This window comes from Eubalaena glacialis, chromosome 3 (genome assembly GCF_028564815.1).
Source record: "Eubalaena glacialis isolate mEubGla1 chromosome 3, mEubGla1.1.hap2.+ XY, whole genome shotgun sequence".
NCBI lineage: Eukaryota > Metazoa > Chordata > Mammalia > Artiodactyla > Balaenidae > Eubalaena > Eubalaena glacialis.
This window is the reverse complement of record NC_083718.1, coordinates 1,243,108-1,802,315: the sequence shown is the minus strand read 5'-3', so window position 1 is coordinate 1,802,315 and position 559,208 is coordinate 1,243,108. Positions and strand designations below refer to the sequence as shown.

Below are 559,208 nucleotides of genomic sequence, written 5' to 3'. Positions count from 1 at the left end.
CTCACCAAATACTCTCAGTGTCTGTGTCTTGAAAATCTGTTAATACCACACCTGCCTGTAGAGCACGGGTGTCAAACACTGCGTAGGAGAAAAGGAATGTCAAAATATCGCAATAATTTTTATACTGGTTACATGTTGAAATGATAATATTTTGGATATATTGTGTTAAATAAAATATGTTATTAAATTTAATTTCACCTGTTTCTTTTTACTTCTTTTTTTAAAATTAATTAATTTATTTTTGGCTGCGTTGGGTCTTTGTTGCTGCATGCGGGCTTTCTCTAGTTGCGGCGGGCGGGGGCTACTCTTCCTTGAGGTGCACGAGCTTCTCACTGCGGTGGCTTCTCTTGTTGCGGAGCACGGACTGTAGGTGCGCGGGCTTCAGTAGTTGTGGCTCGCGGGCTCTAGAGCGCAGGCTCAGTAGTTGTGGCGCACGGGCTTAGTTGCTCCGCGGCATGTGGAATCTTCCCGGACCAGGGCTCGAACCCGTGTCCCTGCATTGGCAGGTGGATTCTTAACGACTGCGCCACCAGGGAAGTCCCTCTTTTTACTTCTTTAAATGCAATTGCTGGAAGATTTAAATTGCGCGTGTGGATCTCATTACGCTCGTTGGGCAGCCGTGATCGCAAGGCGTCTCTCGGTGACCGGCACACTGTGGAGGCCCAGGCCCCGTCCAGCCCACAGCCTGCCCTGCCCTCTTCCGGGGCCTGTGGTGGGGTTGACCGTTGTACTAGGCTGTCGGCACTGCTGAAGAGATGGCCCAGGGAAGGCACCTGCCTGCCCAAGGCACCAGCTGAGCCCCAATCAGGAAGCCAGCGGACGTGACCCGGAGGTCAGGTCCAGCAGGAAGGGCCTCGGCTGTGTGCAGGTGCTCTGTTTGCACCATTTAATCCTCGTGACAGACATACAGGTGGATAATATTATCTCCGTCTTATGTCCGAGGAGCCCAGGGCTCCGAGAGGTTAGTGAGCTCAGCCTGGGTCTCAAGGCTGCTGAGTGGCAGAGCCATGATTCAAATAAAATTTATGGGACTTCAAAGCCTGTACTCTTAACCCCCAGCTTGTCCCATGGGGTGGTTTCTGAGTTCCGGAGGGTGGAGTGCGGCTTGGGAATTCCGTCCACAAGGAGGGGACGGAGGAGCTTCTGAGGCCCATGTGAGGGTGTAGGAAGGGCTGATGTTCTCGGAAGGTGTCCTGGGTCCCTCTGCGGGTCTGGGCCTTGACGGCGGGAAGGCTGACTGGCCTCACCAAGGCCGCCCAGCGGCACGTCTCAGGGCTGGACTCGGGGCCAGACTCTTGTGCTGTGGCCGTTCTGCTATCCAGGCGGTGACCACTTTGCACTGGGCCGGTGAAGCCCAGATACAGCCAGGCGCCTGGTCCAAAACAGAGCCCTGGGGCTGCGGGTTCCAAGGCCCCAGGCTCTGAGGAGGATGAGGAAGCCGGAGACCATGTTACTGGCACTCACTGTGTAATTAATGACTTTGTGGAGGCAAAGGAGCCGTTTATGGCCTCTGCCAGCGTGGCCCGGCTGAGAGCTGCGTGTCCCCGCCCTGCAGGGGCAGGTGGCCGTGGTCACCACTGGGACCATGCTGCTCTGTGGCTTCAGCCTTCCTGGTCCCTCCTCTCGGGGCCTGGGGGTCCCCACAGGGCCTAACCCATCACTGCCCTCTGCTGTGGGAGCCGGGGTCTGCGTGGCGTGGGGCGGCCCCGACCATCACCCCCTCCCCGTGCACCCTCGCTCGCTCGCTCCAGGCCCAGGGCATCCCTGCTGTGTTCACAGGTCCGTCCTCAGAGCCTTTGTGAGGGAACTTCCAGCCTCAGCCTGGAACACAAGCCCTCAGAGTCCTGCTCAACTCCTGCGCGGGACGCCCGGTCCGAGCACTGCGGGTGGCTTCCTGGATGCACCAGCTCCCGTGGTCTGTGCTGTGCCATGCTCTGCCCTTGCTCGCTCTCTGGCCTCAGTTTCCTCACCCATAAAATGGGGTGACACCACCCACCCCACAGACCTAGGAAGGTTAAATCTGTCTTAACCTAGGAGGGTTAAATCCATTTTGCCAGGTTGAACGCCTGGCAAAACAGATGCTCTCCAAGCCTGCCTGTCTTCAAGGTCCAGCTCAACCTGTCTCCCACAAGAAGACTCTCCTGTGTCCGCTCATCCTGTCATCAGAGGCAGGCTGAGCCCAGGAAGGGGGCCACGCCCACCACGGAGCCCCCTCTGCTCCAGGACTGATTTTGGCAACACTCACTTTATTTTTTTTTATTATTTTTAAAATTTTTTATTTATTTATTTTTTATACAGCAGGTTCTTATTAGTTATCTATTTTATACACATCAGTGTAGACACATCAATCCCAATCTCCCGGTTCATCCCACCACCACCACCCCACCCCCCGCTTTCCCCCCTTGGTGTCCATATGTTTGTTCTCCACATCTGTGTCTCTATTTCTCCCTTGCAAACCGGTTCATCTGTACCATTTTTCTAGATGTCACATATATGCATTAATATACGATATTTGTTTTTCTCTTTCTGACTTACTTCACTCTGTATGACAGTCTCTAGGTCCATCCACGTCTCTACAAATGACCCAATTTCGTTCCTTTTTATGGCTGAGTAATATTCCATTGTATATATGTACCACAACTTCTTTATCCATTCCTCTGTCGATGGGCATTTAGGTTGCTTCCATGACCTGGCTATTGTAAATAGTGCTGCAATGAACATTGGGGTGCATGTGTCTTTTTGAATTACAGTTTTCTCTGGGTATATGCCCAGTAGTGGGATTGCTGGGTCATATGGTAATTCTATTTTTAGTTTTTTAAGGAACCTCCATAATGTTCTCCATAGTGGCTGTATCAGTTTACATTCCCACCAACAGTGCAAGAGGGTTCCCTTTTCTCCACACCCTCTCCAGCATTTGTTGTTTGTAGATTTTCTGATGAGGCCCATTCTAACTGGTGTGAGGTGATACCCCATGGCAGTTTTGATTTGCATTTCTCTAATAATTAGTGATGTTGAGCAGCTTTTCATGCGCCTCTTGGCCATCTGTATGTCTTCTTTGGAGAAGTGTCTATTTAGGTCTTCTGCCCATTTTTGGATTGTGTTGTTTGTTTTTTTAATATTGAGCTGCATGAGCTGTTTATATATTTGGGAGATTAATCCTCTGTCAGTTGATTCGTTTGCAAATATTTTCTCCCATGCTGAGGGTTGTCTTTTCATCTTGTTTATGGTTTCCTTTGCTGTGCAAAAGCTTTGAAGTTTCATTAGGTCCCATTTGTTTATTTTTGTTTTTATTTCCATTACTCTGGGAGGTGGGTCAAAAAGGATCTTGCTGTGATTTATGTCAAAGAGTGTTCTTCCTATGTTTTCCTCTAAGAGTTTTATAGTGTCTGGTCTTACATTTAGGTCTTTAACCCATTTTGAGTTTATTTTTGTGTATGGTGTTAGGGAGTGTTCTAATTTCCCAGCACAACTATTGAACAGACTGTCTTTTCTCCATTGTATATCCTTTCCTTCTTTGTCATAGATTAGTTGACCATGGGTGCGTGGGTTTACCTCTGGGCTTTCTATCCTGTTCCATTGATCTATTTCTGTTTTTGTGCCAGTACCATATTGTCTTGATTACTGTAGCTTTGCGGTATAGTTTGAAGTCAGGGAGTCTGATTCCTCCAGCTCCGTTTTTTTCCCTCAAGCTTGCTTTGGCTATTCGGGGTCGTTTGTGTCTCCATACAAATCTTAAGAGTTTTTGTTCCAGTTCTGTAAAAAATGCCATTGGTAATTTGATAGGGATTGCATTGAATCTGTAGATTGCTTTGGGTAGTATAGTCATTTTCACAATATTGATTATTCCAATCCGAGAACATGATATATCTCTCCATCTGTTTGTGTCATCTTTGATTTCTTTCATCAGTGTCTTATAGTTTTCTGAGTACAGGTCTTTTATCTCCTTATTTAGGTTTATTCCTAGGTATTTTATTCTTTTTGTTGCAATGGGGAATGGGTTTGTTTCCTTAATTTCTCTCTCTGATCTTTCGTTGTTAGTGTATAGGAATGCAAGAGATTTCTGTGCATTAATTTTGTATCCTGCAACTTTACCAAATTCATTGATGAGTTCTAGTAGTTTTCTGGTGACATCTTTAGGATTCTCTGCGTATGGTATCATGTCATTTGCAAACAGTGACAGTTTTACTTCCTCTTTTCCAATTTGGATTCCTTTTATTTCTTTTTCTTCTCTGATTACCGTGGCTAGGACTTCCAAAACTATGTTGAATAATAGTGGCGAGAGTGGACATCCTTGTCTTGTTCCTGATCTTAAAGGAAATGCTTTCAGTTTTTCACCATTGAGAATGATGTTTGCTGTGGGTTTGTCGTATATGGCCTTTATTATGTTGAGGTAGGTTCCCTCTATGCCCACTTTCTGGAGAGTTTTTATCATAAATGGGTGTTGAATTTTGTCAAAAGCTTTTTCTGCATCTATTGAGATGATCATATGGTTTTTATTCTTCAATTTGTTAATATGGTGTACCACATTGATTGATTTGCGTATATTGAAGAATCCTTGCATCCCTGGGATAAATCCCACTTGATCATGGTGTGTGATCCTTTTAATGTGTTGTTGGATTCTGATTGCTAGTATTTTGTTGAGGATTTTTGCATCTATGTTCATCAGTGATATTGGTCTGTAATTTTCTTTTTTCGTAGTATCTTTGTCTGGTTTTGGTATCAGGGTGATGGTGGCCTCATAGAATGAGTTTGGGAGTGTTCCTTCCTCTGCAATTTTTTGGAAGAGTTTAAGAAGGAAGTGTGTTAGCTCTTCTCTAAATCTTTGATAGAATTCAGCTGTGAAGCCATCTGGTCCTGGACTTTTGTTTGTTGGAAGATTTTTAATCACAGTTTCAATTTCATTACTTGTGATTGGTCTGTTCATATTTTATTTCTTCCTGGTTCAGTCTTGGAAGGTTATACCTTCCTAAGAATTTGTCCATTTCTTCCAGGTTGTCCATTTTATTGGCATAGAGTTGCTTGTAGTAGTCTCTTATGATGCTTTGTATTTCTGCAGTGTCTGTTGTAACTTCTCCTGTCTCATTACTAATTTTATTGATTTGAGTCCTCTCCCTCTTTTTCTTGATGAGTCTGGCTAATGGTTTATCAATTTTGTTTATCTTCTCAAAGAACCAGCTTTTAGTTTTATTGATCTTAGCTATTGTTTTCTTTGTTTCTATTTCATTTATTTCTGTTCTGATCTTTATGATTTCTTTCCTTCTACTAACTTTGGGTTTTGTTTGTTCTTCTTTCTCTAGTTCCTTTAGGTGTAAGGTTAGATTGTTTATTTGAGATTTTTCTTGTTTCTTGAGGTAGGATTGTATTGCTATAAACTTCCCTCTTAGAACTGCTTTTGCTGCATCCCATAGGTTTTGGATCATTGTGTTTTTGTTGTCATTTGTCTCTAGGTATATTTTGATTTCCTCTTTCAGGGATCTCTTGGTTATTTAGTAACGTATTGTTTAGCCTCCATGTGTTTGTGTTTTTTATGTTTTTTTTCCCTTGTAATTTATTTCTAATCTCATAGCGTTGTGGTTGGAAAAGATGCTTGATATGATTTCAATTTTCTTAAATTTACTGAGGCTTGATTTGTGACCCAAGATGTGATCTATACTGGAGAATGTTCCGTGCGCACTTGAGAAGAAAGTGTAATCTGCCGTTTTTGGATGGAATGTCCTATAAATATCAATTAAGTCTATCCGGTCTATTGTGTCATTTAAAGCTTGTGTTTCCTTATTAATTTTCTGTCTGGATGATCTGTCCATTGGTGTAAGTGAGGTGTTAAAGTCTCCCACTATTTTTGTGTTACTGTCGATTTCCTCTTTTATAGCTGTTAGCATTTGCCCTATGTATTGAGGTGCTCCTATGTTGGGTGCATATATATTTATAATTGTCTCCATCTTGGATTGATCCCTTGATCATTACGTAGTGACCTTCCTTATCTCTTGTAACATTCCTTATTTTAAAGTCTATTTTATCTGATAAGAGTATTGCTACTCCAGCTTTCTTTTGATTTCCATTTGCATGGAATATCTTTCTCCATCCCCTCACTTTCAGCCTCTATGTGTCCCTCGGTCTGAAGTGGGTCTCTTGTAGACAACATATATATGGGTGTTGTTTTTGTATCCATTCAGTGAGCCTGTGTCTTTTGGTTGGAGCATTTAATTCATTCACATTTAAGGTAATTATTGATATGTATTTTCCTATTACCATTTTCTTAATTGTTTTGGGTTTGCTTTTGTAGGTCCTTTTCTTCTCTTGTGCTTCCCACTGAGAGAAGTTCCTTTAGCATTTGTCGTAGAGCTGGTTTGGTGGTGCTGAATTCTCTTAGCTTTTCCTTGTCTGTAAAGCTTTTTATTTCTCCATCGAATCTGAATGAGATCCTTGCTGGGTAGAGTAATCTTGGTTGTAGGTTCTTCCCTTTCATCACTTTAAGTATATTGTGCCACTCCCTTCTGGCTTGTAGAGTTTCTGCTGAGAAATCGGTTGTTAACCTTTGGGAGTTCCCTTGTATGTTATTTGTCATTTTTCCCTTGTTGCTTTTAATAATTTTTCTTTGTCTTTGATTTTTGTCAGTTTGATTACTATGTGTCTCGGCGTGTTTCTCCTAGGGTTTATCCTGTATGGGACTCTCTGCGCTTCCTGGACTTGGGTGGCCATTTCCTTTCCCATGTTAGGGAAGTTTTCGACTATAATCTCTTCAGATATTTTCTCGGGTCCCTTCTCTCTCTCTTCTCCTTCTGGGACCCCTATAATGCGAATGTTGTTACATTTAATGTTGTCCCAGAGGTTTCTTAGGCTGTCTTCATTTCTTTTCATTCTTTTTTCTTTATTCTGTTCCATGGCAGTGAATTCCACTGTTCTGTCTTCCAGGCCACTTATCCGTTCTTCTGCCTCAGTTATTCTGCTATTGATTCCTTCTAGTGTATTTTTCATTTCAGTTATTGTATTGTTCATCTCTGTTTGTTTGTTCTTTAATTCTTCTAGGTCTTTGTTAAACATTTCTTGCATCTTCTGGATCTTTGCCTCCATTCTTTTTCCAAGGTCCTGGATCATCTTCACTGTCATTATTCTGAATTCTTTCTCTGGAAGGTTGCCTATCTCCACTTCGTTTACTTGTTTTTCTGGGGTTTTATCTTGTTCCTTCATCTGGTACATGGTCCTCTGCCTTTTCATTTTGTCTGTCTGTCTGTGAATGTGGTTTTTGTTCCACAGGCTGCAGGATTGTAGTTCTTCTTGCTTCTGCTGTCTGGCCTCTGACTTTAACTTTTCCTTTAATGTTTCTAAGTAGTGATTTTGATGGTTTTTGTCAACATGGTACATGCTTATCATAAAAATCCAAATAGCACAGAAATCCATAAAGGAAAAAGTAATAAAACACCCCAGATCCCACCACCCAGAAATAACCAACATAAATATTTGCTGAACTTCAGTCTTGACACATGTCTAAGCATAAAGACAGATAGAATGGTAGACAGATGATAGACAAACAGAAATAATGGTATAAGAATGGGATCACATTACATGCTTTGAAAGTATGAAAAGGTTAAGTTTATCTGTGCTTACATATGATAGAAAAAGAAAAGGAAAGCTGAAGGCATTATTTGACCTTGGATAAATGATCATAACCACAAGAGACATCTGTACCTATAAGATCCCTCTATAGACAAGGAAATAAATTACTTTTTGAAATCGTTTTAAAAGCCTGTAGTCGTTGGTGTTTTTGAGTTATGCTTTTATTGTAGACAATGCGCTGACCCCTGCACTCCATCCCTCCACTTCTTCCACATCCTGATTTTTGTTCTTATAGAATTTTCATCTTGTTGGCAGTTTTAAGTGCTCCTATTCTGCTCTGCGTGTAAATGGATGCACCGCTCACCACCAGCCCTTCTTCTCTGGGTTCCTCAGCTTGAGTCACTCTGGTTTTCTGCCTTTTATCATTGGATGGTGTTTCCAAGACAGGCTGTCATGTCTGAGGGTCCCTTTGCTGACTTTAGACTTCGGCCATGCTTTCCTTCCCTCCGTGTGTTGTGGACATTTCTTCATGGTCTCCTGGTGTTGGATGTGGGGAAATTTGAGGCTATCCTGAGTTTCCTTCTTGTAATGACTTGTTTTTTCTCTGCCTGCACGCCTGAAAAATTCTTCATGCTTTGAAGTTCGGTAACTTAAACAGGTTACATCTCTGTGTTGACCAATTCTCTATTTTTTTTCTGGGATTATTCCTGGTGTCCTTTCCATTGGTAAATTCAGTCCGTCCTTTATTTAAGGGCAGCCTTTTCTGTACAATATCCCCAAGTATCTTTTCTATTTCATTTGTATGGTTCTCTACTTTAAGGATATTAATTATTCTTACATTAGCTGATCTTTATTGATTTATTTTTGTCTAATTGCTTTTCTCTGCATTGATTGTGACAGTTTCAAGTCTCTCCTTTGTGCCATTCTATTTTTAGCCTTGTTTGTTGTTGTTTCTAAATCATTTATTGGGTTAGTAATGGTCGCTAGTTCTCAGTTTGTCTTCCTGACCCTGCAATCTCTTTTTATCCCATTCAGTTTTATTATCCAGTCTTTGAATATTGTAGTAACACCTTCTCTAAAACAGGATACACTAGGGAGGAATCTGCTTCTGTTTTCTGCTCAGGTTTTCTTCCAGACTGGACTCTTCCCCCATCTCTTTCACACTTTGCTCCTCCCCCTGCACACTCCCCCACACACCATCTCCCTGCACCCACAGCATATTTGCAGAGTTGCTGTGCTATTTCTTTTCCATACTGCTTATGCTGACACAACGGCCCCATCCACACCCTCCATTAGCTGTGATATAAAGCGGATGAGTCACATCTGTCTTGTATTGTTCCCCGGATTGCCTCATGCATGTAAGTCTTGCCCTCATGCCTTCGGCGTCCCGAGGACAAGAGCCATTCTTCACCCTCCTCTGCTCCCCGTTGGGCATGCCACATGCAGGGGCTGTCTGAGTTCTAACTCCAGTGACCACAGGTCGGGGCTGAACCAAGTTCTCAAGCCCTGAGAGACATTTTTGTAATTACAGAGGACTCTCCACAGCTGTTCTGGGAGCTTATGAAGGGCAAAGCAGAGAAAATGTGTTTAAATTACACAAGAGAAATTGAGGTTACTCAGAAAACATAACTTGCTAAATTCCAAGAATTCACCTAACACTAAATTTACAGGAGCAAAAAAGCTTGAGCTTATTTCAATTGGGGAGGGGGTTTTGTTTTTCCCATCTCCTCTGGGTGCAGAGTTTGTTTGAGAAGCTTCCACACCTCGCATCCAACCTGTTAGGGAAAGTTTTCTGGAACACCAACACCACCAGCGTTTAATAAATACCTACTCTGTGCTGGGCACTTGGTGTTTATCTTCCCTCTTAATCCTCTCAAAGCTATCCTACATGTTGGTTTTCATCAGTTTCTTTTCACAGATGAGAATATTGAAGTACAGAGAGGTTAGGTAACGAGTCCAAGGACATAGACAGGTGAACTTCCCAGACAGGAGCACAGACCACCTGTCCCCCCAAAGCCTTGCTTCTTCCGCTGCTGCCTCCCAAGTTGGCCTTCAAGAAGTGTGGGCAGTTTTAGAAGAGGCAAGGGAGATAGGATGGGGCTTGGAAGACAGAGATCAAGAAGCTCTGGGTAATGGAAGCAAAAAGGATGAAATGGCAGAGGTAGAAGTGAGAGAGGGTCTGGGTCTGTCCCCAAAAGAACTGAAAGCAGGGACTTGAGCAGACACTTGCACACCCATGTTCACAGCAGCGTTATTTGCATTAACCAACGGGCGGAAGCCACCCAAGTGTCCATTGACAGACGAATGGATAAGCACAGTGGGATCTACACTTACAGCAGAATATTATTCAGCCTTCAAAAAGGAGGAAATTCTGACACCTGCTACACATGGATGAACCTGGAAGACATTATGCTCACTGAAATAAGTTAGTCACAAAAGGACAAATATTGTGTGATTCCACTTACATGACCTAGAATAGTCAAACTCATAGAGACAGAAAGTAGAAGAGTGGGTGCCAGGGGTTGGGGGGGGGTGGGTAGGGACTTATTTTTTTTTTAATAGGTACAGAGTTTCTGTTTCAGAAGATGAAACGGTTCTGGGGATGGATGGTGGTGATGGTCGTAGAACATGTGATGCACTTAATGCCATTGAACTGTGCACTTAAAAGTTACTAAAATGGTAAATTTTATGTTATGTATATTTTATCACGATTTTTAAAATGCAACCCCACAAATTAGCTGGACCTGTCATGTTCTTTAAAAATTCAGGTTCCCTAGTGGCAAGATGGGAATAAAGACACAGACCTACTAGAGAATGGACTTGAGGACACGGGGAGGGGGAAGGGTAAGCTGGGACAAAGTGAGAGAGTGGCATGGACATATATACACTACCAAACGTAAAATAGATAGCTAGTGGGAAGCAACCATATAGCACAGGGAGATCAGCTCTGTGCTTTGTGACCACCTAGAGGTGTGGGATAGGGAGGGTGGGAGGGAGGGAGATGCAAGAGGGAAGAGATATGGGAACATATGTATATGTATAACTGATTCACTTTGTTATAAAGCAGAAACTAACACACCATTGTAAAGCAATTATACTCCAATAAAGATGTTAAAAAAAAAAAAAAATTCAGGTTCCTCAGCCTCGCCCTGGACTTGGGTGGGTTCCTAAAGTGTGCCTTTTAAGAGAAGCACTCAAATGGTTCTCATAGTCTCTAGTTTAAGGACCACTGGCCAGGATGGAGACCTGATTGGTGACAGACAACCGGGCTGGAGGAGCGCGTGGAGGTGACCAGTCTTCCCGAGTCCGGGGGGCTGTGCCCGTCTTCCCCTCCTGGGCAGCCAGCCATCTCTGGGAGAAGCCTGGGGGCAGCAGCTCCAGGGAGCCCCAGGGGCGGGGGTCTAACCCACGTCTGCCTCGCTGACACCATCGGCAGGGCCGTTCCCTTGGAAAGAGAGGCTCTGGGGACGGGGAGGGTCCAGCAGGTCACCTGGCTCCTCTTCCCATCACTGCCAGATTCCCTCGTACCGTGACCCTCTCCTGTCTGGGTCCCAGCGTGATTCACTGTTCACAGAGTTTCATCCACAGGGAAGTGGCCGCGGGAAGCCTCTGGGAGCGGGTAGACACTGGCTGGCAGCCTGAGGGCCGCGCTCACGTGAGCCAGAGCAAGTGGAATCACCTGGCTGCAGGGGAGCGCTGTCACCGCTGATTTTATTCCCCGTGGACCAGGCCCACCCCCTGCCCAGAACAGCCCCTTCTCAGTTATCAGGGATCCCAAACAGGAGGGCACTGCAAGGCCTCCCTCCGGAACCAGGGGCTGGGGTTCCCTCCCCTCCTCCCCTCTCCTCCCCGGGGCCCTGCCTCACTCTCTTTCTGTCTCTGCACCCGGGTTCTCTGCCTGCTGGGCAGCATGGTTGACAAGTGGGTCCCCAGCACCCAGAGCACCCCAGCCCCACTTTCAGGTTTACTCTGCCTGGATCGGTCCACCATGGCCAAACCTGTGAACGGGCTCTGGGACCCCCGCTGCTGCCACATCCCAGGAACTGATGTGAGGAGGGCGGTCATTCCCAAACAAGCAGAGCTCCAAGGGTCCTGATCTGCATGCGATCCTGTGCTGACACCTAGGAGCTCCCCAGGCTCTCCCCCACCCACCCCGTCTTCCCAAACGGCTCCCACATCCCTGTCTTTGCAGAAGCTCTTCTGTCCAGAAAAGCAGAGCTGGACAGGAGCAGGGCCAGGACACAAACCAGTCCTTCTGGCTCCAAGTCCTAGCCCAATTCTGTCCCCCAGGCTGCTGTGAGTTTTCTGTGTAAAGCGGTGCCTGGCTTTCAAATCTCCCCTAATGTGGTCCAGGCTTTTTTTCTTCTTTTCCCTGTAGTTCCTCTGTGATTAGACTAATCTGGGAGACATCTTGCCCATGTAGAAAGGGAATGATGTAGAGAGCCTTCCACCCAACAGAAGGAGAAGGAAGACACTCCTGAGACCCAGGGTGGGCACAGGAGGGCAGGGGAGGCATGAGGGTCCTGCCCTCCCCCCACCAACCAGGTTCCATTCAGGGGAAGGAAGAAGTGTAAGTTAGGGGTAGAAACACCCAGAGAGTTTGGTGGGGGTCCCCATGCAGGAGTCACCCTCCTAGCTTCTTAGTATATGGACCCACGAATGGCAGGCCCCTTAGAAAAGCCCAGTGGTCCCCATGGGGCCACATCCAAAAAGGGACAGAGCAGCAGATTAGGTGTCTGGAGAGGTGGTCCTGTGCTCTTGTCCCCCAGCTCCCTACGGCCTTGCTGACGCATGTGGGGCTTCTCCAAGGTCCTGCCCCTCCCCCATGAAGCTGCAGGAGGGGCTGAGAGTGCTGACTGGCAGATTTGCCAAGGAGCTGCAGCGGGCAAAGCAGCCACAAGGCTGCAGGGTGGCACACACCCAGGCTGGGAAGGAGGTTTTGTCACGACCAGGACTCAGGCATCTTTGGGGCCAGGAGAGCTGAGGTGGGGGGGAGCCTGGCCAGCCGGGGAGATGGCGCCGCCCCCCTAGGAGCAGCCCCAGGGCCTCACCTGGGACGGGGCGGGGGACCTGCAAACGGAGGGCAGAGGGCAGACCCCCACTCTCCTACACCAGGAGGGTGCCCTCGGGCACCCTTGAGATAAGCAGTAACAGCCCCGATGTGCAGTTTCAATGTTGAATTCATCACTCACCCAAGTGACTGTGAAAGAAGACAAGACAGATTGTTATAAACCAGCACCCCAGTTACCTTACATGGGCAAGTTGGTTTGTTTCCTACTATTGGTTCTGTACCATGATCAGAATCAGAAAGCGGGCCAGTGAGTTCCCTGGAATTTGGTATAGACAATAAGGTAGTTTACTTTTTTTGTGTGTATATTTAAGTACATTCTGTAAACATTACACATCTACAAACCTAAAGTTTTGTACCTAGAAACTGAGAGATACCCCAGTCTTGGTCAGAGACCCCTGGCCTGGAGCATGAAGCAGCTGTTCAGACAGGACTGGGCTGGGCACCAGGTCCCCTGAGCCCCCTCCCCAGGGGCTCAGCTCTGGTCTGCAGGAGGCTCTCCGCGGCCAGTGGGCTGAGTAAGGCGTCTCTCATTGTCAGACCAATGCTGACGGGAGAATCAGCACCAACAGCAATTAGGGTAATTGTTCTGTTTAGACGTAACCAGACTTCACTGCAAGGGTTGAGAGAGTCTTCATCTGACAGCGTCCCTAGAGGGCTGCCCGCTGCCGTCCCGGCTGTCACAGTGGCCACCCTGCCAGGGCTCGTGGAGGGAGAGCGGGGCGGAGGCGAGGTCGGGGTGGGGAAAGGAAAAGCTCCTGCCGGCCAGTGGGGGTCTCTGAACCTGCCCCCAGCATCCACTGGTGCCGCCTTGCCTGCCTGCTTTCACCCACAAACGGCATCGCCATGGAGACTGATAGCCACGCCCGCCCAAACACCTCGGGGCGGCCGTTTCCCAAAGGAAATGAACCTCGGATCCCCCTGACCTGCGCCTCCCTCCTGCCCCGACCCCCTCGGCAGCTGAGGCCCAGCTCACAGGCTCCCCAGCTGCTCCCAGTGGAGTCAACACACTCAGGGGACCTGGAGAGGAGCTGGGGCCCCGCCTCCAGGACAGCGGGGAAAGGGGAGGAGCTGGGTGGGACTCTGGGGACCCTGGGGACCAGGTGGACGTTATGCCATCACCTGGCAGGTTGGACTCTAGGATGAGAGGGGAAAGCACGGGCGAGGGTGGCCGCAGCAGCTCCCTGGCCATCCCCATCCATAAAGGGGACAGTAGTCAAGAGGGGCGCTGGTGGCCTGGCGTCTTCTGTGGGGTGCTGCCCTCAACCATCTTGCTTTATGTAATCCTCGTAACAAGCCTGCCAGGTGGGTGCTGTCGCCCCCGTTTCACAGGCTCCGAGAAATGACATGTTTGCCCAAGAGGTCGTTAGCCGATGAGAGGTGTCTTTGTCGCCAAACATTGAGTCTTAATCACACTGTTGTGGGTCTTAAACACATACATTTGTTCAGGACTTTGCAGCCTACAAAGTGCTCTCACACCAGTAGCCTGTCTGTTCTTCAAACAGTGCCCTGGGGAAGGTGGTGGCTGAGAGACCATGGCATGTTGGAGGGATTACAGTCAGGCGACCTGGCCTGAGACCCGTCACTCTAAGCGTGGTCTGAGCACAGGCATCGCCAAGCTGCTTGTCAGAAGTGCAGAGCCCCGGACCTGCTGAAACAGAACCTGTATCGTAAGGAGATTCCCAGGTGATTCAACACATGTTCAGATTTGAGAAGCACCGACTTAGAGCATCTGCCCCAAACCCCTCATTTCACAAGCGAGGAAACTGAAACCCAAAGAGGCAACGACTTGTCCAAAGTCACACAGCAAGTTAGAGGCCAAGCCAGGCCCAGACCTCTGCTTCGTACCAGGTAGTGTGGGGGACAAAGACCCCAGGGCAGTGCTCTTTCCCCCTCGAAACCCATCCTCCCCTCTCCTATCCACCCCCCACTGCTCATTAAGCCAAGCCAGCTGAGCCCCAGTGTGACGGTCTGTAAGAAGGTCCAGTGGGGCTTCCCTGGTGGCGCAGTGGTTAAGAACCCGCCAGCCAATGCAGGGGATACGGGTTCGAGCCCTGGTCCGGGAAGATCCCACATGCCGCGGAGCAACTAAGCCCGTGCGCCACAACTACTGAGCCTGTGCGCTAGAGCCCGCGAGCCACAACTACTGAGCCCACGTGCTGCAACTACTGAAGCCCGCGCGCCTAGAGCCCGTGCTCCACAACGAGAGAGGCCACCGCAATGAGAAGCCTGTGCACCTCAAGGAAGAGTAGCCCCCGCTCGCCGCAACTAGAGAAAGCCTGCGTGCAGCAACGAAGACCCAACACAGCCAAAAATAAATAAATTAAATTAAAAAAAAAAAGAAAGTCCAGCAAATCCTGAGGAAATTTCTGAAAAAAACAAAACAAAACTTAAACTAAGCTTCCTGTTGAAGCCTGGTGGACCATCCTACCATGAGGATGGACCTTGGGAACCAAGCTCTTGGCCAGTATCACAGATCAGTAACTGGACTGAGAGCCCTGCTCTGGCTTTCCTCCCAGAGAAGCACCCCAGTTTACCCACCTGAAAAGAGGCATCAGAGCCTCCCAGGACGCATAAAACTGCCCAAGCTCTCAGAGTGAAAGGCCCATCAACAGACAGGGCCCCACTCTGTTTGCTTGTCGGGTTTAATTGTGGCTGCACCGCATTAGCTGCCTAAAGACGTCCCATTAAGCGGGATGTATGAAGCCATGGCATCCCGTGGGGTGGGGGGCCACGAGGCTGACTTCCTGGCCGAGGTGTGTAACTGGCTTTGTAAATTCCTCCCAGGGAGGTGACGTCACCGTGGCTACTTTTCCCCGAGCCCTTGGAGCACATTCTTTTCTGGGTACGAGTGAAACCAAACAAAATGTCGGTGGCAAAGGGCAAGGGGCGAGAGGTTGGCCGTCCAGTGCTGGGCGGGAGCTGCTGGCCCCTGCGTGCTGTCATTGCCGAGGGGCTGTGTCATCCCGGAGCCCCTCCCCGGCCCCAGGGGCCGGCCCCGGGTCTCACACCCCCCCAGCCAGGTGCCCCATGGGCTGGCCCTGGGTCTCACACCCCCCCAGCTAGGTGCCCCATGGGCTTGCTGGAAGGCCGACAGCTCAGGCCAGGTGACCGAGAGCGTTTCAGAGTTAGTGTCTCTGTTTCCTAGGGCGGACGCACACATCACCACAAACTTGGTGTCTTAACACCAGCAATGCCTTCTCTCACAGTCTGGAGGTCAAAACTCCACAATCAAGGTCTGGGCAGGGTTGGTTCCTCCTGGAGGCTCTGCGGAGGAATCTGATCCGTGCTCCAGCCTCTGGGGGTCTTGACGTCCTGGGCTATGGCTGCACCACCCCACCCCGTGCCTTCTTCTCTGGTTCCATCTCCCTCTGCCTTTTCCTGGAAGGACACTCGTCATGGGCTCCAGGGCCCACCCAAAACGCAGCGTGACCTCATCTCAAGATCCTTACCTTAACTACATCTGCAAGGACCCTTTGCCCATATAAGGTCCCCTTCATGGGTTCTGTGGTCAGGTCATGGACACATCTCTTTTGGGGGATGCCACAGTGTCCTCCAACGACTGTGTGCTTTGGCAGCTCTGTCCACCCCAGACTGTCCCGTGCTGCGTGGCGGGTGGGCGTGGAGGGAAAGCTCTCGGCTCGGTGTTGCAGGAAGGACCTCTGAGACTCAGCTCGGCCACTGAGTCCTGCAGCCCCTCTGGGCCCCATCCTCACAATGGGGGCGTTAACGGGGGCGGACACTTCTCTTGGGAAACTGATGGGCAGATCCCAAGAGATCAGGACAGGAAACCATTTTGTAGACTAAAGAACTAGATAAATATGAAACAGGGTCATGAATCCATGTGCAAAAGGACAAGAGCAGAGGCAAAAACCGTCCAAGCCAGCCAGTGATCCAAAAAGTACTCACTCCTGAGGGCCACCTATGATTTCCCTTTGCAGGCCTAGGAGCAAAACTCTTCATCCTGGACCACACGTTTGCCTTCCACTGTTCTGCGGTCCCAACTGTTCCCTGTGTCCTAAAAGGCCTCAAGTTTTGTCTCTATGTCACTTTGCCCACCCTCCCCAGCCCAAGTTCTGAGCTGAGGGCAGTTGCAATGGGTTTATCTGGCTTAAGCAGAGTTCAGAAGTCACCAGTTTCCAAGACAATGGGGTGGGGGACAGAATCCTCCGTGACAGAGGCCAGGCCGCCCAGGGTCTCCTTGGGGCAGGAGGGGGCCAACACTGGCAGATGCGAAGTGTGTGGAGAGGTGCCTTTGGGAAGGAGCGAGAGGAGCCCGGCCGCCTGGCCCTGGGGTTCCTCCCCAGCTCCTTGTCACAACGGGCCCAGGTCCAGCTCCAACCCCAGCAGGGCCTCTGGGATGACAGTACCTCCTGGAAGGAGGGTGGGGGGACAACACAGTGCCCAAAGAGGCCTCTGGCCGCGGGACGTCGTAAGAGAACACATGGTATGTCGCTGGACGGGCGAACACTCGCCGAGCCATTGTGATGGCTCGTGGGGACCTTACGGTGAGCTGGGGGACGCAAGATGTGCTGAGTGGCACGAGGTGCGGGGGCAGCGGTACGTCCAGCTCAGGACACCTGTGGGGAGGGGGCAGCGTGTGAGCTGGGCTGGGGGGGCATGGCTGTGATGGGGTTGAGTGCGGAGGGGGAGCAGCAGCCCTGCCAGGCAGATGGGCCACAAGTGACCCCCCATGGCTCCCAGCTCAGGCCGGGCCAGGGGGAGATGACAGACGCTTTGGGAGCAGCCTGCAGCCCGGGGCCCCGCTGAGCACAGATGCCAAGGCGCCGGCCTGCTTGTTACTGGGGCTCCTGATGAGAAGGCACCCAGACGGGGAGTCCGGGCCGAGGCGAGGGGCGACACAGACCCGGCTCTGCCTCCCGGCAGGATCTCAGCCCGGCCCCAGGCCCGAGCATCTTGGCTCCCACCGGTGCCCAGCAGCTCAGAACAGAAACATTGCCAGGGTGCCAGCTGCCCTGGGTGTGGCTGCCTATCTGCGGGCGCCAGCGGATGACGCATCCAATTATCAGGAGGCTGTGAGGGCTGCGGCTGGGGTAGGTGACTGTGAGACCCAGGGGAGTGCAGGGCCCGCCGGGGGCGGGGGGGTGGGGGGGTGGGGGTGGTGCTCACATTCCAGGCGTGCCAGCTCTGCACCTCCCACAGCAGTTCTGGGCTCCACCTCCCAAATGCCACGATTCTCCCAGCACAGGAACCCGCTCTCAGACTCCCCTCAGGCTTGTCACCCAGCCCCACTGTCCCCCAAAGGGAGCAGCAACCCGGCCCCCGGGGTGCGGGAGGCCTTTGTGAGGCGGGATCACCAGGCCCCTCTGCTCTCTTCCAACGAAGCAAGGGGTTGACCAGATGGCCTCTGAGACCCCCTCGACCTCTGATGTTCTGAGGTTCCCAAGGTCGGTGATGATGGAGTCACGACTGCTAGAGGAGAGGAGAGGCAGGGGGGCCGGGGGAGGGGGGGGCGGCGGGGCAGTTCGAGGCGGGAGCAGAACCAGGGGAGGGAGGGTCTGGAGGGGAGCGCAGGTAGACAGGAGGTGCTGCCGGAAGAGGGAAGGACGCTCTGATTATCATTAAGCTCCTGCAGTATACCAGGCACCAGGCTAGACGTTTGATAAATATTTTATACATATTTATGGTCACAAGAAGCCTGTGAGGTGGGTGTGACTAACCTCATGTTACAAAGGAGGAAACTGAGGCACAGAGAGGTCAAGTGGCTTGTTCAAGGTCACACAGCTAGCAGTGGCCCCCAAAGCCCCTGTTCTTGTTTCCCAGGCTGCCTCCTGGGAAGGCCCTGGAGACTGCGCTCCAGCGGCTTCCGGTCCTGCATACCCATGTGCTTCCCTGCCCCCGCCCCCCAATCTTGAGGCTGGGGTTCTGCCCGAGCCCAAGTCCTATCGCAGGTTTGCAAAACATCACTGCTGGCCAGGGGGCAGGGCAGCTGGAAAGGCGGGTGCTGGGTTTGCCGGCGTGGGGAGCACAGAACTGGAATTTTGGGTTGGCAGAGGCGCGGGGCCCAAGCAGATCTAGTGCTGACAGCAGCCAGTTGGGCCGGGCTGGACCACGGCTGGGTTATTCATCACCTTCCCAGCCTCCCCGGCCGCTGCCCCACCCACCGCACCCAGGGAGACCAGAACTGCAGCTCTGAAAGGTTCTGAGGTGTTGGGGGACGGAGCGCACACCCTGGCCTTGTCCCTTAGCCCCCCCGGCCCAGCCGCCTAGGACTCACCCAGGCTCCCCTGCTCTCCGGGCCTCGGCACCCAGTCTTCTGCTCGTTCTCCCTCCAATGCCGGCCCTGCCCCCTCATCTGGGCTGAGCACAGCAGGGGCGGATGGATGGGAACAGGCGCCCCTCTTGTCCCAGCCTCTGGCATCGGGGGCCCGGTCACGTGCTCTCATCGTCCAATCAGGGTCCTTGCGAAGGGCTTGGGGCGTGGCCTCTGCCGTCCCCAGCCCCTCCGTTTTCCATACCCCCAGTGGGGGCCGGGAGCCTCTCTGCGGCCCCTCTGGACCCTCCGGGGAAAATGACCCTGGACGACAGGGCTGCGGGCACCCACACCTAGGGTGGCGTGAGGTAACACCAGGAGTCAGGTCCAGGGTCTGTCCATTCCTATCCTGTTCCCCTGAGGGCAGCGAGGGTCCAGGATTCTGCGAGGGGTCAGCACAAAGTCCATTCATTCAGATCCTTGGGAAGATGACTTCCTAGATTGGTTTCTCCCAAGATGACCAGGCCAGGGCAGGAGGGGAGGAATTCTGACTTCCTGATGTGGGTTTCCCTCAGGAAGTGCGAGGGCAGGGGGGCAGGCTTCTTGTGCTCCCTGGAGGCGTGGGGGGATGGGCTGGGGCCGCGGGGGGGAACCCCGGGGTATCCCTGACAGCAGGTGGTGAGACAAAGGTCGTGAGAGAAATCAGTGTTTAGAAAGGCAAAGGCTCGACCAGGCTGCACTCAGCGTCCATTATCCCAGAGACCTGGCTCTGGAGCAAGAGGGTGGACTCGGTTGAACGCAATAAGCATTTAGTGAGCACCCAGTGTTTACCAGCGGTGTGGACGGTGCGGAAAGAGAAACGAATAGCACACAGCCCCGGCCTCAGGCTAAGAAGGTGACAGGGGGACCGTAACACAGGTAGGCACCTGCTACAAAGTGTCCCAGGAGAGGGCACTGAATTCATTCATTGTTGGGGAATTCCTCGGCAGGGATACACAGGACTGATGAGCTGACAGGTGGCAGGAGGCAGGGGTGGAGGGTCTTGTCCCCCTCGTTTCAGGCCTCTCAGTGGCCTCTCAATCCTCTTAGAATAAGATTCAAACCCCGGATAGAGGGTCCGGCACGATCCTGTGCTGGTGGCCGCTGTATTCACACATTGAAGCATTTGAACTGTGGCTGGTGTGTCTGAGGAGCTGAATTTTTTACTTTTTTAAATTTATTTTTAAAAATTTTTAAATTGAAGTATAGTTAATTTATAATGTGTTTCAGGTGTTCAGCAAAGTGATTCAGTTATACATGTATATATTCTTTTTCAGATTGTTTTTCCTTATAGGTTATCACGAGATACTGAGTAGAGTTCCCGGTGCTAGACAGTAGGTCCTCATTGTTTATCTGTTTTATGTATAGTGGTTTGTATCTGCTAATCCCACACTCCTAGTTTATCCTGCCCACCCCCCTTACTTCATTTAGCTGTAACGGGTTCGATCAGCACAGACACAGAACATTTCCACGCAGAGCTGCGCAGGACAGCGCTCCCTGCCCGCCTGTGTCCACCTGTGCGCACACCGAGGCCACACTGGTCTGTGGGCCCCGAGGACGTGCCAGGCTCATGGCCTTTACCCCATGGTTCCCTCTACCTGTGGCACCTTCCCCCACTGCTGAGATGGGTGGCCTGCGCGCCCCTCTCTGACCCCTCCCTGACCACCGCTCAGAGGGTGAGTGAGAGCGGACCCGGCCATCCATCACAGTTTTGTCCGTGGGGACTGGCCTGCCGTGTAGCCGTTTAGCACTCGGGACAGACTTACGTGACAGCCTGAGTGAGCCGCACGCAGAGGGACGTATGTGCAAAGGCACAGGGGAGGCATCGGCGCCGGGCGAGTCAGGAGGGCTGGCAGGAAACAAAATGAGAAGGGAGGCTACTGAGAGGTGGGGGAGGGGCAGCGGGGTCCCCCAGGGAAGGCGCTACAGCTCCTGAGTTGGGCTGCCACCGGGGATCCCACTAGCTGACCGGGGACTCAGCTGGAAGAGACCAGGCAGCCGGAAAGCCCAAAGCTGCCCGGGACAGGGAGGGGGCAGGTGAGGAAGGACTGGGCTGCACAAGGGGTCCACCCAGGAAGCTACTGCTTCCAGCTCCGTTTGGGGTTCAGGTGGAGGTGGCCCCCTCACCTGAGGGGCTGGAAACAGCAAGGAGTAGCTTCAACCCTTAGAAGCAGCAGGAGCCCCAGAGGCATCCTCTCAGCCTCCACCTGAGCCAGTGCTCCTACCTGGCCCAGCCGCCCCTGCCTCCCCCACCTCTAGGAGGTGAGCTAGATAGAGGCAGGAACTTTGTCTCTTTCGGCCTCGTGTCCTAGGACGGGCCCTGCCTCGTGGGAGATCCTCACGAAATACTCATTGAACGAATGAATCCATATTCCGCTTCTCGGAGAGCCCTGAGTGTTGAGAGTGGAATCTGGGTCCCAGGCAGTCTGCAGGGTAGGCAGCAGAGGATAAGACCCCCATCCACACTCATCAGCCCAATGTCTTTGAAGATGAAATTGACTCATCTTGTTTCCGAATCAAGTCAAAATTAACTTCTTCCGAGACGCTTTCCCTAGACCACCCCACACCCTGTAAACTCAAGTCCACCCACACCCACTAGGGTGTTTCACCATCTAAAGACATGCCGATCAGAGTGTGCTCACCTCCGGGGCCTCTGCGACCTCTGTTCCTCACTTGGGGATTGTGACCCTCTCCTCTGGCCTGTGTCAGGGGCAGGGCCCCTAAGGGGCGGGGCTTGGGCAAGCAGGAGAGAGAGGTGACAGGAAAAGCTGTGGCCCAGACCAATCTTCCCAGCCGGAACAAACCTCCCTGTGGCCCCAGACCTGTGGCTTGAGTCACCTTCCTTTCTTTCTCCCAGGTCGGGGATCAGACTTGGTTCAGATCCCGGCTGCACCGCTGATTTCATGTTTCTGAGTGTGTTTTCTCATCTGCAAAACGATACCTCCTGGGGGGTTACTGGGAGATAAAATAGTGTCTGCAGAGTGGACGAACTGTTGGTGCCGGCCCTCCCTCCATCCATGTCCACATCCAGACTTTGCTTCACCTTGTTATTGGGGTAGGAGAGGCAAAGTCCTGAAGACCTGATTCAAGATTCTCCTGCTCTAAAAACCCTCATAACTGACAGCTGAATTATAGAGTGTTTGGGCTACGGTGGACTTGGGGAGCTATCAAATCTACCTCCTTGCTTTACAGATTTGGTGGGGAGGATGGAGGAGGGCACCTGTCCAGCATCATGAATCGAGTTAGGGATACAGCTGGAACTGGATCCCAGGTGGCCTGGCTTTCGTGCCTTGTGATGGAAACAGATGCTGTTAAAAGGTTGGTCCCTGGAAGGCTTTTAGCCACTGCTCGTCACAGGGAAATCTCAAGGAGGTAGCCCGGCACCGTCACCGAGTGCCCAGGTGCTGGATCCAGGCTGCCTGTGCTCGGCCCTGCCTCTGCCACTTACCAGCCTTGTGACCTTGTTGAGCCGGTTTCCTCATCTGAAAAAGAAAGATGATGATGCTGGTACCCACCTCATAGGATGATCGTAAGGATTCAAATGAGATGGTCTATGTAAAGGGCCCAGACTGTGCCTGATTTGTAGGAGCACAGCAAATACTTGCTGTGGCTATCAATATATCAAAATGTTAATATCAAAATAATAGAGAAGCATCTAGAAAAACTTCATATCTGGAAACCATTTTAAAGATAATCAGTTTCAACCTCCAGGGGCTAAGTATGGCCTATTATAGCAATATGGGCTACTCCTGTCACCTCCTTCAGGGCCCTTCTACATCCTAAAGGTGGCAAAATTATCATTATTTAAAGATGTAATTAACATTTATTATGGCTAGCATATTAGGTTGTAGATGGGCCAAATGCATGATACAATGGACTTGTATTTTTATGTGCTGTCATGTATACTTTATAGGATGTTGGGGCCCTTCTGTCACCGGTGTGCACTGTACTTTAAGGCCCATTTTATAGGACTTTTATAAGGGAGGCCAGATAGTGCAGAGGGGAGAGCACTGGCCCTGGAGTCACCAGACCCCCATTGGAATGTAGGCTTTGCCACGTATTAACTGGTGACCACGGGCAAGCTACCTCCTCTTCGAGTCAGAAAACTGCAGAGGCTGGGCTGGATGATGTCCAAGGCTCCGTCCAGCCCTGACAGACTATGGCTCAAAGCAGAATCTTACAATCTGAAGTGATAATCAAGGTCTACAGGAGTTGAACTTTGGTATCCATGACATATTGTTGGTCACATCTCTGGTTTATTTGACTCTAAGTTCTTAGGGACATAACCCTCAATTATAAAACTACTTCTGTTGAATCCATGATGTGATTTACGATTTCCTGCTCTGCACGTGGCTCCCAGGAGTGCGTTACGGAGAACAGCTGGGCTCCTGCATATAACATCCACGTCTCAGGAAGCGAGCGAGTGACCATCATGTGGTCCCTGAGACCATCCCTGGGCTTCTCAAGTCTACCTCACAGAATTCCCGCCGAGCATAGATTCTGAGGGTCCCTTCCTCTGCAGAGTAGAAGGGCAAGCTGAAAGTGAAGGGTGTGAGCTGTGAGTGCCAGCTACAAAGGACAGCAGAGGCGATGGCTGGAGGAGCCCAGAACACAAAGAAGCTGACCGGACTGCACTGCCAGTTCAGCACTGGATGTCTAGCATGGGAACCCTGAGTCGTCAAGAAGTGCATACATGTGCTCAGGGTCTTTTGCTAAAGGGGGAAAGGCAGGGGTGTGCTGCCCTTAGAAAGATTTCCATCAACATAGCTTTAAAATATTCAGTTCCTGTTACACACCAGATTCCCTGGCGCCGGCTACCTCGGGGCCTGAGGACAATGCTACAAGAATGAAGCATCACTACACACGCCCCAGGGAGTATGGGAGAGTGCACACAACGTCCTAGGATAATAAGTCCACAACCGGGTAATTTTAAGGGGTAGGCTACCTTATGGTTTTTCAGTAAGGATCTGGGTAGGATTCAAATTAGACTTAATTTACCTTAAATTAGCTAGTCTTCATTTATTCATCCATTAAAACATATTTTTTATTGAGCCCCTAAGATGTGCCAGGCACCCATTTTAGGGGCTAAGTCTGGAGTTTCAGAGACATCCACTGTTTACCTGATGTTTCCCCTGGCATGCCCATGCCCTGGGGGGTTGGTTACTACTTTGTGGTTTTGCATCTCAAGTCTCATCCTGGTGTGGGCTTCAGGCCCTCACCCCCTCCCCGCAGGTTGGAAGCTGTCTTAGAGCAGAGCCTTTGGACCGGGCTGTGCTCCTTGCCGTCAACCTGGGAGCCCCCATCCACAGGGCTGGCCTCCGCAGTGACCTCTGCACGGAGGCAGATGGGCATCTGGCTGTGCAGGGGGCCCAGTCGAGAAAGACTCCTTTTTCCTAGAGAGAAGTCTCTCTCAGTCCCGAGCTGAGCACGCACTCTGTCCCTGAGCGCGCAGGACCGGGACAGAGGTCGGCTCCCCGGGCGGAGGCCTCACCTCGGCAGGTCGCGGGGAGAGGGAAGGGGCACAAAGGAAGAGAGAGCACGGGCCAGGCTCGGGACTTGAAGCCCTGCCCCCAGAGCGCCCGGCCTGCAGCTCAGCGCCCGGGGCTCCGCTGGAGCGGCCGCGGCGGGGAGGGGGCGGCGCCGGGCGGGGCGGTATATCCAGTCCGGCGGAGGGCGGGCCCGCCAGTGCCTGGACCAGGACGCGCCGGGCGCAGCAGCCGGGCGCAGCAGCCGGGCGCAGCAGCCGGGCGCAGCAGCCGGGCGCAGCAGCCGGGCGCAGCAGCCGGGCGCAGCAGCCGGGCGCAGCAGCCGGGCGCAGCAGCCGGGCGCAGCAGCCGGGCGCCGCCACGCGCGTGCACCGTCGCACTATGGCTGAGCACGGGAAGAGCCCGCTGCCGCCCAGCACGCCGCGCACCCCGCACCTCGCATTTGGCCGCTCGCTCTCCGGGCCCGCGCCCCGCGCCGCCATGAACCACTCGCCGCTCAAGACCGCCCTGGCCTACGAATGCTTCCAGTTCCAGGACCACTCGACGCTGGCTCTGCCGTCGGACCAGAAGATAAAGACCGGCACGTCGGGCTGGCAGCGCGTGCAGGAGCAGGTGATGATGTCCGTCAAGCGGCAGAAGCCCAAGTCTTCCCAGTCGTCCACCCTGACCCACCCCAACCGAGGTAAAGGCCGGATGCGCGCGTGGCCGTGCGCCCCTCCCCGGCGCCCCTCCCGGGCGGCGGGGCGCGCGCAGACCCCAGCAGCGCTCCCTCCCGCCGCCGGCTCTACTGTGCAGCCGCGGCCCGAGCCGCTCGGCGGCGTGCTCACGGTGTTGGGGGATGGCGGAGTGGTGGGAGACGCAGTCAGGGCCGTTCTCGGGGCCCAGGGCTTTCTCTTCCGCGGCCTGCTCCGGGGAACTGTCTCCGTCCGCGTCCTGTCTTACCCGGTCGCCCGGGGTCGTGCGCCTCCCTCACCCCGCCCCATCCTGCCCGGACTTAGCTGCGGGATCCCAGTGGCTGGGAGGGGGGGTCTGGGGGGAGGGCGGTGCGTGGTTGCCGGGCGGGCAGGGAGTCACGGAGACCCGAGTGGAGGCCCAGGAGGGGCGGGCGGCCGGGGAGGTGGCGCAGGGAGTGGACAAGCCCTTGTGACTGCGCGGCGTGGTAGCGGGAGCCTCACACCTGGAAGAGGCATATGTGGTTCCAAGGTCGCCCCGGGCCAGTGCGGACCCTGGGGACTGAGGCCGGGAAGGGGTCCAGGATGCCCTCTTTCCCGTGGCTGAGAGAAACTCACTTTCCCACGGGATTCGCCCTGCCCCACGCAGCTTGCCTAGAAACAAGTGCCCCAAAGTAGGGAATTCGGTGGGCAAGGTTGGGAATCCCCCGCCCCCGACCCCCGCCTTGCTGGGCCCTCGTGGTGGGCACTTGTCCATCTAGGTGCCGGCCTGGCCAGCCCTCTCCTCTCCACGGTAAGGTCCCCCACCTGGGGGCGGCCAGGAGAAAGGGGTAGGACCCCTAAAACGCAAGGAGGAAGGTATGATACGTGACAGGGCCCTGTGTGGAGGATTTTTGACCAAACACTTTCATACAGAGCATTCCCAGTGAGAATTACACACAAATCAGGGCACCTTCTATTTATTTATTTAGCTAAATTTAGTTATATGCTAATAAAGACGCTGCAGACTGCAAACCAGTACAGGTCAACCAAGATTTATTTATTGAAAAAAAGAGATATATTGATCAAGTCAGGTGTTCATGAGAGAGCGGGGAGAATGGGGGTAGTAAAGAGGGGGGGACAAAGGAGATGAATCCTCACCCATTCTCCCACACGCGCGTGCGCACACGCACACACACACACACACACACACACACACACACACACACCAGCTCACGATTTCAACCTCTGTGCCCCCGCCCAAGTGGCCGCTGTAGAGCTGAGGGGGAGAAAATGGCTGGCGGAGGACTCCCCTGCACCCCAAACCCAAAGGCCTGTGCAGCTGTGCCCCTTGCCCTGGCCTGGGACCCCTACTCCTCTCCTGCCAGACCCCCGCTCAAGGTCACAGCCTCCAGAGCGCTTGCCTCCTTCCCTTTTGTTTGGTGCCTTGGTAGCTGCTTCCAGCCTTTTTTGGAAGTAGGTTTGGGAAACAAAGTGCCCCTCCTTCTGACCACAGCCCAGTCACAGCTCAAGCCAACCTCCTCTCTCCCTTGCTGAAGCCTCACCTGTCCCCATCCCACACCCGCTCCGTCCCTGGCCTGAGCTTGGGGCTCACAGCTCCAGAAAAGTCTCAGACCAGCCCCGGTGCCCCAAACACCCCCTCTAATTCCCCCCGATGGGGCGCTGGCTGAGCACTGTGCCCCTGGCCTCTCTCTTTGTGGGTGACATCCATCCCTCTTCTCTCCACTTCTCCATCCCAAGGTCCTCCGGGGGCGTCAGCAGGCAGGGGTGGACTCTGATGGCTAGTGCGTCCCTCTCCGAGGGCTGGCCCTGTAGGCGTGTCCCCTCTACCCTTTGCTCTGACCGGTTTCCCCAGCGGCACTGTAGCTGGGAGAGGCCGTCAGGCCACCTGCAGCTGGTGTTTCTGGTTGATCTGGCTTTGTCTCCTCGCAGGCGCTGCCCAAGCGTCCCCCGGTTTGCTTTGTGACTGCCTCTCCCCGCCTTGGTCCCTCTTTGTCCTGTCGGTTTCACTCCATGTGTCTGTCTGCGGGACCCCATGGGAGAAGCCTGGCATGAACGCCCGTCTCTGCCTTGCCCTCCCCAGAACATGGGCCCAGACACATGGCCCACCCTGTCAGGCAGTCCCGGTTAGGGAGGGGTTCTCGGGGGCCGGAGACCCTGCAGGAGGAGGCTGCTTGGGACCTGCCCACCCATCTTTTCCTGAATGGGGCCCCTGAGCATTGCTGCCCACTCTTCCTGAGGGTCCCCGTGGGCAGCGGGGTAAGACCATGTGGGAAGCGGGAGGAACGTGGGGACGTGGCTGCCCAGCCGGAGATCGGGGCTGGGAAACACGACCTCCTTGTGGCCGGCGGGTAGTCCCTGCGGGGTGGACCGTGGGGTGAGGGACTGGTGCACTGTCGTCTGGCCCGAGAGGAGACGCTGCCATATTCATGTCCTTTCTACTCCGCTTGGAATCTCTTCCTAAAGCTGAACCCAAATCTCCTCTGATCCAAGTCCGAAGCCGCCGCTGCCACACGCACACACACACACACATACACACACACACATACACACACACACACACACACACACACATACATACACACACACACACATACACACACACACACACACGGCTCGGTGGAACCGGCTGCCTTCTGCACATCACTCCAGGGAGTCCTAACCCACGCGCTCTGCCCACTGCCCCGTGAGCCAGCATCAGCCTTGGGCCCGGGGGTTCTGTCTCCACTCTTCTCAGAAGCACCGTTTCCCACCTGTGATGATCAGAGGTGGGGGTGGGGTGCGCTGGGCAGGTGTCCTGCTCCCCGGGGCCCTCCTGGGGGCAGGCTTGTGCCCAGGGGAGCCAAGACCCTGTCTTAGGGCTCCGCTGGCTGGCTCCCTGGATTCGTGGGGGGCTGTGTCTCGGCGTGAGCCTCCCCCTGGGGAGGTTCTGCTCTCTCTACTCTCCTGGAAGGGTCCTGCCCTGACCGCAGGCTGGGTACAGGTGTCTCTTCTGGGGTTATTTCCTCGGGACCAAAGCTGAGACGGGAGGAGGTACGTGATGTCTGTGCTTAGGCCTGCCCCAGCAGGGAAACATCTTAGTTAACTTCAAGCGGACCAGTTCTCATTTCTTCACAGTGCCTCTCGTCTCGGAGCTGAGGGCTTAGCCAGAATTTCCACCGGCCTGTTACAACACATGCAAAAATGCCGAGTATTCCGGGGTGTTCCCCCTGGATCCTGCTCCTTTGCTAAGCTCATTGACAGAGATTAGAAAACAAATAAACAAAACAAAAGAAATTCCTCTCCCCACACACGGAATTGTAAATATCAATAAGCCACTTGTTCTAGGTTTAAAACTCTGGGAGCTACTTCTGCGATAGGGTATGACCCGTAGAAGTTATGTGATGTTTGAACAAAACAAAATGGAGGACTGTTTTCCATGGAAGGTAGCCTCATGTGAGGTTCTTTGTAGGCACACACCACACAGGCACGCACGTATGCACACATATACCCACCGCTGTGCACACACACACGCGTGTCCTCACGCACACACACATTCACACACAGCCCGACTCGCAGCTTGTGCAGCGGCAGGAGTCCAGCTGGTGTCAGGAGGCTTGAGTTCTCTCTGATCTGTTGCCAACTGGTGTGTGATCTTGGGCAAGTGGCTGCCCCTCTCTGGGTCTGTGCAACTGTAAGAGGTGGGGTGAGATCATCTCCAGATATTTCACTGGAAATAGATGTATAACTCCCTCTGCAGACAGTTTCCCCAAACCGTCTGCAGCTGCAAAAAAGCTCCTCCCCTCAAGACACAGCCCTCACGGTTTCTTTCCAGGAAGCATCAAATCACCAAAAAATATCCCCCAAAGCACTGTTCTTAAGCATGGTTACACATCGGAATAGTCTGGGAATTTTAAAGAATGCAAGCACCTGGGTCCGGCCCCCAGAGGTTCTGGTTTAGTTAGTATGGGGACAGCGTGGACTTTTAAAGGACTCTCAGGCGATTCTGATATGCAGCAAAGTTCAAGAATCCTTGTTCTTGTCCTCACCCTCCCTCACACAGAGACCCACTGTGGGGACCACCCCCATCACAGGCACACATCTCTACACACACACACACACACACACACACACACACACACAGGGATGGACATCTAGTGTGGCAGTTGCTGGTGATGATGTTTTACCCTGGACCCCCCTCGGGGGGCTGAGCCCAGGCCCCAGCATGCTCCTGCCCTCAGTCCAACACTTAGGCTTAGTGGTGGCCACACACAGATCGTCAGAAGGAGAAGCAGGATTCCAGCAGAGCTGGGTTTGAACACACCCCAGTGTGCTTTGGTGTTTCTGTTCTGTACACGTGCCCAGGAAAGGGCAGAGACTGCACCAGAGTGTCAGGTGGGGTTGAGCTGAACTCCTCCCGTCCAGGAAAGGGCGGCGTGTCCACGAGCGCCCCGCTGGCCTGGGTGGAGGGCAGAATATCCCCTGCGATGTTCGAGGGGCGGGAGCTGGGCTGCGGGACAGTCCGGGGACCCAGACACCTCCATGCCCTCTTCCGACAGTTCTTCTTGTTGTCTAACTTAAATTCCACTTGCTGTGGGCCTCGCCCTGCTGGGCACCCTGGATGGGAGGGATTTAGGGGGTGAAGTCAAGGCGTTTCTGAGACCGAGAGACAGTGGGCTTCCTTTCTGAAGCGTTTTGTGCTAAAGGAATAGATAGATGTAAGTGCAGAAGTAGCTAGAAGAGGCAGGAGCCTTGTGAGAGGCAGGTTCACAGACACCCCTCTGTGTGCGGGCCTGTGGCTAGCAGGGACGGGGGTGTGGGGAGACTGGGGTGGAGGAGAGGCATTTCGGACAACCTCTGCCCCTGGGGCAGCCCTTCAGCCAGGCTGGCCAGTGCCCCGAGGGCCTTGTCCAGGTGGAGTCTGGTCCTGGGTCGGGGTGGGTGGAGAGCGCCCCCAGCAGACACACACAGAGAATGTACAGCACAGAGTGTGTCGAGCAGGTAGACCGAGCGCTGACACGGCTCCGAGGGAGAGCTGGGGCGCCGGGGTAGGGGTGGGTCTTCTCCAGGAGGAGCTGGGTTGGTGCAGGGTTTGGGCTCCAGGGAGAGGCTTGGCTGAGAAGGAGAGCAGGAATGTTTCAGGCGTGGTGGGTGTGACCCATGGAAAGCTGGGAGGTGGAAGGATGAGTCATCCCTGCAAATGTTCACCTGTCCCGGTGGGGAAGGAGTCCCGGGGGTCCTGACAAAGGGCTGCCCAGTGACACAGGGAGAGTCAGGCCGCCGTGCAAGGCCAAAGGGAAGGGGCACCGGGGTGCTGCCGTGTGCAGGGTGGGTTTTCTGAGATGGTTTGTCACCTGGAGCGATGACCCGGAGCGAGGCTCGCAGCGTAGGGAGCGGCCAGCGATGCTGGTGCACAGGGAAGGCAGACCTTTGCTCTCTGACGCCGGGCTTCTGTGGGAGGGCAGATGCCTCGAGGCAGACACACAGTTGGGCCACACGGAAAGGCCCATGGGCCCTTCCAGCGACAACAGCGGGCGCAGTGCTCCCCGGGAGGTGGGGTGACTGTGGGGCAAGCTGGTGCTGGGACCCCCCTCCCTTCCCACCCCTGGACCAAGAATCCTCCCTGAGAATATAGCCTTGGGCGTTCTGGCTCCAGTCTCTCCCCGGTTCACCGACCCGCCAGGGACCTCTTTGGGTGGGAGGGGGGCCTGGTTGAGTGGAGTCAAGGACCCCAGTCCCCTGCTGCGGTTATGGGGACACTGAGCCTCAAGGCACCAGAGCTGGGCAGGGGGACCGTACCTCACCGTACCCTGCACTGAGAGGACAGGCAGCCTGGGGCATGGGGACCAGGTGGGGGTCATCAGGAAAGGCTTCCTAGAAGTGACGTCCAGAGAGGTCAAGGGGCCAGTGGAGAAGTGCAGGCCATCAGAGCTGTCCCATCATTCTCAGTGAGAAGCTCCATGTTCTTCCTGCTGAACCTGACTTTCAGAGGGTGGTACTTCCCAACCAGACCCCCCAGGGTCAGGAGAGCGAGCGCTCGCTTCTGCTGTGGGAGCAACAGTCTCACAAACGGCTCGCCTCCCGCCTGCACCCCTCTGGGTATCTGGCACACTGCAAGGTGTGACTGCAAGTGTGTAAGGTCTCTGGACTCCCCACCCTCGAAACCTCGGCCCAAGGGCAGCTGCCTCCTGCCAGAGAAGCAGTGCTGGCTGGTGTGATGGCAGCCTCATTCTCACAAGGAGGCCAAACCAAGCAGCTCACGGTGGGTGTCAGGCAGTCTGACCCCCAGTTGCAGGTGATCTTGGGGAGATGCCTTCAGGAGCTGCCTGGAAGGGCCTGGAGGCCTTGGCCCAACCAGAAGTGAGAGTTACAACCCACACCTGTCATCACCACAATCCCCCCTGGGTCACAGGGACTGGCCTTGGAATGATAGGGTACTCCAGAGGTCATCTGCCTCCACGGCAGAGAACTCCCCACCTGTCACACAAAGGAGAATGAGAGGGAGGCGGGCAGGTGCAGGGTGTGGGGGAGGATATGCTTCACCTGATGACCAAGAGGGCGAGTGACATCACTGCTGACAGACTCCCTCCCGAGCAGGGCGGAGGCCCCGTGGGAGCCTGCCCTCCACGGAGCCTCCTGGGGACGCCTCTCCCAGAACTCTGTGTCTGTCACCACCCCAGATTTTCCATCCAAAGCAGCTGGCTGACCCACGCTTGCCCTTGGGTGAGAAATCCCTGCCCAAGTGAACCCTGCCCTGCCCTGCCCTGGAAGGGGTGTCAGAAGTGGGCTGGACGGAGGGGAGATGGACGGGACACTGGCTGTCGGGCACCGGGGTTCCTGGCTGCAGCCCCTTTTCTCGGTGAGAGCGAGTTCTGGGGGTCCACGACCATGAGGTTGCCTCCAGACTCCTCCTGACGAAGGCAGCTTTTCCAGAGCTTCTGGAGAAAGGAAGAGGCACGAGCTGCCTGCATTCAGCAGGGAGCTTGGAGTAATTCAGAGCCTCAGGGGCGTCCCTTCTGGAGCCAGGCCTGGGCCTGGGGCTTTCTGGGGTGGGGACACCTCTGGGGGGCAGCAAAGGAGGTGGTGATGTAGCCTTTGATGCCCAAACTTCTTCCTTGCTGAACCCTGTCTCTAGAGAAGAGAGGTCAGGCTTCCCTGAATGCCATCAGGCACAAGTCACTATAATCACACAACCACGGGACCTTGGGGTACAGAGAGGCCACACCCCTCTTTCTATAGAAGAGGAAGCCGAGGCCCAGAGAAGGCAAGTGCCTTGCCCAAATGACAGAGCTAGGACCAATTCCAACACCACTAGGTGCCCAGGGCAGGGGGTCTCTGCCACAGCTGGCAGCCCCAGTGGCCAGTTGATCCTCCATGATGGGGGGCATGGAGAATCAGGGGCACTGCCCCTCCTGTGAGCTGTTGGGGGTCACCTGGCTCTGGACAGAGGAGGTGGCACCAGGCAGGGACATCTGCCACAACCCAAAGCTGCCTCTCTGCTCTGTCTTCTCCCCCCAGCTCAGATGCTCCAGCGCCCACCCCCAAAGGCTTGGGAATCTGAGGGGGCACAGCCGATGGGGAGGGGTGAATTGAGCCAGGTGGGATCCCGGCCAGACCCTTGCCCTGATGCTGGGGTCAACCCCCTCTCCCTGGATCAACTTTCCCCAGGGGCCATCACTTAGTAAGAGTGTAGGACCACCCTTGCTCCGGATGCCCAGGCCATAGAGCCATGGTTCCTAGTCTAGGAAATGGGGCACCAGGCAGGATGTGACCTGGGGTACGGACAGCAGGACAGCCTCTTGGGCGGGGCCCGGTTACAGGTTTTGAACTTGGGTTTACAGACGGTTGCGATTCAGTGGCTGCGGCCGAGGAAGGAAGGCAGACTCGGCACGGGACATGGCGTGAGCAAAGCCCCGAGCAGGTCACTGTCAGCCACGCTTCAAGGGCAGCAGGACAGCGGGCAGAATTGGGCTGTCCTTTCAGGTTCCCCAGCCATCCGGATGAAGGAGCCTAGCGTCCAGGCTGCCTTCTGAAATCCAAAGCCACTTTACCCTTAATAATAGTAATGACACTCTGTCCTCCCCGGAGCCTGTCGTCTGTGGGCCCCCAAGCACTCGGAAAACAGTTAATTAATCCTCACCGGGCCTCTGAGGTGGGTGGCCGCTCCCCCTGCAGCAGCTGGGGCACCTAGGAGATGCAGGAGGGGGCGGAAGGCTGGGCTCGGGAGCCAGAGTCCCGCGTGGCGTTGGCCTGGGACCCTCCGGAGCTGCCCTGCGGCCCTGAGGCTCTGGAGCTGGCATGTGGAGCTCCTGGCTGTCGTCCCTGAGTGGGAAGGTCATCCTTGTGGAACTCGGAGTTGTGATTCCCTGGACCGGGACGGCGGGGGCCTGAGGCCCTCCAGGCCAACTCCTGACCTGTAGGTGTCAGCCCACCCCCGGCCACAGGGGTAGACCCCCAGGAAGGGGTCGACCCCCAGGAAGGGGTCGGCCGAGGCCCTCGGAGCTGACCCTGCAGCCATCTGGCTGTGGAGGGGCGGGTGGAGAGAGGGAGAAGGTGAGCGGAAGGCTGGCTCCCCGTCCTCCTCCTCCAAGGCCTCAGCCCTGGTCTCCTCCGAGGTCCGCAGGGCACCAGATGCAGAGGGGACACCATGGGGAGGAGGGCTGGGGGGAGCGAATGGCCTAACCCCTGCCCCTGTCCTCAAGGTTCCATGTATGATGACAATTACAACGGCTGCGGGACCACCAGCCGGAGCAGCTACTACTCGAAGTTCCAGGCGGGGAACGGCTCGTGGGGTTATCCGGTAAGGAGCTGCTTCCCGCAGGGTGTCGGTTCAGGCTTTGTGGAGGAGAAGGCGTGTCCTGGTTGCCGAGACAGTGATGCGGGGTGGGAACGGTCCCCGAGGGGAGGCCCCCCAGCTCTGACCGGGTCCCTTTGCTTGGCCATCATTTCACACGTGGCTCTTACTGCAGCCTCCTGTCTGACTGGATATTTCTGAATGTCTCAGATGAGAACATTTTAGAAAAAGCATAAAGAAAACATCATATTAAAAAAATCCATTTCCCAATATATCTGATTTGATCATAGATTTGAAAGAAGTTTGAATTCTTATGGTCCAGTCATGTATAGATTAGATGTTTCTAGAAAAATCCCGAAGGGACCCTCTCCTCAGTATGTGCTGATGACCAAGGATGTGTGCCCAGGGGGGAATGTGGCTTGAGTTTGTAAAGTTGGACAAACCCGCGTTCAGATTCAGTTAGCTGTGTTACTGCTGAGCGTGTGACCTTGGGCGAGATTCTTCTACCTCTGGGTCTCAGTTCCCCCACATGTAAAATGGGTATAACAAAGTCTACCCCTGGGGATTGTTGTCAGGACTAAAGGAAATAATGTGCATTAAAAAAAACCTGATTATAATCATTCTTAAGAATTTTTTAAAAATATTAGCATGAGTAGAGATTATCCTAGATCCTTTAATCCTGGCCCTGTCACTGTCTTTCTGTGTGATCTCATCCCGCTATGCCCATCCACCCGTTACTGAACAAATATTTCTTTAGCCCTAACTCTCCACCAAGCACCAGGGCAGATGCCCTGGTTCAACCATACAAGCCCACGCAGGAGTTTTCTTCTACCCCACAATTGGGGTGTTGGGTTAGGTGACGCCCAGGTTTTCTCCCAGTCTGCAAATTCTGTGACTTTTCTTTATTTTTGCTAATTCCAACATTAGCCTATATTGTTCTGGAAAGTCTTCTGTGAGGCCCTTCAGGCCTGTGCAGCTGGGGGTAAAGGCTGCTCCTCCATGGGACTCTGGGCTCCGTCTGCGTGAGCCTCAGGTTTTAGCACCTTTTGCTTTGAGTCCACATTGCTCACAGATGTTGGGGTCCCGGGCAAGAGAGAGGTGGGTGGTTTATGAGTTAGGTGTTCTTTGTCATCCGCTTGATTCCCTCCTACCTAAGTTCTCACTGGGGCTGATTTGGGAGGATTTGTCTTTCTTGCATGGTACAGGTTTAACTAGGTTTGCTGTGAATTTATTTCCCTCCCTGTTTCCTGATTCTTGATGTCAGTTGATACCCTCAGTGCCGATAACTGATCAATACAGTTGACTGAGCCCAGTAGGCTGGCAGACCAGGCATAGGTGTGAGTAAAGGGCTTTGACAGAAAGACTGATGACCAGGCAGAATCTGAGAAGATGACTTCGTAATGCCGTGAAAAGGATTAGGAGAGACCCAAGGAGGGCAGGTCCCTGGACGGGACCAGCAGTCAGATGAGTCATCATGCTGACCGCGCAGATGTTATGTGTCTTTACAATGTTGCATTGCCCAGTCAGAACTTAGCGCTTGGGTTCCCGCCCTGGGCCTGCTGCTCTCTGGCTCTGTGACTGTAGATCAAGCTCTGATTTCTCTGGGTATCAGTGTCCGCATCTGCGCGTGCTTCACCTCCACTCAGGGGTTGACGTGTTAAATTAACCGGGACGCGTCATCAGATGGGCAGTGAGGGGTTAGTACATGTGGAGATTTGTAACCAGAACCTGCAGGGAACTCATTCTGAGGGCCTTCTTGGGAGAACCCGTGTGCGGCTGAGTCGAGCATTGCTTCTGGTCCATCAGCTCGATCCTCACCAGCTCCCAGCTGCCCCTACACCCTCCCTGTGACTGTTTTCTGACGCCCGGTGAGAATTCCTTCCTTTCCCGAACCCCAAGGCCCAGCCCTCCTCGCTCCTTCTCTCTGCCGGCGGGATTTCGGAGTGACTCAGGTCAGGAGCTGCCTGGGCACGTCCCGGCTCGCTTAGCTCAGGGGGGGGCTCTGGGACGGGGATTTGGTGGAGGGAGGGGGATGGGTGGAAGGATTGATGCTGGAGCCGAGCACGTCAGCCACGATGCCAGAACCGCTAGTCAGGACTTAGGGGAAGGGGAGCAGGGGGCAAGGCAATAGAGGTGCCATGGGATTTTCCCAGGGATGGCACAGCTGAGCCAGGGGAGTTCAGTGCCCCCCCTCCCAAGAAACCAGCTCAGAGGGCAGGGGGAGAGAACAGGGCACGCGGACCCTCCTCAGAGGAGCCTCCATCTGCCCTGGGAGGACCGCAGACAAATCGAATGCAGGTGTCAGTTGCTAAGCTGGAGGAGTCCAGCTGTGCTGCCATTGCCAGAAGTGTTTCTGGAACCTCTAAAAAAAAATTTTTTTTTTAAATATAATTGTTGTTAGTGCCATTTTAGAGGCCATCTAAGAAAACCAGCCCCATTTCTGTGTTGTCAGGACCTGTGTTTGAGCAGAAATGATATTAAGCCCTCTGAGAGCCTCATTCCTCAGATTTGTCTTTAGTTTCAAATATCAAATCAACTTCAAATAACAAAGATGGGTCACCACTGACTATATATTTTATTTAAATATGCAAACGATCTGTGGGCACTTCCGAAAAGAAAGTTCTAAAAATGTTTAAAAAGCAGTGGTGTTACCTTATGATTTTACCTTATATTCTATTTCAGCAATAGTCTTCTAATTTAAAAAAACAGATTTTATATATATATATATATATCTCATCATACTATTTATAATCTATGATCACTCATATCACAAGATAAGAAAATTGAATATAGAGGGTCTTGTAATAGAATGAAACAAAGTTAGTCTGACGCACAAAAAGCATCAAGGGGCTTAAGGAAAAGAAGACCTGGTCCCGAGAAAGTCGTTGGCCAGTCGTTCTCTGTTCTCTTCTGGCCGCTCCAGCCTCCTGGTCCTCGGAGACCGTATCTGCTGGTCAGCATCACCAGCCTCCTGGTCCTCGGAGACCGTATCTGCTGGTCAGCATCACCAGCCTCCTGGTCCTCGGAGACCGTATCTGCTGGTCAGCATCACCAGCCTCCTGGTCCTCGGAGACCGTATTTGCTGGTCAGCATCACCAGCCTCCTGGTCCTCGGAGACCGTATCTGCTGGTCAGCATCACCAGCCTCCTGGTCCTCGGAGACCGTTATCTGCTGGTCAGCATCACCAGCCTCCTGGTCCTCGGAGACCGTATCTGCTGGTCAGCATCACCAGCCTCCTTGTCCTCGGAGACCGTATCTGCTGGTCAGCATCACCAGCCTCCTGGTCCTCGGAGACCGTATCTGCTGGTCAGCATCACCAGCCTCCTGGTCCTTGGAGACCGTATCTGCTGGTCAGCATTACTGGGGCCCAGAGGCCCAGGAGCAGGTGAGCTGGGGCAAAGGGTGGGGCACATCCAGCCCTGTTTCTCAGATGAGCAGACTCTGCCAGTTCTCAGAACCAGACTCGGGGACTATTAGAGACCAACAAGGTTGGCATTTCATAGTTGAGGACACTCAGGCCCAGCAAGGACAAGGGTCACACGGCTGGTTAATGGGAGAGCAGACGAGACCCCTGGCCTCCTAACTCCTAACCTGATGGAGTTTCCTTTCGTCGCTCCAGACATTTGCACTCTTTTGTTGGTCATTTTACGGGGTGTTTTTTGGTGGTTTGTTTTTTTTTTTTTGCAATCTCAGTATTTTAACACTATAGCATGTTCTGGGGACTTGGAACAGATGCATGAGTTCAGATCCCTTCATTTCCTCCCTTCCGTCCCCCAGCCAAGCCTACTCTTTCCTTGAGGAGTCAGCCTCACACAAAAGATGCAGGGCAGTGGCCCCTTTTGCCTTCCGAGACTCAAGCTGGAGCCACTCAGCTGTGGGGGTCAGGGTGGGCTACCAAGTAAAACATAAAGAAATGCAATATTTGTGACACACTTATCCGACAATGTTATTTGTTGTTTACCTGATATTCAAATTTAACTGGGTGTCCTGCATTTTTATTTGCTGGATCTGGCGTCCCCAGGTCACGGTGTATTTACACTCATTCCCTGTAATAAAAACAAGACTCCCTAAGCGCCCCTCTCCTAGGCTGGGGACCCAGGCAGAATTACTTTAGGGGAGCAAAGGGAGGCTGACAGCCCCCCTGAGGTCCTTGTACGGCACTTTGAACACGTCCCCTGGGTCGGCTGACAGCAGGTTGAGGGAGGAGGGAGCAGGAAGCACTGAAGGCACAGCCCTTCTGTTCCAAAGCTGAACATGGGCTTCTGTCACGTGGGTTTGTCCTGGATGAAGTTGCGGCAAGTGGACAGTTTAGCTTCCAGGGAAGGTTCTAGATTAAGAGGAGGGTCTCCTTTTCTACCGCCTCCAGCCCCGAATGGTTTTCCTATTTACAAATCAAGAAGCACATCTAGAGCGCTTACGTCCCTCTGGGCGTCACATGGAGTGACATGTGCTTTGGTTATGGACGGGCCTAGAGCATCCTGTCGGGAGTCGATCCCATGCGTGCAGCAGCTGCCAGGCGGTCTGGGCCAGGGTATCCCATGGGGGCATCGTGCTGAATCCCTCCGCCGTGCTCAGTTACACTAGCCCAGCACTCGGGGCGGGGCAGGCCAAGACTCCCCAGGAGAATGGCCAGAGGAAATTCTGCCTTCATCCTGGTCACTGACCCCATTTCTCTACTTTAATCCAGGGTTCAGGGAATTCCCTTGTGGTCCAGTGGTTAGGACTCCGAGCTGCCACTGCAGGGGGCACGGGTTCAATCCCTAGTCGGGGAACTAAGATCCCGCATGCCGCACGGGGAGGCCAAAAAAAAAAATTATTAAAAAAAAAATCCAGGATTCACTAGCAAATCTTCCTCCCGGCCTCTTCTCAGGTGTAGTTGCTTAACTGATGTGTCAGTATTTGATGATCCCATCACGACAGGGTCTCCTGGACCACGTGCTGGGGACCCTCTCCCTGAGGGGGACTGGTCCTGCCCACCCCAGACCCAGAGACACCTGGGTGGCCCTCTTCTGCAGATGAGAGGGCTGAGGCTGTGCACAGCCCCGTGGGGCATGGGAGCCCAGGCTCTGGTGAGCCACGTGTGTGCAGGGTCTGCAGGCAGCAGGGCCCAAGGCCAAGGGGCTGCCGGAGAGAAAATGGCAGGACTCTCGCCCTTGAAGCAGAGAAAGGTCCCAATAAACACAGACCCCTCCCATGGCAGGTGGTGTGGAGGGACCAGCCCTGGGCCCTCAGCTAGCTGGATGACCCTCGGCAAATTCTTAACCTCAGCTGCTTGCCCATCTCTGAAATAGGTGAGAATTCCTATCTCAAAGGGTAGTCGGTGCTGCAGATAGGACACACCCGATCGATCGGGTAGGAGGCCTGGATTCTGGTCTCAGCTTGGCTGCTGCAAGTGGAGGGAAGGACCTGGGGAGTCTTCACCTCCTGAGACCTTTTCTCATCCACGGAGCAAGGCTGTTGGACTAGACCTAGCCAAGGACTCCCTCAGCCCCGACTTTTCAGGGTTCTGTGAGGCTCGAGAGCTTCCTCTGGACAGCTGTGAGACCCACAGCCTGGGCCTCATGGTGGTCTCTGGGGCAGGCCGCCCCCGCCGGCCTGCAGGTGGGTGAGGGCTTCTGTATGACCTCCCCGCTTTCATCTGGGCACCTCCAGGCACCTGGGAAACAGCAGGTAATTAACCCTTGCAGCAGGATGGAGAGCTGGTAGGCCCTCATTTCCTTTAGCTTTACAGAGGGGAGGCGGGCCGGTAACTCCCACTGCTTAAAAACCCCGCCCCGCCTCCTGCCCTGCTCCCCTCTCTCATCTGGGTTCTCTGGCGGTGCCTGCCGGGCCTGGTCTGTTTGGAAAGTCTGGGGAGAGAAGGATGGAGGGGATGCAAGCTCCTGCCCCATGTGGACACGGTTGCTGCCCCAAGAGGGAGTGATCGTCGTGCTTGCCAGCCCGGCGTCCCCCTGCCAGCAGTGACTCACCCCCACCCAGCCCCGCGGGCCCCAGGCTCTCGCCCAACGAGGATGCTGCTGCCGAGGGACAGAATTTGTCCGATGGAGGAGGAGGCGAGGGAGTGGGTCCACGGGCCGGCCCACCGCCCCGCGCCCGGGCTCCCCTCCCTGTAGGAGCAGCGCCTGGCTGGGCATCGCTGAGGCTGGAGACATCCCCTCTGTTCAAACTCAGACGCCCATGTCGGGGTGTCCCTTGGGGTGTCCCTTGGAGTGGCTGTGTGCATGGGGTGGCCCTGCTTTCTGTGCCGGACGATCCTGCTGCCCCCGGGCCGGAGCCTCCTTCTGGGCTGATTTTCACCGAGGGCTGACTCCAGCCTCTCGGAGAGGCTGCTGTTCCTGGCTCAGGTTTGCGGGGGCAGGGACTCTTTAGAGGCCAGGGGTGAGGTGGAGGAAAGGCCACTGGCCTGGGCGCGGGGCTCCCCAGCACTGCCCAGCGACCGCTGCTGGCCCTCCATCCCTGCCGGGCCCCAGGTGCACCATCAGATTGTCTCCTCGGCTCTGACGTCCTGTGTTGTGTGTCCTCCCTGGGTGGAGAGAAGTTGGCACCGTGGGCTTGTGAAGGGAGAGGACCCGGCCCGCAGATCAATGCAAGCGGAGTCCCAGGACGGGCTCCAGGCGGGGAGCTGGGCTTGGGGGCTGCCCTTAGCCGACAGGAGGGGGCAGAGGGGTGCTGCCAGGCTTGGAGCTGGGACCGTAGCCCCTGGGCTGTCCTTTGTGAGTGCTCACAAGGCACAGGCATCGCTCCGAGAAGGGCAGCTCCAGAGGCCAGGCCCAGGAGAAGGCAGGATGTCACCTGTCACTGTCCCAGTTGGTGGACCCTTGTGGGGGAGGGAGGCAGGCAATTGGTCGCAATGTCCAGAGAGACACGTCCGTGCAGGGGACTCAGTGTGGCCACTGTGTGGTTGGTGGGAGCATTGGGCTTTGCCAGCCCTGGACAGTCTGCAGGGGCCCCTCCCAGATGAGGCTCAGGAAGGAGTTCCCCCTCCTCTGAGAGAGGACCAAGCCTGGTTTTACATCTTCCTTTGGCTTTAATCCACCTGTCACTTCTGGTCAGCGTCTTTCCCCAAGAAGGAGGCTCCCCCGTGATCTGCCTTTGTTCTCACCTTCCTTCTCACACACGAGTCACAGTAGAGCCGCTGAAACTTTAGAGGGAAGATTTGAAGAATCAAGGACAATTGCAAACTTCTTTATTTCGCTCCAGAAGAAAATTAGCGAGTTTTAGTTTTGCCTTTTTTTTTTTTTAAGTCCTGAAAAGAACTAATCGACTGAACCAACAAGACTTTAAAGCCCTAACACTCTAGTTAAAAACAACTAACAGGGGACTTCCCTGGTGGTGCAGTGGTTAAGAATCCGCCTGCCAATGCAGGGGACACGGGTTCAAGCCCTGGTCCGAGAAGATCCCCATGCCGTGGAGCCACTAAGCCCGTGCGCCACAACTACTGAGCTTGCGCTCTAGAGCCCGTGAGCCCCACAACTACTGAGCCCATGAGCCACAAGTACTGAAGCCTGCACGCCTAGAGCCCGTGCTCCGCAACAAGAGAAGCCACCGCAGTGAGAAGCACGCACACTGCAACAAACAGTAGCCCCCTCTCCCGCAACTAGAGAAAGCCCGCGCGCAGCAACGAAGACCCAACGCAGCCAAAAATAAATAAGTAATTAAATTTATTTAAAAGAAAACAACAACAACTAACAGACGAAACACCAGTGTGAGAGAGGGTGTGATGAAATGCTGGGGTTTGCAGCACGAGCTCCTTAACCCTCTCCGGGCCTCAGTCTCCTGGTCTGTCATCGGCAGGTGGGACCAGGTGACCACCCAGCCTTCTTCCCTAGCACCAGCCCTGGTCCCCAGGGTCCTGGAGGTTTGGGGACGGAGCCCTGGGGTTCTGGGTTAGCAGGCAAGTGCCGGCTTTGCCAGGACCACCACCTTCATGTTTGGTGGGCCGTCAGTGGGAGGAAGTCCAATCCTCAGAACCCCTTGAAGTATGGAGCGGTTTGAACGTATACAAGGTAATCCTGTTTCCACTTCCCAACCTGATCCTTCCACCTTTGTGAGATCTGGACGGGTGAACTGGTTCCTGTTATTCCGATTTTATTAGCAGGGAAGTCAGGCTACGGAGAAGTGCAGGGGCTGGCCCGGGAGGTACCTCACAGGTAGACTGGGCAGAACTGGGTCCAGAGCCCGGTCAGCTCTGCGTGGGGTGTCGGGGGCACGAGGAGGAGGAGGAAGGGTCAGGACCTTGTCTCCTGCCCGGCAGGCGAGTGGCAAGGGCTCCAGAGCCGGGAGGGAGGAGGGGGCCCTGAAGGAGGCCGCCAAAACAAAGCCCTGGGCAGGTCGTCCAGTGCCTGTTTTCTGGTTGCAACTGCCTTTTGTCACCAGGCTCCGGTGACAAATGCAGCAGCCTTTCCCGGGTAGGTGGATGAGGACATCACCCCTCCCTAGGGTGGGGCTCAGCCTCCTCCCCCAGGGCCCCACCCTGGCATGCCTCTACCAAGGACTTCCAGCTGCAGGAGAGCAAAACTTAGCTGAAAACGAAAATCCAATCGGGGCAGGGGCGGGCGGGGGTGGGGGGAGGAGGTGGAGACACAGCTGGGGAGGGATGCAGCTTTGGGGGCTCTAGCAGGACGCACCCCACACACACACTTGCACAAGGGAGTGGCCCGGAGTGGGGGGAAGACAGCCTCCTGGGTTTGTTCCGAAGCTCTAGGCTAGGCTGGGGAGAAGGGCGAGTGTGACTCCAGCGGGGCTGAATCGACACTGAAAGTCAGAAGCCTTACAGGGCTGGCTCTAGTTGGGGAAACAGAGAGGCTCAGAGAGGTGAGGTGACTGCCCAAGGCTGCACAGCCACTCAGGGAAGAACCAGGACTAGAGCCCGACCTCTGGTACCCCTGCCCAGTGCTCCTGGTCACACTGTCACAGGAGGGGACCCTGGCCACTGGAGGCAGCAGAGTTTCATCTGATCTCTGCTGTCAGAGTTTTTACAAAATCATCACACCAACTATTATTTACTTATTTTTAATAAACTTCCTTTTAAATTTCAGTGCATTCATTTTGAAAAGAAACTTTGTATCAGTAACTTGAGAGGAAAAAAAAAAGTATCCTTTGCCATAAAAGAAGGCTTAACCATAATTTAGAATCAATAATAATAAGTAGAATGAAAACAAATAATTGTTTAACTCCAAATGGGTAAGGCTTTTTTTCTTTCTGCTCAGAAAGGGAGGTTGGCAAATGTTAAAGACACATCCTGGCACCAACCTGGACCTTCTCCTCACGGTAATCAAAGTGAAAAAGAAAGAGTTTTCTATGAGCCTCAGTGCTAGTTATTGGCTGTGCCCTTAAATGCCCTAAAGTCACCTCACGACTGCCGGTGGAGCCTGGCCCACACTTGGGGGGGTTCCGGGTCATAAGCTCATCATGCAGGATAATTTTCCCAAAGCTGGTCCAGCGGGTCAGATAGAGCCGAGGGTCAAGGAGAAAGGTGACCAGGTGGCGCCCCCTCCCCTCACCAGTGACTGCCCTGTGCCCAGCTAAAGGCCTTTTTGAATGGAGCATTTAGATATTTTCTTTTCTTTTTTTTTTTTTAATATTTATTTATTTAGGCCGCGCCAGGTCTTAGTGGTGGCATGCAGGATCTTCGTTGCGGCATGTTTTTTGGTTTTTTTTTTAGTTGTGGCATGCAAACTCTTAGTTGCAGCATGCGTGTGGGATCTAGTTCCCCAACCAGGGATGGAACCCGGGCCCCCTGCATTGGGAGCGCAGAGTCTTACCCACTGGACCACCAGGGAAATCCCTTGAATGGAGCATTTAAAGATGAGGTTTCTGGCCAAGGTCTGTGGCCCTCTGTACTAACCCAGGGCCCGCCGGGCACCAAGCCCTGCAGGATCAATTGCTCCTGGAGAGGGTCGGCAGGAGACCCCAGGCTCTCCCTATCTCCCCGCAGCCCTAAGCAGCTCTGGGAGGCCCACAGAGCTGGGGGAAGGGCGAGGTGCCATGAGAGGAGGCCTGGAGGGAGCTGGGGGGCTCGGGGCAGGCCCTTCTCCTCCCTCTGACTGCCCCCGAGGCTGGGAGGGAAGTGGCTCAGCTTCTAGAGACCCAAGAAGCTCAGTAAGACTCAGCTAATTGCAGGAGACTCCGGGCTCGGCCTCAGTCAGCAGTCTTGAAGTGATGTCCTGATTTCTCAGGGCAGCTTGTGTGCACCAGGAACAAGCATGGGTGCAGGGCATGGGGGCCCGCACTCACTCCTCCGTGCCCTCCCTCTCGAGACCCCTCCCGGCCAGCCCTGCTGCGATCACAGGCCGCCTCGCCCGTAGGCATCTCTTGGGACAGAGGGCCTTCCAGCCGGGCTCTGTGGGCAATAGAGCCTTACCACGTGTCGCACAGCCGGTCAGCTGCACTCTTCTTAAGCGTTTCCCACCATCAGCCAAAGCAGAGGAGCAGGCATCTCTTGTGTCTGGGGCCCTGGGGAGGGGTTTCTAGGTGATGGCCAGCGAGTAGCCCGAGGTGGTGGTGAAGCCTGTCCTGCAGAGCACCCCTAGCTGCAGAAGCACTGGGCCATTTAGACTTCACTCAGGTCACCAGACTCTGGTGGCCAAGTGGCTGGAGGACGAACACCAGGAAGGTCGGAGGCCTGAGTCCTGGTTCAGGGTCTACCCCGTCTTAGCCTCATGGCCTTGGCCCAGCCTCAAGTTCTCCGAGCTTAAGAGGTGCTCTCAGAGAGAATACAGATGCTGCTGCTTGTCCTGGCACCTCCTCGGCCAGGCGGGAGATGGAGGCTGTGAGGTTCCAGTGAGAGGATGAATGGGAGGGCTCTTCACCAACTGTGAAGTACCAGGCCTGCTATGCGGTTCTTAGGATAAGCTCAAGGCACTTGCAGAGACCTACCCGCCTGAGTCGACCCCCAGCCAAGTGATGTGTGTCCCACACAGGCAGGTGTGCACGTGGAGTGTGTGTGCAGGCAGGTGTGCACGTGGAGTGTGTGTGTGTGTGCACATGCACACAGGCTCGTCTTCCAGTCGGGGCTCTGTCATCAAGGCCTGGAGGGTCCAGCCAATCGTCCCTTCCTTCCTGTGAAATTCCTGGCTGTCTCCTCAGTGGGAGTGGTTTTTTCACCAAGGAGTCTCCAAGGAGCTCTTTTTTGGCCAAGGAAGAATCTGCCCCTCAGGATGTTGCCGTCTTGCAGCGTCTGGCCCTCCTCTTACGGCTGGCAAGTGCCTCCTGGCTCAGGGCTCGGGTGGCAGTTCAGGGGCACCCCCAGTCTCCCTGCACAAGGTGGGGTGCCTGGGCGAGTGGGATCTCCCTGACGCTCAGGTGTGCTGTCTCAGGAAGCTGGCACTTCCTCGAAGTTCAGGAGTTCTTTCACGTGGGAACCTTGGAGGGGGCCTCACTTTTCCCTCCCCAGGATGAACCATCATGGGGAAGAAGGGGTCGGCCTCTGGGTTCAAAAGTGACCACAGAACACGGGGCTCCTGGGGGGCAGAAGGACCGTGCCTTGGACAGTTCTGAGCCCGTGAGAGAGGTGGCCGAGGGGCAGGGATCCTTTGCCTCTTGGGACTGTTGAGAGCTGCCTCTGAAAGGCAGACACCTGCCAGGGAGTACTTCCCAAAGTGAAGCCTGAGGTTTCCACGTACAAAACCTGAGATCCTTGTTCCCCAAACCCATCCTGGCGGGTCAGGAGCTGAGAAAAGCCCATGTCTCAGGTGTGCAGGGGGAGAGGTCCAAGAACAGAGTTTCAGAAAATAGTTTCTCCCACAGTTCAGTGATGAAACAGGGAGCAGGATGTGAAGGCAGAGCTGGATGCTAGAGCTGTGTGCTGGGTGCTGGAGCTGGGAGTGGGGTCCTAGAGCTGGGTGCTGGAGCTGGGAGCTGGGTGCTGGATGCTGGAGCTGGGTGCTGGAGCTGGGAGCTGGGTATGCTGGAGCTGGGAGCTGGGAGCTGGGTGCTGGAGCTGGGAGCTGGGTGCTGGATGCTGGATGCTGGAGCTGGGAGCTGGGTGCTGGAGCTGGGAGCTGGGTATGCTGGAGCTGAGAGCTGGAGCTGGGAGCCTGGGTATGCTGGAGCTGGGAGCTGGGTATGCTGGAGCTGGGAGCTGGAGCTGGGAGCTGGGTCCTGGAGCTGGGTGCTTGGTGCTGGAGGTGGGTGCTGGATACTGGAGCAGCTGGGTGCTGGGTGCTGGAACTGGCACCGTTGTTTTTTCAGACATCACATGTCATGGAGGCCAGCTCTCGGCAAGGTGCTGGGGCACACAAATGAACTTTGTCACCCCCCTCCTGCCCCGTCGCCAGGAACAACAGGAGCCACAGTGGGCCTGACCCTTGCCCCCGGCCTGAGAGGCAGACTTGGAGCCTGGAGCCCAGGAGGGCAGGTGGCTTCTTTCCCCAGAGTTGTGACCTCTGTCCCTGGAGAGAGCAGCACCTCCGTGAAAGACCCACAGGCTACAGTCTGGAGCGTCATAGGCTCTTTTCTACTTGGGCTTCATGGTCCAGATACTTCAGAAAAATTTTCTGAATTACCCACGACAGTTCTTACTCCTGCCCTGGTCACTGGGAGTTCAGTCCTGACCTTACAAAGTTATAAGGGACACGCCAGTGTTAACCAGCTCTCTGGTGAAATCTCTACTCTCAGAATGAACATCAAAACTTTCTTCTTTTTCACATTGAAAACATTCAGATGATAAAAGATGCCCAGCCCCCGGCATTGAATTTCAGTTTCAGATTTCTGTGGTGCCTCCCGTGAGCCTGGGAGCCGGGCCTCCATCAGTGTTGTCCAGTTCGCAAGCTGGGGTCCCCCCGAGTGGGCACTGCTGGTCACTGGGTGCGGGTGACAGACTCTCGGGGGCAGCTCCTCCCGCCCTGAGGGACTGCCTGGCCGGGGTACCCACATAGCCTCCTCCGGGCCCACATGGCAGGGCCTCCGAGCCGAGGGGCTGCTCCATCTGTCCTCCACGCTCCGCACGAAGCCGCGTGCCAGGGAAGGAGGGGAGGGCCGGCCCAGGGCGGGACCCCTGCTCCTAGCCAGAGAGGGAGCAATGCCGGGGGCTGGGCATTGTGCAGGGACCGGCACTCCCCCCGGCCGAGGTCCCACCTTTGGTGACTCAGGCCGGTGGTTCCCACGCTGATGCAAACTGCCGAGTAAGCAGGCACCCCATCCCCGGGGGACCTCCTCACACCCTGGGCCCTAAGTTTCCCCCCGGGAGCCCTTGCTGGGAGGGGACCTGTGCCCTCCAGACCCCCCGGGCCACCACGCAGCGTGGGAAGGCCCCCTGCTGCCTGTGACCAGCTGCGGTGCCATCCCAACCGCACTCCCAGGAGGAGGGAGGCTTGCTGTCTGCCGGCTGCCCCGGGGGCCCGGCTGGGTGCTGAGTGGGGTGGCAGGTGCAGGGAAATGGCCGATGGGGTCTGTCCCTGAGGCGTCTCTAATCCGGGTCCTTTCTCAGGAGCCCCCTCCCTGGGCCACGAGGGCGAGGACCCCGTGAAGTGGCCCACGCGCTGGCTCTCACGGGAGGACATTGGAGGTAACTCTTCTCTGAGCGCGCCTGGGCAGGAGGGTCTGGGCGTGTCCGCCCAGAGCTGGTTTGTCCAGCCCCGCCTGCCTGGCCAAGCTTGGTTTCAGAAAGGGCTCATCAGCGGACACAGACCCTCTTTTCATCCGGGCCCACCTGGCGCGCCCCTGGCTGCTGCAGACCGAGGGGGGCTCGCGGGGGGCTGCCCGCACTCGGTGCTTTGAGGCCCTGGGTCCCGGGCTTCTGTTGCTTTACTTTGGCCCAGTCGCCCTGTAGGACCTGCTTCCTTGCCTGCAAATGAGAGGGTTGTCCTCTGCGAGCTTGCTGACTTCAGGAGGAATGGAAAGAGAGATTACGTTGAGGGCCCAGGGCGGGGGTGAGAGCACTCAGTGGGGGACAAAATTCCCCTTTTCCACGAAGGAAAGGGAGAGGGAGAGAAAATGGGTTATAAGACCAAGGTCACTAGCAGAGCAGAGCGGGGCTCCGGGAGGCTCCCTGGATGGTTCCAGGTGCTGAAACATGTCTCTCTGGACACACTGCCCGGGCATCCCTGAGGCTGCCCGGCCCAGCCTGCTCTCTGGCCGAGGGGTCAGCTGTGCTCCCGGGAAATCAAGTTTCTAGCCTCTGGCATGTTTTGATCCATGGGCCATCCCACCCGAGGCCAGAGTTTCCCAAGGAAGCATGAGATGACCAGACCACGGGGTGTGTGTGTGTGTGTGTGACTGTCCTTTGTAGCCACAGCAGAGGATGCTGCCGGCAGACCACTCTCTGGGCGCGGGGGTGAGCCCAGAGCCCCGGCCTGGCCAGCACCACCCCGCGCTGCCTTGCTCCCTGGTCTAGTCCGACGGCTGCTTGGGATCCACAAGGCAGCATTTGGAAGCGTGTGGGGTGTTCTCACTGGTCAGAGCGGCTGTGAGGTGTTACTGGTACTTAGGGCCTGGGGGCCAGGGCACCAAACATCCCACAATGCTTGGGGCATCCTATACAGCGAAGAATTGTCTGTCCTGAAGGCCGACATAGCCCACGCGAAGAAACACCAGCCGTTTCATCATAAAGCCACCTATCTGGGCGGACCAGTCTCCTCTGTTTTTCTGAAACCCATGGAGGCTGTTGTGCGGCCGTGGGGTGAGAGCAGCCTGGGCCCTGGAAGCCAGCGTGCACCCCTTTCCCAGGCCGTCCTGGCTGCCTGGGCTCCTCCCCCTTCCTGTGCCCACGTGGCCACTCCTTTGGCAAGACCCAGAGGCAGCCAGCCTGGCCCCAGTCTGAGCGTCAGAGGGACACTTACGTCATGCTCTGTGCTGAGCGCCTCTCAAACATCCATGCACCGAATTCTGCCAACGGCCCTGCACACTGGGCACAATGATGCCACTTTACCAAAGAAGAAACCAAGACGCACAAGCCCAAGGCCACCCATCAGGCAGCTGACGTGGGCAGAGCTCAACCCAGGCCATCTGGCTCCTGAGTCTGTGTTCTTGGCCCCCGAGTCTCCCTCTGCTGCAGAAGTCTCAGCCCACCAAGGCCACAATGCCCCTGTCATTTCAGGCAGATAGAAGAAAAGGGCAAAGGGCATAGGCATCAGCTAGGCCACGGGCCGCCTGCTCTGGGAGGGCTTGTCTGCGCCTTGGAGGGGAGCCCAGGCCCCCTGTGCACTAGGAGGGGATGGTGCCCGGGCGAGAGGAACCCTTGCTCACGCTTGTCAAAGCGACAGCAAAGGTCCTGAGGGCGGGAGAGTCATCCACAGCTGGCTTGGCCACCGCCAGCCCGCCAGCAGGCCGTGCCACAGGAACCAGGTGGGGTGCACGATGCGGCTGTGGCTGAGAAATGCTGCCCCACGGGGCCGCTGCCTCCCCCGTACCTGCCTTCCCGCAGCACAGCCAGCACCCCGGCCCCTGTGGGCAGCGCCCCCAGACCCCTGGCCAGGGCAGGAGAGCAAGCCCTGAGCTTCGCCAGCAGGACGGCGTGTGCACTGGGTTTGGGCCGAGGGAGCGTGTGGACTCTCCGGCGTCACTGTCTGGGGTGACGACCAGGAGTGTCATCACTGAGGACCAGGGGGGCCCAGCCTTCCCTCCACGGCGCCATGCCATCTTCCTCCCCCAGAGGAGGGTGGGGTGTGGCCGCCAGCCTGAGGCCTGGAGGCCTAGTTGCGTGTTTCTCGTGTGCCGTGCAGGTTGCCCGCTGAGGATGGTCAGACGGCGGCCCACTCCTCTGACCTCTGCCTCTTCTTGTGCCTACCCTGCCCCACACACCAGTTCCCTTTGGAGTTGGCTGGCTTGACCCAGTTTGGGGGTGAATGCCTTGCCCGCCTGAGTGCGTAGCTGCACGCGTGGGCGGAGCTGACCAGAGCGCCTTGGCCAAGGTTGACAGTGGGTGGCTTCTGAGCGCTGGGTGTCACTGCTGACGGAAGGTGACCCACAGGTGGTCTCCTGCTCCAAAGGCTCTCCCTGCAGAGAGGAACGGGGCCCGGCCAAGGGCCGGTGGCTAGATCTGGAGTGGAGGGGAGTTCCCAGCCGCCCGACGACTCCCCTGTGTGTGGGCACTCACACACACACGCACACACACACTCACTCACGGGGTGGGGCAGGCAGGCTCTGGGCTGCTGGACTGGCCCCAGCTCATCCCGGCAAAGCTGAGTCCCAGGTCGGCACCCGTGCGGAGACATTTTCTCAGGCTGCATGTTGATTCTCTAGTCTCGGGACAAGTCAGAGCAGGCAGCCCCACCGCCCGTGAGCTCCTGGGAAAGCTCCTCGGACGGCCCTGTGAGGGCTTCGCTCCCACCAAGTCTCCGGCTTTGCAGGCTCTTCCCAGGGCACCTGACTCCCCAGCTGGGCTCACACAGAGCCCTGGGGGCGCCTCATTATTATAAATTTCCTGCTGGATTGAGCCCTGCCCACCTCTCCCCTGCTGCCAGCCTGATGGCACAGCCTAGGAGGCCGCCCTGCACCCCTGCTGCAGCCCCGGGCCAGCCTCCATGGGTGCAGGAGGCCCAGGGAGCAGGATATTTTCCCCCTCTGGCCTTCGAGGGGGTCCCCCTAGAATGCCTCTTGCCATTTGCTTCTTGACTGGGCAGACAGGAGGCAAAGATGGGGAGTTTAGCAGAGAAATAACAGTGGAAAGAAGTCCTGGCCAGAGTAGGAGGAATTTCCCTGTGCTGAGTACAGGCGGCCAAGGCGATCAGGGGCTGCTGGCGTCTGGGAAGTGCACGGGGTGGCAGGGCAAGGGCCTGGGGGCTTGCGTTCAAGCCCACTGTTGCCCTTCCCTCTATAGGAAGGCCCCTCTCCTCCCTGGGCCTTTGACTCCCCTCCTGGACCAGGCCCACTGGGACCGGATCAGTGGCTGTCAAACTTTTTTGGCTACAACCCACAGTATGAAGTACATTTTACATTATAGCCCAGTCCTTTCTACCTGCACTGCACTCTGATATTTTTTATTCCAGTATATATTATTCAATCCCATTTAAAAAAAAATGATGGTCACAGTCTGCTAAATTGATTTCATGATCGATAACGGGTCACAGCCTGCAGTTTGAAAAGTAGTCTGAGATGCTGACCAAGGTTCCCTCCACACCAGACATCCCGGTATTCTCTGAGCATCGTCACGGGGGGCTATATCCCGTGGCCGGCTGGACCCAGGATCCCGGGTCGGGACCCTTGGCTGAGGCTCTCTCCCCTTCTCTGGCCAGATCTACAATGAGACCCTTAAGCGGGGGGCAGACAGCAAACGCTTCAGCTCCTACAGCCAGATGGAGAGCTGGGGCCAGCAGTACCCTCGCAGCAGCAATCCCCCCCCCGGCGCCGGCAGCGACATCTGCTTCATGCAGAAGATCAAGGCCAGCCGCAGCGAGCCCAACCTCTACTGCGACCCCCGCGGCACCCTGCGCAAGGGCACGCTGGGCAGCAAGGGCTACAAGACCGCCCAGAACCGCTACAGCATCTACAGCACCTGCAGCGGCCAGAAGGGGGTCAAGAAGTACCCGGTGCGCCAGGCCTCCTGTATCTCCAAGCAGGACCCCGTGTACGTCCAGCCCATCTCCTGCACCAAGGACCAGTCCTTTAGCCACTCAAGGGCCAGCTCCAAGTGAGTGTCACTCGGCGGGGCGGGGCGGGGGGGGGGGGTGTGGGGCATGGGAGACAGACCGTTAGCCTGGGAAGTTCTCAGCATGGAGACACTGAACAAACCTGTCGAGTGTGTGAGTTTTCAAGGGTCACAGGTAATGAACAAGGGGAGGAGAATCGGAAGCTAGCTGGGCCAGCAGTTCTCAAAGTGTGCTCCTCTGGCCAGTAGCCTCAGCGTCACCGGGGAACTTGTGAGAAACACTCCTGTCAGGCCCTCCCAGACCTCCAGGTCAGAAACCCTGGGAGGGGCCCGCGGTGTGTGCGTTGCCAGCCTGCAGGAGATGGAGACCCTGCCAGGGTTTGAGAATCCCTGGGCTTGGGCGTGTAAACCTCTCCCCACGTTCTAAAAGAGCAAAGGGGTGTGACCTGAGGTCGACAACGGGAAAGAGCCGGGTCCATCTTACAGGGCAAAAGACATAAAAACTGGTAAGGTCTAGTGCCAGGGGTGGGAATGCAGGAGATGGAGTGGGAGTCCTATAGAGAGCCCTGGGCATGGGGTGGCTTGGGGATGGCCACGGTGTCTCGAGGGTCTTGAGGCCTGCCCTCCAGGGCTCAGAGCCCAATGAACCTCGGAGCTGTCCTCTGTCACCACTGAGTGGTCCTTTATTCATGTATTTGACATTCACTGAGCATGTGTGGTCTGTGGTCAGAGCGGGGAGACAGCCATGAAAAAGAGAACGACAGCCCAGGGCCATCCTGCAGCTGCAGGATTAACCCCCTTCCATGGAGCCCAAGAGCCTTGCATTCTTCATCTGTAACCCTCAGAGCCCTTCCAGGCTAGAACCTGAGGAGAAACAGGCACAGAGACATTAGGTAGCTTGCCCAAGACCACACAGCCGAGGCCACACCCTGTGCCCTCCCCTACTCACCATGCTGTCCCGATCATAAGCAGAAGCGTTATAAAGCTGGCCCTCTCCTGGCTACTCAAAGGCCGTAAGGGGTATTTAGGATGCTCCAGAGAAGGACTAAGAAGCCTCTCTCCCATGGAGACTGACCAGGGCAGCGCCTGGCCCTGGCTCATTGCCCCAAACTGGAGGCCCCAAGAGGAGAGGGTCACGTGAGCCATGGAGGGCGTGAGTGACAGGCCATTTGGAGGTGACGTTCGACTGGCAGATTCTGGGCGACAGTCTCTCAATGAGGATGGGGGGGACTGGGGAGCTCTGCCCCGTGGGTGATCTTTCCAGAAAGGAGTCGGGCACCTGCTATGGAAAGGCATGAGGCTGGTACACATGAGGAGTGTTTCCCCCTCTAGAAACGCTGGGAAGATTTCTAGGGGGCAGGGCTGGGTGCCAAGAAGGAGCTGTCCCCGCTGTCTTGTGGGACCCAGGACACAGGCAGCTGGGGAGGCAGCCTGTAGTCAGCACCCTGGGAGCTGGTGTGGGTCCTGGAAGAGAGGTTTCCTTTCCCTGGGAAGGCAGTGGGTCTTCAGTGGGTCACGGGGATGGTGAGGGGAAGGGACAGAGGCACCCCTGAACCCTGATCAGGGCACAGTGCAGAGAGCGGTCTTGCTGGAGCAGACCTGCATTAGGGCTAGAGAGTATGCAGGACACAGCAGAGCCAGACTATCGGGTTAGAACATGGTTGTTCTAGTTTTGTGGCTCAGAAAAGCTGATTATCGGCCATTTCGTGTGGTTCGACCTAACACATGCCCTTGGATATCAGTCTAAGCAGTTTGAACTTGAACTTGCAGTACGAGAAGCTGCTGATGGGGACGACACTGAACAGAGCGTTCAGGCTGCTCATCTGGGAAAGGGGTGTAACATTTTGGATGGGAGTCTTGGAGAGGACACCAGTTGCGGGGGTCTCACTGTAGTCCCAGTGAGAGTGACCATGGTCAGAAGGAAGGCAGTGGCCATGAGGATGGAAGAGGGAGTAGGTGTGAGAATTTTTGTGTTAGAAGAATCAGCTAGACTTAGAAATGAAGGGAGGAGAGAGAGATGGATGCATGGATGGGTGGGTGGGTGGGTGGATGGATGGATGAATGGATGGAGAGAAGATGGGTGGATGATGGATGGATGATGGAGGGATGGAGGGAAGGAAGATGGATGGATGGAGGGATGGGTAGATGCATAGATAAATGGGTAATGGATGGATGGAGAGAAGATGGATAAATGGATAAGTGGATGGATAAATGGATGTGTGGATGGAGGGAAGATGGATGGATGATGGATGGATGGAGGGAGGGAGGGAAGATGGATGGATAGATGGATGGATGGATGGAGGGAGGGAGGGAGGGATAATGGCAGGACATGGATAGATGGACAGGCCCCCAGCCATTCTCTTCCATTTTCCCAGTACCAGGCACAGACATGAGAGATGGCAGAGTGGGTGGAGAGCTTCCCCTCAGGAATAGGGTGGAGGTAGCTTGCTGCTTGGACATGAACCCATGACAGGGCCTCGTCCCAGCAAGTGTTCGCGGTGGGGTGAGCCTTCCCCCTCCTCTGGAGGAGCTGCCCACAGCGGGGCCTGGGGCTGCCTCATTGTGGCTCTCGGGCGTGCAAGGGGGATTCCAAGCCCCCGTAACCCTCCCACACCCGACACCGCCCGTCCCCACAGGATCTGCAGCGAGGACATTGAGTGCAGCGGGCTGACCATCCCCAAGGCCGTGCAGTACCTGAGCTCCCAGGACGAGAAGTGCCAGACCATCGGGGCCTATTACATCCAGCACACCTGCTTCCAGGATGAGTCTGCCAAGCAGCAGGTGAGTGGCCTGGACGGGGCCTGGGCGGGGCAGCCTGACCCTGCACTTGAGCTGGTGGGGGCATTTGCCATTGGCTCCTTCTGCCCCAGCCCAGCTGCCTGCGGCCAGGAGTGGGCCTGGCACTGCCCGAGGTCAGAACGGGCATCTTAACCCTCTGTGGGAGCAGAGCCCCTGGTGGAGGGGACGCCACTCGGCCGTGTTTCCTCTGTTGGTCGTGGAAGAGACACTTGGTGACGGCCACGGGTTCAAAAGAGACCCCTCCTCAGATTCCACTAAGGAGGGACGTCTTCCTCCACTTCAACTTCCTCCCCCTACCCCCTCTCTCTGTTTCTGTCTCTCTCTGTTTCTGTCTCTCGTCTGTCTCTGTCTCTGTGTCTCTCTCTGCCTGTGTCTCTCTCTGTCTTTGTTTCTGTCTCTTTGTCTCTCTCTCTGTCCCTTTCTCTGTCTCTCTCTGTCTCTGTTTCTCTCTCTTTCTCTGTCTCTCTGTCTCTGTCTCTCTCTGTTTCTGTCTCTCTCTATTTCTGTCTCTCTGTCTCTGTCTCTGTCTCTCCATGGTGCCACCCTCTCTCACCAGGCATCTGTGGTGGAGAACAGGGCTGTCTGTGCCTCTAAGCGTGGCTGGCAGGGAGGACTCCTCAAGTCCTCTGCTGTCAGCCCAAGGGTGCAGTCCCGTGAATGCATTTCCTAGAGTGGGCGGGGTCCGTCTGCATCCAGTTCCTGCTGTATGAGGAGGCGTTTCCACGGGGGTCTCCCCGCCGTAGGGTTCTGAAGTGTGTTCCCGTCTGGTCCTCACCCCAGGCTCCCGAGGAGGAAAGCGGGGCTGGGGAGGAGGGGGCTCAGGGAGTCCCGGCTAGGATGCGGGAGAGCTGGCGGCTAAGTCCTGCCTTTGCTCCGGGTCTGGCCGGTCACTGTCACTCTGCGCTGCTTGTTTATTTCGGCCGCCCTGGGTGTTTCGGTCGGAGTGAAGCTGTTCCAAGTGGAGGGTCGTCAGCCCGCCTCACCGCCCTGCCCGGCGCTTGGCGCCCTGTCCCGCAGGTGTACCAGCTGGGCGGCATCTGCAAGCTGGTGAGCCTCCTCCGCAGCCCCAACCAGAACGTGCAGCAGGCCGTGGCCGGGGCCCTGCGCAACCTGGTGTTCCGTAGCACCACGAACAAGCTGGAGACTCAGAGGCAGAGCGGTGTCCGCGAGGCCGTCAGCCTCCTGAGGAGGACCAGCTGCACGGATATCCAGAAGCAGCTGACCGGTGGGGAGCCCGGCCACAGAGAGTGGGGCGGCTGGGAGGCGCTGGGGCGGCCACAGCCCAGGACAGGGTGGGGCGTGGGCGGCCTCAGACTGACACCCCAGGAGTCCCATGGGACCAGTGCTGGCCAGGTTAGTCGTGTCCAGCTGGTGACCCTGGGTATCGTGTCCCTCCATCCATCTGTCCATGTCCAGCCGTCCGTCCATCCACCATCTATGTGTGAGGGATAGAGGGCGGGGGTGGAGGCTTGGTGTCCAGGCAGGACCCGTACTCAGCAGACCCTGGGATTTGCAGGTGAAGGGGAGAGAGCAGGTCAACAGGCCTTCAGCGCCTGTATCCAAGGCTTGTGCCAGCAAGCACTCAGGGTGGGGACACAGGGCACAGAAGTCACCGAGGAGACCTTGAGTGGGACGGGGAAGATGGGACCACATACAGAGCAACAGTAAGAGTTTCTGGGCTGACTTTTGGGTGGAAATCAGAGACCGTGAGAAGATTCTGAGAGCTAGCATTTGTATCAGAAAACACTGCTGAGTCTGATGTGTTTTGATCAGCTTCCCTATGTGTAACTTTGACCTGCACAGAGAATTGTAGGCGCTCTGCCCTCAAGAGCCTGCCGTCTAGTTGAGACGTGGGCAAGTGGGCTCACGGGATGATCAGATGACAGAGGCCCGTCCGGGAGGTGGGGTCCAGCCGGGGGTGGCACTGGGTCCCTGGTCTTCCTGACCCTGGCGGTCCCCACCCCCAGGGCTGCTCTGGAACCTGTCCTCCACCGACGAGCTGAAGGAGGAGCTCATTTCGGACGCCCTGCCCGTCCTGGCTGACCGGGTCATCATCCCGTTCTCCGGCTGGTGCGATGGCAACAGCAGCCTGCCCCGGGAAGCCGTGGACGCTGAGGTCTTCTTCAACGCCTCCGGCTGCCTGAGGTGAGGGCGGGGGGCGCAGCCTGGCTCAGCCCAGGCTCAGCGGGGCAGGGCGCTGACGCCAGCCTGGCCTCCTGGGCCGACTCCCAGACGTGGCTGCGCCCCAGCTTCCCTGGGCCTGGTGGAGGCTCAGGACCCCACCACCTCTGCTGAGGGGCTCTTCCTTAGGAATCTGAGTGGAAATGCTTGGATCTGAATAGCTAAACTGGCTCAGCTGTTTCCCCTTCTTCCACCCCACAAAATATGCCTTTCTTGTGCTGTCTCGAAGAGCATTTTTAGATACAGGTCTGCTGATGGGCTCCCGGCTGGGGTGCGAACAGCATCTGCCGTATTCCTCGGCGTGAAGATGGCACTGCTCTGCCCAGAGTTCCCTGAGTTCTGCCCCAGGGTGTGGCAAAGGCCCTGGAGGCTGTTGGCGGAGGGACCTAGGCGTGCTGCTTCCAGGGGGGTGGGCGGTATGGAGGTGGAGCTGTGGAGCAGATCCCCCCTAAGGGTCACACCTCACTCTGACGGGGTTTGTCTTCCCCAACTCCTAGGAGCCCCAGAACAGGGGTACAGTTGGCTTGGGCTCCTCCCTGCCCGCCTCTGGCGGCAGCCTCTGGGGAGCAGAGAGGCTAGGGAGAGGCAGAGCCAGGGTAATCGAGGACTTTGTGGGGTGGCAGCAGTCACACCCCACCTGCACCAGGCAGAGGGGCCCAGACTGCCTGGGTGGGAGTGAGCCCCCTGCTGGGGGCAGAACACAGCTTCCGCGGGGAGGGATGTCCAGTCCCCTGCCCAACAAGTGTCACGAGGGCAGGGTGTGTGCCTGGGCTGCCAGCGGCACCGGAGCCCTGGACACATAAAAGTTACGGGCCTGGGGACCAGGTGGGCAAGAAGGGTGAAAAGAGCCGAGTTCCAGTGAGACCCCTTCCCGGCCTCAGCCAGGACTGAGCAGGATTGGCTGAACGATTTCTCTTTCCTTCCTTGGTCCTCATTTCTGTTTCCCGCTTGTTCCTTTCCTCTTCTACCCCCCTCCCCTCCCCCCTGCATCTCCTCCTCTCCCACCTGTCCCCCCCGACCCCTCCCCACCCGCCCCATGTCCTCCACCAGGAACCTGAGCTCCGTGGACATGGGGCGCCAGACCATGCGCAACTACACAGGTCTCATTGACTCCCTCATGGCCTATATCCAGAACTGCGTGGCGGCCAGCTGCTGTGACGACAAGGTGAGCATCGCCCCCAGGTGGCGCCCCTGAACCTAGACTTCCCTCTATCTCCAGTCAGTGAGGGCGGCCTGGGACTCCAGGTCCTGGTACTTTTCTCTCCCAGATTCCACAGGGCAGGTCTGCACTCCTGGGAGCCTTTAAGGCGTGGCCTGGTGGCCGGAAGGGACCCGGAGCCTGGCCAGCAGAGGGGACGTCTGGATGCTGAGCACCCCGACCCTTCCTTGGCGGGTGGCGCCCGAGCAGGGGTTACAGGGGCAGGTCCTCTCCCGCACTTAGAGGCTTTGTGACTGTGACACTTCCCTCATCTCTCTGTTCCTCAGTTCACATCGTATCTACCTCGGGGGTTGTTTTAGGGACTCAGTTAATAAGCAAAACACGAAGAGAACTCCTGGCTCAGGGTGAGCTCTCCGTGAGCGTCCGCTGCCGCCCCCAAAGGCCCTGGGAGAGCCACCCTCCCACCCCCCAGGACTCTGGACACCTGCCCAGACAGACAGAAAGGAGAAATCAGGGCAGGAAGATAAACTGGAGGCTGAGGTCCTTCCGCACAGCAGGACGGAGACTGGCGAGCAGTCCCCAGGGGACTGGCCAGGCGTCACGGCCCCTGGGTCCTGCACACGGTTTCTCTGGGGAGGGATTTTGTCTCCTGCTCCCTCCCCTGGAGGTGACAACCGGCTTCAGGAGACAGCCTGTCCCTTGACTGCTCAGACTGGCCCCAGCAGCACCGTGATCTTCTGCTCTGGGTGGAACAGCCCCTCCACATGGGTGACTCCGGGCCCTGGAAGTCAGGGGCTCCCAAACCCCAGCAGGGCCGGACATTAGGAGGGCAGATCTGCTGCCTCACCCCCGAGCCGGGAGGGTTTACGGAAGGAAAGCAGCAAAGATCTGGGAGCAGCTGCCACTGGGAACTTCTTGGACCGTGGCGGGGTCTGTGCTGGCCCAGGGCAGCCCGAGGGGCCCGCCCTCTCGTTGGAGGGATTGTGGCAGCAGGGACTGAGCCGGGCATTCGGGGGCTGAGCAGAGGCTCAGCGCTGTCTCTGCTCGGCCCCCAGTCTGTGGAGAACTGCATGTGCGTCCTGCACAACCTCTCCTACCACCTGGACACCGAGGTGCCCACCCCCTACCGCCAGCTGGAGTACAACGCCCGCAATGCCTACACCGAGAAGTCCTCCACCGGCTGCTTCAGCAACAAGAACGACAGGATGATGGTGAGCGTGTGTGTCTGTCCGTGCGTCTGTCCGTCAGCTCCCGCTGAGTCCCCCGGATCCCACTGCCTCGTCCACCCCACCTCTCTGCCCTGCTGGAGCCTGAGACCAGTCCCCGGGGATGGACCCCTGCCCGACCTTGGGATCTTATTACACTGGGGGTGTGTGTGCTTGGGATGTAGGAGCTGCTCAGATCCCCAGAGGCCAAAAGCTCCAGCCCCCTGTTTGCAGGCCTCGTCTCTCTTGCTGTGTGACTAGTAAAGTCTCCCCCTCTTCATCTCACCCCTGAAGATTGGGGGCAGCCTGGTTCTCACCGCCTCCTGAGCCCCGCAGGTCTCCCCAGAAGCAGGGGGATGCTGCGGAGGGAGGGTGGCTGCCTTCACTGTGCCGGCGGTGGAAGCCAGGCCCTGGACCACCCTTGTTGGCCCAGGGAGGGTCAAGTTCAGGCTGTGACTCTGGGAGGGGTGGAGGCGTCAGGGTGTGAGACCCACAGCAGCCTCATAGTTGGGAGGTGGGGGTAGAGCTGGCCTGGGGCACTGAGGATGCTCTGTGCCCCATGGAGACGGCAGAGGGCACAGTTGCCCCTCACCCACCGGGGAGCAGCTGCAGTGCACAGAGGAGGGGGCAGCGGGCACTTGCTCATCTGGGAACCATGACCTTGAGGCTGGGGGAGCAGAATGCGTGGGTTCGGCCCCTCTCGACTCGCTTCTTGTCCCCAGAACAACAACTACGACTGCCCCCTTCCTGAGGAAGAGCCCAACCCCAAGGGCAGCAGCTGGCTGTACCACTCGAACGCCATCCGCACCTACCTGAACCTCATGGGCAAGAGCAAGAAGGACGCCACCCTGGAGGCCTGCGCCGGTGCCCTGCAAAACCTGACCGCCAGCAAGGGGCTGGTGAGCGCCCCCCGCCCCCCACCTCTCTCTCCACCCGCAGTCCGGGCTCAGCTCTCCGCGTCCCCATGAACCGGGGCCTGCCTGAGTCAAGGGTCTGGCATGCGTAGGCTCTGGGCCAGGCACTGGGGACGTGTGGAGGGAGCATCCTCAGCCCCTGGGAACGCCCAGGTGGAGGACAGGGGCTGTGGAACCCAGCCCTCCTGGATTTTGTCTGTGCCGCGGAATCTGCCTCCTGGTGTCCGGTCCTGGGCTGGCCTCGGGCTGTGCCTGGGATGGGGGACAGGATGAAGGGTGTGTTTGTGGTAGGAGAGGGGTCTCCTCTTTGCTGAACTGACAGGGGTGGAAATAGAGGGTCTGGGGTGTGGGCAGGTCCAGAGGAAGATGTGGCAGGATCGGGAGAGATTTTGAGGCCACAGGCAGGACTGGGTGGGGCCCTGGGAGGCACGTCTGCAGCCACCCCGCCCTCCTCTTTGCTCAGGACAGAAGGGGGCCGGGTGGAAGGAGGACAAGGGTGAGTTGAGGGTAAAGGAGGACCCCCCCACTGTGAGGGGATAGGCCGGGGGTCTTCGAGAACCCCACACCAGCCTGGACCAGGTTACGGCCAGGATGGCTTTGCTGCCAGCGGCCCGGATGGGCTGACCTGGATTGCCTCTCCACGAGGCACAGGCCCGCTCTTACCCATCCTTGACTCAAGTATGTACTGACTGCACAGAAGGCAGGGAGGTTGGCAGAGGATGGTGGGCACTTCCTCAGGTGACAGGTGCCCTCGATCAGAGGCTTCACGTGAGCAGTTAGTGCCGGGAAGGGTGAGGCAGGCAGAGCGGCAGCCGCTGGCTCCGGCTCAATCTGGAAGCTGACTCTGGGGCCCCTCCCACCGCGAATGAGGGGCCGGAGACTTCCCTCCTTCCCTGGGCTCCAGGCCGCCCCGGGTGAGGTGCAGGTGCACGTCTGCCCGGGGCTTTGTCCTGCAGTCACCCACGTGGGAGCAAATGTGTGTCTGTCTCTGCTTCCAACATGGAAGAGAGAAAGTTCTGAGGTCTCTCGGTTCGGGGTAACTGGCCCTCTCCGGCCTGCCGGGCGGCCTGGGGAGCCCAGCCAAGGCCTCACTCGTCCGTCCCTTCTCTCAGATGTCCAGCGGCATGAGCCAGCTGATCGGGCTGAAGGAGAAGGGCCTGCCTCACATCGCCAAACTCCTGCAGTCGGGCAACTCGGACGTGGTGCGGTCCGGAGCGTCCCTCCTGAGCAACATGTCCCGCCACTCCGCGCTGCACAGGGCGATGGGTGAGCTCCGCGTGGCTCAGGCCAGCCCCACCCCCTCGAGAGGCGCCCCCGCCTTCCAGAGCCTACCGAAAGATCACCCTCGGACCGCTCCCTGCGGTGGGGGGGAGCTGGCCCGAGAGAGGCTCGGGCACGGGAAGGGGCAGGTCACCTGAGGATGGGACGCAGGCGTGCGAGGTCCCATGCGGTCCCAAGCCCTGAGTTGGAGCCGCCAGGCCTGGGGCCCCATGGGAGCCCTCGGTCACCTGACCCCGTGCCCTCCCCTTCTTTCTCTCCCAGGGAACCAAGTGTTCCCAGAGGTGACCAGACTCCTCACCAGCCATACCGGCCACACCAGCAACTCGGAGGACATCCTGTCCTCGTCCTGCTACACCGTGAGGAACCTGATGGCGTCGCTGCCGGGGATGGCCAAGCAGCACTTCTCCAGCGGCATGATCAGCAACGTCGTCAACCTGTGTCGCAGCAGGTGGGCAGGATGGGGCCCCTCCGTCCCCTCCCCGGCCCCGCGGAGCAGCGGTACCGCAGCCCGAGCAGGCCGAGTGGTGCCGGGGAGCCGTGCGGTGCAGGGTGGGGGTGGCGGGGAGGCTGACCAGGAGGGAAGTTCAGAAGCTGAGCTCTGACATCCAGGCCTCGGGCAGCACACTTCCCGGCCAGGGGACCGAGGGACACTGAGTCCTCGTGGGCCAGCAGGAGGCATGGAGCGGCAGACCCAGCCTCTCTCACCCACGGGCCTCTCTCCTCCGAGGACAAGGCCAGGGGATGGGACCGGGGCCCCAAAGAGAGTCCCGGGTACCTCTAGGCGGGCAGGGGCCTGGGGTTGTGCCCGCTGTGTAGAGTGACCCCCAGTGGGGCTGCGCTCTCAGGCACCCAGGGGCCGCCCCACGAGGGGGTGAGGGGGGGACGGAAGGGGGTGTTCGTTCATCCTCAAGTTGCTGGAGTCTCACCCCTGATGAACTTCTACCCGTGCAGTGCCTCCCCCAAGGCTACAGAGGCCGCCCGACTCCTCCTGGCCGACATGTGGTCCAGCAGGGAGCTGCAGGGGGTCCTCAGACAGGTAAGGGCCCACACCTTTCACCCCTGCTGGCGAGGCTTTCCCGCTCCTTCCCGGCACTGACTCAGGTCCACGCGGCTCAGGAAGGGAGAGGCCGGCCCCTCGGTGACTGGGATCCAGGCGCTGACACATCTCAGCCCAGGGCCTGAGAAGGTGCTGAGGGAGTGGAGGACAGAGGAAATCCAGGAAGCGCCGCAGAGGCCTGGGAGTGGGGGGTCTTCTGGGAACGAACTGAGAAGCAGGCGGGCCAAATGCACATCACGCCCTTGGGGGCACGTGTGCACTCTGGCTGGGAAGGCGGGTTTGGGCTGCATGACGAGACCCCATCAAGTTTAGACTAAAGGGTTTGCTTTTGGCGCTGGGGAGCCATTGAGGGTTTGGAGAGGGTTACATGCTGAAACCAGCCCTAGGAAGGCTCCTTTCATGCACTCTGCAGGGCGGAGTGGACACGAGTCGGGTCCAGTTCTGTAGGAGCCCTTCATGCTGACTGACCTCCTTTCCCATCTCGGGGGCAGCCGCTCTTTAGACCGAGGTGTCAGCAGCGGTGAGGGTGGACGAGAAGGGCAGGGGCAGAAGAAACCGGCGGGTCGGGCTACCGAAGCTCGGGCTTCCGGCTGGACACCCTGTGGTTACGTTTAGAAATGGATCAGTCAGGGAAGGGGGGGAGGGTCAGGGGCTTTTGAGGGAGGAGGGAGGGGAGCCCTGATGGAGAGGTGGAGTCTGGGGTCTGCGTGTGGGGCCTGGGGAGAGAGGCCAGGCTGCGTGCAGACAGCTGTGTGTCCACGTGGGAGAAGCCACGGGCACGGGCAGCATGTCTGCAGAAAAGTCTTGGGGGACAAAGGCGGACGCAGGGAGAAGACCCTCCCTGGGGGCCGAGGGGAGAGGGGGCAGGAAGGGAGGAGGAATTGCTGGGGGGAGCAGGCAGCGGTTCCCGGGGCTCCTGATGGACAAGGAGATGGGAACAGGAAGGGCCTGGATCTGGGGATCCAGAAGTCTCTGGTGACTCTAGGGCACAGCTGTCAAAGGGGGGAGGGGGAACCCCATGGGACCCCCTGCAGGGGGGAGGGCGGGGGGCTGGGAGGGGACCTGATCGCCTCAGTTTGGCCAGAGGGAAGGGAGACAAAAGAATGGGTAAAAAGCTGCCTGTTTAATGACATTTCTGCAGGGAAAGTGAAGGAGGAGGAGGAAGGCGGGGGGCGGGGGGTGGTGACAGGGTCTTGGAGGGTCAGGAACTGCCTGACCAGGCAGGGGAGGGATGGGAGGACGGCCCCCTGGGCAGGAGGAGGACGGTTCTTCCTCCAGCGCAGTGGGGAGACGGACGGGGCCGTGGAGCCACCGTGGTCAAAGGTGGCTGGGGCCGTGTGAAGCCACTGCCGGTGTTGGCCCTTGTCCTGCTCTTTTGGGCAGGTGGGCTTGGCCATGTGACAGCTGCCAGGAAGGCCTAGTGGAGGGGAGGTGGGTGAGAGGACCAGGGAGCGCTTCCTCCAGCTGCTCTGAGGTGGCCCGAGGGCTGGGCTCACCCAGATAGGGAGGCGGCACCCAGCCGGGACACACGGAGAGTCCCCTCGTTAGGCTCTCCTGGGCCATGCAGTTGGAGCCAGCTTTGACCACAGCCCCGAAGGGACTGGGCTGGTGCTTCGGTGCTCATCCACCTTCACGGGGTTGTTGCATCCCCAGTGAGGCTGCCATGGGCTTGGTCCCTCCTGCAGACCAGGGAGACGGGGCCCCGGAGTTAGCCTTGACTTGGCCAGTTGGAGGACAGCGGGGCTTGGACCCAGGACTCGTCTCTCCTGGGACCTTCCGCCACATCCCGCCAAGCTTGGCAGGAGAGAGCCTGCAAACCTGCAGGGGACGGGGCGGGGGTGGGGATGATCATGTGGTCCATGCCCAGACCAGGTGGGACTGGGGCTTTGAACCGCCTGCCTTGGGCCCCTGTGTCCCCACTGGTCAGTGAGCGCTGACGAGGCTCTCAGAGGCCAGGGCTGGAGCCAGGCGCCCCTTCTCAAGGGCCGTCCTCAATCACTCCAGAGTATTTATTGAGCACCTGCTGTCTGCTATGAGACACACAGGAGTGAGATTCAGTCTCTGCTCAGCAAGCACTCGGGGCTGGTGAGGCCGGAGGTGGCAGAACACGCAGGTAGACAGAGCCCATGACCCTTCCGCCCTGCCGGGCATGACCTCCCTGCCAAGAACTCTCGTCGGGATTTATTTTTTTAAAAAGCGGGGCCGGTCAGAGGAAGAAACAGACAATTTTTCTAATCTGATTTCGGTGGCTGCTCTGTTTCTAGAGTGACAAGCACTAGCTAAACCCTCACGCCTTGATTCAGATTTCTGTGATGGCAAGTAGGATGTTCCATTGTGCGGAAGGCCAGACCCATCTCACTAACTCGTGAGTGTCAGTGACCTCATGCTTGGTCACACGTGTAATCAGGCCAGTTTTAGCCCCGACACACGTGCAGAGTGTGTCCAGAGAGCTTGGCGCGAGCTCAGGGATGCTTGGGGGCAGTCTCTGACCGCGTGGACGCCCACACTGGTCCGTCCTGTGATGTTTCCTATACCTGGTGTTTCTCCTCCACAGCAAGGTTTCGAGAGGAACATGCTGGGAACCTTAGCTGGGAGCAGCAGCCTCAGAAGCTTCACCTCCCGATTCTAAGAAGAGGCTGCCCAAGCAAGTTCGGCTTGCAGGTAAGAGTCGGCCCATCCAGGGCAGGGGGCGCCCCCAGGACCCCTACCGCGGCCTCAGCCAGTCCCAGAGAAGGGAGCCAGGCGGTGCTCCCCAGGGATGCAGAAGCATCCTTCAGTCCAGCTGACACACGGTGAGGCTGTCTGTGAGGACAGCCGTGTAGACTGCCTGGCCAGTGACCATCCCACACAGGATGTTAGGGGTGTGCAACGTCCTGGTAGCATCGACAGGCCAGAGGTCTGGGCAGAGCTGCTGGGTACAGCCGTACGCGTTGCACACTGCACGACCCAGGTGGTGCCATTCACGTGGACTGCAGTGTGAATGGCGCCCCTGCAGTGACACCGTGTGTCGTTTTGGGTTTGGGCTTCTACAGCTCACCACCTTCTCCTTTTTATAATCCACCTTCCAGTCTCTGCAACATGCCTAGTGTGGACAAGCTTGTTTCCAGCTGATGATTCTAGGGACCAAAACCTCAGATCCAATGTCTGTGACAAAGGCTCATAAGCCTTAGTTAGCCTTCATTAGACTCACCTGGGATGCTTGCTAAAGTGCACACTCCTGGTCCCAGCCCCAGCAGTTCTGACTCAGTGGCTCCGGAGCAGGGTCCGGGAAAATACATTGTTAAACAAGCATCCAAAGTGATTCTGATGCAGATGAGCCCAGGACCACGCTTAGATGCTCAAACCAGACCTCGTCAACCCTCGAGGGTCAGCAGAGGCAGCCCTGGGGTGGAGCCATCTGCAAAGAGCCAGGGCTGAGGACAGGGTCTTCTGAGCTGAAGGGGACTTCCTAGTGCCCCAGCTATCGCCAGGACCCCAATCCCAGCACCCGGGGAGGGTCCTGGTGGGGGAGGGGCTATAACTTCAGTCCAGATGAAGGTTCCCTTAGACCTCAGACACCCACTCCTGGCAAATGGGCTCCAACAACATGAGGACAGGAAAGGAGAGGAGACCAAAACCAGCAGGTGCCTGACGCGCGCAGTCACGGCGTTCGGTGCTGCGCTGGCCGCCGGGGCGGGGGGCGAGAGGGGGACAGCCCTGGCGAGACCGGCGGCGTGGCTCTCCCCCTGTGGGCACTCACTAGAGGCCTTGTCCTTTTCCAGACGTGATACGATCCAGCTGAGAAGACTCGGGCCTTGCTGGAGGGGTATTCTGTCCAGCTGCACAGTATTGGGAAATGTTTAACCACAGCTGAGAGCAAACCGGGACGCCGTGGATGACAAAAATACTTTTAGATCCTTTTTTTTTTTTCCTTGGGGAACTGACAGGCAATGGGGGTTGGGGAGGGTTGGGGGGCCTTTCTTGAGTTAAGGGAGCTTACGTCTGATGTCAATACTTCTTTTGCTGAGAGACGGTACATATACGTGTGTATAGTGTGTGTGTGTGTGTGTGTGCTGAAAGCAGGACCTCAAACTGCAAAGAGCTGTGTGAGCTGCCGGACTGCAGCTCGCGGTGGTGGAGGGACCCGCCCTCACGGGCGCGGACGATGTGTGCTTTGGGTTTAGCTTCCCCGTCGTCCTGAGCTGTGTGTGCCGGGGCAGGGGCCACGCCAGCGCCAGGCCCACGGGGACCGCTGCAGGGGGAGGGGCGCGGTGGGGAGTACCTGGGGCCGGGGGCTCAACCCCCGGTAAGAGGCAGCTCTGCAGGAAGGGAGGTTGGCGGGGTTTGGTGTATCTCCTGGGAAGATGTAGTTGTGCGCTTGTGCGGCCCAGCCCGCGGTGCCACGGGGCCGTCTGCAAGATGGGCCGGGACGGGCACACCGGCTTTGCTGTGTGAAGGCTGTCCCGAGGGTAGGTGCCAGAGAGGGGGCTGGCCACTGTCGCGGGCTGCGTACCCGTCAGAGCAGTCTCAGCCTGGGAAGCCCCTGCCTTCCGGGGGCTTGGAATCCACTTGTTGCAGGAGAAAGAAGGCAGAATGGTGCTCAAAGCCCAGGAGCTGTGCAGGGAATGGCAGCTTGGTCCTCGTATTCCCAGCGGAGGGGCAGGCTGGGCTGGGCAGGGAGTCAGCCAGGAGGGTCCTGCCCAGTGCGCCTGCCAAGATCCAAGCGGGGGAGTGTTTTGGGTCCCAGGAGACTTGCAGGAAGGGAATTTGGATAGACCAGGAAGGGGAGCTGCCCCCGTCCCAGCCAGAGGCCGCTCGCATCTTCCCCGACCCCAGCCCTCTGTCTGTACTTTGTGTAAACCGCAGGGCATGTGATAAGAGGCCCCCCAGGGACACTGGCCACCCCAGACCCCAGGCTCCTGTGCATTTCAGATGAGAAGCAGAGGAGGGGCCTCCGGAGAAGGGCTGTGTAAATGGCCCTTGGCCTGCACTGTAGGACAGGGCAGGACACAGCGTCCCCGCCGAGCGGCACTGGTGGTGGTCAAGGGGAGCTGGCTGCCTGGTCCTCCCTCCTCCCTCCTCCCCGCCTGGAGTTCCCCCCACGCCCCGTCCAGCCCCGCCGCTCACCCCAGCAGTCAGAGCCTCTGCACTGAGGACCCTCCTGATGAGAGATGTGGCAGCAGGATGGGACTGGGGAGGGGGTGGGGAACAGACCCGAGATGACGGGCCACGCAGCCAGGCGTACTCCGATGCTGGGTCTGTGCTGCGTCCTCCCCGCCCCTCGTGGTGGCGGCTTGCCTCTCTCTCAGGGCCCGTGGGGAGCTGGTCCCAGTAGACTGTCCCCTCTGCCAGCCCTCAGGGCCCAGAGGAACTGGTTTCTCAAAGAAACACGTACGGAGCCAGGCAGTGTTGTAAGCACTCTGGATACATCAGTGAACGGAGAGGCCACACCCCTGTCTCACGTCCTCCTGGAGGCAAGAGGGGGCCTGGGGTCCCTGGCTTTAGGGGTCCCCAGTGTGAGAGGACCGTCCAGTCAGGGCGAGAGGGAACTAGCCGATGACCCTTTGGAGGTGCCCCTTCCCTCGGCTTTCCTTCCCCCGCAGGGTGAGGAGCCGGGGCCCAGCTTCTGCCTTGGGGATGGGCAGCTTTTCAGACCCCCGTGGGCCAGGTGGACAGTCAGGCCAGGCCTGGTTTTGGTCACCTCTCTCATGACTTCTGAGGCCAGCCAGCTGGGCCTGTCACTTTGGAAGAGGCAGACCTTGGAGGGGCCTGTGGATAAATTTCCTACAGAAGGAGCACGGGGTCTGCTGAGGCCCAGCTCAGGATGTGAAGTACACGTCGGCCGCGTGCTGCCGGGCTCGACACCCGGAACAGGACAGTCCAACGCCGAGTGGGGGAGGACCCTGTCCTCTCTGTCGCTGCCCCGACCCAGGGCCTCGTGCGCTTAAGACAGACCTGGTCACTGGCCACCAGCAGCCAGTGCAGCGGGGCCGGCCTAGCAGCGCAGACCCAGCTGGTCCCGGGACGCAGAGGCAGAGCTGCTCCCATCCACCCTGGAGCCTGACTGAGGCGGGGGCAGCTGGGACAGTGAGGAAGGGGCTCTGGATGGGCAGGGAGGGAGGGTGGGGCGCTCTGCAGCCCGTCCCCCCCACTCCATGTTTGCGGAGGAACCTAGTGCTGGCCAGGCCCGTTTCCCTGGGGGGTACACTATGCATTTGCTTTTTTTGGAAATATAGAAAATCAATAAATTGCTGGCATTTCTTTGAACATTTTCGAGCAGTGGATTATTGGGGGAGCTGCTGAGGACCGAGGGGCTTCTCACTTCCTCAAGGGATCCCCTCTCACTGACCCTGCGCCAGGCAAGGACTGGGGTCACCATGGGGGGGGGCACCACCCGCTCCGAGTCCCACATTCCGTCCTCGTCTCCAGGACACTGGTGTGGCTGCCCTAATCTTACAAATAAGTCACGTGGGGCTTAGGGAGGGGATAGACAAGCCCAATGTCCCACAGCTTGTAAAGGGAAAGCCACCCCCAGGGGAACATGTCCAGGCAGGCACCTGGGGGACGTGAGCTTCAGGGCTATAAAAGGAGCTCGCGTTTACTGAAAGCATGTTCTCCCTGGGTCCTGCAGGACGGGCTGGGGCCCCCTGCCTCAAGAGGCTCGTAAGGGACACGACAGGCACATGGAACTTTCTAAGTCACAGGGCATAAGCTCCAAGTGGTGGTCAGACGTATGGCTGTGGGCTTCCAGATGGAGGAGGCTGGAAAGGCTTAGGGAAGGCTGGAGAGGACTCTTCTCAGCCTGGGAGGGCAGTGACCTCTCTGTAGAGCCCATGGCCCTGACCTCTGGGTCATCCCTCAGTTGGTGACGGTCAGGAAGGCCAGGGAGGAGGGCTCTACCTCAGCCTAGCGGGAGAAAGACGGCCTGTCTGTGGCCCAGATTGTTGATACACCAGGTCTGGGGCCTCCAAAATGTGAGATCAAACTACAGATTCAAAACCAATAAGCATTTGGACTTCACTGGTGGCGCAGTGGTTAAGAATCCGCCAGCCAATGCAGGGGACATGGGTTCAAGCCCTGGTCCAGGAAGATCCCACATGCCAAGGAGCAGCTAAGCCCGTGCGCCACAACTACTGAGCCTGCGCTCTTGAGCCTGCGAGCTACAACTACTGAAGCCCGCGTGCCTAGAGCCCGTGCTCCGCACCAAGAGAAGCCACCGCAATGAGAAGCCCGCGTACTGCAAGGAAGAGTAGCCCCGGCTCTCCGCAACTAGAGAAAGCCCGTGCGCAGCAACGAAGGCCCAATGCAGCCAAAAATAAATAAATTAATTTTTTTTTTAAATGGCTGCTTAATTAGAAAAAAAAAATCAATAAGCGTTCAGTTGGTGAGCTGTCACTTAACCAAAGCGTACACACAGGAAAGCGCACGGCTTCAGCGCGGGCGGCTCTGTGAATCTCGGCCAACTGAGCGCAGAGCGCCAGCCCCCATATCAGGAACAGAAAGTGACCGGCTCCCATCCCCGAGCCGTGATGCCGTTTCTTTTTTCTTTTTTTTTAAATTAATTAATTAATTTATTTATTTATTTATTTTTGGCTGTGTTGGGTCTTCGTTTCTGTGCGAGGGCTTTCGCCAGTTGCGGCGAGCGGGGGCCACTCTTCATCGCGGTGCGCGGGCCTCTCACTATCGCGGCCTCTCTTGTTGCGGGGCACAGGCTCCAGACGCGCAGGCTCAGTAGTTGTGGCTCACGGGCCCAGTCGCTCCGCGGCATGTGGGATCTTCCCCGACCAGGGTTCGAACCCGTGTCCCCTGCATTGGCAGGCAGATTCCCAACCACTGCGCCACCAGGGAAGCCCCCGTTTCTTCCTAGCGTCCAGGCTGCCCTGGAGACCCTGCAGGCCTCACTCGTCACCCCTTAGCATGCAGGGCATTCTGCCGCCCGGCACCCCCAGAGAAAGCGTGAACGGAACTTATTCACACTAGCAACAGGCTTTTTACTTGAGGGACCACAAAATAACCCTGTTACCTTGCAAAGCCTTAGGGTGTTCATTTTCTTCCCCTGGTGAGGCAGGCAGAGTACTAACGTCCCCTTCATAGAGGAGGAAACAGGCCCAGGGAGGCTGGCCCAGAACCACACGGCACGGCTGCGACACAAGCGGGGCGGGACCCGGCCTCCTGGGGCCCAGCCCGCGGGGACATCCCAGTGTCAGAGCTGAGGACCCCGTGAACGGCCGGACACGGGGCTCCGCTGTGTGTCACTCAAGCTTCAGTGATTCGGGCGCTCATGCTGCCTGAGGCCTCCTAGGATCTCACGTCTGGTGCCAGGGCTGCTGGGCCGACGTGCTGATGAAGAGAAAGTTCTGATCCTTGGAAGATCAGATCCCAGAAATACTGTGAGGATGACCCCGTCTGGTGCCGGCCGGTTAGCTTGGTTAGAATATGGGGCTAATGAGAGCGAGGCCACAGGGCAAAATATGCCTCAGTGACCCCAGCAAGCGTCCCCCAGCCTAACTGGTCATCCTTCGGAAACTGCCACTGGCTCAGCAGAGGACTAATGTCACCGACCAGCATGTCAGCCCCCTCGGGGACGCACGTCAATGCCGATGAGCCCCCTGACGGTGGATCAACAGGGACCCCATGTAAGAAAGGACTTCATGCCCTTTAGCCAACCATTCGGAAGTTTCATGACTGGTGAATTAATAAAAAAGCACTTTGGCATTTATCAAGTGGTTCTGAATCTCTGGGCCATAAATGCCACCCCTTCCACACAAAGCCATTAAAATCCCACCCTCTGCACCTCTCTCAGAAAGAAAACTTCACCTGGGTCTCCATGACCAAGGGGACCCCCGCTGAGCCTAGTGTGTCGTTCTGGACCTCCCCAGCCTCGCATCCCTGCATTCTGGGGCCTGAAGTTGTCCTGGAGGACAGCTGGGCCGTGGGGACAGGTAGACGTACAGAGCAATGACCACACATTAATCACCTAAATCTTTATATCGATGCCACAAGGTAGGCATGACCACTCCCAGTTCACAGATAAAGAAACTACGGTTCAGAGAGGCTGAGTAACTTGTTCAAGGTCACACAGCTAGTAGGTGACAGACTTGGAATTTGAACATGGTCTGAGGCCCAGGTTCCCACTCCTCCCCCCTTTAGCTGCATCTAGACAGCAGTTGCCCACAGTCAGGCCAACTCCCACACTGCCCTCCGGGGACTGCGTGAGCCTGAACCTCGGCCCCCGCCCGCCCCAGCTCCCAGCCAGGCAGGAGGGGGGATACCCAGGGTTGGTGCCCGGACCCCGCAGCCTCCCGCCTCAGCGTCTGCCCGAGGCGGGAGGCCCGGCCGATGCAGCTGGCAAGTCAGATGGTGAGGACTGGCCCTGCCAGCTCCACCTCTGTCCAACCACAGTGTCAGCAGAAGCCCAGGCTGCCACCCACCCTACAGGTGGGTGAGACAGGGCGCTTCCCTCCGCCCTTTTACAACCAGCAGGGGTGCCAGCTCCAGGCCAGGCTGGTGGATTTGAGAGAACCATCGCATTTGGGACTCAAAACAAAAGCTGGTGAGGACAACCTGCCCCACAGACCCTGGGCAAGGCGACGTCACCTCCACCCCACGGCCGCTGTCCAGAGGGCGGTGGGGAGAAGCTCCCCCGGAGTCAGCTTCCCACCTCCCGAGGGTGCAAGGGTTCCTGAGCGCCAGAGCCTCACATGAAAGCCTTCGTAACTGGTGTGTGTGCATACGTGTGTGTGTGTGTGTGTGTGTGTGTGTGTGCATGTGTGCGTTGTTGCATGTGTGCGTGTGTGTGCATATGCATGTGTGCGTGTGTGTAGAAAGGAATCAGATTAGCATTCCCCTAAGTCATTCCCGCAGGACGTTCTTAGGTGCTAAGTGACAAAGGAGGTCTAAGTTTTGGAGACTCTGGGCTAAATGAGGTTAAGCAGTTAGCGTTCTTCACTCAGGACTCCCAGAAGCTTTAAGTGCTTACACACGTGGGAGCAGAGAGAGCGAGAAAGAGGGTGGAGGTGACGTGAGCCCCCCGCCCCCACCTTGTCTCCCTGCAGGGAGCCAGTCTGGGCCACAGTCTGCCTGAGCCCAGGTGAAGGGGGATTCTGGGGCCCCAGGCAGACATCCCCCTGGAGCACGTTAGTGGCAGACCAGCCGGGCATGGCCTGAGGAGGCCTCTGCCTCAGCTGAGGGGGTCCGACGGGGGCAGCCTCCCAGGCGAGTTGGTGTGTCCAGGTTTCAGCCAGCAGGAGAGGCTGGTGGGCAGGCTGCTGTCAAAGGCGGATTCAGGATGCGGCCCGAGCAGACCTGCGTCGTTATTTACAGAATTTGAGACGCCCCCTCCTCTGTCCCCAGTCAACCTGACCAGCTGACCCAGATACCCAGAATCTCCATCTTGTCGGGGGTTGGAACAGCAAGAGTGACCTCGCTCAGTAATTCTCAAGCTGTAACGTGCATGTGGCCCCTTGGAATCTGGTTAAAATGCAGGCTCTGAGCTTCTGCGTTTCTGCCAGCCCCTGAGGGGTGCTCCTGCCGCCCGTCTGTGGACCACACTTAGCAGCGAGGTCCTAGCCAGTCCAGGAAGGCTCCCTGGAAGAGCAGACCTACGAGAGAGGGGAGACCAGAGGGAAAAGATACCAGGAAGCAGAGCTGGGGCTGCAGAATAATAGGAAAGTGGGGAGAGCCTGGCAGCGAGCCCTTTGGGGGCCCGGACTTGAAGCAGGCACGGGGTGGGAGGCCCAGAGGAGGCCCAGAAGGTGGATGCCAAGGCCGAGCAGCCGGCCAAGTCTGCCCCGGGCCCCACAGGGAGGGTGACAGTAATTCACTTGCAAGGCCTGGGGACCCCACCCAGGTAAGCCCTAATTCCTCGGAAGAGGGGTGTGCCGTCAGCTCCCCCCGTGGCTGGGGGCTGCAGGGCAGGGCAGGGTGGGCCCGTCTTCCCATGACCAGCGGTCCCAGGCTTGACTCAGGAAGGAGAGGGCAGGAAGGAAGGGCGGCCAAGGCCCGCCCTGTGCCCTGGGCTGGGTGAGGGGAACCTAAGCTGGGGGAATCTGAGGGGATGCAGAGGGGGGCTGGGCACCCCCGGGAAGTAGAAGGACAGGGGACACACACAGTATCCGAGATGCCAGCAAACACTCCCAGGCCTCCCCCGTGTGCCAGGTGCTGCTCCGAGCTCTCGGCTCTAAATAAGCTCGTTTCATCCTCACAATGACCCAGTGGTCACGTCACCCCGTTTTACAGACGAAGAAACGGAGGACAGGAAGGTCACTTAGCAAGTCTGTGATAGAACTGGGACTAATCCAGGGCGGGTGGCTTCAGAGGCTGTGCCCTTAACAACGGGCTCCGGGGCACCCATGGTCTCCCCACTCCCCACCTGCGCACCCCCCCGGCCCAGCCCCGGCCCAGCAGGTGCAGGATGGGGTCTGATGGCCAGAACAACGGTCCCACTGTCGGCCAGCAAGGCAGCCCAATCTCCTTCCTGGGAAAAACTCCTTTCCTACTGGTCCCCCCCAACCATTCACTCAGGGCCCTGCAGCCCTGGCCTCTCCATTGCCACCAGCTGAAAACTCTGTGAATTCCCTTCCAGTGATAAATTCTTCTGAGTGTCAAATATCCAACTGCCCTGGCCCCAGGGCCACGAATCTCTCTGTTACTTTCCCAGCAGCAAGATTCTCTCTGACCTTTTTAGAGCACTGGGGATGGGCGGCCCATCCAGTGCCAAGCCTCAACTCCCTGGGGATAAACGGTCATTCATTCATTCATTCATTCATTCAACAAATAGTTACTGCACACTTTGTGTGCCAGCCACACCTTTGATGCTGGGGATTCAGATGGGAATTCGGCAAAAAAAGACAAATCCTGGGTCTCTTAGAGCTTACAGTGAATGGAGAGAGACAGAAGAAAAACAAGATAAACAGTGAAAACACACAGTATGCAGACAATGAATAATAAAACAGGAAAGGGGCCGGAAGTGCCACGGGGAGGGGAGGGCACAGCAGGGTTAGCCTTTGTGCCAGGGATGCCCACCTCCAGGAGATGAGGTTTCCTTATGAAAGTCTCATTTTTATCTCAATAACGGCCACAGCCGTGCCCCAGGGAAGCCCCTTCCCTGCAGGGTGGTGGATCAAGGCCCCGAACTTAGCCGTTTTGGTTCTTTCAACTGTCACATCTTAGTTATGAAGACTCCATCCTAATCCACCTCAAACGCCAGCTTCGTATTCAACTCACAGCTCCCCGCCTTCCCCTCCGCCAGCACGCATAGACTTGGGGGGACAGGCCTGCACTCTGCCATCCCCCATGCCTCTTTCCACGCGGACCTCAGTCGTGGAGGTGGACCAGGGAAAGGAGACGGCAGCTCTTACCTGGTCCCGTGGGTATCAGACCATTCCCCTCCCCTCCACGTAGAGGCTCCATCGGGTCCTCTGCTTCATCGTCCGCAGGCTCAGAGGGGCCAGAGGGCGCCCGAGAGGCGGGTCGTGGAGGGGACAGTCCAAGTGGCAGACTCACCAGACTGCAGCTCAGGGCCATGCTGTGAGGCGCCCACTTCTCTTCAGGGACACTAAACTGCGCCCCGGGTCCCCACGCTCCCAGCCCCCCAGCTTTCCACAGTCAAGCCCCCCAAACCGCCTTCTCTTGCCCTGGGGGAGGGGTAGCTACTTTGAGCCTTTCTAGAGCTTACGGTGAGCCCTCCCCATCCTGTCCCCTGCAGCTGGTCCCACAGCGCCCTACGTGCACCTTGGCCTCCGTGGACGGGAGAAGCCTTGGAAAGGCCAGGCCTCCCTAGCCGTGGTAGCCAAGGCCCTGGCCAGCGGCCCAACCTGTTTCTTCTACCCCGTCTCCTCTGACTCAGGGAGGACCTTGAGCCCCATCACAGCCCCCCGTCCAAGCTCCCCCAAGCCCCACCGGCCACACGCAGTCACCCCTGGGCCCTCTCCTGGGTCTGGGGGTGTCCGGGGCACACACAGGTGGTGTGGTCTGCCCCACGGAGGACGCGCCCAGGGTAGAGGCCTCGCAGGCCCTGATAGTGGCAGGAAGCCGGGATGCCAGGCACCCTGACTGTGGCTAGAGCAGCAGTGGTGGGGGTGCGGGCACTGTTTCCAGTCCTGGGCCACAGGAGCCCTCATGGCAGGATGCAGGATGGCTGCATCCCGAAGCCCACGGCTGAGCCCAACTGCATGTGTGTTTCTCCTGTAGCAAGACTTTCCTGGTAAAGGAACCTGCACGGGCTCAACTCCTGGGGCAAATGCCCATCTCGCTGTGGTGTGTCTCTGAGCAGCTCTGGTTCAGAGCAGCTGGGTCTGGGGGCACGTCCCTCGGGCTGCAGACTGCTCTTCCCACCAGGCCCTCCCGGGTCTGGGGTGATGCTGGAGGGACCAAGTGAGGCGGGGCTGGGGAGCAGATCAGAACCTGTGCACTGGAAACAAAGCAACCTACAGGGCACTCTCGCCACAAGATTCTACACCAACAGATCTCAGACCCCATCTCTTCATCTCCTCCACCCCCAGCCAGGACCTCAGCTGCCCCACCTGCTGCCCCACTGTCGCCATGGTAACAGCCTCCCACCTGTCTCCCACGTGCCTTCTGGCAGCTTCACCGCCAAAGTGATCTTTTTTGAAACGTAAACCGGTGTGTCCTCCTGCCTGAAACCCTCCGTGACTTCCCATCACACTCAGAGGAAAATCGACCCCCTTCCCCCAGCCCCCAGGACAATGCCGGCCTCCCCGACTCCTCTCCCACCTCTTCTTGCCTAGCTCTTTCAGGCCCCGGATCACACCAACCTCCCTGCCCTGCATCCCCTCTGCTCCCGACAGCTCCGCGCTCCTCCTCTGTGGACCCCTGTTCACTCTGGGCGCCAACCCAGCCATGGCTCCCACATTCCACATGTGTGTGTCTAAGTGTGTACACGTGCATACCTCTATCTGTATATTAGTATCTATCTATTCATTGGCTTAATGTGTTTACTTTCTCTCTCCCTGGTCTCTGAAGACCTGGAGCACCTGCCCTGTTGCTAGTTATGACCCTGACAACAGTCACTACCTGCCCTAGGCTCTGTGTTCGCTGCGTGTGTGTTGGATTCACCGAAGGATGGATGAGCCTCACGGTAGAAAGACTGGTCATCAGTCAGACCCGGTGCTCACACTGATGTCACATGAGTGAGGCGAACATCTCCACCTTTCAAGATCAAAGTTGTTCTTTTTCCAGTTTCCTTTGTTTGGGGTTGATTCAGTGCTTTGACTATACAAGCTAGTACAGCTATAATGTGACGGTTTTGCCTTATTTTCCCTCCCCGTCAATATTTGATGTTCAGATGATCAAATCCTGTACCAGACAGGCTGGATGAGAATGATCTCTTCCTCCATCCATTTACCATATGTAGGTGGACACTGGGCTCCACAGATGAACAAGCCAGGGCCCCAGGAAGCTCCCAGTGTAGAAGGAGAGAGATGAGAAAACCAACCACCACAGCTGAGTGGGGTGAGGCCGATGTTAACCTGAGCAAGGACAGCAGCCAGACCTCACGCTCACCAGCCAGACCGCCAGCAGAGTGCCCGGGGAGCCATCAAAAGCTGGCAATAGACAGATGCGAATGCTATTTCACACTCTTTTCCCCACCATCAGGATTGCTGCACGCAGACTTTGCATCATATAATCAGAAATTATTCAAACATTTGTTGGCTAAAATACAGAAGCAATTGCTTGAAAATATGCTTTTCTTGGTTTCTATCAGATACCCAATTTGGTACAAAGCGTACCATGCAAATAATTTAAAAATCATAATCAAAACAACAAAGGTCCTGCCCTGCATGGCCTTGGATGAGTCCCCCAACTTCTTTGAGCCCCAGTTCCTCATGTAGAGGGTGTTATTTATGTGGGCCCTGACTCGGTGTGGGACTGAGATATCGCACGTGAATTACACATGGTGCCCCAGCACACAGCAAGGGCCTGATGTTGATCTAACATCATTTGTCTGTGTCATCGTGGAGCTGGCTTATAAGTTATGCCCACTACTCACCGCCTGCCCTGGACCCCAGAAGGTAGGATATGTGGAGCCAGAGGGATGACCACGTCAAGTCCAGAGGAAAAAAAAAACTGCTTGTCCATTACCACCGAGCAGAAGTGAAGTGACCCCTCCCTTCATTCTCAGCAACCTGCGCCCGTGGGCTGCTCCTCTGGGGAACTGGCAGGGGAGGGGTGGGTGGGGAGAGGGGAGGGGTGCAGCAGCTTGTGGTGAACAAGGTCTCCCAACCCTCCCTCTGCAAGCCCAGCACGATGATCTCAGCCCCATCTCAGCACTTCTCAGCCCGGAGCCTCCAGGGGGTCACACCCCGCTCCAGCCCGCCCTCCGCTTTCCTGAAGAGCAGCCCTGCCCACCTCCTGGGGGTGCCAGTGCCCGGGCCCCACTTTATGTGGAAACTGCTTTGGGACTGGGGCTCCCTGAAGCTGTGCAGTGCAGCCGGTCTGCGGAGTGCTGGGCCACGGGGCGGGGCTGCCCCTGGGGCCTGGGCGCTTAGCGCCACGTGGAAACGGTTTTCTCCTGAGTCTTCCAATGAGAGCCATTTAAATTCCTGTAGCCATTGGGGTGGAGGCTGAGAAGCAGGCATGAGCGGGTGGGTGGAGCCGAGGCTGCAGGGAGGGTGCCGGGGAGGGCGTGGGGCGCCCAGACCTGGCCTCTGAATCACAGGCCCAGAGCGCAGGGCCTTCAGCGTGGGGCTCTCAGGGAGGCATCGCCCGGGAGGCCACAGGAGCTAGTCTTCCCCGCACGACTGCTGTCGAAACAGTGACTTGAGCGAGGCCCCAAGGGATGGACGGGAGAGCGGGAAGGAGGGCCGTCCAGGGACAGGGAGGAGATGGCGGCAGTGGGAGAGTGTGGGACGTCTGCGCAAACAGAAGAGCTCGCTCCATATGGCTGGACTGCCGGGGCTGCAAAGGCTCCCTGGGGCCAGGGAACAGGCCCAGCCCCTCCACCCCAGGGTCCCTCTCTGTGCAGGCAGGTGACCCAGCAGCAAAGCAGTGGCAGGTGCTTCCTGATTCCCCCCAACCCCGTGGCTGCAAGAATGGGCTGTCATTGCCCCAGAAGGGCGAGGCCCGAGTCCCCGCCCCTCCGGGCAAAGCCCCCTGGAACTCCCCATCTGCTGCTCATTCCAGAGCCACCTTCAGGCTGGCCTCCCCGTGCTGAACGGGGCACATCCCCTGTCTGGTGTCCCGGCTCCCAAGGGGGCAGAAAGGCCAGCCTTGCAGGCTGACGGGCAAGGCAGAGAGGCTGCCAGGAGGGGCTGCTGTTTCTGGGCTGGGGGGGAGGGAGCAGAGCCCAGCCCTGCCCTCCTGCCCCGCATCGACCCAGGCCTCCCCAGCCGGCTCCCAGGGTTCCCGGGGGGCGGGGGGGCTCTGCAGTTGGGGAGGTTTGGGGTGTTCCCAACAGCAAGGCCCACGAGCTAGGCAGTCCTGGCTCTGGAGCCGTAGATCCGGTGCAAACCCCAGCTTTGCACTTACTAAGTGAACGGCCCTCAGACAGCGCCTAAACCTCTGAACCTGTTTCCGCATCAACAGGGGATGTGGCCTGGGGACCGTGGGTGGTTGGCCAGAGAGGACACGTGTAAAGCGGCCAGCACAGGCGTGCACGGGGGCAGAGGGAGGAACACATGAGGGCGTGTTGTGTGTGGGGAAAGGGGTGAGCCTGCCCTCTCCCAGGCATTTCTCTAGTTCACACTGTCTCCCCCCAGGTCGGCCTGGCGGGCAGGCTGGACTTCCCGGGGAAGCGAGTCCAGAGAGGCCAGTGCCACGGCGACCCCGCAGGGACACAGACACCTGGGCCAGCGGGAGAGTCTGGCCAGGAGGAGTGCCACCAGCACCCCCCCGGCCCCGGGGCAGGTCCTGCCCCACCCTTTCCAGAAACCAGGCTGCAGTATCAGGGGTGGAGCCCAGCTGGGAGCCAGTTCTGCCGCTTCCCGTGGGCAGTGGCGCCGACCCAGGCCAGCGCCAGGGAGGGACGGCCAGCAGCAGCCAGATCATGCGGCCCCCAGCCCCTGGGGTCTCTAAAGGAGAAGGCTTGACCTGGAACCCAGAGAGAAAAGAGGCTTCTGGGGGCTCCGTAGACCCCGCACAAGGAGGGCCAGCCAGGGCCCAGCGCTGCTGACCTGGCTTCCACACACCTTGAGCCCTGGAGGGGGCCGGTGACAGGTTACAGCTAAAATAGCAGAGACAGCGGCCAACATTCATCACACACTTGATGGGCAGTGAGCACTGTGCTGGTTACCGCACAGGTGCGGCTCTATTTTTCAGATAAGGGAACTCAAGCACAGAGAAGGCAAGCAACTTGCCCAAAGCCACACAGCTGGGAAGTGCAAGGCTGGACTTCGACGTGGTCTCCAGCTGGAAGCGCTGGGTTTCAAGGCAAGCAGGCCCCAGGAGAACCCGTTGTTCTCTCTTAGCTTTTCCACCTTGAAAGTGGGCATAATATGAACCAGCTCTGCCCGGGACGCGCACCAGTGTGGAGAGAGAACCTGAGGGACGGGAAGGGTCTCCGTCTCTGACCCAGAGCCTCGGAGCCCGGAGGTCATTTTCCCTGAGCATGTGGGTACACAGGGGGCCGACAGATCCCCGAGGCAAGGGGTGTGGCCAAAGCAGGGCAAGGTGGGGCCCGGAAGGATTGGGGCGCCTGGGGTACAGGGGACGCTGGGCACAGCAGGGGTCAGGGTGTCTGGTGGGCAGCTGGTCAGGACACCCAGGCCGGCTCCTGGCCATCCTCCACCTTTAGTGTCTGGTTCTGCCCCCGCTGCGTGGACAGCACAAGAGTGATGGAATAAAGGAAGAGCTGAGGGGGAGGCAGGTGCGCCCCCCCCAGGCACCTCCACATCCGGAGTCCATTGAAGGGTTTCGGTGCACACGTCGTGGTCCCCCCGCTTCCCAGGAGAGAATGGGGAGAGCGCACACCCTTGCCTTGGACTTGGAAGGGCCCCCTGCCCTAGGCTCTGGGCCCTGGCCCTCGCTCACTCTCTCCTTGGTGAGCCCGCCTGCCCAGACCCTTCGCTTACGGACGGTGCTTATGGAAGGGCACACAGGGACCTGCTGGCCTCCAGCCAGAGGCGGCACTCGGGTCAAGGGTAGGGCTCGTTTCACGATGCCGGGGTGGGGACTGGACCACCTGCCGCAGTCAGAGCACGGCCAGCTCTGCATGGGGATGGCGCTGGGGCACCCGAGGGCCTCTCCTGGACACCAGGGGACCCCAGGACAAGAGAGAAGTGGGATCTGGCCTCAGGGAGGTTCAGAGTAAGGCAGCGAGGCTGCCCTCCGCGTCCGCCTCTGCACAGGGTTTTCAAAGGCAAGACCGTGTCCATTGGAGCAGAGAGACGCTCATGAGGACCCTGTCGGGAGGGGCGGTGCAGCACTCGGGACCGAGACCTCACCATCATTCCGTCCTGCTGCTCCAAGGAGAGGCTGGGACACAGGAAGCAGAGCCCGTGGGGACTTGGTGGCGGTTGGAAAATTCTGGTGTCCACTTCTGGGCTCGATGCCCCTCTCTCTGGTGGCCGGAGAGGGGACCATTACGGAGGAGGGGCTGGGACACTGATGCAGCTGTCGCCTGGGGAGCGTGAGGGGGGGCCGTGCCCAGGAGCTCTGGTGGGTCTCCCGGGGGCAGTGGTGAGAGCCCCCCGTGTGCCCGAGGGCCTGCCACCTGCCTCCCTGCCCTTTCGGGCCTGTGCAGGGGGTCCTCCTGGTCCCACCACAAGCCCTTGGGCTCTGTGAACGCGTCAGGCTGGCCCCTGCTACCAGGGCCCATGTCTGTGCTGCCCCTTCCCTCCCTGCCCGCCCCCCCGCCCCGAGTTTCTCCTCCTCACCCTCTGGGGCCTGGTGAGGACACCATTTCCTCCAGAAAGCCCTCCTACCTGCCAGGGCGAGGCCGGGGGCCCTGGTCTGCACTGCCTCAGCCCCCGTGCACCCCTGCTGTCACGCGGAGCTGGAGCCGTCTCTTGCTGTGTCTCTCCCCGACCCGGCTGCGAGCTCCTGAGGGTCGGGCAGCCCTGTCTAATCACAGCACCCCCGCCCGGCACGGCAGCTAGCATACATTTGGGGCTCAGGAGACGTTTACTGAATGAATCAGTGAATGAACAAGGAATGAGGCCAAGACCCCAGGCCCCACCCCTCCCAGGTGCCCTGGGACCATAGCCTCTTCATCTCAGCATCTACCACGGGGCTCGGCACACAGCACAGGACAAAGAGGCCCACACGTCTCTTGAGCATGGAAGGGCGATGCCCAGAGAACAGGAAACTTGCCCTCCGTGCGTAAGAGGTGGCGTGACCGTGACAGTTACAGGGCCAGGGTGTGCAGAGCAGGGAGAAACGAGCCCACTCTGCCTGGAAGAGGGTGGAGGTCCCACCCCACCCCGAAGTGTTCACAGTGTCCCTTCCGGTGGAGGCGTGAGAACTGAGCGGAGGACCCCGGACGGAGGGACAGCTGCTTTCAGGGGACTCCAGAGAGCAGGGCGGCCCGCCCCCTCCCACGCGGCTTCCGCGTCCTCTGCCGACTGGACCAGGGCCTGGCCTCTTCAGCTCAGGGACCCTGCGACCCCGGCTCGCAGTTCAAGCCCAAGAGGACCTCCAGATGGTGGGGGGGACCGAGGCACGCAGACGGGCCCAGGCCATCTTCTGAGGCGTGAGGAGCCGCCTGATGGAACTGGCCTCCTTCCTCTGCCCGCTTCTCGCACCCTGGCCCAGAGAGGAAGACGGCAGGTGTGCACCGAGGCCTCATTGTTCCCGGGAGTGACTCACTCGTGAAGCCTGGGGGCCGTGAGGTGCCGCCAGGGGCTCCCATCACAGCCTCTCTGCCCTGCGGCCCAGGCTGGGGAAAGCGTGGGCATCCCCGGGCCGTGCCCCCTCCCCACCGGGAGCGGGCGAAAGCCCAGGTCCAGGGGCCTGTGTCCCTAAGGGCTGCTGTCCGCCCCGAGTCCCTGGGAGGCCAGGGTGCGCCTCAGTTTCTCTCCCTCTAAAGAGAAGTGACAGGACGCCGTGGGTGCGTGGTGGCCTTTATTACTGGCTAGGGTGGGCGTGGGGGCGTGGTCGGGCTCGAGTGCGGCTTCCAGCTGGGCCAGCTCCTGGTCTGCAGCGGGAGTCGGCCTCTGGTGCTGGAGGACCCCGGGAGCTGGGGGTGTGCAGGGCGGGGACACAGCGAGGAGCAGATACTGGGAGAAGGAGGCTTGGCCTCCGAGGAGGCTGAGGCTCTACTTCCAGCGCCCGGTGACTTTGGCCTTCCCACGGGTCTTGGAGCTGCAGGAGAAGCAGGGCCCAGTCAGACAGGACGCGGGGCAGCCCTCCATGAGGGGGTAGGTGGGGGGCGTGGGGGGCTGCTGAGGGCTGAGAGGGGCAGGGGGCCACCTGGAGCTGCCTCCAGAGGCTCAACAGGGCAGCAGTCTCAGGCGGGGGGAGCTCTTTGACCCTACAGGAGAGGAGGAAGGGGTGGGAGGCCTGGGAGACAGGAAGGAGGGGGGAGGGGGCAAGGGGGGGATGGAGCTCGGATGCTCACACTTTCTGGTTGTCATTGATCCTGTTGCGGAGAACGTTGATCTGTAAGAAAAGGAGGAAAGAGAGAGTGACCCCGCCGGCACCCACTCGGCTCAGGGCCCAGCTGGCCTGGGGGCGGGGTGGGCAGGACCAGCGGGCTGAGCCGCTCTCTTGCCTGGCGTCCAGGACCCCACACTAGGGCCCCGGGCCATCACGGTGAGAAGTGAAGCGGCTGCGTCCCTGGTGAGGTCCCCCCCACCCCCTCCACCGGGAGGCCTGGCCTGTGCATCCTGGTCCCCCCGTCGTGCTCAGTGCGCTGAGCTGCTGCCTCGAGGCCAGAAGTGGGGAGACCCCAGGGCTGGAACCCCAGGAAGTGTCTGCTCAACACCAGCGAACCCTCAGACTCCAGAAGCACCAGCCAGCCCAGCGGTGGGCGCTGAGCACCGTCAGACGAGGCAGCGGGCCGGCAGGCAGGTGAGCAGGACGGGGAGGGGCTGCGGGCAGCAGTGGTGTGGGGCTGCGGACGGGGCCGGCCGGCTCACCTCGTATTTCTGCTGCTTGAACTTCTCCTGCAGGTCGAACTTCTCCGCTTCCAGGTCGTAGATGCTCTGCCACAGCTCCTTGGCCTTCTCCCTGCACAGGCCGTGGGCGGGCGGCAGTAAGGAAGGGCCCTCACCTGCCTCCCTCCTGCTCCTGACCACTCCCCTTCCCAGCCCTCCTCCCCTCTCCAGGCCTGCCAAGGCCCCCCACCCCGGCTGACTGCAGTGCCCGGGACTGAGGACGGGGCACCAGCGCCTCCAGGACAAAGCCCCGAAGCGCGGAGGAGGGGGGGTCGCCCCGACACCGTGCGCAGGTGGGGAAGGGGAGGAGGGCTCTGCCACCCCGTCCAGCCCGTCGCGGTCCCTCCAAAGCCGCCGACGGAATAAGTGGGGTGGCAGCAACCCCTGGTGGCTCAGGTGAGCCGGTGCCCCTGCCCTCGGCCCAACGCCCCTCCCTCGCGGGTGCAGCCCCAGCGTGCGGGCCGCCACCTCAGCTGGTCTTCGTTCAGGTGATCGATGGCCAGCACCTTCCTCCTCTCGGCCAGAATCTTCTTCTTCTTCTCCCGCTCCGTCTGCCTCTTCCCACTTTTACGCTCCGTCTGGAGGGGGTGAGAAGCAGGGGAATGGGTTAGAGAACACCCCCTCCTATCCCCACACCCCCAAACCCAGCAGGGACAGAGGCTTGGCCTTGCAACCCCCAGGCCAGCAACTGCCTGGGCTCCCCAGGAAACAGACAGGTGGGGGCTCCCTGGACCCCTACCTCCCCACATCTCCCCCCACAGCCCGACGCCTTCCCCTCCTGGGGCTCCCCAAACTACGAGGAGGAGGAGGGTTTGAGGACTGGCACCCACCTGGGCCTGCAGAGCCAGGACAGCAAGAGGAAGACCCAGAGAGAAAGATGCAAACAGTGACAGAGACAGGGAGAGGGGAGGGCACAGGGACACAGGCAGAGACACGGGAAGGAGAGGGACGTCTCCTCTGCTCAGAGAGGGACGTCTGCGTGCCTCGGTTCCCCCCACCCGCGGGCCACCTTAGTTACTGGACGTGCGTCCGGGGTGGAGTGGGGATGTTGGACAGCAGGGCCCTGCTCGTAGGGTCGCCGTGGGGCGCAGGGGCCAGGAGGCTGGCCCAGTTCTGAGCTGGGGACTTGGAAATCTAAGAAAATGTTCTGATGTGTCCGCTGCACAGAGAAGTTCAATTTCCCATTTCTCCGCCCCTGGGAACAGAGTATCTGGTGGGGATGGGCACCAGCACTAGGACATGGGGGTGAGCTCCCAGGAGCAAACCAGCCTGCGTCTAGGCAGCACTTAGCCGCGTTCCAGGGTAGCCCGTCTGACCCTCTCAAAGCAGGCAGGGTGGACGTTAACCCCATTTTACAGATGAGCAGACTGAGGCGCCAGGATTGCATGAGGCCACACACGGTGGATGTGAGACGGGGCACAGGGCCTGCCGGCTCCACCAGCCAGCGTGGGGCTAGGGCTGGGAGGGGCAGTGGTGTTCTGGGCTCTGCCCACAGCCCTCATCCCAGCAGCCCCTCCCAGGGAAAGCCAGCTGGGCGAGAGCCAGCTTCGGGTCTGGCGTGAGAACTCAGTCTCGCAACAGCGGCTGGACATTTCTTCCCGGGATCCCGCGCACAGTCACTCCTCACGACACGGGACGCCTGGAGGCCCCCCACCTTCTGGATGTAGCCTCCAAAATGCATCATGTTAGACAGAGCCTTCTTCTTCCGGGCCTCATCCTCTGCCTTTTTCCGGTTCTCCTCCTCCTCTCGGCGGGCCCGCTCCTCCTGGTTTCCGGCAGGGAGGGAGTGGATTAGGGGTGGGGGCCAGACACCCTGCTTCTGGACTGGCGCTGGCGGTCTTTGTGGCCAAGCAGACTGTCCTGAGGATTGAGGGCACTCCGGGCATGGGGCCTGGTGCTGGAGTTTGTTGGCCGGGGACACGGGACTGAGCGAACAGGGTCCCAACTCCTGACAGTGAGGCCCACCACCCCCAGGCCAGGAGCATGAGGCCCCAGGGGTGGGCGGCATTACCGAGGCGGGGCCCCTGGCAGCAGCGCAGGACGGGGGCTATGGGACCTCAGCTCCCGGGGGGCGCGCTGTGCAGGGGTGAGGGTGGGGGGGTCTTTAAACGCCCAGTGCATTTCTGTCTAGTTCGCCCAAACAACGCCCAGCGCCCAGGGGGTGCTCGCCATCCCTGACTGAGCCCCCGTCTGCGAACAGAGGGCCCGGCGGGGCTCACGCACGGCCAGGCGGGTCTGCCGCTCCCTCTCCCGCTCCGTCCGGATCCGCTGCTGCTCGGCCCGTTCCGCCCGCCGTTTCTCCTGCGGAGGGAGCGCCCGCTGTGGGACTGACCTCAACACCTGAAAAATGTCAGGTGGGCTTCTCCGTGTCCCCTGAGTGCCCCCCCACTGGCCGCTGCCCTGTGCTGGAGACAGAGGCCAAGTCCTGCTGTCGGCCAAGCAGCACAGGAGGTAGAGAGGAGAAAGGAATCCAGATAACCTCTTGTCCCCAGGAGAATGGTTTGGGATTCTGGAGGTCACGCATCTTCCCTCCGTTAGTGGCTGGGTTGTGGGGGGGGTGCCCGGTGGGAGAGAGGTAGGGGGGCAGAGATGATGACTCAGCCCCAGCCCTCTGGGGGGGAGGGAAGAGACCATGGTGCTGGGGCCTCAGGGGCTCTTGCTGGACCCCACTCCCAGCCACCGGGGCAGGCGGCCCGACACCCACGATCCTGTCTTTGAGGGACACCAGCTCCTCCTCCTCCTTCTTGCGGTTCTCGAAATGCGCCTCAATCAGTGTCTGCAGCTCGTTCAGGTCCTTCTCCATGCGCTTCCGGTGGATGTCCTGGGGGGAGGGGGGCAGGGCTCAGAGGCTGCCCACCTCCCCCATGCCAGGGGGGAGGGGCCTGGGTCCAGGAGAGCAGTTGGGGCGGGACCCAGGACACTGTCGGGCACTGTGTGCCCCCTGCCCGTGACCTCCCCTCCGCCAGGAGGTCCTGAGGTCTCTCCCAGGGGGCCTGCCCTCCCCAAGCCCCCACTCACGTCGAAGTCCACTCTCTCTCCGTCGGGGATCTTGGGTGGCACCAGGTTGGGCATGAACGGCCTGGTGGGCAGAAGGAGGCGTGAGCACCAAGCCCTCCCTGGACCAGAGGGCTGCGGTGCTTGGGCGGGCAAGGTCCTCTCCTCCCTGCAGAAACGCGGCCGCCGCCGCCCAGCCACCGGCACGGTGATGCCAGCGTGGCGTGCACACAGCAGCCCCCAGGCCGCTCAGCACCAGGGTCCCACGACACCCGCACGTGCCCTCACGTTTACCCACAGAGTAGGAACCAGTCGTCTCACTCAAGGAAGCCAAGACTCTGAGACGTAGCGCCTGGCTCACAACCACCCAGCCAGGAAGTAGAGAGGCTGCACAGGTGACAGCTTGGCTGACCCATGGGACCTCCCCAGGAGCCCAGGAGGCCGCGGCGGTCCCCACCCCCTCCCACACTCGCCGTGGGACTCCAGACCCCGGGCGCTGGGCCTTGGTTTCCTGTCTGCCTCATCTGTGTGGGGCTGAACCGAGACACTGCAGCGCTCACACCAGCGGGGGAACGGGGAAGGGGCGGGACTGCCGGGCTGGGCCGGTTTCAGACCATCCACTCTAGTCGGAAGGCACCGCGGGGAGACGCCTGCGTGTGCTGAGGCGCCGTCAGCTGGCGGCGTTGGCATTCCCGAAACCCCCATCCCACCCAGCACCCAGAGCTCCCAGGCAGGGTCACGTGTGTGGCAACAAGTTGCCCTGTGTGGCCCTTTGTGACGCTCTGAAGCCACACGCCGAGGCTGACACACTTTCACTGCTTGGCTCCCCTGAATTTTCTTCCTTCTTCCCCCCCGGTCCACCTCAGCCACTGAGGATGGAGTCCTAGCTCTCCTGTGGGGTCGGACAAGGTGTCCACCCAGGGCCACAGCTAGTTCATCATTTTCCTCTAGATGGACATAGTGCTGATGGGGGCAGGGCCCGGAATTGGTGATGGAGTGTGGGTGGATTTCAGCCCCCATCCCCCCCCACCCGACCCCACACACCCTGGCAGCAGACGGCAGAGACTCTTGTGCAGTGCACAACCTGTAAAACCATACGTGGTGGTCCATGCCCGCTGTGCCACCGTGCACTGCGGTCCTGTCCCAGTCGTCCTCCCTCATGGGCCCTCTGCTCCCAGGGCCTCACCACTCACCTGGGCTTGGGCTTGTACTCCTCCACTGGGCCATCTGGAGAGAAGGGAAGCACACGGCCACGGGGTCAGGAGGCCTGGATCTGGTCCCACTCTGCCCCTGATGAGCCGGGCACCTGTGGGCCTCCGTTTCCCCATCCACCTGTGAGTCCCTCCCAGCCCCGGGTTGCAGGAGCACCCAAAGAACTAAGCCACAGGGTTGCAAACCCCACACTCCCTCTCGGGGCTGCTCCCCGGGGGAGTCTCGGGGGACGCACGCACGCACAGCCCTCTCGTTCAGCAGTGCTGGCCTCACAGTGAGGAGGGTCCAGGGCACCGTCCCTGGGGATCCTGGCCCCAGAGTCCCCTCCCGAGCCTCTGCCTCCTCGCTTGCCCCCAGACCTCCTGGCGGCCCGGGACCAGGAAGCTGATGGGGCGCGACCCCAAGACCCACTGGCTGCGCCCCTCCAGAGGCGTGACTGGGGCCACCTGGGCCCCTGGTGAAGGCTGCCGGCCAACAATGACCGCAGCAGTGACCCACCCCATGGATCATCCATGCCTGGGATCTCCTCCCCCAGACTCCCCACCCTCGAGTGGTTCAGCCGGGCTCCAGGCGCCTCGTGTGTGGAGACGTGGCTGTGACCACTGCCCTGCCCTGCCTGGGCCCTTGGACATCGCCCCTCTCCCCCGGGAGCCACCGAGGCAGCTTCTCTGCAAGGAGGAGCCCAACCTCCAAACACGCATGGTCACCGAGTTCTGTCCTGCCTTCCCCAGCCCCTTCCCCGCCCCCCTGGGGTCTCCCCCAAGCTGCTGGAGGGGCTCCCCGGCCCCCCGGCGCCTCCTCCCAACGCCCAGCGGGCCTCACCTTCAGCCTCTTTATCTTCCTCTTCTCCACCTTCTAAACAGAACATGAGAAATCAGTAAAGGTCCTGGTTCCGAGCTCAAACCCCTGCCAAGAGCCTCCCCGCAACAGGTCCTCGGCCAAGTGTGCCCTGTGGGGGTCTGGGGTCCAGAGCTGTCTGTCTGCACCTGCCCTGGGCCCAAGACCACCGGGCACCAGAGGGGCACGTGGCCAGCGTTTACTGACAGGGCGACCGAGGGCTGAGCCCCGACAGGACGAGTGGCCGCCCAGGCTGCAAAGCTCAGTCCAGGCGGATTTCTTGCTGCCGTAGGAGTGGCTCTGGGGCTCTCGCCACCCCGAGCTCCAGGACAGAGCCCCTCGCACCCTCACCCCGGGCGGAGCCTCACCTTCGGTGTTGGTGTCCTCAGCGTCAGTCCCGCCTCCAGCCTCTTCTTCCACTTCCTCCTCCTGTTCTGGAGAAGTGAACCAGACACAGTGAACACGCTCATGCTGGCAGGCAGAGCCCGGGGCGGAGGGGTGGGGAGGGGGCCAGCGACATCCAGGTTCCAGATGAATTTGGGGGTGACTGATGTGACAAGACGGGGGCTACTCTGTTCTTGGTTTAAACCAGAAGTCCGCAAACTATGGCCCAATCTGGCCCCCAGACTGTCTCTAAATGAAGTTTTATTGGAGCACGGCCCAAGCTGCTTTCACGCAACAACAGAGTTGAGCGGCTTCCACAGGGACCAGGTGGCCACAAAGCCTAAAACATTTACTATCAGCTCCTTCTCAGGGGCCTGGAGACCGGCTCTGCACCTGGAGGCCTCTGGGAAGGCCAGGCGGTGCTGGGAGGCACCAGGGAAGGGGTTGGGGCTGTCTGCCGGGCTCTTTCTGTCGACTCAGCCCCCCTTCCCCACCCCGTCCCCCGATGCGGCACCACAGGGGTCAGGGGAGCGCCTGCCCCGGGCTCAGACCCTGGAGACCCTTCATCTGTATTTGAAAGAGACCAAAGCAGGACTGCGTGTGGGTGGAGGAGCTGCCCAGCATGTGGACGTATGTACGGTCCAAAGAGTCAGGGGGGTTTCTGTTTTCATCCACTTGCTTGGCAGGGTGTAGACCCCGCCCCAGTCAGGCACTCCGAGTAGATAGACACATTCGACAGCATGGCGCCAGGCACAGGGATCCGCCTGCAGGGGGTGCTGATGATGACCTTGACTGAGGCACTACATGTGGTGGCCTCCTGGCAGGGGGGCTGGAAAGCCTGGAGGTGGGGGGGTGAGGCCAGCACGGAAATGTCCACACTCCCTGCCTCCGCTCCCTGCCTCCACCCCCTGCCTCCACACCCGCCTCCACCCCCTGCCTCCACCCCCAGCCTCCACCCCCTGCCTCCACCCCCGGCCTCCACCCCCTGCCTCCACCCCCGGCCTCCACCCCCTGCCTCCACACCCCCTGCTTCCACTCTTGTTCTAGGTCTGAGTCCTCTCTGAGGCCTGGAGAGTCCTCTTCTTTGATCCCTGCAGGACCCTTACCTCAAAGAAGATCCTTCCAGAAGGGGTGAGAGGGGAGGGCTGGCTAGCAAGGACATGGCCAGGTGTGGGGTCCACCTTCAGCCCATCTTGTTAACACCTCTCCCACCCTGTCTGATGTTTCAGTTCCCACCTCGCCCAGTGGGCACCCAACACCGCCAAGGGGAACGCCCCAGCTGCCACCGCATCCTCAGACGTCACTACCAGAAAGTTCCCGCTAAAATTCAGTCCGAGTCTGTGCCCCCCACCCTGCCCCGTCCACCTGCAGCCGTGCACACTTGCAGGCTGACATCCCGTCCTTGCTACTCGGGCTATTTCCAGTCCCCCAGCTGCTGTCCCGATGACTCTGTCCCCAGGCCCCTCCCACCCCGGCCGCCCTGCCCGGGGGCTGTCCCCTAAGAGGGAGGGGCCAGCACAGAACACTGTGTGTGCAGCAGGGCGGACATCGGTCCCCTCTGGATCCTGGACTTGGAGCGGGTGGGGGACTGGCCAGCCTGGGTCCCTCTAGGGAAGCACGGAAAGGGGCAGTGGCCCCGGCCGCTCCACAACGGTCCCCACCCCAGTGCAGGCCCCTCCTCATGGGGGCAACATGGGACGACAGGGTGGGAGCACAGGGACAGGCAAAGCTGCACCGCTGTCCCGTCCTCTCTCCGGGCTTCCTCTTCTGAGGTCGGGGAGCGGCAGCCGCGAGGGGAGAGGCGAGACAGGTTAGCCTGGGGGCAGGAGGACAGGGCAGGGGTGGACGGCGCATGGTGGCGCGGGTGTGGGCCGTGGAGCCCAGACCCTGACCCACCAACCCCTAGACCCGCTCCGGTGGCTTCCCTGATCCTCAGGGGTCAGCAAAGGGGAAATAACTGCACTCCCTTCTCAGTGATGCTCGGCTGGGCCCGGGCCCTGGGGTCACTCAGGGTATCTGGTCACTTCCTGCTTCCAGACCCCAGGGCTCCCATCTCCCTCTCGCGGGGACAGAGGCCCCAGAGTGGGAACAACACACTATTGTCAGACCCCTCCACATCCCGACCCCGAAGGAGCCTCTCAGGGACCCACGAGACATCTCCAGTTTCCAGGAGAGCCGGGCACAGGGCAGACTTGGAAGGAAGCGGCCCCATGCAAGGAAGCACGGCCCAGCACTCCCACTCTAGGAAGGCCGACTGCCTGTTGAACTATTATCTCCTGAAGGAAACAGAGGCCCTGGGATTGTCCATCCTGTAGGCTTAGTGACACCCTTCCAGACCTCGCTCTCTTGGTCGCTGGCAGCCGGGGACTTAGCTACCAGGGAGCCAGGTGTGGTCCATTCACTGCAAGCAAGGCGGACGCTCCAGGGACTCAGACCCCCATCGCAGTGGAGAATTATTTTGTTAATTCACAGCCAAATCCTAGTGTGGGTAGCAGGCAGATTGGTACCAAATCCAGAGTCTATGGCTCAAACCTCACCCTCCAAAACCTGTTGTCAGGCGCTGGCAAATCCTCCAAAGCAAAGGAAAACCCACCGTATGGAGAGTCTCTGCAGGAAACACAACTGAAGTTGGAGCTGGATTTTTGATTCAAAAAATATTCAAATAGGCTCTGATGTGAGTGGTGTTCCTTGAGAACTGACTCCCAAGGCCCCCCCGGGTTCTCCTGGGAGTGTCTCTGTGTCTCCTCTTTGTCAGGTACCCCTGGAACAGCCTCAAATGCAAGAGGCCCCCACTTTCCCCAGAAGACTCGGGAACAAGACTCAGCTCCCGAGCCCCCTGGTTCTCTCCCAGAGACCCTCCTCCTAATGTCCATGCACGATGTGCTGACATGATGCTTTTGAGGATCTGCTGAGCTTCTAAGGGGCAGGATCCACCCTTCCCCGGGAACAGAAGCCTGAGGGGCCCAAGGGCCATGCTGGGCCAATTGGGGGCACGGTAGGGACAAAGAGATGCCTCTTGACCACTGGCATGTGTCAAGTACTCAGGAGGAAGGAAAGGTTAGGTGTTTGCAGGGAGAAGGGGCACCACCACGCTGAGGAGAGGACCAAGATAATGATAATGATCAGCAAGTAGGAAGGGCAAAGATCCGAGGGTCAGAGTGGACCCTCGCCAGGTAATAACGTCTTCATGTCTACATGACGTGCCTCAGATACCTGAACACCTTCATAATCTCATTTGATAAAGCATTAAACTGAACGTTTTTAGGTGTGATCATGGTATTATGGTTATGTTTTTTAAATAGTGCTTATCTTTTAGAGATTCATACTGAACTATGTAAGCGTGGGATGCTGTCATGTCTGGGGATGATTTGCCTGCTCTAAAATACTGGGCAGAGACAGAGTAAGTGAGAGAAGATGGGCTGTAAGTTGATGGCTGTTGAGCTGGGTGATGGGTGCATGGGGGGTGCATTATTCTATTTTTGCCACTTTTATGTGCATTTAAAACTTTACATGGTCAAAAAAAATTAGAGAAAAAAGCAAAAATAATTAATTGGAAAAAAAGCAGTGATTCCGTGTGAACCACCTGGTGGGCGATAGAGACAGGTTTAAACTTTTTGCCCCGAGACCTGAGCACCAGGGTTCGGGCTGATCCCAGTTAGGAGCTGGGATTGGTGGAGGGTCTTTGCTCAGCTGCGAGTGAGGGGCGGGGACAATGTGCTCCCTCCACTCCGCCCCTCCTTCCCACCCCATCCGTCCCCCATACCTTCCATGGCTCCTTCCGCTCCGGGGATGAGGCGCGGCCCCAAGACAGGAGAGGAGAGACCATCAGTTTCAAAGCAGGCTGTCCTGCCCAGTGAGCGTGGGGCATGCGCTTACCTTCCTGCTCCCTGCGGTGCGAGGGGAGATGCCGTCAGGAGCACAGGGCACACTGCACACGCGTGCACACACACACCCACCCCACATCCACACACCACACCCTGGCCTTTTCCTGAAGATGACCCCGGTTTTTGCCCTCCGCACTGGGCCCTGGCGTCCGCCCGCTCTGCCCACCCGCACAGCCTGGTCTGGCCCAGCCTCCGGTCCAGCTGCCTCTGACCACCCCCAGGAAACCTGGCTCAGCTGCTGGTTCCCTGCGCTCTGTCCACCCCCCTCCACCCAGGGTCCAAGTCCAGGCAGGCGGCGGGGCCCCTCCACGCAGCCCCCCAGGCCCTCCACGCCCCGCAACGAGGAGGGAGGTCCGCGGGGTCCAAGCCGTGCCGGCACTCGTGTCACTCCTGTGCACCCACTCCCCCCAGGAGATGACTGTGTAATTGGCCGCCAGTGTGTGTCCCCTCCCCGGCGCTCGGGACAGTGCGGGGGAGAGGGCGGCGCAGGGACAGCGGCCTCCCGGGGCAGTGATTACAAGGGCTCTGAGGTGGATTCCTGGGGCACGGTCGCTCTGTGGCCTCGGGGTCCTCACGGAACCTCTCTGGTCCGTTCTCGGGAGGCCCAGCTCCCGGCAGGAGCCCACTGCCCTGGGAATGGGGTCTTTACTGCCAACCCCGCAGGGCAGCCCAGAGGCACAGGGCTGGAAACAAAGGGGTGCAGCTCTCCCCGAGCCCCCAGAGGGGCACGGCCCCTGCCCACACCCCGGCATCTCCCAGGCCAGGTGCACGGACGGGACGGCCCCCCAGCAGGACCCCGGTACTCACTCCTCGGACTTGTCCACCGCCTCCTCCACGTCCGACATGGTCTCCGCTTCCCTCCGGAGAGAGGAACAGTCAGCACAGGCGGAGGGCCGGCCTCCCGGCTCTGCGAGAAACGCTGGGCCCGGTGTCCACCCGAGACTCTGACCACCCGCCCCTTATCCACCCGTGACGGCAGCAGAGCCCGCTGCCTCCTCTGGCGGGGGCACAGCAACACCTGCACCACGTGGTAACCGTCTGAACCCCAGCTCTAAGCTTCCCCAGCCTTCCCAGCCTCGCCCAGCGACAGCCACGCAGTCTCCCCTGGGAGCGGCACAGCGTGGCGTGGACGGTGACAAGGCAACAGAAAGGAGCAAACCGGGGGTGCAGCTGACACCCCGGACGGACCTCCAGGGAATTACTCTCCCTGGGGGGAGGAGAAGCCGAGGCATGTGTTTCCATCTCTATAACATTCTCGAAACGGCAAAGTTGTAGAAATGGAGAACAGATTGGTGGTTTCGGGGTCGTGGGGAGGCTGGGAGGGAGGTGGGCGTGGTAGGAAAATGCACACGAGGCACGTTTGTGGTTCTAGAATTGCTCAGTATCTCTGGTGGTGGATCCTCGGGCCTGCACAGGCTAAAACGGAAGAGAATTTCACACTCACACTCACACTCACACACACCCACAAAGTCGAAGCAGAGCGGGGAATCCGAGTAAGATCACGGATGGAGCTTCCACGTCCCGGCTGTGATTTGGACCTGGTTGTGCAAGTGTTACCGCGGGGGACACTGGGCAGTGTGTGGGGTTCTACATCATTTCTCACAGCAGGGTGTTTATCTACACCAGCTCAGTAAAAAGTCCAACTCAATGGAGCTTCTCTGGGGAAGCTCTCGTTTTGAGATTCTCCCCCCACTGCACTAGGAACAGAAAATTAAGACTCTCCTGTCAGCTGAGCATTGGGGCAAGTCTTCCCAAAGCGCAGACAGAGTGCCCGCATCCTGGCTGCCCAGCCCAGAGGTCTGTGAGGACCAGGCTGACACCGAGGAAAGCGTTTTACTGTCACTTCCCTGCAATGACGGGGAGAAGCCAAGGGAGGGGTGGAGGCTGCCCGCACGGGACTGGGAGGCTGATCTGGCTTTCAACGCTGGCTCCATCTCACATTTGCCTGTGACCTTGGAAAGGTCGTTGACCTCCCTACACCTCAGTTCCCTCTTCTCCGAAGGGGTGATGCGAGGCTGCTCCTGACTCTGCCCCACTGGCACCCGGCGCTGCAGCCACCAACTTCCGACTCAGCCTGTGGTGACAGTGGCACGGAGAGCGGCGCTCACGCCCGCATCACCTGTCCCCGCACACCCCACTGTCCTGGCCGAGACCCACCCCAGGCACCCATCTGCGGACACTCAGTGAGCCACAACTCTGGCGGGTGGCGTGATGTCCACCGCAAGGCAGCCCCTCTGAGGCCAAGAAGTTCTGAAGGAGCCTCTGCCCCGCGGCCCCTCTGGCGGAAGACCTCCTCAGACCCAGCACCGCCGCAGCCTCGGACTGGCTGCTCTTCTGAACCTGCCTCAGTTCGTCCAGTCCTGCTGGGTCAGGGCAAGCGCTGCAGCGAGCCAGACCCCTCGCCAGCCCCCCTCGCTGGAGTCGGTGGGTCAGTGAGGGCAGGGCCAGGCACAGGGAGCTTTGGACAGAAGCTTGCTGCCCCGGGTGAGGGTGGCAGTGGGTGAGAAGGAGAGATGTCAGATGTGTAGGGTGTCCTGAGAAGACACACCCCAGAGGGTCTTCAAATGGGGCCTTGCGGGGAGAGTGGCAGGGGAAGAGCCCCCAGCCCAGAGTGGGTGGGGGTCTGGCAGAGGAAGCAGTGCCTGGAGCCCCAGGGAAGTAGCCAGAACCGTGGCCCGAGAACTGGGGAGCCCCTCCCTGAACCCCGGGCAGAGTCTGTCACCTCGGCGCAGGGGAGGCCTCCCAGGGAAGGTGCGTGGCCAGACTGGAGCTTGGGGTCTCTCTCTGCTCTCCCGCCCGCCCTCCCACAGGCTCAGAGCCATCGGGCACAGCCCCGGAGACCGCCCCCTGCTCCTCTGAGTGCTGTCCAGCTCCTAAAAATAGCCTGCCGACCATGGGGAGGGGAGGGCTTTCAGCAGAGAGGACGCAGCCAAGACAATTGTTCAGGGGACTGGTGACAGGAAGGCGATGGGCCCGGGCGGGGCTCCAGCTTGGAGGCAGTCGAGAACCCGGCAGGCGAGGTACCAGAATGCCCACGCCAGGGCCCCCACCTGCCACCGCAGACTGATTTCTAGCCGGTCTCCCTCACAGCCAAGAGAGTGGGGTCACATTTCTTGGGGAGTAAAGCAAAAACGATAGAAGGCAGAGAGAATGCTGGCCATGCGGTCAAAAGAGCTGGGTTTAAAACCCAGTTTTTGCTGTGTGACCTTAGTTAAGTCACTTAACCTCTCTGGGCCTCAGTTAACCTGTCTATAAAACAGAGGAATAGGGGTCCCATCCCTCAGCCCTTGTCCCCAGCATTCAACTGGAATCTTCCTAAGCCTGCAGCTGTTAGCCCACCGGCAGAGCTAGGCCAGGGTATGGGGGAGTGGGAGGGGCAGTGGGCAACTTGATCCTCTCAGATTCCTCTTCTGCCCCGAGAGAAGGAGGCCTTGCCCTATAAGACCCAGGTCAGAGGAGGAATTCAGGAGGTCAGGTGCTTCCCAGCTGCACGAGGACAGGAATGTGCTTTGAAATTCCCTGCGCTCCAGGCGGTCCCTTTCCCAGTCTGTCCTCAGCCTGCCCAGGAGAAGAGGGAATGGTTCTCCCTCCGGAGCTTAGAGCAAGCGCTCTCCCCGGGGGCATATGGAGGTGGATGGGGCAAGGGTCACACTCGCAGGGACCCTGGGGTGGGGGGCAGCTGGACTCAGGGTTAACCCTCTAACCCAGTGAGCTGGGTTCACCCCCCATGAAGGGGTCTCCCAAGGGGGTCTCTCCCCATTGCTCAGCCCGTGCCCTGCCTGGGGAGGGGTGCAGTCCTGGGTCTGGGAGGTCAGATGAACCCTGTGTCTGCCTGGAGGGGCCTCCAGGGGTCCCTGCTGCCTCAGGACAGTGTCTGAATTCCGGGAAAAGAGAATTCGGCCGCAAGGACTGTTCTGACTGATGCGAACAAGGCCTCACTCTGCCCTCTGGGGATCGAGAGGGACCCCTTCCCTGGGGAGGCTCAGGGGCCCTCTGCCTGGAGGGGGAGCCCCATGGGTTGGAGCATCATGTATTCAGAGGCCTGGCAATTATCTATCCCTCCTACCGATGAGGAAGCTGAGGCCGGGGGAAGGAAAGCCGCTCACCCAAGACTTTCCAGCAAAACCACCCTTCGGTGACAGATCCCAGACTCAAACCCAAGCCTCCAACCTCTCACTGAGGGCCAGTTAAACTAGTCTCAGGGTCCTGTCCCTGCAACACCTCCTCGGAAGCACCCGAGGGAACGGGGCCTCCCCCAGCTCTGACACCCTCTCAGAGAGGACCCGGGGACTCAGGACAGAAGGACCAGGCCACAGGACACCCCTCCGCTCTCCAGAGTCTGCCCGAGCCTTACCCAGAGCAGGAGCTGCCGAAGACCGGTCCTGCGGTGTCTGCGCGGCCTCGCAGGGTCTGGGCGAGGGCAGGGGATGGAGAGGGCTTTAAGCAGACACGCGGTCGGCCCGGGAGCCAAGCCCCGCGGTGGAGGAATGTGCGGCAGGAGACACCCTGGCGGGGGGGGGGGGGGGGGGCGGCGGCGGGGGGCAGGGGGCACGGGGCTGCTGGCTGCTATTTTGGCAGGTGCCGGGGACAGGGCTGAGGGAACATGCACCCCAGGCCATATAAGCCCATGTGGTCGTCCAGCTGCTCAGATAAGCTATTTAAAACCAGGACAGATAGGCAGGGGACAGGAGGGAGAAGGCATGTAACACAAACCAGCTGTCCCTCCTGAGAATCCCAGTAAAGTGGACGCCAGCGGCGGGGTGGCAGGCTGGGGGCAGGGCGGGGCCACAAGGCACTTTGTCAGTCTCCGGGCGGGGGTCTCGGGAGCAGAATCAGGGCTTATCTGCAGCTCGACTGAAGTGATGCTGTGGATGAGGACGCCTTCCAGGCTACTGGCTGCTTCTGGCAGGACGAGCAGCCTTGTGGGGGAGGCAGGCTCTGCTGGCCTCAGTGAGCACATCTGCAGAGTGGGTCTTCTCCTTGACCCCCAAGCCACGTGGCAAGCCCTCCTTACTGGGCAGGGATTAAACCCAATACAGGAGGTCAGATTCAAGGTCGCACATCCAGCCAAGAATGAGGGTTCTCCTCAAAGAGGCAGCTGGTTGAGTGAAGGGGCAGGGAAGACGGTTGACGTTCACGCCACTACGGCTTTAAAGTTAGGCAACACGGGACCATGATCTGCTAAACCCACTAGATTATAAGGTCCGTGAGGCCAGCGCCCGGGGCTTTGGTGTTTGCTTGCACGTATGTGGCTGCCTTGGGAGCCACATGCCGCGTCCACCACCGACGTCCTTGAAAGGGTCCTCCACGTGCTCCTCACCCACTCTGCTATCAGACTTGCCCCGTCACTCAGCTGCCACTGTCCTTCCATGGTCCCCGGTGGCCTCTGAGCCCAGTGGTCTGATTCCCCACCTCCAGGCTCAATCCCTGCCATGTGGCCCTTTACACTGCCAGCAGATCCGGGGCGGGGCGGGCTGAAGCCACATGCCTGCTACCGGCTTCCCGGGGAACAGGGACGAACACTGAGCAGCCAAGCTGTCGGGAAGGAGGGGGGATGCCCCATCACCCGCTCTCCTGGTGCAGCCCACCAGGACCTAGCCTTGCCTTGTGTCCTGGCCTGGAACCTCCTGGAATTTAGGAATCGCTTTTCCTAAATCCTCCCTTAACTTGAGCTACTTCAGTGGGTTCCTTGTAAGCTCAACAATCCTTCAAATGGGACGTAATTTGCTTGCACGGATGCCTGGGACAGAGATCTGGCCACCTGAATCCCCACGGGGAAAACCTGGTAGGTTCTTGGCATCCGTGGACTAACTGCGTGAGGCTCTCAGTAAGTGTCCTAAGGTGGGACTTTGACTCGGACCGTGGGCGGCAGTCACTCAGCTGGCGAGTCTAGCCACCCTCCAGCCACCACATCTGACCTGCCGTGGACGCCCCGTCCTTGCAAACAGATGTAACGTCACCTCCTCATGCTAATGGTAGAGGGGAAGGAAGAGAAAACAGATGGTGCTTGGCCAGAATTTTACTGGAAGAAGCAGATGCTGGTATGGTGCTTGCACATTTGAGGACCCGCAGGAGGAGAGGCTGCTTGTGAGGTCCCGGGTCTCCGGGCAGGAATGCAGGCAGGCAGGGCCCAGAGTGTGTGTGGGAGGGTGGGGGGCTGTTCTGTCCCTGGAGGGAGTGGGATGTCACCTCCTTGAGGGGCCTCCCCCGACCTTGTCACCCAGTCACCCCCAGGCTGCATGCTCTGTCCTCACACTGTCACCAGCTGAAGTCATCCTGGGCGTGCATCCATCTCCCGGTTTACAGACCATCCCCCGATAAGGGGGCGTGCAGGGCCCTTGTGTGTGGGATGCACGAGTGCAAGGGGGCAGGAGTCATGGGGTGCTGTCCCCCACACCCTGCTCGGCAGTCAGCCCTTGATGGGCACCCCAGTGCGCGGGTTGCAGGCACCAAGGGCTCCACCCCTGAGGGCAACAGCTTCCGGACACCCAGATCCCCAGGACCAAGCGGAGCCCCTCGGCCCGCTCTTGGGTCTCCACGCTGGAGGGAGGGTTACAGAGGACAGTTGTGCTGGACAAATTCACCTGCTGGGACCTTCCCAAGTTTAGAACGGGAGCATTCAAAAACCTGCAGGTCGCCTGTTTGAACCCTGAGTTCCTGGCAGGGCCTGCGTCTCCGGGCAGTGTTTGCCCCGGCCCCCGGCTTCGTCCTGGGACCCGAGTTGGTAGCGGGTGCGGGTGTCCCAGGCAGGCCCTCCAGGTCCTGCTGCCCCCCCGGCTCCAGGCAGGCACAGGGCCGGCCCCAGGAAGCCCATCAGCGGGAGATGGGCCAGCCTGGGGCCACGGACGGGGCCCCGCGGGCCTCCTGTGCCCTGGACCCCAGGATGCAAGATAGGAGCCTCACTCGGGATCACAGAGTCTGGACATGGCTGGCCGCGTCTGCCCCATAGGCTCGGGGGCCTGCTGACCCTTCCAGCTGTGCTCTGAGGAGCCCTGGAGTTTCCCAGGTGGGCCTGGGCCAGGCGTAGAGGGGCGTGGGCCCTGCGCCCATGTTCCCGCAGCTGGCTCCGGGGCACTTGGGAACAGAGTTCTAATTTAGTTCTAACGATTAAAAGAAAATACATACGCGCCTGTGTGTGTACGTACACACACGCACGCACGCGCACGTACACTTGTGCACACACGTACCCGCACACGTCTACCTTTATCACTACAGCACAAAGGGCTCTGACAGGCACCAGACTTTCTGAGTTTGCTTTGTCCTAGATTCTCAGCTAGCCCAGTGTCCGCCAAGCCCACAGGGGCCATGAGGTTAGAGGAACAGAGGACCGGATTTGGGGATCGTGTGTGTTGGGATGTGACAGCAGGCCTGGCACTGTTTGTGGCAGTTCTGCCCCCCTCAAGTCACCATGCTAGACAACTGGGTAGCAACCCCCTTAAACGTGAGGACAAGTGATGACCGCCTCCCCCCTGCACGCCCGCAGCCAAAACAGCCCTCCCCGAATGCTAAGCCTCCAGGAAGGAAGAGTTTTTAAAGTATTATCAGTCACTTACACCTGAGAGTGAATGAGTTTATCAGCTCTTTCCTGAGAACAAGGGGAGGGGAGCACAGGACGGCTTGGCCAGAGCAGCAGGTGGGGATGTGAGGGAGAACAAAGCAGGGGACGGGGCCAAGGAAGACAGTGCGACTCTTCCAGCCTGGCCGAAGTGGGTGGACCGGCCTCTGAGAGGTACACAGAGACACCTGCTGGCTCAGACCAGGCAGGGACCCTGGGCTTCTTGCAGGACGGCGCCCCTGACCCTGGAAGGGAGCAGCCGTCTCTAGACAGGACGCTGAGGCCTGAGGTGCGGACGGGAGTCGTGCTGTGCCCAGGCTGGCGCTGGGGCCCAGGATCCGCTGTGCCCACAGCAGGACAAGGGGCCAGGCACACCTGCCCCGGAGGCTGGGCAGGGAAGGAGCTGGCTGAGTCCCCCCGACGTTCCTGGTCCCAGGTCCGAGGCACAAAGGGAGCGGGGTGATGAGACAGAGGTGTGCCTGCTGAGCCTCAAGACGAGGCTCCTCACACCTACGGGGCAAAGGGCTATTAGAACAAGACGGGTTCCTAGGGCTGGACAGGAAGGCACCCCTTTCCCCAAGCCCCGCGCCCACACTGGGCCAGAGGCCCCAGGTCTGCTGGTTGAGGGGGGCAGGGGCTTGCACAGCTGTGGCGAAGCGAAGCCAGCGGAGGGTGCAGCCGGTGTTCCCCAGGTTGGGTCCACCCAGCCTGAGAACGGGGCTGTGCAAACACAGGCCAGTCGGTGTGCGTGACGTTGGGCGTGTGGCGTCCCCGCAGGGCAGCCACCCCCGCCCCCCTCACCTCGGCACCCAGGGAGGGGTCTGCTTTCTTCCTCCACTGGATCCTCCTGGCGGCCGCCGACTCCTTCTGCACCTCCTGGTTGCGGCATCAGGGTGGAGACCAGAGGCTCAGGCTTACGGCACAGGGGTCCCCAGACCCCTCCCCTCCTGAGGGAGGACCCCAGACCCTCTTCCTCTCTGCCTTCTGACCCGCAGGCTTATCCACGGCCGTTCCCACACCCAGAATATCTCCACTACTTTTGGGGCTGCCCCTCCTCTGACAGGTCACTCTGCCACGAAGGGGCCCGTGGTGAGACCGCGGGAGGGCCGGGGTACCTGCGGGTCCTGATCTCCCGACTCCTGGGTCCTGCTGATCCACAGGTTGAGCCTCGATGTCACAACCCCCGAGAGCCGCAAGTTCTCCTGAAAAGAGAGCTTCCGTCTCAGGGTCGGGTGGGCATCTCCAGAGGTCTGTACCTGGCCCACACCCATCCAGCCCAGGGCGCCGGACCCGCCCCCCCTCACTGGGGCTGTGCGCACAGCCAGGAGGATGGGGGCTCAGGAGCAGGAGTGGCAGGGAACTCAAGTCAGAGGCAGGTTCTCCCAAACTGACGCACGAAGGCACAGAGCTGTCTGGCACTGCCTAGGCCAGGGGCCGGGTTTTGCAGACACCCAGCCTCATCGGCCTGAGCCACTCACCTTCCGGCTGGAGGCTGGTCCTTCTCGGCCCTGACCCACCAGCTCCTTCTCAAAGAGGTGGCGCTTGCTGGCGACGTCCACGGGAGCCACCAAGAACTCAGGGCGGGAGGGGCCCAGAGACCTGACTGACTCTGATCTCTGGGAGCAGAGAGCACAAGCCGCTGACCCTTGAGGGTGGGCGCCGACCACGCCCACCACGCAAGGCAGGTACCCAGCCCCACCCACCTGTACAGCTGTGTGGTATCTCTCCAGCTTCTGGCCCAGTGTGAACGAGCTGGCCGGGAGTCTCGTGCTGGTGCTGCAGGACCGGAAGGCAGGGCAAGGCAAGAAGGCAGGTGAGACCCCCGCCCCAAGGGAGACCAGGCCTGCGCCCACACCCCCAGCGCTTCGGCAAAGAGAATGTGGCCTCAGTCACCGAGGGAGACCATAACGACTTGGCCAAGGTGATGATCTACAGACTCCGGGGGCTCCCCTGTCCTCCCTAGAAACAGTCCATTCAGCAGGACACCAGCCACCAGGCCGCCCCACCCCCGACCAACCCCATCCTGTCCTCAGGCCACCGGACAGCGTACAAGACTCATGACCTGGTCCTGCCTGCCCCCCTGACACCAGTGTCCCCCCGCCCCTTCCTCCCCATGCTGAGGAGCCGGCCAACCGGACGCCGTGTGTGTCACACTCCATGGCCTTCCTCATGCTGTCCCCTCGATTCAAAGCTTCCTTCTGCTTGGAAATCTCCCTCTAGTTCACGTCCTTTCAGATGCCAATCGCTCTGGGACCGAGTCCCCAGCTCCCGAGGGCCGAGCTCCTGCAGCCATGAGGGGCTCCAGCCCTCAGTTCCCATTCCCATCCCGGCACCTCCGTGCTGTGGGGCTCTTGCACACTTCATGTCTGACGTGAGCTGCTCGAGGGCAGCGGTGTGTCTCATCCACCTTGTACCCCAGCGCCCATCCCCACCCCCAGGCCTCGCCCAGCACTGCTGCCCTAGAGATAGTTTGGGGGCAGACGGATGCAATGCATGTGCATGAAATTCCCAACGCATGAGCACAGCTGCTCCTCAGACCCCATTTGTTGTTGTTGTTTTTTAAAAAAACACACAGTCCTCCAGCTGCTTGCATGGACGCTGTGGGCAGAGGTGGGGAGGGGGGGAGGTGGAAGCGCTCATCAAGCATGCAAAGTCCCGGGCACCCACGCCCCACCTGCTGAAGCGGCTGCGTCCCCTTCCTGCACTGGTCAGTCTCCCTCCGCACCCCTGTGCCTCAAGCCCTGCCTCCTCCAAGCAGCTCCCCGGATCCCTCCCCTTGTGCCACATCTCGGGCCTCAGCCCCTCCTGCTAACCCTGCAGCACAAGCAGGACGGGAGCAGACGGGAGCGGACAGAGCCTCCGGGCCCCTGACCTGCGGGTTAAGGCTGCCTCTGAGTGGTCTCTCCGGGGGCTCATCTGAAACGAGAAGGAAGGTGCCCATGAGTGGGGTCAGCTGTGGCCTCCTCAAGGGAGGGCTCAGCTGTCAGAACACATCCCCCTCTGGGGGCCTCCCACCCACCTCTGCTCAACCCCCAATCCAACCCCCATTAAAGGGTCTGGGACACGGCCCCAGCCACCAGGCCGGGTCAGCAGCCCCTCCTTGACGCCCCCAGGTCTTCTTGGGGCAGCTGCAACCAGCTGCTTCCTGCCTGCTTCCCCACCGGCCCCAGACCTGTAGGGCAGGGACAGGCACCGGCCGGCAGCAGGTCTCCTGCCTCTCCCCAGGGCCTGGCACAGCGCACGGTCAGTCAAAAAGTGAGTGAGTGACCCAGTAAACAGAGGAACCAGCAGTAAATTCTGGCATAAAGCGAGAGGACCAGCCCCGGTCCACGTGATTTGTACTCCTGGGGCAAGGCAGGGTGGCGGGCACCGGGACAGCCCATGGCTCCCACCCACCTCCCCTCCTGGAGGAGAGGCTCTCCCCGCAGTCCGCCTGCGCCGCCCTCCTGCAGGCTAGCTGGGCCCATCACCTGGGGCTGCTGGGTCTCGTCCACACCCGCCTCTAGCCATAAACTGGTGCTTCACTTGATCCAACCCCATCTGCTCTCGGCCACCCTCGGGCATCCAAAAGCCCTGTGTCTGCGTACAACGTCCCTGGTGTCTAACCCAGGGCCCTGGGCTGTAACGGGGGCTGCTTTCCGCGGCATGCCCTCCAGCGGATGGAAGGCAAAGGGACCCGGGCCTCACCCGAAAGGAGATGGTCCTGGGGCTGGAGCGCTTCAGGGAGCTGCTGTAGGTGGCCTGGGTGGGCGAGAGTGTGTCCGCCTCGTCCTCCTTGCTGGGGATTTTCACCTGGATGGAGCAGGGGGAGTATCACACGGAAGGCCAGGGTACCCCGAGCCCAAGCTGCCACGGGGGCGCCGCTGGCCTGGCTCATCCCAGGAGCTGCAGCGGGAAGCAGGCAGCAAGAGAGTCCTGTGCCTCCTGCCCCTCCGCTGTGGGGATGGCGGACACAGTCCCGGGGCCAGGCCATCAGGCGGGGCTTTCCAGGGGGACTTCTAGAAGGATCTGAGGCTTCCCAAGGGTCCACGAGGGCCTGCAGTCTGGGCCCTGGCTGAGGATGTGGTACGGGGTACCAGGTGCTCCCCGCCACGCAGCTGACGCCCCCGCCCCCGGGTCCGCTATCCTGACGGTGGTGGAGCAGGTAGGGAGAGAAGAAGAAACAGCCAAGGCCGGCCTAGAGGCAGGAGGACAGGACTAGAAGGGAGGGCGGAGGGCGGGAGGGCAGGGGCACCGCCAACCTGGAGAGTGATGGGTGGGAGGCGGCAAGTCACAGCCGGACGCTCTGACCCCTGCTCCCGCAGCCCCGCCGAGGACGGGGGCTCCTGCTCGGGGCCGGCCCTCCCCTGCCCCTTGGGGGTGGATGGGCTCTCCGCAGAGGCCTGGGGCTGCCCTGGGGCCGCCGCCCTCACTGGGGCCAGCTGCGTCTCAGGGGCCGGGGTCTTCTCGAAGACTGCTGCTTTCTCAGACGTCAGTCTCTTTTCTGAGTCCGACGTCTTCCCTGGGGACTGCAGCTTCTCCAAGACACTTGTTTTTTCCAGAACCACCCTCTTTCCCGAGATGGTTCTTTTCTGCAACACTGCGATCTTCTGGGACACAGACACTTTCTCAGGGCTGGGGTTCTTCTCGGAGGCGGAGATTTCCTTGGAGTCCAGGCTCTTTTCGGGCGCTAATGTCTTCTCTGGGGCAGAGGGCTTCTCTGAGCCCTCCTTCCTGCTGCATCCCGGCTCCCTGCCCGCCAAGCTCTCCTCCTCCCGGACCCAGGAGCTCCGCTGCTGCCGGCTCAGTCTCCGGCGAGGCAGCAGCTTCAGCTCCTTCTCGGGCACCAGGGGCGGCTGCCTGGCCTGCCCAGTGCCCGCGCCGTCCTCCTCCTCTGCCCCCAGCTGCTCCCGGACGGGGGCCTGTGCGACCTCCACCTCCCGCTGCCTCTGCCTCCGCTCCTGCCGTGCCCTGAGGACGGCCCACACGTCCTCGTCCTCGCCTCTGGAGTCCAGGGGTGGTCGGGGGGGGACCTCCATCTCCTCCACGCTCGGCAGTCTGAGTCGAAAGATGGGAGATGGGGCGGGAGACAGAGTCAGAGGCCGGCAGAGGTGGGAGAGACCCTGGGGTGCCCCCCGACCCAGTGAAGATGCCTCTGGGGCCACACGGGAGGGGCGAGGAAGCAAGGCCGTGGCCCCCCCTGGAACCACCATCGCTTAAATCAGGATCCCTTTTATCTGCTTTACACATCGGGCTTCTAAGGTATCCTCTGAACAAAGCACATGATGCTTCTAAGGTATCCTCTGAACAAAGCACATGATGCTTTTAAAAGAAATGCATAAACCCCTGAAAGGTGCAACCATTCCACGCTCAGCCCCGATCTACAAACACCTCCTCTGTGCCAGGCCCCGCCCCTTGCAGCTTAGATCAGGACCAGAGACAGTCAGGGAGCTGGCACAGGTCACACAGCTAATGGGCGGTGGAGCTGGGAGTAGAACCCAGGCCTCTGATGCTCCTCCCGCCCCGTCAGCCACATGGGTGCAGCTCAGGATGCACACCTTGTGGTCCCTCCTCTGGGGGACCCAGGGGAACAAGGGCAACATGAGAGGCCCTCAGGAGACTCTTCCGTCCCCACCACCTGCTCGCCATGCGACTTGGGGCAGGTTAATTCACTGTCTGAGCCTGTTTCCCAGCCTGCAAACCGGACTTGTTCGGAGGCGAGAGGAGACTCATGCCAGGAGCAGGCGCCGTCCTGACAGACAGGAGCGTCCGGTGAACACGGCCCTTCTCTGCCTTCCCATCTCAACCCTCAGATCTGGTGGCCACACCGGCCCCCGCGCTCCTCCGGTCAGAGGCGGACCACGGAGGGTCCAGGTTAGAGGGAGGCAGCTGGGGTGAATGGAGAGAGTTGGTCCCGGGGCCTGACAGGCGTGGACGACACCCGTGGCCCCCGCTCTCCAGGTGGACAACCTGTGTGCTCTCTGACCAGCTTCTGCGCCTGTGAGACGGGTTAGGACCCTCTCTCTCAGGAGCCTGGAAGGACTGAGTTACGCTTACGAAATGTCCAGCAAAGGCTGCACGTCTCATGAACACTGGTCACACTGGCTGTCCTGATGAGGGTGGGACCCACAGAAGTTCAGCCTGGTACCCCAGGCAGGGGCAGCCGGTCCGTCCGTCATCCGGGACCGGGGTACCGCCTCCCCACCCCCGCACCTCTCTGGGGCCGCCGGGTCTCTGTCCTGGGCTGGCTGGGCCACCTCGTTGTCCGCGGTGGAGCTCAGGCTCCGGTGTCGCCGCCGCCGTTCTCGCTCCTGCTCCGCCTCATCCTCCAAGGTCCACTGCCTGGCCAGGCTGGCGGGGGACAGGGGTCAGTGCAGCCCACACGGCCCGCCACCCCGGCCTGCGTGGCCGACACCCCCAGGGGGACGCTGGGCTGGACTCCGCCCTGGACCCCCGAGTGGGATGGGGGCCCATACTCCGGGGTGCCCAGGGACGCAGGAGGGCAGGTGCAGCTCTGCCTGAAGGAGGTGGGTGAACCTGACAAGCTCCCCTCTCTCTCTGGTCCGGGGACTTAGATAACATCCCTCAGTGGACAATCACAGAGAAACGTCCTCAGCTACACAGCTCCCCATGGGACTTCTCAGCTCTCCAGAGGGGGAGACTCGCCACTGAGACCAATGACAGCCGGGGAGGGCCCAGCATCACCCTCTTCACCTCCCAGGAGCCCTGTCAGCCTCTTTGGCTCCCGAGAACCAGCTCTCAGGTGCCGGGAGCAGGGGCCATACCTGCTTTTGGTTCCTGCTCCCACCACCCTGCATCACAGGGCCTACCAGCCACTCTCACAGCCACCCACCCCCGCCTTCAATCACGCAGCCATCCAACCTCCTGTCCCTGCAAACAGCCCTCCCCCATCACCTCCACTGCCCTGCCCACCTTATCATCCTTATCATCCTTATCCACCTACCCTCCCCAACCCATCCCCACCCTCCATCCCAACCAAAGAGCAAATATCCCTGAGGAATTGTGCTGGGCCAGCGCCCCGTCGGAAACTGCGGGTTCACAGACCAGGGCAGGGCCCCTGCCTCGGAGACACCTGCCAAATAGTGAGAAAGACAAGTGTGTCCACCAGTAGCTCTGCACAGGGAGGGAAAGGTTACTGGGGCTGGAGCATCAGGAGAGGCCCCAGAAGAGCCTGAACGTGGGCTGAATCTCAGGAAGGGGGACAGGCCAGGGCCGGGAGAAACCCGAGGTCCAGGCAGAGGGGAGGGACGAGCAAGCCTGGAGGTCAGAGGTGGGGGCTTGCAGGGGAGGGAGGCCGTGCTTCGGGCCTTGAGGGTTGGGAGTGGCCTCCCAGTGCTGTCTGGGGCCCAGATCAGACGGGCCTCTGCTTGGTCCTCCTGCCCGCGGGCAGGTCCCTTCCTTGCCTCCTCCGTTTTCCTCCCTAAGAGGAAGAGGAGCACCCACACGACGGCCCTGATCTTTTTTTCCAAGTCCAGCATCACACCTGCTGATCTGATTGTCACTAAACTCACATGTTTTGAGCACGGTCTACAGGCAGGCAGGTTCTGGGGACTGGGAAGGAGCCCGACGGGGTTCTGCCCTTTGGGGCGCGTGCCAGGTAGGGGAGTCAGACAGGGAGCAAGGAGCCCGCACGTGAACAAAACGTCAGGAAGAGACGGAGGAGGAGAGAAGGCGCCTGGAGGGGAGAGGGCCCCAAGGACCAGAGGGGCTGGGTCTGGTGGCAGCGTTCCAGGGGGAGGGGGCAGCACAGCAGAGGCCGGATGGCTGTGCTCAGGGGAGGGGAGCCAGGGCAGAAGGCTCGGGGACGGGGGAGAGCGTGGGTTTATTCCAGGGTGTGGGAAGACACTGGATAGTTTCATACCGAGGGGGGCACGGTAAGACTTATTATGGTCACTATTTTAAACCTCTCCGGCTGCTGTATGGTGACAGGACTGCAGAAGGCAGAGGAGAGGGGCTGGGCCGGGTTGGGGGGGGGGGCCTTGCCAGGGCGCGAGCCACGGTGACGTCACCTGGGGTGGTGACAGTGAGATGGGAAAAGTGATGGATTCGGGACACATTTTGAAGACAGAGCCAACTGGGTTTGCTGATGGGCTGGATGGGGATGAGGGGCGAGGAAAGGAGAAAAATCAAGGAAAACTAGATTTTCTGGCCTGAGCAGTTCCTGGCGCTGCTCTTAGAAGGATGGGGACCATCAGGGAGGAAGGGGTTTGGTGAGATGTCCGCGGCAGCGGGAGAGGAGGGAGCAAAGGAGGAAACCCGGGAGGAGTTGCCCTGGAGGAGGAGCCAGCCCTGTCCACACCGCTGGAAGGGCAAGACCACCAGGAGGCAGTGTTGAGCACAGAGGCTTCCGGACCCTTAGAAAGAGCCCGACTGGACAAGTAAGGGGAGAAGGGGACCCGAGAAAGAGGCGCTGGTGACGGCCAGCAACTCTGCTGAGAAGGTTTAACGAGAAGAAAAGCCACCAAGATGAGACAGTACCTGGAGGACAACGTGGATGCAAAGATTGCTGTCTTAATTGAGGTGTAATTTACATACAATAAACACACAGATCTTAAGTCATGTTTTCTTTTTAAAGATGGGCAAATGAGGCAGAGCGGAGAGGGTAGGAAAGGTTTGAAAAGAAAGTGTGAAGAAGTTGCCCTGCAGGGAGAGAAAAGACCACAGGACGAGGCGCATCCACCACGGCGCCCATCCACCACGGCGCCCGGAACGCACAAGCGCCACCAATGTGGAACCAAGTGCAAGTGTCAACTTCACTTGGGAAGAGGAGAGGGCAGGGCGCTCCTCCTCCCTGGGGAGGGGGGGGGGTTCACCAGATCTCTGCCTTGATAAGCAAGAGCACAAAGGCGGAGCAAATCCTAGGCCCAGGCAAACTTCCAGAACCTCCCAAGTCTGATGTCAGGGTAGCTCTTGGTGAAAACCTTAGTTCCTCCTGCTTGTCAGGTCTGTACTCCACCTGCGTGGGGATGGGGCAGGGCTCCATCTAGGACCCACGGCCTTGACCACGGGGTTTAAACCAGATTCTCCGGGGCCTCCGTGATCATTCATTCACTCACTCACTCACTCACTCCACGGGAACCCATGGCTCCCTCCGGCCAGGCCCCAATGCCCCACCCCTTCCTCGCTGCCCGGGTCCAGATGAGAAAGGCCCACTTGAGCTCGCTTTCCTCTGGACCCACCTAACTGAGTGCACAGTTTGGGGTCAGCTGTGCCCTGCAAAGCTGAGGGACCCCCCCACCCCGAGGGAGACCGGCCCACCGAGTGGTGGCTCCTCCCCCGACAGGCACGGCTGGGCTGGAGCCCCCAGGATTCCTTGGGCCTGAGCAAGCCCGTTCCCACACAGGCCGCTCAGCCCTCAGGGGAGCCACCGGTTTGTTTGTGGGACCTGGGACAAGTCGGTGTGCGATCTGTCAGAGCCTGGTCTCAGGAAGTGACTCACCCCAGGCGGGTCCTCGCCCTGAGGGTCTCGGGGCCTGAGCCGCCCGAGGCGGGGCGGCCCAGGCGTCCTCGAGTGATCCCCAGCTTTGCCCCAAGACCCCGCCGCTCACCCAGGTGACGTGGTCACCCCTCACCCCTACCCCAGGAGAAACGTTATCTCCACCAAGCAAAGAGCTCCTCCTCTAAAGAGGAGAAAATGGGGAGGAGAGGGCAGGAGGGGTGAAGGCCAGGCTTCTGGGCGGCTCCGCAGGAGCCCCAGGAATAAACAAACGGTAACTAAGGGCCTGCATTCAGGAGCACACAAGTATTTGTTGACTACGGTGACTAATGAATCAATAAATAAAGGAATAAAGGCAGAGGTGAGCTGCTTAGACAACACCGGGCGCTGGTCCCAGCGGCTCACAGATACCTCTGACAAGAGGCCCCCGACAGCCCTGAGGGACGGGGGGGTCACCCCCATTCTGCAGTGAGAACTCTGAGGCTCGTGGAGGTCAATAACGTTCCCAGGACAGGAGAGCTAGTAAAAGAAGGAACCAAGCTTCCAGCATAGGCCAGCCTCTTAACCACAAGGCTAAATGCCAGGAAGGATGTCCTGCCACCTTCTCGGGAGCCCAGCAGCTGAAGAGTCAGAGGGAGGAAGGGGAGTCTGGGAGGGCCTCGGAAGGTGTGGGACTCTCCAGCCCAGCACAGGCCTGAGCTCGTGGCGCAGCCTGCGGAAGCAGGTTTGGGGAAACCCAGCAGCCAACACGCTGCCCTCTCGAGCGCCAGGGCCAGGCCAGGGTGGACCGTGTAGGTCCCACACCCCAGGGAGTCCCAGCCACTGTCACCAGCTGATGTCGCAGCCCTGGGCGGCCACCCCGCCACCCCCTCCCTCTTAACAACCCTTTCCTCCACCTCCTGGCCCTCCTCTGGGGACACACATCCCTCTCTTTGCCTCCAGGTAGGACTGCTAGCCTCCCTACTCCTGACCTCACCAGCTCCATTCTTAGGGGAAGGGACCTCTTTTTCCCTTAAATAGTTATGGAAGACCTTCTGCCCCGCTGCTCAGGGCAGAGCTGGCTCTGCTCCCTCCCAAGGGCCATTCTTCCTGAGGTCTATCTTCCCACTCAGCAGCAGCTGAGTGCAGGGGTGTAAGTGCTGGCAGGTTTACCAGGAGAACCCTTCTTTCCCCAATTGAATCGCACGTAGGAGCCCATTATACGACAGATCAAGGCTCAGCTGCCCTGGTTAAAGCAGGGGAAGGGTGTGAAGGCTGCCCTAGAGCATTCTGTGGAACCCTGGGGCTCAAAGAGCAAGGATTTGCAGAACTTGGAAGGAGAAAAGGGAGCTCAGGCCTGGCACTGGGCTGAGAGACGCAGCTCTGATTAGTCGCGTGACCTTGGGCCAGTCTGCAGCCCCTGAGGGGGGACAGGCCTTCCACACGACGAGGGGCCACGGTGGGTGGTCAGTGAGGTCCCTTCTAGCCCTGCTGGTCTAGGGAGAGGTGTCAGGGAGAACCAAGCAGCTCGGGAGGTGGCAGGGCTGCTCAAGACCCAGGCAGGGAAATGATTAACCCCGGGCTGCTCCAGATCCACCCCTCACCCCCTGCGGACGAGCCCGCCCAGCCTCACCCTCACCAGGCCAGCCCAGGGAGGAGAGGGCAAGGCTGCTGACCAGGGCACCCGGCCAGCCAGCTCACCACTGCCCTGCCCCAGGGCTAGAGCGTCTGAATTTCTACTTGCCAAGGACGGGCGGCAGGCTGGCCCTCAGCTGCCCACCTGGGCCCTGTCTGGGGCCACGCTCCTCGCACCCTCCTCAGCGCCACCCCCAAACCCGACCCCGGGAGGGCCTGGGAGGCTCCGTTGACAGTGACTCACGGCCCTTCCCTCCTGCCAGCTGAGGCTTGTTCGCCAGGGAGCAGGGCGGGAGGGTCCTCAGCTCCAGCTGCCTCACGGGGTGAGTGTTGGCCACAGCTGTGTCTGCCCACAGGGCTGGGGAGGGCCAGGGGGCGGGGCAGGGCTGGTCCCCGGGGCTTCCCGCTGCCTGGCAATCGCCCCCCCCCCGGCCCCCCCTGCAGCCACGGGAGACTGGGGCCATCTGAGCAGAGGACCAGCTAAGACCAGACCCTGCTCGCACTTTAAAAGTTCCAGCGCCCCACTGCCACCTGGCACACACCCTGACACACATCCGGGCATGTCTCAGACACAAAGTCATACACATCCCAGCAGACCGGGGGCTCCTGACTCAGCCATGTCTGCTTTGTATTTTTACCCCAACGCCCTTCGCTGTTGTCTTCAACGGACATCCGAATGGACTCGGACTCCCAAGGCCCAAACTCGGCAACGTCAGAACCTACCATCCACCCAGACGTGTCCGCACTACACACCCCAACACACACAGGCCCCACCTGGAAGCAGAGACGCTCCCACGTCAGCCAGCGCCGGCACCGTGACCCACACGCAGAGTCCGAGACCTTGACCCTCAGCTCCACCCGCAGTACAGACCCTCCCTGGGTGTGTCCAGCCTCTGAGGCAGCCGGGCCCCAGTCCGGGGCACCGAGCTCCTCCTTTCTTGGGGCGTATCCTTCCCCTCTCTAGACCCCGCGGGCCCCTCTGCAGCAGGGTGACTGGGCAACTGTGCTTCAGAGCAGTGAGGTCTGAGGGTCTGGGAGGCCCCCGGCCCTGGAGAAGCTCTGGAGCCCTTGGGAAGGGGGTGGGGAGAGCCAAAGGCCGTGCTGGGGAAGGCCTGGGAGGGGCTGCTCCATGCCTGTAAAGGCAGCCTGGGCCTCAACCCACACGCCCACCTGGGAGGGGTCAGCTTCTACCCGCTAGAACCTTCCGGGCTCCGATCCATCTACTACGTGGGCCTCAGTCTCCTGAGGGGGCGGGGGGGGGAGATCGCAGGTGAAGATGCTCATGGAAGCACCTCTGGGGGGAGGTGCAGGGTGGCCCCAAGGAGTTCAGGGGTCACCAACCACATGAGGGGTGTTGCCTCCTGGACACCCCGCCAGGCTTCTCTGACCCTGACAGGATGTCCCGCAGGCAGGGATAAGACACCCAGTGCCCAGACCCTTGGAAGGACAAGCTCACAAATAAAGGCTGAAGCACAGAGGGGGGCAGAAACTATTGTGAGGTCACCCAGCCCAGACACCACCCCAAAACGCCACACTCAGAACCCGAGCCTCATCAGTGGGAGGGGATCTGTCCCCCCCCCCCCCGGTGCTATTCACCAACGCTCCAAGGTGGTGCTGCCCCGCTCCTGGCACTGCGCCCCTCCTCCTCCCCGGGAGGGGCCCCTCAAACTCTCTACGGAGAAACGCGGGCCGTCAGGGGGCTTCTCGGGAAATGAGGCTGGGCCATAACTCCAGAACGCCTCCCCAATCCCCCGAACCGGCCTCTAGGGGCCGACAGCCACCCCAGGCACCCTGCTTGTGCCTCAGCCCCCAAGGGGAGGAAGGAGGCGGTGGGGGAGCCGGAACACCTGCGAGCTGCCAGGTGTGGCCCCGACTCTGTCGCCCCCAGGAGCGGCCAGGCCCCCGGGCTTACCTGGACAGCGCGGCCCAGTTCTTCCTGCTGACTGACATGCCGCCGGAGACCGCGCGCCTGCCGCGTGCGTCGTGTCCGCTCGGCGCCGCCCCGCGCGCACCCCGCCCGCCGCCGGCGCAGGTAGGCTCACCTGGCCTCTTATCCCCCCGGCCTGCGTCCCGCGCAGCCGCGCGCCGCCTGCTGCCCCGATTGGCCTGTGGGTAGGCGCGTCGCAGAAGGAGCCGCCCCGGTCCCCGCCTCGGCCGCCCGGCCGCGCGCCCAGGACGGGCCGCCGCACCGGTGCACTGACGGACGGACGGGTGGACGAGAGCCCGGGCCGCGCGGGGCGGGGCGGGGCGGGACGGGGGTGGGGACTTCCTGCTCGGGACCTGTCCGGCTAGCCCTCCCGGCCGCCCCCTCCCGCAAGTGCCGCGGCCCGGGGCCGAAGCCCGGGGACGGGCCCGCTCTCCGCCCGCCAACCGGGTCGGCCCCGAGAATCCCAGGCGGGAGGCGGGCGGGCAGGTGGGAGCCGGCGCGCGTCTGGGGTCTGGAGAGCCCTCCTGGCTCTGCGCTCCGGCCCGCCGCACCGAGACCCCGGGAGAGCACGGGGCGCGCTTCCTCTGCGCCGCGCGCAAAACTGCAGGCACGCCCGGTGCAAAGCCCACCCCTCCCAAAAGGAGAGCCTGGGTTCCATTCTGCACACCCTGGAGTGCCTCCGGCTCTGAAAAAGCCAAGACGTCGGAGGCGGTCTCCTCGAAGGCTGGTCTGGACTTTGGGCTGGAGGGGCTGGGTGTGGAACCAGGAGGGGGAAGCTCGGCTTTCCCCGGAAGGGAGCAGTGGACAGGGAGCTAGCACTGGAGTTTTGGAGCAAGTGAGGCACCACCTGGCTCCCTTTAAGTGCGCATCCGGCTGCCACGCGCCGCCCGCCCGGGAGCCGGCCTCAGGGAGACCAGGGATGGTCAGTCCCCAAGTTGCAGAGTCTTATCTTCCCGACGCATCAGAACTGGTGCAGCCCCAGGCACCAGCAGGAGAAGAGGGAGCCGGAACTGACAGCGTCTGTCCTGATGGGTCTCGCTGGCCAGCCTGGCCTCCCTGTGGCACTGATCCAGGGCTGGTGGTCTCTACAATACCCTCCAGCTCTGAGATCTCCCAGTAAAGGGCAAGCCAGCCGCTAAGCAGAAGCTGGGACACACATGCACAGCTAGCCTGCCAAGGCATCTCCTTCCCCAAATGCCCCCTCCTCCAGGGAGCCTTCCTTCTTGGCCAAAGGAGGTGAGGAGTGAGGTTCAAGGAATGAGAGCTGGGAGCCTGGAGACGGGGCTTTGGGCTCTGGCATGTATGAAACATGTGACGTGGGGCAAATCTCCTGTTTCCTCATGTGTGTAGTGGGAAGAATGATACTTGCCCAGCTTCCTTCCAGGTTGTGGGGATCACGTGAGTCCGTGGTTGCACGCTGGTGATCCTGGGGTGAGCAGCGGGAGAGCTGACAAGACCCCTGCAGAGGCCAAGGCAGGCCCTGGACCATTGGCTCTTCCAGGGAAAGAGAAAGAGGGGCTGGCAATAACCCAGGTCCCTGGATGCTGGGATTTGGGGCCCAACACTTCCTGGGGAGCCTGCTGACCCCTGGGGACCTAGAGAATGTCCTTCCCATGGTTTGTCAGTGGTGACATCTCAACAGAGAAGGACAAATGATCCCAGTCATTTGAAGCCTGGCCCTTCCAGGGACACTTCATGAAACCAGCGGACAGTCAGCCGTGTCTCTAAAAGCCCAAACTCCAGCACCCTGTCTATGGACACAAAAACCCAAAGACACGGAAGATTGGTGTGTAGACAACTCCAGAAGTAAGGAAAAGTGAATTATGTGCATGTTAGTGCCCCAAAAGTTCCTTGAGGGCAGGCATTGTATATTCACTAGACCCTTCCTGTGTGCCAGGCACTGTGCTTGCTGCTATGTCAGGGCTGCGGTGACAAAGTGTCACCAACTAGGTGGCTTAAAAACAACAGATATTTATTTTCCCACTGTTCTGAAGGCTAGAAGTCCATCAGCAGAGCCATGCTCCCTCCAGAAGCTCTAGGGCAGGACCTTTCTTTGCGTCTGTCTTCCTGCTGCTGGTGGTGGCTGGCAACCCTGGGCCTGCCGCCACGTGACTCCATGTCTGCCTTCTTCAGAGTCCCAGGGAACCGTCCCGGTGTCTCTGTGCCCGCGTCCAAAGTTCCCTCTTCTTATCAAGACATCAGTCCTTGCATTACAGCCCACGCTGATCCAATATGACCACATTTAAACTTGATCACATCTGCAAAGACCCGATTTCCCAGTGAGGTCACATTCACAGCTACCACGGATTAGGAATTGACCATTTTTTTGTGCGGGAACATAATTCTACCTGCTACAATCAGCAAATAGCGCTGGCTTTCAATGACACAAAGATGATGGGGACTCGGTTCCTGACCCCAAGACAGTCCCAGTTTGGCAGTGGAGGCACACACATGCTGGTGCACATCCACATGTTCTCCTAATCCACATGTGCGCCTAATCATGCGTACACACACGTGTGCATAAGCATACGTACACACACGTGTGCATAAGCATACGTACACACGTGTACTCCTAAGTGTCCTTACACCCAAGCCGTGTTCAAGACAGGCTGTGATGAAAATTGAAACTGTCATCAGGAGAGATTAATCCTAATGGAGGGATTGGGGATGCCTGCAAGGGGAGGGAACATCTGGGTTGGGCTTGAAGGTTGAGTGGAATTCACTCATCAGAGAAGGGGGCGAGGGACCCGCTACAGGATGGGGTGTGAACGGAGATGTGGGGTCTCGAGTGGAACGTGGTTCCGCAAGGAGAGGAGCTCGTGTGCCCGAAGCATCGTGTGCCCGTCACGGCACCGGGAAAGGGGGCCTCATGCTGCCCTGAGCTCAGGACTTGGCCATGACCCTGCACAATAGCTGAAAATGACAAGGCAGATGGCCTCCGAGTGAGAAGGCCCCCGAGACTTTGAGAGCAAGACTAACCAGGCTGGAGGGGGGAGACCACCACCGAGGGGACTACTTTTAAGTCCATAAAAAAAAGAAGGACTTGAGCACAGAGGAGGGGGAGGAGGGGTTGGCCGGAGGTCTGGAAGGCCGAGTGGTCATGGGGCTGGCTGCCGGGTGGAGGGGAGAAGGCCAGGTGACTCCCACTTGCTACCTTGAGGGGCCAGTGAAGGCTAAGGCCGGTGACCTTAGCCCGAGGGGCCCCAGCCTCAGTATTGACACCTGGGGCCTGAGAGCCCTTGGCGTGGGGCTGTCTGCACCCTGTGAGGTGGTCAGCAGCATCCCTGGCCTCAGCCATTGGAATGTGAGGGCCGCAAGGACAGCCCGGGGAGCTGTCCAGCACATGGCTGGACGTCGGGGCGGGGCTCAGGACAGCCTGGCCTGCATTTTCCACGGCACCCGAGGGCTTGTGCAGGGCGGGCGGGAGAAGGGGACAATCACAAGGGCAAGGGTGGTGCTCAGGGCATCCGTGCCCGTGTTGCAACGCCCCGAGCGTCTTGGGGACAGCAGGAGTGTTTCATTCACCCCCCTGTCTACACTAGCACTTAGCGTGGTAGGTTTACAGAATTGCACTAACTTGCTTTGGGAAGGAGAACAGGAAACCCCACACAGCCCGAGATCCCCTCTGTGTCATCTGGGAGGCTGGGCCGGGCGCTCTCAGCATCTAGGACCCTTCTTCTCCAGGATCTGGGTCACCCTGATGGTAAATTGCTGCAGGAGTGTACTTGCAAACCAGAAAGTGCTGATGGCCTGGCACCTTGACCATGGGCACCAGCAGGAGCTCAGAACATCCAGAGTAGCACTGGTTATAGTAGCAAAACTCCGGAAACCACCCAAAGGCCTATTCACAGGAAAAAGGGTGAGTAAATGGTGGTATTTCATCATTTCGTTCTTTCACAGGGGTGAATTTTACAATCTTCACCTCTAATGAACTTCAAAGCAGAAGCATGCATTTCGAGGCCCATGAGAAGGACGTGGAGCTCTCGTCTGCTGTGCAGCGCAGCAAGGACATGGTGTGTGGTCTGCATGGAGGTGGTCTATGAGAAAGCCAACCCCAGCGAGCGCCGCTTCGGGACCCTCTCCAACTGCAACCACACCTACTGTCTCAAGTGTATTCGCAAGTGGAGGAGTGCTAAGCAATTTTTTATTTATTTATTTATTTATTTATTTATGGCTGCATTGGGTCTTCGTTGCTGCGCGCGGGCTTTCTCTAGTTGTGGTGAGCAGGGACTACTCTTCGTTGCGGTGCGCGGGCTTCTCATTGCAGTGGTTTCTCTTGTTGTGGAGCACGGGCTCTAGGCGCACAGGCTTCAGTAGTTGTGGCATGTGGGCTCAGTAGTTGTGGCTCGTGGGCTCTAGAGCGCAGGCTCAGTAGTTGTGGCCCACGGGCTTAGTTGCTCCGCAGCATGTGGGATCTTCCCGGACCAGGGCTCGAACCTGTGTCCTCTGCATTGGCAGGTGGATTCTAAACCACTGCGCCACCAGGGAAGTCCATGCTAAGCAATCTGAGAGCAAGATCATAAAGTGAGACTCCTCCCCAATCTTCATTTGTGCTTTCTATTTTGGGGAAGAATTTAGTATCTTGTGCCAACTTTCAACCAGATGGACCGCATTTAAATGCATGCATTTTATCTTGAAAGTGGGGTATTCTTCTAATTGGGATTTCTTCTTTGTATTTCAGCTAGCTTCTAGATTAGCTGGTATATCTACTTTTATTTGAATGAGGAAACCCTATGTATCAGTTAGTAGAATCTTCATGCTTTTTTCTGAGGAGATTGTGCGTAATGGATTAGTCAGTTTAGGTTCAGAGAACAAACTTATCTAGCTCTGAATGTATGTTTCCTGACATTTTACATTTTCCACTTTCCTATTCCATCCATTAAGCTAGCCAATAATCCACCATCCTTTAAGGATTGTTCTCATAACTGAACAAAAACTACATAATCTAAACAGAGCAAAGTTACAAGAAATAAATTTATTTACACAAACAAACAAAAAAAAGAAAGCATGCATTTATGTCAGGTTGACAAAAAGACGCAATGCATTGTTTTGGGAGCCAGAAACATCGAGAACCAGGGGAATAAAACACGCAAAACTGAGGATCGCTTTTACCTTTGTGGAGGGGAAGTGTTATGGTTGGAGAGGGGTGTGCAGGGGCTTCAAAAGCATTTGCAATAACCTAGTTCTTTTTTTTAAATCGAAGTATAGTTGATTTACAATATCGTGTTAGTTTCAGGTGTACAGCAAAGTGATTCAGTTATACATATATATTTATATAATTATTTACTTACTTATTTTCAGATTATTTTCTGTTATAGATAATTACAAGATATTGAATTGCAGTTCCCTAGTTCTTAAAATGAGTGGTTGGCACAGAGGTGTTCACCATATAATTCTGTGCATATGTTAATAACTGTGAGTGTGTGCTGGCCACTTCCCCTGGGGAGAATCCAGGAAGGCAGGGCTTATCACCCTGGGAATCCCCTGGTCCAGGACGGGAGTTTTCAAGACTCCCCAGCCGGTGGGAGGAGGGAGCCCCCTCTCTCTTCCCCTCCCAAGGAAGACATCGGGCTCTGGAATCCCCGGTCCCCAACCCCTGTCTACACAGGCATAAGGCAGCTTCTTTTTCCCCAAAGAGGCCAGAGTGGAGACCAGGGGATCCCTGGCCCCAGGCCAGTGGGGTTGGAAGTCACAGCCTGACTGTGACTGAGAGGTAAGACCCACACCCTAAAGAATCCAGGGCAATGGTTCCCTGGCTTTGGGTTTCACGAACTAATAATACTTTTTAAAATATGAATACACAAATGGTGTTGCCACCGTTTTGTTTTTTGAAGTAAGAAATTAGAAGACAACAATTACCACTTCCTGTGCTCCCACCCCATAAGTACAGGGTATCTTGATACTAAAATAATAGAATTAAGGCATGCATACTTGAGAAAAGGAGAACCCTTTTCACTGAATACATGTAGCTTTATGGAAACTTCACTGCAGTAGCCCGGTTTCCTCAGCGGGCAGTGGAGCAGTAGAAAGTTGGGTCACAGAGATCCAATCAGGAGAATTGCGTCTGGAAAATTCTAAAACGAGGGCCATGTGGGCATCCATCACACTCAAGGGCAAGCAAGCCACCACCCTCACGGGCACACGGGCACACACACCAGGCTCACCCCTTCCGATGGACGGCCACGAGCACACACGCGCACGCACACACACACTCACTCCTCCCCGGGGCTCCCGGGTTGGAAAACCTGCCCTGGCATCCAGGTGTGGCCATACTTCTCTCCTGAGCCCAGAGCCAAGGGCGGGACTCACCCAGCCTGTGTCAACCGGTGGAGCCAGGTGGGTGCTGACCCGGGGCCAGAGGTGGGCCACCCGCTCAGGCTCCCGGACCACTGCCTCTGGCCGGGAGACCAGAGCTCTGTCCACCTACGGGGAGTCCAGGGCCCTGTTCTGTCCCCCTGGTTAGGCCTGTGACCTTGAGCAACTCAGTCTCCCTCTCTGGGCCTCCAGAAGCTGGCTACAGCCCTGTGCACCAGAGCCACGGGCAGATGGGGGCAGCGCTGCTCAGCTGTGGCCTCAGGGACCCGCTTAGGAGTGTGTCTCGGGATAGAGTGCCCATCACTCACCTCCAGCGGAGGGCCCGCTGACTGGCTTTAGGGTTGCTGAGGAGGGAGCCCTGCTGGGGTCAGGAGAGGCAGCTGCCATCCGCACTGGTCCCAGCAGCCTGTCCCAGGCTTCAGCAGCTTAGTCACCCACCTGGAACGAACCTGGCCAGCCGGGAGCCCTGCGGGGAGCCTGACTCGCTTCGTGGGGGGCCATTGGGGCTAATGTTTAACGGGCTCCCTCCTTGGCAGGACACTCCAGTGCCTGCAGCCCTGAGCCTGGGCCTGCCCTGACCATCCTGCTGCGAGGTGGGCCCCAGACAGACAGTGGGCTCGGCCTCCTGCCCCGTGGATATAGAGACCTGGGGGGCGGCTGGCCTCCTGAGGCTCTGGGGCAGGCAGGGGTGTAGCAGGTGGTGCTCTGCCCTGGTCGTTCCTTCCAGGAGGCAGGAGCTCCCCCTCCAGCTGCTGGCCCAGCTGCTGCTATAGGTCTGCATCCCTGCTCTTGGAGAAAGTCGGCCCCTTTGCCCATTTGGGTGCATTTGCATCTCATTTGAATGTTTTCTCCTCTCTGGAGACAGGCGAACTCCAAGGTGTGTATGCATTGCCCTTGGTCCCCGGCCACATCCCTTCTGGAAAGTTACAGGTCGGGCTCTGTTGAGGCAAGTCTGATCCCAGAAAAGGGTGACCCCCAAGGCAGGTTGACCCAGGTCCCTGTCCCCAGCCTGCAGCTGTCACAGCCCGTGACTCGTGGTGAGTGACTTCAACTCTCCCAACCTCTGTCTCCTCATGTGTCAATGAATCTGAAATAACAAGGTCTACTCCTTAGGTTTTGGTGAGAACGTAATGGTGTGATTCTGATAAGGCATGTTATTAAGTCGTGACTAAGAGTCCGGGCTCTAACAGACCTGCTGAGTTCACTAACCGTGTGACCATGGAAGGGTGTTAACCTCTCTGTGCCTCACTGTTCCCATCTGTGAAATGGGAGTGGTGGTGGTCCCTCTCTCATGGGGTGTCGTGAAGGTTAGAGGAGCTAATTCGGGTGCAGAGAGCAGTGCCTGGAGTGGAGTGAGTGCTGCAGCCGCTGGTCTTCAGTGGGGCCCAGCTCCCAGCTCGGCTCTGCTCGCGTCCAGGCTGCGTCCCTGCGTGGTGAGTGGGGACCGGGTGGAATCGTGGTTCTCTCTCTCCAGAGACCACGCCTCCCGCCCAGGCCCTGCTGTGGCCACAACTAAGCCAGCCCCGCCCACTGCCACCCCAAGGAGCCCTGTGACAGAGCCCCCTGGCCGTCACCACTCAGGGCTCCATTGCACGGGGGGCAGGCTAGGTCTGGCCCTGCCAGGAAGCAGAAGGGACTGGACATCCTCCCGGAGGCCTTTGGGTGGGGCTGGGGCCCTTTCCCAGAGGGCCCTCCTCCCACGGGCTCTCTGCGCCAGGCGTTTGCTCTGAGTCAGGCCTGGCTTTGCAGGGCAGGGTGGGGACCCCAGCGTGCTGGGCCCCGGGTCAATAGTCGGGGGGCGGAACCGAGCACTGCCTTTGCACCTCGGGGCCAGGATCTCCCAGGGCTGAGAGGAAGCAGAGGGGGGAGGCCACGCTACGGACCCGGGCTGGCCACAGTGACCTGTGGGTCAGGGAAGGGGGTGTGTGTGTGGCTGCCAAGCGCGAGACCCAAGCCAGGCTCTGTGCCTGGACCAGCCCCGCCGGGCTCTCCAGCTGTGTGTGTGTGTGTGTGTGTGTGTCTGGGTGTGTCTGGGTGTGTCTGGGTGTGTCTGTGCCTGAGAGTTTCCGTGTTTCTAGGAGTTGTCTTCTTTGAGCACGTCCGCCTTTGTGCCCACTGAGCTGTTTGCAGCAAGGACCCAGGCAGAGTGCTCTTCCCCCAACACATCTCGGGCTGCTGGTCCTTCAGGGGCTGGCCGGCTGCGTGGCCGGGAGCCAGACCCCAGCCCAGGGGCCCCTGGTGCTGCACTTTGCTCCCAGCTTCTGGCATTTATGGCAGATAATGCACTGGGAGCAGAGGGCAGAACAGGGGCTCACAGGCAGGTGGAGGGCCCTTCGCACAGCCCAGCCTCTCCTGGGACCAGTGCCGGGCGGCCAGAACGCCAAGGGCCGGGCCGGGGACCAGCTGCTTCCTCGTAGGCATATCTCAGGAGTCACATGACACTGCCTGGAAAAGCCAGGCCCTCTCTGGCCCAGACGTTGGTCTCTGCTCCACGGGAACCGCTGTCCTCCGTATGGGGGGGGGTGCCCCCAGGCCCCCCATTCCACCCCAGCAGACTTGCATCCCTCACCGGGCTTTGGTCCAGATGTCAGTGGGATGGAGAAAGGACCTGACCTGGAGGACAGACAACTGACAGCCCCACCTTGGGACAGAATCAGTCCTGGGGCACATGGTCCGTCAGGAGTGTGAAGGAAAGACAGTCAGGGAGGGTGGATGCAGGTGGACAGGGCTGGCCCAGGACGCAACGGGAGAGCCCAGGGCGGGCGTGAAGAAGGAGCTGCCTGCTGGCCGGGGTGGAACTGCAGGGCATCCCCCTGGCTGGGCCAGGTGCTGAGCAGCACACAGACCTGACTGCTCAGCCCCGAGGGTCAGGTACACCAGGGCACCCGGGAGAGGGGAGCCGGGGGAACGGCCCTGTGAGAGCAGCAGGTCCAGGGGCTGGGAATGGAGGGGCCCCTTGACAGCTGCAGGGCAGGCTGGGCTGAGTTGAGCACCCTGGGGGTGAGGCTGTGCTGTGTGGTGTCACTGGACCAGATGGAAGGGGGACCAGGGGGACCTTAGCAGGTGGCCCTCCATGCTGACCCGAGCTGCTGCCTGAAGCCCAGCACAGCCTCCCTCACAGGCTCCCTGCCTTCCCCCTCCCCCAGGTGCTTACAGCCAGAGCTGCAGAAGTGACCAGGACACTGGTTTTAATGGAGAGGCTGTGACGCCCACGGGCGCTTGACATACAGAGTGGAGGGTGCATGCCTCCTTGTGGCCTGTTTGCACCACAGCGGCCTGGAGCCCCAGGGAGCCCACCCGCCAGCCAGGCGAGGTCTTCAGACGCTGCTGTTCCTCCCCTCTCGTGTCTGTTAATCCCAGTCCCGCCGGAAGGCGCCCAGGCTGGAGGGGAGACGTGGGAGCAGGGGGGGCGCTCTGTAGTGCAGGGGCGTATGCTGAGAGGCCAGCGGGCGGGGCTGGAGGAAGGAGCCGGCAGGGCACCCGGAGCACGGCTTGGCCAGCTGCCTGTGGGACGGAGAGGCAGCAGCCCTCAGTTCCCAGGTCTTCTCACCCCGGCACCCAGGCTGGACTGCTGTCCACAGGGGCTCCTACGAGCCTCAGCTCTCCCCCCTCACACCGCTCCTCCCCACGGGGCTCCTCGTGCCCGCCCGCCTGGGCATCCTCCCACGTGTGGCTAATCCCCACCTCTGAGCTCTGGCTGCACCATCAGCCCCCGACACGCCCTCCTGCGTCTGCAATCCGATCACATCCTCGGAGAGCTTGCCCCTCCAGGAGGCTTCTCAGACGGACAGGGCTATCGGACAGACCCTGCCCTGTTGCGTGTGCCCTCCGCACGCCCACAGAGGGCTTCACGTGTCCTAACTTGGCTGCTTTCTCCAGTAGCTTCCTCGGAGAGTGGGTGGCCTTGTCTCCTCTGAATAGAAGCCCCCCGACCAGTGCTGGGCACTTTGCAGGATTCCCCAGGAGGCAGTTAAAAGTGCTTTAGACCTTTGGAAAGTCAGAGCTGGAAGGCCCTGGGGGTCATGGAATCCAGGAGTTCTACGCTCTGGCATCAGAGTCACCCAGGGGCTGATCCCACCCCAGAGTCTCGGATCCAGCAGGCCTGGGAGGGGCCAGATCATCTGCACCCCAGGTGATACACCTGGGGGATCACGGAGCTGATGCAACCCCAATGCTGCAGGTGAGGGAGTGAAGGGCCCCAAAGCAGGAATGATGTGCCCACAGTCTCGGGGGGACCAGGACTGAGCCACCTCAGGGCTCCTCTCCCCCGACCACCCTGCCCAGCCCGCCAGCCGCTGTCCTGGGGTCCCTGCTGCCCTGTAAACTGGGGCCTGGGAGTGGGGAGCTGGCTCTGGGTACCTCTACTGGGAGGTCGGGGACTTAGCAGCATCAAACATCTTCTTGCGGCCCTCCATCCCGGACATGGCCTCTACGTTCTTCCTCCAGTCGCCCACCTCCACGGGCCGCTCCTGTGGGCGGCCACACAGGGGACACTTAGCGCCAGGCCCTCCCTGCGCAGGAGCAGCTGGGGGATGGGAAGTCAGCCTCCCCTAAAAGGTGGGACATCCCGGCTCTCCTTCTCCCAGAACAGGGTGGTGAGGCCTCCCCTGGCCTCCCAGGGGTCCTGGAACATTCTGCCAGCTGGCGGGGCTCCTGCGGGGGCTGCAGGGTTGGCCGAGGCCACATCAGGTGAGGTCGGGGGCTCACCTTCTCCGTGTCCTCCTTCTTCACAGACTTGAGGTTGGCACGCAGGTCCATGGACACCTTGTGCTTGGAGCCCAGCAGGGCGCGCAGCATGGCGTCGGCCGAGACGCGGACGCGCCGCAGGGGGGGGCGCTTGAACTTCCCACGCAGGTCCAGCACCTTGAGCTTCAGGTCCTTGATCTGCGGGGAGGAGGCAGCTCAGGGCTCCGGGCCCCAGCCAGGCCCCACTTCTCCAGGCTCCAGGCCAGGCCCTCGGGGACACCCAGACCCACTATCTGTCACCTTGCAAACAGCCACCTCTGTTCTATCTTATTCCGTTGGTACAGGGATGAGTGGGACTCGGAGAGGGAACTCCGTTAGCCGTGGCGGCCATGGCGGCCACGGAGGGAAGAGACAGAATTGTCATTCGGAAGCCCTGTTTGCAGTGGGATGGGCCACTTCCTCTTATTCCCGCTTCTAACCAGTCCCTTCCCAGTGAGCCTTCAGAGCAGCTCATTGAGGGCACAGCCCTGGTCCAGCAGGATGGATAAACCCCATGTCCGAGCCCCCTGGGGGATTTCCAGGGTGCAACCTCAGGAGGAAATTCTGGGGGGTCCGTGAACCCACAGACTGTCATTCCTGCTGAGGAGAAGTGGGAAGGAGGGCAGTGGCTCCAGTCCCTCCCCACCCCTCTGCTGGAACAGGTGCCCACTCCAGCAGCAGGAACCCTGTCCCTCCGCATTCTGCCCACCGCACTAGAGCTGGGTCTGGGTGGAGCTGACGCCCCGCGCCCCATGCCAGGGGAGTGCTGAGTGACTGGAGTCAGGGTCAGAGGCCAGGCCCATCCCAGGTCCACTGCTGTGTGACCTGGGCCGAGTTTCTCAGCCTCTCTGAACCTGTGTCCTCATCTGTCAGGTGCAGATAAAAGCACCCACTTCGTCCACAGGCGTGCAAGGAGGATCAAAGGGACAATGCACATGAAAGCCGTTTGCGAGGTAAGGTGGTATTAACAGGCTATGATTATTTGTGTGGGTGAATAAAAGGGGTGGCTTCTCTTCCACTGAAGAGCCCACCTTATAGGTTGGAGGAAGTCTGTGCTTTTCATCTGTGTGAAAAGCATCACCTTCTCTCTGCCCAACTCCAGCCCTGGGGGATGGAGTGCAGGGACCAGAGCTTCCTAAGTGCCACTCCCCAGAACCAGCAGTGGGACGGGGACCTGGTCCACAACTGCCATGTCAATGCCCACCTGACACCCCCAGACATCACCCGCCACCCACCTGACCTGCACCGGCTGCGCCCACCTCCCCAGACACCACCCTATCCCACCCAGCCAGCCTGCTCCAGCTGTGCCCCTGCCACCCCCCAGCCCTGGCTCACCTCCCTGGTGTTGTGCAGGCACTTGGCCTCGATGTCGTATCTCTCCTCGTCCACCACCTCCACCTTGGCGTGCAGGTCCCGGCACAGGTCCTGGGGAAGCAGGGGAGTCAGGAAGGGAGATGAGGGAGCCACTCAGCCCCCAGCCCCCCTTTTCCACCTCCCAGCCGGGTGCCCGGCCCCTCTTCCACCTCGTCAAGACCTGAGCTGTGCAAGGGGCTGATGGACCCCTTCGCTCTGAGTGGAAGTCCTTTGTTTTCCTTTCCGAATGTACTTATCACTAAAAAGTTTTCTTATGATAAAAAGAACGTAAGTTAATTGTAGAAATTTTGAAAATTATATATTAAGCAAAAATAATAAAATAAGGGGACTTCCCTAGCGGTCCAGTGATTAAGACTCTATGCTCCCAATGCAGGGGACACGGGTTCGATGGAGCTAAGATCCCGCATGCCGCATGGTGCAGCCTAAACAAACAAACAAACAAACAAAAAAATACTACTACTACTAATAAAATAGGAATAATTAGTGATAATAATGATTATTATTTAATTAATAGTAAAATAGGAATTATTACCACCAGGCAGTAATAACATAGGTTACCGCCTGGAGGTAACCATTGGTGACATGTTGGTCTACAAATGGTAGGACTTCCTTGGTGGTCCAGTGGGTAAGACTCTGAGCTCCCAATGCAGGGGCCCTGGGTTCCATCCCTGGTCGGGGAACTAGATCCCGCATGCCACAACTAAGAAGTCTGCATGCCACAACTAAGACCTGGCACACCCAAAATAAGTAAGTAAATATCTTTTTAAAAAAATGGTCCCTGACTTACGATGGTTCAGCTTATGATTTTTTTGCCTTTATGATGGTGAGAAAGCAATACAAATTCAGTAGAAACCGTACTTGGAATTTTGAATTTTAATCCTTCCCAGGCTAGTGATGTTCGGTGCTGGGCAGTGCGGCCCCAGCTCCCGGGCAGCCCCGCGCTCATGAGGGTGACCACCGACACACTTAAAACCATTCTGTACCAGACAACCATCTGCTTTTTCATCTTCAGTAAATTACACGAGATATTCAACTCTTTATTATAAAATAGGCTTTGTGTTAGTTGATTTCGCCCAACTTTCAGCTACCGTGAGTGGTCCTCACATGGTTAAGCTGGGCCAGGTGAGCTGTGATGTGCGGTGGGCGAGGTGTAGACAGTGCACTTTGGACCTACGATAGTTTCACCTGACGATGGGTTTCTTGGGACATAACCCCATTGTAAGTCAAAGGCGATCTGTATTTCCTTCCGGTCCCTTCACTCTGCAGTCACTGGTGTTTAAACTCTTATCAATGTTATAATAACATTAAAGGCCTATTTGCAGGGGAAGGACGGGCAAGTCTGGAGAAATGGGCCCTCCCAAGCGTTGCCCAGCTCCCCGCCCTGCACCGTCATGCTGGTCTGATACACGACCTGTCCCCTGCTCAGCACCCCACCCCCAGCAAGCCCCTTCTCCCTGCTGAGGCTCCCTTCCCGCCTGTAAAATGGGACCCAATGCCCCGCCCCAGCCCGACCCCGCCACACGGGGTTGTGAAGACTAATGAGACCAGGTGAGGGAGGAGCCACTTGTAAAGGACAGAGCTCTGAGCCGAGCGGTCACCCGTCGGGAGCCCCTCCGCCGGGCTCACCTGCAGGGCGCTGAGCGACAGGCCGCGGGTCTGCAGCGCCGGGATGCGCTCCGCCAGGTAGCGCCTCTTCTCAGCCTCTCGCTCCTCGTGCTCCTGCTCCCAGCACTCCTTGGCCTTGGCCAGCATCAGGCTCTGCGCAGGACGGAGCCCGTGAGCGGGGCCCCTCGTCCCCCACCTGCCATCGGGGCGCGAAGGGAAGGCGGGCCCCCGACTGCGAGCTCAGCCCCGGAGGAGGCCCACACCAGGCAGCCCTGGGCGCCTGTGAACCAGGCGGCCGCCGAGAGCGGAGTGTGTGCGCGGCCATGTGAGACCAAACCCCGGCAGACCACACACGACCACACGCGCTCTTGGACCCCGGACCTTACTGTCCTTCAATCTTCCTCTTACCATTTCTCATCTTTTTGGGCCCCAGAGCTCCTAAGAAAGAATCTCTTACCAAAATAAAGCAAGCCCTCTGCCCCCACCAGGGGTCCCACCCTGAAGTTGGTCTCGCCTCCTGCCAAGCCCCGGGTAGGTGCCAGGACCAGAATTCCGGGTTCCCACCCGCTGACCACGGGCTCCGGGCTCCGGCCAGACTCCCTCTGCCGCCTCCTTCTCCATCCCCTCCTGCTCCATCCCCTCCTCCTCCATCCCTTCTCCTCATCATCCACCTCCTCCATCCCCTCTCCTCGTCCTCCTCCTCCATCCCCTCTCCTCGTCCTCCTCCTCCCCTCCTCCTCCATCCCCTCCTCCTCCATCCCTTCTCCTCATCCTCCTCCTCCTCCCGACTCTGGTCTCCCTCCTCTTTGACCTCCCACGACCCTCCCCCCCAGAGGTGCACTGCACCCCTCTCCCTCCCCAGACGCCTCCCCAGAGCCGGGACCCCGCTCACCTTCAGCAGGAGTTTGCGGGAGGCAGTAATCTTGGGTTTTCTCTGAGGAGAAAGAGGAGGAGAGACGGGTGAGGTGGAGGCTACAGAACCGGAAATCTGGACCAGGCCAGGATGAGTGCCAGCCTGTCACCATCCTTACCCAGAATCCTCGCCTCAGTGTCCCTTAAAAGCTCATCTTGTGATTGCACCCCTCAGATTCAGAGACTCAGCTCCCTGACCAAGGGGCTGAATCCTGCAAGACACTGTGTGGGTCACGGGGTCTGGGCACCCCCTTCCTCATCTGTGAGTCAGGATGCTGAGACCCACCTTACCCGGTCCACAAAGGGACTACAGACAGAATGAGATCATGGGTGAGCACCAGCCTCGAGCAGCGTGGATGAGGCACGCGGCTTGGCGCTCTGGGGCAATGTTGTGTCACGTCAGAGAAGTAAGCCGTGAGTTCCCTCAATAAAGAAGCTTATCTCTTTAGACGTCAAAACTTTTCTTGATGTCAACACAATCCATATAAATTGCTCTCAGTTATGAAAACAATATTTTCTCTTCTTATTAAAAATGCTTGACATCTCTTGCTGACTAGATACATCCTAATAGGTCTTGGCCCTGTGGCAGCGTCCCCCAGGGAAGCGAGAGGGGGGCTGCTCCATCCCTAACTCCGAGGGCTCCTGTCTCCTCCTGGACACAGGCGGTCACTTCTCGTGCTACTGGTGACCGCCCACCCCCCCACCCCCCAACCTGCAGCTACTCTGCTGAGCCCCGGACACAGCTTGGGTTTGCTATTCTTGTGTGTAAAGTAGAAGCAATTGGCTTTGAGCCGTCCCCGTGGGAGAGAATGAAGGGGCTTTCGTGCCTGGAACATGCTTCTAATCCAGCTATTCAGGGTGGTCTGTCTTTTCCTCTCCGAAAGCCCAGGGTTTTGCTGTGTGTCTGGTCCGCGTGGTTGCGAGGGAATGGCCTGTTGCTATGATCATCACCAGCATCACCAGCCGCGGTTTACACTGTCATGCACCCACGGAAATGTTTCACCGTCTCCCCACCACCGGGGGAGATTTTGGCCACCTCGTTGACCATCAGTCACCAGGGACTCACTTTCATATGAGCCTCAGTGAAACTTAGAGAGTCACACGACGATGGAAAAACAGAATCTCTGCTGAGTGTCCCCTCCATCCGTGCTGCTAATTCCCAGCCTGCCAGCCCTGAGTCCACAGCTCCCCAGCTGCAGTCCCCACCCCAGGCGGGGCGGGACACAGGCTGTGTGTGTCCTCAGCAGCCTAAACAGACCTGGGCTGTATGGGAGGCAGGGCTGTCTAAGTCCTGAGGGGAGGGCAAGGATCCTCTTGCTACTCCCTCAGTGTCCGGTGGTGGGCGAGGGTGGAATAACCCAGGGATGATCCCCTCCCACCTTTCCAATGTAGATATGCAAGGACAGGACGGCCCCCAGAGCTGGATGCGCTCTCAGACCCGGTGACGGAGAACTGCTTGGTGGTCAGCATGGGTGCAGGGTCACACCGCCTCTGTCTGGTCCCAGCCCCAGGACCACCTTCCAGGGACGTGATGCACTGGGGCGCCCCCTCCCTGGACCTTGAGGAGCCCCACATCCAGAATCTTCCCCCAAGGTTTATATTCTCCAGGGAATTTGCTCAGCCACTGAGCACCCCTCCCCAGGCCTTGACCCAAGCTCTCTCTCCTCAAATGCCCACCCTACCGTCACCTGTCTAACGTCCGCCAGGACAGAGACACCCCCAGTCTTACTCACCTCGCTGCAGGCATCCATCACAGGAAGGCCAGGGTGGGCGGGGGGCAGGGGGGAGAGCAGAAGACAGAGTGAGTGTGAACAATGCATAGCATCCATGCGACAGCAGACCCTGTGGACAGGCTGGGGGAGGGGCGCAGTGACAGCACACCAGAAAGAAAGCAGACATCGGGCAGGGGGACCAGTTCGAGGACAAGCAGAATAGAATAGAAACCCTGAGGCCCCGTGGGCTACTGGAGGCCTTTTTGGGAAACACCAGCCATTGTACACTGGGGAGGATGGAAACCTCAAGGTGAGGTCCTAGGCTGTGAAAACTTCCTTCCCGGGCGAGTAGGTACCTCCCCAAAGCTTGTTCATCTACTGGGTAATGTTAAATCATGGCCTGGGGCTTGTGATCCATCCATTTGATCAGTGCAAACAAACTCTGAGACACAGGCCCAGAGGGTCTTCCGGCAACAAACTGGGAGCCAGTTCTGCTCAAAGCCTGGGAGGACACGTGGACCCTGGGGACCCCGGCTCTCAAGACTGTGCCTGTTTTAGGATCTGGTCTCCCGGGGAACTGCTTCAGGGACCGAACAGATGGTCTGAAATCTGCAACAACGGGACATGCCTTCCTGGACCCCAGGGTGGGGCGGGGGGCCGGGGAGGTGGGGAGGCAATACTACTTACACTTCCGGCATGGCGGCGGTGGGGCGGCACCTGGGGCGGAAGGAACCATGGATGAGGGACAGCTACAGTTCCTGCCCTCACCCCGACCTGGCTGGGCCGTGGGGCTGTGTCAGCCGCCCAGCCTGGGACAGAAGGTCTGATAGCAGAAAGGAGAAATCAGACATATCGCCTTCCAGTGCGTCAGGATGGGGTAAATACTTGTCCATTTACTCTTTTTTCTCTCCATTCATTTACTCATTCATTCACAGGGGAGAGAAACCTTACAAAGGCAAAGAAACAAGATGAGAATCAAAAGTGGTTCTGCTGGGCAGGTGTGTAGGACCAGGATCTGCAAACTACAGCCCACAGGCCAGGACTGGACTGTTTGCTTAAAAGACTGTAAAGCAAAGAAGAATATGCGACAGAACCTTATGTAACCTGCAAAGCCTAAAATATTTCCTATCTGGCCCTTTCCAGAAAACGTTTGCTGACACCTGTGGGGAACAGAATGGAATACACAGGAAATGCGTTTGGAGTTGGGGGGTGGATGCTCGCTCACGGGGCCTCGAATGACAGGGTGAGACAGACTGTCCTGTGGGCAGTGGGTGGTCATGAAGGTCTCGGAGAGGGCAGGGTCTGGAGTAGTGAGCACAGGCCACAGGAAGCCACCACATGGCACACCTCCAGGGGGCACCATTCACATGGATGGTGATGAGCTGGGACAGGTCCTTGAGGGGGCCCTGCAGGGGGGTCAGGCCAGGAGTCAGGGCAAAACCCTGTGTCCCACTCTGGTCTTCACCCTAGCCCTCTCTGGGACAGCTTTTCCCTCTGCAAAATCAGGAGTTAGAGAACTTGTTTTCCATTTAATATTTAGTTCTTGAACCCTTTGTTCAAAGCAAGTCCAATCAATAGAGCGGCTGGCCCTGGTGGAAGGGGGGTTAGCCCAGGACCCCCATGCTCCTCCGTGAGGTCCTCTGCCCGTGGAGCACAGTATGAAGCCCCCTGACCTGTGACCCTGGGACCCCTTTCAGTCCGAGAGTCTGGGGCTCAGACCGAAGAGGGGGTCCTCGAGCTATAAAGGGGGATGCTCCACAGCCAGGCCTGACCACCCTCTGGTCCGGGCTGGACAGAGAGCGTTCCAGTGGAGGGGGTGGGCACTGTGCAAAAGACACGGGGAGGGAGGGGCACAGCTGGGGTGGGAGCCGGTGCGCAGGGCGGTCGGTCGGGAGCCCTGAGCTGGGTTATGAAGTGAAGGATCAGGGAGGGGATGGGGCCAGGGGAGGGCAGAGCACAGGGTCAGGAGTTTGGATCTGGTCCAGAACCCGGTGTGCGTAGGAGAAGGCTGACCCTGAAGGACACGTGCAAAGTGGCCACCGTCGCCTCCGCCTCTGCCTCGATTCCACCCTTTCCCCTCGTGCCCAGGAAGCCTGGGTGGGGCTCAGCCACCCCTCCTGAATCTCCCATCCTTAACCACGCCCCATCTGCCGCTGCCACGGGGGTGGGGGGAGGGCGAGGCGCGGGTGGAGGGAGTGTGACCCAGAGCTTCAGCTGTCACCCTGGGGCACAGAGGGGAGTAGAAACAGTCCACACATTCCCGAGATGCTTGGCTGCAATTAGATTTTATCGCCAGCTGTTTATTCTAGGGCCGAACTCCTCTGAAGACACCGAGGCGGTCCAGAGAGGAGGGGCAGCTGGGAAAGAGCCCTCCCCACCCCGGGCCCACCTTCTGTCACCAGCCCCTGCAGCACGGTCCCCGGGGGCACAGATCTCACTGAGGAGGGACTCGGGGGGTGTCCAGCCGTGTCCACACCCCCTAGACAGCCACTACCTGTCCGGCCAGGCCAGGCGTCCTGCCGAGCTCTGGGCCCACCCCCGGCCCGCCCGCTGACAATCACCAGGCCAAGGGGTCCCAGCCTTGCGCTGACACCCACCAGACGGGACCCCTCGACAGGTCCCCTGGAAGACAAGCAGAGACAAGATAAGAACTCATGATGGAGCCGGCAGCTCAGAGGGTGGGAGAGCCGTGCTCCCGGCCCCCAACAGCAAGAGAGAGATAACGGGACCCACAGTGGGAGGTGGGGGTCCCTGGGCTGCCCTCCCCCAGGCCCCATGGGTGGGACAGAAGGCCAGCCAGGCCGTGAGACCGAGACTGCGGCTATGTGTGGGTCTGTGTGTGTAAGTGTGAGTGTGTACGTGACTGTGTGTGAGCAGGGAAAGGACCACAAGTTTCTACTCAGGCTTGTGTTCCTCCCCCGGCTCGCCCGCACCCCCGATCTTGGACCTCAGTTCAAGGGCATCCGGTCCTCCCTGACTGACTGCTGACAAGGCTTGTGCTCCCAAGGCTGCAGTTGTGGACCCCCCAGCACCCTGAGCTCTGAACAGGAAAGCCCGCCCACAGCTGCTGGGGACAGTCTCCGGTCCCGCCCCCCGTAAGAGAGCCCCCCCACCCCCCCACCCCCCCACCCCCGCCTCGGGTCCTCACTGATGTGCTCACAGGCTCTCGAGCTCCCACCCCAGTGCTGTCCCCCTGCCTTCCCCCAAGAGCCCCCTTTCTGCGCCAGAGCCAGGAGGCTGGCTGGCGCTCTGCCCGCACCTGCTCTGTCCACTGTGCAGACAGCAAAGGGCGCCAAGCAAGTTGTCAAAGACAAAGAACAAAGAGGCAGGACGGCTTCCTTGGTCGGTGGCGGCGGGCGTAGGTGCAGCCTTCCAGCCCCCGAGTGCTGCCCCCGCTCCTTCCTTCTCCTCCGACCCAGGCGTCGCCCCCGGCACTGCTCACCAAGCTCCCCCTCAACTTCCAAACGCAGCCCCTCTGCCCCCTCTGGTCCCCAAAGCGCCCCTCTCCCTCCTGGGACGGCTGGGCTGCGGTGTGAAAACAGTCCTCGAGGCTCTGCCGGGGGCTCCCTGGGCAGCCTGGAAAATCCTGCTCACGGCTCCAAACGGGCAGGGGGCTCACCTCCAGCCACAGTCTAGCAGGGCAGAGGCCGCCCTACGGGACTAAATGCTGCGGACTGTCTTAGGACCGTCCACCAACAAACACAGGCGTGGCACAGGCGAGACCATCTTCTTCGCCATCCGAGCCCTCGCTTGCTCCTGAGTCCGGAGCACCAGCTCCACTGCCCGGGCGGTGGACACTCACCTTCCTGGGTCTCCGTGGGTGAGATGGTCTCGCCTTGCGGTTGACTGCAGACTGTGGGGGGAAAGCAGAGGGGAAGCTATGAAAACTACGGCCCACAGCAACTGGCGGCTAAAAATAGAACAGACACGCCGCCCTTCCCGCCTCACCGCTCCCCCCCCCCCGCCCGCCCACCACACACACACCTCGCGAAGGGGACACCGCAGCACGCACAGCAGCAGGCGGGCTTGAAGACACACGTGTCCCAGGCTCAGGAGACACGGAGCCTGTGCACACAGCGGCCACCACCCAGGAGACGGCAGCCCCGGAAAGGGGGAATGGACAGCAGACTAGATGGGGCTCCAAGCAGGGATGGGGCCAGGGCACCGGGAGGCCCGGGGGAAGGGGAGCCGTCTCGCTGACCCTGCATCTCTCGCAAGGGAATGTGGAAACCAGGCCCCACAGCCCAGGCTCCAACAGGGCAAAAGGCTTGACATTCGGGCATCTTCTGAGGCTCTGGTACACGTGCGCCAGGAAGGCGCCTGGACCTGGGGGTGATGTAAACAGTGCTGAGGGGGCCCAGTGAGGGTCCTGGGGCTGAGCTGACCTTCAAGTTCGTGGAGTCTGAGGGTCCACAGATGCTCTGCACCCTCTCCTGGTGGGTTTCCCAGGTTCCAAACGGCGCCCCACACCCCATGCCTGGAACTTGGTGACACTAACTCCCTCTCTCCCCTGACCCACCCTCTGTCACCAGCCGCATGCCAAGAGCATCCAGAGGGCTGGTGTGCAGGGGCTACACCTGTTTACTGGCTATTTTTAGGATGATGGACGAACACCTAATACCCACCCTATGGTCAGAGGAAGACAATGCCTGCTATGTTAATCCAGTGGCTATTATTGTTGGTCATCTCATGGGCCGGGAGCCCAGGCTGTGGCAGGACAAGCAGGACGCTGACCCCTCTCGGAGGCCAGGAAAGGCCTTGCCAGCAGCAAGAGGCTGGGGAGCTCTAGCCAAGCGTCAGTCGGGTGGGAACAGAGCTGGTGGACAGGGGTGTCCTCAGGGGACATACCCAAGTGCCATGGAGGGGTAGAGGCCCCTCCCTCTGGGCCAGCAGAAGTTGCTCTGATTTGGCTTTGGTCAGGTCACCTTTGGGAAGCCTCCATGCAAGAAGGCTGCCAGGGAGAGAGAACGGGGTCTGGGGGGTTATATGGGGGGGCGGGGGGCGGTACAGGATTCCAGGTGGAGGGGCTGGGATGGAAACCAGAGGAGCAGCTGGGGATCAGAGAAGGAATCTAGGGGCTGGGGATGAGTCTGTGGGAGTTTATTGCATTGGTTTATTTGGGGGGTGCTCCCGATTCATCAGGTCCGGGATGGAGCCTGGAAGTTTGCATTTCTAACAAGGTCTCGGTGATATTGCTGCGGCTGCTGGTCTGGGGACCACACTTGAAGAACCCCTGTAGGTAAACCAAGTCGGCACCCCCAACCTCACCCCCAGGCAGACTCCACCCTGGGGCTGGAAGTCTGGACTTCAGCCTGTGCTGCCCGCCTACCCCCGGCCACAGAGCCAGTGAGCCGGGCACAGACAGCCCAGCCAAAAACTGCCCTGACCCATCTCCTGCCTTTGCCCCGGACTCTCCAAACCCTGAACTCTGGGGGCGCCCACACTCCCCGCCATCGTTTACTCATTGATGCCTTCATCATACCTGCAGGAGGCGCCCTGCATCCCAGGCACTGACCCAGGCCTGGGGTTCCATAGCAAGCCTGGGACCCTGCTCCACTGCCGCCGGGCCTAGAGGGTGCTCTTGGGTGCCCTGACACCCCCCTCACCGCTTTCACTCTGGTCCTCCTTCCCAGAAATGATTTTCATCTTCGTCAGAGGGACGAACTTAGTCCCAGAGCTAAGAGGGGAGGGTGAGTCAGTGGGGACAGAGTTCTAGCCTCCCTGGCACCAAATCTGTGTCTCCTGCCCGGGGGCCCCGAGGTGAGGCCCGTGTGCCCAGCGGCCATTCCACACGTCCCCTCGGGCTCTGCCCCTCCTCTGGTCACCACGGCACAGAAAATGGCATAGCCACGCCCAGGCGCCAGACCAGAAACCCGAGGGCCCCCCCCGCCCCTGCCCCACGGTCAGCGGAGCTCCGAGCTCTGCCCTGCTCCCTGCCTGGAGCCCCCCATCTGCCCTCTGCCGTCTCTGCTCAGCCACCCCACTTTGCCAACATCGTTGCAGCCTCTCCGGGATCCCGCGCCGCCTGAACCATCCTCCTAAAATGAGACACGGTCCCGTCCCCAATTCCTCCAGCAGTGGCCTCAGGATGAAATGGAAACCCCGCAGTGGGCTCGCCCGCCCTTTGTGACCTCCTCTCAGCCTCCCCACCTCCACACACCCTCAGCTCTGGACACAGGCCTTCTCGAAGCTCCTGGAGCCACAGATGATTCTCAGAAGACCCTCCTCTCACCCCACCCGCCTCTAAGTATCAGTGGAGCATTGCCTCTTCCAGGAAGCCTGCCCTGACCACCCTGACTGGACTAGGAGCCCTCCTCCAGGCCCCGGTGCATCGCTCTTTCCCTGCACTTAACCCGTTGATGTCATCTATTTAATCATCTGGAGAAACCTGAGTGTCAGCCCCACGTCATACTCCTGCTTGTATGCTCAGCGCCCGGCACAGTGCCTGACACACAGTAGGTGCTTAATCAGTGCTCATGGAGTAAAGGAATGGACCGATGGAAACACGGAGAGGAGCCTTCTGACCAAAGACAGTGCAGGAAATCGCCTCTCAGGGCTCAGGAGGGATTCTGCTTTTTCCTGGGGTCCTGGAATATGGTCGGGGTGCCCATGGCCAGGGGCCCGGGGAAGGGTCGGCTGGGAAGCTTCTTGTTCAAGCTCTTGGCACTTGGAGTGTCCAGGCCCCAGCTGCCCCCACCCCCAGGGAGGGGCAGCCTCAAACTCTCGCTGACATTGACACAGGTGATGAACCGTTTTCCCCTCCAACAATGAGCTCAGACAGACATAGAGACAGCAGCTGGGCAGCTGGGCCTTTGTGGATGTGAAACTGAGCCCTCAGAGGTCACCGTGGGCTATGCCCACCCCGCGTCCAGGCCGGGGCCAGGAGTGCCGGAGGGACACAGGTGCCAACACAGCAGAGGGCCCTGCACTCTCTCTGTCTACCACTCTCACCCCAGGACGATTTTGCAGGCACCTTGGGGCGGAACTGGCTAGAGAGGGGCCTTCTCAAGATCAGAGGTCCTAAGGAAGTTCCCTCAAAACCCAGCCAGAGTGAGATGACCTCTCCAGAGCCCTGCACCTCCTTCTGGGGCCGGCTTCTGTGGGTCCTGCACTTTCCACGCTGGGGCAGAGGGGTGGGAGCGGCCTCGGGAAAGCGGAGGCCCCTTCTGTGTGTGTCCCTCCCCCGGCCAGTGCAGACACCCAGCCAAAGGTCTGCTCACGGCCTCCACCCACCTTTCCTCTCCTTGTCAGAGGGGTTGTCTGTAAGAGGGTCCACAACCCAGAGTCCTGCCCTTGCCTTGCTCCTGGCCGGTCCAGCAGGGGACACGATGCTGCAGACACAGAACTGCATCCCGATGGAGGCTGCAGGAAACCAGCGGGGCAGAGGTGAACCTGATGCTCCCGGCAGACCCATCGCTTCCCCATCACGGACTTTTGAACAGGTGGAGCAAAGGCAGGCACAGGTAAAACTGCTGATGCCGCAGCAGGAATCAAGGCCGCGGCAGCAGACTGTTTTTCCCACGGTGCGCTCACTGGGGAAAAGCCAGTTTTACGTGAGAGTGTCCTTGATGAGGCGGAAGAAAGTACTGAGGGAACTCTGTTGAATACAGCTGGTACACAGGTCCTCTGGCTGCTGGTAGGTGTGAGGACGTGGAAACCGCCGCTTTCACGTGGCATTTTCGGTTGATTGAAAACTATAGTTAGTCGGACTTCAATGTTGGTAGATTGTTTCTCAGAAATGAATACAGTGGGCCTGTCACCTCGAGGGAAACAGCTGCCAATTAAACAATTCAAGCTTTCAAGAGAAAATGCAAATCTGGGAAAATTTGTATCTGCCATTGTGAGCTCGACAGTCTCCCAAATACGTAGACTTCTCTGATAAGATTGGCAGTGATGTTAAAGAATGATATTTTTACAAACTCATTGTATAATGTATGAACTGTGTTCACATTGGGAAGATCTGCACGTTTTCCAAATGACCAATGAGTAGTGTTACAGAATCACCCCGGTAAGAGATCCATTCAAAGTGCAGGATAAATGTGGGTTTTAACGCAACTTCATTGAAGAATGAAGACTTCATTGATACGGTTTCAGATTCCACATTGGAACTAACCTTCAAGAAACTCCCGCCTGTTGAGTTTTGATACAGTAACCCAAGAAGAGTATTCACAATTCTCTGAAAAGGTGATTAAAATATTCTACTTCTCTCTTTTCCAGCTACATATCTGTGTAAGGCTGGATATTTTTTGTGAACTTCAAACAAAACATATTACAACAGATTGGCTACAGAAGCAGATATGAGAACCTAGCTGTCTTCTATTGACCCAGACATTAAAGGGATTTGTAAAAGTGTAAAACAGTGCCACTCTTCTTATTAGATATATTCTTTTAAAGATTTATTATTTATCTATTTATTTTATTTATTTTTGGCTGCGTAGGGTCTTAGTTGCGGCATGCGGAATCTTTCATTGCACCGTGCGGGCTTCTCTCTAGTTGTGGCGCGCGGGCTCCAGAGCGTGTGGGCTCTGTAGTTTGCGGCACGCAGGCTCTAGTTGAGGCGCGCGAGCTCAGTAGTTGCGGCGCGCGGGCTTAGCTGCCCCATGGCATGTGGGATCTTAGTTCCCTTGTCCCCTGTGGTCGTAAGGCGGATTGTTTACCACTGGACCACCAGGGAAGTCCCTTATTAGATATTTTTGCTTTGTAATTTTAGTATTAAAACTATTATTTATAGTAACTAATGGTAATGTATTTTATGTGTATTTATACATTTGTTATTTATAACATTATTAAAAATATTTTATTTATGTTATACAGGCTTATTATGTAAACCTATTTGGGCTTACATAATAAGATGTAAGATGGGCTTATTATTATAATTATTAAATAACTCAATCAATATTGAAATTTTTTTCCATTTCCATTTCTAATATGGTAATTATTGGTAATCATGACCGACAAACAAAAGATTTTTAGAGCCCTCAGTAAAGTAAAGGGGTCTTGAGCCCCAAAAGTGTAAGAACCACTGTTCTGTTTTTAGCAGATTATTATTGTTATTATCCTGATTAATTTATTTTATCTATCAAATAAAGCTTAAAAAAAGAAAAAGGATCAACAAAAAGTGAAGTATGATTTTTGCTCCTGTCTAGTGGCGCCAAAAACAGGAATAATTAAGAAATTCTTAACATCCAAGTTATTGTGTGTGGATTGGCCATGGCTAACCTGGGGATTTTGTGGCTTTATGGTTTCACAAAATGCGCCTTAAATGACAAGTTAGGGAGACTTTGATAAGGAACCGCATGAAACTGGGGTTTTCACTTCAGCCCTGGGCGAGAAAACTGCCTAAATTCTAGTTCTCATCATCGCCACCAGAGGGCGCACCGGGGCGCGTGAGTGTGTGTGTTTGTGTGTGACTTACTCGTGACCCAGAGACCACGTACACACGGTCGTTTGTGTTCCTTCTCTCCACTTCATCCCTCCCCGCCCACCCACCCCGCTGATACACAGTCAGGCGTCCCCAGTCGGGTCCAAATCCATCACCCGCTCAGCCTTCCCTGCTGTCCACACGTGTCCACACAGGTGAGCTGGGCCGAGCCCAGCGCTAAACCCGGAGACCAACAAACACAGCTTATGGTAGACGCGTTTGCAGTGCAGTTACTGTGACCCCCATGTAGCTGCTTTGACAGTGGTGTATCTTCCTTAAAGTGAGGGTACCTGCCTCTAAAAGTCCCCCTGAGGATCTAAGTGGTTAAGGGGTTCTTTATTTTGGGGGGGACTTAGAACTTCCTTTGGAAAGTTTTGAAATCCGTAACATTCACACATGTCATTTGGAAGTCATCCACTTTCACACGCACACCAAGGCTGGGGGCTCCAAGACCCTCCGAAACCCACTCAAGGACACACTGGGGGGGTCTGATCCAGTCGTGTGTACACAGCTGTCCCCAAGGACTCACAATCCTTCCAGAGAGGGGACCCCTGCGCCCGGCTCCTCTCTGGGGTGACCGGGTGATGCTGAGAAAGGGCTGCAGGGGAAGGGCCGGCACTAGAGGGCGGTGCTGAGCGGGGTCTGCAGGGAGTGGGCGTTTTCTGATGCCTAAGACGCAAAGGTATGAAGAAAATTCCTGCTGCTTTTACACTAAGGATATTAAAGTTCCAGAGCAGCATGGAGGCCAGGGAACCACGGTATTTCAGAGCCTGTGACAAAATGATATTCGTTCTCACCAACACCTTCCGCCATGGACAATCACCTCACAATAATTCAGGGGGTCCCATCGGGGGTGAAGTGCACACTTGCTACACCTCACCTGTTATCGTCTCCCCAACCTCAATAAATGTGAATTCTTCATGATTCAGACTAAAATCTAGACAGACGGGAGCCTTTACCTCCTGCTTTGCTGTCCACATAAATATATAAAAAACTCCCCCAAACAATTGTAATAACACTCAATACCATATGTGCTTTATTGTAGTACTGATGGGGTGTGATGAATTCTCTGAGAGGAGACCAGGTTTTTTAGGAAACATCGGAGTTTGTCAGGCAACCAAGGAGAAAGGGCATTACAGCCCCAGGGTGGTCTGAGCAGACACAGTGCCAGGAAAATGCATGGGGGTGGGGGGGGTACTATAGGCAGCTTGCTCTCGCTAGAGTGTGAAGGACTAAGCTGGGGACAAGCAGGAGGCGAGCTGGGAGTGGCTGTGGGGTGATGACAAGTCCCAAAACCTGCTCTGCACCCCAGGTGCCAAGGAGCCTGGACTCCGTGCATTTACTAGAGGTCTGTTAAAGGGCTGTAAACCAGGTGACACAGGAAGATGTGAATTTTAGAACGTTCATGCAGACTGCAGAATAAAAGCTGGATCCGAGGATGGAAGAATTGGAGACCAAGCGACCAGTTCAGAGGCAATTACAATAGTAATGATAATAAACAAATATAGAAGAATTTAAATATAAGTCATATAAAATACCACAATACAATAATAATAATAATAAGGGTGGCTGCTGAGGAGGACCTGAATTAAGGCAGCAGCAGTGCCATGAAACAGACGAGACTTCGACTGAGGAAAACCACACGACCTAAAAGTTCTGAGTTACGTTATATTTGGGGATCTTACTGAGGACTACAGCCCGGGAGACCGCAAAGAGCTCTAAGGAGCTGCTCCGAAGAAGTAGGGGAGGAGCCTGGATATATAGGAATTTCTGTTGGGAAAAAAAACAAAAAACAACTTGTAGTTGAACATCAAAAAGTTCCTGCTAATCACGAAAACCAGACATCGCAAGTTAATGATTTTAGTGCCTTTCTATGGATGGGAAGATGCAAGAGTCTGGGCTCACTGAAATCATTCCTGAGATATGCATCTCAGCTCTCTAGGGCCAGTATCCTGTTTTTCTCCATCCTGAGTCCCCTCAGGGCGCAGCATGGGGGCCGGCTGCAGTGGCTACGGGCTTGAGATTCGCTGTTACCGGAATGGCAGACAACATTTTTTTTATGAGCAAGACAGATCCAAGAGGCCATCAGGAGGATGATCTTCAGCTCTGGCTCTTGACCGGTGTGTGTTGGGAGGTGAGGGGCAGAGGCAGTGGGGGGTGAAGGGAAGAATCTAGACCAATCGGCTCAGTCGACAGGATGGGTGTGGTGCCTTAAACTGGAAGCAGAAGTACATCACAGATGAAGAGCTGGTTTGGGAGGAAGCTGACGAGGTCCACACTGGACAGACGGCACCCAAGATGCTCAGGGGACGGACCAGCAGCCTGTCCGGTATTTGCGGGGGGGGATATCCCAGTGCAGAGCTCCAGGGGGACATGGTGCCTGGTCAGGCAGACTGGGAATCACCAGTGCATCCAGCGAAGGCCTGGAGAATATGGGCCGGGTGTGGGGATAGGAGAAGAGGGGGAGGGGGGAGAGAGGGGGAGGATGACACCCCGAGGGGTCGGACATGCAAAGGCAGGCAGGGGAAGGAATTCAGAGGAGGAGATAAAGAGATGTGGGTAGAACGAGATCAGCAGGATACCCTAGAAGGCAGGGAAGACAGTGGGTGTTGGCTCAGTCAATGACACAGGCACAGGCAGAGCTCGGGATACGGGCATCACACTGAAAACAAGAGGACAGAGCAAAGTTCACACACGGAGGGGTAATAGCCACCCCTCCCACTTCTGCTCCGGAAACGCTGGCAGCCAGCCTCAGACGCCCTGGCAAGAGGGTGGAGATTCTGATCCAGGAAAAGCAACGATCCCGAGGAAAGCACTGACGTCTGGCAGGCCTGCAGTGAGGCCGCGGGACCCCTGGAGTTAGACCGCAGGACCCCAGCCGCACCCACACACAGAGCTTCCAATGGCCTTTGAGTGCTTCCAATTCCTTTGTATACATGGACATTGAGGGACCGCCAGATATTTGAGGAAAACGTCTAACTTGAAGGGAACTAAAACATTCAAAAGTAATCTGGGGAAAACACAAAATGCAAGGAACGGAACAAAACTTCAAAAACAGATTGAGAGAGGGGAGATACCGTGTCCATGAAATGGGAGAGAATGCTGTAGAAAAAAGGAAAGGAACATTCGGAAAATAAAAAGAACTCTCGGAAATTAGCAATACGATAGCAACAATAAAGCATTCAGTAGACGGGCTGGATGGGAAAGTGGAAGAAATCTTCCGGAAAGTACAAAAAGAAATTGATCAGGAAGGATAAGAAAATTAAAGGCCCATCCAAGGGGCCCAGTATTTTACTACTTGGAGCTATGGAGGGTCAGACAGCCTAGGAGACAGTCACCAGAGACGCTGAGCCCACACCTCTCAGAACTGAAGCGATGAGCCCAGCTCCATGAGGACCAAAAACCCGAGGACCAGGAGACCAGCTTCCGGAGAGAAAAGTGGTCACACACCAAAGCCTGAAAACCTGGACAGCTACAGGCCTCTCAGTAGCAATACCAGAAACCAGAATACAGTAGAAAATGCCTCCAAAATCCTACGGGACAATGATTTCCAACTAGAATGCCTCAGATGCCCAGCCAAACCATCAACTGACCTTGAGGGTGGAGGAAAGGTGTTTTTAAATATGTGAAGCTTCAGAGTTCTAGTATCTTTTTACTCAAGAAGCTGCTGGAGGCTGGGTTTCACCAAAATGAAGGAACAACCCACAGAAGGGGAGGGCTTGGTGCCAGGAACAGGGATTCACTAGGGCAGAGGCAAAGGGAAGTCCCCGGTCGGTGGGGAGGAAGTACTCTGTGACCAGTAGCTGTGGCCGAGGCCCAGCATGACCAGCACAGGTTAGAGCAGGGGCGGGGCGGGGGAGTCATGGAAGAAAAGAAAAGAGGGGAAGGGGAGGAGGAAACTGTCCCAAATCCCCTGTGGGTTCCGATGAACTGAGTTCTCTCTGCCACCAGAAAAACGGAGGCTCGTTGAGTCGTGAACACACAGACAACCAAGCAAATGCAAACAAGGCAAAACTCAGCTTCAGAGAAAATCATAGTGCTGGAAAAAGGGAATATTAATCATAATATACTATGCCGGCTCTGTTGTGAAAAGTATTTACATAGTCAAATTATGTGAAGACTTTTAATTTAACCAGATAAAAACTAAACTCACTGAGAAGGCGTGGGAGGGATGGATGGGTGGGAGGGGGGATGGGGGTTACACATCACGTGTAGGAAGGTAACCGTGGTGGCTGTGGGCCTGGAGACTCAGCCCACCAGGACTGCAGGCAAAGGGTAGGCAGAGTCGTAGGGTGACCTGGGTGAGCTGTGAGCCCCCTGCCCGGGGCGGAGGCAGAGGCGTAGGGAGGGATGCTCAGACGTTTATCTCGTGGCTCTCTGCCAGTTTCCTGGGGACCTCAATGCCTTCGTTGTCACTAAAGTGTCAGTGAGCAGGTGTGGCCCTGACCATGCCCAGAGCACTGAAGTCTTAACAGGGGAGCCTGGAGGAGGGAACTTCCCGACTCTGCAGAACTGACCCACCGACCAGGTGACCCTGGACGGGCCACTTAGGCTCCCTGAACTTCAGGCTCGTCTGTAAACCAGGACTGCAAAATTGCCATCACGGGGGCTTCCCTGGTGGCGCAGTGGTTAAGAATCCACCTGTCCACCAATGCAGGGGACATGGGTTCGAGCCCTGGTCCGGGAAGATCCCACATGCCGTGGAGCAACTAAGCCCGTGTGCCATAAGTACTGAGCCTGCGCTCTAGAGCCTGCGAGCCACAACTACTGAGCCCATGTGCCACAACTACTGAAGCCCGTGCGCCTACAGCCCGCGCTCCGCAATAAGAGAAGCCCCCGCAATGAGAAGCCCGCACACTGCAATGAAGCGTAGCCCCTGCTTGCTGCAACTAGAGAAAGCCTGTGCACAGCAACGAAGACCCAACACAGCCAAAAATAAAAATAAATAAAATAAGTAAATTAAAAAAAAAAAAACCTGCCATCACGGGTTGTCGCAAGGATCAAATTAGAGAACGTCCGAGGAGAGCCTTTGTGGGCATCGAGAGTTCTGAGGGCCTCATGCTGAAACCAGGAGTAAGCATTGCCTGGAAGCTCCAGGCCTGAGCGAAGCCGGCACTGATGTCCCACGTGTGCCCTTGGCACTGGGGGGCAGGTGGTCCCACGTCCAGGCAGCTGACCCCACAGGAGGCTCAGAGGTCAGGAGAAGGACCTGTGGACTCAGGCGTCATGGGCCAGTAATAACTGCCAGAGCTACTGGCCAACTGGACACAGCCAAGCCTCAGAGCTTCAGGTACCTGTGTGACAAGTGCCATTGATCCCTGTCGTTCGAGGTTTTGTTCCACCGTCACTGAACTCTCACCTGACAAACCCTGAGCCACGGCGCCTGGGACATCCAGGGCTGGGTTCCTGGGGGCCTCTGGTCACAGCGTTTTCACCAACCTGTCAACACATGACCTTGTTTTATGTATATTTCTGTTTAAAGACACTTTACCTAATATGTACCGAAGACTCATTAACATTGAACTCGCGACCAACAGCCCTAGATCTTACACCTGAACAAAGCCCATCTAACGTGTTTTCTCCAAAAACCACGTCCCAGCTTCCTTGAGCTCAGGACACCAGACAGCCCTGCAGCATGAGCTTGGGGGCCATTTTAAACACTGGAATCACCAACAAAACCACAAATATGCAAAAAACATGGCACTAGATACTTGTTTACAGTATGAGACGGAAACCAGAAGGCAGACATCGTCTTGCTCAATGTCAGCTGGGAACATGTGCCGCAGGTGACATTTTTCACCCCCCTGCATGTGAGTGACCATAAAGGCCCCGTGAGTAGTGATCAGGGGTTACAAATAAATTTTAGCAAGTGGGCTGATTTGCAAATACGGATTCCACAAATAATGAGCAGTGACTGTTATTAAGCCCATTTTACAGAGCAAGAAACTGAGGCTCATCCAGGCAAACAGCTACACCTGACCAACAAGTGGCAGAGCCGGGATTCAGACCGGCCACGACTGTAGCACAGTGTGCACCAGCCCCAGGATAGCTTCTCATTTACAGCTAAGGCCCGGAGGCCCAGAGAGGATGCTGAGTCACCTAAGGCCGCACAGATGTTGGGGGCAGTTCAGGCTGAACCCTGGCCCTGGACCCAGGGAGTGTCCTTTCTCACAGCTGCACCCCTTCTTCATGAAGCGCCTGACTGCCTGCGTCGTGGGTTCTCCCCTCCCAGAGGTCCAAAGATGCCCTCAGGCCGCTGTCACCAGCTCAGCTCCGACACTGCAATGAGTGCCTGCAGATGAGGACACCAGGGGGCGCCCCCCTCGCCAATGCCGGGTGCCCCCCAGCCTGAGCAGTCCAGGAAATGGGAGGAACAATGGGGTGATTGATGCAGGCGCCCTGAAAGACAGATTGTTCGGATGAAGAGCATTCCAGGCTCCCGCCAAACGCCCAGAGTGTGTGGAATTTCAAGGAAAAGCTGAGTAAATGAGAGCTGTCTGGCTGGGACCCTGGCCCCCTCTCCGGGGTGTTGCAGGCTCAGCCTGGGCCCCAGAGGCCGAGCCTGACCAGGTGGAGGCGGCAGGGGAAGCAGAGGGAAGGTGGAGACATGGGTGGGAGGAGGGCTCCCTCCCCACCCTTCAGATGGCCTCCGCCTCTGGATGCACTCAGACACGCACCCAGGTCCTGTCCCCACACCAGCGCTGGCGTGAACCCCAGGGTGGCCTCGGGTAGAGCCTTCCACCTCTCTGAACTCTGTTTTCTCATCTGTAAGGTGGGACTAAGCATCCCTCCCCTTTGTGCCCAAGGCCATTGTGAGGGCCAAGGAGGAGGGTCTGGACAGCTCAGCGTCTGGCTCCTTTCTGGTCAAGGCAGGCCCCCCGCGAGCCGCACCAGGAGCCAGCCCCTCCCCCTCCGGCTCGCTGCCCAGCCCCACCTTGCTCCCCAGACCTCCAGGTGACCCGGCCCAGCACTGGCCCCTGGCGTGAGCTCCCAGCCTCCTCCAGCCCAGGATCTGAACTTCCGACCACCCCCCAAGGCCAGGGAGGGGGAGAAGGATCTGGGCCGAGGGCGCACAAGGGCTTCTTGTCCTGCTGGGCAGCCTGGCACCGCCTGTCCTGTCCCCAGAAGGAGTCTCTCTGGGACTATTGTCTTTCTGGTGTGACTCCGGGGAGGGCAGATCAGGGCCATGGGGCCAGGCCGAGCGGCCGTGGCCTGCTCACACCGCACGCCACCGCCTGGAGCGCTGGGACCAGGTTTCATCCGGCCCACCCCAGCACAGGGCCCAGCCAGCACTTCTGTTCCTCGTGGTGGCTCTGCCCCTGGTCCCTTCCCTTCCGGAAGCCTCAGCTCCCACCCTGTCTTCACAGCCTCTGTTCCACCTGTGTCCCTTTGCTGCTTTATTAGTTGAATTATTTACAGTTCTTACTGTGCACCCAGCAGAGTCCCAGCCCTCATTAGCCTTCAGTAAAATGCAGTTGTAGCCCAGCCACCAACCTAAGTCACGCAGGCAGGGACGTAAGCTCCCAGCCTTTACTCTGGCCTGGCTTTCAGTGTTTGTCACTGCCCCTCCTGGCGGCCGGCTGCTCCCTGGCACCCCCGGCGTCCCCTTGCTGCTCTGCCCCAGCCCGTCCTCGGCCCACAGACCCCAGTTCCAACCCGACATCAGGCAAGCGCTACGTGATTTTGAGCAAATGACCCAAAGTTTCTGGAGTGTGTTTCTTTATCTGCAAAGTGAGAAGGGCTCATCTCTGCTCCAGGCGGTGGGAAGATCAAACAAGATGGTAGTTATGAAAGCCCCGTGACACTGATCACCAGCCACACAGCAGAGGAACCGTCACTGTGGTCCACGTGCTAGCAGGCAGCCTCCCCTGCCACCTGGAGATAAGGGTGCCCTGGTCCAGCTCCTCGGAGACTAATAATAGTGATCCCCGTGGCGGGTAGTGTCCCGACTTCATGAAGCATTTTCACACTCTTCAGACCATTACAGCTTTCCCAGTGGATCCAGCGACAGCAGAGGTGGGGAGGGAAAATGATTTGGGACAGCTGGAAACCTTCAGCATCACCCGGGTCATCTCTACAGGATTTACTATCTGCCAAAGATACACAAGGCCAACTCCCTAGACACACGCTGGTGACGGAGGAGCTGGGTAAACAGATTTCAGCAGCCCCACTCTGGGGCCAGGATGGGTCCTTCCAGCTGGCCCACAGCTCCTCCCAGGGCCCGACAGAGTTCAGTCCTGAACAAAGGCCTTTTGGGTGCTGGTGGTGACCGAAGAGGAGGCGCATGTGCTCCGGGCACACCCTTCCTGCCAGGGTCCCCGCCAGCCGCGCCCGCGCCCTTCCTGGCTTCTGGCAGGGTGGGCAGCTTTAAGTCCCTCAGGAAACAACACTGGGGCCGTTTGCCAGCATCGCATGCGTGAGCAGAGGCCCAGGCCCAGGGAGCCATCAGCAGGCCTGGGGAGGGTTACGTCCACAGGATGTGCCTGGAACCCAGCTGTTCCCGCGGGCGTGGGCGGGCCGGCGGGGGACTTCACAGCCTCCATCTCTGCCTCTGCCAGGCTACCACACCTGCCCTGGGGAGAGATGCTGCTCTCGGGGAAAGGAAAAGAAGAGCCCGGCTCTGCGGCCGGGCCTCCCACGCAGGTGCCAGGGGAGGTGGGGGGCAGCCAGCAGGGAGATGCCAGGAGGGGAAGGCAGGGCTGGCCCTGTCTGTCCCGACCTCCCTTCATGTGAGGACAGCCGTTGGCAGTAGGGAAGTCGGTCTGGGAGTTCAGACTCCGGGCCTCACTTGCTGGGTGAGAATACGATGCTAAGAATATGAGAATATGCTCTGTGCCTCAGTTTCTTCCCTCCTGGGCGCACCCTCCAGGTAGGCTTAACGATAGCCCCCCAAAATGTCCACATTCTAAGCCCTGGAACCTGTGAATATTACCTTACATGGCAAAGACTTTGCAAATATGACCGAGTTAGGGATCTTGAGATGCGGAGATGACCCTGGATTATCCGGGTGGGCTGTAAAAGTTGTCATGTGTCTGTAAGAAGAGGTACACAGAGGATTACAGAGGAGGAGGGGGCAATGTGACCACAGAGGCAGAGGCTGCAGTGATGGGGCCACAAGCCAAAGGACCCTTGGAACCCCAGAAGCTGGAAGAGGCAGGGGCTGATTCTTGTCCACAGGCTGGGAGGAAGCACAGCCCTGCCTACGCCCTGATTCCAGCCCGGCATCAGCCCCATGCAGATTTCGGATGTCTGGTCTCCAGAGCTGTGAAAGAAGGAACTTCTGTTGTTTTAAGCCACCACATGTGTGGTCACTTGTCACACCAGCCACAGGAGACTGTTGGTTGCGTCCTCCTTGCCTGGTGGCACGAGGAGTCCGGTGCCTGGTCTGGCTCCCAGCAAAGTAGCTCGTCTTCTCTGCTGTGCTGGAGAACATCTTTTTCAAGGAGTTTGTCTACTCCGCCATACGGATAATGCTTTTAAATGGCCAAGGACATCGTTCCGGCCTGGAAACATTCCAGGGTGTCCTGGGCTAAACAGGCTGGCGAGAGAAGGTGCATTGCCCACGTGGGAGACAACAGACCCGCCCTTCCTCACCCCCAGGCCCCAGCTTCCTCACGTGGCCCCCAGGACCACTGGACCAAGCCCTGAGCATCCGCTCAGGAGATTCTAGAATCTCAGGCACTAGGCAAACACTGACCTCTCCCTGTGAGCCAAGCACAGGGCCAGCCCAGAGACGAAAGGCAAGAAGAACGTGGTCCCTACCCCGGGGCGGGAGGGTGGAGGCAGACAAGCGGACCAAGGCTACAGCAGTGAGTGCGTGAAGAGCCGGGCCAGAAGAGAACCCTGACGACAGCATCTGCTTCATTATCTGTTGCCGAGTGACAGATCGTCACAGACTTGTGGTGTAGACAACACAGTGCATCATCTCACAGCCTCTAAGGGCCAGGGATCCGGGCGTGCCCCCGGGCCCTCTGCTCTGGGGTCTCACAGACAGCAATCAAGTTGTCGGCCAGGAGGGGGTCTCGTCTCAAGGTCTGACCAGGAGGGACCTGCTTCCAAACCCACATGGTTGTTGGTGGGACCCAGGTCCCTTTGGCCGTTGGTCAAAGGCCACTCTCAGTCCTGCCACGTGGGCCCATCCAACACGGACGTTTCCTTCGTCAAAAGGAGGCAGGGAGAGCACCACGGTGAGCGAGGTGGGCGTCAGGATCTTACGTGGCCCTAATTGCAGACGTGGCAACCCGTCCACTCACCAGGCCAGTCGCTCTCGAGGGGTGGGGTCCACACAAGTCCTGCAGGGGGCGGAGACAATGGGGGCTGCTTAGGGGCTGCCCGCCACCGGGACTCCCAAACTGGGTCTCAGAGGGACAGCGGGGACCAGCGAGGTCAGCAGGAGTGGGGGGCTCAGGAAGAGCGTGGCAGTCGACTGAGAAACCAGAGCATAAGGGCTGCCAGGCGGAGAGCAGACCTCAGGGAACCCACGCCCAGCCCAAGTGCGGCCCAGGAGTTGACGTTTTACTATGTGCCCACTTGTGTGTCCTGACCTTATTTATTTGCACAGTGTTCCTGGAGAAAGAGAGGATTATTGCTCTGTCTCTATCTGTGAAAACCGACCCCAGGCAGTAAGAGTGTGGCCGAGGCCACCTGCCCATGTGGGCCCCCTTCTGCAGGGAATATTTGATAAGGATGGAATCTGGCAAAGAAAAGCACAAGGCAAGCACCAGTCTGAGGAAGACACAGGAAATGGAGGAATGAGGTCGCCCTTGCGGCCAGGACCCTGGCCTCTGAGGCTAAGTGAACACATAGGAGCTCGCAGTGTGTGTGTGTGTGTGTGTGTGTGTGTGTAAGACACCACTCAGCAGACTCCACTCACTAAATCTCCACCAGGCGCCTGGGCCCCAAGCCCCGAGGCCCGCACAGCAGCCCTGCGTTTCCTGCACCCCAAGTGTTTACTCTCCCCCAGCCCGAGATTCACCACGTCATCTATCAGGAAATAGTGCAATATCACAGGCTGTTGTGATAACACAGCAAGATCACATCTGAAGGTTCCTGGAGACTCAGAGGCCTGGATAGAAACACAGGGTGAGGACAAAGATTAGAGGATGGGGGAGGGGTCTTCCAGAGACCTTGCTGGGAGGGGTCTTGCTGGAGAAACAGACCATTGTGGCTGGACCCACGGGAGGGGGGAATGCACGTTGCCACTCATGGTTTGGAAGTGGGGAAAGCACGGAGTCTGACGTCTCCCTTTGCACAAATAGCTGAAAGCTCCAAACGGCTGCCCCGACCACCCCAGTCAAGTATAACTAAGTGCTGCTGTTGGAACCGCTTTCTAAGCTCCGTTTGTCCTTTTATCCGTCCTGATTAGCGCGGAGGCCCACCTCCCTCGCCACAGGGCGTCAGCCAAGGCTCCCAGGGCTGGCCTGGGCCCCATTCCGCCCTCTCCTCTGGGCTAGGTGGGCGACTGGCTCTGGGAACTCAGGCGTGGTGGGTAACCTGCCCTCCCTTCCTGGGCAGGGGGACAGGCGTGAGTGTGCGTGTGTGCGTGCGTGTGTGTGTGTGTGTGTGTGCAGGGCTCTGGGCCACTGGGGCGCAGCCCGCTTAGCGGTGTCGGTGGAGATCGTGGCGGCACAGCTCAGTCGGATGACGAGGAATCTTGACAGATCCTGACCTGCTCTCTCTCTCCAGCCTCCTTCTAACCAAGGGAGCCCCGGGGGCAGTGGGAAGAGCCTGGGTCCCCCCACCCTGGGCCCCTGCTTCCACTCCTCCTGGTGGCACTTCTTCGTCTGGACAGGAGGTAAGTCTGGCAGAGTCTGTGTGTAATTTAGGCCGCACCCTGAGGGCTCGATGTTGGTCCTGGGTACGTTAATTACACGTGGCTTCCCCCCAAATGGGGATCAGGCGGGCAAGGTCGCGGGGAGGATTTCTACGCAGCTGTGCTCACAGACGGCCGTGTGCACCATCTGTGCGCTGTGTCCTTTACAGGCACTCTCTCCACCACGTCTCACAGTGATCCAGGAAGTAGGCCATCATCGTCTCCGTTTTAATGGGAGCCAAGTAGCGTGGCCAAAAAGACACGGTGGGATTCACACTCGCGGCTATGATTAGAGCTTTGGTGGTCAGCGGCCACCTGCACGCCTGCTCGTGGGTGACCTGAGTCACTGCCCACACGGGCATTTCCTAAACAGCTGCTGTCTCCCCACCGTCTCCCCGACTCCTCCCAGTTCCCCCACGGCTCCCCACACCCATCTCCCTGCCCCCAGGTCTCCCTCCTCTGCGACCACCAGCCCTTCTGAAGTACCTCACCCGCACCCACCCTGTTCTCCAGCGGGCCCAGCCGTGCCGCTCTAAGAACTCTCCTAAAGAATCTGCATGATGTCACTTATATGTGGAATCTAAAAAATACAACAAACTAGCGAATATAACAAAAAAGAAGCAGACTCACAGACACAGAGAACAAATTAGTGGTTACCAGTGGGGAGAGGGAAGGTGAGGGCAAAATAGGGGTAGAGGATTAAGAGGTACAAACTATTATGTATAAAATAAATAAGCTGCATGGATATAGTGTACAACACAGGGAATATAGCCAATATTTTATAATAACTATAAATAGATATTGTGAATCACTGTATTGTACATCTGTAACTTATATAATATTGCACATCAACTATACTTTGATTTTTAAAAAAAGAAAACTTAAATTAAAAAAAAAGAATTATTTTACTAGAATATCAGATAAAGAGAAAATCTTAAAAGCCACCAAAGTTAGAGGCCAGATTACCTACAGAGGTACGATAATTAAACTGACTGGTTTCTTATCAACAACAGTTGATGCTAGGAGAAAAAGGAGTAATATCTTAAATACTAAGACAAAGTAATGTTTAATACCATTTCATATCCAGGTAAATTGTTATTCCAGAATAAAGAATTTTGATTCAGTGAAAAAGAAAAAAAAAAAAAAGAATTATTTTAAAAAAACACCCAGAGACACAGAGATTTAAATATTTCTTTTTTTATATATAAATTTATTTTATTTTTATTTACTTATTATTTTTGGCTGCGTTGGGTCCTCGTTGCTGTGCGCGGGCTTTCTCTAGTTGCAGCGAGTGGGGTCTCCTCTTCATTGCGGTGTGTGGGTTTCTCATTGCGGTGGCTTCTCTTAATGCGGAGCACGGGCTCTAGGTGCACGGGCTTCAGTAGTTGTGGCTCACGGGCTCTAGAGTGCAGGCTCAGTAGTTGTGGCGCACAGGCTTAGCTGCTCCATGGCACGTGGGATCTTCCCGGACCAGGGCTCAAACCCGTGTCCCCTGCATTGGCAGGCGGATTCTTAACCACTGCACCACCAGGGAAGCCCCAGACACAGAGATTTAAATAGGCAAACGTTCGTTGCAGCCTTATATATAACAAAGGAAAAAACAAAAAAACATGGGGATCCAACGAATGAGGGATTGAATGTCAAATAAATAATATAAACATAATAGAATAATATACAGGCATTAAAATATTTAATGTCATGGCCTCATAACACAATATATTAATACATAAAAAATCAAGATATAATACACATAATGACCCCATGTGTGAAAAATAATTACATATTACAAATCATATATAATAATTATATATTACATATATATTTGCATAGGAGTAAATGTAGAAGGAAATATACCAGAATGCTAGCAAAGATTACCTCAAAGATGGGAACACAGAGATGATATTTGTTTCTCTCTTTATAATTTTCTGTCCTTTCACATTTTTCTTCAATGTAATAAAATAAAGGGGTGTGTGTGTAAGAACAGTGGCTTTGAGATGGGCTCCCCCCTGCCTGGAGAGAGAAGCGGAGATCACGGCCAGGGAGCTCCAAGTCAGCCACCTCCTCTGTGCTCACCTGCTGTACTCCCAGGCTCTGTGCCACCTCACCTTTTCCAGCCCTGGCAACTTTGCCCAGGCCAGGTCTTCCCCTGTGCGTTCCCCGCCCCCTTAGAGTCAGAATCCTAACCCCCTTGGAAGGACCACCTGAAACGTTCCCTGCACCCCGCCCCACCCCCAGAGCTCTGCCCCCACCGCACAGCCCTCCTCCCCGTCCAGTCTGCCTGCTCTGGCTCCAGCACCTGGCGGGTGGCGCAGGCTCGGCACTGGTGCAGCAGGTGTGGAGCTGATTGGAGAGCCCTGAGGACACTTGGTTCTCCTTCCTCCCTGCAGCCGGGACCTGACCGTCCTCTGAGGACGGCAGGAAAGTCTGCTGGAGCCAGCGTAGGGGATGGAGGGGCCCATGGGCCATCGCACAGTAGCTCACAGCCCGGGACTCTGCATGGTCCCTTCTCAGGGCCGAGGGCTGTGGGCGGAGCTGACTGCTGAGATGGGGAGGGTGGGAGAGGCCAGGCTTCCTGACCCTGGGCAGGGCTGGGAGGGGGTTGACCAACCGTCCCAGAGTGCCCAGGAGTGAGGGGCTTCTGGGGACACAGAGCTTTCAGTGCTCAAACCAGGAGAGTCCCAGGCAAGCTGGGATGGTCGGTCGCCCCAGCAGGGGGTGAGCCCTACCTGTGGGGCTCTGGGACCAGGGTGCTGCCACATGGGGTCACATCTGCTGAGCCCAGAGCCCTTGTCCCTGCAGGATGGAGTCCCTGTACCCAGGTGATGAGACAAACAGCATTTGGGCCAACACAGGACCGGCACTGTCCCCAGCGTTCTCACGCCCCTCCCCCGACCCGGGGTCCCTCCATTGTTCCAGGGGATCCTGCCCCAGCCTTGATCCTGTGGGCACCCACAGATCCTCCCAACCCGGGGACACCTCCCTGTGTCTCCTCCTGTTTCAAGGCCTGGCTGCAGCCACCCCTCCACCCCTGCAGCCTCCTCCACTGAGTCTGTGGAGGGTCCATCTTGGCCCTCTCGCGGCCCCCAGGCCTCAGCGTGTACTCTCAGTGCCCACCTGTGAGCTCCCTTCTCCCAGGAAATCGCAGGCAAACTCACTGTCACTCACCTGCTCATCCTGTGAGAAGTACTCGTCTGGTGTGGATTCAGAGAACACATCTAGAGGCCCACTGCCCAGTCGAATCCTGGCTCCTCCGCCAGTTAGCCGCTGTGTGACTCCTAACAAGTCACATAACCTCTCTGGGCCTCAGTTTCTGAATGTAAAACCTAATCCACAACCTCAGCGGCTGGACGTTCCATGACTCCCCTGTGCTGATCGTGGGTCAGTGCCCACGGAGCAAGCTCGGTTACCGTTTGCCATCGTGATGATGAATCGCCTGCCTTGTCCCAGGAACTCGGAGGCAGCAGGAACATACAAGTGACGGGAGTGGCCGACTGTCGCCAGGCAGTGTGGTGACGGGAGAGCCGTGGCTGAGGAGCAGAGAGCAGTTCCTTGGCCTGGACTGAGCGGGGAGGCTCCCCATGGCGGGGGGTGTGGGGTGAGCAGTGGGGTGGGTGCAAAGGACCCCAGCCAGTCCTGGGACCTGGCGCTTCCCATGCAGGGGCCCCGGCTGGGGACTGTGGGGACGGACACTGGAAAGAGCCCTGACATCGGAAGGCACACTTCCTGGGAGCTGGGGCTTGCTCCCGGTGCATCGGGGAAACCTCGGGAGGTTTTAATCCGGAGGATGAACTGCGTCCTGGGCGGGACACTCAGGTGGCTGGGAGGAGGTCAGCCCGGGCTCACGTGCAGCCTCCTGGCAGCTCTGCACACAGCAAATCACAGAGTCTTGCCGGGGTCCCTGCGCCTGGGCCTGGTGGGGCGGCCGCCATGGTGCCTCCACACCCCAGCTTCCGGGAAAGGCCAGACTCCAGGGTCACGGGCGCGATGCCCGCTCCCTCCTGCTGTAGACCCTCTGCTTCTGGCAGCTCTTTGAACTCATTCCCATTCCCTGCAACAGGCTGGCTCTTGCCAAAGCCTCAGCTCCCAGCCCAGCTCACCTGACTAGAGCCAGCCCGGCCCTTCTCCCCTGCCTCCCCACCCGGCCTCAGTAGTGGATTCCCAGCTGCCGCCAGGCTGGGACTTGCCCCGTCTCATTTTCCCATTGATGACTCAGAGATCGGGCAGGAGTGAGCCATGGCTGCTGAGGCAAATGGAAAGATGGTGGCGACTGCCCCGCCCTGGCCTTACGGCGTCCTCGGGGCCCCAACTGAGCGAAGTTTTTCCATCTCGTGCATGTCTGCTGGCACTGTCGGGGCCTCTCTGTGCCCCCAGAAGACCTTGACCCTGCTCTGTGGTCCAGCCGAGCACTCCTGGGGTGAGGGCCCGTGCTCCTTCTCCCAAACTCAGTTGCCAGAGTGGCGAGGACACCCCTGATCCCAGGAAGCAGAGAGACACCCCAGAGAGGTCACGAATCTTTTAAAAAACGAAACTCACTGTGCAAGCCCCGATCCCCGTGCTGCGAGTTCTTGGCGCCTCCAAGCAGCTACGAGGCTCGAGTGATTATCCCCATCCCAACACCCGCCACCGGCACTAGTGTCTGCTGAGAGTCTGTTCGAGGGTCTGTGCTGGGGGTCCTGCAGCAGCACCCCCTTTAGAGGGGCTGCGACCTCCTAGCAAGGGGAGCAGCCAAAGCTGGGTTTGGACAGGAACCAAAGCATACTTGGAACCAACAGGGCTGGCTGTTCCCAAAAAGCAGGGGGGGCCAGGAGTTGGAGCCCACTCCCCCCCTGCACTGCGTGTGCCCCCGCAGACATCCCACACTGGCTGTGCCCCCTGCTGTCCTGAGCAGCCAAGCTCCGGAACCACCCCTGCGAGCTCCGCTGAGGACAGGGCACTGCCTGTGCTGCTCACACCCCTCTACTGGCACGGCGGGCACTTCCTCGCCCTGAGCTCTGGGCTCAGGTCAGGTGTTTCTTCATCTCCGCACCCCAGCGCCCAGTGCAGCACCTGGCTGCAAGAGGCATGGGCATGTCTGCTGGATGGGTGTGTCCTGCACCCCGATCCCACCTGCTCACAAACACGCTCCCACGTCTGAGTGTCTGGATGCCTCCCTGAATCCTCACCATCACCATCACCAAAGTCACCTTTGGGCTCGATGGAAAGAGCAAGGATTCTGTTTTATTTTTATTTATTTATTTATTTAGGATTCTATTTTAGAGGCTGCTGCTTTAGAGCAGGATGGAGAAGCTAAGCCTTTCATGTAGCTTCAATCAAGGAAACAGTGCCAGACACCATGCTCTCCCCACCTCCTCCACCCACATACATATAAGAGTTGCCAACCTCCCAACCTTTCTCCCAAAGCTCAGGGCAGACATCACCAATTGATCACAGCACACTAGCTGGACGGTGATGCTTATTTGCCATCATGGGCTGGGTATACAGCCTAAGGAGATCATAAATGAGATATCTGTAAAAATTCCTTGGTAACTTGTAAGTTCTTATTTGATTGTAAGATGTAGTTCATATATCAGATACACAAGAATCTGCAGAGGACTCTGAGGGACGGGGACAAAGGATAGAGATCGTGATCGGACAGGAGGAGGAATCTGAAGGGGAACAAACAGGTTGGAAGCACTGAGGGACCCCGACTTGTTGCAGGGGACACTCAGCCTCCCTGCTCCTGCCAAGCAGCCACCGCTCGGCAACAGGGGAGGCCGGACGTGGGTTACCCGATCAGCAGTTTCTGTGTAACTCAGGACAGCTGTGTCTCTGTACCTCGGTTTCCCCACTGCTGAAATTATTCCTTTTCAACCATCCCGTAGAGAAGACTTCCAGTGTTAATGTACAAGGCCCAAGTGTGTAAATGACAGAGACAGGCCCTACCCAGAATGCAGAGCCGCCCCCCCAGGAGAGCAGGCAGAAGGGCATCTCTCGAGACCCAGCTGGCCCGTGCAGGTCTCATGGTCCCTCCCCTAGGACCTCTGAGTCCATGTCCCCTGGGTTGCAGGGTCTCTCCCTCCCCAGGCTGGAGATTTCAGGATGGGGTGTGGACTGGGAAAGTGGGGGTGAGGACACAGATGCTCCAAGCAGCAGGTCTTAGCGGCGGGCAAAGAATTTCACTCAGCAAGCGAACAGTGTGGTCACTGCCCTTTGCAGGGCGTCTGCATTTGTGGACAGGCGTGAAATGGTAATGGCTGACCCCCCAACCACCCCGCCACCTCCAGGCCTAGTACCGCAGTGGGGGAAGAGGGGCAGGAAGGGGGAAGAACTGTGCAAAGAGAGGCCTGGATGGGTGGGGGTCCCAGAAGGACCCAAGCAGCAGATGACCCCCAGGTGTGGGCCTCAGACCCATCAGCTACCCCCGCCAAAGTAAATCCAGAGGCGAGCCCAGGTGGTTCCTCTTCTGAGCGCCAGCCTGGCCTCCCGAGTCCTGGGGCGCTGGCTCAGCGCCCCCGGGGGACTGCCTTCCTCCAGGCACGGCACCAAGCCGGGGGGGGGGGGTTGCTGATTAGCAGTCTGCAGAAGAGACGCAGGGCCGTGGCGGGAGGGGGCTTGGATGCCAGCTCCCCATCACAATCTCGGAGGCCAGGCCGGTGGCCGGAAGGTCCTGAGCCGGTACATCCTGAGAGTCTGAGTACCCAGGAGCTGGATCTTCATCCTCAGCCCCTCGGGGCCTTTGACCTGCTCCCCGGCCCCGGCCCCGGCCGCCCCTGACGCTCCAGCGCCTCCTCCACGCGTCCACCAAATGGAGCACAGTCACGCCCCACGAGCCAAAGGGGGCGTGGAAGCTGGCGAGAGAGAACAGCAGTCAGGGCAGGGCAAACACGGGCAGCGAGCATCCACAGCAGCTGTCTGTACCAGAGCTTCCCAACCTGCTCCGACCTTTCAGGAGAAAACAGCATTTGTACAGCACCCTGTGATCACTGCAGGAAGCTGTTCCTCCCGGCCTCTGAGGCCTGGGGGATCAAAGAGGATCAGCTCTAAGGACAGCAGGTCTGCCTCCTGCCTGGCCTCTCAGTGACCCCTCACTGCCCCATGAGAGGCAGTTAACAGGAGGGCCGGGGGTGTGCAGCACCGACCACCAGGCTCAATGGACCCTACCTGGTGAGGTGAGAAGCTGCAGGACAGGGAGAGTCAGGAGGGTGGAGGTGGTAGTGGGGCGAGGGGGATATGGGTTTCCACGGGAGAAATGACAACTAGATCCTTCCTCAACCTGCGCCCGGTTCCCCCGGGAGGGAGCGGCATCTGGGGAAGAGGGCACAGGGCCAGGAGCCACAGTTTCTAGGTTCTATTCCTGGTCCCTCCCCTGAGCCTTGCTGACCACAAACCCGCCCCCACCCCCTCCTCCAGCTTCCCTTCTCGGCCCAGCCAGCATGACGGGCACTCTGGGGCAGGGGACCAGGCCCACCCTCCTTGGCATCAGTGGCCTGGCCTGCACACCCCCCAAATCTCCTGGTTTCCCAACAGCTCAGCCCTAGGACCCAAAACCCACCACTGAGAACAAGTAGTGGAGCTCCCAGGCCCAGCCCAGCTCCCACCAAGGTCCCACCTTGGGAACTACGGCTCCTTGGTTCTGGTCCCAACCCTGAGAACCCTGCCACTGAGGGAGGCTGTCTTCCTGCCTCAGTCCCACGGTCAAGCTCCAGGACGAGCGTCATCACAGCAGAAAGGGGTGGGGGGCAAGCGCATCCCCCCTCCGCCCCACCCCCCCCAGCTCCCTGAAAGCCACAGCCCAGGAGCCCTGCCTCGGTGGGGGTAGAGGCCCAGCCGCCTGGAGGTCTGTTCTGCCAGCCTCTTCCACCTCAGCCAGGGCAGAACCAACCTGGGGGCACTGGTGCTCATCCTGCCCATCTTCCTCTCAGGCACGGCGGGCACATTCAGGACCCCTGCCCAGCGCCCCGGGGGAAGGCCGGCTCTTGGCCCCAGGCCCAGGCACCCAGGGTTGACTCCTGGGTTCTCCCTCCCCACTGGCCCTAGGACGGCCAGCTTTGAGGCGGCATGCTGGGGCGGGGGTGGGGGGCGCGGGCGGACAATTCCTCCGTAGGGGAAAGAGGAGACGGGAGGGCAAGAGGGAAGGAGGCCTCAGACCCCAAGAACTCACTTGACCCGACCCACGACACCACGTCCGTGGCCGCGGGAAGCGAAGACGTTAGCCTGCGGTCTAGGACACAAGGGTCCCGGTCCCGAGGCTCTGCCGGGCGCGCACGGTCTGGATGGCCTGCTGGTTCTTGAACTTGACCAGGCCCAGGGTGATCTGCGCGTTCCAGCCGGGGTCCTCGGGCGGGCAGCGGAAGTCGATCTCGCCGCCGCCCTCGGTCACCAGCGTGAAGTAGATGTGGCGCCCGGTGCTCTCCACGCACTCCACGGCTTTGATGCGGGCGAAGCTGAGCTCCTTGGGCCGGCCGCCCGCGCCCTTGGCCTCGAAGAGCTGCAGCCCGCGCTCGGTGAGCACGCAGCGCTTGCGCTTCCACTGCTGCAGCAGCCCGCCGCTGCGCTTCTCCAACACGCCCTCCCGGAGCACGGCCGCCGTCATGGGCACGCGCGGGGCCGGGGCCGCGGCGCGCCCCGCCGGCTCTCCCTGCGGCCCGGCCGGCGCGCCCGGTGCCTCCCGCGCCGGGCTTCGGCCCCCGCCGCTGCTCCGCGCCCTCCCGCCCGCTCTCGCCCGTTCGCCCGCTCGCTCCCCGGGCCGTCTGCGCGTCGGGCGGCAGCTCGCGGGATGTGCCCTCACACGTCCCGCGCCCGCCTCCCGCCTCCTGCGCCGAGCATTCCTCCCCGGCCGGCCCTCCCCTCTCCTCCCCTTCGCTCCTCTCCCCTGCGCGCCCGGGGGCGGGGCGCCTTCAGGCCTCCTGTCTGCTGTTTCTGGGGACCACAGCTCCTCCAGGCCTTGGACTCAGGGGGGGGATAGTGAGGGGGAGGAGGAGGCGGCGTCTTCCAGACGTGAGGGGGTCGCTGCTTTGGGGGGAGGGGGGTGGTCCGTGGTCGCGCACTGGCACCGGTTGGGACTCGCACGGTATGGGGGTTGCCAGACAGCTGCTGGAGCTTCCCAGGCCGCAGCAGTCCTGGCCCCCAGCCTCTGCCCCCTCTCCTAGCTTGACCAGCTCCCCCTTGGCGTTGCGAAATCAGAAAAATGAGGCCGATCCTGGGGTTGGGGCGGGGGAAGGGGGGGGATGAAGCTTAAGTTGGGTTCCTCCCCCATCTGCAGATTTTTCGGTTTGGGCCTCAGACAGGCTGCCCACAGCTGTCTCTGCTTGGACGACCCACTGTCTTGCGCCTGCCCCCATCCAGTGCGGCTGAGAGTGGAACCTTGAGGTCCCTCGGCCTCCCCTCCCCGCGGTGGAGGAGGAGGGGCCCGCCCCCCACGGATCACCTGGCAATGGCACTGCCTGCATCCCCGGCACACACTGGAGGGGCCTGCAGTTCAGCCCACCTAGACCGCGTGCCTGGTGGAGTCAGCCCCAGGCCAAGCGCGACCCGGGCCTGTTGCTTCCCCTCTGCAGATTCAATCAACCTCCCTCCATCCCGCGCCCCACCCCGCCCCCAGAAGGGACTTTTCCCCGGATGCTGAGCTGAAGACGGAGGGAGGGGGTGGGAAGAAGGCTCCCCTCCCTTTTCTGCCTGGAGAGTGTGGTGTAAAGATACTATCTCTGCAGAGTTGGGTTCCAACCTCAACTCTTCCGCCTTGGTGGCTGTGTCCCGCCCACCTCGGGCAACTTCATCATCCTTCAGTTTCCTCATCTGTCAAATGGGAGGATTAATTGATCCTTATCTCACGAGCTCTAGTGAATAAGTTAGATTACATCTGTGAAAAGCCCAGGACAGAGCCTGGTAACTCTCAGAGTCTCAAGAAATGTTATTCCAGGGAATTCCCTGGTGGTCCAGTGGTTAGGACTCCGAGCTTTCACTGCTGAGGGCTCCAGTCCAGGAACTAAGATTCCGCAAGCCGTGAGGCGCAGCCAAAAAAAAAAAAAAAAAAATTAATTGAATAAAAGAATTAGTCCACCCCTTCCCCGAGTTTTACTGACTTTAGAGGACGATGAACTTTAGAGGACGTCTCCCACCGGCCCGGCACTGGGAGACGGCTCCCTGGGTCCTAATGCCGCCCCATCTTGGTCAGCTCCTCCAGGACTTGCCATTTCTTAGGGACCTATTCATATACATGTTAATAATAGCTTATTATGGGAATAATGATTTGTAATCATGATAGTAATAAGACCTCTTTGTACCCACACCCTGTGTTTCCACCCTCCTGCCCAGTGATGTGGAGCCTAACGGGCACAGAGAGGGTCCAGTGTGGAGGGGGAGGGCGCCCTTCCCGGCAGCACCCAAGTCAGGAGCTCTCATCTTCCCACCCACGGCTCTGCAGCCCGTGTGCTGCAGGAGACACACGCGTACACATGCGCGCACGCACACGTGGGCCAGCTGACCCCCTAACTCCCAGAACGCCCCTCCACGGGAGGGAGTGGTCAGGCCATGACAGAAGAGAGGGAACCAAGATAGACAGCTCCAGAGGGCGGCAGTGGAGGGAGCTCAAGGGGGCCGCAGCCCTGCCTTAGGGACCCCCAAGGTCTCAGCCTGCCCGCCAACCATGCCCTCCTGTGGCCCTCTCTCCAGCCTCCAACACCCACGCCCCCCACTCCATCCCTCCATAGGCATCTCCTGAGTGCACCAACCCAGCACAGTCCTGCATGATCCAGAATTCTACTGAGGAAACAGGGCTCCAGACCAGCTCTGTTCCTGACTGTTTTATCGCTGTCGTTTCCTCCTCCTCCGGGCCTGGGACACGTTGGTGCTCTCTCCAGACCCAGGTGAATTCACAAACGTATGGGCTTTGAAAGTTTACAGAGCGCTCTCACGTATTTTTGAGTCTCGTGGCAGATGAGATCAGAGAGGCCGAGCAACCTAGATGAGGTCACACAGCTTTGTAAATGGCAAAGCTGGGATGAGACTGTGCGGTGGCTGAGAGGACCCAGGATCTTTTGCTGACACCACACCACCTCTCTGTAAGCATCTGGGTACACAGCATTCCTTTTAGACGTGAACTAGCCACCCACACTGTCCTCTTCAGCTTCCTGGCTGGAGGGGTGCCAGGCTTTTGGACACAGGAGAATGGGCCGAAAAAAGACAGGAGCACTGGGTAAAGGGGAGGCCATGGGAGGAAATTCAGCAGGGCGTACTCTATTGCTGGAAAGGTTGCTACCAATTAAATGTCCGGTTCCCAGCCTCACATCTCCCCGGTGTCCTGTGTAGGTCCTTGGAACCTGGGAGTCCTGGCCCCCACCCACCCACGGGGACGAGGAGAGATGGCTCATTCTAAACCTTTCCCCCAAACTGGTGTCTGCCTGGTGGCCCCATCTGGGAGAGGCTCAGACTCAAGCTGGATTACTTGAGCCTCAGAAGGATCTAGAGGGGCAGGGTGCAGGGGGCTAGTGCTAGCGCTCCCTGCCTGCCAGAGCATCTGTACCCCACCCCCGGGGAACACCGCCCCTGGGTACCAAGTCCCTGGGTACACTGCCCCTGGGTACACTGCCCCGGGAATGGAGCTCTCACTCAGCCTCTGGGGCTTGGCTGGGGCAGTGCTGAGTCCCGGAGACACTCACTCATTTCTAATGGACTTGACTCCACAGGGGACTGCTGGACAGAACCGGGGCTGGCTCTTCCCTCTGCCCCCTGCACCTCCCCCCCAGGGAAGTTGGTCTGCACCGTCAGTCCGTCTGCATCCAGCTGGAATGGGCTGGACTGCAAAATGGCCCCGGGGAGCAGCGGGCTGGAGGTGCTCTGAGCCTCCCTAGTGGGGAGTAGGGTGCCCGGTCCACTCCAGGTGGCTGCCTGGGACGGGGTAGAAAGGAAGATGGGAACAGGATAGGATGGAAGGAAGGACGGGGCCCAGAGAGGCTCAAGGAGTAAAATCTCTGCTGTTTTCTACAATGTTTACTTAATCTTATTATAAATTCGCTTTAGTGTTCATTCATTGTGAGGCTCAGTCCATAGAACAAGCATTGAAGATCATTATGTTTACAAAGAGAATGTATATTAACACAGTACAAATTTAAACTGAAGGGAGAATCACCCCTTTGCTTGCAATCCTCCAGAGCCTGAGGCCCCTCGGTGATGCAGCCCTGGGGGGCCTGCCCCTTTCTTCCTGACCTGTACCCCACCCCTCCCCCACCTCCAGCCAGTCTCCTCACCAGCCTGCCCACAAGGCCACGGGCTCCTCCCTGCCTGGACCGCTCCTCCCCCAGCATCTCTAGGTTCATTTCCTTACCTCACACAGCTCTGTACTCAGACATCGCCTTCTCAGTGAGGTCGTCCCCACCACCCTGTTTACATCCCCCCACACACAGTCACACTCACACACAGACACACACACACACAGTCACAGGCACCATACTGCATCCCCTTCCCTGCTTGACTTTTCTCTATACCACGTGTCACCATCTACAAGTCTTGATATTTTCCTTAGTTATTGTATGTCTCCTCTACTAGAATGTAGGCTGTATGGCAGCAGGGAGTTTTATCTGTTTTCTTTACCCTTGTAGATCCAGCACCTAGATTGTTGCCTGGCACACAGGGGGGCCTCAGCACATAATTGTTGAGTGAGTGGATGAAATGGAAATGTAACTGACAAAAACCGGGAGGAGGAAAAGGGCTAATGAGGGAGTTTCCCATTCTTTCATTGTCAGTTGTCAATAAACGCTGCCTAGAGTGAATGAACTAATAAGGAGAGGTCTAGGTATATTATTTAGAATGATAATAATAGCCACCAGATGGTCACAGGGGATTTTTAGGGCACTGAGACTATTCTGTATGATACTGTAATGGTGGATACACGACATTAAATACATGTGTATTACGTATATTTTTAAAATAAAATAAAATCCCTGGGGCTAGCTAGAAAGCTGGCCTGGCAATTCCCCAGGTGGGCACTGCAGGGCCTCCTGGAGTTGGGGGTGGGCACCACAGCAGAGTAGCCCCTGGGCTGGGTGTGCAGCCCCTCCTACCCCTGTGGCCCGCTCGCCCATCCCCCACCCTGGGAAACACAGGAATCCCCAGGTTCCCCCTAGACCCCTGGCAACTGGGATTGGACGCCTCCTCCAGGCTGCCTGGATTGGACTCCCAGGAAGGAAGGGGCCGTGCGGTGCGGACAGTCCTTCCAGACTGCAAGGTACAAACAGTTCACCTGGGGAGTCTTGTGAATGCGGATTCTGATTCAGTAGGTTTGGGGTGAGACCTGAGATTCTGCTTTCTAGAAGCTTCCACGGAACATACTTGGACAGCAAGGGTCTAGAGCAGCGGTTCTCAAGTGTGTCAGCAGCAGCGCCTGGGAACTTGTTAGAAATGCAGGTTCCAGGCTCCACCCCAGACCTGCCAAGTCAGAAACTCTGGGTTTGGGGCCTGTGTTGTAACCAGCCTCCAGGTGATTTTGATGCGCCCAAACCACTGGTGTGGAGGACGGAGCACTGAGCCGGGAGACGGGGCCCCAGCTCCATGACACCTGGGACAAGTCTGTCCCCTCTCTGACCTCAGTTTCCTGGTCCCATAAAATGAAGGCTGCCCAGCCTGTGTTAGATTTGTAAGAAAGTCTGGCCGGTTTCTGGGGGGATCAGTTGTCTCCCCTTTGGTGAGACGAGAGGAGCATTTCTTCTCCTCCCCTGTCTGCTTCACAGTCCCAGGTCCCTGAGGTCTGGTAGCTCCCCTCACCTTGATGGGACAGGAAAGTGGGTCTGCTCGCAGCCTGCTTCTCCCCGCACCACACACACACACACACACAACCTCAGTCCACAGTTCCTCCCCGCCCTCCTCTCCCTGAGACTTCTCCTGACCTGCCCACACCCCTTTGATGTAGAGCGCTTAGTTCTAGGGCTTTGGGGTTTCCTGGGATCTCTGTTTTTCTAAAGGGCAACAGAGGAAAAATGGATCAAGGTTTCACGTCTCCAGCGATTTGGGTTTTACGGGCACCATTGCAACAGATGTCAACAGGGCAGCAGCCCCGCCGGCCCGCCCAGGCTTGCTCCTGGGCTGGGCTCTCGGTGGAAATCCCCTCCCACGCTCAGCCTTTAATCACTTTCCAGCCCAATAACTTTCCTGATTCACCAGGACTCCCTTTCGTCTTGAGAGCGCCCACTGCCCCCTCTCTGATGGGGCTGAGTCTGGGCTTGAAGGCATTTGCTCCCAGTTTGGGTCTGGCAGAGACTGGACTGTGGGTTCAGGTCGGGGCCTGCAGAATTTTCCCTTTTCCCACGTCATCCAAGCATCTGGATGCCCCTGCTCTAGGAGCAAAGGGGCTTCCCTGGAATGACCCTCATCCTCGGGGACACTGGGTCAAGGGGCAAGATCATCAGAAGAAGCCTGACTGCTGCCCAGGGAACTAGAGGCCTCAGTCAACCTGCGGGCACCAGCTGGGCAAACTCGGGCACACAGAATGCTTTCTAGCTCATGGCTTTCTTGGTCTTTTAACAATAACAAAGTGTTTGAAGCGCAAGTAATACTTGAATGCACTTTTGCTGTAAAAAATTCAAGACACGAAAGTATCTTTTTCCACTCCTCCAGTCCCGCAACCTCAGAGACAAGAGTCACTTAGCTTGGCGTCTTCGCTTCCACACCTTTGCACCTAGAATGGTATCCAGCAGGCTTCTCCTTGGTCATGTGTGGGGCTTGTCCCAGCATTCATATGTCCCCTTCCAGCTCTGACATTTCCTGCACTGGTGGGTGGCTCTTCCCTCTCCTCCTAAAGGGCAGCCATTCATAGGACCTCATTAAAATCACATGGGGTAGCGGAGTGATGGAGGAAAAAGGATGGAGAGAAAGGAGGAACTCCCCAGGAGTTCCTTCTACCGGAGGGGACCGTGGGTGCCGGGGTTTTCCTGCTTGCTTTTGAGTTTCATAGCGAGGATTATGAATTTTCACTTGTATTACTTTGATGACTGAGACCTTCCTCTAAGTGCCATTGTCAAGACCAGGCAGAGAAGGCTGTGAGTTGTCCAGCCTGGGACTGGGATCAAGGAGAAGCTAAGAGATGGCTCAAGGCGGAGGGGCTGAGGAGAGGGAGGGAAGCCCCTAGCATATTCTTGAATATGATCTTCGGGGCGATTGGTGGGAAGGAATGTCAGAGTGAGTCATACTGGGTGTGAATTGTGTTCTGGGACGAGGCAGGGTGAGCAGGGACCTCCTTCACGCCTTCTGTAGGGAGAGGCAACACTGCGTAGCCCAGGACAGAGCCCTTGAACCCTCCGGGGGGGTCAGGCTGAGGTCGCAGAGTAGAAGTGTCGAAGGCCCAGGGCCAGGGACTTGGCCAGGAGCGGAAAATGCCCACTAAGCGCTTTATTCACCATAACCTGCTTCCGGAATTTTCACGGCCTTGGGGCAAGTCTCCCCAGGCCCATAAACGCAGAACATCAGAGCTGGGCGGGTCCCGGGAGCCTGGCTGCTGAGTGCGGTCCTGGGACCAGCAGCATCCGGACCTCCCTCCCCTGGGAGCCCGAGAGAGGTGCCGGGTCTCAGGCCCCACCCAACCGCGGAACTGGAATCTGCACCTTCGCAAGATCCCCAGGAGGTTCTCAAGGCTGAGCAGCGCTTCTCTGGAATTAATTGAGGCCAACGTCTCCATTCACACATGACAGGTTGACGCCCAGAGGGAGGAGGTGGGCCCAGGGTCACACAGCTAGTTCCAATCTCAGCCCCACCCCTGGGAGTGACTTTGAGTAAGCCACATAAAATTCACTGCATCTCGGTTTACTCTTCTAGAATAAAGGGATAAGATGACCCCTTCTGGGTGCTGGCGGAGGGGTCATGTCTGACAACACCCAGACCGATGCCTGAGCACATAGGATGTGCACAGTGAGTGTTGGCTGTTGCTACAGTTCCGGCACCGCGCCCCACACCTCCCGGCCTGAGGCAGTTTCTTCGCAAGCACAGTGGCAGGTACGTGGTGCAGGACCCGGGCCTGGACCCAGCAATCTGCATTTCTATCCTGCTCTGCCATTTGACCTTGAGCCAGATCCTAAGCTGCGGTCGGTTTGATCATTGGTAAATGGCAGTAATGACAGCGCCCGGCTCAGAGGGCTCTTGTGGGGATTAAATGAGTGAATGCATTTAAGGACTTCACAGAGGCCACGGCACTAAGTGCACAAGACAAGGAATGAAACCTCCAAAATGTCCAAAAGCGGGAGTCGGGGAGGGAGCCGGCCACGGCAGGGTGGGGTCTTCTCCGAGGGGACGGCTTCTGCTTTGCCCTTGACCCAGTGCAAGCCCCCAGTCTGCTTCTCCAGCCCTGGGACAGCCCCACCCCGGCCATGTTTCTCCTTCTCAGACGATGAAATGGCCAAACAGGGCCCCTTGTGCCTTAGTCGGGAACTCCGGGGAGGCAGGGATGTCTGCCCCCTGCCCACCCACCCCGGCCCAGGAGCAGACGCAGCGTCTCTGAAGGACTGTCAGCCGAGAGGGTGGGCCTGTCCTGGGTGACTCCAGGGACAGAAACAGCAAGTTCCGGGAGGTCGTCTCCAATCCTTAGGCCTGTTCAGAGGCGGCACCAGCTGCCGGGTGGGCTGCAGAGCTCAGGCTGGGGGTGGAGGCAGGCGCTGGCCCAGAGGCCGGACTCCTCCTGAGATCCTCCAGCCTAGCTGACCCCGGGCATCAGAATCACCTGAGGGGCTCTGCAAATACAGATTCCCAGGCCCCCCCAGGTGGATGAATCCGACTCTTAGGGGTGGGGCTGAGAATCCAATTTAAAGCCTCCCCCTGTGGTTCTCATGGTGGGGGGCAGGGGGTTAGAGGCACAGCCAGGGAGGAAGGGCAGGGGAGGGGGCCAGGGGAGAGGAAGACAAGGGAGGGGGGCCAGGGAGGTGAGGGCAGGGGAGGGGGCAACGGGGAGGGGGCGAGGGGAAGGGGCCAGGGGAGGGGGACAGAGGAGGGGGGTGCAAGGGAGGGGGACAGAGGAGGAAGAGGGCAGGGGAAGGGGGCAGGGGAGGGGGAGGAGGGAGGCAGGGGAGAGGGAAGGGGGGAGGGGAACAGAAGAGGAAGACAGCAGTGGAGGGGGCCAGGGAAGGGGAGGGGCAGGGGCCGGACTCGTCCAGTCACTGATCCCTGATGGCTCTTCCCCTGCTCCACAGGTCAGCACCTCGAGGTCTGGGAACGAGACCCTGCTCAGTCGTCGGGGGTTTCCTCCCACAGCTGAGAGCAGCTCTCACCCCCCACACTTCCTCTCCCTGTCCTCACCCCTCCGGCCATCCTCAGCTGCCTCCCCCCAGGAGGGACCGCGCTTTCCCGTCCTACCCCAAGAGCCCACAGGGTGGCCCCTCCCGAAACCGGGCGTTGCTCCCACAGATGCATCTCCTGAGGGGCCCTGGACACCTCGCTCAGCCATCACAGAAATGAGAGGAAATCCCGGAACGAGCAAAGACCCTCGGCCCCTCTTGCTTTGGGTCATTTGGGTTTGGCAGACCACAGGGCCCTACGAGCATGCAAATCCTGCGAGGGAGAAACTCACCTGGGTCCAGAGGTGAGCACCTACGTGCAGGAAGTGGGGTGCTAGGGACCCCGGGGAATGGGGTTGGGGGGCGCCTGCTTCTCGGCCTACCGCAAGGCACCACCTGCAAGGTACGGCCCCTCCCCGCAGCCCCCTCTGGGGCCCCCACGTTACCAAGCAAGGGCTTGTGTGCCCACAGCACAGAAAACCAAATTCTGACAGCTGGTGTTTGCAGCAAAGTAAGGGTTTACTAGCAGAGCGCCAAGCAAGGAGAACGGGTAGCTCATGCTCCAGAGATGAAGGCTTTCAGGCAAGGGTTTTTAAAGACAGTGTGAGGGGAGAGGGTTATGGGATGTCTGATCTGCTCCTGGACCTTCTTCTGGTTGGTTGGTGGTGAGGTAACAGGGTGATATTTCGGGAATCTCAACCATCAACCTTCTGGTTCCAATCTGTCTGGGGTCTACCTGCTTGTGGTCAGCACGTAGCCACCATCCTCCAGCAGGTAGGGGTCTTAGATTCTGCAGAACGACTCAAAGATTCTTATCTACATCCCTTCAGGAGGAACTAGGAGGCCTGTGATCTTGTCCTGATCATTAACTGTTGAGCCTGCTCTCTGGAACTCGGAGAAGGCCCCGGAGACCAAAGCCTTTTTCTGCAAACAAGAAATGGGGGACGTGGAGGGGCTTTTGTACCCGGGAAGGTCCTGCAGGGTCCTGCTTGATTTCAATCCCCCCTTTACTTCGACACTCCTCAATCCTGAGGGGTGGGATAAGAAAGGGAATAAAGTTTTGGGTAGAGAGATTAATCATGAACTCGGCAGGGGGGCTCGGTTTTAGGGGAACTGGGTTTCACTCACCGCAGGTGGGCCTCCACCCCCCTCCTCCCCTGCTGCCCGCCCCATGCTGCCCTTAGGGGCTTCCTGACCAGCCACCAGCCTCTGGGTACAGCCTTCTGCCTCTACCCAGTCTCACTCCCAGGAGGTGCATCTGCCCCCTCCGCACCATGGCTACTCTGGATGACCAGTGTTCCTGAGCTTGACAGCTAGTGTAGGAGCCTGGCAGATGGCCTTGTGCTGGGGCGCCAGGGGCCCCCGAGCTGCCAGCAGAGGGCAGCCTGTTCCCAGCTTTGGGGCCCAGACGTCCCATCCCGGCCACTCCTGTGAGCCCTCCCAGAGCAGCCGGTGGTTGGATGACCATCCATCCTCCCTGATGCACAAACCCTCGGGGAGAACGTCCGGTTGGCCACATCCTGGGCTGGACATAGAGATGTTATCAAGATGATGGAGCCCTTGCCCCACCAGGAACTCACCTTGCACTTACCTACAGCTCTATAGCACTGACTGGTCTATACCAATCTTGTATGTTTAGGGCCCGTTCCCAGAGTCAGGGAAGGGGTCCATCAAGGCCCCTGCTGGATCTGGTCATACGGACATGATGCACAGACTTGCTGTTGTTAAAGCAGCTGCTTACTGTTGTCTTGTGAATTCACATTGTGGGCAGGGAAGCCCAGCCCCAAAACATGCGACAGGCATCCCTCAGATGAAGGACACTGCAAGCTCTCAGATGAGCTCATTTAGAAAAAGTTTGCTCTTCCGTGGACTTGGCTGAGGTGACCCACCAGAGACTAAAGGTTTGTGTCCCTGCAGAATTCATATGTTGAAATCCTAACCCCCAAGGTGATGGTATTAGGAGATGGAGCCTTTGGGAGGTGATTAGGGTTTGAGGGAGGAGCCCTCGTGAGTGGGATTAGTGTGCTCATAAAAGCCAGAGAGCCCCCTCACCCCCTTGTGAGGTACACATGTGAGGACGCAGCAGAAAGACGGCCATCTATGAACCAGGAGGTGGGTTCTCCCCAGACACTGAATCTGCCAGCACCTTGATCTTGGACTCCCAGCCTCCAGAACAGTGAGAAATAAACTTCTGTTGTTTATAAGCCACTTAACTTATGGAATTTTGTTAGAGCAGCCTGAACTGACCAAGGCAGAAATGGGAGCAGGAAGTCGGCTGCTGCTGTAACAGACACCTACAAACGTGGAAATGGCTTTGGAGCTGGGTGATGGGTAGAGGCTGGAGGGGTTTGGAAACGTCTGCTAGAAAAAACCTACATTGTTGTGAATGGACCCTTAAAGGGGATTGTGGTGAGAGCTCAGAAAGAAGAGAGAGTAGGAGAGAAAGCCTGAGTTATCTCGGAATAAGGAGGAAGTAATTCTGAGCAGAATGTTGTAGGAATATGGATGACAAAGGCCATTCTGATGACAGAAATGAGGGGTGTGTTATTGGAAAGGAGACAAGGGGGACCCTTGTTATAGAGTAGCAAAGAACGTGGCTCGAGCGTGTTCAGACTCTGGTGTTTTGTGGAAGGCAGAACTTGAGAGCACTGGTATTTAGCCAAGGAGAGCTCTGAGCAAAGTGTGGAAGGACCAGCCTGGCTCCTCCCAGGAAATGGAAACACAAGACGAGAGAAGTGCCTGGAGGCTGGCCTGGCGGAGCACACAGGAAGCAGAACTTAAAGATTTGGACATTCCCAGCCTACCCTACTGCAGAAACAGAGCACTCAGGGTGCGGCTGAGTGACCTACAATAAGATTAGGACAGGTCAGCCCCTCAAGGAAGCCGAGTGCTGTTCCCCAGGACAATGGGGGGATGGCCCAGAGGGTGACTCAGAGACCAGGGCCGCCACTCCCATCACAAGAGTGCGAGGGCAAGGGGTTTCCCAGGTGGCGCAGTGGTTAAGAATCTGCCTGCCAATGCAGGGGACACGGGTTCGAGCCCTGGTTCGGGAAGATCCCACATGCCGCGGAGCAACTAAACCCGTGCGCCACAACTACTGAGCCTGCGCTCTAGACCCCGCGAGCCACAACTACTGAAGCCTGCGCGCCTAAAGCCCATGCTCCGCAACAAGAGAAGCCACCGCAATGAGAAGCCCGTGCACCTCAACGAAGAGTAGCCCCCGCTCGCCACAACTAGAGAAAGCCCGCGTGCAGCAACAAAGACCCAACGCAGCCAAAATAAATAAATAAGTAAATAAATTAAAAATAAATAAATAAATAAAAGAACTAAAAACGTTTTAAAAAACTTCCATTTAAAAAAAAAAAGTGCGAGGGCCACCCCCACCCCAGGGTTCCGGTGAGGGGACCACCAGGAGCCGCCCCACCCCGGTGGGTCCAGAAGGCAGAGGACTGGTCTCAAGGTTTGTGGTCTAGTGGAACTTGCCCCATTTGGTTTTGGCATTACTTGGTTCTGTCACTCCTTTCTTCTTTCCTATTTCTCCCTATTGGAACGGGAATGTCTATCCTCTGTGTGTCCCACCTTTGTACCTTGGAAGCACAGAACACGTATTTTTCACAGATTCACAGCTGAAGAGGAATTTGCCTCAGGACGCCTCAGACCTGGGGTTTCTCCCACGTCCAGTGTACACGACACCGTGTGAGACTCTGGAAGGAGAGTTAAGACTTTGGGGCTATTGGATCGGAGTGAGTGAATTTTGCATGTGAAAAGGATATGAATTTGGGGGACAGAATGCTATTGACTGAATGCTGTCCTCCCTACCCCTCATATTCATGGGTTGAAACCTGATCCCCGGTTAATGGTATTTGGAGGTGGGTCCTCTGGGAAGTGATCAGGTCGGGAGGGTGGAGCCCCCATGAGTGGGATTAGGGACCCCTGGAAACTCTCTCCCGCTCCTCCCGCCACGGGGGGACACAGTGAGAAGACGGCCATCTGTGAGCCAGGCAGCAGGCCCTGCCCGACGACAGCGATCTTGGACCTGATCTCGGACTCCCAGCCCTCACTCCACTGCCTTCCTTCTGGGCAGAAGTGAGCTTTCTGGATTTGCCATGCACGTTCCTCTGGCTGAGTTTCCCTCTCACTCTGCGACTTTCCAAGCTGGGAAAAGTTCTCAGCACAGTTTGGGGGCCTTGCCGAGCCCCTCAAATTCCAAGCCCACACAGTTCCCACCCCCAGACGTGGCAGCTGGATTGGGTTGGTCGGGTCACTCCGGGACAGCGGGTTCAGTTACAACGGACACTAGGGAGGAAGCAGCCCCAGCACAGCAGGAAGCGGCCACTTTCTTTCCACCAGACCTCCTGCTAACTTTCGGTTGCTCCCATCAAGTCCCCTTCCAGCCCCACGGGGGTCCAGAGCAGGACAGGGCACCAGAGTTCTGTTCTGACAGCTTTATTGACTGGGTGCGGAATCAGCTTGAGTACAGCCCGCGCTGCAGCCCACGGTCCAGAGGGCAGCCCCACTCTGTCCCTGGGGGGCAGCGGGGCCTGGCCCCTCCCCATCCTCCTGCTGCTCTGGACCTGGGGGCCTGGAAGGGGTGGGTGGTGTGGCCAGAGAGGGATCACTGGAGAAGGCTGGGGGCAGGGGAAGGGTGTCCAGGTGAAGACAGGCTGCGTGTACCTCCCTCCACATCTGAGGGTCAGGCAGGCGTGCTAAGGACAGAGCCCCGGCCTCAGAACCCAGGGCTGGGGGCAGAGTTATGCACCCTCAGGTTTGGGCCTCTGACAGTGCAGCGATGTTGGAGTGTTTCATTAGGGTCCCCGTCCCACAGGGAGCTCGAGCCTGGGGAGGCCAGACCACATCCTGACTCTGGGGCCCTTAGGCCTGGCTTGCTCACCGTCCGAGTCGGGGGACACCTGCCCCCAGTCTCAAAGGCACCAGGCCGAGCGGGGCAGGTGGCCCCTGTGGTGTGCGCCTGCCTGCGTGTCCCCCAGGAACTCCCGAGCTGGGACTCCCCAGGCCTGCTCTGAGGGACCTCAGGGAGCCCCTCTCCCCGACAAGAAGCACAGCCTTTCCCACCCCACCCGGTCCTGCTCCCCGCCCGCTGGGCTCCACTGATGACGGACATGCAGCTAAGAGGCTGAGGACAGGGGTCTGCGGGGCGGGGCAGGGCCAGGGGGAGACCCACAGCCCCAAGGCCTCCTGCTAGTGATGGGCGGCAGGTCCCAGGCGGAGGGAGCGCCCTGGAGGGGTGAGGCCTCCGGCAGACGCCCGAAGCAAAGGGAGCCAGACACCCCAGTTCAAGTCCTTAGTGACGCGTGCAGGGCTGAAGGGAGGACGAATCCTGGAGGTCGTGAGGCTGCCAGGAAGGGGTGGTGATGAGAAGCACAGGCGTGGGCACGCGACGGGCAGGCTCACTCAGAGTGGACCAGAGCCCCAGCTCCCTGCCCAAAGCCGAAGCCCTTGGGCCCGAAGTTTTTAGCATAGCATCCTGCAGAGAGAGCAGAGGGGTGAGGACGCCCCCGGCCACACCTCCCGGCCCTCCCACCATAGCTCCCGCAACCACAGCGCCTGGCCGGGCCCCTGGAGCAGCGAAGCCCACCAGCGCTGCCCCCTCCACGTCCACTCCAACAGTGAGGAGGCTCCTGGCTCCACAGTGTGGCCATTCCCCTGCCTCTGAAATCCCAGGAGAAGCGTCATCTGCTGTCAGAGCTCTGGGCCGGGAGCCTGGAGCCCAGGCTCTGCCCCAGCCTGCCCTGATCTGCCCGTGACTCTAGCCAAGTCACTTCCTCCCCTGGGCTCCTCCTCAGCTCTACCAGGAAAGGGTCTCACTAGACGCTCTGGAACGGACTCTGAGGCCCGGAATGGGTCTGCATCTGGCAAGGGCCTAACTGCTCGGCCCTCTGCCCCTCAGACCTCCAGGAAGGGAAGACGTGCAGGAGGGACCACCCACCTTTGCAGTAAATCTCGCCATCCTTGTCGGCCAGGGTGGTGGACTCGAGGCCTTTGCCGCACTTAGCGCACCGGAAGCAGGACTTATGCCAGGACTGGGGAGGGAAGGAAGCAGTTAGTGCTGCCCCCCAGCCGTTCCCCTAGACGTGATGAAGGCACTCGTGAAGCCTGACCAGCCCCGCTGCTGGAGGGACCCTAACCCCACCTCCTGGAGAAAGCGCTGGGTGGGCAGTGGCAGCAGGCAAGGGGTCGGACCACAGCCAAGGCAGCTGCTCCCCAGCTCCCACCGTCAGGGCCGGTCCAGCCTCATCCTGACCATCCTGCCCGGGACCACTGGAGTGGGCGAGGGCTTCGGACCCATCCTGGCGTCACCTCCAGGTGCACGGCCTTCCCACCCCTCACGGGGAGACCGCTGCCGCCCTTGCAGCCGGATGTGAGGACCAGACAGACGGAGCCTGGCCACAGGGCAGGCTGTCATGACCGCCAGGCCTCTGGATCCTAGAACAGGTGCCTGGTTTGCCCAAAGGCCGTCACCGCGGCAGGGGGGGTGGCGCAGCTGGGCAGGGGCCTGGCACAGAGGAGGCGCCCAGCACCACTGGAAGGAGAGAGGGTCCAGGAGCTGCGCTGAACCCGCAGGGAAAGGCCAAGGAGCCTCGTTCCCTGGGGGCCACAGAAGCCCCTCGTGCTTCTACGAGGAGCTCAGAGGCAGCACAGCCAACAGCCTCCCCGGGGAAGGTGGCCTGGGTCTGCACCCCTGGCGGGAGCCTGCCAAACCCGGATCAGCCGCCAGCTCGGGCAGCGCAGCCAAGCGGGCTGACAGCTCTGCAGAACCGGGAAAGCCAGAGGCCGGCAGCAGCAGACGGGACAAAACAAGGCCTTTTAAGGGCAAAGAGACTCCCTCGAACGGCTGCCCGTGCCTGGGGTGGAGATGAGAAAGGAAACTGCATGCCTTCCGGTTTCCTGACAGCCAGACCCGCGCATGCTGCCTCCTGCCCGGTGCTCGAGGGGCCAAGGAGTCCGGGGCCCTGAGCAGGCTCCAGACCCCAGCGCCCCCAGCCCCCCAGCAGGCACCAGTGCTGGGTCTAGACTTGTCCTACGTGTGAGTTCCCCGTCCACCCCCACCGGCCCCTCCTCAAGGTTGAAAAGCCTCGGAGGCCAAGACGCAGGTCCAGAGAAGCTGCAGACAGGCTCCAGGCCCCGTGGCTGCACAGCTGACCGTGTGAGCCTGGCCAAGCCTCGTGTGAAGGTCCAGAAACCCCCTCCGGGCACCCATCCTGAATATGCCCCTTCAGTGGTCCCCGACTGCTGGTCCCAGGCTGCAAACCCTGACCCCTGCCCACAGCCTCTCTGAGGGAGGGGACCCCACTGTGCTTTGGTGACCTGGGCGGCTACTATGGGAATACTGAGGGGGAAGGGCAGGCAAGGCAGTTAGAAAAGATTGCCTCCCAGGAGGCTGTGATAGGCCTGAACCTTGGGAAGCTCTGCCCTGCGGGGACATGGGTGGGTTTCTGAGTCCACATCCTCTGAAACAGGATGTATGTGGATTTTCAAGTGGTTCTTAACATTTCTGGATCACAAATCTTTTTGAAAATCTGACGAATGCTATGGATCATCTTCCCAGAGAGAGACAGGATCCCACAAAAGTCTGCATGTTCTTTTCAGGGCTTGTGTCCACGCACCCTGAGAGGTCTGCGGCCCCTGATTCTAGAGACACCCATAGATTGGCAGCTCGCTAGGAAGTGCCCGTAGGCGCTTAATAATCAGCTCCACCAGGAGTGAGGCTGTTACGCTCGATCGGGAGGGATTCAGCCCCCTGGAGACCGGAAGGCACAGGGGACAAGCGAGCATGGGGACAAAGGTTCCCCCTTCACGGTGGGCTTTGAAACGAAGGGAGGGAGTTGCAGCCCAGGGCTCAGGCTGGCTGAGCAGAGCTAGGGTCGCACTCGCAGAGCTCTGGAAGCCACGCTTCAGGAAAGGGCCTGGCCGGCCCGCATCCCCGCAACCCCGCTGGCCCAGCAGCCGCCTTACCTTCCCAGCACCAATCACCTTCTCGGCGGCGTAGACGGCCTGGCTGCACCGCGGGCAGTGCTCAGAGCCGCCGATCTTCTGGGCAAACTTGGCCGCATTGGGGTTGGTGGCGGGCCTGTGGCTGGGGCCCCTGCATGGGGAAGGACGTGCGGTGACATGACGTACAGGCAGCAGTACGGGCGGGGGTCTGGCACCGTGTGGGCACCACCCCACCTCCACCTGGCCCAGCCTGTTACAAGGCCGCGGCTGCCAGGGCCTGTAGGGTCACCTCCCACTTTACAGATGGACACACCAAGGGCCGGCACAATGTTACTCTCACCGACACGTCAGACTTCGCTCAGTCCCCCAGTTAAAACACTGGAGTCACAGAACACCTCGTTTGCTAGGAATTGCCCTCCTCTGCCCCCCACTCCTTCGGCCTGCCGATTATGAGAGTCTTTCCAGGAGAAATCTGTTGACCAATCACCCCCACTGGGGCACTGACCTTGGCCGAAATGTGGGAACTCATCCGTCACTTCCGTCCATCCCCCCCCACCACCAGGGCCAAGGAGCTGGCAGGCTGACCGCCAGCACCTCCACTCACAGCAGGTCAGTGGTCAGTGGGCGCTGGGGACCTAGTGACACCCCGTGATTCTGGGGAAGGGAACTGACGCCCCCGTGAGCAGGGGTGCAAGCTGGTCCGGCTCGGACACTCACTGGCTGTAGGGGCCCCCAGCAAGTCACCGAGACTGGCTGGGTTTTCTCATCTGTGGAAAGAAGAGATGGGACCCAGGAATTCTTGGGGCCCCTCCCAGCTCTGACGCCCATGAAAATATGGGCTGCGGCTCCGCCGTATAGGGAAGAGCCTGGCCTGTTTCATTCCCTGCTGGACCCCTGCTCCTCTGACTGGCCTGACACACAGTAGGTGCTTCTACACCTGGGAGGGGTGTACTCACTCCTCGTGCTTGATGCCGAGCGACTCCCCCTTGTCCATGCTCAGCGTGCCCGCGCCCTGCCCGTAGCCGTAGCCCTTGGGCCCGTACTTCTTGCCATAGCAGGATTTGCAGTAAATCTCCTCGCCGTGCACGGCCACGGTGGTGCTGTCCAGATTCTTCTTGCAGACCACTGCAGAGGGAAGAGGGTAGGGGGAGTTGGTTCGCTGCAAGCACCCCGAGAGCCGAAGCTCTCTGGGACTCTGCACACATAATATCCCGATCTTTCAGGAGCCTGGTGACAGAGGTCAGGATGGCCAGGGAGCTGGGAGGAGAGAGGAGGGCGTCTAAGGATGCTGGCCGAGCCGCCCCACACCAGGAACCGCATGGGCCTTCCTTGGTCCTCTGCACCCTCAGAAGTCCCCGGGTTCAGGAGCCAAGAGCCTAGACTGACCCCAACCCCCAGGAAGCCTGCTGGACCTTCACTCTGCCCTTGACAGAGAGATCATGTGTCCCTACAGAAGAGGAAAAAAAGAAAGGAAGGAAGAAGGGCAGGGCTTTCCTGCCTTCAGCGATGGGATCCAGAAGGGACACCCCTACAGGCTTGGGGGCAGGGGCGCAGGGGAAGTGGCGCTCCCAGGGGGGAGGAGCAATATTTATTAAGCACCCGGCACGGCGGGCTTTGAAGTGAGACACAGGCTGTGCTCAACACGACAGCGAGGTCTGCAATGTCTAATCTCAGAATCACTTTGCCACGGGAGGGACTGAGGTCGGATGCTCGGAAGAATTTCCTGACTCCAAGGCTAAGAGACTGGAATGGGATAAACTGGAAAGCCTGCGGGCCGCCCGTATCTTCCTGTGGATCTCAGAGCAGGGCTGTGCCCAGCGACCCAGAGTAAAACAGTTCGGAGCCCAGGGTCATGTAGAGTCAGCTGCCCAGAGCCCAATCTCTCTCCCCGCCCCTTCCCCGCCCACGTGTCCACTGGTAGATGCGGATGACAGCCTCCCCCGAAAAGGTGGCTGTGAGAATTAAACGAGCCCTCACCCAGGGAGTACATAGCACAGTACCCTGTTCACAGTAGGTCATCATAAACGTCAGCTGCTCCTATAGTGCGACACAGGGCTGGGGCCGTGGGAACACAGGGCGGGGGGTCAGGCCTCCAAATATCGGCTTCCAACCCCCAAGTCCTTCTCTCAAGAGACCCAACTTCCCCTGCTTCTTTAGGTCTTGTCCTATGATTCTAACTGGGTCCCACGAAGGTCGTCAGATTTGGGATTCAGTGTGTCCACCTGGACCACATCCTCAAACACGTGCTTCTGAAGATGGATTCCGGGGGAACCCCTGGAGAAGCCGGCCGCTCCTCCCTGCAAAGAGGTGCTCTGCTCAGCTCTGGCCAGCTTGCCATCCCCTTGCCTTCAGATTTTTTTTTTCCTCCGCTGTGTGGTTTATGGGATCTTAGTTCCCTGACCAGGCACTGAACCTGAGCCCTTGGCAGTGAAAGCTCCAAGTCCTAACCACTAGACCGCCAGGGAATTCCCAGCCATCCCCTTGCCTTTAAAGGCCGGCTCTCTGCCCCCAGGGCTCAGGTTGGAGATTTCAGACTAAATAAGGACCCTCTGGTCCTGTCCCTGAGATCCCCACGTCCTTACGGCACTCAGGCGACCCAAATATGGACCTTCCCACCGCCTCCCTAGGGCTTGGCTCCCGGATGGAGGGAGCGGGAACAGCAGGGGGTGGGGCTCCAACATTCCTTCTTGGGTGGGAAGTCAGGAGTTGGCCTGGAATTGCTTCCCGTAAGACCCAAGCGGACCTGGAAATTCCAAGACCAGAGGGGAGGCAGAAAGTGAGACAGAACGGCGAGAGGAAGGGAGGTCTCCTCAGACAGACCTTGCCAGCAGGAGACCCAGGGGCTCAGCCCAGGGGAGACTCCAGGGTCTACGACTGACCCCTCCAGACGGCCCCCTGCCTGAGCCCCAGCTTCTATAGGGGGACACCCCAACCTCGCTGCCGGCTTCCGCTCTGCCTTGTTCTCCCAGGGGCCCTGGCCTCTGCCTTCCACCCCGGTCCAGTCTGGGCACCTGTAAGCTCCTCCAGAAACTCCATTAAGGGGAATTTTGAAGGAAAGCCTAAATCAATTTCTACCAAACCATGTTAAGCAAAACCCAAACAAACAGAAAAACTTAATTACGGGTTGGTTGTGTGCATTTGCTGGGAAAATGTACTCCAGATGCCACAGGGTAGAGGCAGCCCCAGGTGAGAGGCCAGGGCCCCCTCACCCCACCCCAAGACAGAGAGTAGTTCTCCGTTTCTGGAAGGAAAACCAAGGCCCACAGAAAAGTTCCAGCTCATAGAACCAGCCAGAAGCAGGGCCCGGCCAGAGCCCAGCCTGACCTCCAGGCCTGATTCTTCCCTGCCAGCCCAGAAGCCCTTTCGGGTGGGCCGGGTGTGGGACCACAGCCTGCGGGTGAGGGATGCTGGTGCTGGGGGCGTGCAGGGCTCTGAGAGCGCCCCGGTGCTCCGGGTCCTGGGGAGCAGCCCAGTTCCAGCAGCTGCCACCTCGGGGAGAGGCCAGACCTGCTCTGCTTGCCCACAGGGCTGACCTGCCCCAGGTGGGAGCCGTTACAGCTCAGGGAAACAGCAGCCTCGGGGCAGGTCCCTGCAGAGCCGAGCCCTCTTGCCTGCGGATGGGGACTGGTGGCCCCTCCTCACACCACCAGGTTGTACCCTGTGGGCCGAGCCCAGGGAGGAGGCTGCCCTCCCCGACCGTCTAGGGCAGCGTCCTGCGTAGCCCAGGCCCCAGGAAAGGGATCGTGGGTGCCAACCTGAGTAGGAACCAGAGGCAAGCACCAGGACGGTCAGAGGACCTTCTCTCGGGGACTCAGCCAGGACTGGCCAGCAAGGGGCTGAGGTCCCTGATGCCACCCAGGCCCACACCCTGCTGGCCTTTCTCTGCCTCTGGAGGTGAAGGTCCCTTGATTCCGAGGGTGATTCTGCATTCTTGATTCCAGCTGGACACTTAGGCCCACGTCACTGAAAGAGAAGTGACCCTCTTTCCACTCGTAAACACACCTGCGTGCCCGGTGCTGCTCTAGGCCCCGAGAATCAGCAGGTTGTGAAGATGCTCCGACTGGGGACATCCTCTAGCTCCGGTGCCCAGGAACTCCGCCGCAGCCGGAGACCCCAGAGACACAGGAGGCTGACCTATAGCTGCTAGTAGTCCTACAGCAGCCCTCCCCGCCCTGCTCCCCAGCCTGACCTCCCACAACTGTTTCTGGTCCTCTGCACCCCACCCCTGCCCCAGGCCTGCCTGTTCCTTCCTGTACCACCCCCCGCCCCGCATTCCTGGCTTCCCTGGACCTCCTGGCCAGCAGCCACTCCTCCACAGGCAGGCCTGCAGGCCTCCCCACCCAGCTGGCCCGTTTCAGTCTGTGATTAAAGCAACATTTGAGGGCACAGAGGGGTCCTTGGGGCCAGCAGTCTGGACCCTCTCCCTGGCCTGAGCCAAACCCCCTTATTCCCTCTGAAAAAAATAAACAGCTCGAAAAGTCCTGAGTGCAGTGAACTGCTGATTACACGACGCTGCTGTTGGCGGCCTCCTCCGGGCTGGACGCCAAAGGCCCCACCCAAGCTTGTTGGCCGCCCGCAGCCCTTGGTCAGTCTCAGCGGCCGGAGGGTGTGGCTGCACAGGGCGGGGCTTCCGGCTGCTCCGCCCACAGCAGGTGGGATCTGATGCTCATCCAGGGAGCAGGTGGCCCTTGGCCTGTCTGGACCCTGCTCTGGACCACGAGCTCCTGGAAGCAATGCAGCCAAGCTCTCCCGACTCTGCTCGTGTGAAGCCGGGGGCACGGGCCCGATTCCCAAACCTCCCAGACAGGCTGAGATGTCAGCCGCTGTTGAGGGGTCCTTGAGCCACACCATCTTGCTGGGGATCCCCCAGGGCTGTGTGTGTGTGTGTGTGTGTGTGTGTGGTGTGGTGTGTGTGTGCGTGTGCGTGTGGTGTGTGTGTATGTTTTGTGGTGTGTGTGTGTGGTGTGTGTATGTGTGGGGTGTGTGTGCACGTGTGTGTGTGTGTGGTGTGTGTGTATGTGTTGTGGTGTGTGTGTGTGGTGTGTGTATGTGTGGGGTGTGTGGCGTGTGTGTGTATGTGTGGTGGTGGTATGTGTGTGTTGTATGTGTGTGAGCATGTGTGTGTGTATGTGAGCATGTGTGTATGTGTGTGTGGTGTGTGTATGTGTGGGGTGTGTATGTGGTATGTGAGCATGTGTGTATGTATGTGTGTGGTGTGTATGTGTGGTGTGTGTATGTGTGTGTGGTGTGTATGTATGTGTGTGATGTGTATGTGTGGTATGTGTATGTGTGGTGTATGTGTGGTGTGTGTGTTATGTGTGGTGTGTGTGTGTATGTGTGTGTGGTGTATGTGTGTGTGTGGTGTGTATGTGTGTGTGTATGTGTGGTGTGTATGTGTGTGTGTATGTGTATGTGTGTGTGTGTGTGGTGTGTGTGTGTGTGTTGGGGAGCTGCTATCATTTACTGAACACTCACAACTGCTCCACCTGCTTTGTTTTCCGAGCCCCTTCCCTGTTGATTCTCCCCCCCCACCCCCCTGCCACCCTGAGGTAGGTGCCGTTATCCCCCGCATAACGCTGAGGAAACACAACCAGAGAGAAACCGAGTAACCTGCCCATCACCACGCAGAGAACAAAAACAGAATTCACATCCAAACCCTGACCAACTGGTTCTGAAACCCAGAGCTTAACCCCACACATTCCCTGCCTCCCCCTCTGCCTGGGCTCAAGGAAAACGCAGGTCACCTCTTCTCCTAACCCAGAACCTCGGCTCTGTCGCAATGAGCCCCGTCACTCAGGAAAATGGGGAGGCTCCCAACATCCGCCACTTCCTGGGCCGGGAGCTCTGAAAGGCTGCCCGGCCCGGGCCGTGGCCAGTGCAGCACCGCGGCCTCTGCATCCCCTGCATCCCCCGGACCACCCGACAGCTCCCGGCTGGATGGCGGCCGCTGCCTGGCTTCCTGTTCATCCAGGCTGTGATTGCAGCAGGTCTGGGTCCGGCTGTCGGGACGATGTCCAAGATCCTCCTGCCCATCCCCCTCTTACCCCAGACTGTCAGGCGGGGACCGGCAGTGAGGGGAAAGGCCTCGGGCTGCAGGCGCAGGGGAGGGAGAGCCCAGCTCCTCCCTAGACGCAGCTTCCCATGAGGCTGCTGCCTTGAAAAAATGGTTTTTTAATTGAAATATAGCTGATGTACAGTATTACATAAGTTTCACGCGTACAACATAGTGATTCACCACTTTTAAAGTTATTCGTTTATAGCTGTTATAAAATACTGGCTATATTCCCTGTGCTGTATAATATATCCTTGTAGCTTATTTATTTTATACATCGTAGTTTGGACCTCTTAATTCCCTTCCCCTATCTTGCCCTCCCCCCCCCCCACTAGTTTGTCCTCTGCATCTGTGATTTCTGTTGCCATTTAACAAGGGGTAATCTGGGTTCAAAGACTGATGAAACTTTGGGCTAAAGGTGTCTTCCTCTTAAATGCCAGGATTGTGGTAGGGAGAGAAAGAAGAGAGAGTGAGTGGAAAGTTTTCCCGACCCGAGTCTTTCCTGCCTGGCACTCAGCCCCTGCGCTTCCACCACCCCCTCCCCTTAGAAAACAGCTTCTGAGGAACAAAGAGGCCCTGAAGTGCTTCCCTGCCCAGCTGCGTGCCAGCCAAATGTCAAGCTGTTTACCTCCCGTGGGGTCAGTTCCCCGGGGTGTCGACAGGCCCATCCGGTCCCCATGGCAACAGCAGGGCCTGGGAGGGGTGCGTACTCACTGCACAGGAAGCAGGATTTGTGGAAGCTGCTGCCTTCGCACTGAACCTCTTCAGCGAAGTACACCGTCTTCTGGCACACCCCACACTTCTTACCTCCTCCCCAGTTCGGCATTCTGAAAGTGGATGCAGAAACGGGAATTAATTCCCCGGGGAGATGGAGACACAGATGGCCCACAACAGAACAGCCAGGGACAGAGGCCGAGGGGGGAGCTGGTGGGGCAGAGCCCTCCTTGAACACCAACCTGGGGGCTTCCCACCCCAGAGCCCACAGGTAATCGCTGAGCAACCACTGTGTTTTCAGCCCCGTGCCCGGCATTCTAAAGGATACACACAAGCACAAGATACAGGCCATAACAGCAGTAACAACGAACCATCTTCTACATGCGTCCACATGGATGAATCTCACAAAGATGAATTTGGAGCAAAAGAAGCAGATAAGCTAGAACTCATAAAACACAAATTATCTGTGTCAGGCCCGCAAGCAGGCAAAATTCTATCGTCAAGGGAGGGACCCATGGGTGGGAGAGTTATAAAGAAAAGCAAGGGAATGAGTATCACAAACTACTGTCTTAGATTTGTTACCTCAAAGAGAGAAAAAGGGGGCCACCAAGGGGGCTGCTAAGGCACCAGTCATGTGTGGTTATCACACAAAGGCTCCCTTTGTAATTATTCTTTGAATTACACATGTAGGTTTTATACGCTCTTTTGTATATAAGATATAGCTCACCAAAAAAACCATTCTTTTTTAAAGCAGGAGGCAGGCACACAGGGCACAGTTAAGAGTCCATTAGAATGGGGAGAGGTGGGGGGCTTTTGCAAAATCAGATTTTCCAGCACCAACTCTGACCCGATGAATCATGACCTCTGAGGATAAGGTACAAGAACGTGAATTTTTAACAAGCACCCAGGTGAGTCCGAAGGAGGCGGCCTGGGACAACATTGAGATGCTCTAGGTATTGGTTCTGAGCTGGGGTCCTGATGCCAGATGGGTTTGGTCCAGTCCTGACCCTGCCACTCACTGGCTGTGTGTACCTTGAACAAGGTAGCTGGTCTTTCTAAACCTTGATTTCCACATCTGTAAAACGGGGATAAAAGTAAAAGCTACTTCATAGATCATTTCCGGGGATTCAATGAGACACGGCGTGTCAAAGGCGCGGCTCAGCGCCTGGCACGTGCTTAGTGTGCGGTGACGATTATCAGTGCAACAATCCAAGGCACAGGGGAGGCGACACTGCAGGTCAGAGCCCGAGTGGCACAGACACAGATGCCCGCAGAGCCCGAGATCAGGGAAGGCCCATCTCAACCACTCTCAACAGATGCCTGGCTGTGGGGGGATGGCGACCCTTCCAGCTCTTTGGACAGAAGTGCACGGGGCGGGGGTGGGGGGCTCTATGGGGGGCGCCGGCGACTGCGGGTACAAGATGGGTGATGGGGTGAGTAGGGCTCAGGGTGCTGGGAAATGGAGGGTGGGCAGGGGAGAGGCAAACCCCCCGGGACGTGCGTCATGGAAACACCGAACGCAGGGATGGGGCATCCAGAGCCCATCCTCTTGGTACCAGGCATGTGCCGGCAGCTAGAGAGTCGGGGTCAAGGGCAGAGGGGACGTGGTCTCCACTGCCCGGAGCTTCCCATCTGACACAGCGTAGGGACAAAACTTGCCATCCCGAAACATCTCTCTGTCCTGCAGATTATTTCGAGCTGAAAACAATCAAGGCCCAAGAGACGCAGGGAGAAACTCTGGCCTTCCCCCAGCTGCCTAAAAGAATTTCGATAGAGGGCCTGTTCCCCAAACAGGGCTATCGCCAGAGATCTCTGCAAAGAACACGGGCTGGGTGTGGTGGGAGGGTCGGCAGGGCCTGGAGACCAGAGTCCTCTCTGTCCCATTGTGTCTGCCGGCTCAGCAAACACTCGCTCACCAAGCATTTGCTTTTCCCTCTCCATGTAAATTGTCTTCCTCCCCTTTGAGGTACCAAACCACTACCCCCAACTTCCTCTTTTGTCTTTAGCTGAAGATGGTATTTAAGGTGAGGGTTTCAGCCCCTTTGGGGAGTTACTCAGTTTTTCTGGGTCTATCCCATGTAGACATGTTCTTGAACTTTGATTTTCTCCTGTTCATCTGTCTCATGTCAATTTAATTTTTTTCCAGTCAGAAGAAGCTAGAAGGGTGGAGGAAAATTTCTTCCCCCCCCCGGACAGTGAACACAGGCCTCCGCTCAAGAAGAAGGTCCAGTCGAGGTTCACTGCCAAGTCTCCTGCACACAGGTGTTCATACAGGTGTTCAATAAATCGGCTCCCCTAATAGTGAGAGCCACAGCTGGGCCATGCCCTCCATCTCTGCAGAGCCCGACGCCCTCACCATGCTCAGTGGGTATGTGCGGGATGAGAGCAGGCCCCACGTGGGGAAGGGGTGTTGGTGACACCAGCTCCCCAGGACCCAGGCTGGAATACTATAGAGACCGTGGGACTCTCCAGCAAGGCTTTGTCGGAGCGGACTAGTCAGTCACTCTTCACTGCCCCTGCTCTGTCCTCCCGTGTCCTGAAAGCTGGGGTTCCTCTGGTCCCACCCTGGTCCCTCTCTCCCCCCAGTCTCCTTTGGTCCCACTGCACCTGAGGTCACCCCTGCCAAGGACTTCCATTCATCGCTGACCTTGACCTCTGCCCTGAGCCCAGGCTCGTACACCCGGTTCCACGGGAGCACCTCCACCTGGATGGTCCGTGAGCACCTCGATTTCAACACGAGCCACCTGAACTCATTACCTTTTCTCTCTAACTTGTTCTTTTTCCTGACTTGTCCATTTTTTGCTGCTGGAACCCCAACCATTCTCTCCAGCACTGAGGAATCTTATCCCAAACCCTAGAACGGGGAGAAGTTCTCCTCTCTCAGCTGCACGTGCTCTGTGCCCCCTTTACCTGCTCACCCCAAACCCTGACATCCCTGCCTCTCCGGGCCTCTTCCCACTCACCTTCACTCAGCTGGCCCACGACACCCTCGGAGGCGGCACCACGCTCCAGTGCCCTTCTCCTTGGGAACCACCCTGATTTTCAGCCAGGGCACATGGCCTGGACCTAAGCTGACCAGCCCAGGTTACCGGCTTGGGGATGGGCCAGCTATGCATTTCAGGCCAAGGAGACAGAAGGGAGTTATGGGGGCTCCGGAGAAGAAAACATCCTGATCTTCAGAGAGAATGTCCTGGAAGCAAGCCCCCCTCCCCTGAGTGAGGAGGGGGAGCAATGGGCTCCGGGGTTGTGGTTCCAAGGGGGACCAGCCGTCCCAGGATGAAGCTGACAGCAGGGAAGGCAGAGCTGAGAAAAGCAGCAAGGGAGCTGCCCTGACATCGCTGAGCCACAGGACAAGGCCAGACAGTCATGCTGACTAGTCTCCGGATTCTCCAGTTAAACAAACTAAGAAGCTCCGCTGCTGTTTAAGCCAGTTACCCTACACCTGAATGCATCCCCAGAGAGGACAATTCCGGCCACCCTGCTTCTGGAATCCCCTTCCTAGCCCCCCAAAGACCTTCTTGGCACAGAAGGGGACGCTCACTCCTCACCCCGACAGCCTCCCGGGAGTAACTTCCCAGCTCCGTCTCCTGCTATACCGCCCCTCACACATCCTCAGGGCTGGTGATTTAATTGCCCCAGCCTGGGGCCAGGCATGTGGAAGCCCTCAGTCGAAGCCTGTGCGTTGGGATGCGGGAGGCTGGACGGGGCGGAGGCCCACCGTCCTCACCCATGTGGGTCTGGATGGGCCGTCGACCTGCACAGGGCCAGCCTTCCCCTCCCGGGCTCTGGACCGTCCACGGCTCATCAGGCTTCCGCACATCCCACGCCCCCAGAGGACAGGATTTCTCTAACCGCACGCGGCCCCGCTCTGCCTCCTCAAATAACCCTCGAGGCCCGAGCTCCCGGAGCCCCAGGGCCAGCCCCATCCCCAGCCTCTGAGGCCCCGCCATTCCTGTTGCCCCTCTGCCCTGCTGAGCCAGAGCTGGGCGCTGCAAACCATGAAGGACAGTCGGGTGGGAGGAGCAAGGTCGGTACCGTCTGCCTAACCGTCAGCCACTTCCCTCCCCCCCGCCCCCCGCCCTCGCTGCAGAGCCCCGTTCTAATCAGGCATCCACCGCTCCACCGAGTGACCCCAGGGAGGGGCTCAGGGCAGAGGCCAGACCCCTGAGCCACCTGGCGACTCCAGTTCCTGCGGGGCGGTGCAGGGACGGCCACTGGGAGGGGTGCCCTGGGAGAGGTTCTGGTTCACACGGAGCCATGCGGCTTCTCTGACGAGGTGACTAGACGCGACCCCCAAACCCCTGCCCGCGGCACCCGGCAGACAGCCTGCCCTGAGTCTGCTGACCTACTGTGTGCCGGGCAGTCTGCAAACACCATCCACTTCTCCTGGCGACCTGGGGCTGGGGACACGCCCATGACACAGATGAAGACACAGGGCTGGGGAGGCCAGGCCACCCCCCTGCGGTCACCAGGCTGTAGGAAGCAAAACTGGGATCCAGCCTGGTCCAGCCACCCAATCACTGTGCTGGTGCCATCGTATTCAGCGGGGCTGCACTCAGGGGGCGTCCGGGATGCCCGGACTCCTTCCTCACCTTGCTTCCCACCCCCTGAACCCACAGGGGACGTCCTCCAGCCCCTAGGACGCCCGTGAGGGAGGAGGCTTCCCCTACCCCGTGGGGCGGAGCTGCTGCCAGCAGTGTTTTGCTCCCGACACAAAAGCCCTTCTCCCTCGTGGAGACCCACATATCCAACAGGCCGCCCTTGTTCTCCCTGGCTCCGGGTCAGGGGCCCACATCCAGCAGGGCCCAGGGAACCAGGGGCAGGGCAGGATGGGCGAAATCTGCCTGGGGCGCCTCCCGGCTGGGCCACTCCTCAGCCAGGCCACTTGGTGGGGGGGTCCCCTTCAGGAGCCCAGAGAAGGGACAGGGCCCGGCGCCTTGGGGAGAAGTGCGGTGACCGTGTCCACTGCCAGGAGGGTCCCGTGCAGCCCCGTGGACAGGTTCCCCTCACCCCGCCCATGTGAGGACCCCTCCAAGGGATCTACGGGTGGGCAGGGGGAGTCTCAGGGGGGGAGCCCCGGCCGCCTCCTTCCCACGGGGAGGGGGGGCTCCTGCTCCACCCCCTCCTTCCCACCAGCCCTGTCTTTTCACCAGCCAGACTCCGCGGACAGGAGGCCCACTGCCTTAAAAGGAAACTGTTTCTCAGACCTTCTGGAGTTCCTATAGGGACGCCCGGCTCCTTCTCAGCTGCCTTCTCAGTTCTGAGGACAGAGGCCCTGCAGCCGACAGGGAGGAGAGATGCTCTCTGGGTCAGAGTTCAGGCGGCTCAGTTCAGAGGTCAGGAAAAAGGGACCTAGATTCATCCCTTCCCAGCTGAACGATCAAGTTACTTTCCTATCTGAGCTTTGTTGTGGTTGTCTCTAAATCGGACCATCCACTGACTCCTTAAGTTGTTGTTCTGGGGATCAGGAAAGAAATTATAAAGCGATGGCCCAGGGCCTGGTGTGCTGTAAGGGCTCACTCCTGACGACCACCCGCAGGACGGGCCCAGACGAGGGCCAGATGTCCGCTCTCCTCCCCAGCCAGGCCACGTCTGGGAGGAGCAAGGCCTGAGAAGTAGCAAGCCAAACAGGGACCTGGAACCCCTGACTTAGGGACGAGTGCCCTGCCCTTCCTTGGGGTGTAATCACCCCGGCACCCCAGATGCAAGCAGAGACTTGTATTAACACCAACTCTTTTGTCTTCTACTCTGGGTGACCAAGAAGCTTTGCTGTCCCTGTGGTCACATCAGCCACTCTGGGTTTGCAGTGGGTTCCTCCAGAGAGTTCTGGTTCGTCCCACTTCACATGTCGACAATCTCGATAGAGAACCAGGCTTCAGTTTTCCGCTGAATGGCTGGAAATACCTGGGAAGCTATTTACCGGAAATGCCAGGATCCAGGGCCGGTCGGAAGCTAGAAGCCCAGGACTGAACTCTTCCGACGAGCGGCCGGCTCTGTCTGCTGCCCCCTCCTTCTTGTGCAGCTGTCTCATCAGATCCTCTGTCTTGAGAGCAGAGACCCAAGACGGGGCTCGCAGGGCAGCAGAGGGAGAAGCGGACACAGGGCAACACTCCCACGTTCACCCCACATCTTGTGAAAGTCGGGCTGAGGTGACGGTCCAGTGTGGTCAGGTTTCAAGTTTCAGAAACCATCTCAGAGATGTCAACCCTTAACCGCCGGCTGCCAGCGTCTGAGGGAAGGCCTCCTCTCCTCAAATCAATGGTTTGACTTGACAATCCACGCCATGTCTTTATTTCTCCAGTGGAAAACCCTCACCTCTCCCGTTCCAAAACCTCTTGCTCCCCAGGGCCAAAGGGTGACTTCTGGGCACAGAGTTCAGGTCCCCACCCACGCAGTCTGGTACAGACCTATCAGGTGTCTGCCTACTTAGAGTCACCTGGCCGTATGGTATCCAGCCAGGTACACAGGGGAGCTGTCACCCTTTCCAACTCGCTGCTCAGCCCCTTCCTCCCCGCACCCATGTCAGGAGGGCAGCCAAGGCGGGGGTCGGGGACACCCCGCCGCTCAGGGTTCAGAGCCCAGGTCTTAGAGGTGCCATCTGAGAGCCCGGCAAACAGTCCCGCCTTGAAAGGAACGGTCACTGCTGGGGGGATGAAGGGCCAACATGCGGTACAAGCCCAGCCTCAGCTTCACGGGACTTCTTGGGAACCCTGCACGTGACTCAGCCTCTGGGAGAAGCCGGCCGGCACCGCTGCGCTGCGATCCCTCCAGACCCCACGGTTCCCAAAACTCGACTGTCACCCTGGCTCCCTCTCTCCCTCCCTCTCTGAGTTCTGTCTTTTCAAGTCCAGGCCCCGAGGCCCTTGTGGGGCAGTGGGCTGGGGTGGTGCCTGCCCCCCAGCGCCTCGTATAACAGAGCGTTCCACCCCCGGGGTTCAGAAGTCCAAAGGTCAACCAAGGTAGAAATGGGGGTCTAGAATTCATTTTAAGTATTTCCAAACTGTCACAGGAAGTCTTATATCATAACAAGGTCTCACAGACTAACCAACAGATAACTGTCTTTGCTTGTGTCTGGAACGATGTCACCTTAGTAACAATTGGTTACCCACGCTGGAAAGGTCTGAACGATTTTCCTGGATTAATTTTTTAAAAGCAACAACAAAACCCATGAGCCCTTAGACCTTATAAAACAGGCTGTTTGCAGCTGACGTCTCGGGAAGCCCCTGCCCCCGCGGCTCCTGTATAAAGACAGCCGGGAGCACTGCAGAGGGGGTGTGCTTGCCGGGTTGGTGGGTCGGGCGGGGGCCGAGCCTGTGATCCACCGTCCCTGCAGGAATCAGGCAGTGCCTCAGGCCCCTGGGAAGAGGTGGAAATGCTAGCTGCCTCGGTGTTTACACTCCTTACCATACATGGGAATCACTCAGTGCTGACGTCAGACAAATTCCTGGGCAGCTGCGTAGTGCAGCCCCATCACCACCACAGAAATTCCTGCCCACTGGAAACCGCAGCAAAGCTGCTCCTGCGGGTACCCAGCACTTCCCCGACCTCACCCCCAGCTCCACTGTGTGTGTGTGTGTGTCTGTGTGTGTGTGTGTGTGTGTCTTTTCCTGAAGCAGGCTCTTTCCCAGGCTTCCTTTCCTTCCTGCAAACCTGGCACCAAAATTCAAACACGCATCAGACCTGGTGAAAGCGTATCACCTGGGACCCAGGCCCCGACTTCCAGAAGGGTCCCCTCCTCCTCCCCATCCATACGGCAGAGGGAAGACCTAGAGGTTGTGAGTTCTAACAGGACTCCACCCACGTTCACACGGTGAAGCCACATCTTCCTTAAGTAGTTTATGAGCCACCATAAAGCTCTTTGTAACGCGAATGACTGGGCGTGGGTCTGCAAGGAGTCTGCCTGTGTCTGAATGGCAGCTGCAACCCCCAGCAAGTTACTCATCACCTCTGAGCCTCAGTTTCTTCGTCTGTAAAATGGGGAGCGTCCTCCCCACCTCACAGACTGTCCCAGATAACACACACGTGGAGGATGCAGGCCAGTCCCTGGGGCCCAGCAAGCACAGACATCTGCCTACTGTTCTCTCTGGGAAGGGCCAGCTCTGACGCTTGTTCTCCAGTTCTTATTTGCCAGAATGCCCGAGTGGTGGCAACTGGTGACCTTTATTCTCACCAGCGCCTCAGAATGTTTAATGCAGGATTCCTCTGTCCTCTTCAAGCCAACTTTTCACAATAAGCCAGCTTACAGAAATATCTAAATTCCAGCAGCCTCTCAAAAAAGCCTTCCCAGTTTGCCTTCCCACCAGGAGACCCAGAGTAAATAGAAACCGTCCCTCTCCTCCCTGACCTGGGCCTCAAGCCCACTCACAGGAGCACCGGCGAGCACCAGAACACCCCGTTTGCAAGCTTCACACATGGCCGGTAGGGCAGCTCAGCGAGCCGCCCACTCCTACCCCCTTCATTCACCAAATATTTACCGCTCGCCAACCAAGTACCAACACTACACTCCCGGCCAGGGAGGACTCACCAGCTCACCAGCAGGCAAATGTCTGCCTTGAGAAAAGAAAACACTTGGGCTGGGAAGGCAGGTGCTGGGACGGCCCAGAGGCAAAGGCTGTGGCCCTGCTGTGCTTCCCGTTTTATTAGCAGCCCCGCAGCAGAAGTGGTGAGCCGGCTCTTCAGTTTCTCCTCTGCGTCCCTCACCCCCCAGACCCTCCATAGCGGCAGTGCTGCCCCTCCCCCTCCCTGGCCCACAGCGCACCCTCTGCGGGATAAACTTCCTTCCTCGCGTGCCTGTCCCCCCCCACCCCGGATTTCCTCCCCGCGGGACTGGGCCATTCCCTGGGAGGCTGTGGGCAGTACAGGGCTGGACCCAGCCACAAGGCGGTCTCTCTGGAAAGAGCCCGAGCCCACCTTGAGCATCAGGAGGCTGAAAGTGAGCAGCAACAGGGGCACAACACCCCGTCCCCAGGTCCCACCGGGAGAAACCCCCAGCCTGCACTCTGAGCTCCTCCAGCCTCCTCAGCGTCTGGGGGGGGGCGCAGGGGAAAGGCTGCGGCGAGGCCCAGGGACAAGACAGCAGCTGGCCCCTCTGGGCTCCAGGCCTGTGTCACGCCCTCCCCGTACCACCCCCCAAAGAAGCTGAGCATGAGAAGCGAAATCCCCTGTCCACGGTCGGCTGAGTATTCAGGGTCAGTCAGGGCCACACTTTCCACGAGAGCCCGCTGGACCTCCCGGAGCCGCTGGGACAGGATCCCCAGGTGAAGCCCTCTCCGCTGGGAGGGGGCTGCCCATCCATCCACGCCCAGGAGCAGGGGTGGTGGCCAGAGCCCAGGCCTCCAGGGAAGGGCTGAGCCCGTGCACCCTCCCGCCTAGACCCAGGTCTTGACTAGAGCACAACAAATGGGACAGGCGTTTGCAGAAAATTCTGCGGCCTGTGAGAGCAGACACAACGCCTGCCTCGAGGTGGCTTGCCGGGTAACGTACAGCAGCTTGCTTCAAGAGTGCTGGTAGCAGCCCCTTCCTGCTCCCCGGCCTTCAGGGACTGAGGCCACCAAACACTGCGGCTTCCTTCAGGCTGGGGCGATGGTCCCCACGCAGCGCCAAGACAAGGGGCGAGGGGGGGTGTGAACGTGGCGGGGGTGACCGGGGACGGCTGCCATCTGGTCCTTTCCTAAAGGTGAAACTCACACCTGGGCTCGGGGCACAGCTCGGGGCACAGCTCGGGGCACAGGCGGGCCCTGAACCTGGATGTTCCCCCACCCTGCCCGCGGCACGCTGTCCAGGGGGCAGGCGGGGGGTGGCACGGCCGCCCTCATCCCCCGCTGTACAATGAGCTCAGTGCGCGCGCAGAATCGCCGATTGTTCCGCCGTGGGACGTGCAGGTGGTGGGGAGACTGGCCGTCCCGGGTCAGGGTCACGTGGGGGCCCTTTGTGTCCCGGGAGCCCGGGGCGGGGAGGAGTCCCGCGCCTCCTGGAAAGAGAACCAACCGCCGCCACTTCTCCCCCCTCCGCGGCCCGCGCCGGCCCCGGCCGCCCCTTTTCCTTGCGACCCTCCTCGCAGCTTCCCGGGCGGCGGCGGGGCCGGAAGGCCGGGGGCGCCCTGCGCGCGGCGGGGCCGGGGCGCACTCACCTGGCGGCGGCTGGGCACTCGGCGTTGGCGGACGGCGGGCGGGCGAGCGGCAGGGCAGCGCTCTGGAAGCGGGGCTGGGCGCGCCCGGCCCGCGCGGCGTTTTGTTCCGCTCGGGGAGGGCGTGTCCGGGCCACGCCAACCAGTGGGCTTTGCACACTGCACCACACCGGCGCCGATGTCACCGCACCGGCGCTGATGTCACGGCGCAGTCCCGCAGCGCGGTCCCCGGGCCGGAGGCGTCCCGGCTGCGCCCTGGGGACCCCCGGTGCGCCCCACCGCGGAGGAAGCAGCGGCTCACACGTGCCCGGAACTTCTCAGGGGTTCCCGGCAGCCTAATACGAGGGTGGAGACACGTGATCCAAGAGATAAGACTCCTGATAAACTTGTGCCACAAGAGAAAGTGTGTGGGGACGGGAGGTGGTCTCGCGTTTGGTGTCCTGGTGGCAGGGTGTCACATGGGGCGCCGGGGTAAGATAGGCCAAGCTCTGATCCCGCCCCTAGGCCTCAGGTTCCGCATCTGTGAAGGGGGTATAATCCAGAAGGAAGTGGGTTTTTTTTGTGGGGGGGGAGGCGGGGGGAACAGATTGTATAGGCCTAGTAAGCCTTCAGCAGTGCCCTTCAATGAGTGTAACCCCCCCAAACAGCTCTGTCCCCTCAGCTTTCCCCAAGCTCCCCTGCTATCCAAAGAAGGAGCCCCCCTCCGACCCCCAAACAGCAGCTCTGAGGAGTGGGTACTTCAGCTGGGCTTTTATCTGGGCCTCACCAAGCTGCCCAGGGGCAGCTGCGGGTGGGTGGGCTGCCCTCGCCACCTCCCAGCCCTTCCTGCAAGCCCGCTGCCGGCATCTCAGAGGGCAGAGAGGCTCACACCTCTTTCCTGGACGCAGGTACAGCTCAGAAACCCAGGGCTCTGGAGAGAGAAGGAGCTCCCGGGGGCCCCTGGCAAGGAGGGCCTGGTGGGGAGCAGAGAGAGCTGGGCTTTAAGGGAAGGTGCCATCCTCTCCCCCCACGGTCCTGCCCGCCCCAATCAAGGCGCACTGCCCTTTGGGCCTTGTGGATCTGGACCCGGAGGATCATGAAAATCTGAGACACTGGTGTTCCCAGGACTGGGAGAGCCTCGGGAGACAAAGCACTTTCTTCTAGTTTGCAGTTTTTGTAGCTTGTTCACTGCATTTCTAAGTCAAGAGGAAACTCTCTCTCATCCTCCAGGTTGAATCGCCCCATTTGCACTGAACGCAGAGGCAGACAGAGCAGGGCCTGCCCAGATCCTGGGCGTCCCTTTTGCTGTGACTGTGTCCGCTGTGCGCCTGTCTGTGTGTCACTCTCTGCTTCTCTCTTGGGCTCCAGCGTCTCTGTGAGAAGGAAGCCTCCTTCTGCCCAAGGCAGTGAACTGGGGGCAGGTCTGCTGGGCAGCTGGTCGCCCCTCCCCCAGGTCACCCACGGATGCAGCTGCCACGTCTTCCAGGCTGGACAGGTATCAAGGCCTCAGACCCTCACAGGCTTCATTTAAAGCTGAATCAACTCTTCCAGGAGTAAAGTCAAGCATCTCATAATCCAGAAAATGGAGTATTATATTTATCTAGGCTTTTCTTACTTTCTACCCTAAGAAACATCTTTCCTTGGGCCGGGCCCTCCATACAAACAGGGTCCCCCAAGATTGGGAGCACCGACCAGGATTTCTTGCAGATTGGGTGGCCGTTCTCACCTGACCCAACCAAGATGTAAGAGCAGAACCCAGGAGAATTCCCGGTCACCCCTGCACCGCGCGAGCGATAAATCAACAGGCCTGTTACGTTGCAGAACGACATCAGCATCAGAGGCCATGGGCTCGCTGTCCAGAGGTGGCGGTCTCGCGGGATTATCCCGCTTCCCTTCAGTTCCCTGGATCCCCGAGAGAGGAGCTTTGGAGTCTTGCCCAAGATTTTACAAAAAGGCAAACTCCTGCCTTTCCTTCTTTGGTCTGGGTTTGTCCTGTCTGGGCGATGGGGCTGCTGATGGATTTCCCCAGTGAGGACAGCCAACCTGTGCTGTGAAGCGTCCTTAGGGAAGGTCCAGGAAGAGGCAGTCACGCCTGGATTCTCCCGGAGGCTCTTGGAGCACCTCGTAAACTGGTGGCTGTGTCCTGAGCCCTGCCTCCTGGGAGGCTGCTGAGTGGAGAGCACAGGGGTGTGTCCACACGACACTGGGGCAGCAGGACTGTCCCAGGCAAACCAGGCCCTGCGATCGCCCTGCATGCTTTGTTCTTCTCCGGGGGGAGCACAGGGTCAGGAAGTTTTCCTGGAGAAAGTGAGTTCTTGCAGGACTGAGGTTCTGCTGGGAGCTTCCCCGGGGGGCGCGCAGGAAACATGAGGGTCGAGGAGGAAAGATGCAGATGAACACGTTGTCCACACGCCTGGGGGTGGTCACAGCTGTTTCACAGCCTGAGACGGACCCCCAAGGAAGACCAAGGCCCTTGGATCATCAGGGCCGTGACACTCTGAAGGAACCAGGGCTGAATTTGTATCGTGAGTCTCAGCTCCGTCATCAAGCATTTGAAATAATAATATGGGGAATTCCCTGGCCGTCCAGTGGTTAGGGCTCCACACGCTCAATGCCGAGGGCCCGGTTCAATCCCTGGTCGGGGAACTAAGATCCCGCATGCCGCACAGCGTGGCCAAATAAATAAATAATATTCATGACAACCAGACGGATCATGGGGAGGATTTTGAGATGCATAGAAATATCAAGTCACTGTGTCGTGCACCAGGAGCTAACGTAGTGCTGTCGGTCAATTGTGATTCAAAAAACAACCGAGCAAACTGCTAAAGAGATCAGATTTGTGGTTACCAGAGGCAGGGGGTGGCGGGAGGGGAATTGGATAAAGGCAGCCAAAGGGTACAAACTTGCAGTATAAGATAATAAGTACTAGGGATGTAATGTACAACATGATAATGAACACTGCTGTCCGTTATATGGGAAACCTGTCAAGGGAGTATATCCTAAGAGTTCTCATCGCAAGGAGAAAAGTTTTTCTATTTCTTTAATACTCTAGCTATACGAGATAATGGATGGTCACTGAATTTATCCTGATAATGACGTATGTAAGTCAAATCACTATGCTGCACACCTTAAACTTATACAGTGCTCTATGTCTATTACATCCCAATAAAACTGAGAATAAATGATATCAATACTAACAAATAACTGCTGAGCACCAACTGCCCATTGGGCCCTTTACAGCAGCTCCCCTTACTCTCCCCAATGGCTGAAGGTTGTAGGACTATTTTCACCTCTTTTGCACGTAGGTGACCACTGGGCAGTAACCAGCTTGGTGACCGTGTGACCATGATCCAGACCCTGGTTTTCCTCGTGTGTGAAATGAGGGCTGGGACCAGCTCCGCACTCTCAAAGCTTCCCATGGAGGTGCCCCTGCCAGCAGAGAGGGGATGTGCTGCTCCCGGGAGCTCAGAGTATTGGCAGGATCAGTCGCTCCCAGGGCTCTGAAGTCTTTGGTTTTATTATAAAAGTTTGTTTAAATTTCGCGTTCTCCTTCACAGATGCCTGTGATTGTTTTAATAAAAAGATAATGTTGAAAATTATTTACAGTAAGAGAAACAGAGGTTCTTGGAAAGGGTGTCCTGCCAGCCTCTGTGGACCCTGGACCGTGACAAGCCCAGCAAGGGGCCTGGGGTGGCTCTAAGGCTCTTCCCAGGCTTGATCTGCCTGGATCTCCCTGGATCTGCCCGGGTCTCCTTGAATCTGCCTGGATCTCTCTGGATCTGCCTGGATCTCCCGGGGGATCTCCCTGGATCTCGCTGGATCTGCCTGGATCTCCTGGGGGATCTCCCTGGATCTGCCTGGATCTCCCGGGGGATCCCCCTGGATCTCCTTGAGTCTACCTGGATCCCCCTGGATCCGCCTGGATCTCGCTGGATCTGCCTGGATCTCCCTGGATCTGCCTGGATCTCGCTGGATCTGCCTGGATCGGATCTGGCTCTGCAGTGCTGAGGCTGTGACAGGGGGCTGAGGGATGGCCCCGGATTCCTGACCAGGACCCTCAGTCCCTGTCTTCATGTTTCCCGAGGAGGAGTCCCAGAGCCTCTCGGGGTTTGCAGGAGAAATGAGCCTGACGGCCAAAGATAAAAGAAAGGGCAGGAAAGTCCACATGTAAACGTCAAGAGGATAAAATGCTTGGAAGCAAGAAAGGGGGAAATCCACCTGGAGAGAAACAAGGGTACTATGGGGGCTCCAACAGGGAAATGTGTTCCCATCTTCAAGCTGCCCTTTACACTGTGAACCACAAGGAATGTTCCAGGGAGCTTGGAAGGTGATTCAGAAATTCCTCGGGGGAGGCCCGGGGCTGGGTCCTCAGGGTGTTGCGAAACAGGCTGGATAACTTTCAGTTAAATCCACCACTTCCCCTTCCCCGCCCACCTGGCCCGATGGCCTTGTGAGGCCACTTCTCTCTCAGCAGCCTGCGTCCACACCAGGCCGGTGTGGGCAGGGAGACAGGGGGCACCGGGAGACAGGGGAAAGGAGGGCCCGGGGCCTGGCAGCTCCGGGGAGAAGTGTGGCGAGGCAGTCTCTCCGGCAGACCTGCCTCCTCCACCCAGCCTCCTCTGCTCCTGATCCGTTCCCTGGCCTCCTGTCTAGGACCCTCCAACTTCCCCGTGGTCATCTGGCTAGACAGCAGAGGTGTAAGCAGTGAGTAGATTGAAAATAACCAGGCTTTAGGCAAGACCTTTGACGCCTCTGGTCCATCAGGGTCAATCGTATGAAATGAGACCCCGAGACAGAAGAAAGGGCTGGACGACAATCCAAAGATGAGCTCAAGAGACAGAGTTTACTCTTTATAGGACGTCCGCAGAGGGCAGGGTTGTGGCTCCGTCTCCTTTGTAGCTCACACGCGCCTTGCCTGGAGAGGTGCTTGGCTTTACTTTGTTTTTTTATGTTTTACGAATTCCAGCACCAAAAAGTTCATTCCAGTTTGCAGGGTAAGAACTGAGAGCGAGGCTGCCACCTGCCGGCCAATTTGTGAATCACACTCTCAGGGGCCTCCTAGCCTAAGCAGCCCTTCATCCTTTGTTCACTGGGATCACTTGCTACTTAAATTTTTTTGACTCTCACTTGAGACATCCTAGGCTCCTAGCAGAGAAGCCAAAAGTCCTGGGACGCTGGTGAGAGTAAAAGGCCTTTGAAGGTAGTGGAAGCTTGTCTGGCTCAGGGCCCTCCTCTCTCCCCAGGATCCTCTTCCCCCTCCTCCGAGCAGCACCCACTATGTGCCAAGCGCTGGGCTGTAGACTCGGGGCTTCCCAGGGCCAGGGGAGATGTGGGCACTGGATGTGATGCAGGAGGCCGGCACAGCAAAGAGCACTGGGGGCTCAGGAGGGAGGCTCCCCTGCAGGAATCCGGGACAGATTTACCTGAGCTACTGCACACGCTGATGAGCTGGACCACGTGGAAATGGACAGACTTCCGGTACCTGCTGCTGTGTAACGAGTCACCCCAAACTCAGTAGCTTAAACCCACAGCAGTCACTTTTCTCTCTCGTGGTTCTGGGGTTTATGAGCTCAGCTGCATAGTTCTTCCTCAGACCATACATGTGATGCAGTCAGGTGATGGTTAGCTGCGGTCATCAGGGAGACTTTCCTGCTCATGTGGCCGGCGGCTGATGCTGGCTGGCAGCTGGACTGTTAGCGGGAACCCCTACGTGTAAGCTCGCCAGGCGGCCAGGCGGGGCTACGAGGGCAAGTGTCCTGGGAGAGAGGAAGCCAGGAGGAAGCTGTCTGGCCTTTTGCCAACCAGCCTCAGAAGACGCAGAGCAGAACTCCCTCCCCCCCCCCCTGCTCTGCTGACAGTCCCAAAGCCCCACCCAGTTTCAAGGAAAGGGGACACAGACCCCGCCTCCTGATGTGCACCGTGGCAAGGTTCTAGAAGAGCACGTGGGATGGGAAACACAGCCCTTTTGGGAAAAGACAGTTTCCAGAGGCGGGTAGGTCACTCCAGGTGGATCCCTTCAGCTATGCTGCCTTCAGAGATGCATTTCCTAAGAAAGAAAGTTTTTACAGATGGGGTGTTGCCAAGAGAAAACATGAGGGTTTCGAAGTATCCGCTGAGCCGTCCTCACTAAGACTTGCAAAAACATTTCTCTGAAAAGGAGCCTCAGAGAAAGAGGTGGATGCAGGCTGCTCCCCCGAGGGGGTGTCGGGGACTCTGGCTGGCGGCCAGCATTGACCAAGGCAAGGGAGTAGTGGCCTCTGGGGGAGGGGGCCCGTCCAGCGAGGTTCTGCCGAGACGGACTCCCAGAGGGAGAAGAATCCACTTGGTGTCACCACAGCCAGTGGCCAGGTAGAGCCAGCGACTCTGCCCCGCTGAGTCTTCTCAAGCAGCCATGGGCAGAGCCCAAAGCGGGAAGCGACCAGTAAGGAGAAGCCGCAGCACAGCGAGAGAGATGAGGTATGGCCGTGGTCACGTGGAAGCTCCCTGTGTGGGTGTCACGCAGGAGCCGGGAGGGGTCCTCGTGCAGAGTGAGACCTCGGTCGGAGAGAAGACACAGCCCACCGTGAGAAGGCAGGATGGCACCGCAGTGCGCAGGGAGCGAGATAGGACCACGGCGGAGCGCGAGGGCCCACGGGCTGGTTGGGAGCAGGCCTGGATGCCCAGGACCCTCCGTGTCACCCACCAGCCTTTAGGGAAGGATGCGTGAGCCTGCTTCAAAGGCTGGACGAGCTGGGAATGGTGAGGTCGAGAGTGGCTGTCTGGGAAGGGGGATGGGGGTGGGGCTGGCCCTCGGCAGCAGCCGAATGTCTCAGAAACAAGCTTCCAGAGGCAGCGCATTTGGGCCCTGAGACCCAAGGGAAGGGGACTGCGGCTCCTCTCTCTGCGGAGCCTGGGCCCCAGCCTGCAGAGGACTGGTCCAGCTCTCTCTCCAGGACGCAGAATGCTAAAGCCCATCGCCTGTGTTTTCCACTTCTGAGCACTGGTGGGCATCACCCGAGCCCCCTGCGGGCAGCTTTATGCTACTTTAGGAGGATTAGGTTTATTCTTCGTAGTCTGAGCTGCACAGACGTGGTCCCAGCCAAAATTTCCTTTGCTACAAAGGGCTACAGAGAAGCATGAAGTTGGGGACAGAATTGTGTCTTGGTCAACTTCTGCATGTCCAGTGCCTGAGATAGTATCTGGTCATAGTGAAAAAAGGAAAGAAGAACAAAAAAGAAAAGGAAGGAAGGAAGAAGAACAGAGTCAGATTTTTAAAAAAAAGAAAAGAAAAAACTGTGCCTGGTGTCCTAGTCACACCTGATCTGGTCAGTTCAGGAGAGCCAGAGGAGTTCTGGAAACATCCATGACCCAGACAGACAGTATATGCTGAGTCAAAAAAGAAAGCTGCAGAAGAACACACACAGTATGATTTCATATGTATAGTTAAAATAGTCTATGCATGTATAGTGTATAACATAGTAAAAGCATAAAGAGATGTATGGGAATGGTTAATGCCAAGTGCAGAATAGTATCCCCTCTGTGGGGAGAGAGAAATTCAAGAGGGGAAGAGCTTAAGCTATGTTCTCGCACTGCTTTATTTCTTACACTGTATGGTGTTCACAGGTGTGATGGTTAAATTTATGTGTCAACTTGACTGGGCCACGGGGTGCCCAGATATTTGGCCAAAATTATTCTGGGTGTTTTTTGGATGAGATTAACATTTAAATTAGTAGACTGAGTAAACCAAATTGCCCTCCCTAATGTGAGTGGGCCTTGTCCAATCAGCTGAAGACCTGGATAGAACAAAAGGGCTGACCCCCCCTCCCCCGAATAAGAAAGCATCCCTCCTGCCTGGCTGCCTTCAAACTGGGACATCAGCTTCTGCCTGGGTCTCAAGCCTGCTGGCCTTCAAACCAGAATTATACCATCAACTCACCTGGTTCTCAGGCCTTCAGACTCAGACTGGAACTAAACCGTTGGCTTTCCTGGGTCTGCAGGCTGCCAGCTCCCTCAGCAGAACTTGGAACTAGCTGTCGTTAACTGCCTGAGCCAGCTCCTTATAATAAGTCAGTAAATGAATGCATGAATGAACATCCCATTAATTCTGTTTCTCTGCAGAACCTTGACGGATGCAACAGGTATGTTTGCTATATTGTTTTCCATACCTTTGGCATGTCTACAATATTTCACAATAAAATTTTAAATTAATAAATGACGAAGGAGTGTTAAGATGTCAGATGCTACAGAGATCAAGTAAAATGAGAGCTGGAAAACGCACTTAAGATTTAGCTTTCAAGAGGCCAACGATTGCCTTTGCTGGAGTGGCTTAGCACCGTGTCCAGAGCGGAGGCCTGAGGGTGATGGGCGGTTGGTGGTAGGGAGTGCACGCACCCTTGAAGGAGGTTAGCCACGAAGCAAAGGAGAGCTCTGGTCTGCTGATGGGATGGGGGGCAGAGGAGAAGGAGGGGGTTAAAAAGGAGTGACTTCACTTCTCCCGGGGGCTTCCACACCAATTCTGTCGGAATTGTTGGAACCTGGTGTTCCTTTGGTCCCTGGGATGATTCCAGTAAAGATTCTGGAAGACTTAAATTGCATCCCTAGGCTGTACAAAATGATCTTTAAAATATCTAGCCACAGAGGCAAATACTCCAGATGTCAGCTTTCTTGGTAGCAGTTTCCCAAAGAGTGTAACACCAACCCCTCTCATGGAAAAGGAGACAGTAAAGCCATAATTATCCCGTTAGCCCCAGGTCCAAAGGGTGCAGCAGACCCACAATAAATTAAGCTGAAAGTTCATTTTTTCCTTTTTTATCCAGTTGAATAGTTGAATTTGGCTGGTGGAGTGTTGCTAATGGTTTCTCGGTTTAGGTTCTAGGGAATGGGTAGCAAGGAGCTGACCAAGCCACAGAGGCTGGGAGGACATGCTGCCAGTCTGCCTCACTCTTCCCAGAAACACGGTCTGGGTTGTATTCTAATTTCTTCTTGGTCTCATCAAAGGAGCCCGAGCGGGGGAGATTCTGAGCTGGGCTATTTCTTCCCACCCCCTCCCAGACGGATGGCAAGGTTTTTCCGACACTCCATTCTCCCTAGAGTTCTGCCTGCTGGCTATGGGGAGAAAAGTGCCAGCAGGGGTCAGCAGTGTCCCACGTGTGGCTGGAGCCACCCACCCGCCACCTGGGCTATGGGTCCTGGCTGGTCCAGGCAGACGGGAGCTGGAGGTCAGCTTCCTGTAGGGACCTCGGCATCTCTGAGCACCACCGGCTCAAGCCTCCCCTCCCTGAGTTGGGGGTGGGGGTACTACGTTCATTCAAAGACCAACTGACAGGGGAGTGGATGTGTGACCCAGACATCAGCGATGCTGACTAACTGCCCGGTTTTCTCCCGGGAGGTTTTCACGTGTATTGACATGTGCAATGCCGTGTGCGGGTTGGATGTCAGAGATGTGTGGCTTGGATTTGCCCCGATGAGCTTTTCTCAGAGACCCGGGGGTCATGGCCGGGTACTCGCGCTCTCCATGAAGGCTGGCAGTCCCTCATGGCTGTGCGGGCTCCCACGAGGCCTGCCCAGTCCACGCCACCCCCGCACCCTCAGCTGGGAAGGGGATTCTCCATCCCAGCATCTCCAGAACGACATCTCTGCGGCCGAAGCCACACGGAGCGAGTTTAGCTCTTGTTCCCAGACTCATCCTTGTTCTTGGCCTCACTGCCCGCCTTCTCCCAGCTCTGGTTGCCTTTGACCCCCCCTCGGGTCCAGGCTGCTGCTCCGCTCCACCGCGCCCCTGCCCCCGGGATCGCTCCCCAGCCTCCCCACCCCGGTGTGGGAGCCCCCAGCGAACCAGCTGGGCCGAGGGGACAGCTGCATGGCTGGAAGCGGCTCCGGGCTGGAAGAGGGTCCAGTCTGTGCTGAGACTCTAGGCCCAGCACTTTCCAGGCGGCCTCCACGCGCAGCCAGGACGGGCAGATGCCCTGCCTTCCCGCCTGCAGGAGGGAGGACCCGGCAAAGCCCGGCACCTTGCCTGCCTTCCCTGGAGTAGAGTTACGGCCGCTGATCCAGGCAACAGGTGGGCGTGGGCGTTCCAGCTGCCACAGGGCACATCTGCACACAGGGAGAAGGTTGCAGCAGCGCGGGGACACCCCCGGAGGCGGGGGAGTCCAAAGGGCTGGGGGGAGAGAAATGTGGGGGAACTGGTATCAGTGCGCATAGAGCACCCCCCTCCCAGGATCCCAGTGTGGGACCCCCGGCCAAGTCGCCCAAAGCAGCCTCACTGGCCCTGCAGCTCAGGGGCTGGAGGCCTGCGTCCTCTTGTCTCACTGCCCAGCCCTCTGGCTGTAGCCAGCTCTTCTCCTTCAGTCTGTGGGTGGTTTAAATCAATGCGTCCTCTGTCCCGACAGTGGACATTCCTGCCTCGGCCTCCACCTTGGGCCGTGTCCCTGGATTCTGCACCCAGCCTTCCCCGCTGCACCCAGGAGGCTCTCGGCAGCTCGCCTAGAAAATGGGGAGGGAGGTACTGGAAAGAAGGCTCTTCATACATGCAAATACTTCTGGCCATGTTAGTGCCTCAAACTACAGTCAATTAAAGGGAAGGAGGGACATTTGGGGCTCCCAGTCTGAGCCAGGCACTGGGTCCAATGATTCACCGACATCATCTCATCAAATCCTCCCAACATCCCCGCCAGGTGTGCAGTGTCAGCACCCTGTGTCTCCCAGGGGACAGACCCAGGTTATGGGCACAACAGTGAGGATGCAGTGAGTCTGAGGCTTGACTACAGCCCTGACCCCAAAGCTGCGCTCTGTCCACTGGGCACCCTGCCTGAAACCTCCCATTTCCTGGTACATCCCACACCGGGGCCCCAGCCCTTCCTCCCGTGGAGGGGATTCCTTGCAACCCTGCCTCCGCCACCTCTGCTCACCACAGCCAAAGTCACCTCTACAACCTCGTCACCCGGTTCACTTGGCAACTCATGCCCCTAACACCTCCTGTCACCCGCCCACCACGAAAGTGGACCCTGCGGCCTCCAAATCCTTGGGGGCCACGCCCAGCACCCACGGACCGTCTGGGCGATGGTTTCCACACCCAGCCTTCCCCTCCCCGTGTCCAGCCTGCTCCCCGCAGCCCTAACTCGCCCAAAGCTCTTTCTTTCTTTCCTCTACCTTCTACGCTTCAGTGTCCCCATGTCCCTCCTTTTCCGTCAAGAAATTTTTCGTTTTTGGGCCACACTGTGCGGCTTGTGGGATCTTAGAACTCCGATCAGGGATTGAACCCGGGCCCTCGGCAGTGAAAAGCGCCAAGTCCGAACCACTGGACCGCCAGGGAAGTCCCACAAGACACTTCTTAAGGTGTTAAGAATATTTACTGATATAAGAAAATGTTCACAGAATATACTAGGAGTATCTTACCATTTTACCTGTCATTATGTAATTCCTGAATACACTCTCCTTGTGAAAAAACCCCCAGCAACTCAAACATACGGAAAGAATTAACAATGCCCTGGGTGACTCTTCCCCAGAAGTAACCACTGCTATCAGTTTGGAGACTTTCCAGAGTTCTCTAAAAACGTATTTTCATACAGGTATAATGCACATAGAAATATATAGTTTTGTGGGGCATCTTTTGACATAACTTGGATCAGAGTGTGCTGATTGTTTTGCAACTTTGATTTCTCTTAATTCTCAATATTAAGACTCCATGATCGTGTCGTGTACATAAATAGCTCATATGTAAGTAAGTTCTGGGTGGAGAAATGCTATTCCTTACTGGGGCCTGAAGAGTCAAGCTCGGGCTCTGCTCTCCGTCCCGTGGGCAAAACTGGCTACACAATTTATGGGGGCCCGTGCAAAATAAAAATGTGGGGTCCCTTGTTTAAAAACTTGGTAAGAATTTGAAGGGGGCAACAGCAAAGCATTAAACCAAACACGGGGTCCCGTGTGACTGCACATGCGCCCGTGAAGCTGGCCAGCCTGTGGGTGGTTTGAATCAATGCGTCCTCTGTCCCGACAGTGGACATTCCTGCCTCGGCCTCCACCTTGGGCCGTGTCCCTGGATTCTGCACCCAGCCTTCCCCGCTGCACTCTCTCTCCAAGGCCAGAGTCCTGGGCAGTCTCCCACCAGCACAAGCAAACTCCAGCAGTCCATGCCTGCCGGTCAGCATTGCCCTGGGGGCCCCCCAAAAGAGCGGGGGGGGGTGGTGGTGCTGGCAATGACACCTCCCCTGTGCCTCAGGGGAAAGTCTCATGGGAGATAAGAGAGCACCGAGCTACCAACCAAGAGGCCTGGCCTCCAGTCCAGCCCTGCCGCCCAATGTGCTGCACGTCCTGAGTGGCGTGTCCTTAGCGGGGAGTTGCTGACCTTCTCGGCACCTTGGTTTAGTATATGTTGAAGGAGAGGGTGGGATTTGACAGCCTTCCAGACCACGCCCAGCTCTGAAAGTCTGTGTGTAAGTGACTCTAAGAGACCAGAATGGTAATAACTCACGCATTTACCATACGCCACTTACATGCTCATCTAATGCTTGGGACAGGCCTACAAGGCAGGCAGTGTCATTCCCACTTTACAGACAAGGGAGTCGAGACTCATTAAAGCAACTGAGCAAGGAAGCGTCTGGGGTGAAGCACGTGTTCTAGAACCTGGTTGTGGTCATGGCTGCACCACTCTGTAGCTTTAGTACAAATCATGGACTCGCATACTTACAAGGGGTGAATTTTATAGTATGTCAGCTATACTCCAAAAAAGCCATTAAGAAGGGAGAAAGAAAGAAACGTGCAGCAGCTGCTGAGTGACAGAGCCCCCCCCCACCCCGGGTTCCATATGGTCACCAAGCCCCCCTTTCCTCTGCGGATCTGCATGGCACCAGAGCACGTGGCCTCAGGTGCCAGGCTGCCGGGATGCAAGTCCCGGCTCCAGCACTGACCGGATGGGGACCTAGGCAAGATCTCAACCTCAATTTCTTCACCTACAAAATAGAGACAAAAATGAGATGGATGTTAAGGGCTTAGACTAGCAGTCAGTACCCAGCAAGAGCTCTGTAAGTCGGACTGTTATTATCTTCTCAGGGCAGCTCCAGCCAGAGCCAGCCTCCCGAAACGGAAGCATGTCTCCCTGCCCACCCCATCCCTACCCTGCTGGCCCCTTCCAGAAGCACCCCTCTGGAAAAGCCATCTTTGGAAAAACACCGTGACCGGCTATCAGCATGGCTCACTTCCTGGTGATAGAAAGGGAGAAACGACATCTTCCCCATAAGGCAAGCCTCACTATCCTGAAACATGCAGCCCAGTGCCAGCTCTTCCTCACAGACCGTTCCTCCCGGGTCCTCGTCCAGACCATCAACACAGGGGCCCGGCACCCTGAGGCCAAGGTAGCCACATGGGGACAACTGCCACACCCACGCCCCCCCATCCCACTCCCGTGAAGCTCCTTGCTGGTTAATGGATCAAGCCAGAGAGGATGAGGGTTGTTAGTAGACAGTCAGATTTCTATCACTCAAAAGCAAGTTTTCTCAAACCACCAATGGCATTTTTCACAGAACTAGAACAAAAAATTTCACAATTTGTATGGAAACACAAAAGACCCCGAATAGCCAAAGCAATCTTGAGAAAGCAAAACGGAGCTGGAGGAAACTGGCTCCCAGATTTCAGACTATACTACAAAGCTACAGTAATCAAGACAGTATGGTACTGGCACAAAAATAGAAATATAGATCAATGGAACAGGATAGAAAGCCCAGAGATAAACCCACACACATATGGTCACCTTATTTTTGATAAAGGAGGCAAGAATATACAATGGAGAAAAGACAGCTTCTTCAATAAGTGGTGCTGGGAAAACTGGACAGCTACACATAAAAGAATGAAATTAGAAGACTCCCTAACACCATGCACAAAAATAAACTCAAAATGGATTAAAGACCTAAATGTAAGGCCAGACACTATCAAACTCTTAGAGGAAAACATAGGCAGAACACTCTATGACATAAATCACAGCAAGATCCTTTTTGACCCACCTCCTAGAGAAATGGAAATAAAAACAAAAATAAACAAATGGTACCTAATGAAACTTAAAAGCTTTTGCACAGCAAAGGAAACCATAAACAAGACGAAAAGACAACCCTCAGAATGGGAGAAAATATTTGCAAACGAAGCAACTGACAAAGGATTAATCTCCAAAATTTACAAGCAGCTCATGCAGCTCAATACCAAAAAAACAAACAACACAATCCAAAACTGGGCAGAAGACCTAAATAGACATTTCTCCAAAGAAGATATACAGATTGCCAACAAACATATGAAAGGATGCTCAACATCACTAATCATTAGAGAAATACAAATCAAAACTACAATGAGGTATCACCTCACACTGGTCAGAATGGCCATCATCAAAAAATCTACAAACAATAAATGCTGGAGAGGGTGTGGAGAAAAGGGAACCCTCTTGCACTGTTGGTGGGAATGTAAATTGATACAGCCACTATGGAGAACAGTATGGAGGTTCCTTAAAAAACTAAAAATAGAGCTACCTTATGGCCCAGCAATCCCACTACTGGGCATATACCCTGAGAAAACCATAATTCAAAAAGAGTCATGTACCACAATGTTCATTGCAGCTCTATTTACAATAGCCAGGACATGGAAGCAACCTAAGTGTCCATTGACAGATGAACGGATAAAGAAGATGTGGCACATACGTACAATGGAATATTACTCAGCCATAAAAGGAAATGAAATTGAGTTATTTGTAGTGAGGTGGATGGACCTAGAGTCTGTCATACAGAGTGAAGTAAGTCAGAAAGAGATAAACATTTCTCTAACATAGCATAATGGTGGCCATTATGCTAACACATAATATGGAATCTAAAAAAAAAAAAAAAAATGGTTCTGAAGAACCTAGGGGCAGGACAGGAATAAAGACACAGACGTAGAGAATGGACCTGAGGACACGGGGAGGAGGAAGGGTAAGCTGGGGCGAAGTGAGAGAGTGGCATGGACATATATACACTACCAAATGTAAAACAGATAGCTAGTGGGAAGCAGCTGCATAGCACAGGGAGATCAGCTTGGTGCTTTGTGACCACCTAGAGGGGTGGGATACGGAGGGTGGGAGGGAGACACAAGAGGGAGGGGATATGGGGATATATGTATACGTATAGCTGGTTCACTTTGTTATACAGCAGAAACTAACACACCACTGTGAAGCAATTATACTCCAATAAAGATGTTAAAAAAAAAAAAAGCGAGTTTTCGAACATGGAGCGTATACCCGAGGGGATGTGATGCGGGTGGGATGGGGCAGGGGTGTGAGATGTGTTTTCTGTTTGATAATCGTGCTTCTGCTGGCATATGCTCTGCACTACGTACCATACCTTCCCTTCGGCTCTCTCACTGAACGCTCACCCAGGCCTCGGTAGGCGGTGGGGTCCCCTGGGTGTCACCCCGCTTACGGATGAGCATGTGCTTCGGCGAGGGCCCCCCCAGAGTGTAGACTCCTCTGACACCCAGTGTTTTTCCATTCTTCTTACGAGGAGGAAGCCAGAGGCTCCCTCTAACGACGTTTATTAAAGGCTCAAGAAACAAAGTGATGCACTGTGCTCCCATCCCTGCCTTACAGACGGCTCTGCACGCCTAACAGGAGCCGGAAGGTGCAGACAGACCCTTGCGGGCCACATGGGATGTGGGAGCTCTGACAGTGCAAACTCCCGGATCCCAAACGTAAAACAGATTAGCATCGGTCCTCAGAGCTCAAGCTGGCAGGAAATGGGCAGGGGCCCCAGGAAATCAGGCCAGGCCTGGAAATGCTACTTGCTGAGCTTGCTGGGGCTCCCAGAGCATCTCAACTCAAGTCAGGTCTGAGACTGCGGGGTGACAACAGGCTCCTGGGCTGATTTTTTAAAACCTATTTGTCACGTTGACATTAATCCTCTCGTTAACAATCTCCTGCCCTGATTCAGGATGGGCTCTAAGCCGTGGATGGAGGAGGGGACCAGGGGCAGCTGTCGGGTTTAAGGAGTCAGAGGGAGGTCAGCAGGGCCTGGAGGCCGCCTTGCGGTACGGTGGGGGGATGATCCTGAGCCTGAATCTCACCGTTTCCCTCGTGGCCAGCCCCTCCACTCTCCTCTCCCGGTGGCCAGGCCCTTGCCTTTACTTCTTATTGATTTTCATATTTAAGGAAAAGCCATTTGCTTGATTTAGAGCAAAAGAGTCATCACTGTGTTCGGAGGAAAACCGCTCACAGGCAGGCACTTGGTAGAGGCCTCTCCTGGGCTGGGCGGGACCCTGCTTCCCACCCAGGCAGCCCTGTGTCCACGGTCACTGTGGCTTCTCTCTGCTGCCCTGTCCCACCACCTTGTCTCTCAGGAGCTGTCACTGCCTCTGCCCTTCAGCACAACTAGAGCTGGTCTGCTTATCCCCTGCCCACCCCCTACCTGTCCATATGCCAGCGTGTTTATCCAGACACACTTCACTGCTGCAGGTCTGTGGCTGGGACATTTGGAGCAGGGTCGGGCGACTGGTGTGACCAGCCATTCATGAATGGGAGAGAAATACTGACCTCACGATGGAAGAGATTTAACCCTTAGAAAACCATGGCTTGGGACTTCCCTGATGGCGCAGTGGTTAAGAATCCGCCTGCCAATGCAGGGGACACGGGAAGATCCCACATGCCACGGAGCAACTAAGCCTGTGCGCCACAACTACTGAGCCTGCGCTCTAGAGCCCGCGAGCCACAACTGCTGAGCCCGCGCACCACAACTTCTGAAGCCCACGGGCCTAGAGCCCGTGCTCCGCAACAAGAGAAGCCACCGCAATGAGAAGCCCGTGCACTGCAACGAAGAGTGGCCCCTGCTCGCTGCAACTAGAGAAAGCCCTCGTGCAGCAACAAAGACCCAACGCAGCCAATAAATAAATAAATTAGAAAAAGAAAACCATGGCTTTAGCCTTCTTCCCCATTCAGCACCCAAGGAACAGCATCTTCCCGCCATTACCAGTATGGGTGGGGCCCCGTGTGCAGCCTCACCGTGGACCAGAGGGCAGTTCAGTCTCTGAAACTGCTTTGCAAGCCTGCTGTGTAATCCTTGGTCCCTAGACCGAGGAGGCGAGGAACTCAGCCGGCCCACCCCATGAGCCCTCGAGAAAGGACAGTGCTTCTTCCGAGAGGACCAGGCTCCCCTTTGCAGGCCAAGGAGCCTGTGAAAAGCAAGAGAGGTTCCAGTTAGCACATGGCTGAGTGCCAAACTGGATGCAGGGTTGCATGACTCAGAGATCAAAATAATAATTAATGTCTACTGAGTAGTGCCAGGCACTATTCTGAGTGTGCCACCTAGATTATCACACTTACTCTTACCAACAATCGTAGGAGATGGCAACTGTCATTACCCCAATTTACAGATGAAGAAACTGAAATGGTCAGAGGTTAAAGAATCCGTTCTGGTTCCCATGGCTGCTGAGGAGCAGATCCAGGATATGAACCCAGGCAATCTGCCTTCGAGCCCACACTTTCAGCCACTGTACCCACAGGGCAAGGACTCGCCCCACACATCCCTCTGCGAAAGCCCCCTCTCCCGCAAAGAAAAGGCAACTCATTCCTTTCAAGGACAAAAGCCATATAAAAATCCTTTTCCCTGGTTAGTTGGGAACTTGCTCAATGTCACTGCTAGTCCACTGTCTAGTGTCCCTTTATCACCCCCTCAGGTCCACAGCCACTGTGACCTGACTGGCTGATTGGACGGGGGTGGGCAGGACTCGGCTGACCCTGCTCCCCTTGGGTTGACCCATTGCTGGTGAAACTTTGGGAGACCTCCCAGGGAGTTGGCCCCGGAAATAATCAATCATGTTTGCTGGCTGGAGCTGGCGACGTCTCTGGTCCCAATCTGGTGGGTCCTTGGTCGCACTGCCGCCTTTCTCCCGGAGCTCGAAGCCTGCTCCAGAAGCCCGCTCCAGAAGCCCAGGCACCTGACCTCCGCTGCCCTGTCCCGGGAGGCAGGGTCGGTGGAGGCCGCACCGCACAGGCTGCACTAGGCTCTGGCCGAGGCCCCAGTTCCAGCCACTCTCTCTGGGTCTGGTCGTTTCTTATCCCCCTCCTCCCCTCCCCCTCCCCCTCTTCCCCCTCCCCCTCCTCCCCCTCCCCCTCTTCCCCCTCCCCCCCCCCTCCCCCTCCCCCCTCCTCCTCCCCCCACTCCCAGGCCCTAGAAGGAGAAAGGGCCGTGGCCGGGTCGCGAGGTGGAGCAAAGCCCCACGCATTTTACTGAGCACCTACTATATGCCCGGCCCTTCTGGGGTCTCCCCTCCCCTCTGCATCCGCGTCCCAGCCCAGAAAGCGGAACAGGACAGAGAGGAAGAAAGGGGGCGCGGGCGGAAGGCAGTGGGAAGGCCGGCCGACCCCTCTGTCCGCGCTCCTAAGAACTGCCGGCCGGCGGCAGCCCGAGGGCGCGTGGGGGTGGGGCGGCCGGGCCTGGAAGCGGAGGGTCCCGGCCGAGGAAAGGCTTGATTGTGCGGAGGCTTCCTGCCCCGCCACCCAGCTCCGCCTTTCTGCGGCCGCGGAGGCGGGACGGAAGGCGAAGGCAGGAAAGGGTTACGGGAATAGCTTTCCAATGACAAAGTCTGGAAGGGCCCGGCGCCTCCGCCCCTCTGCGGGTTCAACTGGCACAGCGCGGGGGGAGCGGGGCGCTCGGCGGCGCAGCCTCCGCCCCCGGCCCGGGGAGGCGGCCGGCGTGTGCCCGGGGCAGCGGGTCACCAGGCTCCGCCCCGCGCCCGGCAGGGGACGCACTTTGTTCGGGATGCCGCCTCCCTCCGCGTCCTGGGGCCCGGGCCGGCGGCGGCCCTAGTGCCACCCGCGAGCGGAGCGCGGACGCCGAGACTCCGGCGGGGGGGGCGACCAGCGCGGGAGCCAGAGAACTTTCTCCTCGCGCCGTGGGCCTGGCCGGCGCCGTCGGGATGCGTGGACCCGGGGCCCCGGGGCGCAGGCGCGCGGGTGAGTGGCCCGCGCAGGGACCTGGCGGGCGCGGGGACGGGACGGGGCGGGTGCGGGGTGGGTTCGAGTCTGATGCTCCCCGCTTTGCGGGACTGCGCTGGCGCGTCCTGCGGGGCAGGAGGGCCCGAGCCCCGGGGGGTGAGCTTGCGCCCGCGGGAGGCTGAGCGCAGGGCGCGGGAGAGGCGCTGGAATAACAACCCGGCTGTTGGTGGCTTCCCGGGAAGGTGTGTGTCTACACGTCCCCGCGGGGCTGCGCGTCTGGTCCAGGAGTTGACTCACCATGGGCCACCCAAGTCCAATCTTTCTGAGCCTCGGTTTCCCTTGCCTTGCTGTTGAAAGTGTGTTGAGATCCTCTGATCAGAGACGCCGAGGGCTACATTACACCCACACCCTGCCCACATCTTCTCCTCCCACCCCAGCGGAGCGAGCTGAACAGCTGGGCAGGTGACCTTGGCGCACTGTTCCAGAAAACGTTCTCTGGCCCCGGGATGCACCGAGAAGCGTCGCACGGGACCCGGAGGCTTTCCTCCTGGTACGCCCGAGAAAGCTTCCCGGAGCAGCTGGGAGGGAGGGAAAAAGAGAGGGTGGCCGCTCTGGGAGCTCACCTAAGGGTCCCCGGTGCTTGGGCCCTGTGGTCCCTTCTATGCTCAGAGCCGACAGAAACTGGTCGGAAGATAAAGAACTGGCCAAGTCTGCAGGGGGCAGAGAGGGGAGGCAGGATCGGGGAGGCGTGAGTGGGGGCGGTGGGGATGGTGTGCAGCGGTGACGTCCACCCTGCAGAGAGGGTTCCTTGTCCCCGAGCCCAACATGGGAACATCAGCTGGTGAGTCAATGGGACTTTGTTAAGACAGCCCAGGGCGCAGCTGGCGCCGGCTTCTGGGACGCGCCGGATCCCCCTCGATAATGTGCTGTTTATCTGGCTTCCCGTTTCAGTGGTTGGCACACCATTGGCTCGTTCAAATTCAAGCTGAGAAGCCTGCGGCCTTGTTCGCGCTGCAGAAGTAGAGGGTCTGCCTGGGTTTGCATCCTGCCTGCGTGTTGTTCCCCTACGCGGTGTCCCCTGCGACTCTTTTATAGTGGGGCTGCAGGACTTCACACAAAGAACCCTCCCCCAAGTAGGCGGAGCTGCCACTAGGTAGACCTGGGCTCCCTTCAGGCCAGAGACGCAGATGACTCCAGCCTGCTTATGAATTTTTTGTATCCTGCTTTGAATTTGGGTTTGTGTGTCTTTGGGATTAAACTGGGAAAATGAGACAGGGAATCGCAGTGATTGTGAGTTTCCTCACCCGAGATGAGGTTTACAGTGGTTCGTGCTTTCACCAGTGTTTTCTAGGGGAAAGTTGTTGATCAGTTTGTAGTTCTGTATCAGCCTGTGCTGCTCACTTCCTGGATGACCCGAGGGCAGGTCGTTCCTTACTTGTGTACCATGGAGCGGGAAAGAATGGCCAAGGCTTTCCTGATCTGTGCTCCAGCCTCTAGGGTCTGTTTCCCGAGCTCCCCAGGTTTAGAGGGAACAGCCCCTACTCTGAACTCCCCCGGGGCAGGTTTCCATTCTGCTTTGTGTTTTTATCTCCCTGTGAAGGCCTTCCTGCCTGCTGTCCTGTCTGACCACACCCAACACTCAGCAGGCATCTTTCAAATGTTTGCCAAATTAATACAATTGGGGAAAAAAAATTTAGGTACCACCCAGAGGTCTCCCATCCAACTCCGGTGCCCATTTATTCTTATTTATGTCTTTCTTTGGGAGTCGTTTGATTTGTCTCCACCACCACCACCACCCCTTTTCCCCTGAAAACCTGGTCCATAATGAGGTTGATTTGTTCACAGGTGGGCAAGCTTTAAGCATGCAGGCCTTTCCTGGGATCTCCTTGGGAAGTCCTGGCCTGAGCAAACTGAGAACAGGAATGCTGTTTTTCCTTCCCTTCCCAAACCTGGCCCCCTCCTGAGTCCTTGGGAGCCTCTGGTATTAGCCCAGCTTTGGCCCAGTAGGAAAGAATGGCCTAGAGAAGAAACAGCTCTTGTCCATCTTTTAAAACTTGTCTCTCTTTTCATCTTTCCATTTTCCATTAATGCCACTTCCCTTTTCTTTTAAAGTTCTTTCGAATTCTTAAAGGGTTTGGCCTTTACAAGCACTAGTCTAAAGAGGTCTTCCCCTCCCAGCCCCTGCCCTGCCCTCCCCTTTACAGCGGGGAATCAAGGCCTACAGGAGGGAGTGAAGGGGCTCAAAGCTGCACAGCTGGGGCTGCAGAAGCCAGCCTAGAACGCAGGGCTTCTGGCTCCTGGTCTAGGGCTCCTTCCCTTTCAGCCAATCACTTCCGTGCATCAGAATGTTTCTCTTCCTCGTATTGCCATCTGTAGATCTCAGAAGATGTTCCATAGCTGTTGGCAAGAGAGAGGAACAGAAACAAGGGGGAAGGAGAGCATCTCTGTCATGGAACCAACCACCAGCTCTTAGAGTCTAGGGACCACGGAGAACTGAGAAATGTGTCTATCCTTGGCAAACACTCCATCATTCTGGCCCCGAGTCACAAAACAATCATTAAAAACACTTCTAGTTCCTTCTTCAACTTGAAAAAAATAAAAACCACCAACTTTTCAAGTGGAAAACACCCCCCCGTACGTAAACAATTTCCTGGGCCTGATCTGTTCCCTCCCCCTCCTAGGAAGGCTGACTCAGGCCTGATTTCCTCCAAGGGGCCTGGGATTTTGCTTCCCAGCTTCCTGTGGCTCTTGAGATGTGAAGGGAGGCAAGATGGCTGAGCCCCAGGTCACTCTGGCCTGCCTGCGGCTGTGGTTCTGTTTCTCTTGCACAGACCATCATCCCCATCAGATCTGTTTGCTCTACTTGATTCTAGTAAGAGACGCACTAACACACATGAAAAATTAAAGTTGCTCACTGATGCATGCTCGTCCACCAAGGACCATTAATAACAAGATGTCCCCACTTCAAGGGGCCCTGAGACTCTTCTGATGCCCAGTCCTCCGATGCTCTGAAAGCTTTCCTAAGTGGGATTGTTTTCTCAGTTTCTTTTTTGGATTGTTCACTGCCGGTGTGTAGAAACACAATTGATTTTTGTGTGTTGATCTTGTCGCCTGAAACATTTGTTTATTAGCTCTTTTGGCTTTTGTATGGGTGGATTCTTTGGGATTTTCCATATGCAGGGTCATGTCAACTGTGAATAGAGATAATTCTACTTCTTCTTTTCCAGTGCAGATGGCTTTTACTGCTTTTTCTTCCCTAACTGCTCTGGCTGGAACCTCCCATCCAGCGTTCAGTGGCTGGTGAGAGCAGGCAGCCCCGTCTTGTTCCTGATCTTAGAGAGAAAGCTTTCAGTCTTCAGCGCTGAGTAGAACGTTTGCTGTGGGTTTTTCATAAATGCTCTTTATCATGTTGAAGAAATCCCTTCTAATCCAACTTTTCTAAGTGTATTTTATCATGCAAGTGTGTTGGATTTTGTCAAATGCTTTTTTTCTGTGGCACTTGAGTTCATCATGTGTTTTGATAATTACATTGATTTTCTTATGTTGAAGTACCCTTGAATTCCTGAGAAAAATCCCTCTGAAAGCTTTTCTTAAAAAATATGCAAAATTTCATTTTTTTATTTAAAAAACTGAAGAAAATTTGACAAAGTGCTAACATTCTGTAGTTGGGTGGGTGGGTGCATGTTTATTATAGTTTTCTTTATAGTTATTGTACTTTAAACATTTATAAATTTTTATTGTGGTTAAATATATATAGCATAAAATTGACGATTTTAATCACTTTCAAGTGTACGGTTCAGTGGCATTAAGTACATTGTTGTGTAACTATTGTCACCATCCGTCTCTAGAACTCTTTCATCTTCTCAGACTAGAGCTCTGTCCCCAGTAAACAGTAACTCTTCGTCTTCCACCCCACCCCCCAACCCCTGGCAACCACCATCCTACTTTCTATGTCTGTGAATTTGTGAAAACTTTGTAATAACTAGAAAAGTCAGGACTTTGAGGCATTGAACGATTAAAGGACCTCACCCCATGTCCAAAGGGAACATCTTAGAGGGATTTTTTTTTAAATTAATTAATTAATTTATTTATTTATTTAAAAAAAATTTTTTTAAAATGACCACTACAGAGATAAATGTTTATTTATTTATTTATTTATTTTTATTTTTGGTTGTGTTGGGTCTTCGTTTCTGTGCGAGTGTTTTCTCTAGTTGCGGCAAGCGGGGACCACTCTTCATCGCGGTGCGCGGGCCTCTCACTATCGCGGCCGCTCTTGTTGCGGAGCACAGGCTCCAGACGCGCAGGCTCAGTAGTTGTGGCGCACGGGCTTAGTTGCTCCGGGCATGTGGGATCTTCCCAGACCAGGGCTCGAACCCGTGTCCCCTGCACTGGCAGGCAGATTCTCAACCACTGCGCCACCAGGGAAGCCCCTTAGAGGGATTTTGATTCAGATCTTTTTGACTTACAAACACTCGCTCAACCACTGTCCCTGTGTCAGAGACTTTTGACAATCCTGGGTGTAGACATGAGCTGACCCAAGTGTAGCCATGAGCTGATCCAGGTGTAGTCATGAACTGACCCAGGTGTAGACATGAGCTGACCCAGATATAGACATGAAGTGACCCAGGTGTAGACATGAGCTCACTAGGTGTAGACATGAGCTTACCCAGGTGTCGACGTGAGCTGACCCAGGTATAGACATGAAGTGACCTAGGTGTAGACATGAGCTCACTAGGTGTAAACATGAGCTTACCCAGGTGTAGACATGAGCTGACCCAGGTGTAGATGTGAACTGACTCCGGGTCTTCATGGGGCTCGGAAGGCACCAAGGCCACCCCAGCGTGAGCTGCATTTTCCAGCTCAGTTGCTCCATCTTGACGGCCCGTTGGACTCACTGGGGAGCTTTGACCAGGACGGACGGGTCCCTGGGCCTAGCACCAGAGTGTCGGCTTCCCTTGGTTTGGACACAGCTGCCTCCGTGACTCTGATGCACAGTGAGCGTTACGACCGCTCGGTGGCTGAGCTGATTTCCTCCCTGGAACCCTTGGCTGGTCACCGCTTTCAGTGACGCAACTCCCTCCCCATCTGGACAGTAAAACTGACCCACTTTACATCCCTCCCCGACTTTAAAATCCATTTGTAAATAGAATAAATGCCAACTTCTGTAGAACTAAACTTTCAAAGTTGGAAAGAACCATGTCACGAAGCCCCGTGTTTGCTTTCCAGGTACCACAGGCGCCTCTAAACCATCCCCTCTGGGGTCCTCCGGCTGGGGACCCCCCACGACTGTGTGCTGAAACCATCTGGTTCTGTATTTGAATGCTCTGTCCTTCAGGGTTCCTCCTGGGTTTATCTTTCGTGGGTGTGACTGTCACCCTCTGGTGAAGATACCAAAGGTGAATGGGCTTCACCAAATGCACCCCCAAATAAAGTGGGGGGCTAGCAATAAACCACGCAGAGCAAGTGCTATTGCCCAGCATGGTGACAGCCTTTCAGGGTCTGGAAGCAGGTGCCACGCGCTGCCCGGGCTCCTCCCGGGCCCTGTTTCCTTCACATCATCCTCACTGGGTATGATCTCAAGTGCCGTCTGGGAAGACGGATGATGTCATAGTAAGAATTTGGACCATGAAGTGAGGCAGACTGGGAGTCAAGGTTCAGGTCTTGACTTTGCACGCAAAGTCCTCAGCACGTGATGAATATCCCACAAATATTAGCAATTGGAATCGTATTCTCCCCACTGACCTCAGTGCTGTCTGTGGGACCTGGGCCGCCAGAGAACCTGGTGGAGACTCCACTTCTTCCCCAGGGAGAGTTGAATGAAAATGCCTCACTCCTAAGACACTGTTTCCCAGTCGCCTGATCTCCACCCTTCCACCACTCCCCCTTCCATCACAGTGATTCCTGTGATCTGGACAGGTTGGGGAATCCACTCGGAGAGTGATTGGGTCACGTGAGCCCATGGAGCCTGCCCTGGTCCAGGGACGGTCAGGGTGAGATTCCCCTCACCCTCCTCGTTGTACTAATCACCCTTAGGACAAGCCGGGGTCCATCTCCATCCGAACAGAGGACGGCTCTCCAGTCCTGAGCTCCCTGCACATCGGCAGATCGCCTGTCATCAGCTGGGAAGGCAGCTCTCTTTCTGACGTGTGGATCACCCCCCAGAGCCTGCGAGCTGGCTGTCCAGCTGGGGACACGGGATAAGGCATAAAGCAGGGAGAGTCTGGTGGCATCTTTTGCTCTTTCCTGTTTGTGTTGCCTCGTGTTCTCTTGCTGTTCCCTAGCTTTTTGCAGACTTGGAGCAGAGTGTAGAATAGGTCCCCAGTAGGTGACTGTAAAGCCAGTCACCAGCGCCTCTTCGCCCAGCTCATTGGTGCAGATAATTGAGTTGACTGGGCAGGAGGCTGGGCTCCAGGTGCTGCTAAGATGCCAACTGTCTGTCTGCTCTCCTTTAACAAAGGAGACAGCTGACGCCCCGGCCGGGACCCACCGGCAGCCGCCCGCCTGGCCCTCGTCTGGGGTGGTTCTGGGAGTCCCTGGGCCCTCCCCAGCACCCCCATGCCACGCACGCACTCGGGGGATGGTGGCAGCTGCGGGGTCAGGGCCCGCCCCTGCTCCCCTGGAGACAGGAAAGGCACCACGACAGTTAGGGTGCTTCCAACATGGGAAGTTTTTTCCCTATAATGTTTTATTTTGAAGAAATGTCAAATCAGTAGAGAAGGTGAGTGATAGGGCAGTGACTGGATTCTCTGATTGGTAACGTTTTGCTCCGATGCTGTGTCTCTCTCTCCATTTATCCACATAAGTGTATATATGATAACACTTTCCCAAGCCATTTGAAAATAACTTGCTGAGATGGTGGTATTTAACCCTTAGCTATTGCCCATGCATCTCCTGAGAGTGAGGACTTATAGCCCCACAATCACACCCAATGATAGTGAATTTAATAGCATTATTATATTTAACAAATGGGCCACATTCAGATTTCCCAGTTGTTCCCCAAATGCCCTCTAGAGAGCTGTGCATTTCCCCTCCGCCTGATATGCTGGGGCCTGAGCTGCAGTTTTATCTCCCGAAAGAGGGAACTGGGGTCATGACCCCTTAAATTGGGACAGGGATGCCCTGAGTGCAAAGCACTTTGATTTTTATGATTTCATTTAGTCTTTACAACCTCTTAGCGAGACGGGCACTAATCTTCTCCCCATTTCACTGGTGAAGAAACTGAGGTTCAGAGAGTTATCCAAGCGGCCCCACCAATGTGAGCCATCGTTACCATTCCAGGCTGCATGTCATGTGATCTTATTTACAAAAAGCCTTGTAAGTGTCACTCACGTTCCTTGTCCTCCCCGTCTTGTCTTGTGAGGCATTAGGACCTGCTATGCTGTCCCCATTTTACAGATGAGGCAAGTGAGATTGGGAGCCTCCAAGGCTGGTATCAACCACACTCCCGTAGTCCAAACACCATAAGTGACCTGCATTGTCCTTTTGAAGCAAGCTCAGTGTGGCTGGTTGTCACTGGGCAAAGGAGAATCGAGTGTATGTGACCAAGGGGAGGGGGGAAGGGGAGCAGGCAGGAGGTTCTCCAGTACTCTCGTCTTATCTAGCTGGGGGTTCAAGAGAGTCGTCAAAGTGTCCTAAAACAAGAAAACAAAACTCAAGATTATAAGTGGGAAATAACCATTAAAAGGAATGAAAATAAAATATTGGGAGGAAGAGAAGGAGAAAGAGAAAGATTCTTATTTGCTACTATTTTGTCGGGTAACGGTAGATATTGTCTAAAGGTGGCAAAGCAGGGAATCGAGTTATTAGTGTATCATCCCCGGTTGTGTGGGTAACCGCCCAAAGAACTAGTAGCAGAGGCTCTCTGGGTGCCAATTTTATCACTCCTGCAAATTTTACCCAGTTAGTCCAAGGAACACTATCAAAGTGTTATATTTTGAGTTCTGTTTCTCATTTTCTCCTCAGAGTTGAAAATAACCATTTTGCATGAATTTAGCCTGTGTTCATCTGGTAATACATTGAGACTCTTCGGCTTGTTAGCTGGTCTGGAGCTGACACACCGGCCTCTCCCGAGGTCCACATCTCCCGTGAATCCAGACCTCTCCGCCGTTACCCATCTCCCTACCAGATGTCATCACAGGGGCACATCTCTTGAGGCCACGTCACCCCTGAGTCATCCCACCGCTTCCTCTTGCTGGCCTTGGCCACTAGGGGGGCCCAGAATGTGGCCACAGGGTTGGAGTAGTTGTGGGAAGAGGGCGGGAAGGCCCTGCTGAGCTGGCCAGAGGGCCCGGGACACTCTGGCACCACGTCCAGCGCAGACAAAGCCCTGCGTCTGGGATCCGGGCGGGGGCTGGCGGGCCGATGTGTCTGGGAGAGGCCGCCCAGGGCAGAGGAAAGCCCGCTGGGCCACGCTAGGCTGGCCTTCGAGCTGGAGGTGGCCTGGCTGGGTCCCGGCACGGAGTCAGGCTCAGGAAATCCTTGCTCACTGATGCCTCGAGGGGAAGGGGTGGGTTGTTCGTAGCTGAGGGCCAGGTGGCCGTGGGTGTCCGTCCCTCTCTCCTGCGAAGGGGAGCCCCGGTCCTGACTCTCCCTGGCCGGTGAGAGGCCACCTCCTGGGTCCTCAGCTGCTCCTGGGGCCTCTGCGGTGGGAGATGGGGGTCAGTCTGACCTGGGCTCCTGCGACACCCACTCCGGGCTTCCGGCCCCTCGTCTATAAGATGGGGACAGTCGTTGCTACCCCATGGAATGGCGAGAGTCGTCCTAGGGTTAGGGTTAGTGTGTCAGGAGCTGCCTGGCTGGAGCGGGTGCTGGTCACTATTGTCGGATGCCCCACGTTGCCCCTGTGGCCGCTGCATGTGGGCCTCGGAGGGTAAACGCTGGCTGGGCCAGTGACAGGGCAAAGCAAGGAGGCCGCAAGCACTCAGTGCCCCAGCCCTGCAGACCACATTTCTGGGTGGATTGATCCCCAAAGGGGTGTTTGTATGCCGGACGGGGAGATGCTTCCCTGCCAGGGCCAGATGGGGAGGGGGGAGAGGTGCGGCTCTAAGATGTGTGATCCCTCTGGGCCCCAGTGGGCTCCAGTCTGCAGGCTGGAGGAGTGGAGGGGGAGTGGAGGGACCTGGGGAGTGGAGGGACCTGGGGCTCTTTCGGCAGAGCCTGCCCATCCGCTGGCCCAGGCTGTGTTTCCAGGGCATCGCACACAGCCGCGGCTTCAGGAGGAGAGGTCGCAGGTGTGGCAGAGGCAGAGTATATGGGAAGGTGGGAGATTTGAATGGATGAGCTCAAGCCCCAGGAGGCCAAATCCAGGCTGGGGCGGTCGCCATGGCAGCAGGACACCGGGGAGGGCTCAGCCTGGATGCCTCAGGCGGAAGGAGGGCCTGATTTACGAGCGGGGAAGAGCGGTGCTCAGCAGCCCGTGGACGGGGGCCTTCTACTCAGTTCGCGTCCACCCGCCTCTGTGTAGTGAGAGTGGCGGGCGCCTCAGGCTGGCCGCGGGCTGAGCAGAGCCCGAGCGAGACTCCAGCCTGGAAAGCAGTAGAAGAAAACTCTTCCCCTCACCGTCCACGGCTCCCCGCACACTCCGGGCCCTGGGCTGGCCTTTCCCTCCAACCCAGAGGGAAGGAACCCTTTTCTCCTTTTTTTCCCCCTATTCTGTTGTATTTTAATTGGGGTATGATTTACAAACTGTGAAATACACAAACCGTAAGTGTCCCGCCTCGTGTGTTTTTAACAAACGAACGTACCTTGGTAACCACACCCCAGTCCAGATATAGAACATTTCCATCAGCCCAGTTTCCTCCTGTCCCTCCCGGTCAGGACACCTCTCCCACCATTGTTTCACTGTTCTGATTTTTATCGCCACAGATTCATGGTGCCCGTTCTTGAACTTCATGTACGTGGATCGTGTGGTGGGTTCTGTCGTGTGTCTGACTTCCTTCACTCAACATACGACTTCTGAGACTCATCCATGTTGAATGATGTACTTTGTTCCTTTTAATTCCTGCCGTGGGGACGAACCGGTTTGTTTCTGGGGGAAGCTTCCAATGCTTTTCCTGTTCCAGGTGTCACATCTGCCCGCATCACCAGGCTCTCTGCTGGGGTTTTGAGAGTGAAGATGAGCTGGAGGTCTCTGAGGTTGGCAGTGCCGTCTTCTTTGTGCCCAGACCACATCCCGTTTCGTGGCTCCCTGTACGTGGCCCTGGTGCCTTTTCTTTCCTTCGCGGGCTGGGAGCCACCTTCCCTCCTCGAAGGTTCAGATCATGGGACAGCTGGAACATCCGCCCCTGCTGGTGGCACAAAGCCGGTGGGGAGACACCCGAGGTCCGAGTGGGCGTCTGACCCAGTGTCCAGAGCTCCAGCTCGGCTCTGGTGTCTGGAGGGACCCCAGCATGTGCTCCGAGCCTGGCGCATGGTGGGCTCCCAGGAGAGGTTCTGAGTGGACTGAGGGGTAGAGAGGGAGAGCCAGCCGGCAGATCTGCTGTCACAGTCGTGTGGCTGTCAGTGAGGGCAGCCCTGCAGGAAGGTGGGGAGAGCGGGTGGGAAGCAGCAGGACGCAGTGAGTTGCACACGGGAAGGACCAGGATGGAGAGGCAGCGAGCCTGCTGCCCTGAGCCTGGACCCGGGGGATGCACATGACTTGCCCCAGCCTCAGAGTCCTCGTCTGCCAAAGAGGACCAACCCCTTGTGTCAGCTTGCTGGACCTGTCATCGCAAAGTGCCACAAACGGGGTGGCCTAAAACTACAGAGATTTATTGTCTCGGTTCCTGGAGCTGCGAGTCTGGACTCCAGGTGTCGGCAGGGCTGTGCTCCCCCGCAGACCTGTGCTGGGAGGTCCTTCCTTGCTTCTCCCGGCCTCCCGAGTTGCCAGCCGTCCTTGGTGTCCCTCAGCAGGTAGATGCATCACTTCAGTCTTTGCCTCTGTCACCACGTGGCCACCTCCTCCCTGTGGTCCTCATGTGCATCTGTGTCCAGATTTCCCTCTGCTTACGAGGGCACCCTACTTATAAGGGCAACTCTACTTGAGTGTGACCTTGTCTTAATTAATTACATCTGCAGAGACCCTATTTCCAAATAAGGTCATGTTCTGAGACACTGCGGGTTAGCATTTCAACGATCTTTTCTTTTTTTTGAATTTTTGAGTTATATTTTATTTTTTTATACAGTAGGTCCTTATTAGTCATCCATTTTATACATATTAGTGTATACATGTCAATCGCAATCTCCCAATTCATCCCACCACCGCCACCCCGTCAACGATCTTTTCTTGATGACGCAATTCAGCCCCTCACATACCACCTGCCTCCTGACATGGAATAAGGCAATGCATACCAATTCCTTTGTAGCTGTGTCGTGTAAGGCCAGTGCCGGGGGTGATTTTGGCTGGAGGACCTGCTTTAACGTCGTGTGCCCTTGTTCAAATTCCCTCCCCTCTCTGAGTCTCCATTTCCTCATCAAGTTTAGTCTCTAGCTTCTTCTCCAGATCTAAATCCTGTAAGTCTTAGCCTCTGCGGTTCTGAGATTTCAAGCCTGGGAACCTGGGAGAGCAGTGGGGTCCCTGACAGATACAGGGAGGTTGGGCAGGGGACCAGTCCGAACATCAGAAGATGCTCCCTCTTGGGCCTGCCCCTTCCTTCCAATGGTGGTTGGACCCTGGCAAGTCCTGAGCATCTTCTGTGTGTAGCCCTGGGCCATTGACCCTCACCTAGTGAGGCCTGGAAGGATGGAGGCCTGCTATAAATAACACTCTCCGATCCAGAGGCCCTCTTCCTGGGCAGGAAACACAGCAGCCTGAGGGCAGGAAAAAGGTGTTTCCGAAAGAGAGGCCAGAAAAGGGAGAGGCTAGAGGGGGTTCAGGGGACAGATGGGTCCCCCGGCCCCAGAGGAAAGGCTCTGCGGAGGCAGCTGGGCGATGGGTCAGTGGGTGGCCTAGGGCTGCTCAGGGGACTGGCTTCTGGCTCTGCCTCGGGTCTGTGTTCATGAGAACAGCCCGTGGAAAAGGCCCAGGAGGGGTTTGGGCTGGGAGACGGGATTTCAGGTGGAGCGACGATTGAAGGTGCCGTGTTCACTGACTCACCATCGCTCATTCATCCACTGAACACTTGCCGAGGCTGTGCTGGGCGCCAGGACAGGTGGTCTAGGCTCAGTTACAAAAGACGTCCAGAAAGCAAACCAACGATACATCCTGATTATCACAAGGGCCCCAGAGGCAGCTCAGGCCCGGGGGGGGGGTGGGGGGGACGAGACAGAGGAAGGAATCATAGGCACTGGCGGGGGTGGGGACCTCCTGGGCAGTGAGTGCCGTTGGCTCCCAGGACTGAGTCAGGCAGAGAGTGGTTGTGAAGGGGGTCGGGGGCGTTCCAGGCAGACTCTTCACCTCTGTTCTTCTGGCCCAGACTTTTGTCCAGGAAGGGCCTCCGGGGTGCTGGTGGTCTCAGAGCAGCCCTTGTCCCCTCCACAGAGACTCTGGGCCCTTGCGGAGCATCGCCCCACACCTGGCCGGCCGAGAGCGCTGTCTCCCGTGTCCTGTGCTGAAGACACGTGAGGGTCTCCAGTGCCGTCTCCTTAAAGAGCCTTAGAAAGTCATCACTCCCCCCGGAAAAACAGAGGCTTGACTCTGCTGAGGTCTCTGCAGTGGCAGACGTCACCGGCCAAAGCTTGGACGCTGGCTCGTCCCTGGGGCAGGGGACGATGGCGAGTCAGCCCGAGCCTGGGAGCCCTGACTCCTGGCCCTGCCCGAGCACAGGCCCCCTTGACTGAGGGAGGGGACTGTAGGCTGTCGTTTCTGTCCAGAAGCTTGGGGAGTGTCAGGCTGAGACACCTTTGCGTCCCCAGGCCACCAGCAGTGCTGTTGAAACGCCACGTGCCAGCCGTGGTCACTCCGCCAGGGTGGGTGGTGATCCGGTGCCTTCTGAGGGATCTGGGCAAAGCTCAGCCTCTGCGCCCCCCTTCCTGTGGGGCGGCGCTCGGTGCTTTGGGAAGAGACCCAAGGCTGGGCTGCGTGCTTGCCTGAGCCCCTCAGCCCAGTCCGCTGCAGCCTCGGGGCCCCGTCAGGGCTCCATCAGGACATTAACTCTCCTTGGGGCCGTCACCTGCAAAGCCGCACCTTCCCCAGGGGTCCCCGGGGTCAGCCGGAGGGAGAACCAGGTCAGGATCTCACCCATAGCCTCCTCTGCTGGGGTCACATGTTAGAGATACCTCTTGATCTTCCCACTTCTCAGGTGGGTAAAGTGAGGACCACCTGGCCTGTGCCACTTAGACTGGAAAAAATGAGTAAGTAAAGCCCAGGAGTAGACGGCAGGACCCAGTCCCTTTACTGTAATCGCGCTGAGAACTGTCAGACGTGGTCTGTTCCAATAGGAGGGATGAAGGGGCACAGGGCGGCTGTGTCTGCACCAGGAAGAGGATGAAAGGGCTCCTGGGGGGCCGGGGAGGGGGCTGAGGGTAAGGAGGAGGTGGGGCAGCAGGGTTCCTACCCTTCCGCCACTTTCCAGTTGTCTGTGCAGGTGATGCGTCCCCAGAACGCCTTCACCTGCACAGTGGGGACCACCTTAACCCAGCTCGTTTGACTGGTCGAGGGTGGGATGACATCACCCACGTAACCCAAGGCGTCTGGCCTGGGGAAGGGCAGCTCTCCGTCAGGCCTGGCCTCTGGGGGGGAGGTCCCTCCGTAACTGGGTTGCTCTCGGGCCTCCCTGCTCAGGCCCGTGGGAGGCTCCCATGAGCTGGGAGGGTAAGTTGCTGGCGTGAACCGGTTCTGGTCAATGTCGCCCCTGACCCACCACCTCCGGTCCAGCTAGAGGGACTGGCCCCGTGCCCTCGGAGGGTCCGACATGGCGGGGGTACCGCCTGGACCCCTGTGTTGGGTGGGGAGGCCGAGGCTCTGGAGCAGAAATGGCTTCTCGGTCGAGGAGCTGGGAGCAGGGCTTTGGGGCCAGCAATGGGCAAAGGGGTCAAGTTTGCTGGGGCCGGAGTGTGAGCGAGGGGAACCCGGTCGCCTGGAGCTGTGGAAGGTCACCTCCCTCCTGGGGGATTCCGTTTGGGAGCCCTCGGGAACAGGGTCGTGCCTGTCCACTCTCCTCCCCCCGGGCAGGGCCCGGTGCCAGCCTCCAGTAAGTGAGGGCAGTGTAGAGGATTCTGGGAGCTGGAGAAGGGATGGGGTTCGCCCTTTGTCTGCAGGTCCTGCATCTTCCCACCGCTGCCACCAGAGGGCGCAGTTGCCCAGCAGAAGCCCGGTCCCCACGCCCTCTCCTGTGTGGGCAGTGGGCAGCGGGCAGCAGCGGGCAGCTCTGCACCTTAGGGGCTGTCCCTTCCTCATCCCACTGCCGGCCCAGCTCTGGCCGTCCTGGGCCAGCAATCAGCAGGCAGGAGCCCAGTGACCCTGCGTCGGTGGTGGTTTGGGGTGCCCAGGGGACGACACACCCCAGAGTGGGGCAGAGGGGGCTGGATCGGCGCTGGGCCCTGGGTTCCTTGCCCCATGGCAGGCCCTGAGAGACCGGGACTCCCTGAAACCCTCCTCCTGGTCCTTTAGGGCCCAAGTCCCTGTCCCGTGGTGGGAACCAGGGTCTCCACGATCCAGATCTGTTGCATTGCTGCCTCTGCTCCCTGCAGGGCCCCTTTCCTGGGACAGAGGGGCTGTGCAGAGCTCCGGGGTCTGTGTCATGAGCCCTGAGGCCAGGCCGCAGTTCCAGGCCAGCCCTGGGGTCACACAGCAGACAGTGGGCCTGGGGAGGGGTCAGCATCCTGCTGCTTTTCCACCCCCCGAGGGCCCTCCCATCTGCTCCCAGTCTTCATTCCCTCCAGAGGTCCTGAGTGGGGCGTCCGTCCAGGGACTGGCTTGGGGTTGAGCTGGGGTGGGGACTTGGCGCTCTGAACCCTCTCTTGCTGAGACCCCAGAGTCCCTGCCTTGACCCTGGGAGCCTCGGGAGGTCCTGCCCTGCCCCGAGTCCTCCTCTTTGCTTTAAAGGGAGGGTGTCGGCAGTCCCCTTACTGCTGGGACAGTGGGATGTTGACAATCAATGCGTTGTCCTAAGCGTAGTGATTTTTTAATATTGTGAGAGTGGCGATTTGTGGCTGGGAAGGAGCAGTAGCTCCCAGCCTAAAGGATGGCGTGGGGAATGAGGGGAACCACCCTGCCCTGCACGCATGCTGTTGTCCTAAAGCGGGTGTGGGCAGGCGCAGGCCTGGGTTTGAATCCCGGTTCTGCTACTTCCTGGCTGCGTAGCTGACTACGGTGCTTCAGTGTCCTAGGCTGTAAATTATGAGGCTTAAAGATTAAACCTGCAGGGTAGCTGGCACATGGCAGGCCCTCGAGGGACGTTAGCTTCATTTTCCATCATCTGTGTGTCTAAGTTTTCCTTCTGAGTCTTTTTGCCCCAGACATTCTGTCCCAGGGACCGAAGCTGTTTCCGAAGACTGCAGGCTCCCTTGGGGCCGGGCTCTTTCTCCCGCGTCAGTGTGGGGTTTACTGGAGGCAAGGGCTGTCTCCCCACGCATCCTCGGCCTCTGTAAACTTGGCAGCTAGGCCTTGCCCATCAGACTGGGCGCTGTCTCTGAAGGCAGGGGCTGTGTTTCCTCCTGTGCCATCAGACTGGGGGCAAGATTTTCAAGGTTGGAACAAAGGCACCTGAGGATTAAGAGCAGTTCAGTTTGACAGTCGTTGAAGGGCAGGTAGCTAACGCCACGTGCTTGGTGGCCTCGGAGGGCAGTCTTCTAAGGCCGTGTCCGCCCCTGGACCTCGGTGTCGGGTCCTTGTTGGCAGAAGGTGTTTCTGCAGTGGAGGCATCTGGGGTGCACATGCAGAGTTGGCCGGGGTGGATGGAGGCCTGGGAGGCTTTGGATTCCAGGCTCTGTGACTCACCCCCCCCACCCCCCGTCACAGCAGCCCCTCCGCAGCTGGCCTCACAGGGACGGGGTTGGTGGGCCTGGCCTGGGGTGGGGGAGGGCAGTGGTGTCCTCCCCTCGGGCACAGCTGCATCTCAGCAGGAAAAGATGAAGGGATCCTGGGAGGACTGGCTGCTTTATAAAAGCGCCTGTGACTACCAGCCCCAACCTTCCCGCTGGGTGGGGCTTAAAAGCCTCGTAGGAAGCAGGCCACCCTGGGAATGTGCAGAGCAGGCCCTGGTACCTCTTCTGCTTGAGCTAAGGGGTAGGGGGGGACTCCAGGCTGGGGCGGTGGAGGTGAGCTGGCCGTCGGGGGTGCAGGCAGGGCAGGGCGGGCTGGTCCTGTCTCTGGTGTTTTGTCTGTAAGGGAACCAGCGGGTCGCCAGGAAGGAAGGTGGGCTCTGAAACCACACACCTGAGTCCGGATGCCGGGCCCTTTGTGCCTGGATGATCTGGGACACGTCATGGGATCTGTCTGAGCATCAGTTTCCTCTTCCAAAAAGTGGGGGTGAAAGCAGCACAGGTGGTGGGCAGTCGATGAGGTAATGCACGGGCTTCATGAGCAGTTTTTGCCAGGATGGATGGCCTGGGCCCTCGACTCAGCTGCCCTGTCCTGTGGGGAAGCCCTGGGGGTGGGGATGTGTGAGGAGGTGACAGACCCATTAAGAGGTGACAGGATAGGCAGAGGGTGCAGACGTGCTTAGCAGGCAGTATGGGGGAGCTGCCCTGGGCTCTCTCCTCAGCATCCACAGAAGCAGGAAACATTTGTCCTGGGAGGAACCTCTCCGGACACAGGGGCCCACACTGGGGGTCACTGTCCCAGAGTGATTTCCTGGGGCAGCCCAGGCTGGGAGGAGTTGGCGGGTCTGGGCCAGGGGTGAGCACACGAGAGCAGTCGCCCCAGGATGCTGCCTGGGGGCGGTGGGACCCAGCTCCCTGCTGCAGGTGCAGGGGCGTAACGGGGTGGACCCCAGAGCCCCCTAATCCTGAGGCCAGGTGGAATCGGACGCCTGGGGTGTGTGCTCCAGGCCTGACGGGGCCACTCGACTCTGGACTGACACGCCTCCCGCCCGCCCCACTTCTCTGAGCCTCCGTTTCCTCATCTGCAATGTAAGGGCACTGACCCCTGTTTGAACAGGTGTTGTGAGGCTAAAACGAGGAACCGGGGAAGAGCCGCGGGGCTGACAAGCAGGGCTTTGCAGGCCAACCCGCCTGGCAGGGCCCCAGTTCTCGTGGGCCTCGCACGGGGTCTGGCACGTCGGGGAGGGGGCAGCTCCCCTTGGGGAAAGGACCAGTGGTCGGAGCTAATCCTCCACTGGTGCCAGCAGTGCTTTACCCTTGCGGTCCCTCACCTGCGAGGCGGAGCTGTGTGCTCCCATTGCTGCTGTAACAGATTGGCACCAACTTGGTGGCTTTGCCCAGCACACACCTGTGACCCCAGGGCTCTGCAGGTCAAAGGTCCGCCAGGGAACCACCAGGCTAAGATCCGGCGTGGCCGGGCTGTGTTCCCTTGGGGGCTCCCGGAGAGCCTGTGGCCTCGCTTAGCAGCTTCTGGAGACTGCGCTCACTCTTTGGCTGGAGGCCCTGCCTCCATTTCTAAGGAGCATCAGCTAGGCCCTCCGCATGCCGCCCTCTCTCTGTCTCTGCAGCGGGGCGGGAAAGCAGCTCTGCTTTGAAGGGTCCGTGTGATTAGATCAGGTCCACCCGGCTCATCCAGGGTAATCTCCTCATCACTGGCCCTTACCCCTGACCACATCTGCAAAGACCCTTTTGAACATGTTCACAGGTTCTGAGCATCAGGGCATCTCTGGGGTCCCGGACCATGGCGGGGAGGGGGTCCCTATCACAGAGAGGGTTGCTGAGAGGAGTTAATACGAGTAAACTGGCCGCCCCCGAGAAGGGCTCAGTGAGGGTCTGGCCGTGGTTTCAGCGTCACCGCTAGTCCTCAGCTGCTTTCCTGAGGGAGAAGCTGCAGCTCCAGTGTCACTCTCCCTGTGCCCCAGTGTCCTCACCATCAGAGGGTCTGGGCAGCTCCAGCTCCAGGCCGAGGAGACACACAAAGTTCCCTTGTGCTGCTCGAGGGTGGCTGCCAGCAGCGGGCACGGGGCCCGGCCCAGGCTCTCCCAGGGATGCGGCATCCACCCAGATTGCGGGGGAACAGAAGGGCCCCTTCTTCAGAGGGCAGCAAGGCTCCAGGCGGACCACTGAGAGAACTGAAGCCCCTCTGTGGGGAAGAAACCCTCCGTTGTGAGCAGCCTTGCTGTTTGCAAAGCGTTTTACAATCATTTTTATTAGCGGAGCCCCAGGGATCCAAGGACAGTGGGAGGCTGTCACCCACCCCTGCCTCTCCGGAGGACACTGAGGCCCCCACGACCAGAGGCCGGACCCCCGGCCACACGATGGAGAGGATTTGACCAGCATTGCATCACCAGAGGAGCCAGACGTTCCCCCCCAACACCCCCCCTCCCCCGTTCACTGAACTGGACCCAAAATCAACGCCCACACGCCCCGTGGCCCCTCTCAGGCTTTTCTCTAAAAGACCAACTTGAAATGCAGCCGCCTCCTGTCCGGTCCTTCTCTCAGATGCCCTGTGCCCCCACTCCCCCCCCCTCTGCCGGCTCTGGGCCCTCCCACCACATCCGGACCCCTCCCCACCCCAGCACACACACAATCCGACAGCTTCACTCTGTTCCCCAGGAGTCCTCCCCTCGCCCCCGGAGCACCCGGCAGCCCATCCTCACCCCAGTTCACGTCGGAGGCCCGCGCCAGGCCTGTGGCCTCCAGGAAGCCCACCGCACTCCCCAGCGCCCCACTCTTGCTCCCCCGGCCCCTCGGGCCCGGGGACACTGCTCAGGGCTCACTCCCTCCCCCGCCCCGGTACTTAAGCTGTGCTCCTGGCTGGGAGAGGTGTCCCCATCTCCCGGGCAGCCTGCCCCGCTGTCCCGTGGCTGTACTGGCCCTCACGGGGCTTTCTCCCCAGCCCACCACGGGCACACGCAAACCCCCTCTTCCCTTGGGAATCAACAGTGTCGCACCACAGACTCCCTGCCAGGGTTCCTTTCCCCCCTAAGTTTTAACAATTATTTTTTTGCTGATTGATGGAGCTCACAATGGGGCAATAGAACAGCCGTCACCCCCTCCAGAAGTGACAGGTTAACTCCCTGCTGGCCTCTCTTTTCAGGCAGGCTCCTCTCTCACAGTTAGTGTCACTCCCTGCCTACGGTTTTGTGTTTTTTGCTTAATATTTTCTCAGGCATTTTCCATATCAAGCAAAGCTCCGTACACATCCTTTTGAACGTTCTTTCCTATGGGTGTTCCATAATGCGCTCGACGGTCTGTGATCCCAAACCATAGGGTGCTGGCTTCATTAGTCGGTGTTTTGGAATAGACCACCCCTACCCCCAACCTCCGGAAGACAAAAGAGGTGACCAGCTGCTCTTCGCAGCGACTCTGATTACGATCTTGAACCAGGTGGAGTTTGGAAATCAGTGTCACGCCCTCCCCACACCCTGCCCTTCCTGCGGACACGGGGGAAAGCAGTTGGCTGCCGGGGGCTGACAAACACCCCACCCTGCTCGTGGGGAAACAGCTTCTGTGCGTGCAGGTGGTTGTCTCTGCTGGGCTCTCTGATGAGGCCGTCCCCAGACTCGAGGCGTGTCTGTGGTCAGAGGGGGCTGCCAGGTGGCGCAGGGCTGGGCAGATGCTGGGCTCTGCCCCCCCACCCCGGCTCTGCTGCCACGCGGCTCAGAGAGGTGCAATCGGGATCACTGTGTGTATAGACAGCTGTGTGTATATGTGCCCCGGGCCGTCTGAGGCGCAGGGAGCGGGACCTACAGCTCCCCGGGACCTCCCTTCAAAGCCAACGTGGCCAGTGCCTCCCCCCAGTCCACACACACCTACTTCCCCAGCCACGTCCGCACCCGGGCGTGCACACGGTGCCCGGCCGCACTTCTGGAATGCCCTTCTCTACACGGTGCAGACCCACACGAGGGTCAGACAGGGAGACGGAGCCTCTCCGAGCGCTCCCACTGGCTGTGCGGTCAGCTGTGTCCCACCGTCGTCCTCCATCAGACCCCCGACAGGCGCTCTGACCCCCGGAGTCCTGGGCCGGAGGCTGCCCCGGCCATCAGAGGAGGCGTGGCGGGCCCCCGAGAGCAGGGAGATGGTGCGGGCTGGAGTGCAGGGGGGGCAGGGGGCGCAGCAGCCACGGGCTCCCCCTGCCCCTCCGGCGTGGGGAGGGGCTGGCCCCAGCCCAGAGCGAACCCCTCGTGTGGTGGCCGTGTTCCGGGGACAGCTCTTCTTGTCCCCAGTTGGCAGGTCCCCTGGGAAGATCTGGGCTGCCCATCCCGGAGTCCTGGCGCCTGAATCTGTACTTCCCGGAACGCTCCAAAGCCTACTTGTTAACACAGCTTCAGCACCCACTCCCACCTCCACCGCCCCCTAAGGCTGCGGCCCTGATCCCCGTCTGATCAACGCTGTATCTGTCCCTTCTGAGTTTTGGGCAGTGGCACGTCCGACCCCATCTGGGCCCCGTGCAGTTCCTGCGAGGACCTCCGTGCTGCCTGCACACACAGACCCAGACATGCTGCCTGTGTGATGGGCTGGGCAGACGTGGGTTCGACAATCACTGTGGCCGTTAGGTGTGTGGTTTTGCCTCCTCGGGCCTCAGTTTCCTCACCTGTAAAGTGGGAATGTTAATGACAGTCATTCCATGAAGTTGTCTGGATTCAACAAGAGAATGCGAGCGACCCCCGTGTGCACGGAGCCTGTCCCAGGGTGTGTGCTCAGAGAGGGGCTCCATTGCAGGGGCTCTGAGCCTCAGGCTGCTCACTGACCCCCCTTCCCCAGCGTCTACCTGGGCTGAAAGTCCAGATATGCCTTGTGCGCACACAGAATTTTCTGGGGGGGCCTTCTAGGCCCTGGGGAGGCAGGGCCCTGGGGCCGGATGGCTGTGTAGGGTGGGTCCCCCTCCGCTCCCCTCCTCCCAGCTGCTTCCTGTTAGCAGGACACCCGGGAGAAGCGTGTTTCCTCCCTGCACTGGGCAAACCCCGGCCATTCCCTCACCCCCAGGATCTCTGTTGAGCCCCGTCAGCAGCCCTGAAGACAGGGCTGAGGTGGCTGGAGGCTTGTCCGAGGTGGACAGCCAGCCCTGGCCAGAGATGCTCAAATGATCCAGGCTTCAGGCTGACGTTGGGTGGGCCGCCATGGGCTTTGTTCCAGGGGGAGTCTGCCTGCCACCTCCTGGTACCCAGGGCAACGGTGCGGGGCGTCACAGTCACAGAGAACCCCTCTGATGCTGGGGCCGGCCCCAAGGGGGCTTGGATTTTTGAAGGATTTTGATGTCCAGAACTAACATCACCTTCTGTTCTTGAAGCAAAGGACTCCAGGGATCTCGAAGCACTTGACTCAGCCCCGGGGACACTCGGAGGGTGTCATGGGCCCCTGACCTTCTCTTCACTTCCAGGGTTGTTGAAGCAACCCTCTGTGATCTGACACCCTGTGAGGCGTTCTAGATTGCCAAGGGTGTGTCTGCGTGTAAACAATTACCTAGGAAGAGGCAGGAGGGCCGCATACAGTCCGTGGGCCTGAACGGGGTCTCTTTACTACAGAGGACCCTGTAGACAGTGGCAGAGCTTGAGAAGAATACAAGGATTCGGCGACAATGCATTAGTGTTAATTTTCTGACCGTGAAGGTTGGGTGGTGGTTACATAGAAGGTATGGACTCTAGGGAGTAAACACTACCGTAATCTGGGGTGATGACCTAAAGTCAGCAATTTACTCTCAAATGGTTAGGGGAGGGGGGAAAGTTCTTTGTACTAAAACTTGGAACGTTTCTCTAATTTTAAGGTGGTTTCCAAAAAGTTAATCAAAAATAAACAGAAAAGTTAAAGAAACAAAATAAAAACCACAGCTTTCCATGGACCCGACCTGAGCTTTTTTACATGTTGGGACGTCTCTGGTCCTTCAGGTGTATTTTCGTTCTTTTGCTGTTTTAGGCCTGGCTTGAACTCACACAATCTAAGTGATTGACACAAGGCATTGTTGAAGAATATAAACATCACAAATCTGCCACAAACCGAGGTCAGTTGGATTCTTCCCACAGACCCGGAGTTCATACCTAAATTGGGGCAAGTGGGGCAGGGGAGTAGTTGCAGGAAGGGGACTGTGTCCTTAAGCTCGAGAAAGGGCTGATGGAATGATTCTGGTGGAAAAAATCATCTAGGGAAAGTGCAGTGATGCTGGGAGCTTGTGGGGCAGCACGAAGAAAGGGGTGCTGTTCCTGGGGGTGGGGGGCCCCCCTCAGGGTGCATTAGGAAGTCCTTCCAGCCTCCCCGTCAGTGTGCTCCCTTAGCTCAGCTGGACACCCTCCGAGACCCTGGCGGAGGGCAAAGAACCAGGCCCTGGAGGCTTCCGACCACAGGTGGCCCACAAGTCAGTTTACTTCTCATCTGCAGTTTACCTGCGAAATAAAGGGAAACCTATCACCTGCCCGCCTGGCTCACGGGATTATTGTGAGAACCCAGTGAGGTAATGCATGTGAAGATGTAACCGTAAAATACGGTATCTGTTTTATTCATTACGATTTATAATTTACTATTTATATCGTTTACTAGGATGTGTTTATTATGATAGTGGCACCACAGCCATCCTGGTGGAAGCCCCTGGCCTCTCTTGTGTCCTGATTAAGCTGACCTGGAAAACACCAAACAAAAAATTAGAGCAGGTTCCCTCCCTAGTAGGAGCCTGTGGCTCACGTGCAGGCCGTGCCCAGGGCCACCCCTCCCTCCCTTGCAGGGCAGCAAATCCAAAGAGCGGGCAGCTGCCAGGGTCAGGAGGGCTTGGCAAGACAGCCCTGAATCTGGTCCTCTCCAGTTCCGGGGGCGTCTGGCCACACACCCCGTCCTTATCTGGCCTGCAGTCCCAGGAGGCACAGGTCGGCTGGTGGGAAGGGGCCCCGCAGCCGGGCGCACGCCCTCCAGAGTCTGTCCTTAGAGGAGACAGGAGGTGAGTCTTCAGAGCGGCTGTGGGACATTTGCCTGGTGCCCAGGGGGTGGGACACAGGGCTTTTCCACCCTGTTCACCGCCTGGCTTCTGCTGGAGGGTGTCCCCAGGCTGGCTGAGTGCTGAGACCTGGGTGGCGGTGGCCCTTCCCGCCCCTGAGCGCGGGCCTGCTCCCGGGAGCTCAGGTGTGGGAGCGCGTGGCCTCCGGGAGTTCCGGTGCCTGGAACCCGGGCCGGACAGCGTGGCCTATTTTCCAGCACCAGCCCTGCAGCTGCCTCTGCTCTGCCGCTGACCCTGGTTGCCCGTTGCTAAGGCAACCGAGCCTCGAGTTTCCTGAGCTTCACAGCATCTCGGCACCCATTTCCGCTGTGTCTACGTGCACCCCGCCCCCGCCAGGGTGGAGGTGCCTCGGGCTGCTCCGTCCCTGCCAGGCCTGGTGACCGTGGCCTGGTGACAGTGTGCGTGCCGTCAGCACACTCCGAGCCACGTGGGCTTGCAGCACTGGGCTCCGGGCTTGGCCAGGCCGGAACCTCCCGCGCCCGCAGTGTGACGGGGGGCGTCGGGCCACCTCCGGGAGCCTGGTCCTCACCAGTGACGCCGAGGCGGTGGTGGGGTTGCTGTGAGAACGACATGAGATGGGGATGAGGTCGTGCAGGCAGGGCTCCGAGCACAGAGCCTGGCGCGTTGTAGGTGCCGACGAATAAGCGGCAGCTCCCTCCCTTCCCTGTGCCGTCCTGGCTCACCTGCCTGCAGACAGTGTCTGCATCTACTGAGCAACTTCTGGGCTTCTGCGGGGGGTGGGCTGACTTGCCCGCGTTTGCAGCACAGCCGAGGGGCCAGGCCCGGGGGAAGGGGGGCCCGGGGTGAGGACCCTGGGCCTCTGGCTATGGGAGCCCAACACTGCAACTACAGGGGCCCCTAGATTATCCACAGTCAAGAACAGGGGGCCTGGCCAGCCTTCTGTTTTGCCGAGAATCGCTTATTATAGTTTTATTTTTCTTCTGCAGTAAATTTCCCTTCCTAATATGGTTTTGTTTATCCCACTATTAAAGGGGGATTACATAGGAATTTATCCTAAGTAAATGATCATCAATGTGTACAAAGATCTAGCAGCAAGAATGTTCTCTGCAGGATCGTTTATCACAGTGGAAAGGCTGCAAACAGTCTGAGCGGGCCCAGCACCAGGGGTGCTGACGACATCCCGGTCCAGCCATCGGCAGGAGGGGACCATCTGCGGTGCCGCGTGCATCCTGGGGCGCGTTCGTTCATTCATCCTGTCATCCTTGCACCTTCCTCTGACTGTCCACGCAGCTCACGTTCACTGAGCCCCTTCGGAGCAAAGGCCTTTACAACAGAGTGTTTTATTCACGTGTGTGTGGATGGGAGTGTGATCAGAGATGCAGTAGAAAAGTCGGGGGTTCGTGATGGGACGGTGAGGACACTGGAGGAGCAGGGATATTGGAACACCTCCAGGCTGAGGCGTGCAAGGTGCCGCGTGGCGGTTCTGTGGCGACCAAACCCTCTCCAGCCTGCAGAACTGCAGGTCCCAAGCTGTATTCTTAGCTCCTGAGAGCGTCGTGGGCCAGGACAAGCTCGGGACTGGAGTCCAGAGACCCAGGTGCGAGTTCCTCTTCCACCCTGAGGCCTCTGCTGCCATCAGTGAAATGGGGACTTTAATGCCTGTCTGACCTACTTCCAACAGGTCCTCACTGGTGCAGAGGAGGCCTTGCAGGGTCCTCTCTAACTGTGCAGGAGGACATGCAGGGTTAGCTTTTCCAGGACGAGATGCTCTTTGCCTCAGTAGATGCCCTCAGGCATGGTGTCCAGCTGTGTCCTTCTGGGTGTCCCCTCCCAGCTGTCCAGCTCTTGCCACTCCCCATCCCATCCGGGCTTTTCCCATCGGACCCGGGCCAGGCTCTGTGAGCCCAGCACCCAGGCCAGGCCACCTGAAACCGCCGTCATCATGGGAGCCTCCACGGATGGGCCCTCCCCTCAAAAGTAAATAATCAAACTTTGTTTAAAGCCCTGACATAGTGTTTATTTGTGTTGGTCCAGCTCAGATTGAATTACACGTGCACAGGGCCTGTCCCTGAGGAGTTTACCAACTCGGCCAGACACCCTGACTGATTCAGAGGACGTACAGGCAGCAGGACATCCAGCCAAGGCAGGCCGCAGGGAGCTGGCCCAGAATACGGCTGCTGACCCCAGAGAACTTTTTGTTTGTTTCCTGATGAGGGTATGTGTGTGTGCGTGTGTGCGTGTGTGTGTGTGTGTGTGTGTGTGTGTACACATGTGCATGCACCCATGCCATATTTAAACTCTCTCAAGGAGAAGGAAGGAAAGAGGGAGGGAGGGAACAAAAGCAAATCTTGGAAGAGGGGCCATGTGACCCCGGGTACAGCCGTGTGCAGCCCCTGCCCTGCCCTCCTCTGGACCGGCTTTTCCTGGCACCGTCCCTCACACAGAGCTTTTGTTACCCCCCATCTCACACACACAGCCCCCCTTGCTGTCTTGCAGTCAGGACCCTCCATAATGATAGAGGAATGCCCACACTGTCTTCTGCTCCAGGCCGGCCTGCCTTCCCCTGCGGTCGGCCCCAGACGTGGTTGCCCTGGGTGTGGCCACAAGGAAGCCTAGACCAGCTCAGCAGTAGGGCCGCCAGCCGCTGGCCCAGGCAGTTTTGTGGCTTTGCATGGCCTCCACTGACTTCAAGAGCCCACCCTTCCCAGAAGGCAGCTGTGCGTGGTGGGGTCTGCCCCTGCCCACTCTGCCCGGTGGGGCAAGGGAAGACCCGTCCATAGCCCCCCAGCCGCCCCGAGCCAGCCCTCAGGCCCACCCGGTCTCTAGACGGCCTGGTCCAGCCCAACCCACAGCAGCTCTGTCCAGGAAATTCTAAGAGAGGCCCCGACAGCACAGCCGCTCTGAGAGTGGACTCTAGGGCCAGATTTCTGGGTTCAAGTTCTGGTGTCTGTTCTTCCGTGCTGTGTAGCCTTGGGCAAGCCGTTTAACCACTCTGGGACTTTGTTTCTTCATCTGTAAAATGAGGACAATAGTGGCATCTCCCAGGTTCTTGAGGTGGTTAGATGAGCTCTTATATGAAAAGTATGTAGAATCATGCCAGGGACCTGAGGAAAGCTGTGGGTGGTCACATGTTTAGTTTTTTAAGAAAACTGCCCAACTGTTTTCCAAAGTGGCTGCACCATTTTACATTCCCACCAGCAGCATACGAATGGTCCAGTTTCTCTGCATCCCCCTCAGCACTTGGTGTTGTCACTGTTTTTACGTTTTAGCTGTCCAGTGTCTGTGTGGTGATACCTCACTGTGGCTTTCATTTGCGTTTCCCTGATGACTAAGGATACCGAGTTTCTTTTCACATATTTACTTAACTGTCTGTGTATCTTCTTTGGTGAAATGTCTCTTCACATCTTTTGCCCATTTCCTAATTGAATTGTTTGTTTTTTGACTATTGAGTCTTGAGAGTTATTTATGTATTCAACGTACTACTATTCCTTTGCTGGATGTGTAATTGGAAAGTATTCTCTCCTACTCCATAGCTTGTCTTTTCATCCTCTTAACAGCGTCTTTTGCCGAGCAAAAGTTTTCAATTTTTGACGAAGTCCATTTTTTTCTGCTTTTCCTTTTATGGATTGTGCTTTTGTTATCAAGTCTAAGAACTCTCTGCCTAGACCTAGATCCCAAAGATGTTTTCCTGTTTCCTAGAAGTTTTGTAGTTCTATGTTAAATATTTAAGCCCATGAGCCATTTGAAATTGACTTTTGTGTAAGGTGTGAAACATAGGTTGAGGTTCATTTCTCTTTTTTTCTTCTTTTTTTTGTTTTTTCTTCTTTTTGAGGTTCATTTCTTTGCCTATGGATGTCCAGTTGCTCCAGCATCATTTGTTGAAAAAGTTATCTTTCTTCCATTGAATTGCTTTGCACCTTCGTCAGAAATCAGCTGGTCATATTTGCGTGTCTATTTGTGACTTCCTTCTTCTGTTCATCATTGATCTCTGTGTCTACCCCTCTGCCAATAACACACAGCCTTGATTATTGTTGCTATAGAGTAATTATCAAAATTGGGTAGACTGATTCTTCCTACTTTATTCTTCTTTCTCAAAATTGTTTTCGCTATTCTAGTTCCCTTGTGTTTCCGTATAAATTTTATAACAACATTTATATCTACAAAAATTCCTGCTGGGATTTTGATAGCAATTGTGTCAAACCTGTATATCAGTTTGGGAGTAACTGACATCTTTCCTATGTTGAATCTTGAAATTTCTGAACATGATATGTCTTTCCATTTATTTAGATCATCTTTGATTTCTTTATCAGCATTGTGTGGTTGTCAGCCTACAAAAGCTGTACATGTGTTATTAGATTTGCACCTAAGTATTTCCTTTTTTAAAACTAGTGGTAAAATACACATAACAGGGGCTTCCCTGGTGGCGCAGTGGTTGAGAATCTGCCTGCCAATGCAGGGGACACGGGTTCGAGCCCTGGTCTGGGAAGATCCCACATGCCGCGGAGCAGCTGGGCCCGTGAGCCACAATTACTGAACCTGCGCGTCTGGAGCCTGTGCTCCACAATAGGAGGGGCCGCAATAGTGAGAGGCCCGCGCACCGCGATGAAGAGTGGCCCCCGCTCGCCACAACTGGAGAAAGCCCTCGCACAGAAACGAAGACACAACACAGCCAAAAAAAAAAAAAAAAAAAAAATTACACATAACAAAATTGACTATCTTGACCATTTTTATGTGTACAGTTCAGCTGTGCTAAGTGCAGTTACACTGCTCTGCAGGGAATCTCCAGAACGCTTTCATCTTATAAAAGTGAAACTCCATTAAGCAACAACTCTCCATTTCCCGCTCCCCCCAGGCCCTGCCAGCCACCCTTCCTCTTTCTGTCTCTATGAATTTGACCCTAGGGACCTCACAGAAGTGGAATCACACAGTATTTGTCTTTTTGTGACTGGCTTATTTCACTTAGCATAGTGTCTTCACGGTTCATCCATGTGGTAGCATTTCCTTCCTTTTTAAGGCCAAATAATATTCCATTGTATATATATATATATATATATATATATATATATATATATATATATATACACCACGTTTTGTTTATCGATTCAGCCATTGATGGACACTTAGGTTGCTGCCACATCCCAGCTATTGTGAACAATGCTACTGTGAACATGGTGTACAAATATCTCTTCAAGACTGTTTTCAATTCTTTTGGTTATATTTCCAGAAGTGGAATTGCTGGATCATATGGTAATTCTATGTTTAGAGGACCTGCTATGCTGTTTTCCATCGCGGCTACACCATTTTACATTCCCAGCAACAGTGCACAAGTGTTCTGTTCCAATTTCTCCACATCCTCGCCAACACTAGTTATTTTCTGTGTTTTCTTTTTTTATAGTAGCTGTCCTAGTGGATGTAAGGTTGTATCTCATTGTGCATATCCCTAATGATTAGTGATTTTGAATATCTTTTCATATGCTTCTTGGCCATTTTTATATTTTCTTTGGAGAAATGTCTATTCAAGTCCTTTGCCCATTTTTAAATTGTTTTTGTTGTTGTTGTTGTTGTTGTCGTTGAATCTTAGGAGTTCTATATATATTCTAGGTATTCCTTGTCAGATATATAATTTTCAAATATTTTCTCCCATCCCATAGGTTGCCTTTCCACTCTGTTGGTTGTGTCCTTTGATGCACAGAAGTTTTAAATTTTGAAGTAGTCCAGTTTGTCTATTTTTACTTTTGTTGCCTGTGCTTGTGGTGTCATATCTTTTTTAGCAATGCAAATAGTATTATAAATATTGGTTTCTATGTGTTTATTGTTAGTCTATAAAAATGCAATTGATTTTTCCATGTTTATCTTGTATCTGGTGACCCTGCTGAACTCACTTATTAGTTCTAGGAGTTTTTCTTGTAGATTCCTTGGGATTTTCTTCACCATCATGTCATCTGAAAATTGGAATAATTTTGTTTCTTCCTTTCTTGTCTCATGGCTCTAATTACTTTATCTTGCCTTATTGCATTGGCTAGAACTCCCAGCACTGTGTTAAATAGGAGTGTTGGGAGTGGACGTCTTTGCCTTATTTCCAGTCTTAGGGGTAAAGCATTGAGTATGTTAGCTGTAGGACTCGTGTAGATTATCAGGTTGAGGAAGTTCTCCTCTATTCCTATTTTTCTGAGAGTTTTTTAAAAAATCATAAATGGGCATTGATTGTTGTCAGATGTTCTTTCTGCACATGATTTTTCTTTGTTATCTTGTTAAAATACTGGATGACATTGATTGATTTTTGAATCCTGAACCAGCCTTGCATCCCTGCAATAAACCCCATCTGATCACAGTGTATAATTCTTTCTATATATTGCTGAATTCTATTTGCTAATATTTTAGTAAGGATTTTCATGTTTATATTCATGAGGGATATTGGGCCACAGTGGGGTTTTTTTGGTACTCTCTTTGGTTTTGGTACTGGAGTAATTCATTTCATAAAAGTTTCAAAAAGAGGGAAGTGTTTCCTCTTCTATTTTCTGGAAAAAATTATGTAAAATTGGTGTTACTTCTTCTTTAAATATTTGCAGAATTCTCCAGTGGAACCATCTGGAGATTTCTTTTTGGGGAGTTTTTAAATTTTGAATTCAGCTTCCTAAATCATTAAATGGTTATTAAAATTATCTGTTTCATATTGGATGAGTTATGGTAGTTTGTGTTTTTTGAGTAATTCATCCATTTTGTCTAAATTGTCAAATTTATTTGTGACTTGAGTTGTCAAATTGTGTAGACTTGTTATTATTATTCCCTTATTATCCTTCTGATGTTTGCAGAGTCTGTAGTGATATCCTCTGTTTCATTACTGATATTCATAATTTATGTAGTCTCTATTTTTCTTTGTCAACATTGTTAGAGGTTTGTCAATTTTATTGATCTTTTCAAAGAAATAGCTCTTTGTTTCATTGATTTTCTTTATTGTTTTTCTGTTTTCAGTTTCATTGATTTCTGTTCTTATCTTCACTATTTCCTCCCTTCTGCTTGCTTTGGGTTTATTTTTCTCTCCTTTTTACAGGATCTTGAGATTGACTTGAGGCTTTTTGAAATTGACTTAGATGATTGACTTGAGGCTTTTTCTCTTTTCTAATGTATGCATAATGCTATAAATTTTCCTCTCAACACTGCTTTAGCTGTGTTCCACAATTTTGATATGTTGTATTTTCATTTTTTATTTAGTTCAGTTTATTTTTTCACTTTCCTTGAGTTCCTTCTTGACTCTTAGATTATTTAGAAGTGTGTTGTTTACTCTGGTTTTTGTAGAGTTTTCTGTTATCTTTCTATTACTGATTTCTAGTTTGATTTCACTGTGACCAGAGAACACACCCTACATAGATTCTACTCTTTGAAATTTGTTGATGTTTGCTTTATGACTCAGAATGTGGTCTACAGTACGTGTTCCAAAAGCACTTGAAAATAATGTGTATTCTGCTGTTATTAGATGAAGTGTCTATAAATGCTGACTAGATCCTATTAGTTAATGATGTTGTTGAGTTCTATCCTTGTTGGTTTTCTGTCTAGTTGTTCTACCAATTGTTGAGAGAGGAGTGTTGAAAATCAAGCTGTAATTGTGGATTTGTCTATTTCTTCTTTCAGTTCTATCAGTTTTTGCCTTACATATTTTGCAGTTCTGTTGTTTGGTACATACACAGTTTGGATTGCTGTCTTCTTGGTAGATTGATCCTTTTATCATTATATTATAATATCCCTTTCAGTGTCTACTAATCTTCTTTGCTCTGAAGTCTACTTTATTTGATATCAATATACTCATTCCTGCTTTTCTTTGATTAATTTTACATAATTCTTTTACTTTCAACCTGCCTATATTGTTATATTTGAAGTAAGTTTCTTATAGACACCATATTGTTGCATTGTGTTTTTTAATCCATTCAACCAATCTGTGTCTTTTAATTAATATATTCAGACTGTTTACAATGATGTAATTATTGATGTGTTAGAGATTGTCTGCCATTTTATTTTTTGTTTTTTGCTTGTTCTCTCTGTTTTTTTTGCCTCTATTTTGTTTTTCCTGCCTTCCTGTGGGTTACTTGAACATTTTTTAGAATTCCATTTTAATTTATCTGTAGTTTTTTATTTGAGATATAATTGACATATAATATTAGTTTCAGGTGTACAACATAATGATTCAATATTTGTGTATATTGCAAAATGACCACCACAATGTCTTTATTTTTTTTAAACTTTCAGTCTTTCACATTCAGTCTTTTTCTTTAAATACCTATCTATCTATTTATTTATTTATTTGGTTGTGTGGGCTCCTTAGTTGCGGCTCACCAGCTCCTTAGTTGTGGCATGTGAACTCTTAGTTGTGGCATGCATGTGGGATCTAGTTCCGTGACCAGGGATCAAACCTGGGCCCCCTGCATTGGGAGTGCGGAGTCTTATCCGCTGCGCCACCAGGGAAGTCCCCACAATAAGTCTTATGCTTATCTTTGCGTAGCTTTTTTAGTGGTTGCTACAGGTATTAAATTACATATACATACTTTATCACTGCCTCCTGGTGTTTTCTTATTACCAATTTGAGGGAAGTATAGAAACTTTACTTCTTTTTATATCCCTTTACCTTCCCCTGATTATAATATAATTGTCGTATTTCTTTTATATACATTTAGGACATCAGACTGTGTTGTAATTTTTGCTTCAAACATCAAACATAATTTAGAAAACTCAAGAGAAGGAAGCCTTATTGCATTTACCCATATTTTTGCTTAATGGGTTTTTTCTTCCTTCCTGATATTCCAAGATTTCTTCCCTTTCATATCCTTTCTGTTTAGAGAACTTTTAGCCGTTCTTTTCTTCTGGCAACAAATGCTCTTGGTTTCCCTTCATCTGAGAATGTTCTTGATTTTCCCTTCATTCCTGAAGGATATTTTTACTGGGTTCTGGGCTGATAGTTCTTTTCTGTTAGTACTTGAAAAATATTGTGCCACTTCCTTCTGGCCTCCACGGTTTCTGATGAGAAATTCATTGTCATTTCAATTGTTTTTTCCCCTGTAGATAAGGTTTCCTGTTTTGCTGGCTGCTTTCAAGATTTTTTTTTCTGTCTTTAGTTTGCAGAAGTGTAATTGTGATGTGTCTTGTGAATTTCTTTAGGTTTATCCTGTTTGTCTTTTGCTAAGCTTTTTGGATCAGTAGGTTTATGTCTCTTACCAACTTTGGGACATTTTCTGCCATTATTTCTTAGAGCAGTGGTCCCCAACCTTTTTGGCACCAGGGACCGGTTTCGTGGAAGACAATTTTTCTACAGACCAGTGTTGGGGGGATGGTTCAGGTGGTAATGCAAGCAATGGGGAGCGGCAGATGAAGCTTTGCTCACTTGCTGCTAACCTCCTGCTGTGCAACCTGGTTCCTAACAGGCCACAGACCATTACTGGGGGTTGTGGACCCCTGTCTTAGAGTACTTTGTCGGCTCCATTCCCCTTTCCCTCTCTTACTAGGACTTTGAGGACGTGAATTAGGTCTTTTGGTCCCTAAGGGTATACTTATTTTTTTCATCATACTTGAGCTGTTCTTTCTGCTGTTCATCCTGGGCAGTTTCTATTGTTCTGTCTTCCAGCTCACGGATTCTTTGTTCTGTCTCTTCCGTTCTGCTGTTGATTCCATCCACTGAGATTTATATTTCAACTATTCTATTTTTCAGTTTAAAATTTTCCATTTGGTTCTTCTTTTTTTTTTTTTTTTTTTAAGAGATTTTTTTTTTTTTTTTTTTGGTTGTGTTGGGTCTTCGTTTCTGTGTGCGGGCTTTCTCTAGTTGCGGCGAGCGGGGGCCACTCTTCATCGCTGTGCGCGGGCCTCTCACTGTCGTGGCCTCTCTTGTTGCGGAGCACAGGCTCCGGACGCGCAGGCTCAGTAGTTGTGGCTCACAGGCTTTGTTGCTTCGCGGCATGTGGGATCTTCCCAGACCAGGGCTCGAACCCGTGTCCCCTGCATTGGCAGGCAGACTCTCAACCACTGCACCACCAGGGAAGCCCCATTTGGTTCTTCTTTATATTTTCTGTTCTTTGCTCCTCATTACCACTGGCTGGGGGTGGGCATCCAAGCTCCTCACTTGGTCTCCACTGACAATGAACTGGGGGTCATGGCCTCACTACCAGCAGGTGGGGGAGGTTCTGCTCCAACTTGGCCCATTCTGACACCACTCTGTCAGGGGTCTCACTGCAGCTTCAGCCTGGGGAGGGAGGGTGGCCTCTGCTCCCCACTCAGCCTTTGCTGGCGTGGGTGGAGGTGGCTGAACTGTGCTATTGGCTGGAGTGGAGCAGTTACTGCCCACAAGTTTTCTATCTTGCTAGGCTCCCTCTTTCATGGTCCCTTGGCTGGAGAGAGCAGGCTTTTGTTGGGGCTTTTTTTTATTTGTGCCCGTTGGCATCTCTGAGTTACTGGCTTCTTCAGCTCCAAGTCTGGGATGCATGAGGCAAAAAGAAAACCCAGGGACCTCACCACCATGAGAACCTCGGGAGGTTCCCTTCCAATCTGCCTTTTTCTCTCCACCTTTTAGGGTCCTCTTGTGTTTGTTTTATGTATGATGTCCAGGGTTTTTAGTTGTACTTCATTGGTTAATAGGGAGAAGTACTCCACATCTTCCCAGAATTATTTTTGAACACCTGGCTATGCCAACCTTTGGGGATGCAGAGACAAATGAAATTAATTCTTTGCTTTCAAAGAGCTCAATGGAGAGGAGACAGATGTGCAAACGAATAGATCAAACAGTGCAGTCTAAGTATTTTGGTGGGAGACTAGATGCCGTGTGCTGGGGGCTGGAAAGAGGTGGGGTGGGGGCAGGGCTGGCTTCTCAGAGGCCGTCATACTTGAGCTGAACTGTGAAAGATAAGCAGCCTTCTGGCTGGACGCGGTAGGAAAGGGCATTCCAGCGGGGAACACAGCAGGTACAAAGGTTTAGAGGCATCAGACAGCACCAGGGTTCAGAGAGCTCACTGCAGGCTGTTTGCAGAGGCTGGGACATGGCTGGAAGGGAGGGCTGTGAGGAAACCCAGGAAGCTGGCAGAGGGAGGGAGGGAGGGAGGGAGTGGGGACGGGACCACAGAGCGCACTGTGTGCTCTGCTAACCTGAAGGTTTAAGCATGAAATGATACAGTCGGATTTGTATTCCTGGCCAGTCATCCTGGAAGGGATTACACAGGAAGTGCAGAGGCCAGCAGGCGGGGTTCTGTTAGGGTTCAAGCGAGGGTTGGACGTGGACAGCGGTGGTGGAGGTGGACTGCAGGGATGACCGTGAGGGATATTTAGGAGACAAGATTTGCAGGGTGGAATGGAGGCGGGAGGAGGGGAGCCCCAGCTGAGAGAAGGACATCAGGCTTTGAGAGGGGATGAGAGGGAAGGGGAGGAGTCCAGCTGTGGACGCGCTGGGTTTGGAGAGTCTGAACAGCCCAGTGAGGACCGCAGACGTGTCTCAGCAGAGACGTTAAAGCCGGAGAGAGGGATGGGGTTGGGATCGTCACATGGAGCTGGGAGTGAAAATCATGGAGGCTTTGAGACTTGAAAAAGAAGATCCAGAGCATTGCCACCACATTTGCGAGGAGGACGGGGAAGGTCAGAGCAGGCCCCTGGCGAGGTTGGATCAGTCTTGCCAGGACCACCTTCCATGTTTCCAAGAGGAAAGCATCACGCGGGGAGCCTGCTCCGTGAGGGATAAACAGAGGAGGAAGTGGCTTCCACTGCCAGCCGGAGGACCAGGCGCCTGTGGAACCAGAGGGCCAGTCAGGCAGGGGCCGGGGCCACCCAAGTGCTGCCAGAGCTGCGTCCTGAGGTAGAGAGGGAGGGAGAGAGGACCCCGGTGCCAGGGCTGCGCTGGCAGGACTCAGCCAGGAGCCGGAGCTTAGGACCCCGAGCTAGGCCCCTGCAGGGCTCGGCCATCCCCCGCCACACACGGCGAAGAGCGTGGGGTAAGCAGGGGCAGAGAGCAGGGCCCGGGGCCCAGGGGGCTCAAGAAGGGAGTCCTCCACAGCGCCTGGGGCCTCTGAGGGCTTGATGACCCGAGGGGAAGTGTGCTCTGGAAGGAGCCAAGGAGAGCATCGGTGACCTCGGGGAAGGAGCCGAGGCCCATGTCCACCCGGCCTGGTGACCCGGGGCCTAGCCCTCGACACCTTCAACAAGCTGGACCCGACCCCAGACGCAGCCGCTCCCCTCGTGAAGTTCAAACTCACACCCACTCCTGATGTCAAGCTCCAGTGCTGGTTGCTCTCCGTCCCCCCAGCCTTTGGAGCCTGTGTGCCACCTACCTCAGCATCTCCCCCGCCGAGGCCTGGGCGGGGCCAGCCCATGTGGGCGTCCCGGGGCTCCTCTCTGCCTGGCCTGGCCCCCGCTGCACCCAGCTCACCCGTGTGGGGACAATGGCCTTGGTCCCTGCGCTTGGAGAGGGCCTGGTGGGGCAAGGCCCCCGCCAGGACCCAGCATCCTGGTGCCCCGCTGTGTTAATTGTCCAAGCCACCAAAAAGCCCAGCCTGTTCCTCGGCTGCAATTAAGACAGAAAGCTCGTTATCTCCTGCTGTATCATCTGCAGACTCTGCTGAGGGCTTTCTCTCAGGAGCAGCACCTGCAGAGGCCGGTGGAGGTTGGCATTAACCCCTTCCCCACTGTCGTCGGGACCCTCTGGTCCTAGGAGAGCCAGCTCCGCAGGCAGCTGGGGCTGATGGGAAGGGCCTTGTCACAGCCTCGCTGGGTGACCTTGGGCAGACAGGTGACCTTCTCTGAGCCTTGGGAACCCTTTCCTCCCCGCCCTTCTGCCGGGGAAGCTGCTCGAGCTGTCGTCTCCCTTGAGTGACTGTGTACGTCCTGGGTCTTACCCAGTCGTGTACGAACAGTCCTTCCCACAGTCGAGACCCTGTGCTTCTAGATGAAGCGTGTACATGGCCTGATGACCAGAGCTGCTTGTGCCGGGGGATCGGCTGGCTGGGACCTTGAACTGCCCAAAGGGACTTGAATTTAATAGGATTTGCAGCCCCACGTCTCACTGTGTCCTTCGGCAAGTCACTTAATCTCTCTGTGCTCTAGTTTCTTCCTCTGAAAAATTAGGGAATCCAACTGGATAACCTCCGAGATCCTTTCCAACTGAGAAATCCCATTACCCACGATGATTTCTTCTATACAACACAATTTGAGAAGGAAGGAAATTAGCATTTACTGAACCCCTAGCATGTGCCAGGACTTGCACGTGTATCATTTTTCCCATTTTAAATGTGAGGAAATAAGGTTCAGAGAGATTGAATAAGTTGTCCAAGGCCAAACATCCAGTACACAGAGGACTCTGGGTTGAAATCCACGTTGATGAGGCTGCAGAGCCATTGCTCTTTCCATGACCCCGTGTATTAAGAGGGCTGCCCGCCTAAATGACTCCTTACAAGATGGGGCTGAATGCAGAGGGAGAAGTGACCTAACTTAAGACAAAGGGGTCTGAATTCTGACCCCTTAACTTCTCCGGAGTCATGGTATGTCCAGGAAAGAATGAATGAGAAAGAACCACATTCCCTCTGGTCTCCAGCTTGACTGAGAGATGGCCTGAGATGTGTGTGCAGACCCTGAAAGTAAAATAAAAGAGTTTATATAATCTTCAGGCATCGGGCTCTTGTTGCCATCTGGGTAAACTGAGCCCAGAGATGGAGCACAGCTGTTAAATCAGCAGCCGCTCCAGGCTGGGATGAGCTTGTGGGCAGCAGAGCCCCCTGCCGCCCGCTGAGACCCCTCCTGGGCCCGTTTCTAGAATCTCCTGAGTCCACAGAAGCTGGCCTGGGCTTACCCATCGGTCGGCTGACAGGCTGGGACAGCTCGGATGCTTCACCAAGGTCCTGATCCTGGACCTTTTGCACAGATGGCTAGTCTGCTCCTGAGTCATCCAGAGAGAGGGGTCTGGGGAGAGTCTGGAGCAGACAGGGCTGGAGGGGGTCCAGGAAGCTCTTGGCTGGCTGGCAGGGAGCCCAGACCCTGGAGTCCCAGGAGGGAGGGAGTGGGGGGAAGAGCCCCTGCGTCTGCAAACTGAGGAGCTCAGAAGAGTGAGAGGCAGGCCTAGAGTCCTCCCTCTGGAAGCAGCTGACTGAGTTCCTCCCACCCGCCTCCCCAGCCCTTCCCCGCCAAGCCCAGCAGATAAGACAATGCTCCCTGACCGGGTTCCGCACTGGGACCGTAGTCGGGGGCCCCGCTCTTACCCCCCATCCCATCTCTCAAGCTCTGAGCAGCTCCTTGAAGTCGGGCCCTAGGCTGGATGCCCCAGGTTTGAGGATTCTGGATTCGTGGTGCCTCATCTTTTGCAGAGGGCTTTTCTGTGGAGCATGAGAGCCTGGGAGCCGCACATCTCAGAGTGTGTCCTGTGAGGGGGGGCACACAGGTGGGTCCCTGTGGTCAGCTACAGTTTGGAAAAGCAGTCAAGTCCATCTGCCTCTTGGAATATCCATCCGCATTAACGTAGAAAAGGCTCCACAGAATTCTTTATTCACAGGCACCAAAGGAAAAATCCGTAAATTGGATTTGATCAAAATTTAAAACTTTGGGGACTTTCCTGGAGGTCCAGTGGTTAAGACTTCACCTTCCAATACAGGGGGTGCGGGTTCGATCTCTGGTCGGGGAGCTAAGATCCCACGTGCGTCATGGCCAAAAAACCAAAAACATAAAAACACAGAAGTGGGCTTCCCTGGTGGCGCAGTGGTTGGGAGTCTGCCTGCCAATGCAGGGGACACGGGTTCGAGCCCTGATCTGGGAGGATCCCACATGCCGCGGAGCAACTGGGCCCGTGAGCCACAATTACTGAGCCTGCGCGTCTGGAGCCTGTGCTCCGCGAGAACAGAGGCCGCGATAGTGAGAGGCCCGCACACCGTGATGAAGAGTGGCCCCCGCTTGCCACAACTGGAGAAAGCCCTCGCACAGAAACGAAGACCCAACACAGCCATAAATAAATAAAAGTTAAAAAAAAAAAATTTAAAAACACAGAAGCAATATTGTAACAAATTCAATACAGAGTTTAAAAAAAAAAAGTGAAACTTTGGTGTTTCAAAGGACACTATCCAGAAAGTGAAAAGATAGCCCACAGAGTGGGGAAAAGGTTTGCGAATCATGTATCTGACGAGAGTTCAGTATTCAGAATATATAAAGAACTCTTGCACTCAACAATAAAAAAGACAAATAACAATTTTTAAATGGGCAAAAGACTTAAATAGACATTTCTCCAAAGAAGACATACAAATGGCCAACAAGCACTTGAATAGATGCTCAACATCACTAGTCATCAGGGAAATGCAAATTAAAACCATAGTGAGATGCCACCTCATAGCCACCAGGATGGCTGTTATCAAAAAGACAGAAAATAACGAGGGTTGACAAGAATGTGGGGAAATGGGCACCCTCATACATTGCTGGTGGGAACGTAAAATGGTGCAGTTGCTCTGGAGAACAGTTTGGCAATTTCTCAAAAAGTTAAACATGGAAACGCAAATTGACCCAGCAATTCTACTTCTTGGTGCGTACCCAAGAGAACTGGCTGGGGACAGGTTGAGAATTCCCAGTTTCCAGAGAAGCAAAGGAGAAATAGACATCTAGGAAATGAGGATAATAATATTTAGTACCTTGTAGGGTTGCTGTGATGTTAAATGAGTCAATATATGTAAAACAAGGAAGAAAACACTTGTTGTTGTTATTACCTGAGCACATGCTATGGGATCATCACCAAGTGTAAGTTGTACAGCTTCTTCCTTAAAGCCACCCTATAAGGAGGACATCAGTGTCTCCACTTCACAGATCAGAAAGTGAGAGTCGAGGCCGGGTTAGTAGCGCCCAAGGCCATGTCACTAGTAAAGGACAGGTAGGGAGTGCAAGCAGCCCTCCGACTCCAGGCACCTGCTGCCTCTAGTTCCAGCCTAAAATGTCCCCAGGAGTGAGGCCCTGCCTGACTTAGTATGTGTGCAGGTTTATGGAGGTATGGTTTACAGGAAATGAAACCCAGCGAGCGTTTACAGACGGATACAGCCTTTTAACCGCCTTCACAAGCATGATTTACAACATTTCCAGCTCTTCAGAAAGTTTCTGTTGATCCCTTGCTTCCTGGCCCCGGCCACCCCGGCCTTGCCTTTCTGGGCTCAGGTGGTAGGTGCCCGAGCCCAGCGGGGAGGGTGTGCAGGGGGGTGGGGACTGCTGCTTGGTTGGGGGGCAGCTGGGGGCCAGGGCAGAGCGTCTGGTCAAAGCCGGGGCTGGGCCGGGCCTCAGGCTCGTCAGCTTTGTCAGCCAGGCCTCCCTCCGCCTTTTCAGCTGAGCACGTGGCCGGGGACTGGGAAGGAAAGGGTGAGGCTGGACGGTCCTGCGGTCCTGGGCGGAGCTAGGAGTCCGGGGCCTGACTGCACCTCTGACTCTGTGACTGGCTCACCCACGATGCCGGCAGTGACTGTCTTCACGGCAGCCACGTCACCCCCACCTGGCGCTCCTGGTGGCCTTCTGCTGCTTCCTTTTTCTGCAACCTCAGCACCATCCAGCCTGCCACCTGTCTTTTTCTTCATCACCTCTCTTCTCACTAGAATGTACTTTGCTCTGAGGAGGACGATGGGGCTGAGTTCCCAGCCCTGAGAATGAGGACCCAGCCCGCTCCTTTGCCTCCTTGTAAGACGGGCTGTTGGATTCCAAGATCCCTAAGGCTTCTCTCTGGCTCTACACTCCGGATTTTCTCCTCCACTCAATGCACCAGGGGGTCGCCTGGGAGCAAAGAGGCAGAGGAGTGAGGCTGCTGCGTAGTTGTCACCTCTTAGCAGCAAGTGACGGGTTGGTCCCATAAGGAGAAGTGTGCCCGAGGGCCTCTTTGTCGGGTGGTAGGGAGGGAAAGGGCTGTTTGCATAGCCTCTCAGTGTCATGGCTGGGTGGGCCGCCACTGCTCCCGCCTGGGGGAGGGGCTGAGCAGGCCTGGCATCAAGGGGGGGCGGCGTGGGGAGCGGGTTGGCACTGGGGAAATAAGCACATACAAGTGTATGCAGATGTATGCAAATCTCTGCAGCTCTGCTGCTGCCCTCAGCGCTGGTCTCTGGGTAGGAGACCCACAGCCTCACCCCGGGGCCCACCCCAGGTGCGCCGTTCCCTGTGGCCGAGAATCCCCCTTCCTGCTCCTCCCTCTCAGCGCCCCCCACCCCCATGCGAGGTCCAAGAGAGTGAGAAAGCTGAGTCAGGAGGTGGGGAGACTGGAACGGCAACGCCATCCCCGAGCTCCCAGCTGCAGCCGCTACTCAGGCCCAGAGCCCCAAATGTCCACCTCCCTCACGGACACGCCGCTCACGGTCTGGGGCGAGATGAGGCAGGGCTTGGCGACTAGATGCAGGCTGAGCTCCTTTCCCCCCTCTGCCCCCACTCCTCTCCCCCTGGGGGAGGGGGAGAGCCCGAAGGTGTGGGAAGCTGCCCCACCCGGTGGGAAGCCAGCTTTCTAGGTTTGGGCCTTTACTGTTCCAAACGCTGCCTGCCTCGCCCCTCCTCTGCCTTCAGCCCCCTCTGCTCCGCACGCACCCCCCCGACATCCGCCGTCAGCAAATCTTGGTGGAACCAGCAGTGGCGACACAACCCTGGATCAGAGTTTGAGGGAGACACACAGGCCTTGCCCTGAGAAAGCCTACGGTCACTTTGCAAAGGTGGGGACATGGGGAGGGAGGTGCAAACCACCGCCAGGCCTAGAGTGGGGTCTGGAGGGCGCCTGGCTCAGCTCCTTGCTTTGCTGCTGAGGAAGCAGAGGAAACAGAGTGGGCGAGGGCTTCCCTAGAGCACACAGCAAGGTCCCCTGACCACCAGGCCGGTGCTCTGCAGGCCATGCCTTGCTCGCTTGTCCCTTTAGTGGCTGTGAGGGGTCGACAGTGAGTGGGGATCAGGAATTGAAGGATGGGGGCCTTCCTGGAAGAGGTGGTGTTAGGATCATGCTCTAAAGGCTGAGGCGTGAAGAGTGGCAGGACGAGGCGAATGGTGGTGTCCACAGGGCGTGAGGTTGGTTTGAGCCAGGTCTTGTGGCCCAGATGGCCAAACAGAAGCTCGCTGTTGGAGGCGCATGTGGCCCGGGGCCATTATCTCCCATCGGAACTGCACCTGCAGACTAGGCGCGAGTCCAGTGGCGACTGGGTTCCGTGGGTGGCCCCATCACTCTCAGAGGCTGCTGTTCTCAGCTAGGGGCCATGTCCCCTCACCCTCCTCCCCATCACCAGGGGTCTCTGTGGACAAACACAACCAAGATGTCTCCAAGCCCCGAGCAGTGGGTCCCTCGGAAGGCGGAAATTTGGGTCTCTGGGGCTGAGTAGGGGCTGCGACCAAGCGCTCAGCGGCTCAGCGTGGGCCGGGGAAAGAGGTGTCCAATCACCCCCGCTGCGCCTGGCTCTCGCAGGCCTTCGGTGCCTGACGCCTTTCCCAGCCGCGGTCAGTCTCCAGCGCAGGCCTGGCTCATCCATCAGTCCCACCATGCCTGTCAGCAGGTCGGGGCGACGCTGGTTCCCAGGCTTCAATCCGCTCCAGGCCGGAGACAACTTCCCCTCCCTTGGAGGGGGCGGGCGCGGGGCAGCTGCAGGCCCCTAAATTAAGACCTCTGCTCTCCCCCAGCCCGGGGACCCCAGGCTCCACATCCTGGACCACTGTCGTCTTTGGCCCTAGTCAGCTTTCCCCCAGTTCGTCAGGCCCCGGGGCACTGCCTAGACACAGATGAGCCAGAGGTTTGCAGAACCAAATCCAGAACCGAGAGCTTATCCAAGTGCTGGGGACCTGCTGGCCCCGTTCTCTTCTGATTCCTCCTTGTCTCAGCAGTTCTTCTGGCTTCTGTGTGCCGGGCGTGCACCGTGCTTGCCGTCTTTAGTGAGTCTCTGTGACGGGGCCTCTGCTGGTACTCCGGTGGGGGTGGGCAGGCAGCGTGGCCTGATCCTGGGTGCTGTCTCCGCTCACCATCAGGTTGGGGACCCCAGGGGCCCCGGGGCAGGCTCCTCCCTGACTCCTAGCCGCCCCCTCCGGCCCTGCCCTTCCTGCCTCTGCTCCAGCCCGGCTGCAGGAGAGGCAGGAGCCTGGGGCCGGCGGAGGCTCCCGGGATGGAGATGAATTGCGAGCGGGTGTTCAGTCTCACTTTTGGCCCCGCGGGTCGTTGTCGTGGGACCACCCCGGGAGCAGGTGGGAGAAGAGACCAAGTGCACGAGCATCCTGAGAGGCCGGGAGCGGGGAGCCGGGGGGTCTGGTCTGTCTGCGGGGACGGGACCACACACCCCGGCCCCACAGGCGGCTCAAAAGGCCCTCCCGGGCGGTCACCCCAGCACTATGCAGGCGGGGCTCCTCTCTGCTGCGCTATGCGCCTCATGGCCCCCAAGCTTGGAAGGTTGGGGCTCCTGGGACGACCCAGGAGAAAGGAAGGGAGGAGGCGCCGCCAGAATGGGAAGGCGAGGCTGCACCCAGGCTGCACGGGGTCTGGTGAGGCCACGGGAAGAAGCCTTCAGAGCCGGTTGCGGAGGGGTCTGTGGTCAGACTAACGGAGGACAGCTCGGGACCAGTAGCCCGAGGTGGAGCCGGGTCAGACCAGGCTCTAGCAGAGCCCTCCGTGGAGCCCGCCTTCACCAGGAGGACGGCTGAGCCGCTGGGTTCCCCCAGAGGGAGGGGGCGGGCAAGGCAGGCGGGAGGTGGGCCTAACTCCTGAGGGTGGCTCGGCAGGATTCTCCCTGTGACGAGAGGTGGGGTGAGTGGGGGGCAGCAGGGAGGGAGCTGGCCCTCGCCGAAGCTGGCCTGGCCCGGCAGAGACCCGAGCAGAGGCCCAGGCAGAGCAGCAGGCCTGAGGCAGCTCCAGCCTCGCCCACCGCCGGGGCCCTGGGAGCTGTCCAGCACGGAGCCTGCTGAAACCAGCAGGGGCCTGGCCCGCAGGAGGCTCTCCCAGGGGCCCTCTGTGGCCCACTGCCTGCTCTCTGCCCCAGGGATTGAGAGACCAGCGTGGGGGGTCAGACAGAGAAGGGGAACGCCCAGCAGAGGATCTCTGCTCCTTCTCCACGGGGACGGGGACGGGTAGGGGAGAGAAGCAGCATGTGTTCAGTTCTCAGCATCAGCAAGGGCGAGGTCTTTGCTCTCCTTTCCACCTCCTGTGGCCCCGAGGGAGGGACACGAACGCATCGGAGGATCGCTCATGCCTCTAGTCTGATTGTATCATCGGGTGGGGAGTGGCCTGCTGCAGTGGCCACTGGACCCGCCACGTAGCTGAGGATCCAGGTTTCCTCCGCTGTAAAATGAGAGGGTGAGATTATCCACCTCCTGGGTTTTGTGAAGATGAGCTGGGCTGAGGCAGGTGCCGTGCTGGGAGCAGGGGGGGAGTGGCCGTAAACGTCAGCCTTGTTATTCGTCCTCCGAATGGTAGGCCTGGTCCAGCTGCAGGCCCACCTCTCCCACCAGGCTGGTTGTGAGGATCCTTTCCCATCATTCCCAGGCTGGTCCATATAGCCATCTACTGGACCTCATTTATTGAGCATCTACTGTGTACATGGGTGCAGGAGGTGCAACGATGCACAAATACGGCCCCGCCCAGGAGAGCTCCCAGCCAGGTGGGATGGGATTTAACAAGAGAGAAGCCGTGAGTCTGGGGTGGGATGAAAGGAAATGACCCCTGAGGAGGAGCCTTTGATGAGAGGAAGGATGAGGAAGGGGTGGGTGAAGGGGGGGAGGAGAGGGAGCAGTCCAGGCCTCCTGCAGCCCGCCTGCTGCCCATCCCCTACCGTCCAGCGTTTCCCAGGCCACACACACGCCAGCCTCGGCCCCACTGCTCCCCACACCTTCCCGCCACCTCCCGCCCCAGCCTGAAGGCAGCTGCTTACCCGGGGCTTCCGGGTAAGTCTCCTTGTGCAGACCACAGCCTCACGTAACCACCGACACGCCCCGGGGGCCTCTGGTTACAGCCCGAGGGGAGGATTCGAGAAAACCCCTTCCCGCTGTGCCCACCGGGCTGGGGGCCGAGCTGGGGGCACCCAGCAGCCGGTCCAGCGAAGGGGCGAGATTTCCTCCCCTCCCCCCAGGCCTCAGGAAGCTGTGCACAGCGTCCCACCTGCTTCCTGTTCAGTGGGGACACGTTCCCAGCCTGCTTCCTCCCCAGCTGCCTCTCATTTCCTCCCTCCCTGCCATGGCCCCCTCAGCATGCAGAGGTGAGGCGTCCCTGCCCGGCCTGGCTTCCTGGGCCCCGGGAGCCCTCCACCTGCCTGGACTAGCAGCGGGGCTCAGGGCACCTGGTGCCGGAGTCTCAGGCTCCTCCATCCCTTGAGCTCTGGCGCTGAGCCCAAGACCCACGGAGACAGAGAACCAGCTGTGCAGACGGTGCCAGGGGGCCCGGGCGTCCTCCTGGAGGGGATGATGTCCGAGCTGAGCAGGAAGGGTGAAGAGAAGTTAGCTGGAGGAAGACTTGAAGCCACGTGGTAGGGGCAGGCAGTGGGATGATAAGACTGGAGGGTAAAGTACGAGAGGGAGAGGCTGGGAGGTGAGGCTGGGAAATGGGAGGAGTCAAGTCGAGGGGGGTCTCGGGGCCCCCAAGAAGCTTGGTTTGATTACATGGGGGAGTCGTGGTCAGCCCCACAGTTTGGCCGGGTCCTGTGGCTGCAGCGAGGAAATGGTGTGAGTGGACCAGCCGTGGGGCAGGAGAACAAGGCGTCTGTCCTGGTGAGAAATAAAGGGACCTGAGTTAGGGCCGTGGCACGAGGGTGCAGGGGTCAGGAAAAGCCAGCAGGACCACAGGTCTGACCGGACATCCTTGGCCTGGAATCGGGAACCTGGCTGTAGCTCTGTGACCTTGGACCACCTCTCACACTCTCCGAGCCTCAAGTTCCATCGTGCGTCGAATGCATCCCCACCTTATGGGTGGAGCCGGGGTGATGGAAGCAAAGGCGGCAGGTGAGGGCAGGCGTCCTGCTGACTGTTGATTGCTGGCTGGTAGAGGCCCTGTCAGCTCTGCTCCTCCAGCTTGGTGATGGGTAGATGGGCGAGAGGTGTGCTCTCCCTCTGGGGCCGGCAGAGCCCTCCGGGGGGCATCGTCCCCCATTGCCTTCCTTGGACAGGTGACCATCGTCAGGTGGGGCATTAGAATCAGGAGGGCTCTGCCCTTCAGGAAGCACTTCTGGACCCTCTCCTGGGGTCGGGGCTTCTGTTGGCCCTACGTGGCCACGAGGAGAACAAGGCAGACCTCTGCCAGCTGGCCGGCCGCCTCCTACGTGGACTTCACCAGCCCAGGGTGGTCCCCCGGGAAGCAGGATCCCACAGCAGGTCGGGGTGGGGCTTCTGGGACGATAAGGTCGCACTGCTCTTGGATCCCTCGTTGCAGTGTTTCCTGGATCCTCGCCTTGTCATTTTCTTGTGTCCAACCGAATCTTTCTGGCTGGAAGGGGACTCCTTTTCTTCCAAAGCCCTCTTTTCAGTGGCAGCGGGGAACAAAGGATTTATATCTGCGAAGCCCGTTAGCCAGCCTCCCCGTGACCTGCACTCTGGGATAAGCACCTGAGTCCATCAGTCTCTCGCCGGCGGGCCCTCACCCTGTACCCCATCATAGGCCACAGAGCACAAAACAGGTTGGTTGGGGGCTTCGAGAGGCCCTGGCCCACGGTTGCCACAAGTGGGTGGATTTCCTGGCAGTTCTGCATCAGGGCACCAGCCCCCCAAATGCGGGACTCAGGGCCTGCTCTGATGCTCCAGTCTTGGGAGCTCCTCTCCACAAATCTGTGTCTCTAGGAAATCAAAGCCCTTCCTGTGAGCCCCTTTTAGGGGCAGGGGACCATCAGGCAGGCTTCCTAGCGCAGGCTCTGACTCTTAGCACCCCTTGCGTAATTGCTCTGAAAGAGACCATGCTAAGGTACAGAGGGAGGAGGGCTGTCTGTGTCATAAACAAGGAGAGAGATTTAGCGGGTTTTAAGCTCCACAGTCATCTCCAGGGAGAGCTTGAGAGGGGAAGAATAACACTTTATTTGGAAACAATTCTGCCGAGGCCCCTCTCAGCTTCCCTCTTCCTGCTGTTCAACACCAAATCTTCTGTGCTCAGAAACAGGCTGAGGTGTGAAATCAGGCCAAATCCTGGGCTGCGAACCAAGGGGGCAGCTCCGGCCAGGCTGTGTGCCCTGGAGGGGAAGGGTCTGGAGCAAGGCAGCCAATCTGTGATTGTGGTCACTTCATTCCTATAGCTCTTGGGGACAGAGACCCCACAGTCACCCTTAAAAGCCTTAGTACCATTGAATGACCTCTGTTCGCACAGAGGAAAGCTCCAGGAGAGAGACCCGTCTCTTGCTCTTCTTGCTGCCCGTGACCTGCCCAGAATTGCCACGCCCGTCACTCCCGAGTGACAGCAGCCCAGATGCCTTCTCCTCGTCCCCTGGAGCACGGTGCAGACAGGCTGGACTTTGCAAAAGAAAATTTAAATTTTAAAATGTAGGGGAAGCTAACTGCAGTGGGGGGTCCTGGAACAGAAGAAAGACATGGGTGGAAAAACTGGTGAACTCTGAATAGAGTCTGTAGTTTACTCAACAGTAATGAGCTGATGTTAAGTTCTTTGTGTTCACAAATGTACCTGGATATGTGAAGCTTCAGCATGAGGGCAGCTGGCTGAGGGGCACACGGGGACTCTGTACTCTCTTTGCAGCTTTCCTGTAAGTCTGAAATTACTTCAAAATATAAACTTTATTTTTTAAAAGGTGGAGGGAGGGACAAAAAAAGAACAAAGATGAGTCAGGGAATTCAAGAATAGTGAGGCTTAGCATGCGTCGGTGTCTGATCCCTCCATCCTCGTGGGAAAGCAGGGTGCCCTCCGGGGGCAAAGCTCCTGCATCCGGTTGATCCGGAGATAACTGCCCTCCGGCTCCAGTGGTCCCCTACCTGAAGTCTGGAGGTTGGCCCCCTCCCAGGGCCTCTGCAAAAGTTGAGTCAGTAAACCTGCTTTTTCCCTTTCCTTCTTTCTGAGCTCTCTGACCCCCAGGGGGGGCTCCCTTCCCAGCTGCCGGTCCACGACAGACTGATTAAAGCCCTGCTGGTCACCGATCCCCATCCAACTCCAGGGAGTGACTCAACTGGAGGAGGCTTCAAACCCATCATCTAAATGGAATCTCACGTGGAGAGCCAAGGTTTAAAACAGACCAACTTGAAGCTAAAGTGGGGGGCCCCCCCGCACCCCTTTCCACCCACTCATGGGAGCTGCAGCGGGGTCCCCACAAGCCCTTTGGACCACCAAGCCCTGCCCGGCTTGGGCACCAATTGCTCCCCCGCCCCTGCCCCCGGTCTGGGGCTCACACCTGCCCCTCCCCTCCCCACCAGAGGGAAGGGTTTTGCAAACGTCCACCCTTCAAGGGTCCAAAAGGATCACGCCCGCCACGAGTGTCAGAGGGCTGCTCCCCTGAACCTCTTTTGTTGCTGCAATCACAGCTTTTTTCTCCGGCACAGGAGAAAAAGACCTGAACACTGTCAGACCCAGAGTAACTCTCTGTTCTTGAATTAATCCTTTTCTAAATTATCCTTTTTTTAACCGTGAAATCACTTAGAGTCCTTCAGGCTTGGGCCCCAGGGCCAGGCCTTCCGAGGCCTCCCGAGGAAAGGGCCCACGTGGAGGCTGCTCTAAGCCGGGCTACCCCAGGAGGGCAGGCTGTCCCCAGGCCCCCGGCCCACACTCACGGCCGCCCCAGCCTGGCAAGCCTGGCTCAGGCCCAGCAGAAGTGGTACCAGCATCCCTCTGATGCCTGTGGCATTATTGGAAAAGTCAGCTTCGAAACCACAGAGGGATTCAGCGTTGGGGGCTTGGGCTGGGGCGAGCTGCAGACAGCGAGGCGGCTGTGTGACCACCTGTCTGCCCACCTCCCTGGTCCTGGCGTGACCCTTGAAGCTGGCGAGCCGTTTCCCTGCTCAGCCAGTTGCATTGCTCTCTGAGGACAGGACCAGAAAATTACAGCAGGAGGGCTTCAGGCTAGACATCAGGAATCATTCCAGAACTTTATGGGCCCGAAGCAGTTTGTGGAGTCGCCTTCCTGCGAGGCAGCCAGTAGTTTGCCGAGGCTCCACCTGCCCAGGTAACCCAGGTCAGCCCTGCCCCCTTGAGCTCCTCTTCTTCTGTGACTTGGGGACGCCCGCGTGGCGGTCCTGAGAGAGTCCCAGCCTGGACCCGCCACCTCACTATGACGCGTGCAGGGGTGGCTGTGGTCTGTCCTCGCCTGTGGCTGCTGCCTCTGCGTCTGCCGACGGAAGCCATTGTTCTGGCCACGTTCATCCGCTCGGCGATTAGCCTGGAGGATGTGCCTTTGCTTCGTCTTCTGTGCGCCCGCACGCGCTCTCTCTCCTCTCTCCGGGGTCACGTGTGACCGGGGTGCTGGGAAGGGCACCCGGCACTGCTGAGCCATCCCTTCCTTGAAGGAAGACTGAAAGTCTGGGGCCACGCTCTACGCCTCGGAGCACAGACCTGGGCGTGGACTCAGGAATGGTGCCTTGGCTTTTAGGGCATTTAGGGCACCCGCTGGGTGCTCAGGACGGGCACAGGCTTGTCATGAGCCCACTTGAATCTGGTTCTCCTGATGGCGTCCCAAGGGACAGACTGCTACCCCATTTCACAGATGGACAGCTGGCCCCTAGAGAGATTGGGGACCTGACTGAGTCTCAGACAGTAGGTGCATGAGTCTGGGTGGAAGCCAGCTGGGCACTGGGAGCCAGGCTCTCGCCATTCCACGTAACCTTTTCATTCTGGTCATGATGATGGTGACTAAGAGAACAAGGAATGGTGGGTCACAAAAGGCCCCCATAGTGACCCTAGTGACCACTTCCTGAGCTCCCGCTACGTGCTGGTTAGCGCTCATCACACCAGCCCTGGGAGATGCAAGCTGCTGTTCCCATTTGACAGATGAGAAAACTGAAGTTAAGATGCTGTCGTTTGATGGTGTCACACATCAAGGAATGGGTGGGGCTGAGCTTCAAATCCAAGTTTTCGACCTCAAGTCCTGCTCTTTCTGCTGTGCTGGAGGGTCTTCCTTTAGTATTTCCCCCTCTGATATGTAGGACCTTCTTTTTGTTGAAATCTCCATCCATCCTGCTGCAGTGTAAACAGAGCTATGAAAATACAGTACTGTGTGTTTATTTTGCCTTGTTTTTACTGAGGGCACCAGAGCAAATACACAGGGTGACCCAGCCCCCGGGGACGTTCCGTGTTCCCTTTTTTCTTCTTCACCCGGTCCTCTCGTCTGCTTCCCTCCCCCCGCCCCGAACTTGGTGCTCCCCCAGGGTGTTTCTCCACTCTCCCACCTTCCCTCAGCATCCTTGCTGCTCCTTCAGACCTCGGCAGCCAATCCTGTACCTCCAGCATCTCGTTGCCAAGCAACAGGCTTCCTACCTGCCCCATTGTGTTAGAATCTCCATGACAACAAGTACTGCCAAAAGAGAGAGAAAAAGAAGTTAGGTGGTGGTAGGAGGAGGTGGTGAGACCCTGTGTTCCAGGACATTGGTGCAGTTTTGCCAGTAGTCACTTGCTTGCTCTCAGGGTCCCCAGAGGGGGGTCACAAGTAGCCTGAACCAAAACCTAGGAGATGACAAGTCACCAGGCTGACCGTCTGCACGTGGGGCTGGAGATTCTCTCAAAGGCCCAGGATGAGAGCCACAGACATTTTTTATCGAGACCGAGTGGGGCGGGCTCACCTTCTGTGGGTCAGTACAGGAAGGCAGCGGACGAGGGGAGCCACAGACATTTTTTATCGAGACCGAGTGGGGCGGGCTCACCTTCTGTGGGTCAGTACAGGAAGGCAGCGGACGAGGGGAGCCACAGACATTTTTTATCGAGACCGAGTGGGGCGGGCTCACCTTCTGCGGGTCAGTACAGGAAGGCAGCGGACGAGGGGAGCCACAGACATTTTTTATCGAGACCGGGTGGGGCGGGCTCACCTTCTGCGGGTCAGTACAGGAAGGCAGCGGACGAGGGGAGCCACAGACATTTTTTATCGAGACCGGGTGGGGCGGGCTCACCTTCTGCGGGTCAGTACAGGAAGGCAGCGGACGAGGGGAGCCACAGACATTTTTTATCGAGACCGAGCGGGGCGGGCTCACCTTCTGCGGGTCAGTACAGGAAGGCAGCGGACGAGGGGAGCCACAGACATTTTTTATCGAGACCGAGTGGGGCGGGCTCACCTTCTGTGGGTCAGTACAGGAAGGCAGCGGACGAGGGGAGCCACAGACATTTTTTATCGAGACCGAGTGGGGCGGGCTCACCTTCTGCGGGTCAGTACAGGAAGGCAGCGGACGAGGGGAGCCACAGACATTTTTTATCGAGACCGAGTGGGGCGGGCTCACCTTCTGCGGGTCAGTACAGGAAGGCAGCGGACGAGGGGAGCCACAGACATTTTTTATCGAGACCGGGTGGGGCGGGCTCACCTTCTGCGGGTCAGTACAGGAAGGCAGCGGACGAGGGAGGATTTTTCAATCGCTGCTTGACTGAGGGGGTTGCAGGGGCACATGGGGAGGGATGTGTCTGAACAGGGCCACGCCTGGAGCCAGCAGCACTTAGGCACAGGCTAAGACCCAGGGCAGGAGTGGGAGGCGGGGGTACCATAAACAGGGTTTTGGACACACAGGCACCTGCCCAGGGGCCGTGGGTGGGTGAACCCTGTGGATTTTCCCGGTAGGCCGAGCTCCAGGCAGTGGCCGATCTTGGCAGCCGCTGCGTCCCCTCCGCCTGGCCTTCCTGCCCCAAAGGCCTGGAGGAAGCTCGTAGGGAAAGGCGGGAAGGAGGAGGCATGGGAGGACGTGAGGAAGCCTTAGATCCCCAGGTGCCCAGGCTGGGGCTCAGTCTGGCTCTTCTGGCCGCCGTCTCCAAGGGCCTGACAGGTGGTCACCATGTGGCTTGCAACCCACCTGCAAGGCAAGTCAGGGGATGGTCTCAGAAAAGGGAAGGACTGAAAAGAAAGGGGAGGGGGCCTGGGTCAGTTAGGGCACAGAGGAACTGCCGACCTGGATGCATGGCCGGGGCCTCCCAGGACCCTCAGAAGGGCAAAGATGTTTGAATACAGAACCTCCTGTCCTGCGGCCACGGCAGGGCCTGCTTGGGCAGTATTTACTGTTCAAGGCGGATGGTGCACAGAAGACGCCTCCAGCCCAGGGCCTGGAGGGCACTTGCAGGGCCTCGGCAAACCCACCAATCTCCCCTCTACGCTGGCTCCGCCTCAGTGGTACTGCCGCGTGCTCCACGGCTGTCCTGAGGCCCGGGTCCTCTGCCATGCTGCCCGTGAACCCGGCCGTGAGCATTCTCTGCCTTCCAAACCTCCCAGCAGGACTAGACAGGCCCCAGTCCCAGTATTTGGTGCTCTTCACGGATGGAAAGTTCCTCCTAGCCTCTGACTTGACACCCCAAAGTCGAGCAGTTCGTCTTCTTCTCTGTGTTCAGTGGGGAGGTGGAGCAGATCTGCTGGCAGGGCACCGCCCCACACTTTTGCCTCCAGTTCTGCTCCCCTGCCTGGCCTGACTATTCGAAAACGTTGTGAAAGCTCTTGGCATGTGTGGCTGCAAGGAAGGCCAGGCTCCCCACAGAGGCTGCACCCCCCCACTGCTGTACCAGGCAACTCGGAGAAGGATGCCGTGAGTCAGACACTGCTGGGGGAAGACAAGTGGGATGAATCTTCCTGAACAGTGATCTGCAATTTGTATCTGAGACCTTTTATGAGATTCCCCCCTTGGGCCCAATAATCCCCTTTCCAGGAGTGTAGCCTGAGGAAGTCATCTGAGGCTCAGGCAGAGCTGGTCTGGTTGTTTATCACAGTGTTACAGGAAATAGTAGAAAACTGGAAACGACCTAAATGGCTAGTGACAGTGCGATGATTAAGCAGTGTTTGGTTAATGCAGTCACAGAACAGTTTATCAGCAATTAACAAGTATGTTTCTGAAAAAACGTCTGAAGATTTTTAAATGAAAAGTAAAAATGCTTACTACATAGTAAGCGAAAAGGTGTAAAATGTATGTATAGTATCATCACAATTTTATGATGAATATATGTATGAGTGTGAATTGTAAAAAGCCTGGAAGAAATCGAAACACTTAAAAAAGGCTAAGTATCGGCTAGTAGGGGATAGAATTTTTCTTTATATTTTTGTAGATTTTTCCAAGTTTTTCCTAATGAGCATGTTACTTTTATTATAAGAACTGCCCTTTTTAAGCACTTCCCCTGGGCTACCACGCTAAGCATTTTTCACACTGCTTTAGATTGAATTTTTGTGTCCCCTAAAATTCTTATGTTGAAATCCTAACCCTCAAGGTGACGGTATGAGGAGGTGGGGTCTTTGGCATGTGATTAGGTCATGAATGGGATCAGTGCCCCCATAAAGAGACCCCCGAGAGCTCCCTTGCCCCATCCTCCACGTGAGGACACAGTGAGAAGATGCCATCTGTGCACCAGGAAGGGGGTTCTCACCAGACTCCGAATCTGCCGGCACCTTGACCTTGAACTTCCAGCATCCAGAACCGTGAGGAATAAAATTCTGTTGTGTGTAAGCCCCCCGGTCTATGATATTCTGTTAAGCCAGCCCGAATGGACTAAGACACATTATCTCATTTCATTTTTACATCAACTCCGTGGTGTCACTACCCTTGTTTTTCAGATGAAGCAACCAAAGTTTGAAGGATTTAAGTAACTTCTACAAAGCCACACGGTTTACAAATAGCAGAACCAGGCCCTGAGCAACACCCCAAAAAAGTTACCAGAAGTTACAGCTGTCGTTCAGGGTAAGCGGTGGATCTGCGTAGCTGTGGGCTTCTGGTCTAAGAGTGCAAATGCCCACGCGTCCCCCCCTCGGCTGGCCCGGGTCCAGCTCCTGAGCAAGCCTTCAGGCGGGGGGAGCCTGCCCGTAGCCCCTGTGCTGGGAGGTACAGACGGTCACGAGTGGGGCCTTGGGTGTGGGCTCCTGCGTCCGCCCCCAGGTAGTGAGAGAGAAAAGGGGGCTCCCCCAGCTTCAGCTGGGGCGGGTCTCCCGCGAGCTCGCCCTGGGCCTTGGGGAGCTGAGCTCTGGGGCCTTGGGGAGCTGAGCTCTGGGAGCCTCACAGCCGCTCTCTGAGATTGGGGTCTGCCGGGGGAGGGACACTTCTCCTGCAGCCTGGCACCTGGGCCTTGGGCGGCAGCCAGGCCTGGCCGCTCCTCCGTGCGTGACTCCCACGCAGATGTGCTGCTGCCGAAAGGGGGGTTGTCCCCGTGTGGGGATGTCATGCACCAGGAGTGGGGCTGTTCTCTCTGCTGCTCTGGAAGGACCTGACTCCTCTTTCACGCTGGAGTTGCCTGCCCCACTTTCCAGATGGTAAACCTGAGGCCTAGACGGGGGTCTGACTCCCAGGCTGCCACCAGCTTCCCCCATGCCCACTCACCCTCGCCCTCCAGGGTCTTTGCTCGTGTAACTGGCCCGAGGCAGGAGGCCTGACTTGTACCTCACGTGGGTTTGCAGTCCAGCCCCTCCAAAGGCCACCATGGGGTTGGTGTTCCACGGCGGGTACCAGCCCACACTCCCCAAGGGGCAGCGTCTCCGGGTGGAGAGCTTAATTTAAGAGCAGTCCAGAATCCCCCAGACCCCCCCACCCCAGCGCGGTGGCCCCGGGCTTCGGGCTTCGGGGCCTGGAAGTATGTGGCCCTTGTTGGGTGGTTCCCCTCCGTCCGCCTGGCCGGACCAGCCCTGGAGCTGAGGGAGCGGGAGAAGGAAGCGCGTGTGACGGAGACGGAGCTGCCGGGGGGCCACGTGGGCTCCAGTTTCTCTGTCAGCCTTGAGCTCCCCGCCCCAGGCTCCACCACCTTCTCCCCCGGGACCCATCTGGAGGCTGAGCAGTCACTGGGGAAGCCAGGCCTCTAGCGACTGACTGGCCTGCAGGGCGTAACGCGAGAGGGAGGGAGAGAGAGGAAGACGGGGTGCGGCAGGACAGTCGTGGGGCACCTCCCAGGGTCTGGGCCTTTGCACCCTCGCGACACGGACCCCAAGCTCTCGTCTGCGTTACAGGGGCCCTGCCAGGGGCCCTGGGAGCCCCCGGAGGGGTTTCGGCTCTGGGCTGCCCGTGCTCCCCAGGCCAGCTCAGCTCCCTGGAGGCACTTAGAGCGGAGGCCTGCAGCCCCCTGTGATTTGTGGGGCAGTTTGGTTTTTTTAATTAATTTTTTTATTAGCGTATAGTTGATTTACAATGTTGTGTTAGTTTCTGCTGTATGGTAAAGTGATTGGGATATACATATACATGTATCCACTCTTGTTTTTGTGGGGCAGTTTTTTTTTTTAATTAATTAATTTTGGGGGCTGTGTTGGGTCTTTGTTGCTGGGCGGGGTTTTTCTAGCTGCGGCGAGCGGGGGCTACTCTTCTTTGCGGTGTGCGGGCTTCTCATTGCAGTGGCTTCTCTTGTTGCGGAGCACGGGCCCTAGGCACGCAGGCTTCAGTAGTTGTGGCACGTGGGCTCAGTAGTTGTGGCTCGCGGGCTCGAGTGCAGGCTCAGTAGTTGTGGCTCGCGGGCTCTAGAGTGCAGGCTCAGTAATTGTGGCGCATGGGCTTCGTTGCTCTGCGGGCATGTGGGATCTTCCCGGACCAGGGCTCGAACCCGTGTCCCCTGGATTGGCAGGTGGATTCTTAACCACTGAGCCACCAGGGAGGTCCCTGTGGGGCAGTTTTAAATCATTGATTTTCACTGGCACTAAGTCATTTCTCTTGGCTAATTGAAAAGGAACCAAGGATCCTGACAGCGGAGCCGTTTACATGGATCAGATCAGTAAAAAACGCCACCCAGCTGACACACGCGAGCCTTCAGCTGCGGCTCGGGGCCTCCCCGGAGCTCGGGTGGGCTTCTCTCTCAGAGGCCAGAGAAACAGCCCCCCGAATGGGGACCAGGAAGGCAAGTGGACCCTGAGCAGGAAGAGTGGAGGTTAGACCCTGGGAAGAACTTCCAGCCCAGAGAGATGGGTGAGAGATTCTGAGGGGGTGGGCGAGCCCCTCTTCCGTCGGGTTTTCTGGGGTCTCCCTTCTTCCCGCCCGTCGGCCTGGACCCCGCCTGGACTCAGCCAGGACCCCAAGGGCTGGAGAACCCTCTCTGGGAAGCAGAGATGGCATTGCTGCGGGAGAGCAGATCCAGGCAGCCGCTCAGTCGTGGGAAGCTGACCCGGGGACGGGGCTGGGTGGGTCTCGGCACCAGCTTGACCACTCACTGTAAATGCCAGGAAACTGACCCATTTCACGTCGCCCGAGATGATCACAGCCGGTCCCATTTTTCCTCTGTGAGAACTTGTTGCCATCTGGCCAGAAAGAAGAGCTGTCTGCAGTTTTTAGGCTAAAGGAATCCCCGAGGGTGTGGGCAGAGCCCCGGCTCTGGGGGTGGAGATGGGGAGGGGATTGCTGAGTCCCACCGCTCGGGGACAGTCGGGCCCCGACTCTGAGCCCGGAGCCAGCCAGGCGGGCGCTGCTGTACTGAGCCGCCCCCCACCTTCCGCCAAGTCCCAGCCGGCGGACCCTTCTCCTCGCTCCCTGCCAGCGCGGTGCCCAGTCTGCCCATGCCCCCTGGAAGTGGCGACACCGCTGGCTGTCCATCCTGTACTCTCCATGCTGACCGGGGTGATCGCCTTCTCTGCCAAGGGCCAGACCCGGCTGAATGGCGCCCCGCCCCAGTTTGCTGGAGTCCAAAGCCGGGTCTAGAGGCCAAGAGGAGGGGCGGGGGGGCCTGAGGTCCTTCTACTGCAGCCCCAGTGCCCACCCACAGCGCAGGTCTTCCGTCATCTCGGTCCTGAGAGGCGGGCAGAGGCTAGAAGCTGGACAAGAGACAGGAACATTTAGTAAACGGTGTTGCAGGCCTGTCCTCAGCCCTGGGAACCCCCCATGATGCCTGGTCTTGGGTTCTTCATGGAGCCAGAGCATGGGTGTGGGTGGGGGGAGGAGGGCCGGGAGGCGCCCAGGCCCTGCGTTTCCTCCTCTCCGCACAGGGATGCTCCCGTGGCTCCTTCCTCGTCCGTAGCCCGCGTGTGAGCTGGACACGGTCTGGGGCCCACACACGCGGGATGAAAGCTGTGTGCACACAGTCAGGGGTCGGGCCCACTTTTCCAGGGAGAGCCTGTGAGCGCCGCCGGCGAGCCGGGAGTACTGGAGATGGACCAGGATGGGAGGACACAGAGGGTGTCCTCACCTCCCGGCCGGATGGGAAATGGGCCGAAGGGGAGCGATGCAGGGGACACGGAGAGAGGGCAGAAAGCCGGAGCCAGGGTGTGTGTGTGCATCTAAGTGTGTAGGCGCGTGTGGGGTGTGTGTGTGAGAGAGCATGTGTGCATATAGCTGTGTGTGTCCCTGCACCGACATGGGTGGGTGTGAGTGAGCGGGGTCACTGTATTTGTGGGGTTTGTCCGAGGGGTGTGGCAGCTCAGTCGCCTCTTTGTCCCCTGGGGTGGTTCTGCCTCTGGGGACCAGACTGGGCCTCCGACCAGAAGTGAGGCCCGAGCTGGGTTTGGCCGTGGGAGGAGCTGGTCAGGGTTCCAGGGTGGAAGAACGGACGTGTCAGTTGCGGTAGGAAACCTGCCCGTGGTCCAGGGATCTGTCTGTCCTTCCGGCCCCCGAAGGTCATTCCGCCCACCTTCCCGCCTGTGGAAATGTCGCCCCTGGGCCGTCCCTCCTCATCCTGCAGGAGGACCTCAGCTTCCAGGGGCCTCAGAGAAAGGCCACCTCCCAAGGTTTACTTTGAACCGTGTCTGACTTTGTTTACCCTCCTACCCCCATCCCGTATAAACTGGCTGTCCCACAGATACTCAATAAGGACGTAGAAATTTAGTTTAGAGGGAAACGTTTATGTTATTGGGACTGGAATGGGTGACAGAGGTTCCGGTGGGAAATCTGGGTAGAACAGGGATAAACCCTGTGCTGATGATCTGTTTGACTTTAACTAGCATTTCTTCAGTGATTTTTCTGGCCAGGCACTGTCTTACGTGATTTTCTTGTAATAACTCACCTGATTTGTATAAGATGGGGATGATGATGAAGATCCCAGTTTTACAGATGAGGGAGCAGGACGAGTAACTCGCTTAGGACCACAAGCCGGACCTGCACTGGGGGTGGGGCGAGGAGGCGGTGGCTCTGCCTCCAGGACCTTCCGCGGTGCAGAGCTGGCCTCAGCGAGTCCTTTTCCACGCGCCAGTCCGCTGCCTTCCCCCCTCTTCCTGAGGGGCAGCTTCTCCTCCCTCTCCACGCACCGGGGAACGGAAATGATTTGCCCCAATTCTCGCAGCCCCGGGTGGACTCATGGGACCAGCACCCGGGAGTCCCACCTCCCAGGCTTTTCCTTTTTGAAATATCTTCTCTGTGTATTTATTTTTTTCTTTTTCTCCGTCTCTCGGCACATCCCTCCTCTGAGTGCTGTGGTTACGTGTTCCGACCCCTTTGAAAGGGGCACCCCGGCTGCGTTCACAGCGCGCAGGCGCGGCCCCTTCACGCCCCGCGGGAGGGGTTGTCCCGTCAGCACCAGGGCCTCTCGATGTTGCCCGGGGACCGCAGACCTGGGGGCACCGCCCTCCTCGCTCCTCCCGCCCCCGCTTCCACCTCCTCCTGAGCGTGAGCGAAGCATGTGTAGGCCAAAGGGGGTCCTGGTTCTGGGGTCTTCGGAGCCTTCCGCCAGTAGCTCTGTTTGTCCCCTTGGGGCACACGGCAAGACGCGGGCTCCTTGCTTCCACGGCCAGCCCCACCACTCCTGCCCTTGAGGCTCCCCAGACGTGTGGGAGGCATCCCAAGGGGCGAGCAGCGCTCACAGCGGAGCACCGCGACCGCGGCCCGAACGGAGCCCTGCCCCAGAGACAGGCCGTCCTGCTTCTCCGGGACGCCTCTGCCTGGCGCTGAGAACCAGGACAGGGGCCGGTACGGCGCACCTCTTCACCCCCGTACCTTGTCCAGCCTGCTCTAGACAGGAAGCAGGGCAGCAGGGAGGCAGAGGGGGGTCCCCTCATTTCCCAGGAGGAGAGCCCGAGCCCGGGGCGGGCACGGGAGTCCCCCAGATCATTTGGTCCATTTAGAACGCAGCTCGGGTGCCATGGAGGCACCTTTGTCCTCGGGGTTCAGGAGCCCACCCTCAAGAACATCTCTCCCCTTTCTTCCCCAGCTGTCCCCCCCTCTGCTGGAGACCCGTAACCCCGGGGTCTTCCTCCTCGATCCCCACCCTTGCCCAGGCGTGACCTGCCACTGGACCAGTTTAAATCCGCTTCCCATCGAGCTTTGGAAAAAATGGTGATGGAGTGAAAGCAGCAACTGCATCTGCTCCGTTAGCAAGTGAGGAAGAGGCAGCCTCCACGGCCTCAGGGCTCTCTGGCTGGAAACCCGGCCAGGCCCAGAGGCAGGGGCCCCTGGATGCGGGGAGGGGAGGGTCTGACCGAGGGGAGCTGGGGGTGCGCCGAGGACAATGCAGGTGAGTGGGGCTCGTGGACAGCACCACCCGGGTGGGACGGGGCTCCCAGGAGAGACGCGGGGAGAGCCAGGATGCAGTTCCGGGTCCTCTCGCAGATACGGCTCCCAGAAGGGGTGGTCTGGGGCACCACGTGGCTTTGTGCCCCCATTGGGGCTGCGGGGAGAAGCAGCAGCGGGTCATGTGGCACTGTGCCCGCATGTGCGGGACTGAACTTGGGGATGCTGAAATGCAGAGCTGTGGTCTGGGGCCCTGCTCATAGGTGGTCAGCTGGCTGGCCCTGCTGGTCAGCGTGTGGCTCAGCTCTGTGTCCAAGGCCAAAGTCAGCAGCTCAGGTCCACGTGAGCCTGGGAGCAGGTCCGCACTTGAGCCTCTGGTCCTACGAGGCATCGTCAGAGATGCGTGGAGCTGATCGCTGGGGCGGTGGCTAGAAGGGGTGACAGAGCAAACCTGCTCTCACCTCCACGGGGAAGGTTCTACTGCAGGTCCTGAGCCCAGGCTGAGGCACGGTGTCCTCTTCTTGACTTAAAGACTCCCTCTTTCTCCACCTGACTGTGGTTTCTAGGTTTTATCCCACCCTTATTTTGCAGACTGGGTGTGGAGAGGCTAAGACATTGACTGGAATTCTCACAGCTGCAGGCAGCACCTGCCTGACGCCCTCTGAGTGCCTTTATGAAAGCACTTCCCAGGCCCTCCTGTAGGGCTGTCCTGGGCCTGCTAGGGCTGGGGACATGGCAGGCCCTGCAGGAGAGACTGTGGGCAGGCGGGGGGCCACTCAGAGTGTCCTTCCAGGCTGTGGCTGGTGGGTGGTCGGGGGTACACGAGGCAGAAGTGGGGTCAGGCGAGCCTTGGACATGATGCCCTGTGGGTCCAGGTGATGGGCAGACACTGGGGGTGGGGCAGCCGGCTGTGGCCCCCTGGTCACACCGGGCTTTGCCTTCCTTCTGTGCCAGAGGAGGTGGGGGGCTTCACCTCATCCAGTACTGGTACCAAGTCATGGACATGCAAAGTAGAGGAAAGGGGGAGGGTTCATGGCATTTCTGGGTCTCTTGGAAATTACTCCATCTGTCAGCAGAGCAGCCAGACTCCCACGGTCGTTTCAAGCTTAGTCCTATAAATCCGTCAACGCTCGAGGGTCTCCGTTGGCTTCGGGGTCTCCGTTTAGCTTGTGGTCTGTGCTGTGGCCAGCAGCTCTCTGCACAGCAGGGAAGGGCACATCCCGGTGGCCTCAGCTGGACCGGCCATGTTCTGGTGGCCTTTCCTCTGTGCCAGTGTCCCCTGTCTCCATCTCCACCCAAGTCACCGCAAGCATCCTCCTCGTATAGACATTTGCTCACATCTGTCATCATTCCCCAAGGATAAGTTTCTGGATCTGGGGCTGTTCCCACGGCCGTGTGTCAGGGCCCTGTGGTCCTGCACTCATACCACGACTGGAAATTATAATTTTCTAAGAGATAGTAAATTTGACAGCAACCAATGATAACATTTAATTTTCATCTCTTCAATTTTAATGAAGCTTTGTTTTTGTTATGTTCTGCCCAAGTGTATTTATTATTTTATGAATTTCTTGTTCAACCCTTTGACCCCTTCCTCTACAGGGTGTTTGCTTTTGATTGATTTGGTAGAGCTCCCTTTATGTAAAGGTATTATTAACTCCTTGTCTCTTATATATGTTGCAAGTATATTTACAGTTTATTCATGGTTTGAACCTTTGGAAAGGGCTTTTCTGTCCATACAGGGATTTTAATTTTTATGAACTGAAATCTATCAGTGTTTTCCTTTATGATTCCTACCTTTGATGTGATGCTATAAAGACCTTTCCCACAACAAAATTATGAGACCATCCATGCATATGTTCTGCACATTCTTTCATGCTTTCATTTTCTACGTGGAACTCTTTCATCTGGAGTTGATTCTGCGTGTCTTTGTAGCCGGCTTCGAATTCCCTTTGAAATGAAAGCCATTAATAGATCAATTAATTCATTCATTAACATGGCGGGGAGGGGAAGCTGGTCAAGGATACGTGAGAAAGATGGGGTAATTCATAGATCGGGGTCCAGAAGAGAAGGATCAGGTGGCAGGGGGTGCCTGGAGGGATCTGCCTTTGTCTCGGGACGGGACACTCATCTCTGAGACCGGAGGAAGGGGCGGAGGTCAGTTTGGCCAGGTCAGGAGGTGGGTAGGGAAGGGTCTAGAAAGAAAGGCTGTGAGCTGGGTGCCCACATCTCCAGGGACAGAGTGGGTGGGTAGGGATGGTGGGGAGGGACCAGGAAGGGTGGGGTCAGTGACAGAGGTGGTGTGAGCCAGGTGGCAGGGGCCTGGCCAGGGCGGGGGTACAAGTTTAGCATCTGTAACTGTGATGGGCTGCCCCGCCTTCGGGCCCGGTGGGATCTGGGAGATTACACTCCACTGGAGAGGTGTCCTGGGGGAGAGCCGGGCGTCAGGTAAAGGGGCAGGTGGCAGGAGCAGGCTGGGGGCACAGGGAGTCAGTTCACCATGGGCAGAACATTCTAGACTCGGGTACAATGAGAGATCCAAGAAGGAAGGGGCTGTGGGAGGGGAGTCTGGCCCCGATCGGTGGACAGGAACAGAGTCAAGGTCAGATTACCCCGTTTGTACAGGGCATTACGATCCCCGGGCACTTTCATGTGTGTGTTTGCAGGAGGTAGAGGGGTTCGCCTCGAGCTGGGCGGGTAGCCCGAGACCGAGTCAGGATGTGACCTCGGGAGTCCAGTGCCCCTTCCTAGGGCACCGCCTAACTGTCCCCATTTTCTCTGCAGCACAGTAGCCCTGCCGCCAGCCTTGCTGACCATGGACGGGACGGCCAGTGTGAACTCTTCCGGCCGCCCTCACTACGCCTCCTCCATCCCTGTGCCTCGAGCTGCTTCCCAGACCAGGATTCATACACCGGCCGCCTCTCCCCGGCTGCGGCCGCACCAGGCCGGCCTGGCCCTGAGCCCGCAGCGAGCGGCCTCCCCAAGGCTGGGCAAGGCGGGGGGCCCTTCCAGAGGCTCGTCTCCCAAGGCCTCCCGGGGGAGAGGCTCCCCCAAGGCCTCTGGGGCAGCAAGGGAGTCGGCTGAGGGGGCTGAAGGCCTCGCCTGCTCCCCCTGGAGCAGTCCCAGGGCGACCCCCAAAGCAGCCCTCTCCAGCCGGGCTGGGTCCAGAAGCGTTGGGGAGACGCAGGGCACCCAGGGAAAGAAGAGGGTGGCCCAGGAAGGGATTCTGACCCGCCAGACCCGGGGCAGGAGCCCCTCCCGGACCAGTTCTCCTGGAGAAACTCAAGTACCAGGGGCTCCCGAAGGTCGAAAGCCATCTAACCACCCAGGAAAAGATCAAAGAGATGTACCCTACAAAAGTTCTGGGGGCCCCAGGTCTTCGGAGCCTGATGCCCGGGCAGCTTCGGGGCAGCGCTCCCCAGTCTGCAGCCCCGTGCGGAGCGCACGCCCGCCGCCCACCCCGGGGGCCATCAGCTTCTCCTCCGTCCATCAGCAGAGTCAGCCTGTCACAGCTACCGTGGCCCCCTTCCGCTACAGGTGAGCTGCGGAGCGGGCGGAGGTGGGGGGTGGGGGGTGGGGGTGGGGGTGGGGTGGGGAGGGACAGAGCCCGCGGAGGGGAGGGGGGCTGGTGGAGAGAATAGGAGGTGGGCGGGGACTAGAGGGCTGGGGCGGGGTTAGGACCTTAACAGGGGGACCGGGACCCAACTCTGGAGACGCCGCCACAAAGAGGCTCAGAAGGAGGGTGCCCCCAACGCAGCCGTGCGTCAGGGTGCCGTGGGTGCTGAAGAGCCACTTACCTGGGTAGGCGGGTAGGCAGGTCGGTCTCACCCAACTCACCAGTGGGACAGCTGCCACCACTGAGTTAGACTGAGAGCATGTGACAGGCTGTGCCTCCAGTCTGTGGTCACTGAAATCCCCATGGCCCCCCTGGCCGCCCCCACTGATGCCCTGCATCTGCCTGTCTGCTGCCTCTCTCTCTCCACTTTCCACACTGCCTGTGCGTATCCGTCCCCAGGGCGCTCAGACGTGCTTCTTTCTGACGTGGTCACACTGGGCCACGTCACCACCGTCGGCAGTGGCCAGGCCACCGTTCATGCCAGCATGGTTAACAAGCTAGCCTGCCCTGCTTTCTTCAGACACCACAAGTGGAGAGCACAGAAAAATGCTTCCGTCAACTGTGGTTCTTTAATAAAAATATAACTCTTTACTGAAATGGCCACCTTAAGTAAGCGACGTTCTCATTCCTAAATATGACACGGGTTAGAGATGCTCAAATGCAAAGGAAGTGCCTTCCTGACTAACCCAACGTCCTGGGTTTTCTCTCTGTGCTGATTCGAGGACAAGCTCTCCCACGGTTTGGGTGGAGACGCTCCCTGGACACTGGGTCTCCCAGGCTGGAGTGGCTGGGGTTGGTGAGGGGAGTTGCACCTTTCCCTCGAAGCCAAGAGTGTGACTTGATCCCTGAAAGGTCTTGGGCTCCCTTTCACCACGTAACAGACAGCTGGGCACCAACACCTCGTCTGCATGTCCCACCTCCTCCAGAGCATGTCCCATCTCCTCCAGAGCACTGCATCAGTTACGAACTCCACAGTTTAAAAGGACATTGGTGCACGAAAATACATGGAGAAGAAGATGGACGGGTCGGTGAGGGATCCGAAAAGGTGTTAACAGGAATGTTTAATGGAGCCGAAGCAGCTTGCTTTGGAAGAAGAAGGCTGAGAGAGGGTCTGAGAGCTGTTTTGAAAGACGTGAAGTGTTGTCGTGTTGTAAGCTGACTTAGATTCACTTGGTGCGGCTCCAACGCCCTGAATCCACGTCATGGTGCTTAGAAGGTAGAGAGACTCTTGAAGCTCAGGAGGAAGAACTGTCCAGCAACTAGAGAGGCTCACAAATTACCCACTGGCAGTGAGCTTCCTGGCACTGCAGGCATCCCAGCTACCCCACGACCAGAGCAGGCCTCCCCCGGGGACCCCTGCCCCCCGGAGCATCCCTTCTGCCCGGCACACCTGACACTTCTTCCCTGTGACCTCCTGGACTTCCATTCTTAAGCTGATCGGACACCTTCCTGGGACTGGTCCTTTCCCAGCCCTGATCTGCTTCCCTGCGGACTCTGGGACTTGCTTCTCCTCCCTGGGTTCCTTCCTGTTGAATCCATCTTTGGGGGAAAGATGTCTAGGCATTCAGCTGTTCAAGATTTTACATTATCTACCCTACGAGCCCCCTGGCAGATGTAGACTCTGACGTCCTCCGAACAGTTCAGGACGTTTTCCTCTGAGTGTCTCAGTGTGACCTGAACAGACAGGTGTCCTCCACTCAGCTAACATCTGTCGCCTCTTCAAGTTTTAAACAGAAAAGCGTTGCACCACCTCAGCAGGGGTCTTCGCCATCCCGCCTCCTAGACCTGCCCCTTTTAGGCCCCGGGTTAGGGTTGCGGGAGGGTTGTGGTTTGGGCAGGGGAAGACTGGGACCAAGGACACCCCAGAGGCAATAGGTGAGAGCCGTGGGCACCTCTGCTGAGTGCCGGGCTGGGCCACCCCGGCAAGGACGTACCATAGGCCCCCTAGGGTCACAGACACCCTCTTTTCATGGAAACTTACCCCTGCGCCCTGCACCTTGGCCTCTGCAAAGCTCCAGCCCATTGCAGAAGCCGGGGTTGTCGGGCTCCACTCCCTGTCCCCAGGCCGCTCCTGCCTGACCTGCTTCTCCGGGGAACGAATCCAGCAGGTGCCTTCCCTGTCTCCTCAGCCAGCGCCTGTGGGTGCGGCCCTTCCCCACGACCGGGCACAGCCTCCCATGGGCACCCCTGCTCCCGGGACAGAGAAGGCGCAAAACACCCTTCGGTCTGCTCGGGCCGTCTGCTTCCCTCAGATCTCCGCCCTCACTGCCCTCTGCCCTCTGGGAGAAGAGCCCCAGCAGGGGTTTCTTTCTCCAAGGGTTTTCCCCTTCCGTCCCGGGTGGCCTTCACTCAGACCCCAGTTAGGAGGGTGCAGTTAACGCTGTCAGGAGTGTCGGCTCGTTGGTTTTCTTCTCTCTGGTTCAACCTCCAAACAACGTCCGGCATAGATGGTGCTGTCCATTCCAGCTGGGAAAGGAGGGGACACGGGGCCTGGCCCTGCAGGGGAGATACAGGAAGAGGAGGTGGAAGTGTGCAGCTCCTGAGGTCGGAGCAGCTGAGGCTGCTTCCTCACTGACCCGGGATGGGGGCCACGGTCCGTGTGCCCCTCACTCGCCCTTGGTCACAATTACGGCGGTAGTCAGCACTACAGCAAGGTCTTCCTGTTTGTAGCCGTGGTTCCTGCCTGCCCGCTCAGGGTCAGACGGTGCTTAGCTCTTTATGTGTGTGACGTTATTCAGTGAAATGTTTCTGCATGGCCTAGAATCCCCTTTCTCCCCCCATACACTGCATTATTTATTTATTTATTTAATTTTTGGCTGCGTTAGGTCTTCGTTGCTGCATGCGGGCTACTCTTCTTTGCTGTGCACGGGCTTCTCATTGCGGTGGCTTCTCTTTGTTGCGGAGCACAGGCTCTAGGCGCGCAGGCTTCAGTAGTTGTGGCACGTGGGCTCAGTAGTTGTGGCTCACGGGCTCTAGAGCGCAGGCTCAGCAGTTGTGGCGCACAGGCTTAGTTGCTCCGTGGCATGTGGGATCTTCCCGGACCAGGGCTCGAACCTGTGTCCCCTGCATTGGCAGGCGGATTCTTAACCACTACGCCACCAGGGAAGTCCCAGCATCCCTTATTTTAAAAACCCAGGTTTATGCTCATTTCTTTGAAGAAACCTAGCAATTCCAGTTTTTCTTTGGCCCCTCGACATTTAACTGACAGTAGCCCATGGCGAGTGACCCCATCCTTCTCAGGGCAACGGGGTCTCCTGCTTCCTCTGAGTTCCCCCACCCTGCTCGTCCCCATCCCCAGAGCAGGGGCCTGCAGACCATCGAGGGCTCCCGGCTGCCTGCGTGGCTTTGAGAGGCGGCAAACACCTCCTACAGCCCTGAACTCTCAGGCTGATCCGGGCCTCGAGGGCATCTCTTCCGCCCCGTGACCCAGTGAGACCCAGTGAGGCCCAGAGAGGAGAGGCCTGCTCTGCGTTACACAGCCAGAGTCCCTGCCATCTCGGTGCTGGAAACGGTCAAGACTAGAGAGAGAGAGGGAGGCAGGTTCACCCCCCCGCCACCCCACCCCCACCGCCTGGCCCAGGCCAGGCATCGATTCCTCCTCCTGCCACACAGTGTCCCCCCCGCACCAAGCTGCCAAAGGGTCCATTTAGCTGCCGACGCGGGCGGGGCAGGCGCCGGCTTGGAGAGCCTGGGTAATTGCCTATAATAAAAGCTCCTAGAGCCTTTGTTCCTGGGAGCGACTGCACAGTTGGGCTTGTGCTCGAAGGCCTGTGTGCACTTGGGAGATGGGGCCCGGAGACCTCGCCCTTCCTTCCTGCTGCCACAGCAGGCCCAGCGCGGCCTCGGCCCCCCGGGAGTCGAGGTGACCCCGGCCTAGCCCGCCCCTCCTCCTCCTCCGACCTCCTCGCTGCCTGGACGCTGGGGGCCGGGCCTCCTGGGCTCTCTCGAGGGGCCAGTGACCTCAGCTGCAGACAGAGCCCCTCGTGTGGGTGCACAGGGCAGCCTGCGGGCAGGACACAGGCCGCGAGCCCGAGTTACCTGGGGTCCCTCCGCCCTGCGGGCGTGATTCACGTTCATGGGACTCGGGGACCCTGAAGGGTGACTGGCAACAGGTGGCCCCCTGCCCTCGGGTGCCCCCACCCCTGCCACTGGCCTAACTTTGCCTAGAAGGCCCGCTGCCTGCCAGGGGAAGGGGCACACATGTGCCCATTGGGGGGGCCGGCCCAGGGCAGGGGGCAGAGCACCGCAGGGGAAGAACCGACCTCCAAGGGGAGCGGCTCGAGGCCAGGGCGGCCTCCGCTGTGAGTGACCACCGTTCTCTTTCCCGCAGGGCCCAGACCGACCCGGAGCCCAGCCCCCTCCGCCAGGGCAGCTGGGCTGCTGATGGCTACTCCGGCCCCCCCAGCAGGACTGAGGAGAGCCTCTCGTGCGTGGGTAAGTGCTCTGGGGGCGAGACCTCCTCCGGGTGGGGGGCGCCCTGGGCCAGAACTCTCCTCACTGCCCACAGGGGAGAAGTGGCCCCGCTTGACAGCCAGGCACCAGCATGTCAGTTGCGCTTTGCGCTCGTGCTGTGCCTGACTCAACGCAGGGTCGGTCCGCCAGACCCAGGAGCACTGCAAGGTCAGGGCAGCAACGTAGCCAGCGGGCACCCTGCTTATCCAACGCCCGGGGTGGGTGTCGCTGAGGCCATGACAGAAAGTAACAAGCTGGGAGACTGACAACCGAGAGCCAGGTCCGAGCCCCGCCCAGAACAGAGGAGGTGCTGGGCACCTGGCAGGCAGTCCAGGGCCCCCTGCCCAACGGCCCGGCATCCGTCCCCTCCCCCAGGACCACTTTTAACCGCCACTCCCTTGCAGGTCACTTCCCTTAGGCCTCCTGTAGTCACACCTGCCCCCAATGCGTGTCATGCCGCTAACGCACCTTGGGAAGCAGAATGTGAGCCTTGCCAAGAGGACCCCCAGAACTCGACACGGTGGTCTCCCCCGAGGGCAGGGACACGGCCGTTCCCAGGGCCCGTCCCTCCTCTGGCCTCGGCAGGTGCCCAGTGGGGGGTCTCTGGATGGAGGGACGGTGAGGGGAGAGTGAGTGCCTCATGGGCCGGGGGTTGGGTTCTAAAGGGGTCCGATTCTAAACTCTTAGCAGGGCTTGAGTGTGTGTGTTGATTTTCTTGCGACATTAAAAAAAAATCCCCAGAGGATGGCTGTGGTCACCCCAGAGGTACGTGAGGCTCCGGGAACCAGCTCCATCCTTTCGTTCCCAGCAGGGGGGCTTGCCCCAAGACAGGAATGAACTTGCTTTTGGCAAAGCTGAGGTGGTCCACAGGATTTGTCTTACAGCTTCATCTCAGGGCCCTGCTAACAGTGGGCAAAGCTGGGGCTTAGAGCACAGCCTGACCCTGAAGTCACCAGACACCGGTGGTGGCCACTCCTGCCTTCCCTGCAGGGCAGGTGGCCGGGGTCCCTGTTGAGCCCTCTGCCGGCCTGGTCCCCAGCAGTGGTGGGAGCAGCAGCAGGCCCCCTTCCACGGCAAGCCCTGCGGAGGGGGGTCGTGGGGCAGAGACGGGCGTCTAGAGAGCAAGCCGTGCGCTTCCACAGCGGTGCAGGCACAGGGGAAGCAGGGCACTGCGGGGACAGAAGGAGACCTCAGTTCGCTGGCACCAAAAGCCCGTGAGTGTTCGGATGCGGTAACCAGGAAACTATGCAAGCTCTATTTTTGCATCTGCAGTGTTGCGAGTGTAATGGCTTCCTTATGTGTGTGCCACATCATTAGGGCCTGATGGCCTCCGGCTACCCAGGCGCCCGCTCACCGTCGCCATGCCATGAGCGCGGAGAGGAATTTCACACTAACATCCGCGCACGCTGGCCCTGGGAGCCCCGGGCTGGTCGGCTGGCAGGACCCCCCTCACCAGCTAGATGTGAAGTGTCTGGTGGATGGCAGGGTGGGGTTCTCTGTTGGGGGGGTGCAGGGAAGCCTTGGGAGGTGGGCTTCACGGCGAGAAGAGAGCCCCCTGCCTCCCCCAAGTCTCCCAGGATGCGGACAAGGCCCCCGCGCCACCTGTGCTCCGGCTGTAGCTGTGGTCACGGTGTCCGTCTTGGCCAAGGATACCCCGAGCTCTTTGACAGGTGGAACGGGAAGAGATTTGGGGTCTGCCTGTGCTTTGTGGGGGAGGGGGGCCTGTTCTCTGAGCCCGAGGAAACGGAGGAGACGAGAGGAAGGGGGGGGGAAAGGAGGGCCTCACTCACTTGTTACTTTTCTCATTCAATCAAGAAACCACCAGGGAGCCGGCTTTGTGTAGCAGGAAGAGAATTTCCCATGATGACTTGCCACCAAGCAGGGTGCTGGGCGTGGCCTTCGTTTGTCCCAGTGTCCGTCCACCGGCAGCTGCCCTGTCCTCCTCTGCCCCGGGTAGTGTAGGGGCAACTGTGCTGGTGCCCTGACCCTTCCCGTGCCCACCGAGCTGTGCCAGGGAGAGCCTGGCAATGGTCCCCTGCTGAGGTGCCCCTTGGTGGCCGTCAGCACAAACAGTGCCTGGGCCGCCGTTGGATCTTAATTTGGAGAGTCAGGGGAAGCCAGGGCCGACGTCCCCGGTGCCCACGTGTGAGGCCGTGTGTGAGGGACCGGAAGGGTCGCCCTGAGGTCGACACAGTCATCTTAATCACTTCCACTTCGTGGCGTGTGTGAGCGCTAAGTGGGCAGGGAATGAAGGGACCTTTCCTCATCCTCACACCATGTGTCACCGGGGAATGAGCCCCCCTCACCCGGCCCCCGCCAGGCTTCTCACACGAGGCTGAGGGGCCCGGGAGCTGGCCTCGCGCTGGGCTTGTTTGCATTTCTCCTTATCCCTCTCTGTTATTGAGTCGACTCCATCTTTAAGCCACAATCAAGTTTTCCACGTCGTGTGGGTTTGGGAGAGAAAACTCCAGATCTGGTGTGTCTTCCCAGGGCAGGAACGAGGCTGGAAGCCCCCTTGGGGAGGGTTTGCTCTGGGCCCCCAGATGGCCGCATGCCCACCAGGCTCTCCCGGGACTGCAGAGGACTTGGGCTCAAAGGCCCTGGGGGTCAAAGCTGTAACGGACTGTAGCTTCACCCAAACCCGGCCTCATTTTCGCTGGGGAGAGAGAGGCCCGGGGTGGGAGGATGGCCTGCTCAGGACAGCATGCGTGGTTCGTGAGCAGCTGAGCTGAAATTGGGACCACTGCCTCTGACTCCCCAGATGCAGGGAGGACCAAATGCTGATGACAACTCCTATTTATTGAGCAGTTACTGTGTGCAAGGCACGGCACCAGGCTCAAAGTCCTTTGTAAGCACGTTACACACGCTTTGAGGTGGAACCATTGCTCTGCTGTAGATGAGTGAGCTTGGCTCAGAGAGGTTATGCAAACAGCTTGTCTGAGGATGCACAGCACTAGGACTGGAGTCCAGGTCACCCTCTTCCGGGGTCACCCCTGCCTTCCCGTCTGCTGCCGGTTGCATGATTCAAGCTCAGCTGGGTCTCCTTCACTTCTGCCAGCTGGTGGGAAGGCGACGGGCCGGTGAGCCAGTCCCCGCGAGCCAGTCCCCGCCACCACCTCCCCCAACCTGAGCCAAGCCCGGGATGCCACTGCCTCTGCCTCCCAAGCCTGTGTCCTTCATGCTGCGTTCACACCGCACCCCCCCACCCCCGACGCCGCTTCACGTTTCCACCCTCTGGGGAGTTTCGGGCTGAGCCAGGCCTGTGTCCCAGCCATCCGTGGGGAGAGGACGCACAGACAATTGACTAGAAAACACAGCCCAAGCTCTGGGCAGGCGGGATGAGCTGTATTCTCAGGGCTCAAGCGGGTCAGGGCCACTGTAGGGCTGGAGGGGCATAGAGCTCGGGGATAAACAGAGTAGGCGTCTGGGCTGGAGCAGCCTTCCAGGACCTGGGACAGGAAGTAATAATAACACTGAATGGCAGTGCCGACTCTACTGGGCTTCCTCTGAACCAGGCACTGCCCTACGCGCCTCTAGTCCTTCCAACAACCGGGCGAGGTGGGGACCCACACCTTTGCTTGGCATCGCGGCCTTGCTGCTTGCTGGCTGTGCAGGCTTGGGCTGGTTCCTAGTCTCTCTGTGCCTGTGTCATGACACCCACACCTTCTTCCGAGGGTTTTGTGGGGATAACATGCACCCGTACAAGCAAAGTGCTGAGAAGCTTTGCCCGGCACACGGGAGCCGCTCAGCACATGCTGGGCATGACCTGCTGCTGCCCTGGGGTGGGGAGAGGGCCATTCCTAATGTGCCCACCTTACAGGTGACAGGAGGGTAGGTGACATCCCAAGGTGGTCCAGCCAGGATTGGAGCCCAGCCTTCAGAGGTCACGCTCTGGGCCATCCCTGCCATGACCTCCCTGGGGGCAGGGGACACGTCCCAGGTCCTGGGCACCGAGGGAGGCCGGAGAGGCTCTGAGATGACCAGTGAGGCGGGCCTGGCTCCGGGAGGGCCGCAGAGGGAGAGGCCAGGCAGTGAGGTCATCCAGGGTAGCCTGCTGAGCGGGGTGTGGTACCTAAAAACTGGAGGCATCTGGATTCTGTTTCTTTGGAGGAGGGGAGGGGGAGGGGGAGCCTGGGGGACTTCTCACGTCAGCATTTGGCTGGGAATGGGGCTCACCTCCAGGCAGTGGATTCGGCCCATTTTAGTGGAGGGTCAAAAATAGCAGAGACTGGGCAGCCCAGGTCCCCTGGGACTACCACCCGCGAGTGCTCGAAAAGCAATACACAGGGTTGGCAGGACCTAGCTTCCCTGCTTCCTGTTCCGCCCAAGAACACAGGGCCCCTGTGTTGCCCAACTCCAGAGAATTATACCCATTCACCAAATTTTTATCCAGCACCGACTACATGCCAGGCACTCCTCTAGACACTTGGGTACATCCAGGGACAAAGCAGGCACAGACTTTGCCCAGTGGAGCGTCTGTGGCTGTCGAGCTGTGCAGTGTTCAGCCTGTGCAACTGTACATGAGCTGCACAGAGGCCCCGTGGTGGAGAAGCCCCAGCTCTGGAGTGTGCGTGCATCCCAGTGAGCAAGGGCAGAGCTCTGGCTTTGGGACTCCCCCTGAGAATGTGAGCAGCGGCCACCTTCAGTGCTGGGAAAGCCCGGGTCTTTGATGCTGGGAAGGATGGTGGGAGGGAAGGTGACAAACATCCCCTGTGGTTTTCCTGGAGCTTCACCCCTGTGTTCCATGCCTGTCTGTCCTGGACTCAGCTCCTCCCTGCAGGGCTTTGAGATTCAACTCTCCGGCCTCAGATGAACTGCTTCCATTCTTCCTAGGAGATCCTACCCCGTTCATTCCTCCCTGCGCCTGTGGGCCGTGGGCGGGTCCCGAGGATAAGGATACTTACTGGAAGGAGGTGGGCCTGGTCACTGGGAATCTCTCCAGATCAGACCACCCCATACAACTTCGGGGCAGTTATCCAGGGAGCCGGGGTCGCGGGGCAGCTAGAAATCTCAGCCATGGGAGGAGCTGAGATTTCTAGACTTCCACCACTGTCCCTCTGTGACCGGTGTAGAGACCTCACCTCCAGGGTTGCCCTTAAAGACTCGGCTTCACAAGGCTTTGCCCCCTCCCCCCGGGCAAAGGGGGGCCCATCCTTTCCTGACTTCTGGGGAGGCCCAGGCAGGTGGAGAGCACCCTCCAAGCCAGTGACGTGCAAGGCTTCAGTCCCGCCCTGGGCACCACTGAATGGGCAGAAATGGGCGCAGAGCATCCCTGCCCACAGCTCCCCCACCCCTGTGATGAGAGGATTAGGGTCCCCGCTGGGAGACCCCCACCCCCACAAGAAGATGCCCAGCAGCCCGCCCAGAAGGAGCTCTGGGAGACGCAGTGGAGCGTGAGGGGACACGGACACAGTGACCAGGAGGATTAAGAGCTGAGAATCACCCCTGGTCATAATATTCATCCACACGAGTCCTTTAAGAGGCAGCCCGAATCAAAACCCTGCCTTCCTGTGTATGTCTCCTGGGTTATGGGGTCGGGAGCTTCAGAGGGAGCTGAAGATAGTTAAAGGGTCCGGGCAGAGGGAGGGTGGGTGGGCATGGGGTCACCCAAGCCCTGGGGGCGGGGAGGGCAGAGAAGCACTTAGCTGTCCCTTCTCTCAAAGGGCAGGAGGGAAGCCAGCAGGTTCTGGGGGGAGAATGGCTGAGGTCAGAGAGGGAAGGGACTTCTGGCAGGAGGGAGGCTCAGGCCCAGGGGCAGTGGAGCCTGGCAGCCCAGGTTCACAGTCCCGGGCAGGAGCTGGACCCCGTGAGCTGCTGCATCCTTCCCTCCTGGGAGGCTGGGCCTCGGCAGAGCTTGCGGGCGTGTGCAGTGGGGAGCAGAGGCGGGAAGCGTCTGGGGATAAGGTCAGGCTATAGGGAGGTGGAGTCCTCAGCCCACACCAGTGGATACCCTGGGCATCTGCCGGGCAGTTTGTAAGTGCCAAGTGGTCACCAGTGAATAGTCCATTAACGTTCATTGAGACAGGAGCCATGGCATTCTTCTGTTACGTTTAATGCCTTGTTTAAAAACCTAACAAAACTCTAGTAAAGCACAGAGGTGCCATCTGAGCAGCCACTGGATGGGAGTGTATCTCCAGGTAGGAAGAGGCCGGGTTCGTTAACTCAGCCGGCCCAGCCCTCCCTGGCCCAGGTGGGCAGAGGTTTCTCCTTCCTCTTAGAGCTGTCCTTAATTTTTTGGCATCAAGGACTTTTTCAGAAGCTGGTGGACACTCAATCCGCCTCCCAGACACATGGACGTATTCACAACACAAAGATTGCACTTGATGTTTGGTTTTATGGGCCTTCTGTATCTGGTCTGTGAACCCAGACTAAGAAATTCTGCTCTGGAGCAGTGATGTCATCACAGGGCTGGCCAGACAACCTGGGTTTGGGCCTTGTGTTTTTCCTCATCTGGCTTTTGGGTTTCTTGGCCCACAGCAAGGTAATAGGATTGATTACAAATGGACCAGTTCTGCCCGAAAGCAGAAAACTGAGTAAGATTGTCTTTGAGGTTCCTCTGACCTTAGAACAGCCAATCCTGCACGGACAGGTCAGAGTGGATTGTAGGTTCGCCTGCATCAGAGGACACATACCCATACAGGCAGTTCACGGGTCTCCATCCCACATGACACAGGGCACAGCCAGCACACGCTGCCCTCCCCCTGCCCTGGCTAGAGTTCCTGCCCGCCCCCCCCCACCCCCCGCCCGCCCCCCACCCCCCGCCACCTCTCAGGCCTGCGGTTGCCATGACAACCGATGGCTGATCCTGGTCTCAGGATGGTGTATCTGGGCCTTGCAGAGCTCCTCTGAGGCCCAGTATGCAATGGACGGCCCAGCAGGTGTGTGGGGACGGTTGCCATGGCAACATACAAGCCAAGCCCGTGTGGGAAACATCCAGACTTCTTACCCTGGTCTCTGTATTAGCCGGGAGCAGGAGGTCTGACTTTGCATGAGTCCAGTTTCAGACCGAGTCCTCTGGGTCAGATGCTTCCTCCTGCCTCTCCCTGCTGGAAGCCCACCTCCACCCCGACCTGACTTCTTCCTGACCAGCTGAAGTGGGGAGAATGTGGGCATTCTCTTAAGGCCACATAGCGAGTCCTGAAGGGAACCCGAGACCCCCAAGACTCGGGAATAAGGAAGTCCCCAAGGGGTCCTGGATGTGTTAGGGCTGCCAGGTCCCCTGCCAGTGACAAGGATCTCAGGACAGAGGTCCCGAGGCTGAGCCATGAAGGGCCCATGGTGCTGCGGACAAGCAGCTGGGTCCATAGGAGGAATCCTCCACCCCATCCCCCACCCCCAGGATTCTGCGGGCCAGTCCGAGTGTGACTGCAGTCCTGGACCCAGGCAGACCCCAGGTGCGGTGGGCATCCGGGCTCCAGGAGGCTCCTGGCTGGACACGTGGTCCTCCCCAATCCCCACCCCCCCTCCAGGACCCAGGCCTCCTTTTTGGGATCACGTGCAATTATTCAGCAAGTCCCGAGAAACAGCAGGAACTTGTGGGAAGATGTGAGAGACCCGCAGATCTGTGTTCAAATTCTGATCCCACCGGCAGCCTGCTGGGTGACCTTGGGCAAGCATACTTCTCTGTAAAATGAAGATAACGATAGTCCCCGCTTCGGAGGGTTTGACGAAACAGTGCAAGTGGCAGGTCTAAGAGGGTCCCTGGCAATAGCAGGTGCTTAGTGGCGGTAAAGACCCCCTGCCCCGCGGCTCCACAAGCATCAGAGAGCCCTTCTTAATTGCTCCTTGTAGGGAGACGTCGTAGTCAGCCCAGGCTGCTTTAACAAGAGTACCATAGACCAGGCGGCTTAAACAACAGAAATGTATTCCTCACGGTTCTGGAGGCTGGGAAGTCCAAGGTCAAGGTGCCAGCCATTTCAGTTCCTGGTGAGAGCTCTCTTCTTGTCTTGTAGACAACCGTCTTCTCGCTGTGTCCTCACCTGGCTCAGAGGAAGCAAGCGCCCTGGTGCCTCTTCTTATAAGGACACTAATCCCATTGCCAGTTCTCTGCCCTTGTGACCTAATTACCTCCCAAATGCCCTATCTCCAAATACCACCACACTGGGGATTAGAGTTTCAGTTTATGAATTTGGGGGGGATACTAACATGCAGTCTATAATGGGGGGCTTACAATTTAGCTAGAGGGGAGGATCTCTCCCTGGGATACAACTGGGCAGAATTTGACTACGTGGCACCCTGACTATAATCGGTAGAGAGGAAAGTTCAAGATCAGCGTGGGATGTAGTCAGAGAAGGCTTCCTAGAGAAGGCGGCCCCAAGGCTGGGCCTTGAAGGGTGAAGTGGACTTGAATTCATATAAGAGAATGCATCGGGGAGAAGGGCAGACACAGCCAAGGTGCAGGCGTGGGATTTGGCCTGGACCCGAGGGTGGGTAGGAGAGCATCAGAGAGCAAGGCTCACGGAGGCGGGGGAGGGAGGCCGAGTGCTGTGTGTGGGTCAGCACTGGCCTCTGTGGCAGCTGACACCAGAGGGTGGGGAACAGTCCTTCCCTGGGAAGCCACCCAGCTCACCTCCGCCCGCCATCACGGAGTTCTGGCTTGAAATGGAGAAGGAGGGCGTCAGCACTCAGGGGTCCTGGGCGGGGTGCTCAGAAGAGGAGCAGGAACCCAGTGATTTGCTGTGCACGCCCGGGCTCCCCTGCCGAGGAACGGAGGTCCTGTGTTCTAGCCTGGCGGTCAGGATGCTTGGGGGGCGTTAGGGAGCCACAGCCCAGCCCTAAATCGGACCTCACCTCCCGGGTCTGTGGCCCTCCGGCCACAGTCCCCACTCCCTGTGGGGCTGCACACCCAGAGCACCCAGCCTCTGAGCAGAGGGCCTACACCCTCCCAGCCTGGGAGAGCCCTGCCCTCCAGCTGGGGACACTGGGCTTTGGGCTGAGGCCCTGTGTCCTCCCTGGGCTCGTCTCGGCCCCCCTACTTCACACGATGGGCAGGCTCACCCCCATCCTGTCGGCATGGAGGCTCAGGGCAGATGCGTCCAGGCTGCCGTGAGCTCCCAGGAACGTGGGCTGGAGTTAGACTTCCTCAGCATCCTCAGCCTCCCGGAAGTGCTCCCTGAGACGCTGGGCCAGAAGGCAGACTGGGGCCCACGGCCCCTGGCTCCACGCCCAGCCTTGGGTTTGCTGGGCCTCATTTTCCCCAACACAGGCGGACAGCAAATCTCTTCCGGGCCCACACTCCTGACCTTGGAGCCCATAGGAAAAAACCCCAACCCTGAAGCTTAGGGAGCCTCCTGGGACCAGAGAGGCTGAGCCAGGGCCCTGCAGAGTCCACAGAAACGTCTCAGCTACCAAGGCCCTGGAAAGCAAAGGCTGGGAGGAAGCAAGAGGATCAGTCTGGGAGGGCTTCCTGGATGAGGTGCGAGCCAGCTGGTACATCCATGCTGGACCACTGTGTCCACCGGCTCTTTTTCTCCTCCAGGTGGCTGGGGAGGGTGGGGCTCAAGTTCCTGGTGGGACTGCCAGGTGCGCGAAGGAACGCGAGGACTTCTTGCCCACTCTCGCCCTGTCCCCCACAGGTGTGCAGGGCAGAGATGGGGGAGGAGAGGGTCTCAGCTGTGACCTGACCCAAGGTCACAAGAACTGGAGCTTCCTCGAAGGGGCAGAGAGAGGGTGTGCCGGGCTCCCCGCCTCCCAGGGCTGTAGGGAAGGGAGGGAAGATGTGGCTGGGACGCTGTCCCCGGGCCTGGCTGCCATTCGGCACCAGCTGCGCTGTCTCTCACCGTGGGTACCGAGACGTCACTGCTGTTTACAGTCCCCACACATCTGCTCTGAGTCACGCATTCATTCATTCCATCAATCGTCATTCATCAAATATTTCTGAGAGCCCACTGTGTGCAGAGAGCCGTGATGGGTTCTGGGAAAAGCTCATCGTCAGTAGGCCAACCAAGGGTGGATCCTTGGGAATCACTGATGAGTGGATAAAGGATGTTGGCTGGATGCCAGGCAATTATTGCATTGGCTGCAGTAAGCGTGTGGGTGAGTCAGGAGAGGCATCGCACAGGAGGGCCCTTTGGCCTTGAGAAGGGCCAGGAGAAACAGAGGGTCTAATCCTCTTTCCACGCCAGCTCTTCCTAAAGTCTTCCCGGCCTTGACTGACAGCAACCCCAGGCCTAGAACTGTCCAGGCCCCAATCCTTGGGATAGTCTTGACCTCTCTCTTTCCCACAGACCCACATCTGGTCCATCAGCAAACCCTAACGGCTTCAAAAGATGCCCAGAGTTGACCATTCCTCACCACCGCCAAAGTCACCACCAGTTCCAAGCCACCATCATCTCTCACCTTGATTTTTGCAGTCTGCCCAGGAGCCCCGCCCAGCAGCCAAGGGACCCTTCCAAGGGGGAACCAGGCTGTGCCAGTCCTCTGCTCCAAGCCTGCCGGGGGGCTCCCATCTCACTGAGCGAAAGGCCAAGTGATGACCTCTGAGGCCTCCGCACACTGGCCTCCATCACATCCTGACCTCACTGCCTGCCACCGGCCCCGTCTTTTCTCTCTAGCAGATGGGCCTCTGATCTTGCGATTCTCTGAACACACCCGGCACACCCTGCCTCAGGGCTTTGCCTGGGCTGTTCCCTCTGCCTGGAAACCTCTCCCCCAGATATCCATAGAAATTGTCCCCTCTCTTCTTCAGATCTTTACTCAAATGAACCTTCTCAGTAAAGCCTTCTTTGGTCACTGAATCAAATATTCACCCCCTGCCCACAGCTGTTTCACATTCCCCTTCCTGCTTTGTTCTTTCTCCTTAGCACTTCTCAGTAGCTGACATTTCTGTCTATTGCCTGTCCCTCCCATTGGAGTGGACGTCCCATGAGGACAAGAGTTTTTGTCTGTCCCGTTCTCTGCTGCACCCGCAGCACCTGTCAGAGCTGGCGTGTGGAGGCGCTGAGCAGGTGTGGGCAACGGGAGGCTGGCTGGCCAGTTGCAGACGAGACGCCACTCGGGCATCAGCCACCTCCACAGCCTCCAGCCCGGCCTCGTGCATGTTTTGGGTGCTCAAGAAGTCCCTGCTGAGAGGTGGAAGGACATGGGGGGTGGGTGACATGGAAGAGAAAAGGGCAGAAGGAAGTGGGCATCAGTGGCTGGAGGGCTTTCCACAAAGGTGGAGGTGTCGGGACGTGATGAAGGACCTCATCACAGGGGTCAGGTGGGGACACCTTAAAGAAGGTGCTTGTCGCTCAGCCCCTGCTCTCCAGATCCTGACTGTGGGCATAGAAATCAAGAGAACCCTCCCCTCTTCTCTGCTCTGCCCTTAGCCCTCGAGGGAACCAAGTGTGGACTCACCTGCCCACTCCCCCTGCCTCAGATCCCACCTTCTCCCAAGGTCACCTTTCAAGGTCAACCAGGTGGGGGCAGCCTAGCCCTCCTTCCGAACTTCTCCTCTCTTCCTCACTCCCCATCCCCAGAAATCCTCTCTCAAACCGAGGGGCAGATCCCAGAATGCCCTCCCACAACCAGGGCTACATCCATTTCCAGTCACGGGCGGGGGACGTAACATCACACTGCATGCCTGTCCTTGGCCGTGTGCCTGTATCTTCATTCCTCAAGTTGCTTTAAGTTATCGGTCAACAGATGTGGTCAAATCGCTCATCCCACGCCCACCGCGGAGACTGCCAATGCCTTTGGAGAGAGAGGAGTGGGGTGATGAGCGATTTCGGGGGGCTGGAGCTTGGGGACTTTCATGATTCCAAACCAGCCTCCTTCCCGAGTCCCCTCTGGAGCCCGGGCAGGGTCCAGTCCCCACCACAGGCCACTGCATCATCAGCACCCACTCCCTGCCCAGCCGGGCCTCTGCCTCAGCACACAGACCCTCACCTCCTCTCTTCATTGGACCCTCCCGGCCAGGCGGTCCTGCAGAGTGGGGAGAGGAGAGGGGACGGGGCAGGAACCCCTCAGTGGGAGGGACTCCAGTCTGGGATTGGGGGTGCTGTGACAGGGCAGGATCCTCTCTTTTTAGGAATCACTTGAGGAAGCATATATTGGCTTTATCGACTGATGCTGGAATGGCTGTTGCCACGGCAGCCGAGCGCTCCCACTGCAGTAGAGGATGGTGGGAAACTCGGGATGTGAAAGGAATAAAGAGAGCCGGATAGAGGGAGAGGCCTCACTGGGGAGTGTCTATAAGTTCCAGGACGCCGAGATGACGATTTAAAGGGACCACCCCGTGATCACAGCAAGACCCTTTAGAGAGGGACAGCAGGAAGGGGAGCAGCGCTGGGCGGACAGAGGGAGGACTGGTCCTCACGGGGATCAGCCCTGAACCAACCCAGGCGGTGAGCACGGAAGGTGTTTTCTGTCTCATAAATTGACAGGTGGTGTTTCATGCAGAGGGAGGATGGAGGGGGTCTGGTGCCTCTCTTCTGGAAAACCCTCTTTTCTAGAAGGAGGCAAAATTTCAGGAGCTGTTTATTGAAGGAAGGGGACAGGCATGGGGTTTGGGGCATGTGATATCCCTCAAGAGGAGACACAGGGGAATAAAGAGAGGGGGCAGGGACCAGGCTGAAACACAGGAGCCGATGAGGGAGTAAGATCCCCAGGAAGGAAGGAGGATCAGGTCCAGGGCACTGGGCATCCAGGGACCAGGAAGCGCAAGTGGACAGAGCAACAGGTGGAGAGTAGTGTCAGAGCAACTCCAGGGACTGATGTGGGAGGAGGGAACCTACAGACGTGGGTACCAGAGACGAGGGGCCGGAGGAGGCGCCGGACCTTGTCTACCGCAGCGCGCACGGGCTGGGATGGACCACAGCGCAGATCATGCTTTTCGGCCAGATGGCAGCCAGTTCATTTCTCCTTGTCTGCTAAGGAGGAGGTTGAATTTGTGTACAGGAGGAGAACATACACACAACAAGCAAACTACTCTAACCTGGTACATTAGGAAACAAGTGTCCCCAGACTCTCAAGCTGCTCTTTTTAGGAATGGTGATATTCCCACGTGATTGAATTAGCTGTGTCTTGTGCAAACTGGAGGAGACCCCTGAGTAAGGATGAGGACTTCAGAAGCGATTGTGATTTCATGAAAAGTGGCCTGTGTCGGGGGAGGGAGCGCATGGTCACCCAGACCTTTGGCACTGACGATGGGACTGGATCCCCTCCTTGAGCTGGGATCTTGTGTCTGGGCTTAAGCATGAGTGTCCCGTGTGTGCCCAGAGGGAAGATCTCCTGATTGGCCTCCTCCTTTGGGCACTCTCTGTGCCCGGACCAAGTTCTGGCATGAAACCACTTAAGCCCTTTTACCCATCCTATTGCTTCTCACTCCCTATCTGAAATCGCGATCCCAGCCCACCCCTGAGACTCCTAAGTGCTGGACACAGGCCCAGAGGCCAGTCTGCATTGTGCCCTCTGCCACGGGACCTTCTAGTGAACTTGCACTCACTGCCCCTGCTCCCTGCCCACCCCCCCGCCCCATTTGAACCCTTCCCTATTTATACTGCATCCTACTCCAGGAAGCCTCTGAGATTTCCTCCACCTATTCTCCCACCTGCCAGCACGACCTCTTACTCCTATGCTCATGTGTATTGGGGACCTCCTAAGTAAGTGCCAGACCCTGGGGTTACAGCATCAGTGAGACAGCCAGGGGCTCTGTCCTCCGGGGTTGGGAGTCTCCCCCTTGTCATTTCTGTAATCAGTATACACCCACCTCCGTCTGTCTGCCTGCAGCAAATGTGTTGATGTGCTTGACATTGCTGTTTCCCATGAAAAGGAGTATTATTTTCCCAGGTCTTGTATTGTTATCTTGCATGTCCTGCCAGACATTGAGTTCCCTGAGGGCAGAATCGCCATCTTTCTCTGTTTCTCCAATGCCCAGCCAAGGGTCCACGTTTCTTACCAAACACCCCTCTGCCTGAGAAGTCAGTGCTCAGTACTGTGGTCAGTGCATCCTCTCTGCCACGACACCTGGACTTGCAGACTTTCTAGTGTCTCAGTCCAGGCCTGGGATGATGGAAGACAGAGTCCTGGGGACAGGACCCAGGAGCCATGCAGGGAGCAGGCCCGAGGCACAGCCCTCAGGCCTCCAAATCCACGTTACCAACACAGCAGCAGCATCTGCTCCACCAAGGTGCCGAGAGACACAGCTCCGTCCCTGAGAGCGTGGGTGCCGGTGGGGGAGACGGACACGTACACAAATGCCTCTCACACCAGGCAGGCTGTGATGAGTGCTATAGCAGAGTGCATGAAGCAGGAGACTCCGATTCTAGGGTGAAGGGGGGCCTGGGGCTAGAGAGATGGAGGTTGGGGATGAGGTGGGCAGGCATCCGATGGCTAGTGCTTTCTGGCGAAGAGTTCTCAGGGCTGTGCCTTCCCCAGTGTGTGGCTCCGCTGGGGCCCACTCCTCCCTTTCTCCTGTCCCTCACTTTCTTGCTGGAGGACCGTTTGCTTAGGCAACTTGGCCCTGACCTGGGAGGCCGTGGAGAATGGGCAGTGTCGCCCTCTACTGAGGGACAGCCCCATGCAAACAACGGCTGCCTGCTCCGTCAGCCTCTAGCCTCCACTCCCCACTCCACCCCATCTCTCTTCCCCGGGCCCGGGTGGGAGGGAAGGGAGAAGGGCTAGGAAAATGTCTTTTTTAAGTGCTCTGCAGGCTTCACCGTAGCTCTGGCAGGCAAGGGGCCAGTGCTCAGCTTCCTCCTGATGCCCTGGGTTTGACAAAGCGCTTTGCAGGTCCAAAGTCCCTTTACCTCTGAAGCTGGTACTATAGCCGCTGTGAGAGAAGACCGGGGGTGGGGGGGGGATGCAGTGACTTTGACAAGGTCATGCAGTCACCGGGAATCCAATCTCCAGATCCCGAGAGTCAATCCTTGCTTCCAAGGCCCTGAGGCCCCTGCCTAGTCAACCCTGGGCCCCGTCTTTCCAAGCCACCCTCGTACACCCCCTGCCCCTGTCCTCCGGAGGCATCCCGCACTTCAGGAGGGCAGCCTGGAGCCTCAGAGACTGAAGGCAAGTGGGGGGCCGGGAGTTTCCCAGGCGACCTGGATATTGTTTCTCCACGCCCGCCGCATCTCCCCCCAGGCCCCACGAGCCCACTCTCCCTCCGCGTCCCGAGCCGCCCAGTCTCAGCCCCTTTTACCCGCACGCCCATACCAGCTCAACGGAACCTTTCCACCGCCCCCCCCACCCCCCCCCCCCACCTCCGGGCGCGGCAGGGGGCAACCCGTGCCCCGAACCTGCCCGCCTCGGCGGGGAAAGCGAGGAGAAGACCGGGTCGAATCCTTCATCTCCCCCTACCCCCTACTCATCCGCCCCTGGCTCTCGGCTGCAGATACCACCCCCTCTCGAGCCAGAAATAGACTCTCTCTCCCCCCACCTCCCGGCGCTCACGCACACCCCTCCCCTTCTCCGCCGGCTCCTCCGCCTCCCCCCTCCTTCCTGCGCTCCGAGCCGCAGCCCACAGCCTCCGCTCCCGCTGGCGGGCGGCGCGCGACCCACGGGACCCACCGGCCGGCGGGCGGGCGGGGGACCGGGTCCCGGCGCCGGGCACCTCCGAGCGCCAGCCAGCTGCGGGGCTTGCGTTCTTCTTTGATTGATTTTAAGATTTTGATTTGTATTTTCCCCGCCCCGCCCCTTTTCCTCCGACCCCGCCCCATCGCTCCACGGCTTCCGCGCTCCTTCCCTTTCCCCGGCTTCCTTCTTCGCTATTCTTTCCCGGGCGCCTCGGCTCGCCTCCTCCCCGCTCCCTCGCTCCCTCCTCCTTCCTCTCCCCTTCCTCCTCGGTTCCTTCCGTCCTTTCTCTCCACCTCCCCTCCCCTCCCCTCCCCCGCCTCCTCCCCGCGCGCTTCCCCCCCCCCCCGCCCCCGCCCCCGCCCCCGGTGCCTGCAGACGCGCGGATCGTCCATGCGCTCCTCGCGGGCAGAATGCTGGGCGGCAGCGTCAAGAGCGTGCAGCCCGAGGTGGAGCTGAGCGGCGGCGGCGGCGACGAGGGCGCGGACGAGCCTCGGGGCGCGGGCAGGAAGGCGGCGGCGGACGGCAGAGGCATGCTGCCCAAGCGCGCCAAGGCGCCGGGCGGCGGCGGCATGGCCAAGGCCAGCGCGGCGGAGCTCAAGGTCTTCAAGTCCGGCAGCGTGGACGGCCGAGTCCCCGGCGGGCCGCCCGCCTCCAACCTGCGCAAGCAGAAGTCGCTCACCAACCTCTCGTTCCTCACGGACTCTGAGAAGAAGATGCAGCTCTACGAGCCCGAGTGGAGCGACGACATGGCCAAGGCGCCCAAGGGCTTAGGCAAGGCGGGCCCCAAAGGCCGCGAGGCTCCGCTGATGTCCAAGACGCTGTCCAAGTCCGAGCACTCGCTCTTCCAGGCCAAGGGCGGCCCAGCGGGCGGCGCCAAGACCCCCCTGGCCCCGCTCGCCCCCAGCCTGGGGAAGCCGAGCCGGATCCCGCGCGGCCCCTACGCCGAGGTCAAGCCGCTCAGCAAGGCTCCCGAGGCAGCCGTGAGCGACGACGGCAAGTCGGACGACGAGCTGCTCTCCAGCAAAGCCAAGGCACAGAAGGGCTCCGGGCCCGTGCCCCCTGCCAAGGGCCAGGAGGAGCGCGCCTTCCTCAAGGTGGACCCCGAGCTCGTGGTGACCGTGCTGGGAGACCTGGAGCAGCTGCTCTTCAGCCAAGTGCTGGGTGAGTCCTGCCTCCCTGCCCCACCCCTGCCTTTCCCCTCGCCCGCTGCCAGGGAAGGTGTAGGGAGAGCGGCGGGCGGGTCTCTCTAGACCCCGGGTCGGGCTATACGGGGACACTGCATACCCCAGATGTACAGGGCTGGCCCATCCCCAGGTGCATATGGCTGAAGTGCGCCTTGGTAGAGATGTCCCCAGGCTGGGGCTCTGCTCTGGCCTGCCGGAGGTGAGGCTGGACAATGGGGTGGGGGGCTTAGCTCCCCAGAAATAGAGCCCATCAGCTTCCTGGGATCTTAAAGCCTAGAATCTTAATACGGCAAAACCTGGGGGGCTGGTGGTGACCTCTGCCGTGTGTGGTCTGTGCTGGGCAAGAGCGCATTCAGCATTGCCGGGGAGCGCCGGCGGGAGCCGATTTAGAGCACAGATGTGGGGAAAGCAGATGTGAGGGCTGTTTGGCCGCGGAGCAGAGCTGAGGCTCCGCTTCCTCTGTGGATCCCCGGTGGGAGCACGAGTCGGACGGATTTCCCGGGTATGGGCTGTGGCAAGGAGACACGACAGGGGCCTGGGGGCAGGCGGGCAGCCAGCTGCCCGCATCTGGACGCGTGTCCTGTACCTCGGCCCTGGCCCCAGGCCTGGGCCAAACCCCTACCCCACCCCACTCCCCAGGTTTTTAGGGCGTGTGGAAAGGTCTGGGCTTTCGCGCGGAGACTCCTGGTTGACTGGGAAGCCTTTGCCTTTTGGCTAATGGAAGCCGAGCGGGCGGGAAGGGAGGAACAAAGCTCGCTCGGGTGGAGGAAGCGCAGAGAGCTGCCCCATTGTTCTCCGAGCCTGAAGAGCCTAAGCAAAAAACCCGGAGCGGGCCCGGAACTGCGCTTGCTTTCCCCGGGGACCCTGTGCCCTGAGAGGGAGGGACCCGGGATGCGCGGGACGCAAGGCCGCTGCGCCTCGGGAGCCGGCGCGGGCCGTGCCGGGGCCACGAGAGGACAGCGGCGAGGCCCGGAGCCGGGCGGCCGCCGTGGCTCCGCGGACTTGTTGCGGTGGCGGGGATGTGGGTCCTCCGGCGCCGAGGGACCCGAGCTTCCCGGGTACCAGGCGGGCTGCCAGCCCCGCTGGGGGCTGGGAAGGGGCGTGTCCGTGCGCGTGTGAGGGGCGGGACCGACGCGGGCTGCGGTCCGAGTGACGGGCAGGACGAGGTGGGGCGCGTGGGAATGGGGGGTGAGGTGCTCGCCTGGCGGCCTGGAGAAGGCAGAGCTGGGAAGACTGGTTCGACTTACCGCGACCTTCCCGGGACCCACAGGCCCCGTGTGGGCCAGGACGAGGGACCCCCGAGCAGGGGCAGGGATTTGGAGCTTTGGATTCAGAGGCTCACAGAGGAGGCTGCATATGGGCTCTGCAGGGGCAGTCGGGGGGCTGGACAAGAGCAAAGAGGGGGGCGCAGCGGCCTGAAGGCCCGGCCTCCGCAGGCAGGGACCCGTGGGGATGAGGGTGGGGGCAGAAGCCGAGGGGCGGCCTCACCCCTCCCCCACCCCTCCCCCCTGTGCCGAGTGCTGCCCTCAAGGAGCTTACAGTCTAATGGGGGTGAAACAGACAGTAAAGGAGAAAAGAAAGAAAGTAATTCCAGGCACCAAGGAAGGCTGTGGAGAAAATGGGGGCGGGGCCTGCTTAGGCCCCTCTAAGGAGGTGGTACTGAGCTGTGACTGAGGCCAGGGGAGGTGCAGGGGCAGGTGGGGAGAACACTCCCTGCAGGGCTGAGAGGGGGTGGGGTGGGATGGGGGGGAGGAAGGCGGGGGCTGTCTCTGGAGGGAGTGGAGGGAGTGTCAGCGACACAGAAGAGCAGAGGGCACAGCCCCCCTTCAAGGTCAGGGCTTCCCCAGTCCTGCGCGTCCCTACACTGCCCCAGGACCTAGCTGCCTGGCCGAAGCCCTCTTAGTTGCATCTCAAGAGGCAGTGACCACAGAAACCCTGGCAGATAGTCGTAGAGCTGGTGGGCGAGGGGAGAGGAGGGCAGGGGGAGAGGCTTTGCTGTAACCCCTCACGCCCACTCAGCACTTGTCATGTCTCAAAGCGCGCCCTGGGAGTGAGGGGAGAACAGGCCCCATTTCCCAGGCGGTCCAGAAATGCAGGGTCAGAGCCTCGAGGGGCTTGGAGTCTTCCCTGAGCCAGTGATGGGAAGGCAGATTCTGCACGTCTGTCCTGATTGCTAAGTCGAAGCTCTGTGTAGGGGACCTGATTGAGGGAGGGGAGTCAGCGGGCAAACAGGGGCCTGACCAAGCTGGTGTGTGCTGGGCATGGGCCACCAGACCGGCCCTGATGACCCCATGGCGGGGCTGGTGCAGGGAGAGGGGTGGAAAGTCTGGTGAATGTGCTGGACTGACCCCGGGCGGGGCTGGCCCCAGGAGGGCAGTGCAGGGGCATTGAAGGGTGGAGCGGGGAGGGCAGGGGAGGAGGAGGGAGAAGATGACGGCCAGGTAGAGCCCCTCTCCTGTGTGGGATGGGGTGGGGGAACAGGAGAACCCATGAAGGTGTCCGGGTTGTCAGGACCCTCCCTGGAGAGCAGGGTGTCCCCTGGGGAGACGAGTGGACGCCTCTGCCTCTGGATGGTGGTGAAGGATGCAGGCTCTACACCCGTGAGCCTCCAAGTCAGGACACGCTTACTCCCTGGGACCATCTCAGACCCCGGAAGCTGCCCAGCCCCGGTTGCTGGAGGGAGAGGGAGTGAGGCATCCCCGAATAAGAGCCTTTCTGGAATGAAAGGGAATGAAAGCTGATCATGGCTTGCCAGAAATCAGCTGGGGCCCAGATGGTCCAGGCAGGCGCCCTGCCCTTCCCTCGCTTTGGAAGCTGCCAAAGAACTAGGGTCCCACTGGGAAACCCTAGAAACTTGGAAGACTGAGGGGTGAGTGTCCAGGGGAAGGGGGCCTGTCTCAGGGATCATATGCCCTCGGACCCTGGTGGACAGTCCATGTCAGGCAGTTCGGCTCCAGAGGGAAGGTCACCGGCCCCTGGCCTGGGTCTGGGGCAGGCAGGAGGCCGCAGTCCTGAGTTCCCTGTGCAGAAGTCCTAAGCTCTGTGACCTTGTCTGGGACTCACGTTCCCCATTTGTGAATGGGCAGAGCTGCTCCATGGCTCTCTCCTACCTGTTGGCATTAGGGAGGGGGGCAGATAGAGGTGGTCAGACCTTGACAGGGCCCCAGGTGCCTAAGAGAGCCTGTCTTAACTCAGAGCAGTTACGTACACAATCCCGTCCCGACCACACTCCTCCACTTCCTCAACCCTGGGTCCGAGGACCTCCAAGCAGTCAGTCTGGTGACCCCACGCACACTGCACCCCCTTTTCAGCCCTCCAGGCAAGGGGACCAGGTCAGGTGCAAAGGAACCCAGGCGGCTGGAGCGCCTGGTCCCACTTCCTCAGAAAGTGTCTGGACCCACGTGAGGGGTTGCCGTGACAACGGTTAGGCCCTCAGAGGCACAGGCCAAACAGAGCAGGGGAAGGAAGTCAGGAAATTATCTGTTTCTAAGCCAGTGGGTTGATGTGGGTTTTTTTGTGGGGGGGGGTGGGAATTTATTCTAGAGATTACATTCTGGGATGCTGTGAATAGGGGGAGGGAAGAAATGGCTTCTCAGATGGTTTTCTTCCTTGTTATTCAGTGCACTGGGGGGTCGGTGGGTGGAGGATTCTTGGGAGTCCTCCAAGATCCAATGCCCGAGCAGCCAGGCCACATGTGCAAGCTCACCCACACTCTCGTGCCCAAGGCTCTACACGCAGGGCCGTTCCTGGTGCCTTCCCAGTGGTTCCCCAGAGGCCCGGCAGGAGAGTGAGGGCGCTGACTTGCAGCCTTCCCGGGCTTGTAGAGCCACAGGTGAAGGAAGGCAAGGCCTGCAGGTGAGCGCGTGCATAGCGGAGGGGCAGCTGGCACATGCCCTTCCCGCTGCGACGCCTCTGCTTCCTCAAGGGTAGCGCTGGGGAGGACGTTTCTTTTCTCCCTGTGTCCAGGGCTAGGCTTCGGGCTCCACCAGGGCCCGTGGGGTCCTGCTCTTACCCTCTGGGCCTTGCCCTGCTCAGGCCGCTGCAGCCAAAGCCGTCTTCCTCCCCCTCCCCGGGCAGCCACGGCCCTGCTGCTGCCGAGAATGGGGGACGGGAAGGCCTTGGGGTAGCTCCTGTGCTCTGGGGACAAGGACACGTGGAGGGGAAGTGCCCAGGGCTTCTCTCAAGGGAGATGCCCTCGGTGGTCAGCAGCGGCTCCACCCCCAGGCCCCAGGCCCTCCTGGATGGGGGTTGAAGGCGGAACAGCACCAAGTCGCCTGGAATCCTGGGCTGCTTTCTGACCGTTAGCTCTCGTCCCACCCCCTAACATCTCCTGCGGCCACAACCGCCACCCCTGTGGCCCGTCCCCACCCAGCTGCCAACACCGGAGGCTTTGTCTTCTGCAGACCTCCAGCCTCGGCCTGCTCTGGGCCGCCCCTCCGCACCCGTGCCCATAGCCCACAGCCTCTGACCTCGAGGGCTGGGGGTGCAGGCTGCTGTACGGGGCTCCAGGGAGAGCGGGTCCTGCGCTGACCCGGCTGAGCAGAGCCCCCAGGCCCATCCCTGCTGCTCTGTGTCGCCTTCTTGTACAGCCGGGAGAGAAGAACCCTCTCCGTGCAGAGCCCCCGCCTCCCCCCTGGGATTCACAGAACACACAATGGAAATTGTCTGGTTGAGCCACCCACCTAAAGCAGAAATTACTCCCTCCTAGCATCGTAGGCAAGTGGGTGTTCTGTTTACACACTCCTGGTGACAGAGAGCTCACTACCTCATTTTCCTGGAAAGCCTTCGTTATTAGAAAGCCCACTAAGCAGAGTTTCTGTCTCCTGAGAGTTTCCACCCATGGGTGCAGACCTGCTCTCTGGATCCTCTCGGGTCAGGCTGGCCTGCCTCTCAGATGCCTGACTGCATCCCCTCACATCTTTCCTCCCTTCGCCCCCCTTTCCTCTTTCTCCCGTCTGTCTTTTCTTTTGCAGTAAGACTTGGTAGGAGGAGGGGCCGAGCTGTTCCCCTGATTCCTGGGCCCCGTGGAGTCCAGCCCCCAGCTGGACCCCCCCACCCCCCATAAGGTCTGTCCCCCAGCACCTGGCCGACCTGGGCTCCCTCCCGCAGCGTCTCCCTCGGCCTGGAGGCCTGTGCCGGCCGGCCTGCCAGCCAAGGGGAAGTGGATGCCACATGCTTCTCATTTGCGTTGGCTGACCTCCTCCCACAGCCTGTTTGCATTACCCAGCTGCGTCTGATGTCCCCGGGGCCCGCAGCCTCCCTCTCTTGCCCAGGAAGGCCGGGGGGCCGGGCGCAGCTCGCTGGCCCTGTGTGGGCAGGCTGCGCTCCTGCGTGGAAGCCTTGGAAGGCTGCGTCAGCCCTCAGAGCGGGCACCGCCCCCCGCAACTTCCCCTACTGTGGCTTCTGGGGACCCGGCCCCTGCAGGGAGAGGAAACCGGAGCCCCCTGGGTCCAAGGCTTCCTTCTGACCAGCAGGCATCAGGGCTCAGACCGGGAAGATGCCCCCGGAGCGGTGTCTGTCTCCCGGAGCTGCGCCCAGGGCGTGTCCGGCGTGGTCGCAGCCGTGCATGCCCGGAAGGGCGGATCCCAGCTCTTCGTCTCTGATCAGCACCTGTGCCTCTGGCAGAAGAAGGGGCAGATTGCAGGGTTGCGGCCGGTGGGGGGAGCGAGCACGTGCGGGGTCCCCACTGGCACTGAGGCGGGAGAGCACGGGCACCACCTTGGGCACGTTACAGGTTCACCCCGAGGGCTCGGGCTCCGGCAACGTCCAGGCTCTCGCCGCCAGCACTGCCTGTTTACCACGCGGCTCTTCTCCAGCTCAGCTCTGGCCAGAGCTTGGCCGGTGGCCAGGGCGGGCCTTGGCCTGAGCCCTCATCAGGTCTATTTTCGACATCAGGGCCTCTGCAGCGGGCGGTTCCTGCACCGTCTTCTAATTTCCGAGCAGCAGCGCTCGCTCTGGACCGACTTGCCAGGGCACTTGCTCACGTGCCCCGGGCATGCGAAGCCAGGGTGTGGGCCCTGTGTGCCCAGGCTGGTCCCCGGGGAAGCTGGCTCGTCTGGAAGGGTGTCCAGTGGGGTGCTGCCGTTGGGAGTGATCTGGTGAAAAGCGCTGGAGTTTTCTTGGAGAGCCAGGCCGTCAGCCGTGACCTTGGGCTGCGTAGGGAGGTAGTGAAGGTTGAGAGCGCAAGACAGGCAAGTGTGTGGGGAAACCTGCGCGTAAACCTTCACGTCCGGACGTAAACCCCCAGGACGTAGACGGGGCTGGGAGTCCGGGTGTGCACGAGGGTGCACAGGGGCTGGGTGTGTCACGTGGAGCGGTGCACAGAAACACTTGCACACTCGGCCCCTAGCAGCTACGCACAGACCGAAGGGGTGTGTGTGTGTCCGTGTGTGTGTCCGTGTGTGCGCACACAACTGCCCAGGCGTGAAAGGGTCTGAACCACGACCAGGCTGGAACAACTTCCCCCAAAGAGACCCCCAGGCAGAGAGCGCAGGGGTTGGGGCTCCCTGCCTGGCTCCTCTCCCAGAAAGTAACCTTGCGGAGGACACAGGCTCCCTCTGCCCTTGGTGACTGCTGAGCAGGCCCTCCCTTTTGGGGGCGCAGGCAGCCACCCGGGAGGCCTGGCTTCTCTGTGCAGAACCTTCAGCTGCCATAGGCCACGGGCTCCAGCACACCCGGCTGCGGGGTGGCCTCCCCAGGGCCCTGGGGCCTGATGCTCCACGGGAGGAAAACGGGCCCAGAGAAAGTGATGACCTACCAATAACCAGCACCCATAGACCATGTGGGGCATGAGATTCTTGTCCTTGAGGTTTAGTGAGTCACTTACTGCCCACAGTGACCCTGTGACCCTGCGCTTACAACTGAGCAAACAGAGACACTGGTCGGTGGGTTGGCCGCCCGAGCCAGGAGAGCAGGTGGGCCGCGGGGCCAGGACTTGACCTTGACCCCTGTGATGTCAGCTTCCAGGAGCCTCAAGACCCCTCCCCCCACAGTGCTGAGTTCTATTCCATTTCATTCCGGATTGCTGTCAAGCAGTCGCTGTGGACAAAGCGCGAGCGCCTGGGGTTGCGGCTTTGGGCCCCGCTCGCCAGCTGCTGGCCTGCTGGATGAGGAGACAGGGATTCCTGCTCATCCCAGGGCAGGGCGGGTGCTACGGAATAGTTGGGAAGCGGTGCGGGGGAGAGCAGGGTGGCCTGGAGCCGGTCGGCGTGTGGGGTGAGTGCGGTGCAGCGGGCAGGAGGGGACGCTGTGGACAAATGACCTGCGCTTTGAAATGCAGGTTGGGATCCCGGCAGCAGAGATGGAAACGGAAGAAGGAGGTAAATGGGGGGCTTCATCGTGGGTACCGTCCAGCTGCGGGAGAGGTGGGGAAGGAGGTGGACGAGCAGGTTGGGGGCGGCCCTGATGTGACCATGACCGGCCCCAGGGGTTGCGCTAGGCTCTGGGCAGACCTTTGGGTGGGAGCTGTCAGGGCTTGCCCCCAAAGGCCCCCGAAAGAGTCCCGGCTCTGGAATCGGTCCTGGGAGAGGGTTGCTGAGTGAGGACACCAGCCGGCCCAGGGCCTTGCAAGTTCCACATCTGTTCGCTGGAGCGAATGTGGCCCTTGCTGCCCCGGCAGTGTCCACGTGGGAGGGACGAGGGGGAGGATGCCTCTGTGCCCAGAAGTTTGTCTTTGATGAGCAGCAGCTCTGATTAGGCCTGAGGGGTCAGTACTTTCCTGCCCCAGCCCCCGGGAGAGCCTAGACCCATAGCCCACCGCAAAGCTGAATCAGACCATACATGGCAGCAGCAGCATGTAAACCAGTGTGAGGACTGACAGAGTACTCCAATGACGTACAGCTCGGCTGGCGTGAAAAGAGAGCCGTGCATGGGGCGGGCACTGCATTTCGGCTCCAGGGTACTTGCTCCATCCGGGAAGCCTTCCTGAAGGAGTCAGGAGTTGGGAGCTGTTTAAAGGAATCAGAAACACTTGGCCTAAGGGGCGAAGGCATTCCAGCCACCCAGCTTTCCTTGGAGGGGGTGGGAGGACTGGGCTGGACCTCACTGGTTGGGAGCCCTAGGAGCAGACGGTCCTCGAGGGCCGTCCCGGGTAGGAGGGCTCGAGGTGGTGCGGGTGCCCCAGGGGAGGATGGGGAGCCTTGTACCCAATGCAAATCCTCCTCCTCCTTTGTTCTTTGGACCAGTTTCCGTGCCCTGGGCATTGCCATGGGGTCCCACTGTCCCAGGAGCTGGGGTGTTTGGCTTTGTCCTGGAGTCGGGTACCCCCAGGAGTCCAAGAGTTCAGGGTTGCTGGAGGACGCAGGCGTGTCGCAATGTCTCAGGGTTTCCACGGACGGTGACAAGGCGTCCAGGGGTGCTGGGGCGTTCACCGCCTGGCCTCCCTTCATCCGGCCCCACGGGGAGGGCGTTACAGCAGCGAAGGCCGCGGTGCCCCCTGGGCGGGCGGGCAGGCGGTGCTACTGCTGTCATGTGGACAGCAGGGACCGCGAGGGCCGCTCCCCAGCCCCAGGGTCAGGGCTCAGCCTTGGGCCGCCTGACGCCCTGCCCGCCCAGTGGGGTTGGCTTGAAGCTCAGTGGGCAGCCTGGAGAGGCCACCCCTGCTTCTGCTGCACATCAGGGGGCCTCCTGGACGCCCGGCAAGGCCTCCCTGCTGGGCACCTCTGCCCAGCCCGTGGCCTGGGGGCCACCGAGGGCCTGGCCGCAAGGTTTGAGCTCCCAGGAAGAAACATCAGAGCCCAAGACGCCGATCGGCCTTGTACTCTGCAGGTGGGTCAGCAGCCTCCCTCCCGAGGCCCCGTGGTGGTCCCCGGGACACTCAGAGGCAGGAATCACTGGGGATTGACAACAGCAATGACTAGCACTTAGTGGGCACCCACTGTTTGCCAGCTGTGCTGAGCGCTTTGTGGGAACCCAGGTCAGCCTCACAATGAGACACTATTCAAGGGTCACACGCAGACTATTTCACAATCCTCGCAGACTATTTCACAATCCTCGCGGGCCAGGCTGCAGAACTGGGGATGCCTGGGGCTCCCTGTTACGCCGGAAGTTAACCCCGTGGGTGCCGAGTCGTGGGGTCCCAGGGGCAGGGCGGGGGTGGAAGAGGAGTGCTTATTTGCCGCAGGTGTGGGAGCTGTTCATCTTCAACAGCCAGTGTGGCCCTCCTGGTGCGTCGCTGTCGACTGGAAACCCCACTCTGACACGGACTTAGACGTGAAGAAGCTTAGAGGAGCCTGGGGTCACTCGGCAAGTTCACGTAGAGCTGAGATTCAGCCGAGGCTTGATTCGGGCTCATCCAGACTCTTTTGCCTCTGGCACAAGTAGGCACATCTGCCCCCCCTTGCCCTGTAGACAATCTAGAGCCTTCAGGCTGATACGGTCCCGAGAGCCCCGATCTGTAAAAATCAGTTCTCTCCGGCCCTCAGCAAACGTTCCTCGGGTCCCAGGACCCTGCGTCCCAGCATGTCCAATCTGGGAAGCAGACCACGGACGGACAGTCACGGGGCAGCTGTGGCTGGTGCTGGGGCTGCAACGCCCAGAGCTGCAGGCAGGCTATGGGGAGAGGGCTTCCCCCGTGGACGGGAAGGTCGTGGCCACAATGAGGATGACTAGACCGGCCGGAGAGACGGGGCCCTCTGCATCCGCCTGGGGTAAGCTGCTCCCCTGGCCCCTCTGCCTGTGAACCCTGGACCTGTCCCTCGTAACCGTGGAGCTTGAGTAAGCCCTGTAATGCCTCAGCCTCCCTGGTGGTCAAAGAGGGGTCAGACTTGCCAGCTGGCAGCTCGGGGAGGGAAGGGCTGGCCCGGGGCTGAGGCCACAGATTCAGCCCTGTCTTCATCTCAGGGCCTGACCTCTCCTTTCCCCTGCACCTCCTTGCTCCCCCGTGGCCAGTGGCTCCCGATTTCTAGATTAGATTCCGCCGAATGCTGCGTCTGCAGGAAGTGGAGGGGGGGGGCGGTGGTGTTAGCTTCATGGAAGATCCAGGGGCTCATAATAATACCTGTCAATCATTATGTGATACGTACCAGGCACCGCACTGAGCACTGTACGTGTATTAATTCATTTAACCGTCAAGAACAACTTAGTGAGTTAGGTGCTGTTTTTATTCTCATTTTACCGGTGAGAAAACTGAGAGGTTAAGTAACTTCCCCAGAGTCACACAGCCAGGAAGTGAGTTGCCTGGGAACCACCCGCAGGCAGACTGGCTCGAGCGCCAGCCTCCTTAACCACGGTGCTACAGGGCCTCTCGCCGGTGGAGAACTCTGGCCTTGCAGAGTTCCACAGACACGGCACATCCTCTGGGCAGCCACCCTGTCCTTCATTCTAAATAGCGTGGCCCTGTTCTGAGGTCTCCTGCAGGAGTTTGGTGGCACAGGCAGCCGAGCACGTCCCCCGGACCCCCTTGGTCCCCGCTGCCAGGCTGTGGACAGTGTGTGGGGTCTGTGGTTGGGGCACTTTCAGCACAGCTGTGTTCACGTCGCCCCCCTGCACACTTGTCCCGGCAGGACCATGGCCGGCCCGAGAGCTGCAGGGGACGGCGTGTCCGTCCTTGGCTGGAACCCGGTGTCTCTGGGGCCCTGGCTGCCTGGCCTAAGAGGAAAGCACCAGCTTTGAGTCGTGCAGATGAGGGTCCAAATCAACCCTGATGCTCACCTGCTGGCTGCCCTTTGCCCTCCTTGAACCCGTCCCTCATCTATAGGATGGAGCTTACGCGCCCTGCGCGGGGGTAATGGTGGGGATTAAGTAGAAGAGGGAGTCAGGGTGCCTGGCACCGCCGATGACCATACAGTTAGTTCTGTTGCCGCCTTCCCCGCAGGCCTCAGACCCCTGGCTTCTTCATCCTGATGCCGAGGCTCCGCAGACCCGGTGGCGACCAGTGAGCCCAATGGCGTCACTCACGGATTGGCTCCAGTTCAGCCCTGGTAGTTTAGTTCAGTTCAGTGTCTTGGTTGTGTCTGGAGCCAGCTTGGGTGGAGGGGGAGTTTGTTACAGGACAGGGAGAGTCTTGCAGGGCTGGGGGTGGAGGCAGGGGCAGCCGGGTTTGCAGGGGGAGGGGGCCGGCCTTACTGAGCGTCTTCTCCTGCTCCGCGTTCGTTACTGCCCCGCACGCCTGGTTGCCGCCTTTTGAAGCACAGACCCACCCTCCTGCCGCTGGTCCACGAGGCAGAACGTGGTGCCCACGGCTCCGGGCTCCTCTGTGCCAGACATCTGCCAGTCTCCCCTGGGGCTGGGGGGCCTGAGAGCCATCACAGGAGAGAGGGAAAACACATTCTCCAGAAGTCGGCTGCATCAAAAGTGTTGAAGGTCATTCCTCAGCCGAGTGGCTGTTTAGACTTTGATAAAAAGAAAATAGCAGAAACAGTATGAAAAGAGGGGTTGAAGGTGGGTGTGTGAAGGAGGCAGAAGGAGCACCTTGTGTTCAAGTTCATTACCTGTTCCTGGACTTTAGCTCAGGCCTGGGTCCTGTCCAGATCAGAGACAAGCTGGCAGTGCCCTCATTTCTGGGAGGGATGGGGACTCAGGCCTGACCCAGAGCTTTGTGGTGGCCTGATCTGTCCCCTCCCCACCCCAGGTCCTCTGGAATCGTCCTGCCCCGTTTCCAGGCCCTCCTTCGGCCAACAGCCCCTCTGGTGGTCCTTGAAACGTCCTCCAGGGCTGAGACATGGAATCCACCCTGCTGGCTTTTTATCACACAGCTGGGAGGACATCTGGGGAAGGATGAGGCCAAGACATCCTGGCTCCTTCCTTATCTCAGGGAAGCACAGGTGATGGGGTGACGCTGACCCGTCCCTTCCCACAGGCGTGCGGCTAGGGCCTGGGTGTTGGGGCCGCGGTTGGGGGCCCACTGGCCTGGTGTTAGGGGTGGGATTCCGGTGGGGGATGGGAAGGGATTTGCCCCAGAGGATCCAGCCCTGCCTCTGAGCCAGAGGAGCCCAGCCTGGCCTGGGGCTGGGCCGGGGCTGGATTCCTGCCACTTTCCCACACGGCACAGAGATTGGGTTTCCTGCTGAAATCCTATCTCTGAATCACAATCACAAAGTTCCCAGCTTCTCACTGCAAGCTGTTTGCAGCAGCTCTGTGTATTCTGATGGGGGTCCTGGAAGGAAAGACACAGAACACAGTGGTCAGACGCACAGGGTACGGGGCAGACAAACCTGCGTTCAAATCCTGCCTCTGTGTTAACTGGTCTTGAGGCCCTGGGCCAGGTTTGGTTTCCTCACCTGTTCAACAGGTCAAATTGTAGCTACCTTGTTGGACGGCTGCCAGGCTTAAATGAGATATTTCTTAATCTGCTGTTGCCTCATCATTACCCGTCCACGCTCACTGTGTGGGTCATAGGGGGAGGAGGGCCTGTCCTCAGGGAGCATCAGGCAGATGAGGGAGACGCAGCCCAGCATCCTTTGTCCTCCGGCCCCTGTGTTCCGGGCCCTCCCTCCTGAGCCTTCACGAGCCCTCAGCCCACACCCCCTGCAGCCAGGCCCCTCCGTCTCCAGAACGCCCCTTCTCTCTTTGGGGTGTCCTTGGGCCCTGCCTCTGCCGTGCTGTCTCATCCCCGGCTCACCGCCCAGGTGACTTGTCCCCGGGTCCTCTCTGCGAGCAGCACGGAGCCTGTGCTCAGGTAGCTTCTCCCCAGGGCACTCGCTCCTCTCCAAACGCCGCCCAAACTACAGACCCAGAAGTTAGGCAAGTCCCGTTGCGTGCTGTCAGCCTTACATTTGCATCTGATTAAAAGACAGCAGCGGCCTCCCACCCACATTTGTTCCTTTCTCTCCCCACCGCCATTCTCCCACCCCTCCTGCCTTGCTGAGCTCAGGGAGTCCTCTGGTCGCCCCTCCTCACCCCGCCCTGGGCGCCTGGGCGCTGCCTGGGCACAGCCCGTGCCCACTGTGCCCCCGGCACCCTCAGTCCTGGAGCCGCTGGCCGACCGTCAGAGCCGCAGTGGGCGGGGGTCACCGTGGCTCCCTCCCAGGTCAGGAGGCTCGGGTGAAACCCTCCGGGCTGGTTCTCACACACCAGTGATGCTTCTCCTTGGTGGAGAAGCGTAATGAAGGGGCCGAGTTGGCCCTGCCTCCTGCTTCCAGCCTGACGGCTGAGGTTTGGGGTTCCTGCCATCACGTTGCAAATGCCCTCATCCCTCAGTGACCTGTGCCAGGGTAAACGTTCAGAAAAGCGGTGCCGCGGGCTGCGCCTCTCCCTGAGGTTTGGGGAGAGCGGTGTTACTTGTCTGGCGTCCGGTCACTTTGCAGCTGGAGTCTACTTTGCCGCCCTGAGCTCACGTGTAAAGCAGTGAATGGGCAGGTGAAGGCCACCTGTCAAAGGTTAAGTCCTGTTTGGATGGGGGCCCGAGGCCGGAGCGAGGGAAGGGGCTCCAGATCCCACCGTCCTGTCACTCGGACCATCTTTCCGACCCATCCCATCCCATCCCAGCCCCCCCGGCTCCTCCTTCTTTATCCTGCCCCTCCCCCTTGTTCTTGGCTGTTCAGGGAACACAAACTGACACTCGTCAGCCTGAACCAGACAGAACTGGAAAGGGATCTGTCCCCACACCCACTCTCATCTTGCTTCCCTCCTTAGCAAAAAAAAAAAAAAAAAAAAAAAAATCCAGATTATCTCAAGCAGCTCTGAGCGTAGGAAACATGAGTCTGGAAGAGGAGCAGATGGGCCGGGGGCGGCACAAGCAACTGTCCTCTGTCTCCTGAGGTTAGGCTCGACGGGCACCCCCAGGATGCAGGAGCCCAGGATGACGGGCCGAAGAAGGGGTGGCGTCCCATCCAGGCCCGTCCCTGGGCTCCCGACAGCTCAGCTCGTAACCTGGAGGAGAAAGAGCCCTGTGCTCTTTGGGGTTACGGGGACCCTCACCAGGCCCTGGGCGTCTGCTCCTAACCAGGCAGCGGTGTGGTCTTTGGTGCCACGGCAGTGAGCAAAGCAGGCCCATCCTGTGTCTTCATGGACTTGAGTTTGGGGGGGAGGCGACCTTAAGCACATAGTCACAGAAGGGAATCCTTAAATCGCCCCGGTAAGTGCCGTGTGGGAGAAGCAAAGGGAGCGATGGTTAGACTGGAGGGGCCAGCCGGTCGGGCAGTGCTTCCCCGAGGAAGGGCGCCTTCCCCCTCCCGCCCGGGCCGGGGGAGCAGCCTGGCAGAGGGCAGGGTGTGCAGCGGGCCCGAAGCAGAGCGAGCTTGGGTGTGGACGAAAGAGGAAGAAGGTCGCGGAGAAGGGAGGGGTCCCGCACGAGTCTGGGGAGCTGGGCTTGGGAGGGGTTTGGGCCAAGCTGGGCCGGGGGGAGGGGCAGGGGGGTGGTTAGGGTCAGGATGCTCAATTTTATCCCTGTGTCAGCAGGAAGACAGGGAAGGTGTAAGTGGGGAGAGTGACATCAGGTTCGTGTTGTTCAAAAGTGACTCCGGATATGGTGGGGGACGAGTCGGAGGAGGCAAGAGTGAAGGGGTCCCGATGGGAAGGTCCCAGCTGGAGCCCCCTGGGGGACACGCAGTGGCCTGGGGCTGGGAGCAGGCAGCGCAGGCGGCAGGAGTTGTGGGGCAGTGAATGGGACCCTGCAGGCCCCGGTGGGGGGGACGCTCTGGGGAAGGGGTGGGGACCTCATTTTGCCTAGATACTAAAGTTTCTTCGTGCAAAGCACAGACATCCAAGAACAACATCTCGGGGTTTTTTGAATAATACCTTTTTTTTTTTAAATGTAAGCTCGTCTCAGCTGAACGAGATTCATACAAACTGAGCTCAGGAAAGGGAGGGGGCAGTCGGTGTCCTGAGCTGGCAGATGTGGTCGTGACGCTGACGGTGGTGGTGATGGTCTTGGTGATGGTGGTAGAGATGATAGTGGTGGTCGTCATGCTTTTGGCGATTGTGGTGGTTTAGGGGATGGCGGCGCCCAGGGTGATGGCCATAGCAGTCACTCCGTCTGCAGTAAACCGGGGCACCGGCGATGCTAATGGTTTCTGCCCCAGATGTGCCCGGTCACTCGAGCTAAAGGTGACCTCCAGAGAGCCTACTTTCCACTTCCTTAGGCAACAAGTATTACTGAGCCCAGGGCCACGCTGGGTGCTGTGAGGTTACAGCAGGATGTGGAGGTGGTCCCTGCCCTCAGGGATTTTGTCATCTTCCCAAGACATGACCGAGCGCTCAGTCTCCGCGTCCCATCTCACTCTGCTGACCGTTCCCGCTCTCCACACCCTCTTCTCGTGCACCGAACGGGCCGCTCCAGACATGCCAAGCTGCACCCTCTTCAAAGCTTGCCTCCTCCCCTACCCCGTCCACACCTGTCTCTGCGCAGACCTGGTCTAGCTTAGGCTGGGCTAGAACGGGAGTGTGGACTCTGGGGCCAGTTGTTACTCTGTGACCTTGAGCAAATCATACGCCCTCCTGGGCCCCGAGTTTTCTCATCTCTTGTCAATAGAGCGTAATGTTTTCCCCACCCTTTCTAGCTCAGAGCGCTATTTGGGGAACCGTGTGAGACCACATCGTGGGAGGCACGTGCCCTTGGCTCTGTGTGGGCAACGTGTCCCTGGTCAGGCCTCCCCCCTCCACCGCCTGCTGTCGGGTCAGCAGACCTGCCCCCAAAGGGGCCTTTGTCTGCCAGTTCCCTGGGAACCACGCAGCCATCACGGCGTGGACCCCGGCCTTTATCTCCAGCAATAACCTCAGGCTATCTTGAGGGAGAACGTTTTAAAAGGAAGCTTTTCCAGTCCTCCGCGAGGGCGGAAAGCATGAGATGCAGGCTGTCCTTGCCGTCTTGATCCTCCCCTTCCTGCCCTCCACCCCTTCCCCACTTTCTCAGGATTGAACCAAGAACTCATTCACACGGAGGTTGTCACTAACTGACAACACCCTCAAGCTGTGGATTTTAGAGGGTTTTTTTCCTACCTTGACCTCCAATAGGAAATACTCCTTCTAGCAAATCCAGTGTGTACATATTGTGTCAAAAGATTTTTGAAACAATACTATGTCCAATGTACTTGATGTTCTGTTTTGTTGAATGTGTGTGTGTGTTTTTCTTTAATTGCCACTTACAATGCACTGAACTGATTTCATGACCCACAGATGAGTTGTAACCTGCAATTTGAAAAGCCCTGCCCTGAAAGGACCGTCTTTCCAAGCACAGAAGGGCCTGGGAACAGGGGCGGGGTCGGGTTAACCCTGACTTTGGGGAACAGCATTTCCCTTGCGCCAGGCGATGCTCCAGGCACTTTATTATAATAGACCAGTTAATCCTCACACCCACTCACTGGGGTAGGTGTTGTGACTGTCATCATCGTGCCCTTGTTATGGGCCAGGAAACTGAAGTTACTTGTTGAAGGTGACACTGCTAGTAAGTGACACAAGCTCGACAGCTGGGCTGTGCTGGCTGCCAAGGTGCCTCAGAAACAAGGTGGTCCCACCAGGGGAGCCCACCGCCCATGCCCTGGCTGTCAGAGCCAGGCTCGGGCGCTTTTGGAGGGCAAGCCTGGGTGTGGGCCGTAGACAACCTGCAAAGCAGAGGGGCCCTAGGAATCCAGACGCCCAGGCTGGACCACCCTGTGGATGCACGTGGAGCGATGCGGGTGCCTGGGGAGCCGGAAGCCCTTTGGGGTGCTCATTAGGCCCAACGCAGAGCTCTGCCCATGGCTGATGGGCAAGCAGGACCTTTCTGAGTGGAAAGAAAAGCCTAACTCTAGCCTTTAAAAATAATACTGCTGTTAATTTTAAACATAACACTCTTGGCAGGCTAAAAAAAAAAAGTGAGCTTAACCAAACACTTTCACTGTTTTTTTAATGAGTTTATTGTCGTAGGCTCTATGAGAATGCAACTAAAGTCTTGAGAATGTGTTTCAGAGCACAGTAAGTGTGTCCCCGCATCTGGTGGGTTGCTTTTAAGATCTGAGCCCGGCGCTGCTGGTGTGTGGGCCAGGGGTCCGCAGACGGGCCTCAGTGCACAGAGGAGCCCAGTGAGAGGGCGTTGGGAGGGCTGTTCGGGGGACGCACAGGCTTATCAGATCCGGGTTCTGCTGTGAGGACGCGAGGGAGGCTGAGAAACAGGTTCTCCAGACTGGACCTCAGCCCCCCAGAAGGTGTGAGTGCCCCACGGCCCCTCCTGTTCACAGCTGGGAGGCTCGAGCCCACCGCCTGCCCCCATGCCCAGCTCTGCCTCCTCAGCTGAGCTCTGTGCAGAGTTCAAAGCCAGGAAACAGTCCTCCAGTCTCGTGGGGAGAAGGTCCCAGAGAAAAGACCCGTTAACAGGGGCGGCTGGGCGTGGACAGTGGGAGTGACACGCCGGGCGGGCGCTCAGGGAGGCTCCCTGCGGCTGAGGACCAGCCCTGGCTGGACCGGAACTGCTGCCCAGGAGCCTCCCGGAAGGGCTTAGGGAGGATTCTTAGAAGGGGAGGAGCAGGGCCTGGGGGAAGCGCACTGATGGTCTGAAAGGGAAGGCACCTCAATGAGAGGACTGGCGGGGGAAGAGCCGGGGGTGGGAGGGCGGGAACCACTGCTGCCGCCACCCGCTGAGGCCGGCCCGGGCCTCCGCCCTCCAACCTCCCTTCACTTGGTTTCCTGTGAGCCTTGCTTGACAGATAAGCGTGAGGGCCCAGGGCCCTTCTCAGCTGTGGACGCAGAGTCAAGTTCAGTCGCCATGGTAACCCTCTGGCTGATAGGGACTTGGGTTGCTATGGAAACTTGTCTAAAACCAAAAAGTATTATGGGGGAGGGGTCTCAGCAGCGAGGAGGGGTAACTGGGCCCCTGGGCAGCAGCAGTCCTCCTTCAGCCAGGGCTTCTCTCCGGCCCAGACCAGGGCTCTGGGGATGGTGGAGGGTGGTACCTAGGAGGCACCCAGGGCTCCGCGGCCAGACGTTCCTCCCTCTCTGGGGAAAGTCTCACAGCCGCCTCCAGGGTGAACTCTGCTTCTGGAAGCAGCAAGGTCCGCGTCCCTCTGCAGCCCGTCCGCGGCCCCTCACCGGCAGCCTCCCGGCTGACAGGCCCTTCTGGCCAGTCACAAGGCAGGGTGGGCAGCCCTGGCTTCCTCAGTGCCGAGTGGAGGGATGAGCGTCCTGTTTCTTGGGCAGCTGGGGAACCGCGCGAGGCCTGCCCGGACACTGAGCAGACCCCGCTGCTGTTCACGGTGACCCACCACGGAGCCCGGTGCGGCCCTTGGCAGGTGCTTCCGGTTACCCGAGAACCAGCACGTGTACTATCATCTCTTTGCCCTTCATCACAAAGTGGGAAGAGGTTTACAACAAAGCAGTGGAATTTGAGGTGCTTCCAGGCACCCAGCGGATCCCCACACACGTCACATAACTCACCTTCAGCCTCCTGCTGACCCCCGCCAGCCTCTGGGGCTCGAGTTCCACTGCAGGTCGTGGGGCTTCACCACCTGGAACCATTTTCTGAAGCTGGACGGCAGGAGGGGGTCCTCGAGAGGGGAGAAAAAAAGAATCGCTTTCTGGCCCAGCCCATAAATAGTCCTTCGTGATTGGAAGAATTCATTCCCAAATCACCGACTCAGGCTTCAGGCCCCTTGCACCAAAAGGAGCTGATTGCAGCCCCCCTTTCTGAGCCGGGGCTGAGGTCAGAGCAGGGAGGCCGGCGGTCGGAGGCCAGGCGCTACAGACCGTGGTCTCCCTGTGGCCGCTGCCCCCCGAAGCTGCACCCCCTTGAGCAAGGCTGAGCCCAGCTGCCCACCCTGCAGAGGGGCTCCCTGGGAGCAGCCCCCCTGTGCCTGGTCCTCACGCCGGGACCTCGAGGGCGGAGAGGGGCCAGGGAGCCCAGGACGTCAAGCAGAGGAGGCTGCAGTGAAAGAGGGTCTCACCGTAGCGGTCAAGGCCAGGGTCCAGGCAGCCCCTGAATGGGGAGCACAGCCTCAGGGGCTCCGGCCCAAACCCTTCCCGGCCTGTGAACCTTTCCTCTTCCCCTCCTGCCAAGGGTTTTTATACCAAAATCGTTCGGTGGTTAATAATCTCGTGGACTGTGCTTCTGGCACGCCACACTTTTTAAACTTCGGAATCTGTGTGTAACGAATGTCAGCCCACAGCGCAGGCATCCAGGAAAGGTCCCATTCTTGATTGCCCTTAAATCAACTTAATCCTGGTTCTGAGCCCCACCCACTGGAGTGCGGGGGATGTCCCATGTCACAATGGCTGGGGTCCTTTGCCCAACCCCAGGCGTGCACCTGACACGGAGGCTGGGGCGGGGGGTGGGGGCCGGGAAGCCGGCAGGGATGCTCCCCCGGGTCCCGCAGGCCCCTCAGCACCCTACGCTCAGCGGCACCCCGGGCCTCCCTCCGGGGGACGTGGGCCTCTTTGCCAGGCTGGGGGGCACCTGTGCCCGTCCCCCTTCCTCTCTGCACCCCTTCATCCCTCATTCTGGAGAGCTCCCCCTCTGCTTCTCAAAAGTGGTCTCTTCCCTTCCTTGAAAATCACCTCCTCTTTAAGGAAGCTTCACCGAGCCCTCGGACTGGCTCTGCCTCCTGCCCTGTCCTGTGTGCTTGAAGTTGGGAGCTTTGTAACCTGGTGGCCCCTCGAGGTGGAGCAGAAACAGAGACACAGCAGATTAGACGTCTCAGGAGGGTGAGGGCTCATCCTTCTCACCCCAGCCTCGGGAGGTGGGTGGGACGAGTATTAACATCCCTGGGAGACGGATGGGGAGCCACAGCATGAATGGACATGGCCGTGAGTTTGTGGCAACGCAGGACACGAATCCAGGCCTCTGGGGTCTCCTGCCCAGACCAGCCTCCCTGAGCTCCGTGAAGGCCTCCGTGCCTGGGCCTCCTGTACTCAGGACCCTGTGCGTGGAAGAGTTTGTTCCACCTTCCCCGTCAGTCTTTGAGGTGCAGGTGCTCCTGCCCCCATTTCACAGATGAGGAGCTTGAGGCCCAGAGAGGGTGGGCGCTCAGCTGCAGGTCAGCGGTGCGGCCAGAACTGGAAGCTGAGCTCTTTATCTTCTCCTATGGTGGCTTTCCTAGGGACTTCAGCAACCCTAAAAAGGAAGAAACCAGGGAGACAGGAATGGCTTTATCAGCAGTTTTGATGAGCTTTCTGACTCCATCCAGCCTCCAACAAAAGAGGCTGCTTTCCAGAGCCCCAGGCTCCATTCATCCTGTGGGTTCACTGCTCTTCCCCCCACTCACCACACGGCCGCCTCTCAGACTCAAGGACACACACTCCTTCCAACCCAAACCCAGCCGCTTCGCAGACAAAAAAGCTTGGGGGAGGAAGGGCCCTGCCCAGAGCCTCGGGGGAGCTGGGGTGGGAGAGGTTTGGCAGTCCCTCCCCTCCATCTGCTTCCGGCCTTCATGGGATGCTGGGGAGAGGGAGGCTGCTGGGAAGGCAGTGGTCAGTGGGCCCCAGACGGGAGGCGGTGGGCAGATCGCTGGGGGTCTGGGATGCCCCCCCAGCAGAGCCTGCAGACGGCCAGCTGGCCTTCTTAGCACCTTCTTCACAAAGCCTGGGGCGGGGATGGGGGGGCCATTCACAGCTCTCCCCCAGGGCCTGGAGGTGCTGGGTGAGTGAGAAACCCAGGCCTCTGATGACTGGTGCGTCGGGAGCGTGAGACAGCTCCCACCCCCCATGAAGGGAAAGGAAGCCCAGTCCTGACACTCCGCCTAGACTCCGAGCACCCCTCCTCCCCCCGTGACTGGGAGCAGCTGGTGTGTGACCTCCTTCCTTCCTTCAGCCCGTCCAATCAGAGCAGCCACTGAGGCTAACCAGGCACCGACCATGTACCAGATACTCTTCTAAGCACTTTGCGTATGTTAACTCCACATAATAAGCCTACAAGTTGGGGTTGTTTTGTTCTCCTTCTGCCAATGAGGAAACTGAGACAGAGAGGTTGGGTAACTTGCCTGGAGCCGCCCAGCTGGGAAGTGGTGGAAAAGGGTTTTGAACCCGTGTCTGGAGCCGCGGAGTGGTGCCGGCGGGAGCACAGGCTCTGTGGAGTCGTGCGGACCGTACCTACCTGCATGATTTGGAATTCTTCCGTGTGGAGACCTGGCTTTTCTCCCCGATGTATTTGTTTTTCCATCACTGATCTGTATCACACACACTCATGATTATCTGTACTCTGACTTGTGATCCAGCGCTACGTTTTTATCCTGTTGCTTAAATTAATTTCGTTGTGCCCTTTGCCCAGTGGGGTTTGGAGGTGGCACCCTGGTCTTGGTCTCTGGAGACAGAGAAAGGAGGAGGGTGGGCTGCGCCGCAGACGGCCTGTCCCAGCCGGGGCGGGGGGGCCTACCGGAGGTGGGGGGCCTCCCATGCCTCTTCTCTCCTCCCTCCCTGGCCCTGACCCTGCCCTTGGCTCCATCACTCACCAAGTCTGGCTGCTTCCACCTCTTGAATTACCTCCCCCACCCATTGTCTTAATTCACGCCATCACCCCATCAGGGAAGCATCCCGGCTCCCCTCTCTCCCGTTCACCCCCAGATGCCGCTCTGGGGGCGCCTTCCTCAGGCACAGCTCAGACGCCTTTGCTCCCCACACGGGGGTCCTCCAGTGGCTCCCAGGGGAGAACATTCTGATTTCTCATCCTAACGTTCGGGGCCTCCACAGTCACACATTCCTGCCCCCCGGTCCCCCCACCCCCCTTCCTCTTCCCTGCCCAAGCCATCTGCCCACATTTCCCTGAGGAAGTTCAGTGAGACTTGTTAATTGGCTCTGCTGAAAGATGCAAGACCCTGGGTTGAACGGGGTTAGACAGGTTTCTTTCTTGTGGGACTTCTCAGAGCCTGTGCTCACCGGCTTCGTGGCCGCCCAGGATCGGTTAGTGGGATGCAGAGTTCCCAGCGTATGTCCCCGGGATCCTGTTATCACAGGGCTTTCTGTAGGACGGTGGTCCGTGGACCCCGTGGGGACACTGCCCGCCTTTGGTCAGGTCGGGCTCTGCGGTTCCCAGAGCCTGCCGCGATGTTCTGGTCTCTGTATCTCGGATTCAGCCACATCCCCAGCCTGAAGCCCCCCACCGCCTCCACCTTCCCCTACAAAAACCTTACCCGTCCTTTAAAGATATTTTTCTTGACTCCCCCCACCCCAACCATGAACCTCTCCTGGGGTCTTTGGACCCCGCGTGGCAGTCTTCTGACAGCGCCCACCAGTTGAAACTGTTTGTTTTCACTCTGTCCTCTTGTCCAGCGGCGACGCCCGTTCTGCCCTTGGTCAGACTCTAAGCCCCTCTCTGGTAGGGCCGTGTCCTCATTACTTTATTCTCTTCAGTATCTTCACGTGATACATCCCCCTGGCTGTCCGACTGTGCCTCAGAATTGTCTGTGCGGCTTTTTTTTTTTTTTTGGCTGCGCCGCACTCCTTGCAGGATCTTAGTTCCCTAACCAGGGATCGAACCCGGGGCCCACGGCAGTGAGAGCACGGAGTCCTAACCACTGGACCGCCAGGGAAGTCCCCATGCAGCTTTTCATCTTTTAATAAACTTTAAAATTTTAGAATAGTTTCAGATTTACCAAGAAGTTGCAAGGATGTTACAGAGAGGTGTCATGTACCCCACACCCAGTTTCGCCTGTTGGTAACGTCTTAGTTACTGTGGTTCATTTGTCACAATTCATGAACCAGTCCTGATACTTTGTTGCTAACTAAGGTCCATGCTTTGTATGGATTTCCTTTGTTTTTACCTGATGTCCTTTTTCTGTTCCAGGCTCCCATCCAGGGACCACATTCCATTTAAGCCTGTCTTCTTAGGCTCCTTTGGGCCGTGGCAGTTGCAGTTTCTCAGTCTTTCCTTGCTTTTTTGTTGTTGTTGTGCTTTGGCCGAGAGGTGCGGCCTATGGGATCTTACTTCCCCGACCAAGGATTGAACCTGGGCCCACAGCAGTGAAAGAGCAGAGTCCTAACCACTGGACCGCCAGGGAATTCCCAAGTCTTTCCTTGTTTTGATGACCTTGACAGTTCTGAAGAGGACAGTCAGGTGTCTTGTAGAATGTCCTTCAACATGGGTCTGATGGTTAGACAGAGGCTTGATGACCACGGAGGTAAAGTGTCATTCTCACGGCATCAGATGAAGGGTATTTACTCCTAACATGATCTGTCGTGGTCGTTCACCTTGACCGTCCGGCTGATGTAGTGTTGTGTGTCCCCACTGCAGACTCGCCCTCCCCTCTCTTTCCGTGGTGCACTCTGTGGAAGGCGGTCACCCGGAGTAGCCACAGTCAGGGAGTGGGGGCAGTTAGGCTCCGCCTCCTGCCTTGGAGAGTATCCGCGTAAATTCTTCTGTGCAGGAGATTTCTCTGTTCTTCATTTGTTTAGTTAGGTGAGCGTGCACTCGTGGATGTTTATTTCATTCTTTGAGTCAGACTCTGATACTGCATTGTTTATTTTGCTCAAATTGTTTCAGCATTGGCTGTTGGGAGACCGCTTTCAGTTGGTACCTATGTCCCTTTGACATACCCTGATTTTTTTTTTTTTTTTCCTTGCTTTGGGGCCCTACAAGATGCTCCAGACTCATCTTGGATATTCCCTGTCCCATTCCAAGAATCAACCATTTCTCCAAGGAGCCTTGTTCCTTTCATTGGAGGATGGTGTTAGAAACCAAGATCTAGATGCTGGTGATCTCACTGGTCCTAGGGCGTCACTGCTTCTAGACCCTCTCAGTGGACAGAGCTAGGACATATATTTGTGTATGCTAACCTGAGTATAGGTAACACACATACCTATAATTGTATTTAATATAATTAAAATAATAGACATTAGTTAATACCAATGTGTCCAACTCCAATCTAGAACCACATGGTTCATTCTAACCTTCTTTCTTTTATGCGGCTTTTTAAAACCCTATTTCTTCTGAATCACAGTCTTCAAGGCAAAGACTGCACTCTAAAGGCACTGTAGCAAGCATGCAGATGTGTCTTAAATTTAATTGAGTTTAAAGGTGCTGCACATCTAAGAAGCTACACCTGCCACATCACAGATGTGCAGCATCTCTTACCCCTGGGGCTGTGGGCACATTAGCTTCCACCTTCCCCCAGGTGATGCTCTGTGGGAAGCAGCCTATAATCCTCGCTAATGTGTCCATTACCCCATGTTTGGGTGTTTCTGCTCATTTCCTCCTGTATCTGGTTCCCAGAACACCTGATACTTCCTGGTGTGAGGCCAAATTGTCTGGGCTCCATTACTGCCTGCAGCAGAATCTTTAGCGACAGCCCTGCCTGTCCCCCTTGTCTCAGCAACCAGTACTTCCTTCCCCTGCGGTGACAATCAAGGCATGTGTGTCCCTAAACAGAGTCCACAAAGCTTGAAATGACTTCTGGATCATTTTCCAAATGAGAAACAGGAACCATAGCTAGTGGCAGAGCGAGAAGTGGAACCCAAGCCGCTTCCCTCTTCAAATCCACCCTGTCCCCCGCCCATCCGTGTGAATGTCCTACACTGGAACCGTGGTGATGCCTGATGGATTCGTGGGGAAGCCGCAGGTCTAACAGCACACCTACACTAAACACCCCAGCACATCTGTGGCTCCCTTTCTGCAGGATGTCCCTGTGAGGAGTGCCTGAGACTTTTCTGCAGATCAGCAGGACAGGATGTCCTCAGCTCACTGAGCTTGATTTCACGCTCTCCTGAGGCTCCAGAGCCGGGAAAGAGGGTGTGGAAAGGCACAGACCTAAGAAGAATCAGGTGACAGCTGTCCTGTCCTCCTGGAGGGGAGGGAGTCATGCCGGTCCTAAGCAAGATCAGGGCTGCCTTTAGCACCTGCCCCATCCCTGTCTCTGCCCCTCTTCTCAGCCCTGCCCCCCATACTCACTCCTCCTCTGGGGATGATACTCTTCCCTGGGGGCCGTCTTGTCTGCCCCCGCAGCATGGCTTGTCCAGATCAGCCCTTCCCCAAAGTCCGCATCAAAACACTTATTTCTTTAGTCAAGGTGTTTGGAAAGCAGTCTGATTAAATTACGGCACATGATGCTTTCAAATTTCAGAGATCTGTTAATGCATCTTGACTATTTGGGGTGCAGGCCTTGACTCTAGCATCGGATGCCCCTTTGTTACCTGCACTTGGTCTTGAGTGCGTCTTGGGCATTTCTAACCATGTTTCTTTATGCTGAACTGACAGCCTTGTGATTTTATTACAAGGTTGCAATCATTTGCATTTGCCCACCACCACCCCACCCCCCAATCCACCTGCTTATTTCAGGAGCTTTTGTAAGTAGACTTTTCTCTGGCTACTCATCTGCCATCTTTGCCCCTAAGGAGCCCTGAGATTGCTTCCTGGCCACAGTCTATCCTTTTCTTTTTGGAGAATGGCTCAACCCCTGCAGCCTGCCTCCCCACCAGCTCATACCTTCCTGCCGTACCCTCCGCAGGAAGAGCCAGGGCAGGAGGGGGCTCACGTTTGCTGCCCTGCAGAAAGCTCCAGCGGCAGCTGATCTGTCACTCAATTGAGAAGCCCCTTCCCGTTTGGAAGGTATTCTGCGATTATGCATAGTTACCCATTAACAGAAACCTTTCAGCTCCTTGCAAGGTTCATCCTAAATGCCCTTCCTTTTCTCCCTTGGGAAGTCTTTATAACCACACAGTTTTTAGGAAGGTCTCCTTTGCCAATATACACAGTATTATATAAATTACTCCACGGATTAACCAATGACCCTCACTCTAAGGATTTTACCATCAATATATAACCAAATATATTTCACTGATTGAGTCTAGGCAGCTACTACAGGACAGTTTTATAGACTGCTTTAAAAAAAAAAAAAAGATATATCCTTGGGTAGGATACGTCTTCCCTGAAATCATATCACCACTCAACCTAGTAGACATCTATCGAGCTCCAAGCAAAGGGAGTGGAAATGAGTGTTATGTCCTCTGGCACTTTCCTCCATTGAGGTGGAGGGCTGGTAAGAGCTTAAAGCTGAGGACTCTCTGCAGACCCCTAGGTTTATAACCAAAGTGGACCAAGATGGATAGGCTTTCCCACTTACAGTAATAATAATAATAGTAATAATAACTGCTACTATTTGTGTACCTACTCTGTGCTAAAACTTAACAGATGTTATCTGATTTAATCATCCCAATAACCCTAAGAAGTAGATATTTAATTCCATTTTGCAGGTGAAACAAAAAAATGAGACTTCTGAACATTAAGATTCTTGGCTTACATTCTTGGCTTACTCTTAGTTGAGTCAGGATTCAAACTCAGATCTGTCTGATTCTAAAGCTACCACCTGCCCACCCTGGATATGGGTTCAGAGTAGCCTGGAGACTTAAAACTAACGTGGTCCCCACCCCTCCTGAAACCGACTTGATTTGCAGACCAGAGGCTGATGGGGAGAATGAGGGGAAAAGCCGGTTTCTCCAAAGCCCTTCCTTGGATGGGAGGAGGTGGGAACCAGGGGTTGTATCTTCCCATAACCCCTCTGGTGATGCTGTCCTAAGCATCCCTCATTCGGCTATGCAATTAGGAGAATGACTGCCCCGCCATTGTATATCTAATCGCCCCAGAACAGGAAAGTGACAGTGCGAGTTATTACCTGTGTCACATTAACTTCGTTGTGTTATTTAAACACTAGATTCTTTTGCTGTGCACTCAGCCTCTGTAGTTACTCACATAACAAGGTTGTCGACTCTTAAAGAGGGAGAGAAGGCAGGAGCGTCGGAGTAGAGCGAGTTGTCCTGATGTGTAGGGGTCTGGGGGCTCTGGGTCGTGGGTGGACTGAGGGTGGCTGTGGGGGGAGCGGTGCCGGAGGAGAAGGGGCGCTGGCAGGCTTGTGGGGCAAGTGCGTGTCCCCCGGGGGGGGGGTCACACAGCTCATGGGCTCCCTGACCCCATGACCTCAAGGAGAACATCCTGGGAAGAACGGGGTGTTCTGAGAACATGCTGAGTGAGGGTGGAGGAAGGTTATTAGACGTGCTAATATTTCCCTGAAAAAAAGGGCTTCCACGTGAAATATGGGCACCTTCTAACCAGATCAGAGCTGAGACGGAGCCATCCCACCGTTCAGAGCCAGGGATCCCTTTCTGCGGGCCTTTCACTGGGGGAAGAGGCTCAAATATCACACAATTATCACTGACACCACCCTGTAGAAAATAATTATTCAGGGGATTCTGAAAGGCAACATAATTAGTCCAGTTAATCTCTAGCGATGAATTATTCTGTCCTATAATCGTCTTCGGAAGCGAAGGATTCATTAGGGTCTCTGGCTGACAGCGGGGAGTCAAATGTCCTTTTACCTCCCTCTCCTGTCCCTGACTTGATAGAATGGAATCTTCTTGTTTTGATAAAGTCTGTCTCCATTAACGAGGAAGCTGGTTGGGGAGCAGCAAAGGCTGGGACCTGGGCCCCTAGACGTGCTGCCTGCTCCCCCGACCTTGAGGTTAAGGCCTTGGTTTATCCCATGGGAACGTGGGGGGCGCTGGGTGTGAGCTACGTGACCAACCAGCAGATTAACGGGGGGGGTCTTCACGGGCCTCCGAGAAACAGTTAATCCAAGCACACCCGCTGAACGGGGGATTCTCCAGGAGTTTTAAGGCCAGGGCCCTCCTTTTTGTCGGAACTTACTTTGCAGAATTTAATAGTCTTGAACTCTGAGTGGAGACAGGTGGTGGAACCCAGGGAGGGGAGCTCTGCTGGCTGAGCTGCCCTTTCTGATCAGAATCTCAACCCCAGTTCGGGGAGAGGTCTGAGTGGTAATGGAAGCTGTGTCTGGGGCCCCAGAGCACCTGGTGGGGGGACGACTGTCCACCGTCTGCACAGTGGCCTGTGCGAGCCGCCGGGCGGGGCCCCAGGTCAGTGCCTCTAAACCTTCCTGGTCTCAGATTCCGTTCCCCGGGAAAATGAACATCGCACTTGGGTACAAGATCTTGCGAATACATTCAGGGGGTTCTGGACCCTCTGTTGTCTTGCGAGAGCAACTCCAAATGTTACAGTCCCTGGATCGTGCCCTCAAGGGACTTAAAATCTAGGCAATGGAGATAGGGGGCCTCAATGTTACCAGTGCTGTGACAGGCCTGCCTCGGCACTGGTAACCTTTAGGGCCAGATAGCTCTTGGTTGGAGGCGGGCTGTCCTGTGCGTTGTACGATGCTTAGCAGCATCCCTGGCTTCTCCCCACTGGATGCCAGGAGCGTCCCATCCCAGGCTGTAACAATCAAAAACGTCTCCAGACATTTCCAACACCACCCCCAGTTGAGAGCCTAGTGATAGAGGTGCAAGCGGTGTGCTCAGCCCCCGTGGCAAGTGCGATGAAGTCTGGGTGGGGGCATCATCAGGGAAGGCTCCCTGGAAGAGGAGCTGTGGGGACCAAACCAAGAAAACAGCCTTTTGTTTGGTTGGTTGCTTGGTTGGTTTTTTTCAGCCTTTTGTGGCTGGAGTCTAGCCCGGTGTTTGATGCAAAGGTGCTCAGCGCATGCTCTCAGGGTGCAGGTGTCCCAGGTGAGAGACCAGCACCGAGCGAGGGCACAGGGGCTGCGGGGGTGCAGGCCGCCCGCTCCCTGTCCCGGGGATGAGGAACAAGACTGTGGCTTTGCAGCTCTGGCTCAGGAAGCTGTAGAAGGCCTTGTTCTGAAGACCCTTAAGAAGAGGGCCAGCTGCCTGTCTCCTAAAGCCTCCACTGACTGACCACAGCACCCCTTCTTGGTAGACCTGGAAGGGTGTTTTGGGCCCTGGAGTACGTCTGAACACAACTGTCCAGAAGTCACTACCTTGTTTGGAGTTGGAGCCTCAGACGTCACCTGCTTTGCCCTCCCTGGCTACGGTCCGGGCTCTAACTGCAGAATCGGGGAGCAGTGTCCCCGCCCGAAGACCCTGGAACAGAGCACGCCGTCCGCTCTTGGTCCCGGGTCACACGTGCGTGTTGCATGTCCCCCGGGCTGCCTCTTCCTCCTGGGCGTGGAGCCGTGAGGGGCTGGGCCCTCCTCTCTCCTCTCTGCTGGCTCATGGCTTACTCGCTTGCTTGATGAGCCCGTGTTCTGGACCCTTGAGGTGCAGAGAGGACACGGCACAGCTGAAGGGTGTCCCCAAGCAGCCGGGTGACGGCAAGTTGAGGGCTACGTCAGGGAGACGGCACCCTGGGAGTCTGAGGAGCCTCGCCTAAGAGCCGGCCCTGGGAGGCTGTCGGGACCCTTGCAGGAAAGGGATCCCTGGAGCCCCAGCTTCACGAGTCTGGGATGGAGAGTTTTACTGGAGCTTTTTTTCAATGCGTGTTAAAGAGCCGTACGTCCAGTAAAATATATGTCTGCCTTCCCAGGGAGGATCACGGAGGCTCCCGGGTAACCGGAGTTTATAGTGGCCTGGAAAACACAGGACAATCTTTAGAGTGAGTTCCTGAGCTCCACGGAAAGCGTTTATGGTGTTAGGGGAGCCGTTTCCCTCTGATTTGTGTCTGAGCAGGGGGAGGAAGACAAGGGCCCCGAGTGTGACGGAACAGTGGGGCGTCCTCGAAGTCCGCCAGTGGGTGGGAGCAGGGCTGGGCCTGGATGAGACGCCGGCAGAGGGGGAGCTGCTGAGGTGGAGGCAGGAATCCAGAAAGTGGGTGGGGAGTGGGGCGGGGCTGGCGTGGAAGTCTCCTGGAGGACCTGAGCCAGGAAGATGGGGCAGCAGTGCGGGAGGCGCCGGCTGTTGGGGGCACCTGGGGACAGGAGGCTGCCTCCCTGCCCCTCTGTGAACCCGAGAGTCCCTTGAGGCGGGGCAGGCATGGCAGAGGACGTATGTGCAGCAGGCTTTATGGAGGACCTGCCACACCTGGCAGGTGCTAGGCGTTTGGGATGGAGAGCTATGGTCTCTGCCCTGGAGGCGGACAGACAGTGAGGAGGTGTGGGCAGAAGTGGGGTGCATAGGCCGTAGACAAGTCTGCCCGGGCTCCAGCAGGGACCCGAGGGCAGGACGAGTGACCTCTACCCAGGCTAGGAAGTAATGGTGGAAAATCAGGCTACTTCCCGTAGAGGGCCTTGAACGCCAGGCCAAGGACTCGAATGGCATCTGAGAGGCACTGAGGTCTCACGTTGCAGAGGCCCAAGGTGGTGTGGATGGCGTGGCCTGTGACTCCTTGGTCTGTGGGGTGGGAGCAGGGTCTGTCTGAAGCCACCTGAGCTACTCCCCAGCCTCTGGCCTGGGCTTGGCACTCCTGTGCTGCATTCTTTCCCCCATGGGGGAGGGGAGACACACAGACATCAATTCAGTCAAGTCTGTTCACCCTGGTCCCCAGGAGCCCTGGCCCGCTGTTCCCATGGCAACCACCAGCCATGGGAGCACGGAGAGCTGGGGGAGGGCAGAGCCCCAAGCCATCACTGGGCTCCCCTGTTGAGAAGTGGGGGCAGAAGGGAGCTGCTTACTGTAATGGGGAGTGAGAGCACCGGGCAGGAAAGCGGAGGGCCAGGGGCTCCCTTTGTCCTTTGAAGGAGACAGCAGTGAAGTGCTGACTGGTGCTGGACCTGGGCACGGCTGACCCCCATCTCTCCTTCCATCCCTCCTTCTGAGCCTGGGGCGAGCCCTCTGCATCCTTGGTCTCATTAATGATGGATGACTCTGGAGAGGGGGCAGGGCTCACCAGCTGCTGGGGCCTCCTGCCCTCGCTGGGCTGGGGGTCATTTGCAAGGAGATGGTGGCCTGGACCGCCAGCAGGCTGAGCCAGGCCGTGGACGAGCCCTGGGATGGTGGTCTTTACTGGCCATCAGCATCATGTCCCTGAGAGCAGGTCCATCCACTGACAGACATTAGAAACCACTTGGGAGGGGGGTCCGTGTTCCCCGGGCCCTGTGTTCTGTTGGATGCTTTATCACTGAAGATCTGTGATGGGCGGGATGCAGTCCCCAGAGTGGTGCTGGGCTCAGAGGAGCCGGATCCTCATCCCGAGCTGCAGAACCCGCTCTCCTGGTGTCCACCTCACAGGATCAGCACAGGGCTTAAATGGCGTCAGAACCGTGAAGGGGCCTGGCACACAGTAGGCACTTAATACATGTTCGTTTGCCTCCTTGCTTCCACGGTAGAGGGACAGGTGAGCTCAGTTCTGCCAGAGGGCCTGCGTGTTTCCAGGAGGCGAGGCCGGCCAGGCGCTCGGGGCTTACTTTCCTGGTCCCCCCTCTCCTCTGGAGACCCTCCCTCCGGGCCCAGCCCTGCCGCAGCCTCTCTGCGCTCAGGCCTCCTGCTCTGGCCTGGTGGGTTCAGGACGTTCCCTTGCACAGGGGGGAGGATGAAAGCAAAGGACACTGGCTTTTCTGTGTCCACCCGGGTGCACTTGGCGGCCCTGTCCCCTGAGGGGGCCTCTCTGCACCGCGGCCCGCACCCACTCTCTGCCCAGCCCCGGCCTCCAGCCGCGAGGGCTCCTGCAGACAGGCTGGCCTCCCCTGGCCGCCCTCCTGAGCCCTGAGTGTGGTTGCTGGCCCAAGCTGGACCTCACTCAGCTCAGCGCTCGCCCATCTCTGCCCTTCTAGAAGGCTCCAGCGGAAGGAAGGCCTGCTGGGTTCTTCCGAGAACCCTCACACAGTGGGGACGTGGGGTGTGGGGAAGAGCCAGGGCTTCCCACTAGAGGGTGTGTCCTCATAGCGCACAGACCTGGGACGCTCTCCAGGGGGATTTTCCCTGGGAATTTGGTTCCATTCAAGTGGTGACCAGTCCTAAGCCGCTCAGGGGCTGCAGCCCGGGCCCTGGGGGGATTGGGTGAAGGCTGAAAGAAGGCCCGGTGTCCCCACTGCCTCTCCCTGACCCTCCCTGGCCTCACGTTGAGCGGGTCCAAGGCTCTCCAGAGAGACCCCCGCCTTGCCCCGGCCAGGCAGGAGCTGAGGCTGGTCCTCCTGGAGGAGGGGGAGCGGCGCACCGACGCATGAGCCCCTCCCTGCTCATCCCTCGCCTCCCCTCCCCCTGCATCAGGGGGGCTGTGGGGACCGGCCGACTCGCTCTCGAAGAAGGAGAAACCGAGGCCCAGAAAGGCCCAGAAGAGGCTGTGCAGGAGCTCTGAAGGCCCACCCTTCCAGTGTGTAGGGACTAGCCAGGCCGGCTGCTGGGGGCGGGGCAGGGGCGGGAGGAGGGGTCCGCGGGGGAGGGAGAGGGTGTTGGAGCTCTGCTTTGGCCGCAGCAGGTTCCCAGGCTCCCGGCTGGAGACGGGGAGCTCGGAGGGTCTCATGGCCCAGAGCACAGCCACGGTCTTGGCAAGCGGGCCACACAGCCTGCCTGCCAGACGCTCTAGGAAGGTTCTTCCCAGGCCAGATGATCCGCAGGTTCCAGAACTGGGACAAAGCCCAGCGGGAGAGAGGGGTCCCTCGAGGAAGTGTTGGGCAGGACCGTGCCTGCCAGCAAGGGGACTGGCCGCGGCCCTAAGTCCTGGAGGTAGAGAGACGCTGGCCTGGCCCGAGGCCTACTCCTCCAGCCTCCTGGCAGCCCTGCCCTCATGCATTCCAGGAGCAGAGCAGGACGGGCCTCTTCCTGTGACCTGTAAGGCGCTCCATCCCAGCATGTTGGTTGGGAAGGGCCTCTGGGCATCCTGCTCCGTTGTCCTCATTGTCAGTTATAATTTATTTTGGGAAAAGCATGGACTTCAGAGTCAGACTTGGATTCAGATTCCTATTACACCACTTACACAAGCTGTGTGACCTTAGGAAGTTAAGCGGCCTCTCTGAGCCCGGCATCTGTAAAGTGGGGGTAACTACATTCGGGCTTTGGTGCCATGCTCAGCGCATGAGGCACTAATTAGATACCCGTTCCCTTCCCTTCCTGCCTCAGAGGACATTGCCTGTGCCTCAGCGGCTCCAGCAGGCCTCGTCAGGTTTATGCCGATTTCTCTGCACCGCCAATCAGAAGCCTTCTTTAAATTGAGCCTCCCTGCCTCGCTGCTCTTGTGCCCAACCTCGGGGGCGGGGGTGGGGGGGGCGCCTCGGCCTTTGTTAAGCCTGGTCCTTTTGGTGGGTGGTGGGGCTACCCTGGAGGCGTTGGTGGCAGATGGGCTGAGCCTGAGGGTCCCCTGGGGGGTGGGGGGGCAGCAGAGGGTCGAGGGGATCGGTGACATAGAAGGCTTTTTCAGAAATGGGAAACCTCCGGGGAGGCGGCCGGACCAGGCAGACCACAGGTCTGATGTGTCTCAAATGTTCTCACCGGGCTGGGGGAAGTGGGGAGCCTCCTAGAAGAGGGCCTCCCCCTTCAGGCAGCCCTGCATGGCATGCCCTGCCCCCAGCTGTCCCCCCTGGAATCCTCCCTGGAATCCTCCCTGAGGCCTGGCCACCTCCGCTGTCCCCTAGCATGGCTCTGACATCCTGACCAGGTCACTGCCACACCGTTGGGCCTCAGTTCTTCCTTCTGTCAAATGGCCTCTGAGGCTCCCACCAGCTCTGATGCGTGATGAGTGTTACCATCCACCCTTCTCCACGCTGGCACACAGGCTGGCCGACCTTGTACCCGCAGCCCAGTCGCCATTGTCCCAGGGCCATCGTCCCATTTTACAGGTGAGAGGAGTGAGGCTGGAAATTAAGTTCCTACTGAAGTTCCCACGGCCGTGCTGGCTGTCAGCTGCAGGCCCCCTGTGCGGGGACGCCAGCAGCTTCTCGGGGAACGATTGGGGCTTCAAAGGCAGTGGTAGCCTGTCCATCTGACTGTCCCCTCACTGTGGTGTGGCCCCTCCCTGGGAGCCAGGAGGGGCAGAATCTACAGAGGAGACTGGAAGGTTGGGGTTGGAGATCTCCGGGGGGCCTACAGCCAGTAGCACTGACGTGTGAGGCGCCTGCCCCCAACAAGGCTGGCACCTTCAGGGGCAGTGCCTCTTGTCACTTGGCCACTGGTAGGTCCTGGGAAAGGCAGTGATGTTGGGGACTCGGGTGGGAGGGGGAGTGAGAGTGCGCAGTGCAGGGGGAGCCCGCCCTCACCTCGGCTGCCACTGACTCGGATGCTGTGCTCTGGCAGCTTTCTGTCCAACTCACTCTGGGCCTTGCAACCTCAAGGTGGGCCCCATATGTAAAGTAGATTTGCTGAACTCGAAGTGCACCAAAGGCAAACACCTTATGGAAAAGCCGTGATTCTAGCACAGACCAGGCCGGCGGGCTCGGCAGCGCTGCCCGGGAGGACTTCCTGGGTGATGGAGTTGTCCTCTCTCTGCTGTGGTGGTCACCAGCCGGCATGAGGGTGACGCTCCTGAGCAGTTCAAGTGTGGCTGGTGAAACTGAAGTCTTAATTTGTATTTAGTTTTAATTAATTTCAATATAAAACATGCTCAACTGCATGAGTCATTGGGGAAATGCAAATTAAATCTCCAGTGAGACACCACTTCACACCCACTAGGGTGGCTAGAATAAAAAGACAGACAGTAACAAGTGTTGGAAAGGATGTGGCGAGGTCGGAGGCCTAGCACACTGCTGGTGGGAACGATGGTGCAGCCGCTTCGGAAGACGGTTCCTCAGATGTTACAGAGTTACTGTACGCCCCCGTGTTGCGCTCCTAGGCATTTATCCAAGAGAAATGAAAACCTATGTCCATGTAGAAGTTTGGATATGAGTGGTCATAGCAGTTTTATTCGTAAAACAGGCAAAAATGACCCGAATGCCCATCAAATTATGAACAGGTAAATAAAATATGGTGTATGCATACAATGGAAAATTACTCAGCCACGAAAAGGCATGAAGTACTGACACATGATACGTGAATGAGCCTTGAAAGTAAAAGAAGCCAATCACAAAAGTCGACGTGTTTACGATTCCATTTCTATGGGGTGCCTAGGATAGGCAAATCCACAGAGATAGAAGGTAGATCAGGGGCTGCCAGGGGCTGGGGCAAGGGGAGATTGCTAATGGGTCTGGGGTTCCTTTTGGGGGTGATACAAATGTTCTGGAATCAGATAGTGGCAATGGCTGTACAACTTTACAGATGTACTAAAACCCACTGAATTGTGCACTTTAAAAGGGTGACTTATGCTTTGTGAGTTAGCTCTCCGTAAAATACTGTATACATATGTCCATTTGTGGATCATGGCCGCAATAATATCAGGTAATAATATCTCTAGAGTCAGACCATCTGGTTGGGATCCTGGCTTTATACTGCCTTCGGCAGCTTACTTAACCTGTCTGGGCTTCAGTTTTCTCAACTGTAAAATGGGGGTGATAATTGGACCATCCCAAAGGGCTGTTGTGACAGTTACATGGGCTACAAACCGAAAGCCCCTAGAAGCGTGCCTGGCAGGTGCCGGAGGACTTAGCCCAGTTAGCAGATACTAATATTACTAGTTTCACAACCAGAAATCCCCCAGGGCCCCTTCCAATTGTCGCCCACACCTGGGCCCAGCCCTAGCCCTCCCGCATCCTCCTCCTTCCCCTCCCCCCTTTGCCTGCAGATGGTCTTTGCTAATGTGAGAACTGTTGCCATAACAACCACTCCGCTCCCATCAGCAGCGACTTCATTGGAGCCGGGTGTCACGTGAAGGTTCTGGGCAGCATCTCTATGAGAACATTGCCAGTAAACCATGAGGTTTACAGGGCAGGAGAGCAGGGCCTGTCGGGGAACGGGGCCATGTCCCACGGCGAGGCAGGCAGGCCATCGTCGGCAGGAGGCTGGCCCTCTGCGCCCAGGCTGGAGTTCAGGTCTTTAAATGAGGGCAGGCTGAGTACGTCAAGAATCCACTCTCTGACCCTGTAACCTAACGATCAGAGGGAAATGAGGTAGAAGAGAGAGGAGCAAGCCAGCACCCCTCCAGACAGAGCTGGAGGCGGGCACCCTCTCCGGGTCCCCTAGCGCTCGGCGCTGGCCGCCCTGGACCAGCAAGTCTCTCTCTGAGGCACACGGTGCTGGACGTGAAGAAGTAGCTGTGGCAGGATTGCTGTCCAAGCCCTCTTCCAAGTGCAGGCTGAGCCGGGCTGACCGGCCAGCCGTGGGGGCCACCCTTCGCCCGCTGCAGAGAGAGGCGGCCACTCCCCCGATAAAGGGCGGGGCTGGGCACGATGGCGGGTGGCGGGGATGACCCTCCTCCCTCATCAGGCCAGCTTTTGCCTGAGAACACTGCCGAACAGAAGTGAGGCCACAGCAGGCATGGGAAACCTGCTCCACTCTCCAGAGGCACTCCGTCTGCAGCCCCTGCAGCAGGAAGGCCAGCCGGGCCTCCTGAAGCTCTGGCCCCACGTCCAAGCTTGCCGAGTGGAGCCTACGGGTGCCCAGAAGCCAGGCACTGCAGCCTCTATCCCAGCGGGCAGGCTCCCCAGAGTAGGTGCTGCAAAGCCTTGGCTGTTCTCCAAGGAGGATGGAGACAGGGAGGATGTCAGCCCCGGAGCGCAGAGCCAGGCAAAGGGGGTTGTGCTAAGCAGGACGCAGAGGGAAGGAGAGCGTCTGGGCGCTGCCTGCCCAGAGCCTGGAGCAGACGCTGCCTGCCCGGCAGCACTGCGGCAGCGTCCGGCGGCGCCTGAGGCCCGGCAGCGCCCCCTGGCGGCCCGTCTCCGCAGTGAGGCCGCGGCCGGGTGGCGTGGGGAGGGCATCCCCAGAGGAGCGGGACAGAGGGGGCCCCTCAGGTGAGGCCTGGGGATGCGGGAGTGGGCTTTCTCAGGGAAGGGACAGTGCGTTTGTGCCAAGGGAGCAGACTTGAGCTGGAGGCCCAGGACACACCGCCCGGCGGCCTGGCATCGGGAAATGGAAGCCCTGGTTTCGATGGGCAGCCTGTTCTGGCGGCCTGCAGCAAGGCGTCTGGATCTCTCAGACGTTACCTTCTGCACCACGTCACCCACAGAGGGGGCTTGGGCAGTGCAGATTCCTGGGCCCCGTCTCCAAGCTGATGAGTCGTAATCTCTGTGGGTGATACCCTGGCACCTGCCTCTTCAGCACACTCTGGGAGGAGGAAAGATGCTTTTACAGGCTTCAGCCAACAACAGAGCTACACAGCCAGGCTGTCAGAGTTGGTTCGGGCCTTGGGTGTGCCCAGCCCCAACTCCCTTGTTTAATCCACAGAGAAACTGAAGCCCAGAAAGGGGAGGTAGCTTACCCAAGGCCCCACAGCCGACTAGCGTGTGCCCGGAGGAAACCAAGAGAGAACTCTCCACCGGCCCCGAGCCACCGCCCTCACTCTTTTTTTTTAAAAAATAAATTTATTTATTTATTTGGCTGCGTTGGGTCTTTGTTGCTGTGCGTGGGCTTTCTCTAGTTGCGATGAGCGGGGGCTACTCTTCGTTGCAGTGCGCGGGCTCATTGCAGTGGCTTCTCTTGTTGCAGAGCACGGGCTCTAGGCGCGTGGGCTTCAGTAGTTGCAGCACGCGGGCTCAGTAGTTGTGACTCACGGGCTATAGAGCACAGGCTCAGTAATTGTGGTGCACGGGCTCAGTTGCTCTGTGGCATGTGGGATCTTCCCGGACCAGGGCTCAAACCCGTGTCCCCTGCATTGGCAGGTGGATTCTCAACCACTGCGCCACCAGGGAAGCCCCGCCCTCACTCTTCCCTCCACCCCGCCTCACACTTCCTCTTGGCCCAGTGCCCACTGGAGACAAGTTGCTGAGGGTCTCTGAGCCAAGTCTTCTCACTCAAGCACAATCAAAACTGTCGGGGATCTGCAGAGACCCCTGCCTGGTGATTCTGGGCCAGGGGAGACCCTTCGTGCCCCCTTTCTGGCCCCTCCTGGTTTCCTTTCCTCGCCTCACACAAGCACATGGCCGGTACCTTGCTTTGTCGTCCTGGCCCTTTCTGGGTGCTCTGGGGCCACTGACTGCTGGGCTCCGGGCGGGCACTCGTTGGTTGAGAGGGTTCAGGCTTCTCCGGAGCAAGGATGGAGACCCGGGAGCCCTCGACAGCAGGAAGCACGGGATTTGTCGCGCTGCAGGGCTCTGTGACAGCCGCCTCCGACAGTATTGTGACTTACGTGGGGGGTGAGTGAAACGACGGAATTAGTAAAAGAATAAACTGTCCCCGCCCGCACGGTGGTGAAGGTGGGAGCCTCTTGCACGGAGGGCCACTCCGGGCTCTTTCCGGGGCCTCTGGGCTCAAAAGGTGGTGAGGAAAGGAGTGGGGGAGTGGCTGGAGGTGAAGGAGGGTCGCTGGGCTCTGCCAGAGGGCAGGGAGGTTTGTGTGCAGGGTCCTTAGTCCTCTGCGGTTTCAGCCCCGTGCCAGCCTCACGCAGGACCGGACCTTCAGAGGCCAAGGCCCCTGGCAGTCCATCTAGGGCAGGGTTACTGGCTTTCAGAGTCCGCAGAACCCGCCTGGTATGACCTGTGAGCCGTGAGCGGAGACCTGGCATGTGTGGGGAGCGGGGGTGGGCCCACAGTGCCCTCCCGGGCTGGACCTTGAAGGTCATGTCCTTGAGCAGAGGAGAGGGATAAAAATGAGTCAGACTCCCAGAGACATGGGGCTCCATGTCCACACAGAATGATCATCCACAGACACTGGTTGTCATGTGGTGACACAGACTCCCAAGGATCTCCTGCTAAATGTTGTTCGGGAAGGGGACCCCTGGCTAGAGCCGGAGATCACTTTGTCAGAGAGAAGTTTGTGTTTGTAACTGGCTCTTATTATAATGGTATTAGACTTGCGTGTACAAGGAGCCCAAACTGTGATGAATTTTAGAATTTAGAGAAGACTTGGACGCTACCCTTGGGATCTAATAGGGTCAGGAGAGATTTTTTCCTTTCTTTTTGGGAGTTGTTGAGAGAGAGGGGATGTGTGTGAGTAGGATGCTTAGTCCTGCCTGTCCCAGGTCCTTTAGCCTGGATTTCTAGGTGGATCTATTCTGTACTGTCTTAGTTAGTTTATGCAGCAGTCACCCCTGCTGGTGACACACCTCCGTGCCGATCGACCCCAGGACAACACAGAGCAGCCAGTCCAAGGCCTCCGGTGCAGGAGCCCTGGGCCAGGAGCCCACTGGCCCTGCCACCCCCGACCTGGTGACGCTCCCAAGCCTTTCTTCTCTGGGCTGGAGCGATGTGCTTTTTCTCCCATTCACGAGCTGCTTCTTTCGAGCTCTGAAATGCCGGGACTTGAAAATCTTCCTCTTGAGCCACTTCCTTTCCTCCTGTTGGTTCCCACCTGGTGCAGCCACTCAGAGCAGGAGCCAGTCTCGAGGCTGGACACAGATGCAGTCCTCTGGAGGCCCTGCCCCAGGCTAAACTGAACATGGGCTCCAAAACGCAGTGCAAGTAATTAAGAGTTCACCAGGCAGTTACAGCGGTTCACCTAACTGTCAGCCAGTAATTAAAGCTGTACAGAACTTGGGGAAATTTGACTGCTGAGTCCCTCCTCCTTCCTGCAGGCCCCTGAATCTCTTGGGGTCCTTATCCTCCCGCCCATTACGTCAGGTTTCAGATCACAGGCCGAAGAAGGGCCCTGAGGCCCAGCACTTCCCACGACTGAGACGGGCTCGCAGGGACTGGGGATGAAGAAGTACCATCGCTGCAGTGCAGGGGGAGGTGGGCCTGGTGACCCCTCCGCGTGTGAGCGAATCCCAGCGGAGAAGGTGGGGTCCACCTGAGCTGCACCTGCAGGAGTGGCACTGCCACCTGCAGGTGTCTGGGTGCGCCCACCTTCCGCCCCGCCCCCGCTGTACCTTCAGACAAATAAGAGCTGCCTCACGCAGAGACCCTCCTGGGCACCAAGCACTTGAGTCAGCTCTTTAATTCTCCCGACAGTCCCACCGGGCGGGTACGCTATTCTCTCCCTTTAATAGAGCGGACAACTCAGAGGAGTGGTGAGATGCCTCGCTCCAGGTCAGACGTGCTGGGAGGGCATGGCCAGCACCTGCCCTTGGCCTTGCTGCCTCAAGCTCTGCGTTCCCACCACCGCACCACCCGACGGCACGCCCCGCCTCCGGGTCTTGGCCGTTCACGGCTTGCCCTCCGGAAGCCTGTTCCCCTGGTTCTGACTCCAGAGCAGGAGGAACCCTGTTTGCCATCAGCCTCCCAGGGTGGCGCCCGTCTCCAGCTCCAGTGACCCCTGTGCCCCGGTCTTTTCCTTCCACACCTGCGGCGGGGGACACGTCCACACAACTCTCTCCGTGCACACGTCTTTGGGACGGCAGAGCGGAGTGTGCGTGATTCTGATGCGAGGGTTTCCACAGACTGCCAGCTGCACCCTGGGGAGGTGTGTGTCTGGAGGCGTGTGTGCGTGTTTGAGGCCCCGTGTTGTCGTGGAAAGAACAGACCTTTGGAGTCACACAGACGTGGGAAGTGCCTAGTCGTGAGCCCACCACGTGGTGCACACTCAGTGAGTGGGTGTCGTGTGCATTTGCACGAGTGTATGTGTGTGCACACGTGCACACCTGATGTCAGGTTTCCTTGGTGGCCGGTCCTTACCCCAAGGACTCCTGATGGGGACAGCTGGCTGTCTGTGGTCTCCTGTGAGAAACGCCGCCCCCGCGCGTGCTGGGAGGATGCTGTTTGTGGCGACTGTGCGTTACCGTGGTGACGGCTGGGTTGCGGGACTCTTGCGTCTTCTGAGCTCAGGGACCACACACATCCTCCCGGCTGCTCCATTTGCAGGGGGAGGCTTGGAGCAGCAGTCCGGACAACTCGTGCTCCCCGCCCCACCTCCTTGTCACCCCGTGACTGCTGGGATCCCTACCCTGCCTCCCCCCAGCCCTGCTTCTCACACCCATGTACATGCACGCGCACACACACAGGCACACGTGCACACTCAGGCATGCACCACGCCCTCCTCTTGCTGCTGGACCCTGTCCTGCAGGAGCTGAGAAGCCAGACCCCCAGAGGAAGGCTGTGAGGTGTGTCCTGATCAGGGCCTCCAGCCCAGGGGAGAGGTGTGCTCTGTGGCCACAACAAGGACCCTGGTGGGAGCTGAGACACACTGGAGAGGCCCTTTTCCTCATTTGCACGAAGGTACCGCATAGACTGGGAGTGTCCTGAGTGCATCCCTGTCCCACACCGGGGCCGGAGAGGAGCTCCTGGGCTCCCCCCACCGCCGCTCTGTTTCCTCCAGCCTCTCCCCCATACCCAGACCTGACATTTGACAGACGCATGGAGGCATCATGACTCAGCCAACAAAACATTGTCACAAAGTCACGTGTGCCCCGGATTACCTCCCCGCCCCATCTCTGATCCCTGGGAAGATGGTGGGAAAGGGGTGAAGCTTGTTATGGGTTGGGGGTCAGAGGTGGGTAGGGTGGGGGGATGAATGCCTTTGCAAATGCAACTTATTCATATTTTAAAGCTAAAAATTTAAAGACTTGCTTCTGGGGTCAGGGATGTGAATGTCAAATTGCCCTCCTCCCCCCTACCCCCAACGCCCGGCCCAGGCACAGGGTCTGCAGCTCCTTGAGCCACAGAGGCCTTCCCTTACATGCAGCTCAGTCCTCTCGTCCTGGAACTCCCGCTGCACCCCCAGAGATGGGCCTGTCACCTGAGGATGTGGACACAGCCAGACTCTCAGCACCAGCTGCACCTGAGCTGAGCCTTTGACGAGCAGGGCGGCATGCCCGAGATGGCCACCAGGGGACGCTGCTGGGGCTCGGAGGGAGCTGTGGGGTGGCACCTCTGCAGACTATCCAGGCCTTGGGGCAGAGAGCAGAGCCAGGCCCCCTAGCTCTGTCCCCAACTCTTTCCCAGCCCTGTCCCCAGCCCTGTCCCAACTCTGTCCCCAGCTTTGTCCCTAGCTCTGTCCCCGCCTCCCCCCCTGCATGCCCACCTACACCTGGGGCGGCAGCCTGATGCCACATGTTCTTCATTGATACGTTTCTGCACCTCCAGCCAATCGTCCCCCCGCCCCCATCCCTGACCTCAGCCTCCCGTTCCTCCTGTGACCGTGTTGGGCTGACTCACTTCCAAGGACTCTTGTGGCTCTGATTTGGGGCAAGTCTAGGAGACTTTGGGGTAGTCCTGCCCCACTCTACCGGCATGGAATGAGAAGGCTGCTCTGTGAGTTAAGCATTTTTCCCCTAAAAAAAAAAAAAAAAAAAGACGTCTTCCTAATGGGACACGTATCCATCCATTCTTTTTTTATGTGTTTTTACTGTGGGCTCATCCATCCATTCTAGAGACGGTCCCCGAGCAGCTACTCTGTGCCACCACTGGCTTGGTGCCGGCGGTGCCGAGATGCCCTGTGATCGATGGAAAGAAGTGTGAGCTTCTTCCTGGACTTGACTGTGCCCTGTGCTCCATGTGAGGCCTGGGACCCTGTCTCCGAGGCTCAGTTTCTCCTCCCTGAAATGGGGCAGCAGCGCAAAGCTCCCCCACGTGCTGTGAGGCTCCACCTCGCTGATGCCTGCCTGGGGTTGGCACACACGGTCTCCAAGTCACCCCTGGTCCCCTCCTCTCGAGGACCGCTCACCCCTCGGAGTCGTGTGCACCTCTTCCCTCACCTCTGCCAAACCCATGGAAAGCATCGCCCTGGCCCAGAAGCCCCCATCTTGGTCCCCATATAGGCCTTTTAGGACCAAGCTTTAAAAATATACGTACACAGACAGGGTCCCTGTGTGTTCTCCACACCAAGCCATCATTACAGCCACGGAGCAGCTCACACGTGACCCTTGCCAGGATAAACAGGCACTGGCGCCCACAGGCGTGCCGTGCGGAGACCTGCCCTCCTCCCTGCCAGCTGCCCCCAGGCCCCCAGGGAAGGGAGGTGGCTGGGCTGGGCGTGGAGCCGCTTCTCTGGAAAGGTGCCTCCGAGGCTCTAGGAAAGCTGCCTGCAGCCCTCACCCTGCTGACCAGACAGGCAGGGCAGCCGCCTGCCAGCCGGCCGGACTTAGTCTTGGGGAAAAGTGCCTCCTGAAGGGACTCAGAAACGTCCCCTTCGGCAGCTAATAAAGCTGCACACTCCTGCTGGGTCTGGGTGGGGGAGGGCCCGTGGGCTTTGGGGCGAGGACCCCCAAGGGTCCGGATCGGGGGGCCAGTAGCCTGAGGGGTCAGAGCTCTGGGGTTTTTTCCGTTCCTTTGCTGTCATCTCCGTGGGTCTGTGACTCTCCCACGGGTTGTGCCTTTGAGGGATGCAATGGGGGATCTGCCTGCATTCAGTGACTGTGGGTCCCAGGTCCCGGATAAGCCGTGGAGCAGGATGGACTCTGGTGTCTGCTGCATCGAGGCTCCCTGGATGGACTGGTGGAGGGAAGGGGAAAGTCCCTGAGTCTTTTCATGCTCGGTACCCTCAGGCTTTCGGATGCTTCCGCCCTGGGAAGGCGATGGGGCACATTTCTGTCTGCTGTGGTGGAGTCTCCTCTGTCCAGGCTAAAGTCCTGCCTGGAAACCAAGGCTGGGTTCCATGACCCAGATCGTGCGGGGTCTGCAGTGGGGCTGCACCCACACACCCTCACCTGGGCTCACACCCCTGGCCTGGGGTCTGGATGCCCTGTACTCAGCCCATGCCCCGGAAGATGGCTGCTCACTGCCCCCTGCCCGCCGGCGTTTTGGGAGCTCTGGACAAACTCTCCCCTGGACCCCAGCGGCAGACGCTCCCAGCCTGGGGCTGGCTCACACCAGCTCCCAGAACCAACCCTCAGCCCCTCCCCCTGACTCTGGGGTCAGCGACATCATGTTGGCAGCCGCACAGCAGGGCATTTATACCCCAGAAGCTGGCCAGCACTACCCATTTGGGCATCCCCACCTCCGAGAGCCAGTTGTTAAACATTTACCAACACATCTCCAGAGACGGGGTTTCAGGCAGACCTTCCGGCTGACCCTGACCGTGGGGGCCTGGGCCGGGGCATCTGCTGGGAGAAGCGGGGCCCCCCAAAGTGACGCCAGGCTGGGGTGGTCTCGCGGGGCTCTGGGAGGGCACTGAAGGCCGGTGCCTGCAGCCCCTGTCCAAGGCCGGGACGTCAGGACTCCAGGGCATGTCCAGGGCCCTTAGGAAGGCCTGAGAGGCAGACCCTCGTGCCCCCGGGACCGGTCCCCTGGGGATATGGTCACCTGCCACCTCCCGGCCCAGCAGTGAGTCCTCTACACTCATCCAGCTTCTCTTCTCCCCACTCTAGATCCGGAGTCCCAGAGAAAGAGGACGGTGCAGAATGTCCTGGATCTACGACAGAACCTGGAGGAGACCATGTCCAGCCTGCGAGGGTCCCAGGTGACACACAGGTGAGAGCCAGCTGCCCCCTCTTTCTCCCATTGTTGGGGGCAGGGCCTGCGACCTTGGCCCGAGCATGCAAGGTCGCTGGGCGTCCAAGCAGTGGCGCTCAGCCCCCGGGGCCACGTCCATGTGTCCACAGGAGGAGCGTGGCCTTGCCGAGTGTCCGCTCCTGCTGGAGACTTAGGTCTCGTTTCATTAAGCTGGAGCATCGTTGGAAGGGGGATGGGAAGCAGGAGCCACCACGAGCCTCAGGCTGTGATCTCCCACGTCCATGTCCCTGCTGGCTGCCCGTCTCCTCGTGGTCACAGGGGTTATTAACTACCCTTCTCTTCCTGTTCTGAAGCTTCCATGTGCCCTTCCCGACACCCAGCATCCTTCTTGCCCTTCAGCCGGTGGCCAGCACTGTGGCCCAGGTTCCATACCACGCAGACCCCCTCCACCTGCCCCCCGCGAGCCTCGCAGCCCCCGCCAGGACCCCTCCTGCAGCATCTCCCTGCCCGGTGTCCTGGCCTCAGGCTCTGCCATGACTCAGAATTTCCCGCGCTGGCTCCTTGGGCTGCCTGGATGAGCTCATGCTGTCAGCTCCAAGGGGGACAGAGGGCCGGGCTACACCCCAGGGGGTAGAGAGCAAACAGCCAGGATTGAGAAATCCTGGGGGGTGTGGAGCAGGAAGGTGGAGAAGGGGCCTGGAAGCCAGTTCCTCCCCATCTCCTGGGGTTGGAAAATGAGAGCAAAGTTGGGATCTAGGGGCAGTGCGAAAAGGGCCTTTCTTAGCCCAAGTGTGTGGCCAAGTTATATGCAGACCAACTTTACATACCTCCAGTGACAGAGAACTCATTACCTCTCAGCCATCCCTTCCTTGTGGGGTTGGTGTGACTATGAAGTGGAGCTGAAGTCTGGCCTCAGTGGCTCCCACCCATCGGCTCCCGTTCCCCTGCTGAGACGCCCTTCTCCTTCCTTCCCACACTCTTTCCCCAGCCCCAGCCCATCTGGACACGCAGCCCTTTGCTCCCAGACATCTAAAATATTTTACATGATGAAGCAAAGCCTCTTCTCTCTGGGGTTACCTCTGCTCGGGCCAGCAGGACCCCGACTAGTGATGAAAGGGATGTGATCAGGGAGGGCTGAGAAAAAAAGTGGGTTGTGGGGCTCCGGGAGGCCCTGGGACTCAGGTCCCTCTACATCTGTGTCCAGCCTCCAGCCCTCCCAGCCCTGAGCAGAACCCAAGTGGGACAGGGGTCTGGCTTGGCTTGGCTCACCATTTTAAGGACCCAGTGGATGAAATGTTGAACGTCCTCCTTCCCCCCAGACAGGGAAGTTGTTGGAACAGTGCTCAGCACCAAATCACCCGCCAGCCCCATCCCAAAGAAGGCAGCAAGAGCTCCGTTCCTGAGAGGGTCACACCCCAGATGACTCAGCCACAGGGAAAGGGCAGCCGCAGCAGCCCCGGCCTCCTGTTCCCCTGCCTCTGAGCCCCCAGCCCCCCAGCCTCCTGGTGCCCCGACCTCTGAGCCCCCAGCTCCCCAAGTTAAGGCACCTTGACCCCAGGCAGGCTCTGCTGCTTTCTGCTTGGGGGCAGAGTGGGAAGAGGGAGGCCAGAAGCCTTTTGCATAAAGTTGACTGGTGTGTGGGCAGCGCCTCGGGCCTCTGGCTTCTCTCTCCCTTTATGGGAAAAGAACCAAGAGCCCTGAAGCTGGTTTTTCTGTTTACTGTGGACCCAGAGCCACTTCCTGTCTTAGGCTTTGGTTTATATTATTCCTGGTTCACACTTTGATAGCCAAAACAATGATTCCCTGAATTTTTACGGCTCTTTTACTTATTAAAGTGCTTTCCATCAATCAGCCCTTCCCTCGGCCCTGGGAGTGGACAGGATGTGTACACATGCCCTGAGTTAGAGAAGGTGCAGCGGGAGGCTCCGGAGAAGGGGTCATGTGCCAGAGTCGCACGAGCTGATCAGGGTGGCTTCTGCGTCCAGCGAGCTGAGAGCCCGGCCGGCTGAGTGCAGGACAAACACAGGCTCTGTCCTGGAGGAGCTTACAGTCCAGTGAGTGTGTCCAGCAAGGTTATTTTCACCCTGCAGCTCACAGGCTGCCTCTAGATTCAGTTCCTTTTCAGAAACCTGTCTTCCTATCGTACTTCCTCTATTTCCCTGGCTTGTTCCCCCGCAAGGAGAGAGTCTGGGTCGGAGGGCTGCGGCCGGAGAGGAAGTGAAACTCCCCCCTCAACCCGCTCCAGGCCCACCATGCCCTCCACCCGAAAAATAGTCCTCCCCAGAGAGAAGCAAGACTGAAGGGCGGAATCCAGGACTGGAAATCAAGGACCCAAGTTTGAGCTAGAATTTCCGCCACCGACTCAGAGGTGTCTGGAGGTGTGTTTGGGGATAGAGGGGAGCAGTGAGGTCGAGGCCGCGAGCCGGGAACAGAACCGAGGGACCTGGCGCTCGGCACACCCACACGCGATGCTAGTTTTGCTACACAACGGGCTCCCCTGAAGCTCTCCATCGTCCCGTCACCAGGGCCGTCATTGGCCTCTTCCTCCTGCTCCTCGTCTCCTTGTCACGGTCAGCTCGTTTTTACTAAGCCCCTACTTGCTGCACAAGGCCCGGTACTGAGTCTCACTTTAAGAACTCGCCTGCTCGTCCGTCCTGGGCTCACCCCCGCCCACGCGGTCTTGAGTGCCAAGCACCCGCCAGGGCGTGCAGAGGGCAACCCGCCGCGGTGAGCGAGGCAGGCTGCCCCCCCCACCCCCCAGGACCACAAGCGCCCAGGGAATTGCTATTCTCCCTGAGGTCCGAGTCACTAGAAGGGGAAAGTACCCAGGGTACCACACACAGGAGAGACAGGAAGCCCCAAGGGGAGAAGCTGGGTGTGGACCAGGCCAGGAAGCCTGGTCACTGATTTCCCTGCCCATCCCGGTCCCCTGCTCACCCACAGGACTTCTGCAGGGACCACCATCAGGGTCAAGGCCCATACAGCTCCCTCCGGTTTTTGATCAAAAAATAAAACCGTGTTTTCTCAGGATTGACAGAGACAACTTTGGAGGATTTTGTTATTTTCAAGGAACTTTACAAAAACAAGAATAGAAAAATCAGTGTCTCACTCCATCTGACCCCCTAGAGTGACTAAGAAATGGATGTGTTTGCAGATTAAAGATTCCTGAGCTCTAACTCAGCTTTCCTTTGCCGCCCAGCTTTCTTGGCCCACAGATCCCATCTCATTTATTCAACCCTGTCTGGCTCTACTTAGGGCAAGCCACTGAGACCCCACCTGTGGTTGATTTGGGCTGGCACCACCGCTAGGCTGGGGGGGGGGGGATTGTAGGTCTCTGCCTGTCCAAGCAGCCACCTTGGCCCCTGAGGGAGAGAGGCATCTCCTTCCCCAGCTCCAGACCCCCTGGGCTCAGGCCATCTAGCACTGACCTGCTTCCCTGGCCTGGCCGAGCAGGGCCTGAGGCTTCACCCGCTTCGTCCACTTTCCCACGTTCTCCCCTCTGTCCAGCTAAGGCCGCTCTGTTCTCTGGTGAGGTTCTGCTGCTTCTTCCGATGCCCATGCCTTGGCTGGGGCTAGTCTTTTGGGGACCTGCTGCACATCTCAGGTTCCCAACGGTTTTCCTACACGCTCCACACCCCACTCCTGACTTTGCTGTCTCTGGTTTGGGAAGCAACTAGCCCTGAGTTCACTAACAGAAAAGAGGTGCTAGACTCCCTGAACAAAATGAATGATCGAGGCCTTCCACTCTCAGGTGACTCCCCCAGGTCTCGTGGGCCCCTTCCCGTTCATTGCACACCTTCTGTATACCAGGCACTGTGTTAGGTCTTTACAACTCTATATGTGATAAAGTAGCTACTATAGTTTTATCCCCATTTGACAGATGAGGAGATGGAGGCTTGGCAAGGTTGATGACTTGCCCCGGCCCCCTGACTAATAAATAGTAGAAAAGGATTCAAACCCAGGTCATATTATAAAATCTGTGCCCTTACCGTGTACGGGATTCCCTCCCTAGCGCTCACCGGCCTCTTCCTTTGACAGTCTGAGCTGACACACCTCAGGGCAACATACACCCTAAGAGGCCTCCAGGAGGCCCAGGAGCTCGGGCAGGGGGGCAGAGGCGGGAGGGCGGGAGAGTGGAGGGAGGCATTACAGCCGCCCGAGGACGGGGCTCAGAGCGCTGGACTGGAGAGTAACCAGTGCCCTTCCGCCCACCCAGCTCCCTGGAGATGACCTGCTACGACAGCGACGACGCCAACCCCCGCAGCGTGTCCAGCCTGTCCAACCGCTCGTCGCCCCTCTCCTGGCGCTACGGCCAGTCCAGCCCGCGGCTGCAGGCCGGGGACGCGCCGTCGGTGGGCGGCAGCTGCCGCTCGGAGGGGCCACCCTCCTGGTACATGCACGGAGAGCGCGCGCACTACGCACACACCATGCCCATGCGCTCCCCCAGCAAGCTTGGCCACATCTCGCGCCTGGAGCTGGTCGAGTCGCTGGACTCGGACGACGTGGACCTCAAGTCCGGCTACATGAGCGACAGCGACCTCATGGGCAAGACGATGACGGAGGACGACGACATCACCACCGGGTAGGAGCGGCCCGTGGGCAGCTGGGGGGAGGACAGTCCAGCGCGCGGACGCCAGAAGGGTGGATGGACCCCAGGGAGGGCGAGGGGACCACGGACAGCGCAGCCCGTGGCTCCCATAAGGGTGGTCGGACTTCGCCTCGGGGAAGGAAGCTGTGCTGTGACAAGGAGCCAGTGGGGGGCCTCGTATGGGCGGTCGAGAGGCTGCTGAGGTTGGGCCGGGTGGGGGGGGGGGCGACGTCTGAGGAGCTGATTGCTCAGCGAAGGTGCCCCCTCATTGGCCCCTGCGGCTGTCATTCTGTGGCAGCCCCGCCCTCCACCTGGTCACCGCCCCCGACCCGCTGGTGGTCTCGGCCCTGGAGGATCCTTGTGCTGCACGCGTGCACGTGGGAGGGCCTGACCTCCCTATTTGAGAGTCAGGGTGACAGGGCCCCTTTCCCTCGAGGGACTACTGAGAAGAGAGGCCGAGGGCGTGTGTTGGGAGCGCTGGAGAGCGGAGCGCAGGACTAGCTCTGCTTCCAACGCCGGGTCCCGACCCCTGTCCCCACCCCACCCTGGCCCCCTTTCTCCTCCTCTGGTTTCTTCCTTTGCAAACCTCTGCCAGCGCTGCAACTTCCGAGTCTGACCCAGACTCGGAACGCTTCCGTCAAACCCTTCTTTCCCGTCTTCCTCTTCTCATCTTTTTCAGCCCCATAGACAGGGTTGGGTTTGTGGAGCAGCTTGCTGGGGGTTGGGTTTGGGGAGCAGCTTGCGGGGTGGGGGGGCAGTCTGGGACGTGAGGGGAGAGGACAGGAAGAAAGAATTGCTAGGGACTTAAGGGTCCAAGAGCTGAGACCAGAGCACTGCACAGCTTCTGGAAGCTCTCAGGCATCTCCGGCTGGCTCTACCTCCACTCGCCCTTCTTGGTTTGCTGGGCCCTCCCAGGGACCACACGGGTAGCCACAGTGCCCCTCCCCACCCCCCTCGGAACTACCTCTCCCCAGTAAACAGCTCGAACTGGAAGGGAGTGGAAGGTAGCTGAGCTCCAGGCTGTCCACTTCTCCCCACCCCAGGGATGTACTGGGAGGACCGGACCTGGCAGGGCCTGTTCCGATGACAGGCTGCTTTGGAGCAAAACAACTGACTCATGAATGGGGTTGTTTACTTCTTGTAAGTCCCAGGGGCCGGCCCACCTCTTGCTCAGATCCGCCAGCATGGGGCTGGGGCCGGAGACAGTTGTCCAGCTCCTCGTGGGTGCAGAGGCTGTGCTAGGTGGAGGAGAGCCTGGCGTCTCATGCTGCTCTGCACAGCCTCTGCCCCAGGAAGCCCTTCTCCTCCTCTGAGGAAGTGTTGGGTCCCTGCCCTCTGACATCGCCCAGCTGGACAGGGCAGAGAGCTCCCATGTCCAGGACTCTGCCTTTGGAGAGACCCCAGTCTGAAGCAGGTGGTGGGACCTCTGGCACCTAACCAGCTGTGAGCTTGGGCAAGTCACTTAAGCTCTCTAGGCTTCGGTTTGTCTATCTGCCCAGGGCAGATAACAGTAGAACTTATCTCAGGGTGATGATAAGGGTTAAATGCATTAATTACGTAAAGTGCTTGGGATAATTTCTGGCTCTTTGTAAATGCTCAATGCTTGTTAGTTTATTTTTATTGCTATTATTACCGTTACTATTGTTAAAATCACCCTCTAAAGGAGGGGGGGTACTCCTGCCCTCTGAGGGTCCCAGGCGTGCCCTCAGGGACTGGGCAGTGCAGCAGAGCCCCATCAGAATCGGCAGCAAGGACAGATGTAGCAGCAGCTGGCCAATCCTGGGGACATAGATTCAGGGGTGTGTGGGTATGGAGTGCTGGGCGGGGGAGCCAGGAAAGACGCCCTTTACCCAGCCTCTAGCACCTTTTCTTTGTCCTCTTCCCTCTGGACAGTGTGTGTGCTCCTGAATCAGTGCAAAAGCAGAGTTCACTAGACTGGCATGGATGGGACCTTCCCTCCCTGTGCACTCATGCCCGTCAGCCCTGGGGAAGCGTGGGGTTCGCAGGGAATACGGAACAGAGTGGCGATACCCACAAAGTGGACCTCACTGCAAACTGCAGTGCTGGTGCCAAGATAATTTCACGTGAGTTTTTACGGTCAGTCTGCAATTAGCAGCAACTCTCAACGAGCCAGTTCTAAGGGGGCTCCGGCGTTAACATCCCCGCCAGGACTGTCAGCACACCCATCCTTCAATGCCCTTAAGCAGTCAGAGTTGAGGGGAATCCATTTATAATCCCCACTAATTTTAATATAACCAATCACTCCTCATTTATGTGTTTTCACAGTTAAGTGTTGTGTTTTTTCACTTAAAAAGACCTAGGGCATCCTAGGTTCCAGCAAACCTGAGCCACACTTGCCCAGCCCCTTTCTGGTCCTCCCTCTCCCACTGTGGTTTCCATCCAGGTTTTGTAACTTAGAAAACGTCCTGCTCCTAAGAAAATTGCTTTTCCTACTCATAAAACAGGCAGGGCTATTCCCTTCTCACCTACCAGTGACACCCCATCCTTCCCCGTTGGCCACTGCCCATGACCATTCACTTCCCGACTCTCAGAAGGGCGAGCAGGACAGGTGAGGCTCACCGCTGGGCTTTCGCTCCCTCCCTCCCCCCGACCCCAGCCGACACAGTCACAGGCCATCCAGGTGAGACGTGGAGGTTGGCAGTGACCCCGAGGCTTTCTCGGTGCCCTCCGTCCATCCCCTGCTGGGGGATCGCCCACTTGGGGCTCTTCCCAAGCCCATGTTCAGTCCGGAATCAGCCCTCCCCGCTCCATCCAAACGCCTGGCCGTTTCCCGGGTTGCCCATCTGGGTGAGCTCAGGGAAGGCAGATTCTTCAAACTGAAGCTCAACAAACCAGGATGAGGAAGGAAATGCAGCTGCTAAAACCATCATATACTTGAAGTTATATATTTAAACAATTGTAGTAAAATATGGTTTTAAATGTGGCTAATACCTTAACTGCTTTTAAGTTTAAGAGTTCAGTGGCGGTAATTACATTCACATTGCTGTGTCACCATCACTGACGTTCATCTCCAGAACCTTTTCATCTTCCCAAACTGAAACTCTGCACCCGTTAAACACTGACTCCCCAACCCCCTCTCCAGCCCCCAACCCCACTCTTCCTCTTTCTGTCTCTATGAGCTTGACTATTCTAGGGACCTCACAGAACTGGAAATCACACAGTATTTGTCTATTTCTGACTGGCTTATTTCACTCAGCATCATGTCCTCAAGATTCATCCATGTGATAGCAGTCGGAATTTCCTTCCCTTTTAGGGCCAAATAATATTCCATTGTATATATAGACCACAGTTTGTCTATCCATTTACCCATCGATATACACTTGGGTTGCTTGCTATGAACATGGGTGTACAAATATCTCCTCAAGAATCTGCTTTCAATTCTTTTGGGTGTATTCTCAGCAGTGGAATTGCTGGATCATATGGTAATTCTATTTTTAATTTTTTCGAGGAACCACATACAGTTTTCCCGAGTGGCCGCACCATTTTCCATCCCCACCTGCAGTGCATGAGGGCTGCCTTTTCTCCACATTCTCGTCAACACTTGTTATTTTCCATATGTTTGTTTTTTTAATAACAGCCATCATGATGGGTATGAAGTGGTTTTAATCTGCATTTCCCTAATGAGTAGAGATGTTGAACATCTTTTCACGTGTTTATTAGCCATTCATATGTCTTCTTTGGAGAAATATCTATTCAAGTCCTTTGTCCATTTTTTAATCAGGTTGTTTGGTTGTTGTGGTTAAGTTGTAGGAGTTCTTTATATATTCTGGGTATTAATCCCTTATCAGACATATGATTTGCACATATTTTCTCCCATTCTGTGGGTTGCCTTTTCATTCTGTTGATGGTGCCCTTTAATGCGCAAAAGTTTTTCATTTCAATCAAGTCTAGTTTATCTCTTGTTTCTTTTGTTGCCTACACTGTAGGTGTCATAGCCAAGAAATGATTGCCAAATCCAATGTCATGAACCTTTTCCCCAATGTTTTTCTCCAAGAGTTTTATAGCTGCTGAGGCTTTTTTTTTTCAGTTTTTAAAAAAATTTATTTAATTAATTAATTTATTTATTTTTGGCTGCGTTGGGTCTTTGTTGCTGTGCGCGGGCTTTCTCTAGTTGCGGCGAGTGGGGGCTACTCTTCATTGCGGTGTGTGGGCTTCTCATTGTGGTGGCTTCTTTTATTGTGGAGCATGGGCTCTAGGTGCACGGGCCTCAGGAGTTGTGGCACACGGGCTTCAGTAGCTGTGGCTCGCGGGCTCTAGAGCGCAGGGTCAGTAGTTGTGGTGCATGGGCTTAGTTGCTCCGCGGCATGTGGGATCTTCCCGGACCAGGGCTCGAACCCGTGTCCCCTGCATTGGGAGGCGGATTCTTAACCACTGCGCCACCAGGGAAGCCCGCTGCTGGGGCTTTTTAAAAATACAAATTCCAAGTCTCATGCCCGGCCTACCTCTTCTACCTCAGGAAGCCGTATTTTTCTGACGCTTCTCAGTGATTTGGGGGCTAGTCTGTCTTCCCATAAAGTTAACAAATCTTCTTCATCGTAACCCCGACAGCATCTTTCAGCCTTGATTTGGGTGGGCACAGTGCTGGGGGTGCTTATTCCACTCCAAATAGCATAAGATTACACGAAAGCATTTAAGTATTCACCTGAAATCTGCTTCACTTCTGCCTATTGATTCAAATGTTGTCATCTGAGAAAAACAGACTAAGTGGAAGTCTTCATCCAAACATTTCAACATGTTCTTAATGATGGTTCAGACAGTCTCTTCTCTACAAAAGAAAGAGTCCCCAACTCATTTCAGTACTTCCTGAAATGACCCAGTTTTCCAGATCCCAACTGTCCTCGTTACCCTCCTCTGGAAGCTCTCAGGTTGTCAACGATCCTCTTAAAATTTGGCACCTGGACTGATCTGCCCGGTCCTGGCAGGGTGACATCCAGAGCCCGACACTGTGGCCAGCATCGGCTTGGCTGCCGGCTGTCCTAGGTGGCAGCTCAGGACATTTTTACCTCCTGAAAAGAGAAAAGGAATTTGTTTTTTCTAAAAATAGGAGGGTCTGGAATTTAATCTAAAGAAGGAGATGAGTTCCACAGCCATCTGGACATGCCTAGCCCCCAGTGTTGGGGTGGGAGGTGGGGAGGCTGCACCTACAGAGGTGAGTGTGGGCTCCGGCGGGGGGGGCGTGCGTACGGGGCTGTGTGTGCCCTCCAGCCCCTCCCTCCTTTGACTTGGACGTGCCTCTCACTGTCTCCACTTCCGTCTGTGTAAATGGTGGTCTGGGTGGGCAGGAGCCCCAGCTGCGTCACCAGCAGTGCTGCTGTCACACCCTCCCGGGGGCGTCCTTCACCTGGTGTAGAGTAGTCTCTGCAGCCCTGGCAGGACCGCTGTCGGGCGACCTCGACCAAGGGCCGCAGAGCTTTAGACAGAGCCCTGTGGGTGTGCCGGGGGACAGCGGGGCTCCATCGTCGGGTGGTCCCTGCTCCGCGTGGCAGCTGGCTGCTCCTGTCCTGTCCCTCTTCGTCCCCTCCTTCCCCAGCCTGTCCTCTTAAACCGTGCTCAGGAGCTCGGGAACAGATGGGATTCGTTTCCTCCTTGGTGCTGAAGTGTCCTGACGTTGAAAAATGTCAAATAAAATAAACTGTAGGCCCCGGTCTCCTCCCAGGCTGGCTTTTTGCTCCCAGAGGCAGGAGCCCAAGCCTTAAAGAAACCCTCCCGCCTTGCTGAGTGGCCTGGGCCTGGGCAGCCCCCTCCTGAGAAGGAACGTCACTCACTGGGCTCCAGGTGGCTGATCCCAAGATGCCAAACCCCACCCCGTTTAGGGACAGAATCCTCCTGCAAGGGGCACTGGGTTTGTAGGGTTTGTACAGAGAGAGGAGGACTCTGGAATGTGAGTGGGCAGGGAGGAAAGTCTTCCTCCCCTGCCCCTGTCTCCTCTGTTTCCTGGCAGGCATTCCACCCCATGGGCGGCTGGACCAGGCCGGGCTTTTGCCCGTGGAACACAAGGATTGGGGCAGAGGGGTAGGGGACCATCCTGGGGAGGACCCGGCATTCAAGTTCAGGAAGGAATCAGTTCCTGCCCTTGAAGGGCTTCACGTCTAAAAGGGAGGAGGATGCCTGCTGTATCCATGGCAGCAGCAGAAGTGAGGTGTAGTTGATGCAGACAGTGGCTGTTGCCTCTTTGGGGGTAACATCTAACGATGACCTGCAGCTTCATGCACGTGGCCTCGGCTGACCTTCTCTGGGTGCAGGGGAAGGAGCATCTGAGCATCCGGGGCTCCCTCCTGAGCCCCCCTCTAGCTCGCTGTGTGGCACTAAGCAAGTCCCCAACCCCTCTGAGTCTCAGTTTGCTCATTTGTAAAAAGGTCATCGTTTGTGCCTTGGGAGGATCAAGTGGAAAAGAGTAAGAGTGCTCTAAAAAGTATGAGGAACTGTCGGTTTGAAATATTTATTCTGGTTTCAACTTATGGTTCTGTTCATTTAACTGGTGGCCTCTGTCTTAATTAGGGGCTGTTAGAGTATCCACATAAGATTTCTTCAACTTGACAGATGAGTTCACAGAGTTTGGGCTTTGACTCTGTTGAGGGGGGTGATCTTGTTTTGCTTTTTTACAGCGTCTTGATGTTCTTTCCGTCCTGTGGTGCAGAGTTAAATGAACCGGCCTTTGCGCACAGGCTTGCCAACATGGCACGCCAGGACTGGCGGGGTTGCAGAGTGGTGTGGAGTACAGCTCACGGCTAGACAGAGCCCTGGCTCTTCACCTGAGCTCTGTGTGTCACTGTGGGTGCCTGCTCTCCCTCTGCCTGAGTTCCCTTGTCTAGAAAAAGCAGAGAGTGGTGGTACCCTAGTCTGTAAGGCTGGTGCGAGCACCGAATTAGTGAACATGTTTACTTTGTATATAAGAAGTGTTAGATGTTAGCCATTTGGTGACTGACGGTAGCAAGCTGGTGGCCCTAAGCTGTCACACGCACCTTCTGAAAGATAAGACAGTACTTGGAAAAGTGTGTGTTAACCTTCATGCTTGAACGAGATGTTTCTGAGCCTCACTGGGAGGGTGACAAACTAAGTGGTTTACCAAGCAGGATGGCGGCGTCCTGACCCACTTCTGCCTTTTCATGCAGTGCTATCGTGTGGCAAAGGGTGCCCCTGTGTGGCTTGGAGACCCCCGGCCACGGGTCCAGCATGTGGCTGTGCAGTGTAGCCAGACTAATTGCACACAGGACCGCACAAGTGACCATGGTTCCTTTCCCGCCGTGACCTGGCTAACGGGGCTGCCTGTACCTCACTCAAACACGTGTGTTGTACATGAAGTGTGTCCTGGGATGGAGTCCCCAGAAGCAGACCTTGAGACAAGGATTTGCGTGCAAGTGGTTTATTTGGGAGGTGATTCCAGAAAGCACTGATGGGGGTGGGGAAGTGGGTCGGGGAGAGAAGGAAGCCAGTGCAGGATGCGTTCTGTGCGGGTCACTGTTGAGGTCAGCTGGGCTTGGGGGTTCTGGGGGATTCCATGCCCACCCAGAGGGCCAGGAAGCCTGGATATTTATCTTTCGACTCCCAGTCGTTATTGGCTGAGGGCGGCTCCCAGGGGCATTGCATCCTGGTGTTTTCTCCTGCTCCACACAGGCTGAGAGTCACAGGTGCCTGCAGAGTGGCTGTGTCTGTGTTTACGGAAACAGTAACTGCAGAGGGGACATAGGTGGGATACAAGGGGCATCAATTATAAAGAGGGAAGATGGGAAGGGAGGAGGCTGTGGAGTCAGATTCCTGGTCTGTTGGGAGGGAGGGGGTGGCTTCAGAGAGCCAATGGCTGTCGAAACACCCTTAATTCCTAAAACAGAATAGTGAAACCATTGCTGAGAGTGTGTGGGGTTAATCGGGATGACAGGGTCTGTTCAGACCCAACAGGGTCGCTGGAAGGTTGGAGTAAGCCAGGTATTCCAGAGGCGCAGCTGGATGTGTGCTGGTTGCCAAGGCAACGGATGCAGGCAGAGGAGGGGCCCCTTTGGTGTGTCCTAGTAACCTACAATTGAGCTGCCGGGTTTTCCCTGAGTTTGGTGATATACAAGCTGGTTGACAGTCAAGATGGATAAGGGTTGCGGAAGCCGTTGAGACGGGTCTGGCACTTCCCCAGCAGTCCTGCCCGCCTGCCTGTCTGTCCACTTGTCTCTTCTCCTTCATCGTCGGCCTTCTCCTTTCCCCGCACACCTTATGTTCTGGGATGAGCCAGCTGGGCTCGTGGAGTGCTGGAAATTCCATGCAATCTGATATTACAGGAAGAGCCCAAGTTTGGAGTGGGCTCAGATCCCAGCTCTGAGGCTTTGGGGAGGCTGTGTGTCCATTCTGGCGGGGCTGGTCAAATGGGAATAGGGTCGTCGTGAGGATGTTATGGAGTACATTGTAATAACGTGCTAGGTATACAGCAGGTGCTCAGCAAATGTTACCTCCCTCCCTTCTCTCAGTCGGCGCCTAGAAAACCAACGCTCTGAAGGTCTGAAGGCCATCTGCAGAGGGGGACTTTCCCAGCTGGGGGGTTGGTGGGTGATACCTAGTCGCTCACTTGTCCGTGCCCGGTTCCTCCCGCCACCCCTGCTGGAAGCCTCCCCAAATTCACCCCATTGCAGTGTGACTGCTACCTGACTCGGGGTCGTCCTGGAACTTGTGTGTATAATTTGTGCTGTAGTAACTTGTGCTTTTATAATTCTCTAACAATTGCACGGCACGTGTGGTTTACGAAACACTTATGTGGCACTGTCTTATTTAATCTTAACAACTCTGTGAATCAGGTATTCTTTTCCCCAGTTTACAAGCGAGGAAAGTGGAACTTGGCTTCACTGGCTGGCCAGGAGCTCATAACTTAAAAGCGGCAGCACGGGAGCAGAGCCAGGCGTCTCCGACACCTGCCCTCCCCACGCCCTCCCCATCCCGTGCTCACTCCAGCTCGCCCGCTGCCTCCATTTGTGTGTAGCATGTGTGCCCCTAAGCTTGGGGGCGGGGGTCACAGGCCTTACTGCCACTGCAGGAGCTCCCCTCAACACCCAGCAGGCCATGCTGTTGGAGGCCCCCTCTCCGAAGGCCCCTAAGTGACTGCTCCATCTTCAAGGATAGGGTCCTGCTTTGCAGACCACAGAGCAGCCACAGCCGGGAGCTCAGGGCAAGGGCAGAAGAAGCAACGCGCGCCTCATGAATACAGGCTCTGTTGACTGTGGCTCAAAGGCTGAGCTGTCCCAGGATGCTCGCGAGGGGCCAGCTCTGGCCTCTGGGCTATCACATGTCTCTGGCCAGGCAGCAAAGGACCATTCACTGCGGCTGAAGAAAGGCCAGCAGGCCAGGCTGGGCACCCACCCGCTGAGCTGTGCACGGGCTGCCCCAGAGAGGCTGCGGGACTGAGTTGCTATTGCCCGTACGCTGGGGCCGTGATGGAGCTAGCACAGGCAGATGCATTAAGGTCTGGCTTTGGAAAGCAGGCAGAACGAGTCAGGCCCTGAGAGGCCGCAGGCAGGCGCTATGGTAGAGGCAGACCAGTGCTCACGGATCCGCAGGTCAGGGTCACGGAGAGACGGGTGGACAAGCTGATGCCGGGGCTGGTGCGGGCGGTAAACAGAGCCAGTGCGCGGGACGTGCAGCCAAGGCGGGGGCGGTGAGAGCCACCCAGACACATGTGTGACGGACTGGATACAAAGAGGCTGTGTGCACACCGGCTTCCCTGGCAGAGGGCAGGGCGTTCGCCAGCCAGCCAGGCCGGAGAGCGTCTGAGAGGCGGAGGGACCAGTGTCTCACCAGCCTGCCTGCTCTGCCCGCCTCGGCCGGCTCGTATTAAGAGGGGTCCAGGGAGTTCCCTGGTGGTCCAGTGGGGAAGATTCTGCGCTCCCAGTGCGGGAGGCACGGGTTCGATCCCTGGTCGGGGAACTAGACCCCCCATGCATTCTGCAGCTAAGAGTCAGCATGCCGCAACTAAGACCTGGCGCAGCCAAATAAGTAAATAAATATTAGGAGGGGTCTGCCCTGTGCCCTGTCCCTTCCTTCTTGTGGGGCGTCTCCAGCCAGACCCGGGGACACGTCTCCACCGTAGCTGTTGCCCTCTGCTCCTGACCGCTCAGCCCGTCCAGCCCCTTTCCTGTCCCCTCTTCTCACTGGCCACCCCTCTCAATCTCTCAGCCTCCTCTTCCTCGTCTGGCTTCTGTCTCAGCCCCTGTGGGTCTGATGACAAGGGGCAGTTCAGGAGCAATGCTGTCTCCATGGACAGAGCCCGGTGGTGGCACTTCCGGCAGCAGAGGCTCCCAGGACGCAGCTTTCTGCCGAGTATCATTCGAGGAGGCGGCACAGCTATCACCTGCCTGTCACCGTCCCCCTCTGAGCGGCAAGCCCCTGCAGCCGCCCTATGCCTGTGCTCACCTTTCCTCGGACGGTCCCCGTGTGAGGTCCTGCCCTTCCCAGCTCCGAGCGGTCGCCCCTGCGGTCTGGGTGGCAGCAGCCGTCCCGTCCCTTGTGGCTCCTCAAGTCCCTGTGGTTAGTTTCCTGTTCTTGAGAGATAGGCCGGCGCCATCGATGGGGCACTCCAGAGTCCAACTGCCCTGGATTTATCCTCGGTTTGCCGCTATTGCCTGCATGACCCTGGATAAGTGACTTAGCCTCACTGTGTGAAAGGAAAGGGGATGACAGTGCCCACCTCATGCTGCTTATTCACATGGTCAGTAAGTACTTCTAGAGACCTGCTGTACAGACACTTGGGGGTACAGCAGGAGAAAAAGTCATCATTCTTAAACTCATATACAAAAGAGAGAAGGCAGACAAGCCAACAGGTAAATACGTGGTAGGTCAGGTGGTGCTGTGCGCCATAAAGGAAGATGAAGCAGGGTGAGGGACAGAGTGGTGGGCGGGGGCTGTTGGGGAGCGTGGTCAGGGAAAACTCTCCAGTAATTGATGCCCAGAAGAGCATGTGCAAAGACCCTGGGGCAAGAATGGGCACGTGTTCAGGGAAATGCAGGGAGGTCCGTGTGGCTGAAGCAGAATAAACAAGACAGATGGTGATCAGAAATGAGGTCAGGGTGTAGCCAGGGGCCAGGTAGTACAGGTGAGGGGCAGCCACAGGCAGCTTCCAGGCAGGGAAGCAATGAGATCTGACGCGTGTTGCAAAGGGTCTGCCTGGCTGCTGTGAGGAAGCAGCGAAAGGAAGCTGCTGGGATCGTCTGGGCGGGGCGGGGTGGGGCGGGAGGCAGAGATTGGAGCTCCAGCTCAGGAACAGGGAACCTGGGTCAGCGGGTGCTTCGGCCAACCTGAAATCACTGCGCTGTCCTCGGGGGTCTCACACTCATACACACACTCACACACACACTCGCGTCTGCGCAGGGGCAGCTAAGGGTCCGGCAGGCCCTGTGGAGGGCGGGCAGCCTCCTGCTGTCTCCATTCCCACCGCCGCATCTGTCCTGCGCTCTCAGAACCACACAGAGACGCTGAGGTTTGGGAGGCTGTGAAACAGTTGCCCACTGTGTGCGATCTGGCGGGACGCCGCCTCTCCCAGCTGCGGGGTGGCAGGGAAGGCAGGCCTCCTCAGAGGTTGTGTAAATATTTGGGAAGCAGGCACACAGCTGGGAGTGGGACCCCCTCCTCCAGCTGGCTCGTTTGCTGCCCCAGGGACATCTCAGCTTGACCTGGGGCTGGGCTTTGGGACACCCCACCACGCATGCATCTGCCCTCCAGGCCCGACCCACACTCTCCCACCCACCCTCCACCTTCCCCTCGGAGCCCAGGCTGCCCTGGGGAGGGAGTTGGAAAGAAGTGGCAGCACCGCCCCGGAGTCAGGCGGCCTGGGTCTGCAGAAGGGCTGCCCTTCCTCAGCCCACCTTCCCTCCCCGTGAACACCTGGGCACCGAGCCAGAGGAGCTCTAAGGCTGTTTTGGCTCTGACATTCCAGATCTCCAGCCATGAGAAGTGTGTCTGTGCGGGGCTCAGGCACAGCCCTGATGGGTCCAGAGCGGAGAGAGCTCGCCAGGGTCACGCACAGGGAGCTCTTGAAGGCCCGGGCCTCCCTGAGAGGCCAAGAAGTCCACCGGGGATCCGACAGCCCCTGGCCTGGGACCCACGTCATCACGGCTCCCATGCCTGTGGCCAGAATACCTAAGGCCACGCTCTCAACCTTCCTGAGCTTGAATGTCCTAAAGCAAGTGGAGAGTGGACTAACAGCTGCCTCACCCTAGATCGCTAGGTTGTCTGAGAATGAAATCCTATTTTATAATGTGAACGTGCTACCCAGAGGCCGGGAATGATTTTTATAGATTTCTTCTATCAAGGTCACAACAGATGATTCCCCAGAATTCAGTGGGGTCATCGGGGGACCCGGGGGTAGGTTTGTAAAAGCTGGGATTAGAGATGTGGTGAGGTCATTCCCCACGGACAGCGTGAGGCCCCACCAGTGTGGACACCGGCCACTCACCGCCCCCCGTCCCCCCGCATTCTGGTCTGATTCTCTCTCATCACCCCTCTCTGTGTGGTGAAATGCTCTTTGTTCTGTCTGCCCAGATGCTACCAGCTCGGTGCGCGCGGCCAGGACACGCAGGAGTCTCCGGGCCCAGCTTCCCCCGTGGGCCGAGGGGGCTCGTCTGCTGGCCGAGACTTGTGCAGGGGCAGAGGCTTTCCTACCTAAGGGAGGGAACAGCCTCGTAACTGAGGGGAAAGAGGGGAGTAGGCATCGGTCCAGAGACAGAGCCTGCCCTGGTACCTAGTCTTCTGAGGGGTCTCACTTCCCTGGCTCACCAGGAATCAGGGGTGCGGTCAGGCCCCAGACAGGTGAAACGGGAACTCAGACCACATGGCATTTCCTGGCAAGTCTTTCTCTTCTTTTCTTGCCTCTAATCAGCCCCGTCTGCCTTGAGACTGTTGTTAGGGAGACGACCAGGGCCTCCCACAGTCTCCTCGGATGTCTCTGTTGGAAACGGAACACTGGTCCAGAGCCCTGGGGACTGAGATCCAAGGTGTGTGTGGCGAGGGGTAAGGGAGGGAATCAGGCTGAGAGATGCATGTGTGTTAGTCTGGGCCCCGCCCTGTGCTTTGGACATTTCCTGGCCTCCCTGTGCCTCAGTTTCCCCCTTATAAAGAGCCACTCTGCTGGGTCTGGCACAGGGGACACACACGATCTTGGCTCCCGAGGGCTCTGTGAAGAGGAGCACAGAGGAGGCTGTCTGAGATGGCCGGGCCTTTTTCCTCTCTGGCTGGGTTTTCTTTCTGGAAAAGAGCCTAACTCTCAGCTCCCTCTCAGCAGGTGTCTCCCCCTTCACCCTGCTGCAGGCTACAACTCTGCAGCCTGGGACCCAGAAAGAAGAGCTCAGTCACTCCTGTGTGCCCCTCCCTGTGGTCAAAACAGCTGGGTCACCGCCCCCCATACTTGGCCACACCCCCGTGATGGGCGAGGTCGGGGCTGCTGACCTGAGAGGCTGCAGTTTCCTGTCTTCACAGAAGCTCCCACACGGCACTGCTGTCCAGTTACCCAAACGTGCCTTGACCTGGTGGCTGAGAATAGCAGGTGCTAATTTGCATGCTATTTATTTAAGGAGCAGAGTCTCCAGGGACCCTGTCCTTACCCTGTGGAAGCCTCTACCAAGCAGGAGAGTGGGTCCCAAGGTGGAGGAAGGTAGGGTCTCCGTGCAGCCCATCTTCCTCCTTGAGAAGGAAAGAGGAACTTATGGAGGGAAACCTCAGACTCTTTTGGGTTCTGACAGGAACCAGTTCCAAGGAGGAGGGGGTTTACAGATCCTCCAGCCCAGGATCCTCTCAGCAGGGGACTCAGAAATCTGGGACCCCTCCCCTGGGCTGAGCTGCTGGCTGACTTGCTCTCTTTCTGGCCAGTTCCCCCATCGCTGTTGGGGGTGAAATGCAGGGAGGGGAGGGCTGCGGGGAGGGTGGGCGGCGGCTGGGTGTGACGCAGGGGGAGAGGCCCACAGCTCAGCAGGGCTGTGAAGGCGCGTCATGGTGTGTGTGTAGCGGGCAGCGGGGGAGGGGGGAGCGGACGTCTCAGTTCCCTGCACAAAAGTCTCTAGTCCTCCGAGTAAACCCCTGTGCCTTACCCCCTTCAGGCCTCCCCTCCCTCCCTCCAGGCTCTGCCCAGAAAGCCACAAAGGAGGAAACCTGATGGAAAATGCACAGCTAGATCTAGAGAAAAACATCCCCTGCTGGTGACATTCCTCTGGCTGAGACAAAGTCATTTTACCGGGGATTCCATGCTGGCTGAGGCTAAAGAGAATCCCTCACGGTGCACGTCCCGTGTAAGCTGTTCCCCAGATGACCCAGGCGGGCCCCAGCACAGAGAATCCATCCCACTCGCCCTCCATTTAGGCTGGTGGTGAGGATGGGGTGCAGGGAAGTTACAGAAGAGCCCGGGTGGGGCCTGGCCCGGGGCCGTGAGGTGGGAGATGCTGCTGCAGAGCCTGCCTTGCTCGGATTCCCCCCAAAGCTGCTCAGCCTGGACCCTGGTGCACCTTTCCTGAATCTCACCACCCAAACCACTCAGAGAGAGTAAAGGGAATGGAAATCGATTCCCCCCCATGCTAGGGGGTCGCCTGACGGCTCGGTGCTGGGATCACTGCAGCTCTTTACTCCCCTTTGGGCTGAAAGCATATTTGGAAAACTTGGCCGCAGTGTATGCACCCCCAGAAACAGACCTCTCCCCAACTCAGACTGTTCAGGGATCCGGGACAGAGCTCCCTCTGAGAGGTCTCCCACCCTCCAGAGCGGCGGTTCACCCCTTAGAGCTGCAGCCCCAGGTCAGTGGCGCTGGGCACTCAGAGGACTAGAGCCAGGCGGGCTTTTAGGGAGAAGGGCCATCCTTGGGACTCAGAGCAGCGTCCACACCTCCCTGAAGGCGGGGAGTGCGGAGGGACTCTGGAGAAGTGTGACTATCCTCTGCCTTAACAAGCGGGCCGCCGAAGTTCGGAGATGAGAGGCCTAGGGGAACACGCTGGCCTGGGTCTCTGCGTGGGGCTGTCACACACGCTGCCCAAACCCAGAGATACTGCTGCTCTGTGGTTCAACATCATCGCAGCTCAGGCCTTCGGGCCTTTAAAAAAATACCATCGCTGGCGTTGTTTCTGTTGCTTTAAGAAATTGTGGATGTAATCTGTCCATATCTAAGACACAGTCTTTCCCCTTTGCCCCGGTCACTTTGGGGTTGGGAGCGACCTTACACACTCAGCCCCTCCCAGGAGCAGGGATGGGCTGGAAGAAGGTGGGGGCAGCAGTGCAGCCCCCGTGCAGCCCCTTCCTCCGCAACAGGGGGGTTAAGTTACCAGGAATTCCCTGAGGGGAGAGGTGCTCTGTGGGAGAGCCCTCCCACTGATCCCACTTTTTTTCTTACTCTGCACTAAAATCTTTACATCTTGGGATCCTTTTCTTCCTGATCAGTCAACTGAAAATGCCTCCTAGATGCAGGCACAGACCTTTGCGTGGTGTGACCTGTTCTTTCTCCCCACAATCAGCCCCAACCTGCACGCCTCCCTGCCCACCCCCCCGCTGGAGGAAGGTTAGCCCCGCCCCCCGTCAGTGGTCAGCACTTTTCAGGAGGTCGCCCACCCTGTAAGGAGGACAGCTCCTGAGCAGCCTCTGGCTCTTGCACCCCGTCTGCCCTTCACCCCTCGGCACCCCCCGCCGACCTTGTTGCAGGCGCTGTACTGATCCCGGGCTCTTACTTGGTCTGATTTAAAAGCCTGGAAAGGGTCCAGGAGGGAGCTGGGAGGAAGCCCTCCGGGGAGGGTCCAGCTTCCCCGACCCGTGCCCACCAGCGCACGCGGGCCCCCTGTCCCCAGAGACCTGGGATGCCCACACGCGTCTGCACGCGTAGCCCGAGGAAGAGCCCGGGTCGACCCGCGGCGGGGGGTGGGGGGGTGGGTAGCCCGCAGCCGGCGGCGGGGGGGGGGGGGCGGGGGGGGATGTGCCCCGCAGCCGGCGCCCTGGGGGGGTTAACCCGCAGCCGGCGTCGGGGAGGGGGGAGGGGGATGTGACCCGCAGCCTGCGTCCGGGTCTAGACCCGCAGCCGCCCGGCGGAGACCGAGGCCCCGGCCGCCGCGCACCTCCCGGCCCCCGGGCCCCGGAACGGCAGCGCCGCGGCGGCTCTTTGTCTACCTGCTCCGGGCGTTAAAGGGCCCGCTCGCAGTCGGGGCTCGGGACCCAAGGCGGCGACGGGAAGTGGGGCTCTGTCGCTTTAAGTGCAGCTGGAGCGGTGAGTCGGGCGGGCGGGGGGAGGAGGGAGCGAGGGGTGAGGGCTGGTCCCGGGTCTCCGGCCGTCCGCGTGGCCGCGCTCAGACCTCCGCGGGTCGGCCGGGCGGGCGCGGCGTCGGCGCGGGGTTCCCGGCGGCCGAGGGCCGCTGCGCCGGGAGGATGTTGCATCTGCCCCTGCGCAGGGCGGGAAGGACGAGTTTCTCCCGCAGGTAAGCGTCCCGCCGCGCGCCGGCCCTTCGCTACCGCAGCCTTGCGGGGGTGGGGTGGCGTCCGCACGCAGGAGGGTCTTGGCCGCCCTAGAGTCGCGGACCTAGAGGACGGCAGCGCCACCTGAGCCTCTGGCTCCCGAGCCTTTGGCCTGTTGGCCTTGGGGTTGGAGGTCGGGGTGCGGAGGGGTCTCGGGAAGGGGAGGAAAGCAGGGCGCGTGCGATCCCCGGGGACCGGGACGGACCTGGGACAATAGCACGACTGGACAGAACTTCCCTGGTTCCCTGCAGTGCGGTGGGGCCGGGGGTCTTGGGGACCTGGGGAGTGGAAAGCGAGAGGGCTTCGACCCCAGCCGGGTTCCTCCAGCCCCGGAAGCTCTGGGGGTCTTTTGGGGTGAAGGGAGGTGGTGGAGGTGTAGGCTGAGACCTGAGTGGGCGCCGGGCTGAATTTATGACGCCGCAGCCGACTGGATCCCTCAGAGACGAGTGAAGCCCGGGACCCTACTCTGGGAGGGGATGAGAGCCGGCTGATTGGGGAACAGACACCGGCCCTGTAAGGTGAGGGTCGGGCACTCAGGCTCCCCACTAAGGGGCAGTGACTATGACCGTGGCCTGCCCTGGGACCCCGCCAGCCGACTTAGAAACGACGCTTCCAGGAGAGGATTAGGGAATTCCAGCCACCTGAGGAAGAGGGCTGCTGCTGTCTGGTGTTTCTGGGAGCTTCCCACCCCGGTGTGCACCCTCCCTCCCCTCAGCCTCCCTTCGGACCTGTGGGGCTGAGGAAGCTGGGGACTGGGGAGTTGAATGGGAGGCCGGATGCCCCTTGCTGTGACCGCTCCACCCCCCAGCCCCTAGACCCCTGACTTGCACCCTGTGCTCCTCCTTCCCCGAGGTTCCTAGGAGGGAACCCATTGCAGTTCTGCCCACTCAGGCTCAGGGTCAGAGCAGAGCAGTGGGTAAGGCCTGGTGAAAGGGGGGCATCCCCAGCACCCGGAGCCCCTCGGAAGCCTGTCCTGCTGGCCTCCAACTTGGGACCCTTGGAGTCACTTTGCTAAGCTGACTGGTGGGGCTGGGGGTGTTGTAAGAGGAACCAATTCATGAACAGAGAATATTCTAGAGAACAGAGGTCTATTCAGGGACCTGTGGGAATTCCTGTTTCTGGTGGGATCCCGGGCCGAGTCCTGAGTCCCTGGCCCTGGAGAAGGCAGAGAGGAGGGTGCCTTCCTAACCTCCCCTAACCCCACTTCCACCACTGCCACCCCAGCTCAGAACCCACTCCGGATCCACACGGGGTGTGTCTGAGGACCGTTATAGTTGCACTGGTTCTACTATTAAGTTCTCCCCCCAGCGTCCCCCAGCCCCATGGCAGAAGAGGTGAAAATCTCTTAGTTGATCCCAGCGCCCTTCCCTGAATGCACCACGCCTTTCTTCCTCCACCAGCCCTTGCTAGGTGATCCCATCACTCCTTGACATGGAATCCTCCCTGCTCCCTTCCTCTGCTACACCCCACCCCACCCCAGGAGACCCAGGCTCTGTACAGTGAGCTCAGCATCCGGTCCTGAATCCACAGCCATTGGGTACTCACTCACCTAGCTTCTTACCAGAATCCGACTTCTGGGCAGGTGTGCCAGGTATGCCCTAGCCTGAGGACAGAGCAGGTCGAGTTACACCTACTCAGCCTGCCAGCTGCCTGCTGGGGTATGGCTGGGTTGGGCCTGTGGTTTCCTTTTCACGCAAGCCCAAAACTTTCAGGGGGATTGTAGTTAGTAGGCAGGGAGAGAGGGGATGTCATAAACTGGAGGTCAGTCCGAGAATTGCCAGAGTTCAAATGTAAACGTTAACTGCCCTGGCTCTTATCCACCGAGGGAGGGCTTAGCCCAAGCCTTCACTCTGGGGACAGCTCAGAACCTAACTTGTAAATGATGTTTGATTGGGGCCAACAGGGATCAAAGAGACGCTTTCCCTGCAGGCTCAGGTCCCCCGCACTCTGCAGGAGACAGCTGGGGAGGATGTGAGTGAGGTCTCAGGGTGAATGGCTTAATTGGCCCTCCAGTATCTCCAGGACCAGCTTTTGATGAGCTGAGCTGTGATCAGCCCTGGGCCTTTCCTCCCCAGATGCCTGGGATTATTGCATCTATGAGGGAGGCGGTTTCCATTGGTGCCATTCTCGCACATCTCAAGTGTTAGGGTCTCTCCTGGAGACCCCTGTCTTCTCCTGCCCCAGCAAACCCCGTCCTCAGTGTCTCCCAAGCAGGAATCCTGGAGTGCAGGCATCTGTCCCATTCAGCCCTCCTGGACTCCCTCCTGGGAAGGGCCCTGAGCTTAGAGCCTGGGGACCCTTGGGAATGGGACCTGCTCACAGAGACCCTGGGGCAGAGGGTGTGGACCTGGCACAGAACCAGCCCCTGTGAGGGGACAGAACGCCTCGGGACAGCAGAGCCAGTGGCTGCTTCTGGTTAGAGGGTTTTACGGGGCTAGGCTTGCATGCCAAGGGCAGGCTGCACTTGCTGGCTGGACCTCTCCCTGCAGAGCCCTGCCCTCTGATTGGGAGGCAGGAGGAGAGAGGGCAGAGGAAGTCTGGGTGTGGCGGCAGCCTGTGCCCACATCTGAGCCAGTCACTTCTAACCACTGTAACAAGACGCTCCAGGCAACGCCTGTGCTGAGGGCTTTGTAAACACTTGCTTGTTTAATCCCACAGCAAGCACAGGACGTGCATTTTACTGTCATCCCATTTCACAGATGAAGAAACTGAGCCACAGGGCGGTTCAGTGAACCTACCTGAGATCCCAGTGGTGGGATCTGCCTGACTCTAAAGTCAACCTTTAAACCCTGCCCCAAGGAACCTGTTCTCACTGACACTAATCTGGGCCCAGGGGATGCTCCACGCTGAAACCACAGAAGCTGCGGGTAGTAGCAGCCTCACAGAGGTCGAGTGAGAGCTGGCCTGACCGCTGGTGGGTGTCGTGGGAAGAGCCCTGGACTCGGAGTCCACCAACCCGATCCGGACTCTGGATCCACTGCTGATTCACTTTGTGACCTTAGTTGCTTGCCTTCTTGTCTCAGTTTCCTTCTCGAGCTCCTGACCCGTCCGCCTCGTGGGACGTGGGAATGACAGTGAGATGATGTGACAAGCAGAGTGCTTTCAACACCTGAGCCTTCCCGGGTGATATCGCACAGCCAAGGTCCCTCCCAGGCAGCAGGGCTCCCTCCTCGATTCTCCAGGCCGCTCTTTCCCTCAGCATCCTTCCCTGCCATCTTGCTAGGACCCTAATGAAGGTGCCCATCAGTGTAGTAGACTAAACAGGTCTCGGCTTAGAATGTATCTTGGATTTTTACGTAAATTCTTAATTGTTCATCTTCAGATTTCTATTCAGTCCGAGTTCTGTGCTAACTAGGATAGCGTATTTATACATCCTATTCTTGATGGCAAACTTGAAAAATACTTAATCATTAAAAAAAAACCAGCTGTTATTTATTCAGCCTTTACTCTGTGATAACTTTGGGCCCGACACCGTGTTGGGTGCTGGAGGAACAGCGGACCCCTGAGGAGCTCACATCTATTCACTTATTCAACAAAGTGTCATGAGTGCCCCCCAGATGCAGGCACAGTGCTGGGAACAGGGGACACAGTGGTGCACAGCCGCTGCCATCAGGGAGCTTGAAGTCTTACAGTGAAAACAGACTAACAAAAGCAGCAGACACATACATACTGTATTTGGAATCGTGAGACATGTGAGAAGCAATCATGCAGGAGGAAGCAGTCTGTGTAGGAGCCGGGGAGGCGTGTCACTGTGGTACCTGCTCATATGTGCGGTAGCTGGAAGCAGGCAAGGCAGGAGGGCTTCATGGAAAAGGTGGCATTTTCCTTGAGCCTTGAAGGTAAAGTAAGAGTTTTCCAGAGGAACATGAGCTCCTTTGAGAAGAGAGGGAGGAGCGTTCCTTGGTAGAGCGGTTCTGTGTCATCTTCCAGCTTCTCTGCCCAGACCCGCCATCACCGGGGTACCTCGCATCACACAGACTCCTGGTCTGAGATGGAATCCTCTGAGACAGACAACTGTATACATTCTCACCTGCTCAGCCCCACCAGGAATCCTGCCTGAAAACCTTTGATCCGATAGCACAACTGGCTTGTTTCCTCTGGACCTGGATCCAGTGTCATCTCACATTAAGTTCATGGCCAGAGTAACAGACTGCCCTCGCCCTTGCCCTTAAAGCAGAGTCAAATAATGCTACCCCCATGGAGAATGCATAGCTTGTGAGAATTCATCCTCGGCCTAACTGTCTTGGGATGCCTCAGGAATTTCCCAGAAAGAGTAAATTCCTGGACATTCCTGGCCATGTGAAGCCTCTATTGAAGACTGACACATCGTTGGGGGGAAAATGTTGAGAAGGAAGGAACATCATGACCCCTTCACCCCCCTACCACCCCACCCCCGCCGTGCACGTGTGCACACGCATGGCAGCCCGGCCGCTGGTCCTGTTAGCACAGTCAGGAGATGCTCGGTGTGACCTGTGTGTTGACAGAGGGTGGAGCAAATGTGAGTTGTCTCATAAGCTAGTTTTCCTCCTCAATGTGTTGCTACCGGGGCCATTTGAGTAGCAGGTAGGTTATTCAAAAGAGGAGATTGGAGGGAAGCCGTGTACCTGCCTTCCCTGCTGGGTGTCAAGCTGGGTGTTGTATTTTTACCTTGTTTACTCCGCACGATGATCTTGAAAGGCTGGTGGTGACATGACCATTTGGGGGCTGCAGGTGTGTTTCGGGGAGGGCAGTGCCTGTCCCAGGTCTCAGACTGTAAGTAGTGAAGCAGAAATTCATACACAGCCTGGCTAGCTCCTCTGCCCGTCCCACTCTGGGCTGGATGTCGGGCTAAGGGGCTTGGTGCTTTCTGTAAGCTCGAGAACACTGGGGCTCCCTCAGGGACGGTCGCTTTCTGTAAACAAGAGCTGCTGATACATCAGCTTCTCCAACCTCCAGGGAAGCTGCTTTCCAACTTACCTATTTATGCTTTTCCCCCATTGTCATTCATAACATGATGGTGGTTTTGTCCAATCACAGATTCCTGGGGGCAGGGACTCTTATTCAAGTGATGCATATATGGAATTAATAAGGGTCTTTTGATGATGACAACAAGTAGCCAACAGGGTCCCATCAAGACGGCTTATATAACAGGTCAGATGTGGATACACCATATGTTTTAAAATTTTATTTTATTGAAGTATAGTTGATTTACAATGTTGTATTGATTTCTGCTGTACAGCAAAGTGATTCAGTTATACATATATACATTTTTTAAAAATTTATTTATTTATTTATGGCTGTGTTGGGTCTTCGTTTCTGTGCAAGGGCTTTCTCTAGTTGAGGCAAGTGGGGGCCACTCTTCATCACGGTGCGCGGGCCTCTCACTATCGCGGCCTCTCTTGTTGCCGAGCACAGGCTCCAGAAGCGCAGGCTCAGTAATTGTGGCTCACGGGCCTAGTCGCTCCGCGGCATGTGGGATCTTCCCAGACCAGGGCTCGAACCCGTGTCCCCTGCATTGGCAGGCAGATTCTCAACCACTGCGCCACCAGGGAAGCCCTATATACATTCTTTTTCATATTCTTTTCCATTATGGTTTATCACAGGATATTGAATATAGTTCTGAAGGGTGGGTAGGGGAGGGATGGATTGGGAGTTTGGGATTAGCGGATATACCATATTTATCCTGTGCCCTGTCACGCTAGCTCTTTAGGGTCAAACGGCTACGTAAAATAAACGCAAATCAATTCTCCACCAGCACGTACTGATTAATTGCCTACTGTGTGCCAAGAATTGTTCTGATCACTGCAAGGGGAACAACAGACAACTTATTTCCATCCACATGGTGGTACGATTAACTCGTAACAGAGTGGGATGTTGGCTTCTGACACTAGGAATAACAGTAGCTGGAAATAGGAAGCAAGCAAGTCAGAAACAGAAGAGATTTACACCCAGGTCAGGGAGCAGCAGTTAGGAGGGCAGTGAGTGTGGCGAAGTCACGGAAAGTTCAAATGCAGACTGCAAGGACATTTGGGGGAAGGATTTCAGTTATGAAGGAAGAGGGAGGGGGCCCTGGGCCCAAGAGGCACCTTGGAAAGACTTCACGGGGCAGCGGAATCAGTGGGGGACATGGGAAAAGACTGGAACGAGGGCGCATCCCCCGCCATCTCTGATGTCCGGCCGGGCCCGTTCTTGAGGCTGTGTGGGCAGGTGTCCGGTGCACGCATGCTCCTGCAGGGGTGTGTGTACTCGTGTGTGTGCGTGCGTGCATGAAAATGTTGTTTTTCAGCTTGGAGCATTCTCCCACGGCTTATTTAAAATTCTTCTATAAGGCTATACCAGACGACCAGGTTTTGATCCTGGTGACCTGCCAACTGTGTGATTTTAAGACTAGGTTTTTAACAGCTTTAAAACAGGAGTAGTATTTCTGCCAGTGGGTAGAATTATGGCTCAGAGGCCCAAAAGGAAAACAAATCCTTGGGATTTATTCTTGGGTGTCCTGGGTTTCTGGAGTTTGAGCCCCTGTACACAGGGACTGAGGCGTACATCCTGGAACCGGTTCCTCAATTCTCTCTGAAGGGAGGCTGAAAAGCATGGTTGGTTCATCAGATCTGGGAACGGAGGAAAGAGCTCCCGACCGAAATCCTTGTTTACGTCGAGGTGTCTTTCCACGTTCTGGATATTTGTGCCATTTCTTCCTATTTACTCTGTTAAGTATGTGTTCCATTCCCATGACTTGTACTGGTTCTCCCATTTAAGCTTCTCTCTCATAAACTCTAGGCAAATATCCTCGTAATTTCCAGGCCCTGGGTTCCCAACCCAGATTTCCATACGTGCTGCTCCTGAGAGCTTCTCTTTGGGGCGTTGCTTTTCCAGAACTCAGCTCCCACAGCAGCCCCTCGGGGGTGGGCCCCTCATACATGGGCTTCGCGCTTAACAACTTTGCCTTTCAGGCTCGCATCGAGCTGCTCTTGGGGAAGACTTCTGAATCACCTTTTCCTGCAAAGGTGGCTCCTCTGAACGAGGAAAACCCATAAAGGCCGCTATTCTCAGTGCTATAATGCATTTTAGAATTACCTTCAAAGTACAATGAGCTATATGTTAATTGATTAGTTTCCCTCCGTTTTCCTCGGCCCACTGTTAACGGGGCCAGTTCTTATAAATGAACTGTGAAGGAGGGGATATATATAATAAGACCAGTCTTCTCCTGTGCGCTATAGAAATTGCTTTCATCCTCTGTAGATGCACCTCGTATCTGCATTATCTTTCAAGTGCTTTTGTCCTAGAGGCTGTATGGAAAGCCCAGGCAAAGCTGTGGTCCCAGAGGATGGGGGGTGTATAGAAAGGGAGACGAATCTAGGCCCCTAGACTTCGGTGACCTCAGCAGGGACCCTCAGAGCCTCCACCGATCCGCCCGCCCAGGCCTCAGAACCAGCGGGGGGAGGACCAGTCCCGCCTCGCTCCCAGAAACCCTTGCGGGGGGAGGACCAGTCCCGCCTCGCTCCCAGAAACCCTTGCGGGGGGAGGAAAGCATCGCTTACTCAGGAGCCTTCCTGCTCTTGAGAAACCACGTCTGGGAATTTGCACAGAGCAGTTCGTGGTGGGAGCAGCTCTGATCCCCAGAGAGTCCAAAGCCCCTTGGGAGAAGCCTTGCTGCTCCTGCAGGACCCCCGGGCTCGGTGACGGTCTGCTCTGGCGAGCCCCCAGCCACTCCATGTCTCTTACAAAGTCGAAGCAGGACTCTCTAACCCACCACGATTCTACCAGTAAAATAATGCTGTCGTGTGCTGTGAGCCCAGAGATGCAGAAATAACCTGAATTTTGATTTCTGTCATCCCCACCTCTGGTCTTCACATTTAGCAAAGAAATCCAGAGGTGAAACAAGGAGGAATATTTGGGAAGCAGGAAAGGTCAGAACCTTCCTGAAGTGGTTCTGGGCACCAGACATGGCAGGGCCCTGCCCCTGACTTGCTCCTGCGCCCCCTGCCCCCGTGCCCTCCTCCACCTGGCATGTCGAAGGCCTACAGAGAGTTGTTTGTTCCCAAACCTGTTTGTGCCCGTTGAAATCGTGTCATCTAATTATTACATAAGTTGATGAAGTGTGAGTGTAAAAAGAAAGTTGTTTCTATAAAAACTACATCACTGGAACTTCCCTGGTGGCCCAGTGGTTAAGAATCCACCTGCCAATGCAGAGGGTGTGGGTTCGATCCTTGGTCCGGGAACTCGGATCCCACGTGCCGCAGAGCAGCTAAGCCCACGTGCCGCGACTACTGAGCCTGCACGCCACAACTAGAGAGAAGCCCGCACGCCGCAACTAAGACCCGACGCAGCCAAATAAATAAATAAATATTAAAAATAAAAAAACTACATCACTGAAGGCTTTAGAGGGCTTGAAAAGGCAAATTGTTAGGAAAACGGTGGTGGAACTGGGTGTAGGATTTGAAAGGTTAGGGGGAGAAGATTGCTCTGTGCCATGAGAATCTCGCCCCACTTCAAAGACTGATGCAGGATGGCCTCCTGCGTGTGGGTCCGCCCGTGAGGAGCGGGGTTGGAAAACACACGTGTGTCGGGAAAGCCCTGCCGGTTCTGGGACCTTGACCAGCACTAAGCTTTGCTGGCGCCCTTCTGGGGAGTTTTCTGTAACAAGGCTGAGTCTGCGAGGATTTTACCGGAGCGAGCCCTCAGGAAGGTGGGGAGGGGCCTTCCCTGGACGTCCTGCAGTGCAGAAGAACGCCCACCTGCCAGGGGCCTGGGTGACCCGCGCGTTGGCAGTGGGGCCGCCAGGGCAGCCCTCTGGTTCCCTGCCTTATACATGGGGGCTTCTGCTAAAGATGTCAGCAGAACGCATTCCTCTCCTAAAAAGGGGGCTTGCAGACTACCAGCTTCGTTCTTTTCTGTCTCTCTTCCTTCAGATCCGTGTGAGACGGAGCTGAGCTCGCCCCACGTGAGGCCTGGGGCGCGTATCTTTGGTGCCCAAGTCACCTCGTCTGTCCGTTCATTTTCAGCTCCTTCCAGTGGTGACTGATGCACTTTATATTTACTCAGACCTAACCTCCAAGGGGGACCCCATTAGGGCTTTGTTCTTCCAGGTCTCTGAAAGGCAGGCGGGACTTTGGGCACAGCCCCCTCGGGACAGCAGCAGAGTTGCAGTGGCTCTGGATCTGTCCTGCATCGGATAAGAATGGAAGAAATAACAGGATGTTTTCATTCCCATCTGTTGCCTGAAGGCTCCTTCCCCAGAAATAAAACCAGTTGGATTTTGATTAACTTTCTCTTCTTTTAATTTCGGTCTTCCTTCTTTGGACTTCTTTAAGGATTATGCCAGAAGCCCCAGACTGATCAGAAAGCCTCAGAACAGAGATTCCAACTTATAGTTGCCCAAGAAAAGCATGTTAATGCCCCAAGTAATTTCCTAGCTGGTCATTTCCTGTGTTCTCAAGATTGTTATTTTTTCCTAAGATAGGTATCTGTAGGTAACAAAAACTGTTCTCCCTCTCGACCTTGGGGAGGTGATGTGACAGGAGACACCATGAGGGAAGCATTAGCGGAGGGGCCGGGGCAAAGGCCAAGTGTACGACCTGTATGCAGCCAGTCTTGGAGTACGTTTTCGATGCTGAAGTGAAGAGATGAAGCGCCGGAAATCTAATATTGACTTTGCCACTGATTTGTTCCGGGACCCAGGGCGAAACTCCCAGCCTTAGTTTCCCCTTCTTTGAAGGAAAACTAGGGCCACCGCAGTGGAGAGGCACACGTGAGATGGTTCGGAGAGAATGGAATGTCTGGGTGGAGAGTGATGGGTTCAGGATTTGCTACAGAATGATGGCAATCCACTCTCAAGGGGTGTTGAAAGCAATGACCAGTTCCCAAAGTGGCTGGGTACGTATGTTTGCAAAGCACTACAGATACTTCAGTACCTGATCTGTAAAAACTGCATAGGACATCTGCCTCTCAAAACTGTTTGCTATCTCTGGCATTTGCAGGTGAGGGTTTGAGAAGTTTAAATCTTTTCCGTTCCCTGTTATTTTTTCCTCCATTCATCCTTCATCCTTAAGCGGGCAGAATGTCATGCCTGGGGCAGGGAATGAGTGTCTCTTTACCGTGCCTGAACACCTGTGTGTAGTTTGTTTCTCTGGTCTAAGATCTTTACTTCATCTCCTTATCGGTTGAGGATGAAGATTCCTTTTCTTTTCATTCTTTTTGTTCAAGGCTTTGTAGTAGGTGAGAGATGGGCTTACTTTCACATACACAGAAAACTCACCCGTAAAAACGCGGGTCTTTCCCATGCACTAGCTGGGCTTTCCTCTGATGCTGACCTTTGACCCCCACGCACAATGTGGTATTCAGCCGTCCTGCTCTCTGAAGTGAAAATCTTCAGAGCCCTCAACAAAGATATTTCACCGAGAGTAAGCAGTCCGTGAACTAAATGGCTCCCGATAAGAAGGCGGTTAATTTGGCGATAAAGATGAAGGCAAGAGGTCTATAAAAATTACAATGCCCACCGAGGCCAGATCACTGATCCCCCCCATGGTGGGAGTGACAGCTCAGTCTTCCTTAAGACCTAGATTAAAGAGACAAGTCAAGTTTTTAGTCAATGGGGTTTCTTAATGCTGGGATTTCTTTGGATAAACCTGCCCAGTGTTCCTTGGTAGAATTGATAAGAGTGGAGAATCTTAGTGGGGAGAGCTGTGCAGAAATCCAGAGGGCCTCTGGGGAGCACTTCTTTTGAAATCCTGAACAAGTGCTCCTATTATCTGGTTTTCAAGGACGTAAGCATTTATAGGCTGGTTGGCAAGAAAGAAGACTTCATAAACAACATGGGGTCCCAGGCATCACCTTAGACAAAGCGCAGAGAAGCTAACAGATTATAGCATTGCCTTTTTTTTTCCCGTCTTGCTCTCTGGAAATGTAAGGAAAGACTGAGACTGAGGAACAGGCCTTGGGTGTTTAATTGTAAGGTTGGTTGAGGAGAGGGAGACAGAGCGGCGAGGTAGGGAAAAGTCAGGGTTCGGTTTACACCAAAAATCATTTCCCAGGGCTGTGTTCAGAACCCGTGTCTGCCAGTTGTGTGCGGACATCCAGATTTCCATGGTGTGAGGAAACTTCTTTTGCTGCATCTACCTCACAGCAGTAGCTTGCAGATTTTTCTTCCATGAAGCTTTATTTTTGGAAACCACTGTAATTCACATGTTGGGACCTATTATTAACTGCTCATTTTATGCTGTTATTGGAAAGCTTTATATCAGGAAAGAATGTACGGGTTGTTTTGGGGGGAAGGGAGGCTCGAATTAAAAGTTACCTTACCTAGCATCTCAGGTCTGGGGTCTGAGAACAGATTGGAAACCCATATCCCCCCAAGCAAAGAAAGCTCTCTTGGTTGTCTGCCCATGACTGTCTTCCCAAATGAAGGGCCCTCACGGATCTAAGAGGTGGCTGTTTCGAGGCAGAAGATCATGTAAACAAACACTTGTAAAATTGTCTCTTTGGGAGCCATGGCGGTGTAAGTACCGCAGTCCACCCTCCAGGACAGCGTTGATGAGGAACTACACGGCGTGTTTCATAAATGGAGAGAGAAGCAATCGCACCATGTTACATTTCAGCCCATAACTGGATGGTTGGAGAAGGCCCCTGTTTAATTAAATTCCAGCACATGGTGTCTGACAGGACGACTTGGCCTTACACTTGACCACCGGCTGGGATTGGAGAGAAGCGCCCTCCACAAGCCACTGCACACTGGCGTCAGCTCAGATGCTGTGCGTTCTTGGCAGGAAAGGGTCTCCCGCAGCCATGGCGGGGCTCCCACCTCAGGAGCTCTCAGGAGACCTCGAAGAGCTCAGCACGCAACGTCCCTGCAAATTCTGCCTCTGGCTTTCATTTTTAAGCTGTTCTGGGAAGGCTCCACATAGGACGGCTTTTTGGAAACATGAGGGGCTACATAAGTGTTGGCCTCTGGTGGGTTAGTGTAGGGGATTGTTGTTGTGAAACCAACGACCCTCCCAGCTGCAGGAACCCAGGTAAGTGAGCGCCCAAGGGACACAGCCGTAAGGGAGCAGGAAGGAAGACAGACAGAAGCCAGGCAGCTGGAAGGAAGAGTGCAGGAAGGGCGGGCACAGACCTTCCCGCGAGTGGACCAATTGGCAGCTCCCGCGCCGCTGACGGACAGGGCAGGACGCGGTGGGCGGGGCGTCCGCGGTGGGCGGGGCGCTAGTGGACCCTCAGGCCAGCCTGGTCGCGGAGGGGAGGGCGTGACTGTGTCCCGGGGACATGTGGCCGTGGGAAGGCCTTGCTGACCCCCGGTTAGGGGCCCGTCACCCCCGCCCCAGGGCCATGAAGGCCCCGGCGGAGGCAGGTGTCGCCACAGTGTCCACCGGGCCTTGCCCAGCATCCTGGCCCTCGCTATCAGGGGCGCTTGAGTTTTACCCATCGTCCCGAAGAGCCCTTTGCAAAGCGCCGTCCAGGAGGTTGGACTTCACACTCGAGCCGCGTGGGTCCCGATGAATCCCCACGAGGGGAAGGTGGTGGACAGGGGTCCACAGAGCCCCCCCACCCAGGCCAAGGCACCTGAGTCGTCTCCAGCTGCCCGGCACCCTCCCACCCCTCTGCGGCGGGCCCGCAGGGGCACATTGTCCGCTGGATTTTGCAAAGGGCGGGAGCCGGTGTAAGCACGTGGGAGGGCCTGTCGGGTTGACCGCCCTGCCTTCCTGCGCTTAAGCCCTCATCCAGTTACCGAGAAGCAAGACCCCTCTCAGGAACGTCGTGTTTGGGCTTTCAGGCCTTTTGAGGTTTAGGACTAACCCTATTCTTCACGATTCTCGATCCCAAACCTCAGTAACTTGAGGTGCGGTGTAAAAGCGGTGGAGCAGACACAGATTATTACTGACCCAGAGACCAGCTCTTTGTGCAAAGGGCCCCTGGAGGCGTGTAAGTGATCTCGTCCTCCAGCGGAGCACCATTTGGAAAGCTGCCAAATAACACACTGCAGAGTGACGCCAGACGGTTCCCTAGAGATCCAAGTAGATGCCCGATTTAGTTCTGCTAGTCTGTGACTACCCCCAACTAGAGTTGTCTCTCATGATGGGAGTATTTATAGTCTGTACAGTGGTTAAAGGCAGGTCTTAACAGTCAGACAGATCTTGACATTAAACGGAGGCTGTGGGACCATGGGCAGGCATGCAACTCTACTTGTCTTACATTTCTCCTCTCTTACGCGTAAAATGGAAGTAATATCTAACTCCAGGCTGATATGAAGATTAAATGAGGTTGTACCTCTATGTAAGTGCCCAGCACAGTGCTTAGACACATATTTAAATACTGGACACATGGTAACTATTGTTTTCATAATCTGGTGACGTTCACAAAGAAAAATAAGATTAGAATATATGCTTGGATCAGCACAAATCTGGCATCTCCACTAGAAGATAATGTAAAAGGCGTGCCCTTCTGACAAAAGCAGGTGCCATGGATCAGTTTAAAAGGCAGCATATTAAGATGCCTTTTAATAGTGAGCATTTCAGAATCACTGTTTGGATTTCCACACTGCATTAGGCGGTGGAAAAGTGGAGAAACTGCTGTGATTTGAGCGAGCTTATAGACAGACAACCAAATGAGTGAGCTTGGTAATTTCTCTGACTCCACAGACTGAAGGGGACCATCACCTCGGCTCCAGCGTTTCTGATGTTGGGGGTGGTATGACCTTCATTAGCATCACTTAAGGGTGTCTTCCGGAAAGGCTTGAGTCTTCAGTAGAGCTGCAGACCTTGCTTTGGTCAAGTGCAGGGCGTTGCCACGTGTGTGTCCAGCAGTGTAGAGTCCTGTTGGTCATGTCTGACCAGGTGGGTGCAAATCATGGCTCCTGTTGGGTCAGACCCCAGCTGCCTGCTGGTTAAGTGAACAGCAACTTTGCACAAAGCAGCCTCAGCCGACTTATACTCGGATTGCTTTGCTACAACAGAAATCTTTACTCTTAAAACCACACAGCTTAACAAATGTTCAGTTATGAAGTGTGCCCTTAAATTCTCCTACCTTCTCACGACCATTTCTTTTGAAAGAATGATATCAGGGTGCCAACGGCGGCATCAGATAAGCTTCCCCAGTAAGAAATTGAAAAGCCTCCCTGGCAATACACTGACGCTCCTTTGAGGCCTCAGCTTCTGATTCTTTGCGGAGAGAAAACTTATCACCCTGGACTCCTACACCTATCGCCACTGCCATTCTATATGATTGACATTTTTAGATTGGAATTTAAATGAGGATACGACATAAAGAGGAATTATAGCTGTTACGGGAATGAAGAAATCCAGCCGAAGTCACTAAACTCAAAACTCCAAAGGGACCTAAGTAGGCCGTATCAAAATTTTCTGGAACCTGGAAACCAGCTTCATCTTGTATCTTATTTATGACTCTCCACCCAGCCCGGGATGTTTCTTTTTCTTTATATTCAGTGAAGGTACAACGGTTTTTGTGCGACCCTGCATCTGACTTGCATTAGAGTAACCGTCCTCGTCCAAGGTTGTTGGCTGAACTTCTCCCCAGGGATCTCAGGAGGGTGTGAGCTCCTGCAAGAGGTGCTTGCATTCTGCTATGGATTGCTTTCTCAGTGTTATTCGTGGAAAGGAAAACAAATTAAGGATTCGGATGACATGCCCTATGTGTGCACTGCAGGTGTCGTGCTGTCACGAACTTTGCGTTTATCCTGAGCTGATCCTCTTGGTGGACGTAAAGGGCACTTGGGTCTCTGACCGCGTGTTGCCAGGATGGGGGTGGGATGAGGGGGCCAGCGTGCCGGCAGGCAGGCTGACGCGGGGACGTTTCCCTTTAGGTCTTAGGATTTGGAATGTGTGTTTGTCTCTGTTTTGCTGGCTTTCCCTTTGAACGTTCCTTGTTTTGTTTTTCTTTGGTGGATTACACGTGGACAGCATTAGGATAATTACAGACAGGAAACTTGGGTGGCGCGTTGCCCTCTGTTTTGAGTCAGGATTTTTGACTGGACGAGGAGTCTCAGCGAATAGAAAAAAGACGATTGCCTCAGTTTATGTAGAAACACTAGGAAGAAGTTGGAAAGTGGACTTTTAGTTTTAACAGAGTAAAAGAGAAAAAAGGTGATAACGGAATGCCAGGGACTCTGGGGTGAGAAGACTGAATGTGATACAAAGAATTCAGCAGAGGGGAGTGGTGTATTCTGGCGGAAGCCTCGTCCCGCCAAGAGAGTAGCTTACAGGCTGGGGGTGTTTACTGCCAGCTCAGCATCTCACACCAGCAGTCTGGCCCAGACCCTCCGGAGCTGCCAGAAACGGCTCAGAGTGTGAGGATCCTTAGCCCGGAGTGTGGACCGGGGCCCGCTTCCCGGCCCCTTTCACCTCTTCGGAGGCCCTCTGTACGCTCCCAGGGTCGTCTGCGATCTGAAGATGAACATCAGGACCTCTTTGTTGCCGTGACCATGACAGAAACGCCAGGGCGTATGCACTCTGCCTGACTCCTTCCATCCTGTCCCTGGGGCAGGCTCTGTGCTTCTCACTGAAAAAGGCTTTCGCTTCTGTCAACGGTGCATAAATCATTCTGAAAGCTACAAATATGTTTGATTCCCATCCTACTTTAAGGCATTGCCCGATTGCAGTGGGGGATTGGCAGTGAGGGGCAAGCAATCCTAGCGCTTCCTTTTTTCCCTTCTCTTTTCCCCTCCCTCCCCAGCCCCCAACCTTTTATTTTCCTGAGTCAAGAGGAGCCAGTAATATTGCTGGGAGAAAAATCGTGTTTTGACTTGTAAACCGAGCAGCTTAGATCAGAAAGGCACGAAAAGGGGATAAAAGCAGAGGTCTTTCTTAGTCCAGAGTTGCTTTTTGGTCCAAGACTTGTCAGTTGAGGAACTGTTATTTTCCTTTTCGCTTTAGTTTGGTCTAGCCCAGCGGTCAGCAAACTTTGGCCTTCTGGGCCGTACCTGGTCCACCGCCTGTTTTTGTTTGGCCCACAAAGCAAAGAATGGTTTTCACATTTTTTAGTGAGTGGGGGAAGAATTAAAAGAAGAATAATATTTTGTGACACATGAAAATTATATGAAACTCAAATTTCATTGTCCATTTAAATAAAGCCACATCCATTCATTTACGTGTTGTCTGTGGCTGCCTTCCTGCTACAAGGGCAGAGGGGAGTGGCTGCAACAGAACATGTGGCCATCAAAGGCTAACATAGTAACTGTCCGGTTCTTTACAGGGAAAATTTGTCCAGCCCTGCTCTAGGCACTTAACCTGAACCTGTCCTGTCAGTCGTCTCTTAATTCCTGATTGGTTTAAAGAAAATGCAAAGGTGCAAACACTGCTGTGTCGTGTCCTTTCCATCAGCCAGGGATTTGGGAATTGGGTGACAGCCCCCTGAGGAAGAGTAGGTGGGAAGTGGGGAGGAAGCAGGAAGTATCTTCCGAAATGTTAAACCAAACAGCATTTTCACCCCTTTCCAGAAATCTACGGAATGGGACGTCTGTGTTGGTTTAGGAAGAGAAGGGAATGTTGGTTCCAAACAGCACCCTATTGACTGTTCTTAGAGCCTCTTTCTGATGGAAACTCAAATCAGGATCGCTTTTCACCAGTTGACACCTTAATTTTGTGACTTTTTAGTTCTTGTCAGGATTTTCTTTGCCCAAGTTAAGAATCAAAATTATCTTCCCAGAAACATTTCACTTCGTAGGTGTGGAATGACCTATTTACACCTGGGGAAATTGAGGCCAAGACAAGTAAGCGAATTCAAGTCTGGGAGTTAAGTGCAGTGGGGACAGTGCGTGGTTAGCATTCCAGAGTCTGCCCCCAAGGGCTGCCCTTCATCCTCCCGAGGTGAGTTGAATGAGTTGAATGGCATCCCGTAGGATTTTCCCTTTTCTTCAGATTCCCAGTTATTTTTGACTCTGTGAAGGATTTACATTTCCTCACTTGGAAACGTCTGAAAAAGAGAAAGGTGCCCTTTTTTTTCATTCCTGCCCCTGTGAAAGTAGGAGAGGAGGGGGAAGGCTTGGGGCAGGCGAAAAGGGAAATCTCTGAAACAGGAGAGAACTCAAACACGCTTCGGCCAGCCGAGTCAGCATTCTCAGCCGCAGTTGGTCCTCATTAGGGAGACTCCCGTTAAACAGCTCGACTTTCTGCTCTGCTTTCCTGTGCTGGGCCCTGCCAGCTGACACGGCAAAGCTTAAAAACCCACGCCTCGGAAACGGTCTCTCATTACTCCCTGTCTTCTCACTTCTCTGTCTCGCCCACCACCCTGCAATTACCCTTTCCCACATTAAGATCCCAATAAAATATATTGATTCCTCTAATCCAGTTGCATCCATTTTGTCCCACAAAGTGCTAGCCAAGCTGTTTGCAGGACTGAATAGTTACGTAGCGTGTCATTAGGGGAGCACATGTAGAGCCTGGTTTCATCGTAAAAAGATGGCATTTCTCCAGGATTGTACCCCTGCCAAGTCAAGGCAGCAATGATCATTCCTTCCACTCTGCTTGCCTCCTTGCTTTTCTCAACCCGTAGCTTCCACTGAGCCCGGCTGATGGATTTGGGTATTTTATTTCAGCTGTAATGACCTACGGTATCACGATCAAAAACCTCGTGTTAGTAAATCCCTGAATGGAAAACTGCCTGAATCATGGAGGTGGTCAGGGTCCAGTGTTTTAATGTATAAATAAAAAATAAGCTAATTATACCCAAATACCAAAGGCTGGGTGGCTTAAACAATAGAAATTAATTCTCTCACAGTCCTGGAGGCTAAAATTCCAAGATCAAGGTGCCGTCAGGGTTGGTTCCTGGTGAGACCTGTCTTCTGGCTTCTCTCCGTGTCCTCCCGTGGAGAGAAAGAGCTCGGGTGTCTCCTCCTCTTCTCAGGACACCAGTCCTACTGGATTAGGGCCCCACCCCTTTGACCTCATTTAACCTTGATTACCTCCCTAAAGGTCCTATCTCCAAATATAATCACTGGGGGTTATGGCCTCAAAATAGGGATTTGGGGGGACACATTTCAGTCTATAACGATGGTCTAAGTGTGAGAAACTGTCTTAACCTTAGGGCAGAGGTTAAATGCCAGAACCAAGAAGGCAATGCTTGAAGCAGGGTGTTAGAAGCCAAGATGATAATTTTAAAAAATTTTTTTCCGGGTCATAGACATTTGAGAATCCAAAGGTATGATCAGACAACAGAACATTGCACATATGCCTAGAATTTTGTATATTAACTACAGGAGCACCCAGTTCTCCAGAACAATTAAGTACTCCAAGCTAGCAGGCTGATTCTCTCTAAATCATTCTTTTGCCGCTGCTGAGATGGCATCTCTTCAGATTCAGACACAGGCTTTAGCTTGACCGAACGGGGTTCTGCTGAGGACGGGCCTGTGATCCCACTGCCCCACTGAAAACACGTCGACCTTCTAGGAGAGGAGAGTGGCTACACTGGCCGTGTTGACGGTGGTTGACTTGGCAAGGAAGGGGTGAGGGGAGCCACAACGGGGACCCAGTGGATAGAAGTCCCCTCCCAGTAAAGCACAGGAGGAGCCATTCCACATTCTCGGTGGCATAGCAGCCTGTGTGTATTTACACCAGACCCTGTCTAGATGGCACGGGGAACTTTGGCCCTCACTGAGTGACTTAACAGACAAGGGCAACAGTGGAAATGGGTGATTTCACAATTTGGTAGGATGATCAAGGTACAGTAGGGCATGGGGTCTAATTTTCTCGGCTTTCACTTGAGCTGGGTTTGATCTCCAGGAAATATTTTCTGAATTTGTGATGCTTCTCTTTGTAATCTTCCCTGCTGGGTCTGAGTAAGAATGCATCACTGAGGTGTTGCACCAGATCTCCTAGAGTGATGGGCTCCTAAACGGTGGTGCCTGTTTTCTCTCATTTTTCATCTGTGCCTGTAGTGCCGGGTAATCCGTCTGTAGAGATTAAATCTGAATTTTAGGGTCCCCAGCCATCATCATTCACAAAGTTAGCCTCAGCATTCGAGAGTTGAACAGAATTCCTCAGATCTGTGACTCAAACTGGAGTTCAGGAAGTGTCTTTAACAGGTTGCTGAAACCATCAGTTTTCATAGGGACTGGGGTAGAGGTATGAGCTAAACTGCCAAAATATCGAGGGGGCCAAATACATTTCCCTAATCGTGCACATCCTCCAGTTTCCTATCAGACCCTGGTTACCTGGTGCCGTAGAGTTCCTTCTGCTTGGTGATCTTTACCCTTAAGACTCGGCAGACCGTTAGCTCAAGACGTTTACATTGGCTTCTTCTCTGCCCCACCCCCTCTTCTTCTAAATCTCTCTGTGTGCAGTTCATCCTTGTTGGCCAGACCAGGCTGGCTTGCCGTGGCCTCGGCCAAACCACAGACATGTAGTGAAGCAGGCGCTGTGCTGCGCTCGCCCTGGAGAGCTGAGGCCACGCGGGCGGGTGAGAGCTTTGCCGGTGTCTGAGCAGAACGTCGGTCTCTCTACGTGGCCTTGACTCATTTTCAAAACTGAACATCACACAGTTGCTCAATTTCACTCTGACTCCTCCATGATCTTGTCTTCTTTTTCTTCCGTTTTCAATCACTTATCCTCTTTAACCTTATGAATGCTCAGGACTGTGGCGAATAATTCAGTCTATGTGCCCAGCAATTCTGCCACATCTGGTGCCATCGACAGAAGCACCATTGACGTTTAACTGCAAACCACAGCTTTTTCAGGTCATGGACCAACTGTAACCACTGTAGCAGCTAATGAACCCCAGCTCTTCGAAGCTGACTTTCCATTGACCAAGAGTTTCCTCCAGGACAGCGCTTTCCAGTAGAAACATGGTGCAAGTCACATATATAATTTTAAATTTCCTAGTAAACACATTTTTAAAAAGTAAAACAGGTGGAATTAATTACAATAACATGATTTATTTAATCCAATATATCTAAAACATTATCATTTAAGTATGTAATATAAAATTATTAATAAGATATAGTGCATCCTTTTGTCACACTAAGTCTTTGGAATCTGGTACTAAGTCTTTGAAATCGTACCGCGCACCTCAGTTTGGACTGGCTACATTTCAGGTTCTCAGTGTGTATCTGTGCGTGGCCAGTAGCTACCATATTACACAGACCTAGGAGGTGACCACCTGGTAACCAAAGGGGCAGGAGGGTCACTTGCTGCAGGGGCCAGAGAGGAGCATCACCAACCAGATGCCTTATTCGGAGCCATCGCCGTGGCTGTGAATGAGCTCTGGGGAGGCCCTGGGCTGGCTGGCACCCGAGTGGCTCGCCTCCAGGAAAATGCCTGGAGGAGAAAGGATCAAAGACAGTGAAGAGTGGGACCTCTTTGGAACTTTGGATTGAGGGGAGTCCAAGATGTGTTCCCTTGTTTTCAGAGGCACCGAACTAGGCCTCAACCAGGACAGGTTGTCACCTCTGTCGTTTGATCCCAGAACTCAGCGTCTTCCTGTTGTTAAGAGTTCAGAACCCACTACCGCACTTCTGTAGCAAACAAGTGCTGAAGCCCAGGCCAGACTCAAAAGGAAACACATGTGATGTTGAACCAGATGGAAGTGTCCCCGGTCAACCATCTTCTACCTACAAACTTGGCAGTGTCATGTGGTTTAGCCCGTTACCTTCCATCCTAGATGGTGAGCGGGGCAAGCTGTATCCTAACTCTAAGTGCTGTCCTCCCAGGGAAGCTGTGGATGTTTTCAAAACTAGAACAAGAATCAGGATGTCCACTTCCAGCCCTCCGGGCAGCCTCCCCAAGAGGACAGAGTAATTGGGAGTCTCTTTACGTATTTAGTTCCGACAGGCTGGTCCTGGACCAAGCTCCGTGTCCTCCTTTTCAGTCCCCTGAAGTAGAGCAGTTTGAGTCGTGGGGCTGCAGAGCCGTCCAGGCGGCATCACCTAAGGCACTTGCGTTAGTAACATGTTCCTTTTGTCTTGAGCCACAGCCATGCGGGCCCCAGGGCCCTGGAGCCAGATCATCACACTCGCACACCTTGGCTGTCGGGTTGGCTCCACCCTGGGCTGATCTCTGCTGACTCACCACCACTCACCGCTGCCTGTTTAACTGCCGGGCCTAGGCAGCCGACTACCAGCCCCAGCCAGGGGGACGTGTCAAGGGTCTCAAGGGTCGTGTGTTGGTGGCTCTTGGCCCGCCCGATGTTTGTAGGTTTCATGGAATAGAGTCGCCCTCGTTGGTTCAGCGATGGGCACTGAAAGCCTCCCAGGTCTGACTCTGGCTTCTTTTTACGAGCAGCTGGGAATTCAGTTTCTGGAAATTGGGTCCACTGTGTGGTCAGAGAGCCTCCTGCTGTCCTGGGGCGTGTTTCCGTTCAGACGGCAGTGATACCAAGATGGAGAGCAGGAAGGCCTCGGCGTCTGCTGGGGCTGTAACATCAGGCTCCCAATTCCGTAAACTCTACCTGGGAGTAAAAAATGATTCCAAAAGAAAAAAGAACAAAAAACAAAACCAGTCCAACTCTTATAACCAGCCTATTGTATGGCAGATATTTCTCAGAGGAGAAAATAAGGTTTCAGAGCTCTGAAACCTTAAAGTAGTAAAGGAGCCATAAGGTGGTAAATAACCAGAGAGATGTGTTTGCTGCTTCGCCAGGCACGTATGTTCTGGACCAGAGGAATGCCGATTCAGTGTTCGGGTCTGCCTTCCTAGGACCGTGCTGGGCTGGGGAGAACGAAGGAATTTTCCTGTGCATCACAAGCCGGCCCGCCCTTCCCATCCGCTAGCCCACACCCTTGGCCCTCTGACTGCCTTGGCCACTTGAGTTCTGCGGGGAGACGTCTGGGAGGGGCGGCCAAGAGCTACACGAGTGCTGGTGCTGTTCCCGGGGGAGGGTGCGCCCCACCGTGTGCACTGCCCTGGGCCTGCACAGACACAAACAGGGAGCGTCCAGTTGAGCTGCCCTCCCCCGCCACGGTCCTTCTTCTCGTCCCACAGGGGAGATGGGTGCACCCGTGTACCCCGCTGCTAGGAGGAGGGCAAGGGAACAGCAGAGGAATCAGCTGGCTGGCTCACAGCCCTAGGCGGAGGGCTTAGAAATTTACTGAAGGAGTGGTGCAAGGTCACCACACACTGCCACTCTCACCCGGCAGCAAGAAGGAGCTGGAGAAGTGACAAACATAACTTAGGAAAGAAAAACATAAGTATCTAAAGATGCAAAGTATTCTAACGGAACTAAATTCCAGAGAGGATGAACCCTTCCTGGGACAGAAAGAATGCTCCGCTGCTTTCATCTGAGGGGCCCGGCGGGAGGCAGAGGGTTAACCCGCCAGAGATGAGGATAAGGAGAAAACAGCTGGACTTTGTACAAACTTTCAAAGGCTACATGCGAACTGGCTACAAGGAGACTTAGTCACAGAACAAGTACGTCCCCACCCACCCTTAATTCTTTCCCACAGGGCCTTCCCTGAGGGCACACAGTGGGTGTGGGCCAATGACCGAGGGCAGGGCAGAAAGATGGGACAGACACCCCTCCCCATCTGGGGTGCACGGGGCGTTCACGGAGTAGCCGGAAGCAGCACAGCACAGAGGAAGCTAAGAGCAGGGCAGGAGCGTGGAGGAGACCCCCTACAAGGCACAGGGCCCTTCTCTGAGTGCACGGAGGTGGCCACCACCAGCTAAGAGAAGTCGGTGGCCCTGCAAGCTGGCAGCTGGGCCGTAAAGCGTGGAGAGATCTCTGGGGTCTTACCGTGGTCACGTCCGAAGCCCCATAGGAAGGACAGCCTTGATCCTGCCCCCAAGACATTTGGAACCAACTTTAACCAACGTGACAACAAAACCCGGACCTAGCTCTACCGCAGATGAGACCAACTCAGCCCTCAGGCCTAGCAGCCTGACAGAGGAAGGGGCACGTCATCTACTAGGTGTGCATGCTGCCATCCACTTACACACAGCATATAATAAGCAGTTATGAGACCTGTGAAGAAATGGGAATACCACTGGCAGAAAAACAGTCAATAGAAGCAGACCAGCAGATGACTCTGTTGTTGGAATTAGCAGACAAGGATTGTCAAATATTTTTTTTTTTAAGATTTATTTATTTATTTTTGGCTGCGTCGGGTCTTGGTTGCGGGCTTCTCTCTAGTTGTGGCATGCAGGGTTTTTTTTTTTCTCTTCCCTAGTTGTGGTGCACAGGCTCCAGGGCACATGGGCTCTGTGGTTTGTAGCACGTGGGCTCTAGTTGAGGTGCACGAGCTCAGTGGCTGTGACGCACGGGCTTAGTTGCCCCACGGCATGTGGGATCTTAGTTCCCTGACCAGGGATTGAACCTGCGTCCCCTGCATTGTAAGGCGGATTCTTTACCACTGGACCACCAGGGAAGTCCCTGTCAAATATTTCTAATAGGTATTTTTAAGGATCTGGTAGAAAAGGTGGATTACATTCTTGAATAGACGGAGAATTTAAGCAGAGATCTAAAAGTTCTACAAAGAGAAAGTTTATCAATTCCCACTGAAGTGAGGATTCTTTGGAGATAAACTACCAGTCATTCTTAGAGAACAGCTATGTAGCATTTCCAAATCGTAACCCCTTCTCTGAGTTTATGCATCCCTGCTTTCACAAGCCAGGAATTCAAGTCTGCCCGCCGTGTACAGACACTGTATGAGGGGCACAGTCCTACCCCTCAGGGAGAGGTAGTCCAGCAAAGGGATGCACGGACATAACTACTTCAAGACAGAATGCTCTAATGGAGCTAGAGATGAGTTTAAGAAGACATAAAAGAGGATGCGATTTCTCCTGACGAGGAGGATCACGGAAAGCCTCGTAGAAAACTGGGTGTTTGGTGTGGGCCTTGATTTCAAAATGCAGAGCTGGGGGGAAGCCCATGGAGGCAGGTTGGGTCTGTGTGCATCCCTGTCAAGTGCCGTGATGATGCCAGGGCTCCAGAATCTTCCGCACAGTGGTGAGGAGGGCAGCTCCTCATTGCAGGCCTGTGCTTCCGAAAGACACGAGGTGAGCCCGCTGGCCACCGAGGCGGAATCCGAGGGGACTAGGAATTAGGAGCGGAGACTAGGGGGTGAGCATCATGCTGAGCCGCGTCCTACATGGCGGGGCCGTATTTCTGCATTGGGTCGGAGAATGAAGTCAGCCCTTGCTCTGAGTCCTCTCGTGTCTGTGGTCTGTGCTTCCGATTTCATGTTTCATTTATATCTTTTCCCCTTTTTGTTCTGGACAGTCATTGTCAAGTGTCCATACAGCTGACGCCGCCCTGTAAATGTTAGCTCGGTGGATGTTTGCTACGTTGACAGTGAGCTTAACCCCGAGCAGAGTTTACAGGACTTGAATTCGGAGAGCCTGGCTACAACATTTATCCGTGCTCTGTCATACGCTGTGCTCACGATGGCTCACGGACGGTCTGCAACAGCGGGGTGCAGAGTTCTGATTCGATTGTCTCAGCAGCGAGAAGCTAATGAAGGTTTGGGGAAGTGCTGGGTCGGGCTTCTCCCGATGATATTCAGTGTGTATTGGAAGGAGGGAAACTCTGTTGACAGTGGGGTGGATGGAAGCCTTTCACAGGGCTTCGGCTGAGAGGTCGTTAGGCTCTGAACCAGAGCAAAAGCAGGAGAAACGTAAAGGAAGAAAAGATGGACAGGCCGGTAGTATTAGGTTGTCCAAAAAGTTCATTCAGGTTTTTCCATAAGATGTTACGGACCATCCTGAACGAACTTTTTGGCCAGCCCCATAATACAGTGGGGAGCAGGACGATGGGGGTGCTCAAGGAGGGAAGTGAAGAAAAAGGCGTTGAAGACGCATCGAAGGTTTTGGTCGGATGATGGGGAAAAAAGTCATACTTCTAGCGGAAACAGGAAATGAGAAGTTTAAGATTTGGAGGGAGGATTAAGGGGTATGAGGAGACGGGGAAAGGGGGAAATAAATACCCTGCGGAGAAAATGCCTTAATTTACCTTCTACCCTGTCGAGCACGTTAGAAACATCCCTTGACAAGGGATGTTTTTGTTGTCTTGTTTGTATGTGACTCAGTCTCTCGTGTGCTTATTCAGACTCATTTCATCTTCTATTCCGAGGGTGGGTGAAAACGAGGAAGTGTCATTGTTCTTATAATAACCGTCCCAGAATGAAAACTTGTACACCATTCAAAGTAAATTGTGTAAAATGGTGTAAATGCTCAAGAGAACATTTCTCTTATACATCAGTTACCCGTTAGTGATTGTTGTTTGGACTTATAAATAGATTGGATTATAAAAGAATATTAAGCTCTCTGCATTCTGTTTTTCTTATGTCCCAGTAAATTTAGACCTAGATTGTTGCTGCCCAGCCCTCTTTTCTCCACCTGAGATCTATGTGAGAAACACATTCAAAGAGAAACAGAAGGAAGAGAGCAAAAGCCAGCTTAGAGTGAGCAGAGATTCTTTGTGCTACGTGACAGCCCTCCGGAGCTCGGGCGGGGCCTGACTCCACTTTGTCTGTTCCTTTTGGCGCTGTATTTAAGCTGCTTTCCTTCCCCCCGCTGTCCTGATTGGCCAGGCAGGTACTCCACGGTCCTCTGACTCACTAGCTGGTAGATTTTTTGAACTCTAGTAAAGACTTTCTGTTCTTACACCTTAAACAGCCATGTTTCAGGAGGGCCAGGGTTCACCCAGCCTCTTCTCTCCCACGGCTCTTGATTCTTCAAAAACTCAGCTCAGGACTTCCGTGGTGGTCCAGCGGTTAGGACTCCACGCTCCCACTGCAGGGGGCCTGGGTTCAATCCCTGGTCGGGGAACTAAGATCCCATATGCCACGAGGCAACTAAGTCCACGTGCCACAACTAGAGAGACGCCCGTGCGCCACAACGAAAGATCCCGAGTACCACAACTAAGACCCGACGCAGCCATAAATAAATAAATAAATAAATAAATACTTTTAAAAAACCCCAAACACTCATCTAGATGGTTCCTTCTGCCTCTTCCTTCTTTTTTTTTTTTTTTTTTTTTTTTTTGGCCACGCCGTGAGGCTTGAGGGATCTTAGTTCCCCGACCAGGGTTTGAACCCGTGCCCTCGGCAGCGGAAGCACCGAGTCCTAACCACTGGACTGCCAGGGAGTTCCCTTCTGCCTCTTCCTGATTCCAACACCAATATCTCCTCTCCTCGCTCCACTTAAAGTCTACCCGTCAGAACATCGAATCCAAAAGAACGAGGTCTTAAGCGTCATTTAGGGGAATTTTGCTGCTGTGATAAAATTCGTTTAATATATTTCACAACTACCCCCAAGAGTAAAATGACCAGAAAGGGTTTGGGATTTTTTTTTTTTAATCATAAAACCACAAGGACAAAGACTAGAAGGGAGAGACAGTAGCCACAACATCTGGGGAAGCTGGAATCAGAATGGCAGGTGTGAACTGATTTATCCGCTCGAAGCTGAGTCCTAAGCCAACGGTGGGGACAACTGTGCAGCACCTCTGTTTGTATCCCAGGACCCTTAAAAAGCTTGCTGATTTGGTGACATCAGGTACCTTTAGAGTGGGAAGAGGTGAAACTAAAAACAGGAGGACTGGTTAGAAATTTATGTAAGAAACCCTCAGACTCTCAGATCCCCTCCTCCTAGGAAGGCTACGGCCGTTCCCCTAGTCGACAGAAGACTGGAAACTCTGGAGAGAACAGAACAGAGATCTCTGCACTCGTGGGCTCCTGGCACAGTGAAGGCTTAGATTTTGAGCCAGTATTGAGTGAAACTTGGCGTATTGAATGTTGAGACCCCCAGGACCTTCCCCAGCTCAGCTCTCAGAACACAGGTCTTATTCCCTCCAGGCAGGAAGGTGGGAGATTCATCTCTAGGAAATCTGAGCAGCCCCAGAGAAGAAACTTACATGAATCAGTCCCATTGCATCTCCCTATACTGACGCCATCGCTGACAAGTCCTACCTGTGTACACAGAGCTTCCAAAGAACTTAGGATGAGCGTCCCAGTCTTACAGATGAGCAAACAGCCAAGGGTCGTCAGAGATCCGAGAAGGTCTGTAACACAGAAGTCTCACCAATACAAACAGAAAAAAGCAACTTGGAGCTAGAAACGAGGCAAAGAGATTGTAAACCTGACCCTCCGAATGAATGAGTGAATGCATGTCTCTGAGAGTTAAAAGAAGAGGTTGTGTCCTTGAGAGAAAGACCGATATGGTGTTTTCAAAAGTACCCTTGGAAATGGAAAATGGTAGCAGAAAGGAGGCAATGGAAGATAAAATTGAGGCCACTGCCCAAAAAATAGAGTTTATATGTGTGTGTGTGTGTGTGTGTGTGTGTGTGTGTGTGTGTGTGTGTAGTGCTGGAAAATAAGAGAAAATCAGAATATCAACCTCAAAATCTATCATCTAAATAACTGACAGTCTAGAAGAGAGCACTGAAAAATGGAGAGGAGAAAACCATCAAAGAAATAATCAGAGAAAATTTGCCAGAGCTGAAGGGCATGAGCGTCCAGATTTAAAGGGCCCAGGAAGGTATCCAACTCAATGAGTAAACACAGCCCCCCACACCAAGCCCCATCATTAATGATACTTCATAACACCAGGGAAGATGCTAAACGTTTCCAGAAAGGAAACAAAGAAACAGGTCACATTCTAGGGACAAGGAATCAGAATGGCAACAGTAGAGGCTAGGCAATGGAGCAGTGCTTTTGCATTCTGAAAGGATATTATTTTCAGCTAAGGATTCAATGCCTGGCCAAAATCTCACACGTAAAATAGAATAATGACATTTTATAATGTGTCAGATGTTATAAAGTTTGCTTCCCAAGCACCCTTCTCCAGGAGCCTACTGGAAGAGGTACTTCACTAAAACAATAATGTAAACCAACGAAGAGGAGGCCTGAGGTTCCAACTTAAGAGCCTCCAGAGGGTGGGGTGTGGTCCCAGATGCAGAGGGCAGACAGCTGCGGACAGGGGGCCGCATGGGGGTGCTCTTGCAGGAAGCACAAAAACCGTTACCCGTGGTTACCCTAGAAGTCACAGTGGGAGGGCAGAAAAGGGGCGTTTTTCCTTTTTCCCTTTATATTTTTACATAATGTTCGAGTCTTGACTAGAGCATATAATACCTGTCTAATTTTTCTTTTAAGAAAGAAAATATGCTCCCTCCAAAGGGAGCATACTTAACCCTTCAGTCATGACAACAGACTTTTCCTTTTCTTCAGGACCTGCAAAGGAATTTCTCTAGGTCAGGGGTCCCCAACCCCTGGGGCCGAGGACCAGTACTGCTAGGAACCGGGCCGCACAACAGGAGGTGAGCGGCAGGTGAGCGAGCAAAGCCTCACCTGCCGCTCCCCACTGCTCCCCATCGCTTGCATTGCTTCCTGAACCATGCCCCTGCCCTGCCCCCAGTCCGTGGAAAAATTGAAGGAAACCTTCAAATCCTGTAGCCACCCTTGCCCAGTAATTAGGCTTGAACTTTCTTACTACAGGAGAAAGTCTGTGAGTTGGGAGCGGAGGTCTCTGGGGCCAGGAGGAACTGAGTCTCTGAGAAGATAAACAACCCTCCCCCATCTCAGCTTTGGGCTTTCCCTCAATGCAGAGCAAAGGAGGGGTTTCTTTAGGGTTGGTGGACTGCAAAGGCCTCTTTGTCCATAGGAGTTTTCTCTGCCCCAAGGCCTGGATTACCCGTAATTAATCTCTGTGCAAGGACAGGCTTCTTGTGTATTTGACAGGCTGGAAATTGTTTGTTTGCCAGAGATCTTATCTTGACCCAGGAGAGCTGATAGGATGATAGGATGGTAAAACCAGAATTGATCTTTCCTGCTCGGTATGTGTTCTCTACAATATGGGGTTGGGGGGAGGTGTTGTTTTAGCCCAGAACAAATGTGAGATTTAATATATGTCACAAGTGGGGGGAGAAGAGGTGGATTGTCATTTAATAATGGCCATATTTCATAGTAATAAAGTCTAGCTCACTCTGTAGTGTGGTCTAATCCCCATGCTTTCTTTGCTCTTTCTCAATGTATTTGGATTAATCCCTGCAGAGCAACAAGCCAAATGTCCAAACCACCCACTTTCCTATTCCCAGCAAATAAATCAGACGGAGGCCAGCTGAAATCTGGGCCAAGCACTTAGATGACTTGTGTGTCTGATTTTTGTTCCATGATATGAAACTCAAAATAAATCTAAAGGGAGAAGTTTCCCAGATACCAGCTAATTCACGGAAAACATCTTAAGCCTCTTCAGCACACACGTGAAGCTGATGAACAAACTCACTGTGGACGCAAATGCGAGGGTTTAGAGAGAATTCCCATGGAATTACTAAAGTCTTACTAAAGTCCCGTGTTCAGTCTGAGGCTCTAAAACTGAACACGGAATTTCTGAAGAACTTTTTAGGGTCCAGAGGGAAGAAATAGAAATGGGGAAAGGCTTGGGAAATGGGACCTTTGAAAAAAGGTTGTAGGAGATGGAATTTGAGCTTTGAAAATAATGTGTGAACAAAAAGAAACTTGTGAGAGCAAGCACGGATGGTCCAAGAGGAGACTGGTATGAACGGTAGAGGAGGAGGCATTTCGTTCAGATGTTAAGAATAAACGTCCTGACTGTGAAACTTGTCAAACACAAAAATCAATAGCCAAGCGACTGTGGGAGAGTCACCGAGGCTGTGTCAGGCTCTCTGAATATACGGACCAGGGTTCTCGATATAAAGACATACAGACAGATGTTGAACGACAGTCTCTCCCAGGTACCACAAGTCTGGTACTCCAAGCCATTGGCAGAGAAATGAAACCACTCAGCACACATTTGGCCCCTCTGCTTGGCCACGGCACCTAAAGTGGGTTCACTTACCAGAAGAAGCGGGACCCGGTCGCAGGATGGGGTGAACCCTATAAGGAGGCGGGCAGTGAGAAATGATAGGTCTAAGCAGCTCTAGAAAAGATCAGTCTTTTTCCGGCCCTGGTTATCAGGTGTGGAAAAATTTAGAAAAGGGAGGGGAAATACCTAGAGAACACATCTAGAAATAAAGGTATAGTAATTCTAAGAATGGAGGCTATTTATAGGGGCGGGAAATGGGTTTGTGTGATTAGATCGATCCAAGAATTACCTTGTGTCTATAATACACCTTTCTGTTAAGGAGATATAACATCTTCCTTGACCAGATAAAGCTAGTCCTTTCTTTTTCTTTTAATTTAAATTTAATATTTATTATATATTGGAGTATAGTGGATTTACAATGTTGTTCTCGTTTTAGCTGTAAGGCAACTTGATTCAGTGTATGTCTAACACGTATATCTTTTCTTTTTCCTATTCTTTTCCCACATAGGTTATTACAGAGTGTTGAGTAGAGTTCCCTGTGTAGTCCCTTCCTTTTATGAAAGAACATCACCAAATTACAAGGAAGTTTAAATCACTCTTTGCGTTGCCGGCAAACCCAGGACTAACCCCCAAGCTTTTCCCCTTCTGGCCGGTCTGTATGCTGGAGTACAGCCATCCTGCCCTCGTTATGGGAACTTTATTTCTCGCTGTGGCTTCTGTCTTGACTGCTAACCTTTCTCTCCTGTCCCGCAGCTGGGATGAGAGCAGCTCCATCAGCAGCGGGCTCAGTGATGCCTCAGACAACCTCAGCTCGGAAGAGTTCAATGCCAGCTCCTCACTCAACTCCCTGCCCACCACGCCGACGGCATCTCGCAGGAACTCGACTATAGTGGTACGTGGGAGTGCGGATGCCTAGGCCGCCTTCTGCAAGAGAACCACGGGGCAGACCGAGCCGTGCCTGTGCGCGGGGTGGCACGTTCGCTCACCTGCTCCGTGGGATTGGTTCCCACGTGCCCTTGGCCGAGTCCTTCTTGAGCTGGTGGAAAGAAATCTCTAGCTGCCGGGCAGTCACCTAAGGCGTGAGCTGCTGTCCTGGTGGGCGGGCCTCTATCGAGTGCCCACGCCAGTTTGGAGGGATGCCCATAAGTGCTGTCCCACCTGGAGAGGAAGAGAAGCCCGGGATCTGTGTGCCATCCTCTCTGGCAGCCTGGAGGTGCGGGTGGAAGGCTGGTTCACTGTCTGCTCTGGAAGAGTCAGGCCACCCGGCAGCCAAAGTCCCTCCCTCCGCCCAGTCCTCCCTTCCCCACCTGAGCGTCCACTCTGCCTTCTCTTGTCTCCAGCTGCGCACAGACTCCGAGAAGCGCTCGCTGGCAGAGAGTGGGCTGAGCTGGTTCAGTGAGTCGGAGGAGAAGGCCCCCAAGAAGCTGGAGTACGACAGCGGCAGCCTGAAGATGGAGCCCGGGGCGTCCAAGTGGCGGCGGGAGCGGCCCGAGAGCTGCGATGACCCATCCAAGGTTGGGGAACTGAAGAAGCCCATCACCCTGGGGCACCCCGGGTCCCTGAAGAAGGGCAAGACCCCGCCGGTGGCCGTCACCTCCCCCATCACTCACACGGCCCAGAGCGCCCTCAAGGTCGCAGGTGAGCCGAGTGACAAGGGGCCGGGGGGACCAGGGCCAAGTCCTGCTTCCCTGGCTTCCTCACAGCCGTTAACCCTTGGGAGACGGCCAGCCCGCACGCTGCTTCCATGTGCTGTCCACCCTAGTCTCCAGGCCATCCCGAGTCAGGGAAGACGGGCAGTACGATGTCCGTCGTGCACATGTGGGCATACAAATGCCATGTGCTTAAAGCCTAGGCCCAGATGTAGAGGAGGGGGGAGCCTGGCCTGACCTGCCTCACACTGTCCAGTGGTTCCCTCTCCTCTCCTGGGACGCGCGGGTGATGCACTTGTCTTCCTGAGGGCTTGTTTGCCATCCCAGGGAGGTCCTGACACAGTGTCAGAATCATGCCGCTCCCAGAGTGGCCCCTTGGTGACCCTCGGCCTCGGTCAGGCTCCCTCTGGTCCCTAACCACCGGCAGACACAGCTGGGTCCAGTCCCTTTGCTTCCCCCACCTTCCCTCCCTGGACCAGTGTTAGACGTCATTCCTTCTTGACCATCTTTGTGATCGCCTTTGCCGTTTCAACCAAAATGGGACACCGTACCCTGGGAGCGGAAAACAACAAAGAACAAAACAAACAATCGGAGGCCAGTCCCTCCCGGAGTCCCCTCCCGTCTGGCGAGAAGGGTCCTCAGCCTGTGGGGCTCCCGCTCGCCCGCCCGCAGTTAGATCCTAAAGCCCCACGGCGCCCCTCCTCCCGGGGCCGGAGACGCTGGCCTAGCACTCACTCCTGTCCGCCCTCCGCAGGCAAACCCGAGGGCAAGGCCGCCGACAAGGGCAAGCTGGCGGTGAAGAGCGCTGGCCTGCAGCGCTCCTCCTCGGACGCCGGCCGCGACCGCCTGGGTGACGCCAAGAAGCCTCCCTCGGGCATCGCGCGCCCATCCACGTCGGGGTCCTTCGGCTACAAGAAGCCCCCTCCCGCCACAGGCACGGCCACCGTCGTGCAGACCGGGGGCTCGGCCACGCTCGGCAAGGTCCAGAAGTCCTCAGGCATCCCCGTCAAGCCGGCGAATGGACGCAAGACCAGCCTGGACGTGCCGAACAGCGCGGAGCCCGGCTTCCTGGCTCCAGGCGCCCGTTCCAACATCCAGTACCGCAGCCTGCCCCGACCAGCCAAGTCCAGCTCCATGAGCGTGACCGGCGGGCGGGCCGGCCCCCGGCCCGTGAGCAGCAACATCGACCCCAGTCTCCTCAGCACCAGGCAGGGCAGCCTGACGCCCTCCAGGCTGAAGGAGCCCTCCAAGGGGGCGGGCGGGCGGGCCACCCCAGCCCCCGTCAACCAGACGGACCGGGAGAAGGAGAAGGCCAAGGCCAAGGCCGTGGCCCTGGACCCAGACAGCGTGTCCCTGAAGAGTGTGGGCTCCCCGGAGAGCACGCCCAAGGGCCAAGCGAGCCACTCCCCGGCCCCCAAGTTGGCAGAGCTGCCGCCAACCCCCCTCAGGTACCCAGGCTGGGCGCTTCCTCCTGTCTGCCCGCCCGGCATCCTCCCAGGGTCCTGGCGCTCCTTAGACGGGGCGGCCTGTCCCCTGCTGCCCCTGGGCCTCCCCTCTGTTCCCCGGGTGCCGGGCGCCTCTTCCATCTTTCAGAGCTGTTCTCAGTGCCCCCCGATGTGCTCTGAGCCTCTCCAAGCTCTTGCCTGGGTGGTTTTGCTGTTTTATCTTCTCACACACACATCCATTTGTGTGTAAACCCACCCTTGTCTCCTTTATGCATGTGCTGCCCCCTCGTTAAGACTTGATGGTGCCCAGGTCAGATTTCCTCCCCCGTATTTCCCAATGGCATTGAGAGAAGCCCCCCGTGCTTTGCAAAGAGCCCGAAAGCGAGGAAACAGGACCAGGATTTGGCTGAGATCCCACCTGCCTGTTGTGTCTCTAACTCCGTGATCCTAAATGTCCTGTCTTATTGTCACTTCTCTCAGGGCCACGGCTAAGAGCTTTGTCAAGCCGCCCTCCCTAGCCAATCTGGACAAGGTCAACTCCAACAGCCTGGATCTCCCTGCGTCCGCTGACGCCCATGCGCCGAAGGTCCCAGATCTGCACGCTCCGGGCCCGGCCGCCGGGGGCCCCCTCCCTTCTTGCTTCAGCCCCAGCCCAGCCCCCATCCTCAACATCAACTCCGCCAGCTTCTCCCAGGGCCTGGAGCTCATGAGCAGTTTCGGCGTCCCCAAAGAGACCCGCATGTACCCAAAGCTCTCAGGCCTGCACAGGAGCATGGAGTCCCTCCAGATGCCCATGAGCCTCCCCGGCGCCTTCCCCAGCAGCGCCCCCGTCCCCGCGGCCCCCGCGCCCCCCACCGCCCCCGCAGAGGAGAACACCGAAGAGCTGCCCTGGAGCGGAAGCCCCAGGACCGGGCAGCTGGACAGGTAGGTGGGCGGGGCCGAGCCCGAGCCCGCCCCTGCCTCCGGCCGTGTTTGATTGCTGCTCTGTGACCTTCAACACTTGTGTGTCCATTAAGTAACCTCCTCTGCTTCTCAGTAACTTTTATGGAACGGGATTTCGTTTCTGTGTGTAAATTCTGATTCTCACCTGCTACATGAGGAACCAGTACACAGACGTTCCGTGACTTCCCCAAGCCCTCGTGACTGGTGTAACCTGCCATCCGAAGCGTCTGCTTCCTAATCATTGGCCCCAGATCACCCCTATCATGTCACATCCTGGTTTTCATCTACCACAGTGTGATCCTTAAAAAGCTAATCAGAGGGAATTCCCTGGCGGTCCAGTGGTTAGGACTCCACGCTTTCACTGCCCAGGGCCCGGGTTCAATCCCTGGTTGCCGGGGAGCGGTGCCGGCGAGTGGGAAGCTAATCAGAGAAACACATCGAACATCTCAGATAAATTTCTCAAATTGTGAGCCCAGAGGCGGCTGTGGCTGACCTCCCCTTTGTTTATGGAGACGGGGGACTCACAGTCGGACGCCCTGGGTCCCGGTGTTGCATCCGTCAAACCTCTGGTCCCAAACTCTAGTTCCTAAGATGGACCCACATGCTTCTCTTTTTTTCCTCCGCAGTAATCAGCGGGATCGGAATACTCTTCCCAAGAAGGGGCTCAGGTAACCCTTACGTGTGTTTTTCTTTCCTATACCTGGGGCTCCTGGTCTGCATGAAAAACCGTAACTTGCCCTGTCCCAGGCTCCAGTCATGCATGCGGTGCCCCTTTCAGCCGGTCACGTGTACCTGGTTCCCGTACATCCTCCCAGGCGCCCACCCAGGCTCACTGTTGTGTGTGCATCACCTTGTAGCCAGGGCTCTGGTGACAGAGGAGAGACAGGCTTGCACATGGGACTCACGCACTTCCCTGCACCAGCCCGTGCTGTCTGCCCCAGTCCCGCCAGAACCCCCCCCCTCCAAGCCTGAGGGAGAGCGGGCCACCTCTGGCCACTCAGGTGGGCAGTAGGTCCTGCAGTCCGGTGATTCCTGATGCTGGGAGGTTCGAACGCCGAGCTCTGTCCTGGGCCTCCGTCATCTCGGCCCACCTCAGGCAGCCCCTCAGGGACGTCCCCAGCCCTTCCGCCCCTCCCGAGGTCTGGGAAGATGCTGCCCCCCCCCACCCCCCGTAGTCAGCCCCGACGGCTCCCACCTCCTCGTTCTGCTTTGGGAGCCCACCTCTGAGCTCAGGTGGTAGAAGCCCAGACCGAGCTGTCGGCTGCCGCCCGCAGGTACCAGCTCCAGTCCCAGGAGGAGGCCAAGGAGCGGCGACACTCCCACACCATCGGCGGGCTGCCCGAGTCCGACGACCAACCAGAGCTGCCGTCGCCCCCTGCGCTGTCCATGTCTCTGAGCGCCAAGGGCCAGCTCACCAACATAGGTCAGTGTCTGCAGTCACCGCCGTGCCGGGGGGCAGGCAGGGCAGCGGGGCCTTGGGTTTCACCTCATACTTGGTTCGCGCCGTGGCGGCCGGTTCACGGGTCTCAGTTCATCCATCCATCGTGAAACGCACGGCCGAGTGCGCCTAGACCCTGACCTGAGACGTGGCCCCTGGGCCCAGGCTATGGGGTCCTTGCAGCATCAGATAGTCTGCCTGTTGGCGTGGAAGAGCCGTCAGGGAGGCCCAGAGCAAAACCCGGTGCAGCCAGAAGGGAGCCGCCGCACCCAGCGCCGCGATGCAGCGTTGGGCAGCTGGGGAGGCAGGGGGTGAGCGGCCGAGTGCAGAGGTGGGTCTGCCCCAAAGCCGGGACCGTCCAATCCCGGAGGCAGGGCTGAGGGAGCCCCGTGCTGGCCTCACCCTTCCTGGTGTCTGAGGAGAAGGGGCAGCTTGTGAGCAGGAGGCGACTCTGCTTCAGAGACGGGAGGGGCGAAGGCCGGGGCCCACGGCCCTGCTTCCTGGGGGCCGAGTGCCGGGGGCCCTTGAGGACAGAGCCCGGGCCGGCCTGTTGCTTCCTTCCTGCGTCTCCAAATCCACTGCCTCTTTCAGCGGAGCGAAGGAAGGCAGTAAGCAAAACCTGAGGACCTGTGACACACCTGTGGGATGACTGGGGAATCTGAGAAAACTAGGAGTCGGGGTCATCTTGCTAGAGAAGGGCGCGATGCTAAAGGGAAGGTCATCTGGTCCCTGAGAGCCATTAAAGGGAGGGCGGGGCCATCTCCCTGTCCGTCTCCATGGAGACCACACAGGGGGATGAGGGGCCAGGCCAAGCCACGATCATCACCTCACACACGCTGAAGGGCCCCGAGAGAGGTGGGGTTGTCTTCTTCCCGGGTCTTCCTGGAGACTGGACGTCCACGGAGTGTCCAAGGAGCCCCCGCACCCCAAGCATGCAAGCCGAGAGGCAGGGGCCAAGGGGGCGGGGCTGCGGGCCAGCAGGGCTGCACAGCCTCCCGGACACGCTCACCGGCTCTGGCCTTCCAGCCAGGGTAATGCTGGGCACGCGCCCAGAGCAGCGTGCTTTATGGGGAGCCCCGCTCCCCTCCGTGGTGCCCGGCCGTGTGCCCCACAGCCTGACCCCTGTCTCTCGCTGGTTCTCTTCATCACTCGGATCTGAGTCTTGCTCTGAACTCTCAGGCCTCCCCGGCAGCCAGTTGTTTGTTAGAGAAACACGACACCCCGTTTTCATCGGCACATCCAAGTGATGCGAAGGTTTCAGAAAAGCTGCCAGGCCCCCAGCCTGACCTTCGAAAGCGACCTCTCCGGGGCAGACAGGCCCGAGGGAAGGGCGTTCAAACAGGCCACGTTCTTCGCCCCTGCACACCGCCCCTGCACACCCGCCGCCCGCCCGGCCTCCTCTCCGCCCCTCCATCCGCCTCTGCTCCTGGCGCCCCGCCCCCGGGACCGAAAGCTGATGCCCCTGCCTCTTCTCCCGCCCTCCCCTCCCTCTCCTGTCCCCCCCTCTGTCCTTCCAGTGAGTCCCACTGCGGCCACCACGCCAAGAATCACCCGCTCCAACAGCATTCCCACTCACGAGGCGGCCTTCGAGCTGTACAGCGGCTCCCAAATGGGGAGCACCCTGTCCCTGGCCGAGAGACCCAAGGGGATGATCCGGTCAGGATCCTTCCGAGACCCCACGGACGACGGTGAGACTTCATGCCAGCGCGGTTCACGCTCATTCCAGCTCTGCTGGGTCCCCTCGCCCACCGCTGCCGCCGCCGCGCACATGTCTGAGTCACAGAACATCCAGTTGGGCCATTTCAGCTCTTTCTTCCCATCCCTTTGAAGGGTCTGGGGGCCCAGAAACCTTGGGTGGCACCGTCTAGCCCTGGGGCTTTGGGATGGAGCCTCTCCTGGGGGCGGGGGAGGGGAGGCAGCGTGCAAGGCTTATTTAGATGGCACCCTCGGAGCACGCCGCCACCGTCCTCCCATCCCCCGAGTCATCAGAGGACAGGACCGCTTACGGGGACGCAGAGGTAGCTCTTAAAGCCTTTCGAGAATTAGGCATCTCATTCCTCTTTCAAGAACGTTCCGAAGACCAGCTTCAGGGCGGCCCTCTGGGCGTGGTGGCCAGAGCTGGAGCCCGGCTTTCTGGGGGTGAGACTTGGTGACTTCAGGACGCGCATCCCGGGGGCTTTCCTTGCCGACATGCTCCGGTTCTCTCAGTAGGGCTGTCGTTCATGAAGAATCAGAATGAGTGTCTTGCACTTGGAGACTTTTCTCATCTGAACGGTCGCCACTGCGAAGTGGAGGCACAGGCAGAATTGCGTTTCGTTCTGAGCAGCTCTGATGGGAACTGCCTCTTCCTCAGCAGCGACGGTGCTTTCCTGATGGGGGAGGCGGTGACACGTGCCCGGGAGCATCTTCTCTCCCGGACCCCTGCGCCCTCGGAGGAGCAGGCTGGGCACAGGGCCCTCGCCCCGGCTGTCAGAGAGCACGGGCCGGAGGGGGCAGGCCAGCCCTGCCCGGAACTCGAGTCCTCGGCGCGGCAGACAGCCGCGTCCTCTGTTCTGTTCTCCCTCTCTGCTCCAGGATCAGAACCCAAACCCCGGCCTTAGCGCTCCTCCCGGGAACCCTCCCCGGGTTCCCCGGCCGGGCGCTCTGCTAACCCTTTGCGTTCTGCTTCTCTTGCAGTTCACGGCTCAGTGCTGTCCTTGGCCTCCAGTGCCTCTTCCACCTACTCCTCAGTAAGAGCCTCGCTTCTCCCCCCGCAACTCCTGCACCAAATTGCGCCCTGGACCCTCCTGGGGGCGGGGCGGGGTGGGGTGGGGGCCCCTGGAGCTTAGGGCACGAAGTGGGCACTTCTAGACCTCGGTGGTCCTTCCGGCCTCACCTCCAATCCCTGAGCGACCCTGGCGCCTTTTGTGCCTCCTTTGAAATACGGAGAATCCCCTGGTCGTGGAGGCGTTCTGTGCCCGGGAGGGTGGGTCGCGGGCCCTGGGCCCGCGTCTGCCCGTGAGGCGTAAGCTGGTCCTTGGGTTCGTTCTGCCCCCAATGCTTTACTCCTTCCAGTCGGTGGCGATAGGGTTAGTCTTCAGATCAGCAGTTTCATTTCCTAGCCTCCTTGGCAATGGCAGAGGTGGCTGTGACCTCTGCTCCAGAGGTGTGTTTTATTGAACCGTGGTCTGGGGTGTGAGCCCACCCCGTGAGGAGCCAGGCCCGGCCCCAGGGCTTCAGCCTCTTGGTGCTTCTGTGTCTCGCTTCCTCGAGTTCTGCGCGCTGCCTTTGCCTCTGTAGTAACCGCCTTCTCTCTCTCTCTCTCTCTCCCTCTCTCCCCCCACCCCCCTTCTGTGCTCCTTCTCCAGGCTGAGGAGAGGATGCAGTCTGAGGTAGGGTCCCCAGCCTTCGCCCCGGCCTCCTAACACCCCTGCACCCCATTTCCTTGCGAGCCTTACACCTCTTCTGCCACTGTAAGTGCCTCTCCCTCTCCTTCACAGCAAATCCGGAAGCTTCGCAGGGCACTGGAGTCATCCCAGGAGAAAGTAGCCACCTTGACGTCGCAGCTCTCCGCCAACGTGAGTGCCGGGGAGGGGACAGCCGGGCAGCTGTCTGGGCCCAAACTAGATGAGTTCAGCCCCAGGAGAACTGTCTCATGAGGTGTCCTGTGGGCTTTGATTCCAGGCAGCGGAGGATCTGGGGACTGGTCTCCTCCTCCGAGTCGGGATGTCTCTAAGGAGCCATTTTCACCCCCACCCTAATTAATAGGTATGGATGAGCACCCGTCCGATGGTCTGTGAACCCCCTAGAGAAAGAGAAAAGGGTTTATATCAGTGGTTCTGCGCGGAGGTGGGAACAGCCTTGCCATCGGCCGTGGACAGAAATAGTCACGGATCAGAATTATAGATCCCTGGGAACCCTCTGCCTCTGCCCTGGGGCGCGTCCGTGTCTTTGTTCACCCCGTCACTGGGCAGGCATACAGCTGGGTAGTGGGACCCCATCTGGGAACCGCAACACTGTTAGGAGGTCAACCCGGGCTCCGGCTCCTCGCCCACAGCTGCCTTGTCTTCTTGGGCCCCTGAGCTTAGCTGGGGGGCCCGCGTGCTTGTCGCCGCCCTCAGCCTGCCCAGAGTACATCCGCTTAGAATACGTTTCTTGTGGCCTCAGTTTTTCCACCCTGTGAGATGGGGAGAAACGAAGCTGCTCCACAAACTAGACCGCAGAAGCCTCTCCCCGGCGACCGAGCTGCAAACAGAGAACATAAGAGCCATTTTCCCCCAAAGCTGTAAACAACAGCTGAGCCGGATCTGCGGAGCTTTCCAAGTGTTTGCACAAAGTAACCATGTCTGCAATTTCCGCAGTCCTTGCTGGTTTTTTTCTCTTCCCTTCCTCTCTGGGGAGCCCAGCTGTCAGTCCTGGGTCTCACTGGAATCAGGTAGAAGACCCTGCACCACGGTTTTGCGTGTTTCCAATACATTCTGGCAGTGGTGTCCTCACCACACTGGTTGTTCTCTGTGTTCTCTTTATTCTCTTTCCCAAACTCTCAGTTGGTCAGTTGTATTCTTACTGGCTTGCACGAAGCTCCTATCAAGCCTTTTCCCCACAGCTGGGGACCCGTAAGAATCGTAATAGAAACAAGACCCATCTCTTCTGTCCCTGGCGCCTCACCCAAGGCCATCACGTCCGGCAGAGCCCAGGAAATTCATGTCTGGGAGACGGTGGCGGGGGAGGGGTGTCAGAGAGCATGAGCCTGTCTGACTCATTTACACCCTGTCAGTGTTGCGCTGTCCAGTCTGGGCCAGAGCCAAGGGAATGAATTTAGAAGGTGACTCTCTTAGAACAGGAAGTTCCTTTTGGCTAAGAGAGGACAAACTAAACGCTCAGACATGACGGTCCTGAATTTTGGAGACAGGCTTTCACTGAGGGTCAGAGTCCTGGATTCTGGAAGGTTCTCTGCTGTTTTCAGGGTCTCCCGATTCCAGACCTTGTGTCCTGTTCACCGGGACTCCCCAGCTGCCCACGCTGGGCACGGCCTGGACGCCTTCCCCCTCCCACATGCCAGCCTTTCTCCAGACCCCCGGCTGAGCCCCGAGGGCATACAGGCTCCCTAGTGGGGCTGGGGGTGAGGGAGGCTCAGAGGAGGGACAGGATGCGGGGCGGCAGTGCCCCCAGAGGAGAGGGAGCCCCAGAAGGGAAGAGGCCGGCACAGAGGAGCCCGAGGAGCCGGGGTCTCGGGGCCTCTCACGAGGAGCCGTGTGCTAACAGACGGGCAGGGACATAGGGACCAAACAAGAGGTGACCCAAGGCCAGGAAGGCAGGAGCTCCCGGTCCAGCAGGTGGAGGTAACCCCATCGTGGCACAGACCTGCCAAGGAGCCCGGCCTGCACCAGAGAGGCCTCCAGCCTGTGTCAAGGACAGGGGGCGAGCACTAGGGTCGACCCCCAGGGAGGCAGAACCCCTGGCCGAGGGGAAGCAGGGGTTACAGGCCCCCAGAGCTCTGTGTGGCGTGCGCCCCTCCCTCGAAGGGCCACAGTTTACTCCCCCCAGCCACAGCCGTTCCTCTCCCGGAGCGAGCGTCCCCCCCTCTGGTCCCAGCCTCAGCACGCCCCCCTTCCCTGCAGGCCTTCCTGCTGGCAGAGCCGGAGTTCCTGCCGCTACCCCTGCTGCCCCCCACCAGGTCCTTGGGGGCCCCTCGCGGAGCCGGCCCGACACCTAGTGGCCAGACTGTGGAATTGCCGCGAGGTGGCCCAAGCTACTGCTCCAGCCCCAGGATCAGGGAAAGAGCAGCCAGACGCGGGGGTGGGAAGCTGTCCCAAACCCGTTCTCTGGGAGTGATGGGGCCCTGGGGGAGGAGTTACACCAGGATAAAGCGACGGCCCCCGAGGTGACGCCCCCCTGGAAGCAGGGGACAGTCCCACCTCTGCAAACAGTAGGTGTTGCATCTCTAGACACCTCCAAAGACCTGCCCCACCCTGATGCTGTCTGTGCCGCTTCATCATTCAAGGAGCTGGGCCCCCCAGGAATGTTCTTCGGGCCAGAAAGGGAATCAAGGTGTAAGAGCCCCTACGCGGTTGGTCAGCTCTGCGACCCGCAGTCAGCTCAGCCACCTCCCACAGACGTCCCCTCCTTTCCCCAAACCCAGGCACCGGGGGAACCCCCATACGTGTTTGTTTCAGGCCAACCTGGTGGCGGCTTTTGAGCAGAGCCTGGTGAGCATGACATGCCGCCTGCGGCACCTGGCAGAGACAGCCGAGGAGAAGGTGAGAGCCCGGGTTGGGGGACGGACAGGCCAGGCCAGCCCCCTCCCTCCTGCCGCCCTAGGTCCTCCACCTGCCCTGATTCCCTGCCCTCCCTATCGGGTCTGGAGAGTCCCGAGCCCATCCCCTGGCCGGGCACAGAGCAGGTGTCCCCCGGCCACACCCGTGACACCACTTCGTTTCTCTCTCAGGACACTGAGCTACTGGACTTACGGGAAACCATAGACTTTCTGAAGAAGAAGAACTCGGAGGCCCAGGCCGTCATTCAGGGGGCCCTCAATGCCTCAGAAGCCGCACCCAAAGGTAGGCCTTCCGGCCACAGGGCTGGGCTGGAAAGAGGCTTACTGCAGGATTTGTCTCCACGTCGGGTTTCTAGAAGGTGAGGGCCCTCGGACGGTCAGCGAGGAGCAGCAGGGGCATGACCCCACCACCCCAGAGGGTGAGGGAGAGGAGAGGGTCCTCACCTCCGACCTCAAATGACTGTCGAAGACAGTCGTTAACATAGCACTTTACTCTTACAAACGCAAGGTACTCCTGCTGTAAGCCCAGCGGTCACGCTCCTTGGTATCTGCCCAAAGGAGCTGAAGTGTTATGTCCCCACAAAACCTACACATGGATGTTTACAGCAGCTTTATTCACAGTCAGCAAAACTCGGAAGCAACCCTGATGTCCTGCGGTAGGTGAACGGATGAATAAACTGTGCCACAGCCACACCACGAAATGTCACTCAGCATTGTAAAGAAATGAGTTATCAAACTATGAGAAGATGCCGACCGTGTTAAGGGTACACTGCTGAGTGAAAGAGCCAGTCAGGAAAGGCTGCGTGTTGTGTGATTCCGACTGTATGACATTCCGGGAGAGACGAGACTCTGGGAACGGTGACAGGGTCGTGGCTTTCGGGGCTGGGTGCGGAGAACGGAGGTGGGCAGGCAGAGGATTTGCAGGGCGGTGACAGCACTCTGTAGCATACGGTGATGGGGGATATGTGTCCTTATCCGTTTGTCCAGACCCACAGAATGTACCACCAAGAGCGAAGCCCAGTGTAAACTCTGGGCTCCGGGGGACGGTGACATGTCAGTGCAGGTCCATCGACTGTAGCAAATGTAGCTTCTGGTGGGGATGTTGATAGTGGGGGGGCCGTGCATGTAGGGGGCAGGGGGTAGTGGGGCATCTCTGTACCTTCCGCTCAAATTTGCCATGAACCTAAAAGTGCCCTAGAAAGTAGTCTAAAACACTAGCACTTTCCGCTTTGACATAAACGTGTGCGTGTGCAGACGTGTGTATAACCCCATTTGATCCTCACTTCGGTTCTCTGAGGGGAGTGAATCGACTCTTCAAATGAGACAGAGACCACATGGATTCCATGGGGCTCAGGTGACAGGTTAGCCTGGGATTTAACAGCCAGTCAAGCTTTGCTAGAGAAAGTCAGGATGAGGGGTGATCTGGGCGGGGGGCTGGGGGTGGAGGAAGGTGGTCACGAGGTGCAGCCTTCCGGTAGGAGATAAATAAGTACTAAGAATGCAAGGTGCCACGTGATTAATACAATTAACACAGACAGCTGCATGAAAGCGGTTGAGAGTAAATCCTAAGAGTTTTCTCATCACAAGGAAAACATCTTGTCCAGGGCTCCAGCCTCAGCTTTTTCTTGACTGTGCACACTCTCGCTAGTGTTCACATCTATCCGGTACCTTCGGTAATCTCTTTTTCTTTTAAACTGAGATATAATTCACATGCCATACAATTCACCTTTTTAACACATGCAATTCAGTGGGTTTTAGCATATTTATAAGGTTGTATTTACAACCATCACCACTATCTAAATCCAGAACATTTTGATCACCCCACAAGGAAACCCTGAACCCCTTAGCCATCACTCCCTCTTCCTCCCTCCTCTCAGCCCCGGCATCCACTAATCCGTTTTCTGTCTCCGTGCATTTGCCTATTCTGGACATTTCATGTAAATGGAATCATGCAGTATGTGGTGTTTTGTGGCTGGCTTCTTTTATTTAGTTTAATGTTTTCAAGCTCCACCCATGTTGTACCATGTGTCAGGACTTCATTCCTTTTTATGGCTGAATAATACTCCATTGTATGGATGGACCACACGTTGTTTATCCATCATCGGTTGGTGGACGCTGGGTTGTTTTCACTTTTTGCCTGTTACGAATAACACGACAATGAACATTCATGCACAAGTTTTTGTGTGAACATATGTTTTCAGGTCTCTTAGTGTATACCCAGCAGTGGAATTGCTGGGTCATGTGGTAACTCTTAACTTTTTGAGTAACTGCCAAACTTTGTCAAAACAGCTGCACCATTGTCCTTCTTCCCAGCAAGTTGAGCGTTCCAGTGTCTCCACATCCTTGCCAACATTTGCTGTTGTCCTTTTTTGTTATAGCCATCCTAGTGGAGGTGAAGTGGTATCTCATTATGATTTGGGTTATAATTTTCTCAGTGGCTAAGGATATAATGGGCATTTTTTCATGTGCTTATTGGCCATTTGTATCTCTTTATGGAGAAATGTCTATTTAAATCCTTGGCCTATTCTTCAATCAGGTTTTCTTTTTACTGTTGAGTTTTTTGGGTTTTTTAAATAAATTTACTTGTTTTATTTATTTATTTTTGACTGCGTTGGATCTTCGATTGCTGCACGCGGGCTTTCTCTAGTTGCAGCGAGCGGGGGCTACTCTTCGTTGTGGTGCGCGGGCTTCTCATTGCGGTGGCTTCTCTTGTTGCGGAGCACAGGCTCCAGACGCTCAGGCTCAGTAGTTGTGGCTTACGGGCTTTGTTGCTCCGTGGCGTGTGGGATCTTCCCCGACCAGGGCTCGAACCCATGTCCCCTGCATAGGCAGGCAGATTCTTAACCACTGCGCCACCAGGGAAGCCCTTACTGTTGAGTTTTAAGAGTTTTTAATATATTCTGAATGCTAGCCCCTTATCAGATATACGATTTGCAGATATTTTCTCCAAGTTGTTTGAGTTGTTTCTCCAAGTTCTGTGAGTTGTCTTTACTTTCTTATACTGTCCCTTTGTAACCGCAAGTGGGGTCCGGCTACTCGCCGCTCAAAAGCCAATAAAGAGGCCAGGTTGGTGGAAAGGAAAGTTTACTTTATTTTGGATGCCGGCAATCCGGTGGGGAGGACAGACACCTGTCCAAAGGCCGACTCCCCCCACTGACAATCAGTGGGCAACAGCTTTTATAGACAGAGGGAGGGGGCTACATGCAGAAACAGCAGAGTCAGCTCTGATGGTCATCTTCAGATTGGTCATCGGTGGTCTGACCAGCGTCATCTTGATTCTTTTAGGTACAGTTAATCTTCAGTTCCAGGGTCTGTTTGTTCCCATTTCCTTGATGCCAGTTCTCGGAATTGTGGCAGCTTATGTCATGGCTACAGCCTGGTCATCATGTAGTTAAATTCTTCCACCTGGTGGGAGTCTCATTGTCTATAAGACAGCTCACAGGGTACGGCTCAGAATATTATCTGTAGCCCTTAAGGAGGAACTAAAGGTCCTTGACTATGCTTAATGACTAACCTATTATTATTTGGTCTCCTTTGACTGTTTTCCTTTGTTTCTGCATTTTCTCACTTCTCTGATTAAACTTATTCTTTGGCTAAAGTTTTTCCACACACAAAAGGCAGGCTGAGGACATGGGGGTGGCAAGGACCACAGGGTCCTGCTCCGTTTCACCTTGAAGAACCAAAGCTTTCCATTTTGATGAAGTGTAATTGATCTGTTTTTTTCTTCGATTTGTGTGTGTGTGTGCTTTAGGTGTTGTATCTAAAAAACTGTTGCCTGATCCAAGGTCATGAAGATTTATTCCTACGTTAGCTTCTAAAAGTTTTATATAGTTTTAGCTGTTTCATTTAGATCTTTGGTCCATTTTGAGTTACTTTTCCTATATGGTGTGAGGTAGGGGTCCAACTTCATTCTTTTATAAGTGGCTGTCCTGCTGTCCCAGCACCATTCGTTGAAAAGACTATTTTCCCCATTCACTTATCTTGGCAGTCTTGCAGGAAATCAATCAGCCATAAATATATGGGTTTATTTCTGGATTCTCAGTTTCATGCCATTAATTCATTCATATGTCTATCCTTAGCAGGTACCACCCTGCCTTGATTACTATAGCTTTGTAGTAGATTTTGAAATCAGAAGTGTGGGTCCTCCAAATTTGATCTTTTTCAAGATTGTTTTGGCTACTCTGTGCCCTTTGTTTTCCCATGTGAATCTTAGGGTCACTTTGTCAATCTCTGCAAATTATCTGGCTGGGATTTTGGTGTAGAGATTGTATTGGCTCAGTACGTGAATTTGGAAAGTATTGTCGTCTTCACAATGCTGTCTTCCATGACCATGGCATGCCTTTCCATTTTAGATATACTTTAATTTCTTTCAGTAGTGTTTTGCAGCCTTCAGTATACGTCTTGCATTTCTTTTGCTGAATTTAATTTTTGATCCTATGGTAAATAGAATTGTTTTCTTAATTTCATTTTTAGATTAGTCATCACTAGTATAGAGAAATACAATTGATTTTCTTGTATGTTCATCTTGAATCCTGCAAACTTGCTGAGTTCATTTATTAACTCAATGGGTTTTACAACTTCTTCGTCTGTATGTCCCTTTTCTTAATCTGTGTCATGCTCCTGAATCCCATACCTCTATTTCCAACTGCTTAACGCTCTCCCTTCTGCACTTTTGCCCACTTCAGTTATAAACACCTGCCTGGTCACTGAACCCACCGATAGGAGCGTCATCCTTTACGTCTCCCTGTTCACCCTGTGTGGTCAGTTAGCTTCTACATGTAACTCACACATAGATCTGTATGTCTGTCCTCCGCTGTCTTGCCACCCCCCTGGCTTAGGCTGTCACTCTTCTTCTGGGTTATCACAGTAATTTCCTAACTAGTCTTGTGTTGCTACAGTCCTCCTGTCACTCTGCCCCCAGAGTGATCCAGCCACATCAGTTAAGATCAGAAATCATTGCAATTTGAATTTGCTTAGGTGTAATACTGATGCTGTGAGATAATGCCCTTATTCTTAGAAGTGTTTAGTGGTAAAGTGTCACGTCTGCAACTTGCTTTCAAATTGTTCAGGAAAATGTTCTGTGTGTGGGTGTGTGTATGTGTGTGCACATGTCTGTATGCAGAGAGAGTGTGCACTGGTGCAAATATAACAAAATATCACAGTTGTTATATGGTGGGGAGGGCCTGTGGGTGTCCTCCCTTGTGCTGTGCTTTAAGTGTTTCTGTGAGTTTGAAACGTTTCAGAAAAGCAAGTTAAAGGGAAAGAGAACACATGCAAACCCTGCAGCAGGAGCAACGCCCTCCTCCTGGTCTAGGATGCGCTTTCTCTCTGGCCGCATCCACATCTCCCATCACTTCTCCTGCGGGCTCTGCCCCAGCTTCCGCCACAGGGACAGCCAGCCTTTGTTGAGCACCTCCAGTATGCCAGGCACTGTTCTGAGCATTGTACTTATGTTAACTCGTTTATTGCAGGTAACAACCCTATAAAATATATTTTACAGTTGAGAATAAGATCAGAGAAGACAAGTAACTGGCTCAAACATAGCTCCTAAGCGATGGGTCTGGGACATTGAGCTATTTCTAGTTTCCCGAGTACACCTGATTCTTCAGCTATATTTGTATTGAATGGATAAGTGAATCCTGTCCTTTGCTTTCATGTTTTCCTCATTCTTCTTGACCCAGGTTCAACTTGGCCGTCAAGGAACTAATGCTTAAAGCAATGATGCCTACTTTACTTTGCTTGTAAATAGGTAATACATGTACATGGCACAAAATTTTAAATGCACAAAAGATTTCTTAACTTTTTGAAGATTGTTTGATTCTAAAGCACGTCCTTTGCTCTTAAAAGTACCATATAGCATATTTGAAAAATTTAATTGACAGGCTCACAGCTAATTGGACCCCCAGGTAACTGATGATAGATACCTGTTTTGCCGCCTTTCATTTTGTTGTTAAGTAACTAATTGTAAATTAAATTTATCACAAAAGCAATACACGTTCTGGAGGAAAATGTGAACTAGGGGTTGGCAAACCCTGGCCCATTGGCCAAATCTGGCTCACCACCCGTTTTTAAATAAAGTTTTACTGGCACACAGCCATGCTCATTAACGTACATACTGTCTGCGGCTGCTTTAATGCCACCCAGCCTTGCTGAGTAGTTGTAAGAGAGATCAAATGGCCACAAAGCCTAAGATATTTACTGTCTGGCCTTTACAGTAAAAGCTCGCCAGCCCCTGATGTAAAGTATACAAAAGGGTGTGTGGTAAAAGATAAAATCCCCCTCCCCGAACCCCCCTCCAAATCCCACTCCCCAGGGGTAATTACTGCTAATAGTTTCTTGTAAACCTTCCAGAAATAATTTTCTATGCAGATATAAACAAATATGTATGGATCCATAGCTCCATTTTTATACAAACGAAAAATTCTTTACTTCAGTTAAGCATATTCCCTTGAGAAGTTTGCATACCTTTTAAAATAACTGGAGGCACGCTGGGTTGCAGCAAAACTTGGTTTGATAGTCATGGAGCGAAGGGTTTTCCATGTGCTTTGGGAGCGTGGTGATTCCTTCATTGGATCCTAGGATCTTGTTTTCCCTGTGGTATGAAGGGAAAACTAGAGTTGAAGGATCCATTGCTGGTCAAGGAGAGGCGAGAAAAGAACCAGCCACGTCTCCTGCACTGAACAGGGGAACAGCTGCAGACAGGCACCTCTAGCCCCCTCCTTCTGGGCTAGGCCCTGCCACTTCGCCTTTCTCCTTGTTCTTGCGAGATGTTGCGCATAGTCACCCAAGATGCTAACCCTGGAGGAGGCTGGGTCAAAGGTGCACGCGGGGGACCTCCCCGCCCATTTCTCTCCAATTTCCTGTGAACCTCTAATGATTTCATAGTAAGGTTTTAAAAATCCAGTCCTCTCGGCACAAGGCAGACTTCCTTCGAGGGGCCCCCAGGGCTCGCCCCGCCGGGCTTGTCCTCCAGCATCCCCCTCGCTGTTCCCTCCCTCCCCGGCCCTGCTACCCAGCCTGAGGAGCCCCAACGCACAACCGGCTCCCTGCACAGCCTTTGCAGGGGCTGTTTTTCAGCCCTAAAATCATTTTCCAATGTTCCCGCCTGAAGAGCTTCGGTTCTTTCAACACTCAAAGGCCTTCTCCTTTAATTAACCCTTTCCTTATCTGTAGTAGAAAAGGGCGTCATTTTGGTGCCATTGCAGACCTTCTCAGAGAGCTGAAAAGATTTTCTGCCCATCAGATGAGGAAACTAAAGCTTTTTGGGGTTAAATGTGGGGCACTTGGCCTTGGACCCCCCCCAGCCAATATTCCTGGAGAAAGTCCTGAGGGCGTCAGGTCACTGTCTCCATAGGACTGTGGACACCTGGCCTGGGCTGCCCCTTGTCACACCTCAAGCCGAGGGCACTGGATTCTGTGCTGCTTTTTCTCCTACTAGACTGGGAGCCTCTTGAGGACGGGGATCATTTCCTACTTGTTTTTTTTAATCCCTTAACCTTTGTTTATGTTGAAACGTGACTGGCACTCAGTAAAGGCTTGTTGAGAGGATGATCCAAAAAAATGAAGAATGTGGACGAGGAGGTGGGTGGTTCCTCCTCTTTCTCCTGCAGCGAGACTTGCCCTAAGCCTCACGCTGTCTCCTTTAAACCCACCGTGTCCGTGATCGCCCCCTGTGCTTGGCCCCTAGAACTCCGGATCAAGAGGCAGAACTCCTCGGACAGCATCTCGAGCCTCAACAGCATCACCAGTCACTCCAGCATCGGCAGCAGCAAGGAGGCCGATGCCAAAAAGAAGAAGAAGAAGAGCTGGGTAGGTGAAGGTTTGGGGGAGCCGCATGGGACGCTGGGGGACCACACCACCTCAGCACGGGAGCCAACCTTCCGGAACTCACCATGATGAGTCCCATCTGATAGGAGCCCCTGGTGGCGTCTGCCCAGAGCAAGGTCTGCCGCAGCTACCCGCCCACTTCCCCCCGCCAGCCATCCCCTCCAGCCCTGCACACATCTGATGGGCAACTGAAGGAGACATTCAGAAGGGAACGCCCCATCTGTCTCCACCCACTCCCATACTGTGGAGAGAAGATTTTATGAACAAAGCCACTCATTCTAGATGCTCCTGGAGGTCATTTCTTCAACTTTTTGGAGAGGTATTTGTGGAACTTTCCAGATTACCTCAAAAGGAACCTTTGTATTACCTGACCGGTCCAGAGAGCGTTGTTTTGGTTGGTTGTTTGTTTCCCAGATAACCCTAAACTGACTTGGGATGCCCTTTCTGACACTATCGAGGCAGATGGAAAACACCTCCAGCCCCTCTGCTGCCCGTGTGGAGGAGGGGGGCCCCACGAGGGCATGTGCCACCCACTGTCCCCGTGTGATGTGCCCCCCACAGGCCTTTGTGTAGTCCAGACAGGGGCCACCATGTGAAATGAGTGATTAAGTGTTGCTTCTTTTTTTTTTTTTCCCCTTCAAAATGCTGACTTCAAATCCCTATTTTTTTCCAGGTCTACGAGGTAAGACACTCACTCCTCTCCGTTTTCTCTTTGCCTTTGCCGTACCCTTCCCATCTCCAGAGCAACCCCCTCCCCCTAAACAGAGACAGCCACTCACGAGACTAACTGTGACCACCTCCGCCAAGCCCCTAACGCCCTCCCCTGCATGTCCATCCACGGCCGCCCCACGAGGACAGAGGAGAGGTCTGGCTGGGCGCCGAGCGGGAGGGCTCTGCCTCCTCCTGCCCGCCCCGACCCCAGTCCAAAGTCCACCTGTTATAAAAGCAGTCAGACCGCGCTCCCCCTGTCCGGAAAGCGAGCGCCCTGATCTTTTGATCCATCAAACCCTAGAAGCCCCAAATGGAAGAGATTGCCAGAGGCCAGTTCAGTTTGGGGGTAGCCTCAAGATTTAGCTCTGGAGTGCGATGAACCAGAGAGAGGTGAGCGCTGGACCTCAGGTTACTCTAAAGCCTGAAGCCCTCTGAGCAGCCATGGGGTTTCCAAAGACCTTTCAGGGATTAGGGTATAAAAGTCTAAGACAAACAGAAAGTGAACCCAGAATTTCCATGACAAACCAGACACGTTAAGGTCCACTCAAACCCTATCCCAACATTGTGCTGGGTGTTGTGAGGCCAGGAAACACGGAATCTGTGAGCTCAAGGAGTCTGCAGAATTGCCAGGGACACAAAAATACTGTCCACTTAAAACTGATAACAATCCAGCAGTGTCAAATGCTTAATTCAGTGAGTGAGGCTCAGGGAGCTCACAGACGAGAGACCCGTTCCGGAAGGCAGGCCCCAGCGGACTGAGGCTACAGAGGTGGGATCGTGATGGGCAGGGAGGGGTATGCAGAGCTTCCTGCAGACCCTGGTCAGAAGGGGCGGCAGGCAGGGAGCAGGTCCCTCCCCCAGAGCCTGACCAAGGGGCACAGGGAGGAAGGACCTGAATGCAGGGGATTACTGAGACTTGAGTCTTAGTGCAGCATTGCCCCAGGTGAGTTCCACACCAGCCCTTCAAGATGCTCGGATCTGAGGAACGCTGCCTTCTACACGCACGTATCTCAGGACAGAGTCCCGGTTCATTTTGCTGGATCCACTGTTTCCGGAACTCATTTGACCACGGAATCCCTCACCACATCACACCGCACAGTGCAATGCCCAGCAGTTCTGCTTTGGGGACACGGAACCACACAGAGCACTGTTCCCACTTAGGATCTCGGTGATCTTAGAGGGTGGGTGCTCCCGGCAGACGGGTGTCACAGGACCTGTTCCTGCATGTGCACACCCACGTACACGCACACACAACTCACACACACACATACACACATAAACACATTCATACACACTGGTACACACACACACACACGCACACACACAGACACGCACACATGGCTTCCCGGGAGGCAGGGGCTAGAGAAGTCTTCATCGGGTTGAAAATCAGGAAGCCCGGGTCCTAGTCCCAGGTCTCCATCTCTGCAGAGAACGGTGCTTCCTGACACTCCGAGCCACGTGATGGCACGTCCCCCACACACACACTCCCTCCCTCACATCCCCATCACCAGATGGGTCTTCCTATGTCCCGCCTGGTAGAGACCCTGACACGACCCGCCCGCAGCGCCAGCCACCACCTGCAGCTTTCCCAGGCTCCAGGAGACACACATGGAAAGAGTGCCCTCAGATTTGCACTCTCTTCTCTTGCTGCCCCAGCGATCTGGTTTGCTCTGACCCCTCCTTTACGCTCCGTGTCCGGCTGCCTCCCTGTCCCCCTGTGTGTGTACGCATGCTAAATGGACGCATGTGACGGGTGTGGGACAGAACCCTGGTCTCCCTCCCTCGTCCCTAACACCCAGCTCATCCACACCCAAGACCAAGCCAGTTACGGTCAGATTATAATCCCCTGCGTACCTGGAGGAAATGCTGGGAGGTGTCCCTTATTTTGGGACATTTGAGTGGAAATAGTCGAAAGCACTTGTATCTGGTTGTTTTCACCGTCCTGTAATGTGCGGAGCACAGGAGGCACTAAAAGAAGCTTGGTTCCACTCCCTTCTGTTGATTCCACAGAATCGTAGTGTAAGTTTCTGGTGGGTAGATTCTGATCCGATGAGCCCTGCTCAGAGGTGGGTCCTGAGGCCCAGGTGAGCCAGGCTGCAGACGGAGCAGGTGCTGGTCTGCGGGAGAAGGTGGGATGGGGTCGCCGAGAGGCACGCCTTGTGTCCCAGGGCCTCCCCTCCATCCCTTCACGGGTGCGGCTCCCCCACGGGGGAGGGAAGACCCAGAAAGTTCCCATAGCACAGCAGCAAGTCCCACTCTCTCTCAGCCCGAATTCCTAGGCGAGTCTCCCGTCCGTATTCCACGAAGCCAGTGAAGCCTTTGGGGGAGGCCTGCCTGCTTACCGACACATCCCTGCCTCTGGCCTCTGTCTCAGAAGCCCCTCCGCCCTCACCGTCTCCAGCGCGGAGCCCTGACTGCTCTCTCCCCGGATCTGCTTTGTTCTAGCTCCGAAGTTCCTTCAACAAAGCCTTCAGCATAAAGAAGGGGCCCAAGTCCGCTTCCTCCTACTCTGACATCGAGGAGATCGCCACGCCCGACTCCTCGGCCCCCTCGTCCCCCAAACTGCAGCACCAGGCTACGGAGACTGCCTCGCCCTCCATCAAGTCCTCCGCCTCGTCCTCCGCGGGCACCGACGCCCCCGAGTGAGTGCCCCCCACTGCAGCCCCCTCCCCGGGCAGTGGGACCGGTTACCGCCACCCGCGGGCTCAGCGTCTAACGCCCGCCGCTCCCTGCCTCCTTCCAGGGGCCCCGCTCCCCCGGCCCCCCACGCCCGCCTGTTCCAGGGCAGCGAGGAGGAGGAGCCGGAGAAGAAGGAGGTGTCCGAGCTGCGCTCCGAGCTGTGGGAGAAGGAGATGAAGCTCACGGACATCCGCCTGGAAGCCCTCAACTCGGCCCACCAGCTGGACCAGCTGCGGGAGACCATGCACAACATGCAGGTCAGTCCCGGGCGGGGCCGCGGGGCCGCGGGGCGGGGCTCCTGGATGGGGCGGGACCTGGCGGCCGAGGCTCCAGACCCCCGTGTTCTTGCCGCAGTTGGAGGTGGACCTGCTGAAAGCTGAGAACGACCGGCTGAAGGTGGCCCCGGGGCCCTCGGCGAGCTCCGCTCCAGGGCAGGCCCCGGGATCTTCGGCTCTGCCATCCCCTCGCCGCTCCCTGGGCCTGGCGCTCACCCATCCCTTCAGCCCGAGCCTCGCAGACACAGGTACCTGTTGGGGAGAAGGCCCCGGGCAGGTGGAGAGAAGGAAAGGGTTCGCCCCCCCCTCGCTCTGGTGCGGCTTCCTTGGGTCAGTGACGTACCAGTGCTGCCGCCGAGCCGATGCTGGTGTCCTGAGACACCGAGGGTTGTTGTGGTCCTAAGACCTTAATCACTGTTCAGGCTTGGTCTCCAGTTTCACTTTTGGGTTAGATAAAAACTTATTTGGAAAGGCTAGTGGCAAGAAGATGTAGGAAAGCCTGTGGATACCCCCAAACCAACAGTCCTCTTTCTCACTTCCAGACCTGTCTCCCATGGATGGTATCAGCACCTCTGGTCCAAAGGAGGAAGTGACTCTTCGGGTGGTGGTGAGGATGCCCCCACAGCACATCATCAAAGGGGTAAGGAACTTCGGGGTGGGGGGGTGACACTGTCATTTCTACCCAAGGACGTCTGGGCTCTAAGGACCCCCGAACCCACAGCACTCAGCTCCCAAGGCCTTTTACATTCTCCCCTTCTTGGAGCCGTCTGCCCTGGGCTCACGTGCGTCTACCTTGGCCTCACAGGACTTGAAGCAGCAGGAGTTCTTCCTGGGGTGCAGCAAGGTCAGCGGGAAAGTTGACTGGAAGCTGCTGGATGACGCTGTTTTCCAGGTGTTCAAGGTAAGGGATGCAAGAACTCAGAGGGTCTGCTGGGCCTCTGATGGCACTGGGGTCTGGGGGCCTCTGAGGTTTTGTGCAGGAGTGCTCAGTGGGACAGACATCGCTCCTCCCCTTCGCCATCGACTTCTGTGCCCTGTGGCACTACCTTCCTCGTGGCCTTCATGTCTGTGTGTGTGTGTCCTGCTCCATCACTCCTTTCTCTCCCTCCTGTCCCGTCAGGACTACATTTCTAAGATGGACCCAGCCTCGACGCTGGGACTAAGCACCGAGTCCATCCACGGCTACAGCGTCAGCCACGTGAAACGGCTGCTGGATGCGGAGCCCCCGGAGCTGCCCCCCTGCCGCCGAGGGGTCAACAACATAGCAGTCTCCCTCAAAGGTCAGTTCCCGCTTCTGGGTGTGGGGCTGAGGAATGGGGGGTGGAGACCGTCGGGTGGTCCGTCACGCGTTCCTTGAGCAAGAACTGGTTGAGGGGCTATAGGGTGAAGGTCACCGTGAGATGCAAGATGAATGAGCCCGGTCCCGACCTGTCCCAGGGATGTTGTCGTTTGCAGGACATTTCTGCCCGGCCTGGGCTTCCCCTCCGCCCACCCCCGTAGCGCACGGCCTGCCCCAAGTTTCCAGAGCCAGGCCTGGGGGTTCCCACGGGGTCCCCGGGTGAGGAAGGCGAGCCTCAGGGCCCCGCCCAGGCTCACGCCGTCGGGGGCTGGGGTCCAGGTCTCAAGGAGAAGTGTGTGGACAGCCTGGTGTTTGAGACGCTCATCCCCAAGCCCATGATGCAGCACTACATTGGCCTCCTTCTCAAGCACCGGCGCCTTGTCCTCTCCGGCCCCAGTGGCACCGGCAAGACCTACCTGACCAACCGCCTGGCCGAGTACCTGGTAGAGCGCTCTGGCCGCGAGGCCACCGAGGGCATCGTCAGCACCTTCAACATGCACCAGCAGTCCTGCAAGGTGGCCGCCGCCCCGCCCGCCCGCCCGCCCTCCCTCCCCGTCCTCGCGGCCGCCGCCCCGCCTGCCCTCCCTCCCCGTCCTCGCGGCCGCCCGCCCCGCCCGCCCGCCCGCCCTCCCTCCCCTTCCTCGCGGCCGCCGCCCCGCCCGCCCATCCTCCCTCCCCTTCCTCGCTTCCGCCTTGACCTCCCTGCCCCTCGGTGAGCCCCTTTCCCGTCTCAGCCCTGCTCCAGCCTCCTCCCTCCCCGGGCCTCCGGGAGCTGCCGCCCCAGCCGGGACCGCGGTCCACGCTCTGTCCCCTCATGTCCCAGTGGCCCTCTGCCCACCTCGTCAGTCCCCCCCTTCTCTTTCATTTCCTTTCTCTCCAGGATTTGTCTCTGACTGGGCTTCCTTCAGGGAAGCACTCAGAACTGTCACTACTGTGCTGTCCCCTGCCAGGTCCTGCTGCCTCCCGAGTTCCCCCCGACGCTGTGCCGTGGCTTCAAACCTTGGCCCCCACCTCTGCCCCACGGGGAGGCGCGTCCATTAGGAGTGGTTCCTGGTGTAAATCCATTGAAGAAAAGCGTGTGTTCCCCAACCCTGTAGGCTGTAGGGGCCACTGCTTCAGAAGGTTGCTTTGAGCCTTTGGGCCACTGCTGATCGGTCTGGGGTGGTGTCTTCCGTAGTTCCATGTCCAAGCGCGTCAAACAGGAACCAAGGCCCCAGGGGATCCAGAGCCAGCTCAGCTTCTCTGAAACCCTTCTCTTCAAGGCTCATCCAGGGGCTCACTGCTACCGAGTGTTGACCCACCATCTTTTTTCATTTCAGGATCTGCAGCTGTATCTCTCCAACCTGGCTAACCAGATAGACCGGGAAACAGGAATTGGGGATGTCCCCCTGGTGATCCTACTGGATGACCTGAGTGAAGCAGGCTCCATCAGCGAGCTGGTCAATGGGGCCTTGACCTGCAAGTATCACAAATGGTAAGCTGGAGTCAGGACTAGCTTCATCACAGTGGGCAGAAGGAGAGCCCGGTCCAGCCCAAGCTATGAGCTTCCCATGGGCGTCGGGGGAGGGTACATGGCAGAAAGCAAGTGTTCAGACAAGTCTAAGCAAATCTTTTCTCTTTCTTCCCACAGTCCCTATATTATAGGCACCACTAATCAGCCGGTGAAAATGACACCCAATCACGGCTTGCATCTGAGCTTCAGGTAAGGACTGTGGCCCTGGATGAGCCTTCCAACCCTACCCGAGTCTGTAAACCAGTTCAATCCAGGATGTGGCCAGAGGCGCAGCAGAAGGAAAGAGAAGTAGCGGAGCCCTGTGGGCTGGGGAGAGGGCAGGTGTGTGTGCTGTGTCAGTGCAGGGGGAGACGGACCCCTTGGACAGGAGAGGACTGTAAAACTGAGAGATGCGGCTTCGTGGCTGAGGTTCAGGTTCTGTGCCCGCACGCCCCTTGTCCAGGCCAGTGAGGTCAGATGGTTACCTGAGGGGGGTCACCGATCTGAGAGTCAGCTCTGCCGCGGCCCTGAGTTCAGCGGACCCCACGGGCATTAGTGGGAGGAAGGGGGGATGGGCCCGCGGGGGATGAGCCGGACACGCCCCCGCACGCTCCGCCCCACCCTTCGCATCCCTGGCCGCAGGATGCTGACCTTCTCCAACAACGTGGAGCCCGCCAACGGCTTCCTGGTTCGCTACCTGAGGAGGAAGCTGGTGGAGTCGGACTGCGACGTCAACGCCAACAGGGAGGAGGTGCTGCGGGTGCTGGACTGGGTGCCCAAGCTGTGGTACCACCTGCACACCTTCCTGGAGAAGCACAGCACCTCAGACTTCCTCATCGGTACGGCCCGCCCTGCCATGGCCTCCTGCGCCGCACCTGGGGGCCGGGGTCGGGGGCACTCCCCTGCCTTCTCATGTCTTCAGCGCATAGAGTCACCGGCCCTGTGCCTGAGTCACTGCGCCAGCGCCCCCAGCGCAGTCCGCACCCGGAGTCAGCCATCAGAGAGCTGACCCCTCGCCCTCATTTCCCCACGATTACTGGGAAGAAGCGGGGAAGGGATTTCGGGGGAGTTTAAAGCTCCCCCTCGCTCCCCCACCTCCCGTCCACCCAGGGAGGCATCGTTCACGGGGCTACAGCCAGGCTGTCAGCTCCCGCCCGTCCTGACCTCAGTCTCAGTTTAGCCCAGCCCTGCGCTTCTTTCAACCCTGTGGTTATGAGACCCTCTGCCTGGTGTTAAGGAGTCAAGGGGGCAGATGACCAGGGAGAGCAAGGTTCTCGGCCGTCTTCACGGCCCCATCCTCTTCCCAGGCCCCTGCTTCTTTCTGTCCTGCCCCATCGGCATTGAGGACTTCCGGACCTGGTTCATTGACCTATGGAACAACTCCATCATTCCCTACCTGCAGGAAGGGGCCAAGGACGGCATCAAGGTGAGCCCGCCCTCGACTCCGCTCAGCCCAGACGCCAGGCTGGCCCACCTCACAGAGCGGAAACAGGGTTAGACACGGGGCCACGGAGATCTTTAGGGTCTCCTCCTGACAGGTCGGGTGAGGCATTGGACGGACCACGCTGCTTTCCTGCCTTCGGCTAGCGTTCAGCAAATCGCTAAATGACCACTGACCCTGGGGCCGTGTGTCCAGCCCTAGCCCTTCTGGCTCTGCTCTAGGGATCAGGGCAGAGAGAGAAATAATTGAGCAAAGAATTAAGTAAAACCCTATTACAGCCTTAGCTCATTACTAACTACTAATAAAAATGTTACTTTGGCCAAGTTACTTAAACTGTTTAATATCCTCATGTGTAAAAAAGGAGGTGGTATAAATTCTGTTCTGCCTAAATCACTGGCAGTGTTGCGAAGGCAAATGAAATACGTGAAAACACTTGTAAAAGTAGAAGTTAGAATAAGAACTTGGTGTGAAAGGAAAATGTCATTTTTTTAAAAACCTCCTTAGTTTTCTCACCTGTTAATTAGGGCATGATCCAATGACCTGTGATGTGGTGACTAGACCCTACTGGTCACGTATTATCCATAGAAGTAATGTGTCACTGTGATAGGCACTGCCTGGTGATATGGTAGATTTCTAGAGATGCAGTGTATCATTATTTCATTTAATTTGCATTATTATTAATAGTTTTCCAACTTACATCATTTTTTTTAAAGCTCTTTTGTGTTTTTTAAAAATTTATTTATTTATTTATTATTGGCTGAGTTGGGTCTTTGTTGCTGCGCGCGGGCTTTCTCTAGTTGCGGCGAGCGAGGGCTGCTCTTCGTTGCGGGGCGCGGGCTTCTCATCACGGTGGCTTCTCTTGTTGAGGAGCACGGGCTCTAGAGCACAAGCTCAGTAGTTGTGGCTCACGGGCTTAGTTGCTCCTCAGCACGTGGGATCTTCCCAGACCAGGGCTTGAACCCGTGTCCCCTGCATTGGCAGGCAGATTCTTAACCACTGCGCCACCAGGGAAGTCCCCCGACTTACATCATTTTTACACAGATAATATCTCATTTCAACAAAGTTGAAATTTCTTTCAAAAGGTATTACTAAACTGAAAGAATTTACTTGGAAAATAAAATCGTAGGGTCGTAAGATTTGTCCTGTTAAGTTTTAATGCAGTCTGCCAAATTATCCTCCAAAATGGTTTCTACCAATTTATGCCAACTTATTTTACTTCCCTTGTTGGGGAACTCAAAGGAAATCCCACAGGGATCAGAGCCTCAAGCTTTACGTTTGAGGAAGTACACACGCCATCAGGAGACTCCACGAACAAGCCTCTCATCTGCGGGTTCCTCACCCAGTGATCACATTTCTCCTTCTCTCCAGGTTCACGGGCAGAAAGCCGCCTGGGAGGACCCCGTGGAGTGGGTCCGGGACACTCTTCCCTGGCCGTCAGCCCAACAAGACCAGTCAAAGCTGTACCACCTGCCCCCACCCACCGTTGGCCCTCACAGCATTGCTTCGCCCCCTGAGGACAGGACGGTCAAGGACAGCACCCCCAGCTCCCTGGACTCTGACCCGCTGGTGAGTAGAGGCCGCTCTAAGGCAAAAGTCAGAGTGTCACAGAACTGAGCCCTCGTCCACAGCCCGCTGGGGCCCGGGGGCCGGGACAAGCATGAGGCCAGTGGGTGGGAAACTCTGGCCATCAGAGCCCTGGGCTAAGCTACACAGTGCCACCCGCCAGCAAAGACCCGGGTCCGGGCAGAGCCCAGGTGGGAACGGCGGCCAGAGCAGGAGAGCAGTGGGACCCGTGGGTGCTTGTCCTGCTCCCGCGCTGCTCCCTGGTGTCGTCCTGGGGGCTGCCGCGGTCCAGGGACTTCAGGAGCCCGTAGACAGTAAGCGGAGACAAGTGACAAACTAGGGGAAATATCTGCAGTGCTCGCAACCAAGAGACGATTGACACCCAGCACACGTGACCCTTCCCCCCAAAACCGCCACACAGAACAACAATGGGCAAAGGAGGCAAGGGGCAGGCGTTGACTGGAGGAAATGCAAAGGGCCAATACAGGGACTTCCCTGGTGGCGCAGTGGTTAAGAATCCGCCTGCCAATGCAGGGGACACGGGTTCGAGCCCTGGTCTCGGAAGATCCCACATGCCGCGGAGCAACTAAGCCCGCGAGCCACAACTACTGAGCCTGTGTGCCACAACTCCTGAAGCCTGCGTGCCTAGAGCCCGTGCTCCGCAACAAGAGAAGCCACGACAATGAGAAGCCCGCGCACCGCAACGAAGAGTAGCCCCCGCTCGCCGCAACTAGAGAAAGCCCGCGCGCAGCAACAAAGACCCAACGCAGCCAAAAATAAATAAATAAGTAAATAAATAAATAGATTAATTAATTTAAAAAATACTATTAAAAAAAGGGCCAATAAAAACAGAAAAAGACCCTTCCCCTCTCTAATCACTGAGGAGACACGTATTACAAGGAGATAACTGTTTCACGTTTGCAGAATCGTCTGTGTGGGGAAGCTCGGACCTTCGTTCTGCTGGTGGGGGCATTTGTCAGTCACTGTTTTGGAAGATGATTTGGCAGATGGTCTGAAAAACTTAACGTGCACAAACTCCAGGACCTTGCAATATTACGTTTTCGAGTAGGAGATTCCTCTACTTTAGTCCTAAGACATTTTATTTAAATTTTGACCTTGTAGAAAACAGGTGTCCTCTGTGTCAAAAGGCTTTTAAATCAGGAGGGTGCAAATATCATGGAAACAGAGGCTGGAAGGCAGAGCCATAGAGAGGCAACGAGGCTTCCTTAGCTGAATGGAGAGTCAGAGTCGTGAAGTGTTGAGGGAAACTGAGGGAAGAAGGGCGGGAGGTGGGACTTCCCCGGCGGTCCAGTGGTTAAGACTCCGCGCTTCCAATGCAAGGGGTGCGGGTTCGATCCCTGGTCGGGGAACTAAGATCCCACGTGCCGCGCGGCACAGCTCAGGCCCCGCTGAAGCGATGGGGTGGGAGCTAGGGAGAAGCAGGTCCTAAGGGCACTGGGTGCAGCCGCTGGGCTGTGGTCTGTGGCAAGGAGAGCTGTTAGACGGTCTTTGGGCCCTTCCCACCCCCTCCTGGGACTGGCCGGACCTGCGGGAGCGCCGGCACCTTGCGGGGCGGAGGTGGCTCTGCCCTCTGGCCTTCCCCGCACGTCACGGCCAGAGCAGCACCCTACCTGCCCGGCACTCCCGAGGGTTGGTCCCCGCATTCGAGCTTACACACAGGGTGGAAGCAGTCATCTTGGCCTCTTCCTGAACCAGCCGCAAACTCTCTGGGCTCTCAGCCCCTTGCAGACCCAGGACCAGACCCACAGTCTGATTTTCTGTGTTTCCCAAAGACCCAACTCTCCGTAACTGTCTCTCCGCCCCTCTTTAGATGGCCATGCTGCTGAAACTTCAGGAGGCTGCCAATTACATCGAGTCTCCAGACCGAGAAAGCATCCTGGACCCCAACCTCCAGGCCACGCTCTGAGGGCCCGGCGGCCAGTCACAGGACAGCAGGATGCGGACACTGCTGCGTGCGGCCTCCTCTTCCCCGCTTCCTCCTGGGCGCTGGCTCTCTGGCCACGAGGACAGGAGGGGGGAGGTGGAAGGAGGGGGCGGCTTCCTGGTGCTGCACCTTCAAGAACTCCCGGTGGGACTGGTGGGTGGACCTGTGTCCCCAGGTACATTTCCTGGCCTCCTCTTGTGACTTTGGGGAAAAGATGATCCTGGGTCTTTTTCCTTGATTTCTTGTCTCAATTACAAACTCCTGAGCTTGCTGGGGAGGGGTTCAGAAGACATCAAACAAGCCTGCAGTAGTTCCTAACTGATGCTCACAGACAACTCAGAGACACGGCCCCGTGGGGGAATCTGCTGGGGGAAGCGGCGGCTCCCCAGACCTTCCCACGGACCCTGCCCAGTTCCATCGCCACTGCCAGCAGCTCTCCCCGCACCCCGAGATTTGGCTGCAGCCCAGAAAAAGAAGCATGTGATTTAAAAACGTTTAAATCAATCTGTAAAGGGTTTAAAAAAAAAAAAAAAAAAAGGAAAAGCTGAAGCTGGAGGGAGGAAATCCATTTGCCTGGGCAGAGAGCGTGCCGCCCGCCCTGCCCTCTGGACCACATGGGGGCACCGACAAGACAGCTGTGACCTGAGAAGTTGCCAGACCCCAGAGGTGCCACCACAGCCTTCGGAGAAGCACCGCCGGCTCCGTCTCAGCCTCTAATTTAACACTCATGAGTCAATAAACCCTACTTTTTTTACTTTTTATTTTTGTTTTTTGTTTTGTTTCCATTTTCCCCTCCCATTTGCCTATTTATTCTCCTCCTCTTTTTTTGGTTTGTTTTTTCCCGTTTTTTCCCATTTCCTCCCACGTCCACGAGATGCTCACGTTGCTTTTCCAAGTCGGTCTTTGGAGAGCCCGATGCCACCTGATTGGCACCAGCTAGACACCTGCCATGCCACTGTGTCTGCCACCCTTGGGGCTCACATGGGACATGAAGCATTGGCTCAGCAGTGGGACAAGAGGGACCTCGAGGTCCCTTTTGAGAAAACACACGCTCTGCCTGGAGCCCGACAGCCAGCCTCTGGAGGAGAGCACATCACCTCACCCTGATACAAGATCTAATCTGAGCTTCCCTGTGGACTGGAGGAAAACCGGAAACTGGAAATCTCTCTGTCCTGTGGCCTGTGGAGCCCCTCGCTGCACTAATCTGATGGCGACCACTTTGCCCAACTGAATCCAAAATCCCCAGCCGGCCTTTACTGTTGGTTTAGAACAAGTGGCTAGTCCCTTAGGAGTGGACATCCATGTGAGATGCTCCCAATCAGAATATAAGGAGTTTGATTTGGTGGCAGAGATCTGCCTTCTGAAGGGATCCACTTTTTGCAGAAGTTGCCCTGAAGTTTCGGCAGTCCTAATTCCTTCATTGGACAAGCACTTATAGGGCACTTACCGTGTACAAGTCACTAGGTTAAAAAAAAAAAGACGTGGGCCCTTACGTTCACAGTCTAGTAGGAAATGTTAACTTCCATTAATTGCACACATCTCCTTGTTTTCTGGACCTTCAGGATCACCTGAGAAATGGAGCCAAAACCCCAGGAGCCAGCCAGCGAGAAGCCCGTGATTAGCTGTCCAGCGCACTGGGTTGCTTGGTGAGGCTGCGGTTTTGGGCTCTGCAGACCAGGGATGTGTGATGAGCCTGGGCCGAAGTGTTTGCTCTTCAGATCCCCAAGTAGCACAAGACCTTATCAAAACCTACAGGCACACTAATCACTAACCAGGATCGCTCTGTCCCACCAAACCAAGGAGTAGCTGCATCTGAATCTTCATATCAGAAGACTTTCATTTAGGTCCAAAAGGTGGTCCAGATTGCTCCCTCCAAAAGCTTCTGCATTCACCTGGTGGCTCCCATGGGTGACGGGTTCGTCTCTGCTGAAGACGATGTCTGCTGATGCTGCGAGAGCCGTGGAGACCCCCAACTCAGCCGGAAAATATGCAATTCTGAGCGGGAAGAGGCTGTCTGTCCAAGGATGGTGCTGACATCACTGCCTTAAGGTCTCTGCCGTGCAGAAGGAGGAGGCCCCAGAGCTGGGCGTTCTAGCTTGGAAGGACGGGGAAACACCCGAGCGGGCCTTCTCTGGGCTCTGGCCTCTCATGGCCCCTCCCCGGCTGCAGTCCTGTGGCCGGGCTCAGGCTCCCAGCGCCGTCTCCACCCGGGGGCTGAGCCTTTCTCTCTGTTCTCGGTGCTGCCCAGCCAGTGCCTTCGGTCATGGGTATTAACTGGCTACTTGAGAAAAAGGAAAGGGGTGACCCTCTTCCGCCATTCCAACTGCCTCAGACCCCCAAAGCGATTCCTGCTTCCCTGGTCACCGTGGATACCACCGCGAAGTTTACGTGGATCCTCAGCAGGCTGGCTCTGGAGGCCTCGGGTTCCGGCGTTTCATCTCCATTCCCGGATCCACCGCTCTGCTCTTGGCTGACTGCTGCGTTTAGCCCGGGTCTCCAGCCGCTTGCCTCCAGAAAGTGGGATCCCATCTGGCGAAGTGGCACCGCCCCTCCGCTTTCCCTCTGGAGCTTGGGCCCCTGTTTCCACTTGTCCACCTGGGCCCCTGGCTGTGGGCGTTGATCATCCCCCAGGAATCACGGTGACATGGCGACTGGGGCAGGCCGAGCCTCCTCACGGTGCTACGACCCTCGGGGCGCTCATCCAGAGTCCTCTGAAGCTGAAACCCGAGCCCCACTGCCTCCACCCTGGAATGAGTGGCAAGTGCAGATCCACAGCATTTTCTCCCACCTACACCCCTGCTTCTTGGTCGAGACCACTGGGATCCCTCAAAAAAGAAAAGCTGGGTCCCAGGGCTAAACTCTCAACGCCCAGCACCTTGAGAAGAATCCGGCCTCTCCAGGACTGGAGTGTGTGCCCTCCCCCCCCTCCAGCCCCCAACTCCTTTCCTCACCAAAGCCGGCGAACAGACCACGTGGTTCAATGCCCAACCCCGCTTCAGGGCAGAGGTGCGGCCGCGGCCCCTCGTTCCTGGATGAAGGAGACCAACGCATTTTGTCCAGTGTATTTGTCCTCAGCCCCTGCCTAGGCACGAAAAATAAAGTACTAGGTAATGGAGGCCAGCAGAGGACCCGATGTCTGTGTGTGTCTCTCTCACAAGAGCAGTTGACGGCTGCCACTCCCTATCTTCTGAGCTTCATCGAGTATTTTTTAAAACCTCTGCTTTGAGGCAGCTCTGCGGTGCTTATCTCTGTGTGTGCGTGAGTGTCATCCCAGTGTCTCTGTCACGTGGTCGAAGCCTCGGGAAGCTGCAGGGAAGTAGGGTTTCCTGAGGTCCTGGGGAGCCCCCATTGCAGAGTCCTTAGTGGTTGACATGCTAAGCTTTGGTCACATGCTAAGCTTTGGTTCTGAATTACCAACCTTTTCACTCATCTACCCATACTCCTTAAGAACCTAAGACAAAATAGTGATTTTTTTAAAAATTTTTATTTCTTGCTTTCTGGTTTTCCTGGTTTGGGCCTAATCTCACCATTTCTTCACTCCTAGCTCCCTGAGACAAGACTCCCAGTCTTCAGAGGGGCACTCTTCAGTCTCTGAGGTCACTTTATTTCCTGTACTTGTCCAAGAGGAGGAAGAAAGCAGTGGTGACCTGCTCCTTCTCACCAGCACCTCACACACACCAACCCTGCACAGAGGTGAAAGTTGCCTGCATGAGTGGGGCTTGGCCCTGTAAGCTGGGATCAGGGCGAGCCTCCATGCTACTTTAGGGACCCTTTATTGCAAGGCGTTTGGGAGAGGAAGTTGCGCTTGTGCTAATCACACATTTAACGAGGCATTCTTTCTAGGGCTAAAGTCATCTGGGTCACCAAATGTAACTTCTCATCATACTTTTTTCCCTTTCCTTAATCCTGGGCCTTAGCTAAGCTGAAGCTAGTTAGTAGACTCTATAAGCAACCCCCCTCAACTGATGGGAAGAAATGTGCTCTTCCAGAGGGTTCACTAGTGGAACCCCAGTACTCTCTTATGATGACTGATAACTACTAGTGAGTTCTGGTCCATGGCCCCCACCAAAGAGGCCGTAAGAAAATGGTCTTAGGGACACTGTGTTCCCAGAAGGCCAAAGCCTGAGGATAATGCCCTTTACAGTTGAATCCGTTTTATATATTCATGAGCCCTCAGTCAACCTGATCAGGGATACAGGGGGCCACCACCTTGGCTTGCCCACTGCTGAGGGTCCATGTGTGCGTGTCAGCTCAGCCCAGCCTGGAGCAAGTGCTCCAGCCACAGACCCTGTGAGAGATGGCATAGTCTGAACGTGAGGACACCAAGAGAAATTTGGAAGCTGCAGAAATACCAACACAGTGGAAAATTAAGCCTGTGTGTACTGGATCCTCCCAGTTTGGTGTTTTGGTTCTTTCTTAGTGGTTATGCCACGGAGAGTTTTCTGTGACAGGCATGGTCATGGAAGTAAGTGAACACTTGGTCCCTTGATTCATCTCTCTCTTTTTTTTTTTTCTTTTTGGCTGTGCCCCTCGGCTTGCAGGATCTTAGTTCCCCGACCAGGGATTGAACCCAGGCCACAGAAGTGAAAGCACCGAGTCCTAACCACTGGACCGCCAGGGAATTCCCACCTATTTCTTTTTTTTTTTTTTTTTTTGCCTCCTCTAAACTATTTATTCTGATTTCTCGACAAGTGAGTTAATTGGATAGGCCCCCGTGACAGACATTCCATACTCGAATTCATAGCTTTCTGCCAAAACAACATATTGTGTGCTGCTATATTTTCTGCATCGGAACTGGGAGCTGACGCCCACCTCTTTCATTTCTTAATATGTTCTTACATATGTTTCCAGACCAGCAGTGTTGGCAGCATCTGAGGACTTGTTAGACATGCAGTTCTCAGACCCCAGCCCGGACCTGTTGAATCAGAAACCGGGGAGAAGGCCCAGCGATTCGTGTTTTAACGAACCTCTTGGTAATTCTGCTGCACACTACGGTTTGCAGCTCACTGTGTTAGGGAAAGCCAAGGGTCAGAGTCCCCACACTGGGGCTTTAGGACCAAAAATAAGGTCCTAGGTTATAATTCAGACTTTAACATTAGTTTCAGAGTGTTCTCATGCTTCCTCATGATTCTGTTTTTCCTTTCATTTAACAGAAAGGACAGGTATGTGTGCCTTTGGGCAGAAGTTAGGGGGGAATGCTTGCATCTCCTAGTCAAACACAACCTTCAGAGAAAAATGTCATGGCTCTGAGATTCCTAAGGGGCTTCCCAGGGGGACGCAGTGGGAGAGCTCTTCCAGGTAGCTCTTCTGCTGGGTGACGTGTCTACTCACCTTTTTTTCTGGTGATATAATAGGATGAGAACGGTTTAAAAATGTGACTTGCATTTCCACGAAAACTTGTTCTCTTAGCAGCATCCCTCGCCTTTGCCCCAGTTCTAAAGGGCATCGCCAGGTCTGAGAACCTGCCAGAACCTCCTGCCCCCCCCCCCCCCACACACACACCCACCGCGGCCCTGCTCAGTCCGCAGGAGAAAGGTTGAGGCAGTGGAGCACCAAGTCGTCGGGGTCATCCATCCTTTCCCCGCACCAGGACACACAACTACTCATGGCGATAGAATAAAAAAAAATTTTTTTTAATCTGAAAGGAGCTTCATATCTTTCCAAACTCACAGACCCCCGCTGGTGGGGCCGTGTGGGAGATGAGGTGCGTACAACTGGTTTTGTTTCAAGTTTGTCCATTTTCCTCATGAGAGCACTTGTGGGTGGAGGACGAAGAACCATCTGGCATTGGGCCTCCTGAGCTCGGGGACCAAGCAGCCGGAGGAGGACGAGAAGGCGAGTGAAGCGCTGCACTAAAGTCACCCTGGGTGTTTCGTCCAGCTCCTGCGGGGTCTCCCCACATCCAGGCCATGTCTTGTGTCTCCAGACAGATGTGGATGGGAAGGCAGGGGTTCCCATCCCAGCCCCATCCCAGCCTGTCTCTGGGCCACTGCTGTGCGAGGGCCTCCCACTTGCTGTTTTTGGTTTTTTGGTTTTTTTTTTTTAACAGAACAATCTTTTTCTCAGATGAATTCCAGCCCCTGCTGGGTTCCTTTCCTTGTCCCTAACGGACCCGTCCCATTTTAGGCAGCGCTGTTTGTGTGATGGAATCTTGTTTCTCAAACGCATGGCGATCCTCAGGTGGAAGGCGGGCAGGAATCTTTGCAACACTTTTTTTTTTTAAATTTATTGTGCACAAACCCCCAAACCAGGATATGTGTGTGTGTCCGTGTGTTTATGGTTTTTATCACTGGCCCTCCCTCTTTCAACCTACCCCCTTTATATCTGATGTAGAGAAAGTGAGCCGTTGTACATAGTTGCGGTAACAATCATAAAGAGAGCTGGGCCGTGCCCTCGGTGATTCATCTTAAATAACAAAGTGGTTGATAGTTAAATCCATGCCGGGGCCGCAGAAGAGGCCTTCCTCCATCACTGCCAGAGGCCCCTCACCTGGGCCCTCTGTCCATCAGGCATGTCTCCTCCCACCAAGAGTCACCTGTTTGATGCCATTTGCATTTCAATAAAGTTATCTTCTGTGTTGTCCTATAGCTCTCTCCAGCTCCCTCTGTCTGGTTTCCGTCTCCATTTATCTCCTGGCACGTGCCTTGATCAGGAAGGTCATTTGCCGAACCCAGAGGTAAGAGCCACCTACCTGGATATCTGATCCTCAGCCCTAAGCAGGACCCTCTGGGCCCCTTTGGTTGAGGGTGGGGTGGGGTCCTGCTTGCAGACTGGACGCAGCCTCCTTCACCACAACTCGAAACGTCCAGCCCAGACCTCGGGGCTCTTTGAGTCCTCCATCCACTGCCTCGATGTTTGAAAACATAACCACCCTCTGGACTTGCCTAAGTTTTCTTCTTGGGGTAAAAGTGACTAAACCTCTGAGAAAAGAAGCTGTTCTGATAGAGTTCTGCTTCTCCTGGCCACTGAAAGAAGGAAAATAGGAAGTCCTACTCTGCCCTACTGTGGAACTGTGGCGTCCAGAAGGGCATCTTTCCCCTACGAAATTGTGGTGACACAAGCCACCTCTGCCCTCTAGTAGGAGGTGGCAAGTGGGTTTAGAGCTCTCCTCAAAATAAATAATCGAGGAATCATTCTTTTGGAAGAATACTCAGGCGAGGTGACTTAATTCCTGTTACCAGCTTAGCCTCTGAAGTCTTAGAACTGGGCTAGGAATTGCTAACTGGTTTCCGTTGCCACTTGGGAAGGACTCGTGGTTCCTAGAAACGTTTTCAAGGCAGTTAACCTGAACAGCTTACTAAGAAATGCCTGTTCCCATTTGCTCTGATCCTGGCACTCCAACGACAGCCCCATCCCTGTGCCGCCGCGTGCTTGCCCCTGCCCTGCACTGCTAACCCCTCTCAACAATCCTCTCCGCTTGCTCCAGGCTTTAGGAGTGTCTTTGCACCTTGAGCCATGTCCCCGAGCAGCCCAGGATGGCCATATTAACTACTTATCCCCCCACCCTGTAAGGTCCAGCCATAATTTCCCTGGAAAAAAACTTTATACTTTCTCAGCTAGTAGGACTTATTCTCAATAGGACTTGTAAGCACTTACTCTGGACGGAATTCCCTTTGCCACGCTGCTCTCTCCTGGCCAGCCACGGTCCAACCTTGAGGTTGGGTACATCCACCTGAAAAACCAATGGACTCCCCACTGCCCAGTCCACGCAGATTCCTTCCCCCGACCTTTGGATTCCTGAGGCTAAGAGATGAAAACTCTCACTTGTTTCGGGGCAAAAGCGGTTGGTTTGAAAGAGGAGCTAATTCCGACCCTCTCCTTAAAGCCTCGTCCACCCATCCCCATCCCACCCTCTCCCGACTTGGTATCTTACGCGTGAAGGACCCGTGCATGTGGAGTCACAGGTCACCAGCTGCGCTCCCGGCGAGGCTGCCCAGCCGCCGTTAAGCCGCAGGAGAAACCCCACCTCCTGGCCTCCCGGCCAGGTTCCTGCGGAGACGGTGCAGTTCTCGTCCCCGCGGCAGGTGGCGCTGTCTCCGGAGGTTCGGGCCGCGGCCCCGCCCACGCGCGTTTGCCCGGCCAGTGCGCAGGCACGGCCTCGCGGATTGGCCGCGCGCAGGAGCCGTCCGGCGGCGGCGGCGGGTTGGGCCGCGGGGCTGGCGCGCGGCGCGGAGCAAGATGGCGGCGGCGGCGGCGGCTGGTGCGGCCTCTGGGCTGCCGGGGCCGGTGGCCCAGGGGCTGAAGGAGGCGTTGGTGGACACGCTCACCGGGATCCTGTCCCCGGTGCAGGAGGTGCGGGCGGCCGCCGAGGAGCAGATTAAGGTGCTGGAGGTGACGGAGGGTGAGTGAGGCGGACCGTCGCGAGGGCGGCGGGTCTGGGCCGCGCTGACTACTGGCCGCGCTTCGGCCGGAGGCTGGGCCCGGGGAGGTCGGGGGCCGGGGAGGCCTGGGGCCGCTGGGGCCCGGCCGGGCGGAGCGCGGGGCCGGGGGCGCCGGGCCGGGGCGCGGGGCCGGCGTGGGGGTGGGGGCGGGGGCGGAGGCGCGTTCTCCGCCGGACGGCCGGTCTGGGCGCGGCTGTCAGCTGGGGGCCTGGCGGGGCCTCCGCACGTTTCCCCGGGAATCAATCACGCCTGTGCGGCCGCCTCCCCTCCCCGCCGCGTCCCCGCCGGTTTTCGGAGCGGCCGGCACTGTTCGGAGGAGCCGATCGTCCTTTGTCTTTGTGTCTTTGTCCCCCTCCTCCTATTGGAAGCTTGAAAGTGATGGAGGAGAAAACAAGCCGTTGGCTTGAGGTTGTCCTCCAGTTCCTGCCGAGCGGGCCTTTCTCCAGGCCCGGGGCAGCCACGCTCCGAAGAGCATTAGATCCTGAAACAGGAGGAGGGAAATCCGCTCGGGGTTTATGTCAGGAATACGTCTGGCCTGTCGGGGCTTCGCTGGCAGAACTCCAAACCTGCGGACTCCTCGAGCTCAGCAGGACGGTCTCACCACCTCTCAGAGTGTCCGTAGGAGTTGGCCCGCCTATGGACTGAGGGTTTTTATTGAAAAGAACTTAAGACAAAGCTCACTTAAATTTAATTTTATATTCTCCCGCAGCATGAGAGAGCTCTTGAAGAACTAAATTATCTCTATTGGAAATACGTTGAGATTTGGGATCTAGCAGGTTAAGGACCATTTTGAAGGCCCAGTTGTAATTGTCATTGTCTTGTGAAATGTCAGATCCTCTAAGAGGAGCCGTGCACAGATTGACCTGTAGGAGTTATTACAGCCTACTAGGTGAAATTCCTTTATTCACGCTAACGTCTCTGCCTCCCTTGCGTGTGAAGGAGAAAGGGTGACAGAGCAAAGGAACCTCTTCACATTCAAGTTGCTACTTGAATAAAGTTGAAGGTCCGGTACCTTCCCTGAGTGATACCCAGGGTTCCCGGTGCCCCAGGCATAGGTCTGGTGCTTTCCTACAGAAGGTGAACCTTCGCTCGTGTTTGAACTGTCCAGCAGCAGCTCCGATTGGGCTCTGATCCCTTCGACTCTAGCCAACACCATGGTCTCATCTAGGCAAAGTCAGTTATCATCTTCTTGAGATCTTCTTGAAGTTCTACTCTCTTACTTCATCTTTTTGGGTCTCAAAATAAGAAATTAAACAGAAGTGCAGAATTTTGCATTTGATCTAGGCCACTGATGGGAATAGATTCTCTCTCTCCCTCTCACACAGACACAGACACAGACACACACCCCACACACACACCCCATAACTTACCGGGAACCTGCTACCAGTGTGCTGCGAGCCGTGGAGAGGCTTTGACACAGCAGCCTGCTGTTGGTGACCCAGTAGGAAGGCATGTGACTCACAGGTTTGGGATGTGATGTGCAGGGTTGAATCAAGTCTGTGGAGTTGAATGTGGTACTTTGGACCCTTTGGGGGTTGTTTGTGTTTTTAAATAGTCTAATTTGTTTTGTTTATTGAAAAACTATAGAAATCCACCCCTTTCACTAACCTCTTTTTGAGATGGCGGATGGTGATCCGTTCCTCAGATACAGTACCTTGCTTCTCTCCTTTCCTCTTCTTGTGGCCTTTAACAAGTTGTTTTTTGCCATGGGGTCCAGAGTACCTCCTGTCTTCTCTTCAGTCTGAATGTCACACATTGCCTTTGCGCAGCCAGTTTCTTTTCCTTTAATGAAAGCAGAGCACGTGCCTTCCCAGCCCGGCTTTAGCCAGCAGTCTGGCCTGAGGAAGCGCGCAGGGCATTGCTCCCACTGTTAGAACAACACCCTTGCAGGCCTAGGCGAGCAGCCGTTCTCGCAAGTGAGTGAATCTTTTCCACTCCTTTGGAGTTGCTTCATGTTTTAGTTTTATCCTAGTAGAAGAAACCTTGCTTTCTGGTCCTAGGAAACACACTTCCTTAAAACTTGGAGTTGATGGGGAATCTGGGAGTTGGTGTCTATTATTATGTATGTTCTTTCAATCCTTTTTTGGTTCCAAGAGGCCCAAGATTGGATGGCAACCAGATCTGGTTGTTTCTAGTCCCTCTGTCCCCTCAAATAACCACACTGTCTTTATGAGCCTTGTTGTTGCCTCACGTGGGAGACTGGTCCCAACTGATCCTTAAGATTAACCCATCTATTCCCTTTGACAAAGGGAACAATCTCTAATTTAATTTGGAGGGAAAGACACAGGTCAGCTGTCAACTCTCTGTTAAGTGGACAGATAAGAGAGGTTGCCATGCTCTGGCCAGATTCTGGAGTAGAGGAGATTTTAAGAAGCAGTTATCTTAGAAAATTGAGGTGCTGGAGCCCAAAGTACATCCAGGTCATTCAGTCTGCCAGCTGGTATTTTCCGGGAAATAACTTGCCTATTATCAGTTACCATGTTTTCCAGAATGGGAACCTGTCCTCTTAAGCCAAGAAACGGTATGTATGTCAGAGATCCACCTGACTCGTATAGCGGGCTAATTTTGAAAGGATGAAGATAGGCTATGCCCACCAGCCTGGTGTCCTGGGATGGTTTTCTTAAGTCCCTGTGCTTGCTGTTTTCCCTAGTCACTTGGAATCTGAGGGAAACCCAGCAAACCCTTCTGACTAGTGAAAGCCTATTTAACAGGGCTAAGTGGCAGAGGAGATGGTGCCACTAGCCACCTTCTTCAGACAGCACTCACATCCTGAACTGAGAAACTTATTACTTGAAAGTTGGAGGTTGCTGTGCTATACAGTATTCCAACAGATAATTGGTACCCTTTTGTTTCCTTAGGAAGACTGAGATTTTGAGTTTTATCAACAGGGTTTGTAGGAATTTAGTTCTACCTCAGTAAAGTAAGAATTAGTCTTTTTGATCTGTTAGAGCATTCTTCTAATTCCATTTTATTTACTAGGTGGGATCATATCAAGCATCTTATAAACACAGGAATTAAAGAGAAGGAAAGTTTGTGAACTGCCAAAGGTCTCTTACGTCAAAGTCTAACGTTCTCTACTCAGCTTTATGAGCTCTTTTTTGTGTGACTTATTACAAGATCGTGACTTTTGACAATGTCAGCTCTTTTATTTTTGGTGTATTTATGCTTGACTTTTTTTATATCTTAGAACGAAGTTATTTCCTTTTTTTTCTTCTCTGTGTACTGTCCTCTGAGAGCAGCATCACCTGAGTGGTGGGATGTGTTGCTTCCATTCTGAAGCTTTAATTCTCCAGGCCAGCCAGTGTAGCAGAGACTTTCTCATATGACTAGATTTAGACCCTAAGTCATTTTCTTCTTCTAGTTATTTCTTTTGTCTGTTAGAAATGAAGACATTTGGCCTTGACTTAGTCTTTTCTGTCTTGCTCCCAGCAGATATGTCACAGAAGATACATTTTTTTCTTTCCTCCCACCACCATTATATTGAGCTGGGGAGGGGGGATTATCCCTCCCTCGCTTTTCCTGACATCCGACGCTGCCGAGATATCTGTGTTGATTCCCCATCTTAGGTGCCTAGAGAGATGATCCTGCTGGTGGAAGTTTGCTTTCTGGTTCTCATGGGCGCTTTTCTGGCTCTCTTCCAGTGTAGCGTAAGCACTGTCACCTGCGAAGGGAGCCCTCCAGGATCCAGACGCACTCCTGGGCGTGTGGCGGGCACTGAGCCGAGCGGAAGGCGGCCACGCTCGGAAAAAGGCCAGTGGTGCAGTTTTCTTTTTCCTTTCAGCTGTGGTTTTGTGAAAAACCCTGTGAGAAAGGGGGACTTCTCCAGAGCTCTCCTCAGAACTCCCTCCTTCCCAGACAGTCCCTGTCCCCAGTTCTTCCTAGTAGGAGCCTTCCTGACTGTCCAAGCCTCATGTCTCCAGTCGACCCTTAAGACCAGGAGCATGTATTTCTCAGCTTATCCTTTCTCCTCCATGCTCTCCTTTGGATCTTCCCTTCTCAGTCAAGTTATAGAAGGATCGTGTTTTTGCCAAGTGGGGTGAAATGAGAGAAAGAGGAGCGAGGAAAACCAGAGAGGGTGGCAGAGACTAAAAGGCCAGAGAATGATTAAGGAGAGAGAGCAAAAGATTCCTTAGGAAGTCAGAGGCTACCATTTTGGGTTGGATTAAAGGTTAATCCAGAACCACTTAGAGTCAGGGTACAAACCCAGGTTAACCGAACAGGTCTGTCCTTATTCACCTTGGGAAAGGGAACTAGAGAAATTAAATTTCTTAACGAAAATGGCTTTAGAAAGCTAACTTCATACAGCCCACTTGAGAATGTCCCCCTTTGGCCTAACTTCATAGATTGAATCTTAGTTTAATCTGGAATTGGTCCTTTTCAAGCAAGACAGAATAAAACAGCTCTGTCTGTCTGTGTCTCTTGTATTTTTCCTGCCTTAATCATCCCAAAGTAAGTTATTCAGCTGTTCTAATGCTTTCTAAAGAAATTATGTTAATTTCAGGAAAACTGGAAATCCCCCAACACACACTAAAATTTTTCTTTATGGATATACTTAGTTATACTTCATCAAAAAATATTGTATGATCTCTGTTAAGTGAATATCTGTAAATAAGACTTTCCTACTTCACAGAAGTCATCAGTGGATAAGGCAGTGGTGTTGATCAGAGTTAAAGTAAGTCAGAGAACTTGAGGGTTTTTTCTGGCTTTTCATCCTGTGAGTTTTATAGAGCACAGAGTTCATCACCCGCACACCACCACTGTCACATCTTGTCAGTGATGCTTCATAGAGCTTTTAAGTAAGTTAAAATTAAACTAACTAAAAATAAAATTAAATTTTATGATATGAAACTCTTTTATGGCGACTGATATCCTATATTTCTAATGGGCATATGGTCTAGACAGACTAAATTAGGTTAAATAAAATAATAATTGATATTTTCCCTCTTATATCTCCCTGTAACCTAATGCACATGAGCTCTTTGTCTTTGAATTTGGGGGGTTTCCAAACCAGAGTTAATCATGTCACTGTTTTTGAAACTCTGGGAGCCTGTAGGGAAGAAAATCTATTCTGTTTATCCATTCTGTTTTAAAAATTTGTCTTTAGATAATACTCTTTGAAGATTTTCTTTCCCATTAAAGCTTTTGAACAGAGAATCATGTTTTTCGAACTTTCAAGCTTCTACTTTCCTACGTGGAGGAAATAAACTTTCAGAGAAAATCCGTTCTATAATGCTTGTTGTGGGTATGAATCCCCTGGCTGACTTAGGTTTCTGGGCTCCCACATGGATCTTAATCTGATGATCTCTCACTCTCACCATCTTTTACAATCTCAGTGATGTGTGAAGCACGGTGATTGGTGGAACTTGGGATGTGATCTTTGATAGGTTCCTAGACAAGATGAATTTAAAGATTATGTTAGAATGAAGAGCTCCCAATTATTGTGATCCTCACCAGAGTACGACCACCTCCTGGCACTCAGATGGAAAACATGTATTCACACTAAGCTTTTCTTTAAAAAGAGTGAACTTGAAGTTCTCAGGTTGATGAGAAAGGACCCCTGTGTAGAGTTTGCCTGGTCTTCTGGCTGTAATGACTCTTCTGATCGGTGGGAGTGTGGACTGATGGAGAAGGCCTGGTTCCTTCTTTCTCCCTTCTGTGAGCCTCGGCGTGAACCCGACAGCAGTATCTGTGCTTATTGGGAGGAAATTATTCAGATTGGTTTAAGCTTTATAGTCTCCACTCATGTTTCAAACCCTCCTCAAAAAAGTCCTATTTTATACCTCAGTATCTTTTTCACACCTTATGATTAAAGATTTTGTTTATCTTGATCTCATTACTTTGTCCCTGTAGTGATGATCCAGAAATTGTACTCTTGGCAGGAACATTAAAAATGCATATCAGAGTGGTCCATGCAAAAATTATTGAAACAGTGCTGTAAAAGAAAGTACTGCGTGGCCTAGGTAATTTGTGAATATGTTTATAGTCATTCTGAAGGACCTCATATAGGCTCACCAGAATTGGTTGACAGTATCCAGGGAGCTAAGCCTGGGTAGACAGTGACATTCTTAGCAGACTTAGGGCCATAAAGTTAGCATCCATTGTCACACCAAGTATCTGAAGTCAAAGGAAGTCTGGGAGCCTTACAGAGCATTCCAAGTGCTCTTTCTCTCTCTCTCTTTTTTTTTTTTTTTTGGCCATGACATGCTGGGATCTTAGTTCCCTGACTAGGGATCGAACCCATGCCCCCTGCAGTGGAAACTCGGAGTCTTAACCACTGGACCGCCAGGGAAGACCCCACACATGCATTTTAGAGTGCTTTTTTCCATTAAACTTGAACATTGGTTGGTATCCAAGAGGTCTTCCTAAATTATGTCTGACTCATCTGTGTTTTAGTCCATTTGGAAAGTTGATTCCCGTATCTTTGGGTTGTAGGCACCTACTGTTGATTCTGTTAAAAATGGGTTTTTTAGACTTACCAGAGGCTGAAGTAGCCAGATTAACCCTAAGAATTAGAATGGATTTCAGTATCTTTAGAGGTAATTCTGCAGGTGTGAAGTGTTTGCTTGTGATTTAATCACTTAATAAATGCTTTAGAAAGAATGTGGCGGCTTTTTCGGTGGCCTTGCGAAAATTCTCCTTTCCTGAGTGAAATGATAGGTGCCATAAGGTTGTATCAGTAACTGAAGCTTAAAATAAGGGTGTAATAAGAAAGAGTTAAGAATCTTAAGAATTCAGTAAGGTAGCATAAATTAAAAATACAAAAAATTAAAATATAAAAAACAATAGCCTTCGTATACACAAACAGTAAAAGGTTAGAGAATATAATGGTGGTTTTTTAAAAACCCTTTACAATGGCAACAAAAAGATTAAATACTTAGGAATAAAATTAACAGGAAACATGCAAAAACATATTAGGGGAAACTTTTTAAACATTCCTGAAAGCCTTCAAAGCAGACATGAAATGGAAAGGTGTGTGCTGTCCTTGGATAGGGCAGCTCAGCATTCTAGATGAGTGAGAAAGGTTGATTCTGAAGTTTATAGAAAAATAAGCTTGGAAGAAATAGCTCCAAAAACACCAAAAAAGGAAAACTGTGAGGAGAGACTAGTTCTACCAGACATTAAAACATTATGTAAAGCCTCTATAATTAAAATAAGCAGTGTGGCACTGGCACACAAATAGGCAAATAGAACTGTGGAATAAAATAGAAAGTCCAGAAGTAGACACGAGTAACTGTGGAAATGTAGTATTGATAAAGGTGGCATCTCAAATCATTGGGGTAAAGATGGACCTTTTAATAAAGGTGCTGGGACAATTGGGTAGCCATTTGGAATTAGATCAGTATCTCACACCATACAAAAAATTAGCTTCAAATGATTAGGAATCTAAGTATTTAAAGCATGAAACCATAAAAGTTTTAGAAGAAAGTATGGGTGAATTTTTCTTTATCCTTGGCATAAAGAAAGGCTTTCTAACTATGACTCAAAATCCGGAGGCAGTAAAAGATTGATAATTTTGACTACATTAAAATTTTAATTTTCATGACAAAACACCATATAGGGCTTCCCTGGTGGCTCAGTGGTTAAGAACCTGCCTGCCAGTGCAGGGGACACGGGTTCAATCCCTGGTCCGGGAAGATCCCACATGCCACGGAGCAACTAAGCCCGTGCGCCACAACTACTGGCCTGCGTTCTAGAGCCCGCGAGCCACAACTACTGAAGCCCGTGTGCCTAGAGCCCGTGCTCCGCAACAAGAGACGCCACCGCAATGAGAAGCCCGCGCACCGCAATGAAGAGTAGCCCCTGCTCGCCGCAACTAGAGAAAAACCTGCACGCAGCAACGGAGACCCAATGCAGCCAAAAATAAAGTAAAAATAAATTTTTTTAAAAAACCATATAAAAAGTCAGTACCAACAAAACAAAATTATACCTAAGCCTATCACATTCAAACTGCAGAAGACCAAAGACAAAGAGAATATCTTGAAAGGAGTCAGAGGAAAATAGTACCTTACCCATAGAGGAACAAGAATTAACAATTACATTGGACCGCTCTTCAGAAGCCATATAAGCAAGAGAAGAGTGGAGTGAGATATCTCAAGTGGTGATAGAAAAATATTACCACCTAGAATTCTGTGTCCACTGAAATCAGCCTTCGAAACTGAAGCATTAAGACTTTCTCAGACAAACAAAAATTGAGGGACTTCATTACTAGCAGACCTGCCCTGCAAGAGATGTGAACAGGAGTTCCTGAGGGAGAAGGGAAATTATACATTAGAAACTTGGATCTCAAAACAAGCTCGGAAGAAATAAATAGAGATGAAATTTTTCTTCAGTCAGAAAACAGCTGACAAAGTGAGAGAAATTTTCACAGCATATACCACAGACAAAAGGATAATATCCTTAATATATAAAGAACTCTTAAAAATTGAGAAACAAAGGACCAAAAACCTCAATAGAAAAATGAGGGGGTGGGGCATGGACAGAGAACTCACCCCTCCTCCTAAGTGTCATTAAAAAGGCACTCAAACACACACAAATAGTTTAAAGTCACTCATGATTTAGAGAAATACAAATTAAACAACATTAAGATATCATTTCTCCTCTATCAGACTGGCAAAAAGTTTAAAGCACGTTCTGTTGGTGAGGTTGTGGAGAAACACTTTTTTTTTTTAAATTTATTTATTTATTTTTGGCTGCGTTGGGTCTTCGTTGCTGCGCGCGGGCTTTCTCTAGTTGTGGCGAGCCGGGGCTACTCTTCATTGCGGTGCGTGGGCTTCTCATTGCGGTGGCTTCTCTTTGTTGCAGAGTATGGGCTCTAGGCGTGCAGGCTTCAGTAGTTGTGGCACGCAGGCTCAGTAGTTGTGGCACACGGGCTTAGTTGCTCCGCGGCATGTGGGATCTTCCCGGACCAGGGCTCGAACCCGTGTCCCCTGCATTGGCAGGCAGATTCTTAACCACTGCGCCACCAGGGAAGTCCTGGAGAAACACTCTTTAACAGTGCTAGTGGGAATGCACATTGTTGCAGTCCTTCTTGAGGGAAATTTGGCCACACCTGACAACACTACAAATGCACTTACTTTTGACCCAGCAGTCCCACTTCTGGGAATCTACCCTGAAGATATACATTTAACAATATAAAAATACATACTGCACACTATTATTTACTGCAACATTGTTTGTAAAAGCAAAATAATTGGAAGCAATCTAACTGCCCATATATAGGAAAATGGCTGAAAATGTATGTGTATCCATAACAGTGGTATATTATGCAGCCGTAAAAAAGAATAAGGAATCTTGAGGAACTGTTTTGGAATGGTTTCCAGATTATAATGTTAACTGAAAAAAAGCAAAGTGCAAAAGAGTATAATATACTCCCTTTCATGTAAACAAGAGGGTACAAGAAAATACACATATATCTGCTTGTTTATGCAAAAGAAATACAGAAAAGATAAACCAGAAACTGATTGGTTACCTACGTGGAGCGGCTGGGGAAAGGATGGAAGGAAGTTAATAGGGATGAGGAGGGAGAAATTCTTCTTGGAATATGCCTTTTTGTGTAGCTTTAACTCTGAGAATCATAATAAAGTTTTACATACCCCCCAAAATAAGTTAATAATTAAAATCAAACAATGGAAGGGTACAATTAGTAACAAATGAACCTAACTGCATTACAGATGGACAGTGTAACTACTACTAGGTGTTGTGGGAGGAAAGAACTAACCTAAGTAACTTTGGAAAATAGTATTTTTGGTTTTTGTTTTTTAGATTTTATTTATCTTTGGCTGCGTTGGGTCTTTGTTACTGCTCATGGGCTTTCTCTAGTTGTGAACAGGGGCTACTCTTCATTGTGGTGCCTAGGCTTCTCATTGCGGTGGCTTCTCTTGTTGCAGAGCACGGGCTCTAGGTGCTCGGGCTTCAGTAGTTGTGACGCGCAGGCTCAGTAGTTATGATGCATGGGCTTAGTTGCTCCACGGCATGTGGGATCTTCCTGGACCAAGGCTCGAACCCGTGTACCCTGCATTGGCAGGTGGATTCTTAACCACTGCACCACCAGGGAAGTCCCTGGAAAATAGTATTTTGACTGCATATTGTAAGACTCCAGTCAAAAAGAACTGTACACAGAAATTATACTCCACTTAATATATCTGTTTTTCACAAGAGTATGTGTTAATAGTTCTGTAATTAGTTTCTGTGTATACTAAGATTGAACAAATAAGTAATTTTATTGTAGATAATGAGAGCCAGATTTATCACTATCAGAGAAAGCATTACAAATAAGGAGGACAAGTAGAGTGAACCTTGAGATATTGGATTGGCATTTGAGTTATCAGTAGATAGATGGATGGATTGGCAGGCGGATGGACGGACAGGTGTATGTGTAAGCATAGGTTAGTATGCATACATATATGTCATAGTGCTGTTCTCTGAGGGGGCCTAGGAGCAGTGACATCCCAGAAGCAGTGAGCACACCTAGCGCCCAGATCTTGATTTCTAAATAGCATTCTCCACTAAAAAGCACCAGAGCTCCTTGGAGGAAAAGTTGATTCCGGGGTTTAGGCAGAGAAAACACAAGGTGAGCCTAGACTATCCTGTGATAACAGAATGTAAGGAAGGGCTTGAAAAACGATGGGAGCATGTGGAAAGGCCTGCAAGAAGGTGTGCTGATGGCCACAGTGGAACAGCTGAGCAACAGAACAAATAATGAGAGTGTTGGGTTAAAACTCATGGAGTGAAATGAATAAGCATGAGTCCACACGGGTCGAAATAAATAAAGGAGACAGGACAGTGCTTCCTTACAAAAGAATTGCAAGTAATTAGTAAGTGTAAAGAGAATAAGAAATACAAAAGCACCACAGGACAAACAACGCAGTAATAATTGTTGCAGGCAGGATCCACAGATGGATGCTAAAATCAATCAGTGAGTGTTTGAAGAGAAACAGGATATGAACATAATCTCAAAGTATCTCTCTGAAGATTTTTGTCATTTGTAAAGGGAGAGACAGTACCTTTACAGTGGAAAATCCAGCAGACCCCACATTACCAAGTGGTCATGGTTAACATTACCAATAAGAAAATTTATCAACATTATGATATGCTAAGGACACAGCATCACTTCCCTGATATTCTTGCCAAAAATGAATAACCTCAATCTAATCGTGAGGAGACGTCAGTCGAATGAACATCAAGATGTGTTCTACAAAATACTGACCATTACTTATCAAAAGTGGTCGGGTCATAAAAGACAAGGAAAGAATAAGACTGTCACGCATTGGAGGAAACTACTTTAAGTCTAAAAATTATTTCAAAATTAAACATTAAAATAAATAGGGGGCTTCCCTGGTGGTGCAGTGGTTGAGAATCCGCCTGCCAGTGCAGGTGACACGAGTTCGAGCCCTGGTCTGGGAAGATCCCACATGCCGCGGAGCAACTGGGCCCGTGAGCCACAACTACTGAGCCTGCGCGTCTGGAGCCTGTGCTCTGCAACAGGAGAGGCCGCGATAGGCCTGCGCACCGCGATGAAGAGTGGCCCCCGCTTGCCGCACTAGAGAAAGCCCTCGCACAGAAACGAAGATCCAACACAGCCAAAAAATAAATAAATAAAAATAAATAAATTTAAAAGAGAGGAAATCTTAACTAAATCAGATACATTTCATTTAAAAATAAATAAATAAATAAATAAAATTTTTAAAAAATAGGCATAGGGATTTCCCTGGTGGCGCAGTGGTTAAGAATCTGCCTGCCAATGCAGGGCACACGGGTTTGAGCCCTGTTCCGGGAAGAGCCCACATGCCACGGAGCAACTAAGCCCGTGCACCACAACTACTGAGCCTGCGCTCTAGCGCCCGCAAGCCATAACTACTGAGCCTGGGTGCCACAACTACTGAAGCCCGCGTGCTTAGAGCCCGTGCTTCACAACAAGAGAAGCCACCACAATGAGAAGCCTCTGCACTGCAATGAAGAGTAGCCCCCTCTCGCCGCAACTAGAGAAAGCCCGCGCGCAGCAATGAAGACCCAACGCAGCCAAAAATTAATTAATTAATTTAAAAAAAAATAGGCATAGATCATTTTCAGTAGTTTTTCACCTGCTTACCTGGATAAGCCTTGAACATGGAACATTGCCTGGAACAATTTTTCCTGATATTAAGCTTTTGTATTGCATAAATACCCTTTGGATGGCTATTTCAGTGGAATCTAGTTATGATAGTTAGCACTTACCATGGAAAGTAACTTTAGTTACATCGATAAGAAAGCCAAACAATGTACTTATGATGGGCAATAAAAATAATAGCACAAGAACTGATTTTTTTTTTTTTTTTTTTTTTTTTTTTTAGTTACGGAATTTTTGTTTTTCTTGTGATGAAAACTTTTAAGATCTAGTCTCAGCAACTTTTCAAATATGCAACACGGTATTATTAACTGTAGTTGACATGCTGCACGTTACTTCCCCATGACTTATTTTATAACTGGAAATTTATACCTTTTGACTCTCTTCACCCATTTTGCCCACCCCCCCATCTCTAGCTTCTGGCAACCACCATTGTGTTCTCTGCGTCTGTGAGCTTGTTTGTTTTGTTTTGTTTGTTTGTTTTAAATTCCACATATAAGTGAGATCATATGGTATTTGTCTTTCTCTGTCTGACTTACTTTACTTAGCATAATGCCCTCAAGGTCCATCCGTAGTGTTGTAAGTGGCAATATTTCATTCTTCTTTATGGTTAACTAATATCCCATTTTGTGTGTGTGTGTGTGTGTATCTGTACTCACATACATATACATACATACCACGTACATATTCTTTATCCATTCACCTATCGGTGGACACTTGGGTTGTTTCCATATCTTGGCTATTGTAAATAGTACTGCGATGAACATGAGGTGCATATATCTTTTTGAGTTAGTGTTTTCATTTTCTTTGGATAAACACCCAGAAGTGGAATTGCTGCCTTAAATGGTAGCTCTATTTTTAATTTTTTGAGGAACCTCCATACTGTTTTTCATAGTGGCTGCACCATTTTGCATTTCCACCGACAATGCACAAAGGTTCCCTTTTCTCCACATTCTTGTCAATGCTTGTTATCGCTTATCCTTTTTTTTTTTTAATATTTATTTATTTACTTATTTGGTTGTGCTGGGTGTTAGTTGTGGCAGGCAGGCTCCTTAGTTGTGGCTCCAGGGCTACTTAGTTGTGGCATGCGAACTCTTAGTCATGGCATGCATGTGGGATCTAGTTCCCTGACCAGGGATCGAACCCGCACCCCCTGTCTTATCCCCTGCACCACCAGGGAAGTCCCGTTATTGTTTATCTTTTTGATAATAGCCATTGTGACAGGTGTGAGTTTATCTCATTGTGATTTTGATTTGCATTTCCCTGATAATTGGCGTTGTTCAGCATCTTTTTCATGTGTCTGTTGGCCATCTCTAGGTCTTTAGAACAGTGTATATTTAGGTCCTCTGCCCATTTTAAAATCCAGTTGTTTTATTTGCTATTGAATTGTATGAGTTCTTCATATATTTTGTATATTAAACCCTTAACAGATACATGATTTGCAGATATGTTCTCCCATTCGGTAGGTTGCTTTTGTATTTGGTTGATGGTTTCCTTTGTTGTGCAGAGCTTTTTAGTTTGATGTAGTCCCACTTGTTTTTGTTTTTGTTGCCTTTGATCTTGGTGTCAAATGAAAAAAAAATCACCAAAACCAATGTCAAGGAACTTACTGCCTGTGGTTCCTTCAAGGAGTTTTATGATTTCAGGTCTTTTACATTCAAATCTTTAATCCATTTTGAATTGATTTTTGTGTATGGTGTGAGATAGTGGTCCAGTTTCATTCTTTTGCATGTGGCTGTTCAGTTTTCCCAGCACCATTTGTTGAAGAGTCTCTCCTTTCCCCATTGTATATTTTTGGCTCCTTTGTCATAAATTAATTGACCATGTATGTGTGGGTTTATTTTTATGCTCTCTATTCTCTTCCATTGATCTGTATGTCTGTTTCTATGCCAATACCACACTGTTTTGATTACTACAGTTTTGTAATACAATTTAAAATCAGGGAGCGTGATGCCTCTAACTTTATTCTTTCCCAGGATTGCTTTGGCTGTTTGGGTCATTTGTGGTTCCATGCTGATTTTAGAATTGTTTGTTCTGTTTCTGTGGAAAGCGCCATTGGAATTTGGATAGGGATTGCCACAGCAGCTGAGGGCCCAGGCTTTAACCCCACTGATCATAGCTCTCAAGTGGGATGGTGAGCCTGTTGTAACCTGTGCACCTGCCACGACCAAGCAGTTCTGAAAGCTGCTGTCCATTCTCAAAAAAGTGCTGTCCAGTAGGAAGAATGAGTCACATGAACGTTTTAATCATCTAGTAGCTAAAGGGTAAAAAAGAAACAGGTAAAATTCATTTTTAATACTGTAATCATTTAACCAAATGTATGCAGTGTATTATTTCAATATGTAATCGATATAAACTTTACTAAAATATTCCACAGTATTTTGTTTCATACTGCGTTTGCAGTCTGGTGCATGTCTTACATTTCCAGCACATGTCAGTTCTCGGAGGCTGCATTTCAGGTCCTCAGTAGCCACTTGTAGCTGATGGCTGCCATATTGGATCACGCAGCCGTGGAAGGCAAGATGCGAAAATTAGGATGCACTCTTGGTCTTACATTCTGCTTCCTCTTTTCACAAATACATATTTGATAATTTACTCCTTTGCAAGTATAAATTAGATCTAAATTCAAACTTTTTTTCTTGTGGTAAAATACACTTAATATAAAATTTATCATCTTAACCTTCTTGAAGTGCACAGTTCAGTGGTATTAAATACATTCACATTGTTGTACAGCCCTCACTGCCAACTATCCCCATTTCTTCTTGTAAAACTGAAACTCTATACTCGTTAAACAGTACCTTTCCAATTCCCCCTCCCCCAGCCTCTGGCAGTCACCATTCTATTCTCTGTCTTTATGATTTTCACTACTGTAAGTACCTCATGTAAGTGGGTACATACGTACTTGTCTTTTTGTGACTGGCTTGTTCCACTTCGTGTACTGTCCTCAGGGTTCATCCATTATAGCAGTTGTTTTAGCCTATTGCAGAATTTCCTTCCTTTTAAAGGCTGAGTAATATTCCATTGTACAGGGCTTCCCTGGTGGCACAGTGGTTAAGAATCTGCCTCCCAATGCAGGGGACACGGGTTCGAGCCCTGGTCTGGGAAGATCCCACATGCCGCGGAGCAACTAAGCCCGTGAGCCACAACTACTGAGCCTGCGCGTCTGGAGCCTGTGCTCCGCAACGGGAGAGGCCACGACAGTGAGAGGCCCACTCTCCGCGATGAAGAGTGGCCCCCACTCGCCGCAACTGGAGAAAGCCCTCGCACAGAAACGAAAATCCAACACAGCCAAAAATAAATAAATAAATAAATAAATTTATTTAAAAAAAAAAAATTCCATTGTACATATAGACCACATTTTGCTTATCCATTCATCTGTCGATGGTCACTTGGGTTGCTTCCACATTTTAGCTATTATGAAATATGCTGCTGTGAACATGGCATACAAATAAGTATCTCTTCAAGACACTGCTTGTATTTCTTTCGGGTATATACCCATAAGTGGAATTTGCTGGATCATATAGTAATTCGATTTAAAAATTTTTAAGGAGCCACCACTGTACTGTTCTCCACAGCGGCTGTACCCTTTTGCATTCTCACTAACGGTGCACAAGGGTTCCAGTTTCTCCATATCCTCTCCAGTGGCAGTTTTCTGTTTTTTTGATAGTGGCCATCCTAATGTATGTGAGGTGGTACCTCAGTTTTGCTTTTCATTTCCCTAATGATTAGTGATGTTGAGCATCTTTTCATGTGCTTATTGGCTTTCATATATCTTTGGAGAAATGTCTATTCAAGTCATGCCCATCATTTAATTGGGTCATTTTGTTGTTGTTGGGTGGTAGAAGTTCTTTATATAACTGGATGTTAATGGCTTATTACATACCTATTTGCAAGTTTTCCCATTCTGTGGGTAGCTGCTTTACTCTGCTGATAGTGTCCTATGATGCACAACATTTTTTAATTTTCATGAAGTCTAGTTTGTCTAGTTTTTCTTTTGTTACCCGTGCCTTTGGCGTCACATCCAAGAAATGATTGCCAAATCTAATGTCATGATGTCATGAAGCTTTTGTCCTATGTTTTCTTCTAAGAGTTTCATTGTTTTAGGCCTTATTAGGTCCTTGACCCATTTTGAGTTAATTTTTGTATATGGTGTGAGGTAAGGGTCCAACTTACTCCTTTCGCACATGGATATCCAGTTGTCCCAGCACCATTTGTTGAAAAGACTGTTCTTTCCGCATTGAGTGATCTATTCCATTGATCTATATGACCGTCTTTATGTCAGTACCGCACTGTATTGATTGCTGTAGATTTGTGTGAGTCCTCCAGTTCTGGTCTTCTTTTTCAAGATTATTTTGGCTATTTGGGGTCCCTTGAGATTACATATGAATTTCGGGATGGGTTTTTCTATTTCTGCAAAAAGACGTCATTGGGATTTTGATAGGGATTGCATTGAAGGATCTAAATTTTAATTTGGGAGTCAGAGTTGTTTGTAGCCTCCCAATGTGCATTTCGAGATTACTGCTTGCGTTGCTTGTTAGAAACTGCTCACTTATAACAGTTGTATTTTTAGGACTAAGCCTGTGAAGGCCAGATTTTCTTAGACTTAATCATCTCTTCTCTGGTGGTGTATATGTGGACAACTCCTGAAGTCTCACCTTTTAATTTTCCTTTGGGGTTAGATAGCAGCGGTTTTTGGTTAGGTACTACGTGCATTGCTACCTTGGAAGGCAAGACGGCTGTGCAGCGACTGGAGGAAGTGAGAGGCGCTGGACTGTTCGTCGCGAGCAGCCCTGCCCTGCTTCTCTCGCGCAGAGGAGCCAGTCTGAGCAGCCATCAGCACTCTTGGAGCCACTGAATCAGGCTCCTCTGACATCTGTCCTGTTGGCATCAGGGTTAGAGCTCAGTAAACCGCTGTGGCCTTCCTGGGCGCTCTTGGACTCACAATAGACTTTTCCCTTCCAGAATTTGGTGTTCACCTGGCAGAGCTGACCGTAGATCCCCAGGGGGCATTGGCAATCCGTCAGGTAAGTCGAGACTGATTGGCCCAGTTTATAAGTAATTTCCCTTTACTTGGGGGTGAAACTTTCTTATGGGAAAGTGAAAGAATAAGGCCACTTTATAAATAACTTAGAATTTTATACCAGATTTAAATAGACTTCAGATGAATATATCGGGCCGTGTGTATGGTTTGTATGTGTGAAGAGGGTCTTTTTCTTGCTGTGCTACTTGGCTTACTCTTTTCACAGCTGGCATCAGTCATCTTGAAACAGTACGTGGAGACTCACTGGTGTGCCCAGTCGGAGAGGTTCAGGCCTCCTGAGACCACAGAAAGGGTGAGGAGAGGTACTCGACTTGTCTGCCTGTGGAGATGTGAGGGCCGTTCTCTGACCACAAGGAGCTATCAGAAGGCCGTGGAGTGACTGGTAGCTGGCACTGTGGGAGCCATGTTACAGATGAGAGAGCTCGAGTGCCAGGCGGACCTGGGTGCAGATGCCAGTTTGCCTTTTACTAGCTATGAAATACTCAAAAAATATTTTAATTTCTAAGCTTCAATTTCCTAAATATCTAAAATTCCACCTTTAAAGAGTTGTTTGAGGGTTACATGAAATAATGTTTCTACTTAGTCCAGTGCTGTGCAACCATGCTGGGCCCCCAAGAAATTCTGAGGCGTAAGGTCTAGAGCAGCACTGTCCATTGGGGCTTCCTGCCGTGGTGGGAGCGTTCTGTGTCTGTGCTGTCCAGTACAGCTGCTGGTCACATGTGGGTGCTGAGCACTTAAAATGTGGCTGGGGCAACTGGTGAGCTGAATTTTTAACTTCATTTAATTTTAATTAATTTACATTGAAATGGCCGCACGTAGCTGGTGGCTACCATAATGGACAGCATAAGTTTAGAGACCATAGTTAAACTCTCTGGATGAATTACTTGTCCAGTTGGTGGATTGGAGTTTTCCACAGATAGGCAGTGTCTTGTACACATTGCTTTTCCAGCACATGAACTGGATAGGACTCTGCCACTCACTTATAACCTGGTCTAATGGCAGGTGGGCTTTTCTCCTCTCCAGGCAAAAATTGTCATCCGGGAGCTATTGCCCAATGGCTTGAGAGAGTCGATAAGCAAGGTGCGCTCCAGCGTGGCCTATGCGGTGTCAGCCATCGCTCACTGGGACTGGCCCGAAGCCTGGCCCCAGCTCTTCAACCTGCTCATGGGGATGCTGGTGAGCGGAGACTTAAACGCAGTCCACGGCGCCATGCGAGTGCTTACAGGTATTGGAAACCATCCCCTGGTTTTGCTGCTTGGATCCCCCGCATCGCCCTCCCTGCTGCTCCTCCTCCCAGCTCCCGCCTCCCAGCTTCCAGCTCCCACCTCCCACCTCCCACCTCCCACCTCCCACCTCCATGGCTGTCCTCCCGAATCAGTGACCCTTCCCAGGGGACGAAGCTGGTGTTGTGCTTCTGCCACTGCCAGCCCTTCCCACTCAGGAAAGAGCCAAGTGTGGCGGTTAAGCACGCAGACTTCAGTTCACAGTCTGGCTTAACCTTGACCCGACCTACTTCGTCTCTTGAGCTTGAGTTTCCTTGTGTGTAAAATTCAGGTAATGATAGTATCCATTTCAAAGGAACATTCGGTGGTGTAGTGAGCTAGTCTATGTAAAGTGACCTGTGGTAGCACACAGTGGATTTTAGCCATTATGATTATCATCATTATTATATATTATTTTTCTACTTGGTTCAACCAAGGCAAAGTTAAGAATAGTCAAGTTGAATTTTTATGGAGATACAAGAAAGAAGATAAAAACAGTCCCACTCTACAATCCTGATCTTCGTTTGGCCAGCTTAGAAAAATATGTAGTCTTTGGTGTCTTTTCTTTCTTTCTGTTCTGAGAGGTTGAGAGAAATACTTGGACTTTGAGTCCAAGGAGACTTAGTGAACAGCTCTCCTAAGCTTGGCTGACCTATCAGCCCCTCACAGGACCTGTCCTTAAGTACCCCCAGGTGTGGCCTGAGTCTCCCAGTCTTGCAAATTCTGCCCTGCTTCCTGTCCCCCATGTGGGGTCACTGCTCTCCTTTGCTTTCAGGGAATCCTTATGTGGACCTTAGCCACTGAGTACTGATCTGTTGGAAACCACATTGCTTTCTGTTTATATAAGTTTGCGAAAGTCTCACCCCTGTCTTACCTCCTTCTCCGTGATCTGCTAGCTTACCTGAAAGGTATTCTTACATAGTTAGGAATGCCGCTTCAACCTTTTCTGAGTGTCAGTCAGTTTACTAAACTGATTTGGGCATTTGGGCCCAATTTTACTAGTCCATCTAATATTGATAGTAGATAATACCAGTTCTATGTCCAAAAGCAAATCACCCCTCTCCTTTTGTTTCAAACCCCCTCTTCCCGTGCCCCAGCTGCCTTTTTGCACCACCCAGTGTGTTTTTATTGATTACATGTGACAGGTGCTCAGGGCATAGAGCTGACCTACTGAAAAGGTCAAATGCTCCTTGCTCAGATGTTCCCTGCCCTGCTTATCGCCCTTGTTTCTCTTGTACGGCGTATTATTCAGGGGACTTCTCTTACCCCTCTCCGTGGAATGAGCCTTCTAGGATTCTTTATTTACAAGCTCATGATGCCAAAATATCAATTAACAGACCTATTTTCTACTAAGGAAAGGAAGCCTATTCCCTTCCAGTCTTCCAACACAAAGTTCAGCTTCTTTTTTAAAAACCTGGAGAAAAAAATAGTTGTACATTTGTATATACAGTTGGCTTGCTCAAGAGCCCTTGTTGTGCTTGACTAAGGAAATCATTGTTCCGTGAGAAGACTTTTCTGTCAGCCACAGGGAAAGAGCTGGGGAAGTGTGTGTTCTCCTGCACGTGGGTCGCTGCCAGCCTCCACTCCCAAATAGCTGCTCCACGCGCCTTCACGCGAGGCTGGGCCGCACTCCGGCAGCTGTGGCTCAGGTGTGCATGCAAGGGGCAGGGTACTGGTGTGTGGGCAGGAGCCCAGCAGGAGAACGGGTCTGATTCTCGTCAGGGCTGTTGAAGGTACTGTCCCAGTCTCTCTAATTTAATAAGGCTTCCCATTAAACTTAGCTGTCTATAAACGACAGCTAAGGCTAATGGTGTGAAGGAAATGCAAACACAGCCGCTAGGGGTTGAAATGAGTGATCCATGAGCCTCAGCTTTCTGTTTGCTCTCAAGGAACTTTGGAGACTGATGTCGCTGGCATCCCATGCTTTTTCTGACCTGATGAGTGACTCCAGAAAACTTATTTTGGACTTAAGCTTGTAAAGTGTTGATAAATTGAGTCCATCAAGAATGATCATGAGAGTAATGAATGTGGTTGGTTAAACAGCAGATAAATGAGAGGACACTGGGACTCGAGGGCTTGTATTCCACGCTCAGCGACACAATCCAGAGCCCTGCTTGCTGTCTCGGTGCCTTGTGAGGTTTTGGAAGTGAACGGAAAGCTAGGACCCACATTTGCCTCACCTTCCTCAAGTCTCATTCCGCGGCCAGGGTGCTCTTTGCCGCCTTCACGGGGTATAAACCCCCTTCTCTTCCTCTGAACAGTGGCCTGACCTCTAGGTCAGTAGGCATCGTCCCCATCTGCAGGGTGGAGCTCAAGCCAGGTAAGTCTGCACAGACTTTGCTGTGTGCGTCAGAACAGCTTCTTGGGCAGGGTATTGAAAGTGGAACAAAGGTGAGATGCCTCCAAGTGCACCTGGATGGTGACAGTGGGCACAAACTAGATTAATTCCGAATTTTCCTAAGGCAACCTCACAAGGATTTTTACACAGTTCCGTTACAGGTTTTCTATCTTAATCTCGTGTGTTCTCCTTTATCTCTGCGTTCTCTTTCCCTTCTAACCAATAATTGGCACTACTTCCGTACGCCAGGGTAAGTCTCCCAGCCAGCGTCTTTCCCTATGTGCCGCCTAGAAGCAGTTCAACAATTTTCACACGGAATGTCTTTGTAAAGCGGGGCTTTCTTCTCTGTAGAATTCACTCGAGAAGTCACAGACACCCAGATGCCGCTGGTTGCGCCTGTCATTCTCCCAGAGATGTACAAGATCTTCACCATGGCCGAGGTACGAGTCTCAGCTGCGCCATCCAGCAGGCAGAGCTGCTCGGGCTCTGGCCAGCCGCCCCCGCTCAGGGGGAGCCCGTTGTGTTGGCTGCCGATCCCCAAACCTGAAGACAAGAACTGACAAAGCCTGAGCTGGGATGATACTCAGGCCTTCACTTATAACTACGAGGACAAGCCTGTGATGAGAGAGTGAAGTAGCTGCAGTCTCTCCTCACATCTCACCCCTGCTGCCTGGGTGCTGCCTTGGCCTCTCCCTAGGCAGCCCACCCGAGCTTGCCCACCTCAGCCGAGTACTTGGAAACAAGTCTATCCCTGCACTGCACCCGATAAGCCCTTACTTTACTCTGTATGCGTTTGGTTAACCTCCCTACTCCTCTCCGTCCCCAGCCAAGGGCTGTGTTTTGAAAGAAATACGTTGACCGTGTTGGGGTTTCAAGCCGTACCCAGCTTCGTATTTTTGTCAAATTAACCCACAGAGGCCTATATATAAGGCTGATTCTAATAAGTTCTGACATCGTGCTGCCTTTCATTCTCTGGATTACAGAAGAAGTCTGTCTCCTGGACATGAGTGATTGACATTTCCTGTCTCTCTAGGGGATCCAGTCCCATGTCAGGATTGAGTAGTCACAGTTTAGTCACACACACAAGCGCGCACGCACGCACGCACACCCACCAGTCTCATGGCTACACTGTAACTTGTTTCCAGGTGTATGGTATTCGAACCCGTTCCCGAGCCGTGGAGATTTTTACCACTTGTGCCCATATGATCTGTAACATGGAGGAGCTGGAGAAGGTGAGTGAGCCTTTGGGTTGGTGACAGACGGCCTGCCTAGAGGTCTTCAGCACAGCAGCACCGGGACGGACACTCGCCGTGCTGTGGATGCAGTGAATGTTCTGGTTAAATTCCTCATCTGCATGTAGCTGAGTTTCCTTTCGTCTGAGCCTTATTTTTTCTCACACCCCCTCCTGCATCCTTTTCACGCTAGTCATCACCCAGAACTTCACTGCTCTTTTATCTGTCTCCCATGTGGAACCAGCTAGCTGCAAAATACCAGTCCCTGGGATTGAGAAGCTGGCCTTATGTAGTAGCTTTGCAGAAGCTCCTGGTGAGGGGCTGCCGGTGTTGGATACGGACACAGCAGGCCTTGGGGACACCCCCAGTGACCTTGGGGACACGACCTTCTGACTGAGGCCCGAGCCTGAAGGGGTCTGGAGACAGCACGGGTCTCGGTGTTTGGTGCATGCACTGAGCCGTGATTCGGGCTGCGTCCAGTATTGACTTTGGTTTCTGCCGCCAGGGTGCGGCCAAAGTCCTGATCTTCCCTGTGGTGCAGCAGTTCACAGAGGCCTTCGTCCAGGCCCTCCAGATACCAGACGGCCCCACGTCTGACAGCGGGTTTAAGATGGAAGTCCTGAAGGTAAACATTTACTGCGATGGAGATGCTGGGGGTTTGAAGAGTGGTCTGAAATCAGTGATTTTTCTCCCATATCACTTGTAACTCTCAGGGTTTTTTCTCTTTAACTTCTCAGGCAGTGACAGCCCTGGTGAAAAACTTCCCAAAGCACATGGTGTCCTCCATGCAGCAAATTCTGCCTATTGTTTGGAACACCCTAACTGAAAGTGCAGCTTTATATCCTTTCCAGAAGGTTGAAGGGACCTGCCACCCCCATAGTTGGGAATCTAGCTTTGGGTCTTAACGTTCATGTGGTTCCACTTTCTTAAAATGTCTACTCCTAGTGTTGGAGTGTACAGCATTCCCTTGTAGAGTATGTCTAAAGCAGACTCCAGATTCTGTTTCTTTACTCTTCATTGTACTTATGTGAGGACAGAAGTAAATTACACAGAGGAAGTAGAAGATCCTGTGGATTCTGATGGTATGTGGTGTGTCTAATCTCAACAGGTGTACCACTTAGTGGGAAAGGGAGCCAGGAAAAGACAGAACAGAGGCAGGAGCTTAGAGGCTTCATGCTATTAAGAGAGTGTTCTCACCGAGTTTCCTCTAAGTGTATTAGATGTGGGGAAATGAGAAGTTGAAAATCATTGATCTGTTCCTCATAGGCATTTGCGTAAGTCTCATGAAATTGTAGAATTTCTGAGTGGAAAATGTGTTCAGTGTTTCTGATTCTTTTTTTTTTTTGGTGGGGAGGTGCCTCACTGCATGGCTTTTGGGATCTTAGTTCCCCGACCAGGGATTGAACCCACACCCTCGGCCGTGAAAGCGCTGAGTCCTAACCACTGGACCGCCAGGGAATTCCCTGATTCTTTTACTTGAAAAACCAAAGAGTACTTAATAGCCTCAAGTTCCTTTCTTTGACTCCTCAGCCCCTTCTTCCGTTCCCTGGAGAATAATAATTAGCAAGTGCTTTAACTATTCATTAACTTACAGAGATGATGTAGTTCCTTTCCAGCATCTGTGCTTTCCTTTTGCTTTCTTGTCATTAAAAGCTTCTCTTGTGTGTTTCCTGTAGGCGAAGTCCTGGGCTTTGAAAATCTCGTCTTCAGCATTTTTGAATTTGTCCATGCTCTCCTGGAAAATAGCAAATTCAAAAGCACTGTCAAGAAGGCCTTGCCTGAGTTGATTTACTATCTCATCCTGTACATGCAGATCACCGAGGAGCAGGTAACAACGTGCGGGAGACAGTGACCGGCTTGCATTCAGAGAGTGCAGCCTGCATGTGGGGTCTAAGTCAGGCGACCAACTGATTTTGAAAAATAGACACCTGAAAAGTAACTTCATGGGAAGTTCTAGAAAGCTTTGATGTCATTATATTGCCGAATCCCTGGGTGTTGGGGTTTTATCAACTCCTGTACTAGGTAATTGGGCTTTCAGAGTACTAATACTTTTACATCTATAGGACCGCCAACCAAAGGCCCAGATATCCAGAAGAGCCTACCTTTCTCTATAAATAGTGAGCTATAATAGAGTGCAGATCATTAGCCTGGTTGGTGAATCATTAGACCAGAAAAGAGCATTAAAAAATATGATAATGCCTGTCTCGTATGAACAACACAAGAATGGACATGATTTTCCATTAAATACCCATCAGACCTACTAGACTCAGCAAATTGACGTATCTGGGGGTAACAGCCAACTACAGTAGGAGGGGCCAGCAGTCAGCCAGCTTCTGCAGCGGCCTTTGCTGCTCATCTTATTAAAGGGTTCGCTTCTCTGCATCAAAAAGAATAGCATTCTGTTCAAGATAAAAACAAAAGGCTGAACCATTCCAGTGTGTGGATGAAAAGAGGGAACATATGGACCAGATGGGAGCCTCAGAGAGACCTAACTTCATCATCCTTTCAGATTAAAGTGTGGACAGCCAACCCCCAGCAGTTTGTGGAAGATGAAGACGATGATACTTTCTCCTATACTGTTAGGATCGCAGCCCAAGACTTGTTGCTGGTAAGAGGGCCCCCTTGATACTTCAGCCAAATGATCCTGAGCTATTCCTCTTCTTTCTAGATCTCTAACCCAAGCTGAGCAGTGTTGTTGGGTGACTTTATCTTAGACTTTTGGGGGATAAGAAGAACATCTCGAATGAAGTCTAAGACTCAGGAATTCCAAAGTCATTGCTCCCAGTTCTGATTTACGTGTAAATATTAGGTGTAAAAATTGTGCAGAGGATAGTGTTCTAATGAGTAAGGGTGGTTGAGTCAGGAACTTTTCAGTTTAATTCACTCTTCAGCAAGAATCTGTAGCACAAACTAGAGGTTGGCAAATTAAAAAAACTTAGATTGCTGAGAGGTTGAACACCCAGATGGCTGCTCATGTTTCTTTGGCTCTGACTGGAGCACAGGACTGTCTCTAGGCTGAGGGTCTGTGAAGAAGCTGCCACCTGCCGCCTGTCAGGTGCGAGACTTGTTCTCGTTGTTTCATTGTTGGTGAGCACTCCTTGTTATCCTGCAGTGTTTCTAAGGCACCTAGGAAAGACCACGCCAAGTTTCAGCTAGTAGATTAGCCTTGTATTCCCACAGTCAGGCTCCCAGAGAATAAATATCTGGTCCCCTGCCATCCAAAGCTGAATCTCTTATTGACCCCTTAGGCTCTGCTGAATGTAGCCAAAGGGAGCTGTCCATTTTGTGAGCTTCACAGTGCTTGGGCACTGCGGAAATATGGATACTACTTTAACGTAGAGACCTTAATACAATTAGGGGCTGTGTTTTGAATGTACCTAATTGGGCTTAGCCGTGTGTATGTGAAGGAGTTGGAACCATTCAGTGTGCAATGAAACTTGCAGTTTAATTTGCCCAGAAACATTTGTTAGCGCCTCTCCTCCCACCAGGCTGTGGCCACTGATTTCCAGAATGAGAGCGCAGCAGCCCTGGCCGCCGCAGCAACTCGGCATTTACAGGAAGCTGAGCACACCAAGAATGGCGGCACCGGACATTGGTGAGAGTGGGCGGCGGGCGTCCCACTGAGGGACGTGCTCTGGGCATCAGGTCGGAGGCAGGCGCGTCCTTGCTTTGCATTATCTGTTTTAAAGCAGTTCTTCCCATCCTTAAAACAGTTGGCTATAATGCTTTTATTTTACCCCGTTTTAAAAAGGTTTGAAAGGAAGGACTTTTGCTTTGTTTTTAATTAGAAAAACCTGTTATTATTAAATTACACTGTTTTCAGTTATAGGTTTAGATCGGAAGAGCAGCTCAATGCACTTTGGGGTCAGGCTGTGCTGAAATGCCCTTTCCTGAATTGGCTTCCCTCAAGCGTCTGTCTCTTTGGCCGTGGGTTTGTGTGACCAGGCTGTGGTGTTCCTTTGGCAGGTGGAAGATCCATGAGGCATGCATGTTGGCCCTCGGCTCAGTGAAGTCCATCATCACCGACAGCGTGAAGAATGGCAGGATCCCCTTCGACATGCATGGCTTCCTGACCAACGTTGTCCTTGCAGACCTCAACCTCTCAGGTAGGTTTCAGCACCGTGCTTAGGCCCACCATCAGCTCAGTTCTGTTGTTCACTTAGGCAGGTAAACCTCGGGGTGAACATTCTTCTTCCACCCTAGAGCTTGAGCTCGTCTGAACCTCTAAACTGCCCAGAGACCTTGACTCAAGCTTCACCAACTGAGAGGCTAGGATTGCCTTGTTCTTAGTTCTTCCATGCTGTTCTCTCACACTGTTGTCCCAATCAGCGCTCAAGTCCCGGATGTTTTCTGGCGTCTGAATAGAGTGCAGATTTGGCTGCTCTGCCTTGAGAACTCTGGTGCAAACTCTGTCATTGCAAAGTCCCCACGCCCTCAGGCAGCCTGTGTATGGTTCATCCTTTCTGTATGCTTCTTGTCAGTTTTCTCAGGCTCTTCTGTCTACATGATTAAAGTGTCCGTTCTCATGTCCACGTTCGCTACTAGCCTTAAAAAGTAGCCTGGACTACGTGAGCCTGATTTCTCAGCAGCACAGGGCAGCGGCTGAGAGATGGCGTTGTCTCTGTGTGACGATCTCCGTGCCTTGTTCTCACCCTCAGAGCCCCCAGTGCTGTCTCTGCTTCCTCCCTGAGTACTTAAGTCGTGGGACCCCTGCGTCGTCGATGCCGTATCAGTCCACTCACTGCTTCCTCTCCATAGGATGCCCCCTGGGTAGCTTAAAACCATTGGAAAATGTTCTCCACCTCTCCTTAGGCCAGCTGTTATAGGGCATCTCAGGCCTGAGTCACAGAATTAAAATGGTTGAGCATCCAGAGCTCAGGACCCACTGAGCATGTTCCTATTTATTCTGCATTTACCACGTGCTGCATTATGTTGTGGTTGACAAATATGTTTTCTTTCTCCTACTAGAATGTAAGATATTTGAGTACAAGCCATGTCTAATATATCCTTTTGCCCCACAGTGCCTGGCACCTAATGGACATAGTGTAATCACGTGTTGAATGACAGTGTTGGAATTTCTCAAACCCACCAGCATATTTTTTGTAGAACTTGCCCTAGCAAAGCTTTTCTGTACAAGCCATTCTCAAACTTTCTGGTCTCAGGACCCCTTTACACTTTTAAAAATTATCAGTGATCCCAAGGAGATTTTTTTGTGAGTCACATGTAGCAGTATTTAACATATTAGAAATTAAAACTGAGAAGCTTTCAAAATATAAGAAATGCAAGCATACGTTCCATTAGCTGTCAGAGCCATGGTGTCACACATCAGTAACCTCTGGAAAATTCTACTGTATACTCGAGAAGGAATGAGAATGATAAAAGACAAATAATGTCTTGGTATTGCTATGAAAAGAGTTTTAACTTTTGGGACTTCCAGGCGTTCCTGGATGGTACTCTCCATTATATGAATTAGTATGTAATTATTTGGCACCATTTGCTAGGTTCTGTTGAATAGGTCCCGTCAACTAAATGTTTATTGTACAGGTAACTGAGTTAAGCCCTATGACAGCTGAGTATAGTCTCTGTCCTCAAGCATCTTATGACAGGCAGGGGGTAGTAATCCTTACACCAGTGCCTAGAATATCAAAAAATATATTTGTATCATGTTAGAAAGCTAAAGACATGGGCTTAACGTGGCAGAGATAGTTAGGATTACTTCAGCCCAAGAGATTGGTTAGATAATGCAAGGAGAGGTGAGCGTGTTGGCTTATAAACAAAGCACAGAAATGGCAAAGTCAGATGTTGACTTCCTAGGGAGGGGGGTGTGTGCCTCTGTTTGGAAGGCACAAAGGGAAATCAGAGGTAATGCTAGAGTCACTGATCTGAGGGGGCCTTGAATGCCATGCGAATTTAGATGGGCTTTATTTGGTAGGCTATGGAATTTGTTGACATTTTAAATAAAAGCATGACAGAGCTATAATTTATAGTATTCCAATAGTGGTCCAAGAGTAGGAAAAAACTGGCAGTGGAGAAGCCATCTAGAGGACTGACTAGCAGTGTGGTAAGGGGTGGTGAGAGCTGTGGGGGGCTTTGTAGTCTAGGAATATTCAAAGTGTACTTTGCAAATAGTGAAAAGTGAAACTAGGGAAATGATTCTGTGCCATAGGTCATACATTTGCTTTTATCTTTCAAGATCGTGCTTTTTCTCTCCATTATGTTATGTATGTTTGGTGGTATTCAGTTACTGCAACAAACTGAGGAATAGAGGTGGGGAGGAGGGCGGGCAGTAGCAGAAACTTGTATTGTCCAGCCCCTAACTGCTCTCTCTTCCTCCCAGTGTCTCCTTTCCTCTTGGGCCGGGCCCTTTGGGCTGCCAGTCGGTTCACTGTTGCTATGTCCCCTGAATTGATCCAGCAGTTTCTTCAGGCAACAGTTAGTGGTCTTCATGAGACACAACCCCCATCAGTTCGAATTTCTGCAGTGAGAGCCATCTGGGGGTGAGTACACCACCTTAGGACAACGGAAACAGTTTTAAGAGAAAGTTGCTCAGGGTAGAAGTCCCAAACAGCAGTTGTCCAGTGGATTATGTTGCTTGGAAATTTCTGAAGATCTCCTGCAGAATGGATGTTGGAAGGACAGGGAAAGAAACCATACCAGAAACATGGCTTCTGTGAGTCCCGGATACATCCTGTTCCCTTTTACTCCTCGTTCCTTTTCAATTCACTCCAGCTCTGGAATCATCTAGACCAACTCCCTGTCTTACAGAGAAGCAGAACCTGAGGCTCCGAGAGATAACTAACTTGCCTAGGGTCGCACAGCAGCGGGTCATAGAAGCAGGCTTAGAGTCATTTGGTTGATTGATTGCCTCTATATTGGAAACCAAATTTGGGATAATGTAGCCTGGAAACACTGCTTATTTTTTTTCCCAATTTTACCTCTCTTTGTCACAGCTAGTGTACTAGTGGCTCTATTAGTCCTTTATTTATATTCCTTCTCAGACCACAGGGAGTATTGATGTTTTCAGGAGTATTTTCAAGTCCAAACTTAAGAGTCTCAGTTGAATCCTAAGAATTGCTTGAAACCCTAAAAACGCAGAGTTCACCTTCCACCTGCCTGTGCTACCTCCTTACCTTTTGAAGCAGAGATTGAGGTGCTGGCATTACTATATGTCTTTAGAAAGCATTGCTGCGGGGGGGCGTGTCAGCAAGATGTCTGAGTAAGATGTCCCTCACTCTTATCCCTCCCACAACAACAATTTGGCATCTGTCCAAGCGAGGAGATTGTCAAACTCAGTGCCATCTAAGGACAAGGAGAGCTGTTTTGAGAAGACAAGCCCACATCCCAGCCACTGACTTGCCGACCATAGTCCCGGCTACAGCCCCATTTGGCTTTGGTTCTGTCATCGGCACTGTACACCAAGGGACCCGGGGGAATCTCACCCACCTGTATGTCAGATAATAGAAACACAGACCTCGGTCCCAGCTGTGGATCTTGACGTGGTCCAGGACCTCCTGGAGAACACTGACTGAGACGGTTACCCACAGATGAGAGAGCCTTTGTCGAAGTCCAAAGCCCAGTGGAGAAGTTCTAGCACACCACTGGAGCAAAAAAAAATCCAAGATTGGACACTTGGAAGAGGTCAGTCAGTAAAGCCTGGAGGAGGTGACTGCTACTTCAGAAGTGCAGACAGCAGTGCAAGACATAAAGCAACATGAAAAACCAAGGAAGCATGACATCACAAAAGAAACACAATAATGTTCCAGTAACCAACCCCAAAGACGTGGAGATCTGTGATTTATCTGATGAAGAATTTCAAAACAGCCATTTTAAGGAGCTCAGTGAGCTACAAGAAAACACAGAAAGACAATTCCATGAAATCAGAAAAACAACTCACAGACAAAATGAGAAGTTCAACAAAGAGAGAAATCATAAAAAAGAACCAAACAAATTCTGGAGCTGAAGGATACAGAGAATGAAATGGAAAATGCAGTAGAGAGCATCAGTAGCAGAATGGATCAGGCAGAAGAAAAAGCCTGTGAAATAGAAGACGGAACCTTCAGAATTATCCAGTCAGAGGAGGATAGAGAATAAAGAATGAAAAAGAAGGAAGAAAACGTGAACTGTGGGATATCTTTAGGAGAAGCAGTCTACGAATTATTGGAGTCCCAGGAGAAGAGAGGGAGAAGGGGCAAAAAGCTTTTTAAAGAAATAATGTCTGAGAACTTCCCAAATCTGAGGAGAGATTTGTACCTCCTAGTTTTAAAGCTAATATATCACCCCAAAATTTCAATCCAGGGTGATCTTCTCCAAAACAAAATGTAGTAAAAACTATCTAAAATCAAAGACGAAGAGGGAATTTTCAAAGCAGCATGAGGAAAAAACTTTTCTCTCATGCAAGGGAACTCCCATAAGGCTAGCAACAGATTTCTCAGCAGAAAATTTGCAGGACAGGAGTCAGTGGGATGATATGTTCTAGGTGCTGAAAGAAAAAACTGCCAACCAAGAGTGCTTTAGCTAGGAAAGTTGTCCTTCAGAACTGAAGACAAGATAAAGACTTTCCCAGACAACAAAGCTGAAGGGGTTCTTCACCACTAGACCTGCCTTACAAGAAATGCTAAGAGGAGTTCTTCAAGCTGAAATGAAAGGATGCTAATTAATAATGTGAAAATATATAACACACTGGTACAGGTAAGTATATAATCGATTCAGAATACTCTGATACTGTAATACGGTGGTGTGTTAACCACCTAACTGTAGTATAAAGGTTAAAGGATGAAAGTGTTAAAAATAACTAGCTAAATACTTTGTGATTATTATTATGAATACATAGTATAAAAGGAGTTAAATCGTGACATCAGAAACATTAAAGGAAGGGAATAAAGGGGTAGAATTTTTGTATGCAGTCAAAGTTGTCAGTGTGAAATAGACTATCATATCTATAAAATGTTTTATGGTAGCCACAAAGCAAAAATCTATGATAGACGCACAAAAGATAAAGAGAAAGGAGTCAAAGCATTCCACCATGGAAGATCACCATTCACAAAGGAAGACAGCCAGAGAGAAAGGTTGGGGGAACAGGGGACTACAGAAGAGCCAGAAAACAATTAATAAAATGGCAGTTAATAAAATGGACTTACTTATCAAAAATTACTTTAAATATAAATGGATTAAATTCTCCAATTAAAAGTCAAAGTAGCTGAATGGATTGAAAAAGAAGACACAACTATATGCTGCCTAAAAGAGACTATAGGTTTTAGTACACACATAGGCTCAAAGTAAAGGGATGGAAAAAGATACTCCGTGTAAGTAGAAACCAAAAGAGAGTGAGGGTATCTATACTTTTATCAGACAAAGTACTTTAATTCAAAAGCTGTAACAAGAAACAAAGGTCATTATATGATAAAGGGGTTAATTCATCAGGAAGATACAACAATTATAAATATATGTGCACCTGCCATCAGAGCACCTAAATACATTAAGCAAATATCAATATCTGAAAGGAGAAATAGACAACAGTACAATAATAGCAGGAGATTTATACCCCACCCTCAACAATGGATATGCTCATCCAAACAGAAAATCAATAAGGAAACATTGGACTTAAACTATACTTTCAACCAAATGGACCCAACAGACATGCAGAACATTCCATCCAACAGCAGCAGAACATACATCCTTCCCAAGCATGCATGGAGCATTCTCCAGGATAAGTCATGAAGCAGGTTTTAGTGAATTTAACATTAAAATAATACCAAGTATCTTTTCTGATCATGTTGAGATGAAACTAGAAATCAGTTACAGTAGGAAAACTGGAAAAATCACAAATATATGGAAATTAAACAACACACTTCTAAACAACCCGTGGATCAAAGAACTCAAAAGAGAGATCTAAGAATATTCTGAGGGACTTCCCTGGTGGTGCAGCGGTTAAGAATCTGCCTGCCAATGCAGGGGACACGGGTTCGAGCCCTGGTCTGGGAAGATCCCACAAGCTGCAGAGCACCTAAGCCCATGAGCCACAACTACTGAACTTGTACTCTAGAGCCCACGTGCCACAACTACTGAAGCCTGTGCGCCTAGAGCCCGTGCTCCACAACAAGAGAAGCCACCGCAATGAGAAACCCACACACTGCAATGAAGAGTAGCCCCCGCTGACCACAACTAGAGAAAGGCCACGCACAGCAATGAAGACCCAACGCAGCCAAAAATAAATAATAAATTAATTTTAAAAAATAATAAAATAAAGATATTCTAAAACACACGAAAATGGAAAATACAAATGCCAAAACTTATGGGATGCAGCAAAAGGAGTTTTAAGAAGGAAGTTTATAGATAAAAACACCTACATTAAGAAAAAAGAAAGATCTCAAACAGCCTAACTTTATACCTCAGGAATTAGAGAACAAACTAAGCCCAAAGGTAGCAGTAGGAAGATGAGAGTAGCAATAAATAAAATAAAGAGCAGAAAAATATTAGAAAAATTTAGTGAGACTAAGAGCTGGTTTTTTGAAAAGATAAACAAAATTGACAGACTTTAGCTAGACTGAAAAGAGAGAGAAGACTCAAGTACAGAATCAGAAATGAGAGGGGAAACTTTACAACTGATAACACAGAAAGACAAAGGTTCATAAGAGACGACTGTGAACAGGTATATGCCAACAAATTGGATAACCTAAAAGAAATGCATAAATTCCTAGAAACATACAGCCTAACAAAACTGAATCATAAAGAAATTGAAAATCTGAACAGACCAATAACTAACAAGGAGAGTGAGTCAGTAATCAAAAACCTCCCATAAGAGAAAAGCCCAGGACCAGATGGTTTCACTGGTAAGTTCTAGAAACATTTAAAGAAGAATTAATACCAGTCCTTCTCAAACTCTTTCCAAAAAATTGAAGAGGAGGGAACATTTCCAAACTCATTTTACTAGGCCAGCATTCCCTGATAACAAAGCCATACAAGGACACTACAGGAAAAGAAAACTACAGGCCAGTATGCCTGATGAATATAGACGCAGAGATTCTCAACACAGTACTAGCAAACTGAATTCAACAACGCAGTAAAAGGATCACACACCATGATCAAGTGGGATCTACCCCTGGGATGCAAGGATGGTTCAACATACACAAATTAATAAATGTCATACACCAGTTAATAGAGTGAAAAATTAAAAATCACATGAATATCTTAATAGATGCAGAAAAAGCATTTGACAAAATTCAATACTCATTCATGACAAAAACTTTCAACAAAGTGTATAGAAGGAACATATCCCAACACAATAAAGGCCATATATGACAACCCCCCCCCAGCTAACATCATATTCAACAGTGAAAGGCTGAAAGCTTTTTCTCTAAGATGAAGAACAAGGTAAGGGTACCCACTCTTACCACTCCTATTCAACATAGTACTGGAAGTCCCAGCCAGAGCAATTAGAAAAGAAAAGAAGAAATAATGAACTATCACAAAGAGAAATTTAAAAAACAATCTCCTGTACAATTGCATCAAAAACAATACAATGCCTAAGCGTAAATTTAACCAAGATGGTGAAAGATCTGTACACAGGAAACTATAAGACATCGATGAAAGATTGAAGAAGACACAAACAAATAGAAAGATGTTTCATGTTCATGGATTGGAATAATGAATATTTTTCAAATGTCCAAACTACCCAAAGCAATGTACAGATTCAGTGCAACCCCATCAAAATTCCAGTGGCATTTTTCATAGAAGAACAAACAATTCTAACATTTGTGTGGAATCAAAAGAGACCCTGAATAGCCAAAGCAATCTTGAGAAAGAAAAAGCTGGAGGCATCACACTTCCTGATTTTAAACTATATTACAAAGCTACAGTAATCAAAACAGTGTGGTATTGGCATAAAAACAGACACAGAGATCAGTGGAGCAGAGAGCCCAGCTATAAACCCACACTTATATGGTCAATTATTTTATGACAGAGGAGCCAAGAATATACAGTGGGGGAAGGACAGTCTCTTCAATAAATGGTGTTCGGAAAACTGGACCCTTATCTTACACCGTATACTTAGGTCAACTCAAAATAAAGACTTGAACCTAAGACCTGAAACCATAAGACTCCTGGAGGAAAACATAAAAGTTAAACTCCTTGACATTTGTCTTGGCAGTGATTTTTTGTATTTGGCAACAAAAGCAAAAGTAAACAAGTGGGACTACATCAAACTAAAAAAGCACAGCAAAGGAAACCATCAGCCAAATGAAAAGGCAGCCTACTGAATGGGAGAAAATATTTGCAAACCATTTATCTGATAAGCAGTTAATATGCAAAATGTATGAAAAACTCATACAACTCAGTAGCAAATAATCTGATTTTTAAAAATGGCAGAGGACTTGAATAGACACTTTTTCTAAAGAAAACATACAGATAGCCAACAGGTACATGAAAGAGCGCTCAACATCACTAGTTATCAGGAAAATGCGAATCAAAACCACAATGAGCTACCACCTCAGACTTGTTAGAATGGCTATCATCAAAAAGACAAGAAATATGGGACTCCCCTGGTGGCGCAGTGGTTGAGAATCTGCCTGCTAATGAAGGGGACACGGGTTCAAGACCTGGTCTGGGAAGATCCCACATGCCGCGGAGCAACTAGGCCCGTGAGCCACAACTACTGAGCCTGCGCGTCTGGAGCCTGTGCTCCGCAACAAGGGAGGCAACGATAGTGAGAGGCCCGCGCACCGCGATGAAGAGTGGCCCCCACTTGCCACAACTAGAGAAAGCCCTCGCACAGAAATGGAGACCCAACACAGCCAAAAAAATTAATAAATAAATAAATTTAAAAAAAAAAAGACAAGAAATAACAAGGTTGGTGAGGGTGTGGAGAAAAGGGAGCCCTTGTGCACTGCTGGTGGGAATGTAAATTGGTGCAGCCACTGGAAAACAGTATGGAGGGTCCTAAAAAAATTTAAAAATAGAACTACCATTTGATCCAGCAGTCCCATTTCTGGGTATATATCCAAAGGAAATGAAAACAAGATCTCGAAGAGGTGTCTGCACTCCTGTGTTTATCGCAGCATTATTCACAGTGGCCGAGACGTGGAAACAACCTGAGTGTGCATCGGTGGATGAGTGGATGAAGGAGATGTGTGAGTATTCAGTGGACCATAATATAACTCAGCTGCGAGAAAGAGGGAAAGGAAAGCCTGCCATTTGCAGCAGCTTGGATGGACCTTGAGGGCACGGTGCTGAGTGAAATAAGCCACACAGAGGAAGACAAATGCTGCATGGTATCACTTATATGTGGAACCTTTTAAAAAGCCCAACCCTTTGTAAAGGAGAGCAGGAAGGTGGTTGCTGAGGGTGGGGAACATGGAGAGATTGATAAAAGGGTACACGCTGTCGTCGGTCAGATGACCAAGGGCTGAGGATCTAACGTGAGATATGGTGACTGCATCATGTAACGGGACGTAGAAATTAGCGTTCTCACCCAGAAGAAGGTAAATCTGAGATGGTGGACGTGTCAATGACCTGGATGTGGGAAATCTTTGACACTGTGCATGTACGTCCAGTCACCACAGTGTACACAGCTAACCATTTTATAGGTCGGTCACGCCGCAGTAAAGCTGAGAAGAATTTAAATTTAAAGAAACTTAAAGTTTGTTTAAATTTTATATTACTCTTATAATCAGAAAAAATATGTGAAGAGAACTCTCTTTTGTTTAATAGTTTTCAGTTCTCTGGCTACATGGGCATTGGTTTTCTGGAAAGGTGTAACAGCTGTCTCTGGAAAAGTGACAAAAGCCATGAACGTGCACAGCAAAGAAATGGACACTCATACCTGTTTATAAAATGTTACATCATGTGTGGAAGAGTGGACCCCAGGTTAAGAGCTTCCTGTGAAGGGGTGCTAGCTGTGCTTTCTTTCACAGCCAGGATTCTCCATTTGGCCATTTCCCTCTTCAGTTTTCCAGCCAGTTTCAGTCTGGCTTATATGCTCATCATGTCACCGAAACCGCTCATTCTCATGTCACCAGCAACCCTCTCCTGGTCATCGTACCACCTTGGCTTTTCTCTCTTTTACCCCAGTTTTAATATATTCATTCGTGTCGTAGTGTATGTATTATTGCAAACTGCCTTAAACCATTTCTGAAACAAGATACTGATTGACAGATACTTCCACTTGTGTCTCATTTCTCTAATCATATTTATGCCACCCTTTCTCCAGAGCTCCAAATTAATGTATGTGCTTACTGGCTATACCAGGATGGGTATCTTACAAGCACCTGAAAACTAACACATCCACTACTGAGCTTACTGTTTACCACCTCCAGGCCTACCCTACCTGTAGTCCCTGTTATAGTAGAAGTACAGATCTTGTACCTTTAGATCTTATACCTAAAGATAGAGGTCTGTACTCCCAGAGATGCCAGCTCTCTGCCAGGGCTTGGTTCCTTCGCCTCTCCTCCCTTCCTCCCTCTCCCACTGTGGCTGCCCTGGCTCATGTGCTCGGCTTCTTGTGCCTGAAAATTAAAACTCATGGCTCTGGTTGTGCTCTTCGAACTCTGGGATACAGGTACCCGGAAGAAAGAGTATACCGGATGGTCCATGAAGCCACAGGATAAATACAGAGCATTTTCCTGGGATGTCGGTTTTCCCGAAGACTGTGGGGTAGGGCAAAGAAGAGATTAGGTGTTAGGAGTAATTTGTAAAAAAAAAAAAAAAAAAAAACTTTGATATACACTGGCTTCCAGGATAAAGTCTAACCTCCTTAGCATGGCATAGAAGATCCCATGTGATCTGGCCAGATGATGCACTCTGTGGTCTCCCAGACTCTGTAAACCCTTAGAATGAGAAGCAGCGGGAAGAGGTAGGGCACCACTCAGTCCCAGTGGAGATGGATGCAGAACCTAGTCTGATGAGCCAAGAGCTGCCCACGGCCAGACGCTGAGCCAGCTCTTAAGGAGGAGTTAGATTAGAGCACGGTGGCATTGAACATAGAGATGTTATAGATGAGGAACTCCCTGACAATCCAGCAGTTAGGACTTGGCGCTTTCACTGCCGGGGGCCCGGGTTCGATCCCTGGTTGGGGAACTAAGATCCCGCAAGCCGCGCAGTGTGGCTAAAAAAAAAAGATGTTATGGACCAAAAAACAAAGAATCTGAACAAATCTGAGATCTAAGCCCACAGGTTTACTAGTCACTGTGGATCTTTGAACCCAGCAGCTGACACAAATAATACGGTTGTAAGACACTTAAAAATTAAGTTAAGAAAAACCATTTATTGAGAATCTGGGGTCGGGGGGCCTTGTTTCTGCACTAGGTTCTTTTAACATAGAGAAACAATGTTTTTATTGACTTTTATTACCGTTCTGAAAATAATAAAAGTAAAGACTTAGATGATATATTTTTAATAATTGTATCCCATTGGACATGGTAAGCAGCACCCAGTAAATACTTATTGATTGAATAAGAGGCAAATAAGGTAGAACTATGTATAGAAAACAAACTTTTTTTTAAGAAATAAAATTTCCTTTTTTAAAATTTTTAAATTTTTATTTTATATTGGAGTATAGTTGATTAACAATGTTGTGTTGGTTTCAGGTGTACAACGGAGTGATTCAGTTATACATGTACATGTATCTATTCTTTTTCAAATTCTTTTCCCATCTTGGCTATTAAAGAGTATTGAGCAGAGTTCCCTGTGCTATACAGTAGGTCCTTGTTGGTTATCTATTTTAAATATAGCCACGTGTACATGTCAATCCCAAACTCCCAGTCTATCCCTCCCACCCCCCCGTAACCATAAGTTCGTACTCTTAAGTCAGTGAGTCTGTTTCTGTTTTGAAAACAAACTTTTAAACGCTGCAAATAGTACACCAATTTTGTAAGTATGTGTAAAATGTTTATATACATTGATCTCATCTTAGGATGCAAAAAAACTCCAAAAAGTATAAAATCTTTATAACATGAAAGTTAAAAAATAGTCTCCTACTAAATAACAGTTGTATTGGAAAAGATTTAAAAACACTGTTTGGAAAATTATATATATATATATCTTAGGAATGTGACTAAAACAATAGTCTGAGGAATCATAAGTCATTTGACTTAATATCTTAATAATTTGGATGTAACCATGACTGGGATTTGCTTCAAAACGAAATAGAGGGATGAAAGAAATTTTAAAGGAAATAACAAAGACCAAAGCAGAAATAAATTAGAAAACATAGAAATGGTGGTGGTGATAGTTCTAAAAAAAAAGCCACAGAAAGATGTAAAAACTTAATGAGCTCTAGAAGTAGCTTCATAAAGCTTCACTTGTAAATGCTGTAACACATAATGCTGATTGGAAAAACCAGGAATTGAGGTACCCGCTGGTGAGTAGTTCTTGCTTATTTCTTGCTCTCCAGTTATTGTGACCAGCTGAAAGTCTCGGAGAGCACCCACGTGCTTCAGCCCTTCCTCCCCAGCATCCTGGATGGCTTAATTCACCTGGCGGCTCAGTTCAGCTCAGAGGTCCTCAACCTGGTGATGGAGACCCTGTGCATCGTTTGTACAGTAGACCCAGAGTTCACAGCAAGCATGGAGAGCAAAATCTGCCCCTTCGCCATTGCCATCTTCCTAAAGTACAGTAACGGTATGCGCGAGGCAGGTTGCGGGGCGGTGGGGGGGGGGTGGGTGGGCGGGGTCGCGTGCGTGCTTCCCTGGGTCTGATGGTCTTAGCATTAGAAGCAAAGAATGTGACTTTGAATTAGCAAGAGTAGGGTCGTGCTATAGATCCAGCAGCACTAAACAGCAGAGAACCTATGCCTGTAACTCTCGCTGTCTAGTAAGAACTGGGAAGAAAGATAACGAAGAAAGCTAACCAGCAAGACGTATAATTCAGGACTTTGACAGTAAAGTAAGGGAATTGAGCAACTAAATCAAAAGCTTCCTAAAAGAAGAGGGCTAGAACTATAACTAGAAAAGGAAAAGTGAAGAAGGAGATACATGCAAAGGTTTATGAATAAGGTGTTCATCGCATGTTCTGTATAGTAGCAAAAATTTGGAAATAATAAGAGGTTAATTAATTATATCCATAAAATGGAATGCTTTGCAGCCGTTAATAAGCCAACCTCAAAGGAATTGTTAAAGCCATGAGGAAGCGCTCACCTTGTAAGTGAATAGATTGTTTTCCAAAATGCGTAGAATATAACCCCAAGTTTTGGTTTTGCTTTAGAAAAGGATGTATGTGTGGATATGTATATAGAAAAAACACCAGAAGAAAATGCATCAAAATGTTAAGGGTAGTTATCTCTAGGTGGTGGAATTACAGGTGTATTTTTTCCTTTAATACTTTCCTGCATTTTAAGTTTTTCTGCAGTGAGTGTGTTTTAGAAATATTGAGGACATTTGTATCTGAAGAGCGAGTATTGAAGCTTGGAAGGGGGTTGGTTATGTAACATGATGTTGTACTGAACATTTTATTCAATTCGTTTTTTCACTTAAAAATGTGTCCTAAGGAGGGTTCCACACTGCAGTCTTAGATAGTCCTCATTCTTTCCGCCCGTCACATAGTATTTATTCCATAAATATCATCATTTATTTACCGATGCTGTTCGTGGACCTCTGGGTTGTTTACAGTTTTTGTCTATTATGGACAACGCTGCAGTGAACTTTTAACGTGTGTCTTAGTGCCCTGCACACTGCATACGTTGTCTCATGCTAGATAGAGGAGGGCGTTTATATTTTTCTTATATATTTTTCTTACATAAAGCAGGTCGAGCTGAAGTTGCATTTCTTCACGAGGCTCTGCTTTTGGAAGGCTTTACCTTTTGCCCTCCAATGGCTTTGTGAGTTCTTGTGCATGGTGCCCACCCCCAGGAGATGTACGTGATCCTCGTCGACACGTGGTAACCTGGGAAGAGTCAGTGCTTGGGCAGTTTCCGAGACTGATGTCTTCTTAACAAAGTATCAGTGGGGGCTTTTTTTCCGCTTAAGCATTTGTTTTCATAATCAGTCCAAGTTTCACAAGAATACAGATGTTAAAGATTTGTCCCAGAAAAAGAGGCAGGTTTTGTTTTAGGAATAGCTGTTGCTGACTCGTCCCTGACTTCATGAGATCACACACATGCTGTCTCCCAGACAGCTAGCAGCTCTCCCTGCTTTTCAGGTTACTCAGGTGGCCCCAGTAGGTTCCGGGTCAGTGATGTGTAATCAAAGCAGAAGTTGTAAATGTGTGGACACCAAGGGGGGAAAACCGCGGTGGGGTGGGGATGGTGGTGTGCTGAATTGGGAGATTGGGATTGACATGTATACACTGATGTGTATAAAATTGATGACTAATAAGAACCTGCTGTATAAAGAAACAAACAAACAAAAAACAACTAATACTAAACTTTCTTTGGGTTATTTGTATGGAAATATGTTAATGTAAATGTTTCACACATTACATGAAATTTCTAAAAAAAAAAAAACAAAGCGGAAGTTGTTCACTTCGGTTAGGGCCAAACAACAGGCAGCATTAAGGCAGAAGCACACACAGACCACCAGGCGGGGGGACTCGTGTTGCCTTCTTCACTTCAGATCCTGTGGTCGCCTCGCTGGCTCAGGACATCTTCAAGGAGCTGTCCCAGATTGAAGCCTGCCAGGGCCCCATGCAGATGAGGCTGATTCCCACCCTGGTCAGCATCATGCAGGCACCAGCAGACAAGATCCCTGCGGGGCTCTGTGCGGTACGGCAGTCGTTACGGGGCCGGGGTGGGGATGAGAGGGCACGAGCGAGCCCTGCACGAGCCCCCCGAGATCCCACCCCGCGGACGCCGACCAGCAGCGTGATGTGTTCACGGGGTGATGTTCCTGGGCTACTTCACCCACAAGGACAGTGGGTGGTTCTCGAGGCTTTCAGAAGGGAGCTCTTGTTCCCAAGGTGCCCTCGGTGATTGGACAGTCCCGTGATGACACTGTCCCTGGCTGTCCAGTCACCCTCTGCCCCCGCCCACCCCCATGGCTTCTCAAGTGGTGAGCTGCCGCCAGGAGACTGAGAGTACCCTCTGCTGTCTTCTTCTTCCAGAAACGTGCCTTTCATTATGAGTGTCTCTGGGTTGGTGGGTGGGCTCCGCACAGTAAGGATCTTGTTGTTGGGCCCCCTCCGCCCACCCCAGAGGCAAGCCTGACTTCTCTCCTGCAGACGGCCATTGACATCCTGACCACGGTCGTGCGGAACACGAAGCCCCCCCTCTCCCAGCTGCTTATCTGCCAGGCTTTCCCTGCTGTGGCCCAGTGCACCCTCCACACGGACGACAACGCCACCATGCAGGTATCTCCGTGCAGGTGTCACCACGCCGGCGTCCAAGCCGCGGTGCGTGTGCAGCAGGCTGAGAAGTGGGACACCGTTTTCTGCCTTTGAGATAGAAACCCCTCAAATCCGTATTTACCCAGAGGACCCAGGAAGGGTTCCGACTGCTAAAACCAAGACGTTCTGTGCGTCTCAAAGGTGTGAGTGCCAGCCATCCTACTGTCTGTGTGGGGGTGCTGCTGCGGCGGAAGAGATTATAGACGTACAGACTAATGAAGTCAGCAAAGGGATCAGCCTTTGGAAATCTGTAGGCAGCGTGGTTGGTGTGAGGTCTGCTTTATTCTCCCAGAGACCTGCAGTCCCCCCAGTTACTGCTGTGTCTTAGCTCTGTTTTCTCAGTACCAGAGGTAGAGCTTTACGGTTGAAACTCCGTTTGCGTGTCCATTCTCCCTTTGATGAGAAGCGCGCGTTTCTGAGCTAGCCGATGCGGCACAGCAGAGACAGGGTGGTGCGCGCCTGTGTCTGCAACGGCGCGGCCCCAACTCCAGCGGGATGAGCCCCCGAGACCCTGCAGACGGAGGGCTTGTGTGCCCGCGGCTGACCTAGTCCCCTCCCTTGTCTCCCAGAATGGTGGTGAGTGCCTGCGGGCCTACGTGTCGGTGACGCTGGAGCAGGTGGCCCAGTGGCACGACGAGCAGGGCCACAATGGGCTGTGGTACGTGATGCAGGTGGTGAGCCAGCTCCTGGACCCCCGCACCTCTGAGTTCACTGCCGCCTTCGTGGGCCGCCTTGTGTCCACCCTCATCTCCAAGGCGGGGCGGGAGCTGGGGGAGAACCTGGACCAGATTCTCCGTGCCATCCTCAGCAAGATGCAGCAGGCGGAGACGCTCAGCGTCATGCAGGTAAGACGGCCCCAGCCCCAGAGACGCTGGCGAGGAAGCGGCCACGCGGCCCTCTGTTTCCTGCCTGGCCGCCTGAGTCCCTGAAGCAGGCGTCCTCCTGTCCCCCCAGTCCCTGATCATGGTGTTCGCCCACCTGGTGCACACCCAGCTGGAGCCCCTCCTGGAGTTCCTGTGCAGCCTCCCGGGGCCCACCGGCAAGCCTGCCCTGGAGTTCGTGATGGCCGAGTGGACCAGCCGGCAGCACCTCTTCTACGGGCAGTACGAGGGCAAAGTCAGGTGGGGCCTCCTCCTCCTCCTCTGGGCCTTCTGCCTCTTTCCCTGACTTGACGTACCCAGCTGCCCGTTGCGTTCCTTTTCCCTCTGTTTCTTTCTGGCTAAACTGTATATTCAAGTAGCTGCCATCTTGAAATTCCCAAAAGATAGTCGTCGCAGGTAGAGCGTGTGTTTTTGATCTCTGCTGGCTAGAGACCCTCCCCTGCCCGCACCTTCACCCAGCCAAGTGCCGCTGGCGGCTGCCTCTTCTTCATAAACCCAGCTTGCTAACTTTTTATCCTGGACTTTGTCCCACCTTCACCCAGCCAAGTGCTGCTGGCGGCTGCCTCTTCTTCATAAACCCAGCTTGCTAACTTTTTATCCTGGACTTTGTCCACGGCGTCTCATCACCCCGCACTCCTTCTGGCGCGGACGTCGTCGTGCTGCTCACCCACTCCGGCTTTGTTCAAGGACAGCTCTCATCCGACCGTCCTTAGGAACACGAAATCCCCTTTTCAGCCAAACTCTCTTCTGTCCCCCAATTAGTTGTGAAAGCACTTTCACCCTCCAAGTATCGGGACATAACTGCTTGTCTCCTTGGAGTGAACTCCAAGGGGGCAGCTGATCGGCCCTTTCTGGCTCTTCCTCGCCAGCTCTGTGGCGCTGTGTAAGCTGCTCCAGCACGGCATCAACGCGGATGACAAGCGGCTGCAGGACATCCGCGTGAAGGGGGAGGAGATCTACGGCCTGGACGAGGGCACCCGCACCCGCTCCAAGTCGGCCAAGAGTGGGTGATGCTGCTCCCCTCACACACACACACCACCACCACCACCCCCGCCCCCTGGGGCTCAGGACACCTGGGCTGGGAGGTGGTTAAGATGTGATTGTTAGTGATGGGTTTGATAAGAAGCGGCAGAAAACCCCAGGTAAACAGTGGAGCAGAGCGTGTGGGTCCTGCTGCTGCTGAAAGTGGACAGGAGTCCCAGGTACAGGGATCCCCAGCATCCGGCTTCATTCTGGGCCTTGGATACCCACTTCTAGCGTCTTTGTGTCTGATTGCCTTTGGCCCATGACTCCGGTGGTGTGCGGGCAGAGTGCAGAACTGCCTTTTTTTTTTTAAATTTACCATCTTAACCATTTTTTTTTAAAATTAATTTATTTTTTCTGCATTGGGTCTTCGTTGCTGCACGCAGGCTTTCTCTGGTTGCGGGGTGCGCGGGCTTCTCATTGAGGTGGCTTCTCTTGTTGCAGAGCGCAGGCTCAGTAGTTGTGGCATGTGGGCTCAGTAGTTGTGGCACGTGGGCTCAGTAGTTGTGGCGCACGGGCTTAGTCGCTCCGCAGCATGCGGGATCTTCCTGGACCAGAGCTCGAACCCGTGTCCCCTGCATTGGCAGGCGGATTCTTAACCACTGCACCACCAGGGAAGCCCTAGAGCTGCCTTCTTTAACTGCAGGTTTACACTCACCTGTGCTGTTTCTCCAACTGCAAGTCCCAGGGCCTGGAGTGCTCCACCCTATGCAGGTCCCTGGTTTCCAGGCTTTTTTACTGGCAAAACCTGTCTCCTTTAGTCCCTGAAGTCTCTCATCTCTCCTGACTTCTAAACTCCTGTAACGTGGCACAGAATGAAGTTATTTAATTTTCCGTCGTTCCTCAGGGCTGGGTGTGGTCTGGGCAGTGGAGAGCCAGGGGGCGGTGCGCTGTGTCTGGTGAGCAGGGCTGCCTTGCAGGGGGAGCGGCCCAGGGACAGTCGGACGTGGAGCCTCCTCTTTCCTTCCCAGACCCTGAGCGCTGGACAAACATTCCCTTGCTGGTCAAGATCCTGAAGCTGATCATCAACGAGCTGTCCAACGTCATGGAGGCCAACGCCGCCCGCCAGGCCGCCCCTGCAGAGTGGAGCCAAGGTGCCCGCAGTCCCTGGAGACTGAACTAGCAGCCAGGCCCCGGGCTTGCAGATTGCTGGCTGGGTGTGCTGAGTCCCCACGGCCCAGGCTGATCTCCAGGGTCTGCCTGCAGCACCTCGGGGGTGGCCAGGAGGCCAGCCCTTCTGGCTCTGATTGTTCTGAAGAGCCTCTCGGCCTGTTCTCTCCCCACCAGCACGCTTAGTTTTTCCATTCAGACTTAGTGGGGGGTCTGGCCTGGTCCTCTACCACTGGGGCCCATGGGGCCACAGCGCAGAAACCCGCGGGGCTTTTGTGTCCTGGCCGGTCTGGGTGTGGGAGGGAGATGCGTGCGTGTGCTCCAGCTGCTTCTCGGCCCCATGCAGATGACTCCAGTGACATGTGGGAGGACCAGGAGGAGGACGACGACGAGGAGGAGGACGGCCTAGCGGGCCAACTATTGTCCGATATTCTTGCCACAAGTAAATACGGTGAGCGTCGAGGCCAGCCCTGCGCACACTGGTACCGAGAACGGGGCGCCCAGGGAAGGGCGAGCGGTGGGCCCACAAGGGACGTCCCTTGGGCTTTTGTACCCCTTGACCTCAGCCATGTGGATGCTGCCTGCCGCCCGGGGCCTGTGCCCTGACCCTCCCTGGCTTGGTGTCTCTCCAGAGGAGGATTACTACGAGGATGATGAGGAAGATGACCCTGATGCCCTGAAGGATCCTCTCTATCAGATCGATCTGCAGGTGAGGGTGTCCAGAGAAGGCGTCTTGCAAGCAACAGCGGCTTGAGCACCATTCCTGGTTGACCTCCTCTTGCGCGGTGGGCAGGGCTGGGGAGGGCGGGGACTCTGCACCCAGGGGCTTCCTACCCCTGCCCCGTGTTGGAATCCAGCTTCCTGGGGCTGTGTCGTCCAAGTCCTAGGGGTGGATTGCAAGGTGTGGTTTTGGGAAATCCCTGTGGGATTCAGTCTCTGGGTTGAACCTTCCCTAGAGCCCAGAACAGGCAAGCATCCCTCGGGGCACTGGCACTAGTGTGAAGGTTCCCGCCCTCAGGGACACCTCCCTCCTCCGTTCCTCCAGGCGTACCTCACGGACTTCCTCTGCCAGTTTGCTCAGCAGCCCTGCTACGTGGTGTTCTCAGGCCACCTCAACGACCACGAGAGGCGGGTTCTGCAGACCATTGGCATCTGAAACAGTCCTCCTCCTGCCCCGCCGCACACCGTTTTGCAGCCCTCGCTGGCCTTGAGATGCACTTTCTTCTCAGCCTAGAGCGGCCTCTGCAGAGTGACACTGACAGTACAGACCAGGCTTACCAGTGCCATCACCTAGGAATGCTGGAACAAAGGACATTTCCCAAAGTACCCTGAAGAAGCCCGTCTCTGGAAACTTTTTGTCCCCAGCTGTGCCCGCCTCTGCTCCTAGAGTCCTCTGCTGGCCAGGCCAGAATCATGGTGCCCAGAAGGGTTATGTGTTCATGGATTATTTGGCCTCACCTGAGGAGCACCGGAAGTCACGACCGTTCATATTCTAAAGTGGACCTGTTTCCTTTCGCAGGACGTCTGACGTGTTCAGATAGGAATACCCTCGGGCGAGAATGGTGTTTTCTGCCCCGCACCGCAGACGGGCTGGGTCTTGTAGGAGCGAGGGGAAGCGGCGCCAGGGACCCCCTTCCTCCTGCGACACTGAGACTCCCCGTCGAAGGAGGTCATCTTGGTTTTGCCTCGTTGCATGACACAGCCCCTCCCCGACGCTGTTCCTCTGTATACATGCACGCACACGGGATAAGCCAGACAGATGGCAATTTGTTTTTCCTTTTTTAGAAAAAAAAAAATTGGGGAAAAACAGATTTTTTTAAAAAGTCCACCTGACCCAACCATATTTAACATGCCTCTCACACACATCCCCACACAGTCTGATATTCAGAGGCTCCCCCTCTCCCTCAGGAATTCTCTAAGGTGGGTAAGTTGTAGCCCTCAAATTTGCAATGTGTATTTTTCTAGGAGAGTAAAGTAATCTTTACAAATGAATTTAGTCTGCATGGTATAAGGTGTCTCAGCACCTCTGCCTTCTGTTCCTTTTAGAAGGAAAATTAAAATGAGGGGAAAGGCTTAGGTAGAGCCATGTAGTAGACACCCGTGTGTGTTTTAGCTGACCTAGAGGAAATGATTGATTCTCCTAGTTGGGAATTGTCTGTGGTGGGTTCAAAAGTGAATGAGGATAAGAAATCAGGAGGAGGAAGGTGAATTAGCCTGGCAGCCCCTTTTTTGGTACTGCCCACACCCAGCGCCCCATTTTTAATAGCTGCAGAATATTCCTTTAGGGTGGTGGTCTCACAGCGGGAAATAGAATATAAACTGAATTTAACTATCTCAAGGAAGGACCACCCCCCATGGGCATTGATTCTGCAGGGTTGCCTTGGGAACCTCGGGACTTGTTGCCACTAGGTGACCCTGCTGGTCACTGCCCCCCACCTGCAGTGGAAAGCCTGGGAGGGGGGTGGTGTGTGTGTGTTCCCGGGGCTGCCAGCCAGGCCCTGGGCTCATGCCGCCTCTAACCACTGCTCCTCCCCCCATGATTCTGGTGCGATGACGCAGGTCTGGCCACTGGTGCTCGGAGACTCGCCCCACGGTTGTAGGTCTGAAGGCAGGGCTCGGTGCTGAAGGTCCACCAGGCCAGGATGTCCCGGATAGGCACAAAGGAGTGGTCTCGTGCCAGCAGCATGGGAGGCGTGGGGCTCCCACACACTGGCCGGGCCTGCTCCCTAGGAAGATTGTCTGCATCCAGTGCCGAAGTGATCCTCCAGCGAGGTCCTTTCCTCCTGCTCTCCTCTCGCTGGTTTTGGGGAGGACCGGGCCTCCTGCCTCAGAACTTGAGTCCTGAAGGAAAGGGTCGCGGAGGCGTTTCGGGGGGCTACCCCTGCCCCGCAGACTGAACGCTGTGGTGAGAGCAGAGGGAGGCCTCGGTGTGCATGCCCTTCCTCGTGCTTCCAGAGCGTTTCCACGTACGCCATCCCGTTTACCTTGACAGCGGGTTCCCATTAGACGCTTCCATTCTGTCGCTGAGGAAGAGAGTTCAGAGACTACATCCGTTGTCAGGGCAGGAAGTGAGAAAGACCTGCCGGAGGCCAGGGGAACTGACAGAAAGTTACACTCTAGCTCCTCCTTTGTGTCTGTCTTTTCGGCCAAAGAGAACTAGCTCCAGCATGGAAAGGGTGGGGCTACCTGTTTGCAAGGAGTTGGAGTTCAAGATCAGACCGTTGGAGAATAAGAGCCCTTGGCTGTTCTGAGATCCTTCAGGTCCCCTGACCCTGAAGAACAGTGGCTAGGACACCAGGGCCTCGCCCAGGGCTTCACAGAGCTCTCAGTGGAGAGAAGCGCACGGGTACGAAAGCGCATAGGCGGGAAAGGAAGCCGAGGAGCACACGTCCCTGACCTTCGAGCGCCACTGCTTGGGGAGCACGGACCAGCAAGTGACTCAGGCAAGAATGATAAAGTTTAAAAGACCAAGTGATGTCAAACTGGCCTCAGGGTCTAATTTTAATAACATACCAGATGAAATCTGGACACGGTAAAATCAAAAGCATTAGGAAAGCAAAAGTGGGTAACTGTCCACCAGCTCTCTGCAGATGAACCCATCGGGTGGTTTATGGTGTGCCCCAGGGCACTCTGTCCTCAGCCCTCCTTTGATGTAAGTGGCTGATGAGGGTTTTTTATGCCTTACCTTCCAGAAGAGGGTTTGAGGCCATTTACAGAAGAAATAGGTACTAGACAAGGGCGGGGGGAGGCACTGATCATATTCTCAGATAGGGTCCAAACATCTCTACAAGCTGCAAAAAGTGGGCAGAATCTCTATGTAACGTTGTTTTCAAAGATGCGGATTGACAAGAGCATCCATGAAAAAAGCCAGGGATTCCAGAGCGCCGCTGTTGCGCAATCCCGTGCCAGTACCGAGTGTCTGTCATGCCAGGAGCTGTTCACGCGTCTCTGCAAAACCCCAGTATAGACGAAGGCTGGGGTCGCAGCACAGCGTCCAGAGCGGCACGTACGGCCACCTCGACCTTCCTGTGCCTGGCAGCGGGCCTGGAGTGCTCTGTCCCGTCTGGTGGCCAGCGAGGACTCCGTGACAGGAGGCCCATCTGCAAGGGGAAGGCCGGGTGGAGGACCTGGATCGTGTCGAGGAAGGAAGCTGGAAGGGCTGGCGGACTTGGGCAGACAGGACATTGCTCTGGAAGGTAAAAGGCCTGTCCCGTGGAAGACACTAACCCGGCGGACCCGTGGCCACTAAGGAGATGGTAACACACAGCCAATTCCAGGCTCCTCTGTTTCCATTGTGTTTCAGCAAACACCAAGCCTCTCTCACATGCAAGGCCATTGCCGGGTGCAAGGGGTTTGGCCCCTTCCCCAAGGAGCCAGTCTAGTAGGGGATGAGGAACAGTGCGGTGGATCTGGGGATGTTACAAGAGAAATCGGTTCTGGGTTGAGTGCCCATTGCCCGAGGGGAACGGCTGATGGCGATGGGGGAGGCCGCCCTTGCAGGGTGGCTGACAGCTGCCGATGTTTCAGAAGCACAAAATGCAGGGCTGCTCTACGTGTCACCTGTTGATCTCGTTTAGACCCTCTGCCGTGGATCCTTGACCGTGGCTCGGGGGGAGGGTGTTAGGGGCAGTCGGAAGCCCACTTATGACTTACAGGAGGCCCTCGGTTCTCCGTATTAGCGATTCAACCAACCAGGGACAGGGCGATCCTGTAGTAGTTACTGTTGAAAAAACCCGCGTCTTAGTGGACCCGCACGATTCACACCCACGTTCAAGGGTCAGCTCTAACCTTCCAGAGTAGGTGCTGTGTCCACCCCGTTTACAGGTGGATGAAACAGGCCCAGAGATGCACGATGACGAGGCTGAGACAAGCGACAACCGCCGGTCCTCAGTTTCCTTCTCTGTGAAATGGGGAACTGACACCTGCCTCAGGGCTGTGGTTACATGTAAAGAGGACCAGATTGAAGACCCTCGGGCTTGGGCGGGGGCGTCTGCCCCGTGCCTCCCCACCCTCCGGTCGCTGTCGCCGGGAGCTGTGTTTGGCGGTCTCCCTGACTCACTGGGTTAGAGTGACTCAGTTTCACAGATGCTGCTGCTAAATTAGGGCCTCGGTGAGCCTTTGGGAGGACAGCTCTGTGAAGGTCCTGCCGTGGGTGCGGGGGACAGAAACAGAGGCGGCGGCGGCGGCGGCGCCTGCCTACCACCTGCTAAGCAGAGCTTTTCCATGTTGGTCTGCGTGACATTATAAATTATCGATGTATTAATCTGCTTTCACTAGGTTTTTTTCCCTCCACTTATTCCAGGAACATAGCTGAGTTTTTGCACTTTCCTTGCCTTAGTTGCTTTTGCATGGGGAAGGCAGAACTGTTTGAGGATAAGCTGCTTCTGGATCCTTGGTTGAAAGGTTGCATCAACTGAGATTAGGCCCAGGGTCTTGGAGGAAGAGAGGGGGAGGGGTCCCAGAAGACAGGAAGGGAACTTCTAGAAGTCCGCGGGCCCATGAGTCGTGAGGACCCTGCCCTGATCCGGGCAGAGCACCTGGAGATGTGAGGGCTGGACACGGGGCACTGGGGCTCCCGGGAAGGTCCCCGTGCCTGGGCCGCGTAAGTCGAGGCCGCTGGACTTGCAGGCCCCCCGAACTCACATCTGCCGGGCCCGCGCCCGCGTTTGCACTGTGTGAGGTCCCGGGACCTTTTCGGGATCCTGGCACGGGGAGCAAACCATAGGGACCACAGACTGAACTCCCACCAGCGGTCAGGAAAGAGACTCAGTCTGATCTCATTCGACTGGAAGAAAGAAGCGTGGCCTTCTTGCACCCCTGGTTCCCAGCCTGGCTCGCCTGCCTGACCGCGCGCTCACCGGCTGCGGCAGGAGGGCCAGTTCCGCCCAGGCCCTGCCTGTGACCTGCCAGTGACCTCCAGCAAATCCTTTTTCCATTGAATAGAGAGAGAGAGAAGGACCAGAGTGCCTCTGCCGGCTGACCTGCGGTTCTGGTGGGTCTGACTGAACCCTAGTCCGTTTACAGCGCGGAAGCCGAGGCCGGAGGGACTGGGCAGTTTCTCCAGTTCGCAGAGCCAGGAAGTGGCAGAGCAGGGCCCCTGCCCTGGCCGGTGGTTCGGAGCGGGGACTCTGCATCCTGCATCCCAGCTCGGCTGTTCATCCCCTGGGGCCGCTTTGGACGAGCTGCTGAATCCCCAGCCGCCACCTCCCGGGCCGAGGAACGCCTCCTGCAGCGATTCTGACTGTGGGGCTGCCTCACTGCCGGTACCGTGGGGGCCATGATTAGTCTAATCCTGAGCCCAGTGTCGTTGTCAGCACCTGGAGCTGCCCTTACACAGCCGGTCTTGCCGAGGAGGACTGGCCGTTCGCATCTGCGCAGATGCTTCACACGGGGTCAGGCTGAAAACAGACCCCAGGTGGGAAGGGTCAGTGAACCCTTCCCCGGAGAGGGAGTGGGGACAGACAGGAGAGCTGTCAACGGAGCCTTCTTCCTCTCTTACCCTCAGTCCCAAAATAGCACTTGTCTGCCCCACCCTGCCCAGCTGGCAGGGCTGCAGGCTGAGTAAGGTGCCATGTAAAGACAACCTGGCTCTCCCCGTCTGCCCTGCTGGCCGGACCTGGACCTCTGCTGCTCCTACAGCCACCCAGGGCAGGCTGGCTACCCCCGCCTGCTTTCCTGAGTCCCTGGCTGCCCAGGTTCTGCCTAGACTGCCCTGGGACTCTGCAAAGAAGCAGAAGCCCGGGTTCTGGGAGAGGTAATCCTGCAAAGGCAGTGACAACAACCCCTCTAGAGAAGAGCGGTCCTTCCTACCTGGAGCTGGAGCAGCAGTGAGGCCCGTCCCCATCCCCCCGTGCACACGTCCCTGCCCCACCGAGAGGACAAGCACAGGAGACAGCGTTCCGTTCACAGCAAGCAAGAGTCAAGCTGGGGGCTTCCCTGGGGGCGCAGTGGTTAAGAATCCGCCTGCCAATGCAGGGGACACAGGTTTGAGCCCCGGTCCGGGAGGATCCCACATGCCGCGGAGCAACTAAGCCCCTGTGCCACAACTACTGAGCCTGTGCTCGAGCGCCTGCGAGCCCGCACGCCACAACTACCGAAGCCTGCATGCCACAACTACTGAGCCTGCACTCTAGAGCCCACGAACCACAACTACTGAAGCCCACGTGCCACAACTACTGAAGCCCGCGCACCTAGAGCCTGTGCTCCGCAACAAGAGAAACCACCGCAATGAGAAGCCCGCACACCGCAACGAAGACCCAGCGCACCCAAAAATAAATTAATTAAAAAAAATAAATGAGTCAAGCTAGACACCAGGAAAAACCTGATGAAGGAGAAATGTGTGTTTATCCTGGGGCAGGGGGAGCCAGGAGACCCCGTTCCTTCAGTGCAATGAGATTATATCAGGCAGAGGAAAGGGTGTAATGACCTCTCTGGAGGAGCTGGGTGGACAGAGGCCCGCGGGGTGGAGGAGGGCAGAGTGCCCTCAGGGCTCTCCTGAAGAAGAACCTGACTGCCCAGAGGCGAGGGAAGGAGGGAAGGGAGTCACTCTGGTCTCAAGATGGCTCAGCTTGGAACATGGGCCAGGCAGTTGGGAGGAGCAGGAACCTCTGGAGTGGAGGCCCCAGGGCCCCGGGCCTGGGGAAGTAAGGGGGGCCTCGGGGATGCCCAGGTCAGTCTGCTCTGATTTGAAGAGGAGCGTCAAGCGGGGCGGGGCCGGGGGGGGGGGGGAAGGAGGCCCTGGTCATTGCCCCACGTGGGATGACTCTGCAGAGTACTGCCACAGCCCCGGGCCAAGCTCAAACTGGGTCACGGGCTTGCCCCTGCCCTCCCCCCCCTGCCGCTGCCCCTGCTTCCACACAGAGTACTGCTGGGGATAAAGGCTGCGCACCAAGGTCTCCCCAAATACTGCTCTGGCCCGGCACGGAGCATTTTACACCTGTTCAAGGAGAGGCAGGAGGTGAAGTGGAAAGGCCTGGGCTTTGAAGTCACAAAAGTCAATTCTAAATCCCAGCCCCCTGTGAGCTGGGAAAATTAACTTCTTCCAACCCAAGTTTCCTCATCGGTACAATGGGACAAACTTGAAACAGGAGAGAAGGGGTCAGGGCACAACCTTTGAAAGAATGACATAGCCCGAGGACATGACGTAAACTGGTTAGAACCAAGTGGGTCCAAGATGGCGGATGAGTCGACTTCCACTAGACCTTGAGCCTCAGGATACGCTCACTGTAACACATCAGCAAGCTGAGTGACACACCCACAGGTGCCATGACAGTTCCAAGGCCGACCAGAAGGATCAAAAAATGATCCTTTTGATTCCTGGAAATCCCCGCCCCTTCCCGAAATAGCTGGAATGCTCCTCCCACTCATTAGCCTATGAAATTACCCACCCCTATAAAAACTGACAGCCCCATACCCTGGTGCCTTTCTCACCTTCCGAGACGGCCCACACTCTGCCTGTGGAGTGCGCTTCTCTCTAAATAAATCCACTTCTTACCCATCACTTTGTCTCTCACTGAATTCTTTCTGCAACGAGACATCAAGAACCTGAGCTTCATTAAGTTCTAAAACCAGGTGTGTGATCTCAGTTGGAAGACTGTAGGTTTTGGCCGGGTTTGAGTCCCGGCACGTGGGTTCAAGTCCCAATCTGAGGTGCACGGTTTCAAACTCACTTGCAGAGTTAGCTGTTAGTATTACCATTATTATCACACTCAACGCACTCTGCCTCCTCTGGTCCAGGAAAGTGTCTGTCCCGCTCACTGGGGGCCGGGAGGCCAGCTTGTTGAGGGGACCAGGCTCCCATGTGCTCTTGCCTGCAGAAGGTCTGGGGAAGCCCCTCCAGGCCTAAATATCTATCTGTACAACCACCTTCCAGGGCCCCCAGCTTTCCCACCCAAGCCTCTTCCTCACTCCCTCCCAGCCCGGAGGCCTGGCTCAGCACGCAGGTCCGGGTCGGTCACGGCCACAGAGCCGGCCTTAGCTCCCCACCTCCAGGCTCCAGCATCCCCTGCTGAGAAGCGCCAGCCCTCCCATGGCTGCCTGTTCTCGCCTCTGGCCTGCCCGCGGCCCCTTCCTCACCCTCTGCCCTTGTCCAGTCACCTCCCATCACTTGCACTGAAAAGTTTTCCTAGAATTTTGCAATTAGAAGTCACTGATGTCGGGGCTTCCCTGGTGGCGCAGTGGTTGAGAATCTGCCTGCCAGTGCAGGGGACACGGGTTCGAGCCCTGGTCTGGGAAGATCCCACATGCCGCGGAGCAACTAGGCCCGTGAGCCACAATCACTGAGCCTGCGCGTCTGGAGCCTGTGCTCCACAACAAGAGAGGCTGCGATAGGGAGAGGCCCGCGCACCGCGATGAAGAGTGGCCCCCGCTTGCCGCAACTAGAGAAAGCCCTCGCACAGAAACGAAGACCCAACACAGCCATAAATAAATAAATAAATAAAATTAAAAAAAAAAAAAAAAAAAAGAAGTCACTGATGTCGGACTTCCCTGGTGGCACAGTGGTTAAGAATCCGCGTGCCAATGCAGGGGACACAGGTTTGAGCCCTGGTCCGGGAAGATCCTGTGTGCCGCGGAGCAACTAAACCCGTGCGCCACAGCTACTGAGCCTGTGCGCCTAGAGCCCATGCTCCACAACAAGAGAAGCCACCGCAGTGAGAAGCCCGCGCGCAGCAACGAAGACCCAACGTAGCCAAAAAGTAAAAATTGAAAAAAAAAAAAAATCACTGATGTTGCTGAGAGCTGAGTGTCCTGATGAGCAGGAACCAGGGGTGTAAACTTTGAGGAGAACTACTTGGAGGAAAAAGGAGAAAAGCGGGAAAATAGCTAGAAAGGGATGAGTTTCGGGAAACATGAGGTTTTGTTTTGCTTTGCTTTATTTCGTTTTAATGGGGGAGATTTAAGATTTTGTTCCTAAGGAAGGAAGAACTAAAGACACGGAAAGAAGGGATGCTGAAGAGGAGCTCCAACAGATGGGCTCTGAGAGCACGTCGGCGGCGCGCAGCTGGGGCAGGAAGGACAGCCCTTCACCTGAGAGTCGCTCAGCAGCCACGGGGGAGCCCCCGCAGTGAGGGCTGGGGGGTCACAGGGAGCACAGGGCCCTATGGTCCCCACACTCATAGAGCCTGTGGTCTGGGAATGGACACGCTGTCAGGTGTGGGGACCTGGGAACTCTCTCCATACATCCGTCTCTGTGGCATTTTTGACTGCTTCTGCGTCAGGACAGATGTACGCTACCCCCTACCCCGCCCCCATCAGACTACCAGCTGCTTCCTGGGGCAGGAGCCGACCCTCTCCTCACTTCCACTCTCCTGGTGGGGAGCCAGCGCCCACAGGGGCCCAGGACGGGGCAGCACCTTCTTTGGCTGCCCTTCCCTAACCTGTTTAGATTCTGTTGGGTCTTCCACGCCCGGGACACTGGAGAGACTCGCTGTCTGCTGTTGGGCATGGGAGCCACCTGGATTGCTGGATTGATGGACCCTTGTGTTGAGAACTTCGACTTTAGCCTCTCGACAACTTTCTTATATAACTTACAGCCGTGTTCGTTATATTGATCATGCTGTACATTACAGCCCTAGTGCTTATTATCTTACAACTGGGAGTTTGTACCCTTTGACTGCTTTCATCCAACTCCCCCCTCCTCTGGTGACCACAAATCTGATCTCTTTTTTCTATGAGTTTATTTGTTTGTCTGTAATTGACCTACAACACTATGTTAGTTCCTGTTCACAACATAGTGATTCAATATTTCTTTTTTTTTAAGCATTATTTTATTATTATTATTTTCTAAGTTAATTAATTATTTTTGGCTGCGTTGGGTCTTCGTTGCTGCACGTGGGCTTTCTCTAGTTGTGGCGAGCAGGGGCTACTCTTCGTTGCCGTGTGCGGACTTCTCATTGAGGTGGCCTCTCGTTGCAGAGCACGGGCTCTAGCCACGCGGGCTTCAGTAGTTGCAGCATACAGGCTTCAGTAGTTGTGGCTCATGGGCTTAGTTGCTCCGCGGCATGTGGGATCGTCCCAGACCAGGGCTTGAACCCGTGTCCCCTGCATTGGCAGGCGGATTCTTAACCACTGCGCCACCAGGGAAGTCCTGATTCAATATTTCTATACGTTCCAAAATGATCACCATGATAAGTCTAGTTACATCTGTTACCATACAAAGATATTACACAGCTATTGACTATATTTCTCACACCATATTCCTCATCCCTGTGACTCATTTATTTTATAACTGGAAGTTTGTGCCTCCTAATCTCCCTCACCTATTTCTTTCCTCTCCCCAAGCCCCCTCCCCTCTGGCAACCACCTGTTTGTTCTCTGTATCTATAACTCTGTTTCTGTCTTATGTTTGTTCATTTGTTTTGTTTTTTTAGATTCCACATATGGGATATCATACAGTATTTGTCTTTCTCTGTCTGACTTATTTAACTTAGGATAATACTCTCCAGGTCCAGCCACGTTGTTGTAAATGGCAAAATTTCATTCTTTTTTTATGGCTGAGTAGTATTCCATTGTAGGTATACACCACATCTTCTTTATCCATTCATCTGTTGATGGACACTTAGGTTGCTTCCATATCTTGGCTGTTGTGAATAATGCTGCAATGAACATAAGGATGCATAAATCTTTTCAAATTAGTGTTTTCATTTTCTTCAGGTAAATACCCAGGAATAGAATTGCTGAATCGTATGGTAGTTCTATTTTTTATTTTTTGGAATCTCCATACTGTTTTCCACAGTGGCCGCACCAATTTTCATTCCCACCAACAGTGTACAAGTGTTCCCTTTTCTCCGCATCCTCACCAACAAATTTGTTATTTGTTGTATTTTTGATGACAGTCATTCTGACAGGTATGAGATGACATCTCACTGTGGTTTTGAATTGTATTTCTCTGATGATTAATGATGTTGAGCATCTTTTCATGTACCTATTGGCCATCTGTATGTCTTCTTTGGAAAAATGTCTATTCAGGTCCTCTGCCCATTTTCTTCATCTATTTTTTTTTTATGTTGAGTTGTATGAGCTCTTTGTATATTTTGGATTTTGACCCTTATCAGATATATCATTTGCAAATACCTTCTCCCACTCAGTAGGCAAAGCCAGCTGGATTTAGAATGCCTCTGCCACTTACTGGCTCTATTACCTTGAACAAACCCTTTAACACCCTTGAGTCCTAGAAATCTCTGTCTGTAAAATGGACTGATACAACCAGTGAGCTTGGTTTCGCTTGTGGGATTCCGGGGAGCCCCAAATGAGGGGCCTGTCTGAGTGCCCTGAAGGATGCACACAGAGGGGCTAAGAAAAGCTTTGGATTTTCTCCACAGCTTGGTCCCCTGCATGTTCCTGGTCAGGGAGCCCCTGGAGCAGGGGCACAGCTACCAGTACTCAGTACAAATCTGTAAGGAGATTGATGACCCCCTATGGGAGTGGCGGGGAGGGCCTCCCTATGCTCTCTGGCTACTGCAGTATCTCTGCCTGCGGGGCTGCTTTGTGAAGAAAGGGGTTTTCACTGTCAAGGGTGTCGGACTGGATGGTCCCCAGGTGGCCCCAGCTGCCTGCCATCCGGACTGGTGAGGCCATAGGCTGGCGCATGCCAGGGCTGTCCACTCGGAGGGGGAAGGGGCCACTCAGGGAGCCAGCACAGCTGGCAGGGTCCAGGCCTGTGGGCCCGGCGGGGACAAAGCTGCTCTGAGCTGCCTCTCAATGGGCGCCTGTGTTCTGGGGTGGGGGCGGGGTGACCCCCGCCTCCTCGCTCTCCTCCCGCCGCCGCAGGATGTCCCGGGCTGGACACTGGGGCAGAGGAGGTCCCGCACAGGGAAGGTCAGGGTTGGCCGCTGCGCCTGAGCACTCGGAGGTGGCACCAGAATCAGGGCTTCTGGGTGCCGGGACGCCGATTGGGCCGAGGCAGGGGGCGGGCCCGGCCGGCCGCAGCGCCCAGCAGTCACTGGTCCCGGGGGGACTTGAAAGGAGGAGCCCGCTCGGGGCGTGTCCGGGGCGTGTCCTGGGCGGAGCCCGGACGGGCGGGGCGCGGGGGCAGGGTCAGCGCCGGCCGGCCGAGCCCCGCCCAGAGTAGGCGGAGAGGAGCCGGCGGGCGCGCTGGCCCCGCGGAGTTGGGCGGCCGGCGTCGTCCTGCGCGCCCCGCGCCGCTCCCCGCGCCCCGCCATGCCGCCCGCCGGGCTCCGCGGGGCCGCGCCGCTCGCCGCGATCGCGCTCCTGGTGCTGGGGGCGCCCCTGGGTAAGGGCCGGGGGCCGGGGGCGCGGGGGAGGTCTCGGCGCGCGGTCCCGGAGACCTTGGGAGAGCCCGCGCCCCGGAGACCCTGGGGGAGGCTACGACCCGGCGTTGCGGGGTCCGCGGGAGGGGAGGGCGGCGGGTGCTGGGCGTGGGGCCGACCCCAGGGGCCGCTCCGGGCAGAGGCCTCTGGGCGCAGCGACCAGGGTGGAGCTCCGGGGAGTGGGAGTGGGGCTGGGCGGCCACTGGGTACCCCCGTCCGTGCCCACAGCGCTGGCCGGCGAGGACTGCCTGTGGTACCTGGACCGGAATGGCTCCTGGCATCCGGGCTTCAACTGCGAGTTCTTCACCTTCTGCTGCGGGACCTGCTACCAGCGGTACTGCTGCCGGGACCTGACCTTGCTCATCACCGAGAGGCAGCAGAAGCACTGCCTGGCCTTCAGGTGGGCTCCGGCCCCTCCCCTCCTCGTCCGCCTCCACATTCTTAGCCCACACCCAGGGCTCCGGCTTGGGCACGAAGCGGGGCTGTAGCGCCGGGGCTGGGGAGTTCCAGGAGGGGCCGGCTAGTTACCGTCATGTGGTCACCGCTGGCTGGGCTGAGTCCTCCCCTCGCTCCGGGCCTGCGCACCCGGGCGCAGTGGAGCTCTGGGCGCAGTGGAGCTCTGGCCGGAAGGTGGGAGACGGGGGTCTGATTCCCAGGTCCGCTGCTCACCAGCTGCATGATCTTGGGGAGGACATGTCCCGGGTGGGTCACTGTTTCCTCTCCATGAAAAGGGGGGGACACAATGAGTGGTTTTCAAACTTCTTATTGGAGGGGACGCTGACATACAGAACAGGTATAGGGAGGCTGTGATTGAAGTGGGATCTGAGAAAACAGCTCTGGATCATTTCCCAGGGGGCTTTCAGGGCTCCCGTGCTGGAGTCTAACCAGTTAAGTCATGGACGGGGGCGCACACTCCACAGCCCCGCCGGCCGCTCTCTGACCAGCAGGCCGCCTGGCCTTCCGGGAAGTGTGGCCCCCTAAGATCTACCCACACCGGTCGGGCGCAGCCCCACCAGGAGACCCACATGTTGGTTTGTGGTGGCCCCCTGCTGGCCAGGGGTCCGAGCCCAGTGTTACTGTCAGCGTGGTGAGGATTCCGCCCTTGAGGTTGGAAGGTGAGGGGCCCTGTTCTTTGTCTAAGTCCCAAGACCATAGCGGGCATCGCCTCCGCCGTGATCCTCTTCGTGGCCGTGGTCGCCACCACCATCTGCTGCTTCCTCTGTTCCTGCTGCTACCTGTACCGCCGGCGCCAGCAGCTGCAGAGCCCATTTGAAGGTGCGTCCGTGTGGGACGGGGCAGGGGAGGCTGAGCCGGGCCAGGCTGAGACCCACGGTGGGCACCAGAGGTCAAGGGGGTGGGGTTCTGCAGCAGCGTGTGCTTCCAGACACACACTTGCCAGCATGTAACCCCAGAAACAGGAGCGTGCAGGGGCACGTGTGAACGCTGGACTGGTATACACGAGTGCGCCTGCACCGTTTGCCGGCGTCAGTGTGCCTGCCCTGGGTTTGTGCGTGCTCTTGGCTCTTAGGAAGCACTGGGGTGGGGCCTGGAGTGTGAGCGTCAGTCATCGGGTGTGCGCTCCGTGCTCGAAGGACGTGTGCCTGAGTTGGCGTGTGACTGCACATAGGCCCAGACTGGTGGGCGTGGGAACAGTGGCTCCCGGGCAGGGGATCAGTGTGGGAGGACCCCCGCTGGGGGCAGCTCTGCTAGGTTGCAAGATTCCAGCCCCACAGCGGCCATCTCCTTTCCCAGGTAAGACGTTCCCCAGGCTGTGCTCTCTGGCCCAGGAGGTCTCTGAAACCCCCTGAGGGAGCAGACTGCTGAACCCAGACTGACCAGCAGGGGCCACCTACAGGCTCCCTGCTGGACTCGGCCGAGCAGGGTCTGGGAGCAGAGGCGGCAGGGCCTCCCGGGCCGGAGGAGGTGGCTTCCCATGGAGGCAGGGCCCTGAATGCTGGTCCTTGTCCCCGCACTAGGCCAGGAGATCCCAATGACAGGCATCCCAATGCAGCCGGTGTACCCGTACCCCCAGGACCCCAAAGCTGGCCCTGCAGCCCCACAGCCTGGCTTCATGTACCCACCTAGTGGTCCTGCACCCCAGTATCCACTCTACCCGGCGGGGCCCCCTGTCTACAACCCTGCAGGTAAGTGAGCCCTTTGCTCCCACCTGCCCGCCCCCCGCCCCCTCACAACCGGAGTCCTTCTCCCAGACCTCCAGGCTGCCTTGGCCCCTGGGGTCCTGCGTGGTCCTGCGGTCAGGGGTTCCTTTGCGCCCTCCCGTGCCACCGTGACCCTCATCCTGTCTCCTTGGCTTGCAGCTCCTCCCCCATATATGCCACCCCAGCCCTCCTACCCGGGAGCCTGAGAAACCAGCTGTGTCTCGGCCGTCCCTCAGGGATGCCCCTGCCTGAACCTCCATCCGGCCCTGGGGGTGGGCAGGGTCCTCTACTCGCCAGGCCCCAGACCAAGCCGCGCCCTGAGACCTTCTGGGAGCAGAGCCCCAGGGAGGGCAACAGGAGCTGAGCTGGAACTTGGCCGTGAATGAGGGGGGGTGGGGAGGGCCTGGGATGCCTGGACTATTTTTATCCGGGGCGGGGGAAGGACGGGAAAGCCTGGGTCGCAGCCCCTGCTTTCTTTTAGTCCTTCTCCTCCCAGGACCCCAGCCGGGAAAGCTGGGCCGCTCCTGTTTGCCCGCCGTGGGCTGAGGGGGCTCCACCGGCCGTGGGCAGAAGCCCTCCTCCTGGCGCCCCCGTGGGCCGTGCTCCGGCTGCTGGATTAAAGCTGTAATGACATGTCATGTGGGTTGTGTCATTGGGCCACGCACAACTTCCTGGCTCTGCAGCCCCACAGCCCTGAAGCAGGGGAGGGCGGGTGCCAGGGCTGGAGCACAGGCAGAAGCCCCCAGGCTGAGGGCTCCTCGGGCTGGTTCCCAGAGCCTGGAGGCGGATCCTGCCACTGCAGGGAAGAGGGTGCTCGTTGGTTAGATGCCCCACGAGGGGCCGGCGAGTGAGGCACCGCCAGCCGCCCAAGGGCCCCTGCCCCCATTCGGTACACTTAGACTCACACTCGGACCTGGGTGTGTCTGTCTCCCAAGGTTGCCAGGTCTCAGCTTCCTCATCTGTAGAACGCGGATGCTGCCTCAGGGCTGTCCTGAGGGTGAACCGTGTACAGGAAGCTTGGTCAGGTCCGCCCTTCCCCATCTGAGGAGCCAGGCTGGGCAGGTGCTGTCAGCTGCCTTGGAGCACCAGGGGAGCCCAAGGCACGAGGCCCCCAGGCCCAATTCTGTGTCTCTACTGGGCCAGGCAGGTCCCCTCCCCCGCCCCCCTGGCCTCACCTCCTGAGGACGTGGGCCAGTTTTTAATTCAAGTGGGAAAAGTGCCAACTCAGCTTGGAAAGCCACCCAATCCGCCATCTCCCCCTTCCCAAGCCCCTCGGCTCGGCCCTCCTCCCCTCCATCCGCGGTCCTCCAGCCCCACTGCAACCTGCTTGCCCTTCGGTTTCCTCAGGCCTCTGGGCCCCGGCAGCCTCATCTGGATGGCCATTGTGCTAATCATGCCCGGGGCCCACTGGAGGCTCTTGTCACACAGCCCAGGCGGGGAGCTCCTGGGCCAGCTGCTTTGGGGCCAGGGTCAGACTTCTGTCCCTGGACCTGACCCAGATGGAGGGGAAGCTAGGGCTGCTGGGGCCAGAGCTGGGACCACAGGTGCAAGTCCACCTTTTCCTTGAGGATGGGGCAGAGAGGTGGGAGGGGCCTTGAGTGTCCTGGCTTCCGGCTGCAGGTTCTGCCGTCACACGCTGGGAGAGGCGGTCACCAGGTCACTCCAAGGTTTGGACCGTCCCCCTCTCTCTCTCCTGAAGCTGGGAGGTGGAGGAGGTTTGCAGGATAAGATTTCTGAGTTTCCCTAAGAAATGACGTGTAAATGAATGCAAGGCCGTGCCAGTCAGAGCTAATTATCCTTATGTCAACAGCCTGGGGCCAATTAAAAATTGCTCTGTAGTCTGGGAGGGGAGTCAAGTTTATCCCAATCAGAGCTGCCTTCTGTGACGCTGCCCCCAACACTTCCAGTCAATTAACTCTGCAGAGCACTGAAAATAAGAGAATTCTCAGAAAAGGGGAGACCGTGACAGAGTGCAGCTTTCACATGTGGGAGGCAGAGAGGAGGGCCCCCTCACGTTCTCTAGTTTTTAAAACAAGACAGCACCCTGTCTCCAAAAGTGCCACGTCCTCTGTGGCCCAGCTCCTCACCAGGGGACGGGGCACAGCTGCTCCTGCACCAGACACCCTACAACGTGGGGTGGGGTGGGAGGAGCCGTGATCCTCAGGGATCGGGCGAAAGTGGGGTCCTGCTAGGCTGGGAGGGACCGGCGGGGACCCTGAGGGGAGGTCTGGGAAGCCGAGATGGGGAAGGGTGGCGTCTTACACGAAGCCCGCCGGCCTGCACCGTGGGCGCAGCGGGGAATGCTGTGGTGGTGGGCATGCTGAGCCCAGCGCAGGAAGCCAGGGAGAGGGTTAGGGCCCAGGTACTTGGAATACAGTCAGACCAGGAGCCAGAGGTCAGCAAGAAAGGGGAGCGCTGGTGGGGCAAGGGGAAAGCTGGAGGGCGGGTGGGATAAAGAAGGGGGTGAGGCCTGCAGAAGGGGGCCGAGGGGTGGGGAGAAGGTGCGTGGCCAGGTAGTGCAGGTAGAGCACGGGCAAGGCGGCTGAGGGGCACCCTCCCCAGGCCAGCAGCCTGTCCCCCTCCCCCGCCCTCCCCAGCAGGCAGCTGGCACGTGCCTATCCAGGCTGGGTGAACTTGGTGGGTGACCCGCGTTCGGATCTTACGCTTCTTACAGAAGCCACCTGAGTGGCCTTGGTCCCGACGCCTGGCCTGGGCCTCCTACGACAGGAAGTGGGCCGAATGGCCCTGTAGGCCCAGTGCCTCCAGGGCCTGGGCCCCAGCTTGTACACACCGCCCCCAGGCCCGGCGAGGGGACGGGGAGGGGATGGGGGAGGGGGGGCACTTTTCCTGCGGGCGGGGCCTGGGGCCAGCGTCTCAGATGGACCCCTGGACGGGGTGGGGGAGAGAGTGCGGCGGCCGGAGGGCCCTGGGGGAGCCTCCTGGCCCAGGTCGGCAGGAAACCTGGGTTTGAATCCGGATCCATCAGCTGTCAGGTCGTTTGCCCCGCCTTGCAACCCCTCCCCTCAATTCAGCTGATCCCAGAGCACCCGCGCCCCGAGGACGCTCCCGGTCGCCCCGCCCCCGCCCCCAGGCCTCCCCGCAGTTGGGCCGCGCCAGGTCCAGCTGTCCGCCCTCCGGGCTCGGAACGCTGCACGGCAGAAGGCCCGGGGCCGCGGTGTCCGCCAGGTGGCGCTGCGCCACCACCCCAGGCTCGGAGGGGATGACGTCATTGGCCTGCGGAGGCCACAGCGGAGCGGAGAGGGGGGAGGGGGAGGGGGAGGGCGGTGCCCCTGGCGGCCCAGGAACAGCAGAAGGTGGTTTTTTGTCGGCTAATCTTAAGTGTGTCACGCCCTAAAGCGATAGGTCCAGCTGGAGCTCTAGGATCTGGACCCTGGCGGGCGGGGTCGCTTAGGCCTCCTGAGCCCCTTCACCTGCGCTTGTTGGTGCCGGGAGGGGGCGTCACCAGGAGCAGCTCCCGGGCGGAGCTCGGGCTCCTGATGAGCTGAGTGGTCGCGGCCCGTGTCACACTCTCTGGGCCAGGCTTTGTCTGCGACGCGGAGGTGATGTCGGTCCGGCTCACAGAGCTGCAGCCTCGGCCCGCAGACTTGCTGCACTTAGCTTAGGGGCGGCAGTGTGTCCCCCTCCGGCCCGGCCTTGGTTGGGTTTCTGGGGGACAGGCGCGTGGGTGGGGGGAGGGGGCAGGGTGCGCCCTGGGATCTGAGCTCTCTGCTTCCGGGACCAGCCTGCGCTCTGTTTCTGGCCAGACCTAGCTCAGGGGTCCCGCTTCGGCGCAGGGACGCCCCACCTCCGCCCTGCAGACCGGAAGCTGCAGGAAAGCCTACATCTGACCCACACCCAGGTGGCAGTTCCACAGCGACAGGGGTGCAGCTCCTTTAGCCGATCAAACCAGAGAGATGCCTTTGCTATATCGGGGATGGAGGGCGTGGGGCAGAGGGAGTACAGCCGTGTGGGCACTGCTCCCCAGTGGCCTGGGGCTGCTGGGAGGAGATGGCTGGAGCCCGCGGTTAGGAAGAGTCGCGGAGGAGCATCCAGAACACGCCTGATATAGTCATCCCAGCGCCCTGCGCTCCACTCTGCCTGTCACCCCGACGGTGGGCGGCTCTGCCCAATGACCCCAGGGCCTGGACAGCCAGGTCAGCGGGAGCCCTCCCCTCTGTCTGAGTCTTTCCCTCACACTCTGCTTTCTGCGGATGGGAGCTTGTGTGTGGCAACCTGGGGAAGCATGGCAGGGAACCTGAGTTTCTGGAGCCCTCCAGGGAGCCCAGGTGAGTATCGGGACCCTCGGGACAGCACAGAGGTGAGCACAGCCATGCACAGCTAAAGGCTCGTATATATTATCAAAATCTTATGGAAAAACAGATACACAGCTATTTATACAGCAGCAGGTGGGTGTGAGGAAATGTCTGCTTTGGCATCAAACCTTCAGGTCCAGCTGCTGTCTGTCCTCTCCTCATGTCTGGAGCCCACTCCCCCCAGGCTCGCTGCCCCTGCCATGTCCTCTGATTAGCTGGGAGGGGCTTGGGGGTGTCCTCAGCCCCTCCTCCCTCTTCCCTGGGCCCTTGGCCCTCCAGTCTTCCAGGCTTGCCCCACACAGAGAGCCAGCAGCCCAGCGGCCTTGCCCCAAGGGCTCCTCAGAGGCCTGAATCCTGGCCCTAGCAAGGCAGTGGGACCGGGCGGGTCACGTGGTCCCTGGGAGACATCGTTTCTGGATCCTAGGACTTTGGCAGCTTGCCAGCCGCATGGGCCCCAGGCGTGCCGTCTTCTCGGTCACGTGCTGAAAGGACTCTTCTTGTCCAGAAACCTCAGCTCCAGGTATGAGACATTTGTGGAGAGCCTCAGAGACAAGAAAAGGAAAGCAAGGAGAGAAGGCATCCTTCCCGGAGCTGGCCCAGGCCTCCAGCTCTCCCACGGCAGGGCAGGGACGTCCAGAGCAGGTCAGCCGGCGTGGCGGGCGGGGTCTGTGCGGCCCTGGGAAGCGGGGCCTGGGCAGGCGTGGCGTCGCGGATGGCGCCTGCAGCCCGGTCCTACTGCAGCAGCTTGGGCACCTCCACCTGTCCGGGCAGAGCAGAGAAGGTTTAGAGGAGGGAACCCAGCAGGGGCTTCTGGAACCCCTCTCACTTCCTTTCCTGCTGGGCTCACGAAGAGATGAAGTGTGGACAGAGGGAGCCCTTTCCCTTTTCTGTGAAAACCCGATGCCATCGAATGACCCTGGAGTTACAGTTGAGGTTGTGCGGTATCTCAGGAGTGACCGTGTAGGGGTGGGGTCAGCCGGGCAGAGGACCAAGACTCCACCACCCAGGGAGGCCGAGCCTCGAGAAGCAGGGTCTCCAGGGACGGACTGCTTCCCAAAGACCTTTGGGATAAACTGACCTGTAGGACTTGGCTGGTCCTGAGAGGGAATTAGGAAGACAGACCATCTGGGTTTGGGGAATGGGGGGAGGGAGGACGGGTCTGAAGCTGCTTCTCCATTTCTGGGAGAAAGGGCTTCCACTGCAGGGTGAGGGGCTAAAGGGAGCCCCGAGAGGAAGGCCAGGCTCCCCCGCGGGGGAGGCGGGGCGGCCAGCCTGGGGCGGAGGGCGGTGAGATGAGCCAGCCGCCTCCCAGCCCCGCGCCCCCTGCGGCTGAGCGCCCCCGCTCACCTTCTTGAGCTGCTTGAGGTTGCTGGAGCGGATGGCGGCCAGCAGCTGGTCCCGGGAGTTCTGCTCCTGGGCGGGGAGGACCTTGTCGCCCATCTTGCGCTGGGTGGCCGGCGAGAGCGAGTTCTTCAGGTTCTCCACGAGGAGCGGGGGGGCCAGGGGCGGCGGCGGCGGCGGCGGCGCGGCCGGGGCGCCCCCTTTCCCCGGGGAGTTCTTGGGAGCGGCCCTGGGGGACGGCTGCGGGGCGGGCCTGGGGCAGCCGCGGGCGCGCGCCCCGGCGCGGGGCGCCTCCAGCAGCGCCGCCCCCCCGCGGGCCTCGCGCGCCTGCCGCTGCTCCTGCAGCCGCTTCTGCCGCTGGCGGTCCATGTTGCGGCTGAGCAGGTTGGTGACGGTCATGCGGGGCCCGGCCAGCTCGAAGTGGTAGCCCAGCTTGAGCAGCGTGGTGTTCTCCTTGAGCAGCGTGGCCATCTCCATCTCGGTCTTGCCGCCGCAGATGTGGCGCTGGTTGTGGAAGCGGAGCTCGGTCAGCGAGGTGTTTTGCAGGAGGGCCCGGAAGATGGCCAGGATGCCCTTGCTGGTGATGTGATTGGAGTCAAGGTTCAGGCTGGTGATGGTCTTGTTGGCCTTGAGCATGATGGCGATGGCGAACGCCACGTGGTCGTCCGCCCGCGTGTTGGCCAAGGCGAAGACCTTGACGGCCGTGTTGAACTCCAGCGCCTCGGCGAAGCGCACCAGGATCTCGGGGGTGATGCAGTCCGAGTTGTTCACGTTGAGCTCGGTCACCTCCGGGTCGTTGCTCTTCACCCTCTCCAGGGGCTCGTCAAAGACGCTGGGGGCCGCCTCCTCCTCAGCCTGGGCCGGCCCGTCGGCGGGCTCGGCGGGGGCTCCAGGGGCTGATCTCTCCGGCGCCGCCGGGCTCTTGCTCTCTTCGCGGGGGGCCTTTGCACGGCGGGGCTCCTCCTTTCTGGCCTTCTCGTCCTCCGGCCTGGCACCCCTGTCCCTGCTGCCTCTCTCCGCCTCCCGGCCCTCCGTCCGGGTGTCCGTGTCCTTCCTCTGCCCCTGCACCTTCTCGGCCTCCTCTGTCTGGCTTGCTTCCTTCTTCTCCTCTCCCTTCTTCCCCTTGTCTCCGTTCACACTCCCCTGCCTCTCCTCGCCCTTCCTGGGGGCTGCCGTCCCCTCCTGCGCCCGCCCCTCCTTCCCGGCCTCCTTCTTGTCCACCGCGGCCCTGACCCGGCCCTTCTCGAGGCCCCTGACGAGCTTCTCCTCCTTGGGCCTCTCTGCGCCTTTGCCTTCAGCTTCGTCCTTGTCTCTTGAGAAGCTTTTCTTCAAACCAACCCTCTTTGGCTCCTTCCCCAGGTCTGAGTCCCGTCTGGGGCCCAGGGGCTTTTTGCTGGCATCTCTGCCCCTTTCCTCTCCCTTCTTGGAATCTGTCTTGGTCTCCACTTGCTTGCCCTCCTAAGAATTCAGGAAAGAAAAATAAACATGAAGAGCTGGCTACGGAGGCAGAGGAATGAGCCTGGGGACAGCGTGGGGGTCACTTATGTAACCGCCTGGAGCCTCCAGACAGTCTCCGTTGAGGACGCCGTGCGGGGGCTTGGAGTCACGTGCAGAGACCGAGCTGACATCGGACTCACAGAACGTCAGGGTCGTGAGGCCCCAAAGGGAATTCCTGGGCGGCTGTGGCCCTTCCTCCCCAGAGGATCTCAGACCCTGAACTGCTCTCCTCTGTCGTGGGTGACTGGGAAGGTGAACCCTGCTGAGCCTTGCTGGAACATCCCTAGAACTGGTCGTGTCTTTGTTTAAAATTTTAGATTTTTGTCCATATTGCTTTCTTTGTGTTAAATTTGATTTTTTACAGTATTCATTAAAACATTAGTTGTCTTGATCTCTGGGCTCCTGGGCTCCCCTTGTTTCCTGTGCTCCGGGCGGGAGCCTCAGGGCCTTGCCCTGGCTCCCAGGAGTAGGTCAGTGATTCTCAGATCCTGGGGTTTTTACAGCCGAGACCTTTTCAAAGGAAAAAAAGGTTGGAGGGACCAACAAAGGACTGCTTATGTTTTATTTTATCAGTTAGGAGTATTTGTAAATTCTGTCTACCAGCCTCATCTCATCGAAATAAGAAGGAGCCAACAATAAAGAAGGAAGGTAGACGTCACAGAATAAAGGACATACCTTTACATCAAATATGTGTGGCTTTTTGAAAAGCCCACATTATTTCCCTTATTTTTTAGTAAGCACTTTGCTAAGGCCCAGCCCTCTCTGTGAGGAGCCCGGGACCCGCCAGGTCAGCTGACCTCAGGAGAGCTGGACACGTACTGAGGTGGCGGGGGACCGTGGCGAGGATGCTGAGTTGAGCTAGAGGCTGGAGCGTGAAGTCTGCACCTTATTCTGAGAGCCACGGGAGCAGCTGAATTGCCTAAGATGAGATATTAGATTTAACCCTGTCCAACTGTGATAGACCCCAGGGCAGCCGGGCCCCCAGGGACGCCCCGATGTCCTTCTGAAGGTTCTTAACAGGAGGAGGCTATGGCCCGACTGTTGGGAGGTGTTCTGTCTCTCAGGAGCCAGGTGGCTGTGGGGACAGAAGCCCACTCGGCCTACGTGGCCCTTCCTCACATGTGTCCCGGAGGGAGTGGGGTGCTGGTTGGCCCTATGGAAACAGTGTGCGCCTGGACCACAAACACATGCCCTTGGGGACCAGCCCCAGGGTTCATTTAGCTCCGCTGCCAGAATCCCATCAGGCAGCCACGGGGCACGGGGCCTGCTGAGCCAGGACCTTGGAAGGCACCACTTCCCTCCTCCTGCCTCGCAGGCCCAGGTCAGGACTCGTGGGGCACAGAGCCCCCTCCCACTCACTCCGGCTCCCAGAACACGGGTGACCCTTCAGAGCACCTTCCAGGGCTGGGCCAGGAGGGGTGGCGATCATGCCTTGATTCAAAAGGGAGAGAGGAACTTGCAGATACGAGGCCAGTGAGGGGCCCGGTGGCTCAGCCCTTTTAGGACATTTGTAAGAACCCACCCACTGTCTGGCCAGGGAGCCCCTCTCCCCCTCCCCGTCCCCCTGGGTTCAGAGTGGTTCCATCACAGATGCTGTCCCCTCGAGGAGCTGTGGGTGAGCTGGGGCTGTGGCCCACCCCCCAGACGGAGGTCAGGCCCCCGGCCGTGCCCACGGCACACGGTCCCGCTGCCCTCTGCAGGGTTCCCATGCCGCTCGCAGGCCTCGCTTGGAGGGAAACTGGGGATCCAGAGGGATGAAAACTTAGCCAGCTTCACCCAGCGTTCGCGAGAACCCGACTTCAGACCTGTCTCACTAGCGCCCCCCGTGGGGCGGGGTGGGGATGGGCAAAAGCACCCCCCCCTGCTGCCCGCAGAACCTACGCCCGCCTTCTCTTCCGCCCGCACCCAACCTTTCAGGACTGTTTTCCAACATCCTAGCCCTCTCAATGCCCCCGTGTTGTCTTCACCGGGATTCTCCCCCGACCTCACGCGCTCCCCGCACCGGCTCCTAGTGGGCTGGGATCTGCCACGTGTCTGCTCTACAGGGGGGGCGCCAGCCCTTTAAAAAGAACCTAATGAAAAACAGGCCGGGGGTGGGGGGGGGTGCGGGGTGGCGCTGAGTAATCATCATTGCCTCCAAATAGCCAGGAATGAGTGGGGCTGGGGCCGAGAGCTCAGACGTTGCCTTAAAAGGAGAAGCAGCCCAGCTTCGTCCCGGGGCCGGGCTTCCGTGGAGCCAAGCTCCTCGGCACAGAGCACGCTGCCTCCTTGCTTGTCTGAGGCGGACGCCAGGCCGACTTCTGCTGCTGGAACTGGGGCTGCATCCTGGTGACCTCTGGGGGTGACTCTGTGTTCCTGTCTCTACGCCCCTCGACGAAGCGGGTTTAGGTTGAATTGAACTAGGGACCTCCATGGAGCAAAGGTCTGCAGGCCTCTGGATGAGACTAAGCAGAGTTATTTTCTTCCTTTGGGAAAAGCTTTCGGGTCAGGGGAAGCCACAGGGGTGGTTTGGGACTTCCTCGTGGACACAGGGGAGTGGAAAGGATGACCTCGGAAAATCTCTAAGGACCTGTGACACGTGGCAGGGACCTGCCGTGAGTCCAGGGTCAGGGTCAGGGAAAGAGGCAGCTCCCGGGCCCCAACTCCTCCAGGCCTTTCGGCCTCATGACTTTGCTCTGTGCCTTCAGGTGGTCAGGATCCAGGGGACGCGTCTTTGGCGGGTGTGGATGGCAGGATGCCGTGTCTTTCCCCGCCTTGGGCCTTGCACTACTTCCCCGGGAAGTCTCGTCTGATTGGACAGGGGAGAGCGCTTCCCACTTCCACTGCCAAAGCAGGAGATGAAAGGAAGTGCGTGCCTGTCAGGAAGTCCCTAAAAATGAGGACCCCCTCCCCGCCTGGTGTGCTGCACTGAGCCCCCGGCCCACCGGTGCCCTGCGAGCTCACGCTGACTGCCACCCAGGTCCTCTCTGTCCTTCCCGTGACCCATCACCTGAGGAAGAGTAATCCTGGCCCGAGGCATCTGCAAGAAGGGGTTGCAGGCCCCCAGAGGGCAGGTGGAGCCTGGGAAACGCCTCAAAAGGGGAGGGAGTGCAGAACAGACCCGCTAGCCTAGGAGGGGGCGGGGCCAAGGGGGCAGGGGTGGCCACGGCCTTGAGTTTAGGTGCATTTGCTCCTTCCCCACAGCAAGAGCAGGGTGATGCCCACCCAGATGGTTCTGTGTCCCCAGGGCTGCGTGGTGAGGCCCCTGAAGGTCTGTGTCTGGAGCATCCGGGCTGGGGGCAGGGACGCGGCTGCCAGAACTCTCTCCCCAGACTTCACTGAAGTTCTGGGGGCACTGACAGCCTCAAGGGTGTGGAGCGGAGCCCCTTAGAAGACAGCATTTCCCCTTGGCCTTGGCTGGGGCTGCTCCTTGTTCTTCCCTGGTCAAGGTTCCATTTCCCGGGAAAGCATCAGGGGGCATGTCCTGCTCCTGTGCTCAGAGCGCCCCCCCGAACACCTCTCCTTCCTGTCCTGCACCTGCACTCCCCACCAGCCCCTCCTTGTCTCACAGCCCAGCTCGCACCCCCCTGCTTCTCCCCTGAAGCCGGCTGGCCGAGGGCTGGGGCCCTGGCCCCCACTCTCTCCAGGCACCTGGTGACCTCTGATGTCAGGCACTGCAGCTGTCAGGGCCGTCTGTCTACAAGGGAGGGCAGGGAGGAGCCGGCCATGGACCGGGGGCACCCGAAGTTCCCCTGGGAGGGCAGCTCCCTTACAGGGCTGGCAGGCGTGAGGGCAGGACAGGGGCAGGGCCAGGGTTCACGGGGGCTCAGAGAGCTCACTCCCTCCAGCCTCCTGCTGCACGGAGGGCCAGCTCTCTCACTGTTTTCCACCAAGAAGAAAGAGTCTAGATTCTCCCAACAAGAAGTTTCAGCAGAGTCCATTGCCTTCGGGGGGGGGGGGGAAGCGGTATTCCTGGGGCTGGCAGTCCTGGGAGGGCCGGCGGTGCCCGTTTCCCTTGGTGGTTCGCAGGCAGGAGCCTCTACTGAGGCTTAGGCCAGCTCATTGGACTGAGCTTCAGGTCTGTAACAACTGATCATCCCCTAGGAAGCTACCGGTTCCCTCCAGGGCTGTCGGGAAACTGGGATTGTTCAGGAAAATTCTGCCTATAGTTGCATGGGCGTTCATTGGCTTTGCAGGCAGCTTGCAGGAAACCGAGACCCAGAGGGTGGCTTGGAGCTGGGGGAGGGGGAGGGGGCACGGAAGGAGCGTGCATAGGGCTTTGACACCCCTTGGTTAACATTCCCGGAAACATAATTTTTGGGGTGTTCAGGGCTCATACAGACACTCAGCTCCTGCCCATAACTGGTGTCTGGTTAGTCCCCTGGGAACGGGGGCTGGGAGTGGAATTCCCATTGCTGGGCTGGGGTCTGGACCACTCGCTGTGAGGGCAGCACCGTGCCTTCTCGCACTCTCTGAGGCCCACCCAGGACTCTACTCCCGGCTCTGCAGCTCCCAGCACAAGGCCTGCAAGTGGTCAGTGCCTGGCGGGACGACGGCCATGCCAGGCAAGGACAGGCCCAGGCTCAGGGCTCTCCGTGCTCCCAGTCTGGAGCCCCATGGGTGGATAGGGTTAGCGCCAGTCCGCACCCGCGAACACAACAAGCTGTGCTGGAGGCTGTGCCCCTCGACCCCCAAAAGAAAGCCTCCTGCCTGCTCAGGGCGCCCGGGGACATGTGTGCCTGGTGGGCCCTGAGCCCAGGGGCCAAGGTCAAGAGGCTAAGAGGAGCCACCCCTGACACCCAGGCTCCAGCCCATCCTGGGGACAGCACACCAGGGACGGCGAGGCACCCACTGTCCTGCCCAGTGAGGAAACCGGTCATTTCCCAGCTTTGGCCGCGTCTGGAGAGGGCACCACGCCCCCCGCCCCTCCCGGAACCCTCAGCCCCAGTGCGGTGCTCTGCGGGGCTGTCATTGTCCCCATTTCACACAGGATGAAACTGAAACCCAAGGCCGCACAGCTAACCCCGAGGAGGCCGGGCTTCCAGCTCTGGGGTCTGAACCGTTTCCTCTGCAGCCCACCGTCCTGGGTTTCACTGAAACGCTGCGCTGAGGGCTTGGCTTGAGCCATCCTTCCGGTCACTCCTGACCGTCCGTCCGTCCGTCCATCCATCCATCCAAGCAGGCAGGGCGAGCTGAGCTCCGGGCTCAGCAGGAGGAAGCTTGGGGACGTGGGGGTGAGGGCCTCACCCGCGATGACCTTCCCTGGTGTCTCACGGGCTGCCTTTCGCTGTCCCTACAAGCCTTTATCACGTCGTCAGAGTATCTTGGAAACAAACACGGAAAACCCACCACCGTTGGACAGTGTGTGCAAAGGGAGCGCGTGGGCCGGGGGCCAGTGCTAACGTTTTCCTGGCTCTGCAGACGGCGTGTCGGGGGAAGTGAGAGGCTGGAGGTCAAGCTCGGATCTCCCGGGCTCTTCACTGCCCTTCCTGCCATCCGAGCAGCGGGTGCCACCCCTGCCAGGAGCTCCTGGCAAAGCACGTGGAGCACACCTGACGTTCGTCCCCTGGGTGCCCGGTCGTTGGCACACACAGAGGGACAGGTCTGCGCCAGGCACCGGGCTTGGCCCCTGGGGTGCAGAGAGGGCAGGGCGGGAACCCCCCAGGAGCCCAGGACTGGGGTGGGGCGGGCAGCCAGCATTCCCTGGTTCCCCTGGATTTCACGTCCAGGCTGGCAGGAGGGGCCCCGTGGCCTCTGCTAAGGCAGGCTGGTGGGGAAACAGCCTCGTGGGAATGAAGGTCTAAAAAAGGAAGGCTCCCACTTGCTCAGGGCACGTGGGGACGTGTGCACCTTGGGGGCACTTCTTATTTAGATGCTGAAGGAGTCAGCGTCTGCAACCCCGGGCCTCTACTTCCCCGTGTTGGTTTTCCCACATTACTTGGCACTGAGACTGAAATTCAGAGGGCCTGTGTGCTTGACAAGGGCCAGAAATGAAATAGATGGAGGCTTGGAGGTCAGTCCTGAGGACCCTGACCTGCCTTTCCGCCCGGCCCCAGCCCTGCAACCCAGAACCGCTTAGGCTGACCGCTGAGCCGGGTCAGACCGGCAGGGCAGTGTGAGGCCCGGGCTGCTGGGGGAGGATGCAGGTGACCCCGTGTCCTCTGGAAAGACGGCCGAGGCTCTGCCTTTCAGCAGGGCCAGCGGGGAGCACTTCTACGCTCCCCACAGCCTCTCCTGAGGAGGCCAAGCCCGAGACAGGGCCCAGAGGCCCTCGGAGAGTCGGCTAAGGCCCCCAGCCTCGAGGATGTCCGGAGCTGGGGAGAGAGGTGCGAGCCGAGAGGCAGCAAGACAAGCCGGCCAGCACCAGAGCCTGACCCCCAGGATGGCCCTTGAAGGAAGGCGGTAAATAGGGAGCCAGCCCTGGGGCCTAAGGTGGGAGGCTTGGGGCGGGGGGCACTGACAGCCACTTTATTCCACCTTTATGGCTTTACTCTCCACCTCTACCGCTTTATCCCAAAGGATGGAGCAGCTGGGGAGAGGCTGCGTTTGCTTTTCCAAACCAGAGACCGGTTACCTTCAGGCCGAGACCTGACCCCCAGGACTGGCACCCATGGGCTAGTTTCTGGCCACTTCCCCAGTGGCTTCCCTCTGGGCCACCACTTGTAACGTGGTCCTTCAGGACAAGGCTGGAGCCCCCCACTGACTACTCAGTTCTCACCCCGATCACCGCGGACCCTCTTGTTGCTGAGGAAGGTGTGTGGGCGAGAGTGAGACGAGGTCCTGCTAAATGGAGGGGTCACCTGCCAGACAGGGACCCTCGAAAAGCTCGAATTCAGAATTTCTTCCTTTTTAAGGCTAACATCCCATTATATGTGCAGACCACATCTTGTCTATGCACTCATCCTCGGATGGACCCTTGGGTTGCTTCCGCCTTTTGGCTGCACGAATCAGCTGCTGAGCATGGCTGGGCAGGTGTGTGTCTTGAGTCCCCGCTTTCAATCCTTTTTTTAAAAAATCCTTTTCACATACTTTATTATTTATTTATTTATTTAAAAAAATAGTCCTCAACTTTTAGGTTGTGCATTTTTTTTCTTTTTCTTTTAAATTAATTTATTAATTATTTATTTATTTGGCTGTGTTGGGTCTTAGTTGCGGCACGCGGCATGTTTTGTTGCGGCGCGTGGGCTCTTTGTTGTGGTGCACAGACTTCTCTCTAATTGTGACGCACGGGTTCTAGAGCGCGGGCTCATTAGTTGCAGGGCGTGGGCTTAGTTGCCCCGTGGCATGTGGGATCTTAGTTCCCCGACCAGGGATCGAACCTGCGTCCCCTGCATTGGAAGGCAGAGTCTTAACCACTGGACCGCCAGGGAAGTCCCCTTGCTTTCAATCCTTTTGGGTCTGCACCCAGAAACAGCATCTGTGGAGCGAAACCCAGGTTCTGGCTTCTCTACACCAGCTGCCTTGACTGCTTCACCACCCAACCTTCCTTGTACCGAGTGTGTCAATCACATCCTTACAAAACCCTCAACCATGGTCACAGCCACTGTGCAAGCCCCGGCCTGACTCTCGCCCACTGCACGTCTGTGCTGCTCCCCATCAAGGCTGCTGGACACACCCCCTCCTGAGCCCCAGCTCTGACGTCAGAATGCCCGGGTCCAGCCTTTGCTCTCATGTGAACTTGGGGACCACAGTCCTTCCCGGGCTGTCCAGTGGCTTCAACGAAGTTGCGTGAAGCTCTAAAAGTGGCCAGCGCACAGGAGCTTCCGGTAAAGTCAGGCGTCCTCACTGGGCGCGTGTCCCCAGTCTACAGCTCCTCCTGGCCTCCACGCATCTGTGTGAACCTTTCCCCTGACCCGCCCCACCCCCAGTCTCAGCAGACCACCTCCTCCACTCACGTCCCCGGAATAAATAGAAACCAACTGCGGGAATCTTCCCACTCCGGCTGCGGCTCCCCTCCCTCCTCCTGTCCGGGGCTCCCCTGCCTGGGGCTCTGGCTCCCAGCCCCACTCCTTACACCCCCGCCTCCCCCCGCCTCCCAGAGCCCTAACCTCTTCCCCTTCCCTGGCTCCCTCCCATCACCTTGTAAAAGTGCTCACACCTCTCCCAGGACAACCAAATCCTGCCTCAAGCCCACCGCCCCGCCCAGGTGCCCTCTGTCTCTATCCTTTTACCCCAGCCTCCCCCAAAGAGTTCTTTTTAAATCCCTGTTCATCTCTGGATCCGACACAGTTTCGCCTCAACCCCCAACATTCCACGGAAATGTCTCACCCAGATCATCGCTGACCTTGTTGCTAAATCGGATTTAGGTCTTTTATTCCTTATCTTGCTTAGTTGCTTGGAAAACATGTGACACTGTGGACCAGCCCTCCCCTCCCCCCTCGAGCCACCTCCTGGCCCTCTGGCAGCTCCTTCTCAGTCCCCAGGCCGTCCTCCTCTGCCTGCCCCTAAAACGTGGGTGTTTTCAAGGTTTTCCTTGAAGCCTCCTTCGTTTGCTCTTTTAGAGTCTCCCTGGGTCACCTCGTCCACTCTGATGGCATCAGTTGGGTTCTAGGTCCTGGTGTCTCTTGAAGCTGTACTTCCGGGCCAGAACCCCCTACGGAGGTTCGGACCCTAGTATCCAACTGTCTAATGAACATCTCAGCTTACGAGCCCCAACGCACCCCAAAAACTCCTCTTCTCTCCCCGCCACCACACCTGCTCCATCTCAGTGGGTGGGTCCCCAAATCCATCCTGATGAGAAGGGGTGGAGTAGCATGTGGGGAGCGGCGGGGACCCCTCTGCCTCACTCATCCCTGCTCCCCATCCCAAGGGATTCGGGGGGCGGCTGTGAAATCGACCTATTCTACAAAAGACAGTTTTATACACACACACCCCGTCTCCCACAGGCAGATGAGGCCGCATCCTCCACACTACCTTCTCCACCCTCACCAATGCTCCTCTGGTCCAGGCCCCGTCACCTCTCACCTGGGTCACTGCAGACCTTCTCACTGGCCTGCTCTCTGCCAGGACACTCTTCCCGCTGCAGCATCGGGACCTTTCTGGAGTACAGATCCGCCAACTCACTCCCTTCCCTGAAACCTTCTGGTGGCTCCCCGGTCCCCCAGGGTAAGCCTTGACTCCCAAGACCTCACCCCAACTTGCATTCCTTCCCGCCAGCCCCGCCTTTGCCTTTGCCTTCGAGGGACCCAGACTGTGGGCTTTTGCGACGACGTTCTCACTACGTGGAAAGCTCTTCCCCCTTTTTCCTGGTAAATTCTTACCCTAATTTTTAACCTTGAGGGATCTTAGCTGAGATCTTTAAATCTGCTGGGATTTATTTTGGAGTATGTTAGGAGGTAGCAATCTAACTTTTCCCCCAAAGTAATGTCTGAGTTATCTAATGTCTGGATTACTTTTATGATAAGAAAAAACAAAAGTTGTTTCAGAAGAAGAAAAGGAAAGAAAATTGTCCTTAAATATTTCAGTTTCATAGCAAAAAAAAAAGGAAAAAGAAAAACAAAACAAAAAACCAAGACCCCTCAGGTCAGCGGCAGGTAGGAGGGACGGATAGGGACAGAGATGGGCGGTGATTCCCCACCACGCAGCCCAGTGGCGCTGTGCCAGGACCCACCACGGAGCCTGACCCTTGCCCGGTCCAGCTCCAGCGATTATGAGGTCAGCGCAGTGATAAATATTAGGGTTGCGCAGAGGGCCGGGGGGCTCAGGCGCCGCCTCCCACCCCAGTGTAAACAGTTCATCTTTACCTCCCGGGATGGGGGGTGGTTTGTGAACCCGGGACACAGGGCACTTTCTGCTGGCGTCCAGCGCGAGGCCAGGCTGCCTCTGTGTGCGCTTTGCCCTGTACGTGGAGGGAGGGAGGGCCGGCGTCTTCTGGAAAGCGGGTGATGTGGAGACTCGGTGGTTCAGCCCCTGCACCCAACTCCTCACCAAACTCTGCCCCTTGGCTGCTTGGGGTCCTCAAGGGCAAGGACGTCGTGTGAAAGAGACGTGAAGTGCTGACCAGGGGAAGGACACCTGCCGGCGGGGATGGGGGTGGCTCTGGGGCCCTTGCCTCCTCCTACGAGCTCCAAGAGCCCCCCAAAGAAGGGAGGAGCCTGTCTGCAGTCACCAGCATTTCCCTGCAGGGAAGGGAGCGCCAGGTCAGGGGTGGGTCGAGGCTGCACTGGGCCTGCCCTGGCCAGACCCCCGCGGGCAGTGTGAGGCTGTGAAGGAGCCACCTCCAGGGCGGAAGGAAGGGTCTCGTGGTGGATCTTCTCTGCCCCGAAGGCTCAGCGGCAGCGTCTCTGTGGACCTAAGGGACCTGTCTCTGGCCGCTGGGTCTGGTGACTCTGGGTGGGAAGCTTGTAGCAAACCCCATTTTTGGAGAAACTGGGAAAGCACACGGTAGAAACAAACAAGTCGCTTTGGCCCTCTGCTGTCCGCCGGACTCGGCTGCCCCGAGCGCCTGCAATTTGCCCCGGGGCAGACGCCAGCCAGTGAGTCTGGAGAAGGCTGTAAAGGGCCGCTTAGATGTGAGCGTTTCCCTCCCGTCCCTCCTGCCACCCCTGGGACCTCAGCGGGACCCAGGGAGTGAGACGAGCAGTTTAATAATTTTTAAGGAGCTTGTCTCAATTTTAGTACTTATAGTTATAAGAGATCAACGTTTCCTTCAATTTTGACATTGCTTTGTCCCAGTTATCTAGGGTTCATATTCCAACTTTCTGTGGCAACTCAATTTTACATAGTATTTTGAAAGGTAATTGTAACGTCCCTGGGTCCACTGAGGTCCCAGGGGTGGCAGGAGGGACACGCCGTCCTCTTGCCCGGTTGTGAGGGGGGCCTGGCTCTCCCACAGCCCCTCCCGCCTCTTCTGGACAGAGGCCTGGACTCTGTTCTGCCCCAGGCCCCGAGCCCGGCTTCAGGCTTCAAGTCACCACCTTGAAAGGCTTAATTCCTGGACAAGGGGCCTCACACTTCAGTTCTGCACTGGGTCCTGAAGATTCTGGAGCCAGCGCCGGGCCGAACAGGGAAAGAGGAGGGAGGATGGAGTGGCAGGCACTGCATCCTCGGAGTGGACCCTGGTACGGCAGCCCCACCTCCCTGCTCCCTTCACCTGCCTTCCTGACACCTCGGCACCCTCTGCACTGCTGTGCTGGGGCCACAGCTGGTCCCTTGCCCGCCTCACTGCCCTCTCCAAGCCACCTGCACCTGCAGCCGGGGCCATCTCTCGGAAATGTCACCTGGTCAGTGGGTCCGGGCTTTTGGGATGAGACCCTGACCCCTGAGCTGGCCCACAGGGCCCTTGTGACGTGGCCGCTGCCCGCGTCTGTGCCCCGCACCCTCCTGCCCGCAATCCGGTCACCGTGCAGGACACATGGCCTGGCTGCCTTCGAGGTGCTGTTCATGCCGCCCAGTGTCCTGTCCCCCCCTCTGCCTGCCTGACTGTCCTCATCCTTCTCCTCCTCCTCCCCCCCTCCTCCCCCTTCTCCTCCTCCCCCTTCTCCTTCTCCTCCTCTGCCTCATTCTTCTTTTTTTTTAATTAAAAAAATGTTTTTTTAATATTTATTTTTATTTATTTGGCTGCATCAGGTCTCAGTTGCGACACTCGGGATCTTTGTTGCGGCACACGGCCTCTTTTGTTGTGGTGTGCGGGCTCAGTAGTTGTGGCATGCGGGCTTAGTTGCCCTGCGGCACGTGGGATCTTAGTTCCCTGACCTGGGATGGAACCCGCGTCCCCTGCATTGGAAGGCGGATTCTTAACCACTGGACTGCCAGGGAAGTCCCCTCCTCCTTCTTTTTAACTTTTTATTTGGGGAAACTTCAACGGTTCACAAAACTAGAGCATAATGACCTCCTGGCAGCTCAGTCATCACTGTCTGCCCACCTGTGTTCTCTCACCCTCAGATTATTTCAGGGCAAATCCCAGGTATATCGCTTCATGCACAAACAAATCAGTGTGTATCTCTAAAAGATGGCAACTTTTGAGAAAGAGAGCTACGATACTGTTCTCTTACCTAAAAGGTTAATAATAGTTAATTCCTCTGAATGGTCCAGCAACATGCAGCCCAGGCCCTGGGCCGGGAGCCCCTCCTGGGTGGCTGCCCTGTAGCCCTCTCTGCGCTGTCCTGGGACTAGATGGTGAGCGGCTTGAGGGCAGGACCGGCCCTTTATTTCTGTCCCCAGCATCTGGCCTGGCCGAGTGCTTTGCATGTAACAAATGTTTGCTGGGATGGAATGAAATATTTCAACCCTACCTATAATGTCCCTATTATGTAGGTTCCAGGGACAGAGAGCTCAGTTCTTCCTGAGGAAGCCAAGCCTTTTTTTTTTTTTTTAAGCTGACTCTATGGCAGAAAGCCCTCTGGTTCCGCCCCCAGGGTCCCACGGAACAAGGTCCCCTCCTCTGAGTGCTCTTTCCACCTGTTATACTGAGCCCGTCATCCCAGTCTGACCAGAACTTTGTGGATCCTGGTTCCACTGTTTCCAAGTTCACGCTCCCTCTGGGCCTCAGATAATCCACAGGTCTGGTGGGTGTGCCTCCCAGACCCCCATGCCCACAGGACAGGGCAGAACGGACGACAGCCCTGCTGGCCTCGGGCACCCCCCACGTTCCAGGCCACCTGTGCCATCCTGGGCGCCGAGCCACCGTGAGGGGTCTCCCGATGCCTCTGGACGGGACGGGAACGTGGGGATGAGGGACTGCTGGCTTCAGTGCCACCTCCCCCACTGCTGACTCTTCCTGCAGATTTTACCCCAGGAAAATGCCACACCCAAGCCTCCGTTTCCCAGGCCTTGGGCACCTGCAGGTTGTTCTGGAAAGTTCCCTCTTTCGTGCTGCGGGGTCATCACGACTTCCACAGGCAGCTCCCTTCCTGCAGTCGAGGCCAAGGAGGTGCAAGGGAGCTGGGACCCCCTTGTAGTAGAGTGAAAAGGCTGGGTCTTTCTGTTTGAGACACACTGGTGTGGGGAGGGTCAGAGCTGGGGACCAGCCTGAGCATTGAGCTGAGTCTTTAAGCCCCAGGACAACTGGGAGGTGGGTCTAGTCCTTCCACTGCAGGGAGAGAAGTCGAGATCTAGCTGCGGGGGGTGGGGGGGACATCCCTGGTGGTGCAGTGGATAAGGCTCCGCGCTCCCAGGTTTGATCCCTGGTCAGGGAACTAGATCCGACATGCCGCAACTAAGAGTTCGCATGCCACAACTAAGGTGCCCGTGCGCTGCAACTAAGGAGGTGGCGAGCCACAACTAAGGAGCCCACGAACCGCAGCTAAGGAGCCCACGAGCCACAGCTAAGGAGCCCGCCTGCTGCAACTAAGACCCGGTGCAACCAAATAAATAAATAAATATTAAAAAGAAAAAAAATCTAGTGGGGGGAGGCAGCAAAGGAGGATGTCAAACCCTTACATCAGGGAGGCCAAGCCCCCCCACCAGTACAAGACCCTGTGTCTATGCGGTGGAGGCCAGGCCAGGAGGACGTGGGACTGAAGCGTCATCCCAGGGGGCCTCCTTCAGAGGGCTCGGCTGGGACAGGAGACAGGCAAGGACTCTCTTAGCGCGAGGGTCAAAACGGGCAAAGCACGTGATTTGCTGGGCACAGGGTGGAGGGGCTGAGACCAGAACGTTGCCCTGGGGCCAGATCACTCCAGACGCCAGAATTCACGCATGGGCCTCACATGATGGGCAACGGAAACACACACTTTTACGCAGGGAAGTGACAGTCAGGTTGTATCTAGAGAGACAGCTGTGGCAGGACGTGATGGGATCCCAGACCAAGGCTGACAGTGCCCGCCTTGAGGTGAATTCTATGCTCATTTCTGGGGGACAGTTAATAAGATTTGGTTAAGTGGGGAACGGCCCCAGGACTTCCAGCTCGGTTGACTGGAGAGATGGTGATGCTTTAAAACCATGACGAGGAGGATGGAGGGAAGGTGGGTGGGAAGTCGGGTGATGGCTGTTTGGGCCGGGATGACGGTTAAATGCCCAAGGAGCTGGCTTTAGTAGGACCGACGGCTCAGGAGACAGACCTGGGCTTGAGACGCCGATCTGGGAGTGGCAGGTGTGCGAGCAACAGTGAAACCACAAGAATAAATACGGCAGCTCTGGAGAAGGAGCATTAGGAAGAGGGAGGGGATTTGAGGAATAGGAGCCAGCAAATCGCCACATTATTTAATGAAATAAACCCGTGTCCTCTGAGGTTAGCAAAACCACAGTGAGATACACTTCACACCAACTAGGGTGGCTGTGATTAAAAAAAAAAAAAAAAGATAATAGCAGGTGTTAGTGAGGCTGTGGAGAAACTGGAACTTTCATACACTGCTGGCGGGAATGTAAGATGGTGCAGCCGCCTTGGAAAAGTCTGGCGGTTCCTGCAACAGTTAAACACAGTTACCCTATGACCCAGCAGTTCCGCCCCTAGGTAATATATATACCCAAGGTAAATGAAAACATGTGTCCACACCCACACAAAGCCTTATACACGCGTGTTCACCGCAGCATTATTCATAACGGGCAAAAAGCGGAAACAACCCAAATATCCATCAGCTGCTGTGGTGTAACCATACAAATTAATCTTATTCAGCCGTAAAACTGACGCAGTGCCACGCTCCAACGTGGATGAAGCTTGAAAGCCTGATAAGTAGAAGGAGCAGACCCCAAAGACCACGTGCTGTATGATTCCATTTACATGAAATGTCACAGCAGGCACACCCATAGCGACAGAAAGCAGATGGACGGTGGCCAGCGTCTGGGGGGCGGTGGGGGGGGCCTGGGGAGGAGTTGCTAGTGGGTGCGGGGTTTATTCTGCGGCTGATGAAAATATCCTGGAATTAGATAGTAGAACTGGTGGCACAACTTTGTGAGTTACTAAAAAACCACTGAACTGCACACTTTAAAACGATGAATTTTATGGTATGTGAATTATATCTCAATGAAAAATTGAAAGGTAATTAAAAGAGATCTTGTTCTTTATTACACAAACAATGATAGGAGGGTTATACTGAACAAAATCTTATTTTACGTACCGTGTTTATCTTCTCTTGCTTTAATTTCTAAAGGATAAAGATTAAATAAAGAACTGAAAATATAAAACGAACCTATGTGCCTGGGACCATTGATGGAACACCGTATTAGACCAGCCCCATCCAATGGAAACATAATGGGAGTTATACCAGCAATTTTAAATGGTCTAGTAGCCACATTAATACAAAGGAAAAAGAAACAAGTGAAATGAATTTTAATAATGTGTTTGTTAACGTTTCAGTGCCCTTGAATTAGCAGGGGCTGAGTCACTAACCCTGCAGATTGAATTTATAAGCACTGACTGAACTTGACCTTGAACCCATCACATCCTTCCATTTCCCAGAATCCCAAGAATATGCTCACATGTGCACGCACACATGCGCACACACACATGTGCACACACACCCAACGCCACGTCAGACTTCCCTCTGTGAAGATATGCATTCGGGACACACGCAGGAAGGGTTGATGATATGATTTCCTAATAAATCCTGTGTTTTTTTGAATTAAAAATACATGTTTTGAGCCCATCTGAAAATTATTTCCACATGTGATCAATGTAAAATTACTAGTGAGCTACTTTATTCTTCCCGATAGGTCTGGGGAGTCTATGTGACTCACACTTGGCTCCCAGGGGCCACACCTCCAGCTCATCAGCCCCATGTGGAGGGGTCCCCGTGCTGGATCCAGAGTGATTGCACTTCCTGTGTGGGCCGTTTGCTTCCCTCTGTTTATTCCCATTTGTGACGAGCAATAAAAGCCCTAAATAATAAGGGCTCCTGTGATCCACAAAGACCCTTAGTGACCCAGCGTCCCGGGAGGGGCGAGTGGAGAGACCACGGTCTCCTCTGCAGCGGCTGCAGGACCTGGGGTGGAGGGTGTGCGGGGTGGCGATTCTGGGGCCACAGGCTGGGTGAGCGAGCCCTGGGTCTGCATCAGGGAGAAGCCATCCTGGGACCACTGAGGGCAGGGTGGCCGGGCCAGCTCCCGCCCCAGAGCGCAGAGGGGTTCCAGGCATAGCACCTGCCCCAGGTGGGTACACGGCAGGCGTCCGCCACTCGAGGGGGCGCTCAGAAAGGAGGCTGAGAGACAGGCTCTTTTTCTGTGAACTTGAAGTCAGAAGGAGGCGTTCGAGAGCGTCCCTGGTCACCAGCTGGGTGACCTCCTCAGCCCCAGCTCCTTTGTCTGTCAAGCAGGTTAAAGCCTGTCTATCCCATCTACACTGCAAGGCTGACGGGAGGGGAAATCAGACGGCGTTTGCGGGAACACACAAGCCCGGACAGGCCGGCAAGCGTGAGGTTCCCCTTTGGAGCCTGGACAGCTGGGGCTCGTGGGCGGATGTCCCAGGACAGCAGCTGAGCGCTCACCTGGGTCGGCTGAGCCGGGACACCCTTCCTCTGCTTTTCTGGGGGAGGGAACCAGTACCGTGGGGACTTGGTACCTTGGGGCGCCTTTGGGGCAGGGCCTCGGAAGCACGAGGATGGACCAGTGCCCTCCCCTCCTTGACATCCTGCCCACACCTGAAATTTCCCAGGCTGGAGGCTTGATTCTCTTTGTCAGTAGGAACAACTCTTTCCTCCCAAGACCAAGGGAAGCCGGGCACACCAGTTCTGCCACGGTGCACGCAGGTGACTAGTCCTGGGGGGGTGGAGGGCTGCACTGCCTGGCAGATGTTCCAACATCAGGAACTTGAGCCTTGAGAAGGAGCACGGGTAGCCTCGCGTGTCCCCTGTCCTGGGAGTAAACATCAGGGAGTCTTTTCTTCCCTTTCCTAGTCGGTCTCGCCCATCTGGCCACGAGTCTCAGCCGGGAAGTGTGTCAGTGGCTCTGTTTATCATGGGGTTTGGCTCAGTCTCTCTGGGGACAGGCGCCAAAGGCCAGGGGAAGGAGCCTGCGTCTGGGGATCCACTTGGGGACTTGGAAAGTATATTTATTGGAAACCATGTAAGTGTCCAAATATAGGCAAATGGCTTAACCCAGCCATATGATGGACCATAATACCCACTGAAAACGATGTTCAGCAAGAATATTTAGTGACATGGGAAAATGACTACTATAATATGATAAGCAAATAATAATAACAAGCAGGAGACAGAATGTATGTGAATATGTGTCTTTGTGCATAAAGTTATCTCAGCTACAAAAGGAAAAGTGTGTACACACGTCTGCACTCAGGAAATGTGACCATGGCTGACACCTTTAGCTAATAAGACAAAGAATGATTGGTTATTTTCTCTTTTTCCCCTATATTTTGATATTGTCTATAATGAGCCTTATGACATTACAATTATAAATCATTGTTTGAAGAAACAGCGCCTCCGTGCTCTGTGTACCACTGTCTCCTCCCGCCTTTAAGGCAAGGATTACAGGGACGGGGAGTAAAACAGAAAGTCTCTCTGACCCCCGACCTGAAAGAACCCTGACCACTGGGACACTGGCGTCTTCAGCACTCTGGGTCATCAGTAGACACTTTCCTGGTGATTTAGAAATACATTATTTCTAAATAATACACAGGGATAGGCACGCGGAAGACTCTGCCGTTGGAGTAGGGGAGGTGACCCATCCTGGGGACACTTGGTACGAGGAAAATGGCCTGAAGTCAGCCCTTATCAAAGGGGATTCCAGGAGAATGCCCTAAGGCGTCCACTGTATGTACTGGATTTCTTTCCTCTGTACTTAGAATGGGACCAGCTATTTAGCATCTTTGGGAGAACTGAGGAAACAGTCACTCAATTTTCTGCAGGGCTTGGTTCTCTGCAGAGCCCTGGTGAGAAAAGCTGACCGTTTATCTACAAGGACCTGTTCCTGGCTCTGCTCCGGCCTCACAATCCTGGCTTCAGGAGGGCCGGTGTGCATCTACCTGGGTCAGAAGTGGCACATCCGCGACCTTCCCGGTTATCACACCCCCACGTTCAGACCCCCAGCCTCCCCGCAGGTGGGCCTGCGACACCGTGACTGGGGCTTCGCTCCCACTCCAAGGGGAGACCTGCGTGGAGCCAGTTCTCTGCAGGAGCCACGTCACTTTCTCTGGATCTAGAGGCAAAGCCGCAAACTTCTCCAGATATTTTAGGGGAGAAACCAGATGGTGGGCGCTGACAGCCCCAGCTGGCTGGGTCTGGAGCTAATCATTAATATGCTCTTTAGGGTGTATCAGTGGCCCCCGAGATACAGGCGAACTTGACTGGCTCAGGCTAAAAATGTCAGCCTATGATCTCAGGTCCCTGGAGAGCCGGCAAAGAGAAGATCCAGAGAAGGAAGAAAAATGGAACAAGTTAAAAATGAGTCCTTGAGTCTCATTCTGTCCAGAACAAACTGAGGGGGAAATACGGCAGTGACCTCTCCCAGCCCTGGGGCCGTAGGGTGTAAACTTGTGGACCGATTTCAGTGGTTGTTTACAGAAACTGGAAAAAAGGAATCACTGCCAAATCTCTCTCCATTTGAGGATCTGGACACAAAGTCATATTTTCCAGTAGTCTCCAAAGCGCATAGATGAATAAATAACTTCTGCAGGTCCAGTCAAGTAGGACGAGAAGGGTATTTGCAAACTATTCATCCTCTGTTCATTCAACGTTCAGATGTGTTCTGAGCCGGGCCCTGCACTCACTGCTGGGGAGCGGGGCTGGGTGAGGGTCAGGCCTCGCCCTCTAGACGTGCGGGGAAACACGGACACAGGCGACGCGGGAACACTGCATTCCACGTGTGTGGGAAAGTCACGGCTGTCACCGGAGCTGAGCCTCCAGGGGGAGGATTATCCGGGCTGGCAGGTCAGCACAGGCACAGAGGAAGGAGAGGAAGCCCCTTTGTGGACCACCATCAAGTGGCGAAGGGTGAAAGTCAAGGGGAGGAGCATTAGCAGCTGGGAGTCAGGGAGGGCCTGGCACGCCCAGGGCGCCCTGGGCCGCCGAGGAGCGTGGGTTGGTGGTGGAAGCCCTGCGGAGCGAGGAGGCTCTCACGCAGGACAGTGTCGGGGTCAAGACTGCGTTCTATGGTAAGACGCTGGCAGCTCGGGGAGGATGGATTCCACCGGGTGGGGCGGGGGGTGGGGGGGTGGGCGACGAGGTCATGACGAGTGATCCGAGCGCCTGGGGAGGTGGACCGGAGGGGAGGACAGCGCACCAGGGTTCTGTCGCCAAGAGAACCCGGGACATGGGCAGAGGGGCTAGGCGGCCCCCCTGCTCACCAAAGTACAGAAGGAGGAGGAAAGGCGGGCCTGGGGTGGGGCGATGGTTAATTTATTTTTGGACTAGTTGAACTTGAGACACTTGAGGAGCATGAGAGGCAAGTGAATGCTCTAGACTCAGAATGGAGATCTAGGCCAGAGGGAGTGGGCGGCCACAGGGGCTGCGGCCAGAGCCCTGGCCACAGCGGTGTCTGGACACCAGGGGAAGATGGGGAGGGAGCAGCTGGGGAGGAAAGGAAACCAGCGGGCTGGTCAGGGTGCCAAGGGACCGAGGTGGCGTCAGATGGCGCAGAGGAGGCACGCAGGACGAGGACTAAAAAGCCAGCCCCCCAAGGCTGTCTGTGCAGGGGCCAGGGAGCTGCGGTGAGATGGTGACTGTGGGGCTGCTTCCTGCAGTTTTGTTGTGAAGGAGGAGAGATGGGGCCGGAGAGAGAGCAGGGAGGGAGGCTGAGGAGAGAGGGACAGAGACACAGAGACACAGAGGGAGGGACAGAGACAGAGACACAGAGACACAGAGGGAGGGACAGAGACAGAGACGGACAGACACAGAGAGACAGAGAGACACCGAGGGAGGGACAGAGACAGAGACAGACACAGAGACAGAGGGACACAGAGGGAGGGACAGAGACAGAGAGACACAGAGGAAGGGACACAGACACAGAAAGACAGACACAGAGACAGAGGGACACAGAGGGAGGGACAGAGACACAGAGATAGAGACAGACACAGAGGGACACAGAGACAGAGAAACACAGAGGAAGGGACACAGACACAGACAGACACAGAGAGACACAGAGAGACAGAGAGACACAGAGGGAGGGACAGAGACACAGAGACAGAGACAGAGAGACACAGAAGGAGGGACAGAGACAGAGACAGACACAGAGACAGAGAGAGAGACACACACACACACAGAGACAGGGACAGAGACACAGAGACAGAGACAGACAGAGAGATACAGAGAGAGACAGAGACAGAGAGAGACTGACTGAGAGAAAACCGGTGTTTAAGGGAGCAAAGGTTGCAGAGGACACAGGAGAGAACAGAATCCAAACAGTGCCTGGTCCAGAGGAGGGCCGTCTTTTCCGCGCTGAGATGGGAGGGAAGGGGGAAGATTACATACATGGACGCCTACAAGTTTTCAGGTAGCAGAAGAGGAATTTGAAGGTATTCTCACCCGAAGGCTTCAAGTTTCTCAGTGAAACCTGGCGCTAGGTCATCTGCTGAGGGTGAAAAGAGAGCTGGGACAAGAGGGCTCCTAGAGGAAGGCTGACTTCTGGAAGAAGAGAGGGATGTGCAGAGGTTTTCCGGGCAGCCTGAGGTCCTGGCTGCGGGCACCGACAACGTACCCGCGACGTCATTCTCTCCAGGTCCGGGGAGCAGCTGTGGGGCGGGGCACATATGCCAGAGGGTTAGTCTCCTGAGGCCCGGTGATGAAGGTGGGGGCCGAAGCATGAGAACCGAGGGGAATGCTGAGAATGACCGAGTAAGACAGAAGCTAAAGGGGAAAATAAGCAAAGCCAGAAAGGCTCCTAACACTGATGAGAAGTCTGTCCACACTGGGGCCAAGGATGGAAGGGGCCACAGTCTCTGGGAAAGTTATAGTCTGGGGATGGAGAGACCTGACCCAGGCCTCACTGCGGCATCCAGGTCTGAACAGAGTGACTGGTGGGCGTGTGGGAGGGCAGGATGTGTCCCAGGACGTGAAGGCAGGCGGCTGCCCTCAAGGATGGGCCCCAGGAGAAATGACAACGGTGGCTATCACTTAATTAAATGCCTACTGTTTGAAAATCGTTATGTTAGACATCCTGCAAACTTGTGTGCCCCACCCTCGTAGAGACTCCAAGTTAGATAGGATCACCTCTATTCCCAGGCAAAGAAATGGAAACTTCATTATGCGTTTTCTGTGTGGCAGCAATCCCACTCCCAGGCACATCCCCAACAGAAATGAAATCATAAGTGCACCCCAAAATGTACAAAAGTGTTCATAACAGCATGGTTTGTAATATCCCTAAAACTGGAAACAACCCATATGTCTATTAACAGTGAAACGATAAATAAATTATGGCATATTTATACAAGGGGTTACTACATAGCGGTGAAAGTAAAAAACAACAATAAACAGAGCTACAGACAACATGGATGAATCTCACAAACATAAAGACGAGTGACAGGACACACACTGTGTGACTCTAAATATATGATTTTAAACGGGCAAGACTCAGCCTGGGGTTAGAAGTCAGGGTGGGGTTCCCGTGGGGAGGGGACGGGAGTGGCGACGGGGAGGAAGCATGGGCGGTGCCGTCAACGCTCTAGTTCTTGTTCACTTTGTGGGAATTTGGGAAAGTCTGTATTTGTGTTTTGTACACTTTTCTGTATGTATTTTATATTTCAATAAAGACGTGTGCTAGAAAAAACATCCACTCTTGTCAATGAGATACAGGTAAGACACTGAAGAATAAAATGAAAGAAAGTAAAGCTGGCAAACGTTCGGAGCTCATCTGAGGCTGCGCGGCTGGTGAACCCTTGGGCCGGGAAGGAGCCCGGGGCCCCTGCTTGGCCTGCAGCCCAGGGCTCGTCCCACCGCCAGCCATGCCGAGGGGCCCGGAGCCCCCCACCTCCCGCTGGGCACGGTGGCCTTGGGGACAGAGGACCAATGCCCCCCGGAGTGACAGTCTACTGGGTCTTGGAACGGCTCTGGCAGCTGTTGCTGCAGATGTTCAAGGCCGGGTTTCATGTCTGGGGCGTCTTGTGTGTCCCTACCTCACCAGGAAGCACTGAGCATTTCTCTTGGGACCTGAGGCGTAACCTCTGACCTCTGACCCCAGCCTCCCAGCTTCTCCCCTTCAATCCACCCACGCTTGGCCGCGCCGTGTCTTCCCAGAGCAGCCCGGGTACCTGGCCGCACGTGAGAGGCCAAGCTCCCCTCCCCCTCCCCCGACTCGCCTTCCTGACGCATCCTGCCCCCCTCCGCGCCTCCTCCAGTGTGGGAGGTGAGCCCCCCACTGTGGTGCGTCCCGCCATCAAGGTCACCTCCAGCTGCTTCCCATTAGAACAAAATGCAGAAAAAACAGAGAGCCGTGTCTGTGTGCTCCGTCTGCCGGCCCCGCCATCCTCTTCGAGTCTTACCTTGCGGAATCTCTCAGCAGGAACAGACGTGGCGCCCCCGCCCCGCCGCCATGAGCCCCTTTCACCTGCTTCTAAGAAACGACTCCGCCTCCGCCCTCCTCCCCAGCCTCCTTCAGGGCTCCTCCTCCTTCTCCAGCACCTGAAACGTGGGAGGGACGGAGACGTGGTCCTCGGCCCCTGGCTCTTCACCCACACTCGCTCCCCAAGTGCCTCTTCCAGGCTCAGGGTTTTCAGCATCACCTCTACTCTTCGGGCTCCCAAACGGGATCTCCCCACTGAGCTCCAGACTCGCACCTGTAACCCAGCACTGCCCTTGGGGGCTGCTAAGCTGCACAAGCATTCTTCATCTGCTCAAATCCCCTCCTCACGTCAGTAAGTGGCACCAGATATACCCGTAGCTCAGGCAGGACGGGTCACCTCACTCCTCTCTTTCCCCCAAAACGTCAGCCAGTCTTGGCTGTGCTACTGTGAAGTATTTCCTGAATCTGACCACTTCTCCCTGAACCATCCTTGAGCTCTTGCCCAACCCTCCTCCTCCAATCCTGCCCTCCTGCCCTCTGTGCATCCCACAGCTGGCAGAGCAATGGATCCTTTTATTTTATTTTATTTTTCATGGAAAGGCATTTTATTTTAAATATAGCAGTGTGTACATTTCCTTTTGAAAATGGAGATCAGACCACATCTCTCCCCTGCTCAGAACCCTCCAATGCCATCCCACCCCGCTTGGAATAAAACTCCAAGCTCCCACTGCTGCCCTGTAAGGCCCCGCATCTCCTGAACCCGCCCCGCATCACCAAAACCTGCCCCACATCACCTGAACCCCGCCCCGTATCCCCTGAACCCGCCACGTATCACGTGAACCCGCCCCATATCACCTGAACCCCGCCCCATATCACCTGAACCCTGCCCCGTATCACCTGAACCCGCCCCGCATCACCTGAAAACCACCCCGCATCACCTGAAAACCACCCCGCATCACCTGAACCCGCCCCGCATCACCTGAAAACCACCCCGCATCACCTGAACCCGCCCCGCATCACCTGAACCCCACCCCGTATGACCTGAACCCGCCCCGCATCACCTGAACCCCGCCCCGCATCACCTGAACCCGCCCCGCATCACCTGAACCCCGCCCCGTATCACCTGAACCCGCCCCGCATCACCTGAACCCCGCCCCGTATCACCTGAACCCGCCCCGCATCACCTGAACCCCGCCCCGCATCACCTGAGCCCGCCCCGCATCACCTGAACCCCGCCCCGCATCACCTGAGCCCGCCCCGCATCACCTGAACCCTGCCCCGTATCACCTGAACCCGCCCCGCATCACCTGAACCCCACCCCGCATCACCTGAACCCGCCCCGCATCACCTGAAAACCACCCCGCATCACCTGAACCCTGCCCCGTATCACCTGAACCCGCCCTGCTTCACCTGAACCCAGCCTACTCCTGGCCTCATCCCCCGCTCGACTGCTCCAGTTACAGGGCCTGGCTCGCCCTCTGACAGGCTACACCTGCTAGCACCACAGGCCTTGTGTTTGCTGTTCCTTCTAGACCGTCCCGTGGCTGATCCCTCAGTCCATCCCAGGCCTGCTCCCACGTCACCTCTGGGCAGTGTTTTCCCTGACCCCTGGTAGGAATCTCCCCCCACCAAGACTGTTGGTTATATACTCTTTTCTGAAACTAGGGTATTCTTTGTAACAAACAGATGTTACATGTGATGTGTGTATATGGTCTATATGAGTATTATCTGTCTCACCCACTAGAATGTGAGCTCAGGGCCAAGGGCCTCTCCATCTTACTACTGTCTCCCAGTGTTTAGAAAGTGCCTGTTGGGAACTCACGAAATAGCTGGAGAATCAATGATTTAGTGGAATCCGCCTCCCTACTTAGAAACACAAACATGATCCATGAACCCTGCCTAAAAAGAGTGAAGGCGGGGCAAAGCTCAAGGCCCGACCTCCAGGCCCCCAGCCCCCAGCCTGCCAAGTGCCTTCTGTTTTTGACCGCGCTGCATGGCACGGCATGCAGGATCCTAGTTCCCCCACCAAGGACTGAACCTGAGCCCCCAGCAGTGGAAGCTTGGAGTCTTAACTACTGGACTGTCAGGGAAATCTCCCTGCCACATGCCTTCTGTGCCCTATTTTGCCTAAACCTCACAACTGCCCTATGGTGGGCTTTACTTCCATCTTGTGGATGGGCATCTCGGGCTTAGAAAGGCAAAGGGACGGGGTCTGAATCCAGGTCCAGCTGCCTCTGCCTCTGTTCTGACCTCCAGACTCGCTACCTTCTGCGCCCGGGATGTTCCACTTTTCAGGTCAAGACGGGGTCCTGCTGGCACTGATGGGACAGCCTGAAGGGGCTGTGGACCCTCCTGGGGGAGGCAAGAGGCAGGTGGGAGGGAGAGGGTGTGAGGCAGGAGGCCGTTCTATTCCTAGCTGTTTGTAAACAGCATCCGGACGACCAGCTGGTCCTCTCTGCCTTTGACCCCAGAGACGAGGAGGGTTCACAGGCCTGAAACCTCCCCCATCTCCCTTCCCCCACCATTGTCCAGCCCTGCACCTCAGCCCTTGAGCCTGGGGGTAAAATAATTAGGCAGAGGCTGGAAGAAACCAGGCCACGGGATGGGGGTGGGGCAGGAAGTAATTAAACTCCCTGCCTCCCTCTTTACTGAACTCAGGGCCACTCTCCCCGCATCCATCAACTCCTCACTCCCACCGGCAGTAGTTTTTAACCTCATGAGGGATTAAGAAAAAGTTGATTTGGCGAATACCCAGGCATGAAGTCTGCAGGATTCAGGGAGAGGAGGGGAAGGTCTCTGTGCCACTTTCAGCACCTGGTCCAATTTAACCTCACAGTAACCCTCCAAGGTCACCTGACAGGTAACGTGGTCGACTCAGGAAGCCACGTTAATGAGGCCTTTGGTCCAGAAGGTCCTCAGCACCGTGAGTGTGCTTCCTTCCTGAGGGGACTCGCCGAGTTCTCTAGCTCGCAAGGGACAGGAGCTGGGTCACACCTGGACACCTCGGGCTCCAGACACCGGGGGCTCCCCCCACCCCCGTGTCCTGGGCCAGCAAGCCCTGGGGGGACAGACCCCGAATGCAGACCCGTCTTCCTCCTCCCATTATGCCAGGAGAGGTCTGGTAAACAAGCTCAGGCTGGTCTGGAAAGGCTATTCTTGTTTATCCAACTTGGGAGGCATCGAATATCAACTACCCCCCCCCACCCCCCAAGATGTCTGACACAGATGCTCCAGTCTCTTGGGTGGAGGGAGAGGCTGATAGGAGCAGATGGGGGGTGCGGGCTCTGGCCCCACCCTTGCCCCTTCCTGCCTCAGCCTGGGGACCCCGAGCCCCCAGCCTACCTGATCTGGTAGCAACCTTTCCTTGGTCAGTGGGATGCTCATCCCAGCCCCGCCCACCTGCATCCCCCAGCACTGCTGCACTTTTTGCGTGTTCGGTTCTCCATGGTCCTGCCTCCCCCTCCGCCCGGCCCATCCAGCCAAGCTGTGTCCCCGCTGCCTCGCTGAGGAGAAGGCAAGCGCCCAGGGGCAGCCCAAGGGTGGGAGCAGGAGCTTCACTTGCTGAAAATTCATTAAATTGAATATTCTATACATATAGAAGAAAGTATATAATACATGAGTAAGAACAGCAGTTAAGACAAACACACGTGGATCCCACCACCCAGTTTAAGAAGTGTGCTTTTTCACACTCCGGATGGACAGAGGCAGCTTTCAGATCCAGGGTGAGATTCTGAGCTGGCCGGGCCATCGCTGGTGCCCGCTGGTGCCTCCCCATCACCTCTCCTGCCCCCTCCGCCAGGCCTCCGGGGCTATTCTGGTTGTGTACCCATTGGGGTTAATCTCCTTAAGCAAGGAGCCGTGCTGCCCAGTGCACACGGCAAAGGGCAATGGGACCTGCTGGTGCTGCTGGGCTCTTCTGCTTTCCCGTCCCTGCGGGGAGACTGCGGATGCTGGGCCGGGAGCTGAGGCTGCGGGGGCAGGGACCACAGGGAGCTCAGAGGCTTGGGCCCAGCAGCTACTGGCTCGTGGAGGTTCTCGAGTTTTCCCCGAGGGAGGACCCAGAAGGGCTTCCTCCACCCCGACTGAGCGGCCCCTGCTCCTGCCTGGGCGCAGGTGCTAATCCCAGCCCCTAGCAGACCAGGGAGGAGGACGGGGAGGCAGGCGGGAGGTCTTCTTTCCCACTTGGGAAGGAAAGAGAACACACGGCTGACCCGTTGGGATCCGGTTCCTGAAACCTGAGCCGGGACGAGGGTTTCACTGAACCCTTGGCTACACACCTGCCAGGGCCGTCTTCCACCTGGGTGGGAGGACCGGGATGGCACACACTGGCCGAGGGCTCTGCCCTTTTAGTGGGAGGGAGGGGAGCCAGGGGTCAGCTCTGTCAAGCCCACCCTGACCCCCTGCTCACCAGGCTGAGCTAGCACTTGTTCTCCAGAACCACACCGGCTGCACAAGAAAGCAGACTCGGCAACAATGTGACGGGAGGACAGGATGGGCCGGGGTGGGGTTGGCACAGGTGGCGTTGGAGGGCTCAGATCAGGCAAGGTGCCCGACACTGCCAGGGGCAGGGGAAGTCAGGGAAGACTCCTGGAGGAAGTGGTACCTGAGACCCAAGGACAGATAGGAGCTGACCTGGAGGAAGCAGGGGGTGGGGGAGAAGCAGAGCGAGGTCCCTTCCACAGCGAGACCCACCCAGTCTGCATATGAACCTTGGGGACCCTGCCCCAGGAAGAGCCAGAGCTTAGGACCCAAGCTGGGCCTGCCTTCCACTCTTGGTCTCTATGCATTAAATAAAAAAACAAACAACATTTTACTATGGAAAATCTGAAACATATACACAGAAATAGACAGATGAGTATAATAGCACAGTGCGGACTCACCACCAGGTTCAACACGTCAGCAACTGTCTCCCAGCGGACAGTCTCATGTCATCTATACCCTGCCCACTCCCCCCCGGCCGCAGTACTTTAAAGCAAATTCCCTAATCCTAGCAGGTTTTTTCCCATAAGTGTTTTAGTGTCCACATCTAAAAGATAAGGATCCTTTAAAAAGTATGCCCACAGGCTTCCCTGGTGGCGCAGTGGTTAAGAATCCGCCTGCCAATGCAGGGGACACGGGTTCGAGCCCTGGTCCGGGAAGATCCCATGTGCCGTGGAGCAGCTAAGCCCGTGAGCCACAACGACTGAGCCTGCGCTCTAGAGCCCGCGAGCCACAACTACTGAGCCCACGTGCCGCAACTACTGAAGCCCGCGCGCCTAGAGCCCGTGCTCCGCAACAAGAGAAGCCACCGCAATGAGAAGCCCAAGGATCGCAACGAACAGTAGCCCCCGCTCACCGCAACTAGAGAAAGCCCGCGTGCAGCAATGAAGACCCAACGCAGCCAAAAATAAATAAATTAATTAAATAAATCAAAAAAAAAAAAAAGTGCACCCACAACACCGTCATCAAGTCAGGTGACGCCGGCTCCTTACTCTCTGCTTAGAGGCAGCTCCAGCACCGCCCTCCCACCCCCATGGCTCCGGGCTTCTTGACCCAGGGAGCCGACACGTTGGAGCTGCAGTTTTGGCTTCGAACCAGCCCGATGAAGTGGACGAAGTGGATGAGGTGGATGCTTCAGCCCTCACTGTGGGGATGAGGAGACCAAGGCAGGTCACAGTGCGGGACACTGGTCCTCAGACCACGTGTTGCAAAGCAAAGTTCATACCAGGCTCGAGTTTTGCTAAGGGTGCTGACGAAGCCACGTCCCCGGGTTTGTGCCCCCTCCCCAGGTGACACAGGTGACTCTGCTCACGGCCCGGGAGCGCCGAGCTGCATGGGCCCCCGGCCTGGGGGAGGAAGCGGTGTGGGGTGGGGAGGACCGACAGCCTCTCCCCAAGGGAAAAGGCCTAGGGGTGCCTTCCCCACCAGGCGTCACTGTGTCCCCTGACTCGGGCTCTGCCTGCGAGACAAGTGTCCACCTGGTGCTAACTGGCCAGCCGGGAGGCCTGTGAGGGTGAGCCCCTCACATGCTCTGCAGCCCGAACGCCTTGTTTTGGGATCAGGAGTGTTTCCTGCTTGTCTTTCACCTCTGGGGACCTTCGCAGCTGTGGGCTCAGAGCCTGGGGACTGGGTGCCAGGGGTCCAGTGGGGCGTTGACAGAGGTGCCAGCCCCCGGGGAGCGTCTTGCTTCCTTCCCTGTGTGTCCCAACAGCGACAACAGCGGGGACTCCCACATCCTTTCATTTCCCATCAAGGTGGTACTATCTACCCAGCACGTCAGAGCTGCATCTGGACCTTGCCCACAGGATAATAAACCATAACTGACCTAAAATGCTACTGCTGTGTTAGTTCCCGGTGCACAGCATAGTGATTTGATATTTCTGTGTGTTACAAAACGACCCCTACTCTACCAATGTTTCGGCAAAGCTTTAAACACAGCCCGGGGTGGCAGGGGCAGAGCCTGGGCACCAGCTCCTCCACCTCGCCCCACCCTGCCCCTCTGCTCCTGCCCCCCATCCTCGAGGGGCCATGCGTGCCCACCGGCGGGTGCTGCGGCTAGTGTCCCCGCCGGACACCTCACAGGAGTTTCAGGTGATGGCGCACAGGGCGGTGGCTGGCGAGGTCCGGGGGGGGTGGGTGGGGAGGTAGCACACAGCGGAACGGCCTCCCCACTCCTGACCTGGAGGAAGGGTGTCTGCAAAGTCGTCCTCCGGCCGAGGCCAGGCTACTTCGTCCCAAGAAAACCCACATGTGAGCACACGGCGGAAACCCGGGAAAAACCCAGAAAGCCACTTTGCTTAAGCCCATCCTAGATGTGTGCAGACGCTTCCCCAGAGGTCACCCCTGCCCCTCCTCTGTCCGCTCCCGGTGGCAAAACACCTGGTGGCTGGGAAAGAGCTTCATCCTCCAGCCAAGGGGCCTTAACCACAAAAGGGGGGCTCTCCCTCAAGAGGCTCCTCCAGAAAGTGCAGACCCCACCTCCCCTGGGAATGAGATGGACGGAAGCTGTGGGTGAAGGCGCAGACCCTGGCCTGTCTCCACTGCCCTGATGCCTCACATGGTCCACATGCCACGAGATGCCCAGAGACCTTGAAAGCGAGCTGTCCTCCACAAGGAGGGGCTGGCAGGAGACCGCAAGCCCAGTCTCTCTTCCTGCCAGGTGGGTGGGATAAACGGGAAGGAAAAAAGCCAGGTGTGGGCGTCCGGGTGGAGCCAACCCGACAGTGACCACCCCAAGGGCGTCCCCTCCAGCTCCCAAGTTGCTAGCAGCCCCGTGAGATACGTGGGTGCAGGTCCCCCCAACACATCCGACCTCTGCTTCATGAGACAGCAAATAGGGGTAAGGAGCTCACACGGCCAGTTCAGGGGATGACAATCGGTTCTGAAACATTAAATCCTTTGCCAGCAAGAACTCTTCTTCTAAGGAAAGAGCATCCTCATCGTGGCGTCGGGGTCTCCCCCCTCCCCCTCCCCCTCCCTTCCCCCTCCCCCTCCCCCTCCCTTCCCCCTCCCCCTCCCCCGCCCCCCCCCCGCCCCCACTCACATCCATGGACATCTCCCTCTGGATAAGTTTCTTGGTCTCCTTTTCACAGAAGTTGAGCATGGCTTCCCGGTTGTACACGCCCGTGGACAGCTTCTCCGTCTGGTTCCTCTGGCGCAGCCCCACGGGGACACTCCCATCTGGGTCCACCACGTCCAGCTCCTTCTCCAGCTCCTCCATCTCCTCAGGAGACAGGGTGGACAGCAGGCTGTCGATGTCGGGGTCCTCGCTCACCTGCCGGCGATACTTGGCTACCTTGGACATCTTGGCAAAGTGGGCTGCTGCTCTTGCGAGGGCTGCGGGGAGGTCCTGGAGGGCCGGGACGGGGTGCGAGCTGATCTGGACGGAGCAGACCCCCAGCTGGTCGAGGACCTCGGCTCCCCTGCCCTGCCTGCTGCAGGTGCCCAAGTGTGAACTGGGAGAAGCAGCAGCCTCCCCAAGCCCAGGGCTAGTGGACCCGGGCTGGTCCAGCCAGCAGCCAATAAGGCCCCACGACGGCCCGGCCCTGAAAGGAGAGGCCAATCCCCAGGCGGGGGCGGGCCTGCCTCACTGTCAGAGCTGTTTGAAACTTGAGGACATTCCAGGGAATCTTGGAGCGCTGTGTGACCAAATTTAGCACAGAGCATTTAGCCTTTTAAAGACAAGGGGGCCACGCAATGAGAAAAAGATATAATACAAAAATGCAGAGGCTGGCAGAAGCAGGCGAGACCCACGGAGAGCCAGAAAAGCAAGCAGACAGGACGCCGGCTTCACGAGCGACCAGCCCCAGGCCTGCCCCGTTCAAGTGCACACGTGACGCCTCCACCCGGGGTGGACGGCGCTGTGCTGAGCACGTGCGCCACTGCCTCCTTTCTACTGTATTTGGTAGTGTACTGGGGACTCCCCAGTGTCTCCAGCCCCAGGGAAGAGCTCTATTCCAGAAGCCCCGAGCCACCCACTCGTTCTCTCCTGCCGAGGAGGGCCCAGCATCAGAGGCCCCCGCCTGCCATGGCCACTTCTTGCGAGGGAGAGAGAGAGAGAGAGAGAGAGAGAGAGAGAGAGAGAGAGAGAGAGAGAGAGCAAATATATCCTCACTGTGTTCCCAGACCAAAAACTGGCAGGCTGTTTGGGCAAGAAAGTGTGAGGTGCAGAAGTCAGGGAACTCTGACAGGGCTGTCGGCCTCCACGAGCTCGTGGGAAGAGGGTTCCCACCTCCCTCCGTCCCGTCGGCTCCTTCCTCTGCCGGGGCACCTCCCGTGGGGGCATCAGGAAGGGCAGCAGGCCCCCACCATGTGTAAATCCAGGGAAATATAACTCTGGGCTGTTGGGAGAGACCCTATTGCAATGGGTCTGGCAGGTTTCGTGAAAGGTGTTTCACAGCTCATCCCTCTTGCTGCCCTGCACAAGGCGCAGGGACATTCAATCTCCTGCCACAAAATCCCTCCAGAAGCCCTGCTGTAACCCACCGCGTAGCGGCTTCGATCTTTCCTGGCGTCGGTCCACCTAAGCCAGAGAGAGACAGTCACCCATCGGCGCTTGCTGACTCCAGGGATCGTCTGGGAGAAAAACTTGGGGCCCTGGCGTTGACCGACGGCTAGTCGCGCCTCAGGATACGGCTGGGAGGAGCTGGGAGGAGCTGGTGGGACTGGAGGGCAGAGGCGAGCAGGCAGAGCCGAGGGGAAGGGGGAGGAGGGGCTTGGGGGGCTCCTGGGGTTCTTTTCAGAGGCGGGGCGTCTGTGGGCGAGTCGGTGAGCATATACTGATGAGTGCAGACCGCGTGGCAGGCACCGGTCCAAGAGCAAGGGATGAAACTAAGGATAGAAAATCCATGTGGTCCCTGCCTTCCCGGAGCTTACAGTCTATCCGTGAAGACAGTTAATAAACAAGTAATTTCAAACAATTTATTAAAAAAAAAAGAGTTTACAAAACGCCTCCAAAGAGAAGTGCAGGGGCCGCGGGGAGTACAACAGGGAGGCTGGTTCCACGGTTCACGCTCGGGCTCCCCGGGCGGCCGAGCCGCTTAGGTCCTGGGCTCCCTGTTCAGCCGACGTGGGATTCCGGCCCAGCCACCTCCTTCCCTGAGAGCCAGCTTCATCACCTATAAACTAAGGACAGCGCTGGGGCCAGCCTCGGAGAATGGTTGTGAGCGTTACACGTGAGCCACGCGGTTGATACGCCTGACGGGCACTGAGCACACAATCCCTGTCTGTAGGCGTCATCATCACTCACTTCTTCTCCCGGCCCAGGTTCTGTTCTCCACGCCCCACCTCCTCGCTCATCTTTGTCTTCCCGTCCTTCAGCAGAAACCACGCATACAGGCATGCACACGCATGTGTTTGCACACTCATCTCCTCACCTCATTCTCATCATTCACTCATTCATTCATTCAAGGGCGCTGTGTTTATATCCCACCCGGCCAGGCACTATAGGGAGAGAGATGCAAGAATAATTTCAGTGCAGTCATTCTCTTTTAAATGTGTCATCTATTGAGCTAAAAAACAACTCCACGTACTAGAAGGCAAGGTGAAACAGGAGAGCAAGAAGCAACTGCCTAGAGCCCGAGGGAGACACACTAATCTCATGGGGAGGGTCAGGTGGCCCCCAGTGGGCACGCCGAGGCCTTGGGCTGGCCTGGGGGCTCCAGGGCGCGTGGACAGAATTGTCTACCCCCCAGCCCCTCACGTCTGTCGGCCTTTGCTCTCACTTCCGCCCAGAAGAGGCATGATCTCTGGAGCCACCCCAGCCAACCTCTCGACCCCGCCAGCTGAAAGCAGCTCTTTCCAGCCCCCAGCGACTCTTCCTTCTCCTCGCACAGTGGAGTCACTCAGCCCCGGGCCGCCTGGTTTCAGCAGCCGTCTCCTCCCCCTGGTTCTAAACTCAGAAAACAAAGCCAGAGCTTCCATACTTCCAGGCAGGACTCCCGGCCTCCTAACCAAAGGTTTCTGCACAGAAGCCCAGCATGTTCTCTGCTTCGGTCCCACGATGCCAAACAGCTGGCTCTTCTGATGTGACTCGGTCCAAAGCCTCTTGCTCCTAGAACCCGGGCTCCGGGTGCCAGCTCGCAGACCCTGAAAGCCAAAAGGCATCACCTGTGGGGCTGGAGGACTTGGGCCCCTGCGGCGAGGGACCACCGCCCCACTCACTCTCCAGGGGCAACGGTTACCCAAGCTCAGAATCCACTTCCACCCAAAACAAATTCATCTTGAGTATCGGGATTATGGGATGGCCTAGTCCCCAGAGAAAACCCAGCACTGCTGTGCCAGACGGAGGAAGGGAAAGGGACCCCAAACTCTGGCCAAAACCTGTGTACGTGTCGGGGGACAGGGACCAGAAGCAATTAACTAATGCTTAGGGTGGCTCTCAACTGGGCCGAGTGACCCCAGGAAAGTCACATTTTCAGGAGTACAGGGTGGCAGTGTAGTGTAGCAGATAAGGCCACGGGCTCAGGAGTCGAATGACGTGGGCGCAAATCTGAGATGTGTGACTTTGCGTAAGTTATTTAACCTCTCTGAGCTGCAGGAAGTGGAAAACGAGAATCTTAAAAGTACCTTGAGAAAAAAACATACTGCACAGGGCTATGAAGGTATTAAATATATCACACAAGGTGACGCACACAAAGCGTGCGGCAGAGCGTCAGACGCCGTAAGCACCCAGTCTGTTCACGCTCAGTATACGACCACACCAGCTTTCTCCTTTTCAGGGAGCCTGGACGTTTCTCTGGAGTAGCAGACTTTGTCTCTGAAGCAAGCTGCTGGCCTGGCCCCGCGCGCCTGGGATGGGCAGAAGTGGCCAGAGAGCTCGGAGGCAGACCACAGGCCGGACACATGTCTTCCTGCAAGGAGGGCAGGGGGAGGAAAGAGGGCAGAAGAGAGACAAGAGACTGCCTCCTCTCCCCACCCACCGCGCCCCAGCCCGGCTAAAACCCCAAACAGGCCCCAGTCACAGACTGGAACCCCAGACCCAGAGCTGGCTGTGGTGCCAGCCTCACTTGTCCATGGCAATCTGACGGGCCAGGTGGGGCTGGGGTCTGGAGCCACATACATGGCCTGTGACCTCCTGCTGCGTGGAGCTCTTGAGGTCCCCAAACCTCTGGCTCAATGGAGCCCAACCCATGGGGGCCAGGACCCCCTAAGTGGCAGGCGGGTTCTGAAAACATCCACACCTCTCCGAGGGCGGGGTCTGGGTGGAGAGACGGGTTCCTCCCTCACGCCCCTCACCCAAGCTGCTTCCAGCCTGTTCTTCACCCGGTGAGCTCACCATCTACCGAAAAGACAGCATCCTTCTGGAAGGAACTCCCTCAGCTACTTGAATAAAGTAGATAAAACTTTAATACATCACCATTACCTGGAAGGTAGACAGTCTGCTCCAGGGAGGGGAGGGAGAGAGCTGTCCCTTCACTATCCTGTAGCATAAATACACCTGCTCCAGACGAAGTCATGTCTGGAGCTGTCCCAGGCCACCTGCTTACAGCAACGCTCTCGGACAGAGGTGAGCATCTGATGCTCGGATGTGTAGAAACGGGAGAGGTCTGTGGCGAACTGTCTCCCAACACACAGCTGACCCTCCCTCTGGCTCACACTCCCCACCTCCATGGCCGGGAACTCTATCCCCTGGGAAAGCCTCATTCTCCCGCTTCTCGTGTTTCCTACCCTCCCAGTGGGACCAGCAGCCCACATGGTGACAACGCTGAGTCCTTCCTGCTCCTGTGCCTTGTCGCTGGCATCCCCTCTCCCTCGGACCCCCCTCACCCAGCAGAATCCTCCCAATCTTCAGGCTCCAGCTTGACTGCCATTCCCCCAGGACCCTTCTGCAAGCACACGCCAGTCCCCAGCGCTCTCTCCCCTCCGAATGCCTCTAGCATTTAGCACGTTCTCTGTCACATGCTGGCATTTTATAATTTTGACCCAACAGCTATTTCTCAAGTGCTTATTCTTTCTCTCCAAGTACGTTTGGAAGACCCTGAGGGTAGCAACCGCGTCGATATTTTTAGTATTCTCTCCACCCCAGTCCTTACACTAAGGCAACTCTGAGCACAGGGCAAGGGTCTTACAGTTGATTTGGGATTACCAATCCCTCTTGTTACTTTCTCGGCTCAGCACAACCTTGGCACCCTTAATATCTATCAAATGGCCCTGTCCCCAACCCTAGCCTCTGAAAGTGGTCCTTCCCCAAGAAAAAAGACAAGTTCTACTTGTCCAAGAGCAGAAGACGAATGAAAGCTCATTGTGGGGTGGGGGACGGACGGGGTGGGCAAGAGGCATCAGAGTCACTGCTGGACCCGCCACCTCACATCCCCCCGCATGGTTTCTGAGGGAGGATCTTCCTTCCTTCACTTTGTTCGGTTGGGGGAATCTCACAGCGAAACGGGCCCCGGGTCACAGCTCTTTCAGTTCACACAGGGAGCTGCTTTCCCCAAAGCAACACCCGGAGGACCTGGGTCGCAGGGTTCCAGCGCAGCCTCATACTGGGCCCAGCACACCGACTTTCACCAAACGTGCCCGGGGTGTTGGGTCACCGTCTCAGACTCCCCTCCCCTTCAGGCCAGGTCCCTCTCAAGGACCCCACTCCTTTCCTCTGTTGGTCTTGATGTCATTCCTTAATGTCACTGACCGTTCAGCTCTGCAGACTTCTTGAAGACTCACTACGCTCTTTTCTTCCAAGATGCATAGGGATATTTTCTGGGGGTGTGGGGGGCATGGGGGCGGCTTCCTTCTCTGGCCAAAGGCGAAGTCCTAGGCCTTGCCCAGGCCCAACTGTCTGCTCCACCCTGCTATCTGCTGCAGTTACAGAAAACAGAAGGTGAGAAGTCCAAGAACGCTTGCTGGCCATGTGAGCAGTGCCCTCCAGAATGGTAGGCTGCTCCAGGAGAGGGACTGTTGGGATGAAGTGAGCCGGGTAACCACAGCCTAGAGTCTGGGCCTCAGCTTTGCAAACTCAGCAGTTTGGTATGATCACCATTCCTGGTGACTGATTTGATTCAAGGGAACCAACCTCACAAGAGGTGAATGCATAAACCAATATAACCACTGAGTGGACAGGAATAGTTATGAGCATTCTCTCTTAAAGGAAAATCCATTCAGAAACCAAATAACAATCAGAAGACTGCATAATGAATATGGAATAGGAGCTAAGGGATATTTCCTCTGGGTCCTGGAGAGACCAGAACCTCATGAGAATGCAAATCTCTAGTTACTGAAATACTTATGCCCACTAGGACTCTTGCTGCCTGGTGACTCTTTCCAGGTCCCAGGTTGCCCGTCTCCCACATTCTCTTCAGGCTGTCAATTAATTAGATTGAAGCGTTCTTAATCAGAGTCACATTCCAAATAAGCCCTCTTGGACTTATGTATCCAAATCACAGGACTGGTTTGAACTGTTCTTTTCAGTATGAGACACATTTTGCTGACAGTCTTCATTTGGCTCTACGGAGGGCTCAGTTTATTTGCTCACCTTATTTCCAAGATTTTGGAGGGAACATCACTCTTCCTTGCAGTTTCCTATTATTTATTACACTAACTTTCCCAGGAAATAAATATATACAAGTTTTAAAGTCAACCTCAAAAGTGCAGGATGGGGAAGAGCTCCCGTAGCAGCTGTCACATGACAGGTTTTGCTGGCTGCAAGCTGAAAGGGCCCGGGGTCCCCAGCCTTTTGCTACCTCTTCTCTGAGCTAAACACCCCTCACGTCTCCCGGTGATCATTTGGAGTGAGGTCTGAAAGAGGCTTCGTTGTCGCTGTCCCCCACGTCGAGGGCCCCCACGGGACACGGCGCCCCAGATGCTCACAAACATTTATGGAACATCCACTACAGTCCGGCCCCGAGACTCTAAAGGACTCGGACACTGCCTGCCCTAAAGGAGCTCCGGGTAGTCGGTGGGGCTTCACCAACTCTGACGAAGTAGGCAGCATTTAATCCACACTTGACAGCCAGGTACTAGAACAAAGAAACGTGTTCGGGAGTTCTGGGAACCCTAGCGGAGCAACACCAGGTTTGCCTTTGGCCTGGCCACGCAGCTTCAGTGATGGGTACCTCTCCACACCTGGGGGCCCCGGGCGCCCCGCCCCCGCCCGGAGCCTTGCCTTCCGCCCGGAGCCCCGCCTTCTGCACCGCAGCCCTATCCCCGGCTCCCATTGGCTGCGGGAGGAGGCGGCGAGCCAATCCCTGCACACTCTAACGCCCTCCGCCTGGGATCACTTCCGCCGCCGGGCCAGGCCCCACCCCGCTCGCCCGGCGTCACGGAGCGGCGGAGTCAAGATGGAGGAGTACGCGCGCGAGCCTTGGTGAGTCTGCCCGCCGCCCGCCGCCCGCCGCCTGCCCCTCTGCCCCTGCCCGGCCCCCGGAGCGAGGCCGCTCTCAGCCGCGGGCTCGGCAGCGCCGGGGGTCGTGGGCACCCGGGCGTGAGCAGCCGGCTAGTCAGCGGGGGCCGCGGGGCCGCGCCGGGTGACCTTGCGGTAACTCGAGGGCGCCCCGGCTCGGCTGTGTGGCCCCGGCCCCTGCCCGGCCCGCGGGTCGGGAGCAGCCCCTCTGCCCGCCGGCGACCTTGGGCTCGTCTTTGCGCTCGGGCGGCTCGGCCTGCGTGGGCAGGGGGCGGTGCCCGGGGAGGGTCCGCGTGGGCGCGGCGGCCGTGGTCCGGGCTGGGGTTTCCCCGTGGGGGAGGGGCGGCGCGGTCGGGAAAACGGGGAGAGTAGCGTGTGTTCTCGAAAAGCCGGCGACGGGGCTCTATTCATTCGGCATTTAGCGAGGGGGGGTGGTCTCTGCCCCGCGCTCGGTCGGTCCCAGGAATGAAAGCATAGAGGAGTCAGGCACGCACACAGTTTAAGGCTTCGGAGGTCATGAGTGAAAAATCAAATCTTGTTTTTTGGGTTAATCACCTGTGTTTTTTGTAAGAGCAAGAACCAAGGTGTTCTCCAGCTGTGTGAAAAGGCCCAGGGCTTTACATTCTGATCTTGCCAGCATTAACCATGTTGCCTGCTTTGTGCTTTTTTTCCTCCCTGAAATAAGATACAGAGTGTATGTTTCAGCGCCTCCCAGCTCTTTAAATTTACCTTCTCCAAAGGTAGTGGTCCCCCTTCCTGGGTTGTGCTCAGGTGTGCAGGACTCAGCATGCTGTACACTGCTGTTGTCACCTGCTCTTGGCTATGATATCGTGGAACAGGTTGGCAAGAGGGGAAAATACTTGACTTTCTTGGGTTAAAGATGTTATGGGAATCATAAATTTTCATCTGCTACTTCATTAGGTGGCCCCTTTCCTTTCTCAGTACATATGTCCTGAAGCAGTACAGTCAGTTGTCTGGTTGGTTTTATACTCAAAACTGCTTTGATCTTCTGGACTACCCTGTTTTGTGAAGTCATCCGAGCTCAAACTATAAGCATCTTTCTCCTCCCTCTGCACCTGCCCCAACGCCATAGGCAGCCTGAATTCTTTCAAACCTTCCACCTTTCATTTCCTATTGTCAAGATCTTACTTGGCAGCCTTAATGCCTTTTACAGTAGTTTCCTAATTGCTTTCCTTCTCTTCAGTCCTTTTTAATACATCATAGGTACTTAATCATCCTAAATAATTTTTAATCATGTGTTTTCTTTTCAGAAGCCTTAGTCTATAGGATATAGTGGAAAGCATTTGGGGCCTTTGGCGTACTAGATTTTGTATTTAAATTGGTTCTACCAGTTATTACCTATATGACCTTGGGCCTCTGTTCATCTGTAAAATGGAGAGGAGACAGGAATACTCTTCTGCAAAGTTAAAAGATTAGGGAGTCTATAAGAAAATAAGCTAGCTTTCTTGAAGATCAGGTTATTTGCACTATAAGGCACCTAAAACATAGTTGATACTTAATAAATGATAACTTTAATCGTGTGGTTAGTTATTGGTTCCCTGTTGCCCTGTATTTGTCTGGCATTTACATTTAGAGTCTGACTTCAACCTTCCTTTTGTGTATCCATCACTTCCCTGCAGGAACCTTGATTTAGCCAGACTTAGTTCAGAAACTGTTTCCATCTTGCCTTTGTTTTGGATGTCCTCTCTTGGAATACTGTGGCTGCTCTCTGATCTGAATCCTGCTATTCTTTACTGATTTTTTAAATACTCATTTTCATTCTAATTGATTGTAGGATCATTTAGATTCGATCGTTTAGAGTTAGTGACTCTCCTTTGTCTTTCCTTTTTACTTTTTTTTTTTTTGGTCGCAGCACGCAGCTTGTGGGATCTTAGTTCCCCAACCAAGGACCGAACCCAGGCCACCACAAGTGAAAGTGCCGAGTCCTAACCACTGGACTGCCAGGGAATTCCCATTCACAGACTTTTTAATAAGCCAGATTCCTAGAATAGTGGTTCTGTTCTACTGATCAGATTACTCATGTCATTGTGCTGCATGAGTTAGGGTGCTGCATTTGGAAGCCGGGTTTACACATTTCACCTCTAATTATCAGATGTTAGAGGTTACCAGTGTGTTAAGTGGATCTGATACAAACTTAAGTTCCAGATGCTAACTTGGACTCAGTAAACCCAAAAAGAAGTTTTAAAATTTAAATAATGTGTCTTCTGCGCCTGTTGAAACTTTATTCTTTGGGTCTCAGCTTTAAATTTTGCTACAGCTGGAGAGCTTTCCTTGATCCCCAGGCGACTGGGTCACTGTTGATTATAGTGTAATTTCCTAATGCTTGTTTATTTGCTTTTCATGGTGCCTTAGAATAGATGAACTAGTAGTTGAGCAAATGAATAAAGTGCTGTGAACAGTAGGGAGTTGAAGCCAGTTCCATTCCCTGTAGCTTAAAAGACTTGGGCTGAATAGATGTGGATCTGTTTAGAATCCTTAATCTTTATCTGTATTTTATGGGCCAGATATTACTGGTTGCAGTGAGCCCTGCCCTGGAATCTGTTGTATATCCCTTACTAACAACGAGGGTTTTATGGTTTATAAATGAGAAATACGCTCATCTTTTTTTTTTCTCTCTTTCCTGTTCTTAGCCCCTGGCGCATTGTGGACGACTGTGGAGGGGCCTTTACGATGGGAACCATAGGTGGTGGGATCTTTCAAGCAATCAAAGGTTTTCGCAATTCTCCGGTGGTGAGTGGGTGAATGGTCTCATGTCATCATTATTTGAGACCCGTTTGCGAATGTCACTTGGGCCCCATCAGTGGGTTGGAAGTGTGTTATACTCCTAATGTATTTTTGGCTGCTTCCTTTTGTTTCCTTGTAGGGAGTAAACCACAGACTGCGAGGGAGTCTGACAGCCGTTAGAACCAGGGCCCCACAGTTGGGAGGTAAGCAGAATGTTGCCATTTGTACTTCGGATGATTTTTTTCCTATTCTTTTGAAGATGAAATTCTGGTTTTTTTTCTTCTTTTTTAGATTATACCAGTTAGTGATTTTAGTTTGGTCTAAATAACAGCTTGTCACAAGTTAGTATCTATGTGGATTCTTGATTTATGATTTATTTGGAAAGTTAACTTGAATTGTTGCATCCATTTGAAAATCTGTCCTTCAGAAGCTCAGTGGGGTTTTGTTTTTGCTTGGTTTCATTTGATTTTCCCCTCTTATCCAGACAGTGTGTCTACAGCGTAGGTTTGTGAGGGTCAGGAGTGCTAGCTTCTGGGTTAGCATGAAGCTGAAGAGGACGTGAACAGAAGGGTTAGGGTGTGTGAGAGGGGTGGATGGAACTGCTGGGGCTCCCTCCAGGCTTCGCTTTTGGACGTTGTACCGAGGTCAGTGCAAAGGTGGAGAACGATTATGTTCATCACACTCTTTAAGCTTGGTAATTCAGAAGCTGGGAGAAGAGAGTTAAGAAAGCTGGGAGCTTATATTTGCTTGCAAAGATACAGTCAGGCTGAAGAGACCACATATAACACGTGAAATGGGCTTAGCACTTTCATTCGTTCCTTAGTGATTTTGTGCATCAGAAGAAATAATCTTCTCTGTTTTTAATAGCATTTGTTTTCTTTAGAAGATAGTAGCCAATGTCTGTTGTTTATTGAGTGCCTGCCATGTGCCAGGCACTCCAGGTGTTTTACAGGATTATTTTATTTAGTCCTCACAGCAACACAGGAGGTGAGTACTATTATCTCCATTTTCCAGATGAGGAAATTGAGGCTCCGAGGGTTGAAGTGATGGTGTATCTGTTTCCTGTTTTTCTCTCTGTAATAATTGTACACCCTGGAAAGTAAACAGTGACTAATTTTCCTTTGTTTTAATGGTTACCGTGTTGTTTAAGAGTGATAAGTAGTAAAAAAAAAAAAAGTACACACCAAACCCTGAACCTTCGATAAATGCAGAAGTCATACAGGTTTTAACAGGTTTCTTGAGAGGCTGCTTCTATCACATGCATTTTCAGTGAATAAAAAAAACAATCAGGTAACTGTCACAGCCAAGAAGAGCCTAAGGAGGTATGACTACCAAATGTTATGAGGTGTCCTGGAACAGAAGAAGGACATAAAAACTAAGGAAATCTGAATTAAGTATGGACGTCAGTTAATAATGTGTCAATATTGGGTTGCTGTGACAAATGCACGGTGCTGATGTTAGATGCTGGGGAGACTGGGTGGGGGGTGCGTGGGAGCTGTACCATCTTCACAGCTTTGCTGTGACTCTGAAACTAGTCTAAGAATAAAGGTTTGGTTAAGAAACAATCAGGGTGAAATAGAGGAAGAGTAGGTTGTGGTGTGAGTGAATTGGGGTCAGCCTTTTTAAGGAAACTACTGAGGAATCTTTATGGAGTCTTGAATTTTAAAAGTACTGGGATGGCACTTCCAGTTAATTCAGTGAGCGTTTACTGAGCTCTTCCAGTTAAGCTCCTGGGAAAAGGCAGTGTGGGAAAGTCATAGTTGTGTCCTGAAAGGTCTTGTATTTTCATAGTGGAAATAAGACATGCTTTTGATATGTCCCCGTTATGCTTCCAGCCCTTCCTTGCATTTTGGAGAACAAGATGTTCCAGGCTCATCTTGTACTTTCCCTGCCTGAGTGTAGAGTCAGCCGTCCCCAAGGAGTCCTGCTTCCTTCTAGTTGAGAATGGTACTTAGAAGCCAAAATCTGGGCACTAAGTGTATCACTGCTGTGGGGCATGGCTGTTCCCAGGCCTTCTTAGGAATGTACTGTATGTATATGAACACACACTAACCACGTACACATACATACGCACGTTTATATCTCTGTTTCTATACATCTATGTGTATTAGGAGTCATGGGTTCACACTGATACCTCTAACTCCAATCCAGCCCCACAGGTTCATGCTTTTTTCTCTTTTCATATGAATACTTTCCTCCTTGCCTGACTTGGGCTAGGGCACCCCATAACAGGCCACCCTTCCACGTGGGCACACTGATCTCCATGCGTGGGAGTGTCCTTCCTGTGGACGCCTCCTCACCCTGCTCTGGCTGTGGCTGCCCACACGGGGCTGCCCTTTTGTGTGGACTCAGTCTCCACTCTCATCAGCCGCCATAGCTTACTCTGGCAGTCATTCTTGGGGTGGGGAGATTTCAGACCCTTGTGAGGGAGTGGGAGAGCCTTGTTTGAGGAATTTGGTGAGATAATTCTAATATACCTGGACATATTTCTCTCCCAGGGCACAGAGCCACTGAGTTAGAAGGACGGACTATTTCATTTGTATGTAGTATGTGGTATTCAGTGTTGGACCGAAAATGAGGAGGCTCATGCATAGTTTATTATTATTTTTAAAAAATATTTATTTGGCTCCTCCGGGTCTTAGTTGCGGCACGTGGGATCTTCGTTATGGCACGCAGGATCTTTTTATTTTATTTTATTTTATTTATTTATTTTTTAAAAATTTATTTATTTATTTATGTTTGGCTGAGTTGGGTCTTCGCTGATGCACAAGGGCTTTCTCTAGTTGCGGCGAGTGGGGGCTACTCTTTGTTGCAGTGTGCGGGCTTCTCATTGCGGTGGCTTCTCTTGTTGCAGAGCATGGACTCTAGGCACGTGGGCTCTAGAGCACAGGCTCAGTAGCTGTGGCGCACGGGCTTAGTTGCTCCACGGCATGTGGGATCTTCCCGGACCAGGGCACGAACCTGTGTCCCCTGCATTGGCAGGCAGATTCTTAACCACTGTGCCACCTGGAAAGTCCCCAGGGTCTTTTTAGTTGCAGCATGCGGGATCTTTTTCTTAGCCGCGGCATGCGGGATATTTTTTTTAGTTGAGGCACGTGGGATCTTTGTTGCCACATGCTGGATCTTTAGTTGCGGCATGTGGGCTCTTTTAGTTGCAACATGTGGGATCTTTAGTTGCGGCATGCGGGATCTTTAGTTGTGGCATGCGGGATCTTTTTAGTTGCAGCATGTGGGATCTTTGTTGCCGTTATGTGGGATCTTTAGTTGCGGCATGTGTGTGGGATGTAGTTCCCTGACCAGGGATCAAGCCTGGGCCCCCTGCATTGGGAGCATGGAGTCTTAACCACTGGACCACCAGGGAAGTCCCTTGTGCATGCTTTAACTGGTTATATCTGCTGGATTTAACTCACAGGGTGAGCTCTGGAGAAGGGTGCTGGTGATGATCTGGTTCAGACAGTTGGCGGAACCCAGTTTATTGTCCTTATTAGCACACCACTGCTGCTGTGAGGTTTCAGAGGGTGAAGGATAACCTGACAAGGGCTTCTCAGTGTAGTTTTTCTTCTTTCTTTCATCTTAATATAAGAACTCTTCATAGAGTGTAAGTCATGTGTATTCATTTTAGAAGATTTGGAAAATAAAAGCACAAAGCAGTGAAATCGTCTGTTATCATCTGTCACCCAGAGATGCTGACAATTAAAATCTTGGTGTTGCCTTTTTATGTTTTGTGTGTACTTATACATGTGTATGTGTGGGTGTTTGTTTTTTATTTTACAGAATAGTCACTGTGTTTAGGAAGCGTTTAAAGTGCAAAGTAATCTGATTTAGGGTTGCTTTTAGTTTCATGCTTGAGGAGTAAAGGATAGAAATGAGAGAGGAAAGGTAATTCCCATTCCCTCGAGGTTCCATAATTCGAACTGTTTGTGTCACCCTTTTGCCCTTTATGTGTATTGGCTTACGCCTGTAGTACATCCCAAAATAGCCTGGTTTCTTTTGTGTTCACATTGGTGATTTTCGTAGAGCAGGTGCTCAGTGGCACTGACTGAAGAAAAGAAAAATAGAGGTAAGATGAAGCTTTAGTAAAAGAAAAGAAGGAAGGACGACACTTTTTAAACAGATACACAGTCTTCTGAAAGGGGGTTTGAATGGGTTTAGCCCAACTCTTTTAGGCCTGGCTTATTTCTTTTAGGCTTTGGGCCATTGCTGATTTCCCTGCTGATGTAATACAAACCAAGCTTTATTAAAAAGATAAGTATTTTGACTCCTGTTCGGTGCTTATTCAAACTTGTTTGCATGTGTTTGTGAGAGTTTTAAGAATATAGTGAGTGTTGTTATTTAAGCTTGTTTTTGACTATTACATTTAAAGTCTAAAATTTAAAAAATGAAATTTATTTGTTTTGTTTTTAAATAAAATAGGTAGCTTTGCAGTTTGGGGAGGTCTGTTTTCCATGATTGACTGCAGTATGGTTCAAGTCAGAGGGAAAGAAGATCCCTGGAACTCCATCACGAGTGGTGCCTTAACAGGAGCCATCCTGGCAGCAAGAAGTAAGCAGTCATAGACACACGCATTGAAGCCAACCTCTGCCTGAATTTAGGGACGTCTGTAATAGATAAACGGAGCATTGTGTAACTTGGTATAGTGTGAGTGTATATGGTGATTTGGGGGGAAAAGTAAAAGGATCTCTTAGCTTGGAACGTGGAGAACAAGAGAGCCTGGGGCTCTAGCCAGTGGTCAGCGTGGTTAAGGGCAGTTCACGTTCCGGTTCTGCCGCCTTCTAGCTGTGTGACTGGGCAGCTTCTCTCCTCAGCCTCTGGAGTAATCATCGTACCTGTCACACAGCATTGTTAGGAGTGAAGAGCTTAGATCCATCTTCTGGGTCTTTGGGACAGAGAGCAACCTAGAATTCCTTTGGGCGTAGTGGGTGAGCACAGGAGTCAGCACCCTCTTCTGTGAAGGGCCAGGTAGTAAATGTGTGGGCTTCGTGGGTTGTGAGGGCTTCTGTCACATGTACTCAGCTCTGCTGTCATGAGCGCAGCCTAGACAATACGTGAATGAACGCGCATGCTGACCCAATACAACTTCATTTACACAAGCAGGCCGTGGGCTGGATTTGACCTGCGGGCCATAGTTTGCTGAACCCCGTCTTGGTCAGCGAGAAAGGGGGTTTGGGAACGGGGGGTAGCATGGAGCCCTGTGGACAGGTCTTTGCTTTATGGTATCTTACATTAACCTGGATTTCTGTTGAAGTAATAATCTCTCTGTTCTCAATGTGCTCAGACGGACCAGTGGCCATGGTTGGGTCCGCCGCGATGGGTGGCATTCTGCTAGCTCTCATCGAAGGAGCTGGTATCTTGTTGACAAGATTTGCCTCTGCCCAGTTTCCCAACGGTGAGTCGTCTTTCTGCCTAACACCACAGCTCAGACGTTTGAAATGGTTTCCCGATGTCTGCTAAAACGTGGTAGTTTGAGATCTTTGCATCACACGTGAATGCGCCGTGCTCCGTGAGGATTCTGGTGACAGGCCGTGGCTCTGCACACGTGTGGGTGCAGCTAGTTGTGTTCAGTCTCAGTAACAGAATGCTTTGGCTAGATGATGCCGTCGCTCTTTGCTTATAGTTCTTAGGGTTTAGCAGTGCTCACGTGCTCCTTCTGAGGAATTGCCGATCACTTCAGCGGTGCGGCAAGAAAGGTCCCTGCAGACGTGGAACAATGATGGCCGTCAGTCGCCAACTTATTACTGCCTGTGTGGGGGGCACCGCTCTAGCTGCCGGGGGCCGTGGGCGCGTCAGGCTGACACGCTTCGTTGTGCTGCTTCCTCGCGGGAGAAGGTGACTCGTGGTTGGAGGTCACTTAGGGCTGGAAGGAGAGTTTTTCCGAGAAGTTGGTGATGTAACGTGTTGCTCCCGTTGCTCTTGCGTGGTGCAGGGGAAGGTGACGTGGTGCGCGGTTAGCGGTCCACAGGCCATCAGCACGTGGTCAGGGAGTGTCTGCTCAGCGGTTTACGTGTGCAGATTCTTGGAACTTAGAAAACTTGAGTTGTCTAAATGGGAATATTCCTTGACATTGGAAGGAAGCAGAAAGACAGTGAGGATCATAGTGGGGAAGAGCCGGCCTGGCCTTTGGGGAAGGAAATATGCAGAATGGTGAGACTTGTTGAAAGTTATTTTTGGAGCTTGGAAAGGATTCGGCATAGAGTTAGGGACAGGTCACAGCTCCCGATTCGATTTGATTTCCCTGAGGCACCAGGCGAGAGATTCGGTGTCTTTTGGGCACGGTTCTGGGGCCTGCTTCTCGTGGCCAGTGGATGACCCGGGTGACTCCTGGGCCCTCGGTCCTCGCTTCTGTTTTCAATCATTATTTCTCACTGAATACTCTGTTGTGATGGCCACTTTCTTATTTTGCTTTTTAGTTTAGCACTTTAGTGTGAAAGACTTCACGTAAGATGTGAGAAAAGTTCCATGTTTCCAGAAATTCAGAAATTGATAGAACAAGAACTCAGTCACACTGTCTTGTAGGATTTAGCCTTGTTTGCTTGGGTTTAGGCTTCTTTCCTCGGAAGGAGTTCTCTAAAAGAAGTGCTTTTTATTTTAGACAGGAGGAGTGTTTCCAAAAGGCTATGCGGGGGCAAAAATCTTTGAAAAGTTAATCATATTTTTCCAGTTAACTTACATGAAAGAGTTCTTAAAACAGAAAGACGAGATAAAACTGTATCGAAATGGTAACAATGGTTATTTTTGGTTTATCTTTTTCACCCAGTGTCTTCTCCAGCTTTCTGTAATGAACAGATATTTTTAGAATATAAAAAAAAAATCACTGGAGTAAAGTGTTGGAAAGAAAGCCCTCTTTACCACTGTCCTCTTTCTCTTTTCCTTCCAGATATTTTTTAGTCTGCCTCAGTTTCCCTGAAGAAAAGAGGAGTGATTATTCCCATTAAAGTCTTTTTTTTAAAGAGCCACATTTTTTCTTAGGTCACAGGCCGTCTCATCCTTTGAAAGCAAATACTACAACACTTAGTTCTGCGCAAGCTAGGGGATGGGGGTGTCTCCCATTTCAGGACCCATTCCTTACTTAGTTGTATAAATTGTATTACTGAGTTCTCTTGAAACGTGACTAAGGTACTTAAACTTTGTGAAAATAATTTTAAATAGCTACTGAAAGATACATCAGGAGGTGTGAGAGATTCGTCCAGTCCTGATATGGCAGCTTGTTCAGCAGTTGCTTTAAAACTGGCATGTTGTTTCTTGCTGTAATTATTCCATCTGACGCTGCTGGCATAGCATTCGAGAGCTGCTCCTTCTAGAGCAGAAGGGACGCCAGGCTGCCATACGTTAAGGCGCTCTCGTGGGAATCGGGCAGCTCTACAAAGAAATTCAGATTACAGCTCTGAGGTAGCACTTTTTTTTCTGAGTTGATTGGTTTGCTCTCTACAGAGACTTGTCCCTTTAAATTACATAATATTCAGGTGGTGTTTAAATTCCCTCTTAATTGCAGGTCCTCCGTTTGCTGAAGACCCCTCCCAGTTGCCTTCGGCCCAGTTACCATCCTCACCTTTCGGGGACTATCAACAATACCAGTAGGACCTCTCCCCCAGGACTTGAACAGAATGAGCTGCGGTTCAAGGAAGGATTTCAGACGGTCAAATTCAGTCTGTTTTAAAACTGTAGGTGGGACAACTATGGCCAAATAGGCTGTGAAGAGACATTTAGCACATTTTTCTATTTAAAGGAACGTGGGGGGCGGGGGAGGGTCTTAAAAGATAATACATTTATTTATTCACACTTGGATTGCGTTTGTGATCAAAATAAATGTCTGAAATCTTTAGAAGGAAAAACAGTAAGTGCTTGGAAGATGAAGGACCAGTGGCAAACAGCAATGAAGCATGACCATCATTTCCTCGGGGACCTCTCTGCCTGGTTTTGTTCTGTTAGTCAAACAATAAAAAACGCCAGGACATTGCTCTTTCTATTAAGATAAGTTGCAGAGTTCTACTTTTCATCCTTGAATTCAAATAATGCAGAGTCCATTGCAAGTTGCACGTGGTGCAGTCACCAAGGATTGGTCCACAGCAAACACTTCCGGGCTGGAAGGCTGCGGGAAAGTGCTTAGCCTTCTCCTTGCAAGTAAAAAAATACGCCACGTCTTGATTTTGAGGGTGTCGGATACAAAACTCTCTTCACCTCTGAGGCTACTGTGTCTTGATTCTTAATCATCAGAAAAGCTTCCTTCCGGTATACCCAGTTCTGTGTGAGAAGGTTCCTGGAGGGCATGATAGCCCTGGAAAAGTTTGGCGTTGATGGTGTGCTGGGAAGTAAAATACATGCTGTTTTTAATGTGTTGCAAGTCCCCTGAAGCTGATCTTCATCGAGGGTGTGCTTTGGGGTCTGGCCGGGCCTGGAAAATGGATTAGCATTTCAGAATAGGCCATTTTACTGGCTGTGGTGGAGATGCCATGCGGCCTTGCAGGAGGCAGGCCGTTACTCCCCGTTTGCCTGCCTCTGTGTGAAACGGAGAGCAAATCCGTGTGGGTGTGGTGAGCACACGCATATTCTGGCCCAGTGCCACGTACGCAGTAAGCATTTAATTTACTAATGCTGGTTCGATCTTTGTGTGGTAAAATATACAGGAAATCATATCATTTTAACCATTTGTAAGTGTACAGTTCAGTGGAATTTAAATACAGTGTAACAGTCACCATTGTGTATCCCAAAACTTCCTCATCGTCACCAACAGAAACTCCCCATCCCGCCTTCCCCCAGTTCCTGGTAACCACAGGTCTACTTGCTGTCTCTGAGTTTGCCTATTCTGGGTACCTCGTATAAGTGGAACCATACGATATTCGTCCTTCTGTGTCGCTCTTATTTCATGGAGCATCATGTTTTAAGGTCCACCTGTGGTGTAGCATAAACCAACACTTCGTGCCTTTCGATGGCTGAGTAATATTGCATGGTGTGCAGAGATCACACTTTATTTCTCCATTCATCCATCGATGGACACTTGGGCTGTTTACACCGTGTGACTCTTGTGAATAACATGGGCGTACAAATATCTGTTTGAGTCCCTGCTTTCCGTTCCTTTGGGTGTAGACCTAGGAGTGGCGTTGCTGGGGCATGTGGTAGTTCTACGTTTAACTTTTGGAAGAAGCACCAAACTCTTCCACAGCGCCGCACCATTTGACATTTCCACCAGCAGTGCACGAAGGTTCCCATTTTTCCACATCCTTGCCAACACTTTTATTTTCCTTTAAATAAAAACATTATAGCCAGTCTAGTATGTGTGATGTATCTCATCGTGGTTCTGATTTGCGTTCTCCTGGTGACTCACGTACCGCGCTTATTGGCCATTTGTGAGTATTTGGGATTTGTCTTTCAGTCTGTAGCTCTTTTGACTTCCAGGAGTAAATGTAAGGAGATGTTATCAGAAGAACAGTTCAAAGCTGAGGGCATGTTGAATCGCAGATAAAATGCTTTACATTTCTTAAGGTCTCCTAAACTCTTAAATGGCGTATTGGTTTGGAAAGTAAGTTCCTTTCTTGTGAATTCGGAGTCTGACGGGGGGTGTGTATGTGATGCTGGCGTGTTTTTGCCATTTTATTGGTTAACTCAGCATATCTGAAGCAATCCTTGGTTACAGATGAATTTTCTGGAAGGAGGGGTGGGGGGGAAGAGAAGAAGCTTGAAAAAGACGGAAAACCAGTTCTTTTCGAAGAACTTGACATTTAATTCCACAGTATGTGGGACGGCAGGTAGAAACCCCGAAAACCTTTCCAGTTGTTTCCCTGCTGCTTGCCCCTCTCCTTGGTGGACGCCCCCTTCCTCTGTCCCGCACTTAGGAGAGCTGCTGCTCTGGGCAAAGCCTGGCTGCCCACCTACCTGCTGGGGCTTGGCCTGAGCGGAGTGGCTCCGTCTCCGTGATGTGTCTAGTGTGGAGATGGGGGGCCGGTGAGGAGAGGTGAAGGGGGAAGCACACTTCATTCCTCTGATTTTCTACTGGAAGCCTCGTGCCGTCTGCGTTTCCAGGCACAGGTGTTTCATAACCGCCCAAGAGCGTCCTCGTGTGCTGTGTCCTCTGCCTGCCCCCGTTTATCCAGCGGGCTCGTTCCTGGTGGTCTGAGGACCAGCTCGAGCGCCCCTGCAGCCTCCCGTCCCCTCTCCGTGTCCTGTTGTCGCACTCCGCACAGCAGGAGGAGATGGTGAGCGGTTTGTTTTGTTTTCTCTCCCCCACCTTTTTCCCCAACATTTTTTCAATGAAAATATCAAACCTGTAAAGTTGAGGTTCACAGTGAACAAACATACACCCATCACCTAGCTTCTATGATTAACTTTACAATACTTTACCGTTGTGTACCTGTTCACCTATCACCCGTTTCCTAATAAAATTGAAATTTATGAAATCCATTGATAAGCTTTATAAGATGTGATTTAAAAAAAAATTTTATTGGAGGATAGTTGATTTACCATGTGTTAGTTTCAGGTGTGCAGTAAAATGAATCAGTTATACATTGATTTTTTTTTTAAGTTTAGCAAATAATAGAAACCAGGTAGTTTAGATTCTAATAAATATCTTAAAATATCTATTTGAAATGTTTAATACATATTCTAAAACTAATTTTGGTGTACAAGAACCCAGAATAAAAGGTAAAATCATGAAAATTGTTTTAATTACCAAGATAAATGCAGAAACAAGCAGACAGGAAGGAATTTTTCCCTAGGTCTTTTTCTGGAATAATGGAGTGGTTTCCTCAGTTTCAAGGTTGAAATGCTCATCAGAAAGATCCCATCTGCTTCTCCCTTTTTTCCTTAGTATCTGACACTTTGTGTGAAATTGGCCTGAAATAGTGATTTTCTGAGTCAGGGTTGGAACACGTGGGTTACAGCTGCATCTGTTGAAAGCCCATCTGTTTTCTTATATGAAATGTCTGCAGATTGTGACGGCGTGGTCACAGCTCCACCCTGTGGTGCATTAGTTTTAGAACACACAATACTTGGCTGCTGGTTTTGCTTTGTACAGTACCTTTTAGAGCAAAAGTCAGCCACCTAAGGCTCAAGGGCCAAATTTACCCTGCTGCCTCTTTTTGTAAGGCCTGTGAGTGAAGAATGGATTTAAAATTTTTCTAAGGGTTGAAAAAAAAAAAGAAGAAAAATGGTTCATGGCACATGGAAATGACATGAAATGAAGATTTCAGTGTCCATAAATACAGTTCTATTGGTGCACAGCCATACCACGTCTTCACGTTTTATGAGCGACTGCTCTCATACGACACAGCAGAGTTAAGCGGCCGCGTCAGAGACCTCAGGGCACACAACTCCTGACATGTTTGCCCTTTAGAGAAAAAAAACTGCTGGCCTCTGTTTTAGAGCAATTAAAAATAAAAAGATTTATTTTATCTAAACTGATTCCATTTCTAGCACTCTTTCTTTTCTTTGTGTGGACCCAAGTTCTTCTCTGGTATCATAGTCCTGTCTCAAGAGCGTCCTCTAACCTTTCTCATAGGGCAGGATTATGTGGGTGGATCCAGATGGATGCCTAGGGATGTAGTGGGTGGCATTATAGGAGAGGAGCTTTTATATAAAAGCTCCTTATGCCCTGAGCTTTTATAGTGGGCAGTAGCATTCCTGCTTTTGCCTCTGAGGGAGACATTACCTTTATTATACTAGATAGTGAGCGTGACTTCCTTTTGCTCCAAAGCGAGACCCTGTCTCTGTCTTGGAAGGGTGTAAGCCAGTTTACCAGCCTTACCACTGTGGACGTTTAGGGCTGGATACTTAGTTGTGGGGACCTGTCCTGTGCAATGTAGGATGTCGGATCCCTGGCCTCTGCCCACTGGATGCCAGCAGCACCTCCTCTCCCAGTTGTAGCCACCAAATGTGTCTCTCGATGTTGTCAGATATCTCCTAGTGGGCAAAACCGGCCCTGGTTGAGAACCATTATGATAAGCAGACTCACCCTTTGCTGCAGAGGAAGTCACCATCTGTCTTTCAGAGTGGCTCTCTATACAGGCATCCTCGACCAGATGGTCCAGAACAAAGGGCACTCAGCGGCTCATTTCTGCAAGATGCGCAGAAGCGCATGTGATCCGTGGAGAATTGGCTCCCAGCGTTGGTTTTAACTTAATTGCATTGTGATTAAAGGAATGTTGTTCTGTGTGCCATCGATTCTTTTATTTGTTGCGAGTTTTTCACGGCCTATCTATGGTTAGTTTTGTGTGTTTTCTCTAATTGTTAGGTGCAAAGTTTGGTGTGTGTTGATTAGGTCAAGACTGTGACATTTTTGTACAGATCTTTTATGTCTGTATGACTTTTGTCTGTTTGATCTGTTAATTGCTGGGAGAGGTACGTAAACCTCTCTGTTGGCGGATTTGCCCATTTCCCTTGTAATTCTGTTAACTTCTGCTTTCTATAGTTTGAGGCTATACTGTTAGGTACATGCCCAGTATGTGAGCTAGAACGCTGACGAGTAGTTTACGCCTGGGTATTTATGAGCTCTGCTTCCTCCAGCCTGGGGTAAGTACTATCCTGTCCAGCTCATTTCCTTTTTTTCCTTGATTTTTAAAAATCATACTACATATTTTCCCATTTGTTGGCTTGTGAGTTATATTCATTTTATATTCCTTAAGTGATTTTCTTGAAAATCTTAAAACCTAAGAAAAAAATCTCACATTTATCCCTCTCCCTCTCCTCCTGATAATCCAAGGAGTTTAGAATGCTTCAACTTCAATCACCCCCTCTTCTTATATACATTTAGTCTAATATTTTCATTTTATTCTGATTCCCTCATGCAAACATTATTAATATATATTTATTATTGTTGCTTTATACAGTGTTTAAATTTTCCCACTTTTTTTGCTCACCATTCCTTTTTTCATCTCATTTTCCTTCTTGAAGTAACTCCTTTAGAAATTCTTTAGTAGAAGTCTTTTGATGGTGAACACTGAATTTTTGTCATCAAAAAATTTATTTGCCTTCATTCTTGGATGATAGTTTAAGTTGGGTATACAGTTCTAAGTTGACAGGTTTTTTTCCTCAGTGTTTTGAAGATAATGCCTTCTGGCTTCTCTTGTTGCTAATGAGAGGTCTGCCCTTGGTCCAATTTCCATTTGTCGTTTTTTAGTAAGAAACCTGTCTTTTTTCTTTGGGTATTCTTAAGACCTTTATGTCTTGGTCTTCCTCAGTTTAACTAAAACATGTCTAGGTGTAGATTTATTTTTATATTTTTGCTTGCAATTTGTTGTAACTTTTAAATCCTTAGAATCACACTTTCATCAATTCTAGAAGATTTTCAGCCATTATTTCAAAATGTCCAAGATACGTTGCATTCTAAGCATTCAAAAGTGAGGGAAGGAGAAACGGAAGGAAGGAAGGAGAATGGATGGGATGAGAATGCTCTTATCCCCAGGGAGAAGTGAACGCTGAAAGGAGAAGCAGCATAGTTCCACAGATGCTTGACTCTGCAGCCAAGGGTAAAAGGCCCTCGGGACTTCCCTGGGGGCGCAGTGGTTAAGAATCCGCCTGCCAATGCAGGGGACATGGGTTCGAGCCCTGGTCCGGGAAGATCCCACATGCCGCGGAGCAACTAAGCCCGTGTGCCACAACTACTGAGCCTGCGCTCTAGAGCCCGCGAGCCACAACTACTGAGCCCTCGTGCCACAACTACTGAAGCCCGCGCACCTAGAGCCCGTGCTCCACAAGAGAAGCCACCGCAATGAGGAGCCGCGCACAGCAACGAAGAGTAGCCCCCGCTCGCCGCAACTAGAGAAAGCCCGCGTGCAGCAACGAAGACCCAACACAGCCAAAATAAATTAAAAAAAAAAAAAAAAGAATCCGCCTGCCAGTGCAGGGGACACGGGTTCAAGCCCTGGTCCGGGAAGATCCCACATGCCGCGGAGCAACTAAGCCCGTGGGCCACAACTACTGAGCCTGCGCTCTAGAGCCCGCATGCCACAACTACTGAGCCTGCGCTCTAGAGCCCACGCGCCACGACTACAGAATCCTGTGTGCCTAGAGCCCGTGCTCCGCACCAAGAGAAGCCACCGCAATGAGAAGCCCGCGTACCGCAGTGAAGAGTAGCCCCTGTTCGCCGCAACTAGAGAAAGCCCGCGCGCAGCAGTGAAGACCCCACACAGCCAAAAGTAAATAAATTTATGAAAAAAAAAAAAAAGGATAAAAGGCCCTCCTCCTCCAGCAACACTTACCTGGAAAAATCAGGCCCGGTGTCTCTCCTTGCTTCCCGTAGCATCCTGTTTTTCCCAGGTCACAGCACAGCACATGGAGTTGTCGTGACCTTTTTCCTTGTCTCTAGGTTAAATTGTGAGCTGGCCCGTGAGCACCACCAGGACAGGGGCGGTGCCAGGCTTGCTTCAATTGTATCCTCAGCACCCAGCCCAGTGGCTGGTGTATGCAGATGCTCAACAAAACCGCATTGCATAAGGGAATGAATAATTTGAGGGTAGATATATTGAATGACTAATAAGTACCAAGTACTGTGCTCAATGCCACAGAAAAGTGGTTTTCCAAAGTTTTTGGATTTCACTAGCCAGTAAGTTAAAAAAAAAAAAAAAGAAAAAAGAAAACTAACATTGACCTTATATGGAATTTAAAAATACTATAAGCATTTCATGAAATAAAATGTATTTTAACAGTGTAAAACTAGGAAGAACATACTAGGATACTATTTCCTTTTATGAAAAACTCCCTACATTGTCTCTTAAAATTTCATTTCCTAGCTGATCCGTAAAAATCTCACCGTCGAGTGGCTCCTAGTCACAGAAGGGCTACTGCCACCGCTGGTACAGGAGAGAAACACAGCAGGAAGTGTGTGTACCTGGCTCAAAGAGCTGTCCCATTCAGGAGGGGGGGGACAAGCGGCACAGCAGACGCCCAGCCTTAAAGGTGCTGTGCTTGTCCCCATCCCTTGGCGGAAGGACAAAGGACTCGCGCGCCCAGAGTCCCGGGAGGACCCCCATCGGTGTGGAATCCCGTGCTGTTTCCGATTGAGCTCTCATAGGTAGCTCGAGAGATGCTATAATTCCTCCTGTTTTACAGGTGCACAAGGAGACTTGGAAAGAGTCCCCTTTCTTGGGGGAGGTTTGCCCAGGATGACACGGCCCTAATAATTGGGCGAGCGCCGAGCTTGCGACCTCCAACCCGGACCCTTGCAATCGGGCTCAGTGCGGCCTGCCAGGAGGAGTAGGACACGGGAAACCTCAGTAGAGAAGGGCCTGGGGAACATCCCAGTGGGATGAATTCGGGCCAAGATGGATCAAATTGTCCCCCCCCACCCCCGCACGCCTGTCGGAAGTCCTGAGACGCCGGTGCAGAGCTGGGAGTGGGGGAAAGTCAGGAAGAGAGGCGTGGCCCGGCCGCGTTCCGGGGCGGGGTCTGCACGGTGGGGCGGGGCCGGCGGCAGGGTCCGGGTGCGGCTGTACCGGGGCCTTGGCAATCGGCGGGGCGTGGTCAGCGCTGCGGGGCGTGGTCTGAGCTTTGTGGCGTGGTCACGCCGGTTCCGGGCGTGGTCTGTGGAGCGGGGCCTGCACCGGTGCACGGGGGCCATGGCGAACGGCGGGGCGTAGTCTGAGCTTTGGGGCGTGGCCATGCTGAGTGCCGGGGCGAGCCCAGCGCTGCCGGTCGGGGCCCACTCGGGTGCGCGGCAGAAGCGTCGGGGACCACGACAAGCGGCGGGGCGGGGCCAGGCCAGCGGTGGGGCGGGGCCTGCGCGGTGGGGCGGGAACTGCGGCGGCCTGGTGCAGCGGCAGCGCGGGGCCATGGCGGGCAGCGGGCGTGGGGCCGGCGGGCGGGTGCTGCACGCGGCGCAGGCCGAGGACGTGGCGTCGGCCTCCAACTTCCGCGCCTTCGAGCTGCTGCACCTGCACTTGGACCTGCGGGCCGAGTTCGGGCCTCCGGGGCCGGGCCCGGGCAGCCGCGGGCTGAGCGGCTCGGCGGTGCTGGACTTGCGCTGCCTGGAGCCCGGCGGCGCTGCGGAGCTGCGGCTGGACTCGCACCCGTGCGTGGAGGTGACGGCGGCGTCTCTGCGGCGGGAGCGGCCGGACGCGGGGCAGCCGGAGCCGGAGCCGGAGCCGGTGCCGGTGTGTACGCGGCCCTTCTCGCACTACGGCCAGACCCTGTGCGTGCGCTTCCCGCAGCCCTGCATCGCCGGCGAGCGCCTGCGGGTGCAGCTCACCTACCGCGTCGGCGAGGGACCCGGGGTGAGTGTCCCAGCCCCGCGCCGGCCCCTCCTCCCGCCCCTCCTCTTTCAGATGCGCCCCCCTCATCCCCTCCCACCTCCCCTCCCATACCTCCGCCCCCTCCTCGTCCAGATGATCCCCCATGCCCCCCTTCTCCCCATCCCATCTCTCCGCCCCATCCTCATCCAGATGCTCCCCCCACCCTTCCCTCCCCCGGCACCGCTGTCTCTAGTCCACGTCTGCCCGAGGAGGTCACCTCCTCCAGGCTGGACAGCAGACGGTTCACGAACAGAACTTAGGGTTGTCGCTGCGCTCGGCCTAGGCTGGGCCCTGGTGACAGTTGCTCCGCTGTCCTCTAGGGCGGCCTGACAGTGCTGGCTGGTTACCCGCTGCTGACTCAGTCCTTTGTCCCAGGTGCCCTCCTAATGCCTCGGGCTGAAACAGCTCGAAACTGGGCAGTTAGTAGTGTTTCCTCCTGCGAAGTCCTGGATTTGATGAACAAAAAAATCTGAGTAAAAGTGAGAACCAGAATTAGGGTGTACCAGGCTTTGTAATAACTTGGCTTTCTCACTGTTGGTTGACTCCAATCTTAACTGGGGGGCGGCGGGCGGCAAATATTGGCGATCAGAAAGCGGAAGGTCATGTGTCCACATCTGTGAATGTCCGGGCATGACTGCTAGTCCTTTCTTGGATGGGGTGTGCTACAAGTCTCAGCTGGCTGCCTGCCTACCACGGAAGCTTGCTTATTTGGTTGCATTTCTCCTTTTGCTGTTGGAACTCGCTCCAAGGGCAGTTCTGTTTCCATCTTTCACCATTCGGGAAGTAAATGGTGAAGTTCTTATGATAGAACTTGTTTAAAAAATTAAAGTCCAAAGCAATGTAGACTGACCTCTAAGGCAGAGGAGAAACCCAGGGATCTCTAGGGATAACATGCCATCTGGAAATGTGTTTGGTTGCTCTAGTATATTTTGGTTCCTGGTTTGGGGCAGAAATTAAATAGGATAACTGGAAAAATTAGGCCCTCCTAGATGTGCCTAACAAAAGTGGCACCCCAAATTAAATATCGGAACTAAATAGCTTTCATTTAAGACGTGGTGGCAGAGATACACGCTTGACGAAGAACTGTCCTTTGCCCTGTGAAGGTCTCCACTGGTGGCACTGTGCCTGTTCCTTCCTCTCATTGCCACCGTCCCAGGGAGGGCTCTCACCTTGGACACCGTGGGTCGCAGCATCTCCCTGACTTGGACTCTATAGTGTGTGTCCTGCCAGCCTCCTTCATTTTCTTCTCTTCATGTCAATGAAACAAAGCCAAGAACCAAAGAAAACTCAAGCAAAGATGATGAGAAGGAATTGTGGTTGAGGGGATGATAGTCAGTGTTTATTGAGCTAAGCCTGACAATAGTTATATGAGTTGTCTTTATATAAGTCCTAATACGGTGCCTGGTACCTCTTACTGCCAACTCATTACAGTTGTTTTCATTAATAGGATTTATTTTTTAAAAAGCTGTGTAGAGGACTTCCCTGGTGGTCCAGTGGCTAAGAGTCCGTGCTGCCAATGCAGGCGGCCCGGGTTCGATCCCTGGTCAGGGAACTAGATCCCACGTGCATGCCACAATGAAGATCCTGCGTGCCGCAACTAAGACCCAGCACAGCCTAAATAGATAGATAGATGTCTAGATTACCAGGAAAACTGAGCAGATAGTACAGTCTCCATAAACCGCTTCCACACACACACTGTTTACCCTTTCCTAGTGTTTTACAAGTTGGATACATTTGTTACAGTTAATGAGACAGTATAGATACCTTATTATAAACTGGAGTTCATAGTTTTTCCAGATTTCCTTAGTTTTTTTTTAAAAATAATAACTGATATTTATTGAGCAACTTTCATGTACAAGGTATTATTAGTGTTTTTTTAATTTTTATTTTATATTGGAGTATAGTTGATTTACAATGTTGTGTAAGTTTCAGGTGTACAGCAACCTTAGTTTTTTTTTTTTTTTAATTTCTTTCATTTTATTTTTTTGGCCGCACGACATGCCATGTGGGAGCCTAGTTCCCCAACCAGGGATGGAACCCTCGCCCCCTGCAGTGGACGCGCGGAGTTATAACAACTGGACCGCCAGGGAAGTCCACAACCTTAGTTTTTAATGTGTCTTTTTCTGCTCCAGGGTCCCATCCAGAAATCCACTGTGTGTTCCGCTGTCAGGTCTCCTTTGGCTCCTCTTGGCTGTGACAGTTTCTCAGACGTTCCTGTTGTGGTGACCTTGATAGTTTGGAGGAGTGTGATACCCTCTATTGGAATTTGTTGTTTTTCTCATGATTAGACTGGGGTTATGGGGGTTTGTTTGTTTTTCATAGACTATTTTTTAGAACAGTTTCGGTTTCCCAGCAAAACTGAGCAGAAGTTCACAGAGATAAGGTGTCGTTTTTGTAACGTCGTATTGAGGGCAACAGTATTGACAGGATTTATGGCTGCTGTGCTGACTTCGGTCACCGGGCTGAGGCAGAGCTTGTTGGGTTTCTGCACCAGGACGTTCCTCTCTCTCCCCTGCTTCCGTCTGTACTGGACTCTGGAACGAGACTCATCTCACACACACACACACACACACACACACACACACACACACACACTCAAGCAAAGAAAACCCCAGCATCCCATTGTGTCTCCCTTGTGCCTCTTAAAAATTGGTCTCAGGACTTCCCTGGTGGTCCGGTGGTTAAGAATCTGCCTTCCAGTGCAGGGGGCGTGGGTTCCAACCCTGGTCGGGGAACTGAGATCCCACACGCTGCAGAGCAACTAAGCCCACGCGCCACAACTAGAGGGAAGCCCGCATGCCGCAACTAAGACCCCACGCAGCCAGATTAATTAATAATTAATTAAAAAAAGAACAAGAGACCCCTCAGGGAATGTTCTCGTTCTTAAGTCTCGTTCCCAGGGGGGAAAAAATTGGTCTCAAGTGCCTCTGTGCTCAAAGCCCTTCATCCCAGCTGCCGGGTGGGCGCCCACCTCCGCCGGAAGCCGCACTCCCCTGCGCTGTCCTCATGCTGCTGCCCACCTCCTGGAGGCACTCTCCTCCCTTCCTTCCTGCCGTCTAAATCCTGCCCACTTTTGAAGGTCCAGCCAGGGAGTTTTGCTTCCCCTGTGACATCCTCCTGGAGTCACCTGACCCTGTTCTAGCCTCTCCGTGGTGTGCGGTGCTGACACACCCTCCCTACGCCCCCGCGGTGGCATCTGTGTTACAGGTGAACTCCTCTTCGCTGTGGGCAGGATTTGGGTTTGTAAAAATCGTTCAAATGTGTTCTTGATTAAGGGCTGACAGAAGACAAGTTAAGAATCATAGCCAATGCCTATAATGTAAAACACATTTATTCTGAAAGGGTAGATTGGAGGTATGGAGAACACACATTAATCAGACTCCTTGCTTTTAGCTTCTGCTTTTCTGTGTCTTTTATCACAAGTTCAAGAACAGCTTCTTCAGTATTTGTTTTTTGGTGAGAAGTTACTACAGCGGGGGGGACAGAGGAGGGAGGCAGGACCAGGGGGTTGGAGGCCACCTCAGGAATTCTTGAGACGGCCCATGGGACACACTGAGGAGTGGCCCTTTGGTGGTGTCCACCCTGGGAAGTGGACGTCAGACCTTGGCCTGGACTCCAGGGGGATTAAATAACACAGGGGGAGAGAGCGTCTCAGTCTGAGCTGGATCGTAAGGATTACCTCGAGCCTCCCCTCCAGCCAGCTCCGCCCTGGCCGCGCTGGGCTTGTGCAGGATGTCAGTTCTGAAAGGTTCTTGCCTCCTCTTAGGTTTGCTGGTTGGCTCCGGAGCAGACAGCAGGAAAGAGGAAGCCCTTCGTCTACACGCAGGGTCAGGCTGTCCTGAACCGGGCCTTCTTCCCCTGCTTCGACACTCCTGCGGTGAAATGCACATACTCCGCTCTTATTGAGGTGAGCAGGCTGAGGGCAAATGTACCTGCCCTTGGGATTGAAAAGTTCATTTCTATCAGGTCATGTTTCAGGTGGTATATTATTACATCCATTGGGGGGGTACCTCTGAAAAACTCCTCCACCTGCAGAAATTTTGTCTGTGCTAAATCCCATCAGTTTAGCACAAGTTTAGTTTTTTGAAGCCTCTGTGCTTCCCAAGGTGGACCCCAGGCCACTGTCATCACCATGCAGGTTGCTGGTCATGCCGCCCTTCTAGCTGATCAAGAGCAGACTCTGTCCAGGTGAAATCTCCTAAGCTTTCTCTCTTGTCAGGTCCCAGATGGCTTCACAGCTGTGATGAGTGCTAACACCTGGGAGAAGAGAGGTCCAAATAAGTTCTTCTTCCGGATGTGTCAGCCCATCCCGTCCTATCTGATAGCTTTGGCCATCGGAGATCTGGTTTCGGCTGAAGTTGGACCCAGGTAGGAGACCAAGACCCCGCAGGCAAGACTGAACCGACCTCTGAGCACAGAGGCCTCTGACCAGCGAGCGGACCTGCTGGGGTGGCTCTTGGGGTCACGTCGGAGCCTCCCGAGCCCGGGACCTTTCTGCGGCACAGGGCGTGGCCTGAATGGCCAGACGATGTGCCCTTTCCTCCCCCTCCCTCCCGTCTTCCTCCCGTGTCTGCGCTGAGACCATCAGTCCTGCAGTGGCTGCGGTCCTGGGCCACCTTCAGAGGGAGATGGGAGCTCCAGCAGCAGTTTTAGAAGATGATCTTTATTAGCATCTTTAAGGTCTAAATTACCTTCTTGCTACTATATTTGCTTTTTTATCTTTGTAGCAAATCTCCCCATTTTCTCTGGCACTTAATTCCTGGAAATATATGGCCTTGATCTCTCTGTCTCCCTCTGGAGAGGCCTGGGGAAGCTGCTTGTCTGTCTGCTCCGGACACAGAGGCCTGGACCTGTGGTAGCAGAGGGGCCTCCGTGAAGTGAGATGGGTTTAGTGGAGATAAATAAGGATTTTGTAAGATTTCCTGAAAAACACATTTGACCAGGAGCACAGGTTTTTCCTGGCTGTCGTCTTACCCACCAGCGTAGCATAGTCCTGGAGTGAGAGGGTCGGTTTGGATGTGAAGCCGTGGCTCTTCCTGGCCCCGTTGCTGTCCTTCTCTCTGCCGGGCCCTCAGCCCCTGGAGGTGCTGCATTGGCTACAGGCCTCGGGCTTCGCAGCTGGGCTCAGCAGTGGCGCCAGGGCCGTGAGGTCAGAGGGAGAGATGGGTGGGGCCCCGTTGGCACCTGCTTCCGCCACGCGCTCAGGACAGCACCAGCCCTGAGAGACGAGGGGTCCCTTCCTGTTGGACAGGGCAGTAGGTGACCTGCGAGCATGGAAGATAGACAAGGGGAGGAATATCTTTTAGGGTGTTTACTCTTGCTGGGGTTCTGTTAGTAAGAGTAGGAGCTACTAAGGGGAAATGAGAGAACAGTCTATTCTAAATACACTGGATCACGGAGGTTTTTTGAACCCTCTGTACTGAAGTGACGACACAGTACGTTAATCCAGGTGACAGAACCCGTTTTACTGGTGCTGATGACTTACTCCTGTCCCCCTGTCAGGTGGACAGTCCTTGCCTCCTGGGTCACGTCGGAGGGTCTTGCGGGAGTCTGTCGAGTGGGAGGGTCTTCCGTCTAGTCCCCGTTACCGCAGGGGGAAAACCCTGGGCGGGAGAGACTGGTGGACACCCCCAGGGGCCCCTTTATGTATGGTCCCTTCTAACCCTTACAAGCAACACTGAGGGATGTATTGCTGTCTCCAGTTTGCAGTTGAGAAACCGTGGCTTTGGTAAAGAGCCTTGTGCAGTCACCTGGGTGGTAGAACTGGAATTCAAATGCAAGGGTTTCTGTTGCAGATCCCGTGCTTTTTGCCCCTAGAATCCTGGTGATGAGATTGCAGCTTGACTGAGAGCATCGTGATTTCTTTGACAGAAATCTGTGCGCTCTCGGAAATGTCGTGGGCGTCCGCAGCCTAGCCCGTTGTCGCTAAGGGCAGGGCTGGAGGTCTCTGTTAGTTGTGGTGCCCTGGCGGGTGATGGAGCAGCGCGGAGTAGTGCCTGGGGACTTGGACTCTGGGCTGCATCCCAGGCCTGGACACGGGCATCGCTGTGAACGGGGCGGGATCAGAAACTTCCAACAGCTTGGCCTCCTTCATTCTCTGCCCCTCCTGCTGACCTTCACCCTCTGGGGGCCTCACTCCTACCACGCCCCGCTGTGCCTGCGCCTCGCCCTGAAGGGCCCGAGCGCTTGCTCCCGGGCCGGCAGCCTCTCCCGGGACTTCTCTCCCGCCCGGGGGTGACTGGTCATCTCTCGCCCACACCCCAGGCCCTCCGGCTTGTCCTGCTGCCGCCCATCCATCCGCCCCGGGATCCTGCCATCCCCTTTCTCCACTCAGCACCTTTCTCCACTCAGCACCTTTCTCCACTCAGCGTCTCTCTCTTTTGAGAGACGGAGAAAATAATGAAGCTGTGCGTGGTACCTGTTTACATTTCTGGTTTCTTGGTGTTGCCGGAACGAGAGAAAAGGTGATGCAGGCGTTTGAGAGGCTTCCGTGCGCTCAGCCGTCCTTCACTCACCTTTGCATCTCGCGCCCCTTAAACCGCCTCTCCAGTTTTCCTTTCAGGCGCCGGCCCCTCCCTCCAAGCACAGGGTCTCGCTCTGCTTTGTGGAGGCGTTTGGTCTGTCGGGTGCGACTGTGTCCTGCACGTCCAAGGTCCCTCCGTCTGCTCTCACCCCCCATTCGTCCGTCTGGACCCCGACGACAGGTCCTTTCTTTGTTAAAGCCAGTCTCCTCATCTGACCCGTTGACTCACCCCCACCCCCCTCCTCTGGGCTTTGCTTCATCGTTTAGTCCCGTCTTCAGACCTGCGGCCTCCACCCCCAGCTGGCCAACTGGCTCTTTCCTCTCCACCCCTGGAGTCCAGTCCCCTAAACTCGCTGAAGCTCCTGGGGTAGGAGGCCGTTGCTCAGCGTGGAAGGTGCAGGGACTCGAGGACGTGCCCTTGGCCTCCGCTTCCCGATCCCGGGCCCTCCTGGCCGGTCCTCGCTGGGCTCCTTGTGGGTCTGGCTGCCCTGGGCGCAGGTGCCCCCTGTTCGGTCCTCGCCCCCGGCTGTGCCTGGGAAGGCTCACGCCCTCTCGTATTGAGCATGTTTCCTGTGTCCGCAGCTCCCTAGACACAGTCTGATGGTGTCGCCCCCTGCGCTCTGCAGGGACAGCTGTGTCACACGGCATCTGAAGCCCTTTGTGCCCCAAGCTTGGGGCCTCTCCCACCCCCAACCTACCCCCATCAGACCTTGGACTCTGGTCACCCCAGACCCCAGCGGTTCCTCGCCTGCATGTGCAGCTTCCTTCCCGCTACGAGGCTCCTGCTTTTGCTGCTGGGACCCCCGACGCGGGTCGCCCCGCTCCCCCTCCTGCTAGAACAGTCCCCGAAGTTCTGCCGAAAGGAAGCTCTCTTCGTCCTGGCCTCGCACCCACCCACTTGGCTGTCTGTCCCTCGACTGAGGATGTCCGTGTAGGGAGCGCTCCGTGGAGCATCGAGGGGCCTTGACACAGGCTTCAGCTGCAGGGCCCCTGAACTCGGGGTCCGCTCATCCTTGAATCCCGAGGACGGTCTCGGTTCCTCCCATCCCCTCTCAGCCTTGGCTTTCCTTCGGACTGGATCTTCTTGATTTTTTTCCCCCCTTACCTCTGTT

At 55.8% G+C, this 559,208-nt stretch overlaps 12 protein-coding genes across 20 annotated transcripts in view; 6 read left to right on the top strand and 6 right to left on the bottom strand.

Moving 5' to 3' along the window:
- Positions 1–17,999: 17,999 nt before the first annotated feature.
- PKP1 (plakophilin 1) lies at positions 18,000–65,851 on the top strand. 2 transcript variants are annotated; one of them, XM_061185245.1, is made up of 14 exons: positions 18,000–18,030; positions 33,714–33,811; positions 50,980–51,374; positions 53,969–54,113; positions 55,149–55,356; positions 56,099–56,276; positions 57,363–57,477; positions 58,527–58,682; positions 59,399–59,575; positions 60,703–60,856; positions 61,133–61,319; positions 61,823–61,907; positions 64,483–64,589; positions 65,690–65,851. In XM_061185245.1, exons 2-13 carry the CDS (start codon positions 33,719–33,721, stop codon positions 64,555–64,557), a joined length of 1,968 nt encoding a protein of 655 aa, XP_061041228.1. In that variant the 5' UTR covers positions 18,000–18,030; positions 33,714–33,718; the 3' UTR covers positions 64,558–64,589; positions 65,690–65,851. The 2 variants fall into 2 exon arrangements, with proteins under 2 accessions (XP_061041228.1, XP_061041227.1); XM_061185244.1 differs by lacking the exon at positions 18,000–18,030 and adding an exon at positions 24,671–25,043.
- Positions 65,852–81,925: 16,074 nt separating this feature from the next.
- On the bottom strand, positions 81,926–96,695 carry TNNT2 (troponin T2, cardiac type). Of its 2 annotated transcripts, XM_061185242.1 has the most exons (15): positions 96,626–96,695; positions 93,079–93,124; positions 92,264–92,274; positions 92,151–92,162; positions 88,372–88,437; positions 87,989–88,021; positions 87,148–87,181; positions 85,979–86,039; positions 85,665–85,781; positions 85,184–85,261; positions 84,615–84,725; positions 83,429–83,538; positions 82,943–83,033; positions 82,423–82,463; positions 81,926–82,166 (listed from the first exon to the last, which is right to left on the bottom strand). In XM_061185242.1, exons 2-15 carry the CDS (start codon positions 93,114–93,116, stop codon positions 82,121–82,123), a joined length of 849 nt encoding a protein of 282 aa, XP_061041225.1. In that variant the 5' UTR covers positions 93,117–93,124; positions 96,626–96,695; the 3' UTR covers positions 81,926–82,120. The 2 variants fall into 2 exon arrangements, with proteins under 2 accessions (XP_061041225.1, XP_061041224.1); XM_061185241.1 differs by lacking the exons at positions 92,151–92,162; positions 92,264–92,274; positions 93,079–93,124; positions 96,626–96,695 and having other exon boundaries at positions 87,989–88,018; positions 88,372–88,433.
- A 3,132-nt stretch (positions 96,696–99,827) lies between these two features.
- On the bottom strand, positions 99,828–113,044 carry LAD1 (ladinin 1). 2 transcript variants are annotated; one of them, XM_061187269.1, is made up of 10 exons: positions 112,919–113,044; positions 106,019–106,156; positions 104,068–104,863; positions 103,514–103,618; positions 102,699–102,742; positions 101,530–101,602; positions 101,305–101,442; positions 100,942–101,028; positions 100,628–100,702; positions 99,828–100,336 (listed from the first exon to the last, which is right to left on the bottom strand). In XM_061187269.1, the coding sequence occupies exons 3-10, from the start codon at positions 104,842–104,844 to the stop codon at positions 100,331–100,333; spliced, it is 1,305 nt and encodes a 434-aa protein (XP_061043252.1). In that variant the 5' UTR covers positions 104,845–104,863; positions 106,019–106,156; positions 112,919–113,044; the 3' UTR covers positions 99,828–100,330. The 2 variants fall into 2 exon arrangements, with proteins under 2 accessions (XP_061043252.1, XP_061043251.1); XM_061187268.1 differs by lacking the exon at positions 112,919–113,044 and adding an exon at positions 112,789–112,911.
- Positions 113,045–122,289: 9,245 nt separating this feature from the next.
- Positions 122,290–127,813, bottom strand: TNNI1 (troponin I1, slow skeletal type). Its single transcript, XM_061185240.1, has 6 exons — positions 127,715–127,813; positions 126,844–126,975; positions 125,179–125,268; positions 123,826–124,002; positions 123,478–123,587; positions 122,290–122,622 (listed from the first exon to the last, which is right to left on the bottom strand). Exons 2-5 carry the CDS (start codon positions 126,967–126,969, stop codon positions 123,480–123,482), a joined length of 501 nt encoding a protein of 166 aa, XP_061041223.1. The 5' UTR covers positions 126,970–126,975; positions 127,715–127,813; the 3' UTR covers positions 122,290–122,622; positions 123,478–123,479.
- Positions 127,814–156,853: 29,040 nt separating this feature from the next.
- Positions 156,854–159,476, bottom strand: PHLDA3 (pleckstrin homology like domain family A member 3). The gene is made up of 2 exons (XM_061185239.1): positions 158,820–159,476; positions 156,854–157,506 (listed from the first exon to the last, which is right to left on the bottom strand). Exon 1 carries the CDS (start codon positions 159,249–159,251, stop codon positions 158,880–158,882), a length of 372 nt encoding a protein of 123 aa, XP_061041222.1. The 5' UTR covers positions 159,252–159,476; the 3' UTR covers positions 156,854–157,506; positions 158,820–158,879.
- Positions 159,477–172,337: 12,861 nt separating this feature from the next.
- Positions 172,338–193,021, bottom strand: CSRP1 (cysteine and glycine rich protein 1). Its single transcript, XM_061187267.1, has 6 exons — positions 192,756–193,021; positions 182,627–182,739; positions 176,817–176,985; positions 175,882–176,011; positions 173,855–173,948; positions 172,338–173,392 (listed from the first exon to the last, which is right to left on the bottom strand). The coding sequence occupies exons 2-6, from the start codon at positions 182,736–182,738 to the stop codon at positions 173,316–173,318; spliced, it is 582 nt and encodes a 193-aa protein (XP_061043250.1). The 5' UTR covers position 182,739; positions 192,756–193,021; the 3' UTR covers positions 172,338–173,315.
- An 18,354-nt stretch (positions 193,022–211,375) lies between these two features.
- NAV1 (neuron navigator 1) lies at positions 211,376–423,349 on the top strand. 5 transcript variants are annotated; one of them, XM_061187263.1, is made up of 34 exons: positions 211,376–211,665; positions 264,148–264,271; positions 269,631–269,797; positions 272,711–273,463; positions 277,873–277,976; positions 293,862–294,647; positions 338,433–338,535; positions 342,734–343,099; positions 389,992–390,130; positions 390,579–390,876; positions 391,642–392,335; positions 392,813–393,256; positions 393,901–393,942; positions 394,549–394,697; positions 396,230–396,400; positions 397,389–397,441; positions 398,060–398,083; positions 398,192–398,269; positions 400,868–400,951; positions 401,140–401,251; positions 408,656–408,777; positions 411,952–412,148; positions 412,250–412,442; positions 412,540–412,708; positions 413,003–413,100; positions 413,266–413,361; positions 413,581–413,740; positions 414,079–414,314; positions 415,119–415,273; positions 415,430–415,501; positions 415,934–416,130; positions 416,599–416,717; positions 418,101–418,298; positions 420,127–423,349. In XM_061187263.1, exons 4-34 carry the CDS (start codon positions 272,742–272,744, stop codon positions 420,220–420,222), a joined length of 6,477 nt encoding a protein of 2,158 aa, XP_061043246.1. In that variant the 5' UTR covers positions 211,376–211,665; positions 264,148–264,271; positions 269,631–269,797; positions 272,711–272,741; the 3' UTR covers positions 420,223–423,349. The 5 variants fall into 5 exon arrangements, with proteins under 5 accessions (XP_061043246.1, XP_061043247.1, XP_061043245.1 ...); XM_061187264.1 differs by lacking the exon at positions 269,631–269,797; XM_061187262.1 differs by lacking the exons at positions 264,148–264,271; positions 269,631–269,797.
- A 5,038-nt stretch (positions 423,350–428,387) lies between these two features.
- Positions 428,388–481,419, top strand: IPO9 (importin 9). 2 transcript variants are annotated; one of them, XM_061187260.1, is made up of 24 exons: positions 428,388–428,581; positions 445,687–445,748; positions 445,971–446,057; positions 446,789–446,990; positions 449,717–449,805; positions 450,511–450,597; positions 451,103–451,222; positions 451,335–451,435; positions 451,621–451,679; positions 452,274–452,425; positions 453,107–453,205; positions 454,086–454,192; positions 454,564–454,703; positions 456,935–457,094; positions 466,982–467,208; positions 469,137–469,285; positions 469,741–469,869; positions 470,475–470,750; positions 470,860–471,026; positions 471,656–471,789; positions 472,781–472,903; positions 473,266–473,370; positions 473,552–473,628; positions 473,965–481,419. In XM_061187260.1, the coding sequence occupies exons 1-24, from the start codon at positions 428,419–428,421 to the stop codon at positions 474,073–474,075; spliced, it is 3,126 nt and encodes a 1,041-aa protein (XP_061043243.1). In that variant the 5' UTR covers positions 428,388–428,418; the 3' UTR covers positions 474,076–481,419. The 2 variants fall into 2 exon arrangements, with proteins under 2 accessions (XP_061043243.1, XP_061043244.1); XM_061187261.1 differs by lacking the exon at positions 428,388–428,581 and adding an exon at positions 432,268–432,371.
- Positions 481,420–486,042: 4,623 nt separating this feature from the next.
- On the top strand, positions 486,043–488,984 carry SHISA4 (shisa family member 4). The gene is made up of 5 exons (XM_061185238.1): positions 486,043–486,150; positions 486,416–486,587; positions 487,329–487,462; positions 488,164–488,331; positions 488,506–488,984. Exons 1-5 carry the CDS (start codon positions 486,078–486,080, stop codon positions 488,550–488,552), a joined length of 594 nt encoding a protein of 197 aa, XP_061041221.1. The 5' UTR covers positions 486,043–486,077; the 3' UTR covers positions 488,553–488,984.
- Positions 488,985–492,679: 3,695 nt separating this feature from the next.
- Positions 492,680–525,759, bottom strand: LMOD1 (leiomodin 1). Its single transcript, XM_061187259.1, has 3 exons — positions 525,322–525,759; positions 494,007–495,458; positions 492,680–493,418 (listed from the first exon to the last, which is right to left on the bottom strand). The coding sequence occupies exons 1-3, from the start codon at positions 525,580–525,582 to the stop codon at positions 493,392–493,394; spliced, it is 1,740 nt and encodes a 579-aa protein (XP_061043242.1). The 5' UTR covers positions 525,583–525,759; the 3' UTR covers positions 492,680–493,391.
- A 6,728-nt stretch (positions 525,760–532,487) lies between these two features.
- Positions 532,488–544,624, top strand: TIMM17A (translocase of inner mitochondrial membrane 17A). The gene is made up of 6 exons (XM_061185237.1): positions 532,488–532,578; positions 535,266–535,365; positions 535,499–535,562; positions 539,773–539,901; positions 540,635–540,745; positions 542,849–544,624. Exons 1-6 carry the CDS (start codon positions 532,553–532,555, stop codon positions 542,932–542,934), a joined length of 516 nt encoding a protein of 171 aa, XP_061041220.1. The 5' UTR covers positions 532,488–532,552; the 3' UTR covers positions 542,935–544,624.
- Positions 544,625–551,101: 6,477 nt separating this feature from the next.
- Positions 551,102–559,208, top strand: part of RNPEP (arginyl aminopeptidase) — a 19,871-nt gene continuing 11,764 nt past the window's right edge. Inside the window, exons 1-3 of the mRNA XM_061187256.1 lie at positions 551,102–551,555; positions 555,340–555,480; positions 555,793–555,941. Of these exons, the coding sequence (XP_061043239.1) occupies positions 551,115–551,555; positions 555,340–555,480; positions 555,793–555,941 (731 nt within the window). The 5' untranslated portion in view covers positions 551,102–551,114. The remainder of the gene's footprint in view (positions 551,556–555,339; positions 555,481–555,792; positions 555,942–559,208) is intronic.

Coding starts and splice junctions, on each gene's coding strand:
- CSRP1 (XM_061187267.1), bottom strand. CDS start 182,738: ATGCCGAACTGGGGAGGAGGTAAGAAGTGTGGGGTGTGCCAGAAGACG. Junction 176,986..182,626: donor CAAATCCTGCTTCCTGTGCA/GTGAGTACGCAC, acceptor TTCCCTCTGCAG/TGGTCTGCAAGAAGAATCTG. Junction 173,393..173,854: donor TGGCGAGATTTACTGCAAAG/GTGGGTGGTCCC, acceptor CTCTCTCTGCAG/GATGCTATGCTAAAAACTTC.
- LAD1 (XM_061187268.1), bottom strand. CDS start 112,826: ATGTCAGTCAGCAGGAAGAACTGGGCCGCGCTGTCCAG. Junction 101,603..102,698: donor GAGGCAGCCTTAACCCGCAG/GTCAGGGGCCCG, acceptor CCGGTCCTGCAG/CACCAGCACGAGACTCCCGG. Junction 100,703..100,941: donor CGGGAGATCAGGACCCGCAG/GTACCCCGGCCC, acceptor TGCCGCAACCAG/GAGGTGCAGAAGGAGTCGGC.
- SHISA4 (XM_061185238.1), top strand. CDS start 486,078: ATGCCGCCCGCCGGGCTCCGCGGGGCCGCGCCGCTCGCCGCGATCGCG. Junction 486,151..486,415: donor GGTGCTGGGGGCGCCCCTGG/GTAAGGGCCGGG, acceptor CCGTGCCCACAG/CGCTGGCCGGCGAGGACTGC. Junction 487,463..488,163: donor GCTGCAGAGCCCATTTGAAG/GTGCGTCCGTGT, acceptor TCCCCGCACTAG/GCCAGGAGATCCCAATGACA.
- NAV1 (XM_061187262.1), top strand. CDS start 272,742: ATGGACGGGACGGCCAGTGTGAACTCTTCCGGCCGCCCTCACTACGCC. Junction 413,101..413,265: donor CACAGCACATCATCAAAGGG/GTAAGGAACTTC, acceptor TTGGCCTCACAG/GACTTGAAGCAGCAGGAGTT. Junction 416,131..416,598: donor CACCTCAGACTTCCTCATCG/GTACGGCCCGCC, acceptor TCCTCTTCCCAG/GCCCCTGCTTCTTTCTGTCC.
- IPO9 (XM_061187260.1), top strand. CDS start 428,419: ATGGCGGCGGCGGCGGCGGCTGGTGCGGCCTCTGGGCTGCCGGGGCCG. Junction 453,206..454,085: donor CAGCCCAAGACTTGTTGCTG/GTAAGAGGGCCC, acceptor TCCTCCCACCAG/GCTGTGGCCACTGATTTCCA. Junction 454,704..456,934: donor TGCAGACCTCAACCTCTCAG/GTAGGTTTCAGC, acceptor TCTTCCTCCCAG/TGTCTCCTTTCCTCTTGGGC.
- TNNT2 (XM_061185242.1), bottom strand. CDS start 93,116: ATGTCGGACGTGGAGGAGGCGGTGGACAAGTCCGAGGA. Junction 87,182..87,988: donor GGAAGATAAAGAGGCTGAAG/GTGAGGCCCGCT, acceptor CCTTCTCTCCAG/ATGGCCCAGTGGAGGAGTAC. Junction 84,726..85,183: donor AGCGGCAGACCCGCCTGGCC/GTGCGTGAGCCC, acceptor GCCGGAAACCAG/GAGGAGCGGGCCCGCCGAGA.
- PHLDA3 (XM_061185239.1), bottom strand. CDS start 159,251: ATGACGGCGGCCGTGCTCCGGGAGGGCGTGTTGGAGAAGCGCAGCGGC.
- TNNI1 (XM_061185240.1), bottom strand. CDS start 126,969: ATGCTGGCCAAGGCCAAGGAGTGCTGGGAGCAGGAGCACGAGGAGCGA. Junction 124,003..125,178: donor GCCTGCACAACACCAGGGAG/GTGAGCCAGGGC, acceptor TCCTCCCCGCAG/ATCAAGGACCTGAAGCTCAA. Junction 123,588..123,825: donor AGAAGGAGGACACGGAGAAG/GTGAGCCCCCGA, acceptor GGCCGCCCACAG/GAGCGGCCCGTGGAGGTGGG.
- TIMM17A (XM_061185237.1), top strand. CDS start 532,553: ATGGAGGAGTACGCGCGCGAGCCTTG. Junction 535,366..535,498: donor GTTTTCGCAATTCTCCGGTG/GTGAGTGGGTGA, acceptor GTTTCCTTGTAG/GGAGTAAACCACAGACTGCG. Junction 539,902..540,634: donor AGCCATCCTGGCAGCAAGAA/GTAAGCAGTCAT, acceptor CAATGTGCTCAG/ACGGACCAGTGGCCATGGTT.
- PKP1 (XM_061185244.1), top strand. CDS start 24,743: ATGGCTGAGCACGGGAAGAGCCCGCTGCCGCCCAGCACGCCGCGCACC. Junction 25,044..33,713: donor CCTGACCCACCCCAACCGAG/GTAAAGGCCGGA, acceptor CCTGTCCTCAAG/GTTCCATGTATGATGACAAT. Junction 61,320..61,822: donor GTCAACCTGTGTCGCAGCAG/GTGGGCAGGATG, acceptor CTACCCGTGCAG/TGCCTCCCCCAAGGCTACAG.
- LMOD1 (XM_061187259.1), bottom strand. CDS start 525,582: ATGTCCAAGGTAGCCAAGTATCGCCGGCAGGTGAGCGAGGACCCCGAC. Junction 495,459..525,321: donor AGAGGGAGATGTCCATGGAT/GTGAGTGGGGGC, acceptor CTGAATTCTTAG/GAGGGCAAGCAAGTGGAGAC. Junction 493,419..494,006: donor ACCTCAAGCAGCTCAAGAAG/GTGAGCGGGGGC, acceptor CTGCCCGGACAG/GTGGAGGTGCCCAAGCTGCT.